The 555685-nt window shown below is 40.1% G+C and overlaps 1 protein-coding gene and 2 pseudogenes across 1 annotated transcript; 2 read left to right on the top strand and 1 right to left on the bottom strand.

Annotated features, from left to right (window-relative positions):
- Positions 1 to 29297: 29297 nt before the first annotated feature.
- Kat8-ps1 (lysine acetyltransferase 8, pseudogene 1) lies at positions 29298 to 30668 on the top strand (annotated as a pseudogene).
- A 232750-nt stretch (positions 30669 to 263418) lies between these two features.
- Positions 263419 to 546437, bottom strand: Dnah5 (dynein, axonemal, heavy chain 5). Its single transcript, NM_001419569.1, is given in 79 exon segments — positions 263419 to 265033; positions 276005 to 276236; positions 276645 to 276797; positions 289641 to 289853; positions 292173 to 292388; positions 294234 to 294437; positions 295074 to 295279; positions 296312 to 296531; positions 297293 to 297538; positions 303838 to 303987; positions 305792 to 305913; positions 327681 to 327871; positions 328358 to 328472; positions 329465 to 329708; positions 339574 to 339756; positions 340537 to 340692; positions 341262 to 341578; positions 342136 to 342271; positions 347000 to 347137; positions 348537 to 348716; positions 352817 to 353020; positions 357008 to 357184; positions 357349 to 357463; positions 359892 to 360123; positions 364028 to 364295; positions 365109 to 365262; positions 370215 to 370345; positions 375427 to 375599; positions 377298 to 377496; positions 380068 to 380291; positions 381762 to 381975; positions 382419 to 382541; positions 391182 to 391316; positions 391976 to 392118; positions 394326 to 394527; positions 395126 to 395302; positions 397129 to 397370; positions 400179 to 400325; positions 403819 to 403972; positions 405995 to 406102; positions 407063 to 407197; positions 411719 to 411913; positions 412257 to 412444; positions 413087 to 413265; positions 425883 to 426055; positions 428357 to 428581; positions 429514 to 429726; positions 445525 to 445681; positions 463449 to 463612; positions 465599 to 465752; positions 467559 to 467758; positions 469328 to 469568; positions 470410 to 470648; positions 470924 to 470986; positions 472115 to 472333; positions 473533 to 473768; positions 474559 to 474760; positions 479758 to 479891; positions 485356 to 485443; positions 485533 to 485723; positions 487187 to 487420; positions 487926 to 488088; positions 492512 to 492657; positions 496550 to 496721; positions 502842 to 503048; positions 504646 to 504967; positions 505466 to 505551; positions 508999 to 509106; positions 511873 to 512088; positions 512909 to 513031; positions 514802 to 514909; positions 515776 to 515889; positions 517171 to 517347; positions 518464 to 518601; positions 520887 to 521108; positions 521815 to 521975; positions 527205 to 527289; positions 531414 to 531548; positions 546128 to 546437. Coding segments are annotated over 79 exon segments (13866 nt in total). The 5' UTR covers positions 546185 to 546437; the 3' UTR covers positions 263419 to 264881.
- Positions 281426 to 282324, top strand: Tuba1c-ps4 (tubulin, alpha 1C, pseudogene 4; annotated as a pseudogene).
- Positions 546438 to 555685: the final 9248 nt, after the last annotated feature.

The raw sequence follows: 555685 nt of genomic DNA, 5'->3' as shown, positions 1-555685 counted from the left end.
GCAGGAGGGATTTAACTAGTTACAGACTGTTCTAAGAGCATTAACTGATGAAAGGGAAAGAAAAGAGAATTTGGGAGAGGATGGTGGAAATTAAGTGTTACATTTCAACAAGTAAAGTTAAAAATCCCTACTATACCTTTATGTTTATGGGCTAGATAGTTACATACAGGATTAGCTGCTGGTGGACAGGGTACAAGTATTTGTACTTGAAAGTAGTAAGAAATATGATATGTAAGCAATACAAGTATAAATTAGAACAGCGTATATAGATTATAATATTGGCCCAATAGTAAGAATAGCTATCATTAGGTAGAAATCAATGCAAATTAAAAAGAAAGTGGATTACCAACTGGGTAGAATGAAATTTAAAACAGTGTATCAATAAGTACAGGTTTCAATTAGTCTGAAGTAATAAAAATAACTATTAAACTAGTAATAAAAATTAACTAGAAAGCACTATAACCACAGTTAACTATACACATATACATACATACATACATACATACATACATACATACATACATACATATTCTAATAGCACTGTATGAGTAAGCATAATTATTTCAAACACAACAAAATGAGATAACAGGTTATTTAGCTTGATGTGACCACTGGATTTAGCAATATGGAACTCTTACATTGTTGTTTATTGTGTCTATTAGAAGGAAGGTGTGGATTTTTCTTTCATTGTTGTTGATATTGGTGCTGGTGTTGTTGTTTGTTTACCTAGTTTTTGATATTTCTTGTTTTGTTTTGATCACTCAGGCACGGACTTTAGTGCAAGTCAAAGCCATATTAAGATGGAAAATTGTTAATTGTCTTGGATTTATAATGATCTAGTTGTCCATATCTATCACCATGAAATAAGACAAAATGTGTAAAAATGTCATGTCAGTTAAAAATAATTAATTTATTGTAAAGAGTGTTGTGGGAAAGGAATGGTAGGTGACAATATTGTGTAGTTGAAGAGTAGAGAAAACTGAGTACAGAGGACCTTCGTGGGTGTTGTCTCTTACATATAGTAACTAAGACAGGTAAAATAATATTTGTCTAATTTTTCATCATTTTATCCTCTGCTAATGGATGTTTTCCTTACATGCATGTATGTATACTACCTATTTCCCTGCTGCATTCAGAGTGTAAAAGAGGGCATCCAATCCTTGGAATATAGTTAATAAATAGTTGTAACCCACCATATGGGTGTTTTACAAGAGCACTTTATATGCTTAACCTCTGAGCCATCTTTTTAGTCTCTGGCTAATTTGTTTTTAATGGTTCCAGCCCTATAATAATTTGTAATGGAAGACAATAAATACATTAACTTTTATTTGTTCATTCATTCATGAATGCATTCATTCAAGCATCCATTCATTCATTGTGAATGAGGAGAGAGCATGACACACATTTGTATGTCAGAGAATAACTATGGGAAAAATTCTCTTTTTTACCACATGGATTCCACAGACCAAACTCAGAGAGTCATTTTCACAGCAAGGGACTTTATCTGCTGAGCCATTTCATGAGTCGTAAAGTATATTTTTATAATAATGAGAATGGGGATACTTGATTTCAGTGAGAAAATTAGTTTTCAAGAAGAAGAAAGCAGAAAAAGAAGAAAGAAAAAATGAAGAAGGAGGAGGAGAAGCAGAAGGAGAATGAGAAGCAGAAGCAAAAGGAGAAGCAGGAGAAGGAGAAGGAGAAGGAGAAGGAGAAGGAGAAGGAGCCAGAGACAGAGAAGGCAACAAAGGAAGATGTTTGCATTCTTAAGTTCCAGAGGAAATTATTCTACATAATAGAAGGGAGGATAAATTGTGTGCATAGGAAAAAGATTTTGGTTTGGGTAGAAAGAGGAATACATCCTACTCCAAAAACTTCTATTGTTCTCATTACCTCAGTTCCTTGTATCATTCTCCACTGTCTTACTTTCTCCATGAAAAGTGGAGGAGCAGAGTTGAATAAACAAGTGAGGGAAAGTTGGTATCAGTAGGACTGAAAGAAAAGATATCAACACACAGCAGGAGTATCTCTTTTACATCTTCATGCTGTTTGCTTTCCATTATTATAGCAAACCTATGAGCAAGAAACTTATAGAATATTTACTTTGGATTGTCATTTAGAGGGTTTCTTCCATGATGGAGTGCTCTGATTGGTCAGGACAAACCAGCACAGCATGATAAGATCACATGATGGAGCAAATCCTATGCTCTTGGCAGAGAAACATAAGTGAAAAGTGTTATTGTGCCTATTGATGCCATGAACCTAAGAGTGGGACCTGAGAATGAGGCAGACTGAAGTCCCATACAATAGCCAACTTTACTCAGAGCATCAGACAATTTATATTGTGAGGGTGTTCTTGAGGGTTAAGCAAGGTCATATGTGGAAGTGGTTCATGGGTTTAGTCTGTATACAGTAATTAGTGCATGGAAACATCATTCTGAATATTCATGGGTATTTATTGAAAGATGATGTAATATAATGTAATAAAAGATGATGGGTAATGTAAAGGAAAACCCACCATGTCATTACAGCTGGGAGTGACACAAAAGCACATTCCAACAACAATCTACGTTATGGAGGAACAGAGATCATAACACTTTTGTTTACTTGAAGTTTTCTTACAAATCCAAACAGCTTCATTCATGAACTGTGTTCCCATAAGGAGGAAGAGGTCCCAATCCCTTGATTTAGCACAGAGGTACTAAGCGAGACCCAAGCACCTCCTGTGGAGCATCGCCTTTAAAGTTGCCACCAGGTCCCAGCATAGCAAATCTGGGTACAAAGTCTTTAAGCATGTGGGCCTCTGGGAGATGATGATCCTGATCCAAGCTACAGCATTTGTGTTTAAAGAATAAAGTGGTACAATTCTAAGAAGCTGAGGATTATAGACAACAGTGAAAAGTTGCCGGGAGACATACTTGATGACACTAAGCCTTTCCACGGTGTTTTACAAGCCTAATCTGTGTTGTTTTAGTTTTAACAAACCATGAAGCAGACATGCTTTCACCCATTTTCCAGTTGAGGATTGCTGGAGCTAAGTGATGTGAAGCAGTTTTCTTCGGGCTAAAATCAACGAGTCAATAGTAAGGTGTGATCCATAATCAATGTAAACTACATGCATGTCTTTTAGACGCAGGAAGCTATGAGATATTTTAATTTAAGAAGGCCTGTAAAGGTGCAAGGGATGAAAGTCTGGTAAATGAAGAGCTGAAAGGAAGAGCAGAAGTAATCTGAAGCAAACCAGTTCGAGAATGCTGCAGTTGGCAAGTACTTGACAAACTGTGAATCAGTGTAGGACATAGACCAGAAATGTGCAGGCATGCAAGTGGGATAGAGAGGACCAACCAATATGCAGCCCCTTGTTCCCTTTCTACCATGACAGATTACTCCTATCCTCCAAGAAGTCACCACCACATCTCTCTGCTTTTGTTTTTCCACCATTTCCCATGACTTCAGTGGAAAGCGAGAAGTGACAAAAAGAACATAACAGAATCCAAGGGCATCATACAGCCTAAGACAATGCCAGTTACTTTGAATAAAATTCTAAATAAATTTACCTAGGCCACCCTGATATTACAAAGCATAAGGAGGGAGTTGTCTGGTCCTCTAGGATAGGAGGCAACCAGTTCAAAACCCAGGATCCTCATGGACTCATAGTTTTCTCAAAGCACCCTCTCTCTTCCCTTGACTTTTTGTATACTTTGCATATGTAAGGAGCATGAAAAATTTAAGAGTATTTGAAGGAGAATAGTCCACTATTAATCTGAAAACAACTGCCTTCTGTGACAATGGCCTCAGTGTTCAACAAACGTTTGCAATAAGCAGGAACATTCTCTGAACAGGTGCCGTTTCCTCAATGAATGTCACAGGATTTTATGTGTGGTCGGGCCACTGAAACAAAGTGCAGAATAATGAAAATATATGACTGTTCACTTGTGTTCAGAGAAAGCCATTTGCCCAATGGTAGGCAACACTTATTGAGGACCAGGAAATACAAGGGAGGAATTGTGAATCACCCCATATTTCTGTTGCAACCTATACAAACAACACAGAGGCAGAACTTAATAAAATGTGAATTTGTCTTTAGGGCAGAATATAACTTCGTGTACCTTTTGTCATGGGGTTCCATTTATTCCTTTTTCAGAAACAGCCTCTTTGTTTTTTCTTTAAAGTGTGCTATATAGTATGCATTTATTTCTCTTCTTCTCCCCCCACCTGCCCTTGTGGTACAAGTAGGAAAATCCCTGAACAGATGTTGTGTTAAGACTGCCAAACTCATTTTGCTCCTGATGTTTCATGCTCGAATCTACTTTTTGGAGAACACATTGGTAGAATGAACCTCATGCTGTATACTGTACACTTAAGAGCAGAAGGACAGTTGTTAAAGAAATGTAACACAGCCATCTTTTTAAAACAACAATGTCGTTGAGTATTCAAAGATAAACAGAACGGAGAGGCTGGCAATGTCCCCAAAAGGAGACACACAGCCTACATTTCCAATATCCTACTTATCCTGCCATTAAAAGTCTTGTATTAAAGAACAACCATATCAATGAGATATTCCCACTAGGGAGAAATTTAACCTAAGTCCATAAATGCACCCTGACAAACATTAAAGGTTAAAACAAACTGCACAAAATATGGTCAAAGCAAACAAAAGGCAGCAAATATCCCCTACAGCCAGATGACAACACAACTGCAGAGGGTCAGGCTTCATCTGCTGAACATAAACATTCATTTCTTCTGATTGAACAGCCTCTGCAGTAGAACAGTATACTATAATAAAGCCTTAGAGCAAAGCAGTTCTCTGCTTAAACACAGCACCCCCAGCCTGACCAGGGATTCTGACTGTTAGTGATGTACTGACAGCAGAGAGATGAGAAGCAGCCAGGCTCAGATGCCTTCATGTTTACGAGGAAATGTCTGCCACACTCCTGTGTAACAACAGAAGATGATGCTGGAATTTGTGGATTTCTAGGAGGCTGTTGAGAGGAACATGGATTGTTTTCCAGAAGTCTGGACTTGTATAAATATTCACTGTGGGATTCTTAGATCTGCCATTCAAAGTGGTATCGACTCGGGACCTTCAACACTAGAATTTCTCTTAGGGTTCTGATGTGAGAAGTCTAAGATCAAAGTGTTCCATGGGCAAGACAGGCTTTCTTCTGAGACCTCTGCTCTTGGACTATAGATTCTCTCTCTCTCTCTCTCTCTCTCTCTCTCTCTCTCTCTCTCTCTCTCTCTCTCTCTCTCTCTCTCCCCTTACCTTCTCGCATCAGTTTTATTGTTTTCGGAAGAAACTGATAACTTTATGATTCTTGTGATTTTCAAAGTATTGCTTGCTACTTCATAGACAGTTGGCTTCATGATCTCCCTTGTAGTTCCTGTTCCTATTCTGACAGGACACAAGAGTAGATGCCCTGTCTCCAAATAATGTCAAATCCAGAAACATTAAGGTTTGGCTCTTCCATGTGATTTTGAATGGGACAGGGTTATAAGATCCAACTCCTTATTCAGAAGATGAACTGACCTGACACTGAGCACTTTTTGAATTCCCAAAACTGAGTTGAGTGCTTGGAATACACAAAGTAGTCTCTGGTCCTTGTCCTCTGGTAGTTTCTGAAGATGTATATCTCTATAAAGCCTTATTTTAAAACCTTCCAGTCATCCTTCGAAAGATAAGAGTCCACAAATATTAAATAAATACAAATGACTGGATAACCAAGTCTGTTTATAAAACACAGCAAGAAATGGAGTATGTGACATTTCAGCTATGGTTTGAAAAGTATACAGGAACTCACAGACAGAAAAAGGATAAGGAGAATGTCAATTGCAGTCTGTAACACATGTCACATTGTAGTGAGACATGGTCATGGCTCATGATGTCTAGAAGGAGCCATCAAAGCACAAACCAAAGAATCAGAGATGAAAGTGACTGAAATGCTCCAAGAGCTGTCACACATTCCAGAGAATCAAAGGAAATTTTAAATGACATATAAAATTCATTTTTAAAATTGAATCTGTATGGGTTTTTCATAACAAAATTTAATTCTAACTGCAAAATCCAAAATCAGTATTCCAAAAATCCCAACAAGGATTTCCGTACAGCTAGATTCGTGATTCATCCCCAAGACAGCTATAACTCAAGCATGAGGATCTAAGTAAAAAAGACATAAAACAAAGCAAACCACAACAGAAGCTTCAGTGTTCCTGTAAAACTGAGCATTGGTAGACTAAGGCAGAGAGATCCTTGGCTCACTAACCAACTAGCCTAGCCACCTGTCATTGCACACTGCATTCAGAATCTATCTCAAAATATACGGTGTAAAGTAATAAAGACAGAAACCTGATATCAATCTCTGGCCTCTACACACACAAAAACCACAATGGTATACACACACACACACACACACACACACACACACACACACAAACACGAAGATAGAGAGAGAAACAGAGACACAGAGAGAGAGAAACAGAGAGAGAAAAACAGAGAGAAAGAAACACAGAGAGAGAGAAACAGAGAGAGAGAAACAGAGAGAGAGAAACAGAGAGAGAAACAGAAACAGAAAACCAGAGACAGAGAAACAGAGACATAGACAGAAAAAGAGAAATAAACACAGAGACAGAGACAAAGAGGTGGAGACACAGAGTAACAAATGGATGGAGAGAACTATTATCATCAAAAATGCTGATCTCCTAAGAATTTGTGAGCAGAAATATAATTGGGTGAGAGTTAAGATCACATTAACACAATCACACATACATGCAGAGGGAGTTTTATGTACAGAAGATATAGGCATATCGGGGACTCTCTCTACAAGTAGAAATTACTCAGGAAGGTTTGTCTTCATCTAAGAAGAGAAAGCTCAAGATACTTTTTCCTGGTTCAGATAGTATAAAAGATGTATTTTTCAGTCGGGACAGTTAAATTACTATCATATGCAGCTGTGCATTTTGTGCAGTCACCACCTGAGGACAGTCACTCTTTAGGAGGATCCATTCCGACTTAGTTTATTTTCATAGTCAGCTCAATCACATAGTCCTTGAAATGGCTCTCATGTAGCACAAATGGAATTCAGAGAACTGAAAAAAGGAGAGAGCTTTTGCACTAAGATGCAATTACATCTGACTCTCGCAGTTATTCTGCCTCTTAATGCTCCATATTCTGCCTTTGTCTCTCAACACTACTGGACTTATTTGTAGCGCATTTTATATCAAACATCTAAGGCGAAAACAAACTTTGTTAACAAATGCCTAAAAGTGTCTACCCCATGATTGACCTATCCCTGAGGCAGGCAATTCTTTTTCAATGTGCCTATTCTTATGTCCTGTCTATCTAGCATAGTACCAACCAGCAAGCTCAGGAAGTCAGCTGTCTGCAAGGTAACAAATTACAGTTTTAAAATACCAAGTATCATAAAGATCTCATCTCAACAGACTGTCGAGAATGCACAGTAAGTTCTCATCTTTGTCCCCAGGTTATGTTCTTTTAAAAGGGGGTGTTACAAATGCCAAGGTGTAAATGCTGCATGTTTCCTGTTTTCAAATCCCCTTGCTATGTAAGACACAAGTGTCCTTGTTTGGGAGTAACATAGTGTGCTCAAAGGTTTTGAAAATGTACTTAATCAAGACTTTGGACTGCTAAACAGTTACACTCTATGTCAGGAGAACTTGCCTTCATGCAATAAACTTTCTAAGTTAATGAATGTCTTTATCTGATGCAAGGTTGCCCCTATTCCTCAACCCTCTGGACCTTGGTTTCTTAAACCTGGCTAAAAGAAAAGAGGACAAGAGATCTGTATAGGTTAAGGATCAAAGAAAGATGCTGTTATGAAATATCTTACAGTCTCTGTCATTTCCTCGGTGTCTCATTAAACATGTCCCCAGAAGTATCATAACTAGAGCTTAGAGTTTGGTTATTTTACCCATCGTCACTGCTATATCCAGTCACCAGGGCTCAATATATTATATTCATTAAAGCACTAATATATGTTTTAATCTTGGCTAAGTCTTGATGTCTACCACAAATAGAGACATTTCAACTATTTCCATGGTAGGAAAGCATCGCTAAACCATCCTGCCTTGTCTTTTTGCCAACACGAGATATTTTAAAATGTTAACAAAACTTTTGAGAGCATTTCACATCCTGTATAGCATTTTTGTATACATCTATACATACACAATAAAGTATTTATTTTCAAAATGTGATGATAGTTCTATTGGTCAGAAGAATAATTCCAACATGTTAATTAACGAAATTACAGACATACATAGAGGTTTTTCAAAATTGGCAGTTTCTAAAGATAATCGAAGATAAGCGCAAATTAACCATTAAGTATTTAAAGTCTTTATTTAAGAACATGGGATAGAAATTGTAATAACAGCTGAATTGCCTGTGGTAATGGTCTTCTGATTTGTGCTATTATCCATTCTTGTTAAGCATTATTCTAAAGCTGCATTTCCACTTAAAAAATAAAAGAAGAAAAATGTGTGGACACGTAAACTGAATTCAGAGAATACTCTGATGAGAGAATGGTTTTTAGTTGCCAAGGAAACATGATCTTCTATATGCTGTGCTTAAATGGCTTTCTACTTGGCAAACTGATCCTGGCCTTGTGACATTTAGAAAGAAGTAAAAATTGAAATTATAATGTTTAAATGTATATGAATCAAATGAACATCAAAATGATGTTGTCGGATAATGAACATATATATTCAGTCACCACATTGAATTATCTCACTGCCATTCCTAAGTTAAAGCAAACTTAAGAGAGTGGCTAAGAATAATATGGAGAGTTATCACTGGGGAGCATGAATTAATAATGGCATGAAGAACAGAAAATTTCAAAATATAATTAGGTCTCACTTTTATACTTTAAATGTGTTGGCTTTACTTGGTTAATTGATTAGCAAATGTGTATGAGTAATTATTCTACATAGGTAACAGAATTAATGATTAAAGATGTTATTTTTTTCCTTTGTCCTCACCTTTTTATCAAATAAAATACAAGAAAAAAGAATCTGGGTCCCACAAAGGCACTGTGTGTAGCACTTGCTATGAGATAAGGAAATAATGCCATGCTTATTTTTCATAGGGCCAGGCAAAGAAGCCCAGAAACATTGAATGAGTAAACAAGGTCTGTCTGGTCATTTGTCTAAGCTTTTATTTTTTCCATATAGATAGCATGACTTCTGAGAGTATGCAAAATGAATTATTATGAAAAGAAACTGTGGATAGCATCTGGATGGCTGTGTTGCACTTTCTGACAGGATGTCTTCTGAAGGCTGGATCAGTCAAGCTTTTCTATTCAAGTCTGACTCTGTTTGAGCTGATCTACTATAAAGCCCTTTTTGGAGGCACCACCTGTCTTATTTGACTCACCATGCATAAATTACATTTAAAAAACATATTTATTCTATGCTATACTTTTATTTATTTAAAGTCCACTTTTTAAGAGAACTAAAATGTGGAGTTTCACATGACCTAGGTTGGCAACCAGAGGTTTTCAGAACTAAATAATTGCCTGCTGTGGTTTCATGGATAAGCTTTTGTTGGGTGCCAGCTCTCCATTTTCTCCCTCAGGTTGTCCAGGTGCTGATGCATACCAGTCTAGGAAGAGAAAACTAAGTTTGGAATGGGAGCGGTCACAGATTTTTTTAGAGGAAGGCCTTCTCTTTGAAGATCTTCAGTGAAAAGCTTGTTTGCAGTTTGTTTGAGGTGAACAACTATTCACCATTCGTGGCTATATATGAATCTTAACTAGTGGAATGGGTTCTTCTTAAGTTGAAGTTTCTTTGGCTAACAATCTCATTTACTTAGGGAGACATCATAGAATCCCAGGTACTTGCTGGGCAGATTCTTATTGGCAAAGAGAAAGTTGTACCTGTAGGTTTTAAAAGGATTTTATGCCCTTCCTCAGTTAGAGGGTGCGGGAGTCAGGCTCTTCCTCTTCAGGTAAGCCCAGGCAGAGAAAAAGAAGCCCTGCTGTAAAAGGGGTCCTACTCTTTGCACCTAGCTCGGAGGAGCTGTCCAGACATGGTAGACTTAAAATAGCAGGGTTTCTCCAAGCCCTGCAAGTGGTCCCTGAACTTTAAGAATCTTCACTGTCAGGGTTACACACACCTGTCTAATCCGGGAAATGTCCAAGACAGAGATGGAGTTCACTTTAGATCAATCCTGTTTACACTGACAATTGACCTTTCTTGTTAAAAGAATTTCTTACGTTTTTTGAAGGACACACACAGACACACAGACACATAGACACACAAACACACACACACAGACACACACACACACACACACACACACACACACACACACACACACACCAGTTAGGCTCTCAACTCAGTTCCAAGATCCAGGAATCGAGGAATACGGAGATTACAGAAGAAAGCAAGAATTGTCTGCCTCGACTGGTAAAACCATTCTGGAAATCAGTCTGGAGTTTCCTCAGAAAATTGGACATTGAACTGCCTGAGGATCCAGCTATACCTCTCTTGGGCATATACCCAAAAGATGCCTCAACATATAAAAGAGACACGTGCTCCACTATGTTCATCGCAGCCTTATTTATAATAGCCAGAAAATGGAAAGAACCCAGATGCCCTTCAACAGAGAAATGGATACAGAAAATGTGGTACATCTACACAATGGAATATTACTCAGCTATCAAAAACAACGAGTTTATGAAATTCGTAGGCAAATGGTTGGAACTGGAAAATATCATCCTGAGTGAGCTAACCCAAACACAGAAAGACATACATGGTATGCACTCATTGATAAGTGGCTATTAGCCCAAATGCTTGAATTACCCTAGATCCCTAGAACAAACGAAACTCAAGACGGATGATCAAAATGTGAATGCTTCACTCCTTCTTTAAATGAGGAAAAAGAATACCCTTGGCAGGGAAGGGAGAGGCAAAGATTAAAACAGAGACTGAAGGAACACCCATTCAGAGCCTGCCCCACATGTGGCCCATACATATACAGCCACCCAATTAGACAAGATGGATGAAGCAAAGAAGTGCAGACTGACAGGAGCCAGATGTAGATCGCTCCTGAGAGACACAGCCAGAATACAGCAAATACAGAGGCGAATGCCAGCAGCAAACCACTGAACTGAGAATAGGTCCTCTATTGAAGGAATCAGAGAAAGAACTGGAAGAACTTGAAGGGGCTTGAGACCCCAAAAGTACAACAATGCCAAGCAACCAGAGCTTCCAGGGACTAAGCCACTACCTAAAGACTATACATGGACTGACCCTGGACTCTGACCCCATAGGTAGCAATGAATATCCTAGTAAGAGCACCAGTGGAAGGGGAAGCCCTGGGTCCTGCTAAGACTGACCCCCCAGTGAACTAGTCCATGGGGGGAGGGCGGCAATGGGGGGAGGGTTGGGAGGGGAACACCCATAAGGAAGGGGAGGGGGGAGGGGGATGTTTGCCCAGAAACCGGGAAAGGGAATAACACTCGAAATGTATATAAGAAATACTCAAGTTAATAAAAAAAAAAAAAAGAATTGTCTGCCTCATACAGCAGACCGTGCAGTTTCAAAAATCAGCTCCCCTGCTATTCAAATACTAAGCTAAGCACAAAGAATATCCACAAACATAACCAATTTTAAGGTAGAGGGAGCCTATGCATCCCGAGTCTCACACAAGAACTATAGGCAACTGAGTAGAACCAGAAACTTAAGAGGTGGCCCTCCCTAAAGAAGAGCACACAATCACTGTCCAATGTGCAACAGCCACCTTGTAAAACATTATACTGGTAACGTTTTATGGAATCAACAGACTATATCTGGGACTATAAGCATACATACATACATTCATACATACATACATACATACATACATACACACATACATACATGTGTAGGTATACATATACAATAACGATTAATAAAAAAGAGGCCATGAACTTGAAGGAGAGCAGACATGGCTATATGGAAGGATTTAGAGAGAAGAAATATAATTAAAACACAATCTCAAAGATAACAAATAACAGCAAGAGCTCGTCTAAGGAAAGCAGCTGATTTTCTATTCCTAGTGAATACTCCTTCTTGGTCCTCAGTTACAAAAACTGCAGCTTGGTGTATGTAATTTTCATTCTCCTGAACTATGGTCCTTATGTCTCTTAATCTTATGTCCTGTTCATCAAATAGGAAGTTACCACCTAAATAAAGTTGTTCTAATTGGCGACATTTTCTACATTTTCTTTTCTTTTTTTTTTATCTTTATTAACTTGGGTATTTCTTATTTACATTTCAATTGTTACTCCCTTTCCCGGTTTCCGGGCCAACATCCTCCTAACCCCTTCCCCTCCCCTTCTCTATGAGTGTTCCCCTCCCCATCCTCCCCCCATTACCAACCTCCCCCCAACAATCACGTTCACTGGGGGTTCAGTCTAATTGTCATTATTTATTTCTCCAAACAATTCTCATATAGTCTTACAAGGTCAAGTTATGTGACCCATGTATTTATAGATATCGACATTTGGTAAATGTCCAGTGAACTTTGAACTGTGTGTAGGGACTTATTTTTCTTTACTAAGAATGCCTATTTGCTGTGAGCTATTAGAGGAAGCTTATAAAGTAGGAGATTTCCACACGACTCGTTCAAACATCTTTATGGTTAGAAAATGGCTTCTCCACCAACATAATAAATTGAATTGAACCGAATTTATACAAAAAGTTAGGATTATTGGGGCAGTTCTTGGGCAGCTTTACTCACAAGAGGGAATCAGGGAAATCACAAGGATAGGCTGGAGTATGGGCTTCTTAAAGGGGAGTACAGGGCAGTTATGGTGTAATGATGAGGTATTGGGGTTATTGGCCTTATTTGGTGAGATTAAGACCTTGCAGATGTTGTGTAGATATCTAGTGGTCTCTTTGAAATCTGGAACTAGGTGGTAGCTTTGTACAGTGTTTTCTGCAGTCTTTGCAGCACAGACCCTTGGTTCAGAGGATCTTGCTTTGTCCCCAAACCCCCAGCCTAACAGTTAGTGACCTCTCACCCCATCCTCTTCTCTTTACTACTCTTTCATAAACCCATCTCTCCACTCAAACCTCCCTCCTATTATTTACCACTCCTCCTTTCTGAAGCATGTAAGCATTTTACTGTTCAATTCTGCATTACTAATTTGTGTTTTAATTGCCTGAAAATTTGAAGCGCTGTTTACTGATTTCAAAATACCACAAGAATTCATTCACTTTTTCATCATTTTGAAAATCCAATACCTTAAACAGAAACATAGAACACTGGATGGAATTCCTGAGCTGTCAGCAACAGCCTCATGGATTTATTAGTTTTAGTATTGAGGAAGAAATACCATTTCATTTCTCCAGTTTTACCTTTCGTTTCATTCCTAATGGAAAAATGGAGCCTGGAGTCACCTGGACTGACATGTTTCACTATCTCTTCCACTTACCAACTGGCTGAGGGCAGGGACGCTGGCTGGCATGCCTTAGGCTCAGTATCAGCACTGCTGAAGTGTTTACTCCCTTGTAGAACCAAAACCACTAATCGTTTACGGCAGAAGTTTGAGAGCCTAGCACAGGGGCCCTGTTTTTTGTCTTTTGACATACCCTTTTGAAACATACAGGTAGTTTAAAAATTAATGTTAGTAATCTTGTTGGTTAATCTTATCATTTTAAATAGATGAGAAGACTAGAGTACTTCATATATTAGTATCCTTACATATCACATAAACTTACTAAGAGTATTTTGCACCAATTATAAATAGGATTATTTTATTAATGTCTATTCAGATAATTTACTGTGGACATATAAAAAGGATATTAAAATTTTAAGTAATTTTTTTAATTGTGCAACTTTGTCAGATTTACTTCTTTGTCCTAATAGTTTGTCAGAGTCTTTAGATTTTTCTTTCTGTAGAAATCATATCATTGACTGTGAATGACGGCTGTGGTATGTTTTAGAGCTTTAAATGGACTTTTTCTTCTCTTGATTGTTCTGGTTTAGCTTCTAGATATTTGGTGATGAAAATCAGTGCAGATGTGCTTCTTGCCTGTCCTGGATCTTACAAAGACTTTAACTTCTTTCTGCTCAGTTTCATTTATCTGTTGGCTTACCATAAATTGGCTTTATATCTTGATATATGTCCCCTCCTGTGCCTAATTTGTTCATGCAGTGAATGTTACCTAATGTCCTTTCAGTATCCATTGAAATGATCATATGATTTTTGTACCTTATTTTGCTAGCACAACATAGTAATTTATCGATTGGTACATTCTAAACCTCACATACGTAGCCAGCTTAAATGCTGCTTGGTTTTAGTGGATATTTTTTAAAGGGAAGCTGAATTCAGTTCAGTAGTAATTTTCTGATAATTTCTGCACGCATATTTTCAGGGATATCCATCCCTCATCCACAGTGTTCTCCTACACTCCTCTGTTACTGATCATGTCTTGTTGGGGTATCTGAGTAATGCTGGCCTTCACGAGTACATTGGGAAGAATTGTCTCCTATTGCAATACTTGAAATAGCATAAGTAGATGAATTTACACTTTGAATGATTAGTAGAACTGATGAGCGAACCTGGTGAAATCTATGCGTATGCTTTTTTTTTCTGCTTTGGGTATGAGAATTCCTGTTACTGATTAAATTTTATTACTTGATATTGGTCCACTCAGGGTTTCTACTTTTTCATTTGTCATTCTTAAAATGGAGCACATGTCCCAGAATTTCCCTATTTCTGTCAGACTACCAAATTCATTTGAATAAATTGGTTCATAGTTGTGTTATATCAATGTATAATTAATAATACCTAGTGATCTTTTGTATGTCTGTTAATTGTACTGCCCATTTTCATTATTATTCTAGTCTCCTATTACTCTAAAAGTATATCTATTGCAGTTGTTCTTTGAAGGAAGCATAACTGTTTCATTCATTTTTGTGCATTTTTATTTATTTTGTTATAATCAATAAATTTCTTTCCTTCTATAATGTGGAGTGTGATTTCTGCTTGTTTCTGTGGTTCTTTCATATACAGTATTTTGTTTGGTTTTGTTTTCACTTGACATCTGAAGTGGAAATTTCTGGATTCTTTGAAGACTCAGTTGCACTATGTGGTGTTTTTCTGGAAACTGTCTTATAAGAGCATGTTTTTACTGAAACAGACATGTGGGAGGGTGTTTTGCTGAAAACACGCAGATAATGCTTTTCTAGAAGCATCCGGGATGAGGGGCATGTGATATTTTGTGATAGCAGAAGCTTGAGAGAACACATGATGTTTGGAAAGAGTATAAATATAACCCAATAGACAGTGGATGACACTGTACAGGATTGATTCGCCTTGCCATTTTTGCTGAAATTGGACTTCTTCGATAATGCTTCATGTTATTGGTTCATCTTGCCACTCTTTGCTGGTCATCATTTATCATGGATTCATAGAAATGCCACCAAAGAACTTATGGCAGTGTTCCCAAGGCTTCTTCTTACTGCTTCTGCAGGTCGATTGACAGAGTCTCAGGGTTTCTTCTGGATCAGCCTGCTGTTGCTGATTCCTGAATGGTGCTTGTGAGTAGATCAAGCTACCACTGCTGACTCATGTGAACTGAACTGCTGATATCCTGACAATGCAAATTGGATTCACTCCAAAAAAACTATTTCTAAATAGGTCTTCATCCTATTTGTCCTATTCACCTTTCCTTTCCAATACCTCTAATGAGTAGTAGACAAAAACACTGGTTAAATCATTTAAGAACCCTTATTAAAAAGTAGATTTTGAAAATTAAAAGCCTATAGATATCTTTCTACTTAATTTGTTTTTATTTTGTGGGAGTGTGTGTGGAGTTTGTGTGTATCTACAGGTACGTGTGTGCACCTAGAAGCCAGAGGAGAATATGAAGTGTCTTGCTTTAACACTCTATGCCTTATTCTCTTAAACCAGTGTCTCTCACTGCACCTCAGGCTCCTCATTTTGAATAGGCTGCTGGTCAGTACTCTCTCAAGATCTTTCTGTCTCTATTCCCCAATGTTGGAGTTACAAGCACTTGTACTCATGACAAATTTTTATGGCTGTTGGCGATTTAAGCCTAACACTCATGCTTGCCAGGCAATTCACCGAAAACATCCATCTAGCCTCGGTGTTGTAGGCTAGAGTATGGTCCCTCTGCTTTCACTCATTGAATAAATATTTTTATTTCCTTCCAGATTATCTCCTCAATCTGTTGATTGGTTGTTCAAAAGTAAAAATTGTACATCCTAGTATCTATAAGACTTTCATATGTTTCTTGATGTTGTGGTCAGTGGGTGCTTCTGAGTCTTATAATGTAATGTGAAGAGGAGAATGTTCACCATGCTGAAGGAAACAGTGTGGCTGCGTAGCTGCAGAGAGAAAGCTCTACAGACATTTATTAGTTCCTTTTCATCTAAAATGCAAGACATTCCTTTTTTATTTTTTATTTTAATTAACTTGAGCATTTCTTATTTACATTGTGAATGTTATTCCCTTTCCCGGTTTCTGGGCCAACATCCCCCTGGCCCCTCCCCCTCCCCTTCTATATGGGTGTTCCCCTCTCCAACCTCCCCCCATTACCACCTTCCCCCAACAATTACATTCACTCAGGGTTCACTCTGGGCAGGACCAAGGGCTTCCCCTTCCACTGCTGCTCTTACTAGGCTATTCATTGCTACCTATGAGGTTGGAGCCCAGGGTCAGTCCATGTATAGTCTTTAGGTAATGGCTTAGTCCCTGGAAGCTCTGGATGCTTAGCATTGTTGTTCATAAGGGGTCTCGAACCCCTTCAAGCTCTTCCAGTTCTTTCTCTGATTCCTTCAATGGGGGTCCTATTCTCAGTTCAGTGCTTTGCTGCTGGCGTTCGCCTCTGTATTTGCTGTATTCTGGCTGTGTCTCTCAGGAGAAATCTACATCCGGCTCCTGTCAGCCTGCACTTCTTTGCTTCATCCAACTTGGCTAGTTGGGTGGCTGTATATGTATGGGCCACATGTGGGGCAGGCTCTGAATGGGTGTTCCTTCTGTGTCTGTTTTAATCTTTGCCTCTCTATTCCCTGCCAAGGGTATTCTTGTTCCCTTTTAAAGAAGGAGTGAAGCATTCACATTTTGATCATCCGTCTTGAGTTTCATGTGTTCTGTGCATCTAGGGCAATTCAAGCGTTTGGGCTAATAGTGACTTATCAATGAGGGCATACCATGTGTGTTCTTCTGTGATTGGGTTACCTCACTCAGGATGATATTTTCCAGTTCCAACCATTTGCCTACGAATTTCATAAACTCGTTGTTTTTGATAGCTGAGTAATATTCCATTGTGTAGATGTACCACATTTTCTGTATCCATTCCTCTGTTGAAGGGCATCTGGGTTCTTTCCAGCTTCTGGCTATTATAAATAAGGCTGCAATGAACATAGTGGAGCACGTGTCTTTTTTATATGTTGGTGCATCTTTTGGGTATATGCCTAAGAGAGGTATAGCTGGATCCTCAGGCAGTTCAATGTCCAATTTTCTGAGGAACCTCCAGACTGATTTCCAGAATGGTTGTACCAGTCTGCAATCCCACCAACAATGGAGGTGTGTTCCTCTATCTCCACATCCTCGCCAGCATTTGCTGTCACCTGAGTTTTTGATCTTAGCCATTCTCACTGGTGTGAAGTGAAATCTCAGGGTTGTTTTGATTTGCATTTCCCTTATGACTAAAGATGTTGAACATTTCTTTAGGTGTTTCACAGCCATTAGACATTCCTCAGCTGTGAATTCTTTGTTTACCTCTGAACTCCATTTTTTAATAGGGTTATTTGATTCCTGTGGTCTAAATTCTTGAGTTCTTTGTATATTTTGAATATAAGCCCTCTATCTGTTGTACGATTAATAAAGATCTTTTCCCAATCTGTTGGTTGCCATTTTGTCCTAACCACAGTGTCTTTGCTTTACAGAAGCATTGCAGTTTTATGAGATCCCATTTGTCGATATTCATAAAGAAAATTGGTCTGATATTCTCTTTCTTTGTTGAGACTTTGTGTGGTTTAGGTATAAGAGTAATTGTGGCTTCATAGAAGGAATTCGGTAGTGCTCCATCTGTTTCAATTTTGTGGAATAGTTTGGATAATATTGGTATGAGGTCTTCTATGAAGGTCTGATAGAATTCTGCACTAAACCTGTCTGGACCTGGGCTCTTTATGGTTGGGAGACCTTTAATGACTGCTTCTATTTCCTTAGGAGTTATGGGGTTGTTTAAACGGTTTATCTGTTCCTGATTTAGCTTCAGTACCTGGTATCTGTCTAGGAAATTGTCCATTTCCTGCAGATGTTCAAGTTCTGTTGAATATAGGCTTCTATAGTAAGATCTGATTTTTTGTATTTCCTCTGATTCTGTAGTTATGTCTCCCTTTTCATTTCTGATTTTGTTAATTTGGAGACACTCTCTGTGTCCTCTCATTAATCTGGCTAAGGGTTTATCTATCATGTTGATTTTCTCAAGGAACCAACTTTTGGTTCTGTTGATTCTTTCTATGGTCCTTTTTGTTTCTAGTTGGGTGATTTCAGCTCTGAGTTTGATTATTTCCTGCCTTCTACTCCTCCTGGGTGTATTTGCTTCTTTTTGTTCTAGAGCTTTTAGGTGTGCTGTCAAGCTGCTGACATATGCTCTTTCCTGTTTATTTCTGCAGGCACTCAGAGCTATGAGTTTTCCTCTTAGCACAGCTTTCATTGTGTTCCATAAGTTTGGGTATGTTGTACCTTCATTTTCATTAAATTCTAAGAAGTCTTTAATTTCTTTCTTTATTTCTTCCTTGACCAGGTTATCGTTGAGTAGAGCATTATTCAGCTGCCATGTATATGTGGGCGTTCTTCCCTTATTGTTATTGAAGACCAGCTGTAGGCCGTGGTGGCCTGATAGAACGCATGGGATTATTTCTATCTTTCTATATCTGTTGAGGCCTGTTTTTTGACCAATTATATGTTCAATTTTGGAGAAAGTACCATGAGGTGGTGAGAAGAATGTATATCCTTTTGCTTTAGGATAGAATGTTCTATAAATATCTGTTAAGTCCATTTGGCTCATGACTTCTCTTAGTCTGTCTACGTCTCTGTTTAATTTCTGTTTCCATGACCTGTCCATTGATGAGAGTGGGGTGTTAAATCTCCTACTATTATTGTGTGAGGAGCAATGTGTACTTTGAGCTCTAGTAAGGTTTCTTTAACGTATGTACGTGCCCTTGTATTTGGAGCATAGATATTTAGGATTGAGAGTTCATCTTGGTGGATTTTTCCTTTGATGAATATGAAGTGTCCTTCCTTATATTTTTTTGATGACTTTTAGTTGAAAATTGATTTTATTCTATATTAGAATGGCTACTCCAGCTTGCTTCTTCTGACCATTTGCTTGGAAAATGGTTTTCCAGCCTTTCACTCTGAGGTAGTGTCTGTCTTTGTCTCTGAGGTGTGTTTCCTGTAGGCAGCAGAATGCAGGGTCCTCATTGCGTATCCAGTTTGTTAATCTGTGTCTTTTTATTGGGGAGTTGAGGCCATTGATGTTGAGAGATATTAAGGAATAGTGTTTATTGCTTCCTGTTACATTCATATTTGGATGTGAGGTTGTTTGTGTTTTTTTCTTCTCCTTGTTTTGTTGACAAGACGTTTAATTTCTTGCTTCTAGGATGTAGCTTGCCTCCTTATGTTGGGCTTTACCATTTATTATCCTTTGTAGTGCTGGATTTGTAGAAAGATATTGTGTAAATTTGGTTTTGTCATGGAATATCTTGGTTTCTCCATCTATGTTAATTGAGAGTTTTGCAGGATACAGTAACCTGGGCTGGCATTTGTGTTCTCTTAGGGTCTGTATGACATCTATCCAGGATCTTCTGGCTTTCATAGTCTCTGGCGAAAAGTCTGGTGTGATTCTGATAGGTCTGCCTTTATATGTTACTTGACCTTTCTCCCTTACTGCTTTTAATATTCTTTCTTTATTTTGTGCATTTGGTGTTTTGACTATTATGTGTCGGCAGGTGTTTCTTTTCTGGTCCAATCTATTTGGAGTTCTGTAGGCTTCTTGTTTGCCTATGGGTATCTCTTTTATTAGGTTAGGGAAGTTTTCTTCTATGATTTTGTTGAAGATATTTACTGGTCCTTTGAGCTGGGAGTCTTCACTCTCTTCTATACCTATTATCCTTAGGTTTGATCTTCTCATTGAGTCCTGGATTTCCTCTATGTTTTGGACCAGTAGCTTTTTCCGCATTACATTATCTTTTACTGTTGAGTCGATGATTTCTATGAAATCTTCTGCTCCTGAGATTCTCTCTTCTATCTCTTGTATTCTGTTGGTGATGCTTGTATCTATGGCTCCTTGTCTCTTCCTTTTGTTTTCTATATCCAGGGTTGTTTCCATGTGTTCTTTCTTGATTGCTTCTATTTCCATTTTTAATTCCTTCAACTGTTTGATTGTGTTTTCCTGGAATTCTTTCAGTGATTTTTGTGATTCCTCTCTATAGGCTTCTACTTGTTTATTTATGTTTTCCTGCGTTTCTCTAAGGGAGTTCTTCATGTCTTTCTTGAAGTCTTCCAGCATCATGATCAAATATGATTTTAAATTTAGATCTTGCTTTTCTGGTGTGTTTGGATATTCAGTGTTTGCTTTGGTGGGAGAATTGGGCTCCGATGATGCCATGTAGTCTTGGTTTCTGTTGCTTGGGTTCCTGTGCTTGCCCCTCGCCATCAGATTATCTCTGGTGTTACTTTGTTCTGCTATTTCTGATAGTGGCTAGACTGTCCTATAAGCCTGTGTGACAGGAGTGTTGTAGACCTGTTTTCCTGTTTTCTTTCAGCCAGTTATGGGAACAGAGTGTTCTGCTTTCGGGCGTGTAGTTTTTCCTGTCTACAGGTCTTCAGCTGTTCCTGTGGGCCTGAAGAGTTCCTGTGTGTTTCTGTGAGTCAGAAATGTGGGCCAAGTGTAGTCTCTTCTGGCTTCCCAGGCTTGTCTGCCTCTCTGAAGCTTTAGCTCTCCCTCTCACTGGATTTAGGTGCAGAGAGCTGTTAATCCAGTCCCTTTAGGTTCTGGCGGTGTCTCGGGTGCAGGGTGTCTGCAGCTCCAGTGCACCTATCTACCGTTTCCCAGAGGCCGTATACAGTTTCCTCTTGGGCCAGGGATGTGGGCAGGGGTGGGCAGTGTTGGGGGTCTCTCCCACTCTGCAGTCTCAGGAGTGCCTACCTGTATGGGAGCAGTGAGCTGCGTGCAGGTCTCCACAAAGTTTGGAATCCAGCTAGAAACCAGAAGTGTCTGGTCCTAGAGGAATTTTGCCTTTGTGTGTCCTGAGACCACCAGTCAGGTCGTTTGGAGCAGAAAGGTTGGTCTTACCTGTGGTCCCGAGGCTCAAGTTTGCTCGTGGGGTGTTGCTTATGAGCTCTCCACTAGGGCAGCAACCAGGAGGGGCTGTACTGCCCTTTCCAGGAGCCCCAGTGCACCGGGGTCCCAGATGGCGTTCGGTGTTTTCCTCTGGCGTCAGAAATGTGGGCAGAGTGTAGTCTCTTCTGGCTTCCCAGGCTTGTCTGCCTCTCTGAAGCTTTAGCTCTCCCTCCCACGGGATTTGGGTGCAGAGAGTTGTTAATCCAGTCCCTTTAGGTTCCAGTGGTGTCTCGGACGCAGGGGGTCTGCCAAGACATTCCTTTTTTTTCTATAGTATGTCCATGGTTGAAATCACATTGCAATGTTCCCAATTGTTATTAGAATATGCATGTATATGAAAATATATTTAAAGAATATATATATGATATATATATCACATTTAAAATATTTTAGTAATCCCTTCATTTATATGGATATGACAAGATAAAATAATACAATTCTCTTGTGTTTAATTGACTCCTTTGGAGTACACAATAGTGTTTCTTGTTTTTGTAATCGTTTATGATTTTGATTTTCTACAATATATGTATGGCTACTTTGTCTTTCTTTATTATACATTGGCATGAGTGATCTTATTAATTTCCTCCCCTTACATGCTGTGCATGTCTTTGAAGTGAAACCAGTTTCTTGTAATGATATAAGTTGATATTTTTTTCAGTCACATCTAGACACTCTTCCTGGTTGTTGTTGGCTTTCTTAGCTAGTTAGCTAGCTAGCTAGCCAGCTAGTTAGTTAGTTAGTTAGTACTTTTGTATTGGACCAAAAATTATAAAAACACTACTATTTAAATCTTCAGGAGGTCAAATTGTTCCTCCTTCTGTACCTCACCAAACATTTCGTAGAAAAAATATTTCTCAGATCTTTATGTTGCTTAGCACTACTCTCTATCAAGATTTTGGCTTTCTGCTCTCTACCATACACCTCTCACTTCCTTCTCTTCAATTTGTATGCACCACTAAGTCATACACCATACCACCTCTCCAGGATCTTGCAAGAACAACTTGCAGCCATCAGAGAATCTTCTCTATTCTCCACTGACTTCTGGATGCTGTGCTCAGCATGGCACAATTTCAAAAGGGACGCTGGGAAAACCAACAGCTGCTTATTTGAAAGCAGTGACAAAATCAGTGATGTATTGCTTGATCTTGCTGCCCTGATGATTTCAATGTTATGTGCCATAAACTCTTCCAGTATAAATACCCTCTGCATGGTTCTTTTGCTTATAAAATAAACTACCATTTTCTTAAAATGTCATTAATATTTAGTGAAAATGTCTATTGTTTTATTTCTCTTGCTTGTATTCCAACCAAACCAAACCCAGCCCCATTCCCAGACTATACCTAGAAATTGGTACATAATTTCATGTATTCCCAGAATTCTAAAAATCTTTATTTTGTGTTGAAAACTTTCTATACTTTTCAGTTCATGATGAAATGTCTCTTCTTTCATAAATACTTCCAAGTTGTCCTAAAGCAAATCATTCTTACTTCTCTATGAGACAGCTTAAAACATGTTGTCTGACATTTTCATTATTTACACCCTTATTTTGAACTTCTCTTACATGATGAGCTCTTCTAAGGTAAAGACAACACAATCCATTTCTGCATCCTTGGCAGTACCTAGGCAAAGATGGGAATATACTTTATTAGCTCAGAAGTTGATTAATCAAATAGGAGACCAATCATCTGGCAATATTTACAGAAGTCAGAATGTTCTAAGTATGTGAGACCCAGGAGCAATAAAAACTCTAAGTGGGGAAGAAGCCAAGTGCCAAATGAACTGATTCTGACTTCCCCAGTCAACACCCATGCAGTCTCTGTTTAATCTTTAACAAGCCCTCATGCCTTCAGTAACATATACAATATATATATATATATATATGTATATATATATGTGTGTGTATGTGTGTGTGTATATACACATATAGAAAGCACATATAAATCATCAAGACAATCTATAGATGATTGTCTCAAGGAATTTATCTCCTAAAATGTCTAACTCCAGACATATAGCATCCCAATTTACTGTTTCATTCTTACGCACAAAGTCCTGGGATGCTCAGAGTTAGCATGAAGGAAACTGTTCTGGTCTCATGGTCACAAAACCTTTGATGCTCAGGAGCTCCTTCTCCTGCTGAACCCAGAAAGTTCCCTGATTGTGAGGATACAGGGCTACAGGCCCTGTCTCTTGCCGTGCCACAAGACATCAGACCAAAGCACTTGCTGGCTCTAGCCAAGTGTAATGTACACATGAAAGGAAAATGTATCTGTCTCCATTGAGCAGTGTACAGAAACAGTATGCCCCAAGAGGCATAGGGTACATGAAGTATGTGGTTTTTTCAGCAATCAGATTAGCGAGGAGTATAGAAAATAAACCCTCAAAGGGTTTTCATAGTGTTTTCTCTATTTATTTCTCTCATAATGTCTAAATAGTCTAACAGACAGTGCAGAATTCCTGGGAGATGATAAAGCAACTGAATAATGGTAGCTCAGAGCACAAAACAGGATGGAAAGAGGAAGGACTTATTTCCTTGTCTATAGGAAGAATCCCATTAGAACTGATTTTGCTTTCAATGACAATGTTAAAATACCAATATAAATGTGTCTTGTCTTTAAGCTTGAGAGCATGTCATCGTGGAAGTATAGGCAGCTTTATAATTATATAAAGTCACATGGCTGGCAGTAGGAGAAAACGAAGCAGTCTTCACCAATAATGGGAAATCTTAGTAACAACGTGTTAGGAATCAGTGATACGCCCTGTGAAACACAGAATTTCACATATGGGAGCCCAAACCCACTGACAACACAAGTCAATGACCCCATTGGGAAGAAGCTGTGTGATTTTGTTTTGAGTAAGAATAAAATTACTCTTGCGACTAAATTTGCAAGGTGTCACTTAAATGTGTAAAACATGATATTAAACTAACAGGTAACCTGGAAGTCCATTTCCTCAAATGAGATTTTTAAAACTGTTGTTAATACTTCCCAGGTCTCTGATACATCCTTGAGCATCCTCCCAACCTCCTTTCTCCCAAGGTTACCTGTTTCCATTCTGTCTTCTGGCTCTCAGGGCTTCAGTCCTTTTCCTCCACCCAATGCCAGATCATGTTCCCCTCTCTACCTACACCCATTCCCTTTCCATTCCCTTTCCCTCCCTCCTTCCTCCCTTGTGGTTGCTTTTTTCTCCCTCCCAAGTGGGACTGAGGCATCCTTACTTGGGTCCTTCAGCTTGTTGACCTTTCTGAGTTCTGTGGACTATATCTTGGGTATTCTGTACTTTTTTTGGCTAATATCCACTTATTAGTGAGGGCATGTCGTGTATGTCCTTTTGGGTCTCAGTTACCTCACTCAGAATGACACTTTTAGTTCCATCCATTTGCCTGAAAAACTCAGGATGTCCTCATTCTTAACTGCTGAGTAGTATTCCATTTTGTAAATGAACCGCATTTTCTGTATCCATTCTTCTGTCACGGGACATCTGGGTTGTTTCCAGCTTCTGGCTATCACAAATAAGGCCACTATGAACATAGTGGAACACGTGCTCCTGTGGCATGGTGGGACATCTTTGGGGTATATTCCCAAGAGTGGTATTTCTGGATCTTTAGGTAGGTCTACTTCCAATTTTCTGAGGAACCTCCAAATTGATTTCCAGAGTAGTCGCACCAGTTTGCAATCCTACCAGCAATGGAGGAATGTTCCTCTTTCTCCACATCCTCACCAACATGTGTTGTCACCTGAGGTTTTGATCTCAGCCATTCTCACTGGTGTAAAGTGGAATCAGAAGGTCATTTTGATTTACATTTCTCTGATCACTAAGAACTTGGAACATTTCCTTCGCTGTTCTTCTCAGCCATTCAAGATTCATCTGTTGTGAATTCTCAATTTAGTTCTATATCCCATTTTTTGATTGGGTTGTTTTCTGATGGTTATCTTCTTGAGTTCTTTATGTATTTTTGATATTATCCCTGTATCAGATGTGTGGTTAGTGAAGAATTTTTCCCTATCTGTAGAATGACAATTTGTCTTATTGACTATGTCCTTTGCCTTACATAAGCTTTCCAGGTTCATGAAGTCCCACTTATCAATTCTTGATCTTAGAGTGTGAGCCATTGGAGTTCTGTTTAGGAAATGTCTGCCTGTGCCAATGAGTTCAAGGCTCTTTTCCACATCCTCTTCTTTTAAATTCAATGTATCTGGTTTTATGTTAAGGCCTTTGATCCACTTGGACTTGATCTTTGTGCATGAAGACAAATATGCATCTATTTTTATTTTTCTACATACAGACAGCCAGTTAGACCAGCACCATTTATTGAAGATGCTTTCTTTTTTCCATTGCATATTTTTGTCTTCTTTGTCAAAGATCAAGTGTGAGTAATTGTGTGGTTTTATTTCTGGGTCTTCAATTCTATTCCATAGAATTGTCTGTCTCTATACCAATACCATGCAGTTTTTATCACTATTGTTCTGTAGTAGAGCTTGAGGTCAGGAATGGTGATTCCCTCAGCTGTTTTTTTGTTATTAAGAATTATTTTCACTCTTCTGGGATTTTTACCTTTCCAAATGAGTTTGAGAATTGCTCTTTCAATGTCTTGAAGAATTGAGTTGGGATTTTGATGGGGATTGCATTGAATCTGTAGATTGCCTTTGGTGAGATGGCCAATGTTAATTCTCCCAATCCATGAGCATGGGATATCTCTCCATTTTCTGAGATCTTCTTTGTTTTCTTTCTTGAGAAATTTGAACTTCTTATCATAAATATCTTTCACTTGTTTAATTAGAGTTACCCCAAGATAGTTTATATTATCTGTGGCTATTGTGAAAGAAGTTGTTTTTCTAATTTTTCCCTCAGGACTCAAAGGTGGGGACCCTATATGAAATGCCCTACAGTGGGGAGGCACTGTATTATTGTGCTTATTGAACCCAACACCAGCAGGAAGACAGGGTATCAAGTAAGGAATGTGGTGGCTCTGACCCACAATTCCTCCTGTCTGAAAGAAATACAGGGATGGAAATGGAGAAGAGTCTAAGGAAAAGAAGGTCCAGTGAAAGGTTCAAAATGGGATCCAACTCAAGGGGAGGCCCCAAGAACTGACACCATTATCGAGGCTATGGAGTGTTCACAAAAAGGGACCTATCATGACTGCCCTCCAAAACACCCAACAAGCAGCTGAAAGAGTAAGATGCAGATATGTGCACCAATGAACAGAAGCTACTGACTCCTCTGGTTGAATTAGGGAAAAACTGAAGAAGCTGAGGAGGAGGGCCACCAAATAGGAAGACTAGCAGTCTCAATTAACCTAGACCCCCAAGATCTCTCCAACCAGGCAGCATACACCAGCTGAGATGAGGTCTCCAAAACGTATACAGCAGAGGACTCCCAGGTCTGGATTCAGTCAGAGAAGATGCACCTAACCCCCAAGAGCCTGGAGGGCCCAGGAAGTTTAGACGTCTAGCGGGCTGGTTGGGATAGGAACATCCTTGTGGAGAATGGGGGAAGGAGAAGGTATGGGACATGGAACAGTTGGGTATTGGGCCAGGAGGGGAATAAAATCTGTAGTGTAAATACAAATGAAGTAATTAATTAAAATAATGATAAAATGCCCTTAATACATTTTCTAGCTTGCTTTGCTATATAAAAAAAGGCAATCTAAACGAAATCACTAAATAGTTAGGGAGACTGCTAAAATTGAGGAGCATTTGATGTGTGCTATAGAAACCTATTATAGTAGAAATTTCCAAAATTATGTACATGTATGAACGCTATCTAAATGAAATCACCAAATAATGCAGGAGAGAGAGTTCAATCTGGCCATGTCTTGTCGCCAAACAGCTTCCAGTGCCAGGACGGGATCACAGCTAATTGAATTGTTGGCCAAAGGGTCCCCAAGAGAACTCCCAAACAACCCAGGATGTTGCCAAGACCATAGGTCATTCTCCACAAACTGACAGCAAGGCCCTGTTGATAAAAAGAAGTCCTGCCCAACATGAGTGAACATGGAGAAGCTTAGCTAGTGTCTACATTGAGTTTTTCCCCACACTTTAGCGCCTTTTGCACAAGGTACTCACTATGTTATTAAAATAAACATAAACACCATGCCAGCCATAAAACCTTTATCTACAATAGTGTACAGCCTAAAAGACAGGCTCAAGAAAAGGTGACAGAGGTCTTCTAGGAGAGTAAGTAACCAATAATTGATTTGACTTAAGGCCTTCTCCAAGAGATGGAACTCCTCCCTAACACTGATTTGGTGGCTAAGAAACTGAGACAGGATAGCCCAGATACCTGAGGAAAAACTGAGTAAGACAAATACTTAAAAAAATGAAATGTAGTGATAAAATGACTTCTGATGATATTTTGTTATACCCATATATCAAAACTATTCTTAGCCATCATCCATCAGCAAAGAAGCTTCCTACTGTAGCAGATGGGAACAAATATAGAGACCCACAGCCAGACATTATGCAGAGAGTGAGAGAACTTGGAACAGTCAGCCCTAAATGGGATGTCTCCATCAAATACCTGCACTCTGAACAAAGGGAACCCTGTGGAGGAGGGGGAGAAAGTAGTCTAAGACCAAGAGGGGATGGAGGACCCAAGGAGAATAAATCAACACAAGCAAAACTCATAGGGACTTACAGACACTGAAGCATCTTACATGGGTCCTGTAGCTCTGCACTAGGACCTCTGCATTTACAGTGTCCACTCCAATTTACTGTTTCTATGGAATTTTTGTGTGTGTGAAAGAGTGAGTCTCTGATTTTTGTGCCTTCTCTTGGATACTTTTCCTTCTATTGGTTTGTCTTCTCCAACTTCAATGTGGGTTTTTTTGTTGTTGTTGTTTTATCTTATTGTATTTTATTTTGTCTTATTTTTTAAATGAATAAATGAAAAAATAAATTAAAATTATAATTAATAAATGGATGGATTAGTGAAAACTCAGATACTAAGGTGAAGGTTAAAAACTGAATTGGCATTTATAACTGCTGGGAGAAGGAAAATTTCTTTTCTCCAATGGAGTAGCACTGGGTATAACAACCACTCCAGGGCTGGCCTCACGTTCAGGGATATTTGGCCAATATATAATGGGTCTCATAGATGTGTGTGTGTGTGTGTGTGTGTGTGTGTGTGTGTGTGTGTGTATGAACTCTTTATTTGGTTACAGTTTGGTGGTGTTTTTGCTTTGCTTTATTTTGGGGGTGGTGCTCTATTATGGTTTTCTGTTTGTTTTAGGGGTGTTTGTTGTTGAATTGGGTTTGTGTTTGTATTTTGAGGAAGAACTTAAAGTTGGGTGAGTAGGGATGGGGAGAAGATACGGAAGAACATGGAGGAGGATAAGAATATGTCATAAATGTATGTACATTTAAAATTTGTTTTAATAATAAAAATTTTTAAAAGATTTTGTCAACCCCACAAAAGCTTTGTCACTCAAGGTATATTGCTCAAGTTTGCAGTATTTTCTTGAAACAAATATTGCACTGTACACTTGACAGTTTCTTATAAAAAGCATAGCTATCGAGGCTCAGGGCAAATCTATTCACCTCAATGTTTTTAATGTAATCTAAATATCTAAGCACTTTTCCTTAGACTTAATAGGCCAGGCCCTTTTAATATTTAAGTATATAGAGAGATGCATACCAAATGTCATGACAAGAAAATATTTTAAAAATAATTATGACATAAATTACCACATGAGTACTAATACTATATTAAAACTTATTGTGTGCCTTCAAAAATTTAAAAACGGAACTTAATTTTTGAAACAGAAAAAATAAAGTTTTACTGTTATACTCAAAAATTATTGAAGCTATTATTTTAAGAAAAATATTTCTGTAAAGTAATTAAATAAGACTTCATATTATACATATTTGAACATATTATATCCATGCATTTGAAAATGTAATTAGACTTCCAGCACTGCAATGGCGGCACAGGGAGCAACAGCCTCAGTTGCTGCAACAACTTCAGGAATTGTAGGGTAGGGAGAGCCCGGTCCGGGGGACAATGCAGCGGTCAAGGGGCCTGCCCGGTCCCTGGGCCGGGTCTCTCTGCTGACTCCGGCGCGTGGCGAACCGGAAGTCACCGTGGAGATCGGAGAAACATACCTGTGCCGGCGGCCCGACAGCACCTGGCATTCAGCAGAAGTGATCCAGTCTCGAGTGGATGACCAGGAGGGCCGAGAAGAATTCTATGTTCATTATATGGGCTTTAACAGGCGACTGGACGAGTGGGTGGACAAGAACCGACTTGCTCTGACCAAGACAGTGAAGGATGCCGTGCCGAAGAACTCTGAGAAGTACCTGAGTGAGCTGGCAGAGCAGCCTGAGCGCAAGATCGCTCAAAACCAAAAACGAAAGCATGATGAGATCAACCATGTACAGAAGACCTATGCAGAGATGGACCCCACCACAGCAGCCTTGGAAAGGGAGCATGAGACGATCACCAAAGTGAAGTATGTAGACAAGACCCACATTGGCAACTATGAAATTGATGCCTGGTATTTCTCACCTTTCCCAGAGGACTATGGGAAGCAGTCCAAGCTTTGACTCTGCGAGTACTGCCTCAAATACATGAAGTTCGAGAAGAGCTACCGCTTCCACCTGGGCCAGGCCAGTGGCAGCAGCCCCCAGGGAAGGAGATCTATCGAAAGAGCAACATCTCTGTGTATAAAGTGGATGACAAAGACCATAAGATATATTGTCAGAACCTGTGTCTGCTGGCCAAGCTTTTCCTGGACCACAAGACCTTGTATTTTAATGTGGAGCCCTTTGTCTTTTACATTTTGACAGAAGTAGATAGGCAAGGGCCTCACATTGTTGGCTACTTTTCTAAGGAGAAGGAATCCCCCGATGGAAACAACGTGGCCTGCATTCTGACCCTGCCTCCCTACCAGCGGCATGGCTATGGGAAGTTTCTCATTGCCTTCAGTTATGAGCTTTCTAAGCTTGAGAGTACTGTAGGCTCCCCAGAGAAGCCACTGAGTGGGCAAACTCAGTTACAGAAGCTGCTGGTCATGGGTCTTGCTGGAGATCCTTCGAGACTTCCCGGGCACGTTGTCTATCAAAGATCTTAGCCAGATGACCAGCATCACCCACAATGACATCATCAGCACCCTGCAGTCCCTCAACATGGTCAAGTACTGGAAGGGCCAGCATGTGATCTGTGTCACACCTAAGCTAGTAGAAGAACATCTCAAAAGTGCCCACTATAAGAAGCCACCTATCACAGTGGACTCTGTCTGCCTCAAGTGGGCATCCCCCAAGCACAACCAAGTCAAGTTCTCCAAGAAGTGAGTGGCCTATGCCCTTCTGTGCATCTGTTTCCTGGCCGCTAACCTGTAAATATGTGTACAGACCTGTTTTGTGTCATTTATTACTAAAGTAAATTCTGCTGGTATGCTGGGGAAAAAAAGAAAATGTAACTATATTTATCATGTATATATCTTGCTATATTAGTATTTAGGACTTACCCAGGCATCATTCATTGATGTCAATAATAACATATTTTCTAATTATTTGAGATCTATAGCATTCAGCACAGTATCTGAAATGTAGCAGTTGATACAGGAATTGTTGATATTTGTGCAGTATTTACAGATTGAGTTACCTATATAAATGTAAAGAATTGAATTCAAGTCTCTTAATGTACAAATGACAAAGGCTTAAAATATCCACTCCTATCAAACAGGAAATGATTCTATTACTTTTTGATATAATAAAGAGTTATATGTAAAATTATTTATAAATTTGCTAAAAGCATGCTTTTATTCTAACAGTTCTGAGTTCAATGAAAGCTGGCATCCAAAATTCTGTGCATTTTGCCCTCTGAAGATAATCCAGATTAATGTGTGAGTGAACAGAGAGACAGAAGCTACGTTTCAAAACTCTTCATAATGTCTGTGAGCCGTAGACCAGGCTGTGAATAGTTATAAAGGCCAGAGGTGGATTCTCTTGTACAGCTTTGTGGTATTTCCTGAACTCCAGGTAGGAAATGTCATATTTAAGAAGCATTAGTGTACATTAACAATAGTGTAAAGAGACAATGAAATACAAACATAGTAAACTGTTTAATTATATAGTGAGTTAGAAGGTGATAAATACTCTGGAAAGTAGAGTTGCACAGTGTGTCCAGAAAGGTTGAGGTGAGTCGCAATTATCATGAGTGTGGCCAAGTTTGAGGTTTCTCTCACTGTCAGAAATATCTGGTGTTTTATAGTCTGGCCTACAGTTTTAAAGATTTCCAGTTATTAAAATATTGGTCTGGGCCATTGTTGAGATGTAGTATTATGCAGTAGCATGTAGTAGAGCAAATTCATTCACTCTTTGGCCAAGAAGCAAGGAAAGAAAGAAAGAAAGATAGAAAGAAAGAAAGAAAGAAAGAAAGAAAGAAAGAAAGAAAGAAAGAAAGAAAGAAAGAGAGAGAGAGAAAGAGAGAGAGAGAAAGAAAGAAAGAAAGAAAGAAAGAAAGAGATTTAGCCCCAAATAAAACCAAATTCTAGAAAGAAAGGGGAAAAATAAGTTCTAAAACCCTGTGTTAGGTATCAGGTGCAGTTGGTGATGAGAAGTCTCCAAGATGGGAAGTAGACTCCCAAGAGCTTAGTCTCTCTGACTCAATGGACAACACTACTCACTATCTGCATCCACCAGTGTCAGGCATCAAACATTGCTGGCACCAGTTATCTTTGGAAGTCTCCATTGTTTCAGCTTCACTCCCATGGTTATATACATCAACCCACTGGGCAATGCTTCCCAAACTACAACACTATCATGCTTTGACTTGCCACTCGGACAGCTTCTCAGTTCTAAATGCCTGGCATACAAGCATCACATGGAGAGTTCCAAGACAGTTGCCAGCTTGAACTGCACTTGAGTCTGCATCAACCCTGGTCATGGTGACCTTTAAATGCCAAGATAGCTGAACACAGGGAAGCAAAGTCCACAAGCATTCGAGCAGTCCACAGTCCTTTTCTAAAATCACTCTTCTTTGCATTTATACATTTATATAATCAAGTTTGCATTTATATATCTCTGTGCCTGTGATGGCTATAACATTTCAGAATTCTGAGATGCCCTTGAGGCATCTTTACTACTGTGCTGCAGGGCAAAGCCACTCAAATCATATCAGAGAGCAATAAAGGAAGTTGGCAGTAACTGGTGTCATATACGCCTTTCTTTCCAACATAATATTTTATTGATTATTTGGGAATTTCATATAATGCAACCCTATCACCATCCTCTTAGGTGCACTCCCCCACCTTTATGTTCGTCTCCAAAAAGAAAGAAAGAAAAATAAGAGAGAGAAGAAAAAGAAGGATAAAAAGAAAAGAAAAAGATACACTAGCTCCAATTTGTGCTGCCAATATACTCATTGGCCTCTGATCAAACTCCCAGCTCTTGGCCTCTTAAAAAAAACTTAGCTCCTCTCAGGGGCTTAGCATGGACCACAGACATCATCATGGTCCCTAAGACCACATGTACACAAAATCCCTCTTGACAGTAGGTCTCACCAGCCTAAAATCTCTCACTACCACAGATTTCCTGAAGTTTGTACCACCCCATCTCATCATAGCACCACCATGGAGGTTATGCCGTCCACCAGCATGCCTAAACATTCAGGGACTAAACAACAGTACCAAATTAACCTCCTAAAGAATTCATACTAGTGATTAAGAGATCTTGAGAAAGTGGTTAGTTTAAGGAGAAATGAGCAGGAATTTTGTCAAACCTGAACTTGCGTAGTACATGTTGTCCCAACCAGTAGGAGTCCATGGGCAGCTTCCATTCTGTGTCAGAAGAACACTGTGCTACTGGCAAAAGGCAGGTTCTGGAAGCAGAAGCAGTTTTCCTTAAGGGTTTAGCTCTTGGTAGGTCAACTGCACTCCAATAGAAGGACATTCATCCAAGAATATATGGGACAAAAAATGGACTTTATGGGCTTAAACAACAGCAAAAAGGGCATTTTAAAAGTTAGATGGATAGAGAAGTATGAATGGACCTGGGTGGAAACATGGATGGGATGTGTGTACAACTGAAATGATTAAACACAATTCTCAAAGAGCTAATAAAAACACTTTCTTCTAAAAATAAGAAATGACCATTTTGATACACATATAGATATAACTTGGGGAACTAAATGCTAAATGGACATTAAGGGAAAACTCAAAGAAGACTCTATCTAGAAAATGTTACCTAAGGCGACATCACAAACAATATAAAGTTATCTCCTTCCATCAGGCTTGTAAGGCAGAAGACAAGACAATTTACTCTTTCATTTGGCTTGTACTTATTGTCTTAGGATTTTTTCTCCATCTTTATTAACTCGGGTATTTCTTATTTACATTTCGATTGTTATTCCCTTTCCTGGTTTCCGGGCCAGCATCCCCCTAGCCCCTCCCCCCCTTCTATTGGTGTGAGGAAACACCATGACCAAAATTCAAGTTGAGGAGAAGGGGGTTAATTTTGGCTTACACTTCCAAGTTACAATCACAGTCCATCACTGAAAGAAGCTAGGACAGGAACTCAGACAGAGAAGAAACCTGGAGGCAAGATCTATGCAGAGGCCAGGAAGGTTTACAGGCTTGCTCCTCATGACTTGCTCAGCCTACTTCCTTATGGAACTCAGGACCACTAGCCTAGGGATTACACCACACATAAATGGACTGGACCCTCTCTCATTAATCACTTTCCCTGCTCTTGGGTCTGGGTTGCCTAGTGAGGCCTTGACATGCAGTTTTATGCCTAGTTTTATTTAACTTGTTAGGTCATGTGTGGTTGGTATTCCTAGGAGGAAGAGTAGATCTCAGAAAGAAGGACTATGTGGGAGGCTGCTCAGAGGTGTGAAGGGAGAGGAAATTGTAATCAGGATGTAATGTGTGAGAGAAGAATAAAAAAAGAAAGAAAGCAAAACAAAAAGGAAATGTTCTACAGGTCAAATCTTATAAAGGCATATTCTTAATTGAGGTGCCCTCATCTTAGATGACTTTAGCTTGTGTTGAGTTGTCATAAAATGCTCCATTTTCTGTCACACTAATTCAATGATTTGAAAGCTGTTTCTAGGATTTCATAAATATTTTAGAGATCCTAGATGTTAACCTACATATTAATTACAGTGAAAAGAATGAAGTTATATGTTCTGGGGAAAGCTAGTATTGCTGAAGGCCCGCTCACTGATTATACAGCAGCTGATTTTAAATCAATGAGTCTCATTCCTGATGTTTAGGTGTCTTTAATGTATCTGTTCTTCCTAGCAAGCAAAGTTTGCCTCATCTATCCCTTGAATCAGTTGTGTTCTCCAGCACTGTTCAATCAATAGATTAGCTTTCCTCTGCTGCTAGCATTCTGAGGTTCACATTACACTCTGCTATCCCTAGCAATTACTGCTTTCGGTTTTCATAGGGAATGATAGACAATTATGTCTAAGGGAATGTAGAATTTGAATATTCTACTCACTTGCTTAAGACCAGTATATGAGTCAAGTAAAAGAAGGCATGCTAAAGTTGCTCTTGAGTTTTCAACGTCCAATTTCAGGGATGAAGGGAACAGTAAGACAACTTACGCTTAACACATTTCCAGAAATGTTAACAATGAAAAGCCTGAGCACAGCATGTGCCCTTCCATTGAGAGGGATAAGCATTGTATGGAGAACAGGGGAGGGAGACGGCTTAGTCAGTACAGTTCTTTCCATGCAAGCCCAAAGACTTGAGTATGACATTCCACAACTCATGTATGAAGTGGTTAGAAAAGGGGAAACTGGGATTCACTAGCCCATGAGCCTAACTTAACAAGTAACCTCCGGACTCCTGAGAGCTCACGCTCAAGACATGCAGACAGACAAAGGGTGGGTCATAACTGAGAAAGGACACTCAAGGGTGTCCTCTGCTCTCTACATGCATTCTCATATATGTATATCTCCACACACATAAACATGCCGACATATTCATACATATAAAATATGTGTATATGAGCATAGAATGATTAAAAATCAGGAAAAGGAAACCATAAGGACTATGTACAGAGTATCTTCAGATCATCTACAAGAAAGGTATGATCTGATAGAGATGGGAAGATAAAATATTACAGAATATGGTGCATATAGAACTCAAAGACTATCTAACTCATTGGAAAAGGGAAAGTGTGTGGGGAGGGGGTGTTGTTGCTCAAATGTATGTATGTGTGAGTACATGTGCATATGTTTGTGAGTGCATTTTGTATGCGTGTGTTTGGGTGTGCATGCTTGTTTAAAAATGGAGTTGGAGGAGGTTGTAAGAACATAAAAACATTTTAAAATGACCAAAGAAAAGGGAGAACTTAGTAAAATATTTTCATTTTATAAATGTTCTACAAAGGATATATATATATATATATATATGTATACATATATATGTGTGGGTATGTGTTCGTATTGTTTCTGTTAATATTTTATATACATAAGTGTTTACCTTACAATTGGAAAATATTTTAGTAGGTGTTCAAAGGCATTTCATACAAATATTAAGAATTTCTCCAAAGTGAATAAACTTACAAAATTTGAATTAGTCTTTATAATACAGAAGGCTCTTAACTCAGGAATCCCCAGCTAGTTAGAAAATGAACCTTGCTCCAATTCATCTTGCTACCATTTTTCTGGCTGATAAAAGGCAAGGCATCAATCAAGAAAGATCATAACTATCTAGTGCTTTAGGGAGAAATATGGACACCTTAGCAAGAACATGAAACTGTTATGAGATAATTTGTTTGGATGAGCATAGCTCAAAAGCATCATTTTTCAAAAAATGTCATCATTGTAGAAATTAGGCTCTATACTGCTGATATAGTCTTCTCTGAAGAGTTTCAAACTTTATTACTTTCAGTGGAGACTAAAATATTAATTATAGTCTCAAAATCTAAACTATATGACACATAAAATCAAACTGTTAAATTGAAACTAAATTTAGGTGTATAAACATATTCATAGCATCCACCTGTCCCATGAACCCAGGCATCTCTTCAATGGTATGAGCATTAACAGTTAATCAAAGCTAGCCCCCAACCCTCCATATTCCTTTTACATCTCTTCAATCTTCAGTGAAGTCTCTCTTTCTTTCTATTCCTTTATGAAATATCAACTCCTGGTGAGTAGCATACACTCCTTAGCAACATATAAGTTAAAAATGGGCATTTCTGGTGTCTGGTTTATATAGAAAATAGTGTGGTTTTTAATTTTCTATTCACCTGTCATACGACATTAAAGAATGGCATCACTTGTCTAAGTATTAATATCTTTATATAAAAGGACAAAAAGGACGAGGGATATAGTTCAGTAAGTAGAGTGCTGGCTTTATCTTTGCTATCTATAAGCCAGGTGTGGGACTATACATATGTAATGCCAGCACTCAGAATATAGACACCAGAAGGTCAGGAGTTCAAGATCATACTCATCTACTTAGGGAGTACAAGAACAGACTGGACCATATTATACCCTGACTCAAGAAATATAAACAAACAAAAAATGATAAAAATGAAGTTACCACAGAATTTTGTACTAATTCAGTAAATAGCATAGAGAAGGTACTTGCCACATAGTAAGCATTTAATAATATTTAATTTTTAATTCATCATTTCTTCAAGATAATGAACTAAAGGAAGCAAAATTAGCACATGTGATTATATGAAAGTGCATATGCATGCTGCTTTGTAACCTCATTGTGGCATATATACCTTTATCTTTTTCTTCCTTCTATAATAATGCAAATATGATAATGAAATCATTCTAAATCTAAAATATTAAGTTGCTTTGGGGAGGTGTAGAAAGTGTAAATGTTAGTTCATCCAATATATATTGTGAGTTTTTTGTCTGTTTTCTATGTCTCATGTAACTTTATGAACATTTGTTTTAACAGGTATCAAAGAAAAAGAAAGACAGAACCCACCTGGAGAATCTAAGCATGACCCCATTACAAACCATTTGAAAGATTCAGCATTACTTATCCTTCATTTCTTTTTTTTTTTTATTAACTTGAGTATTTCTTATATACATTTTGAGTGTTATTCCCTTTCCCGGTTTCCAGGCAAACATCCCCCTCCCCCCTCCCCTTCCTTATGGGTGTTCCCCTCCCAACCCTCCCCCCATTGCCGCCCTCCCCCCATAGACTAGTTCACTGGGGGTTCAGTCTTAGCAGGACCCAGGGCTTCCCCTTCCACTGGTGCTCTTACTAGGATATTCATTGCTACCTATGGGGTCAGAGTCCAGGGTCAGTCCATGTATAGTCTTTAGGTAGTGGCTTAGTCCCTGGAAGCTCTGGTTGCTTGGCATTGTTGTACTTTTGGGGTCTCGAGCCCCTTCAAGCTCTTCCAGTTCTTTCTCTGATTCCTTCAACAGGGGACCTATTCTCAGTTCAGTGGTTTGCTGCTGGCATTCGCCTCTGTATTTGCTGTATTCTGGCTGGGAGAGAGCTGGGAGTCATGTTCTCACACACACACACACATACACACACACACACACACACACACACACACAGTCGGTAGTTAAGTGACATGTTGGTAGGTATTATTATACCTCAAAGTTAGCTATCTTGTCCTTTGATTCAGCCAAGATTTGTAAGTTCACAGGACTAGTGTTTCTGATTTACTTTGTTATAATTCTGTGCTCATTTGTCCCTGATCTACTTGAATCAGTTCATAAGAAACATGTTTTTATGTACTTACATGAGTAAGGTACTAATCAATCAGCATCAGGGACTATACTGAACCAGTAATGGCTGTCTCCGCACAAACAAAATATCAATGCTACCTCAGGATTTGCACTCTAAATACAGTCAAATGCTTTGAAAATGGAGTCATCTAGGACAATACAGGGCTTGAAAACCACTGTTCCACACAGTAGCATAAACCAGGGTACAGTTTGTTCTGAAACAATATTAACAGATAGACTCCCTTTCCTGAGAGACTTGGTACCTAGTCAGTAAAAGGCACCTTCAACTGGTGGATCCTTTCGTCTTTTTCTCAGCTACGAAGAACTTCCTTACCTAAAGACCTTGAAATAATCCTTAACACCATGAAATCGACCTTGACACACATAGCAGAACATCCAGATATGCTTGAGCAGTGACCGAAAAGCAGAAATTTTAAGGGAATCTGTAATCCTGCACCAAATTCCCTTTGCTTTGTTGCCTCTATGGAAAATGGTCTAGGACTGTGCTTGGTGTTGATTGCAAAGTGTCAGCAGAATTAGAGATTCCCCCAGAGCATCCAGGTTCTACATCTTGTGAAACTACATTCAATTAGCTTCTGAAAATTGAAAAGTCACTGCTCACTATATAATTTAAGTAACTGACTGCCTGAGGAAAGAAAGGCCATGGCAGTGGAAAAGGAATTCAGACCTTCAAGGCACAATGACAGCTTGGTACAGTCAATGCTCCTGAACCAGGAAAGGGATAGGGCGCACCCTCATTCAGATAAGTGAATAAGACTGGGACCATGGTCACGGATGATAAAGCCAATCTTAGTTCACAGGATACAAAATCAAGTTCTCTAGACTCCCATTGCTGACCTCATTTTCTACCTACTCAACAGGAAACTTAATATACTCCCATCTTACAAATTAATCTACTAAGTCATTAAAAAAAATAAATTTCATGCAAGCGGATCTCCAATATAATGACAAAATTAATTGGATAGGGATAGGGACAGGAGTTAGTAAGATCATAAGAAAAAAAAAGAGAGGCAGTATGCCAGCGGCAGCAGAATACATATAGAGAGGTGCTCTTGTAACCTCAGCATATAATCAATCAATGGCTATAAGCACATAGAAACTTTTTTATATATTAACCAATCAGTTCTTTGCTGTGGGCAGCTCCTCCCTCTCTCTCTCTCTCTCTCTCTCTCTCTCTCTCTCTCTCTCTCTCTCCCTCTCTCTCTCTCTCTCTCCCTCTCTCCCTCTGTCTCTCTCCCTCTCTCTCTCTCCCCCATCCCTCCTTCCTTTCTTCTCTCCCTCCATCCCTCCCTCCTCCTCCTCTCTCTTCCCCTTTCTTTCTATTCCATTTTTAATCATTAATTCATTCACTTTATACTCCGGTATCTGCATATCCCCCACCTCTCCTTCCTATCTCACCCTGAAAAATTCCTCCTTCCATTAACTCCCTTTCCCTTTTTCTCAGAAAAAGGAAAGCCCCCCCACCTCAACCTTGGGTATCAGCCTGTTCTGGGACATCTAGTTCCAGGAGAACTAAACACGTTCTCTCCAATGAAGCCCCACCTGGCAGTCCAGTTAAGAAAAGGTGATCCAATGACAGGCAACAGAATCAGAGACAGCCCTTGCTCCAATTGTCATAGGACCCACATGAAGATCAAGCTGTATATTTGCTGCAAATATGTAGGAGGCCTAGGTATAACCCCTACATGCTCTTTGGTTAGTGATTCATTCTCTGTGAGCCAATATGGGTTCAGGTTAGTTGACTCTCTAGGTCTTCTTGTGGTGTCCTTGACCGCTCAGGCTTGCTCATTCCTATCCTCTACTCTTGCACAGGACTCCTGGAGTTCCACATGATGTTTGGTTGTAGGCATCTGTTTCCATCAACTGCTTAATGAAGTCTCTCAGAAAACAATTATGCTAGACTCCTTTGTGCCAGAATAGCAGAGTATCATTAATAATGTCAGGTGTTGGCTCTCTCACATGAGATAGGTCTTTATTTGGGCCTAAATGATTGGCCATCCCTTTAATTTCAGACAATCATCTCTTAACCTTTCCTACTTTCCCACATGCAAAGAAATCTGAGAGTTCACAGTAGAAGATTAAAACACTATGCACTAGAAATAGGAGTTATGATGTGAATTGATATGACATGGAGCCTCCAGGAGGAAGCTGGTTCACAGTATTGAAAAAGACACCCCTGAGTATAGAGTGCCAAGTTCATTTATATCTGCATTTTCTAACTAGCACTGGTATGTTTAACCATTGGTAAATGAAATAATGTGTGTCACATGTTGATCATTGTCAGTAGGGTTGAAGAATTTTCTGTGAAAGTACAGAAAGAATTGTCAATTTTCATCACTGATTTAACATATCACAAAATTTTAACAAAACAGTAAAGAATTAAGGCAATATTCCAATACATAATGGCGGTAAATAAAATAACTCCAAATATTTGTGTCATGGGCAAAATATTGGTATACCATGACTAACTAGCTTTTAGAAAAAGACAAATGCCTGATATTGGAGACCAAATGATAGCTAAATAGTGTAGTCTTCACATTTTTTATGAACCCAGGGAGACATTACCCCTTTCCCAAGCTACCACATTCTGTCATTCCATATCATTACTCACACAAAAACTCCAACATACCCTCAAGTTTCTGAATGTCCAATCTAAAATATGACGGTGTAAGCCATAGTTGTGTCCCATCCCAAATGATGTAACACCTAGTAGAAACACAAAGAAAAGTAATTGTATAATATATTGAATAATAGTCTACAAAATATTATATACTCAAAAAATATATATTAGATATAACATAATCAAAATGTTCTAAACATCCTGAAAAATGGTAATAGAAAAACAAATGACCACATTAAAATGACTCTCGAAAAATTAATCTCCATTTTATTCGGCATCATAAAGGAAATAATACAGTGAAGGGACCTAGTTAAAACCTTAGAAGACACTGATTTTCATTTAAGAAAACTCATGTATGGTTCCAAGGATCAGCCTCAGCTTGGAGAGCGGTTACTATCTGGCAGTAGCAAAGTAAACAACTGGAAGTCAAATCGTGGATTATAAACTGATTGCCTATGTTCTGTCAGGACAGTTTTCTCTTTCTGTTACAAAGGCTCTCTTGATACCTCATTTCAAAAGTCCAGTCTTTAATTTACATATCAATTCAGTCATTTCTCCAGGTTCTTTTATGATTAGCCCATGAATTAGCATCCCATGACTCCAGCCCATTGATTCTTGGGAAGAGAAGTCAAGCACAAGCACAGACAATAAGATACCTGGGTGGGATCCTACCCTGAAATTCCTAATTCCTACCTTGCGTGGGCCTGGACCTAAACTCCCTCTGTCCCAGGCTTACCTGGGAACTCAAGAATCTGCTTGCTTTAGTAAGCATAAACAAAAACCTTATCTGGGTGGAATCTTGCCCTATAATCACCACTCCCTAAATATCTTTGTCTCCTTCTTTAGTGTCCTTCTGACAAGCTGGCTCATAGTGAAGCTGCCTCTGTTCCTTTAGATCTATGAAGTTCCTTATACAATTCATATTACATTTTCCATAGTTGAGAAAATATATAATATATATATATATATATATATATATATATATATATGAGACTCATGTTTTCAGCATTCTTTCCCACAGTCTTAAGTACTGTCCTGAAGGTCACAGAGACAATATTTATATGTATATATTCTCACATTCACAGCAGTTCCTGAGGTAGGAACCATGTCTTTCTGTCCTTTACATGGACAAGAAGAACTGGCAGTATAGTAAAAATTAATTTTCACAATTTAAGAGACATCTTTAAATGATAACCACAAATAAGGAATCCTTGCTAATTTCCAAAACCTTATCCAGTTCAGTATAAATAATCCAAGCCAATTTTCTAAACTTTATTAAATTCAGTACTTGCAATCTGTGTGTGTGTGTGTGTGTGTGTGTGTGTGTGTGTGTGTGTGTGTGTATCAAGGGTAAGAAAATGATTCCTCTGTGCTTTCCAAGTCAGATCTTAGTGTAGTTTTCTCAGAAAATTACACTGAAGAAAGATAGGTGATAATACATTTTGTGTTACTGGATGCAGGTTTTACAAAAACAAATTATCCAGAGTCTCAAAAACATTAAATATAGAGTTTCTGGATGCCTTGAAATAGTACCATGATTCTCCTCTCATAGAGAGTATCTTCATGAGTAAGACACATTGTAAATGAAGTCCACACCAGACTCTAGTTTACAGTTTACATAGTAAGTCCATGAATTCATGCTCAAATTATTTCCTCAGTTTATACATTTGTAATCAATACTAACATATTTGAAAAATGGGGTGATTTACGTGTTGGTCTGCTAGTCCCTGGAATGAAAGACACCTGAATCTGCAGTATGCATATGGTGGTTTGAATGAAAATGGGTCCCATGGGTTCACATATTTGAAAACTTTGTTCTCAGTTGGAAAAAGTATCGCTGGACTTTGAGGTTCCAAAATATACCTTTGATTTTCAGGATGCTCCATTCTCTGGTTGTGGATACAGACATAAGTGCTCAGTTGCTTCTTTGCTCTACAGTGGGTACTCTAACACTCTGAAATTTAAGTCAAATAAAGACTTTCTTTTGCAATGGTGTTTTATCATGGCAATAGAAAAGTAACCAAGATGACTTAAAAACAGATGTGTAATAAAACATTTGAGAGTGGCCTGTTACAAATGACAATGGAATAACTACTCAGAGATAGGAACCTACATTGAAAGTGTACAGTAGGCACATTGAATTGGGACCTTTTATCTGGTGTCACGGCTCCAATAAGAAAAATGCCTAGGTATTGCAATGAAGATGAGAGGCAAGAGTAAGCTTGTTTTTGGGGGAACCCACTGAATATTCTTTACTTCTCACTCCTATAATTCTCTTCTCTCCATAACTGAAGATGGTGAATCTAGTGATTAAATGCCTTTTTAGCAAGGTATCTGGAAAAGTGGCATTGAACTACAAAGAATGGATAGTGCAAGGGCATTTCAGATTCCTTGTGCTCAAAGACTAGCCAGGAAATAGACTTTCTGTCTTTCTGAAATGGACTGTCCTGTCAAGTGTTGGCATAAAACAAAAATTCTGATCAATGGAATAAAGCTGAAGTCTCAAAAATAAGTCCGCACATCTATGTAGACCTGATTCCTTTATAAAGATGGCAGAAACAAACATTGGAAAAAAAGATACACTGCATTCAACAAATGATTCTGGTCAAACTGCATGGCTACGTGTAGAAGAATCTAAGTAGACCCATACTTATCACCCTACACAAAATTCAACCTCAAATGGATCAAATGCATCATGCATAAGGCCAAGTACTCTGAATCTAATAGAAGACAAAGTAAAGAACAGTGTTGAACTTTTGGGCACAGTAAAAGACTTTATGAACAGAGCACCAAATGCAAAGGTACTAAAAATAATTAATAGATTGCACTACATGAAACTGAAAGACTTTTATATGACAAAAAATAGCATTTTTTCAGTGAAAATGATGAACTACAGAATGGGAAAAGAGTCTTGCCAACTATATCCAAAAGAGAGTTAATATCTAAAATATAAAAAGAATTCAGAAAACAATATATCAAAAATAAACCAATAAAATTGTGTCTAAACAGAGAATTCTCAAAAGAGGAAACTCAATTGGCTGAGAAACACTTACAGAAAGGTCACCAAGGAAATGCATTCTGACACACAACAAAATGACCAAGGTCTAGTAACCACCTCCTCACCACCATAAAAAGAAATCAGAGCTAACATTACTCTTCTCTGTAGAAGCTAGCCAAATAACTGCTATGGTTCCTTCCACATTGAGACACAATAGCACATCAAATAATAATCAGATTCTGCCCCTGTTTTCTAGCAGTGTCAGTGAGGGATATTTCTTACTTTGAGTATGACAGATGTAGATAATGTCCAATTAGTGTCAAGGACACTTGGCTAGATTAGGTTTTGACGCAAGGACACACAGCAAGAGCACACGACCCTACAAGGTAGGGAAGGTCTAGAGCAGTTGTTCTCAACCTTCCTAATCCTGTGACCCTTTAATACAGTTCTTTGTGTTGTGCTGACCCACCTTACCCCCAACCATAAAGGTATTCTGTTGCTAATTTATAACTATAATTTTGCTACTTGTATGAATCAAAAATGTAAGTACTGGATATACAGTATATCTGTATTGTGACCCCTGTGGAAATGTCTTTGACCCCCAAAGAGGCTGCAACCTACTTGTTGAAAACTACTGCTCTTATTGCTAAATACATTTGGCTTGTTCAAGTAATTCTTCAGTCCTGGCTCAGATGTGAAAATTTTTTTTAAGCAGCCCCATTTAATTAACTGAATAAACTCATGTGACACAGACATGGAGAGATTAGAGCTTTGATGCCAACTATGTTTACTAACATGGGAGTTTGCATAACCATTCTTTGCCAAGGTGCCTGCCACCTTGAAGACTTATCCAGAAATTTCTGTGTAGTAATTAGCATCTGCTCTGGGCCTTGGGGAATGTGTAAGATTTGAATGGGTAGAAAACAGATGGAAGTCGCACATAAGAGAGGGATCATATGAGCAAATTCACCATCAGGGAATCGGGATCACTGGAATTCTAAGTGAAGATAAAAGAGAATTAAGAGGTGAGATTCAGAATGGAAATACGTTTGTCAATTTTCTAAATATGAATGTTGTAACACATATTATCCATTTTAATTTTGTTTAGCATGTGCAACTAAGTTATGTTATTCCATTCAGTGTGTGTGTGTGTGTGTGTGTGTGTGTGTGTGTGTGGGTGCGCGCACGCGCGCGCGTGTGTTGTAACTGGGGCTCCAGGAGGCTAAGAGGTAGCTCATAATCACACTGCTTAAAACCTGTCTGGCTGGAGATAAAACTTCAGGTAAAACGGCTAAACGAGCCTCATCCAGCCCCATAAAATGAGGAAAAGAGAGAAAGCATTTTAAAAAGCAAGATATAGGGAATATATAACTTCCTTTATAAATAAACACATTGCGTTTTATTCTGTGAGCAGATTTGCACTTCTGAAATGCTATTCATATGTTTCTGATGGAAGGCTGCGGAGACAGCTCAAAGTGTCTGCCTTGCAAGCATGAGGAACTGGATCTAAAGCACTCATGTAAAAGGATACACACCTGTAACATGATTGCTGAGAGGAAGTTCCCAAATCCTGTTTCATTGATAATTTCTTGGTTCAATAGGAAATCCTGACTCAAAGAATAAAGTAGAGGACAGTATTATAGAGCCTTCTATTGACCACTGGCCTCTACATACATGCACATATGTACACATATACATTGAAATACCACACATAAATGAATGAATGAATGAATGAATGAATGAATGAATGAATGAATGAAAAAACAAACAAATAATGGTTTTGATGGGAAACAGTGATCACTTGGGGATGAAATGATCTTCCCAGGTATGAAACTTTGTCAAAACTGCAGTGTCCACTCCTAACCTCATTGAATGATCCTGTTGTCTTTATCATAACAAATCAATGCAAACATCAGACATATCCTCAAATACACAGACCAGGAAACACTTCATTTTTTCTCTCACCTCTTTCATTACTCAAAAGGCAAATAATACTTTTCAATTAAAGTGTTTGCCCTATGTACTCAACCTATGCAAGTTACCACATTATTTTTCATGTTTCTAAGTATTATGCCAAAGGAGTTAATAGAAACCCCTTTGTATTACATCATACATATTATGGTCATTTGAACCACAATTGTACACAAAAAGAAGTTTGCTGAAGCTTTATTTACAATAGTCAAGAGCTAAACGCAGCCCACAGGCCCCATGGAGTTTAAATGGACAAAGAAACTAGAATGCATACTTGTAATGCACTATTACTGAACCTTAAAAGACCCTCCAACTTACTACTGCACAGATATACTTTGAGTAAAGAGATCTTGCTACTAAAAAGCAAGCACTACATCTTTCCAATTATATCTAAAGTCATGAAGCAGAATGGTGGTTACTGGAAGGAGGTGAGAACTTCTTCAATGAGTACTAAATCTCCACTTTGTAAAATGCAAAATTCTAGAGATCTGTTATACCCCAATGTGAACTTAATTAATACTACCAAAGTGCACAATTACATTGTGTTTTTAAACCACTCAATAAAACAATGTTTAGTTATTATGTTCTAGAAAATAATTCTCTACCTTATAAGGCAGTTTATAAGGAGCTCTTAATAAGCAAATATAACAGTCATGAAGTGAAAACATTACCGAAGAAGAAGCTGACAGGAGCAGAGTTTTGCACATCCCTCAGGTACAGGAAAGTATCTCCTGAAGGACCCAGGTATAGGAGGGCAAGACCTAGAGCCCACAGTTCCAGCAAGAGGTTAACAAGCATCGTATTCACTGACTCTCCCAGCAAACCTCCATGCTTCTGTTTGCTTTATTGCTTTTCCTTTCTCCCTAGACCCTGAGCCTAAATGCAGACATGATGGATGCTCTTGTCACATTGAGTGCTGATAACTGTCAAACTTCTCCTCCCAGTCTCACCATAATTTCCTTTAGGAGGCTTGGTTCACTACTGCCTGAGTTCGAAAAGAGCCGTTCTTGTCACAGTTAAGAGAAAGGAGAGAAAAGAAATATGGATTTGTGAGCCCCGTATAAATGAAGAGGTAGCACTTTCCCTGGAAATATTAAATTAGAGGACATGATTCAGGCTTCTGGGTCTCACTCCAGTTACTGGCTTTCACTTACGCAGAGGGCTTGATAGAGAAAAAAATAAAGTTGTGATGCCGGTATTTAACAAGACATTAGCATGGAGAATCGTTCAGGTGCTCTAGTGAGATTTAGGGAAATATCATAAAATGCATTTAGTTCACACATCAGGTTATTTTGGTTGCTGGGGAATTTGGAATCCTTGACTACGTGTGTGACCCTTCAATAGGAAAATTAAGCAATGTTTCCTGTTTGGAACAATCCCAAAGTCACTGGGAACTCAAGAGAAGGGAGAACTCCATAGGTTCCAGTCTAACCCAAAGTCTCAGAAGATCAATTGCTTGTGGTGAATAATGGAATAAACTAGAAGTTCATCAACAATCAATGGTTAATGAAAATGCCATACATACAATGGCGCTTTGTTCAGCCAACATGAAAAACGAAGTTATGCAATTTGCAGAAAAATGGATATTATAGCGAGTAAGATTATTTAGGCTCAGAAAGAGCTACCACAAGCTTTCTCTCCCATGAAGAACCTGTATTTAAAGTTGCATACATGAGGGATTGAGGCCATGAAACTGTAAAGGAGCTTGAGGAAGAAGAAACATCAGGTTCTTATGATGGGAGCACATGTCACAAATGTAGAAGAATGTGGAATGCTGGGGGAATTCAACTGAGGAGAATGAGAGGAGAGTCTGAGGCAAGGACATGAGAGGAGCTGATGCCTCAGCTGTCAAGAGCGCACATTTTCAGAGGACTTGAGTGCCATTTCTAGTGCCCACGTCAGGAACCTTATGACCTCAGAACACACACGTACACACTAAAAATAAAAGAATTCTTTAAAAATCTTTTAGAAAGTAGAAGTTAAAACTAATCAGACATAAATTTTTAAAAAGAAGGGAGGCTACTCACAGCAAATATCAATCAGACAATATAGAGGAAAGTGAGTTGTGTTCTGTTCTTAGTGTCTTCTGAATGTGAAAGTATCAGATGGCCAACATCAAAAACTGCATACGAGTTGAGATGCAGCTGCTCCAATACACATGTCTGAGAGAAGTTCATGGAAAGGGCAGTTAGGAAGGCATCGTTCTAATCCAATAATACCAGAAGAACTCCCTTTTCAAACTCTAACAGTAATACTAAGGATGAGTTCTCAGAGGGGAAAACAACTTTGCTTTAGTTTCTCTTTGACCCTGAAATATTGTTGCACACTTGTAAATTCAAGACCATATCTAAAATCAGGCAACGATTTTTGCTCCAGACTTTTGCAAGTGCACAGGGGGCCCCAAGCTAAATGTCATTTGTGTTAGAATCATGTTCAAGTTTAAGAGCCTGGGCTCTTTGTTTACCAGTCTTTCTTAATTTCCAAGTGTAAGTTGTCTATCAGACCATAAAACCTCATAGGCAAGCAAGCTAAATACAGTTTCAGGAACATTAGAAAAAAAGGGGGGGTGGGGAACAAGCAGCTTCATTAACAGCCAGACCCTAATATTATCTGTTGGGACATACATGGAAATCTGAAGTATGCTTGTAAACAAGAAACAAATAGGCAAAGCAAAGGCTTGTTTTGTTTTACTTTTTCAAAAACACAGAAAGTTACATGAGACCACACAGAAGACCATCTTAGAAAGACAGAAGGATCGTGTGTGTGTGTGTGTGTGTGTGTGTGTGTGTGTGTGTGTGTGTGTGTGTGTCAGGGGTTAGTGTTTGGGCTGTGATGTATGGTATAGGGTGTAGGAGGTGGGTTTTGTGAATGTCTGGATGATTCCTCTCCAGTTTCAAAAACTTTAAAATTGTACAAAATGGTACATAGGCTGTGTTTCATTTTTTCCATTAAAAAATTATAAAGTTATAGGCAAGCAAGTTAAATATAGTTATAGCTAAGTCATGATTCCAGGGCATAATAAAACTTTCTTTGAGAGATCCAAAGAAAAGGGACAGTGCTTGGTGCCACTGTCATGATTCTGACCTCATGAATGGCTGAATATCATCACTTTATCCTTTCAGTGGCACTTTTGCTAAGACCCTATAAAGAACTGAAATAATGTGATTTTAAGAAATTGTGGCAAACTCATAAGTGATGTACAGTGTGAGATGTGTCAAAGGCTAAGATCACTACAAAAGGTGATTGTTGAGCGTTTAGGTGTTCTAGTCTCTGGGCCTTTGCATAGGCTGTGATTTTCTGTCTGTTTGTACTCAGTGTACCAGAAAGTTCCCCTATTCGATCCCTTTGATGTTTGTTCACTTGTCACTTGCCACTTCATCAGAGGCCTACGTATGACTACATCAGGAAAACATGTGTAACACGTGATTAATAGCTACAGTTGTCAATAAATAAGGATTACAGATAATTCACATCAGGATAATCCAATCAGCTAAAGACTTTTTTTTTCCTTCTTTCTTGTTTTTGTTTTGTTGTTGTTTTTGTTTTGCTGTTGCTGTTTTGTTTTGAGGCAGGGTTCCCTAAGTAGCCACAGCTGGCTGTCACTGAATTCACAGGCTCTCACTCCTCCCGCCTCTGCCTTCCTCAAGTTGCAATGTTGATTACTGTGTGAGTTTTCAATGTGCTCCACAGATGTCAAACTTAGTAGCCGCCAAAATGCTACAGTGTGTTTACTATTCCTTAAATAGTGTATGTACATAACTTATATAAACACACAGAGAGAGAGAGAGAGAGAGAGAGAGAGAGAGAGAGAGAGGGCTGTTTATCTGGAGAATTCTGACACAGCCTCTTCCCTCTCCTCCTTTCTTCATGAGCCTTATCACACTATTTTGCAAAAGTCCACCCTTGTCTCATTTAGTGATTTCTACCACAGCGGCTAGGGCTAAGCACATGTGACTACAGATGCTTAGATGGGGCACCCTCACTAATCACTGCCTCAAAGGCTTCAAGTGGATGTTCTTTCTCTTTCATCCCAATTAGACCATAAGACTGATATTCTTCTTTGCTCCCATTTTGCAGGTTCAGAACTTGAGCATGAAATAAATCATGAACTCCATGAAGTTGGTATCTATTGAGTCCAGACTCTCACACATCACATCTTAAACCCCGTTTCCTACTTTTCAACTGCATCAGAAATCCATTTGCAGAGAATCCTGTTTTCATAACTAAAAGAACTACTCATACATCATAATGGGTTAAAATTCGTGACCAGTCTATCATCCTGTGATCTGGGGGCACTTAGACTAGAAGATGAGAGTTTTCGTTTAGAGGGAGGGAGGGAAGAAAAAAATGGGATACTGAATAGTGTCAGATGTTCCGTGGATTCTGGTAAAAATAGATCTCAGAAAAAAATTTAAAGTAGACCAAATTAGTCCACGGCAGAAACCCTAAAGTGAAATACAGCTGAAAGATCAAGGGACACTTGAAATGAAAGCATGTATACCATCATACATTATTCTAGTGAGGAGGTAACTAAACTGAGGGAGAGAAACCAGAAGGAGGCAGACATTTGGAGCAGTCCTCTGGTTAGTCCCTGAATAGGAAAAAATAGAATATTTTCCCCATGTCTAAACATCCACCAGGATCTAGAGCCCAGCCCAGGCATCCTAACTTGCTAACCATGCTCCTCCAGAGTTTCTAGGGCACTATCTCCACCTAGAGGTGGGACAGCAAAGAAAATGAAATGTATTCAATACTGAGCCATAGGACATAACTGACAAATTTAGACAACAGCTGAATACCACCAAGGGAACAGCTTCTAAATGTCTACAAAGAACTTACCAATGGAGATGGTGATACCAAAGAACAACTCTTAATAAGTGATCAGCCATACCAATCTATCTTAGAATAACGGCACTAACATTTAAAAAAAAACCGTGTTTCTGCTGAGGGGCATTATAAAGAAATACACTTATAAAGATATCTCACTTTGTCTGAGAACTGATTCAGGAATAGTGCACAAACACTGTGGATTACACACCAAGATAACAGCGTTATGTTTTACCGGAACTAAAGCAAAGGTCACAGAGAGGGTGGCTGAGAAGAAGCACTCTTTATTATCCACTGGCTTCTTACTCTGAACATTATCATCCCCATTTTCCCCTGACCTATCTGTTCTGCTATTGGGAGGAAAGAGAATGAAGTCATGGTGCGGAACAGAGCAAGTTGCATGTCAGGCCCACACCCACTCTGCAGAAACCCAAGAAGTCAAGGCTGGCTCTCTTGGATGATTTAATTGTGTATTTGATTTGGCCAAACTTTGAAAAAAATCATGTGATCATGCTTAATAATAGTCACCTGTTGGAGGAAAGTCCAGTACACTGGCAGCAGTCACCAGTGTGATGTGACTTCCTCGTAGTTACATGCTGTGACATCCTAAACTGTTCGTGTGATCCCAACACTCAGATCCCTGATATACTAGTCCACTACAGAGGGTGAGTCCAAATTCCTTCTCCTCAAAAAGAGTTGGGAAAGTAAAGACTGGCTTTGGATTGGATGACATCAGAAAGAGCTGGAATTTTAGGATGGGTGTACTTGAATCTTTCCTATTACTGTGGAGGTTTGAAGTGGTTCTCGATCAACTTTCTGAATCACATACTCAAATCCACTGTCTGTTAACTGTCTCTTACTGAGAAGCCAGATTATTCCTCTGCTGTGTACTTTCCCAAAGCTTCGGAAAAAGATAAAAATGAGCTAATGTTGCCTTCCCTGGTGTATTCTTTATGATGCTCAACTAACAATGATGAAAGTGAGATATTGCTAACTGAAATGTATTCAGTTGAATCTTTACTCTTTTAAAACTTCAACATGCACATGAACCTAATGATGGCTTTAGGAGGTTTTGTTTTGTTTTTGTTTCACTTTGTTTTGTTGTATGTTGGCTCTGACAGCAGAATAAGGTTAGCACTGCAATCGCCTGGACCCCCATCAAGCTGTATGTGTTACCTCCATGAAGACACCATCACTAATCTAAATCATGTACTTTGCCTGTCATTACATTTAAATTTTAATAATATCACTCTACTACAATGAACATGTAGGTAAAACACCACCCAGCTAAAGGAAGGCTTGTGCATAACCATCTTAACCCTATAGAAGTAGACTGAGTTGTACAGAATTTGGGACATGGAAGACTTTGAGTATCTACCTTAACCTGTTTGAAGGCATACACTTTGAATAGTAAGGCCTTAGTTTAAGGAAAGTCAAGCCAGCAAGCCATTTTAAATCACTAGGAAGGCTACAAAATTATAACACTGAAACTTGCATCTCAGTTGCAGGGAGCCAGTGTTATCTGGTGCTCTCAAGATGAATAAGTCTAAAAGGTAATTCATACTGCTCTGCAGTGAGAGCTAGGGGCATTAAAGCACGGTAAGTTAAAAATGACAATTGTATCAAAGAGCCAGAAATTATCCAGAGGACCCAGGCACAACTAGGAAATTATTTGCATTTATAAGATAATAAAAGTAAGAACAGTTCAACACTAACTCCGATATTCTATATTACTTAAGCAATTCAGGCTCTTATCATATAGATAGTGATGTTATAACATGCAACCCACATTTCAATTTAAAAGCCTGTAAGTAAAGGGGCAGCTCCATGAGGAAAGGGCAGAGAAGACAATGGAGATTTTGGGATGCATAAAAGAATGAAAATATAAAAAGAAAAAAATTATTAACAAAAGTGTTCAGGGGTGTGTGTGTGTGTGTGTGTGTGAGAGAGAGAGAGAGAGAGAGAGAGAGAGAGAGAGAGAGAGAGAGAGTTCTTTGAGGTCTGTGCCAATCATAACCTCTCTCCCTGTCTCAGGTTAAGTCTTTGTGTGCAATAAATTCCAGAGTTAAATATGTCATCTTTCTCTTCAATTACCACTCCTTATAAGGAAATGCAGGAACTGCCCATGCCTACCCATTGGTGTCAGGCAAATCTCTAGTCATTGCTATCTTGGTCCTTACCATTACCTTTGTCCTGGCTCCTATCAGAGCAAGAACTAGATCAGATGTCAAAACACCCACCACCGGATGTGAAGATGAATCCTCCTTAAAAACCTACTCTGGGTAAGTACCCCTTACTTACAAAAGAATCGTCACCAGTTATATCCGTGAAGGACAATTTCTCTCCTTAAAGTGAATTTATCCTTCTCCAAGGAGTTTGCTTATGCACCAGACCAACCCACACATACTCTTGAATTTCAGAAAGATCTGTTCTCGGGCTCAATTACGTGAAAAACATTTCTTGTGTTTGGTATCTATTTACCGTATGCATGATGGCAACCACTCTATTCCCTTCCACTCCCCTTCAGCTGAAGAGCTGTGCTTTATCTTTAAACAAAATAACATGTAAATGAAGATAGTCTCATTTCAACATCAAATAAGTCACTTGATCTCACAGTTGGCAGTTTTCATCTAAATAATTTCCGAAGTCCTCAGCTATATAATGCAAATTAAGCATGACATATATACTCTCTGTGTGTTGTTCTGGTCCCCAGCTCTGGTTATGTGCACAGACCTAAAAGTGACCTCCACAACAAAGAGATCTCTAATCTTCCAGGACCAAAACCAAGGCTAATCTATCTTGAAGCTTTCAGGACTTGACTTGAGACCTGGAAACACAGTTGGAATCTGCCTACTTCAGGGTTCAAATTCTAAAGTACTTAGACAACTTAGTTCCTTCTGCTTGATGGAATAAATTTCATCCTTTAGCTACAGTCTCAATAAAGCCCAGTTATCATGAATGATTCATGTGAGTTTGTCAGTTCAAGAAGAGTCAAGAGGATGAACCTTTGAAAGCAACCCCATAAGAACTGCAATACCAACCAACCAAAGCTCCCAGGGACTAAACCACCATCCAAAGACTATACATGGACAGGGCCATGGCTGCAGCTGCATATGTAGCAGAGGATGGCCTTGTTGGGCACCAATGGGAGGAGAAGCCCTTGGTCCTGCCAAGGCTGGACTCCACAGTTTAGGAGAATGTCAGGGTGAGAAGACAGTAAGGGGGGTGGTTGGGGAAGGAAAACACCTTTTTAGAAGAAGGAAAGGGGGATGGAATAGGGGGCTTATGCACAGGAAACCTGAAGAGGAAATAATATTTGAAATGTAAATAAAAATATCCCAGAAAAAAAAACAGAAATCACTGAAGAACAACTTTCTGTCGCTAACAAACATGCCAGTATAACTTCTGAGTATTCCCACACTGATGCTTCTTTCCAAGACCCATCCATGTAAGAAGCAGTCACAGATGCTATGAGAATCCCTCATGGCAATCCCTCATTATGACAATTTAAGGTATATCTAAGAGGCCAGCCTCTAACAGCCACGGCATTCATATTGATGCCATTCATTCTTAAAGTCCCTACAAGGGACACTCATTTAGATTTCACCAAATGTTTGATCATCAGTCTTCTACTTTTAGTTACTGGAGAAAAAAAAAAGAAGAAAGGAAGGAAAGAAGAGAGGTAGGGAGGAAGGGGGAGGAAGGAAGGGAGGAAGAAAGGAAGGAAGGAAGGAAGGAAGGATGGAAGGAAGGAAGGAAGGAGGGAAGGAAGGAGAGAAGAAGGGAAGGGAGATAGAAAGGGAGAGCCAGACAGGCAGGCATACAGACAGACAGACAGACAGACAGGGAGTCAGACAGACAGACAAGCCATTGTAGCTCAATCATAAGTGTGTGTTGCATCAACATGTGCTGCTTAGCAGGTATCACGCACATGCATCCTCTCGCACCTCTCTCTCTTTACCTTGTTTCCAGTCACACAGTTCCAGAATAATATCACTAAAAATAGCAACACTTTAAAACAATGCTTTACGTGTTGTTTCAGATAAATATCTTTCTAAGAGTGAAAAACCATTTCCAAGCACAGAAATAGGGAGAGTGGCGCCTAAAATAAGAGATTGATGAGTTTTTATCATGTAAAAGTTCCAAATGTTTATATAACAATGCCTTCCAAAAGCAAACTCTGGAAAACATACTCTAGAAGAAAATTGGACAACCATAAGTTAACACATAGTGGGTCATTATTCCTAAGACAAAACTGCTCTGGCATAGAAGAAATGACTATGCCTGTAGGAAACTGGCAAAATGGGAAAAGCTGATATACACAAGAAAAGGTACAGGTGGAGGCATACACTGTTCTTACAGCTCAGATTACCGTTCGCATATTTAGTGTATTATTGTGCATGCTCTTATTTTTCTGATCATGGGAGAAAACAAATAATTATGTGGTACAAGGAGAAATGTTAAATTAATATTATTCTTCTGATATAATATTGGTAATTTAACAATATACATCAAAGCCCACAAAAATTCTACTACTTCAACTTCTAGGAGTTTGATTTAAAGAAAAGTATCAAGCATTCAAATTTATTAATAAATATATTAACCATATAGTTATTTATAAAGAAGAAAGAAAGAAACTAACAAATGTGTAGCAGTTAAATTTAAAGCAAAAATATGGTGTAATATCATAAGCAAGAGATATGTCATCGAACAAAATTTATATCAGAAGCAAGCATAAAAATACACATCTTTTTTTTTATTTTTTTTATTAACTTGAGTATTTCTTATATACATTTCAAGTGTTATTCCCTTTCCCGGTTTCCGGGCAAAATCCCCCTCCCCCCTCCCCTTCCTTATGGGTGTTCCCCTCCCAACCCTCCCCCCATTGCCGCCCTCCCCCCATAGTCTAGTTCACTGGGGGTTCAGTCTTAGCAGGACCCAGGGCTTCCCCTTCCACTGGTGCTCTTACTACGATATTCATTGCTACCTATGGGGTCAGAGTCCAGGGTCAGTCCATATATAGTCTTTAGGTAGTGGCTTAGTCCCTGGAAGCTCTGATTGCTTGACATTGTTGTACTTTTGGGGTCTCGAGCCCCTTCAAGCTCTTCCAGTTCTTTCTCTGATTCCTTCAACGGGGGACCTATTCTCAGCTCAGTGGTTTGCTGCTGGCATTCGCCTCTGTATTTGCTGTATTCTGGCTGTGTCTCTCAGGAGCGATCTACATCCGGCTCCTGTCGGTCTGCACTTCTTTGCTTCATCCATCTTGTCCAATTGGGTGGCTGTATATGTATGGGCCACCTGTGGGGCAGGCTCTGAATGGGTATTCCTTCAGTCTCTGTTTTAAAAAAATACACATCTTAATCACAGCCATTGAGGGGCAGAGCCAGGCAGATCTCTGTAAGTTTTGAGACCAGCCTGGTCTACATAGTGAGAATCTGTCTCAAAAAACTTGTATCAAAGTAGCATTTAATAAAATAGATAAAGATAAGTTTGAAATTTTTGAGGTGTATCATATATTATATGTTATATATTAAATGTTATATGCTACATGTTGCATATTATATGTTATGTGTTCTATAATATACATGATATAGTACACAATATATGTCATGTGTTATATGTTATGTGTTGTATGTTGTACAATGTGTGGTATATGATGTTATATATTAGGTATTACACATTACATATTACATATAAATGTATTATATATTTATCACATACTATATATTACATATATTATTTCTAAGAAGCATGATATATGGTCATGCAGTATGATATTGGAGTGGGAGGGTAGGTAAGAAGATTGAAAGAAGGAAAGAAAAGGTCTGAGGTGAAGGTGGCAGGGAGAAATCGTGAGGAACAGAACACACAAGCAGTGAGGGAAAAGCGGGTGCTGGTTAATGTAAAAAAGAGCAGAAGAAGGGCTGTGAAGGAGTGTGGAAGGGCAATGGGGGAGAGAACCCATCAAATCAAAGCATAGTGGTGTGCATGAAGATTCCTTAACAGAAGCTGTTACTTTTGTCCTGATGTAACTGTGTAGTATAGCAAAGGTAATATTACATGGTGGTAGCTCAACATGAGGAAGCTAAGTGAGGAGAAGAACTGTGGACTCTGAGCCAGCCTGGGATACACAACAAGCCTTATTTCAGAAGGTGAGAGAAGTAAAGACAATGATCAAAGCAATACTTTTATTTCTTTATTGTGTTGGTCATCGTCTCTATATTGTCGTGTCAAATGTTATTAGAATATTCTATGATTGTAATGTTTGTCTTTATTTTCCTTTCAGTAATAATTTGAAAATATTTATAAACTGACAAGTAAGCATTGGGCACATTTATGACACTGAACATGAAATTTAACATAATAATCCTGGTGTGAAATATTTTTGTATTTATTTCTCCTTTTTCTGTTTTGTGTATGTGTGTGTGATATGTACATATTCACTTATCTGTTTTTATGTCTTATATTATTATGTATTTATTCATTTATTTGTTTATGTGTTATTATGTATTTATTCATATATGTGTTTGTGTGTTATTATATATTTATTCATATATGGGTTTCTATGTGTCTGTGTGTATGTGTGGGGTTGGGTGTGTTTGTAGTTACAGGACCAAGAGCAATTAAAAACATGTCAGAGAACAATTTGAGGGAATGGCTTCTTTTCCTCCTTTTTTCACTCTGCAGGGCCTTGAGATTGAACTTGGGTTTTCAGATTTGGTAGCAAATGCACAGTAGGCCATTTCTTTCACCTTCATTTCCCATTTATAAAAAATATTTGATGCTCTTGGACTAATAAATACCAATCTTCATAATTCCCACCAAACATCTGGTAATGACATTGAAGTTTCTGTTTTGATTGATTAGACACATTTACATTCTACATACAACTGAACTTCTATATTACTTCTCTTTCTGTACCTGGGGAGTTCATTTAATGTCTTTCAGGTCCACTTTTACCATAATTATATCTCTATGTTTTTAAGAATTAACATTATCACCGTGTTTGTGTGTGTGCATGTGCCTACACGTGTACGCGCGCGCGCGTGTGTGTGTGTGTGTGTGTGTGTGTGTGTGTGTGTGTGTGTGTGTGTGTGTGTTTCTACATACTCATTGGTAGATACTACTTTACTGGCATTTGTTGATATATTTAAATGAAACAAGGAGTTCAGCACCCTCTTTCAAAAAAGTTACAATACAGATTCTTTGACTCCCTAAGTCTGCAGTATCAGTAACCCAATAAGTTTAAGTATGTAGGATCAGACATTGAAAGGCATAAACTACTCAGATTTTTCTCATCAATTTTGTGTATTGATTTTTTTGGATATATGTATATATATATGTATACATATATATGATATATATATCATATATATACATTTAAATGATATTCATTCTCCCAGTTTCCTGGCCATAAGCCCCCTCCCTTTCTTCTAAAAGGATGTTCCCCTTCCCCACCACCCCCTTCCCATCTCCTCACCCTGACATTCTCCTATACTGTGGAGTCCAGCCTTAGCAGGACCAAGGGCTTCTCCTCCCATTGGTGCCCAACAAGGACATCCTCTGCTACCTATGCAGCTGGAGCCATGGGTATATCCATGTATATTCTGGGTAGTGGTTTCTAGTCCCTGGAAGCTCTGGTTGGTTGGTATTGTTATTCTTATGGGGTTGCAAGCACCTTCAGCTCTTTCAATGCTTTCTCTGATTTCTTCAACAGGGATGCCATTCTCAGTTCAATGGTTTGATGCTAGCATTCACCTCTGTATTTGACATGCTCTGACTGAGGCTCTCAGGAGTCAGCTATATCAGGCTCCTGTCAGCAGGCACTTCTTCACTTCAACATTATCTAGTTTGGTGACTGTTTATGTGATGTATACCCATGTGGGGCATGAATGGCCATTCCTACAGTCTCTGCTCCAAACTTTGTTTCCATATCCCCTCCTAAGAATATTTTTGTTCCCCTTTTTAAGAAGGACTGAAGCATCTGCACTTTCCTTGTTGTTCTTCTTGAGCTTCATGTGGTCTTGTGGATTGTATCTTGGCTAATTCAAGTTTTGGGGGTAATATCCACTTATCAGGGAGTGCATACCATGTATGTGGGGTTTTTTGTTTTGTTTTGTTTTGTTTTTGTGATTAGGTTACCTAACTCAGGATGATATTTTCTAGTTCCATCTACTTGTTGATGAATTTCTTGAAGTCGTTGTTTTTTGATAGCTGAGTAATATTCCATTGTGTAGATGTACCATATTTTCTGTATCCATTCCTCTGTTGAAGGGCATCTAGATTCTTTCCAGCTTCTGGTTATTATAAATAAGGCTGCTATGAACATAGTGGAGCATGTGTCTTTGTTGAATGTTAGAGCATCATTTGGGTATATGCCCAGGAGAGGTAAAGCTGGTTCCTCAGGTGGTGCAATGTGAAATTTTCTGAGGAACCTTCGAACTGATTTCCAAGGTAATTGTACCAGTCTGCAATCCCACCAACAATGGAGGAATGTTCTTCTTTCTCCACATCCTCGCCAGCATCTGCTGTCACCTGAGTTTTTGATCTAAGCCATTCTGAATGGTGTGAGGTGGAATCTCAGGGTTGCTTTGATTTGCATAATAACTAAGGATGTTGAGCATTTCCTTAGATACTTCTCAGCAATTCGATATTCCTCAGCTGAGAATGTTTTGTTTAGCTCTGTACCCCATTTTTAATAGGGTTGCTTGGCTCTCTGGAGTCTAGCTTCTTGAGTTCTTTGTATTTTTTTTCTATTAGCCTGTTGTTGTAAAATTATAAAAAAAAACCTGTCTTTTATTGCCCACTAGGTCCAGCACTGCACTGCCCATAGATATCTGCTAGATATCTTGGCAGAAACACATCCCAACTCCATGGTAGCCCAGTGTCTCTAGCCACTGAATGCTCTCTTACACCTAAATCTGCACATGAAAGAATACACAATTCAATAACTTCTGATCCAATTGATAAGATATAACTGCCCACCTAAACAAACAAAGCCCTGTACACATCCATCCCTTAAGAACATTCATGACAATCTGTAAAGGTACAGAGTGGAATCTTAACATCAGCCTCCATGTTCTCTCTCTGCCATGGCTTCTCTCCCTCTCTTCCTGTCCCCTCCTCATTTCCATTCCAGTTTCCTCCCCTTCTCTCAAACTTTTCTCCTGCCCATCATTCCTTCTTGTCCAATGACAGGCCTCATTTTATCATGTACCTGTCTCACCTGGGACATCATCCCACATTAGCCCTCTATGAGATGTAGAATTGATAAAGATCTTTTCCCAATCTGTTGGTTGCCATTTTGTCCTACTGACAAAATGCCTTATAGAACCATTGCAGTTTTAGGAAGTGCCATTTGTCAATTCTTGATCTTAGAGCACTAGCCATTGGTGTTTTGTTCAGGAAATTTTCTCAGTGCCTATGTGTTTGAGGCTCTTCCCCACTTTTTCTTCTATTAATTTGAGTGTATCTAGTTTTATGTGAAGATACTTAGAATACTTGGACTTAAGATTTGTACAGTGTAATAAGAATGGATCCATTTGCACTCTTCTACATGTTGAACTTCAGTTGAACCAGGACCACTTGTTAAAAATGTCATCTTTTTTTCCAGTGGATGGTTTTAACTCCTTTGTCAAAAATCAAGTGAACATAGGTATGTGGGTTCGTTTCTGGATCTTCAATTCTATTCCATTAATCTATCTGCCTGTTTTTATGACTATTGCTCTGTAATACTGCTTGGGGTCAGGGATGGTCATTCCCCCAGAAGTTTTTTTATTGTTGAGGATAGTTTTCGATATCCTGGGTTATTTCAAATGAATTTGCAAATTACTCTTTTTAACTGTATGAAGAATTGAGTTGGAATTTTGATGTAGATTGCATTGAATCTGTAGATTGCATTGAATCTGTAGATTGCTTTTGGCAAAAAGACCATTTTTACTATATTAATCCTGCCAATTCATGAGCACGAGAGATCTTTCCATCTTCTGAGATCTTCTTTAATTTTTTTCTTCAGAGACTTGAAGTTCTTGTCATACAGATCTTTTACTAGCTTGGTTAAAGTTACACCGAAGTATTTTATATTATTTGGGACTATTGTGAAGGGTGTCATTTCCCTAATTTCATTCTCAGCCTATTTATCCTTTGAGTAGCAGAAGGCTACTGATTTTTTTAATTAATTTTATACCCAACCACTTTGGTGAAGTTGTTTATCAGGCTTAGTAGTTCTCTGATGGAACTGTTGTGGTCACTTAAGTATACTATCATATCATCTGCTTATAGTGATGTTTTGACTTCTTCCTTTAAAATTTGTATCCCCTTTGACCTCCTTTCTGTGTTTGATTTCTCTAGCTAGGACTTCCATTACTATATTGAATAAGTAGGGAGAAAGTGCACAGCCTAGTCTAGTTGCTGATTTTAGGGGGACTGCTTCAAGTTTCTCTCCATTTAGTATAATGCTGGCCACTGTTTTGCTGTATATGGCTTTTATTATGTTTAGGTATGGGCCTTGAATTCCTGATCTTTCCAAGACTTTTATCATGAAGGGGTGTTGCATTTTATCAAATGCTTTCTCAGCATCTAGTAAAAGTTCATGTGTTTTTTCTTTGAATTTGTTTACATAGTGGACTACATTAATGGATTTCTGTATATCGAATCGTTCCTGCATCCCTGGGATGAAGCCTACTTGATAGTGTTGGATTATAGTTTTGGTGTGTTCTTGGATTTCATTTGCAAGGATTTTATTGAGTACTTTTGTGTCTATACTCATAAAGTAAACTGGTCTGAAAATCTCTTTCTTTGTTGGGGCTTTGTATGGTTTAGATATAGGTAAGTGCAATTGTGGCTTCATAGACGGAATTGGGTAGTGCTCCTTCTTTTTCTATTTTGTGGAATAGTTTGGACAGTATTGGTATGAGGCCTTCTATGAAGGTCTGACAGAATTCTTCACTAAGCACATCTGGTCCTGGGCTCCTTTTGGTTGAGAGACTCTTAATAAGTGCTTCTATTACATTAGGAGTTATGGGGTTGTTTAGATGGTTTATCTGATCCTGATTTAACTTTGGTACCTGGTATCTGTCTAAAAAAACTGTTCATTTCATACAGATTTTCCAGTTCTGTTGAATATTGGTTTGTTGTAGTATCTAATGATTTTTTTTAATTTGTTCATATTTTGTTGTTATGTCTCCCTTTTCATTTCTGATTTGGATACACTCTCTGTGCCCTTTGGTAAGTCAGGCCTTTAAGGGTTTCTACTTGTTTACCTGTGTTGTCCTGTATTTCTTTAAGGGAGTTCTTTACGTCCTTCTTAAAGTCCTCTATCATCATCATGAGATGTGATTTTAAATCCAAATCTTGCTTTTCTGGTGTGTTTGGATATCCAGTATTTGCTTTGGGGGAGAACTGGGTTCTGGTTATGCCAAGTAGTCTTGGTTTTTGTTGTTCTCTGCTTGCCTCTCATCATCAGGTTGTTTCTGGTCTTAGCTTGTCTTGCTATCTCTGACAGTGCTTGATCCTCCTATAAGCCTGTGTGTCAGCACTACTATAAACATATTTTCTTTCAGCTAAATCTGGTAACAGAGAGCTGCTCCTGGGTTTCTGTGACCTGAAGCCTTCAGCCAAGTCACTTGGAGCAGAAGAGTTGGTCTTACCTCTGCTCTCAGGTGTGTAGGTGCTCCTGGCAACTGCCTTTTAGCTCTCAGCACAGGCTGAAACCAGAAAGGTCCTGCTCCTGACTGCTCCTAGGTCCCTGTTCCCAGAGGGCACAGAGGGCTATAGGCAGGTTCCTCTTGGGTCAGGAATGTGGGCAGAAGTAATTGTGTCCTCTGAGCTCTCAGGATCATCTGCACTTCTGAGAGTCCAGCTCTCTCCCCGCAGGATTTTGGTACAGAGAGGTGTGTGCGTTTTTTTTGTATTCTGTGAAAATATCAAACATATATCTTAGTCTCAGTCCCTACTCTGTCCTTCCAACTTTTCCTGACCCCCTACCACATCACCCTTCCAAGTTTATATTTACTTATTTTATAATCCACTGAATCCAATTAGTGGTGGTCTCTATAGATACATGTATGTAGGTTGAGTCACTGGGGCATGGGCAACCTACAAATGACTACACACTCCCAAAGAGAGTGGTTCTTTCTTACTCAGCGACCACTGACTTCCAATCGTTTCTCAGTTACACGCTGGATATTAACAGCACCTCCTCCACTTTTACCTGCTTTGATCTTGTACAAGTAACCACAGCTATGTTGAATTCATGTTTGCAAGGGTCATGTCATACCAAGGGACCAACGTTCCACAGGACTAATCCTCATACACTCTCTCTTACATTCTTTCTGCTCCCTCTCTTTTCTGAGCCTTGGCATAGGGAAGAGGATATAGGTACCCCATTTACAGAGAGCACTCATAATAATTTAGTCTCTGCAATTGGAAACGTCTCCAACCACAGTTGAGGACACAATAAATCTAAAGTCAGTGTTGCAGGTTGCAGGACATAATATTAATCATGATCTTGCCAGGAAAGCCTCTCCCTGATGGTTAGCTTTCATGATGCTGGAGGATGCTATGCAGGCTACTGAAGAAGAAAAGGTATTGCTGAACCTATCCAATGCTGAACCCTGCATAGGTTCCAACCTACCAGGCAAAATTTGTTCATTGGTACAATAATGGCATTGGTGTGTATGGGACTATCCAAGCATTCTCTTGATTTTAAGTGAAATTTTGGAGGGAGCCCACACCTAGTTATATTGACATGATTAAAATTCATAGCTGGGAAAGTCATAGGGCCTAGGGGGAAACTATCGACATTGTTTTGCTAAATGGGTATGCAATCCAACTGCCTTCTGAACATTTATGTTTGTCTGTATTTTACATTTGACCTGTGCCCAAATGACTGTATCAGTTGGTCAAGGCAGTCATGAGAAAATGCCAGGGAATGGGTGGTTAAATAAGAGATTTATTTTCTCACAATTCTAATCTAATCCCAAATCCTAAATCAGCTAAATCCCAAGATTAAATTGCCAAGAGAACTGATGGTTGATGAGACTTCTACTCTTGATCAGCAGGTTAGTGTCATATTTGTGTATCCTCACATGGGAGAAAAGGGGGAGGAAGAGGAGAAAGGGAAGGAGGAAGAGGGGTCGAGGGGAGAGGGCAAGAGAAAAAGGGAGGAGAGTATGCTGTGCTGTGAGCACTGGTGCGGTTTCTTTCGACTAGTCCCAGTGCAAGTAGGCAAAAGCCTACCATTATGATTTTATTTGTAACCATAATTGTCTGCTTGTTCTATTTACAGAAAAAGTCATTTCCAAAGTCAGTGCTTCTACATGCAATTTTGAAGGGATGCAGCTTAGTATATGACAATAAATTTGGAAGTGACTAATAAATTTTTAAAACTTATTTCTAAATTAATCAATGTGAAATGAGCAGAAAAGAATCAAAGTTTCGAAGTATAGTTTATCTGTTTATCTGAAGTTTCAGTGTATTGGGCAAAATCCCGTTTTCCAATTGCAAACAATTTTCTGCCATGAGAGGTTAGTTTGTGGTCTCTATCACAAACATGAGAACTGACATCACTTAGTCAGAAGAGTGATATGATTTTTCCAAAGACTGAATGTGAATTATTTGCACAAGCTTTAAGCAAATCAGAAGTAAATTTCAGTGCCCCCATTTATTGTATAATCCTCATACCATGTCTTCCCTGAGAATACCTTAGGCTTGCTAAGTCTGGCTGTGAATGCCTACCTCAAACAGTTCCTGGAATTACAGAAAGTGCCCATGGCTATTGTCAAAAATGCATTATTCTGATTACAGGCTGCCCTGGTGTCATGATGCAGCTCTTTATCCATATGAGGTGAGTCCTTACTTAATTCCTCTTGAGTTTTCATACAGATGACAATGGATACCGTCAGCAAAGAAAGGGAACAACACATCCCATAAACCAGAGATAATTCCCACCCCCGCTGTTTTCACAGGGCTGAAATGGGAATGTGCACTGGCTAAAAGTATCAGGAAATTTAAGTTTGACGGAAATCTTCAGGCGTGCCCTTTACAAGAGAAAAAATGTAACTAAATTACAGTTCTTAACCAGCAGAAGAGGGACGGCTGAATCTCCTTATTAAGCATATTGCTTGTCTAGTTCCCACCTGTCTTGTTTTGTTTCATTTCTGGGTTTCTTTTCCAGCGTGAAGAAGTTGTCAGAACAATCAAAAACAATCACTTCTCCCCGGGAGAGAATGAGTCATTAAAAGGAAGGAGCCCACTCTCTAGCTCCGAAGCATGAGGGCACCTTCAGGCTATAACTGACTAGTGTGTTCCCAGCAGGAAGGGCTGACCAGTATAAATGTCACTAATCTCATCCCGCCTGTCTAGCAGAGGACATTGCAACTCAATTACCAGACTTCACAAAAGTATGTTTCAGTGAAACTGTTTACTTCACTAAAAGTTAATCAAACTCCTGGTCCCAAATATTAATTCTGATGAGGAAAACAGAGCAAAATACCAGTCTTCCAACTGCCTTCACATCTCAGTGCTGACACAGCCATGGCTCCTTAGGCCTTAATTAAAATTTTGGTTTCTCTGAAAAGATTATTCTAGCAACTGAAATTGAGAAAAGCATTACATCCCATAGTCTCCTGTCATGTTTTCTTTTTTGCTTGCTTGCTTCCTTCCTTTCTTTTTTTCTTCCTTCCTTCCTTTCTTTCTTTCTTTCTTTCTTTCTTTCTTCCTTTCTTTCTTTCTTTCTCTCTCTCTCTCTTTCTTTCTTTCTCTCTCTCTTTCCTTCTTTTTTTCAGGGCTCCACCGAAATATCTTTGGCTGCTCACTTCCTTGAATTGTGTACCATACACTTTGAGTTTTACCAGGCCTAAAGTGGTCTTTTGTTTTCTTTTTCTTTACTTTTTTTTTGACCTTTCACCTATTTATTTGGACAGTCTCAACCATGTACTGAATGACTGTTACCTGCTATATACCCTGTCCACAAGTGGGAAGGTCTTCCACCTGCAAAGTTTGCACTCTAGCAGAGAATGTAAACAGTGTGTAAACTGGCATGCGTTTCAGGATCAAGCAGCAAACACCATGCCTCCTAAATGAGAAACAGTAGAATAAGATGAGAGAGAGTGTGTGTGTACGTATGTGAGGAAGACACTATTGTTCTCAGTGTGGAGATCAAGGAAGAACTCTCGGATGCAGTAAGAGAAATGCATGTGATCATCCTAAGAGCTAAGTCTCACCACAGGGGAAAAACCAAGTGTGTGGCCCTAAGTTAAGAGCATCATCTTTGATGGTGTGTTAGGAAAGAGTTATAGGAAGAAGGAGGGGACAATGATGCCCTCAAGGCCAGGGAAATATGCCACCTGGCCACTAAGAACCATGAACAAGATTCTTGAGATTACTACATGGGTTGTGGAAAGTACTCACAGGGGATCTCTGGCTGAGGGTTGGGTTAAGGGCAGAAGAAAGATGGTCCCTAATGGCCTGCTGAACAGTCCACATGAGAGTTTCCTGGAATGGAGTAGTTGGAAAAGGCTGTGGGAAACAATGGATTTGGGGGTGTATTTTAAAGATGTTGTCAATAAATCCATGAAGGGTTGGATGTTAGGGTTAGGGAAAGAGGAAATAAAGACAAGAGGGAGGTTTGGAATAGAGTTTCAGGGGGTATTCACTGAGCTGAGGACTGGGGAAAGTCTGAAGACTGCATGGGGAGGAGCGTCAGATCTGGTTTTGAAATTTTCAAACTGAACTGAGAGTCAAGTTAATTTCCAAACACAAATATCAAAGAGAGAAATTACATGTGTGTGTGTACGTGTGTGTACGTGTGTGTGTGTATATAGGTATGTATGTATGTATGTATGTATGTATGTATGTATGTTTGTATGTATGTGCATGCACATGTACACACAGAGATAGTGTTAAAAGTTGCAGACTTGAGGTTAACTGTAATATACTCCACAAACAGTGGCTCACAGCTCCATCAAGTCACTTTGATGATTTTGGGAAAATGCTTTATTGAAACAAAGTCTGGGTCATTCACTGGCATATCATCTGTGGTTGCTTTACGCTGTGGGACCAGAGTAGAGCTATTGTGAGAGAAAATATTGAGCCTGAGTAGGGGGCAGAAGATACTTATCTAACCATTTACAGGATTTTAAAGAGTCAACTTAGCCTAGAGTTGAGTAAATGTAAAGAAAGCAGCAGGTTTGAAGACAGGGATGTGGTATCCTTGAATACCTAGGTTCCATTTGCTCATCACATTGGACTGTACAGAGCATAGCACACAGAGGAACCAAACAAAGACACACTGTTTCACACCAATTTCCATCACACAGGGAACCGAGGCCACAGAGAGGATGCTCAAAGGACATAGCTGAGATCGCAAATTAATGAGCAAATGAAGCAAGAAAATTAATTTTAAAACTAAATGATTGAAACATTTTGCACTTCTGTCTGCCAATGTGTCAACATGATTCTGTGACAGAAACATAGAGACTGCCTTGAGGTCCCACGGAGAAATACAGTTTGAAACGCGTGTGTGTGATAAAAACCAGCAAACTCAGCTGATTGTGATGTTTTAGGTTTCCCTTTGGATCCTAAAACCTGGCTCTGCATATTTATATTGTGGGATCCAAACCCGAGAGGACAAAACTAAAATAAAAGCTCTGGTCTTCTCACATGCTTCATATTCTATCACCAGAGAAGATGGGCTCTTCAGAAGCCAATCTGTGTAGGTAATTTATCCCAGCCACCCAGCAGACATAAGTATTACTTTGGGGCCCATTCGTTTTCTGTGGTGTTTGATTTCATAAGCCATCCAGTGTTTCTCACATCTTACAGCTGCGCTGGGTATCTACTACAAAATTCTGTCCCCAAGGGGCTGTGCACACTGCCTCCCTGGTTCCAGGCTTGTCACCACAGGGCCTGTGCAACGATTGACCTATTTTTTTTTAATTCGCCTGAAGACTTCGCTGAGAAGTTTAGACACTGTAAAGGTAAGCTTTCAAGAAAGTAAGATCCTCAAATATACCATGAGCAATCCCCACATAATGCCCTGCTCAGAAACACAAAACCTTTCAGAAGATTCCAAAGAAATAATTCAATTTCAACAATATCAAAAATTGGTTTTCACTGTTAAATTATATTAAGATATTCTTGAAGTGCTAAGATGGGTGGTTTTTGTTTCTCTGAAGGAGGTAGTTTGTGGCAGAGAGATGGCTCAGAGGAGGGAAATCACTTGCCAAACAGGCATAATTGCTGGAGTTCAATCTGGAAAATCTACAATAAAAGGAGAGAATCAAACTGAAAGTTATCTTCTGACCTTCACATACACATCATAACACTGGCATACACAGACACACACACCTACACCAACTCATTCACAAATGTACAGAAACATAAACACATGTGCACATGTATACCACACTCTTTCACAAATATACAGATACAATAACATGTGCACACATATATGCATACACATGCACATAAACACATTCATATAGACAAACAAGTACCACAGTCACTCATATATACATATGCATACACAAGTATGTACACACATATATAAACTAATAGTGAATATATACATTTTATATTTAAAAACAAACTGGAGTTTGACTACAACAACATAGTAAACTTTTCACTATTACTTAACATGAACTGCCAGATTTTTTACCTCAAATCAGTGACCTTATCCTGTGTGAAGCATAAATGTGACCTAAAAGAACACAGGCAAGACTGCCCATGAGTAAGTAAAAGCATTTATGAGTACACTCAAGGTATAGATTCCATAGAGGTAATGCTGCCCTCATACAATGCAGCCTAACCTCAACGCATTACACTAAAGTCAGCTTAGGTAGTTTTATGACATCAGCAAGATGGCAGTTCAGTTTGGCTAAGATCAAATAACAGTACCTAATTTGATGCACTCACTGATAAGTGGATATTAGCCCAAAAGCTTGGAATACCCAAAAAACAATTCAGAGATCATATGAAGCCCAAGAAGAAAGACCAAAATGAGGATGCTTCAGTCCTTCTTAGAAGGGGGAACAAAATATTCGTGGGAGGAAATATAGGGACAAAAAGTGGAGCAGGGACTGAAGGAAAGGCCGTCCAGAGACTGCCCTACCTAGGGATCCACCCCATATGCAGCCACAAAACCCAGTCACTATTGCTGATGCCAAGAAGTGCTTGCTGACAGGAGCCTGATGTGGGTGTCTCCTGAGAAGTTCTGCCCGAGCCTTACTGATACAGATGAGAATACTTGCAGCTAACCATTGGACTGAGCATGGGGACCCCAGTGGAGGAGTTAGAGAAAAGACTGAAGGAGCTGAAGGGGTTTGCAACCCCACAGGAAGAACAACAATATCAACCAACCAGACCCCACCAGAGTTCCCAGGGACTAAACCACCAGCCAAAGCCTACACATGGAGGAACCCATGACTCCAACCAAATAAGTAGCAGAGGATGGCATTGTCTGGCATCAATAGGAAGAGAAACCCATGATCCTGTGAAGGCTAATCTCCCCAGTGTAGGAGAATGCCAGAGTGTTGAAGTAAGAGTAGATGGGTAGGAATGGAAGCATCCTTATAGAGCAAGGAGATGAGTGGGAATGGGAGAGGGGAAAGGGGATAACATTTGAAATGTAAATACATAAAATATCCAAGAAAAATAAATAAAAAAGGAAGAAAATCACTCATGGTTACCTGGGTGAGCTTTCATTTGTACTGCACTCCCTGCCAAGTATATGTTTCAGAGAAACCACAGGGAGGGTTTTCTTTATCCTTGTTAATCACTCTCCTGACTTAGGGAATAACATACCTACCTCTAAGAAAGCACTGAGATACCTCACATCCTGCGGTCTCTCAGGAAGACTAGCAGGTGTCTCACCTGAGCTGCTTTGGAGAAACTTTTCCTCATTAATCTGCAAGTTTAAGTCTTCATTTTACTTCTGTTCTCACTGTTTCACTTCATCTTTAGTTCAGATTGGAGCTGTGATACTGTGGAAATTGTATTTTCTAATGTAAAGGAACTCATTAAGTGTAAAAAATGTGTGAGGTGGGGTCGTGTGGGGGGAATGTATCCTGATACGCTTCAAACACTTAACTCTATTCCCCGGTACCTACATGCTCTCCAGCTCCAAGAAGCAGAAAGGGGTTCTTTGAACGTTTTCCATTTAACTAATGGTTCTTAGTCAATATTGGTTAACAGAAAACAAAAATATGAAGCTAGGAAAAGGGTTGCTAGGGACGGAACCTAGTAGGAGTTGGAGAAGGCAGGTGCACTGATATCATTAAACTATATTGAATCTTCTATGAAGTTTCATATAATAAAAAGTGCTAAAAGTCAAACTTGGAAAAAAGTTAGATGTAAGAAAAATATAAAGGAAAGTAGCTTTGAAAAATAATGGACTGTCGTATTTCCTCAGACAGGTGTGAAAGAATTCCAGGGACCGTGAGACTCTAAATGGAGAAGTATATCTTCTGAGATGACAAAACCAGCAAGGCAGCTGCTCCGGTGCCTCTCTTCTGGGCTTGCAGATGCTACTTTGTCTCTGGGTCTTCGTGTGGTCTTTCTTCTGTACGTATGCATGCAAATATCCTTATTATAAACACTCCAGTTAGGTCTGATTAGTCCCCATACTAATGGCTTTACTTAAATTTTGAGATAAACGTAAAGATCTTCGTTTCTACTGCACTCACCCTAAGGTTGGGGAAAGGGATGGGATGTCAACATATACACTTAGGAACACATGCCCTTTCCTTGGGGTAAACTGGGGAGGTAGAAGGGAGTTGTGGCAAGTTTAGCCTAGAAACTGAACTAAAGTGATATTAAGCCACTTCCCTATATCTTTCTATTATGAAGATTTCTAAGCAACAAAATTATTTCTGTCCCCAATTATGACTTCCTTTGGGAAGGAAGTATCAGTGTAGGAAAATGTTGACACTCTAGAAGTCAATTCCCTATGGATGCAGCATTCCAGAAAGGCTCCTGACTTGTTGTAACACCCCCTACTTTCTTTCATAGGCTGTCTCTCAATGTGTCCCACACTAGTCTTGTAAAGTACTCTACAATGAGATTCTTTCTGTGGCCAGAACCACTGAGGGAGTGTTGATCCCACATCATCATTGGCAAAGCTCTGTGGAACTCTCCAGGCATAAATGGCAGAATACTTTTTGTAGAATTTGCATTCCCAATGTGATGTGATCACAAACCCTTTTATTCTCCATATTTATTGATACCTTACAGAATAGATAGATGATAGATAGATAGATAGATAGATAGATAGATAGATAGATGATTTGAAAACCCATTATTAGCAGTAGTTTGAAATTACATTCTCAAATTATAGATCAATCCTAAAGTTATGATTTTGAATGTGAGATTATTGGATACTGAGACACAATGACAACACCCAACAGCAAAGATCCAAGGAAAATGCATAAACATACAAAGCCCACAGAAGGCAGAGACAATGACAATGGCAGCTGTTTTCTCTCACCCCAACAGGGGACAGAATAAAACCCCCATCAAAAAAACAATCCATGCTGTAGTTTCTGGATCTTGTAAATAAATTGTATTATTTAACAAGAGGAAAAGAAATTTGTAAATGGAGCCGAATTTGTTAATTATCAAGCCATAAAATCAGAATATTATCCAGGTGGATTCTATGCAGTCACAGCCCTCCTGAGCTGGAAAAGGAGACAGAAAAAAAATGTTATATTCTGACACAAAATCTGAGAAGGGCTGGATTGGCTACTGGTATCTTGGAAGAAGAAAACAGACCAGAAAACACAAAGTACAGATAGCTTCTCAAAGCTAGGCAAGATCCTCCACTCAACCTCCCAAGAGAACACAATGTTTCCAACCACTTGATTTTAGCCCAGACAACTTCAGACTCCTGACCCCCCAGACTTGTGAACCCCAGGCTACAGGTGGTATGCTTCCTTAGCCCATTACTGTTTTGCAATTTTTATGAGAATGAAAATGAACTAAAATAAAACCTTACCAATGATTTTCCAAGGGTAAGTTGTATGGCTTCTAGACACAGTATACTCACTGAATAAGGGTATTTCACAGTCACTTTACATCCTGGCTGTTTCAAACAGTTATAAGACAACTTTGATTATATAAGAGTCACAGAATCATCCTAGTTAACGGACATAATGCACAGGTCAGAGAAGATGGCTTATGTCATGTGGGATATATCATTTGTTGATTGTAGGTTATTTTCTCAGATAAATCTGACAGTCTAGATTACATAGAAAGACCTTGTCTCAACCAGTACTGTATAAGTTGGTTGCTACCCTAAGCCCAACAATAACCATTCATTCACATCTATGAATGGCACTGAACCCACTTGAACTCAGGCACTGTCGTAGGTACAGTGATAGAGACCAAATAGGTCCCTGTTCGTGTATAGCTTACGTTCCAGTGAAAGAACCAGAAAAACAGATGATGCTTGCCTCTTATGCTTAGGTGGCCTATTTGTTTTCTAGGGCTACTATAACAACCTACAGCAAATTAGGTGACATTAGCAAGAGTATGCCTGATAGTTCTGAAACCTAGAAATGTGAATTCAAGTGACAGCAAAGTTGCTTCTCCCTGAGGGATATAAACAAGAATCTATTCCAGCTTTCCTCAGGCTCCTGTTAGCCTGAGCTTGCAGATTGCTTTCTTCCTGTGTCAGTTCCCTTTGTGTCTGTCTCCATAACCAAATTGACCTTATATGTAAAGATATTCGACAAACTGGATAAAACTCACTCATCTTAAGTTGATCATTCGCTAAAGCCCTTTTTCAAAATAAAAGTATATGTGTAGGCACTGGGAATTATGACTAAAATATTGGGAGAGGCATGTTGACATATGCCTATAATCAGCAATCAGGAGCCTGAGACAGAAGGAGAGTGACTTCAGCATCTCAGCCACATAGTAAGACCTTGTCTCCAAAAGAGAGAAAGAAAATGGAAGCCCAAGTTGACTGTTAGCAAAAGAGACAGGAAGCTCTTCAGTCAACCGTAAGAAAGGGCCAACTGACAGCACATAAAATTACTTACAACTGGAGTCAACAGTAATGATGAAGGATGAAAAATAGTGGAATGTGTTCCAGGATGCACCAGAAATCCAAATATTCCAAAACAGTTATGGCTTCAACCTGCTTGTCTCTTGAGGGCCCCAGTTCTGTGTTGGGTTTGGTGCTGGAAAAACATGTCTTGATCATTGTTTTTCTGGGTTAAACGCCCCTGTATTTACCACAGGAGATGTACCTTCCAGCTTAATTCAATTTTATTCACTCCCCTTGTTCTCTTTTTCAGATTCTTTTTCTAAAAATATGCATATCAAAGAAAAATTTCAAAAGGCAGATTAGCATTCCCTCATAAGAGGCTGTTCCAAAAGCATTCTGAGAAGGCTTGATGCTGCCAGAGTCACTCCAAAGGCTAAGCAGCCCATGGGGGGATTAATTAAAAAGGATGTGCTTCAGAGCTCCAAAGAAGGGGAAGCCTGACTTTTCATTACAGCTCTGTGTTCTGCTGTCCCTATAACCTTTGTAGAAACTGGCAAAGTGTCAGAGCAGTCCACAGGCTTCAGGAAAAAGGAAAAGAATATTTAACAGGAATAGGTCAAAGACTTTGCTATTTCATAATAACTTCTCAGGGAGGACACTTAATTCCAATACTGGAAACTTTGAAAAGGTTAATAGTCAGAGAGTGGAGGATCCCATGTTCAGGAGTGATCATCATACTACCTCTAACATCATCATATCCCATTAACATGCAATGGCACACATTTACCTGCACACCCAAAGAGCCAGAGAGTATCATGCAAAAACATGATACCTACATTCCAGAAAACAATATGACCCCCCTTTTGTTAGTTTGTCTTTTTCCTTCATTTTTAAAATCCTATATCTGAACCTAAAGTGTTGAGAAATTGATTTATAAGTTTATCTCCCATGTACCTTTTCTTAAACAGAAATAAAATCTCACTAACTGCTCAACCAACACTTGATTTTGTTATTAGATTCATAATTCCAAGAATAAAAAACAACAACAAAATAAATGATGGTGTTCATCCAAGCCACACAAGGACTTTGACCTAAGGGCTTTTAGGGAAATACTACAAACAGAAACAAACTCACGATGAGCAACTTGATGGTACTGCAGAGTGTCCAGATCAGCTTCTCCCCTTAAATTAGTACCAATAGATATAGGCCATGCAATGCTAGCAACTGTTTAGAGGAAACTTGTTTTTGAGACAGAAGCCTCAATAGATATCCTTAAAGAGTATACAAATGGCTGCTACAAATCGCTGTTAAATTTAGAACTTGGGTGGAGGGAGAGAAAGATAGACAGAGAAGACATAGATGATACATAGAGACAGACAGAGACAGAGATAAAGGCAAAGAGATAGACAGAAACAAAGAAAAACAATATCATCCAATTACACCATAGCATAAGAGAATTGAGCTTCTAGAGGTTTTATTTGAGTCGGCTTCTTCACCTACATTAAGCAGTAATCTTGTCTCATCTCAGGAGATCTCTGTATAGATAACCAAGGAAATCTGCTCCACCTGCTCACCCTCCCATGTTACCTGAATGAAAGGTACAGAGGACCAGGGATACCCATACCCTCTTTTCATTGATTAGAAAATTGAGACTTGGAAGTACACAGAACAGTAATCATCACACACGAAAGTTGGGTTTTTCAGAAAAGGTTACAGGCTCAGAAACGAAACTCAAATTCTTTCTAAATTAGCGGACACCCCACTACAGAAAGCCCACATACAGAGTAGACTTCATACATGCGGATATCTCACAAGGACTTTAAAACTACATATACTGAACAGGCTCCTTCTCAAATACTTGAGAAGTACTTCAGGGGAAGTCTTGGAAGATAATCTCTAACACACCCATCATAAACGAATGCCATCCCACTGATCTTACTGTCACTTCAATTTGTCAAATGGTGTATCACTGGGCATCTCCTATATTCCAGGGTGGTTTTCCATCATCTCTCTCCTCCATTTCGTAAAGCTTTGGAATGCAAGGACTATGAACCTGCCCCTTGATAAACATGTTGCACAATGATATAGCAAATAGGGCCTCCCATAGATCTCATGCTCTCTGGTATTCTGAATGCCATCCTGGTTCATTTGTTAGATTAATGAATATTAGTTTTTGTTCAGAAAGCCTATATTTTATCCCTCTTTGTTTGGCTCTCATCTAATTTTTGTTGCCTAAGCAAAATTTCTGCATTTAACATTCTCATTGAGAGACAAATCATCATGATCCCTTTTCAGTATCAGGTACATTTGTAACTCATCAGCTGACAGCTGGTACCTACTCTTCTAGGCACCATTGCTCATCCTGGTGTTGAGGAGATACAGTTGTAAGATTCAAAATTAAGGACAAAGGCTGCCTTAGACAAACACAAGGTGTAATTTAGGGTAACACCCTGTTCCAGGAAATGAGCTAACCGCCCTTAGCAGGGATCCTTCATCACCCCCTCTGTCACCACCCCTTCTGCGTGCCAAGATATTTCCCCACCAAGCGCTGCCAATGAATTCAAAGGACAATAAGTGGCCACCAATGAATTCAAAAGATAATAGACCCCACCAATGAGAAATAATTAACTCATGCAGTAACCTAAAATCTATACCCTGAAAGAGTATAAAGGGTGTGGTCCTTTGTTCTTCAGAGTCACCTCTGTCCTGATTACAGGGCAACCCTAGTGTACTGGATTATTAAACCTCTTGCTTATTGCATCGATCTCTATCTCCATGTTTTCATGAGTGGGACCTCCTGGACGTAGGGCTGATCGGGTCCTACACAGTCTGCTTGTGACTCCAGGAGAGAAGGGAATCTCCAGTCCCAGCCCAAGGATTGAAGAAGATTTTCTGTCCTGACCACACAAGGTGGGGAATGCAGATAGGAGGCAATGCAGGATAATGGAAGGTTTAAACATCTCTGAAGAACTCAAGGTACCAGAATGAAGGAAATGCACTTAGGACTTCAGGCACACCTGCCACTTTTGCTTTTCCCCTTAACTGCTGCCTAACTTTCTTCAGTCTTTGTGATGGTTTAAGTATGCTTGGCCCAGGGAGTGGCACTATGAGGAGGTGTGGCCTTGTTGGAATAAGTTTGTTACTGTGGAAGTGAGCTTAAGATTCTTACCCTGGCTGCCTGGAAGTCAGTCTTCCACTAGCCTCCTTCAGATGAAAATGTAGAACTCTCAGCTTGCCTGCACCATGCCTGCCTGGATGCTGCCACGCTAGCTTTGAGGATAATGGACTACACCTCTGAAATTGTAAGCCAGCCCAATTACATGTTGTCCTTACAATGTTGCCTTGGTCATGGTATCTGTTCATAGTAGTAATCCCTGACTAAGATTGTCTTAAAACAAACAATTCAGTTTTTGCTACTAAGTCTCCAATGTTCTTATTACAAAGTATGTTCATGATTTCTATTTCTCCCATTTGTTGTGTATTCTTTATAAAAGTTTAAATACATTTATTGATTTGTGTGGGGGGGGGGGGTCATGGAGGGAAGCCAAGGTACATGTGTGGAGGTCAGAAGACAATTTATGGAAGTCAGTTTGCTTCTTCCACCAAGTGGATTCTGTGAGTTGGATTGGGTCACTGGGCACATCCATTTGATGAGCCATTTGTCAGACCCCTGTCATATCTTCTCAAGCTATAAGGAGCTGTCAAAGTTCTACAGACTCCTTATGTATGTTAACCTTGAGATTATTAAGAAGAAGAGCTCTGGATTTTGTAGAAAGTGTCCTTGTTCAGTGAGTTGTATAGGTATTACCTTCAGCAATAGAAACTTACTGTCAGTTTGTAGAGAGCGAACAGTAGACTTTGACCCTAGTAGATTATTCCCTCTCCCTCAGTCCCTTACTCTACATCTAACATCTGACATCTGTGGTTTTTGAGATAGTAGCTGCTTAAAATCTGATATCCACATAAAGGAGAATACAAACCATGTTTGTCTTTGGAGGTAAGGATAGTGTCATACAGGATAAATTTTTTCGGTTGCTCTGCTCATTTACCTGAGTATTCAAATATAATACTTTTTTAAAGATTTATTTTTATATGAGTACACTATAACTGTCTTCAGAAGACAACAGATCCCACTATAGTTAACTATCTGTAATGTCGTAAGCCACTATGTCATTGCTGGGAATTGAACTCAGGACCTCTGGAAGAACAGTCAGTGCTCTTAACCGCTGATCCATTTCCCCAGCCCTAAATCTAATAATTTTGGAGTGACTTTCACCTAGAATTCCATTCATCTTTTCTGATTCTTTCTCTCAGCTGCATGCTGGAGAAAATAAGGAGTAAAAAAACCTGGAGTCTGATTTTTCTGTGGAAGATAAGTTTCACTTTTATCACTGAGCACTCTGTTAGACAAAGGCTTCTTTTTGGCTATAAAAACAAAAATATAATTTCCCACTATAAGATGGTTTTAGAATTTGAGTAAACAACACCTTCCATGTTATTCAGATGCTTGGGATCTTCTTTTAAAATCAGTTTCCTGCACTTTCATGCTTCTCTTTACCTATTTTCTATTTTAACAGCTATAAATGTGTGTTTTTGTGTGTGTGTGTGCATTATTACTATGCTTTATTTATCTTTACACTGTACACAACTAACCCTCACTACCAAGGACCAAGGATACAAGATATTGAAGGGGTATTTATCCCTATTTTATGGCTGAGAAACTAAGACATGAAAGACAAGCTACATGCTGCAAAGCTTGGCACACCACATTAGGGAAATCAAACTGAAGATTCATCAAACCCAGCCCTCCTGTGGAGTGCTGGTCACCATGGTCTCAGCCTTCCCTGATTAAGATGGGCCTTGCAATCAATGTGATGTTCGATGTTCTCCATGGCCTTTGAAAAGGCTGGCATTTCTCCTGCAAAGGTCAGCTGGTGCTCTGCACTTCTTGTGGCAAACACTGCTCCTTTCTGCAAAAGAAGCCCTGCAGAGCGGACAATTTCAGCTGCTTCTTCGACCACCTGGAGTTCTGAATCCCCAGCTCCCCAAAGTAGCTTCACAAACAAGCTCTTCATTTTTGTCCTCATCCCACAAGACCTTTATTCAACATCCAGTTGCCTGTTAGGCTTAGCCTTCCTTTCAAAACAAACAGGGCTCATTTTTGTTCTGAGGAGTTAATCCCTATTAAGCCACTAGCAAACACTGGCACGAGATGCGACTGGGAGTTCCCAGAGGGGTTTTATGCAGGGACAGAGAGAAGACAAAAAGCAAATGAGTGTGTATATGAGGACCTGAGTTTCACAACATGGCTCACAAGTGGCTTCTTGACTTCAACCCATGCCACCCTCTGGCCTCAGTCACTCCACACCAAATTCACAGTGTGTGCATATCTGAGCCTTTCCAGCCTGCACAATGAAAATCTTCACAAGACAACTTCATTTTACAGATATCTCATTGGATAAAAGTTTTCTCCAGAGCTGTGGAATGTCTCCTTGGGAAAAGAGCTTGCCAGGCATGTGTAAAACCCTGAGTTGCACTTCCCAGAAGCCACATGAAAACTGGGCACCATGGCCTAGGGTAATCCTGTCACTCCAGCTGTGAAATGGAAAGACTCAGAGGGATAATTCTTGGGCCAACAGGAACGGTGTTTTAAACAACAAATTACTAGACACGGTCTTAAACAAAGGGGAAGAATATTGACATTAAGGTTGACCACTGCCCTCCACATGTACACCATGGCCTCCATGAACCTGTGTGTGTGTGTGTGTGTGTGTGTGTGTGTGTGTGTGTGTGTGTACACGCGCACACACGTGTAAGCACACTTACTCACTCCACACATACACATACCCATGGTCTCTTTTACTAACACTTACCCTTTGTGCAATTGTTTCATCTAAATTTTAATTTTGATGTTTTTCAGTTTTTATTTTAAACTGATGATGTGAAATTGCAGCTATTGAGTGTGTAAATGAAGTTTTGAGTTATGTATACATTGTGGAATGGTTAATGTTTTAATATTTGATGTACATTGTACTTGACTCCATTTCACTATCTTAAGGCAAGTGAATTGAGACCTAGTATAAGAGTTTCCTAAGATAATAGTGGTCTAAGACTAGTAGGTGCACATGGCACCTAACATAAAATCCAATATGCACTTGGCAAGTTTCTAAGTAGATAATATCATCAGATCTACCATGCACATTCTATAATCCCACCTTCTTGGATTTATTTTTTAATTAAAATAAAAAACCCTCTTCTTCCCCATCCTCCTTTTTATTTTTTAAGAATACCCAACAGCATGGATCAAATACATTTGCCACTTTTGCTGTATTACATAGGGTAGAGGAATGAGGTCATGAACACACAGGACTTAAACATCAAGAAGGCAACAACTTAAGATCCTAGAGTCTTCGAGTATGTCCTCCACCAGCAGAGAGGATGCCTCACTTTGTATCACTGCCCTCCTCACACAGTAGTCAGAATCCCTGACCCTCATACAAACTGCCATAGTGCTATTAAGGGAAAGAATGGCATTTACTTCTAGCTGGAGACTTGTCATTGCTTCTCCCTTAAGAGTAAATTAATCCAGTTAGCCAAGTTTATGATCCAGCCAAGCAACCACCCTTCAGGAAGGGTAAGAACCACACAGAGAAAAGAGGTCTCAACTTAAACCATGCTGAAGACATGGAAAGAATTACTGTGCCCTTAGTGTGACGATGGATTTCCTTTCCAGAATTCTACCCCACTCAGTTCCATAGCAAATGGGGCTTGCCATGTTTGTCCACTATTCTGAATTATTTAGTGTTGAGGATTGGTTCTAATGCTTTGCTTAATTCTGCTCCCAAAATCCTTGCTTCCAGACACTGAGGGTCCCTACCCCCAGCTGCTTTTGATTGGTAATAAAGATTGTCTGTCATACAGCCACCAACTGGCCAGGGAGACAAAGGCAGGACTTTTAGATTTTGCTGGGAAGGAATCGAGGGGGAAGAAGATAGAATCACCATGATGGGGGTGCAGAGAGATCAAACTCAAGGTCTTGCAGACATGTAAGAATCAGGGTAAGGGGTCACAGGGGCCACTCCTCTGACTGGGTCTGGGACAGAAAAGATAAAATATAGATTTAAAAGGTGTTAACTAAGGATTATCAGAGGAGAGTGTATGCTAGCCACAAGGAGGTTCAGGAAGTTCCCAACCATTGAGCTAGTAAGGCATATTAAAAAAATTAAACTGTGTGTGTGTGTATGTGTGTGTGTGTGTGTGTGTGTGTGTGTGTGTGTGTGTATGTGAGAGAGAGAGAGAAAGAGAGAGAGAGAAAGAAAGAGAGAGAGAAAGAAAGAAAGAAAGGAAGGAAGGAAGGAAGGAAGGAAGGAAGGAAGGAAGGAAGGTAGGAAGAAAGAAAGAAAGAGAGAGAAAGTATCTTTCATTCATGAATCCAGAGCTCTTAGGAGGGTGTTAGCCTCCTGCGACCCACCGAGAGATCAATGCAGGATTAACTGTTCTCCACCAATTCAGAAGCATAACTACCTTTTTCTTATTTACATCTACTTCTATTCTCAGCATGCTTTCCTGAATACTTAGGACTTCCTCACTCCACAAAGCTGACTTCCATTCCAGCTTGTTTTTCTGACTTGTTTTTCTTTCTTTTTTTCCTCCATTCTCCATCTGCAGGTAGCTGAAAAGATTTTCTTTCAAATACTGACAAAATAGTCTTCAAGTCTCGATTTTAGTCCAATCTTAGAGTCTTCTTTTATTAATGAAATTAAGATTCCTAAAGAGAGATGGACTTTCCCAGTATCATCAAATTACCATGAATGAACCAACTCGGATTTCTTGCAACAATTCTTCTTATTGTGACAAACAGAGCTTCCTCTTGCATTTTCAAATGCATTAATTCACACTAGAATCACTCTGAACCGAAGCCATTGTAGTTGCTGGATATCAAATTAACTGTTGATTTAAAAAAAAATCAACTTAAGAATTTATTATCAGAGCCAGAAAGGTAGCTCAGTGGTTGAAGGCTCTGGCCTCAAAGCCCTGTGACTTGAGCTTTTTTCCCTAGAACCACATAGTACAATAAGAGAGTGAATCAGCTCAAACTACTCTCTGACCTCCACACACCTGTCTTAACACCCACATATGCACCAGTCCATGATCAGGCAATAAATAGGTTTAAGAAGGATATAAATAATTGATTATTTGATAATAAAATATATTTTTATGTGAAGGGAATATAAAGATAATAGAATTTTAGTTCTTTAGGCATTCATAAACCTGGACTCACTATGTTTGTGGGGTAAGTTTCAGAAAACTTTGACTCAATTATTTTGAAACATTAAGTATTCCCTTCCTCTCCTATCAGAACAGGACAATTGATAGAGTAAGGTTCAAACTGCCCCACAGGATAGATTTAATTTAATGTCTTCACAAACTCATAGTCACTGATACAAGAAAAGATAATTGTGTCATTTTCCACTTTCATTACATTCCAAGACTGTGAGAAAATGGATTCATTTGATGCCCTTCAGAGCTCTCCTCAAAGACACAATCAAAAGGAGAAGGCATCGCTAAATAGGGGTCTGTTCTTGTTGTTAGCCTTCATTGCTCATGATGAGCTAAATTAAAATTAGAAAGGACCCAAATGAAATCTATTCTATGTACCTTACTGTTCTTCTGAGACTAGTTTGCTCATTATAAAGGCTTCTGTTAGTTGAAATCATTTTCTATAAATTTGTTTAAGTAGATAAGACCCCTCCCTCTGATGGTTCATAAAAGTTAATTGTCATATAGATGCACTCCATGTGTACTTTGCAAACTTAGAAGAAATTTAGAATCAGTTTCATTTTAGAAACTCAAAGACTTTAATAATACAATATTAACCTTGAAATGTGTCACTTTAGACTGTAAGGTTCTCTAATCTTGGAAGATGCAAATATAGTCAAGAGAAGAGCAAGATGTAAGGTACGAGTGTTGGGAAATAATCCTTGTCAGTCTTCATCATTTAACGCCAAACAAAACTCCTCTTCAGGATCAGGTGGAACCTAAAGACAGATTCGGGTCTAATTTTAATTAACACCAGATCTTTTCAGGACACTTCTCTAACTTAAATACACACACAACTCACTTTGCAGAGCTCAGCCTTTCCCTCCTGGTTTAAGCACAGAGTATAATTTAGCTGTAGGCCTCAACTTTCCTCATAGCCCTGACCATGATTAAATAACACTGGGAGTGAGTGGTGCAGCTTAACACTCAACTTCATATGAATTCTTTCTGAATGGCCGAGCCACCACCCACACTGAGAAACTTGTAAACTAGTATATGCATTTCAAGCTGAGAATGGTAGTCTTAAGAATGTCCAATTGCCTCCAGTGAGAGAGTGCACTCTCATTTTTCTGCCTCCTTTTGTGTTTTCCCTCTATGTCTGGGCTTCTGTATTTGTGTGGTTTCTGTATTAGGTAAAAATGAAAGTGCATATTCATTTCCCACAGCATCTTTATGTGTCTGATATTTCTTATTATATGTCTGAGAAAACCATGATAAATGACCTTAGAAACAAACAAAAGAAATCACTTTCCTGTGAAGAGAAGAAAATAAAATTTAAGCTGTCTTTATGGCCACAAAAAAAAATATTTGACACCTGACCAGCACTAGTTACTCCTGTGTAGAAAGGTGAACTAATTTTTTTAAGAATGTCAAGACTGACTTCATTAACCTTAAAATATGAGTCACTTTGGCTGTAAAACTCTCTAATCTTGTAAGATAAGGATGTGGTGACTGGTAGAAGTGTAGGGAATTAATTCTTGTCTCTGAAACACTCAGGGGAAGCACCAAAACTTAATCTTGGGCATCACCATGGTCAGTGAGTCACAGAGCTCCACTGGTCGGTTGAAGGAGACTTATACATTGGTAAATCTCCAGTAACTCCCAAACCTTTGGGAAGGTGAACTTTTTAGAGGACTTGCACCTGATCTTCTGGCTCCTGGGGACTTAAGATCCTAAAGAATTAAGCAACTAAGATTTGGACAAGTCAGTTAAAAACTCCAGTATGTGGCGTTGAGACTACATCTTTAGCAGAGGAACCATTGGCAGCTGATGGCTGTTGGAGGAGAAATGGTCGCTTTTGGGGGACAACGTGGTCAATGGTAGGTTTCTCATGCTCTAGTACATGACCTCTACACCCATATGGGCATCACTGATTGGGTTCTGTGGGTTACAACCAAACAACAACCAATAAATAAACATAAATTCACTCAACCACAGTGAATGCCAGTTTTAAAAAAATCATAGAATTGTAAAATTTTAGTGTTCATTTATCCTTAAATAAAAATTGGGGGGAATGATTTATATTTTCAAGATGTCTAGATTTGATTAAGAAAACTGTTAATACAAGCATGAAATATGATATTAGCATGAATCTCTCATCTGTATTCAGAGGGCACCCTACAGGAGTGTCATGTAAAAGACCGAGTGGATCAGAGGGGAACAAGAAGCTATTGTAAATAACAGCTTGTGAGAGGAAGAGACATAAAAATCAATGTATTTTTGGACACCACATATTTATGCTGACATTGAAAAAAATCATTTTTATTATACTGTGTGCAAAGAAATCAAGATTAACCAATGTAAAAAAAAATTGAAAACTAACTTTTGTGCTTCACATCAAGTGATCCATCAAACCTAATATCTGAGAGTAAGAAAATGTTTAGCTGGTCATTAGTGATATAAAATATATTTTTATAAAAAAATTTACCTGACATTCAAAGGGTTAACAAGGAACAGACCAAATTGCTGTCTCTCCTTTGACAGTCTAGGTCACATGCATTGCCACTCTGGAACTCTAGACTTAAAAGATGCAAATGTGCTTTCCCTCCAGAGCTGTTTATGTAATACTAACTTTGCCTTGCCTGCTATTTGCTTTGACTGTTACCTGATTTGTTCTTGTTCTCCCTTTCTTACAGAAAAAGGGGAAGGGGAAGGGGAAGGGGAAAGGAAGAGGAGGAGGAAGAGAAGAGGAAGAAGAAGAAGAGGAAGAAGAAGAAGAAGAAGAAGAAGAAGAAGAAGAAGAAGAAGAAGAAGAAGAAGAAGAAGAAGAAGAAGAAGAAGAAGAAGAAGAAGAAGCAACTTGCTAAAGAAGTTGGACTGACATCCCAAGAGATTTCAGTCCTTTGTTTATCCAAAGCAAAGAGAAAATAAGCAATGAGAAGAGTGTCAGGGGGTGTCATGGCCTCTAGCATGCCCTTGGTCTCACAGCTAAACAGCACTCAGGAAGCCCTGCTACCAGACAGTCTGATTTAAAAAACAAACAACAACAAAAAAAAACCAAACAAACAAACAAACAAAAAAATTCTTCACAGAGGTCCTTGTGCCCAGGGACAAGCCTAGATATCAACTGTATTGTTACTGAATGTAGAAGGCACATGGCTCTACAAGGAGATAACAGGATCCAGAGGTTTCAGTTGCACCATTTCATTTCTTATCTCAACATGGGTGGATTTGACATTGCTCCACTCACAGAACTGAGATGCCCTGGAGACTCCACCCACAGGACTGAGATGCCCTGGAGACTCCACCCATAGGACTCAGATGCCCTGGAGACTCCACCCACAGGACTGAGATGCCCTGGAGACTCCACCCACAGGACTCAGATGCCCGGGAGACTCCACCCATAGAAATGAGATGCCCTGGAGCCCTGAGATGCAGACGAGACCAGCAAACAGCACATGACAAACTAAGACAAAGAAACACAGTTAAGAGGTCAGACAAGAGGATTAAATCTGCACACATACTCCAAAATATACCCAGTCATAATGGCTTTAAAATTTGGTGTACATTTTAGAGCTATAGTTCTGATGGACATTATGTGGTTTAATTTGGTTGCACTTGTTAAAGATAGTCTGCATGACAAACTATGTTTCTTTGGCAAGAGGAAAAACACTTTTTTTGTGCTTGTGGCTTGGCCTGTAGTGGGCCACACTATGGACATAATCAATACTGTAGGAAAAGCAGAGATTGAATATGAACATTGTCTGTCTGTTTCTATGAAATGACAAGAAAACAGAATTTAATAGAATGATGTGTTAGAGAGGATAAAAAGAAGACTTCAGGAGTTGGGAATTTAGCTCAGTGGTAGACCACTTGACTAGCAAGCGCAAGGCCCTGGGTTCGGTCCCCAGCTCTGAAAAAAAGAAAAGAAAAAAAAGAAGACTTCAGATATGTTTATGAAAAGAACTTTGAGAGAAGAAGAGGTGAGCAACTTGAGAAGAGGAATAATTGATATCAGTGTTTTCCAGTACACCGTGATGCCACATTCCAGGAATAGCCTAGTCCAGAAACCGGCTTTTCTCTGAAGAAATGATCACATAGCAGGGAAAACTGCTGAATGAAGAAACAGACCCAGGTGGAGGTGACCATTCAGCCCAGTGTTCAAGATAGATTTGCACATGGAGATTTTTCTAATGGTAAAGAACAGCGAATGTATATTTAGGATAGCCTAAGGTGGTTGCAAATGATTCTTTGGTCAATAATTATGATAAACAGAAACGCAATATTGTAAAGTGTTTTAACATTCCTATTATTTTCAAAATCACTTATATTCCTCCGCTGAGCTACAAAAAGGAGCATTATTGAAACTGCAAAGGTTTGCTAGTAGTTTTCTAAAAGTTAATTATAACTCTGCCATCTCCTGTGTTTTTTCAACATATTACTACAATTTATTTGGCAAGAAAAAGAATGTTAGTTTTACTTTCAACTACACAACCAGGAAAGAAAAACCATAAGCAAATACACTTTTTCTACTTTAATCAGTGCTAAACTGTGGACATAATTACTGGCAGTGTTTGTCTTGCTTCCCATTTATGACAGTCTCTTCTCTTTCTTTTCTTATCTAAGTGCTAAGAACAGAGTTTATGTGTATATTCTAATCTCAGAATGCAAGCCTCCAGCTCTATTCTGAGAACCCTGAGCTTTACAGCCTGTTATGTCTGTGCTAGTGAAACAGGTAGAGAGTGTTTGCCACCAGTCAGCCTCCACAGGAATATAGGAGAGAGCAGAGGGGAATAAGAAGCCTCTTTAGAAACTCCTTTTTCCAGAATGAAAGAGGGAAAGAAACAAAGAAACACAGAAAGTCAGAATCAAGTCTTGTTGCCATTACCTCTAAATGACAAATGATACTTGGCCATTTTCACTGTTCCCACTCTAGTTGCCTGATCAAGCCCCTATGCATCCTCTAGCATCAATTTCAAGGTATTCCTCCAACTCTGTCAATGCTAACTTCTAGCTGATACCTTGTCCTTTTCTGTCAATTTATTCAGTTACATTCTCACCTGCCCCAACCACTGAAGGTGGGCTTTCCAGTCTCTGCCACTTACATCTCTAGCTTTACACTCAGGGATTGGCAACTATGGCCCACGGATCCCACCCTACACAGAGATAACAATTTATATAAGGAGAATGGCATATCAGTCCAGCTTGTATCTACCTTCTCTAACTGATGTGTAGGTTCCTGAAAGATCATATACAAGCTTCTAAGCATTCTGGAAATTCATATATCTATAAGAAAACTCTAGTCTCACATAAAGTTTAACACCAACTGTGTTATGTTACACCAGCTTCTTGAATCCTCCTCTACTGACCAGATTCCTATTATTAGGAAACTGTCTGGTTCCTAGCTTCAAAGGTTTTAGTTCATGGCCACTTGGCCTTGTGGCCCTTGTGGCAAGTGGTGAGGCAGAGTCATTGGGGAGAGCTCAAAGAATAAAACAAATGAACTCATTTATCATGCTCAGAATCAAACAAAGAGAAGATGTGAGCAATATCTTGTCACGCCCACCTCGGCCGGAAGGAGGATGCAACACCGTTGGATTCTTCTCAACAGCCTTTACTGCAGGACACCTTCATTGTTGACACAGGGAGGCGGCGGCGTCAGCAGCCAGCCCTAAGTGTTACAGCTCTATGTGTTACAGCTCCAAGTGTTACAGCTTCAAATGTTACCGCTTACCGCGCCCGAGCTACAAAGCCGCTCGCCTTATATACACAAAAGTATGCTAATATTCTTTCAGGGATTGGTGGGGCATGAGTCACCCCACTGTCATCCCAGCTACTTGTCCCCCAGAGATTGGCGCGGCATGAACTTCCATTAGCATGGTACCACCCCAGCCAGACTGACATCAGGTGCAAAACCCCACGCATGTGCAGTACCGTTGTTCACCACAGGAGGGCGCCAGATTCATCTCATTATCATACAGCTGCCCTGACAAGTATGGGCTGGCTGTCAGCGCCATCTTCACTTCGCTGCGCCGCTCCCTACAATATCTCAATATCACCTTTTAAAGACTTGATCCCAATGACCTAAATGTCCTCCAACTAGGCCCTTCTTCCTTATAAAAATAAATATTAAATGTTTATACTTAGGTGTTAAAAATAATATACAAGAGAGACATCACCGGAACCTGAAGGAAACAGACCGGATAAACAGTTCTCTGCACCCAAATCCCGTGGGAGGGAGAGCTAAACCTTCAGAGAGGCAGACACGCCTGGGAAACCAGAAGAGACTGCACTCTGCACACACATCTCGGACGCCAGAGGAAAACACCAAATGCCATCTGGAACCCTGGTGCACTGAAGCTCCCGGAAACGGCGGCGCAGATCTTCCTGGTTGCTGCCGCCACAGAGAGCTCGTGGGCAGCACCCCGCGAGCGAACTTGAGCCTCGGGACCACAGGTAAGAACAACTTTTCTGCTACAAGTGACCTGCCTGGAGAACTCAAGACACAGGCCCACAGGAACAGCTGAAGACGTGTAGAGAGGAAAAACTACATGCCCGAAAGCAGAACACTCTGTCCCCATAACTGGCTGAAAGAAAACAGGAAAACAGGTCTACAGCACTCCTGACACACAGGCTTATAGGACAGTCTAGCCACTGTCAGAAATAGCAGAACAAAGTAACACTAGAGATAATCTGATGGCGAGAGGCAAGCGCATGAACCCAAGCAACAGAAACCAAGACTACGTGGCATCATCGGAGCCCAATTCTCCCACCAAAACAAATATGGAATATCCAAACCCACGAGAAAAGCAAGATCTAGTTTCAAAATCATATTTGATCATGATGCTGGAGGACTTCAAGAAAGACATGAAGAACTCCCTTAGAGAAACACAGGAAAACATTAATAAACAAGTAGAAGCCTACAGAGAGGAATCGCAAAAACCCCTGAAAGAATTCCAGGAAAACACAATCAAACAGTTGAAGGAATTAAAAATGGAAATAGAAGCAATCAAGAAAGAACACATGGAAAAAACCCTGGATATAGAAAACCAAAAGAAGAGACAAGGAGCTGTAGATACAAGCTGCACCAACAGAATACAAGAGATGGAAGAGAGAATCTCAGGAGCAGAAGATTCCATGGAAATCATTGACTCAACTGTCAAAGATAATGTAAAGCAGAAAAAGCTACTGGTCCAAAACATACAGGAAATCCAGGACTCAATGAGAAGATCAAACCTAAGGATAATGGGTATAGAAGAGAGTAAAGACTCCCAGCTCAAAGGACCAGTAAATATCTTCAACAAAATCATAGAAGAAAACTTCCCTAACCTAAAAAAAGAGATACCCATAAGCATACAAGAAGCCTACAGAACTCCAAATAGATTAGACCAGAAAAGAAACACCTCCCGTCACATAATACTCAAAACACCAAACTCACAAAACAAAGAAAGAATATTAAAAGCAGTAAGGGAAAAAGGTCAAGTAACATATGAAGGCAGACCTATCAGAATCACACCAGATTTTCGCCAGAAACTATGAAGGCCAGAAGATCCTGGACTGATGTCATACAGACCCTAAGAGAACACAAATGCCAGCCCAGGTTACTGTATCCTGCAAAACTCTCAATTAACATAGATGGAGAAACCAAGATATTCCAACACAAAACCAAATTTACACAATATCTTTCTACAAATCCAGCACTACAAAGGATAATGAATGGTAAAGCCCAACATACGGAGGCAAGCTATACCCTAGAAGAAGCAAGAAACTAATCGTCTTGGCAACAAAACAAAGAGAAGAAAAGCACACAAACATAACCTCACATCCAAATATGAATATAACAGGAAGCAATAATCACTATTCCTTAATATCTCTCAACATCAATGGCCTCAACTCCCCAATAAAAAGACATAGATTAACAAACTGGATACGCAACAAGGACCCTGCATTCTGCTCCCTACAGGAAACACACCTCAGAGACAAAGACAGACACTACCTCAGAGTGAAAGGCTGGAAAACATTTTTCCAAGCAAATGGTCAGAAGAAGAAAGCTGGAGTAGCCATTCTAATATCAAACAAAATCAATTTTCAACTAAAAGTCGTCAAAAAAGATAAGAAAGGACACTTCATATTCATCAAAGGAAAAATCCACCAAGATGAACTCTCAATCCTAAATATCTATGCCCCAAATAAAAGGGCACCTACATATGTAAAAGAAACCTTACTAAAGCTCAAAACACACATTGAACCTCACACAATAATAGTGGGAGATTTCAACACCACACTCTCATCAATGGACAGATCATGGAAATAGAAATTAAACAGAGACGTAGACAGACTAAGAGAAGTCATGAGCCAAATGGACTTAACGGATATTTATAGAACATTCTCTCCTAAAGCAAAAGGATATACCTTCTTCTCAGCTCCTCATGGTACTTTCTCCAAAATTGACCATATAATTGGTCAAAAAATGGGCCTCAACAGGTACAGAAAGATAGAAATAATCCCATGCATGCTATCAGACCACCACGGCCTAAAACTGGTCTTCAATAACAATAAGGGAAGAATGCCCACATATACGTGGAAATTGAACAATGCTCTACTCAATGATAACCTGGTCAAGGAAGAAATAAAGAAAGAAATTAAAAACTTTTTAGAATTTACTGAAAATGAAGGTACAACATACCCAAACTTACGGGACACAATGAAAGCTGTGCTAAGAGGAAAACTCATAGCACTGAGTGCCTGCAGAAAGAAACAGGAAAGAGCATATGTCAGCAGCTTGACAGCACACCTAAAAGCTCTAGAACAAAAAGAAGTAAATACACCCAGGAGGAATAGAAGGCAGGAGATAATCAAACTCAGAGCTGAAATCAACCAAGTAAAAACAAAAAGGACCATAGAAAGAATCAACAGAACCAAAAGTTGGTTCTTTGAGAAAATCAACAAGATAGATAAACCCTTAGCCAGACTAAGGAGAGGACACAGAGAGTGTGTCCAAATTAACAAAATCAGAAATGAAAAGGGAGACATAACTACAGATTCAGAGGAAACTAAAAAAATCATCAGATCTTACTAATAAAGCCTATATTCAACAAAACTTGAAAATCTACAGGAAATGGACAATTTCCTAGACAGATACCAGGTACCGAAGTTAAATCAGGAAGAGATAAACCAGTTAAACAACCCCATAACTCCTAAGGAAATAGAAGCAGTCATTAAAGGTCTCCCAACCAAAAAGAGCACAGGTCCAGATGGGTTTAGTGCAGAATTCTATCAAACCTTCATAGAAGACCTCATACCAATATTATCCAAACTATTCCACAAAATTGAAACAGATGGAGCACTCCCAAATTCCTTCTATGAAGCCACAATTACTCTTATACCTAAACCACACAAAGACCCAACAAAGAAAGAGAACTTCAGACCAATTTCCCTTATGAATATCGACACAAAAATACTCAATAAAATTCGGCAAACCGAATCCAAGAGCACATCAAAACAATCATCCACCGTGATCAAGTAGGCTTCATCCCAGGCATGCAGGGATGGTTTAATATACGGAAAACCATCAACGTGATCCATTATATAAACAAACTGAAAGAACAAAACCACATGATCATTTCATTAGATGCTGAGAAAGCATTTGACAAAATTCAACAACCCTTCATGATAAAAGTCCTGGAAAGAATAGGAATTCAAGGCCCATACCTAAACATAGTAAAAGCCATATACAGCAAACCAGTTGCTAACATTAAACTAAATGGAGAGAAACTTGAAGCAATCCCACTAAAATCAGGGACTAGACAAGGCTGCCCACTCTCTCCCTACTTATTCAATATAGTTCTTGTAGTTCTAGCCAAAGCAATCAGACAACAAGAGGAGGTCAAGGGGATACAGATCGGAAAAGAGGAAGTCAAAATATCACTATTTGCAGATGATATGATAGTATATTTAAGTGATCCCAAAAATTCCACCAGAGAACTATTAAAGCTGATAAACAACTTCAGCAAAGTGGCTGGGTATAAAATTAACTCAAATAAATCAGTTGCCTTCCTCTACACAAAAGAGAAACAAGCCGAGAAAGAAATTAGGGAAACGACACCCTTCATAATAGACCCAAATAATATAAAGTACCTCGGTGTGACTTTAACCAAGTAAGTAAAAGATCTGTACAATAGGAACTTCAAGACACTGAAGAAAGGAATTGAAGAAGACCTCAGAAGATGGAAAGATCTCCCATGCTCATGGATTGGCAGGATTAATATGGTAAAAATGGCCATTTTACCAAAAGCGATCTACAGATTCAATGCAATCCCCATCAAAATACCAATCCAATTCTTCAAAGAGTTAGACAGAACAATTTCCAAATTCATCTGGAATAACAAAAAACCCAGGATAGCTAAAACTATCCTCAACAATTAAAGGACTTCAGGGGGAATCACTATCCCAGAACTCGATAAAAACTGCATGGTATTGGTACAGAGACAGACAGATAGACCAATGGAATAGAATTGAAGACCCAGAAATGAACCCACACACCGATGGGCACTTGATTTTTGACAAAGGAGCCAAAACCATCAAATGGAAAAAAGATAGCATTCTCAGCAAATGGTGCTGGTTCAACTGGAGGTCAACATGTAGAAGAATGCAGATCGATCCATGCTTATCACCCTGCAAAAAGCTTAAGTCCAAGTTGATGAAGGACCTCCACATCAAACCAGACATACTCAAACTAATAGAAGAAAAACTAGGGAAGCATCTGGAACACATGGGCACTGGAAAAAATTTCTTGAACAAAACACCAATGGCTTATGCTCTAAGATCAAGAATCCACAAATGGGATGTCATAAAACTGCAAAGCTTCTGTAAGGCAAAGGACACTGTGGTTAGGACAAAACGGCAACCAACAGATTGGGAAAAGATCTTTACCAATCCTACAACAGATAGAGGCCTTATATCCAAAATATACAAAGAATTCAGAAGTTAGACCGCAGGGAGACAAATAACCCTATTAAAAAATGGGGTTCAGAGCTAAACAAAGAATTCACAGCTGAGGAATGCCGAATGGCTGAGAAACACCTAAAGAAATGTTCAACATCTTTAGTCATAAGGGAAATGCAAATCAAAACAACCCTGAGATTTCACCTCACACCAGTGAGAATGGCTAAGATCAAAAACTCAGGTGACGGCAGATGCTGGCGAGGATGCGGAGAAAGAGGAACATTCCTCCATTGTTGGTGGGATTGCAGACAACAACTCTGGAAATCAGTCCGGAGGTTCTTCAGAAAATTGGACATTGAACTGCCTGAGGATCCAGCTATAACACTCTTGGGCATATACCCAAAAGATGCCCCAACATATAAAAAAGACACGTGCTCCACTATGTTCATTGCAGCTTTATTTATAATAGCCAGAAGCTGGAAAGAACCCAGATGCCCTTCAAGAGAGGAATGGATACAGAGAATGTGGTACATCTACACAATGGAATATTACTCAGCTATCAAAAACAACAACTTTATGAAATTCGTAGGCAAATGGTTGGAACTGGAAAATGTCATCCTGAGTGAGCTAACCCAATCACAGAAAGACATACATGGTATGCACTCATTGATAAGTGGCTATTAGCCCAAATGCTTGAATTACCCTAGATGCCTAGAACAAATGAAACTCAAGACAGATGATCAAAATGTGAATGCTTCACTCCTTCTTTAAAAGGGGAACAAGAATACCCTTGGCAGGGAAGAGAGAGGCAAAGATTAAAACAGAGACTGAAGGAACACCCATTCAGAGCCTGCCCCACATGTGGCCCATACATATACAGCCACCCAATTAGACAAGATGGATGAAGCAAAGAAGTGCAGACCGACAGGAGCCGGATGTAGATCGCTCCTGAGAGACACAGCCAGAATACAGCAAATACAGAGGCGAATGCCAGCAGCAAACCACTGAACTGAGAATAGGACCCCCATTGAAGGAATCAGAGAAAGAAGTGGAAGAGCTTGAAGGGGCTCGAGACCCCATATATACAACAATGCCAAGCAACCAGAGCTTCCAGGGACTAAGCCAATACCTAAAGACTATACATGGACTGACCCTGGACTCTGACCTCATAGATAGCAATGAATATCCTAGTAAGAGCACCAGTGGAAGAAGAAGCCCTGGGTCCTGCTAAGACTGAACCCCCAGTGAACTAGACTGTTGAGGGGAGGGTGGCAATGGGGGTGGGTTGGGAGGGGAACACCCATAGGGAAGGGGAGGGGGGAGGGGGATGTTTGCCCGGAAACCGGGAAAGGGAATAACACTCGAAATGTATATAAGAAATACTCAAGTTAATAAAAAAAAAAAAGATAGATTCCCTTAAGGATGTAGAGAGTAGTTAAATACCAAAGAGATAAAATTTTAATAAAAGAGTTAATATTTCTTGCATTACAAAAAAATTTCCTACAAAAATAAACACAAATAATGACCAAAAAAAATATACAAGATAGTTCTACTAGAAAGTAAACTAAATGCAGAATAATAAGCTATTCATGAATGAGAATTGTAGGTAGTGTCCCAGTACAAAAATTAATAGTACACTTGAGGAATATTTAAAGACATATCTAGCAGTTTCATTTCATCATGTGAACTCATTGTATGTGCCTGTGTTTATTACACACTTACCTATAAAAATTTTGCGTGGTTATGTGTGTGCTCATGAATGTGTGCATATGTATGGGTGTACATGCGAATACATCTATTTCATCTTATCTCGGGGGAAGGATGGTTAATAAAACCTAGAGATCACTGATTGGCTGTCTGGGTAGGCCCTTCTTAAAGGTGCTATCTCTTTCCAATAGACCACAGGCTAGCACTCGAACCTAGAACACATGAGGCTTCAACAGACACTGAATGGCAACCAAAATAGCCAGCAAAACTGAATTATTATGTATCTAGATATTTATAGGAAAAGTCTTTCTTTATTCCAGAAAATCTGAGGTTTCAGAATTCAATGTCTAAACAGCTATGAGTCTCATTCCAGAGGCTATGTGAGACTTCTAATCAAATTCATCCTCTCAGACAAGATTGTCCCTCAGGTATTTCTCAATCTATAATCATTCTAGACAAAGACTGTCAGGGACTGAAAAAAAATCTACTGTTTACACACAAATACATGACTAAGTCCTCACCAATGATAGATGGAGCTGGGACTAGAAAAGAATGGGTCCCTATACTGCTACATTCTGGTGGCAAACTAGAGTCAAGAATTCTACACTTAAGCCTATCTGTCTTAATTATTATAAAGCTTTATTTATTGTCATTAGAGAAGATCACATACTTCGTAATATTTTAAGCTAATATATAACTTTAAATACACAAACATAAGAGAGGTGACTCCACCACATATTTGTGCACTATGAATGTTCATGAACCCGCATTAGGGGGTAATTCCTGGTAGAGTTTAAATTTCCATTTTCTGTATATTAATTGGCATTGAAGTTTCTTTCATGTTTCCTCATGTATTCCAGTGCAGATATTTTATAACAATCATAAACTAGTCAGCTCTAGCCAGAGAGAAGTGTGATTTGGCACTTTAACAGAAGTCTATGAGTCATTTATTTGTCTAGTATTTCCATTTTCACTTACTCTTTGATAATTTCATACACACACACACATGCATACATACATTTATACACTATATTTTTATCACATTCATCTCCCACTATTCCAACAATTCTTCCTGGATGCTCCCACATTCTCCTCCTAGCTTCATGTTCTTTTTTCTTTTTCTTTTCCTTTTTAAAGCACACTGGGCCCATTTAGTGATCCTTCTCTAGGCATAGATGTTGGGTCCCATATAAGAGCAAAGTCAACCTACAAGAAACCAATACCCTAAAAATATAAGAAACAAAACAAAACAAAATAAATCATCTACAACAAAAATCCATTTTTTTCCTTTCCTATCAGAGATCAACTTCTGATCAAGGTGTGGAGGTTTCTGCATCGTTCTTCCATCACACTGGAATGTTGACAGGCTTCATATTGTGTAGGTCCTGTATACACAACCACGGCTTTCTGAAGCTCATGACTAATGCTACTGTCAGCTCCAAGGAAGCTATTTCATCCCAGTACTCAATAACCTCTGGCTCATACAAACTTTCCACAAACTCTTGAAATTATCCCTGAGCCTTGGGAGGAGGGAGTATAATACCAATGTACTATATATGGATGAGAACTCTATAGACACTTGTTTTCTATGTGTTGCCCAGTTCTGAGTCTCCACATTAACCACCCAACCACTGTAGGAAATTCACCTCTGATCAGGACTGAGAGGGGCACTGATTTCCAGGTGTAAAGATCTGAAATTATGAAGCAGTCTGATACTATGTCCACACACCAAAATAACATTAGAAGGTTTTTCCTAGGATCTACAAGCTGCCCTGGTATATTCTTGGCCAGATTTTCAGTACCAGGCACAAAACTCCTCCTGTAGACTGAGTCTAAACTCCATCATAATGTGATTAGGTAGCTTCACACCATTCATTCAACTACTGAATCAAGGGATAGACACACCTTTTTTGTTTGTTTGTTTGTTTGTTTTTGTTTGATTGTTTGTTGGATATTTTTTATTTACAGTTCAAATATTATCCCCTTTCCCAACCCAACCACCCATCCTTTCCCTCCTTCATGCCTTCCCACCTTCCCACCTCTCTGCCCTGACTTTGCCTTACACTAGGGAGTCCAGCCTTGGCAAGAGCTTCTCCTCCCTTTGGTGCCCAACAAGGCCAGCCTCTGCTACATATGCAATTGGAGCCATGGATCTGTCGATGTCTAGTCTTTAGGTGGTGGTTCAGTCCCTGGGAGCTCTGGTTGGTTTGTATTGTTGTCCTTATAGGTTTGCAAACCTCTTCAGCTCCTTCAATCCATTCCCTAATTCCTCCAACAGGGACCCCATTCTCAGTTCAATGGCTGGCTGTAAGCATCCACCTCTGTATTTGTCATGCTCTGGCAGAGCCTCTCAGGAGACAGCTATATCAGGCTCCTGTCAGCATGCACTTCTTGGCATCAACAATACTGTCTGGGTTTGGTGACTGTATGTATATGGGCTGGATCCCCAGGTGTGGCAGGCTCTGAATGGCCATTCCTTCAGTCTCCGCTCCAAACTTTGTCTCTGTATCTCCATGGAAATATTAGAATGTATTTGACTCCAGAAAGGACTTCTGTCAATCAAGAAAATGCTCTTAATTTAATGGTATGATCAAGCCTTAGGAAAAAGATAGTTTTATCTAAGCTTAAACATAATCTTTTACTTTGTAGAAATCAATATTCATCAGAACTTATGAATTAGTTTCCAGTGCTGAAGATCCTCATCAATTTTTTGTCAAAATTGAAGACATTTGTTATTTTTATTTTTTGTTTTGCTCTATTTTCCAATTCATCCATCAAATAGTGTTGGAGATAAGTCATCATGATTAAGGGAGTAAGGGAGTGATCCAATGGAAGCCTTCTGGGATCTGGGAAAGCAAGGAAGCCAATCACAGCTCTGTTCAAGATTCTGGAAGCCTCAGAAAGCAGAAGAATTTATTAATGATGGTCCTGTAACAAAAGCTGGAAGCTTCCTACAGAGTCACTGTTTACACATCTGCTCTGACAGTACGGAAAGGCTGAAGAATGTAGACTTTAATGTCTGAAACCCAAGGCACATCAATATATGACTTGTTGTTCCCAGCTGTCTGGTGCCACCACGCAGGGTTTTTTTTCCCCTCTAATCACTCCCTCACATGTCACTTGTCTTTGGAAACACCCAAACTGACACACCCAGAAATGACTTTGCTAATCCTAATCATCTCTCAATACAGTCAAACTAACAATTAAGATTCATCATAGATTCTCATACCTTTCACTCAACAGATTTTCAACAAGGATATGTGCATGCTGTGCACATAAATAGAACTGCTAATTGTGCGCCAGCAGAGACATTCAGTTCACATAGCATGGTGTAATTGAGCTTATGGTCCACTGGAAAGCCAGAAATAAATATGTATTAATATAAAAATACCTACTTAGGCTTTTCATGTTACAAAAGGAAAAATAAAGGAACTGAAAAAGCAATTATCAAAAATTAACCCATTGTTTTGGCAAGAAATGCAGAAAGGTCAAAGAAGACTTCTCGAAGGAAATAGCATTAACCAGGGAAACAGGAAAGCTGCGTAGATATTAACAAGGTGAAGAAAAACCTTTGCAATGGCTCTAAAGAGGGAAAAGAGTCCTGAATATCTGCAAGAATACCACTGTGATTAGATAAGTGTAGGTGAAATGGAAATGGTGTTAGATAAGTTTGGGACAGGAAGAGGGAGAGCTCAGAGATGTCCTCCACTTGGGACGTAGCACTTCTTTTATAAGGGGCCAGATAGTAAGTATAATAGAAATTATGTGTAAAGCTAATAATACTTAACACATCAGGAAGTAGAACAAATTATCACCATTTTGCTTATATCAAAAATTAAGATATAAAAATAATAGTACACTTTTAAAAATTAATGAGGGTAGCTGAGCAAGTTTGAATGGTTTGGTGTGGTGTTCTCTGAGACTTGCTGCTGGATGCTATGAGGTACAATCAGGCAAGCCCCAGAGTTGCAACGTGATTTTTATTCCTGGTCAGGACCCTTCCAGTTTCCATCTGCACCCAGTAGCTAAGGGGTAGCCTTATCCTAATATCCTGCATATCCAAATCCCACCCAGAGAGAGCTGGTCTCCCAGAAATGTTGTTACTCCAAAGCTCACAGGTGAGCCTACCACTTTTGCTCCAATAACTGGCCAAAGAGGGATACAGCAAAAGCCCACAGGGCAGAGGAAATTTGAAACAACTAGGGACAGGATCCTTCCAGTTTCTATCAGTACCAAGGGGCTAACCCTGTGACACAGGTCTCCACACTCAAATACAGCTCTGAAAGGACTGATCTCACAGGAGTGCTGACACACCTAAGATCACAGCACTCTGCACCCCATTACCCCATGAAAAGGGCTGGTCTCCAAGGACTGCTGACACGCCTAAGAGCACAGGCTCACAGGCCCACAGTAGGGACAAGCTCTAGTCAGAGACAGTAAGACCAACTAACAACAGAGATAATCAAATGGCAAGAGGCAAGGACAAGAACCAAAGCAACGTAAAACAAGGCTACCTGGCATCATTAGAACCCAGTTCTCTCACAACAGGAAGTACTGGATCCCCAACACACTGGAAAGCAAGATTCAGATTTAAAATCACATCTCATGATGATGATAGAGGACTGTAAGAAGGATATAAATAACTCCCTTACAGAAATACAAGAGAACAGAGGTAGACAGGTAGAAGCTTTTAAAGAGGAAACACTAAAATCCCTTCAAGAATTACAGAAAAACACAACCAAAAAGGGGGAAGGAAGTGAACAAAACCATCCAGTAACTAAAAATGGAAATAGAAACAATAAAGAAACCACAAAGAGAGACAAACCTGGAATAGAAAACCTGGAAAAGAGATCAGGAGTCATGGATGCAATCAGCAGGAACAGAACACAAGAGATAGAAGAGAGAATGTCAGGTGCAGGAGATACAGTAGAAAACATTGACACAACAATCAAAGAAAATTCAAAATGTAAAAGCTCCTAACCCAAAACATCCAGGAAATCCAGAACACAATGAAAAGATCAAACCTAAGGATAATAGGTATAGAAGAAACCAAAGATTCCCAACTGACAGGGTCAGTAAATATCCTCAACAAAATTATAGAAGAAAACTTACCTAACCTAAAGAAAGAGATGCCCATGAACATTCAAGAAGTCTACTCTAAATAAACTGGACCAGAAAAGAAATTTCTCCCATTATATAATAATCAAATGCCAAATACACAAAACAAAGAATATTAAAAAGCAGTAAGGTTTTTGTGCTTGCCTCTCGCCATCTGGTCATCCCTGATTTTAGTTGATCTTGCTGTCTCTGACTGGAACTTGTTTCTCCTGTGGGCCTGTGAGCCTGTGATCTTAGGAGTGAGAGCTCTCCTGGGAGACCAGCTCTCTCCAGGCAGGTTTTGGGTCCAGAGCTCAGGGCAAGATGGGTTTAGTGCAGAATTCTCTCAGACCTTCAAAGAAGATCTCATAGCAATATTCAAACTACTCCACAAAATAGAAACAGAAGAAACACTACCCAATTTGTTCTATGAAGCCACAATTATGCATATACCTGAACTACATGAAGACCCAACAAAGCAAAAGAACTTCAGACAAATTTTCCTCATTGATATCAATTCAAAAATATTACAATTATGCAAACTGAATCCAAGAAGACATCAAAATGATCATTCACAATGATCAGGGATGCAGGAATGGTTCAATATATGGAAATCCATCAGTGAAATCTAATATACAAACAAACTCAAAGAAAAAAACCACATGATCTTCTTATTAGATGCTGAGAAAGAATTTGACAAAATTCAGCACCCCTTCATCTTAAAATTCTTGGAAAGATCAGGAATTCAAAGCCCATACCTAAACATAGTGAAAGCAATATACAGTAAACCAATAGCCAACATCAAACTAAATGGAGATAAACTTGAAGCAATCCCACTAAAATCAGGGACGAGACAAGGCTGCCCACTCTCTCCCTACCTATTCGATATAGTACTTGAAGTCACAGCCAGAGGAATTAGGCAACAAAAAGAGGTCAAAGGGATACAAATTGGAAAGGAAGAAATCAAAATATCACTATTTGTGGCACATTTACACAATGGACTCCTACTCAGCCATTAAAAACAATGAATTCTGGGGCTGGAGAGATGGCTCAGCAGTTAAGAGCACCCGACTACTCTTCCAGAGGTCCTGAGTTCAATTCCCAGCAACCACATGGTGGCTCACAACTATTTGTAAAGAGATCTGATTCCCTCTTCTGGTGTATCTGAAGACAGCTACAGTGTACATATAATAAATGAATAAATCTTTAAAAAAACAATGAATTCATGAAATACTTAGGCAAATGGATGTAACTAGAAAATATCATCCTGAGTGAGGTAACCCAGTCACAAAACAGCACACATGGTATGCACTCACTGAGAAGTGGATATTAGCCCAAAAGCTCTGAACAGCCACTCATAGACCTCATGAAAGACCACAATATGGAGGCTTCCATCTTTTTTAGAAGAGGGGACAAAATACTCATGGGAAGTAGAGGACAGGAGAGACTTGGGAGGAACAAAGGAGGGGTAGAGGAATGAAGGGGGGCAGGATCAGGTATGGGGGGAGTTGGAGATGATATACAAAGGTCAGAAATTTGAACAGAGGTATGTAGCAATGGGGAATTAGGGATGGCCACCAGCAATTCCCAGATGCCAAGAAAGCAAGAGGCTCCCAGTACTCAACAGGGATGATGTTAGCTGACATGACTAACAAAGGGGAGGGAGAATCTGTGGAGACCGTATCCAGAGCGTAGGCAAGACCCCCAGTTGGGGGAATCAGCCACCCACTCATCTCCAAACTTTTAATCCAGAATGGCTCCTGTCTAAAGGAAATATGGACACAAAGTGTGAAGCAGAAGTGAAGGAATGGCGATTCAGAGACTGCTTCACCTGGGGACCCATCCCATATACAGCTACCAAACCCAGTCACTATTGCTGATGCCAAGAAGTGCTTGCTGACAGGAGTCTGATGTGGATGTCTCCTGAGAGCCGCTGTCAGAGCCTTACTGATACAAATGAGGATGCTTGCATGAGGAGTGAGCATGAGGAAGAGGAGGAGTTAGGGAAAAGACTGAAGGAGCTGAAGGGGTTTGCAATCCCTTAGGAGGAACAAAAATATCAACCAACCACAACCCTCAGAATTACCAGGGACTAAATCACCAACCAAAAATTGTACACATGGAAGAACCCATGGCTCTAGCCACATAGAAGAGGATGGCATTATCTGTCATCAATAGGAGGAGAAGCCCTTGGTCCTTTGAAGGCTCATTTCCCAAGTACAAGGGAATGCCAGGGTGTTGGAGTGGGAGTGGGTGGGTGGGAGTGGGAGCATCTTCCTTGAAGCAGAGGGATCAGGGAGGGTGTTGTGAGAGAGGGAAAGGGGATAACATTTAGAATGTAAATACATAAAATATCCAATAAAAAATTAACAAGGAAACTAAAATAATCTTCTTTTATGGAAGGCATCACCTTGTACTAAGGAGTTTGAAGCTATTTCTTCCTACAACCAAATTAATTAGAATTTATATATCTCATTTTCCAAAGTTCTTTCTACACTCATGGGTTCTGACAAATACTCCCATAAACCTAAGAATATCTGATTCTTGCCCTACATTTCATCAGTCAGTCAGATATTTATATGCCTCTATAAGATTCATGTTTTAATATTTGTATTTTTCATGTCATTTGGTTACATATTAATCATTGAAAACCAGGAGAAGATTCCAACTATGTCTTCCTTCTATTGGATTCTGAAACACAACAATGCTATTGGCATGTACACCGAGAATTGGAAGTGTTGCTGGCATTGACAACGCAGTTTTAAAATAGCTTTTCCATTTCTTATTTTATGTGAAATATTGATAATATTTCTCCTGAAGTCCTAAGTAGTAGAAATTCTAAGTTGGATTCTGGGTCACTAGTAAATGGTTGCTTGTTAGAAAACTACAGACAGTTTTGTCAATTTTGAAAATATTTTCCTAATTTTCTTAGCAGGAAGCAAACTTTCAACTTCCTACCATTCAATTTACATAGCAAGCACATATATTCCTTTTGGCTAGAATTTTCTTGGCATTTCCTGGTCTCACATACATAATGATCAGAAAATGGAGGGTAAACAACTCAATTGTAAAAGAACTTGAACGGGAGCTGAGTAATTCCTAGGTTCCTGCCTTTCTTAGTTATCACCATCGTGTGTGTGTGTGTGTGTGTGTGTGTGTGTGTGTGTGTGTGTGTGTGTGTGTTTTGGTGAATTTCTAACCTCCTTTTTCCTGCACATAAAATTTTATTTTCTTACAAGAACCTCAGAGGAACTTTCAAACAAGTTATGCTCAACTGTTCAATGTAAGGAGAAGAGCAATGAATCGTTCGTTGTTATAACAGTTTCATAGAATTTGATTGTTAGGACCTCAATGAAGAAGAGAATTGAGTTTTTCAGCCACTGATAAACCTACAACCTCATGAAAGACTGAAATACCGCTTTCCTTCCATATTGTGCACTGGAAGCAGCCTTTGTTTGTATAAAATGTGGTCATGCTTGGCAGGTGACTCAGTCACATCAGGCATACCCTGGTATCAGTCCACAATTTAATGAACTTGGTTATATAACAACCTAATCAAGAACTGAAATCTATCAGTTCTACTCCTAAGTATAATATTTTGAAGTTTATGTACAAAGTGTATTTGGGGAATACTTCAGCATTCTACCAACCAAAAACCCTTAGGACTCTTCTAAAAAAAATGAGAAATTCAGATTCTCATTCATGTATAAACACATGTATCAGGTTAGATTCTTTTTTCCCTTTTAACATTTTAAATTTCATTCCTCCATCTCAAAAAAGTAATCTCCACACTAGAAATGGATTTGAAATGCAGTATTTGTGTCTGAGAACACAATGATTCCATAAATACAAACCATAAACTCTCCTAGGGCAAAAGATTCGTGAGTGTGAAATCGCAAAGGAAAATTTTATTTCTTATGCAAGCACCACTCTTCTTCCATGCAAGATGTCCTTGCCTGTGCAGTTTTCTTACAAGGATTATGGTAGGGGCAACATTCAGCTGAAAGTACACAAGTTCGAATGTTTGAGAGTATAACAAATATTCATGAACCGAAAACCCAATATTTTATTTCAAGAAAATAAATACTTTGGAGTTTAAAAGGAGTCAAATTTAAGGTGAATGTTTAAAGATCCTTATGAGTATACAGCTGAAATCATGGAAATTTTAGGTTGCATGATGTAATCTAGATTATATTTGTAGTTTGACCTTAAATGTTTTTATTAATTTATTGTTTCAAGAAGATTTAATTTTATCCAACATACTCTAGGTATTTAAGAGTAGTTTTGTTAGCTTAATTAAAGAATTTCTGCTTTATTAATGATATGCCAGTATATGGCTAATTATAACAGTAATAGTTACATTCAAGTATATTACTCAATCTATTCTTTTGCATACAAAAAGTCTTCCAAGAGGGCCAGTGAGACACATGGCTTATCAGGAATAGTAACCTTCCAGCTTACTAGTACTCCAACTTTTGCAAGCCTATGGAATGAGTAGGAAGCAAGTTCAGGGTATGCTAAAACAGGTTTCCCCATTTTTCCACTTGTTCTTTAACTGTGGTCATTTACCTCTCTGGCTTTCTGCTCCCTTATCTGTACAGTGAAGTAGTTGAACTTAGATACCCTATGAAATGGCAAAGAAATGCCACATTAAATGATTTGTTTCTTCTATTTAGGTTATTTTTGTTTGTTATAAGTTGATAAACAAAAATCATATTTTGAAATAAATTCATTTATTTAAAAAATGGTTGATAAAAATATGTTCTAAGCTACAACCATTTAGTTCAGTTGCATTTTGCAATTTAGTCTTGTAATGAGCATGATTTTAATTTTTCCCTTCAAGGTAGGATCTACTACATAGTATGTTTAATTCTCTGAAATTAAAACCTTTCATCATGGGATGGAAACTTCTTAAGGCACAGATGTTACAAGACAGATAAGCAACAGGATATTTTAATTGAAGGTAAAACATTCAATACTGCAAAAATCTTCATTGAGATCAGGAAACAAGCAACACTAAGTCTTCAAGAAGTCTCTGAAATGAAGCAGATTCAATACTCCCACACACACCCCTAAGCATGTATATGCAGTGAGAACTGCTGAGAGGCACTCTCGGAAGATTGAGCCACCTAGAAGAGGGTCAGATCAGCTGAGCTTCCTGTAAAAAGTAAATACCTGCCGAACTTACTAGAAGAGAATTAAATCAACATAGATACAAAGAGAAGGCATCTCCAACCTATTGAGCTGGTTGTGCAGTAGGCTCCAGTTTCCCAGCTTTCATGAGCCGTCATTCATGGTAGGGTAATGTATGACTTTTGGTGATGTGGATGTCTTTGTGTCATTTCTATTCCATCCTGCAAGTAACCCCAATAAAATTCATTGACTCTTTAAGTTGCATTTTAGTGATCTCTATACTTCGGGCTGTCACTGCTTCCTTGTCTGGGATTAGTAAACTTTTGCCATGTCAATTCAGGAACACTGTGCCAAAACTTAAGCCCACAATGCATAGGCCTTTTCTTTGAGTAAATGTGTTCTATAACAAGCTTTAGGACAGATGAATTGCATGACCTGACATCCTGATGTAGCAAAATCAAAATCTGAGTAACACTATATTGTCTCCTAAAGCAATTAGCAAATATTTGCTAAAAAGAAAATTCCTGTGTGGCTTTAGTGGGGTCCATTTCAAATAAAGAGGTTTGGATTTTCTAGTAACTGCCTCCAAACACACATATCTTCTGATATGGATGCTGTGTAGAGACCACTGTCAAGTATGTGCTCCATTGGAAAATAGAGATGCCTTGTAGACCACCATTATTGAAGGCTGCCAGTGGTCTAGTACATTTAGTTTTGTACTAATTAGGGTGATACACCTGCTGCTGACTCCATTTACAGTGTGAACCAATAGAAATCACAACTGTACACTGAAATTTAAGTATTTAGAAAAAAAGGTGGTAGTGGTTAAAGAAATGATGACATATTTAGGTGGAATAAAATTATTGGTGTATTTTCTTGCTGCACTTGTAACGATAGAACCAGCCCAGGATACTAAATGCTACTTGATCAGAAGATAAAATTTTCTAGAGTTCTGCAAGAACATTAAGAAATGAGATAACTTTGTGGCAAGGATCCAGGCAAGGAACAACGACCATTCTTTGCACAATCTGAAACAAGGAAGCATTGACTATGAAAGTCAAGTGTTTACTTCTTGGGTTGGGGATTTAGCTCAGTGGTAGAGCGCTTGCCTAGCAAGAGCAAGGCCCTGGGTTCGGTCCCCAGCTCCGAAAAAAAAAAAAAAGAAAAGAAAAAAAAGTGTTTACTTCTTAAGAAGATGCATGGAATATTGTCTAAGTTGGGCTCCATTCAATCCATCTCTACAACAAAAAATTCCTGTTTAAAGTGTACTCAATACAATTTTGTTGATTTGGTATTATAACTAGTATCGAAAAGGGAGGAAGAGTAATAACAAAACATGAAGGTTTAAATTGGGTGGATGATTAAGAGGGCATGATAAAAGGGGAACTATGTAGATAACACTAAGACTTTTAAAAAAATCCACAAAACAATCTACTACTGTAAAAGCTTCCTAAAATTACACACATATAAATAGAGTTCAAATAGACTAATTCCAAAGCAGGTTAACTGTATATCACATGGCTCCAAATATGAACAGCAGTGCCTGAAATGGGTTACTTCCACTTGAGTTGTCAGTCAATAGGATCTCATGAGCACCAAAACACCACGGTTTATTGCTATTGTCCTTGGTTACCCTGCAGAGCTTGACAGTAAGCTCTGATTGCTGAAGATACCATTATTCAAACCACAAACATGGAGAAATTAAGTCACCTAGAAGTTGTAGATGGGTAGCTTCCACAATGCTGAAATATGCTATATATCCTATCAGAGCTGGAAAGTAGTCAGTAATCCATCCAGCTGGGAACTTTCTAAGTAATGGCTGATATGGCATGCCCATTGCTGCAATAGTGGCTTAGTTGTTATGGGAGTAACCAATCACTTTTGATTGGACTTCAGGTCCATTCCACAAGATGAAATCCATATGTGGCATTATTAACATGGCCAACAGCCTGTGGCCATGATAGGCTTTAGGCGAGGCCCTACCAGTATTATTCTCCAAGATGTCACATTATTATAACAAGTCTAATAACATATTGCTATACCTGTAGACTAGTACCTCCCTTAATTCTCATCAGAGAAGCTTCTTCTTGTGGTATATGTCATTTAACAGAGATCCCAAACTGGTCAATGTGCAAAGAGCAATAGACTATAAAGTGCTCATCTTTACATAAGACGTCTATAGCCCAGTCTTCTTCTCCAGGTACAGGGATCTTCATGGAAGATTAAATGGCAAGAGTGTAAAAGCCTGAGGTGTCAGGTAAATTTCAGAAAACAGTGCTGACAAGACATAGCAAAGCAGTTGCTAATATAACGTTATAGTGACTGTGATAGCATGCACGAGACTTGAAATAAAAATGTCATCCTGGAGGGAGGGACATTAACATGAAGTAACCCAGAGGTGAGGATCTATTAGTGCCCCACACATAATAGTTTGGCAACATAATTGTACATCACAGGTTTAGAGATAAATAGATGATAAATAGACAAACAGACACATAGACAGGTAGGTAGGTAGGCAGATCATATATTTGGATGGGTAGAGAGGTGGGGTAGATATGGGAGAAACTGAATAAAGTACATAGTATGAACTTATCAATGGATTAATAAAAATACTACTTTTTTTGAAAAGAAATACCTGGGGTCAATAATGGGATGTAAATAAATTTACTAAAAATTTTAAAAATAGACACCTGAGTTATATAGCCAGAGCTTTGAAAGGGCTTATGGGATATCTGTTTGTCTCTTAGGCTCCTAAAGGCAGAGCTGGTGAGATGATTGAGTGGGTAAAGATACATGCCACTGAGCACAAGGATCTAAGCTCTATGCTCAGGACCCACATGTAAGAAGGAAAGACCTAACTTCCACAAGTAGTTTTCAGATCTTCACATATGTGCCATGGGGTATATGTGTTCACAGACATACACATAAATAAGTGTATATTAATACAACATACAGATAGAACAGGGCTTTCTAATCTCACTAATAATTCCTCTGATGTGGTTGCTCTGCCTCATGCTTTTGTTAAAAACTAAGTTAAACCATGATGATGAAAATAATTTTTATTAAAATGTTCAGTGTGGTCTGGTTTATTTATTCTTACAATTTTTATAGATGTGATGATCATGTAGACCTCAATTTTCCCCTCTAATTCTAATATTCTCTTCAACACTTCCCCTTATGTGGTGCATATCTTTTTTTTTAATAACCCACTAAAATTCCTTAAATGAAGATCTGGTGTCAGTTTATTTAGTTATTGGCTCCTCACAATCTGAATCGTTTTGGAAAAACGAACCAATGAGGACCATCTGGATTAGGCTGGCTTGTGGGAGAGTCTGGGGCATTTGCTGAGAAATACTGCCGGAGGTAGGTAGCACCATTCTCAGGGCCAGGGGACCTGGGGAAAGCAAGCTGAGCACTAGCAGGCAGTCACTAACTCATTGCTCTCTGCAATCACTCTCACCATTGGTCTTCTTCAAAGGAATAATCAGAAAGACAAGGAAAGTGAACAATAGAATGTCCATTCCAATTAGCTTCATTGTAGCGGTAGATCTCAAACTGATTTCACTTCTTGCCACTTTGACTTCCTATCATACTGAACTGTAGTTTGAAACTGTGAGCAAAGGAAACTTTCTTTCTTCTTTCTTTCTTTCTTTCTTTCTTTCTTTCTTTCTTTCTTTCTTTCTTTCTTTCTTTCTTCCTTCCTTCCTTTCTTTCTTTCTTCTTCATTCTCTTCCTCCTTTTTATTCTTCCTTTATTAATCATTTTATTTACTTACCTTCCAAATGTTGCCTCCCCTTCTAGGTCCCCATTCCCAGAATTCTTTGCCCCCTTCCCTCTCCCCTTTGCCTCTGAAAGGGGCACTCTGCTCACAATCCTCCCCTTTCCCTTTCCTGGAGCATGAAGGAAATAATCATATCCTTTCCCATTGAGGCCAGAAATGCAGTCCTCTGCTACAGGTGTGCCTGAGTCCATGGACCAACCAGTGTTTGCTCTTTATTGGTGACTTAGTCTCTGGAAGCCTCCAGAATTCTGGGTTAATTGACACTGTTGGTCTTCCTATGGCATTGCAATCCCTTTCAGCTCCATCAGTCTTTCCCATAACTCTTCCATAGGTGTCTGCCACCTCAGTCCAAACCCTGTCCAAACCCTTTCTCTTTGCAGTTGCTTTTGTCACTGTGTTTTCTCACAGCAACAGGAAATGAAACTAAGATTAGGCAAAATCACCCCTTGCCCAAAACTCCCACCCTCCCCCCAAGATATCCATGCCAACCTTACTGTCTTCCATTGGAAAGACAGGTATATTTCTTAAAATCTGTAAGGCTTATTCTTTTTGAAGCAAATTATTGCCAAAATGATAAGAAACCCAACTAGAAATAATCTAGCAATCCAATAAAATAGGATCTAGCTATTCTGACAAACATTCCACCTAGCTTTGCCACTCCCCTTAAGGAATAGTCATTTTTGACCATTTACCCTTTATTTTTACACTCCTTTTAATGTTAGTACTAAAGCATATCATAACCACAAAGATCTATTTAATCCAACTCTGATATCAATGTCTGGCTTTTTGTATGCTAGAAATTGCTGGTAAGATGTTAAAATTAAATTCCAGTGTTAGAAAAGCCACAGCTACCTTCCAGTCTCCATCTCTGCCCAGAGCTAAGGGGGTCCCACAGACCTCCAGACGCAAAGCCTGCCCAGGGAGAGTTGGTCTACCAGTAGTGCTAAGGTCAGAGGCTAACAGGCCCAAAGGAGGGACAAACTCCAGTCAAAGACAGAAAGACCAACTAACACCACAGAAAAACAGATGTTGAGAGGCAAGCACAAGAACATAAGCAACAGAAACCAAGATTACTTAGCATCATCAGAACACAGTTCTCCCACCACAGCAAATTCTGGATACCCAAACACACTGGAAAAGCAAGATTTGTATTTAAAATCACATATCGGGATGATGATAGAGGACTTTAAGAAGGACAAATATAACTCCCTTAAAGAAATACAGGAAAACAGAGATAAACAAGTAGAAACCCTTAAAGAGGAAAATTCCATAATGAGTTACAGGAAAACACAACCAAAAGGGGGAAGGAATTGAATAAAACCATCCAGGATCTAAAAATGGAAATAGAAACAATAAAGAAATCACAAAGAGAGACAACCCTGGAGATAGAAAAACTAGGAAAGAGATCAGGAGTCATAGATGCAAGCAGCACCAATAGAATACAAGAGATAGAAGAGAGAATCTCAGGGACAGAAGATAGAAAACATTGACACACAATCAAAGAAAATGAAAAAAATCCAAAGAGCTCCTAACCCAAAACATCCAGGAAATCCAGGACACAATGAGAAGACCAAACCTAAGGATAATAGGTATAAAAGACAGCGAAATTCCCAACCTAAAGGGCAGTATATATCTTCAACAAAATTATAGAAGAAAACTTCCCTAACCTAAAGAAATAGATGCCCATAAACATACAAGAAACCTACAGAACTCCAAATAGATTGGACCAGAAAAGAAATTCTTCTCATCACATAATAATCAAAACACCAATGCACAAAAGAAAGAAAGAATATTAAAAACAGTAAGGGAAAAAGTCAAGTAACATATAAAGGCATACCTATCAGAATTACACCAGACTTCTCACCAGAGATTATGAAAGCCAGAAGATCCTGGGCAGATGTCATACAGACCCAAAGAGAACACAAATGCCAGCCCAGGCTACTATATCAGCAAAACTCTCAAATAACATAGATGGAGAAACCAAAATATTTCATGACAAAACCAAATGTACACAATATCTTTCCATGAATCCAGCCCTACAAAGGATAAGAGATGGAAAACTCCAAAACAAGGAGGGAAATTATAGCCTAGAAAAAGCAAGAAAGTAATGGTTCAAAAAACTGAAAAAATGATACCCCCAAAAAACGTAATTTCACCTCTAACAACAAAAATAACAGTAAGCAAGAATTACTTTTTCTAAATATCTCAAAACCAATGGGTTTAATTCGCCTATAAAAAGACATAGACTAACAGACTAGATACATAAACAGGACACAGCATTTTGCTGCATACAGAAAATGAACTTCAGTGACAAAGACAGTTACTACCTCAGAGTAAAAATCTGGAAGAAAGTTTTCCAAGCAAATGATCCCCAAAAACAAGCTGGAGTAGCCATTCTAATATTGAATAAAATCAACTTTCAACCAAAAGTTATAATATATATGTATATATACATATATTTAAAAGAACCCAGCATTTTGCTGCATACAGGAAACAAATCTCCATGACAAAATGGACACTACTTCAAAGAAAAAAATTTTCCAAGCAAATGATCCCCAAAACAAGCTGGAGTAGCCATTCTAATATTGAATAAAATTGACTTTCAACAAAAAGTTATAATAAAGATAAGGAGGGACACTTTATATTTATCAAAGGAAAAGTCTACCAAGATGAAATCTCAATTATGAACATCTATACTCCAAATGCAAGGGCACCCGCATTCATAAACGAAACGTTACTAAAGCTCAAAGCATACATTGTACTACATGCAGTAATATTGGGAGATTTCAACACCACAGTCTCATCAATGAACAGGCCATGGAAACATGAACTAAACAGAGACATACAAAAACTAACAGAAGTTATGAACCAAGAATGAAGTAATCCCATGCATCCTATCAGATCACCATGAACTAAGGCTAGTCTTCAATAACAACAAAAACAACAGAAAGCCCACATACACATGGAAACTGAACAATAATCTACTGATGGTAACTTGGTCAAGGTATAAATTTAGAAATTAAAGACTTCTTAGAATTTAATGAAATGATGGTAGCAAGTTACCATCAGTAGAATATTGTTTCATTCTTCTTGTATCTGTTGAGGTCTGTCATGTGACTCGTTCTATGGTCAAATTTGGAGAAGATACCATGATGTGCTGAGAAAAAAAGGCATATTATTTTCATTAAATAATTTCAACATATCATACGTTATGGAATACAATAAGAGCAGTACTAAGAGGAAAAACTCATAGTTCTGAGTGCCTCCAAAAAGAAAGAGGAGAGAGTACGCATCAGCAGCTTCACAGCACACCTAAAAGCTCTAGAACAAAAATAAAAGCAAATACACTCAAGAGGAGGAGAAGACAGGAAATAATCAAACTCAGGCTGAAATCAACCAAGTAGAAACAAAAAGAACTATACAAAGAATCAACAAAACCACGAGATGGCTCTTTGAGAAAATAAAAAATATAGATAAACCCTTAGCCAGATTAACCAGTTAACCAGATTAACTCTCCATAGCCAGATTTGGAGAGTGTATCCAAATTAACAAGATCAGAAATGAAAAAGGACACATAACAACAGAGTCTGAGGAAATTCAAAAAATTATCAGATCCTACTGCAAAAGCCTATATTCAACAAAACTGGAAAATCTAGATGAAATGAACAATTTTCCAGACAGATACCGGGTATCAACATTAAATAAGAATCAGATAAATCCTTTAAACAATCCCATAACCCCTAAAGAAATAGAAGCAGTTATTAAAAGTCTCCCAACCAAAATATACCCAGGACCAGATGGGTTTATTGAAGATTTCTATCAGACCCTCATAGAAGACCTCATACCAATACTGTTCAAACTCTTCCACAAAATAGAAACAGATGGAGCACTACCGAATTCCTTCTATGAAGCCACAATTATGCTTATTCCTAAACCACACAAAGACCCAACAAAGAAAGAAAATTTCAGACCAATCTTCCTTATAAATATCAATGAAAAAATATTCAATAAAATTCTCACAAACCGAATTCAAGAACACATCAAAACGATCATTCACCGTGATCAAGTAGGCTTCATCCCAGGTATGCAGGGATGGTTCAATATACAGAAATCCATCAACATAATCCACTATATAAACAAACTCAATGGGAAAAAAACCACATCATCATCACATTAGATGCTGAGAAAGCATTTGACAAAATTCAACACCACTTCATGATAAAAAGTCTTGGAAAGATCAGGAATTCAAGGCTCATACCTCAACATAGTAAAAGCAATATAGAGCAAACCTGTGGCTAACATCAAATTAAATGTAGAAAATTTTGAAGCAATCCCACTAAAATCAGAGACGAGACAAGGCTGCCCACTCTCTCCCTACCTATTCAATATAGTTCTTGAAGTCCTGGCCAGAGCAGGACAAAATGATAATCAACAGATTGGGAAAAGATCTTTACCATTTCTATAGCTAATAGACGGCAAATACCCAATATATACAAAGAATTCAAGAAGTTAGACTCCAGAGAGCCAAATAACCCTATTAAAAATGGGGTACAGAGCTAAACAAAGAATTCTCAGCTGAGGAATATCAAATGGCTGAAGAGCACCTAAAGAAATGTTCAACATCTTTAGTTGTCAATGAAATGCAAATCAAACAACCCTGAGATTCTACCTCACACCAGTCAGAATGTCTGAGATCAAAAATGCGGGTAACAGCAGATGCTGGACAGGATGTGAAGAAAGAGGAATATTCTTCCATTGTTGGTAGATTGCAAACTGGTACAACCATTCTGGAAATCAGTCTGGAGGTTCCTCAGAAAATTGGACATGGTGCTACCTAAGACCCAGCTATACCACTCCTGGGTATATACCCAAAAGATGCTCCAACATATCACAAGGACACATGCTTCACTATGTTCATAGCAGCTTTATTCATAATAGCTAGAAGCTGAAAAAAATCCAGACGTCCTCCAAAGAAGAATAGATACAGCTATTAAAAACAATGACTTCATGAAATTCTTAGGCAAATGGATGGAACTAGAAAATTTCTTCCTGGGTGAGATAACCCAGTTACAAAAGAACACGCATGGTATGCACTCACTGACAAGTGGATATTAGCCCAAAAGCTACAAAAAAGATAAAATTCATAGACCATATGAAGCTCGAAAAGAAGGAAGACAAAAATGTGGATGCCTCAGTTTTTTTAGAAGGGGAAACAAAATACTCACAGTAGGAAATGCAGGTACAATGAGCAGAGCTGAGACTGAAGGAAAGGCTCTCCAGAGACTGCCACACCTGGAGATTCATCCCATATGTAGCCACCACACCCAGTCACTATTGTGGATGCCAAGAAGTGCTTACTGACAGGAGCCTGATATGGATGTCTCTTGAGGAGGTTCTGCCAGAGCCTTACTGATACAGATAATGAGCTTGGAGCTAACCACCAGACTGAGCACGGGGATCCCAATGGAGGAGTTAGAGAGAAGACTGAAGGAGCTGAAGGGGTTTTCAACCCCATAGGATAAACAACAATTTCAACCAACCAGACCCCAGTGAACTCCCAGGGACTAAACCACCAACCAAAGATTACACAAGGGGACTCATGGCTCCAGCTGCATATGTAGCAGAGGATGGCCTTGTCTGGTCTCAATAGGAGGAGAAGCCCTTAGTCCTATGAAGGCTCATTTCCCCAGTGTAGGTGAATGCCAGGTTGTTGAGGTGGTAGTGGATACTTGGGATGGGGAGCATCCTTATAGAAGCAGGGGAATGAAGGGTTCAAAGGGGGAGAATCCTGGAAAGGGGATAGCATTTGAAATGTAAATACATAAACTATCCAATAAAAAAAGGGGGAAGCCACACCTCCATTCCATTCCAAATGTGAAGGAAATATCAATGAAAAGGACTAGAAGAGACAATCTTCTTCCTTTACAACCTGTCAAATCACCACTGCAAGGTCTACCCGATTGAGAACTTTTTTTAAACTCAGCCTCTCTTGCACCCAGATGGTCATGTGAGTTGCTCTGTGGACTCAGGGCCTGAGTGCTGTGCATCTGCCTTGGAATGGGATTTTTTAAATTTTGGCTTCTCTGGCCTTTTTCTCCTTTGTGACAAATGAATGTGTCGGGCTCCAAAGCCTGACAGAATGAGCACAAGCCCTGTATCACTGCCAGGTGACGGCTGCCCAGGAGAACCTGCACTGATTTCCCACACTGTAAAAAATCAACGTCTATTGTGCTCGGCCCTCGCAGCCTCGGGGATTATCTGCTACAGTAGCTGCCATTCATCTGAACTAATAAATTTTTTTAAACAGATTCTTCCCTCATGAATTACATTCTGACTGCAGTTTCCCCTCCCTGCACTCTTCCAGTCCCTAGCTTCCCTCTCCCCCAGTTCCATTCCTTCTGTTCCCCTTAAAAAGAAAAGAGCAGCCATTTCTCGGCTATGAATACAGCGTAACAAGTTACAATGGGACTAGGTACAAACCCTCGTATAGAGGCTGGAGGAGGCAAACCAGTAGGAGGAAAAGTGTCCCATGCTCAGGCAAAGGAATCAGAGACATCCCCATTCACACTGTGAGGAGGTCCACAAGAACACCAAGCTACACAACCATAACATTTATGCTTAGACCCATACAGGGTCCCTGGTTAAATTTTATAAGGTAAACCTGATTGGCCAATCTCTATTTTTTTAAGTGATGATATAGACACATTAGAATCCACCTCTGAGTATTACTGGAGAATGAATGAAATGGGCTCTATCAGGCAGCTTGGTGGCCTCAGTGTAGTGAACACTCAGGAAAGAATGGATTATTATTACACCTGTGGCCTGTGTGCCACTCCTCCCATGTAATTTTAATAGAAAAGAATACAAAATTCCCATAATTAATTGTGCCAGTTGTAAATGATGCTTAGTGTCTATGATCATTTCTTGAAGAACTTTATGGTACATATGCCTTTAGAGAATGGCATCCCCACATACTTGTTCCCCACACGCTCACATACAAATTACAGAAGCAGCAAAAGCATAAATCTACCTGTTTGGCTACTGGAGCTGCACTTGTCATTGGTCTTATTTGAGAGCGACACTGGAGAGATGAGAAAAGTAAATAACAGAATGTTCATACCAAATAACTTTCTCTAGTGTTCCTTCTCGTAATTGCCATTCCTTGAAATGCCTGACCAGAGCAATGCATACATACCAAATAAACTGCACAGGAATACCTACAAATCTCTCCCTCTCTCTCTCTCTCTCTCTCTCTCTCTCTCTCTCTCTCTCTCTCTCTCTCTCTCTCTGGTTCAGGTTGCTATGAAACATCTATTTCTCTCAGCTACTTCCACAAAAATAATGCATCTCATGGGGGTAAATTCTTAGGACATTCTACTGGTTTAAATAAAAGAGCCCGTCATAAGCCCATACAGGTGGCGTTATTAGAAAGTGTGGCCTTGTTAGAGTAGAAAGTATGTCATTGAGGGTGAGCTTTGAGACTTCAGAAGCTCAAGCCAGGCCCAATGTCCCTCTCTCTTCCTGCTCTCTGTCAATCCTGATGTTAGAACTCTCAACTACCTCTCCAGCACCATTCATGCTACCATGCTTCCTGCTATGATGATAATGGACTAAATCTCTGAATTATAAGACAACCCCAGTTACATATTTTCTTTCATAAAAGTTGCTATGATCGTGGTCCCTCTTCACAGCAATAAAACGCTAAATAAGACAGGGATTGAGGAAATGTATACACAAATGAAGGTTCCTCGATGATCACTTGGTATCAGTGAAGTACAGTGTGTGTATAACTTGTATTTTCCTGCACCTAAGGCTCCATGACCTTTGCAGAAGAGGGAGCAGAAAAATTACAAGAGCAAGAGGATCATGGAGTTAACTGTGGACTTCTGTCTACTAGTGATGTCACCCATGAAATCTCACTAACATGACTGGCCAAACATGCCCTGAAAAGGGCAGAAACAATAGACATACTAATGTAAGTGAAGAAAAACCCATGACGCCTCAACCCTACCTAGAATGACAGGAAAGAGAGAAACGCTAAGAGACAGAAAGAATCTCCCCAGAGAAGAGCACACCAATCTGTTGTCCAATACCAAATGGTCAGCCTTGAAAACATGCACAGAACGTTAAACAGACTGGCCAGGTTGTGTTTAGGAATATGTATCCCTATGCATATGCATATATATATATACATATACATAACAATAATTAAATAAAAAGAGGCCACGAATTTGAAAAAGAGCAAGGCAAGGTCTATGGGATTTGGTAGAAGGAAAAGAGAGAAATGAAGTAATTATATTATAATCTCAAAAATAAAAAAGATGAAAGAGGAAACATTTTAGGTATGTTTTGAACCCCAACACAAAGCACCATACCTTAGCTGGATGACTGTGCCCTATCTTTGGACTCCTCCTCTCTTCAGGTTATGCCACATAATAACATCTCTCTGAGTAGTTCTCCCTTCAGCTATACACTACCCAGATGCCCTTCGAAGCAGACTTTCTGTCACTTTTACCCACACCTTGACCTCCATCATGCTCTGAAATTTGTCTGTTCATAGCACTCTGTGCTTGGCTACGATCGTCCCACACATACCCAGAAGACAGTCATGCAGCACTGCTGCTTGCCTGGCATTTTAATGTTTTACTGGTGCACTCTTTCCAGCATGGTTATTGTATGTGATAATTGGGAAAATTGAAGGAAAGAAAATTAAATTTTCCACTTCAACAGAACGGTCTGCGTGTTGACATTTTCCTCGCTATGCACATTCACGTCGTGTTTGCAACTGCAGAGCACATGAAGCTTCTGACACTGACATATATCTTCAAGTCACCATCTAGTACCCCCAAAGATCATCTTAGCAGATGGTTTGCAATTACGATAAGAGTGAGAAATTTGCCTTCCACAGCCCATTTGTGTGCCCTGAGCAGAACTGACATTAGAAGTGCATGCTGTGTGGTTGGAGGCGTTTCTTGAAAACAAAAGAAAGAAGGAGAAAGAAGAAGCTTTCAATAAAAATGTTCTATCTCAGGCCTATTATGGAGAGGGCAGTGTCTTAGGCATTTCATTCCATGGAAAGTTATTAGATATCACACTGTCTGGATCCACCTAAGAAATGGATGCTTCAGCGATGCACCTGGATGTCTTTAAAGTAATTCTATATGAAAGGATTGCATTCAAAGTCTAAACTTTCATGGTTTTGTACTGATAAAAAAAAGACAATTGTGCCTTCTAATAAATGCCTGGAGAAAAAAAATTTTCTCAATTAAAAAAAAATCTCAAGTTACGGTGGGTAGTATCTAGTGTCTTAGACATAGAAAGAGAATCATTTCTTTAAAAAAAAATAGAAAGAGAATCTTATAAACTCGGGAACTGGACAAATCTTGTAGTGAACTGTATGTGACTAAACAGCCAACTAGGAATTCTGAAAGAAGAATTGTACCATAAGTGATTATTATCTACAAAATCAATGAAATGTCATATTAGAGATATTATTCATCAATCAACTAAAATTGAAATCTGGGGCTAGAAAGCCAGAGTATTAATAAGTTGTTACTGTGTAAATATTGAACATGAGTTCAGAGTCCATGTAAAACAGGCACACTACCTGTAATCCCAGCATTCCTACAGTAAAAATGGGAGGGCATAAACAAGAGGACCTACAAAAACCTGTAGGCCAGATAGACTGGCCTATGTAGAAGAGAACAAAAATCCTGCCACAAAATGGAAGGTATGGGTCTAAACCAAAGATTGCACTATGACTTCTACATGAACAAGTAGAGCCTGAACACCCACCATTATTAACATGTCTATTTATATATCTATCCATCAGTCCATCTATCCATCCATCCATCCATCTATCATCTATTTATCACACATTTTAAAATTGAAAGCTCATGTGTGAAAGTTCCCCTTTGGTGGCATTCCTACCTTACCTAATTCCACAGTCCAGAAGTCAGCAGCATGCTTTCTTCTGAGAACTTGAGGAAGGATATTCTATGTGTTCCTCCCCTAACATGTGACCGCCACAGATGACATCTTCCTGTGTGCTTGTCTCTATGCAGGAACTCCTTCTTCTAAGGGCAGAGTTGATGATACTGAATTAAGGTCCTCTTTATTGACTTCATCTTATTTTGATTATCCTCAACGAGCTTATTTTTAAATAAAGCTGCATATTAAAATACTAGAGGTCAGGAACACTTTTATCACTTAGAAAATAAGGAAATGACTTGAACACTAACCAACATTTTAATACCTATAAGTACTGTATCACAGAACTTACACTGTATGTATTTGTGGTTTTAAATCTTTAAGTGTTTCATTTTTAATTTTTGAGATTTTTATTGATTTCATTTTATGTGTATGAGTGCTTGCCTAAATATACCACACACATGAAGTACCTGAGGAGACTAGAATAAAGTGTCAGAGCCACAGGGACTGGAGTTTCCCACAGTTATGAATTTCCATGTAGATGCTAGAAATTAAATGTAGCTTCCATAAAATGACAGCCAGAGCTCTTAGTTGTTGAGTCCTCTTAGCAGCCCAAAAAATGTGCAGCCCAGGCTGGTCATGAACTTACTACTCTGTTGCATCCACCTCTTTAGCAGATCCAATTGGTATTCAGGAAAAAATATCTAACACCAAATTAAAATGGAATGAAAATAAATTAAATCTTTCTTAAAAGATAATGAAAATATTTTATGTAACAGCAACACACCTATATAATGTGGTTGAATATAACTAACAACATATTGTAAGCATCTGAAAACTGAAAAAGGAAGACTCCAGTATCAAATAGTATACAAAAGCAAAGAGCGTGTATTCTGCAGAAACAGCCGGCATGCAGTCAGTCATTCATACAAAATGGCGACCCTGGGGAAAGCTTGCAGCCTCCTTTGAAGCACAGCTTGGGGAATTTAGGCATAGCTAAATCTAGGTAACCAGCAGTTACGTTAGTGCATTTTTAATTGGTTGCTGTATTAGTTTTACCATTTTTGGACAGGACTTAGGAACTGTCTCAGTCCTTGGGCTGGCTGTCTCTCAGCTAGATGCCAGGGCTGTTGCTGACTAATGGACCATTTTTGGGTGGACTTCCTGAGAAGCCTTGCCTGCTTCCTTGGGAAATTCAAGTTTACAGCCTAACATACCTGCCTGTTCTAAAATGGAGTCAGTTAGGTTGTCTCATAGCCACCAATGAGGCTTAAATTGTTTTCAGCTCTTTTTAATGATTAGGTCTCTCATGTACAGTACAAATTTGCTAGTAGTCATTGTGAAAAGTACGTGCATCTTAAAGTGCTTTATTTCTTTAGTTGTTGCATTTTTTAATTTTCATTTTTATAAACAAGTTTAGAGAACTTAAAGTGAACCTGCTATCTTTAGTTCAGCAATTATTGACTAACTAAACAAACAAGGTGGCAATTGGCTTTACTTGTGCTCTTGGATATGAATGTATACACTGTTCACAATGTTTCTTCTTTGTTTTAGAATACTCAATGGTAAAAGCAGGCTGCCAGTTCCACCGGTGATCTCCAGATCTTAATCAGCCTCTACTACTGTATCTGTAGTTTGCAAATCATCTAAACCCTCCATTAGGGTCAGAGAACCCTGAACACGCCCACCCAGAAGACAAAGGATTCTACAAGTCTTGAGACTCTTACAAGAAAGACAGCACATTTCCACCCTGAGCAATGATCTACAGTTTCCCACACTTCGCGTTCTGCCTAAAGTCTAGACAATATATTTTCCTTAGTTTTGTATCAGAAGAACCTGCCAAACTCAAGACAAAGTAATATTTCATGTTGTGCCATTATAATGATTGTCTTATAAAAACTCGTCTGAATGAACTCAAATCCTTCAGAGTCGCAATTATTTCAACATTTTTATAGGCTGTAAATTGTCAGAGGAAAGTCATAAATCATTTCTTTTCAATGAGTTTGGCAATTCTGACTCTCTCTCTCTCTCGTCTGTGTGTGTGTGTGTGTGTGTGTGTGTGTGTGTGTGTGTGTGTGTGTGTATAAGAGGGTAGAAGGACAGAATTTGCTGTTGCTGTTAATATTCAGGTATCAGTAGAAGGGGGCACTGAGTACACTCTTGTGTACATGCTTTAATACTGGATGTAGAGAAAGCAAGAGTGAGGCAGACAATACCCTGGATATATTCAGATGCCCATAACTTGTACATACCCTTTACCCTTGCTTGTGTGTGGGTGAATACACAAATGTGAAGAGAACCACTTTTGTGACTAAGTGACTTCATATCATGAAATTGAAGGGATGTTCACAGATACAGTTAATACTCTTAACTTAGAAAATAAGGGAGCCACTTAGAAATATCACTTGACTTTCAGCTAATTGCTTGACAAGAAAGTATTATTGATGACCTCACTCACTAAAATGGGCTCTTTAAAGACACTAGACACCTCTGAGTCAGGAAGCACAGAAGAGATTCTCCAATTGCCTTGTAAAAGCAACTGCCCTTTCTGCACAGAGGGTCTGTGAGAGGATATGTAGTTAAGAATAGAGAAACTTTCTCCTTATTCTTAAAATGCTAAAACATAACTGACAGTCAGAAAGGGCAGAGGCTAATTCTGATAGCTTCAAGGAAGTGTTATTTTACCAACAATCTAGGAATCTGGAGAACATACCGCCTCAGGACATGCTAACTCCATGAACATACTTAGATTTTTGATGTGGAAAACTTGGGTTGAACATCAGTAAATATATTGCTGAGAGACAGCCTGTCTCCAGATGATTGGCATAATAGATGTATGTTGTTTAAAGCCCTTCAGCTTAAGGAATGTTTTATGCAGCAATGGATAACAAACACAGAAGGTAGGAGAAAAGTCAGAGAGGAGAAGGAAGAAAAAAATCAACCAACAAAAAGGGCTCACCTTTCTCTTCCATTCTGTCTTTAAATTTCTCATTGTACAGCACACTTAACACAGCTTGAGTCAGGAGGAATACATTGGGTAACATGAAAACATGTTAGCATCTCACTCTTTTGTCCCCATGGCAATTTTTTACAAAGATGAATGTTGCTGTGGCAACATCACAGGACTCTAAATGATTTTTTTCTAATTCATTGAAAAAGTCAAATAAGGCATGCAGTGAGCAATGTTTCCACTCCACGAGAGCTCTAGTCACAGGCTGTGATAAATCTGTTTCCATTACCCCACCTGCCACCTGAAAATGTCCCAATAAAAACTTCAAATGAATGGCATTGTTTCAACACAGATTTAATTAAAGACTTATCTTCCACAGAGGAAGTACAATGACCATACTATAGCTACCAAATTAAAATCACTGAAAATTATTCTTCATTAAGCTACCTCAAAACTCAGCTCTAGTGAAATGCTCTCAATCCTCTTTAGTCAAATATCAATTCCACATCAAGGAAAAAGCCATCTCCATATTTTTGCTTTTAATTATTTTTGTCAAAAATGTGAAGTTTTATTAGGGAATATATTCAAAGCAAAAGTAAAACATTTGAGCATATCTATAGTTTGGATTGTTTTAAGGCTTGAACCTTCCAATAATTCTATCTCTTGTATTAGAAACAGGATAACAAATGAATTACCCCTCCAGAGGTTATGTAGTATGTTGAATGTGGTGTGCTGTGTGTAGAATATACAACTAAATGGAGAGGCCCCTGACATTTTTATATCTTCTTTTTCTTTATTAACTTGAGAATTTCTTATTTACATTTCGATTGTTATTCCCTTTCCCGGTTTCCAGGCCAACATCCCCCTAACCCCTCCCCCTCCCCTTCTATATGGGTGTTCCCCTCCCCATCCTCCCCCCATACTGCCCTCCCCCCAACAATCATGTTCACTGGGGGTTCAGTCTTAGGACATTTTTATATCTTGACTGTCTACACATAGAAAATTTGTACAAATCCCCAGCCCCAGGGTGTGTTATAGTCAGTCCAAGCCAAGAGCCCCAATTTTTAATATCATATCAGAATTAGATAAATAGAGCTTGTTTGTATAATTTTCAAAGTCTAGTTACTAAAGTTTTGACCATAGTAGGGGTGGCATGGTAGGTTTGGTGGGGCAAGTGCCTAAAATATCCCAGGTGACCAGGATACTTCTGGTTTGAGTATCCAGTCTGAGGACTATTCCCATAATTCTTCCTAGCAGGTTATTTCAGGTGCCTTTTATACTATTCCTGACAAAAGCAGACAAATCTCCAGAAGGCTTTGGAAATTTTTTTTCTATGAGGGTAATTGTGAAGTTCAAGCAGACCTGTTCTCTTTCCTCTTCTGAATGTTGCTCATTTCAGCATCTGACTTGCGGAGAAAGGGAGAGGCTAAAATAAAAAGCAAGCGTAATGTTTTGGAGAAGCTTGAAAGGCCTCATTAACCAACCTACTAACAATCCCAGCCATACTATACATCTGACAGCTAGTGTGTTGTGTTTTTACCTTGAAGCCTCTGTTGACTAAACCTTCTGTTACTATGGGAGGTATCAGAATCAAAATAGGCTTACTTTTGTCAATGCCAATAAACATACACAAAGCCACCCTAACCTTATATAAAAGTAAACTGAGAGTTCTCCCCAACACTGGTTCAACCTTGATCCAATATAACATTGTTTTAGTCATGATTTAAAAACATTGTTTCAACATACCTTATAAAATCATCTTAATTTTGTCTTAAACAACCCCTTGCCTTTACCACCTTCACACCCCTATAGTCACATGTGGCCTACCTGTTCCCATTACATCAGTCTGTTACCACATAAATAGCTTGTTTTGGAGAATCTCTCTGTTCCAGTTTTATTTCTGTTGTGTGTTAAAATAGCCTTAAAAAACCAACACAGGAAGAAAAAAAAACGACTCCTATAGCTAACAATTCTAGGCTATTATTACTTATTCTTAGCAGATAAGTAAAGGTAGGAACTTGAAATATATTATATCCATCATCAAAAGTAGCTAGAAGAGTATACCCAAGAGTTTATGCTCAGCTAGCTTTCTTCATGCTCACACAGTTCAGAACCTAGCTCATGAGTGGGACTGCCCATATTCAGGGGGTGGTCTTCTCATCTCAGTTAACTAAAAGGATAATTGGCCATGGACATGTCCAAATTCAACCTTATATAGATAATTCTTGAATAAGACTCGTTTCTTTTGTGGATCTAGGATCTAGGCTGTGCCATGTTGATGGCTAACACTAATCATCCCAGATATTGTCTGTTTCTGATGGCTATTTATGTTAGCATTATTACATAGATTAGTTAGAATCTAAATCTTAACAGCATTCAGATTGGAACAGTTACTTGTCATATGAAGAAAATGTCATTATTAACAATAATAATTTACATTTACTCCACACATCCAAACTACTTAAATAATCAGTCGTTTACTATTAAAATGACCATACTGTACTTATTTTTAATTAAAACAATTTGAGATTATATTCTAATTACATCAGTTCCTTCCAAATTTTCCCAGTTATACCCACTCTGAAATGTACGGCCTCCTTTTGCTAAGTGTGACACGTGTATGTGATTTCATGGATGAACATCGGTTTTGGTGTGATTTTGAAGGTGAGGTTATGGAGCAAAATGAAATTCTGAACATATAAAACTAAGAAATAGATCTTAAAACATTACTACTCCTGAGTCTTTCCTAAGTAATTACTTGGCTGCCACTTGTGAGTAGGTTAAAGGAATAAGTTACTTAAAATTACAGGAGGTACTAGTTATCTTCTCTAGAGAAACATTTCATTACTTCAACAAAAGAAAGTCAATGTCAAAGATGGATAAATTGGGTCCGAATGGATGGATCCGAGATTAAGAGCACTGACTGTTCTTTCTGAAGACCTGGGTTCAATTCCTAGCACTTACATGGTATCTCACAACCCTTTGTTGCTCCAGTTGGAGAGGATCCAATGCATTCTAACCTCCCTGGGCACTGTATACATACATACATACATACATACATACATACATACATACATACATACATACATACGGTTCATTGAACAACATGAAGGCATAACATCTACATACATAAAATAAAATTTTTAAAAAAATCTTTGTAAAGGTAAGGTTGTATTTCTTGTCCACAGTTTCAGAGATGACTTGGCACTAGAGCCCTGTGGAAATCTATTATATCATAATAGTGGGGTGTGTGTGTGTGTGTGTGTGTGTGTGTGTGTGTGTGTGTGTGTGTGTGGTTTGTATGCTTTATGAGAGCCTGAAGTGACAAAAAATGAAAAAGAAAGGTCCAAGTCAGGCTGGGATTCCATCAACCCATTCTAATTCTCACCTGCCCACAACAACACATCAGCAGTGACTCAATTCGCTGTTATTATAGTTGTTTTAATGGACAACTTGAAATACATTAAAATCACCTGAGAAAAGAAACCCAGTAAAAGATTTTCTAGATCAAATTGATCTGTGGTTATGAAGCGGGTGGTCTTGACTCAGTTAATTTAAATGGGAAACCCCACCCATTGTTGGAATTACCATCTTCTGTATCTGGGTGTTGCACAGTATACGAGTGGAAGAACTGTGCTTAGAAGAAGTGTACATTCATTCTCCCTCTGCCCTTGTCCGACTTTCCCACAATGATAGAATATAATCAGGATCCGTACCAAATGTGTCATCTTTCTCCTTTATTGAAGAATTATATCACAGCAAAGGGGGACAAAATGAGGTCACTATCCCCTAAATGTTCTGTCATCAGTGATAGGACCATGAAATGCTGACCAAGTCTTCAGCCTTCGGGGGGAATTTAAGATCTAAACTACATCTTCTGATAGATGTTTTTAACAATATTGTTTCACTTGCAAATGAAACTTTACTTTTCTCTCATCTTGCTGCGGAAATAAACCACCCTTCAGGGCAGGCCCCATGCCCAGAAGTAGGTAGCTAACAGAAGGCAAGTTCAACAGCATCTTTGGAGGTTCTTTGTCCTATAATGGTGAATCAGGGCCTTTGACCCCCCATTTGTCTGTTTCCTATATTGTGTGGTTCCAGTTTGTGATTTATGGGAATCCTGTGTGTGTGCACATAGATGTCTCTGCATCTGGATATGCTTCTTGTACTTTCTCATTGGTTCTCTTCCCACTGCTTGTTTGTTTTGTCCTATTCCAATTTCTTTTTGCTTCATTTTATTTTATTCTATCATTATTTCTTAGATGCTTGCTTCCCAAATAGAGACAGAAAAGGTGTGGATCTGAATGGAAGGGTAGGTGGGTAGGGAACGGAGGAGTAGGGAGAGGGACAATGATAACCAGAATATATTGTGTGGAAAAAAACTATTTTCAATAAAAACTAATAATTCTAAACCTTTTCCCGTTGACTCATTGTTCCCTATTACAGCTTGTTTTATGGAATTTCTTTTATCATGCATGGTAGTATATATAATTTAGGATAGAGTGAAATATTAATGCATAATGCTTTACTGCTCCTTTTCTTTTAAAGAAGGCTGCTCTTGAAAAAGAGTGGAAAAAGCAACAGGGAGATATGAATGCTGGCTCTGCCTACTTCTATGTAGGTACACCACATGTATCGCTGTGGTTTGAAGAGGCCAGAAGAAAATGTCACATTGCTGGAACTGGAATTAGTCATGAGTCACAGATGGATACTGGCAAACAAACTGAATTTCTATGTAATAACAGCATGTACCACTAAGCTCTCTCTCCAGCCCCATTTTTTAATTTACTTTTTCTAGAGATCAAAATCAGTGTCCTGCTACCCCCAAAGTGTGCTGCTCTGGAACTAAGCCCCCAACCTTAAAATTTATATATGAGATCATTTCCATATATATATAAAGCATCGTTAGAGTGTCCCCTCATTTCATATGCTCACTTATCCCCTGACCTTGGGAATTTTGGAAAGTCCTTTATAGGTAATTTTTCTCTATGAAAACAATATTCACCATTAAGTTGATTTGATAGTCTTCCCCAGGGAAGAGAACAACAACTGGTGATCCAATACCTAGTGATTAGTCCTGAAAGCCTACACACAGTTAATGGCATACTGACAGAAAAGTGAATGTGTGTGTGTGTGTGTGTGTGTGTGTGTGTGTGTGTGTGAGAGAGAGAGAGAGAGAGAGAGAGAGAGAGAGAGGGAGAGAGAGAGGGAGAGAGGGGGGGTAGGTGCACACGTGCACATGTGTGTGTGTTTAAAGAAAAAGATGCCATAAATTTGAAAGAGAGTAGGAATGTACATAGGAATGTTTAGAGGGAGAAAAGTGAAGAGGAAAATGGTATATAGTCTCAAAAATAAAAGAAATAATAAACACTAGTAAGTAAATATTAGTAAACCTGTGAGGTCTCAAGGCAAGTGCATATTTGTAATACTTTTCTCTATGAAAGAACTGAGTAATATTCATTGAATTTTGAAACATAGTATTATTTCCAAAGAACAATGATTACAAAACAACTAAGGTGATTTGAAAAAAGAAACATTAAAAAGAAAGCTAACAAAACAAAGAAGATTCTATATTGCAGAAAATATAGAAAATATAAAACTCTAATGAAAGAAATCAAATGTTTAAGAAATATAGAGTCACTTTTGTTAAAAACTCGATATTATCAATATGGCATTTACTCCTAAATTTATTAGATAAGATCAATGAAATCTCTATCAAAAGTATAGGAAGCTATATTATAGATACTGAAAAATTGGTTATACAGGTTTTATGATGAAACAAGAGCAGGAATAAAAGTATGATAATAAAGAAGCAACTATTGAGCTCATACTGTTCTAGTGTACAGTCATAAAACTCATAGTCCCAGCACTTGAGATGCTGCAGAAAGAATTATGATAATTTGAGACTAGTCTGAACTACATGGCAAGCCCCTTGCTCATAAAAACAAATCCAAAATCAATAATCACACAAGAGAAAAAGGTAGACATGCCCTAAATTTACACAAAGAGTAGCTCAAGGATGCCTGAATGTAAACTGTGAAACTAAAGATCATACACAGAGGAAAATGCCTGGGTTAGACACTAGGAAGAGAGGTCACAGTCTACTGTGAAACAATACATTAAAAACATCTGTAAAAGGACCTTTCTCCAATACCTACAACGGTTCTTAAACTTTGAAATAGGAAAACCAATGACCAAACTAAATAAATTGAGAAACAAAAATATGAACAGACACATGAAGAAGATTTACAGCTGAAAGAAGAAGACACTGAGAACATTCGAAACTAGGAGAAGAGTCACCACCCATCTCACCCGACCAACCCCTCTGAGTGGTACTGATGACTGTCCTGATGAGATCTGCCCACTGCTGCAAGAGTGGCACGCACATTAAAAAGGGAAGCAAATACTTTCTGCGCAACTCTAAGGTCACCTCCAGGGAATGGAACCCTACTTGTCACCATTAATAAGGTCAACAACCCGTAGCTAGATAGGTCATAGGGCATTCGCTATGTTCTGACCACCCACTCACCTTCTGACAAAAGAATATTAAGTAAAGGAAAGCTAACTTAGACTAGACCTGGGGAATCAGCCTTAGGCAGGTGACAGTGACACCCACAGGAGGAAGTGATGTTGGAATGCTGTGATGACAACAATATTTAAGTTCTCTTATTTCGTTCCAAATTCGTTTGGTATCTAATGATGAGAGAAATTAATCTCATCGGTGCTTTGCTGTTGCTGTGGTTTTGGTTGTCTTGAGATAAAGTCTTAGTGTGTTGCCTTGCTGGATTCACACTCAGAGACAGGGTATGCATTCGGAGGGTTTGGATGAAAGGCATGTTCCACCAGTCTGGCTTGGATTTTTGTTGTAATAATTGCATTTCTATAGCATAATGGAGTATTGTACAAAATATTTGTTCAAGTCTCCTAAAACGGTCAAAGGTAAATTTTTTAAAAAAGGCTAAAAAAAGTCACAAGTGAGAAAATATTAGATCATAACAACCAATCACATGTAACATATTATATCTGAAAACGTATATTGTATATGAAGATTGTCATTAGTAGGGAAGCCAAGGAAATCTTCAAAAAGTGAAGTCTTCTCCCAATAACATGCATAATTAACAGTTATCAATGATAACAAACATACTACATGGAGGTAAGAGGTTTAAATGGACATATGATAATAAATTTAAAGGATTAACAGAAAACAAAACTTCTGCAAAACTAAAATTGAAAAACGAATTAAAATTAAATTTTATCTTAAAACATCTTCATTAAAATTGACACAAATATACTTTACTTTACTTCCTAACCTGGTTCATCTCTGCTGGTTGAAATTTAGTCATATCACAATATGACTTCTTCTTCAGTGAGCTCTCCACACTCATCTCCACAGTAGACTGTAGCATCTGCACGACCCATAGTTGAGAAAAAAGCCCAGTTTCTTATGACTACTGTCTGAGTTGATAGTATATTCAACTCACATTTCCATTCCAGTGATACTTGTAGAATATTCCAGAAAGTGAACATGATTCTCGGGGAACTGGTTTAAAAGCAATAAGATGATAATTTAAAGTTATAAAACACTATAAATTAAAATGGAATACATAAAAAGTATTGTTCAAATAAATGTAAAATGCAGGTTCTCTTGGCATCACTGAAACTTTTCATTCCTCTTCACATTTACATTTCACTTTTTATTTACAATTTCTTACTAATTTCGCCTTGATAATTTTGTACCTACATATAGTTTGCACTGAAATTTTTCCATTTGTACACTCTCCCATATTCCTACAACACTTGTCTACCCACCCTGCTCGCAAACCTGTGTTCATCCATTTTATTTTGTAACTCAGTTAACCACTGCCATCTGTTAAGCATGTGTTTCCTTTGAAGGCAACCTGAATGCTTAATCCCAGTCGGTTTTGGCGTGGTAAATGTTTTTTAAGAAGAAATGCTTCAACAATTTCACATTACTACTTCATTTTAGTATTTGACATTACCTCTGTTTTATTAATATAAGATGTATGGGTCTGTAGTATTATCCCAAGTGTGTTCCCGAATAATATTAATACATGTATCACTGAACAAACAGGAATCTAGTTGTTGATGCTGATTTGAGGGTGAATAATTTGGAGTTTTAATTTTATCAATGGCCTGAATGACATTCCTTCACCTAACTGAAGAAACAGTCCTGCAAACTTTCCTGGAATATCATTATGATGCCTTTAGATCTATCCTATTTATTATTAGTAAATGAACAATAGCTTTTCCAAGTGTTTCACAGTCACCCCTGTCTGATACTTTATTTTCCTGACTTATTTTTGAAAGAAAGAAAATTCACTGTAAGTTGTACTTAAATACTAGATTTCAAAGTAGGAAATTATAGAACTTTCCCACTCAGATCAACAGAATATTACAATTGCCTTTTATTTCTTGGTCCCAAGTTTGTGTCAGTTATGACACTGGTCACGAATCACTGATGTGGAATCATCTCAGACATTAAAAGAGTGTTGACTTATTTGTTATCCAGTTGTGTTCAGAGGGATCACATCCAATCGGTCCCACAGACACCTGAGTATCTCTTCCTTAAACATGAATGTTCTCTACACTACAGAGCAAAGTGCCTTAAAAATGCCAAAAAAAAAAAAATCACCTCAGCACTGTTGCACTGTGAGAGTAGTTCAAGAAAGCACAATATGTGTGTTTCTGATAACACTTATTAACAATACTATATTTGGCTTAATGGTTACAGGTTGCCAACGACTGTTATGGGTCAGGCCTGAATTGAGGTGGCAGAGACTGTCCAGTGTTTGAAGCCTAGAATGGTGGCATCCTCCCCACTCCCTCTCCTAGAAAGCCACTTTTCTGAATCAGCTCACATATCCTTCCTTTTTCACTGAATAGATTTGACTTTCTATAATCCTTTAGTTTACTTTTTCAGTGTGTGTGTGTGTGTGTGTGTGTGTGTGTGTGTGTGTGTGTGTACCCATGTGCTTATGTATAGTTGCTATAATACAGGTGTGAATGTCAGAGGACAACTTGCAGAGCTGGCTTACCTTCAGCTATACGGGAACTGAGAATAAATCCACTATCATCAGAATCCGCACAAGGTACCTTCACTCACTGACTTGTCTAGCCTGCTTTGCCTGTGCTGTCCAGTTATAACCACTAATGTCTGAGTCTGTCATTCCTGCTGACAAATAAACACCTTGGGAAGAGTATGCCTTTGTCATTTGAAGGAACGCACATTTGAGGCCAGTCCCTTTGAATTGAACAACTTGGGGATGCTTCATGAGAAGAAGGGGGCTATCAAACTGCTTTATCCTAATGATAATGGCAACACTAGTTATTGAATGAAGAAACCACAGAAGGACATGATGAGAAAATGTATTGGAAAAGCGCATTTTATAAAGTCAAAGAAGAAAATGTCTTCAACTGGAAGAAAGAAAAAAATGGCATCAAGGAAACAGTCTTGATATGGTGTGTGTAAAAGAGGAAACAGGTTTCGTTCCCCAGCAGCCTCTCCAGAACGTTCTCTCACATCAGATGTATATGCCCTGGGCAATGCTCTCCTGCCTGTTGGCTTGGCAGAATGACTCACTTGGATAGAATATTACAGATGTAAAAAGCTTCCTTCCAAGATTAGGTTACAAGAACATCATGACTTATATTTTATTCACTCTCCCTATCTCTTAGGAAGAGGCCAGATGGCACACTGTGAGCCAGTCTACAGAAGAGCCTCAGGCAATGACCTGCTGGCTCCAGCCAGCATCCACCGGGAAGCTGGGGTCTTGCAACAATCACAGGAAAGGGTCTGGGAATGGGTTGTTCTCCAGCCAGCTGTGACATGACTGCAGCTCCAGCTGAGGCCAAGCTCAGATGTTATGAGAGATTGTGAGCCTGGGGCACCTGGATGAGCTGCAGCTGGGTTTCTGCCTTGCAGAAATTAGTACACAATAAATGTGTGTTGCTTTCAGGCACCAAATTTTGATGTAATTTGTTACATAGCAACATTTGACTAACCTATCAAGCCAGGAATTTTAGATACATGTTCTGGTCTATTCTCCATAATAGACTACATGTTGTTATTAGTTTTACTGATAAAAAAAACAAAAGCTCAGATTATGTAACCTTTCTAAAAATACATAGTGAGCAGAAGATGTGTTCAAATGTGTGTTTTGCCCATGACAACAGAAGAGGAAATATGAACTAAAGAGAAGGATTAAGAAAGAAAGTTCTCTGGAATCACCCTGCTAGGTCGGTTGTACTTGCTTTTGTTTTTCAGTAAATTGAGAAAATAATAGGGGTTTAGACGACCTCCATATTATCAGAAATCCCAATATGTTTTTCATCAAAATAATAGTGTTCTTATAAAAGTGTTCTTATCTCAAGTGTCTGTTAATCTTCATGAAGCTATCCTTCTTCCCTAGGTTGAAAAGTCAGCCACACAACACATTTCTTTTGGTCACACTTAGATAACAGAAATAAATGGCTATATTGTCCCAGACATATGTGAAATCCTTGATCTAAAGTGTCTGTTTTGGGCTGTGGAGATGTCTCAATGGATAAAGCACAAGAATGGACGATTGTGTTTCAATCTCCAGTTTTTACGTAAAACGTGGCTATGGTGGCATATAACCTGTAAGCTCAGCACCAAGGAAGCAGGGACAGGCAAATCCTAGAGCTTTTCTGGCCTACTAACCTTTTCAAAATGACAAGTTCTAGGTTTAATGAGAGATGCTACAACATTGTGAGCGTAACAAGCGAACTCAGCAGGTAAAGGCAGACCACCAAGCTTAATGACACGACTTCTTTTCCTAGTATTCACGTAGTAGGAAAGAACCCACTACCACAACTTGTCCTCTGACCGCTACACACTAGTCATGGTGCATACAAACATGTGTGCTTGCATGTAGGGCCACACACGTACATATACATAGAGAGAGAGAAAAGGTAAAGAGACCGAGGGGAGAGAATAAGTAAACAAAAAGATAATAAAAAGATAACATAGAAAGTAATAAAGCAAGATATCCAACATTAACCTTTGACTTCCACAAGGTACTATGGACCAACTGTACCACTGCACACACAAACACACAAATGCATATACCACATACACACAATAGAGAGAGAGTAATATATGCTCATTCCTTCAAACTTCTTCCTGTAACAACCTCTCCTGTTGTAGTAAAAATTAAAAAAAATAGGCGCAACCAGTTTCCACACGTTGCAGCTCCACGCTAGGCCCCTGGTACTCTCAGACCTGGGCTGTCACTCCCTGTCATTAGCTCTGGCACCATAGGGCCATATAGAACTAACATTAATTTATCTCAGTGGCGGCTAGTTTCAGTGTGGCAGCATGTTGTGGTAAAAATTAAAAAGGAACGTTTTCTATCAGTTCCTGCAAGGCAGATCTGCTCACTCCAGCTGCTACTCTACCACGAAGTCCACAAGCTGTCTACTCCTGGCTGTCTCCCTTTCAGCTGCCCTCTCGGTGCAGTGTCCTAGGCGGTAGATACCACACACACACACACACACACACACACACACACACACACACACACACACACACACTTCGATCTTCCGGCCCCGAGTGTTCTCACTCCAAGCAGGCAACAGAACCAGATCCGCACACTCCAACTACCTCTCAGCCATTTCTTCCACACAGTCCTCTTTAGCCAGGTAAAAATCAAAGTGCCAGGAACTTGTAATTTAGCAATTAGATTTACATGTTAAATTCTCAATCCACAATTCATCCACACAATAAATTCACTGCCAATTGATAAAGATATAAATCGCCCACCTAGACAAGGTAAAATCGATCTAGTTCCCCTAAATCTGAACCATCCTCCTCCACACTCCATCTTGATCCCTACTCCTCCTCCTGCTCCTCCTCCTCCTGCTCCTGCTCCTCCTCCTGCTCCTCCTCCTGCTCCTCCTCCTCCTCCTCCTGCTCCTCCTCCTCCTCCTCCTGCTGCTCCTCCTCCTCCTGCTCCTCCTCCTCCTCCTCCTTCTGTTCCTCCTCCTGCTCCTCCTCCTCCTCCTGCTCCTCCTCCTGCTCCTCCTCCTCCTGCTCCTCCTCCTCCTGCTCCTCCTCCTGCTCCTCCTCCTGCTCCTCCTCCTCCTCCTGCTCCTCCTCCTGCTCCTCCTCCTGCTCCTCCTCCTCCTGCTCCTCCTGCTGCTCCTCCTCCTGCTCCTCCTCCTCCTTCTCCTGCTCCTCCTCCTCCTCCTGCTCCTCCTCCTGCTCCTCCTCCTCTTGCTCCTCCTCCTGCTCCTCCTCCTGCTCCTCCTCCTCCTTCTCCTGCTCCTCCTCCTGCTCCTCCTCCTCCTTCTCCTGCTCCTCCTCCTGCTCCTCCTCCTTCTCCTGCTCCTCCTCCTCCTGCTCCTTCTCCTCCTCCTCCTGCTCCTCCTGCTCCTGCTCCTCCTCCTCCTGCTCCTGCTCCTCCTCCTGCTCCTCCTCCCTAGACTTTTCCCTGCCTACCCTTCCTTCTCATCCAATGATAGGCTTACTGCATAATGACATCATCCTACACCCTCCTCCTCCTTTCCAGTTACAGATGGACACCTGATGTCTGCAGCCTCGTGTAGCTAATGTTCCTCTGATTCATGAAACTCTACCCCACTTATTATTGCCTAGTACTTCTGATGATCTCAGGCTGTGATCGAAGCTATATCTTGAGTTCAACTGCTCTCTCACCCACCATCTCTCTCCAGTGTCTATAACCAGCAATTTCCTCATACCTGTATATACATGTAACAATAATAATTAAAGATGATGCCATGACTGAGAGGGAGCATGGACCATAGGAAGAGTTGGAAGGTGAATAAGGGAGGAAATCTGTAGTACTCATGCATGAATTTATATGTACACATATCTTATAAATACATACAACCAGCTGAGTAAATTTGATGTTGCTTATATGTGTATGTATTCGGAAATAGCCACTTGGAATTGGATAACCTGTCCAGAATTTCCTGTAAACTTGCAAAAAAAGTGATAGAAGCTAAACATTGATTTTAACTATGCTACCACTATCTCTCTTCAGTCTCTATCCCTAGCAATACCCCTTATTTCTCTCTACTTGGCTGTACTATCCAGACACCTACTATCTTGAGTAGAAACTCCCAGGAGGCCTTGACAGACTGATGATTCTGACAAGAGGAACATACAGTGGTCTCCTGGGTACAGCCCTCATGTAAGCCCTTGTAAGCTACCTCTCACAGAGACCAGGCACCTTCCTACAGCATCACACAAATGTGAAGGAAAAATAGTGAGGGTGTAGAGTGAACTCACAGGAGTGATAAGTGAAGGTTTCCAATCCCTAACCATCTAATGAAGGTAAGAGTTACTGCATAGCTCTTTCAGTATAACCCCTTCACCATTCTGACTTTCCACATCAAAAATCTTCTGGATGGAAGATTGCAGTCATGAAATTTTCGCTGATATTTCCTCTGAAAATCTGCTATAGTCTAGCACTTTGATGAAACTTCTATTTTTAACACCAACTTATAGCACCAGCAGGGTTTTGTTTCAGGGGGACTCAGGCAGTCTGTGTGATATTGGAGTTTGGAGTTGATGAAAGAAACAGACATGATAAGCAGCCTTTGAATACCAAGCTCTCTGCAAGAGATATGCGAACCAAGGTAGTGGGAATAAACATAGGAAGGCTGTCTTCAGAGTCTTGTAGAAGTTCATAAATAAGAGTGAATGAATATTAGAAGCAACAGGGCTTAAGAGATATAAAATAAAATAAAATAAAATAAAAGTCTTGTCCATAGAGAAATAAGAATTCAGAAGAAATGCATTTAAAGAGGAAATGGTAATATGAAGCTTGAGGATCTTTGAAGCAAAGTTCCAATAATATTGTATATAAATGACCATCAAGAAATTAGAAAAGTGACCTCAGGGTTAACACTTGCAACACTATTTGCACAATTATAGTTTAACCAACAGAAATCATGATGTTTACATTAGAAAATATATGTAACAGTTGAAAAGAACTGAAAGAAAGGTTCCTCCCAGGGGACAGAGAGGAGAGAGAGAGAAGAAGAAGAAGAAGAAGAAGAAGAAGAAGAAGAAGAAGAAGAAGAAGAAGAAGAAGAAGAAGAAGAAGAAGAAGAAGAAGAAGAAGAAGAAGAAGAAGAAGGAGAAGAAGAAGAAAGGAGAGGAGAAGAGAGGAGAGGAGAGGAGAGGAGAGGAGAGGAGAGGAGAGGAGAGGAGAGAAGAGAAGAGAAGAGAAGAGAAGAGAAGAGAAGAGAAGAGAAGAGAAGAGAAGAGAATATAGATACTACAATAGAAAGAGACCTGTAAAATACATTACCAAGAAAAGATAGACATAGAGAAATTGTGTGGCCTCAAAATTTGAGACAATGGATTCATTTGAGAAGACAAGAAAGTAGATGAGGTTTCTATGTTAGCTTTTAGAAAAAATACAAAAGTCTTGAAGCTTACACTGGTTAGGATGAAAACTTTAAAATAAGGAATCAAGATGATAAATTCTTATAAACCCTGAAGGTTCAATGAAAAGCCAAACCTTTTCTTGAACACATTTTTTTTCATCTTTATTAACTTGGGTATCTCTTATTTACATTTCGATTGTTATTCCCTTTCCCAATTTCTAGGCCAACATCCCCTAACCCCTCCCCCTCTCCTTCTACATGGGTGTTCCCCTCCCCATCCTTCCCCTATTACCGCCCTCCCCCCAAAAATCACGTTCACTGGGAGTTCAGTCTTGGCAGGACCAAGGGCTTCCCCTTCCACTGGTGCTCTTACTAAGCCTTCATTGCTACCTATGCAGTTGGAGCCCAGGGTCAGTCCATGTATAGTTTTTGGGTGGTGGCTTAGTCCCTGGAAGCTCTGGCTGGTTGGCATTGTTGTTCATATGGGGTCTCGAGCCCCTTCATGCTCTTCCAGTCCTTTCTAAGATTCCTTCAACAGGGGTCCCGTTCTCAGTTCAGTTGTTTGCTGCTGGCATTCGCCTATGCATTTGCTGTATTCTGGCTGGGTCTCTCAGGAGAGATCTACATCCGGTTCCTGTTGGCCTGCACTTCTTTGCTTCAACCATCTTATCTAGTTTGGTGGCTGTATATGTATGGGCCACATGTGGGGCAGTCTCTGAATGGGTTCTTGAACACATTTTTAATTGACTAGTTATCATTAGTTGTGACTTCTCCAGAAGTGCTTTTCAGGTAGAAGAGCAAAACTTCAGACAGACATTGTCCCATAAAAGGTCTTATTTTAATGGGTATTTTATTCATTTACATTTCAAATGTCATCTCCTTACCCAGTTTCCCCTCGGCAAACACCTTATCCCATCCCCCTCACTGCTTATATGAGGGTGCTCCCATACCCACCCACAAACTCTTACCTCACCACCCTAGCATTCCTCTACACTGGAGAATCCAGCCTTCACAGACCCAAGGGCCTCTCCTCCCATTGATGCCCAAGAAGGCCATCCTCTGCTGTATGTCCAGCTGGAGCCATGGCTCACTCTATGTGTACTCTTTGTTTGGTGGTTTAGTCTCTGGGAGCTCTGGAAGCTGTGGTTGGTTGATATTTTTTTCATCCCACGTGATTGCAAACCCCTTCAGCTCCTTCAGTCCTTTCTCTAATTCCTCCATTGGGGACGCTGTGTTCAGTCCAATGGCTGACTATGAGCATGCACATAGGTATTTGTCAGGCTCTGGCAGAGCCTTTCAGCTATATAAGGCTCCTGTCAGCAAGCACATCTTGGCATCCATAATAGTGTCTGGGTTTAGTGTCTATATATGGGATGAATTCCCAATTGGCACAGTCTCTGGATGGCCTTTCCTTCAGTCCCTGTTCCACACTTTGTCTCCGTATTTCCTCCCTTGAGTATTTTGTTCCCCTTTCTAAGAAGGACTGAAGCATCCACATTTTGGTCTTCCTTCTTCTTGAGTTTCATGTGGTCTGTGAGTTGTATCTTGGGCATTCCTAGCTTTTGGGATAAAATCCACTGATCAGTGAGTACATACCATGTGTGTTCTTTTGTGACTGGCTTACCTCACTCAGGATGATATTTTCCAGTTCCATCCATTTGCCTATGAATTTCATGAAGTCGTTGTTTTTGATAGTTGTGTAGTATTCCATTGTGTAAATGTGCCACATTTTCTGCATCCATTCCTCTGTTTAAGGACATCTGGGTTCTTTCCAGCTTCTGGCTATTATAACTAAGGCTGCTATGAACACAGTGGAACATGTGTCCTTGTTATATATTAGAGCATCTTTTGGGTGCATGGCAAGGAATGGTATAGCTGGGTCCTCAGGTAGTTCAATGTCCAATTTTCAGAGGAACCTCCAGACTGATTTCCAGGGTGGTATTACCAGCTTGCACTCCCACCAACAATGGAAGTGTTCCTCTTTCTCCTGGTCCTTGCCAGCATCTGCTGTCACCTGTTTTTGATCTTTGCCATTTTGACTGGATTGAAGTGGAATCTCAGGATTGTTTTGATTTGCATTTGCCTGATGACGAAGGATGTTGAACATTTCTTTAGGTGCTTCTCAGCCACTAGATATTCCTTAGTTGAGAATTATTTGTTTATTTCTGTATCCCATTTTTAATAGGGTTATTTGGCTCTTTGGAGTCTAACTTCTTGAGTTTTCAGTGTATATTGGATATGAGCCCTCTATCAGATGTAGGGTTGATAAAGATCTTTTCCCAATCTGTTGATTGCCATGTTGTCCTAATGACAGTGTCCTCTGCCTTACAGATAGGCTTTGCAATTTTATGAGGTTCTATTTGTCAATTCTTGATCTTAGAGCACAAGCCATTATTAGTATTCTGTTCAGAAAAGAAAGAAGTCAAAATATCACTATTTGCAGATGATATGATAGTATACTTAAGTGACCCCAAAAATTCCACCAGAGAACTCCTACAGTTGATAAACAACGTCTTCAAAGTGGCTGGATATAAAATTAACTCAAATCAGTAGCCTTCCTCTACTCAAAGGATAAACAAGCTGAGAAAGAAATTAGGGAAATGACACCCTTCACAATAGTCACAAATAATGTAAAATAGCTTGGTGTGACTCTGACCAAGCAAAGGAAAGATCTGTGTGAGAGGAACTTCAAGTCTCTGAAGAAAGAAACTGAAGATCTCAGAAGATGAAAAGACCTCCCATGCTCATGGATAATATAGTAAAAATGGCCATCTTGCCAAAAGCCATCTCCAGATTCAGTGCAATCCCCATCAAAATTCCTACTCAATTCTTCATAGAGTTAGAAAGAGCAATTTCCAAATTCATCTGGAATAACAAAAAACCCAGGATAGCAAAAACTATTCTCAATAATAAAAGAACTTCTGGGCGAATCACCATACCTGACCTCAAGCTGTACTACAGAGCAATTGTGAAAAAAAAACTGCATGGGATTGGTATAGAGACAGGCAGATAGATCAGTGGAACAGATTTGAAGACCCAGAAATGAACCCACACATCTATGGTCACTTGATCTTTGACAAAGGAGATAAAACCTCCAGTGGAAAAAAGAGCATTTTCAACAAATGGTGCTGGTTCATCTGGAGGTCAGGATGTAGAAGAATGCAAATCGAGCCATTCTTATATCCTTGGACAAAGCTCAAGTCCAAATGGGTCAAGGACCTCTACAGAAAACCCAATACATTGAAACCAATAGAGGAGGAAGTGGGGAAGACCCATAAAAGGTCTGAGAAAGCTCGAAATACCCATGATACAACTCACAGACCATATGAAGCTCAAGAAGAAGGAAGACCAAAGTGTGGATGCTTCAGTCTTTCTTTGAAGGGGGAACAACATTCTCAAGGGAGGAAATAGAGAGACAAAGTATGGAGCAAAGACTGAAGGAAAGGCCATTCAGAGACTGCCCGAAACCCAGACACTATTGTGGATGTCAAAAAGTGCTTGCTGACAGGAGCCTGATTCAGCTGTCTCCAGAGAGGCTCTGCCAGAGACTGACAAATACAGATGCTTGTAGACAACCGTGAGACTGAGCATGGATACTCCAATGTAGAGTTAGGGAAAGGACTGAAGGAGCTGAAGAGGTTTGCAACCCCATAGGAAGAACAACCAATCAGATTCCCCAGAGCTCCCAGGGACTAAACCACCAATCAAAGATTAGATCCCATGGTTCCAGCCACATATGTAGCAGAGGATAGCCCTATCTGGCTTCATTGGGAGGATAGGCCCTTGGTCCTGTGAAGGCTTGATGCCCTAGTTTAGGAGAATTCCAGGGAGGTGATTTGGGCATGGGGGGCTGGTGGGGGTGTACCCCATAGTATCAGAGATGGGGGGATAGAATAGGAAGTTTGCAGAGGACAAACCAGGAAAGGGGATAAGATTTGAAATGTAAATAAACAAAATATCCAAGAATAAAAGAAAGACACAGTCATAAATAAGCTATAAATGAAAGTCTTAGAAAAGTGGGTAGAGAGGAAAGTCACAGTGGAAAGAGTCAGTGGAAAGAAGACCCATCCCCTCTGTGGCTATCCCTCATCAGTCATTCAAGTAGACAATTAGGAAAATGCAGAGGGTGGATATCTTAGTCCACAGGATGCCAGATGTCAATGGAAGTATGACAGGCAAAACTGAGAAAGCAGATTCTTGAAAGATGACTGTGTCCCTCCACAGTAGCCCAGAGAGCTACAAACAAGCTCAGTGCTTCCTCTGGCTCAAGCTTGCATAGGATTACGCATCTCATTACAGTCACAGTGCGTTCATAGCATAGCTTTCCTTGTGTGTCCAGAGAACAGTTTTTTCTAGTAGTCATCTGCTGTCTCAGACTCCTAATGCTTCCTATGTCACAATGGCCTCTGATCCCTTGGAAAGGAAATAAGAAACAGATGCTCCATTAAGGGCTGAGTTTGTATAGTTGTAGGTTGGGGGATTGCAGATCTAGGAGTTGGTGGTGGCAGCCTATGACTGTGATAAAAATGCATTGTATGAAATTCTCAAAGAACTAATTAAAAAGAAAAATTGAATGTTTGCAAAATAAAAACAAAGTCAGGGAAGACTGGAGTTAAGATTTATACCTGTGCAGCTTCTGTTAGAAGGAACACAACTATTGGTATTTCATTCCAGGTATTTATTAGCTCTACCCTGAGATGACTTATTCTTGATTGTGGAACTGTGAAGAAGAACAAAGTGTTCTTAAGGCTGCACCTCTCCTTTCTCTACTGGATCACAGCTCCTCCTAGGAAACATGTCATCTCTGCTACTTTCCCAGGACTGGAGCAGGCTGCAACCAGGCACAAAATTGCGACCAGTTTTAATGTTCTGGTCTGCTTGCCTCTTGTGCTAAGCCACATGATGCAGCATGGCTGTCATCCATCATTTTATCCGCCATCTGTCATTTGGGAGAAGATGAAGAAATGAAGATTTCCCAGATGCATTTGAGAGAATTCACAGAATATTGAAACCTCCTGACATCTTAAGTTTTTCCCCTGTTTCAGCTATGAACTATATCTAGAAAAGTATCTAATTAGAGTAACAGTCCTTTCCAGGCAGATTTCACGAAAATTGTGAGCTTGGATTGGATCTTCATTCTTAGGGCGTCTGATGAATGACAAAGTACTAGCCAAGTAGAATTCATAATTAAGCCACAAAGAACAAACTAGAGCCAGCTCTACTAGCCAAAGGAAGCTTGGCAGTGACAGAAAATTATAATTTGAGCCTGGTTTGTGATTTAAAAGCATATATAAAGATGGATAAAATTGGGCATATTATTTAGAGCAGAAGAAAATATTGAAATCTGCCAGTTTGAAAAAGATTTACAGTGGTCTCAAGAAATTTAAATTTGGAGTAATTTATTTAAAAGCTTTCTTCCACAAATCAAAATCATACTTCTTTGTACAAATCCAATTAGATCCTTGATTTGGAATAATTAATATATATAATTATATATTATATATATATTTGGAAATATATATAATATGTATATATATATATATATATTGCTGGCATATACCAATGCTCCAGCCCCATACAAATAAAATTTTATGTAACTTTTCTTATTTCTAACTACAGGCATATGAACTCCAATCTGATACTCAAATTAACTTTATATAATACATAGGAGTCTTTGAAATTTCTATTTCTGCAAATGAAACTGTTGCCATAGTAACTAATGTACTCCCAAAGACAGAAAATTGTATGCCAGACTTTCCCTCTTCAAAACCAAAAATTAAAGTAAATAACAACAAGTCACAGTCATTTCATTAAAAGGTCATTTTCTCAAAAATGGTACTATCAGCTTCCCATACTCCTTTGAAGAAATAATGTCTTGTTCCCTGGCTTTGTATATTTTCAGTCATTGTCACAAACTAACAGGTCATTGGATAGCATGCTCATAGACTCAAGTAGCTAAGAGTGAAGTCATGACTACACTGCACACTACAGGTTCCATGGCCTGTGTTTCCTGAGATAACTAATTAATTAATTAATAATAATGAGGACCTTTATCTCATGTACAGGACTAACTAACATTATATTTGCTGTGGTGAAATAATGTTAAATTCCATTCAAGATTTTGTATGTGTTATGCATGTGCATATATGTGTATATATATACATGTATACATGAGATATACGTGCATATACATGTTGGCACCAGAAAGTAGAGATCAGAGGAGTGAGTTCTCACCTTCTACCTTGAGACAAAGTCTCTGTTTTCCACTCTTCTATGCACGACCTGACTGGTGAGTTACTGGTGTTCTCCTGTATTTGCTTCCCATCTCAGTGTAAGAGTGTTGCCGTCTTAGATGTACACTGTGGTATTCAGGTTTATATGGGTTCTAGGACGTCAAAATTGGATCCTTGTACTTGAACAGTGAGATTCTTCCCTACTGAAACTGAGATTCTCAGAGGTTAAGTGTGAGAACACTGAAAGAACCCCTTGTGATGCCCAGCATGTGGCAGTGAGCAAGCATAAATCACAAATCTGTTTCCTAGTTCTTAATTTATTCACTGGCTGCTTTGGGTGTAAAAAATGTTTTCAGAAAACATTTACTTAATGGAGCATATTAGAGCAATTTATCTTCCCCTCCGTCGTGTTGAATCATGTGGTATAAGAGGTAACAGTAATTATAAATTTATACTTAACAAATTTAACAATTTTGAGTTTACCATTTGGCTTATATATTATGAAATAAAGGCAAAAGTTATAATTTAGATTTTGGATAGTTCAACATGTCTTACTGTAATAGCCTATGGTAAACTAATTGAAATCGATCCTTCAATTTAACACATTCTTCCTCATCCTGACATGAATCCTCTCATAGGATCACTTAATATTTCAAATGGTTTTACCATTTATAATACTGATTCAGTACTCTCTGTGATGATTAGTGAATCAATGTGATATTTTTCTTATTTAGAAGAGACAATTCCAATAAATATTTATGTGAGCTACTAACTTCTTTTTAGGATTTATTTGTTTGTTTTATATAAGTACACTGTAGCTGTCTTCAGACACACCAGAAGAGGACATCAGTTCTCATTACAGATGCTTGTGAGCCAACATGTGGTTGCTGGGATTTGAACTCAGGACCTCTGGAAGTACAGTCAGTGCTCTTAAACACTGAACCATCTTTCCTGCTCAAGTTACTAACTTCTAAGTGTATTAAATGAAGCTCCTTGTGATTTTGTATAAATAATCCTAATGTCATCCATATTTGCAATTAAACATGTCATAAACACAATGAAGAAAAATAAAATTACATATCAAAGAAGTAAAAACAATATCTTTATATGATTAGTTGCTCAATAGGAAGAAATAGATTTTTTTAAAGCAAACATTAAGTATAATTTCAGACATTCAAGCCATGATAACACAGCACAAAGGAAAATTAGATTTAGATATTGGTCAGATGAATTGTGTGCATATGTTTTTAGAAAGCCTGACATAAAAATAGTATGTAAACTGTTTGCATAAAAATTATGAAATTATTTATTTGTTGAAAGAAAATGGATGTGGTGACACGAGCAGGGAGCAGAATGCAAAAGATTCTTCATTATTTTCCCTTATTCTAAATATTCATATTGTATTGCTACATGTGTCCTATAATGAGCTGAGCATTTTTAAAACATCAATAAAGTATGATCATAAAGACAGTCAGTCTCATGATCACTACCGCTATTAAAAAGTCTGGTTCTACTACCTAAAGACTATACATGGACTGACCCTGGACTCTGACCTCATAGGTAGCAATGAATATCCTAGTAAGACCACCAGTGGAAGGGGAAGCCCTGGGTCCTGCTAAGACTGAACACCCAGTGAACTAGACTGTTGGGGGGAGGGCGGCAATGGGGGGAGGATTGGGAGGGGAACACCCATAAGGAAGGGGAGGGGAGAGGGGGATGTTTGCCCGGAAACCGGGAAAGGGAATAACACTCGAAATGTATATAAGAAATACTCAAGTTAATAAAAAAATAATAATAATAAAAAGAAAATAAATAAAACTATTTAAAAATGGGAAAAAAAAAGTCTGGCTCTAATCTGACACAATTGGCCATGCCTTTCCTGGGATAAGCTCATCCCTAAATGCTGTTGATTGCTCTAAATGGAATTATTAATATTTTCTATCACCATGTGAAAACAAGGTCCTGGCTCCACATTGGAGCAGTCCAGCCTATCAGAAACCCAGCCAAACCCAGGTGATATTTTGGTTTTTGCCATGCAGGCTAGAGAACTGACAGCTGATTGAAGGCCAAGGCCTCACTGTAATGAGTCTCTCCAGTGCTGAATCCATCACTGCCACACTCACAAACATCAAAACTTGGCACCTCCCATTAGGAACTATTTAACCTATAAGCCTGTGTGGTGCAAGGACTGAAGAGCTGTCAAGCAGAAAGCATGTAATAATGAAAACGTCTCTAACTGAGCCACAAGACTAAGTATCACATCTGTCTCAACAAACAGGACCCTGAGGACTGTGACAGAGCTTGCTCACACATTTAGCTTATATGGGTGGTCATTTAAAATTTCTTTTTTAGGATTCCCAGAGTCTTAATACAGGACTCAAAACAAAAGCATACAAATCTGTAAATGCAAGTTATATTCTAGAATAACTGGTGTTTAAATAAACTAATAAAACTGTATGAAGACAAAACACAGGCCCTGTTCATAACTGTTGAGAGTTTAAAATATTAGTGAATTTTTACAAAGTAAACAAATCATTCCAAATATATATGATGAAAAAAGTCACACATCCAGGTGAAGTATGATCTGTAGCATAAATGGCTGTAAACATTAACAGACTCTATATCTGGAAGACCCCCAAAGTCCAGTGGTCTTAGCATTACCCAGAACTAGATAACTATTCCAAACATTATACTCTACATAGGAATGAAGACTGGTGCCTCTGGTTTGAGACAAGTAGGCATTGGTTGTGTGCATTTTCTCTCCTAATACACTGACCCATATCCAACGATGCTATTGACATCAAATGATATGTACCTAAAACTCCAACAACCAGCAGAAGACTATATTAGATGTGCATTTGGGAAAATAAAATTATAAATGGCCACTGAGATCCCAAAGCTAATTTTTGGCTACAATACAAGTTAACAGATAATAGCAACTTAGTGGATAGTATTGAGAGGAATTACTGAGCCTATGGAAAATAGTTGATGCCAGGCAAGTTCTAGCAAACAAGAGTATGTGAGACTTGACCCTAAGGCAATGTGTTAGGCAGTGTAGAGCCAGTTATATTAAGAGCTTCATACAGATGAGCAGATACAGGGTCTTTTCATGGCTCATTCTGAAGTAAGAATTATTAACAGGAACAGGGGTGAAGTTACATCATGGAAAATGTATATCGAAAGAAGAGAGGTGCTCATTTATTCAAATTGAGGCATGATTAAAAAAAAAAACAGGCATCCAAGGTACTGAGAGAAGACTCAGTAAAGCTCCCAGTGATGAAGGATAAAATTTTTACCAAGACCATGGGGGCAGCAGGCAATGTTCAATGTGCAGGTGGAGATCTGGAGGTCACAGGTCTACACAAAAGTTATTCTCAGATAGAAATAAACACGCTTTTGTTACCCAGTCTCTAGGTGATTTATGGAAAAATGGATAAAATGTGGAAGCTGTAATGTAGCAAGGCATCCAGAAGTTTAAGAACTATTTAGGAATGTGTGTGTGTGTGTGTGTGTGTGTGTGTGTGTGTGTGTGTGTGTATGCACGTGCACCCACACACGCATGGTCTAACAACAATGAAAGAAAAAAGCCATAAACTTGAAGGAAAGCAAAGGCTGGAGAACACGAGAGAGTTTGGAGTAAATAAAGGGAAGTAGAAATGATATAACTACATTATAATCTCATAAAAATACACATTTATTTAAAAATGAGATTTCCTATTCAACTAAGTCTTATGTTTAATAAGTTTGGTATTTTCTGTCATATTATTTGGCCATTATTTTAATCAAATTACCACCCAATGGTTGATTCAAGTCAATTGCTAAGGCAAATGTCAGAAGCTCCTTTTTCAATCAGTTAAAGGGATAATCAGTTTGTAAACAAGAGCTTAATATGACTATTATCATACACAGACAAACCATGTCTCTGTAAAAACAAATGGTGTGATTTCATTAAGTTCGCTAGCCCACTAAATGCTGAAGCCATTTACAACGGTTCTGTCTTGTTTTGTGTGCTCTTATTTATATCATAAAAATGAGGTTACGTTTTTGTTGTCTATGAATTAGTGCAATATTTTAACATTTCTGTCTCTCAAGCAGTAACATTAAACTGTCACTTTGCTTGTTCAATAACCTACTGGCAAATATATGTACATGGTCAGACATATCATATACACATGTAGTTTTAAAATGTCACCCCACTTACATCGATTGTGTAGAATTTACTGACTTAATTCCATTTTGGGTGGAAAGAAAAACAGGCAGTAGGCCTTTCTTACAACTTTCCACTATTCATGCAAATTTATTATATAAAAAAAATCCATCCACATCATGTCACACTGATAAACAAACAGCCCTAGGAGATATCAAGGGAACCAGATTGTCCCAGAGTATGTACATCAAAACACCAGAGAATATTTTGAAATGTAAGAAAAAGCAAACTCACCTCTTCTAAATCACAGAGAAAGTTTAATCACTTTTTTCTCATTCTCCTGTTTTCTGAATACTTGTATAAGCAGAAATACATATGTTAATGATTGTTCATTTCACAGAAACACACTCATACATATAAATTGTCCCACATGCTCTGTGGTTGCAGATATTTTTTAAGAAAAATGCAATCAAGTTAGCAAATGTTAGATCACCAAATGACAATGACATAATAACACTGTATAAATCGACAATCCTTTGCCAAGAAATTACTTAGTAAATAAAACTGTTCACAAAAATTGAATTCTATTCCCAGGAAATTTACATATTAATGATCATTTTTGAAATTATATCACTAAGTTTATACTTTAAGTCAATCTTTGATTCTCCTCTGCACACCTGCCCTCAAAATCAAAGGCTTTAGACAGGCAGGTAGATGATACAGCTTTCAATTTTCCTGAGACACAGTATCAGGTCTTAGTACCTCCAGTCTAAAATTAAAGCATACAAATTGTAAAAGATCATATTCAGCAACTGTTCTTCAGAAACAAAAACTACAAATGTTAATTGTCTCTATAATTGTCAATTATAATGACTATCATGCTCAAGGCCCTTCCCAAGTTTGCCCTGCTAAAACAATGACCTGGATATTCTTGCTCCACTCAAGGGTGATCCCTCACTTCTGTGACCCACAAGTAGAACTTAATTGGGCCACAAGTGGAAAGTCACAAAGGCCACGTGTTCTTTGCTGAATGTAAGACAATCTCTATATTGCACAGATTCTAAAGCAGAATAAGATGTAATAAGTTGAACCAATTTATTTTCTGTTCTACAAATTTAACTGGCAATCACAAAAGGAGCTAGAACTGTAGTTGAAAAGATCAAGGAAAGCTAAAATAATAACCTCTATATAGTTTTTATATAAATTTATATGTCTGTGATTAACACATTTACAAAACTGTGTTTCATATTATTCGAGTGAGTCTAGGTAAATTTTTGGTTATCGCTAGAGATTAGCTCAAGTCTTTGAAATCCTCTTATTAAAGATGGAGCTAGGAAATATCTCTGGTTTTCAATCTTACATAAATAGATGAAATAGATTAAGTGCCAACTATGGAACTAATAGAGCCTTTCTGAAAGCTCATGGCACTGTAGCTTGTTTCTAACATACACTACTTCACTTACTCAGTAATAAAATAATAGAATCTGCGTTCCTATTGGGAACTCTGCATTCCTAAAATATTGAGAGAGATTAAAGGGTGGGATGATAACTAATACTATCATCAGAATTATATTGTGACCCTATCAATAGGGTACAAATATCCGGGAAGGAAATCAAGCACATTGATGTAAAAGTCAGTATTTGCATATTAGGAATGTCTAGCTACAGAAACATTTAGGTCTACTTTAGTTTTCTTCCTCTGTTTTATCTTCTATTGAATGAGTCGTATGCATCTTATAAATGGGTTTTTTGAACATCCCAGCTTTCATTATCACCATAAGTTTCTTCAATTCTGATCTTCTCAGTCAGTTTACCAGGAAAGAATAAAAATATCCATTGATCCAAAGAATGCCTAGTGAAATATATTACATTTCATCGAGTACCTTGCCCATAAGACACAATAAGAATATGCCATACTGCCATATCTCTATAACCTATATCATAGTCTGGTCCATAGAAAGTACTCAATAAACATCTGATTAATGAATTAATTGATAGCTGGATATAAGAAGTAAAGATTATCAATCAACCTGTTGAAAATCACCCCCATCTCCTCAAACCAGTGTCTCTATAAACACTGTTTTTAACATGCATAATTGTGTCATACTTCTAATGTAAAGAATTACCTTAATATGTTTAGGTAAACAGAAATAGAAAATACAAGTCTTAGAACAGTCACTGTCTGTGGACAGTGAATATTCAGAATGGCTGCCTGATTTCCCCAGCAGCCAAGGCATACTGCTTCTGTAAAGTGAGCAAAAAGGGAGCAAGGAAATCAGAGATGGAGGAAAGGAAGAACAGGTAAGCATCCTGCGTGACATAGCCTGACCAAAGCCGCCTTCTCCATCAGTCTACTCACCCCTATCTCTAGCCTCTGAGAGTGTTTGATTGTACAGAACAAAGAAGTGCCTAATAAATCTCCCTAAGACAGACTCTCCCCCCAGGAGCCCAAACATGGCCCGGACACCCACATTTCACTTTGCTTCCCCACGACTCTAGCAAAGTAAGCCACAACTGCACCCTGGTATAACTGAGACATTAATGGCTAATGTTAAATTGTTTTGATTGGAAGGGACATGATCTTACTCCCTTGTCTACTTTATTAAATGATATGTTTTGCTTAAATAGTAAATAAATAAAAGCAATTAAAGAAAAGAGGAAAGTCCTCATCTTCAGACCAAACACGACCTCGAGGTGAGACAGTTCCTCTTTTTGGGTTGATTGAGCTGAAAATACAAATATTTATAGCATCAATTTTATCCTTATATTCCTCATTCCTTAAAGTTTACTTTATTAATTCTGCTTAAGGATTATGGGTAATAGGCATAATAAAATGAAGCCCACAAGGTATTGAATAATCCCTATGTTGAACCTGAGAAAAGAATGGAGCATCGCCTTGAGTCCATTTCTTCCACACAATTTCTGCTAGAAGATTGACAAGTCCAAAAATAGACAGCCAATTGAGCATTCACAAACTATATTGGGTCACACTCATTACAGACCTACATTTAGTCCTCAGTATCAAAGGTCTCCTGCTGATGTTTAATGTGGTAATTTGTGGCAAGTTATAAATACTTATTAGTCACTACCTGAACTCTCAAAGCTTAGCTCAAATTCTTTAATCTTGTGATAAAATCAACAAATACTACCTGCATTCAGATGGTAGATTTTAGCTATGAAAACTAACTTCCCAGCTTTCTTTTCTCTGGGGACCTACAAACCACACAACGAAAAAGACATTCTTTACATCTGCAAACGTACAATAAGGAAACCCTCTTCCATATTGACTTTTCCCTCTTTAAACTTTAAAACAAAATGGTCAAACTAATACCCCCAAACAAAAGTTGCTCCTGGGCTTAATAACTTGTGTAATAAATTATATTTTAGTGTTGTAAGGAAGTAAATAAGCTGAATTACTCCCTTATGGAAAATCTAATTCTGTGATGGTGAGTTGAATTATCTACAGTGCTATGATAGAAAGTTGTGTAATCTATAGTGCTATGATAGAGGGTTGTATTATCTACAGTACTATGATGTACAGTTGTATTATCCACAGTGCTATGATGGAGTGTTGTGTTATCTACAGTGCTATGATAGGGAGTTGTATTGTCTATAGTAATATGATATACATTTGTATTATCCACAGTGCTATGATGGAGTGTTGTGTTATCTACAGTGCTATGATAGGGAGTTGCATTGTCTATAGTAATATGATATACAGTTGTATTATCTACAGTGCTATGATAGAGGGTTGTATTATCTACAGTGCTAAGATAGAGAGTTGTATAATCTATAGTACTGTGATGTACAGTTGTATTATCCACAGTGCTATGATAGAGGGTTGAATTATCTACAGTGCTATGATGGAGTGTTGTACTGTCTACAATCCTGTCATGGAGAGTTTTTGTATTATCTGCAATGCTATATAGAGAGTTATATAATCTACAGTGCTATGATAGGGGGTTGTATTATTTACAAGGCTATGATAGGGAGTTGCATTATCTGCGTGTACAAACTATGAGAACTTGGAAGGAACATAAGTGTACACATGTTTTCAACTAATTTGGAAACAAAGAACATATATACAGATATGTATTCAAATTATATGCTTTTCAAAAGAACATTTATATTTCTCTCATATGTCAAAATATAATGTAAATATGATCCCATAAGAGTATAACTCAAATACCACAGAGAAAAAGAGAGCTAGGTAAAATCTTTTTATGCCATTTCTAAATAATCAATCTTTCAGGGCTTGGTATGCTATTGTTTAAAGCAAGACAGTTGGCTATACATAAAACATAACAAAAATAATAACAACCTGTGTTTACTATTGTATATTTCTTTCTGGAAACATGACTTTAAGTTTATAGACCAAGGCAACTTCCCTTACCAATTGAAGGCTTTCATATGCACAGCACACCTGAGCATGACAGACTATGGTGAACTGTAACACCCAAAGGTCATTATTAAGTGAAGTCAAGAGGCAGGACATGGTCATAACAAATGGTCATGTAATATCTTCTTCCCAAAACCCTCTTAAATATTCATAAAGTAACCCAACTGCAGACTCAATGGAATTTTCTCAGGTGGTTTCCTCAAACTTAGACAAATCACAGGGTCTTGACCTCGTCCTGGAGTCATATCATTTGGAGCAAGCCAGGGGCCCCTAGTTAATTAGTTGCTAAATTTGACCTACTTGTTTAAACCCAACTTACTAAAACCATCTCATTTGGTTATAGATATGATATGGTTATGACAATTCAATATCACATGTGCTTCTGTGTGATAGACAAATGATAAAGAAAGAGACCATCATGTTCACTACTAAAAAAAAAATCTTATGGCATAGATCCCAAACCTAAAATCATGTGTGTACTCTATGAGTTTATGATATTCTTAAAATTACATGTAATATACACAATTATGGCAATTCTATGTAAGTGATAGGAGTCATGAGGAGAAGAAGCCTAGGTATGGAAACAAAGAAAATATAAATATACTTCCAGAGATATAATCATGAGTGGGTTGGCTGAATATTCACAGAAATATGGTTTTAGAATATTTTTGTCTGAAGTTAGTTGAATCAAAAGATACAGAGCACTTCTTTATGGACATGTATACCTGCTTGTCCATGTGTGTTTTTAATATGAGGACATGGAGATCTCAAGTCTCTATTAGTCAAGTCTCTTTTCAATTGCTGTTATTAAGACACAATGTCCAAGGCTGCTTACAAAAGGAAGAGTTTATTTAGGCTTATGTTCCAAAGAGAAGAGTCCATCACCAATGTGGAAGGAAAGCATGACTGTAGATAGGTGTGGTGGCTAGAAGCAAATGGAGAACTTACCTCTTAAATCACATGCAGGAAGCAGAGAAACTAAACTGGGGATGACACAAAGCTTAAGCAGTCAGAGCATACCCAAAGTGGTAAGGCCATGTCTCCTACATTGTCCCAAACAATACCACTAAATAGGACCCAATAATTCAAATACTTGTGACAGAGGGGCAGGGCATATATTATTTAAACTACCACAAAGTGTAGTACAACTAATGTAAGCTTATCTCTGACTAGTTTATAAATAAATGAGACTCTGTCTATGGGTTTTTTTTTTGGTTTGGTTTTGACTATTTCTAGGTGTTACTTCTAGTCTAATCTCTTAATTGCAGGCCAGGCTACCTCTCCAATGGTGTACCCCCAGATACTTGCTGTTTCTCCTGGTCATGTGCTCATGGTTCCTCTTTATTTATAGTGACTTCCTTTCTTTCTTCTTTCTTCTACCTCTGTTCTCTCCTCCTCCAACTCATCTACCTCTAATCCCTCCAATAATTGACTGTAGCTAATTTTATTTAACCAATAGTTTTTAATCAGAGAACAAAGTTTGCACAATAAAAGCTTGTAAACATGAGAAGTCATTAGTAGGTGTAGACCTTTGAGAATAAAACTTATCATTATAATACAAATAGACAAAACCTCAACAACACAGACACGACAAACTTACTCCACCCTATGCTTTTCGTCTGTATAATATCTCATAATGTGATTGAATTCTAATTTATTTATATTTTCTGTTTCCCTAATTACAAATGCTGCATATGTAGCAGAGGATGGCCTTGTTGGGCACCAATGGCAGGAGAAGCCCTTGATCCTGCCAAGGCTTGACCTCCCAGTGTAAGGGAATATCAGGGCAGAGAGTTGGGAAGGGGTGGGTGGATGGGTGGGGGAACACCATCATAGAAGAAGGGAGAGAGGGGATTGGATAGGGTGTTTATGGATGGGGAACCCAGTAAAGGGAATTACATTTGAAATGTAAATAAAAATATGATTAAAAATGTACAGAGTAATGTGTAGATTTATAGTAAATTTTTTGTTCAAACTACCATAACCAATTCGACAGTGGGTCAAAAAAAATCATATTTCTTAATGTATGGTTTAAATATAGCTAGATATTTTGTGAATATTTGAATACTTTTGTGCTATCTTTGATATTATCACAAAAGGTTATTTTACAGCAAAGAGATCTACAAAAGCAGCATTTTATTATGTTCTTTATAATTTTCTGTGTATGAATATAATTGACTGCATATGCACAGTATGTATGCAATAACCACAATGGCCAGAATATGAAGTCAGAGCTTCTGGAGTTGGAGTTACAGTTGTTAGACCACCATTTGGGTGTTGGGAACCAAACCAGACCCTGTACAAGTTCACCAAGAACTCTTAATTACTAAGCCATTTCTCAAGATTCTTCTTTTAATTTGTGTACTTTAATGTATTATAAATAATATTAAAAGCCATAGAACTGTCTTATAGTGAAATAATTATTTCTGAACACGTGTTTCCTAAGCATAATATGCTGAGATCATATTGTTTTTAATGAAAGCTTTGTTGTCTAATGTTTTCTATCAACAGTTTGCTCATGAATCAATTTGTTCTAGTCAGTTGACTTATTTGACTGTTATTAACCCTGGTATTACAATTAGTGATACCAGTGTGTTAAAAAAACATTTAAAGAAATAAATGCTAACAAAGTATATTGAGGATCTAGTAATAAGGACTCTCTTCATTAATAAGGTTGCTTGTCAATGAGGTCAACGAGGCCAAAAAAATTAGAAGCTATGATTCTATAATTAGCAGCAAATAATCCAGTTAACACCAATATTTGATAACAATGTTAATCTCTTCCTGAACTAGGCTTACCCTACTCTTTAGTCAGAAATCATATGTGCCCTCTGAAGGTTTCCATCAACTGATACTACTGAGGAAGTTTAGCAGCTACAAGGTCCAGAGGAAAAAAAAATCCATGAAGAGGATCAGAAAGTTTCCCTAGACTTCAAAACCTACAAGTAAAAACAAGTTTTGTTACAAACCACAATTAAGCATGTCAGGTTTCTGTCTTCTATAACACATCAACAATATTAAAAATCTTTCCATGTCTGCTATAGTTTACTATCTCCCCAAGAGTAGGTGTTTAAGGCCTGTTATCCAGGGAGTAAAAAAAACTTTACCCTAACAGAAGGGGTTTTAGTTGTTGAGAGATTGTTCCAAGGAGGACTATGGAACTTGGGTCTCTCCCTTCTGCTCTCACTTTCTAGTCACAAAATAAATAGTTCTACAAACCCCATATTTCCACCATCCTGTGCTATCACCAACCAGAGATTAAAAGCACAGTGTTATCCACCCATAACTGAAATCTCCAAATTTATGTGCTAAACTAGGGCAAGCCTCTTATCTTTAAGAAGTTGATTCTCAGGCACATGTTATAGGAGCAGAATAAGTAACTAATGATATCCAAGAATTGTTGTCATTTCAACATTTAATGTGTGTCTTGTCCCACATTATTCTCTTCACTGTTGTTGCATCTGTATGTGTGAAGCTCTACTGGTGATCTCCAGAATGTCTTTATGCCCACCTAAGTGGGGATGTCATTTTTCTTTTCTTTTCTTTTTTCCTTTTTTTTTTCTGTTGTCTTAGATGTGCATCTTAGATGTGAGCAATAACAGGAACTAGGTAGCTCACGTATCATACCCCCAATTACTAAGGCTTTAAACTCCTCTAAGGTCACCCTCATAGATGCCTAGGCATTTCCATTGGCCTAGGTTTCTAGCTTGTCCAGAGATGCCACCCCCCAATCCAGTTGTCTTTCCTTTTTCCTCCCTCTACTTCATACTTCCTGTTCCCATCCCTACCAGTTCCTCTACCCAGTCCCATCCCTTCTTCCACCTTTGATGTCTAATCTGTTTCCCCTACTTAGTGTGATTCAAGCATCCCCTGATGGGCCTTCCATCTTGTTTAACTTCTTTGGGTATGTGTTTTGTAGCATGGTTATTCTATACATTATCCACTTATAATTGAGTGCATACCATAATTGTCTTTCAGGATCTGTGTTACTTCACGCAGGATGGTCTTTTACAGTTCCATCCATTTACCTGCAAATTTCATGATATTGTTGTTTTTGATGGCTGGGTAATATGCCAGTGTGTAAATATACCACATTTCATTAATGTATTTATTTATTGATGGAAATCCAGGTAGTTTTCAGTTTGGGGCTATTATGAATAAAACTGCTACAAACAGAGTTGAGCAAGTCTTCTTGTGGCACATTGGAGCTTCTTTTGGGTATATGCCCAAGAGTTGTATAGATGGGTCTTGAGGTAGATTTATTCCCAATTTTCTGAAAAAGAGCCAAATTGATTTCCAAAGTGGTTGTACAAATTGGCACTCCCACAGCACTGGGAGAGATTTGTCCTTGCTCTGCATGCTTGCCAGGTTGAGAAGTCACATGAATTTTTGATCTTAGCTATTCTGATAGATGTAAGATGAAATCTCAGTATCCTTTTGATATTCATTTCCCTGATGACTAAAGATGTTGAACATTTTTAAGTGCTTCTTGGCCATTAGAGATTATTCTGTCCTGAGGTCTATGTTTAGACCTGTACCCCATTTTTAATTGGGTTATTTGGTATGCTGATGTCTATTTCCTTGATATTCACCCTCTGTAAGATGTGGGAATGATAAAAACATTTTCCATTCTGAAGGTTTTTGTTTTGTCCTAAAGATGATGTCCTTTGTCTTAGAGATGCTTTTCAGGTTCATGAGGTCCCCTTTATTAATTGTTGATTTTAGTGCCTGGGCTGTTTATGTTCTATTTAGGACATTGCTCCCTGTGTCAATGCATTCAAAGCAATTCACTACTTTCTCTTCTATAAGATTTAATGTGTCCTGTTTTATTTTAAGGTCTTTTATTCACTTGGACTGGAGATTTATGCAGAATGATTAATATGGATCTATTTGCTTCTAGAATTTAATAAAAATGAAAGCACAATGTGACCCAAAATTATGGGACTGAAAGAAAACCGGGCTGAGAGGAAAGTTCATAGTACTAGGTGCCTTCATAAAGAAATTAGTGAGATCTCATACTAGCAAGTTAACAGCACACCTAAAATCTCTAGAACAAACAGAAGAAAAAAAACTAAGAGAAATAGACAAGAGGAAATAATCAAACTGAGGAACAAAATAAATTAAATAGAAACAAAGAAAACAATACAGAGAATCAATAAAACCAAGAGCTGGTTCTTTGAGAAAATCAACATGATAGACAAATTCTTAGCCCCACTAAATAAGGCAGAGATACAATATCCAACTTATCAAAACTAGAAATTAAAAGGACATAACAACCACACCAAGGGCATCCAAAGAATCATTAGGTCTTACTTTAAAAGTCCATACTCCACAAAATTGGAAAAATCTAAAGGAAATGAATTATTTCCTTGATAGCCACCACTTACCAAAGCTAAATAAAGATCAGCTAAACTGTGCTTAAAGTCCCATAACCCTTAAGGAAATAGAAGCAGTCATTTAAAAAAATCTCCCAAATATATGAAACCCAAGAAGAAGGGAGACCAGAGTATGGATGCTTCAATCTTTCTTAGAAGGAGAAACAAAATACTCATGGGAGGAAATATGGAGAGAAAGTATGGAACCAAGACTGAAGGAAAGGCCATCCAGAGACTGCCCCAACTGGGGATCCAGACCATATTCAATAACCAAACCCAGACAATATTGCAGATGCCAAGAAGTGCATACTGACAGGAGCCAGATACAGCTGTCTCTTGAGAGACTCTGTCAGACCCTGAAAAATACAGAGGCAGATGGTCACAGCCAACCAGTGAACTGAGAACAGGGACCCCAATGGAGGAGTTAGAAATAAAGAGTGAAGGAGTGGAAGGGCTTTGCAATCCCATACAGAGAACAACAATATTAAACAACCAGATATCCCAGAGTTCCCAGGGACTAAACTACCAACCAAAAAGTACACAGGAACAACCCATGGCTCCAGCTGAATATGTAGCAGAGGATGGCCTTGTCAGGCATCAAAGGGAAGAGAGGCCCTTGGTCCTGCGAAGGCTTGATGCACCAGTGTAGGGGAATGCCAGGGTAGGTAAGCAGGAGGGAGTGGGTGGGTGGCGTAGCAACCTCATAGAAGCAGGGGGAGGTGGGTTGAGATAGGAGGTTTGTAGAGGGGAAACCAGGAAGGGGGATAACATTTGAAATGTAAATAAAGAAAATATCCAGTCCTTTCTCTGATTCCTTCAACGGGGGTCCTGTTCTCAGTTCAGTGGTTTGCTGCTGGTATTCGCCAATGTATTTGCTGTACTCTGGCTGTATCTCTCTGAAAGAGCTTGAAGGGGCTCGAGACCCCATGTGAACAACAATACCAACCAACCAGAGCTTCCAGGGACTAAGCCTCTACCCAAAGACTATACATGGACTGCCTATGAGGTAGCAATGAATAGCCTAGTAAAAGCACCAGTGGAAGGGGAAGCCCTTGGTCCTGCCAAGACTGAACCCCCAGTGAACGTGATTGTTGGGGGGAGGGCAGTAATGGGGGGAGGTTGGGGAGGGGAACACCCATGTAGAAGGGGAGGGGGAGGGGTTAGGGGGATGTTGGCCCAGAAACTGGGAAAGGGAACAACAATCGAAATGTAAATAAGAAATACCCAAGTTAATAAAGATGGAGAAAAAAATGGAGAAAAAAATGCAAAAAAAAAAAAATCCAATAAAAGCAAAGAAAAAAGTCACACACACACACACACACACACACACACACACACACACACACACACGAAAACCCTAGGGCCAGATAACTTTAGTGCAGAATTCTACCAGACCTTCACAAAAAAGCTGATACTAATACTCCTCAAATTATTCTACTAATAATAGAAACAGAAGGAACACTGCCAAATTTATTTTATAAGGTCATAGTTACCCTGATACCTAAGGCACAAAAAAGTTCAACAAAGAAAGGATTTCAAACTAATTTCCCTTATTAACATTAATGCAAAAATACTCAGTAAAATACTTGCAAACAGAAACCAAAAACACATCAAAAACATCATCAGCCATGATCAAGTAGGTTTTGTCCCAGAGATGCTGGGATGGGTCAACATACAAAAATCCATCCATCCATCTACCATAGAAACAAACTGAGAGGGAACAAAAAAACCCCAAATGATCATTTCAAAAATAATACAAATAACAGCAAATATTACAAAATACCATGGTGTAACTCTAGCCAAACAACTGAAACACCCATAGAACAAGAACTTCAAATCTTTGAAGAAAAACATGAAAATATCAGAAGATGGAAAGATCTACCATGCTCATGGATTGGTAGGATTAACATAGTAAAATGACCATTCTACCAAAAACAGATTCCATGAAGTTCCCTTCAAATTTTCAACACAATTCTTTACAGACATTGAAGACCAATGCTCCACTTCATATAGGAAAAAAAAATATTCAGGATAGCCAAAGCAATCCTGTAAAATAAAAGAATTTCTGGAGGTATTGCCATCCCTGATTTCAAACAGTACTACAGAGCAATTAAAACAAAAAACAAAAAAAAAAAAAAAAAACAAAAACATGGCACTGGTATTAAAACTGACATGTAAATCAATAGAATGAAATGAAGACCAAAAATGAGATCCACAGACCTGTGGACACTCAATTTTTAGCAAAGAAATCAAAACTTGACAGTGTAAAAAAAAATCATCTTCAAGAAATGGTAAGTCATTATCTTAATTAATGATTGTTGGGGTGGGTCCAGCCTGTTGTGGGTGGGGATCCTGGGCTCTATCAAGAATCAGGCTGAGCAAGTCATGGGGAGCAGCCCATAAGCAGCACTCCTCGATGGCCGCTGCATCAATTCCTGCCTCCTAGTTCCTGCTAGCTTGTGTTTTAGTTCTGACTTCCATTGATGATGAATAGTGATAGGGAAGTGTGAGCCAAATGAACCCTTTTCTCTCCAAGTTCTTTGGTCACAGTGTTTCATCAGTGTTGCAATAGCAACCCCAACTAAAACAAATTGTGTCCTGCAAACATCATGACCAAGAAGCAAATTGGGAGGAAAGGGTTTATTCAGTTTACACATTCACCTTGCTGTTCATCACAAAGGAAGTCAGGACTGAAACTCAAGCAGGTCAGGAAGCAGGAGCTGATGCAGAGGGCACCAAGGGGTGCTGCTTACTGGCCTGCTTCCCCTGGATTGCTCAGCTTGCTTTTTTATAAAACCCAAGACTACCAGCCCAGGGACAGCACCACCCACAATGGGCCCTCCTACCTCAATCCCTAATTGAAAAAATGCCTTACAGCTGCATTTCATGGAGGCATCTCCTCAACTGAGGCTCTGTGATTACTTCAGCTTGTGTCAAGTTGACACACAAAACCAGCCACTACACAAGTATAATTCGGTTTTCAGACAAGACTCTGGATTTATGTTCTGTTGATAGAAAAAAAACCCTATCTTATCCTCTTTGTCCGGAGCAGTTCTGCCCATCTATAGGCTAACCCAGCAGTCAGATGTATCCAAACACATGAGAGCAGCAACAACAGCTTGAAATTTCTCAAATCTGCACACTCTAATGTGAACTCCAATTTCTTATACTTTGTGACACAAATTACAAATTATATGTAAAAATTATGTTTTCAGTGAGATAGAGCCCATGAGATGATAGACAGACAGATAATAGATGATTGATTGATAGATACATATGTACATAGATTGATAGATAATAGATGATAGATGGATAGATAGATAGATAGATAGATAGATAGATAGATAGATAGATAGATAGATAGATAGACAGATGATAGATATAGGTGACAGTAAATTTTAGATAGACATAAAAAGAGTATAGATGATTGATGTTAGATACATACATACATAGGTGACAGATCATAGGTATATAGATATAGATTACATACATATATACATACACAGACTGTAGATAGTTGATAGATGAATGGCAGATCTATCTGCATACAATGAGTGACATATTTGACTAGTTGGTTCTGATGACAAGCTGAGATGTTCTACCAAACCTGGAGACTTATATCTTTAGCTTGTCTCAGTCTAAACCAAAATGTTTGAGAAGACAGTGGCCACTGAGAAAGGAAAACCCATCCTAAACAAAGGACAACATATCTGGACTGATGCTCATGAATAGGAATGGTGGGTATAACACAGCTGCAAAAGGGAGAGAGATCGTATGTTTCTTCTCTTCTTTTTGGATTGGACAGCAGTCTGAAGTTAGTTCACTAGACTAAATACATGCCAAACTCCTGTAAAAAAACATCCTCAGAAATGCCCAAGGAAATTAGCCAGCACAGTAGAAAAACACAGAAAATTACCTTGCAAATAATTAAGCACATAGCTTTTGTACCCTCCTGCTTTCTTGCTTGTACAGTCTTCTTAATGTAATATGAGGTGAAAGCAAAGACTAGTAATAACACTCCATCTCCACAAGCAAAGAGCAGAATAAACTGGTGAGAGCTGTTTTAACCACAATAAAAGCAGATTTGAGATCAGACTCCAAATCCAGTTACCATATTCAAAACTCCCCTGCTGGGAGATAAGTTCTTAGCATATGGCTTCATCTGGATTCCCTAGACCCTAATACTTAATCTATAATGCAGAACAATAGTCAAAGCTTCACACACACCACAAAGGAGATGCTCTATCCACTGCCAAATTAAAACTTAAAGGCCTTATTGAAATGCATAGCAAAATCCTTTATCACCAGAGGGCAAAAGAAGCTTTAAATACTTCATATAAACTTACATATGTTATTAGTGCCAGGCACAGAAAGTAGTTCAAAAGCTTTCTAGATGTTTCTTTCTTATCATAGAAAAAAAAAAGGTCTGCTTTTTTTCCTTTTCTCCCTCAACAATATCAAACTATAATTATTTAAAGTCTCTTAGGTTGTAACTAGGGGTAGAGAATGGAAGTTTACATGTTTAAGTGAAATCCTTAATTCCCTCAAATTCTGCAACATTTAAAAAAATCAGTCTCTTCATCTCATATTTTGAAATTCCCTGTAGAATCTCCTGCCTATGAATAGTGTTTTAAATCCACATATATCAGATAAGCTGCCACTAATCTCATTTTATTTGTCCAGTAGAGCTTTCCACTGATTCTACACAATGAAACATGCCCAACGTGGTATCAATGGTTTCAGATTTCTGTTGAATTCCCTTTTAATCTGAAACTCACAAGATTAGATTTTAATTTCTTCAACAATAACAAGACAAAGGGTGAAACCCAAAGCTTTCAGGAGCGCAGCTTCATAGCACTTTTAACCCTTTAAGCAATAGTCCAAACTGAGCTTTTATGAGTCTCAGTTTAACTCATCTAACTTTAATGCAGAAGTGCTTTGAACTCCACACTGGAAATTTATGTCTGTGGGCCCCAGCCTCACGGTATGCAGCAGATTTTATTCTGAACCCATTAATCCCTAATGTTAGACTGAAACAAAACAAAACAAAAACAAAAACAAAAACAAAAAACTAACTTGCTGTCTTGCTTCATGGCTCCATTTTCTTTTCTTTTTTCATTTTTTTTTCTTTCTTTCTTTTTTTTTGACTCAAACCTCTTCCCTTTAAATGGACTCATCTAAAAATAAAGGGAAGAGAAAGGCGGTGTGAACTGAAAGGGGAGGGAAGGATAGGAGAGGAGAGTGCTGGGAAGGAAGACACAAAGCAAGAGATGGGAGATACTGTGAGAGAGGAGTGATGGGGAGTATCTTCCCTGCTCTCCCTGCTTCTATGCTTTGGTCTGGTTAGATGTAGACCTCAGTAAAAGGTCAAATCCCAGCTCTCTAGATCTCTATCTACCCTCTTTCCTTTCCCATTCTAGTTTCCCACTCTATGGGTCCATAGGGGCCCCATGTCACGATCTAAGTCACACCTCTACATTTTCTATTATATGTTTCTCTATTACATGTCTGTGTATATAAGAGAGAGAGAGAGAGAGAGAGAGAGAGAAGAGAGAGAGAGAGAGAGAGAGAGAGAGAGAGATTGAAGGAGGGAGGGAGGGAGAGAGAGAGAGAGACCACATTTTTTCTCTCTCTCTTTCCTCCCAGTCTTACCCAAACCCCTCTGATAAACCCCTCCTGTGTTTCGATTCAGAAAGGACCAGGGCTCACATAGATATCAACTAAATACAGCAAATTAGTAAGACTAGGAACCTCCCCTCGCATTAAGGTCCCATGAGGCAACCCAGTATGAGGAAAGGCAAGTAAAATTGTCAAAGACAGCCCCTTCTCCCACTATTTGCAGTCCCACAAGAAAACTAAATTACGTAGCATACGTGCAGAGGGTCTAGATCAGTCTCAAAGGGGCTCCCTAGTTGTTGGCTCAGTCTCTGTAAGCCCCTATCAGCCCAGCTTACTTGATTCTGTGGGGGTTTTTATAGCATCCTTCATCCCCTGGCTTCTACACTCCTTCTTCCGCATCTTTAGCAGGATTCCCCAACCTGCCTACTGTTTAGCTGAGGGGTTCTTGCATCTGTTTCCATGAGTTGCTGGATGAAGCCTCTCTGATGACAATTGAGCTAAGTATCAATCTCTGAGTATAGCAGAATACCATTAGGCATCATTTCTTTGATCTTTTTTTTTTAAAACCAGTTGCATCTAATTCTATCATAGGTCTCTGGAATATCTAACTTCTGGGTCCTGGCCCTTTAGGCAGAACCAGTGGTGGGATGCCTCTTCAGGCCTAGGTCTCTAGCTGGACCAGACATTGGTTAAACCCTCTCACAATTTTTGCACCACTTTTACACCAGCGTATCTTATAGGCAGAATAACTTATAAGTCAAAGGTTATGTGACTGGGTTGGTATTCCAATTCCTCCACTAGAAGTCTTGCCTGGTTCAGGAGACAAGTGGAACTGAGGGGTATCAGAACAGTAAAAAGTTTAAGGATATATTTTTAATTTTTGAGGTTCGCATATATCCATGAGTGATGGGTCTCTGTGTGAGTGCAGGTATCTAACAGTGGTAATGCACTGTTACTCACTGAATGATCTTGCTAGCACAGAAGGTCGTTTGCCTTTAGCTAGAGTGGTGTTCCCCTTCTTTGTTAGTGTCTTGAGGAAATGGGTATCTATGTTTAAGTCATGTGCACAAACCTTTTACATCAAGAACAAGTTTTTTTTTCTTTGTTTGTTTGATTGGTTGTTGTTCCTATTTGTTTTGAGGAGAAGACAGTGTACATCTGGTTCACTTAAGGCATAAATTCAATAGATTCTCCATACTTACCAAAATATTTTAGCAAAAATTTTGAGCAAATATGGCATTTCACAGATCAGATATTCACAACACACACAAAAAGAGAGCTGCCAGTGGGAAAGAGGTAAGGCAGTGGCTAAGAATACCTAACGACATTTGAGTGAGGAAAGGTACAGCCCCTGGCTGAAATTCAAGTGAACTGCTACAATAAAAAGTATGACCATAGAGTAGGAAGTTACGAATTGATGAAATGTCCCAAATTGCCCACAGGGCAATCTGATGAAAGGAATTCCTTGACTGAGGTCTCTCTTTCCCAGTGTGTCAAATTGACAAAGAAGTTCAGTCATCAAAATAGGAACACATAATTTATAGCTGATTCTCTAGAGTTCCTGTTTAGTTGCCCAGGGATTGTTTATAATCTGCAGTGTGTGCTCCTCCTTCCCCTCCCCCCATTTGTCCTGTTGACAGTGTCCCATTTAACAATTGTTGATATTAGGGCTTGAGACATTGGTGTTCTCTTAAGGAAATTGTCTCCTGTACCAATGCATTCAAGGCTATTTCCCATTTTCTATTTTATTAGATTTAGTGTATCCAGTTTTATGTTGAGGTCCTTAATCCACTTGGAATTGAGTTTTGTACAGGGTGATAAATACGGATCTATTTGCATTCTTCTACATGCTGACATCCAGTTAGACCAGCAACACTTGTTGAAGAGGCTTTCTTTTTTCTGTTGTACGATTTGGGATTCTTCGTCAAAACTCAAGTGTCCACAAGTGTGAGGGTTTATCTCTGGGTCTTTGATTCTATTCCATTGATCAAATCGTCCGATTCTGTATCAACACCATGCAGTTTTTAAATGCTCTGTGCAGTTTTCTTGCTTTGTAATATAGCTTGAGGTCAGGGACAGTAATTTCTCCAGAGGTTCTTTTACTGTGCAGGATTGTTTTGGTTATCTTGGGTTTTTTGGTTTTGTTGATTCTTTCTACTTTGTCTCTCTTTGTTTCTAATTGATTACTTTCAGCCCTGAGTTTGACTATTTTCTCCTGACTGTTCCTCCTGGGTGTATTTGCTTCTTTTTGTCCTAGATCTTTTTAGGTGTGCTGTTAAGTTTCTAGTATGGGCTCTCTCCAATTAATTTATGATGGTACTGAGTGTTATGAATTTTCCTTTTAGCACTGCTTTCATTGTGCCCTATGAGTTTGGGTATGTTGTGCCTTTATTTTCATTGAATTCTAGACAATCTTTAATTTCTTTATTTTTTTTTCCTAACCAAGTGATCATGGACTAGAGAGTTGTTCCGTTTCCATGAGTATGTAAGCTTTTTATTGTTTCCGTTGATGAAATTCAGCCTTAGTTCATGGTGATTTGATACAATGCAAGTGGTTATTTCAATCTTCTTGTATCTGTTGAGGCTAGCTTTGTGCCCAATTATAAGGTCAACTTTGGAGAAGGTTCTGTAAAGTGCTGAGAAGAAAATATATTATTTTGATTTTGGATGAAAAGTTAGGTAGATATCTGTTAAATCCATTTGTTTTATAATATCTGTTAGTTTCATTGTTTCTCTGTTTAGTTTCTGTTTCTATGATCTGTCCAATGGTGAGAGTGGGGGGTTGAAGTCCCCCATTATTATTGTGTGTTATTCAATGCATGATTCATTCTCTTCTTTGTTTTCCTCTAAGATGGCTACTTTCTTGTATGTCTTATATGTAGTTACCCTCCTTGTGATGGAGTTTTCCTTCTAGTAGCCTCTGTAGGACTGGATTTGTAGAAAATATTGTTTAAATTTGGTTTTGACATGGAATATCTTGATTTCTCCATCTATATTGGCTGATAGTTGCTGGGTGTAATATTCTGGGCTGGCATCTTTGGTTTCTTAGGGTTTGCAAGACATCTATCCAGGATCTTCTGTTGAGAAGTCAGATATAATTCTGATAGACTTACTTTTATATGTTACTTGGTCTTTTTCCCTTGCAGCTTTTAATATTCTTTCTTTGTTCTGTACATTTAGATTATTATGTAACAGGAGGATTTTCTTTTCTGGTCCAATCTATTTGGTGTTCTATAGGTGTTTTGTATATTTATAGCCATTTCTTCCTTTAGGTTAGGGAATTTTTCTTCTATAATTTTGTTGAAGGGGTTTTCTGACCCTTTGAACTAGAAATCTTCAACCTCTTCTACTACTTTGATTCTTAGGTTTGCTCTTTTCATATTGTCTCAAATTTCCTGGATGTTTTGAGTTAGGAACTTTTAACATTTGGCATTTTCTTTGATCAATGTATCCATTTCTTCTATGTTATCTTCTACACCAAGATTCTCTCTTCCATCTCTTGTATTCTGTTGTTGATGCTTATATCTGTAGTTCCTGTTCTCTTTCCTAAGTTTTCCATCTCCAGTAATGCCTCCATTGTGTTTTCTTTATTGTTTTAATTTCCATTTAGTCCTTGGACTGTTTTGTTCATGACCTTCACCTGTTTGACTGTGTTTTCCTATATTTTTTAAGGGATTTGTTTCTTTCCTCTTTAAGGAATTGTACCTGTTTGGTTGTGTTTTCCTGTATATCTTTAAGGGAATTATTTACATCCTCTTTAAAGTCTTCTATCATCTTCATGAGTTGGGATTTATAGTCACAGTCTTGCTCTTCAGGTGTGTTAGCATATCCAGGGCTTGCTCTAGTAGGCGAACTGGGTCCTGATGCTGCCATATTGCATTGTCTTCTGTTCATTATGTTCCTGCATTTGCCTTTGCCATCTGGTTCTCTCTGCTCTTGGCTAGCCTGGGTGTCCGAGGTTCGAGCAGGCCTCCCAAGAGGCAGGTGGAATTGTGTGCTTCAAGTTTGAGCAGGTCTTCTGGATGACAGGCACAGCTATGGGGTGAAGCATAGTATGCTGATAAGTGGTTGCTGCAAGTATAGAAGACACATAAAAGAAATGAATATCTAAAATATCTGTCATATTTTCTTTTCTACAGAACAACAGGATTAGGCTCTTTTTTTCATATATATGCGCTAAATATATAAAATTATTCATTCAAAATTCATAAAGATTAACTACAAGACAAAATTTATGAAGTACAGGTTTCTGATACTGGGAATGTGAAATATTGGGGTCTTCAGAAAAAACAAAGGTCTAATTCTGTTTTTAGCACATATTTGAAAATGTAGACTTTGCTTAAGAATCAGTGGTGGTCATCTCCTTCAATATCACTTCTCAGATTTTTTCATGCCTAAAATGTGAGATATGATTCCGTGCAGGAACTCAGTTCTCTGAGGAAATGAGACTGACTGGTTCCCTTCTGGCTGTTTTGTCTTCTCTGAATTAATGTTTTCCCTGCTTCTGTATTTTTAATTTATCCCTCCAACAAAGATATCTGAATGACATTATTCCCTTTTCACACGCCAACCAAAGCTCTTTCTTTAATCAACCAATTGGTCCACATCAAATGTTAGCCTTTAAGGGAAGTTATGAAATGCTTCTTTTTTCTTTTATTTATCAGCTCTTGAAATAATAAGGCAGTACCTTAACAACCTCAACTTTGGACTAATTAGAGATTTTCAGAGGAGAAGGGGGCTATCACTACAATGCTGTAAATTTTAATATCTATTTGTGACTACAAATCCATAGATTTTTTTAAGTTAGTCCAGTCTGTTGAATTCAATCCTAGTCCAATCATTATAGTCTTTATTCCATTTTTTGTCAAGTTCTCCAATTTCTGTCTCCTCAACCCCTTCTCCAGATGGTTTCTTCAGCCTTTGATAAGACTCTTTGTAGTGTCTGGTACTTCTCTTACTTTCAAATGAAGCAGGAATGTGAACCACAAACCATGAAAGAATGCTACTTCCTGTCTTGTTCCCCAGACCCACATTCAGCTACCTATTTTATATAGTCCCATCTGCCTACATTTTGCAATGACCACATTGGGTTGGACTTAACTATATCATATAGCAATCAAGAAAATTGCCCCCACAGACATGCTCATATTACCTTACCGTTTACTGGAGTAAATTTTTCAATTGGGAATCTCTATTCATAGGTAAGCCAAGTGGACAACAGAGATGGGCTACCACACCTCACAAAGTCCTGGTCAAGGTTCATATGTTATAGTATGTATGAAACATAGTCTAGTTGCTAGAGGTGCTCACTGCTCACAAAACATTTTTTCTGGAAATAGATGTCCACAGGAACAGAGAAAAATAAATGATAAATATAGAACTGTATTATATTTTATGATTACAACCTCTTTTAGATTATACTGAAATTACTATGTTTACTAACATTAATATAATTATATATTTGCTCTAATAATATAAACATATTTTATATTTACTTGCTTCAAAAATACCAAAACATTTTTCTGGCTATTTCGTGACTGTACCTACAAACTTTTAATTAATTTGTACTTATAACTACACAAAACAATTTCTTCCTTCTAAAGTCAAAACTAAAAATTAATAGATATTCAGAAAATTAATAGCTATTCTAGTTTTTATGTATCCCCAGCTAGACAATCACCATTATATGAGTCTGGGTCTGTGTGCACATATCTGCTTTCTGTAATGTGTAGTAAAATGACTATACAGTTTGTGATGCACATAATTTTATTCTCAATGGACCATACATCCTGTATATGGTATTGATCAGTACCTGAGATACACTTCATTCCTTTTTACCATTGCACTGTAACACCTTTCCTGCAGATAAAGGCTTGGGTTGTTTTAAGTTTTCCTTTGTGACTACCATTGTTTGTTCAGATGTAAACTTTCATGATTGGCAGCATGCTTTTAAAAACACTAAACAAAAAAATGTTTAGACATAAAATCACTGGATCAAGGAGTAAATGCCTGTGTACTGTCAGCTTCTTAAACCCAAAGGCAAATTGCTTTCCATTCAAGATCCTGTTGTTTTTTGTTTATTTGTTTTGTTTTGTTTTGTTTTACTGAGCATAATGTCCTAACATCACTCTTTCTCACTTATTCCATGAAAGCCGATGTGTCAACTTTGTTGCCCTTGGTCAACATGCTGAGGAAAGGTGTCACAAAGGAAGCTTGTAATGATACACACCTTAAGGACATTTTTACATTTTATGACAATGTTTTTCTGTGAAATATTTGTTTATATTTCTTATGTATTAAAACTAGATATTGACATTTTTCTTCTCAAGATTCCAAAATATTAATACATATTTATCAATATTAACAAATCAATATTAACATACTTCATGTGATACAAACCATAGTTTTTCCTCGTTTTCCACTTCCTTAGGTCATTCTTTTTTTGTTTTTCCATGTGGAAAGATTTAATGGGAGGACGAGACAAGGGAAAGGGTCAAGAGAAAGAAGAGAAAAGAGAGGAGGAGGGCAGAAGTCTGCCTTTTATTTGGAATATGACATAACTACTCCCAGGTGGAGTTACAAATAGAGCCAAACGGTCTTCTGGGAATGTAGGACTGATGCCACGGCAACAGTGACCAAACATTATCGCTGTTGGAAATAAAGGCAATTCCTGATACCAATATACCTCCCTTAATGTTATCATTAAAAGAAGGGAAAAAAGGGAGGGCTTAGGTCATTCTTAAATGAAATAAGATACTATTAGGAGCATATAAGATACGGTATTATTTTATTAAGAGAGTCTTATTTATTTAAATATTTTATTTTTAAATTATTTATAGTATTTCCACAAAGCACACAAGATTATATATTTTATTTAATGTGTACAACATACCATATTATTTAATATAGCACAGAGTGTATATCTAGAAGTTTATATACAATTCTTATTGTCCTGCTAAAGGGGACTAAAGATAGCATATATTATATAGTATTTGTTCTGCTTGCTTCAAAAATTGGAAAATTCACACTCATTTTAGAGTGTTTTAACAAACAGAAGTAAAAAATAAATTTTAATTTTCACATTTCCCAATCAATTATACTTCTTTCTTTCTTTTTCCCTTCCTTCCTTCCTTTCTTCCTTTTTTTCAGTTTGAAGAGATCTATAAAGTCACTCATGGCTTCTATAAACCAAAGTGGAAAATTACACAAGAAATTCAGAAGACTTGAGCACTTTCTTCTTGACCTTGGCCCAATGTCTGGAGAACTAAGAATGCATTCACTGCTTTCCTGGCATGTTTGGCTTATGCTGCCTTTGTGGAGAATTGTTAACACCACTACCTTTCTGAGTATCACTGAGACGAGTTCCCTTCAGCAGGAAGTTTGAAATAGAGGTTAATACAAGACCCTTTTCCTCCCTGCTAATCCAGTTTCATGAGGAAGAGTGAAAATAAGTAATTGTTCCAGGGACCTGAGGCTATGGTGTGTTTTCTGAAATATGAAATTAAAATATTCTCTTTTTTATTTGCAAACAAGTCAGGCCAAAAAATTCATTTCAAATGATCAGGCATACTAATCTGTATTTAGAGAGTGCTAACACTGTCATTTGGAGACTTCATTTAGCATCTCTCCATGGAGACATAATAAATAGAAATTGCATCATAAGATATAATCTCTAAAGGACGTTAAAAAGAACTTTCAAGTACTTTAAAATATCTGGCATGGATAAGTATGCAACTGGAGGCATCAAAACTAGACAAATATTAAGTTTCTACAGCATTTACTTATGAGGGGCATATTTCTTACCTTCAATGTAGGATCAGAACTGCATTACAGAGTCACTCACCAACAGACCAAATCTTGAACACAGAGTACCTGGCACTACACAGACACTATGAGTGTTAAGAAGCTTGACAGCCATCTTCACTGAGAGCCACTATGTGGTACTGTTTATTTCAATAACAGGAATATAGACATACATGAGAATTTCTGGAGTGACCTTTACACAGAATGGTTCCATCACATTGAAGATGCTTACCTTGAATTTGAATGCTGATAGTTAGATGGGTTGGAAGATGTTGGCTTCTCGAAGCATGTATTTGCCCTTTTGCTAGTCCACAAGGATACCTATGAATGCTCGCTCACTACCGACATATATGGGGGTCAGACCCATATTAATGAAAGTACGTGAGTTTCTTAGAGAAGCCTCAAATCTCAATGGTTTAATACATCAGATATTTATTCCCTGTCTACATAACTCTTCTGAATATGTTCTGCACATAGTTTTCTACATGTTAACATAAGTGCCCAAGCACTTCTGTCCTAACTTTTTTCCCCAGAAGTGGTAAGGACAGAAAGTTGAGAAGACAGCCATGCTGCTGATGTATAAGAATGCAAAGTGGCATCATTTCTGCACCCCCGCCATCGAATGAGCCTGTTACTTAGCTTAGTTTAGCTGCAGTGATTATAAAGTGGGGCCATTTAGATTCTCCAATGAGCTGAAACGTTAGCAGAGACTTCATGAACCTAGGCACCATGCAGAATTCAGTTTTTTAGGCTATGTGGCTGGGATGAGTATGTGAAAACTAGTATTTGGAGAACGGTTCCCCAAGGCTTACACAGATGAAAGTCAAACACCAGAAAATATTGCATTTGAAAGAAATACTAAATTTGCTGTTCGGTTTCTCAATAAACATCACATTTACCATCTTTCTCTGCTCCTCCAAATTTGTTACTCCAAAGTCTGATACACTTTCACTATCCCTAGCCCATGCTTGCTCTCCTATACAAGATGGGCCAGCTGGAGGCCACGTCCATGATGCAGAGAGATGACAACATACCTGGTGGCTTTCAGCTTGTTTGCTTCTCACTTTTGCCTTATTAAGAGTACAACTTAGGGTAAAGCAAATAAGAAACTGGAGTAAATAAATAAGGTACAGTAAATGATGGGAGACAGGGACACAGAAGAGGGTTTCTGAGTTGGGATTTTTCTCTCTTAAAATCCACTAAGGGTTTTAAGAGAAAAAATTTCAACAAGGTAAACAATAACTGACTACTCAAAGGTTATTTGATTTAAAGCATAGTAAATGAACTAACTACTGTGAAAACGATTATCCCAGAAAATCCCTGATCAATTTCCTTCAGGGATTCCCCTTGTTTTGTATTTTTATTTTTATGTTTTTACATTTATGTAGAGAGAGAGAGAGAGAGAGAGAGAGAGAGAGAGAGAGGCAGGCAGACAGACAGACAGACAGAGAGAGTGTGGGAATGTTACTGTGGGGTGTCTGACTAACTTGTCCTCAAACACAGTGAAAGTCAACTGTTTGAGTACTGGTTGCTAATGTCTCGTGTCTGGCCCATCTGCAGGCAGTTTTCCAGAGCCTGACACTGAGTTTATAGGGAGGTTAGGTAATCTCATGTTAACCTGGGGTCACCCTCATACAATCACTGACGGACATGTGTCAAACAGATGGTTTCTATACTGCCTTCTCAGTATATTATTCTTGTAGAGTACCATGTACGATCAGGGTGTTACTAGTCTCTGATCATGACCCATCAGTAAGCATGTATCCATATTCCCTCCTGCATCCTCTCTACACTTCTCTAGAGAGTCCCCTGACATCATAATTCCTGGTTTGGTTTGTAGAAACTCTATCTTAAGACATCAAGGCATGTTGGAAGAAAGAATAAAGGGAAGAATGCCCATAGCAAGACAGTACATGGCAGAGTGATCTGCCAAGTAGTCCTTACTAGCCAGAAAGCTATAGAAAGATGCTAAAAGGGTAGCCATTGAAGACAATAACATAAGAAGCAAACATAGATTGTTTTGCATTACTGAAAATTGTACTTTGCAAAGCAAGTCACAAGAAAGGCCACAGCCCAAGACTGCATTGGCAGAAAAAAAAAACCCAAAAGGTGTGGAGACACAGATGGTGACAGGCTTTTTGAACACTATCAGGACAACAAGGCAGTGATGCACAGTCCAAGCCACTCAAGAGCACACCTTTGTCATTTCATGCCAAGCCTGGTCCGATTCACTTCTATTGTATTCCAAGGTTCTCTTTACAGACTCATATTTCTGTCTCTCAGGGAAATTGCTTAGTGGCCTTCACCCACTAACAAACTCTGTATTGATGGATTGGCCCCTCTGGGAGCATAGTTACTGCAAAGAGAGTAAATTTGTTTTGCTTGTCATTCAGACCTGTGCTCCTCCCAAGCCTGATGTACTTTCACTATCTCTAGCCCATGCTTGATCTCCCATGACAAATGGAGCAGCTACAGGCCATATCCATGATGCAGACAGATGACAACTTACGGGTTGACTTCAGGCATACCTGATTCTTACTTTTGCCTTATTGTGAGTAGAACTTGGGGTAAGGCAAATGAAAACCTAAGTAAACAAATAAAGTTCAGTGAATAATAATGGAAGGTGGGGACCCAGAAGAGAGTTTTTTGTTGGGAACAATGAACTAAGAGTTCTATAGGAAAGCAATTCTCCAACAAGGTGAACAATGGCTGATTACTCAAAAGTCATTTTTATTTAAGGCAGAATAACTGTAATAATTTGAAAGTGGACACACCCGCGGATCCCGGCCCGCAGCAGCTCTCTGCTCCCAGACCCCGTGAGAGAGACCCAACCGCCTGTTCAGGTGGGCATTCCTGAGGCTGCAGAGCGGAAAAGACCACCAACACTGCACACCCCTGCCCACATCCCTGGCCCAAGAGGAAACTGTATAAGGCCTCTGGGCTCCCGTGGGGGAGGGCCCAGGAGCGGCAGGACCCCTGCCTGAGACACCTCCGGAACCTGAAGGAAACAGACCGGATAAACAGTTCTCTGCACCCAAATCCTGTGGGAGGGAGAGCTAAACCTTCAGAGAGGCAGACAAGCATGGGAAACCAGAAGAGACTGCTCTCTGCACACACATCTCGGACGCCAGAGGAAAAAGCCAAAGACCATCTGGAACCCTGGTGCACTAAAGCTCCCGGAAGGGGTGGCACAGGTCTTCCTGGTTGCTGCCACTGCAGAGAGCCCGTGGGCAGCACCCCACGAGTGAACTTGAGCCTCGGGACCACAGGTAAGACCAACTTTTCTGCTGCAAGAAAGCTGCCTGGTGAACTCAAGACACAGGCCCACAGGAACAGCTGAAGACCTGTAGAGAGGAAAAACTACACGCCCAAAAGCAGAACACTCTGTCCCCATAACTGACTGAAAGAGAGGAAAACAGGTCTACAGCACTCCTGACACACAGGCTTATAGGACAGTCTAGCCACTGTCAGAAATAGCAGAACAAAGTAACACTAGAGATAATCTGATGGCGAGAGGCAAGCACAGGAACCCAAGCAACAGAAACCAAGACTACATGGCACCATCGGAGACCAATTCTCCCATCAAAACAAACATGGAATACCCAAACACACCAGAAAAGCAAGATCTAGTTTCAAAATCATTTTTGATCATGATGCTGGAGGACTTCAAGAAAGACGTGAAGAACTCCCTTAGAGAACAAGTAGAAGCCTACAGAGAGGAATCGCAAAAATGCCTGAAAGAATTCCAGGAAAACATAAATAAACAAGTAGAAGCCCATAGAGAGGAGACACAAAAATCCCTGAAAGAATTCCAGGAAAAAACAATCAAACAGTTGAAGGAATTAAAAATGGAAATAGAAGCAATCAAGAAAGCACACATGGAAACAACCCTGGATATAGAAAACCAAAAGAAGAGACAAGGAGCTGTAGATACAAGCTTCACCAACAGAATACAAGAGATGGAAGAGAGAATCTCAGGAGCAGAAGATTCCATAGAAATCATTGACTCGGGCTGGAGAGATGGCTCAGCCGTTAAAGGCTAGGCTCACAACCAAAATATAAGAAATCATTGACTCAACTATCAAAGATAATGTAAAACGGAAAAAGCTACTGGTCCAAAACATACAGGAAATCCAGGACTCAATGAGAAGATCAAACCTAAGGATAATAGGTATAGAAGAGAGTGAAGACTCCCAGCTCAAAGGACCAGTAAATATCTTCAACAAAATCATAGAAGAAAACTTCCCTAACCTAAAAAAAGAGATACCCTTAGACATACAAGAGGCCTACAGAACTCCAAATAGATTGGACCAGAAAAGAAACACCTCCCGTCACATAATTGTCAAAACACCAAACGCACAAAATAAAGAAAGAATATTAAAAGCAGTAAGGGAAAAAGGTCAAGTAACATATAAAGGCAGACCTATCAGAATCACACCAGACTTTTCGCCAGAAACTATGAAGGCCAGAAGATCCTGGACTGATGTCAGACAGACCCTAAGAGAACACAAATGCCAGCCCACGTTACTGTATCCAGCAAAACTCTCAATTAACATTGATGGAGAAACCAAGATATTTCATGACAAAACCAAATTTACACAATATCTTTCTACAAATCCAGCACTACAAAGGATAATGAATGGTAAAGTCCAACATAAGGAGGCAAGATACACCCTAGAAGAAGCAAGAAACTAATCGTCTTGGCAACAAAACAAAGAGAATGAAAGCACACAAACATAACCTCACATCCAAATATGAATATAACGGGAAGCAATAATCACTATTTCTTAATATCTCTCAATATCAATGGCCTCAACTCCCCAATAAAAATACATAGATTAACAAACTGGATACGCAACGAGGACCCTGCATTCTGCTGTCTACAGGAAACACACCTCAGAGACAAAGACAGACACTACCTCAGAGGGAAAGGCTAGAAAACAAATTTCCAAGCAAATGGTCAGAAGAAGCAAGCTGGAGTAGCCATTCTAATATCAAATAAAATCAATTTCCAACTAAAAGTCATCAAAAAAGATAAGGAAGGACACTTCATATTCATCAAAGGAAAAATCCACCAAGATGAACTCTCAATCCTAAATATCTATGCCCCAATTACAAGGGCACCTACATACGTAAAAGAAACCTTACTAAAGCTCAAAACACACATTGCACCTCACACAATAATAGTGGGAGATTTCAACACCCCACTCTCATCAATGGACAGATCATGGAAACAGAAATTAAACAGTGATGTCGACAGACTAAGAGAAGTCATGAGCCAAATGGACCTAACGGATATTTATAGAACATTCTATCCTAAAGCAAAAGGATATACCTTCTTCTCAGCTCCTCATGGTACTTTCTCCAAAATTGGCCATATAATTGGTCAAAAAACGGGCCTCAACAGGTACAGAAAGATAGAAATAATCCCATGCGTGCTATCGGACCACCACGGCCTAAAACTGGTCTTCAATAACAATAAGGGAAGAATGCCCACATATACGTGGAAATTGAACAATGCTCTACTCAATGATAACCTCGTCAAGGAAGAAATAAAGAAAGAAATTAAAAACTTTTTAGAATTTAATGAAAATGAAGGTAAAACCTACCCAAACTTATGGGACACAATGAAAGCTGTGCTAAGAGGAAAACTCATAGCGCTGAGTGCCTGCAGAAAGAAACAGGAAAGAGCATATGTCAGCAGCTTGACAGCACACCTAAAAGCTCTAGAACAAAAAGAAGCAAATACACCCAGGAGGAGTAGAAGGCAGGAAATAATCAAACTCAGAGCTGAAATCAACCAAGTAGAAAGAAAAAGGACCATAGAAATAATCAACAGAACCAAAAGTTGGTTCTTTGAGAAAATCAACAAGATAGATAAACCCTTAGCCAGACTAACGAGAGGACACAGAGAGTGCGTCCAAATTAACAAAATCAGAAATGAAAAGGGAGACATAACTACAGATTCAGAGGAAATTCAAAAAATCATCAGATCTTACTATAAAAACCTATATTCCACAAAACTTGAAAATCTTCAAGAAATGGACAATTTCCTAGACAGATACCAGGTATCGAAGTTAAATCAGGAACAGATAAACCAGTTAAACAACCCCATAACTCCTAAGGAAATAGAAGCAGTCATTAAAGGTCTCCCAACCAAAAAGAGCCCAGGTCCAGACGGGTTTAGTGCAGAATTCTATCAAACCTTCATAGAAGACCTCATACCAATATTATCGAAACTATTCCACAAAATTGAAACAGATGGAGCACTACCGAATTCCTTCTATGAAGCCACAATTACTCTTATACCTAAACCACACAAAGACCCAACAAAGAAAGAGAACTTCAGTCCAATTTCCCTTATGAATATCGACGCAAAAATACTCAATAAAATTCTGGCAAACCGAATTCAAGAGCACATCAAAACAATCATCCACCATGATCAAGTAGGCTTCATCCCAGGCATGCAGGGATGCTTTAATATACGGAAAACCATCAACATGATCCATTATATAAACAAACTGAAAGAACAGAACCACATGATCATTTCATTAGACGCTGAGAAAGCATTGGACAAAATTCAACACCCCTTCATGATAAAAGTCCTGGAAAGAATAGGAATTCAAGGCCCATACCTAAACATAGTAAAAGCCATATACAGCAAACCAGTTGCTAACATTAAACTAAATGGAGAGAAACTTGAAGCAATCCCACTAAAATCAGGGACTAGACAAGGCTGCCCACTCTCTCCCTACTTATTCAATATAGTTCTTGAAGTTCTAGCCAGAGCAATCAGACAACAAAAGGAGATCAAGGGGATACAGATCGGAAAAGAAGAGGTCAAAATATCACTATTTGCAGATGACATGATAGTATATTTAAGTGATCCCAAAAGTTCCACCAGAGAACTACTAAAGCTGATAAACAACTTCAGCAAAGTGGCTGGGTATAAAATTAACTCAAATAAATCAGTAGCCTTCCTCTACACAAAAGAGAAACAAGCCGAGAAAGAAATTAGGGAAACGACACCCTTCATAATAGACCTAAATAATATAAAGTACCTCGGTGTGACTTTAACCAAGCAAGTAAAAGATCTGTACAATAAGTACTTCAAGACACTGAGAAAAGAAATTGAAGAAGACCTCAGAAGATGGAAAGATCTCCCATGCTCATGGATTGGCAGGATTAATATGGTAAAAATGGCCATTATACCAAAAGCGATCTACAGATTCAATGCAATCCCCATCAAAATACCAATCCAATTCTTCATAGAGTTAGACAGAACAATTTGCAAATTCATCTGGAATAACAAAATACCCAGGATAGCTAAAACTATCCTCAACAATAAAAGGACTTCAGGGGGAATCACTATCCCTGAACTCAAGCAGTATTACAGAGAAATAGTGATAAAAACTGCATGGTATTGGTACAGAGACAGACAGATAGACCAATGGAATAGAATTGAAGACTCAGAAATGAACCCACACACCTATGGTCACTTGATTTTTGACAAAGGAGCCAAAACCATCCAATGGAAAAAAGATAGCATTTTCAGCAAATGGTGCTGGTTCAACTGGAGGGCAACATGTAGAAGAATGCAGATCGATCCATCCTTATCACCCTGTACAAAGCTTAAGTCCAAGTGGATCAAGGACCTCCACATCAAACCAGACACACTCAAACTAATAGAAGAAAAACTAGGGAAGCATCTGGAATACATGGGCACTGGAAAAAATTTCCTGAACAAAACACCAATGGCTTATGCTCTAAGATCAAGAATCGACAAATGGGATCTCATAAAACTGCAAAGCTTCTGTAAGGCAAAGGACACTGTGGTTAGGACATAACGGCAACCAACAGATTGGGAAAAGGTCTTTACCAATCCTACAACAGATAGAGGCCTTATATCCAAAATATACAAAGAACTCAAGAAGTTAGACCGCAGGGAAACAAATAACCCTATTAAAAAATGGGGTTCAGAGCTAAACAAAGAATTCACAGCTGAGGAATGCCGAATGGCTGAGAAACACCTAAAGAAATGTTCAACATCTTTAGTCATAGGGAAATGCAAATCAAAACAACCCTGAGATTTCACCTCACACCAGTGAGAATGGCTAAGATCAAAAACTCAGGTGACAGCAGATGCTGGCGAGGATGTGGAGAAAGAGGAACACTCCTCCATTGTTGGTGGGATTGCAGACTGGTAAAACCATTCTGGAAATCAGTCTGGAGGTTCCTCAGAAAATTGGACATTGAACTACCTGAGGACCCAGCTATACCTCTCTTAGGCATATCCCCAAAAGGTGCCTCAACATATAAAAGAGACACATGCTCCACTATGTTCATCGCAGCCTTATTTATAATAGCCACAAACTGGAAAGAACCCAGATGCCCTTCAACAGAGGAATGGATACAGAAAATGTGGTACATCTACACAATGGAATATTACTCAGCTATCAAAAACAACGAGTTTATGAAATTCGTAGGCAAATGGTTGGAACTGGAAAATATCATCCTGAGTGAGCTAACCCAATCACAGAAAGACATACATGGTATGCACTCATTGATAAGTGGCTATTAGCCCAAATGCTTGAATTACCCTAGATCCCTAGAACAAACGAAACTCAAGACGGATGATCAAAATGTGAATGCTTCACTCCTTCTTTAAATGAGGAAAAAGAATACCCTTGGCAGGGAAGGGAGAGGCAAAGATTAAAACAGAGACTGAAGGAACACCCATTCAGAGCCTGCCCCACATGTGGCCCATACATATACAGCCACCCAATTAGACAAGATGGATGAAGCAAAGAAGTGCAGACTGACAGGAGCCGGATGTAGATCGCTCCTGAGAGACACAGCCAGAATACAGCAAATACAGAGGCGAATGCCAACAGCAAACCACTGAACTGAGAATAGGTCCCCCGTTGAAGGAATCAGAGAAAGAACTGTAAGAGCTTGAAGGGGCTCGAGACCCCAAAAGTACAACAATGTCAAGCAACCAGAGTTTCCAGGGACTAAGCCACTACCTAAAGACTATACATGGACTGACCCTGGACTCTGACCCCATAGGTAGCAATGAATATCCTAGTAAGAGCACCAGTGGAAGGAGAAGCCCTGGGTCCTGCTAAGACTGAACCCCCAGTGAACTAGACTATGGGGGGAGGGCGGCAATGGGGGGAGGGTTGGGAGGGGAACACCCATAAGGAAGGGGAGGGGGGAGGGGGATGTTTGCCCGGAAACCGGGAAAGGGAATAACACTTGAAATGTATATAAGAAATACTCAAGTTAATTAAAAAATAATAATAATTTGAAAGCGATTATCCCAGAGAATCCCTGCTCATCTTTCTTTAGAGTTCTTTACTATTTTACATGTTTTCAAATGTGTTTATCTATTTATGTTGTGTGGGAAGTTTGGGATAGAAAATAGGTATAGGCATTATGGAAGTGAGAGGACAAATTATAGAAATCAGTTTGTTCCTCCCACAATGTGGGTTCTTGGGTTTAAACTCAGATCATCATGCTTGGCAAAAGCATTATTGCCCATTGAGTCTTCTACTTGTCCCCTTCTTCTGAGTTCTTTCTGAAGAACCTCCTCACAGTTTATTACCCTAGATGTGGGAAGTAGGAGAGAGCAAACTAAGAAAGATGGAGGGATGGAAGAAAAGAGAGAGACTGGAAAAAGGTGATTAAACTACCCTCAGTCTATTTTTGATCTGCAAACCGTTGTTCAATTTTTATTTGCAGAGGCTTTGGTTCTCCTTGATTCACCTATTGATTTCGTCCATTTTGTTTGCTGTTTCGTGTGGTAAACATTCATACAAATGTTAGCACCAAGAAATAACTGGAGTTGAGGCATTTTAATTTGGCGTATGACCACTGCTCTTTCTTGCTTTTATTCCACAGAAACAAAGTCTTTTTTTCAGTGAAATCAACACTCCATGACTCCAATACTTAAAAATTCTTCTGTGAAATGGTCTGTTGTGGTTTGGGTTAAAATGGCCTCTAGAGGCTCATGTGTTTGAACTCTTGGTCCCTGACTGGTGGTGCTGTTTAGGAAGGTTGAAAAACCTTTAGACGATGGTAGCTTACTTAAGAAGTGGATCTTTGGATGTGGACCTGTAGGTTTCATAGCCCAGTCCCATTTCCTCTTTATACTCTGTCTGCTGATTGTGATGTAATGTGACCTGCCAGCCTACAGCTTCTGCCACTGTGCCTTCCCTGTTTCCTGTCCCATCTTCTTTTCTCAGGCATGTGATTACAGTAATCATAAAAATGACTAACACAGTATTTACAGATTCAATTAATCCCCTTCATAATTCTAATACCATTCTTGACAGAAATGATCCTCAAACACATGGAAACACAGAAGACCACTAGTGGCCAAAGTAGGCCCCAGCATAAAGGCAATGTTACAGACACCACAATAATTACTTCAAAATATACCATAGAGACATAAGGAGGAAAAACCTAAATGGTACTGTCACAAAATAAGCATGGAATAAAGCACACATCCATAATAGACCCATCCTGCTAGAACACCTAATTTTTGAAAAAGGAAAAAAAAACATAACCTGTTCTACAAATCATCCTGTGAAACCTCGAAATCTACTGGTGGAAGAATTTAGCTGGATCTGTATCTCTCATCTTGAATAAAATAAAATACAAATGATTCAGCCTTTATATAAGACCTGAGACTTTGAAACTACTAGAGGAAAGCTGACAAGAGACTTTAAGGTATCAGTACAGATAAGAAAAGGATCCCAAAAGCACAGTAAATAATCCCCACAACTGACAAGTGAAATTGTGTTAAATTAAATGGGCATATATCTCTACAATCTAGCTTCACCTGCCTGCTACCTCACCAGATTCCTGTCTTTGCTCACCTAGCTCTATGGATACCATTGTATGTCTGCTTCTAACCCTGCCAATCACTCTGTTGCTTATTCCCAGCACTCCTGTTAAGATAGCTTCAGTCCGGTAAAGCCTACAGCCCACTCTCTACTAGGCTGCAAGCTACTTATAGACCGAAATTGTTCTTGCAACTGGATTCCTAGCACATCTCATGGCATCTGATATTACTGAGCATTATAATAAAGATGAGGGGCATTAATGAATTTCACACTAAAATGTAGTTTCTCAAACAATGGAGAGTAGTTGACTTAAGAATCTAACTGACAAAAGTCAACCTTGAAATGTTAGTGAAAAGACTCAAATTTCCATAGAGATAGAAAAAAATCAAAGATTTCAAGAAACTGAAACCTTCCCAAGAGTTATGTAGAGGGTAGAGTTGCAAAATCATACAGTCTTGAAGGAAACAGTCGTGGTGGCTCTATAAAAATAGTTTAGTCATATGATCTTGAAATTCTACTTCAAGGTGCTAATCCAAAAGTAACTGGAGTGCCAGCTAGAATGTTCACTGGGCAAAGAAATTGGTAGTCAAGCCTGATGACATGAGTTGAATCCATATGGTGGCATAGGAAAATTGACTTCTGCAAATTGTTTTCCAACCTGTACACCCTAGCATAAACCACACACACACACACACACACACACACACACACACACACACACACACCCCACAACTAATCAACTAATTAACAGTTGAAACTATGATCTCAACTAGTATTTAGTACTGATTAGCACTCTGATATTCACTGGAATACTCTTCACATAGACACTGTGAGGAAACAACACAGATGTCTATCATTAGGTAAGTTGACAAAAAACATGACATATGCCAACAGAGAATCATGTTCAGCCTTAAAGGTGAGGGGAAATCTGTAATATATAAAATCTTGAGAACATAGTGTTAAACAAAATAAGCCCTAGAGAAAGATAAGTACTGTGTCAAACAGTGTCAGGAGATACTGAAGAGGAAAGAGGCATTTGCAGACAAATGGGCTTGAAGTTTCAGTCAAGAAAGACAAATGAACTCTAAAGATTCACTGTGTGGTTTGCTTACAGTGCTCAGTGATATGCTCTACATGTAAAAATGTTTTAAGAAGGTTGATCTCATCCTAAGTATTATCATGATAAAGCAAACTAATATAATTATTAGGGTAAGAAAAAAAGCATAGCAGAAGAAATGCGTGCAGAGAGATAGAAGAGAAGGGCTAAAAGGTCTACAGTACTGACACTAAGAATTAGAATATATCTTTTGAAACCATCTGAAGGTGACTGAAAACACTTAATTTAGAAGTGAGACTAGAGGGCACAGAAACAGCTAAGCAATTTGAGACTCCATTTAGCTTGGCCTGTGCATGCACTCTCTTCTCCCAATTCACCCAGCAACCTAGAATCCTCACCTGCATGACCTACAAGGCCACACCACTTCAAAATATGAGCTGTTTCTCCTCCCATAACAACCTGTAGTAACCACACCTACATTGTCACCTCAAAGTAAGACTCACAAGTGAATAAGGTTGGAAAGGAAAATACATGTTTCTTAATAAATCTCCCCGGTACTAATCCATGATAATATTACATCAGCTACATTTTTAATTAAAAAAAAAAAAAGAAGACCGGTGAACAGACACAAACTTGCTATATGTGTTGCGACCTGAAATGTAACCTTTAAACAAATTCCATGGAATTAGTTTTGAATATTGAACTAAATATATTCAAATATAGTTGTCACCCAAAACATGGCATGCCTCACCACCTTAAGTTCCTGTTCCTTTAAAAAAAAATCATCTCTACTAAGGAATAAGGCAAACCTTAGGAAGTACCCACATCTCTGCCATTCCAGATTCTGATATAGACAAGGCTGTGTGTGGTCTTTAGTTTGATGCATGGTGACAGGACTCTGCAGCAAAACATGACAACAGCGGGACTATCAGTTATATTCCCTGCAGCCACTTCAGTTGAATTTCTACTCATACACGCTGAGGAGTCAGTGAAGTGCTCCCTTACCAATGGCATGGACTGCGGCTCAGTTGCATGAAAATTTCCTGGAGATGCTACTTCTATTGCTGTATTTAACCAAGGTCCAGACTCAAAAGAGACTTCCATACCCCTTTCTCAGATAAAGAGAACATTAAGGGGCTGACAAGAGATGGATCAGCGGGTAAATGTACTTTGAACCAAACCTGAAGTCAATCCCCTGGACTTACAAGGTGGAAGGACAGAACCAATTCCTACATATTCATATGGTACACACATGCCACATGCATACACACACACACACACACACACACACACACATACACACACGATAGATGAATGTAATAAAAATAGACACATTCATCATCATGTGTTATAAAAGCTTCAAGAATCGTGCTTCAAAGTGACTTGCACTTATGTGGGTCCTTTGTGGTTCTTTACCACTTCGGAGTCTGGGGAGGAAGAGGACCTACTTGGAATTGCCTTAAGATCTATCCATGGCTTTTGTTAAAGGTATGGTACTTGTTTACTGTCACCCTAGTGGCCACTGGAGAAGAAGATGACAATTTCTAAGACATAATTGAAGAGGAATGTCTCCCTTTCTTTTACTCCTAAATACCCTTTGAGAATATCTGCAGCTTCTGAGGAAATTAAAAATAGATACCGCTCCTCCAGGGGCTCCCCTAGGTGAGCTTGATCTCACTTTGTCACCTCTGTAAAGGACAGGCAGGATCCCCTGCTCTTACTAATGTTGTAAGACCAAGAACGTCTGCTGGCACCCTATTTAACCTGCCACTGACAAACACGAAAACCTTCTGTGAATGAATATTAAAGATGTTCTTTCATCAGAAGAAACATGAAGCATTTTAATGTGGTTTTTATTCTAAATTTTCTCTCCTTTCTGCAAAGTTGCAATCAAAGCTATTATTTTATAAAATGATTTAAAATTAAGTACGAAGGTTTGAAAGACGGTATTATTTGATCAGACTGTTATTAAGAGAGGAACACTTTGCCTTCATTATTACTGCAATTCTGCACAAAGACTATTATCACTAATTTAGAGAGAAAGAAAGAGATCATGAGGGCAACTGAATTGCCCCTAATTGGCTCCATCTAGGACTAACTAGGACATGGAGCAGTGGCGCTTCTGATATATCCAGTATGTAAGCTTTTTTCTCCCTCCCTAGACTCTTCAAAATGTGTGTCCTTGACAAATGGTACTCAGGGCTCTTCGGTCCTTCTGAAGACATGAAAGCATTATACCTTGAAGATGACCTCAGTAGAGAAATGACATCCAGTTGGTCTGCTCCAGCAAGAAGCACAGGAGAGTAACTCCACCTTCTTTGCACACGACTAGTTCATCTTTGCTTGCCTGACATACAGAAAATCGTGGGAGGGCTTGGAGGCTCATTGTTTGCTGGCTGGCTCTGCTGACAACCTGGTAAAGTCTTGGCAAAGGAGAAATCCAGCTACACCTCCAGTGGGTACCATCAGGACTCCTAAAAATGACTCCCCAGACCTGGGAGATGCACAGTCCCATGGGTGTCCTTTAGCCCACCCTGTGACAATCTGGCAAGGCAGCCTCCACTACAGAGATATCTCAGTGATAATCTACTAGAGAGGTAGGCTTTACAATGGCCCCAGATAAGCTCTTCCACATATTCTCCTCAGAATCCTAAAACATCTCTCATTATTCTGCAAACACAGGACTCAGACACCCTCAATGTCTCAAGCAGAGGGTTCCTGGAGGATGTGGTAAGTACCCCTGGGAACACCATGTGCTTCTAAGAGGCTGGTTGCAGCCCACTCTTCTCATTAATAGCCTTAACACCTTAGGAAAAGACGTGAGTTTCATAAAGCTCAATGGATTCTCTAGATGTTCTTTTAAATCTTACACAACTCTTTAAGAAACTCTTTTCAGAAAAGAGCAGGCCTCCCAGTGATATCAACTGAACACAGTCTGACGGGATGAAAGGAACAGGAGCACTCAATCTGTAAGTGAGAGGAAGAATGCAAGGAGGAAAGAGAGGAAAGGCTGCAGTCAGGATATATTTTATGAGAAAAGAATAAAGAAAAAGAAGTAAAAATAAAATAAAATACTATGTCAAAAAAGGAGAGAAATAAACCTTTTATATCTTCCTTAGGGTGATATGCTTGGGAATTCATGTTTCTGAATCCCACATATAACCTATAAACATGACACCTTCATCTGAAATTCCCGAGTAGTTTGATATCACACTCGATAGTTACAATGAATCTTTTTCCACATAGGTGAAAGTGACTCAAATCGCGACCTGGAGAATATGAACACACCTTTTTCACTGCAGTGCTTTGCTAATGCAAAGACTGTATAAAGCAGAAAATGATGTGGGTTTCTGGTAGACCTAGGAGATTGATAACTATTGGGGAAGTGTCTTATAATAGCAAGACAATAAAACAACCAACATTCATGGTAACAAATATGCAAATCAGAACCTTTTCTACTATAATTGCCAACCAGTTAACCAGAGTTTCAGCTGCTCTTTTTGTTTTATTTCGTAGATCATTATGATTAAAGTGTAAATTTGAAGCCATCTATATGGTCCTTCAATTTATGGTGACAGAGAAGCTGGTGATAAGCCAACTTTATTAATGGCACAGTGGGAAACAGCATTCAGGATACTTGTTGTCTGCACCTTTTTACCTCATACTGGAATGGCTTAGCATAAACTTAGAGACATTCCAAAAAATAAAAGTACAGTAAATATGTTTGAGGGAAATTACATTCTCAGTGATGAGTTTCAATGAAGATTTAAAGTATCATCTGTATTTCCTTTGAGTTTTGAATTATTAATTCTAGGCTGCTTTCTTAAGACCCAGATTCAACGGAAAAGAGCAGAGGTAATGCCTGCTAGATTTCACAAGATATAAAATATCTCCATTTTTATGCAAAAACACCCCACACCATGAATTTCACAGCGAAGATAATTTCCCTAGGTGTACTAAAAAATGAAGCTGTGTGATCCAAAATATCATTTATGCCCAGTATGATGTACCAGTAGTGCACTGTGCTTAGTTAAAAAATAATACTCCTTTGCAGGTTGGATTTCTCAAGCCCTATTTGCACGTTTGTATCTCATCTCTGATATATTTACCTAGTTAAAATTGAAGTTCTCTGATTAAGATGCGAGTAGGAGGCAGAAACTGGTCAGGTAGGTGAGGGGCTCCAATGAAGCAGTTGGAGAATGTATTTATTGAGGCCAGGAATGTGGAGAGGGAAGATCATTCCACTTGCTGTTTCTCTGCCATCTCCTGAAAGATCACCTCTGATAACAGCTATACTTCAGATTAAGCCTGAACTGAAAAGAGTCATTAGAAACCTGTGTTTGGGTCAACTGCAGCTACACTGACTAGCTCATCCCCTTCTCCATGCCCAATCCCATGCCTCTAGTTCTGGCCAGCTTTGGTGCTTATTGAGTTTTGTAAGACTATAGCCCCAAAGCCAAGCACATGATGAGTCAGGGAAGGATCCACTGCTCTCAAAAGCATCCCAATATTTCGCTATCAATGACGAAATGTATTCTAGATGTTAGACTAAGAGAAGCAAGTGACTAAATTGCATTTCTAAATGATGATAAGATGCCACTGCTCATCAATTTGGGAGAGCTACTGGGCTCTGAGAGATTGAAGCAGCAAGCACAGGGCCTGCACAGCTCTGTACCTGGTCCTCTGCAGTATGTTATGCTTGTTGGTTTGGTGTTTTAGGGGGCACCTAAAAGCGGATATGAATGTGTCTCTGACTCTTTTGCCTGCCTTGGGACTCTTTTCCTCCTTGGGGGTTTCCTTGTCCGGCTTCAATATGAGGCATTTTGCCTAGTCTTATTGTCTCCCCTTGTTTCATTGTTGTCTCTTAAGGTGTTGTCTTTTCTGAAAGGAAGTGGATCACGGGAGAAGAGGGGGGAGCAACTGGGAAGTGTGGAGGGAGGGGAAACTGTGGTTGAGATATAATGTGAGAGTACAATCTCTTTTCAATAAAAAGAGAGGTGTGAATGCCATTTTGAGCTATGTACAACAAAGATTGCTTTCAAACTACTCCAAGTTAATTGGATCTTTTCTTTTAATTTTCTTAATTGCCAGCGAAGATATTCATGAATCGGGTAAGACCTCTATAGATACATCGGCTCTCATATAATAAAAATACAGATAGTACATATAGTAAAGATATACAAGATCACCACCCCTTGTGAAAAGAGCATCATAAGATTTACAATTAGCATGTTGTTTCTGTAAGAGCATGGGTAAGAATAAAATTCACATAATCAGTGTGGTACATTTGAGATACTTGACCCCTGGCCTTTCTCTTAGAACTATATAAACCCAAGAGATGCATGATTAAAACATCAGAAACTTCCCATTGAGAAAAAAACTGACTATGTACCTAGGGAATATCAAGATCATTCTAACAAGGGAAGGCTGAGAAACTTTAGACAGCTAAGAGGAAGTTATAAGCACATGAGAACAGATGTAGTGGGAAGGACCAACATAAGGAATGACATTAGATAAAAAGTAGTAAAGTCTCAGTAAAATGTGTTATTTTCATCATGAATTAACATGTCACCCAATATAACAAATTCTTTAAAAAAATGTTAGTAAGGATAAACTGGTTGTGGAATATTTGAAAACTATATTATCTTTATCATTTTACTGACAATGTGAAAGTATTTGAAACTAAAATTGGCATTATAAATATTTTATATGGGTGAGCAAGATGGATTAGCAGGTAAAGATATTTTGTGCCAAGCCTGATAACCTGAGTTTAATCACCAGGACACAATTGGGAAAAGGAGAAAAATGAGTCCTGTGTATTTTCCCCTCCATGCTGCTGCATGCATGTGGCACACATGCACACAATATTACACAAAAAAGTCTCAAAGAAAGGCACTGGGGAGATTTGGATGTATGTCTGCATCATAATCAGTAATCATGCGTTACAGAAAGATCTCATTCTAGTCCAGGGCAGGAGAGGATTGTGCTAAGGTGATCTTCAAACAGAGGATTATCCATGTCAGCTGGAAATGCCCTTCCTTTGCTTTTGTCCATATCTTCAAATCTATTCATTATGGAATGTTCCTAACTCATATTGTGATGTTTGACACAAAGGAAAATCTACATTTGTTATGCATATAGTACTGGATGGACTAATGTTTATGTTCCCCTCAAATTCACCCAATCACAAATGAATGGATTAGGATGGATTTATAAGAGCAGTTGGCTCATATGAGTAGGAGCTCATGAACTGAGTTAGTTCCCTCGTAAGGAATGCTTTAAAGAGCTGCCTTGAACTTCTACCATGTGAGGCCACAGTGAGAACACACCAAGAAACAAGCTCCCCTCACTCACCAAGTCGGCCATCTCCCCAGTGATAGGTTGTTCTCTAATAGAATAATTGTTGTGTATCTGTTCTTCTATCTGACTGGCTATCAAGAGTAGGGACCAAAATCCTATTCATCCATGAATTCCCGTGGCCCAAATTGTTGCCCACTTGATTCTCACCTTTCCTGTCTTTCTAAAATATCCTGATCTTTTTTCAAAGGGAATGATACAGCATACACAAAGACTCCCACATTTCGAGAATTTGACAGGCCTTTTGTTTTTCTGAACAGTAGTTAAAGTAGTCCTTTGTACTTGCTAATTCATTTTAGAGTGTTTGGACATAGAACTTCATGTGCCATGCCTTGAATGAATTCCAGAAATATATAAGTTTTGAGGCAGAAGAAATCAATTTGTATAGGACATAAAGTTCACTGTAATGGGAATTTCACATGTTCCCTCTACTGTATTTATTTTTATGACGAGAGTGAAATGGTGAACATGAGGTATTGATGGTGTTTTGTGTTTCTTACATTTGGGCATGTGCATCCTCCGATGGCAGCCATACTTATGTTTTAAAATACCATTTTTATCGTCATTATTTTGAGTTCTTGAAGAAGGAACTTACAAACATTCCTTACACCATTCTTCTAATGTAAAAATCAATGAATTTTGTCCACATCTCAGTATTTCCCCATGGATCCAATATAGTTGGTTAGTACTCACTCTTACTATGTTTCTGTCTAAATTTTGGATGAATTGAAACAACTTACAAGTCAAGTTCAGGTGAAAATTCTTTTTTTTTTTTTTTGGTTCTTTTTTTCGGAGACCGAACCCAGGGCCTTGTGCTTCCTAGGTAAGCGCTCTACCACTGAGCTAAATCCCCAGCCCCTCAGGTGAAAATTCTTAAATACTCTCGCTGTGTTGGAAAGTAGAATTTCCAACAGAGCTTCAAAGAAATGATATTGGTAAGATCCATCTTGTATAATGTGTGTAATTTTAAAAAGCTGAAACTGTTTGGGTAGACAAAAGTAAATAAAACTAAATTTATTGCCTAACATAAAATAAAGTAGAAGATGATAAACTGGATAATTTGAAATAAATCAAAATGTATCAGTGAATTCACCCATTCGATAACAGAGTAGCCTAGGGGCTGCATAGCATTTTGAAGAACAAGAGCTGACTCCACTGTCTTATTGGTTACAGGCTGTGCTAACTGACTTCCTAGGACAAATGATTCAGAAATGATGGGACTTTATTTCCTCACAGTTTATAGGCTGGCGAGTCCAAAATTAAAATCTATGTCCAGTTACTTTGCTAAGAGAGCTACTCTCTGGTGTAAGCTGGCATCTTTTCATGGCTTCCATATGTGTCGATAGGACAGAGAGTAGAAGGATTTTCGGTGCTAACAGGGTCTTTATGATACTTTTGAGTGATTTTGATCATACGTATGCATGCTAAACAGCATTGCACCATTAAGCTGCACCCTGTCCTTTACCCTCTGACCTAATCATAAAGGATGAATCTCATTCATGAGAGTAGATCCCTCAAACCTCCTACTGAAGGCATCACCCACTAATATATTACATTAGAGAATGTGTTTCAAGATGAGTTTGTGAGAGACAATAACAGCCAAACCGTTAGTACCTGTGAGTAGAACCAGATAAATCTCAATAGTAAAAGGTAGCATGAAGTGCCTAAGTTATCACCCAGCGTAACCTCATTCCCATGCTACTTCTCATTATTTTGTATGAACTACAAATCCTTAGAACTTGTAACATTTTTAGCATATAGCACAAAATTGAACTAATTACATTTTTAAAAAACATACAAAATAATCATGTCTCTTGTCCATGAAAAGATAGGTCTATAACAAAACAAAGACCACAAATAGAAGAGATAAGGAAAACTTTAAATAAATCATTCCCTCTGAGGATGGATAAAGGACTTAACTGTATTTGTAAGTTTTATTTCCTTAAATAATTCTGAAATGAACAATAAATGCCAGAGGAGAAATTCAATTGTTTTAGTATTATTTCTGAATTAAACAAAACAAGCCATAACAGAGTTGACCTGTATTAATTAACTTATGTTAACCTTATGGCCCTGCTATGTTCTCATTACAGTATATGTACTACAAAGCTGTGGGAGCTGGGAAGTTTTTAGCTTATAGTACAAAAGCTCATTAATCATTAACATATGATTAAGTACAATTAAAGCCATATACTGACTTTGGCTTATAATATTCAATTAACTTATGGCCTGATCAAAGATAAAAGCATGGCAATGAGCCTATTGGGGGAAGAATTGGTCTTTATTATAACAAGAAAACTCAGTACAGACTTAAGTGTTTATGATTCACAACTGGTAACTGAATCCATTTATTTAAAAGGAAAAAAGAAAGAAAGACTATACAATTACCAATTGCATTCCCTTTTATTTTATTTTGTTGGTTTTATATTCCTACTCTGTGAATGAAAAGGGGAGAGGAAAGCCTAGGGCAGGAAGGGGGTGAAGAAAAAGAAACACTTTCTGATTGGATGTAAGATCTGCTCTGCGAGTTACAAACTGTACCTGGGACTATCAAAAGAGCCACGAACCTGGAGCTAAATAGGTCATAGACGCTATGGGAGAATTTCCTACTGAACTCTAACAGACCATAGTGTTAAGCTGAGTCCTAATTATTTATGGCTTTATCTATAGATTAGTGCATCTCTTAGCTCTCATCTGATAAGTTATTTTTTTCAATAGATGGCAATTAACACAGAGCCCCACATGGTAAGCATAGAAAGAATAAGAGACTGCAGAATGTTTTAGCCCAAAACAGGACATCTATGACATTCCGCCTATGCCCAGGGCTCAGGGATCACTATGAAAGAGATGGCAGGAGGAACGTAACAGCCAGAGGTGATAGATGACTACAATAAACCAGCGGGAGGGGGGGCAGTTGCACATAAAAATCTCACAGAAGTTCGACAGTGCACACACAGGCTTTTGGAAACTCAAGTAAGGCAAAATCCTACTTAGTTAAGGTGTCTTAGTTAAGGTTTCATTCCTGTGAAGAGATATCATGGCCAAGGTTAACTTTTATAAAGGACAACCTTTAATTGGGGCTGGCTTACATTTTCAAAGGTCCCATCCATTATCATCACGGCAGGAAGCATAGCAGCATCCAGGTAGGCATGGTGCTGGAGAAGGAACTGAGAATTCTACATTTTGATTGGAAGGCAGACAAAAGGAGACTCTCTTCCTTAGGCAGTCAGGAGGACGGTATCCTGAGCACTGTGTGGAGCTTCAGCAATAGGGGACCTCAAAGCCTGCCTACAAAGTGACATGTTTCCTCCAACGGAGCCTCATGTATTTCAACAAGGCCACATCTCCTAATACTGCCATGTCCCATGGGCCAAGCATATTCAAATCACCACATCGAGGAGAAAAGGTGGGCACAAAGTGCCACCCCTAGCAAAGGAGCTATTGTTGATTGATAGCTGCTGGGTAAGGTTAGTTCATTTTCTTTAACAGTGTGACCTAGGTAGGTCACAAGGCCACATAGCCAAGATTAAATCCTCACCATAAATTATACTTATGGTATAATTATTCTTATGGGGGGAGGATAAAAGACTAAGTTGAATGGGTGGAGAAAGGAAGACTTTGGAGTGGGAGGTGATTGTGATCAAAATACACTGTGAGAAGTTTTCAAAGGTCTAACAAAACATTGAGAAGGAAAGAAAATAAAAGGGAGAAGCAGAAGTGAGAAGAGGGTGGTTATGGAAATACAGCCCGAAGAACTGAGAGAAGAGGGCAGGGCTGGGGTGACCAGGAAGGAATAGAAAGAGAAGAAAGTGGAAATGGAGCCTGAATGGATATATTTTTATCAAGGAGAAAAGCACCAGACCCTTCAATAAAGAGATGCACAGGGATCGAGAAGGTTTCGATTTGCTTTTCCTATGAGGCTTAAACATAATTGTATTGGCAGGAGGTGGAGGAAACAGAAATCAGAAACCATTCCACTGGTTGTATGTAATATGGACAAGATTAAATAGGTAAAGAAAATAGTTTAAAATGATGGCCTCATAAAACGTTTCTATTTTTTCTTGTATTGGATATTTATGTATTTACATTTCAAGTGTTATCCCCTTTCCTAGTTTCCCCTCTGAAACCCCCATCTCTCAACCTCCCCTCCCCCTTCTTCTATGAGGATGCTCCCCTTCCCATCCACCCACTCCCACCACAACAACCTCGCATTCCCCTACACTGGATAGTCAAGCTTTCACAGGACCAAGGGCTTCTCCTCCCATTGATGCCAGATAATGCCATCCTCTGCTATATATGCAATTGAAGCCATGGGTCCCTCCATGTGTACTCTTTGGTTGGTAGTTTAGTCCCTGAGAGTTCTGGGGAGGTCTGGTTGGTTCATATTGTTGTTCTTCCTATGGGGTTGCAAACCCCTTCAGCTCCTTCTGTCCTTTCTGTAACTCCTTCCTCCATTGGGGTTCCTGTGTTCAGTCCAATAGTTGACTGTGAGCCTCTGACTCTGTATTTGTCAGGCTCTAACAGAGCCTCTCAGGAGACATCCATATCAGGCTCCTGTCAGCAAGCACTCTTTGGCATCAGCAATAGTGTCTGGGTTTGGTGTCTGCATATGAGATGGATCCCGAGGTGGGGCAGTCTCTGGATGACATTTCCTTCAGTCTCTGCTCCACTCTTTGTGACTGTATTTCTTTTAGACAGGAGCAATTCTGGGCTAAAAGTCTGAGCAGTGTGGGCAGTCCCATCCCTCAATCAGGGGCCTTGCCTAACCTTTGCATATGGTCTCTACAGGTTCTCCCTCCCCTTTGTTGGGCATTTTAGCTAATCTCATCCATATTGGATCCTGGGAGTCTCTTGCTTTCGTGGCATCTGGGACTCGCTGGTGGCTACCCACAGTTCCCCATCCTCCCTTTCTACAGCCCTCTGTTCAAATTCCTGATCCCCTGACAACTCATATTTCTGACATCAGTGAATTTTAGGGAACTGTTGGGAAACTCAATCTTAAGATCATCCTTCACATTATTTCCTAATGTCTTTATTTTCAGTGTATTAGAAGTTCAAGATCTTTTTGTGAGCTCTGTATTAGAAATACTTTGATTTTTAAGAAGCTACAATCCACAAGAACCTAGGAGTTGCCACTTTGAAAAAAATGAACACTAGCTGGTAATTGCTCTTAATTTTCGTCTATTTTGGGGGGATTTAGAAAACTATAGCTACTTTGTAAACTATAGAAGGCATAGATGATAAATGTTTTTTTTTCAAAAATAAAACGTTGGCAAGTTTATTTACACAAAGTTTTGAAATAATAAGACAGAAGGCAGATGTTTTTTCTCTTGACAAAACCATGCTAATTTATGACATAAAAATTATTTCTTTAAGCTTATAATGAAATTATGGAGTTAGTAACAGGTAATGAATGTTTAGTCAGGTACTAATCTTATTGGAAAGACATGTAAACAATTCTGCTATAGTTCCTTAAGTTTTACCAATCTGTGATGACATGAGCTATTCATTTTTTTTTGCTTACATTTTTTTTATTTTTATTTTTTTATTAACTTGAGTATTTCTTATATACATTTCAAGTGTTATTCCCTTTCCCGGTCTCCGGGCAAACATCCCCCTCCCCCCTCCCCTTCCTTATGGATGTTCCCCTCCCAACCCTCCCCCCATTGCCGCCCTCCCCCCATAGACTAGTTCACTGGGGGTTCAGTCTTAGCAGGACACAGGGCTTCCCATTCCACTGGTGCTCTTACTAGGATATTCATTGCTACCTATGGGGTCAGAGTCCAGGGTCAGTCCATGTATAGTCTTTAGGTAGTGGCTTAGTCCCTGGAAGCTCTGGTTGCTTGACATTGTACTTTTGGGGTCTCGAGCCCCTTCAAGCTCTTCCAGTTCTTTCTCTGATTCCTTCAATAGAGGACCTATTCTCAGTTCAGTGGTTTGCTGCTGGCATGCGCCTCTGTATTTGCTGTATTCTGGCTGTGTCTCTCAGGAGCGATCTACATCCGGCTCCTGTCGGTCTGCACTTCTTTGCTTCATCCATCTTGTCTAATTGGGTGGCTGTATATGTATGGGCCACATGTGGGGCAGGCTCTGATTGGGTGTTCCTTAAGTCTCTGTTTTAATCTTTGCCTCTCCCTTCCCTGCCAGGGTATTCTTTTTCCTCATTTAAAGAAGGAGTGAAGCATTCACATTTTGATCATCCGTCTTGAGTTTCGTTTGTTCTAGGGATATAGGGTAATTCAAGCATTTGGGCTAATAGCCACTTATCAATGAGTGCATACCATGTATGTCTTTCTGTGATTGGGTTAGCTCACTCAGGATGATATTTTCCAGTTCCAACCATTTGCCTACGAATTTCATAAACTCGTTGTTTTTGATAGCTGAGTAATACTCCATTGTGTAGATGTACCACATTTTCTGTATCCATTCCTCTGTTGAAGGGCATCTGGGTTCTTTCCAGTTTCTGGCTATTATAAATAAGGCTGCGATGAACGTAGTGGAGCACGTGTCTCTTTTATATGTTGAGGCATCTTTTGGGTATATGCCCAAGAGAGGTATAGCTGGATCCTCAGGCAGTTCAATGTCCAATTTTCTGAGGAACCTCCAGACTGATTTCCAGAATGGTTTTACCAGTCTGCAACCCCACCAACAATGGAGGAGTGTTCCTCTTTCTCCACATCCTCGCCAGCATCTGCTGTCACCTGAGTTTTTGATCTTAGCCAATCGCACTGGTGTGAGGTGAAATCTCAGGGTTGTTTTGATTTGCATTTCCCTTATGACTAAAGATGTTGAACATTTCTTTAGGTGTTTCTCAGCCATTCGGCATTCCTCAGCTGTGAATTATTTGTTTAGCTCTGAACCCCATTTTTAATAGGGTTATTTGTTTCCCTGCGGTCTAACTTCTTGAGTTCTTTGTATATTTTGGATATAAGGCCTCTATCTGTTGTAGGATTGGTAAAGATCTTTTCCCAATCTGTTGGTTGCCGTTTTGTCCTAACCACAGTGTCCTTTGCCTTACAGAAGCTTTGCAGTTTTATGAGATCCCATTTGTCGATTCTTGATCTTAGAGCATAAGCCATTGGTGTTTTGTTCAGGAAATTTTTTCCAGTGCCCATGTGTTCCAGATGTTTCCCTAGTTTTTCTTCTATTAGTTTGAGTGTGTCTGGTTTGATGTGGAGGTCCTTGATCCACTTGGACTTAAGCTTTGTACAGGGTGATAAGCATGGATCGATCTGCATTCTTCTACATGTTGCTCTCCAGTTGAACCAGCACCATTTGCTGAAAATGCTATCTTTTTTCCATTGGATAGTTTTGGCTCCTTTGTCAAAAATCAAGTGCCCATAGGTGTGTGGGTTCATTTCTGGGTCTTCAATTCTATTCCATTGGTCTATCTGTCTGTCTCTGTACCAATACCATGCAGTTTTTATAACTATTGCTCTGTAATACTGCTTGAGTTCAGGGATAGTGATTCCCCCTGAAGTCCTTTTATTGTTGAGGATACCTTTAGCTATCCTGGGTTTTTTGTTATTCCAGATGAATTTGCAAATTGTTCTGTCTAACTCTTTGAATAAATGGATTGGTATTTTGATGGGGATTGCATTGAATCTGTAGATTGCTTTTGGTAAAATGGCCATTTTTACTATATTAATCCTGCCAATCCATGAGCATGGGAGATCTTTCCATCTTCTGAGGTCTTCTTCAATTTCTTTCCTCAGTGTCTTGAAGTTCTTATTGTACAGATCTTTTACTTGCTTGGTTAAAGTCACACCGAGGTACTTTATATTATTTGGGTCTATTATGAAGGGTGTCGTTTCCCTAATTTCTTTCTCGGCTTGTTTCTCTTTTGTATAGAGGAAGGCAACTGATTTATTTGAGTTAATTTTATACCCAGCCACTTTGCTGAAGTTGTTTATCAGCTTTAGTAGTTCTCTGGTGGAACTTTTGGGATCACTTAAATATACTATCATGTCATCTGCAAATAGTGATATTTTGACCTCTTCTTTTCCGATCTGTATCCCCTTGATCTCCTTTTGTTGTCTGATTGCTCTGGCTAGAACTTCAAGAACTATATTGAATAAGTAGGGAGAGAGTGGGCAGCCTTGTCTAGTCCCTGATTTTAGTGGGATTGCTTCAAGTTTCTCTCCATTTAGTTTAATGTTAGCAACTGGTTTGCTGTATATGGCTTTTACTATGTTTAGGTATGGGCCTTGAATTCCTATTCTTTCCAGGACTTTTATCATGAAGGGGTGTTGAATTTTGTCAAATGCTTTCTCAGCATCTAATGAAATGATCGTGTCGTTCTGTTCTTTCAGTTTGTTTATATAATGGATCACGTTGATGGTTTTCCGTATATTAAACCATCCCTGCATACCTGGGATGAAGCCTACTTGATCATGGTGGATGATTGTTTTGATGTGCTCTTGAATTCGGTTTGCCAGAATTTTATTGAGTATTTTTGCGTCGATATTCATAAGGGAAACTGGTCTGAAGTTCTCTTTCTTTGTTGGGTCTTTGTGTGGTTTAGGTATAAGAGTAATTGTGGCTTCGTAGAAGGAATTCGGTAGTGCTCCATCTGTTTCAATTTTGTGGAATAGTTTGGATAATATTGGTATGAGGTCTTCTATGAAGGTTTGATAGAATTCTGCACTAAACCTGTCTGGACCTGGGCTCTTTTTGGTTGGGAGACCTTTAATGACTGCTTCTATTTCCTTAGGAGTTATGGGGTTGTTTAACTGGTTTATCTGTTCCTGATTTAACTTCGATACCTGGTATCTGTCTAGGAAATTGTCCATTTCATTTCCTGAAGATTTTCAAGTTTTGTTGAATATACGTTTTTATAGTAAGATCTGATGATTTTTTGAATTTCCTCTGAATCTGTAGTTATGTCTCCCTTTTCATTTCTGATTTTGTTAATTTGGACGCACTCTCTGTGTCCTCTCGTTAGTCTGGCTAAGGGTTTATCTATCTTGTTGATTTTCTCAAAGAACCAACTTTTGGTTCTGTTGATTCTTTCTATGGTCTTTTTTGTTTCTACTTGGTTGATTTCAGCTCTGAGTTTGATTATTTCCTGCCTTCTACTCCTCCTGGGTGTATTTGCTTCTTTTTGTTCTAGAGCTTTTAGGTGTGCTGTCAAGCTGCTGACATATGCTCTTTCCTGTTTCTTTCTGCAGGCACTCAGCGCTATGAGTTTTCCTCTTAGCACCGCTTTCATTGTGTCCCATAAGTTTGGGTATGTTGTATCTTCATTTTCATTAAATTCTAAAAAGTTTTTAATTTCTTTCTTTATTTCTTCCTTGACCAGGTTATCATTGAGTAGAGCATTGTTCAATTTCCACGTATATGTGGGCATTCTTCCCTTATTGTTATTGAAGACCAGTTTTAGGCCGTGGTGGTCCGATAGCACGCATGGGATTATTTCTATCTTTCTGTACCTGTTGAGGCCCGTTTTTTGACCAATTATATGGTCAATTTTGGAGAAAGTACCATGAGGAGCTGAGAAGAAGGTATATCCTTTTGCTTTAGGATAGAATGTTCTATAAATATCCGTTAAGTCCATTTGGCTCATGACTTCTCTTAGTCTGTCGACATCACTGTTTAATTTCTGTTTCCATGATCTGTCCATTGATGAGAGTGGTGTGTTGAAATCTCCCACTATTATTGTGTGAGGTGCAATGTGTGCTTTGAGCTTTAGTAAGGTTTCTTTTACGTATGTAGCTGCCCTTTTATTTGGGGCATAGATATTTAGGATTGAGAGCTCATCTTGGTGGATTTTTCCTTTGATGAATATGAAGTGTCCTTCCTTATCTTTTTTGATGACTTTTAGTTGGAAATTGATTTTATTTGATATTAGAATGGCTACTCCAGCTTGCTTCTTCTGACCATTTGCTTGGAAAGTTGTTTTCCAGCCTTTCACTCTGAGGTAGTGTCTGTCTTTGTCTCTGAGGTGTGTTTCCTGTAGGCAGCAGAATGCAGGGTCCTCGTTGCGTATCCAGTTTGTTAATCTATGTCTTTTTATTGGGGAGTTGAGGCCATTGATATTGAGAGATATTAAGGAATAGTGATTATTGCTTCCCTTTATATTCATATTTGGATGTGAGGTTATGTTTGTGTGCTTTCATTCTCTTTGTTTTGTTGCCAAGACGATTAGTTTCTTGCTTCTTCTAGGGTATAGCTTTCCTCCTTATGTTGGGCTTCACCATTTATTATCCTTTGTAGTGCTGGATTTGTAGAAAGATATTGTGTAAATTTGGTTTTGTCATGGAATATCTTGGTTTCTCCATCAATGTTAATTGAGAGTTTTGCTGGATACAGTAACCTGGGCTGGCATTTGTGTTCTCTTAGGGTCTGTATGACATCAGTCCAGGATCTTCTGGCCTTCATAGTTTCTGGCGAGAAGTCTGGTGTGATTCTGATAGGTCTGCCTTTATATGTTACTTGACCTTTTCCCCTTACTGCTTTTAATATTCTTTCTTTATTTTGTGCGTTTGGTGTTTTGACAATTATGTGACGGGAGGTGTTTCTTTTCTGGTCCAATCTATTTGGAGTTCTGTAGGCTTCTTGAATGTCTATGGGTATCTCTTTTTTTAGGTTAGGGAAGTTTTCTTCTATGATTTTGTTGAAGATATTTACTGGTCCTTTGAGCTGGGAGTCTTCACTCTCTTCTATACCTATTATCCTTAGGTTTGATCTTCTCATTGAGTCCTGGATTTCCTGTATGTTTTGGACCAGTAGCTTTTTCCGTTTTACATTATCTTTGACAGTTGAGTCAATGATTTCTATGGAATCTTCTGCTCCTGAGATTCTCTCTTCCATCTCTTGAATTCTGTTGGTGAGGCTTGTATCTACAGCTCCTTGTCTCTTCTTTTGGTTTTCTATATCCAGGGTTGTTTCCATGTGTTCTTTCTTGATTGCTTCTATTTCCATTTTTAATTCCTTCAACTGTTTGATTGTGTTTTCCTGGAATTCTTTCAGGGATTTTTTCGATTGCTCTCTGTAGGCTTCTACTTGTTCTCTAAGGGAGTTCTTCATGTCTTTCTTGAAGTCCTCCAGCATCATGATCAAATATGATTTTGAAAATAGATCTTGCTTTTCTGGTGTGTTTGGATATTCCATGTTTGTTTTGATGGGAGAATTGGGCTCCGATGGTGCCATGTAGTCTTGGTTTCTGTTGCTTGGGTTCCTGCGCTTGCCTCTCGCCATCAGATTATCTCTAGTGTTACTTTGTTCTGCTATTTCTGACAGTGGCTAGACTGTCCTATAAGCCTGTGTGACAGGAGTGCTGTAGACCTGTTTTCCTCTCTTTCAGTCAGTTATGGGGACAGAGTGTTCTGCTTTCTGGCGTGTAATTTTTCCTCTCTACAGGTCTTCAGCTGTTCCTGTGGGCCTGTGTCTTGAGTTCACCAGGCAGCTTTCTTGCAGCAGAAAATTTGGTCTTACCTGTGGTCCCGAGGCTCAGGTTCGCTCGTGGGGTGCTGCCCACGGGCTCTCTGCAGTGGCAGCAACCAGGAAGACCTGTGCCGCCCCTTCCGGGAGCTTCAGTGTACCAGGGTTCCAGATGGTCTTTGGCTTTTTCCTCTGGCGTCCGAGATGTGTGTGCAGGGAGCAGTCTCTTCTGGTTTTCCAGGCTTGTCTGCCTCTCTGAAGGTTTAGCTCTCCCTCCCACGGGATTTGGGTGCAGAGAACTGTTTATCCGGTCTGTTTCTTTCAGGTTCCGGCGGTGTCTCAGGCAGGTGTCCTGCCGCTCCTGGGCCCTCCCCCACGGGAGCCCAGAGGCCTTATACAGTTTCCTCTTGGGCCAGGGATGTGGGCAGGGGTGTGCAGTGTTGGTGGTCTTTTCCGCTCTGCAGCCTCAGGAATGCCCACCTGACCAGGCGGTTGGGTCTCTCTCTCGCCGGGTCTGGGAGCAGAGAGCTGCTGCGGGCCGGGATCCGCGGGTGTGGGACTTCCGGTAAACACAGAACGTGCCCGGTCCTAGAGAAATTCTGCTTTCCTGTGTCCCAAGCTCACCAGGCAGCTTTCTTGCAGCAGAAAATTTGGTCTTACCTGTGGTCCCGAGGCTCAGGTTCGCTCGTGGGGTGCTGCCCACGGGCTCTCTGCAGCGGCAGCCGATAAATGTTTTAAGATAAACTTTCCACTAGATTTTATCTTATATCTTAAAGTTTTTTCTTGTTGTGATATAAAATAAAATCCCATTATCAAATTAAACACTAATAAACTATTTTTAGATCCATAATCCTAATCATTTGAAGACATCTCCTATTATCTACTAGTATTTTCACAACCCATTAATGGTTCCTAACAATAACAACCAACATCACCATACTTTCTGGAGCTGTGTGTATTTGTATTAAAGAGTACCAGTAACAGCTTGATACACTGAGCAGGTGAGTTACATCTCCTGATCTTAATTTGCATTCCACAGTAGTCTAAGCAGGTCCCTATTCCCATCCAGAGATCCTGTATTCCCATGGTAAATAGCTGCTGGTGGATTTACCCAGCTCTGGCTGGTCAGAGGTCAGCTCACAGTCACTGATATTGCTCATTTGTGGCTAAGAAAAATTAGTTTATTTTAGTTTGTGATCTTTTCCTTTCATGAGTTTCAGCATGCTTTGCACTTAGAAAGACTCCAAGAAAAACTCCAAAATCACTGAGTGATTCACTCCTGTGCTAGGGATAGCAGAAGGCATTTCAGCTTGGATTGAAGAACTAAGACAAGGTGGGAAATGCAGAATGTTCTTCAAGGAACCTGAGAATACAACCAAAAATTGAGGCAGAGGGAAAGGGAACAATGATCCTGAACTAAAAATCATTCCTCAATTCTGTCATCTGGTTTCAAATAGTTTGCACTACACATCAGAGGGAAAGAGACTTGTATAAAACCAAATGGATTCCAAAAACACTACTCAGGCCTCGGGGTGCAAGCCTTTAATCCCAGCGCTGTGAGACAAATGCAGGTAGATCTCCGAGGCTTGGTGGCCAGCTTGGTCCACACAATGAATTCCAGGGTAGTCAGGGCCACAGAGTAAGATCCTGTCTCAAAATAAATGAATAAATTAATTAATTAAATCACAATATAAATCACATAGTATGGCTTATGAGAACACAATTGGATCAAAGAAACTGACCTGAAGAGGAACTTCCAATGTGTAGTAATCTAGATAAGTTTTAAAACTCGATATTTCAGTGAGTAAACATGCCAGTGATGTATTCATGCACTGCAAATTCCTAGTACTTTTTCTGCATATAACTTCCCATGAGCAAGTCCTTGCCATAATTCTGTCCCAAGCAAGAGAATGGTTTCCCACTTTATTCCATGATTTTAGCCACAAAGTAACGAGCCGTGTTTTTTCTAGTTCTAAGTTGCTGCAATTCAGTTACTCTTGGTGAGTTTTAAAGCATAGACACCTGTTTCAATTCTTACTTCTTTAAGTCTTTTGGGTAACATCCATATCTTTTCTCTCACCCTGCATTATTGTCCTCTCTCAGGGCAAATCCCAACTCTTTGTATCTCCCACAAATCTTGACAAAACACCTGTCAAAATGAGAGCACCCTACAAAGAAAGGCCCCGGGATCTGAGGGCTCTGCTAGAATTGGGGGCCTGGTACCATTTTCAGACATTCCTTGCCAAGAGGACTGAGAATTTCAGAACAAAACTATGAACTGACTTGGACTGAAACATTGTAATGAATTTTAAATGCAAGAAGCCATCCTGTTCTCATTTTTCTTTCCAGACTGAGCTTGCGAAGCACTTGCTGAATTGAATAGACCTTTATTTACTTACCTTTTCACATTGTTGAGTGAAATGTGAATTTCTACTATGGCTTCCATTGATTTCTGTCAAGCCAGACAATGATCTGCAGACTTAGTCTATCATCTCAGGAAGAACGGAAAGAAAAGTGCTGCATTGACCCTTCTTTTTCAGCCTAATATCTGGAGAAAATTTACTCTATATCGACTTCTAAAAAGGATAAGATCTACATTTTGAGATATAAGCAATGTGGATCGGCTTCCTGGTCGTTTATGGCTCCCTGGTTGTTTATGGTTTGCTATAAAGCAGAAAAATAGACTGTCGAGTATTTTCAGTTTCTTCATAGTTTACATTGGTGGTAGTCTGGAACAATTATCTCTTTAACCAAGCAGAGGGAACGACACAGTACACAGTCATCTGGTCCATCATCTGTCAGATTTCCTCTCGCAGAAGACAAACAGCAGAACAAACAGATGTCAACAGAAGGACAGAAGCCATCAGCAAATGGGGTGATTAGAACAATTTTACAGACTCAGGTCTTGGCACCACCTTTTGCAAAGAGGAAAGCTCAAAAATAATAATGTATTAGAATTTAATAACTGAAGTTGAAATGAAAATTATTCCAGGGCACCATATAAAATTTTGCAAAAACCATTAATATATATCCCATAGCTGACCTCAGATAATGGGCATTGTGAGGAACATGAACTCCTTCCTGGTAGGATTCCATAGTGGCAAGATCCAGAACTTGTGCAGACAAGTTTGGACAAGTGTTTCTAGGGTGGAGACAAAGGAATATTTCCCATCCTTCATTCATTAACAGGAAAAAGGGCCATTAAAGTTACTGTGTGCACAATAGACACACAAGAAAGTGATTGTCCAATAAACTGATGAGATGTAGAAAGTTTCATAGCCCTCTTCCAAGGGAAGAAGATAGCATACATATTCAAGACCCAAAGAATAGGCAGATAGATATTAGTAAATGAGTCTCTCTGGATACTGAATGGGCCCAAAGAACAAGCACAGTGATGAGGCCTAAATTTGTTTCCTTTTTCAATTTTCATTTCTGGTCATGAATATAGTTTCAACTGGTTAGTGACATTTGGGGCAAAGACTTAATGCAAGAGTATTCCTTTTGGAAGAGAACATAATATGGAAGCCTCCAAGAGTAGCTCTAGCACTATGCTTAGGTTTGAAGCAGAGATGATTTCAAAGCTCTCTATCCCAAGGCTACTTCTAAGACCTTCTAAGTCTCCTTCTTTCTCAGTGCTCAACAGGTCCAGGACCACACGTTGGGTGTCATTCTCTGAGCCCAAGCACAGCCAAACCTTGGAGTGCTCATTTCTGAAGGCACAGTGAAAACCAACTGGTTTGTGTGGTCAGGTGGATAGATGTGCAGAATGTGGTTAAGTCCTTAAAGACCTCTCAGTGTTAAAACAACTGTAAACTCATTTTCCAGTCAAAGAAAAAGAGGAAATCTGAAATGCCACGTGAGATGTATTTCTTCAAAATGAGACTGAATACAGTGGATTGAGTAAATTCTAGAAATGATGTTCCTCTAGGGAGATTTGTTTCAAGAAAACATCTGATTGCCTCTGTTTCCTTGGGCAGAAAAACTTTGGAGCCAATGCAAGATAGCTGGGCTCTTTTTAAATACAATTCAAAAGTTGCAGACCAGGAAATTCAAAGAAATAACAAAGAAGTTTCCTGCAGGCAACCTCTAGCAAATGAGGGCCCAGAATTCTCCAAGTGTGGATTGTGAGTGGAGTTTACCTTACCGTTATTTGGGGTCTTTTGTTTTTCAAGTCAGACATCTGTGATGACTCTCAATAGTATTTTCATTACTATCTCTGACAGTTTCCACCCAAAGCTTTCAGCTCCCCTTCATTCCATATGAATTAATATGTAACCCTGGAAGAGAAAGGTTTTAAGTCCCTCACTTCCATTAAAAACTATCACATGTTCTAATATTCATTCAGATAATTTTTAATCCCTTAACTCCAGAGGACTATCTAGCTCTTTGCTTCCACACAGCCAGCTCATCAGTCATGTACTTGAAATATGTGTCCTTTGCCTCTTCACAGACGGCTGTAGTGCATGACTCAAAAGGAACACCACCCCTGGGTGGAATTAACTTGTTTAATGACCAAAGTATATCCTAATGGCGCAACTTACAAGTGAAGGAGAGATAGCTGCCTGTAAGTGAACTTACAATCAATGGTGAGGAGAAAAAGGAGGAGGAGGAGGAGGAGGGAGAGGAGGAGGAGGAGGAAGAAGAGGAAGAAGAGGGAGCCAACTCCCTTCTACTTCAGGAGGCTGTTCAGAAGAGAGACATTTTGCACTCAGAACCTCACATCATAGCTGAGAAGATGCTCACACATGAAGCTCAGTTCTTTGTGCATTAAATATCAGCTGCTGGTTTGGTGAAGCTGTCTCTTCTATTCTTCATTTGCCTTTTTCCTTCTTCAACTGCCTTAGGACTGAAACTCTCAAATATCAGTCCTTTAAATATGTGTCTTCTTTCTAGCAGGCTGAGAGTATTCAATTTAATAATTTGGGGCTAAAACATAAACAATAGTATGGTCAGCTGACTGTACTAGATCCATGGGAAAATATTGATATATGGATAAGATTCATAGATTTTTGCATTAGAAGAATGCTGTAAGGAGTACTTATAGGTTCCTCCTTCAAGAACTCAAAATCATGAAGATAAAAATAGTATTGTAAAACATAAATATGGCTGCATCCAATGGCCGCAAATTCCTGAAGGGAAGGAACACCTAACACCATCAACACCTCATGTTCATCATTTCGCTCTCTTCATAAAAATGAATACAGTAGAGGGAACAGGTGAAATTCCCATTTCAGTGAACTTTATGTCCTATACAAATTGATTTCTGCTGCCTCAAAACTTATGTATTTCTGGAATTCACTTAAGGCACAGCACATGAAATTCTATGTCCAAACTCTCTAAAATGTATTAGCAAGCATAAATGACTACTTTAAATGCTGTTCAGAAAAACAATAAACTCATCAAGCTCTCTAAATGTGAGAGTCTTTGATATATTTCATCATTTCTTTTGAAAATGGATCGGGATATTTCAGAAGGACGGGGAGTTTGAGAAGCAAGTGGGCAACAATTTGGTCCACAGGAATTCATTGATATATAAAATTTGGTCCATTGATGTAGCCAGTCAGATAGAAGAACAGATATCAAGAAAACAACCTGTCACTGGAAAGATGGTAGACTTGGTGAGTGGCAAGACTCTGTTTCTTGGTGCCTTCCCACTCTCCTCATATGGCAGAATATCAATGCAGGTCTCTAAAGCTTAAGAATTAGTGCTTAAGAGAGCACTAATTCAATTCATAAGCTCCCCATCCATATGAACTGATCCCATAAATTTTTCCTCCTAATACCACCATGATTGTGATTAACTGAATTTGGGAGGAACATAAATATTGACCATTCAGCAATACATGCCAAAGAGACACACACAATTTTCCTTCATGTCAAATATCCTAATATTAAGAAAACACATGTCATAATCAATGTCTTTGGACACCATGGACCATAGTGAAGGAAAGGCATTAGCAACAGACATGGATAATTTTTCCTGTTGAAGATCACCTTAGAAAGAACTAGAATGAGATGCTTCTTCAATGCATGCTTACTGGTTACAATACAAACATATACCCGAATCTCCCCACTGCCTCTCTTTCTGTCTTCATTTTTGGATAGCTTCTGAAGTCATTTTAATCAACTTTATTCATTCTAACAGCTTCTCTTAATTTTCAGTTCAGAAGTTCTGGGACATTAAGCAAAACATAACAAAAAAGGGCTCTTTTAAAAATATTATTTTACAGAGCTATTTGCTGCATTTATTTTACACACAGCATGACGATTACTTCTCCAGGCTTTTTTCTTGTTTTTGCTTAGAGATAAATAGATGAGCAATTTTTAGGAGACAGTCACATTACTAAATGCTGAGCACATTTGGGGAAGCTCCGAGGCCATTTGTAACACCACTGAAGACATTTTCAATAACTTAAACAATTTTGAAATGGAAATCGCTCTTGGTGTTAAATTTTAGAAGCAATTTTGTTTGGAAATATTAGTGCATTCTGAAAAAAAAACATCAAATAAAACAGTGTCAGGACAACAGGCTTCATAGCTTTAGCGACTGAGAGTTCTCATGTGTTCAGAGTATAGAATATTGTGTACAGTTAGGTGTGTGTATTTTTGGTTTATATAAGCATATACAAATATTTTCATTAATTGTATGACACAAAACATTAAAAATTTTAACCAACACACAGGTTGAAATGTGTAAGCAGTTGAGCTATGCTTTATGCAACTGAGAAATTAGGAATATGAGAATTTAAAGACTAGATAGTTCACTGTATAAAGGCTCAATACTTTCTCCTGCTGTCTACTCTCCTGTGGAAGGTATCGTCATTGCACTTACAAAGAAGCAGATATTGCCATGAACCATGCCCAGACTGTGACTCAGTGTAGAATAAAAGGCTAAAAAAAAAGGCTCACAATTCCGCCTTTTTGCATGCTACTTAATTTTAAATTACTTGCCCCCCTCAAAATGAGCAAATCCTGAACTGAAATGGGAAAAAATCGGATGTGAATAAAATGTTAGAGAGGCATTTAACTAGATTGATGGTCCTGTTCTAACATTACAGATAGACTTTTGATGAAAATGCACTCACTGCTTTAGTAGTGTTGTTAAAATAGTAGCATTTTGTTGTTGTAATTGCATAATATGCTATTATGTAATAATAGCATAAGTCAAGGCAAACACAAAATCAAAATTATTAAAGAAGCAAGACAGACTGTTCTGAAACAATTGATTCTTAGACATAATTTTTTAGCACAATTCCTCATTTTTATTTCTAATCCTCTTTTAATCAGCTTTTCTCCCTCTGTATTACAATAAAGGTAAACTGCCTGCATAAAGAAAAAAATCTTACATAAGCAGCACTATCCCTCTGCCCGTGGGGAGGTCACCTATAAAACAAGGTTACAAAATGGCTACAGGCACCATGAACTTCACAACCTCTTAAGCATCTCCCACCTCCCTCTTCACTTACTGCAGAGAAAGGCATTCTGCAACAAGTGAACAAAAGAATAAAGCTGTCTAATGACCTATAGTCTCATGGGCAAATGAGGCTTCTAGCTAATGAGGACAAAGCGTGGCTTAAACCCAAGCACTTCGACATTGCTAACTCCCAAGGTACCCTGTTTATAAAAATGTCTAACCTGCCTCCTAGGACCCTACTGTAGACCAAGCAATAGAAATTATGTGAGGACATAGAGCTTCTTAAACAGTCATGTCAATGCAAGGTAAATTTTGATTTAAGGGTCCCAGAATTGAACAAAACATCTAAAGCTAATACAACTGATGAGTTCATAAGCACTCAGCTTTGCTAGACTCTGCAGCACACGAAAAGGAAGGGGGGGTTGGAAATAGTAAGAGCTAATATTAAGATTATGCATAAAGGCCAGGGAGAATGGACAAATACTTCTCTTCCAGATGCACCCTGCAGTTCGTACTGATGAGTGTTTGGTGAAAAGTCCCCTGACTGCTATGTGAAATAATTGAGGAAGTTAAGAAAAAGCTTTGCAAATTTCCAAATACTACTGACATTGTATCTCACTGTGAATAATATGGAGTCCAGAGAGTATGAGAACCCTTCCTATTTTAATGCCTGATTCACCTATACTTGGATACTGTAACTTATAAATACTGACATATAAAATTTATATTTAAGCTTACTTCATAGTCTAAGTTAGGTACAAGTTATAATTAAGGTATTGTCTGGTATCTAGTTAACTGCAAAGCCAAAAGTTCATGCCAGCATGGGTGACAGCTTGTGAAAGATGAAAATCTAAAGTTTGCTGTATAAATTCTTAAGCAGCTATTGGGTTAGAGAGTGCCTCCTTCAGATGGCTAGGCTGGTCTGAGCCTCCTCTGTGCAGCCCAGCTTCTCCGAGAGTCCCTGACTATTTAAGAGCCTAGTGTAGCTGGTCAGTTTCAGGGTTTTTCTGATGCCTTCTTTCTTGCCTGTGCACACGGAGTCTCCCTGCCAGATGGATGAAATGGTTTACCTCTCTGTATAATAGTCTATCTTTTGTGGAGTTTTATCTTGGATGAGGTTTATCTTGAAGGAAACTGAGACTTAACAGAGCTGTAGACCTCTCAGCTTTGCTAGAGTCTGCAGCACATGAGAAAGGCAGAGAGCTGGAAATAGTAAGAGCTAATATTAAGATTATGCATAAAGGACAGGGAGAAAGGACAAACACTTGTCTCCCAGATGCACCCTGCAGTTCATATTGATGAGTATTGTCAGTTCCCTGGCACAAATGCTTAGAATGTACCATGACCCTTGTCCTAGGAACTTTTGACCAGAGCCTCTTCATACATCAAATGTCAAATGAATTAAGAAGTGCTCCCAAGCCTTGGATATAACTTTTACATGTAATACAGGAAAATATACAAGTCAACTTTCAGCTGAAGGATAAGTTGGAACCCATATTCAGGAAACACGTGTCCTGCCCTCACAGACCAAGTTCCACCCCCCTCCTTCCAGCTCTACTTGTCCTCTCCAACTTTGATGGCATTTTACTCATTTCCACATCCTGCTCTACCATGGCCACCTCATCATTCTTCCATGCCCACTTTGCCATTTACCACAACCTGGGAAAGGCTGGCCATCTGTTTTTGCATATTTCCACCCCATTTCTGAACTCATAGCAATTATCAAAAAAGAAATAAAGCCACAGCAGGTGGCTAGACTATAAATTCTCATTATCTGCTTCACCCAGGGCTTTCATCCAATCAGTAGCAATTTCTGCCCAGTTGAGTATCATTTCTGTCCCCCAACATGGCTGATGTCATGGAACTTCCCCCCTCGGTTTGTCCCTCATCTCTTCTGCACTCATGCTGAATGGTTTGTCTACATCCTGTTCCTCCTTGAAGACTGAAATCGTAAGGTTTGAGTCTCTTCCATTTCCACCTTCCCCATCACAGATCCTCTGATCCTTCACATCTGCAAACACTCACTCCCATTCTAAAGAAGAGCTCATCTCTTCCTTTGAATCTCAACAAGTGCACCTCATTAAACCCTTTACCTCTCAATTCCCAAACCTTCTTGCTTCATTCTGTATCATTTTGGCTTTTGAAAGTATGAGTTATCACCCTTAACTGTACTTTCAGATTTGGCCACCATCTGCCACATAAACCAAAGAAAAGGCTATCACATTCTAGCCTCTGAGTCAAAGCTTCGATTTTCTTCTCCATATGACATTTGGTCAACTAATTCCTTACCTTGATTAATTACTTCAGCAAACATGTGCGCCTTCTAAGTATCTATATCCAAGTCTACTAGCAACAAGGTAAATACTTACCTTATAGTATTTAGACTATTGTACGGATATAGGCAAATAAAATATCCTGAGAAGTTAATTATGCACATCTTACAACATGAAAGTGAGAAAGTTAAATCAGAGGATGGAGCAAACACTGAGGAATAGGGAGATTGAAGTGACAAAACAAACTACAGCCCATGAATACCTTGAGTGGACATTCTCATAAACGACTTCTCAAATACATGCTGGTTAATGCCATGCTCATTCCTGTTTAAAATATGAAATATAATACTGGTGGGGCTTTTATCTAAGCGCATTGATATCCCCACATATTCTAAGCCAATTTTCATGGAGTAGAGAGTAAATAATAGGGCTGGAGAAATGGTTCCGTGGTTAAGAGCACTGACTGCTCTTCCAGGGGTCTTAAGTTCAATTCTCAGCAACCACATGGTGAGTCACAACCTTCTGTAATAGCATCCAATGACCTCTTCTGGTGTGTCCGAAGACAGCTACAGTGTACTCAGTATCCATAAAATAAATAGATCTTTAACAAGTTCTTCTTTGAAAAAGAGGAGATAATGTGCAAGCAATGGTATCAAGCTTTTTTTAACTTTTAACAAAACATGATGAAGTTGGAAAAATTTTAAAGTGGAATTCTGAGTTTAGTGGGCAGTCAGTTTTAAATTCATTAAAAATAAATAAGTAAACCAACTTTTGAACCACTGCCTGTGATGAATATTCTAACAGTGATAGAAAATAAGAAATTTTTAAGTTTCTTATTTGTGCTGTGGGAATATAATAAAACCATGACTGCCAAAGAGAACAGTCAAAAGTCAAGTGTCTACTCTGTACCTATGATCGCAGGCAAAATATTTCAGTTATGGAAACTGATTCCCCAAAACTTGTACCAAATTTATATCCTTTCAAAAACAAGTATCTATAGAAAAAATTATTGAGCTATAGACTTTAAATATTATGTATGTGTGTGCCAGTATCACTCAGAAGTCAAGAAAACAGATGCAAGACATATGGTAAGCTCTCACAGAATTAAAATGCTCATGAAATAACAAGAGGAAAGCAGGTCCTTTCTGCTGGCCCAATACAAAACAGAGAGGGATACATGAGCAATTGCAAATCATTGGTAAACAAGAGAACTCTAGCTCTCTAATCTCTGAGATCCATTGCTGTGATCATAAAATCCCTTGAATCCCATGGTATTGCTATTTCCAGGCATGATTTAGTTTGTGAAACATTTCCAGTTCCTGTAAGGTGGGCTTCTTTTTTCTTTAGGACCAAACAACCTTCTTCCATTCAGAGAAGTTTTACCAGTATCTCCTGGAAGCAGTAACCCAGAGTCATTCTCTGTGGGCATTGAGTGAACACTAATTAATGATGACTGGAGGAAACGTTACCATCTGCTCTGCACTAATTCAAGATATACCGTTGTTACTTAATTGGATTATTTTTAGTCTTGTGGTTTCAGCTGGATGAACACTGATGGCTGCCACTGTGAGATGCCCTGGCAAATATAAACTCCTGTTTCTCACACCTTGTCTGGATGGGTAGCTGCATATTGAGTGACAAGCACATCAGAATAACAATGGAAACTCTTTTTTGACAGTTGATAATCTTAAAGTCATAAAGCATCCCTCAGGATCAGAACTCAGGTCAGGGATTGCAAATGATATCCTGGAGGATGGTATGCCAATGAAGAAACATAACAAAATATGTATTTTAATTAAAGTTATATTATTCCCCTTCCTTTTCCTTCACAAAAGCCCCCACATCCCATCCCTCCAAATCTATCTCATGGCTTCCTTATTCGCTTCAGATCCTTAGCCTTTTTTGACCATTACTTTTTCATATATATGCATAATCTATAAGCATAATCTGCTAAATCCTTTTAGTTTTCCTATTGTATACTGCTAAGTTCTTTAATGTTGAGCATGCATGTTTGTGTGTGTGTGAATATGTAGAAGAAACTTATATTGATAAAGAAAGAGATAAATATTGGAATTTGCTTTTTTTTCTTTAAACTGTCTTCTCCTAGCACATACTGTTAGACCACGTAGCCCACTAGAGCTCTGTTCTGATATGCACTGACAGCAGCAAGCCAATTTAATCATTTCAAACTCATATGACAGCTATTTCTTCATGAAATAAAAACTCAAATAGTTTTTAATTACCTAAAGCTACAACTCATTTTTCAAAGAGTTAAATAAGAGTTATGCCTAGGAAGTAAGTTTATTCAGGTCTGGTGGATGATCTGTGTTTCTAATTTAGTGCCTTGTTTAAAGACGCTATGGGTCATTGTTGTGTAGCAGTGGTTCTCAAACTTTGAGGATTGAATGACCCATATCAGATATCCTACGTATCAGATACTTTCACTGCAATTCATAACAGTAGCAATATTACGGTTATGAATTAGCAATGAAAATAATGTTATGGTGAGGTCACCACAACATGAGGAACTATATTAATGAGTCACGGAGTTAGGAAGGTTGAGAATCATCATGCTAGAGTGACTTAAAATCAGTAGCCCTGAATACCACCGGCCATCAAAAGATTTAGTTCACTTTTTGCCTTGTCTGCCTCTATTTCCTTTGGTACAACATAACTGTCTGAGATATTTGTTAACATAGTACTTCAAAACTATACAAGCATGCCTAAGGGTCATATTCCAGCTAGTAGAGTTCATGACAAGAGGTGATTTTTGGCTCTCAAATCCCAGATCTATTCAAATTATGGGTGTGCCCTTGGCCAAGCTGCTTAGCATCTACAAGCATCAATCCTCTCACAACAAAAATGAGTATTTTGTCAAAATTGAGTGTCATAATAAAAATTGATATGAGATGTTTTATACACTATCTGGATCTAGGAGTCATTGTTCCCCAGGGAAACATAGCATATATATATATATATATATATATATATATATATATATATATATATAGAGAGAGAGAGAGAGAGAGAGAGAGAGAGAGATAAAGAAAATAATGCAGCACGAGAAGAGTCTTATGAGATTATGGTACCTATTAAGTCCCAGAGTCTACTGTCAACAAACTACAGGCATGTAAAATCAAGTAGAGTTCATGTATAAGCCCAAAAACATGGAACTAGGAATGTCGATGGCACACCCTGTCCAAGTCCAAGGTCTTCAGAAGTAATATCACCAATATCCTTAGCAGGAAGAAAGATAATCTATTAGCATGCTCAAGAGGAGACAGCAAATTTGGCCTTCTTCTGTGTCTTGGCCTTACCAAAGCCCACTGCAAATCAGAGTAAACTTCATGCACAGTGCAGAAGCTTACCTCCAGTATTTGGTGTACTAGTGCAATTGCTCACCTCTACCAGAAATGTCTTTATCAGAGATACACTATAGTAGCAATACATTCCTATTACATAAGCTATTATACTAGCATGTTTTAATATATCATATATTTATGTGATACTAGAACATATTGTATATTAATATACTATGTTTCATATATTAACATAGTAACATTATATCATCATAATGAATTTTTTATTATGTAACAAATATTTATTCTTTACAAACACTTTGCTATCCCCCTTAGGTATAATATTAGTTTTAATCAGACAAAAGAATGAAGAAATGAGTGTTATCCTTATGTCTCTATGCATATTATATAATTAATAAAATTAATATGTAATATATTAGTAACATGATATATAATCAAATAATGTTATATAATATAATTATAATTACTATACCATGAAGTATATAATAACAATATTTATTATTATTGTTGTTGTTGTTGTTGTTGTTGTTGTTGTATCTCTGAGGACATTTCTGGGGGAGATGAGCAATTATTGGTACACCAAGTACAGGAGGCAAGCTCTGCACTGTGCATGAAGAATGCATTTGCAGTGGGCCTTGGAAAGGCCAACACACAGGAGAAGGTCAAATTTTCTGTCTCCTCTTGAGCTTTTGCATCTACCTTCCTGCTAAGGATATTGGTGATCTAGCGTTGGACTAGACAGAGTGTGCCATTGTGTCATTGGTATTCCTAATTCTATGCCTTTGAGCTTACACAAGAACAACACCACTTGAATTCCCCTGCCTGTAATTATATACAATAATGTATAAATATATTAAAACATTGTGAATTGTGTCTGAGAATTCTTTATCCCAGTCAGGTTGAAACATAAAATCAACCATTGAGTTTTTAGTTAGCATATTTTCTATAAATCTGCATTACATCTAGTAAATTGGAATTGTTTTCAAACATTTCAGCTACAGACTTCCTATTATTCTATGACTATGAACCATGAATCATAGTTATCTCTTTAATGGACTCATTCTTAAATTGTGTGGGTTTATTTATTTTTGTTTTTGCTTTTTTTCTACTAACAGTCTAGATATGCTACTATGAGAATACTGGCTTATCTTAGCAACAACAATCTTTTTCAACTTTCCCATATGTACCGCATGTGTATTAACGCGCGCGCGCGCGCGCGCACACACACACACACACACACACACACACACACACACACACACACACACACACCCCAGACTGAGTCCATTTTTGTTGTTTGTATTTGGTTTTAAGGCTAACCACTCTACACTAGAAAATCCGTAAGTGAACTAATTCCTGGGAGAGACTAATTCTCCCAGCAGTCATTACTTCTAGCAAACATTTTTGTAGAGTATGGAGCGGCAAGTTGTGAAAGGTACCCTAATTCCTGGTTGAGACAGGTCAAATCCACAGAAACCCTAATAGGGATGGCAGGCACATTCCCAACCTCCCAGATCAGGGAGGTTCTCACTAACCGCAGCCCCCCCACAAAGCCCAGGTTTGAGACAGACCAAGTCACATAGAGCAATGTCCTAAGCCCCTCCTCCACAGGTGAGGGCGTGACCACAGCTTGCATAGGCTCAAGACAGATCTGTTACAGAGGACAATGCCCCAAACCCCTCCTCCATGTGTGACCACAGGTCAGGTAGGCTCAAAACATATCAATCCTGAAGACAGATCCACACTCCCGAATATGTAGATGCGGTGACCCACCCCAAAAAATTGTATTTAAGGGTCGTGTTCAGAATTAAAGGTGTGCAAGAATCACTCCATCGTCCGAGAGCTTCTGTCTTAAAAGCTGTAACACCGCTGCCTGGGGAAGAGATCTGCTCACCCAAAATCGTCACCAGAAGCCCTCCTACACCCCACTGCTGGCTAGTCAGTCTCCTGCTGGCTCAGCCCAGCCTGAAATGAAGGCGGAACAACGCCTGCCTGAGTTCTCTCTGGCACGGAGGCCCACAGTAGAGGACTGGCAATGTTTTAACTAAGAAATGGTGAATATGGGCTGGGGATTTAGCTCAGTGGTAGAGCGCTTACCTAGGAAGCGCAAGGCCCTGGGTTCGGTCCCCAGCTCCGAAAAAAAGAACCAAAAAAAAAAAAAAAAAAAAAAAAAAGAAATGGTGAATATGAGAAACTTGAATAAGCCTCAGTACACCCGCCATATGAGCCTGAACTGTACACTAGAGGAACCACTGTCTTGTAAATCTGTTATAATTTCTTAGTGAAATATAGTTGTGAAAAAGTATACATTAATTTTATTACTCTGCAAGAGTAATCAAGCAACTTTAATTTCCAATTTCTTGGGGCTTGTCTTATAAAACCAAAAACCAAAAAATAAAACAGACAAACAAACAACCCATCCACTACTCATGACTAAGAAGAGACACATATTTCTGATGTAGCAGGTGAAAACTGAAGCTCGAAGAAATTAAATGACTTCCCTGAAGCTTGCAGGAAGAACTGGAGGAAAGTCACACTAGGGTACAGCAAAATCCAAAGTCAGTGCAGTTTCTTAAATATCTAAAATTCTAATTTGGATACTGTCTGAAAGCTGGGAATAGCGAGAGGGAAAAACAGGAAAAATGAAACGTTTTCCTTCCTTTAGAGAGCAATGAGAAGTTCTTTGAATGAATAGCCCGAGAGAACTGTGGTCTATTACTTTCACAATACACCATCAATGGATAGACTAGAATGACGTCTATCTGATTCTTTTTATTTTTCTAGATCACTGTCAAACCTTCTTGCCGTGGTACAAATGACTCCACATTGAACCCCTATAAACACGGCAAATCTATGTCCTCTCAAAATGCTCCAAACATGACTCAGTTTTAATACTTAAAGTACTTCTATTTGCTTTCTGGGTGTCCCTTCCAACAGGCTGGGTGCATCCTTGAAGGCTGTGTCTCAGGCAGTTTTGAATTTTTAGCATCTACAACAATGTATCGAGTTCCTGAAAGATTCCCTAAATTTGTCAATTGAGTGAATGAATGAATGAATGAATGAATGAATGAATGAATGAATGAACAACAAACCCACAAATGAGTGTGATGGCCTATCAATGGGCACTGCTATGATAGTAGACATAGCAAGGACAAATTTCCTCCAAGGTGGATTCTTTTTCAGCCAAACCAGTCAACAAGTCAAAATAAAGGAAAGTTGAAATTTTTCCCTTTGATTTTTGAAGCTCACTGTCAAACCATCTCATTCTAGTACAGATGACTCCCCCAGAGCATCCCTGTCAGTCCGGTTTCCATCCTGGAGCATCTGTAACATTAAAATTTAAATATTAACTGTTTTTTACTTATGGAACCAATATGTATCCTCTACAAATGCGTTGCTGTGCCTTTTAGGTGCATTATTCGTATTAATGTGACAAGCAAAAGTAGGTGAGTGTTACCCTCGTGTCACACTTTACCTGATGCAGACTAACTATGCCAAAGTGAAACCACAGGGTTCGCACACAGCACCCATAGGATTCGGACCCAGGGTGCCTGACTCTAAAGTTCATGCTCTTTTACCAGCTGTCAACAACACTTTCGAAAACATCACTAAATAAATCAAATACTCCAATAATCTAATGTGGGAGAAAATAACAAAAACAGACCCCAAAGCTTTGCGCTGTGCTTTCGTCTCCAGTTATTTGTTTGGTCCTTGAGGGTACATATTCTTATAATAGCAATTTTATTATGGGACACTTGAAATGACTCTGCAGAGAATGTGTTTTAACACAATGGCTTCTTGGTTTTGTTATTGCTTCCAGTTTCTCTGATGAAGAGGTTTCATCTGAGATTTCTTTGCAGTTATTATATGAGACTCTGTGTGTGTGTGTGTGTGTGTGTGTGTGTGTGTGTGTGTGTGCGCGCGCGCATGCACGTGTGTGTGTGTGTGTGTGCGCGTGCACGTGTGTGTGTGTGCGTGTGTGAGTCTGTGCGTGTGTGTGTGTGTGTGTGCGTGTGTGTGTTTTCCACTGTATCCAATCATTCTGCTGGTGGCACATGGTTAGTTTTGTTAATTGGACCTCTGTGATGCTGTGTCTGCAAAGCCTCCTGTAATTGATATTCGAATGTCTGCCATGCTCTGGCAGTCTGCTCTGTGATGCCTGTGTTGTGTGACCCATGACTGTAGCATGTTTCTCAAGATGCATCATAACAGATACTTTGAAGATGCCCCTCCCCATACTGGCTTTCTATGACAATGTAATTTCTAGCTTTTCCTTAACCAGACAGCAGCGTTATTATGGGAAAAGAGTAGATAAGGGGAAGGGTCTTATTTTAGCCAATTCAAGAAAATGGACTAGATGCAAGCTATTTTGTTTATCAAAGGCGAAATGTTGGAGGATTTATGTAGCATTAAATATTTGTGAAAGTTTATAATGTGACAAGTACAAGATAGGATCAAGCTTCAGATAATGTAAAGAATGAATATAGAGGAGCCAACAAGACCTTAACTGAGCCCAGATTCTTAAATACAGCTTAACTGAGTGCAGCAGGGTGAGCTCAATATTCACCAGATGAAAGACAAGGTTACCACTCTCTGTGTTTCTGTTTTCTGATCTCTTCAGTGCAGGTGATGATAGTATCTGTAATCTATTTCCAGACAAGTGAGGGATAATTAGCTATTGTTTATAAGTAACATAGAATAGTAGACATAATACCACTCCTGTAGTAGAAGATCACGGGAACCATTTGAGTGATTCAGTTTGATGAGAAGTAAAGTCTTGGCCATGTTGTTATTTGTTTAAGATCAAATTCTTAGAAATTATATGAAATAGCAACTGTGAAATTATGTGACACAGAGCAGATACACATACACACACACACACACACACACAGAGAGAGAGAGAGAGAGAGAGAGAGAGAGAGAGAGAGAGAGAGAGAGAGAGAGAGGAGAATCCTTAAAGCAATGTCATCACTAGGGACAAGATCCTGTGGTATTTGGTGTATATTATCTGTAGATAAAATGATGACATTTCTGAGAGAAGACCAAGAGCCCCCAAATCCCCACAATAAAAAGGACATAAAACCCATCAAAAATTCTGCAGCCCACCGGGACCTTCAGGCTGCTCATGTAAAATCCTGAAGAGAATTTTATCTCTCCATTTCTGCTTTCAAAAAGTGCAAAATCCACTGACTTCTTTATCCTACAATTTGTCATGCACTTCTCCGGTTGTGGAAGAATTGAAAAATAAGGAGTAAAAAGTCAATCTAAAGTAATAAACTAACAGTAAGCAAAAATTAATCTTATTTGATAGACATCATTATATGAAGACATAATTTCTATTTTTAATTGGCTATTTCATTTATTAACCTTTCAAATGTTATCCCCTTTTCTAGTTTCCCCACTGCAAACCCCCATCCCATCCCACATCCACCTGCTTCTATGAGGATGCTCACCCACCTACCCACCCACTCCTACATCACTCCCCTAACATTTCCCCACACTGGGGCATTGAGCCTTCCCAGAACCAAGGGCCTCTCCTCCAAGACAATGCCATCCTCTGCTATACATTGGCTGGAGCAATGGATCCCTCCATGTGTACTCTATGGTTGGTGGTTTAGTCCTTGGGAGCTTTGAGGGGTCTGGTTAGTTGATATTATTGTTCTTCCTGTGTGGTTGCAAACCTCTTCAACTCCTTCTTCCCCTGACTTCTCCACTGGGGTCCCCATGCTGTCTGTTGGGTGGCTGAAAGCATCCATGTGTGTCCTTTGTGACTGGGTTACCTCACTCAGGATGATATTTGCCAGTTCCATGCATTTGCCTATGAATTTCATAATTGTTTTTAATAGCTAAGTAGTACTTCATTGTGTAAATATACCACATTTTCTGTATCCATTCCTCTGTTGAGGGACATCTGGATTCTTTCCAGGTTCTGGCTATTATAAATAATGCTGCTATGAACATAGTGGAGCATGTGTCCTTTTTATATGTTGGAGCATCTTTTGTGTATATGCACAGGAGTGGTATAGATAGGTCCTCAAGTAGTACTATGTCCAATTTTCTGAGGAACCTCCAGACTGATTTCCAGAGTGGTTGTACCAGCTTGCAATCCCACCAGCAGTGGAGGAGTGTTCCTCTTTCTCCACATCCTTGCCAGCATCTGCTGTCACCTGGGATTTTTATCTTAGACATTCTGACTGGTGTGAGGTGGAATCTCAGGGTTGTTTTGATTCGCCTTTACCTGATGACAAAGGGGTTGGGGGTTCAATCAGAGGGGAGCAGGAAGGGTATGCCTTCTGCAGCGTCTGGGCTCTGATTGTGGAGAAGGAGTATAGAGAGCAATGAAGGAGAGCCTAGTTACAGAGGGGGCTTTCTCTTTGGTGATTTTTAGGGAGGAATAAATTAGGTGTGTAAAGAGTATTGAGAAAAACTAGTAGTCTAGTAGTCCAGAGTGAGTTTGCATGTGATTAGGAACCAAGGTTCTCTCCCTCATTAGTGCCTTCACTGATGCTCATGGTGTATGTTCAGTTAACGGGGAGTTAGATATGCTGGGAAAATATTATGTACTTTTAAATATAAGACAAAATAAAGAGGCCAAAACATAATATTTCAAGGTCAAAATGTGTCAAGTAGCAGTAGCCTGCAGGCATCCTTTTATAATTCAAGTTTGGGGGCTCTATTAAGTGGCAGCATGGTTGGTATATAATTAATAAGCTGCCTTCAGAACCTTCAACCCTGAATTTGGCTCACTGTTTAAGACCTCTAAATCTCGGTTTCCTAACAAGGAGAAGGCAGGAAAACCGACTTCATGGATGAATACTCTTATGGTGCAGAAGAACCATCTAAAATTGTTAAAAATAATTTGAGAACCAAGGGCTGTATATATCATATCACCCAGAGATTTTTACCCAAAACAGTGAAGCCTAAGAGAACTATACCAAATAGATACTTGTATTTATCTTACTTATTTTTTCAATTTTTTATTTATTTTTACACTACAGATTTTATTCCCCTCCTGGTCTACCCTCCAACTGTTCCGTATCCCATACCTCCTGCAGACTCCCCTCCCCCTCCCCCTGCCCCATCTCCACAAGGACAACTCCACCCCCACCAGACCTCTAAACTTCCTGGGGCCTCCAGTCTCTTGAGGGTTAAGTGCATCTTCTCTGACAGAACCCAGACCCATGAGTCCTCTGCTGTATATGCACTGGGGGTCACATCTCAGCTGCTGTATGCTGCCTAGTTGGTGACCCAGTGTTTGAGAGATCTCAGGGGTCCAGGTTAATTGAGACTGCTGGTCCTCCTATATAGGGTTGCCCTCCTTCTCAGCTTCCTCCAGCTTTTCCCTAATTCAACCACAGGAGTCAGCAGCTTCTGTTCATTGGTTGGATGCACATATCTGTTCACCTGCTTGTTGGGTCTTTTGGAGGGCAGTCATGATAAGTTCCTTTTTGTGAGTGCCCCATAGCCTCAGTAATGGTGTCAGGTCTTGGGGCCTCCCTTGAGCTGGATCCCACTTTGGGTCTCTTGTTGGTCCTTCTTTTCCTCAGGCTCCTCTTCATTTGCATTCTTGCATTTCTTCCAGACAGGAAGAATTATTGGTCAGAGCTTTGACTGTGGGATAGCAATTCCATCCCTCAATTGATGCCCTGTCTTTCTGCTGGAGGTGGATTCAAACAAGTTCCCTCTCCCCACTGTAAGGCCTTTCATCTAAGGTCTCCCTCCCCTTTGAGTCCTGAGAGTCTCTCACTTCACGGATGTCTGGTACATTCTGGAGGGTCCTCCCAATCTCTTTCCTCCTGAGGTCGCCTGTTTCCATTCTTTCTGCTGGCCCTCAGGGCTTCAGTCCTTTCCCTCTACCCAATACCAAATTATGCTCCCCTCTCCCCCCCACCCCCATCCCCTTTTCCTCCCATGTCACTCTGTCCCTCCCACCTTGAAGTTGCTTCCTTTTCCCTCCCAAGGGAAACTGAGGAGTCCTCACTTGGGCCCTTTAGCTTGTTGACCTTTTTGAATTCTGTAGACTATACCTTGGGTATTCTGTACTTTTTTGGGCTAATATCTACTTATTAGTGAGAACATAGCATGCATGTCCTTTTGGATACCTCACTCAGGATGATATTTTCTAGTTTCTTCCATTTGCCTGCAAAACTCAGGATGTCCTCATTCTTAATAATCTGTTGTGCAAATTTGGAGGTTCCCTAGAAAATTGAAAGTAGACCTACCTAAAGACCCAGAAATACCACTCTTGGGAATATACCCAAAAGATGCCCCACCCTGCCACATGGGGCACGTGTTGCACTAGGTTCATAGAAGCCTTATTTGTGATAGCCAGAAACAACCCAGATGTCACACGACAGAATAGACAGAAAACGTGGTTCATTTATATAATGGAATACTTATCTTACTTATTTATACTAACAATGCTCTCCAACAATGTAGTTATATTTATTGTTTAAATCTGTACTCAAACAACTTCACACATGCAAGAAATTCCAATAATACTTTTTAGCTAGAATTGATAACGTAGTTAAGGTTGTAGTAGAACATCAAATCTAAAATGGTTCTTCAGTTGATTCAGTCTAGCCTAACCATAAGGTAACATTTAATGATGAGTCCTAAATATACACCTAATAAAAATGAAATTGCAAAGTCTTCTAAGCACCAATTAAGGGCTGAGCTGTGTAGATGGAGCCTACACCTAACAATACCTGAATGAACAGAAACCGAAGGCTGGATTTTTCAGAGACCTAAAATAGAACGAAACACAACTGGCCCAAAAGAAAAAGTTAATGAAATGATTCCTAATGATATTTTGCTATATTCTTACATTTGGTGTCTAGTCTAATAGTCACAAGACAGATTTCATTGAAAATTGATGGGAGCAGATGCTAAACATTAGGTAGAGCTCGAGGAACCCCACAAAAGCAGTGGAGAAAGATTGTAGGAGCTAAAGGGGTCCAGGATACCACAAGAACTTGGCCCCCAAAATCAACTAAGCAGAGTCATAATGGTAGGGTCATACACTGAAGAACAATCATGGAGCCTGAGTCTGAGCTAGGACCTCTGCATATGTTAGGTTTATGTAGCTTGAGGTTCTTGTGGGACTCTTAACAGGGGGAGTCTGGCTGTTTTTGACTCTTTCACCTGTTCTTGAGACCTTTTTCCTCATATTGAGGTCCTTCATCCACCCTTGGTACGAGGGTTTGTGCCTGGTCTTACTGTAAATTGTTATGCTGTGCTCTGTTGCTATCCCAGGAATGACTGCTCTTTTCTGAATGGAAATAGAGTGGACCAGGGGGAGAGAAGAGGTTGTAGGGGTTATGGGGGATCTGTGGGTAACTGGAAGTTGAGGGAGGGGAAACTACATTCAGGATGTAATGTATGCAAGAAGAATAAATAAAAACAAACAACCCCCCACAAAACTATGGTACAAGAAATTGGAGAATGAACAAAAAGGATAATAGATGGATAATAAATGTAGGAAATGTGTGTGTGTGTGTGTGTGTGTGTGTGTGTGTGAGAGAGAGAGAGAGAGAGAGAGAGAGAGAGAGAGAGAGAGAGAGATTGACAGAGAGAGGAGAGGTGAGAGGAGAAGGAGAAAGAGGAGATATGAAATTAGAAGAGGATGTGGATAAGGGGGACCAGGACTTGAAGGAAGAACTCTGTGATAAGGAATAGATATGACCTAAACATCTTATTTATATATGAAATTATCAATAAATATTTTTTTAAAATTCCAAGAACTAAAGATAATCATTAATTTTTAAAAAGCAGAGACATAAAAATTACATTCATACATTTACTTTTGTAACAGGTTTAAAAGATGAAAATAATTCAGGAGGAAAAGACTCAGAATAGTGACTTATTAATCAGACTTCTGTCACTGTGACAAGTACCTGAATAAAGCATTCAAGGAAAGAAAGATTTATTTTAGCTTACGGTTTCAGAGATTTTAGTCCATAGTTGGCTGGTTCCCTTGCTTGGCACCCGAGGCAAAGGTGAATCTGGCAATGGGAACTTGTGGAAGAGAAGACCATCCACCTCCTTGCAACCAGAGAGAGGGGAACCAATGCCTGCAATAGCTTGCTTCCTCCTCCCTCCCTCTTCAGTGTTGACCAGGACCCTAGCCTATGGGATGGTATTGTGCACATTCAAGATGGGGCTTCTTTGAATGAAGATCCCTGGACATGTACTCAAGCTGACAGCTGACATCAGCCATCATAATCAGGCATCATGGTAAACAGTAATGAGAGAATTATGACCTCTTGACCTGAGTGGGCTTTACATGGAAGTACTGCTGTGATGATGTCATGAACTAGAGACCACCAAGAGCCACCTCTTCTCAACTCGTCTTTTACTTGAAGCTCCTTTAGTGGGTGCTTACTCTTCTTAGTCACTCCTCTTTCAAATCCAACTGTCAGTAGGAGAAAATTGTATCTTTCCTACTGTGAAGCTATTTACTCTACCAGTTGAGTTTTATATTTGTTATACATGCTCTTTACTGGCCTTATACCTTATTTACTTATACCTCAATAAAAACTAATATATATTTTTTTCTACATTTCTACTTGGCTAGTCTCTTCCTCTGCCCTGACACCTGTCCAGTTTCCACACTGAGCAGCTGTTTTTTGAGCCCTGGGACACTGGCTTCCTCCCAGAATTGTCTTCAGAATGGGGCTGCACTGATTCTGTGTCCTCTGGAAGCAAGCTTCCCTTTCCTCTCCTGAGATTCTGTCCTTTTCCTTAAAGAAACCATGTGAGTGAATGAGGTGCTCCCAGAGTCCCTTGCAGGACAGAAGAAGCACAAAGGTGCCTGCCCTGAGCTGGCTCCCCACATCACATCCTATATACTCTAGTATGCAGCTCGATGCTTGTCACAGAGATAGTTTTGTATTTGTGACTCTTTCAGGTGTTTCCGAAAATTTCCAGCTAAAATATCATCACCTAAGAGAACAACAGACATAGACATGTGCCCACATAGCCCTTGTCTTTGTAAGCACATTTCTGGTGTACCTGTGTCTTAGCATGATTGTTTTCCTATATGATATTTCAAAATATACCTTTTATTAAAAGAGAATGAAAATTAAACAGGTTTTTTTCTTGTTTTTATTTAATTTGGGGATCAGGAATTTTTCTTGTTCTTCCTTTCTTATCTTCCTCTGTAAAAGAAAAGTTCTTACATTTTACCAATAAGTCATCATAAAGCTTACATGAGAAGCCCCTCCCCACCGTGATTGCTTTTAAGTTTACTTTGCTGACACCTACTGGATAAGATCTTTCATACAAATATGCAACCAAGGCCAGGCATAACAACCCTGTTCCAGCTGTGATGGACCAATATTTGTGAGATGAAATGAACTAGATTGGCTAGATTTAAGTTGTTTGTGTTATCTGAATAGACTGATTTCCTTTCTTCTTTCCTTCTTTTCTTTTTTATGAGAAGGAAACTATAAAAGTCCCACATTTCAGTATTTTTGGCTTGAAAACAACAATATTAACTTTTCTCCAGTCCATTAATGGATGAGAAAATTGGTGTATACTTAACAGGCTGCATCACGCTGTCATCTTCCTGCTGATAGATCTCCCAGTTCAACAAAGCAGATGAGATTAAAAATATTATGTAAATGAATCAGCTGGCTTCTACTGAGAAGTTAATGTGCTCTCCTCAGTCACTGAGGAAAGTGGTTCTAACCCCAACCAGGCACTTATGAGCCTCAAGAAGCCCAAAACATGTAAGAGGCTTGTGTGAAGTTAAGTAGAGGTGATGGTATTATTACTTAGTTGTAACTTTAATTGTAACTCTAATGTCACAGATAATGTATGCCTCTAATGGAACCTAACATTTATCTGTCTCAAGCTCTTCATTCTTAGGTTGTACAAATGAGAATGGCTTATGCCCAAGTTAGTTCTAATTCTATAACCTAAAACACCAGCCAATAATTCACTCAGTTGTCACTACATTCTTGGTCTTTTAAGTGGTGACTTAAGTGTTTCCATCTCAATAGAAATCCCTGGAATTGCATGAGGGATGAATATCAGTTGTCATTTCAACTCACAGTTTCTCTCATAGGCTCCCCCCTCTCTCTATGGATGGACAGACAGATGGACAGAGATAGAGATGTATATATGTGTGATTTTCACTGTTATTGCTATACTTACCTCCTGATCTCACTTTCCCCTCTATGCTCCTCCCAGCCCCTCCCCATACACACCTCCTCCCCTTATTCACAGAAAAGAAGGAAGTCAACCAGAAAAAAAGAATATCAACCAGCCTCTTCTTCTATTGAGGGTAGACAAGGCAGCTCAGTTATGGGAGAAAATATCCAAAAGCAGGTCATGAAGTCAAAGATAGCCCCTGCTCCTGCTTTCGGAATCCCACATGAAACTTTAACTGCACAATTGTTACATGTGTGCAGAGAGCTTTCATTTATTCCATGCATGCTCTGATAGGAAGTTTTGTCTCTATGAGCCCCTATGGACCCATGTTAGTTGATTCTGCATAATTTCTTGCAGTGACATTGACCCCTCTGGCTCCTTCTATCCTTCCTCCCCTTCTTCCATAAGATTCCTTAAGCTCCAGTTAATGTTTGTCTGTGGATATCTGCATCAGTTTCCATCAGTTGTTTGGTGAAGCTGCTCTGTTATGCTAGGCTCTCCTGTCTGAAAATATAGCAGAATATCATTAATACTGTCAGGAGTAGTGTACCTCTCTCATGGCATGGGTCTCAAGCTGGGCCATTGATTGGTTGGCCTTTCCCTCAAATTCTGTTCCGTCTTTTACTCCTGCACATCTTGTAAACAGAACAATTTGTGGATCTAAGGTTTTGTGGCTGGGTTGGTGTCCCAATCCCTCCACAGGAAGTTTTGCCTAGTTACACGAGATGGCCAGTTCAGGCTCCATATCCCACATTGTTAGGATAAACTCTGTTTTTACTAATGGCAGAGCACATGATCTGATGACAAATTTGGTAAATAGGTAAATATACAAGGAAAATGAATAATATTTTACAAATTACACATATACTTATTACATACATGTATAATTTATTGATACAAATCACCCAATAAATGTCTTTATGTAGTGTCTACAGCTTCTTTATATAGAAATTTCTTTATGTAGTCTCTACAGCTGCTGTGGCTCTGGAACCCAACCACAACTTGGCTAGAATCTGTTTCCAGGTTTCACAGAACTAAAATAAATATCCTTCCTGGGGCTATAGTATTATTGCCCTTATCAAGGTTTGACTTGGGGAGCATCTGTGTGCAAGTGTTGCCAGACTCCTTTTTGCATTGCTCAGAACAGGGTCTTCTTTTTGTGAGTTGTGTGTCCATCAGGGATTGACATAACATCCAACAGTATGAAGTCCCTGCCCCATGAGCATCCCAGCATGGTACTCATCTCATGCCACTCATCTCAGTTCAAGCCATCTGGGAGAAAGTCTCAGTCTAGACAGTGTTCTGCCTTTGTGGATCACAACCACATTCTGGCAGCCATATAGCCACATAATGTCATTGCTAAACTCTACATAGGAGTACATGACAGATCACACTCACACGAAAGCCATGGTCTGGGGACAGCCAGGACCACCTTGGACATTTTCCTAACAGCTCCAGAATTACCAAACTCATTTTCATCTGAAAAACATAAAATAATTTTGCCTTGGAAAAGCTGTGTGTACATTAATTTAATTGACAACATTTAAGTGAGCCTGGGTCCTTTCCAATAGTGAAACAGCTCCAGTGAAAGCAGTAAGACCAGAGATGGATGAAACTCCTGGCCAGCATCAAAATCTTCAGTAGAAGCTTGGGATGTGGTCAACGTGATGCAGTGGCTTACCAATGTCCTGCCATTTAATCCTTGGTCTACTACTAAAAACAATACTTCTTGAATTATATCTGTCCTTCAGGAACAAAATACATATGTTCCAAAGGACAACTAATCTCAGTAAAGTTACAAGATAATCAAAGAATGTAGAGGGCCCCTATAACATTCGCCACCACTAGATGGCGCTGGCTTCCACTGTACCCCACGTGGAAGGCCGAGCTAGACAAGATGGCGCTGGCCTCCGCCGTGCCAGCCGACTTCCTTTCAGGAAGTTAACTGTGTGCGCATGTGCAAGAATGCCTTCGTGCCAGGTCTTTGCCCACTCCGGGGCGTGCCTAATGAGATCATGGATAAGCGACCAATCAGGTGTGGATGCACCGCGCTAGGGTGTATATAAGCCAGGCCATGCCAGCGCGCAGGTTCTCCTTAAGATTCAATAAAAGTTTTGGCTGCAGCAAGGATTCGTATGTCCCCGCGTGTTTTCTTGCTGGCAAGAGATCGCGCGGGACAAAAGAAAATAGAAATGGAGCTGGATCAGTGACAGAGAATTGTGTAGCATGCATGAGACCCTAGGTTTGATCCTCAGTACAGCAAAAGTAAGTCATAAAGGAACCAAATAGACATTTTACACAAGCCTTACTGCATGATAGCTATCTTAGATTTTTAAAACCATACTTTCCACAGGTACAGCTGAAAGCCAACCCTGAGGAGCAACTTCAGGCCTGAGACCAGAGGGAAAACCAATTTTTCTGCTCCAAGTGACCTGCCTGGTGGACTCAGGACACACAAAGGCAAAATTCCTCTGGGACCTGACACTTCCAGTTTCTAACTGGTGCTCAAACCTTGCTGATACCGGCCCACAGCTCCCTGCTCCCAAACCCTGTGGAAGAGAGAGCGGATTGCCCAGAAGTGAGGGCAATCCTGAGACTGCAGGGCAGGAGAGATTGCCACTTCTGCCCACCTTTGCCCACATCCTTGGCCCAAGAGGAAACTTGGGTGCCTCTGGGTGCGGGAAGATTGCAGCAGGCAAGCTACAGGAGCCCTGCGGTCCAGACTGCACCCGGATTTGAGAGGACCTGGTCAAACAGCTCCCTGCACCCATATCCCATGGAAGGGAGAGCTAGACCTTCAGAGGGGAAGACATACCTAGGAAACCAGAGGAGACTACTCTCTGCCCACATTTCAGGCTCTAGAGGAAAACACCTAGCACCATCTAGGCCCCCTGTGCGTAGGGGCCCAGTAGAAGTAGGGACAGGCCCTTCTGGTTCCTGCACACAGAGACAGCTGAAAGTCAGTGGACAGGAACAGCTACACATCTGACAGTAGAACACTCTGTTCCTATAACTGGCTGAAAGAAAACAGGAAAACAGGTCTACAGCACTCCTGACACACAGGCGTATAGGAAGGTCAAACCACTGTCAGAAATGGGAAAACAAGTAACACCAGAGACAACCTGATGGCAAGAGGCAAGCTCAGGAAACCAAGCAACAAAAACAAAGACTACATGGCATCATCAGAGCAAAATTCTCCCACCAAAGCAAACACTGAATATCCAAACACACCAGAAAAGCAAAATCTAGATTTAAAAATCATATTTGATCATGATGATGGAGGACTTTAAGAAAGACATAAAGAACTCCCTTAGAGAAATGCAGGAAAACACAAGTAAACAAGTAGAAGCACTTAGAGAGGAAACACAAAAATCAATGAAAGAATTACAGGAAAACAAGAATCAAACAGGTGAAGGAATTGAAAATGGAAATAGAAACAATAAAGAAAGCACAAAGGGAGACAACCCTGAATATAGAAAATCAAAAGAAGAAACAAGGAGCCATAGATACAAGCATCATCAACAAAATGCAAGAGATAGAAGAGAGAATCTCAGGAACAGAAGATTCCATAGAACTCATTGACACAACTGTTAAAGATAATGGAAAATGGAAAAAGCTACTGGCCCAAAATTTATAGGAAAACCAGGACACAATAGAATATCAGACGTAAGGAAAATAGGTATAGAAGAGAGTGAAGATTCCCAACTCACAGGACCAGTAAACATCTTCAACAAAATCATAGAAGAAAACTTCCCTAACCTAAAGAAAGAGATGCCCATAAACATACAAGAAGCCTACAGAACTCCAAATAGATTGAACCAGAAAATAAACTCCTCCCGTCATATGAGAGTCAAAACACCAAATGCACAAAACAAAGAAAGAATATTAAATGTGGTAAGGGGAAAAGGTCAAGTAACATATAAAAGCAGACCTATCAGAATTACACCAGACTTCTCATCAGAGACTATTAAAGCCAGGAGATCCTGGACAGATGTCATACAGACACAAAGAGAACAAAAATGCCAGCCTAGTTTACATTGTCCAGCAAAACTCTCAATTAACATAAATAGAGAAACCAAGATATTCCATGACAAAACCAAATTTACACAATATATTTCTACAAATCCAGCCCTACAAAGGATAATAAATGGAAATGCCCAAGACAAGGAGGCAATTACACCCTAGAAAAGGCAAGAAACTAATTGTTTTGCAACAAAACAAAGAGAAGACAAGCACACAAACATAATCTCACCTCAAAGCACGAATATAACAGGAAACAACAAACACTATTCCTTAAGATCTCTCAATATCAATGGACTCAATTCCCCAATAAAAAGACACAGATTAACAAACTAGATACATAATGAGGACCCAGCATTTTGCTGCCTAGGGGAAACAGACCTCAGAGACAAAGACAGACACTAACTCAGAGTGAAAGGCTGGAAAACAACTTTCCAAGCAAGTGATCTGAAGAAGCAAGCTGGAGTAGCCATTCTAATATCAAATAAAATCAATTTACAACCAAAAGTCATCAGAAAAGATAAGGAAGGACACTTCATATTCATCAAAGGAAAAATCCACCAACATGAACTCTCAATCCTAAATATCTAGGCTCCAAATACAAGGGCACCTACATACATAAAAGAAACCTTTCTAAAGCTCAAAGCACACATTGCACCTCACACATTAATAGTAGGAGATTTCAACACCCCACTCTCATCAATGGACAGATTATGGAAACAGAAACTAAACAGAGACATAGACAGACTAACAGAAGTTATGAACCAAATGGACTTAATAGATATTTATAGAATATTTTATCCTATAACAAAAGGATATACCTTCTTCTCAACCACCTCATGATACTTTCTCCAAAATTGACCATATAATCAGGTACAAAACAGGCCTCAACAGATACAGAAAGATAGAAATGATCCCACCAAGACTACCACGGGCAAAAGTTTGTCTTCAATAACAATAAGGGAAGAATGTCCACATGTACATGGAAGTTAAACAATACTCTACTCAATGATAAGCTCACCAGCATATGCTGTCACCTGAGTTTTTGATCTTAGCCATTCTGATTGGTGTGAGGTGAAATCTCAGGGTTGTTTTGATTTCCCTTATAACTAAAGATGTTGAACATTTCTTTAGGTGTTTCTCAGCCATTTGGTATTCCTCAGCTGTGAATTCTTTGTTTAGCTCTGAACCCTATTTTTTAATACGGTTATTTGTCTCCCTGCGGTCTACTTTTCGAGTTCTTTGTATATTTTGGATATGAGCCCTCTATCTGTTGTAGGATTGGTAAAGATCTTTTCCTAATCTGTTGGTCGCCGTTTTGTCCTAACAACAGTGTCCTTTGCCTTACAGAAACTTTGCAGTTTTATGAGATCCCATTTGTCGATTTTTGATCTTAGAGCGTAAGCCATTGGTGTTTTGTTCAGGAAATTTTCTCCAGTGCCCATGTGTTCAAGATTCTTCCGCACTTTTTCTTCTATTAGTTTGAGTGTATCTGGTTTGATGTGGAGGTCCTTGATCCACTTGGCCTTAAGCTTTGTACAGGGTGATAAGCATGGATCAATATACATTCTTCTACATGTTGACCTCCAGTTGAACCAGCACCATTTACTGAAAATGCTATCTTTTTTTCCATTGGATGGTTTTGGCTCTTTTGTCAAAAATCGTGACCATAGGTGTGTGGGTTCATTTCTGGGTCTTCAATTCTGTTCCATTGGTCTATCTGTCTGTCTCTGTACCAATACCATGCAGTTTTCATCACTATTGTTCTGTAATACTACTTGAGTTCAGGGATAGTGATTCCCTCAGAAGTCCTTTTATTGTTGAGGATAGTTTTAGCTATCCTGGTTTTTTTGTTATTCCAGATGAATTTGCAAATTGTTCTGTCTAACTCTTTGAAGAATTGGATTGGTATTTTGATGGGGATTGCATTGAATCTGTAGACCGCTTTCGGTAAAATGGCCATTTTTACTATATTAATCCTGCCAATCCATGAGCATGGGAGATCTTTCCCTCTTCTGAGGTCTTCTTCAATTTCTTTCTTCAGAGGCTTGAAATTCTTCACTCCTTCTTTAAAAGGGGAAGAAGAATACCCTTAGGAGGGAATAGGGAGGCAAAGTTTAGAATGCCCATTCGAAGCCTGCCCCACATGTGGCCCATACATATCTCTCCTGAGAGACACTGCCAGAATATGGCAAATACATAGGCTAAGGCCAGCAACAAACCACTGAACTGAGAATGGGATCCCCGTTGAAGGAATCTTAGAAAGGACTGGAAGAGCTTGAAGGGGCTTGAGACCCCATAAGAACAACAATGCCAACCAACCAGAGCTTCCAGAGACTAAGCCTCTACCCAAAGACTATACATGGACTGACCTTGAGCTTGAATTCATAGGTAGCAATGAATAGCCTTCTAGGGGCACCAGTTGAAGGGGAAACCCTTGGCCCTCCCAAGGCTGGACCTCCAGTGAACAGGATTGTTGAGGGGAGGGCAGTAATGGGAGTAGGATGGGGAGGGGAACCCCCATATAGAAGGGAGGGGGAGGGCTTAGGGGGATGTTGGCCTAGAAAGCAGGAAAGGGAATAACATTTGTAATGTAAATAAGAAATACCCAATTTAATAAAGATGGAAAAAATAAAATAAAATAAAACCATGCTTTTCAGAAACTGCAGTCAAAAATATTCATTGCTGAGGATGCCACATCTCTCAACACCTATTTTAGTGGTCTTGAGTGCTTTGTAAAAACATCACTCACTTGAAAAGTTCCCACAACAATCCAGGCACTTACAGTTTTGCTGACTTATTTGTCCTCCATTAATTCTTCAAATTCATGACCATGGATTTGAGCAGAAATACAAACAATGCTGAAACAAATGTTAGGGATGTTTTATTAACATGAATAAGCAATGCTAAATCATTTCTTATATTTAAAGAGCTGGGCTGCAATGATGCATAGGAGATGTTTTACAGATTTAAAGGTGAGTTGCAGCCAACTTAACATCAACTCATCAATGCAAGAACGCTGCCAGTTTGATAATGAATGCTAAAGAGTCAGATTTAATCTTCAAGGTAACCTTGCAAGCCATAGTATTACCTTTACATAGAGATGAGGTAACTTAGGCAACTGGCCCAAGGTAGCCTTAAGAAGATAAAGAAATACATGCATGGATGCATCCTTGATTTTGAAACCCTGTTACATCAGTGTTCTGTGGAGAGAGGAGGTCACTAGGTAGATTCCTGGCTATTGGGAACACAGATTCTTCGGCCTGGCATATACAAGACCCAGAAAACTGTTGCTAGCTGTTCTTACAGAACCCTTTCCTATTTTCATGAAAAGAGAAAAGTTCCAACTTGTTCCAGAAACATGTCTTCCTGTAACTCAGTTCTCATTTCAGTTCTCTAGTTTTTTTTTATCATATATTTTTATCATAACCAAATTCTAGTCTATTAGTCACATCTTTCAGGCCACCTTTTTCACATGGGGATACGCACAGAGCTGGACTGGAAGAGGGCTTATTTTTATGTAATTATCCAGAGAAAGATACATTCTCCATTAGGTCCTGGAAACTGAGTAACACCTGAATCTGTTAAAGGAGTGAGGCAGAGCAGGGTAGAAGAGGAGTGGGAGAAGAAGAGAAGAGATAAAAGGTGCACACAGGACACATTGTAAGTAAATAAAGTAAATTGAGGCCCAAATTCTTTTGAATTACAATTGTTTTTAAGTTATAAATTTTTAAAGAGCTGAGGTTGCTTAAGTGACTGTGCTCAACCTTACAGATTTTGAGAGTCCAGCCACATTAAAGGCAGAAAAGTGATCTGCTGATAGCAATCAAACTAAAATTCATTAAGAAAATGAGTCATCACAGGGAGACAAATAACCCTATTAAAAATGGGGTTCAGAGCTAAACAAAGAATTCACAGCTGAGGAATGCCGAATGGCTGAGAAACACCTAAAGAAATGTTCAACATCTTTAGTCATAAGGGAAATGCAAATCAAAACAACCCTGAGATTTCACCTCACACCAGTGAGAATGGCTAAGATCAAAAACTCAGGTGACAGCAAATGCTGGCGAGGATGTGGAGAAAAAGGAACACTCCTCCATTGTTGGTGGGATTGCAGACTGGTACAACCATTCTGGAATTCAGTCTGAAGGTTCCTCAGAAAATTGGACATTGAACTACCTGAGAACCCAGCTATACCTCTCTTGGGCATATACTCAAAAGATGCCTCAACACATAACAAAGACACGTGCTCCACTATGTTCATAGCAGCCTTATTTACAACAGCCAGAAGCTGGAAAGAACCCAGAATGCCCTTCAACAGAGGAATAGATAGAGAAAATGTGGTACATCTACACAATGGAATATTACTCAGGTATCAAAAACAATGCCTTAATGAAATTCATAGGCAAGTGGTTGGAACTGGAAAATATCATCCTGAGTGAGATAAGCCAATCACAGAAAAACACACATGGTATGCACTCATTGATAAGTGGCTATTAGCCCAAATGCTTGAATTACCCTAGATGCATAGAACACATGAAACTCAAGACGGATGATCAAAATGTGAGTGCTTCACTCCTTCTTTAAAAGGGGAACAAGAATACCCTTGGCAGGGAAGAGAGAGGCAAAGATTAAAACAGAGACAGAAGGAACACCCATTCAGAGCCTGCCCCACATGTGGCCCATACATATACAGCCACCCAATTAGACAAGATGGATGAAGCAAAGAAGTGCAGGCCGACAGGAGCCGGATGTAGATCTCTCCTGAGAGACACAGCCAGAATACATCAAATACAGAGGCAAATGCCAGCAGCAAACCACTGAACTGAGAACAGGACCCCCATTGAAGGAATCAGAGAAAGAACTGGAAGAGCTTGAAGGGGCTCGAGACCCCATATGTACAATGCCAAGAAACCAGAGCTTCCAGGGACTAAGCCACTACCTAAAGACTATACATGGACTGACCCTGGACTCTGACCCCATAGGTAGCAATGAATATCCTAGTAAGAGCACCAGTGGAAGGGGAAGCCCTGGGTCCTGCTAAGACTGAACCCCCAGTGAATGTGATTGTTGGGGGGATGGCGGCAATGGGGGGGAGGATGGGGAGGGGAACACCCATAAGGGGAGGGGGGAGGGATTAGGGGGATGTTTGCCCGGAAACCAGAAAAGGGAATAACACTCGAAATGTAAATAAGAAATACTCAAGTTAATAAAAAAAATGAGTCATTGGTGTGTATTTTCCATTTCAGTGTGCCTTATACAGGGTTTCAGCTACGAATCCTCTTTTATTTCTATCAACCTTTATTGAGATCTATGGATCTGAAAGAAACCTACCGTAAGGAAGCGGCTGTGCGTTATTATTCAGACATCATCCCTGATCAGAGGAAGTGAGAGCTCATCTTAGCATAAAATTCTCAGCAGCACATTCTGTGTTTACCAAAATGCATGCACGGTGATGTCAACTAATTTGTACTTAATCCATTGTTGGAATAATTTATTTATGAAAGTTAACTCGAATAGCATTGCGATCAGAGTGAAAATGGAAAGGACTGGAGGCATAAATCGTTTAAATAAATAATAAAGTGAAAGAAAAGAGGAGTATGACCACCACTTCACTTAAACCATGTTAGACCTGTGTGTCACCACGCCATAAGGGAAGGGAGTGCCAATGCTCTTGCCAAGAAATACACCAAAAGTGCAAAGGGTAGAAACCTCAGTCTTAGGGGATGGATTTATTTTGCACTGAGCAATTGTTGCCTTCAAATATGTTCTGTCTATTTTAATCTCCGTACCTTTTGTAAATGCTCACAAGGGATGCCAGCATTCTCTACTCACTTTCAGAGACTAGATAATTTCAGATGTTCTCACTTGGAGACCTCTCACACTCCCAAGAATGGTTGATGTTCAGTGAGAAGGACCTTGTATGAGCAGCAGTTGTTCAGCTCTGCCCGGGACTCAATGAGAGATTAATTTCCAGGGTCAGAGTTTAACAAAGTCATGTACAGTACTGTAGAAGCCTCATTTGCAAACAATTTTGACTGAAAGAAATTGAAAAGCTCTATGTTCATAATTTCCTTCTAACCAATTTTTGTTCATAAGATATTGAAATTTGTTTTTCTTGTATGTGTGTGAGTATTCTACCTGAAAGAATATATGTGCACTGGGTGCATACCTGATGCTCAAGGATGTCATAAAAGAGGATTGGATCCCTAGAATTGGAGCTACGGGTGTCTGTGAAACAAGAAGTGGGTTCCAGGACCCAAAAGTGGATCCTCTGCTAGAACAACAAGTGCTCCTAATGGCTGAGCCACCTCTCCAGCCCTTCTGGCCAAATACTGGTTTATTCAGAACAGAATCAGACAATAAAGAAGGATGTTGCATTGTACCCTTAAGTCTTGAAGGTAAGCTAAATGTACTGTCAGTCACTAGGTTTGTGCTGAGTTACTATAGTTAATTTTGAAGCATCCCTTTGTTGTTGGAGCAGGCCAGACTGTCTGTCTACATACCTACACTGAGCAGAGAAGCCAGGCCCACTCTTTTCCAGGTTCTCTCCTCTCCTGTTCAGTACAGTGTCTTCCATTCCAAACTCCATGTGAGAGATATTCAGCTTTCTTTCCTCAGATTCTAGGGTTTCCTCACCCCAGGCAGCTACTCTCCCATGTAGGATATCTCAGGATGTCTCAAGCCCACTCTTCTATGATGAGAAACAATATTGTAGCCACACACATAATTTTGAAACCTAAGCAACCAACTGACCTTAGAAAGTCCTAAATCTATACACAATAGAAAAAAATTTTAATGTAATATTATATAAAAATCACAAAGCAGTTCAATGTTCATGGACATAGTACAGTTTCAATGGAAGGTCAGGTTAGGACCTCAGGATTCTCTCTTTTTAAGGCACTCCCAGTATTTCCCACTGTGGTACCCCTCACTGCCACACCTGTCTCAATATCTCCCTCCCATCAAGGTACTATTTCGCTCATATAATGAATATCAAAAATGAGATGAGTCACCTCTCAGCAAATCCTGGGCTATTCTCTTTATGATATGAAACATTCGGTGACAACTTAAATACACAGCAGCTACACTGTGTCAGTTGTTCTCATCCTTCCTAACGCTGCAACTCTTTAATTTCCTTATTTTCCTTATTTTGTAGTCACACACACACACACACACACACACACACACACACACACACCACGAACCATAGAATTATTTCATTGCTACTTCCTAATTGTTATGAATCATAATATAAATATCTGACATTCAAGTTTTCTGATATGCAACCCTTGAAAAAAGATCACTCGACTCAAAAAGGGGTTGTGACCCACAGGTTGAGAATTGGTGCTCTAGACAGTAATTAAGCAATTATGAATGGAGTCCGTGGTAGGAGAGTCTTATACACAGTGACTGAATAAGACATCTCAGCCAATAAGAGTCAGCTCTGGTTTGCCTACACTTACTTACAGAAGCAGGCTCTCTTGGCTTTCAAATCTTCCATTACAGGGCCCTATTTCATTTTCAATATTCTCACCTATTTATAACTGCTTGGACCTCATTGTTGTATGCCACTCTGCCTCCATAGAAAAGAACAATTCTTTGTCCCTTAACTGAAATTTTGTGAACTCTCCAAGAAATTGGCCCCTACCAGCTCTAACTTCATCTCCATTTTAGCCCCTGAACATAATTGCCACAGGTCTTTTAGCTATGTTCCTCTATGACACACGACTATTAACCTCTTAGAAGGAGGGACCCATGTTCTATCCTGTCCAAATCAGCAACTGGCTCATGTATAAGATAAAATTATGTCTACTTGAGAAATCTACTTCAGAAGGAGTCATGAGAGAAAGCAGTTGACTTTGTTTGGTAAATCAGCTATAAGCCATTTCTTTTCAGAAAATAAGATTAAGGATAATAAATAAACTACTTGAAAGTCCAAACAAACTCAAGAGACTTTGAGGGAAAGAATAAAGGCAAGAGGGGAGCAGAGAGCTCCAAAGAACAGAGGGGATGGCTAACTGCACTGCAGGGAGGCTGAGGGGAGAGCAGAGATAATTAGTCAAAAATGTCACAGGCAGACACATTCTGGAACAGTTAGTCATGGGTCCAGTGTGTCCACAACAACTTAAGTGGCATGAGTTATTTGAAAAGCACATACACACCTAAATCTCAAGTATGCAAAGCAAGTAGGGAAACAGCGTATTCAAATCCGTCTTCTAAAGGTCAGTAGGAATAGTTAGGGTGTGGAGCATTTGAATCATAACCTCTTCCTATTCCATCCTCCCTTCCTGGTCTGTATCATAAGATCTCTGCACCATGGCTGGGGCATTCACTGACTATAAATCCTTGCTGGAACGTCTCTTGCCCATAAATAATCCCTGCCCTCTTGAGGTTTGGTTTTGCTTTCTATTGTAATGCTGTGTGGGCCCCACAAACCTGGAGTCTGCACATAGACCCAAGTGATACCATGTGACCACCCTGCCCCCAAGTTATTTCTGATTGCTAAAGGAAGATGCCAACAGCCAAAAGCTGGGCAGAAGAGACACAGGTAGGATTTAGGATTCATGGACTCGGGGTCAGAGGAAGACTGCAAGTGTAGAAAATGGTGGAAGAGGAAGAGACCATGGGTTAGGTGAGGTCATTAAAGTGTGGTCCTGAGGGCTGGCTAATTGGAGATAAGAGCTGCCCAGATGAAACATAGTAAGTAATAACTCAAGAGTTATCAGTATGAAAGTAGATTCTAATAGCATAGAGGGTAGATATTTGCCCAGCTCTAGTGCTGATTATGGCTTATTGCAGATATAAAGGTTGTATGTGTCTTTGATCCTAGAACTAAATGGTTAAAGGAGGATTTGAAACCCCAGATTGGGATTAAAATTTTCTACAACAATACCAAGCCAGGTGCATACATGACATTGTGGATTTACACAGCAGTTCCATTGCCTATCACCACTTTTGTTCTAGCCACTTTGGTCCACCTGAAGAATACTGATCCAATTGATATTGAGGCCCTAACATGTCTGCTCTAAGGTGCACATAAGAAGGGATTCTTACACTGGAAAAGCAAGAAGAGAAAATGAGACGCTGTCAAAATCTCCCTCTGAGAAGCAGGAGGTGTCACTGTTTCTGCCCAGAGAAAGAGACAGACCAGAATATAGGCCATTGACAAAGAAGTCCACAGCTCTCCTTGAGAGAACTGACTTTATCTTAAACACAATAGGAAGCACATCATGAATCTAAAACCAAGCAGAGAGCAGAGTTAGCAATTAAGGGGGACAAAGAGCTCTCTGGTGTTAAGAACACATGAAATAGAAGGGCAATGGGTTTTACAGAGGAATTTAGAGAAGGCACAACAAAGAACCTTCCAGAAGTCACAGGAAGACTATGCAAGTAGCGGACAAGGAACAATCTGAGCAATGTGGATGCATTCTGATACCCACGTGCCCAGCTATACACAGGGTGCCAGAAACTCATAGACATTTTCCTGGCTTAAGGGGCTCTGCAGTCATATCTAATAAAACAAAGATTGCAAACTTAGCTATTCTTCCCTTTGAAGAGTTTCTAGAAAATGGTTATTAAAAAAACCCTTACAATTCAAAAATCACATCACACACATGCGCGCACATGCACACGCACACATACACACATACACACACACAATCTCCACTCTCTCCAGATCCACATTTCCCTTCATAAAAGAGGGCATCCCAAGGGATATCAACCATACAAGGAAAAATTACACCTCTTTAAGAAATGACTAGAGACGAAAATTTTCTAGTTGTGATCCCTGGGTGAATTTAGAATAAAATACTGAAACTATTAGTCCAGCCTCTAAGCCATCTATCAACCACTGATGAATGATGGAAGTCCTACTACTGAGGTGCAAAGGGCATCCTTTGACTGGGAAGTGCTTATGCTGATGGAGGAGCTAAACCAACATGCTGGGCTAGAAATGAAAGAGGAGACAAACTAAGTAGGGACATTAGAGGCCTACTTGGTGCCAGAAGAGTATACTTTAAGGAATTGATTCAGTCAGATCTACAATCAAATAATCAAATAAGTAACACAAACAAGTAATAGACCTAAGCCCCACTGGATGCAGACAACACAAATCCAGGAAAAAAAAATTAATTTTGAGGAATCAGATCTGTTTCACTGATCGTGAAACAGCCGATGTTAATGAGGAGACAGAAATGTTAAAAGTGAATCTTTAAATATTCATGAGTTGCAAATTTGCACTGAAATCATTAAGGGAAGGATATCAGTCTGTTTGGTCTTAAATAGCAAGACATCCTAAAATGAACATCTTATACAACAAGGTTTTATGGCCTCACATTCCTCAAAACTAAAAGACGAGATTTGTGATCTCATTGGTATCCCTTCCTTCTGGCAGTCATGAAAGAGAAATCTCTCTCCCATGCTGCATTTTTAGATGCTAATAGCATCTACCAATCTATAATATTCCTTGATTTCTACTAAGTCATCTCAGCAAATGCCTTCATCGTCACATGTCAATCTTCCTTGTGGGGACATGGGTCAAAATCTACCCTGTAAATAAAGGACACCCATCGTAGTTGATTAAATGCCCACTTATACTAAGACGACCTTCTTTGACTTAACTATTACCTTTTAAATTTTTTATTCTTTGAAAATTCCATGTGTGCTATATATCATGATCATTTCCACTCACCAGTCTCTTCCTCCCACTTCTCTCATAAAAACCACCTCCCTCCCAACTTCGTAAACCAGTGAATCCAATTGTGCTGCCTAGACAAGCATCTTTCTGGGACCAACCACTGGAATATAATCACCCTGCAAGTGGCTGCATCCCTAGAGAAAAGTAACTCCCCTTTCCCCCAAATCCAATATCTGCCAATGGCTCCTCACCTGAGATGAGGCCTTGGAGGTCCCCTCTCTCCCATCTATACTTGAGTTTCAACTGCCTTAATCTTGTGAAGTTCATTTTCTGTTGATCACACCTACTGTGCATTCCTGTGTGCAACAGCCATGTCATATCCAGAAGACAGCATTTCATAGAATATCTTAGCAATCCCATTTCAAAATAAGATCACATTGTGTGACATAGTGTTATTGCTGGTCTGCATTTGAGGCAATGCCACTAGGCTCTAACTACTTAAAAAAATAAAATAAAAGCCTATACATATCTCAAAGTAAGGAAACTTTATCTAAAACAAAGCAATATGTCAGATCAGTGGGCCACAAGAAAATACTCAAAGGCCCGGGGCTACTATGTATGGGATCTAAAGGAAGAAGGGAATCATTACTAAGGGGTGTATAGTTTGGATAATTGCACATGTTTATTAATAACTTAAATCACAGAGTCATTCTTTCTACTACTCATGTTTTTCACATAATGCTTCTGATTTTGATCATATACATAGTCATAAGATGGTAAACAGGCCACGTTCCTTAAAAGTTCATGAAAAGACACAGTTTTGCCTGATTGTTCATGCACAAAAAACAGTCTAGGCCAGATCGGCCTTTTTGGTCTCAACCTGGGCATGAGGAAAGTAAGGCCAAAAAGAATCATTCAGCTTGATGGTTGTCAGGGGGAAGAGAAATTGTTGGGAGTAGGGTGTACATGTAGCCCAATGTAAGTGGGTATTCTAGGTGGCTAAGAGATTGTTAGGTGCATTTTTGGAGAGAATTATAGTCACAAAGTCCAAGCAGGTAGAAAAGATAAGCTGATAGGCTGTGCCAGGTGTACCTAGTTCAAACCAAGTGGAGTTGTCAGCTGCTGAGCTATTTCGTTTTTTAAAAATGATTTATTTATTTTCTGTATATGAGTACACTGTCACTATCTTCAGACACACCAGAAGAAGGCATTGGATTTCATTACAGATACTTGTGAGCTACCATGTGGTTGCTGGGAATTGAACTCAGGACCTCTAGAAGAGCAGTCAGTGCTCTTAACCACTCAGCCATCTCTCCAGCCCCCCTAAGCTATTTTCTATGCCTGTCTGCCACAGGAGGATTTTTAGAAATGAATCTGGGAGTGATTTACACATCATAGAGTATAAATATAGATTCAATTGGCAGTAGAAAACAAAAGTAGAATGTAAAGAGTCAAATAAAATAAATGGTAGATCATTAAAAAGAATAGGCAGAAGTTAGACTTTAAAGCTGACCTATAGTGGCCATGGGATCTAAATAACAGAGAACAGAGAAGCAAAGAGCATTTATAAAAATGAACAGAGCCCCCAAAGGACTTTAAACATAACTTTGCAAACCAACATGTCCATTGTGGACATAATGAATGGAAATCATTCTTAAAAGAACCTTAAAAGAAATACTGTATGAAAACTAGTAAAAATTGAAAGGCTTGGGGTGAAAAGAAAGAAACAAGATAAGTGAGAAACAGAAAAATAAACAAAACAGGAAAAATGGCAAGAAATGTGTGATGGTAATGTCTGTTCCATTGTAGATTTTATATGTTCTCACTTAATTTCATCTCTATATCAGCCAGCTGTTCAAAAAATATGTTATACTCCAAGTCCTAGATGGTTAGTGGTGAGGGAAATGAAGAAAAGAAATCACTAAGATTGAGAAGAAAAGCCATGAGCATAAAGAATGAAGTAGAAGAAAGATCAGGAAATCAGAGCTACAGTTGACTGAGCAAGTAGTCAAAAGTTTCCTGATAAACTGGCAAGTGTGTTGGCCTTCACAACATGCTCGAGATAGAGTTTTAGCAAATCTTAATTGAATCTTCAAGGACAATGGAAATCCAGGCACACTGATTTTGATTATAATTGTTATAAGTTCAAAAATAGAAAAAGCAGTAATTATCTAAGTGGTACTGGAGGCTTAACGAGACAAGAAGGAACTTGGTGACAATCGCCACTTATCCTCAACACAGGCCTAAGCATTGAATCATAGAGCGAGAACCTATGCATTCCCATCTTGCTTCTGATAATTGGATTGTTCGACTTCCTTTTAAATGTACTTAATTCACATCATATTTTCCATACTTGTAAGAGCAGCATTAAATCAAATTTGTAACTGTCTTTTGTCCATAAGGTAATTCCCCATCTTTCAAAATGAATCTTCACCAATAGGAAAGACGTACACCTCAACAATATATTAAAGTTTCAGGTGTATCCAAGTAGCAAGCCATTCCAGAATGATAGACTACCGTGGGTATCATCATAAGGCTCTTTAAAGGCTGTGCACTAATATTGTTCAAAAGGGAACCTTATGCATAAACAATGAGAAATTCACAACCAGGTCCTGTCTATATTAAGTCTGAAGTAATTTGCAACTAGTATATGAGTATATGTTAACACAAGAATGAGATGAACGAATAGGTTTTATTTCAGTGTTTGATGGGAATGGCACCACTGAGTGGGTTATGATGCCACAGGCTTATATTTGCAGCTGTCCTTGTACTCTTGTCACACCAGATGAGCATCCTTTTTTTTCTGAGAAGCACTAACTATATTATCATCCTCTGCCATGGGGTAGAAGATGGTTTATCAAGAGCTAATGAGCAAACTGTGTCTGAGACTCAGAAAACCCAGAACACAGAGAAATTGGCAGCAGAGCTTGGAACCTTTAGTCAACCTGAATGAAGGTCAGGGAGCAACTGCAGATGTTCGTCTCCAAGTTGAGTTCACAATAAATGAATAAAGACAGCTTAAGGTTAATACACAGAACACCAAACTGAATCTGGTACATTTGATAAATGAACATAAATTCCTAAGCCAAGAATTTTACATTTTTTCCAACTCTTGACTTTGGCTTCTGTCCAGATTAATAGTTTTCAGCTACATTTTCTTACATGTAAAATAACTTTTAACAAATGAGGTTGTTTTGTAAAATAAGACACGGTGGGTACACATCAAATTTGCATTTTGCTTCTGCCATCCCAGCTTATAAAGTAGGTCAAAAATAAAATCTTAGAAAATGAAGGATTTGACTTTTTATAAGTTTTTTTAAAGGAAAGGTGCCTATACCCATAAGAGACTCAGTGTGGGGAATCCGTGGCTTTCCTTTAGAATAAAGGAAAGGAGGCTTGAGATGAAACTTTAATGTTCAAAAAGACATAATGAGAATATCCATTTCATAGGAATATCATGCCTGATAGCTAAGTCCTAGGAAATTATTAAATTAAATCAATGACCAGATGTTAATTGAAAGAAAATTACTCACAGAACTCTGGTGGCCACTTTCACAGACAGTGAGTTGTGACATAGACAGTGAGTTGTGACATAGACAGTGAGTTGTGACATAGACAGTGAGTTGTCTCTTGCAAGACAGAATCTGCTCATCAAAATTCTAATCTATACAGAAGAAGAGAAGACAGGTAGCTGGGGTTACACTTGTTTTAGAGTTCTAAATGGCACTTTAGGAAGTGTTATGCAACGTAAAAGTCATTTCATTAACCTACATTCAAGTAATTGACTGATCATTTTAGCAGAGACAATGGTGGGGATGGATATTATCTAGAAATGCTGGTTTGGGGAGAGCCCTATAGGACTGGTAATGAATCACTGAACAGCTCAGTGAAGCTTACGGTAAACTGAAAACACCTGGGACTTATGAGAGACAGTAGAAGCCAGACTGTGTTCTGTCTGGTGAGTACTGTTATCATTTGCCACGAGAAGAGGCAGGACACCATGGATAGTTAACAGTGCAATCTAGGAAGGTGTGGATTCTGAACCCGTGTGGTGCCAATCACACATCTTTGAACAAGTTACTCAAACTAAAGCATTATATGGCCTTAAAATACCTACACTATTCAACAGTGAGGCTTAAATAAAAGTTACTACCGCAAAGAGTTTTCTCAAACAGGAATGTTCTCACCATGCAGTGGGGACCTTGGTAAAACAATTCTAATGGAAGAGGTGCCATATAGGACACAAAGTTCTGCAATTCCAACCAGCTCCTTGGTAACCTCAGTGCTATTGGCCCTCAGATCATCTCTTCAACAACAAAAAGTTCAAAAATTACCTTAGTCCTAGCATAATGTAAATCATCATTAAATAAATCCCTAAATCCGAGAAATCCATGGCAGCCTCTTTCTTTTAAATTTTGTGATATTCTTCGACTCTCTAGTGACCCACAAGAGTACTGTCTATCAAGAAAATTTTGTGATAAAATACTACCATTGCAAAATACTGAATAAGGGCTACCAAAAGCTATCATGTTCTGAATTCCACAGAACTGCTGTTTGTAGGGGAAAGTGATTCAGACATGACTGCATTTAACGTTTTAAGACCATCTCAGACTATCTAGGATGGCACTAAATAACATCACAATATCTGTAGATGATAAAGACAGAAGGACATTAGACACAGACACAGGAGGAAGGGGGAAGAGGGGCACTGCTAGCAGCTGCCACAAGCTGGGAGAGGCTGACAGGGTCTGCCTTGTGTTACATTTCGGGGAGAGACAGGAGAGGGGACTAAGTCAAATAAAATCATTCCAAATCATTCCCAAATTATCAGGGAAGAGATTTATTAAGACAAGAGCTAGAAATACAGCAGGGATCGGAAGTAAGAAGCTTCAGCCCACTTAGACAAGGCAGTGTCTGTTCTAGAAGGTTCGCAAGGGAAGTAGAATCCCTGTACTGCAAAGAGGCAGACTTATTTAATACATAGCTATATTAATATCATACAAGGATGTACCAGGTAGAATATTATTGGGAATAAAGAAGAATATGTTACACAATAACCAAGGATTGAATTCATCATGAATATGTGATCGTTCCTGTGCATTTCCCTGACAATAGCTCTGTAAAGCACACAGAGGTATTATGCTCTGTCTTCGAGGCAGTACTGGGACAACTCAGGAGCTTTCTAGAAATGCAAAGTCATCAAGCTCACTCCTGCCTTAAGATTAAGGTCAAATAAGTTTTGAATCCAAATTTATAACAGATGCCCACGTGACTTGAGTGGCGGATAAAAATTGAAGACATTGAAATGGCCCATTGTGGCATACTTTTTAACAAAAGCATAGGACAACTTTTGTCACAGCAATTTAAAGATTTATTTATTTTTGTTTATATGAGTACACGGCAGCTGTCCTCAGACACCAGAAGAGGGCATCAGATCTCCATTACAGATGGTTGTAAACCGCCATGTGGTTACTGGGGAATTGAACTCAGAACTTCTGGAAAAGCCATCAGTGCTCTTAACCACTGAGCCATGTCTCCAGTCTGCCACAGCAGTTTAAAAGAGTAAATTCCATGGTTTTATGAATCAATGGAATTGGGAGTTGGGGATTTAGCTCAGTGGTAGAGCGCTTGCCTAGCAAGCACAAGGCCCTGGGTTCGGTCCTCAGCTCCGGAAAAAAAAAAAAAAAGAATAAATCAATGGAATTCAGAAAAAAAAATACACAGTAATAGAGATTCGGGAAATACGGGATATATAATAAAGATTATCTTTAAAGATTAATTTTTAATTACTTCTAATTGTGCTCTGTGTGTGTGTGTGTGTGTGTGTGTGTGTGTGTGTGTGTGTGTGTGTGTGTGTGTTCACATGAATGCAGGTGTGCTTGGACAAGTCAGAAGAGGGTGCCAGGTTCCCTGGAACTAGATTAACAAGCAGTTGTGAGTCGTCGGATGGGGTGCAGGAAGCTCAACTCAGGCCTCCTGCAAAGGCAGTTTATGCTCCTAACCACTAAGCTGCAACTCCAGCCCCACAGATTGTTTATATAAGAAGATTCCCAACGTTACTCTCCAAAGCTTTGCTGTAGAAATCCCTTTCAGCTATGTGATTGCCCTAGGTTTGCAACCACAAAGCTGTGTCAGTTACTGCACTGCTATGTGCTTTGCACATGAATTCATTGTCAAAATCATGGCTCTGGTTATGGCAGTTTTTTTACATCTCTAAAAAGTGCCTTATGGATATTCACCCACCATTACCTTTTGGAATCACCACCCCTACCCAGTTCTTAATAATCCCCTTTTAATTGATCAACTACTGTCATGATACCCAAAAATTCAAAACAGCTCGAGTAAACTAAAACAATTCCCAGAAATCCCATGAGAATGAAATTTAAAATCAAAAGAGAAATATCTAGTTTCCTCATATCAAACACAGCATAATATTTAGCTTTCCAATTCTAGCTTATATTTCTTATGCCATTTGTTTATACAATTGTCCTCTGTTTATCTTTGAGGCTGAATAATGCTCCATTGTGCGTATGCTATGTTTTCTTTATCTACTGGTGAGCTCCTAAGCTGATAATATTCTGTAAATACTATCATCCACTGGTAATATACAGCAATAATAGTAAACATCTCTAATATATGCAGACTAGGAGTCATAGACCTAGCTGTGGATGGCAGGATCATGTGATAGTTTTAGATCCTTAAGGACATTCCACATTAATTCCCAAAATGGCTGAACTAGCTCATATCCCACAATACTATGCTCTTAGTATCCTCATCAGCATTTGTTGTTTGCTTGATAAACACTATTCTGACTAGGATGAGACTCAGTCACCATATAGTATTGATATTTATTTCAATATCCTTTGTGGCTAAAGATGATGAATATTTCTATGTATTTATTGGGCATTTGTCTTTTTTAAGGACTGTCCAATTCATTTACCCATTCTTCTGATAAGATTACTTTTTTTCTTTGCTGTAAATTTTCTAGCATCTTCTTAATACAAACTTCGTCAGGTGCAAGGCTACCAGATTCTCCTCCCTCTGTGGGTTGTTTTTCTTCGTTGTGAAGAAGCTTAGTCATCTTATATTATCTCATTTGTCCTTTGTTGCCACTTTCATACCTGTTGATTTTGTGTTTTTTATTGTGAGCTAAATGGCTGAGCCATCTCTCCATCCAGCCCAGTTGCTATGGCTCTGTGCTATCATGTGAAATTTTGAAATCAGATACTGTGGTATGAACAGCATTGCTTTTTTTTCCCAGGATAACATTGGCTATTTATAGTCTTTCCAATTCCCAAGTAGATTTTAGAGTTTGGTTTTCTGAGAAGAATGTTTGGAATTTTGATAATTGTTGTAAACCCATAGATATCTTTGTGAATATAGAGTTTTTTTCACAACATTGATTCTGCTACTTCATGAAGATGGGGGTGGGATCTTTCTGCCTTCTAGTGTCTTCCTTCATTTTTTTCTAACTTGGACTGAAGTCTGCTTTGTCAGATCTGAGAAAGGCAAAGGCTACTACAATTTCCTTCCAGATTTGGTTGGTGCTCTGTGTTTCATCTTTTTACCTTCAGTCTCTGTGTGTCTTTATAAGAGAAGTGTCTTCCTTGCAGACAACAGAGAGATGTTATTTTTAACGCAATCAAGTAGTCTGTGTCTCTTACTGACAAAGACTTTTTGCATTTAGAATTATTATTGTGAATTGCTGACTCCTATGATTTTGTCATTTAGCTGGTCGGTTTGAACATAAGATGTTTTGTTCTTTGTCTTACCCACCCTGGGGTTTCAGGTCCACTGAGTTGGACATGCTTGATATTTTCATAATTCTCAGTTGTTGTGTATACACCTCAGGAGATTTACTCTTTTCTGAGTTCTCGTTTTCCAATCCCATTTCATCCTTTCTGTGCATAAGAATCTTTTAAATGCTTCCTTCAATCCTGGCTATAAAGCCAAGATCATGAATCATTTTATCTTGGATGATTATATTTCTCAATCTGGTTTAAAGGATAGCTTTCTGCTTCTTGATTGGCAGTTACTTAGTCTCATAGACTGAATACGTCTTTTTCTGGCTTTGGTCATTACTGCTGAGAAATCTGGAATTATCCTGGTAAGTTCTTGCCTAAAGACAATTTATGGCTTTTAATTGATGTTTTAGATTAATTTTTTCTTTTATCTGTCATTTAACTATAATTTTAAAAGTGAAGTTTTTTTATAGTTTCATATGTTTGTGTGTGTGTGTGTGTGTGTGTGTGTGTGTGTGTGTGTGTATACACACATACATATATATGTTTCCAGTATTTTGAAGTCCATATCCCTCACAAGATTTGGAGATGCTTTTGCTATAATTTTCTTAAATATATTTACTCTGCCTTTACCTTCAATTCCAGTTCCTTTTACAACATGGATTCTTAGTTTTAGAATCTTCTTCATGTCCTAGAGTTGCTAAAAGCTGTGGTCATTCTTGTTTGTTGTTCTTTCATTTATGATACCTTCCTGGTGTCTTTTCATCATAAACCAGTTCACTGACAATACATTCCATGATATTTTAAATTTTATGTACTGTTTTTAATTTACAACATTTCCATTTATCTTATTTGTTGCCAGAATCTTGATTTCCTTCCTGTTTTTTTAAATTGTGCTTTTGAATTTTTCTCCTCACTCCACTTACCCATTTAAATCCTACTTGAGTTCATTGATAACTTTTACTGCTTGCCTTTTAAATTGTTTTTCAATAACTCAAGCACTCTATTGTCTTTGAACGTGGCAGTTGAGGAGCTACAAGAATTTGAAATGTCATATTACTTTGCTTGGTCACCCTGCTATGTCTCTAAAGTACTACTTATGTATTTGTTAACATTATTCTCACTCTGATTGTTTTTAATGGGTCCTTTATATAGGCAGCCTTTCCTGGGATCATGATCTAACACCCATTCAGAAAGGGAGAAGGAAAACAGAAAAAGAAAAAATTAAAATAACTTGATATTTAACATGAGTAAAAGATGACTAGAAGTATTAATTATATCTCAAACAAAGTTTAAACGGAGCTATTTGTAGAGTGAATTAGAAATTTAAAAGTTACTAGAGGTTATGGCTAACAAAAAAAGAGAGTAAAATAAATAACAAGACACAAGAAGGAAAAGAAGATAGAATTATATGTGGCAAATATAAGAATTAGCAAAATTAGAGATAGAGAAAACATTGAAAAAATTCTAATGAGCAGAAAACAAATGCAAAACCAGAAATCACAGAAAGACAATGAAAGAAAAGCATCCTTCATTATGTCCTCCATGCTGAGGAGAAAAGAATGAATCCTCCCCACCCCACCCCCTGCTTCTTTGTGAAGTTCACCTGAGGAAGGATCAGTAAAGAGCTATGCTATTTTTTCCTAATATTCTACTACATGAAAAGGAGAAAAATATTCTATTTGAAGTCTAAACAAATACACAAGAAATCAGTCTGTGTCATGATTCTGCTCTTCCTTCCCTGAGTTGAACTCTCGTCAGTGTTTTCTGTATACTGATTTACTAGTTCAGAAAATGCAGGAACCACTTTCAAACTGCTCTCATCAACAGGTTTCCAGGAACTCTTAATTAAATCCACATCAGTGAATCTTTATCTGTGCAAGTTTGGTGGGAGAAAGTTCCAAACAGCAGTGTCTGCATTCCACTGAGTTTCTCCAGTGTCTCCTGAGTGCAGACAAAGCAGTCTATGCTATCCTGGCAAGCCAGAGTGTTCGTTGTGTATGTCCTGGACTCACTGTTCTCTACCCTAGCACTCACACACACCTCTGAATGAAGTCATTCATCCAATGTTTTGTTTCAGAAATGGAGATGCAGGGAAGAGCTAGGTTACTCTAATCTACCTATTCCCTCCTTGGTGGATGTTGATTAGTTTATTGATATACTGACCAATAGTATCGATTAGTATAAACTTTAAATTGGTATCTCAATCCTGGCTGCTGTAAGAGGTTATTCCGACTGTTCTTTCCAAGTTTGGTTTAATGAGGCTGTGAAAGGGTCTTGCTAGTGAGATCCTCCAAAAGTCTTTCAGATTACTCTAATGCACAGCTCCAATTATGAAGTGTTATGCTCTTAAACTGGCATTTTATAATAAAGTAATGGTTTTGAACTTCATATCTGGTCACCATTGTTTCACATCTCCTTCCCACCATCCTTTGGGTATGACCACTAGTTTGCAAATGCAATGGGCAGCTTTGCTAATTTAGGTGAGCAAAACATTACTCTGGATGAACAGCAGCAACAGACATCGGCACCAAGTGCCCTTCCCTAGTCTTGTAATAGTCTAACTGTAGATGTTTCAGACTGTTCTTTGGAATCTAGTTACAAACACACTCCACTCCAAAAGATAAAAATAAAAATAATTAAAAAACAAAGATAAAGGAAGCCTAGGTGATCAGTTTGCATTCAAGCCAGAAGGAGAAATATCATTGGTGAAGACAGGACTGAGATTGGTACATAGACTGTAGTAGAACTAATACTCACACATGAATGGCTTAGTCCATTTAGTCTGCTGAAACAAAGCTCAAGTGTTTTATTCTAAACAGCTTACATTCCCCAAGCTCTAAGATCAAAGAAGCAAATGTGCTGTCTGGTAAGACTCCCCTCGCTGGTCACAGATGGTGACTTTTCTACGTCCTCAAGTAGAAGTAGCAATAAGTCTTTTCCAGATGCTTATGCATCTTCTTCATACAGACTCTGTCTGACCTAGAAACTTAACTGTGTGCCCCGCTCTAGTCCCATCAACATATGACCTCAGGATACAACATCCAGACAATAGCACTATTGATCATCAAGGGTGCCTCCTAAAGACACACCATCATACCAAATGAGGGAAATCTGCCTCCTCTCTGATATATATGTATGCATATATATATATATATATATATATATATATATATATATATATATATATATATATATGAGAAAGAGTATATCAGAGTTCACTCTGGTGAGGTGTGCCTTTGTCCTGGGCCTTCATTGCTTGAATAGACTGTAGAATGTCTAGAATGCTTACATGTTCTAGGAAAGCACCATGGCACTGAACCTAGGAAAGGAAATGGTAGAAGTGGGAATAGTAGCATCTCCCCAGAGCAGAGTTGAGAAGTCTTGAAGTAAGGGTATGAAGCAGGTGTCTTGTCTTTTCCCATAGAAATCAGCATTTGTGTAGCCAGTGATTAATGTCATGATTACATATGGAATTGCTCAAAATTAACAGAGCCTCATTGAGTAGGTTGAGAGTTGGAATAATGAGATCACTAAAGAGAGCCACTGGGTGAGGAAACTCCTGACAAGGAAATGACAATGGGTGACAATATATTTCCTGAGTGCTGCTCACTTTGGGCATTCTTCTATTTTGTAATAACATTTTACTAATCACGGTTTCAAGATAAGGAGGAATGAATCAGTGCTTTCTGCCGGGGTCTTCGTGGTGGCTAATGTTGGTTGTCAGCTTGACTGCATCTGGAATGAACAAAAGGTCCTGTGAAGAGCTCTCTTAATTAGATTATTTGGAACAGAGACCTACCCTAAATTTGGGTAGCACCTTCTGGTGGTGACCCACAGGAAAGGGCATGAGAGAAGGGAACCGCTTTTACCCTGACTGTTCTCACACTCACTGGAAGGCCACCCAACCCACTGGTGCAGCCAGTATTCCCTGAAACCAGATCCAATTTCTTTGGAATTCTAACACGGACTGAAGCTCAGCAGTGCTCTAGGTGTCCCCCAGGCTTCAGCACCAGGCTGGGATTGCTGAGAGAGATACCCTAGGGGACTAGATTCTCAGCCTCTCCACTGTGAGACATCCATGTTTGGACTACCCAGGTTGGGAAGCCAATCTAATTACTCCTCTTAGAATATATTTATTTTATCTTTAGAGAAACTTGAGTAATATAGTCTCATTATGAAGTACAAATCTCTCTTTACATTTATTTTATTTTATTATTATTACTACTAATTATTGTTGTTCTTGTCCGCATCACACTGTGTCAACTAGGATGTCCTTAAAACTCACAAAGACCCACATATCTCTGTCTCCTGAGTTCTAGGATTTAAGGCCTGTACTACCATACCCAGCTGGAGTTCTCCTTTCTAACTTGTGATTAAATGTCAAAGATCATCTGCAATCAACACTCTGGGTTAACCATCTTCTTCTCCAAGACAATGCTGCAGCACAAGTTCTGAGTTTCCTGATGGGTAGATGAATAGTGTGGACCAATAACATTGGATCATGGTTCTCTTTAAATCCAAACATCTATCTAAATTCAGAGTATTTCTTGAAGAGGCTGTCATCTATAACCTTTGGTGTTCAGGATTTACCTAAAATGACAATGAAAAAAAAAAAAACCAGTGATGCTAATAGAAAGAAACACGAGAAATCTTTAACCTGAAAAGGCTTGCTGAAGCCTGCAAAAACCCTAATCTGTAAAGACTGGATGGACTCTGTATACTATCCAACCTACAATTGCTTGCTGAGGTCTGTATAACCCTGAAAATCACCCTGATATTTAGCTGAGAGTCTAGAGATGCCCCAGTCCCAAAGCTCACCTTAAAAAGTCTTTCCAAGAGCATTATGTACTATAGGCTATGTGCACATCTCTGGCCTAGTTTCTTCTATAAGAAGCACTGTTTCAAATTGCCTGGCATGGAACAATATGGCTAAATATATTTGGTAGCCAAATAATGTATCATTCTCTACTACTGTTCTCTTAAAGAAAACTTCATGTTTTAAAAATGGAAGATTTACTTTTTAAAACTAAGCCTCGTATGTAAAGCATTGTAAAGCACATACACTGATTTTAGAAACTATTTTGCGTCTAAAACCTGTTTTAGTAATATCATGTTTACACATAACTTCAAGCATGCCAACATTTGCAGAAGTCTAAAGAAGTGGGTTTCCAGCAATTCTGTGAAAGTTAATTAGGATAAAAATGGGTTATCAACACCAACAAAAAAATAAATGAAGTCAAAAGTTATGAGAAGTTCTCGTTCCTGATTTTCTAAGACTACTATTATTACACCTACAGAAGACTTTGACAGAAACTTAACCTTAGAAAAGGTCAGTAAATTACCCAAGATACAATCCACAGACCACATGATGCTCAAGAAGGAGGACTAAAGTGCAGATGCTTCTATCCTTCTTAGAAGGGGGAACAAAATATTCACAGAAGGAGATACAAAGACAAAGTTTGGAGCAGAGACTAAAATAATGGCCATTCAGAGACTGCCCCACCTGGAGATCCAGCCTATATACATACAGCCACTAAACCCAGTTACTATTGGTGATGCCAAGAGGTACATGCTGACAGGAGACTGATATAACTGTCTCCTGAGAGGCTCTGCCAGAGCATGACAAATACAGCCAACCATTAATCTGAGGACAGGGTCCCCATTGGAGGAGTTAGAGAAAGAATTGAAGGAGCTAAAGGGGTTTACAACCCCATAAGAACAACAATACCAACCAACCAAAGCTCCCAGGGACTAAACCACCATCTAAAGAGTACACATGGACAGATCCATAGTTCCAGCTGCATATGTAGCAGAGGATGGCCTTGTTGGGTACCAATGGGAGGAGAAGCCCTTGGTCCTGCCAAAGCTGGACTCCCAGTGTAGGGGACTGTCAGAGCGGGAAGGCAGAAAGGAGTGGATGGTTGGGTGGCGGAACACCCTCAAAGAAGAAGGGGGAGGGGTATGGAATAGGAGGTTTATGGACAGAAAACTGGGAAAGGGGATAACATTTGAAATGTAATAAATAAAAAAATCCAATAAAAAAAGAAAAGGCCAACATAACCTCATACAAAATTAATTCAGCAAGGATGTCTGTCCACCAGTTCTCTACCAAGTCTCTGACACTTTTCTTATTAGTGACTCTGCTCAAAATGCTTTATGTACTCCAGCTCGGTTTTGTCTTTTAAAAAAAATCTACCTTGCCTCAATCTTTTTAAGTATGGTCTGCTGACAACTACTGATAATTCACTATGGCACAATACAACCACTCTGATTATTAGCCTGGCAATCCATACTACGAGAACTTAGAAAACCTCTCAGGATTTATTCCACATCCATCCCAAACTTATCAGTGAAACCTTTACCCATGTTAAATCAATAATGGCCAATATTATATTCCCTATACTCTCAGTATGGAGAAAATAGATTAATAAAACAATGAATAGAAATTTTTTTAAAAACTGAAGGAAAATAGGTGGATATGATACTTACTGTCCCAGTTAACATTCAAGTGTCTGACGAAATTTTTGTTTCCTCAGAATGTTATTCAACTTACACTGATAATCTTTTTACAGCCCCTTCTTTGCCTCACTTGTGAATCTTTGGTATCAGTTGTATAATGTATCAGGAGGTATAAAATGTGAACAAATAATTTACTATGTCCCCAAACTACTAAAAACATTTTGAAGTACTCACTAGAACAGCAAAAAAAATTGTTCCTGGAGCATGTAAATACTTTGCAAATGATAAAACACTGAAATGTTTCAGAAGGTCTTTTCTAAAAGTCTCCTGGGATTTGCTCTATCTATTTGCATAAATAAATTATAGATGGATACACCACAGCTGACAGCATTGAGCAAGGTGAACTTCAGGAATGAATGTTAACCTGTGTTTGGCCATAAGGAGAGTGCTCAATATCCGTTCCCAGCACAGGTCTTGATTCATAATCTTTCCTGGCATTCTCGCTCCATTATTTTTCAGGTATCCCAAAGAAAAACTTAATTGGCTTTCCAAGTAGGTCTGTTTGGAAGAACATTTGATATGGATTCTGTGCCTATTAACCTAAGCAAAGAAATAAATAAAGAGCGGTATTACAGCAATCATAAAACATTACTGGAGCAGAGCAAGCACTGTGCTGTACAATGTGTCTTGGTTCTGCCCACAAGATGCCCAGCAAGGTACAGTGATGTATTGCACAATGAAAAATACCATTTGGCATGTTAATTAAAGAGAGGACAAGGCATTTGGTTCTGCTCCCACCCAACATAAACTTGGAAACAATTAAGCATGCTTATAAATCCAGAGCCTTGGAAAACTAAATTAAGCCCTAAATCAGAGAGTCCCTAGAGACTACAGGAAAGGGATAGTTATTAGCCAGACTCAAAGTGCATGCCTGAGTGTTCCTAAGGAGGGTAGCTGTCTAATAAGACTTCAGATTAAATCCTGTAAGGCACGGAAGTCACAATATCAGATCACAATACTTCATCACTTGAAAATACCATGTCCCAGAAGAAAAGACGTGCCCCACTTTGTACTTGCCAGTCAGTCATTCTGCCATGAACTGTATACACAGCGCCTAAAAGCCATCTTCAGAGGATCATTGAGAAATTATGAAATCAATCTCAATGTCTCCATCTGCCAGAGGTATAGTTATGTGCTTAACAAGAAAACTCTACCAGTATTCACTGAAAAGAATTTTGAAGCCACCTCTCCTTTGTTGATGTCACTCACACAGGACATGTCCTTCCCCACAGCCAGTTCCTTCTTCCCCACATCATCTCTTTGTAGATGAATGGAGAAAAAGAGTCTGCCTCTACTGCTGCCCATCTGTCAGTTTAGATTCATGGCTTCTCAGGTGGAACCAATGAAATCCCAAAGGTACAGATGACAAACAACACTTTCTACCTTTGCGTCAGAAATGATAAGTTTATATGCAACAGAAAACAGACTTACCATTGAAGATAGCTAAAAGTATGTTTATAGACACAGTTCTTACATCAAATAATGTATCTGCTTTTAAAGCTGACCTTGAATTTTTCTCTACCGTCCTCCTTTTGAATGAGTTATGGACAGATGATAAATACCTACTAGACACAGTCCACACCAACCAATAGAATACAATGCACAGAACTCAGGAATGAAGCTAGATCTCTTCCGTTTTCAAAGCATTGATTTTTCAAACCATTTATCCAATCTGTAAGACCATATTGTGAATATAAATGAAACATTATTCTGAAGTGTTGCCAGAGGGGGAAAAAACGTAAATAGTTTCACCATATATTTTAAATTCATTTCTAATACCTCCAAAAGAACTATTTAAATTGTAGAAGTAATTATGCACCTCATGAGGACCATTTCAGAAAGACAAAAAAGAAGACCACATCGCAGATTTTTTGGAAGTAGATATTTGAAGGACATAGCTCACCAACATAGACAACTTTTCTAAAAATGTTGATGTCACTAAATCTCTGTCATGATGTACTCACTTCTAGTTTTGTGTTATACTGAACCCTCAAATAAATGTTCATTGATAATAATGATTTTAGTGCTGTGAGGTTTTGGACTAAATCTTAAAGCTGCTTGAGTATTAAATGAGTGGCTGTCTGATTATGTTTCTTGATGCAGAGTCCTTTCTCAGGAGTCAGTATCCAAAATCTCCTCATCTCCTCATCTCCTCATCCCAAAATCTTAGAAACCTGATTCCAGTCAGCTACATATCTGCTGCTGCAGCTGCCAAAACAAGGTCTGATCTGTCACTGGCAAAGTGGCCCTCTGCTGTCCTACACACCAAGGCAGCCTGCCTTCCTGTCAGTACCCTCCCTCCCAAGATTCACAGGATCCCTTTAGGGCATACCCATCTTAGTTAGCTTTTCTGTTGTTATGATAAAACACTGACCAAAACCAGCTTGGGGAGGAAAAGGTTTATTTCCATTTAAAAGTTACATGGGATCAGAGGGAGGCCAAGGCAGGAACTCACAGAAACCCAGAGGCAATAACTGAAGCAGAGCCCATACTTACTGGCTTGCTTTTCATGGCTGGCTCAGTTTCATATGTAGCCCAGACCCAGCAGCGCAGAAATGGAACTGCCCACAATGGGCTAGATTCTACCACATTAATCATTACTGAAGAAAGTGCTTCTATAGGCACGTCCACGGGCCAATCAGATGGAGGCATTTTCTCAATGAAGGTTTCTTCTACAGAAATAAGTCTAGCTTGTATCAGGTCAACAAAGAGCAGCAAACACGGGCAGCCAGAGGGCAGTTCCAGCACGTGTGGGTTTGAGCTGCTCCCATTTTTCCTTGAGATGAAATTGAAGATGCCACCTCCTCAAACCTACCTTTCTCTCTGTTTCAGTTCCATTTTTATTGTCGTGATAAAGCACTATGACCAGAACAACTTGCAAAAGAGTTTATTCGGGGGCTTACGGTTCATAGTCCTTTACTCCTGCGCCCTTCATGTGCTATGCTAAGATTTCGGGGTCCCCAAAGACCATCAGGGGTCCAAAAGCAAAGAGTCTTTATTCAAGCTGAAGCTCAGACTCTCAGACTCTTCCAACAAAGCAGTGGATTTGTGCTGAGAACCCTGGCCTCAATTGGGCAGCAATATTCATACTAGTTTGAGCAGGGAATGGGGGTCTCCAGCCTGGCAGTTGCCTTATTTGGTCAGGGGTATCTTGGCACCTAGGGATAGGTCAATGATGACTTCAGCCACCTTGAGCAGTTTATCTATAACCTCTGGAATTTTAGACACTTTCCCTCTATCCCCTGATGGGCTTGGGCCAGGACAGTTTCTTCCTGGGACTCTTTGTGGTATTTCTATTAACCAGAGTTCAAACTGGGAACAAGCAGGCTCAAGATGGAATCTGCTTACAAATTGGTGTTTCTTCTATCACCTGTATTTCTCACATGACTCTAAGCCCAGAGCCATGTGGCTTATGGTGCCACATGGGATGGAAACAGATCCCCTCCTTGAAGTACATTCACATAGGCTTTCATTTGTTGTTGCTCTTTAGGACTGACAATCCCTTAGATAGTTCATTAGACTTTTTCACAGGCTACAGGACAGGTGGGTGGGGTCAACCCTGAGACCACCTCTCCCTTTAGTCCATTTCACATCAGACCTCCCTTATTTCTTTCAGCACAAGCCTTGGCTCCAACATAATATATACAGTATATATAGTATATAGATTATAAAAAATATATAGTATGCTCTTCTCCACGATTGTGCTCACTCTCCCTGCTCATTCTTTTTATTATAGATCTGCATAATCATGGTTACTAACAACCAAGGAAGAAAGTCAATATTGGGTTTTCTTAAAAAAATCTACTCTGCAAGTGAAATTAGTAAAACACTTCAATTTAGCCTCTCGTAAATTCTAAGGACTAAAGAGGAAAGCAACCGCATTCTCTGCCAAAAATATCATAAGAATTGTATCTAGCCTGGTTGCTAGAATTATCACCTACTGAAACTTCTTGAGCCGGGCCTCTATGGTCCATATGGTCCTCAGCAATACTGTCTTCCTGGCTCCCGCTTGGGTGTTCTATTAAGGCCTGCTTTTAACATTAAACCACTTTCCCAGTCCAGAGTCCCAAAGTCTACACATTCCTCAAAAACAGAAACAAAACACAGTACAGTCAGACTTGTCATAGCAATAGGCCACTCCATGGTTCCAACATCTGTCTTAGTTACTTCCCTATAATTGTGATAACCTTAACCATTACCATCACCAAGGCAACTTACAGAAGCAAGAGTCTATTGGAGACTTAGTTTCAGAGAGTTAAAGTCTGTGACATCATAGCAGGGAGCAGAGCAACAGGCAGACAGGCATTACACTACAGCAGTGACTGAGAGCTTACATCCTGATCCACAAACAGGAAGCAGAAAATTAATTGGTAATCACATGGACTTTCGAAACCCACCCCCAGAGACACACCTCCTCTAACAAGATCACACCATTTAATCCCCCACTCCAAACAGTTCTACCAACTGTTTAGGTATTCAAATATGAATCTATGGGGGTCATTCTGACTCAAACTACACATGGCTCAGTCATAAAAGGTCACTGGAGGCAAGCAGCATCCAGGACAGAGATGATATTCAGGATTACACAGCTCTTCTTTGTCTCCTAATAGAGACATGATCTCCCCAACTCTGGGTTTCTTTATTTTTCATCAATAGTCTTTATAGAGGAAGCTAAGGAGGTTACTCTGTAGCACTATGCAACTGCCTCTGAATGAAAGGATGCTTTAGGAAGAAAGCCTTACCTTATGTCTCAAGTCTAAAAGGTTTCTAGTTGTCCAGAGGGTCATGAAAGAGCTTTTGGCAACATAGGAGATGAAAAAGAACTAGAGAAGAACTCAGTGGGGAGGGGTATGGAGGTGCACATCAGACAGACAAAAACACACAACTGCTGTCTGGCTTACAGGAGCATTGCAGTTATATTCTGCACACTCACTTAAGAACAAATAGTGATTTTCAATTAAAAGTCATCAAAAAAGATAAGGAAGGACACTTCATATTCATCAAAGGAAAAATCCACCAACATGAACTCTCAATCCTAAATATCTATGCCCCAAATATAAGGGCACCTACATATGTAAAAGAAACCTTACTAAAGCTCAAAACACACATTGCACCTCACACAATAATAGTGGGAGATTTCAACACCCCACTCTCATCAATGGACAGATCATGGAAACAGAAATTGAACAGAGATGTAGACAGACTAAGAGAAGTCATGAGCCAAATGGACTTAACGGATATTTATAGAACATTCTATCCTAAAGCAAAAGGATATACCTTCTTCTCAGCTCCTCATGGTACTTTCTCCAAAATTGACCATATAATTGGTCAAAAAACGGGCCTCAACAGATACAGAAAGATAGATATAATCCCATGCGTGATATCGGACCACCACGGCCTAAAACTGGTCTTCAATAACAATCAAGGAAGAATGCCCACATATACTTGGAAATTGAACAATGCTCTACTCAATGATAACCTGGTCAAGGAAGAAATAAAGAAAGAAATTAAAAACTTTTTAGAATTTAATGAAAATGAAGGTACAACATACCCAAACATATGGGACACAATGAAAGCGGTGCTAAGAGGAAAACTCATAGCGCTGAATGCCTGCAGAAAGAAACAGGAAAGAGCATATGTCAGCAGCTTGACAGCACACCTAAAAGCTCTAGAACAAAAAGAAGCACATACATCCAGGAGGAGTAGAAGGCAGGAAATAATCAAACTCAGAGCTGAAATCAACCAAGTAGAAACAAAAAGGACCATAGAAAGAATCAACAGAACCAAAAGTTGGTTCTTTGAGAAAATCAACAAGATAGATAAACCCTTAGCCAGACTAACGAGAGGACACAGAGAGTGCGTCCAAATTAACAAAATCAAAAATGAAAAGGGAGACATAACAACAGATTCAGAGGAAATTCAAAAAATCATCAGATCTTACTATAAAAACCTATATTCAACAAAACTTGAAAATCTTCAGGAAATGGATAATTTCCTAGACAGATACCAGGTACCGAAGTTGAATCAGGAACAGATAAACCAGTTAAACAACCCCATAACTCCTAAGGAAATAGAAGCAGTCATTAAAGGTCTCCCAACCAAAAAGAGCCCAGGTCCAGACGGGTTTAGTGCAGAATTCTACCAAACCTTCAGAGAAGACCTCATACCAATATTATCCAAACTATTCCACAAAATTGAAACAGATGGATCACTACCGAATACCTTCTACGAAGCCACAATTACTCTTATACCTAAACCACACAAAGACACAACAAAGAAAGAGAACTTCAGACCAATTTCCCTTATGAATATCGATGCAAAAATACTCAACAAAATTCTGGCAAACCGAATCCAAGAGCACATCAAAACAATCATCCACCATGACCAAGTAGGCTTCATCCCAGGCATGCAGGGATGGTTTAATATACGGAAAACCATCAACGTGATCCATTATATAAACAAACTGAAAGAACAAAACCACATGATCATTTCATTAGACGCTGAGAAAGCATTTGACAAAATTCAACACACCTTCATGATAAAAGTCCTGGAAAGAATAGGAATTCAAGGCCCATACCTGAACATAGTAAAAGCCATATACAGCAAACCAGTTGCTAACATTAAACTAAATGGAGAGAAACTTGAAGCAATCCCACTAAAATCAGGGACTAGACAAGGCTGCCCACTCTCTCCCTACTTATTCAATATAGTTCTTGAAGTTCTAGCCAGAGCAATCAGACAACAAAAGGAGGTCAAGGGGATACAGATCGGAAAAGAAGAAGTCAAAATATCACTGTTTGCAGATGATATGATAGTGTATTTAAGTGATCCCAAAAGTTCCACCAGAGAACTACTAAAGCTGATAAACAACTTCAGCAAAGTGGCTGGGTATAAAATTAACTCAAATAAATCAGTAGCCTTCCTCTACACAAAAGAGAAACAAGCCGAGAAAGAAATTAGGGAAACGACACCCTTCATAATAGACCCAAATAATATAAAGTACCTCGGTGTGACTTTAACCAAGCAAGTAAAAGATCTGTACAATAAGAACTTCAAGACACTGAAGAAGGAAATTGAAGAAGACCTCAGAAGATGGAAAGATCTCCCATGCTCATGGATTGGCAGGATTAATATAGTAAAAATGGCCATTTTACCAAAAGCAATCTACAGATTCAATGCAATCCCCATCAAAATACCAATCCAATTCTTCAAAGAGTTAGACAGAACAATTTGCAAATTCATCTGGAATAACAAAAAACCCAGGATAGCTAAAGCTATCCTCAACAATAAAAGGACTTCAAGGGGAATCACTATCCCTGAACTCAAGCAGTATTACAGAGCAATAGTGATAAAAACTGCATGGTATTGGTACAGAGACAGACAGATAGACCAATGGAATAGAATTGAAGACCCAGAAATGAACGCACACACCTATGGTCACTTGATTTTTGACAAAGGAGCCAAAACCATCCAATGGAAAAAAGATAGCATTTTCAGCAAATGGTGCTGGTTCAACTGGAGGTCAACGTGTAGAAGAATGCAGATTGATCCATGCTTATCACCCTGTACAAAGCTTAAGTCCAAGTGGATCAAGGACCTCCACATCAAACCAGACACACTCAAACTAATAGAAGAAAAACTAGGGAAGCATCTGGAACACATGGGCACTGGAAAAAATTTGCTAAACAAAACACCAATGGCTTACGCTCTAAGATCAAGAATCGACAAATGGGATCTCATAAAACTGCAAAGCTTCTGTAAGGCAAAGGACACTGTGGTTAGGACAAAACGGCAACCAACAGATTGGGAAAAGATCTTTACCAATCCTACAACAGATAGAGGCCTTATATCCAAAATATGCAAAGAACTCAAGAAGTTAGACCGCAGGGAAACAAATAACCCTATTAAAAAATGGGGTTCAGAGCTAAACAAAGAATTCACAGCTGAGGAATGCCGAATGGCTGAGAAACACCTAAAGAAATGTTCAACATCTTTAGTCATAAGGGAAATGCAAATCAAAACAACCCTGAGATTTCACCTCACACCAGTGAGAATGGCTAAGATCAAAAACTCAGGTGACAGCAGATGCTGGCGAGGATGTGGAGAAAGAGGAACACTCCTCCATTGTTGGTGGGATTGCAGACTGGTAAAACCATTCTGGAAATCAGTCTGGAGGTTCCTCAGAAAATTGGACATTGAACTGCCTGAGGATCCAGCTATACCTCTCTTGGGCATATACCCAAAAGATGCTTCAACATATAAAAGAGACACGTGCTCCACTATGTTCATCGCAGCCTTATTTATAATAGCCAGAAAATGGAAAGAATCCAGATGCCCTTCAACAGAGGAATGGATACAGAAAATGTGGTACATCTACACAATGGAATATTACTCAGCTATCAAAAACAACGAGTCTATGAAATTCGTAGGCAAATGGTTGGAACTGGAAAATATCATCCTGAGTGAGCTAACCCAATCACAGAAAGACATACATGGTATGCACTCATTGATAAGTGGCTATTAGCCCAAATGCTTGAATTACCCTAGATCCCTAGAACAAACGTAACTCAAGACGGATGATCAAAATGTGAATGCTTCACTCCTTCTTTAAATGAGGAAAAAGAATACCCTTGGCTGGGAAGGGAGAGGCAAAGATTAAAACAGAGACTGAAGGAACACCCATTCAGAGCCTGCCCCACAGATGGCCCATACATATACAGCCACCCAATTGGACAAGATGGATGAAGCAAAGAAGTGCAGACCGACAGGAGCCGGATGTAGATCGCTCCTGAGAGACACAGCCAGAATACAGCAAATACAGAGGCGAATGCCAGCAGCAAACCACTGAGCTGAGAATAGGTCCCCCGTTGAAGGAATCAGAGAAAGAACTGGAAGAGCTTGAAGGGGCTCGAGACCCCAAAAGTACAACAATGTCAAGCAACCAGAGTTTCCAGGGACTAAGCCACTACCTAAAGACTATATATGGACTGACCCTGGACTCTGACCCCATAGGTAGCAATGAATATCCTAGTAAGAGCACCAGTGGAAGGGGAAGCCCTGGGTCCTGCTAAGACTGAACCCCCAGTGAACTAGACTATGGGGGGAGGGCGGCAATGGGGGGAGGGTTGGGAGGGGAACACCCATAAGGAAGGGGAGGGGGGAGGGGGATTTGCCCGGAAACCAGGAAAGGGAATAACACTTGAAATGTATATAAGAAATACTCAAGTTAATAAAAAAAAAAAATGGGGTTCAGAGCTAAACAAAGAATTCACAGCTGAGGAATGCCGAATGGCTGAGAAACACCTAAAGAAATGTTCAACATCTTTAGTCATAAGGGAAATGCAAATCAAAACAACCCTGAGATTTCACCTCACACCAGTGAGAATGGCTAAGATCAAAAACTCAGGGGACAACAGATGCTGGCGAGGATGTGGAGGAAGAGGAACACTCCTCCATTGTTGGTGGGATTGCAAACTGGTACAACCATTCTGGAAATCAGTCTGGAGAATCCTCAGAAAATTGGACATTGAACTGCCTGAGGATCCAGCTATACCTCTCTTGGGCATATACCCAAAAGATGCCCCAACATATAAAAAAGGCATGTGCTCCACTATGTTCATTGCAGCCTTATTTATAATAGCCAGAAGCTGGAAAGAACCCAGATGCCCTTCAACAGAGGAATGGATACAGAAAATGTGGTACATCTACACAATGGAATATTACTCAGCTATCAAAATCAACGACTTTATGAAATTCGTAGGCAAATGGTTGGAACTGGAAAACATCATCCTGAGTGAGCTAACCCAATCACAGAAAGACATACATGGTATGCACTCATTGATAAGTGGCTACTAGCCCAAATGCTTGAATTACCCTAGATGCCTAGAGCAAATGAAACTCAAGACGGATGATCAAAATGTGAATGCTTCACTCCTTCTTTAAAAGGGGAACAAGAATACCCTTGGCAGGGAAGAGAGAGGCAAAGATTAAAACAGAGACTGAAGGAACACCCATTCAGAGTCTGCCCCACATGTGGCCCATACATATATAGCCACCCAATTAGACAAGATGGATGAAGCAAAGAAGTGCAGACCGACAGGAGCCGGATGTAGATCGCTCCTGAGAGACACAGCCAGAATACAGCAAATACAGAGGCGAATGCCAGCAGCAAACCACTGAACTGAGAATAGGACCCCCGTTGAAGGAATCAGAGAAAGAACTGGAAGAGCTTGAAGGGGCTCGAGACTCCATATGTACAACAATGCCAAGCAATCAGAGCTTCCAGGGCCTAAGCCCCTACCCAAAGACTATACATGGACTGACCCTGGACTCTGACCTCATAGGTAGCAATGCATTTCCTAGTAAGAGCACCAGTGGAAGGGGAAGCCCTGGGTCCTGCTAAGACTGAACCCCCAGTGAACTAGACTGGTGGGGGGAGGGCGGCAATGGGGGGAGGGTTGGGAGGGGAACACCCATAAGGAAGGGGAGGGGGGAGGAGGATGTCTGCCCGGATACCGGGAAAGGGAATAACACTCGAAATGTATATAAGAAATACTCAAGTTAATAAAAAAAAAAAAAAAGAATCACGCAAAAAAAAAAAAAGAACAAATAGTGAGTTTAAGGACACAACACCATGGAGATCACTTGCCTAGCATTCCTAAGACACTTGGTCCCAACCAATAATACAAAACAAAACTGTAAAAAGAGGAACATGATGGCATCATGTCTGCTTACTCACCCTTGATATAATGAGAATTCTGCCATAACCTTTGATAATCAGATCTGCATTTCCAGTATTTTTCTTCACAGCTCTTATTTTATAATCTTGACATTACTTTTTTTACACACCCTACATATGCTTCTCTCTCTCTCAAATTGAGATTATATAGAACTGCATGCCTAAATGCTTGTTTTCTTGAATCTACACAGTATAGGTCCATTGTATCATCAGAGAGGCAGAAGACCCAGTACATAGGTGTTATAAAATAAATACAATTTAAATAACTCATCGGTGAGACAGATGGGTAGGAAAGCCCATCTGCAGTGGCACAGGCCCAGTCCAGCAGTTTATACTGCATCCTAAGTCATCAGTAGAATCAGCCATTTTTCTCTCCCTCAGAAATCTGATTCAGAATGCTGACCACCTTCCCATCAGCAGGAAGATATGGGATGGGACCAGATGGCCAAGCAGAAAGGGGTCTTGTGCCTCATCCTGGCTTCATGGCTACATTAAGTTCATTTCTAACGTTTTATAATTGTTTGTATTATGTCCTTTTCTACTTTGTGTCTCTGGAACTTGCAAATCTATACTAACAGTTTGCATCTTAAGGTTATATGAATTACAGATTTTAAATTTGATAGAATAGTTTTGACAGCATTTTTTCTAGTTTCTCAGTAGCAATTACCCTCTTTCAAGAGAAACAATAAACAATCACAATTTAGTCATTTACTAACAATCTTTTATTAGTTTGCATCACATTCTAATTTGTATTATCTGTTTTTAAGAATGAAATAATCAGCAATAATTCTCAAGGATCAACTGATATAGTCATCCACGATCAGTAGGAGTCACAGGAACTAAACACAAATGAGCACAAAGTAGCAATGCTGATCAGAGACCTATTTGTGGTAGGGAACAGACACCCTCCCCTCCTGCTGGACACAGAGAAAACCCATTACCTCAGAAGAAACTACAGCTAACCAGACCTACATAATTCTAATCATAATGCCAATTATATTTCCTAGTCAATACATAGTAGAAGAAGCAGAAGGTCATTTGTTCCCAAAACTTAAAACAAAATAAATGAAGAATTTTCTAGTTAATAAAAACCCTTTTGGATTGCCTCACACACCTTGTAGGTCTTTGATCATCCCTATTCTTCCAGCCATTACATTTCAAATTGCTATGTTTAGTTTTTATATTATTATTTAATTTTTGTCCACATTCAACTCACTTTGTAGCTGTGATCACAGAAAGATCAATACTTTGTAAATGGGATGTTTCACATATTAGTCTGCTTGTCATTCCTTCGAATGAACTCTCCAATAGCAGCTGTCTAAGACATCCTGGTTTCTGTTAGCATAGCTTTACAGCTGAGCATGTGGAGCAGGTCCACTTATTTCCTTTATTAAATACAACTTTATATATAAAATTTGCCTTCACTATGTTTACCCCCTTGGTATACAGCAATAAGAATTTAAGCCCGTGGGTTTTTTTTTATGTTTCTTTCTGTTTAAATTCTTTTACAGATAGATTGGATTAATTTATATTGTTCTAACAACATGTGAATACATCAGTGGTACAGACCCCACACTTTTTGTTAGACATCAATCTTCATCTTCTTTACTAATTATAAGCAACACTGAATGTTGCTCTGCATGTTTACACTACAAGTTCACCTGAGTTGCCTCTTTACAATCTTAATCCATCTTCCATTTCCTGTTATTTTGTAAAATTGATTAGCTCCTTGAAGCCTTGAATATAAGTGTCCTGACCTGGCCAGAAAGAAAAGGTAAGAGAAACAAAATTCACACAGGTCTACCATGTTACTTTACAAAACCTGGCTGCTACCAGAACCACATTAACAGACAAACAATACCCTTGAGGCAATAGCATCTGTTTAACATAGACTTCAGATAGAAAGAAAAAGAAAATACATGATTAGAGGTTTGATGCCCACAATTCATTAGAAGGTTGTTCATTATGTTTTGAAATCATTAAGTATCTTTCAAACAAATGCAGGATTCAATCGCTAATAACAAAACATGTAAAATGCAGCTAAGCATCCAAGGAAGTGTATGGGGCTGTGTCACCTCATTCATTGCACACAACACAGTCTAATTTATGCATGTCCAGCACTGACAGAGAAATTAAGATTAAAATACTTTGGATCGTGTGTTTCTGTTACTTGACATCACAGAGAAGGGCAACCCCACGGAGAATCCAGTGTTCAGGGGCCTGGGCTGTCTTGAGGTCCACAGCAGCGATGTAGTTCAAGTCTGTTCGAACTGGCTTCTTGTAGATGGGACAGCAGTACAACCGAGGATCTCTTGCAGCTACAAAACACAATTTACAGCAGAAAGGAATTTGATTGATTTCTAAGTGAAGCATCTCAGAACACAAGCTAAGTTTGTATACTCTGGAGGTCATTCCAAGGCTGGACAAGGTTGATAGAGTGAAGAACTATTGAAATTGTAGCATCCCTGAAGGTGGCAGGCACTATCACATCAGCTATAGAAAGACATTTAGCCTCCTATTGCTCTTGTTAGTCTCTTACCTATGACCTCAACAGCAATGTCCACTCGTTTTCTTCCTCTTTCACTCCACATATGAATTTGGCATTCCTTTCTACTCATTCCTCTTGACCTCTCTCCCTCAAGTCTTATGCACCCATTTCCTCTTCCTTTACCATGCTTTTAAATCAGTGTTTGTCAGACAAATGCAAGGGTCGGTCACCAATGACAAAACAAGTAAACTACAGCTAAGCATCCAAGGAAGGAAGCATGTGGGGCTTGTATTTGGCACAAGGACCCACCCACTTTTGATTGTGTTGCCTTTATTTCACATTCACCAATTATTTATATTCTCATTTTCAACCTTCTGTGATGTAGTTTTCATCATACTTAAACCAAAGGAAAGGGAATATCCCCAGCCAAACAAAGTGTTATGAATTTCTTTTATAAGCAAAGTCCTAAAAATAGCTGAGAAAGAGAGAAACAGCCATGGCCAGGAGATTCAATTCTCCCTTGAGGACTGGGAAACAGCACAGTCTGAGATTCTGTTCTCTTTTGTAGAGTACAGGGCTAATGCAACTTCCAAAACCAACTATGCAGCTCTAGTGCCTGCCCATTCCTCAAAGATTCCCCCATAAATCATGCACCGGCTCCTTCCCTCCAGCCTTGGACACCCCATGTTCATAGACAGAGCCAAGTCTGAAGAACACAAAACCTACACTAGTTGTGCAGGCCCTCTTTTTTAAAATTCACAAATATTAATTAAACCTAGGAGCAGCCTGGGAAATCACATTCCGGTCACACATTATGAAGTGCACTCTGCCCACAGCAGTTTACCTTCATATCTATCTGTCTATTGCCCATCTCAGGAAGTAGTGTGTTCTTCTGATCCCTTTGAGACTATAAAACCTTTCAAAACAAAAGTTACACACACACACACACACACACACACACACACACACACACACACACACACACACTGATGCCTGCACTACTCTGGAAAGCATGTGGAGCATTATGTATGACTCTTGGAACTACTGAGAAAGAACCACATTTCACTAAAAGTGAAACTTGACTTACTCCATTAGCTTAAGGAAGCTATGCATTGGAGTAGTTCAGATTTTAGTAACAAATTATACAAGCAAGGTAAAATCTTACTATTTAACTGAATAGAACCTTCATCCAGCTATCTGTGTGTTTTAAAATATCCACTATAAATTATCTCTAAGGGTATAATATATTATTATATCACATCAATCATATCATATCATATATATATTGATATAAAATAAATATTCTGAAGTAGTGACTTAGAACAGTGGTTATCCTACCCCAAGTGAACATATGAGGACATTTAGGTTTAGCACAACTATGGACTTGCCAAGTATCTAGTGAAAGGATGCCAGGATGTTGCAAACAACCTATAATTCAGAGAATAAAAAACTACAATGGGATTATCCAAAGCAAAAGCTTATATGGTGTCAAGCCTGGAAGACCTTGTGCTAACAGTAACAGCTAAGTCTCAGTTACTACAGTACTGAACAGCTCACTATGAATTTGATCTCTTAAAGTCATTCATCAGAAATAAGCAATAGAATAGTACTCAATAATTCTCAAGCTTAGGTGCTCCTGCTTCAGTTATTCTTAGAATAATGCTAGTAGCACTAGTTGAGAAAATATATAGAATGCAATGTCTCTGTGTGTGAGTGTGTGTGTGTGTTTGTGTGTGTCTGTGTTTGTTTCTGTGTGTGTGTCTCTATGTGTCTGTGTGTGTTTGTGTGTGTGTCTGAGTGTCTCTGTGTGTCTGTGTGTGTATCTCTTATGTGTCTGTGTGTATCTGTGTCTGTGTCTGTGTCTGTGTGTGTGTCTCTGTGTGTGTGTGTCTCTGTGTGTGTCTGGGTGTGTGTGTCTGGGTGTGTGTGTGTTTGTGTGTGTGTGTCTGTGTGTGTATGTATGTGTGTGTGTCTGGGTGTGTGTGTGTGCTTGTGTGTGTGTTTGTGTGTGTGTGTTTGTGTGTGTGTGTCTGTGTGTGTATGTGTGTGTGTCTGGGTGTGTGTGTGTCTGTGTGTGTGTGTGGGTGGGTGTGTGTGTGGGTGTTTGTGTGTGTGTGTCTGGGTGTGTGTGTGTTTGTGTGTGTGTGTTTGTGTGTGTGTGTCTGTGTGTGTGTATGTATGTGTGTGTGTCTGGGTGTGTGTGTGTGTGTTTGTGTGTGTGTGTCTGTGTGTGTGTGTCTGTGTGTGTGTATGTATGTGTGTGTGTCTGGGTGTGTGTGTGTGTTTGTGTGTGTGTGTGTCTGTGTGTGTGTGTCTGTGTGTGTGTATGTGTGTAAGTATGTCTGAAGTTCTGATCAAGTAAATGGCTGGCAATGAATCACAAAATATTAACTATACTAACTGATATATTTAAATCCTTTAATTCTAGAACCTACAAGCTACCACAAAACACACAACTAATTGTTCTTGTTGTAAATTTGATTAACAGTCATTTTATAAACCTCGAAGTAAGCCATTAGAGTCTTACTTTTTAGTCTAATGATGATTATAACAATTATACCTTGTACAATATTTGACTACTTGGATTCTAATTCCAAAATAAATTGAAATTATAAAATAACAGAATCCTTTTTAATAAGCAGAGGAAAACATTCTCTGAAATGTTTACTCAGTTTTATTTATTTTTAATTGATTCTTAACTGAAGATGCTCACAGCATGTAGCAAACATCTGAGGCAGGATTAGAAGTCACCCCAAATATAATTTCATGGTGAAAATCCCACCACCAAACAGATTGTGTGTACTCAATCCCCTGCTTAGACAAGTAACTTTGAAGATAAGTGCTCAGGGAGAACAACTTAGCCACATATGTTTTAAGCTTAGGGTTCCAGAAAACAGATTGTGGGGGATGAAAATGTGTGGACTCCACACTGAGTATCTCAATAAATTGTGTGAGAGAAATTCTGCTTTCTGGTCACTTAACTTCCTTACCTGTTTCATGCATTCATTCACATTTACCATGTGTGTTTCTGCCAATACCCAAAATAACCAACTTCCCGGTTCTAAAGGATGTCCTTCCATTTTGCTCCATAAATGTCATTCTTCCCATCTTAAAATCCTGTGATTTAAAGCAATAATGATAGTAGTACTAATAAAAGTATTTCATTTTGTGGCTTCTGAATGCTCAACATGGTCAGTTCAGGTATTTAAACAACTCTGTTGTGGACACTGTCATTAAGTATAAGACCTTTACCTACATTACAGATTAGAAAGATGAAACCTAAAGAAGTAAGATATTTCTCCAAGACTATAAAACCTTAAGAATCAAACTGGGACAGAAGGCCCACAGCCTATTAGGCTCCTAATCTTTGCAAAACTTGGCATGTGCCATGTATGGTTGGTATCATGCCATATATGACTGACTCCTGGTCTTGTGCCATGTATGGTTGACTTTGGTCTTGTGCCAAGTATGGCTGACTCCTGATCTTTGCAGCAGGATGTGACAATGAAGTAGACAGCCCAGTTCAACTTGCAGCATATTCCAAAGCCAAGCGGTGAGCATCTGCATGCATCCCACAGTGGCATTGCTGCTTGGTAGCCATAGTCATCAGCAAATCCAACAACCTGAAACCTCAGTTTCCCCATCTGTAAATGGAAAACTATTTACAGATTTGTTGTGAAGTTTAAATAAGAAAATTTTTGTGAATGTCCACTAAAATATAGTACTTGATGTTATACATGACATTTACTTTTTCCAGTCTCCCTCAAATACATATGCTTACACATACATGCATGTATACACATTCTCATGCTCACACATGCACACACACATGCACACACACATGTGTGCACAGACATGCATGTACACATATTCATATGTTTACACAGGCATGCACAGGCACACATTTATGCAAACACATACATACATGTATTCATATGCATGCACACACATATTCACATACTCCCCCAGGCATACACATATTCACGCACATGCATACATATGCATGCACTCACTTACATGCACACATATGTGTGTACACACATAAATTCATGCCTGCATATTCATGTACACACATATAGGCACATTCATACCTATACATATATTCATACAAACATCTTCATGCTCACAGATGCATGCCTACAGACATAGACATATTTTCAATTTTACTTTTCGCTAAGAAAATCTCCCCAGACTGATGCTCCCCATTTCCTCTACAGAGTTCTAGATTTGTAAGTTAGAAGTGGATTAACTACTGTGGGGCCCCAGGAGTCGGGAAGTTGCCTCCCAACTGTCTTATGTAGCTTGCCCTATCTCACACAGTTACCTCCACAGTCTTGGATGAGAGTGAGTCAAGCCGTGCTGTGAGAAATACAAATATCTGGCACAAAATAACCTCACAATCTTCAGAAATGCTGAAACCTCCCTCACACCCTGTGGAGTGTTCAGAGGACAATGCCTTGACCCCCGCCCCAAACATTCCAACCCCTCTGTTCCCTCCAGCTCTCTTTAGTTACAGCCCTGGAGTTTGTTTAGACACAGTATTCTGCCCAGATGAGTCATCCTATGGAGTGGTATATTTTTTCCGCTATTCTCAAAAGAAGCTGGGAAGAGGCAGGTAGAGAATCTAGAATTTGTATGTACAAAGTTTTCCCATTTTTGAGAGTCCCATAAACCTTTAGTGTTTTCCCTGTGATGTCCACATGATAAGCATGAACTGTTAAATTTAGAGATACGCCATTCCCATATTTTAGTATTAAAACAAATATCCAGATACCTTCCTTTTGAAAATAAATAAATCAGCCCTGTTTCTGTACTTCAATAACAACTTTATTTTAAAGTGATAAATCACCTTCCATATCAGTGCAAAATCTATTAACTGAGATTTTTTTTAATTTTAAAGTGATACATTTGGAGTGTCCTTTGGTCGTTGACGAGGCCACGCTTCTGTATCTCAATTAGAACCTTATTTAGTTACCAGAAAGAAATCAAGTGAAATGTTGTGCATGAGAGCAGCAATAGCGGTGTTACGTCTTCCATTAGCAAATATCACTGTCTCCAACCACAAAGAAAAACAAGTTTCTACCAACGTCTGCTAAAACAAGGAAAGGATAAAGAACTAAATTGCACTTCTATTTTCCATGCCTTGAAAGAGTTCTTTTTCCCATTTGCTTCTTTTGTCGCCCACCCTCACCTGCAGCTAATGAGTCTCCTCACTGACTGGTCCAGCAGGGTGGGCTCAGCTGCCCTATAAAAATCTGCTATTAAATGATGAAAAATTGCCTCTATTATGAAATTATGACTGTATTGTGGCCATGCTGATAGGTTCAATGCCGAATTGCCTTGGACTTTTACAGTCTAGTCACAAGGAAAGCAAAGCAACACCCAGCTCACTGTGGGAAGGTCATCTCTTTATTTTATGTGGAACACACTCTCACAGCACTTTGACAATACAGTGATAAGATGAGGCAAATTTTCAAGGACATATTTTGGGTAAAAGGAATATGTCATTAATAATTCTATAAAATAACTCCTGCCCCAGGATTTCACACCAACAGTCTAAAAACTGACTTTCCCAAAGCCTCAGTTGAATCTTGTCTCAGCCCTTCCAGTCATAAGGAAAGTTCAGCCACAAAATCCAGAGTGACACTTGTGCAAGCCGTGTGCTGGTAGCCCGCACATCCCTCAGTGGAGCTCAGCTCCTGCCTCATGCCTTCAGCACCAATTCTTCCAGAGGAAATCCACAGCTAATTTCACAGGAACTCCCCAAGCTAAATGCTTTCTAGAAAACTTCATCCAGTTCATGATACCCAGCATTGTTCTGAGGGTGACTGGTATATACTACAAATTACAAAGGAAAGCTGGACTTTCTTGAGATTTTTCTTTAATGTTATTATTGTTACAGTTACAGCTTAAACATTACAGAAACCAACTATACTGAATATATAGTGGCTCCTCCATATCAGGCTTTTAAAACCTTGTGTATAGACTCTTAGAATGACCTCTTCCTTCTCCTCCTCCTCTTCCTCCTCTTCCTCTTCCTTATCTAGCTTCTCTAGTCAACAAGAAATGGATTTGCACTGAGATCTCCAAGATCATTCCAAACTCTGCAGCCTTAACTCTGGGCCTTAATCCAGAGTTCAGGAGTAGACAGAGGAGAACTAAGCTTTCTTGTACCTGAAAATATTGAGATGCTGAAGGTTCCCTAGTACTGTTCTTCTTTGCCCTCTTGACCACTGCAAGAAGTCGTGCTATGATCCTGCTGGCCTTTGTTTTGCTTCAACATCCTGCAATAATGTGTAGGCTCATATTTCTTATACCTACCCCAGCCCTTTGTAATCAGAGTTAAATTATTGATAGGTCACAGTGCTCTAGAATGGTGATATATACTGAAACCCAACAGGGTTGTGGCACAGCTGGAACTATGCTTCTCTCTCTCTCTCTCTCAAACCTGGCATAAGTCCAACGCAGGCAGATCTTAGAACACACATGCCAGAAACATTTTCTGCCATGGACCACAGCTGTCCATTCTGTGACATCATTTCTCTGCACTTCTGGAGCTTAGACCTTCTGCTTGAGGGACTCTATCTACCCAGGCTCACCATGGTGACTTGAACAAGAAATTGCTCCATTAAGACATGTATTCAAATACTTGGTCCCCGATTGATGGTGCTGTTTAGGGAGGTTATGGAACCTCAAAGAGATAGAATCTTTGGAAGTGTGTCATTTGGGACTGGCCACAAGCATTTATGGGCTGTATCTATTCATGAAGAGAAGAAACCCCAGATGAGTTTCCCTCTCCCTGCCTATCTCTCTTTCTCTGATTCTTTGTCTTTCTGTTTCTGTTTGTCTCTATCTCTCTCTCTCTCTCTCTCTCTCTCTCTCTCTCTCTCTGTCTCTCCCCCCCACCTCATTCTCTCTCTCTCTCTCTGCCTTTCTCTTTCTAGCTCTCTGTCTTTCTCTGTTTCTCTGTTTGTCTCTGTGTGTCTGTCTTTGTGTGTCTGTTTCTGTATCTCTCTCCCTCTTTCTCTCTGTATGTCTGTCCCTCTCCCGCTCTCCTCCCCCCACCTCTGACTCTCTGCCTTTCCCTTTCTCTCTAGCTCTCTTTGTCTTTGTCTGTCTCTATGAGTCTGTCTCTGTATCTCTCTCCCTCTTTCTCTCTGTGTCTCCCTCCCTCTCCCTCTCCCTCTCCCTTTCCTCTCCCTCTCCCACTCCCTCTCTCTTTCCCTCTCCTTCTCCTTCTCCCTCTCCTTCTCCCTCCCCCTCTCCCTCCCCAACATGTGCAGGTGAAATGCAATCCGCTTCCTCTCTGCCTAACTGCCAGACTGGCCCCATGCTCCTGCTTCCATGCCTTCCCCACCATTATCAAGTCTATTCCTCAAGAACTACAAACTAAAAATAAATGCTTTCTTCCTTCAGTTACTTTTGAGCAGGGTATGATGGTATAGCAACATAAAGTAACTAATCATTCACAGTGCACAGCAACTGATGCCCCAAACCATGGAGTAGTTCTCAACTCCCTCCCCTCCTCCACCAGTCATTCTAAGAACACATGTCCCTCTGTCTTATCTCTACAGGTTTCCACCTTACTCTTAATAATTCATCTTCTGTTTTCCTGTAACCTGCCAAGGTGCACTATTACCCCTTCCTAGTCTTCTTCTTTCCTCTCTCACACAACCTCTTCTTCTCCAGCCTGGGGATTTTTTTCAGAGAAATTATCCATAAGGAAATTACAGTCATGACACTCACACACCCAAAAGAATCCCAAATCTGGAAGTTGACCACACCCTTCATAGCTGGACACCCTCTCCTTTGCCCACTGATCCCATATCTGTCACCTACAGCACACAGGAGTTCTGTTCCTTGTGTCCTCACTGTGTGTGCATACTCATGCACACACTGAGTTCTTCTCACACCTTCACCACCTTTCCCAACTATCTACACACACATCTTTCTGTTCCTCATACAAGGCATAGCCAATGCTACCTCTGCATACTTCTGCATACTTCCCTTTGTTGCTGGATGGCAGCAGGCCTGATTGGTCTCTGAGACTCAGTGAAGTTTTCCCTCCTTTCTGAACTCTTAAATTATCTCATGCTCAACCATACGTACATGTATATGTGTGCTTTCCTTAGATGAACAAGGACTCTGACACCTGTACATGCTGTCTGATACCTCCACATGCTCTCTCAGTTCTCCGTCATCACCTCATTTAAAACCATCATCAATACAGATTAACAGATGCTGAGATCCTTTGGGAGATGTCAGGTTAACTTCCTGCGAACCTCTGAGAATATCACATTCATTGTCAATCAATCAATATATAACCTTGTTTATGTTTGATAGCACCTTTTATATGTATCCTGATATCCATTAACATTCAAGATTGCCAGCACTATAACATACACCTAAAGGAAGTTTATCTAATATATGCCTTGTCTCCATAAGTTATGCTATAGGGACTTTCTATCCTTAGAAAGGTAAATTTTTAAGTACTATAGTGGCAAAGAGTAATATTAAACAGAAAAATAAATCATATAATATGCTTTATCATGTATAATATTTTCTGTCTTCTATATACTTTATATAACATATAAATGTATGCAAACATGTGTATTTATGTAAGTTATACATAAAATATTAGATATAAATATATAGAAAAAAAGCATAACAGAAAATGGACCCTGTAAATGGCATTTGTTTATGCTATAATGGCTCAAACCAAGAGGCAGAGCATTCCTATATTCAGCCTCACCTCAGAATCAAGGTATTTATTAGGCGGCTCCAATATTGTTCTTCTCTGTGCACATCTAGGGATGACTGCAAGCACTGACATCAGCATTATGGATAAACTTTAATATAAACACCAAATATGCAAGTAACAAGACCTGAAGATAGTTGCTTCATTTTTTTGTGAGGGGGGGTTGATGAACTGTTTATTCAACAGAAATCTGAATCAATTATAATGAACACCTGCTACATTGCACCTGTTAATAGTTGCTTCTTATATCTACTACAGCATGGCAAACGGAGCCACAAGAATGGGCATCTTGTCTGGTCTCTGCTTTTGCAACTTTAACCGCATTTGGCAGTTGGCAAGAATCAGGTAAACAGTCACTGAATGCTTTGGTGAGCTCATGCTATTTTCCCTCTGCCAAGAAAAATCTTTCTTCAGCTCCAAGCCACACTCATTCTTGTCCATATCTCAGAATGAGTCTGTCTAATCTAAGCCCTCACTCATACTTGTTTCCCTTCTGTTTCCTAAGCATTCTGAACACACCTATATCATAATATTTTCCAATTGTATTTTAGCATTAGTTTTTATTGATTTTGCTCACTAAACTATGGGCAATATCTGGTTCATAATTTTCTTTGTCTACTAGTCTGTAAGGTTGTAAGCAATATACGTTAAACAACGAGCAAGTTTTTGTTTGCTTAGAAATATTTAGGTGCTGCAGAGAAAGCAAAGCACTTGCTTTTCTTGCAGAGAATATGATTTCTTTTGTAGCATGTACATGACAATTTACAACTGTCTATGACCCAGTTGGAGGGCATCCAGACCCATCTTCTGGTCCCAGGCATACATGTAATGCACAAACATACATAAAGACAAAATGTTCATACACATAAATAAGTATTAAAAAGTAAATATTTAACCCATGCCTAGACTTGGGAGGCTGAAGGAAGAGAATTGCAAATTCAAGATCAACATTTACCTTGTCTGTGGGAGACCTTGAATTCAATCCGCAGTGTGTGTGCACACCTGTACACACACACACACACACACACACACACACACACACACACACACACACACGGAAAAGAAAAATGTAGCTCACAACCTTTTCTGCCCGAGCCAAGTTTTCTAGTGTGATACTTATCCATGGGATTATAATACCATCAACCTTCAAAGATATGTTACTCTTCCTTTATTTATCCAAAGAAAAAGGCACGTATATCATTAAACCACTTCTTCCTGGAAAACCATCATCATGCCTGTCTCTGGAGCTTCTAGGTCATGTTCACAAAGGAACCCAGTTCCCTGGAGGGAATAGGAAGGAGGTTAGTTGGAAGACAGCTGGATGGGTACGGAAAAAGCCTCAAGAAAATGTGAGGTCACAGTGGGAAACACTCGATGCGGTTTTAGATTTCTGAAGTAGAACTTTGATAATGTAGAGTAAATGAGTGCTCCATTGAAATGGTATTTTTCTAGTGAATAAAATAGGTACCCAGCATTTTACATTTAGCTATATGATTAGGCCAAATACCTCCAGACACCCATTTAGATTTCACATCCTGACTCAAACTCAAAACTAGTAGAGCTACACTTCCTGGTGAGTCCTGTGTACAAATTAATTAATTAATTAATTAATTAATTAATTAAAATATAAAACCAACAACAAACAAACAAAAACTATTATTACTTGCCTCACTCCCTCCTCCTGTCTATTCCTCAATATCAGGCCAGGTCCAAGAACTCATGATGCTCGGTTCCTGTTCTTTTGGTTCCATAGTTATACTTCTTCACTCCATGTGTTTTTTTTTTCTGATCTCATTGGTAAAACTATATCTATCATGCATATGCTATCTGCTTTACCAGACAGACAAGAATTTACTATTGTCTATATAGTAGCACCCAAGAAAAGGTCTGAAAATCTGTAGGCATTCATTAAGCAGAAGTATGAATATGGAACTGGTTGGCATAGTAAGTCCCTACTGCCTGATAGCAAAATAATGAGACTGTATGTATAACATCAGCCAACCCTGTGGTACTGATCCTTTTTGAAGATGCAAGACAACTTACTATTGTTTTCTGCAAAAATCCTTATGACAGGCATCAACTCAAAAAGCACTTTGGGTTTGGATTCAATGAGTTTCATGTTCCTTTTGTCCCAGCCAGCACCCTCAAGATATAAGCCGTAGACATAGACCCCTTCTGTAGGAGGAGCAGAAATGTCGTCCTTCATAAATTTGGTGACTTCATTGCAAAGAACCATATTGTCCAAAGCCCATCCTTTGTTGGCTCGAGTTATTTCCTATTCAAGTGAGCAAAAAGAGATAGGGAATAATTACAAGCTTTTCTCAATAGGACGAGCAAAATGAAGATCAAGCTATTCCACATGATCCTCATTCAAAGGAATTAAATTAAAGAATTTAAAAGATTCTCTCATTTAAAAAAATGCTCACATTCTAATTCAACCATGTGTACTTTAAAGGGCAAAGCTATAAAATCAAATCAACATAGAAATAAATAAATAATAATAAATAAGTCCTTGCAGTCTGGGAGTAAATAGCAATATTTATCATCGCAACAAGGTGGCTGCCAGTACCAAACAGAAGTAGTCATTCTCTGTCTCATTATATTCTTCAAAGCCATCATGAAATAAGAGAAGGTTGTAGAGAGAAATCACAGTAACACAATGAGCCCAAGTGAAAGCTATTACCTGTCGCATTGCAGTTAAGAATCCCTGGGGGTTAAAGAAACCTGTCATCCAAAAGCAGTGGGGTCTGCCGTTGGAAACCCAGGATGTGAACTGGCAGTTTCTTTCTAGAAGTTCAGTAAACCAGAAGCCCAGGGTACTAGAAACCCATGATGCCTGAAAAACATAACATTAAAACAACCCTTCAATAGAGGTTTGATTCAGCCCTGTAAATGGAGCTCACTCAGAAAAACAAGCAGTAATTTCATTGTAATTTCCACTGAGCTCTGACCCATAAACTTTTCAGATTATTCTTTCTCCTTCACATTAATGACGTGAAGACAAATGAATGATTCGAATTCACAGAGCTGTGAAAGATGACACTACGGCCACCTTCCACCTGCAGCTATGTTCATCACCAATTGTAAAGAATTCAAAACCATCTAAGGAATAAAGCTTAACAGGCTTCCATTACGATCAGGCTACAATTTCAATAGATACTGTATAAGACATGGTTTTTATTTATATAACTAAACTCATGGTATCGTCAAGATAGGCCAACACTTTAAAATGCATCTTTGTGCAATGCCTCATAGAAGCCGTTCCCTGTTTATCTTAATGAGGTAAACAACAGTTGTTCCCTCGAGTGTGTGTCCCATTAAGAGGCAGAAAGGGAGACCTAGCTTCCTTTACCACCCGCAATTCATTTGTACTCGCCACTTCTAACCTTCTTCCCGAATTCATTTGAGTAATTTCCTTTATGACAACGGGCATGGATGTCATTAAGGCAGCAGGAGCAGCACCGTGGGGAAGAATCTGCAAATCATAGGTTATAACATTTCACGGTAATTGCAACATTTTCAGTAGGAATAAATGTCGTAATCAACCTGGGTTGGTATCTCACTTGAATTTCAAATATCATTACAATTAATTTCCCCATATTTCAAGAGTTTCTGCAATTCTACAGACTGATAGTAACATTAATAGAAGAAAAACTGCATAAAATGGTAATAATTTAAGAATTAGTTAGCTCATTCTATCCTACCTTTATAGGTGGGTTAGGTTAAAAAAAATGTGCTAAAATCACATTTTGTCTCAGAGTAAAGGAAATATTATACAAGAGGCTACTGCCTACAAAGACTTGTTCTGTTCCAGAGCTTCTCTGGGGCTGGCAGGGCTGAGTGAGATAGCTTAGAAGGAACAAATGTCCAAGGCTGGTGACTTGGAAGGTTCTCCATCTTGTTGGCAGTGAGAACAGGACATTCAAAAGGAAAATACTCCAGTCTTTGCACTAAATTCGTGAAAGCTGAGAAGGAAGAAAAGGGGCTCCAGGCAATGCTGATTTAGTGTTCCTAGGTCATGTGACTCAAGTGGTTCATAGTGACCTCATCAAACAAGGCAGAGAACACACAAGAAGTCCTAGTTACACATTGGTCAAGATCTGGAGAAAGATATGTGAGGATCAGCACTGATCAGCCTTGTGAGTGGGAGGGATGTATGTGTGTTTGTGTGTGTGTGTGTGTGTGTGTGTGTGTGTGTAAGACAGAGAGACAGAGAGAGACAGACAGACAGACAGACAGACAGACAGACAGACAGAGAAGGGGAGGGAGGAGGAGGGAGGGAGAGGAAGAGGAACAGAGAGATAAAGACAGACAGACAGACAGATGGAGGCAGGGAGGGAGGGAGGAAGAGAGAGAGAGAGAGAGAGAGAGAGAGAGAGAGAGAGAGAGAGAGAGAGAGGGAGAGAGAGAGAAGCATGCCTATACCCATGTATGCACTTTTAGAATCCAGAAAAGGAAATTAGGGTGGCTTAGTCTTACTCTCTACTCTCCAACTTCCTGCCCAAACAGGCTTCCTTGCTGAACCAGGAGCCTGCTGTCTCTCAGGATCTGCCCACTGACATCCCCTAGTGGTGAGGTTACAGGTATATGAAGCCACAGATGACTTTTAACTTGAATGCTAGAGATTTGAACACAGATCCTCATGATTGTTTAGTAAGCACTACTACTTACTAATAAAGACATCTGTCCTGAACAAATCTTCCCCAAGACACTTCTGGTTCTAATCCCATCAAGATACTTTTCTATTTTGCTAAAAAAAAAATACAAGCACCGCAAAAATTCATTCTCTAAATTGTATCTCTATCTACCTGCTGATACCTTCCTCTACCTTCTCAGTCTGGCCCAATCCTCAACAGTCTTGCTCTTCCTGTCCCATATACTTCATGTTCAGCATTCAGTACCTTGAACAGAGGATACCTCTGGATCCTCCACCTCTTCCTTAACCATTGCCTCCCCACTCTCTACACACCAATGTCAGTCTCCTGTAAGACAGACTGCTGCTTTTACTGTCTGCTATCTTCCTTGCAATATCACAGCCCTCAAAACCAGGCCTGTGCCAGATCCTCTTGTATTTTTGTTATCTGCTCTTCACCTGGAAGTCTTTTCTTCTTTGGAGTCTTGTGCCTACACGTGTCATCTTACCCATTCTGGTGTCTGTGACTTAATGATTGCCCCTTGGTAGTCATGCAGGCTTGCACTCACACTCAATGACTCAAACATTCAGAATAGCAATGGTGCTGTTGCTATTTTGAGTGCTGGAGGTGGAAACATGGCAGATGATGGTTGTGAAGGCATCCACCCTGGAGGAGGAAGTGGTGCTGCTGGTGGTGGTCACTGTAGGAATAATAGAAGCAAATGTGTGGAGATGGTAGTGGAAGTGATACTGGTGGGAGACCGAGTGGTTATCAGTGATGGTTCAGTCCTGATAATAACCGCAAGTACTTATATGGTACTGGCCACACACACCACAGTCTTATGAGCACTTTGCATCTATCCAATTCATTTAATCCCGGCAGCATTGCTAGGAATGACGCATAGTCATTTCCATCTTACCGACGTGTAAAGGTAAGGAACTTTATACAATGACCCAACAAACTTATACCAGAATAGGCATGATCTAAATACAAATATTCTAGCACAAAATCCACATTCACAGATGCATATATTTTAAGTCATTTAGGGATAACTTCAGCATCTGTAAGTATGATTCATTTAGCATAATACTTCTTCAGCTTATGATCAGCTCAGCCCTAAGCAGCCTCCAGAGCATACCTCTTTATTCCACTACTTGCACAGTCAGGCTCCATGTCAGTCATCATCAAACACTGGATGGGAGAAATGTGTCTTCCACACTCCTGAAATTCCTTTATTGCCTAAGAGCTCCTTCCATACAACTCTCCTGACACTACTTCACCCTTACTTTCATACTAACAAAGGAAAAAAAATGATTTGACTGGAGAGTGTTTCAAGCGAAGGTTATCAAACAACTCGTGCTTTCTATGCTTTCTGAACTCCCAAATGGTTAAGCTGGGTCCATTGCTTAACAACTGACTCAAGAACTGTGAGAGGAAGATATGGGCACTGCCTGACTAGGACGTCTACACATAGTCCTTCTCACCCACTTCATGTGCCTTGGGCTTTGATAACTTCAGAGTCCATATGTCCAAGTGGCACAGCTTTCAGATGGCAGAGTCTCCACTGGGTTCTCACAGGGTAATTTGGTGGACAAAAGGCCCTCTCAACCTCTGAGACACGTATCAAAGTGGGTGACAGCAGCATCTCCTAAAATATCTGAAATATGCTTCAATGTGTCATACATGGGCAGCAGCTTTTAGGAACATCACTGCACTTTTGGGAAATATACAAATTCCTATTAGGGAGCCTAGCTCTTTCTGTCTCATTAGGACTAAACTGTCTGTAGGAAACACATTTTTGCTCAATAGTTTTTTAGGGGAGAAGCTTCAGATTGCAACGCTGTTTGAAGATCATCTTGTCTAATTTTTAGGTTCTATTTTAAGAAACTCTCTTGTCAGCAAATAGCATGCATCTTCTCTAAGAGTGGCCTTTTCAGCAAATGTTCTGCGATCTCACTACTCTGCACTGACCTCTTCTTTGTGAGACCAGATAGAAAAAAGCTAAATAATTAATCTCTAAAATCTGATCTATACCATCCTCAAAACTCTCTTTTCCACATTCCATTCTCTAACTATAACCTGCTATTTAAAGAATCTGTAAATCGTGAAGTGATGATGTTCATCCTAGAGTCATGGACTATCTAGGAAAAACCTCAGTACCATGCCTGAGAAACCCTCTTTCACATTCATGGTCAGAGGAGTCAAACAGACTCCTAAAACCAAATGCCTTTAAGCTTGGGTATCTCCCATAATTCAAAGTTAAGGCTTCATTGCTGAAGACATGATGCACCTCTGATGCAGCACTTGAAGTAATGGATCAGAACCTGATATGGAAGCCTCTGTCCTGAGGACTCACTCTTGTACATGCTGCCAAGGGAAAATCAACCCAGCTGTAAGACCTATGAACCACAACAGTAACTGGACTAACATTTCTAGGATTGGGAATTAGTGGGACATCCGTCTTAGGGATGACCAACAGCGGTCTAATTGAATTTAAAGTCTGATCAGCAGGGAGAAACTCATGTGTGATAATATAAAGTGAGCCACCTTGCCTGAAGAGGACAGAGACCTGTGAAGAAAACCTACTGCTGCCACAATATAAGTTTCTAAAACAATAGAACGGCATCGTAAGTACCTATTCTTATAGTCATGGATAAGTCTATAGCTTATCCCTCAAGATGCTGACAATAACTATATCCATGGCCACTATACCATTGGCAAGGAGATCATTGACCTTGTCTCGGACAGAATTCACAAGTTGGCTGACCAGTGCATGGGTCTCCAGGGCTTCTTGGTTTTCCACAGCTTTGGTGAGGGAACTGGCCCTGGGTTCACCTCCCTGCTGATGGAGCGTCTCTCTGTTGATTATGGAAAGAAATCCAAGCTGGAGTTCTCCATTTAATCAGCCTCCCAGGTTTCCACTGCTGTTGTTGAGCCCTACAATCCTATTCTCATCACCCACACCTCCCTGAAGCACTCTGATTGTGCTTTCATGATAGACAATGAGGCCATCTATGACATCTGTCATAGAAACCTTGACGTGGAGCGCCCAACCTACACTAACCCTTAACCACCTTATTAGCCAGATTGTACCTTCCATTACTGCTTCCCTCAGATTTGGTGGGGCCCTGAATGTTGATCTGACAGAATTCCAGACCAACCTGGTACCCTACTGTCATATCCACTTCCCTCTGGCCAATTATGCCCCTGTTATCTCTGCTGAGAAAGCCTACCATGAGCAACTTACCGCAGCAGAAATCACCAATACCTGCCTTGAGCCAGCCAATCAAAATGTGACCCTCGCCATGGTAAATACATGGCTTGCTGCCTGCTATACCATGGTGATGTGGTTCCCAAGGATGTTATTGCCGCCATTGACACCGTCAAGACTAAGAGTACCATCCAGTTTGTGGACTGGTGCCCCGCTGGCTTAAAGGTTGGCATTAATTATCAATCTCCCACTGTGGTACTTGTTGGTGACCTGGCCAGGGTCCAGAGAGCTGTGCATATGCCAAACAATACTGCAGCCATTGCTGAGGCCTGGGCTCGCCTAGATCACAAGTTTGATCTGATGTATGCCAAGCATGCCTTTGTGCACTGGTATGTGGGTGAGAGCATAAAGGAGGGGGAGTTCTCTGAGGCCCAGAAGGACATGGCTGTCCTGGAGAAGGATTATAAGGAGGTAAGGTAGATAGTGCTGAAGGAGACGATGAAGGTGAAGAATATTAACTCCTGTGCTGCAACTTTACACGTCTGTGGTCTCATCTTTGTCTGTGTGTGTTAACTATCCTAAAACAAGCAAAACCAGAGAGAGAGAGAGAGAGAGAGAGAGAGAGAGAGAGAGAGAGAGAGAGAGAAGTTTCTTTTTGTGGAAAATAAAAAGACCATTACAGAAAGGCATAGTTGATCAAAATGCAGAAAACAGAAAACCATGGGATACTCAGCCCCATTTTGTACATCTAGAGTACAATTCCTGTATCTATGGCTCTGAGAACACCACAGAAGATGGGAGTGGAAAATTGGAAGAGACAGAGGACCAGGAAGTCTGCTATGCGATTGTGCCTTCTAGCTATGATGGGGAAGCTGTTCCCATCAAGTCTCAACAATATGGCTGCCTAAGTAAGACCTACACAATTTCTTTTTTTTTTTATTATTATTAACTTGAGTATTTCTTATATACATTTCGAGTGTTATTCCCTTTCCCAGTTTCCGGGCAAACATCCCCCTCCCCCCTCCCCTTTCTTATTGGTGTTCCCCTCCCCACCCTCCCCCCATTGTCCCCCTCCCCCCAAAAGTCTAGTTCACTGGGGGTTCAGTCTTAGCAGGACCCAGGGCTTCCCCTTCCACTGGTGCTCTTACTAGGATATTCATTGCTACCTATGAGGTCAGAGTCCAGGGTCAGTCCATGTATAGTCTTTAGGTAGTGGCTTAGTCCCTGGAAGCTCTGGTTGCTTGGCATTGTTGTACATATGGGGTCTCGAGCCCCTTCAAGCTCTTCCAGTTCTTTCTCTGATTCCTTCAACGGGGGTCCTATTCTCAGTTCAGTGTTTTGCTGCTGGTATTCGCCTCTGTATTTGCTGTATTCTGGCTGTGTCTCTCAGGAGCGATCTACATCCGGCTCCTGTCGGTCTGCACTTCTTTGCTTCATCAATCTTGTCTAATTGGGTGGCTGTACATGTATGGGCCACATGTGGGGCAGGCTCTGAATGGGTGTTCCTTCAGTCTCTGTTTTAATCTTTGCCTCTCTCTTCCCTGCCAAGGGTATTCTTGTTCCCCTTTTAAAGAAGGAGTGAACCATTCACATTTTGATCATCTGTCTTGAGTTTCATTTGTTCTAGGCATTTAGGGTAATTCCAGCATTTGGGCTAATAGCCACTTATCAGTGAGTGCATACCATGTATGTCTTTCTGTGTTTGGGGTAGCTCACTCAGGATGATATTTTCCAGTTCCAGCCATTTGCCTACGAATTTCATAAAGTCGTTATTTTGATAGCTGAGTAATATTCCATTGTGTAGATGTACCACATTTTCTGTATCCATTCCTCTGTTGAAGGGCATCTGGGTTCTTTCCAGATTCTGGCTATTATAAATAAGGCTGCAATGAACATAGTGGAGCACGTGTCTTTTTTATATGTTGGGGCATCTTTTGGGTATATGCCCAAGAGAGGCATAGCTGGATCCTCAGGCAGTTCAATGTCCAATTTTCTGAGGATCCTCCAGACTGATTTTCAGAATGGTTGTACCAGTTTGCAATCCCACCAACAATGGAGGAGTGTTCCTATTTCTCCACATCCTCGCCAGCATCTGTTGTCCCCTGAGTTTTTGATCTTAGCCATTCTCACTGGTGTGAGGTGAAATCTCAGGGTTGTTTTGATTTGCATTTCCCTTATGACTAAAGATGTTGAACATTTCTTTAGGTGTTTCTCCGCCATTCGGCATTCCTCAGCTGTGAATTCCTTGTTTAGCTCTGAGCCCCATTTTATAATAGGGTTATTTATTTCCCTGTGGTCTAACTTCTTGAGTTCTTTGTATATTTTGGATATAAGGCCTCTATCTGTTGTAGGATTGGTAAAGATCTTTTCCCAATCTGTTGGTTGCCGTTTTGTCCTAACCACAGTGTCCTTTGCCTTACAGAAGCTTTGCAGTTTTATGAGATCCCATTTGTCAATTCTTGATCTTAGAGCGTAAGCCATTGGTGTTTTGTTCAGGAAATTTTTTCCAGTGCCCATGTGTTCCAGATGCTTCCCTAGTTTTTCTTCTATTAGTTTGAGTGTGTCTGCTTTGATGTGGAGGTCCTTGATCCACTTGGACTTAAGCTTTGTACAGGGTGATAAGCATGGATCGATCTGCATTCTTCTACATGTTGCCCTCCAGTTGAACCAGCACCATTTGCTGAAAATGCTCTCTTTTTTCCATTGGATGGTTTTGGCTCCTTTGTCAAAAATCAAGTGACCATATGTGTGTGGGTTCATTTCTGGGTCTTCAATTCTATTCCATTGGTCTATCTGTCTGTCTCTGTACCAATACCATGCAGTTTTTATCACTATTGCTCTGTAATACTGCTTGAGTTCAGGGATAGTGATTCCCCCTGAAGTCCTTTCATTGTTGAGGATAGCTTTAGCTATCCTGGGTTTTTTGTTATTCCAGATGAATTTGCAAATTGTTCTGTCTAACTCTTTGAAGAATTGGATTGGTATTTTGATGGGGATTGCATTGAATCTGTAGATTGCTTTTGGTAAAATGGCCATTTTTACTATATTAATCCTGCCAATCCATGAGCATGGGAGATCTTTCCATCTTCTGAGGTCTTCTTCAATTTCCTTCTTCAGTGTCTTGAAGTTCTTATTGTACAGATCTTTTACTTGCTTTGTTAAAGTCACTCCGAGGTACTTTATATTATTCGGGTCTATTATGAAGGGTGTCGTTTCCCTAATTTCTTTCTCGGCTTGTTTCTCTTTTGTATAGAGGAAGGCAACTGATTTATTTGAGTTAATTTTATACCCAGCCACTTTGCTGAAGTTGTTTATCAGCTTTAGTAGTTCTCTGGTGGAAGTTTTGGGATCACTTAAATATACTATCATATCATCTGCAAATAGTGATATTTTGACTTCTTCTTTTCCGATCTGTATCCCCTTGACCTCCTTTTGTTGTCTGATTGCTCTGGCTAGAACTTCAAGAACTATATTGAATAAGTAGGGAGAGAGTGGGCAGCCTTGTCTAGTCCCTGATTTTAGTGGGATTGCTTCAAGTTTCTCTCCATTTAGTTTAATGTTAGCAACTGGTTTGCTGTATATGGCTTTTACCATGTTCAGGTATGGGCCTTGAATTCCTATTCTTTCCAGGACTTTTATCATGAAGGGGTGTTGAATTTTGTCAAATGCTTTCTCAGCATCTAATGAAATGATCATGTGGTTTTGTTCTTTCAGTTTGTTTATATAATGGATCACGTTGATGGTTTTCCGTATATTAAACCATCCCTGCATGCCTGGGATGAAGCCTACTTGGTCATGGTGGATGATTGTTTTGATGTGCTCTTGGATTCGGTTTGCCAGAATTTTGTTGAGTATTTTTGCGTCGATATTCATAAGGGAAATTGGTCTGAAGTTCTCTTTCTTTGTTGTGTCTTTGTGTGGTTTAGGTATAAGAGTAATTGTGGCTTCGTAGAAGGTATTCGGTAGTGATCCATCTGTTTCAATTTTGTGGAATAGTTTGGATAATATTGGTATGAGGTCTTCTATGAAGGTTTGATAGAATTCTGCACTAAACCCGTCTGGACCTGGGCTCTTTTTGGTTGGGAGACCTTTAATGACTGCTTCTATTTCCTTAGGATTTATGGGGTTGTTTAACTGGTTTATCTGTTCCTGATTTAACTTCGGTACCTGGTATCTGTCTAGGAAATTGTCCATTTCCTGAAGATTTTCAAGTTTTGTTGAATATAGGTTTTTGTAGTAAGATCTGATGATTTTTTGAATTTCCTCTGAATCTGTTGTTATGTCTCCCTTTTCATTTCTGATTTTGTTAATTTGGACGCACTCTCTGTGTCCTCTCGTTAGTCTGGCTAAGGGTTTATCTATCTTGTTGATTTTCTCAAAGAACCAAGTTTTGGTTCTGATGATTCTTTCTATGGTCCTTTTTGTTTCTACTTGGTTGATTTCAGCTCTGAGTTTGATTATTTCCTGCCTTCTACTCCTCCTGGGTGTATTTGCTTCTTTTTGTTCTAGAGCTTTTAGGTGTGCTGTCAAGCTGCTGACATATGCTCTTTCCTGTTTCTTTCTGCAGGCACTCAGCACTATGAGTTTTCCTCTTAGCACAGCTTTCATTGTGTCCCATAAGTTTGGGTATGTTGTACCTTCATTTTCATTAAATTCTAAAAAGTTTTTAATTTCTTTCTTTATTTCTTCCTTGACCAGGTTATCATTGAGTAGAGCATTGTTCAATTTCCAAGTATATGTGGACATTCTTCCTTGATTGTTATTGAAGACCAGTTTTAGGCCGTGGTGGTCCGATAGCACGCATGGGATTATTTCTATCTTTCTGTACCTGTTGAGGCCCGTTTTTTGACCAATTATATGGTCAATTTTGGAGAAAGTACCATGAGGAGCTGAGAAGAAGGTATATCCTTTTGCTTTAGGATAGAATGTTCTATAAATATCCGTTAGGTCCATTTGGCTCATGACTTCTCTTAGTCTGTCTACATCTCTGTTTAATTTCTGTTTCCATGATCTGTCCATTGATGAGAGTGAGGTGTTGAAATCTCCCACTATTATTGTGTGAGGTCCAATGTGTGTTTTGAGCTTTAGTAAGGTTTCTTTTACATATGTAGGTGCCCTTGTATTTGGGGCATAGATATTTAGGATTGAGAGTTCATCTTGGTGGATTTTTCCTTTGATGAATATGACGTGTCCTTCCTTATCTTTTGTCATGACTTTTAGTTGGAAATTGATTTTATTTGATATTAGAATGGCTACTCCAGCTTGCTTCTTCTGACCATTTGCTTGGAAAGTTGTTTTCCAGCCTTTCACTCTGAGGTAGTGTCTGTCTTTGTCTCTGAGGTGTGTTTCCTGTAGGCAGCAGAATGCAGGGTCCTCGTTGCGTATCCAGTTTGTTAATCTATTTCTTTTTATTGGGGAGTTGAGGCCATTGATGTTGAGAGATATTAAGGAATAGTGGTTATTGCTTCCCGTTATATTCATATTTGGATGTGAGGTTATGTTTGTGTGCTTTCATTCTCTTTGTTTTGTTGCCAAGACGATTAGTTTCTTGCTTCTTCTAGGGTATAGCTTGCCTCCTTATGTTGGGCTTTACCATTTATTATCCTTTGTAGTGCTGGATTTGTAGAAAGATATTGTGTAAATTTGGTTTTGTCATGGAATATCTTGGTTTCTCCATCTATGTTAATTGAGAGTTTTGCAGGATACAGTAACCTGGGCTGGCATTTGTGTTCTCTTAGGGTCTGTATGACATCTGTCCAGGATCTTCTGGCCTTCATAGTTTCTGGCGAAAAGTCTGGTGTGATTCTGATAGGTCTGCCTTTATATGTTACTTGACCTTTTTCCCTTACTGCTTTTAATATTCTTTCTTTATTTTGTGCATTTGGTGTTTTGACTATTATGTGATGGGAGGTGTTTCTTTTCTGGTCCAATCTATTTGGAGTTCTGTAGGCATCTTGTATGCCTATGGGTATCTCTTTTTTTAGGTTAGGGATGTTTTCTTCTATGATTTTGTTGAAGATATTTACTGGTCCTTTGAGCTGGGAGTCTTCACTCTCTTCTATACCTATTATCCTTAGGTTTGATCTTCTCATTGAGTCCTGGATTTCCTGTATGTTTTGGACCAGTAGCTTTTTCCGCTTTACATTATCTTTGACAGTTGAGTCAATGATTTCTATGGAATCTTCTGCTCCTGAGATTCTCTCTCTTCCATCTCTTGAATTCTGTTGGTGAGGCTTGTATCTACAGCTCCTTGTCTCTTCTTTTGGTTTTCTATATCCAGGGTTGTTTCCATGTGTTCTTTCTTGATTGCTTCTATTTCCATTTTTAATTCCTTCAACTGTTTGATTGTGTTTTCCTGGAATTCTTTCAGGGATTTTTGCCATTCCTCTCTGTAGGCTTCTACTTGTTTATTAATGTTTTCCTGTGTTTCCCTAAGTGAGTTCATGTCTTTCTTGAAGTCCTCCAGCATCATGATCAAATATGATTTTGAAACTAGATCTTGCTTTTCTGGTGTGTTTGGATATTCCATGTTTGTTTTGGTGGGAGAATTGGGCTCCGATGATGGCATGTAGTCTTGGTTTCTGTTGCTTGGGTTCCTGCGCTTGCCTCTCGCCATCAGATTATCTCTAGTGTTACTTTGTTCTGCTATTTCTGACAGTGGCTAGACTGTCCTATAAGCCTGTGTGTCAGGAGTGCTGTAGACCTGTTTTCCTCTCTTTCAGTCAGTTATGGGGACAGAGTGTTCTGCTTTCGGGCGTGTAGTTTTTCCTCTCTACAGGTCTTCAGCTGTTCCTGTGGGCCTGTGTCTTGAGTTCACCAGGCAGCTTTCTTGCAGCAGAAAAGTTGGTCTTACCTGTGGTCCCGAGGCTCAAGTTTGCTCGCGGGGTGCTGCCCAAGGACTCTCTGCGGCGGCAGCAACCAGGAAGACCTGTGCCGCCCCTTCCGGGAGCTTCAGTGCACCAGGGTTCCAGATGGCCTTTGGTGTTTTCCTCTGGCGTCCGAGCTGTATGTACAGAGAGCACTCTCTTCTGGTTTCCCAGGCTTGTCCGCCTCTCTGAAGGTTCAGCTCTCCCTCCCACGGGATTTGGGTGCAGAGAACTGTTTATCCGGTCTGTTTCCCTCAGGTTCCGGCGGTGTCTCCAGACCTACACAATTTCAACAGCAGGTGATATCCCAACCTGCATGAAGAAATCTCATGTGTCTCCACGCCTAGATGAAGAGCAATTAACAACTGCTGAGAGAAGGAGAGTGAGTCCTTCCAAGAGATGAGCCCCTGATTGGTATTGTAATACCTAGTGATAAACTCTGGAAACATATACATTAGGTAACATTGCCAGACTCAGCAGACTGTATTTTTGTAGTTATTCATTTGTATGCATATGCGATACCAATGGCTAAAAAACAGATAAATTAGGGAGCAGGGGATGGGTGCACGGGAAGAGAAGAAGGGAAGAGTATGAAGGAACATGATGTAATTATATTTTAATTAAATTTCAAAATAATAAATAAGGAGGAGATGGCCCAGTGATTAATAGCAATTGCTGCTTTTGCAGAGAACCAAGGTTCAGTTCCTAGCACCCACATTTGATGGCTTAACTGCCTGCCTGTAACTCCATATAAGGGGGATCTAATGCTCCACTGTGACTCCGTGGGCACTTGTATGTATGTGAACCACATGTTTGCATTTAAGCACACTTATCCACATAAACTAAATGATTTTAAGTGGAATTTTGAAAACGGGAGAGTCACCACTAAGCATCACTAAACATAAGAGCCATGTGACTCTTTGGTATGATTCTAGCCACTCACAAAGTAAGAGCAGCACTGTACTTGCCTTTTTCCACCGAGCCGGGATTCTGGCATCAAACATGCAATCCAGAGCATCTCGCAGATTGTCGCTCATGATAATGGTGCCATCAACAGCTAGTTTCAGCTCAGTCAGGGTGCTACGGACAAGGCTGAGGACCCTTTGCATCCTGTCAATCTCCTGCCTGAGGAAGATGTTCATGGGCTCGAATGGTCCCATCTTCTGCAGTCTCTCCTTCACCTTCCATGGAGACATTCAAAGTACATGACAGGAATTAGATACTACTATGATAGTATAGTATTGTGCCCTGGGGTGTCTAAGGAAGCCCTGCTTTTTACAATGCCATAAATAGTATGTTTTTAGTTTGTTTTTTTTTATTTTTTTTTTATTAACTTGAGTATTTCTTATATACATTTCGAGTGTTATTCCCTTTCCCGGTTTCCGGGCAAACATCCCCCTCCCCCCTCCCCTTTCTTATCGGTGTTCCCCTCCCCACCCTCCCCCCATTGCCGCCCTCCCCCCATAGACTAGTTCACTGGGGGTTCAGTCTTAGCAGGACCCAGGGCTTCCCCTTCCACTGGTGCTCTTACTAGTATATTCATTGCTACCTATGGGGTCAGAGTCCAGGGTCAGTCCATGTATAGTCTTTAGGTAGTGGCTTAGTCCCTGGAAGCTCTGGTTGCTTGGCATTGTTGTACTTTTGGGGTCTCGAGCCCCTTCAAGCTCTTCCAGTTCTTTCTCTGATTCCTTCAATAGGGGACCTATTCTCAGTTCAGTGGTTTGCTGCTGGCATTCGCCTCTGTATTTGCTGTATTCTGGCTGTGTCTCTCAGGAGCGATCTACATCCGGCTCCTGTCGGTCTGCACTTCTTTGCTTCATCCATCTTGTCTAATTGGGTGGCTGTATATGTATGGGCCACATGTGGGGCAGGCTCTGAATGGGTGTTCCTTCAGTCTCTGTTTTAATCTTTGCCTCTCCCTTCCCTGCCAAGGGTATTCTTTTTCCTCATTTAAAGAAGGAGTTTTTAGTTTTTTGATAGCAAAATAGAAAAGGTCACATAAGAAAACAAATATCTTGTACAGGACCAGCCCAGGTTTTTTTAGAACATGTGAGAAAAACAGAGAGCCATTAATTCAAAGAAGCATGCACTTTATCAAATGAAGTTACAGGAAATTATTTATTCCCTGCCAATATGGTGTATGTGTGAGTACATGCAGTAGCATGTACATGACACAACCGCCCTGCTGGTTGTCCCAAATAACTGGACATCTATCTTAAGCCTTCTGTTTTTCTCCATAAGCACAGATACCTACTCATTCTTTTCTATTTTAAAGGTATTTAATGAGAAACTTCTGTACAGCAGATAGTGTGTTAGGCTGAACTATTTTATGCTAGAGTGGTTCTAACAAATTCCACAAAAAGAGAGTCTTCAAAAATCTAGTTACCATGTTCTGTTACATAATTATTCTATTTTAGATATTTTAATTGCTTCATAAATATTTTAACCTCTGGTAGATGCAATGAACTCTTTTCCAACCCTGTAATGAAGAGGCCTTATGAAAGCTGATAACAGTATTGATTTTCTCCAAGCGAGTGATCAGAGATCCTTCCAGGGAAATTATTCTCTTGACAAGGAGCCCTTGAGCTCAGTATTAGTAGACAAAATTGTCTGCATGGCAGGAATAACAGGATGTGGAAGCCATTTGTGTGCTGCTAGGAGCTGTGTCATGAGCTTCTTAGACCATATAGAAAACAAGTCACAGTTTTATCAAAGATTTATAAACTGTATCACAGTAAATTTTCTCAAAACATGCATTCAATGCTAAAACATTAACTTTTATTAATCATAAATTGCTTAGAAGCCATTTATATACTAAAAGGATCAATTTTCAAAGTTATATGAAAAGCCAGCAGAGAGTTGATGTTGGAAAATGCAGCTACTGCAGTTGACAAAGGAGCAGACCTGCATTGTCTTAAGTGGTCAGAGAGCTGTTTTACGGGTTTTGTTTGCTTGTTTACTTGCTTACTTAAATTTTTTATTTTTATTTGAGGTGATTACAAGGGTTAAAGGGAGATATGGAAAGACTAGGAAATGAGTGGTATTGGTGTACGTGATGTGAAATTCCCAGAGTCAATAAAAAATTATGTGTAAAAAATGCAGCCTCCATGAAGGTAAGATGGCCTGCTTTGTAAGTTGTGCATTAAGTCACACACACGTGCGCGCGCGTGCGCACACACACACACACACACACACACACACACACACAAACATACACATACAAACATGCATACATGATAACTGGTCCTTCATTCTGACAATATAGTGCTTTCATCTAAACCATTGCATTATAAAGTACTGATAGGAAGGCTCTATAATCCAGCTAGACAAATATCAGTTAGTGATAAGCACAGACGTTCATGCTTCTCTATGGCTTTTGTGGTGGCTAGTCTGGGATCTCCCTTGCTTCTGGATGTTTATCTCTCACATTTTGTCCTACTTCCTACCTACTCACTTCCCTACAGGCAGACAAGACTGATATGTGGATCTCATGGACTTACTTCAAAAGGACTATAATCTTCTGGAAGCTTCTCCAGCATATCATCAGCCAGACGGGCCACCACAGCCTCCCTTGTCTCATCCCCTCCGCCAGAGCTGTCCTTGGGCTGGATGCCCAGGATAGTGTCCAGTACATCTTTGGCCAGCTTGCTCTGGTAAGTAATGTCAGCATTGGGGTGGAGCCCAAAAACCTCTGGGCTGTCATAGGCAGGCAAGCTCTGAGCAAAAGAAAAAAAGAAAAAATGGATAGATAGATAGATAGATAGATAGATAGATAGATAGATAGATAGATAGATAGATGATAGATAGATAGACAGACAGACAGACAGACAGATATAAATATAGATAAATAAGTAGATTAAACATGCATTGTTAGCATATACATCAATTGAACTATGGAGTCAAAAACTGAAAATGTTTTAACTAAGATAACCACTCAACTTATGTCTCATTTGTGATTGGCTACAAACCCCAAAGCCCCAATAACATATCCACATACCCAGAATGAAAACTTGTGACATAAAGAAATACAAAACAGACTGAAGCAAAATTTAACTGGAGACCCCCACCTTCTTGTATGACATGTGAGATTAAAAGGGAGCTTGTGACTAGTCTAGTTTAAATCATTTCGAATAAATTTTGTATAATTAGTAGCTATTGTGTTGCTACAAATAGTAGAAGAATTTTTTTGAAGCTTCACTCAAATAAGACTGAGGGCAAAAGCTGTTCTGTCCTAGGGAGAAAAATGGAGACGGGGAAAAGGAAATATTGATAATGTAAGAGAGAACTAGAGTGACAGAGACTGAGACACGGCTGGAGCAGAGCAATCAAACAGAGAGTTTCTGCAACCACTGGGAAAGAGAGAATGTACCCACAAGTTGGCATGTATTTCCATATGCGAATCTCATCATTAACTTTACTATCCTATCACGTCTCCCTCCCCTCCTCTGACTTATGTTTTTCCTTTCACACATCTTATGAGCAATCTCAGGTCCATTGTGAAATGGGGTCTATATTTAGAAATATAGAGTACAGGTATCCTAAAATTTATAATGTGTCAGACACTTCTCTTTTCCTTGCTAATGATTTAAAGACACACACACTACAGGAAGGCAAATGTTATTTGTTGATTCGAATTAATAAAAGCACAGGGGTGGTAATGTATGATAAACTCATTACATTTAAATATCAAAGCCCATAAATATTCTAATAAATGCATCCCTTCGGGGTGCTGGGCTTTAGTTTGTTTATGTGGAGATAAATCTGAGACAGAGACTAAAGCAACGGCTAAATCATGATCTAATACATTCAAGGTACAGAGATGGAATGCAGAAACCTTCAACATTAGCTATTCTTCCCCTACCTATTCCTGACCAGCCTATCCAAAATATACATTACTCTATCTTGGAGAGGCAATTTTCCCGTGAAGGATCATTTGGCAACACCTAGAGACACTTATTGACGTTAAAATCAGGAAGGGAATCTGCCAGCACTTAGTAGATAGAGGCCACAAACCATGCAAAACATCCTACAATGCACAAGAGAGAGTGACATGGCCATAAATTTCAATGCTGCAGGAGTTAAGACGTTCGGTCTTAAACAAGGTGAGTTCATGGATGCCATACCTACATGCAGCCTTAGGCCTGGACTAAGGATTGGTGTCAAGGATTAACCACCTGGGTAAAATGTAGAATAGACTGAGTCCAAAATCTTCCCTTGCTTTACAAGTGCAGTAGCTGAAGTCTCATGGGCAGAGAACCCTACATGACTTCTGCATATCCCCTCCCAACATCTACCTAATCTGTCATCTCACCAAAGAAAATCCACCCTCAAGCCATTAAAACATACAGAATATGCAAAAGAAATTCATACAAGACTCATCCTCTGAGCAAAGCTAAGCGTGGCAATTGAGAGGTTATAAAAAAATAGTGAAAGCAGACGCCTTTGCTTATTCCATCATTACAATTAATTTTAAAAGCAATATGAACAGTTTAAATAAATTTTGTAAGGGACAAAGAGTTGCAAAGATGTGTTCTATAGTTAAAACTCTAAAACAAACGAACCTGTATATACTGGAGATAGCCATCCACTGTACTGCATTTTGGAATGTTGTATCCTTGGTAAAAGGTAAAATCTGGTCCAAACATGTTTTCACTGAACCAAACCTTTGCAAATGTGTTCAGCAACCTCTTATCATAGTCATCAGTGACTCTGCCTCCATACTGAATTTCTCCTATCATGTAGCGGACAGTGGTCCAGGATACACCCTGGGAACACAAAACACTTACGCATCATCATGTGTTCACCATCAGCGTCAGCAATACAGTCATTCTTCTTCAGCAATTTCAAGATACAGTACAAAAACATAATCAAGCAAGCCAAAGAGAAGAGTTCCTCCAAGGTCACACTTGCTACTTCAAATAGATTCTTGTGAGCAATTCATGTGTTCACACTTCAATATTTTTAAGGTTTACTTTTAATCATTTCAATTCTTAAATTATGTATATGCACATGTCTTGACTGCAGGGTGTACATGAATGAGTAGAGGTGCTGGAGGAGTCCAGGAAAGAGTGTATTCTTCTGGAGCTGGTGTTATGAGCAATTATGAGTTACCTGACATGGGTGCTAGGAACTGACCTTGGGTCTTTCCTTCTCCTCCACCTCACACCCCATCCCTGCCACTGGTCCTTTGAGGCTGTTGTATGAACTGTGAGAAATAGACTGATAATAAATACACTTCCTTTTTTATTCCTAAAATCAAGAAGTGATTGTGACCCAAGTGGACATGCCTCCAAAAGACCCTACAAGCTTATCAAAAACTCATGTGATTCACCCCCATTGTGGGAAGCTGGCTGCATCGGTTCAGCCCATGTCATGGTGTGAAGTAGTAGGCAGAAGAGTACCTTCTTGATATCCATATCATCCAGGTGGTTTTGAATGAACTGTACCGTGGCATTGAAGTCTGCTTGGTTAAATTCATAGGGGATATTCCACCCTAGGGGACCGAACTTGCGTCTTTCCTGGACAGTAGAGTGTAGGAAGGCCACTGCATACAGCATGGGCTTCCACTGGGCCCCCACACTAACATCCAGTAGGTCCTGGCTCACGCCTGTCATGGGCAGGGAAGAACGTAGTCATTTTTCATGCACTTCCATTTGTTATTCCTTTTATAAGGAATAAGTCACAATAATTTTTGCACTACTTTTCTTCCATTTATGTAGTAATTATCACTTGAATTTGGACTGTTTAGAGAACATTTATCTTTGAAGCATCTTCTAAAAGCCTAAGTCATGGAGTCATTGATAACACAAGACAAATTCTTACCAAACTCCAAGACAGTGCAAAGATAAAAATCGAGATAAAAGGAAAATGGCTATAAAATGAATCCTATTTTTATCACTATGAATTAGTATTAACTAAATACCTGAGGTACATACTAGGAGCATATACTTAATTTAAAATTAGTTAAAATAACGTATGGAAAAGTTTTCAATATAAGTACATGTACCAAATAATTATTGAACATTATTAAATTATATTATACACATCAATTTCTATTGCTATTATCTTTCAAGATTTATTATCCCATCATCTTATAGATTGGCAGGATTTGGCTATTAGTAGCTACTCCCTCAAGCATAGTTGCAGTTTAAATTGGAATATAATCATATTGCTATTATTGTTATTATTTTGTTATTATTAAATATTTTTCAATAACTTTAGCCTCCTAGATAGCTTTTATTGAACCTTCTATGTAACTCATGACTCTCCTGCTTCAGCCTGCCACATGGTTCATATTCCACCGTTGTTAACTTAGCTGATGCTGTGACTTTTGGATCGGGCCACGCTTATAACTCAGACCCTCCTTTTGGAAGAGACTACTACACTAATTCACGTGTGGAGTAGAGACCACAAATGAGGACGATGTCAACATATGGTGTTGAACAGAAAGGTCATTGTCTAGCTCAGGCACAGTAGAACAATATTGGAAACACAGAAAAAGTTAAGGCAGCACACCATTGACTTAATTCACATCATTTAGCTCTCTATCAGACAAGAAAGAATACTCTGCTTTTATCATTTCTTTAAGAAAACGATATGTGTGCAAATCCTGCAGACTCAGAAGCATCCCCCAGCTCACCACCATAGGTCCTTCTCAGGCCTGCCCGGAGGCCCTGAGGTGGCTCATTGGCAAACTTGATGGACATCTGAAGGAGAGTGATGGGGAACTGCTTGTGAACCTCGGTGGTAATCCACAGGCGGAAAGTATCATGCACAGTCTCCGTTTCTGTGACTACATCCATTAGTTCGTCCAGGAAGTCAAGTCCCAGGTGGCAGTTCTGTAGAAGTACCCATCCTCCCTAAGAAATAGCATCAAATGGAGTGGAAGCCAGGTGAGTTCCCTTCGCCTGGAGATTTCAGCACAACTTTCTTTAGAAACGAAATCATTAAATTTTAAAACAGAAGGATAGTAACCACTTGAAATTAATCTAGGCCAGCTCTAAGAGTTCAGTAATCCTCCCTCGAGACCCACAATGCAGTTGTAAGTATTGCTGCACACGCTTGTCTCGAAGCACACTACCATGCCAATACACAATGATTCTTTAGAACAGCCATGGCTGTACCCAAAGCCAAAAAGAGAAAGAGGTAACCCAACTTACAAGTAGAGCCAAGTTCAGCATTTTAAGGCCTGAACCCTAAGACAAAGACAGTGAGGCGATACCAATGACAAGAACACAGATTCCAGAAAACTGAACCCTAAGCTGCACATGTCCCCAGGAATGAAGTGTACTTCTGAGAGTGGCCAAGAATGGTACAAGGACCAAAGAGGCAAGACACCTAGCCCGGACTGAAAGGAGGGGGAATTAGAAAAAAGGAAGTCTATCCCCCAACGTGTATCCCATCTCTCCAAGGGAAGATGAGAGGCTTGGTCTCTAGCAGGCAAACCAGATAGGGTCTGGACTTAAGAACCAGCACCTAGGGTGTAAAACAACTCCACTAAAAATACTTAAAAGACATAATTTCCCAAACATCTAATCTATGAGATACTTTAAATAAAATCATGTACAATATCCATAACCCAACCTTGAGGTGGATTTTGGATCTAGACATTCGGCCTTACGTTTGCCATGGTCTGGTGCAACAGCTTCCTTGCATGGACCTCCTGGCCCTGGCCCATGGACACATAGCGTGTTTCTATTTTTAGTCTCTTCCCCAAAGCAATGATGGAATCTGTGGGGTCGGAGCCCATGGACAGGAGGCAAATGAGTGGTGTCCGTGGGTCAGATTCCTCCCATGTCTTTTCCAAGTCCAGGATAACTCCCTCTGCATAGTTTTCTCCCATGGAGTCCATGATGTACTTGCGAGCCTGCCAAAGTACAGATCAACAAAAGCACTGTAAACTCCTTCATGTGTTACAATAGTATGGCTTCTGCGAATTAGCTCAAAGACATCCATCTGAACTGGTACAGAACAGGACAGAGGCTCCTTTTCCTGGTATGTGTTTGTTGTTTAATTCTATTTCAATGCTATCCTCACAGATGCTGTGTTACTTGCCAGACAAAATCATGTAGTTCAGAATCTAAGCTGAATGACTCCATATCCCATTCAACATACTATGGCTTCTTTCTGCGCACGAAAGTTTTAGAAACTTTAATGTTTAGGTTGTTAAAACTAACTCCACATAGTTCAACAGTACAATGCTTGAAATATAAGGAGTACTTACCAAATAGATAATCTTTAAATAACTTTATTATGCTTATTAGTGAATTCATTCATTCATTTTTAAAAGATTTACTTGATAATCTGTTCGTAATTTCTATCTTCCTTTTCCATTGGGGGGTGGGGTGGATTCTGTCTTTCTTCTATTAATCTTGTTTGAAATTTTAATGAAATCCTGTTCATATGATCAAGTTTTATCTTCATTCTCTCCATAATAAATGCCTGGGTTTTTTTTTTCTTTTTGCTAAAGAAGTCAGAGTATTTTTTTTCCAAATACCAACTAGTGTGTGTGACCCTTAATCCCTATTCTCTACCTCACAGTAACTGGGTTGCCTATCTCAACATACATACTATCCTCCAATTCCATTGTTTTCTCCCAACATGTGTAACCTCCACATGCTCCCACAGGGAGATTGCCCAAATCAGTCTTTCTTGCATAACAAGCAGAACCCAACTGTTAGCACATTAACTTGACCTCCCTAAAAGGCAGCAATGAACCTACTCAATCCTATCCCCAGAGGACTGCGCAGGGAGCTTGCCTTCCTCTGAGGTTTCAGACAGACCTAATCTGAAGCATGATTGGTGACCAGCTGCCCAGGGTAAGTAAGCTCAGAGACCACAAGGTCACTCTGAGAATGAAGACCAAGATGTTCATGATGAGAGGAGAGTTACAGAAATCACACTCAGGATACCTTCAAATCAAAGACAGTTTAATAAGCCTCCCAGCTCTAGGGTGCAGGTCATGACAAGGGAGTCTGGTGGCCTTTGAAGATATCTGGCATCTTCATAAGAGCAGAAATGAGTGCCCCCTGAGACAATAGAAGTAAATATCCAGAATGTTCTACTTTGAGATTTTTCCTTCTGGATAACGTTATCCCTCACCTGGAAAACTGAATATGTTGTGAAATATTCATCTTCTGCATGATGGGAAAGAGACAATAGGTGCACACTCCCCAAGCGTACATGTAATCATTGAGAAAGAGAGCATTGAGCCACTGCACTATGGATCCCCTCTCCCAGAATATCAGTTCGAACCCTGCCCTGTTACAAACATAATGTCCACTTTACCACCAGTGAAGGATTTAAAATATGCTGATTTGGTACAGTGCACAGTCTTCTTGCCTTGAGAAATATCTCTAAATGATGTTGGGAAGAGACAGTTTGTCGGGGCTGCTTAGGGGACTGTGAAGTTTCTTGTCAGAGCCCTGCTTCACTCAAGGTAGATCAGTAGTAATAAAATAACTAGTCAGGACTTGTGCTTTTCGGTCCTAGAAATGATCATCCATTCAGATCTTGCTCCCTTTTCTGATTTTAGTAATTGAGAGATGTTCTGAAGATATGACGTTCCGTCCAGTTCAGTTTGAGACGTAACATGCCGTAATATCTCTCGTGATGTTTTCTAAATTGGCAAGATCCAGTATGAAAGTCTCTATCTTTGTTCTAAATGCCGACATATATTTTTTTCTGCATCCCTCTGGCAAATATTTTAAAAGTTTGCTTATCATGTCCACTGATATAATCAAAAATCACTCAGGGTCACTAAAGGGCTGCAGACAGGAAGTAATTCAAAGGCTGGGCATTCCACGGTTGCAGTTGCTAATCAACCACAGGGACTTGCCATCATTGTAGCTCCTTACAATGTGCCTCACAGGCACTCAAAGCTCAAAAGTTTTCTATTTTAACCTAGTGGGGTATTCAATATCCCCAAAAACTTCACACAAATCTACATGGACCCAATATACTGCCATACAAGCTATTGCAATACAGCAGGGGTCAGATGGCAAATCACTGAAGCTTTTGTGGGTAGATGGTGTCTGTTGCAATTACTTAACCCATCCATTGTACCACAAAAGCACCTCAATATAATGCGTAAACAAAAAAGATGTGGCCTTGTTCCAATAACTTCATAGCCTGATTTGACCAATCCACAATATAGACATGTAATAAAATCCTATAAATGTATACCATCATTTAATAATAAAAATGGAATAAAAATTTAAAGCATTGCACTGAGATCTGACTATTGCCTAATTTTTACATCATAAACTATCATTCTTCTTCTTGTCTTATGGTACTAAGAATATGTAAATTATGCTTAGTTCCCAAGCTATCTGAGGCACACTGATCAATTTTGTTGGGGAGGCCGAGACATCATTTTACAACTCCTTAATAAAAAAAACCTATATTACTTAGAATGGAAATCATGATGGACTTTTTTAAAACATAAAATTCTTGTTTCTAGGAAAGAGAGATATTCTTGGGATCACAGCCACAGTTTCCAATTGGCTTCAAGATCAGAGGCTGCAGTTCATTGTGTGATGTAAGCCTCCAAGACAAAACTCCAACATGTGTGAGGAGAAACAAATATCCTTACCTCCATAACTTCAGCCCAACATAAGCATCAGGCATAACTGAGTCCCCCTGTGCCCACAAATCCCCATCTTACAAAGGGTATAAAACTTGGTTTGCAATCTCCTCCTTTGTCTAAAGATGTGTGCCAGATGGCCCTACAGAGCAGTGACAAAATGATTCTGCCTTTTGAAACTCATGCTTCACTTCAAGGTTAGACACAGAATGACCAAGTAATAGCAAATAAACTATGAGACCTTATATCCAAAATATACAAAGAACTCAAGAACTTAGACCGCAGAGAGACAAATAACCCTATTAAAAAATGGGGTTCAGAGCTAAACAAAGAATTCACAGCTGAGGAATGCCGAATGGCTGAGAAACACCTAAAGAAATGTTCAACATCTTTAGTCATATGGGAAATGCAAATCAAAACAACCCTGAGATTTCACCTCACACCAGTGACAATGGCTAAGTTCAAAAACTCAGGTGACAGCAGATGCTGGCGAGGATGCGGAGAAAGAGGAACACTTCTCCATTGTTGGTGGGATTGCAGACTGGTAAAACCATTCTGGAAATCAGTCTGGAGGTTCCTCAGAAAATTGGACATTGAACTGCCTGAGGATCCAGCTATACCTCTCTTGGGCATATACCCAAAAGATGCCCCAACATATAAAAAAGACACGTGCTCCACTATGTTCATTGCAGCCTTATTTATAATAGCCAGAATCTGGAAAGAACCCAGATGCCCTTCAACAGAGGAATGGACACAGAAAACGCGGTATATCTACACAATGGAATATTACTCAGCTATCAAAAACAATGACTTTATGAAATTCGTAGGCAAATGGATGGAACTGGAAAATATCATCCTGAGTGAGGTAACCCAATCACAGAAAAACACACATGGTATGCACTCATTGATAAGTGGCTATTAGCCCAAATGCTTGAATTACCCTAGATGCCTAGAACAAATGAAACTCAAGACGGATGATCAAAATGTGAATGCTTCACTCCTTCTTTAAAAGGGGAACAAGAATACCCTTTGCAGGGAATAGGGAGGCAAAGATTAAAACAGACACAGAAGGAACACCCATTCAGAGCCTGCCCCACATGTGGCCCATGCATATACAACCATCCAATTAGACAAGATGGATGAAGCAAAGAAGTGCAGGCCGACAGGAGCCGGATGTAGATCTCTCCCGAGAGACACAGCCAGAATACAGCAAACACAGAGGCGTATGCCAGCAGCAAACCACTGAATTGAGAATAGGTCCCCTGTTGAAGGAATCAGAGAAAGAACTGGAAGAGCTTGAAGGGGCTCGAGACCCCATATGTACAACAATGCCAAGCAACCAGAGCTTCCAGGGACTAAGCCACTACCTAAAGACTATACATGGACTGACCCTGGACTCTGACCTCATAGGTAGCAATGAATATCCTAGTAAGAGCACCAGTGGAAGGGGAAGCCCTGGGTCCTGCTAAGACTGAACCCCCAGTGAACTAGATTGATGGGGGGAGGGCGGCAAGGGGGGGAGGATGGGGAGGAGAACACCCATAAAGAAGGGGAGGGTGAGGGGGATGTTTGCCCGGAAACCGGGAAAGGGAATAACACTCGAAATGTATATAAGAAATACTCAAGTTATTAAAAAAAAAAAAAGAGGATTGCAACAACAAGACCAATTAATAGCTCAGAACTTCACCAGAGTACGCAGCCTAACAAGGGAACATTTAAGCTGAAATGAAGAGGCAAAGGAAAGTCATCTGTGCAGTGAACATGTGTGCAGGAATGTTGGAGCAGACAAGAATAAGTTGTCTCGTGTGCATGGAGGACATCCAGTACAATTTGTGTAAGTGATGATTTGGTGTGGGCCAGCCCGGCTTCTGCACAGCCTGCCAACCCATAAAACCTTAACACCTCATTGGCACAAGTAAATATACAGGCTATATTTTTCACAGGTGACTCCGTCCAAGTCCAAAGAACATTTTGTTCCATCTGGTCTCAATTTCACAGGCTCAAGTTTTGAGTAGGGGTGGGGGAATGAAACTGAGAAGCTACCTCATACAGACTGACCTTCCTTTCTGGCATGTTTTTTTATATATCACTGTGGATGTAGCATTAGACACCCTCTAACGGTACAGTGTTCTTGTAGCCAACCCACCTGACAGCCCCTGCTGTGGAGAATCCCGCCAGACAAAATGAAGAGCATCATTTGTAACCTTATACTGCTGGTAGGGAATGGGGACCAAGTGCATCCACTTTGTAGAACTTATATCTAGCAATAAATTTTAAAAGGACTCATACAGATACAAATTTCAGAGGGTATGATATATTTCCAGAGGACCGTCTAGATTTTATTTGGGAACTGAGCATTGTTGTAAGGGCCACAGGAATTCACTGGAGGGCTTGGAAAGCTCATGACGGAATGTCCTTGCCATTTATTTTAAAATGGATGCATCAGAGGGGGCAAGAAGATACAAAGTGTGAATAGCAAAGAAGCCACACTGGTGACCCATCTGAGGATGACAAAGCCTGACAAAGAGGGAGACCTTACAGAGCAATCTCGGGCCCTCACAATCTTTGACACTAAACATTTTCTGGGGGAAATGAGAATGGAGGTAAGGAGGCAGGAAGGATAAAGAACCAGCTGCACCTACACCTTCCCTCCAATTCTGCCTTTAAAAAGGGCAACTGTTTGACCATTCACTGGGGCAGAGTAAAAACGATAAAGTTGAAAGGGGAAAGTGAGTAACAGGGTGACCTCAATGCCTTACATGACCAAACTCATTTTTATTTTCTCAATAAGGATCCCGCTACTCTTATGATCCAAGGTACCTGAGTCGAGTTGGAGGTAGTTAACGTCTACATTCTGTAACCCTCCCTACAGACACTAAGGTGAATACAGAGTCTAGCAGGTTTCACTCTATGGTTGCTTTATGAAAGCCATTAACAAGTCTGCCTGTAATGAATTGTGTAAAGATGTAATTGTGAAAGCAAGACCTGTACATTTTCAGTTGGGGAATGCCTCTTGTGTAAGACCAGAATATAAAAAGTCTTGGAGAAAAGACTTCCTTTGGGGATAAGAGTTCATAGTTAAGCCATTTGCAGAATTTGGTTTTAGGACAGCCTCATTCCTCTCACCTAGAGCTGTGGCATTCTCTAGGGGTGAGCCATGTCTGTCCTGCTAGATGGCTCTCTTGCTGCTTCTGTGGTTTTCTTGCTTATATGAAAGCTGATTTACAGCTAGGAAAATAGAGCAGCTATATCATTTCTGAGTTATTATAAAATGATACATGAGAATAATACATTACGTTTATGTTATTCTTACATGCCAAGCTCAGAATCATGATTTTCTCATTTGCTTTTGTTTTACCACTAGGACCAAGGGGGTTTAATAAATCACTTAGGGAAGTGTGCACCTCAGTACTTCATTTGTTGTTTGCGTCTCCATTTATCACATTTGTCTCACTAGGAAATTGCTTAGAAGCCCACAAGGAAATTCTGGTTGATAATCACATTCAAAATACTTCTTTAAATTTAAAGGAAACTTCTCCTTTAGAACCTTCTCTGTTCTTTCCTTTTAATACATATTTTACCTGGGCAATGGTTCTGTCGGGACACCAGGACCTAATAAGAAGGAGGCGTCTAAAGCAGTCAAGAGATTTATCGTAGGCATTAGGAAGTGGCTCCTCTTCTGGGTTTTCTTTGTCAAACCAAATTCTCCACAATTTTTCGTTCCTTGATATCTGAAAACACCATGGGTTAAGAAGTGTGTCATGTCCCACAAAAGTCTTTCAGTGATTTTTCATGGTCATTTTCCGTCAAACTTTCTGACCGTTCTAGGCATATGTAAGCTACTTTCACTACGTTTAAGCTTTATATCCTAGGAACAATGTCTGACTGTATAAGATCACAGACGACTTATTCCAAAATCAGTCTAGGTTAGCACCGGTCTATAGCTAGCTGCCAAGGGAGGAGGAGTCCTGAAATACTTGATTTCACCTCTGCCTTTACAGTAATAAATTTATAAGGAAAGAAAAATCAATGGAGTCTCATTTTCATTATCTTGAGGAAGTCTTATTTGCTCCATAAAAATCCTCTTATAATTAGGCCCCATTCATTCATGTTTTCTCATTTCCTAGGACCACTTCTGACACAAAGGAAGGCACTTAATACATATTTGTTATTGAATAAACAGGTTTGGGATCAATATTCTATCGACCTAAAGTAATTTGAGATATTATATTTAATATCATCATCACACAGATGATCAGAGACCTGCTGCTTGTAAGCAATTGGCAAAGCACACGGAGCATTACCCTCTGGAGTTAGGTACCAATAGGACACCAGACTTACAGAGGCAAGAACATCAAAAGCGTCAAACAAACAAATCACATCTATAAACTAACAGACTCATATATCTTCTGATAATCCACTTGATGAAAGCCCCAAGGCTACTTCCTAGTTTAATCAAAGGAAGAATGTCCTGGGTTTGCATTTAGAAATTATCATATTAGAAAAAAATCTGCTTTTCATGATGCATGAAATATTCTGTTGTATGATGGGGCAGGATTTCAGGCATGACACACTCTCTCAAAAGCGGTTATCTCTGACCAGAATGATCCAGGGATGATTCCTGGTGTGTTCTGCTGGAAGAATAAACTACAGTACTAGAGTACATTAATAACTCAAAAAATGAGTTATTTTACCCAAAACAATTGACTATACACAAATTACTGGTTAGTAATAACACCAGTTATGAGCCAAGGTATAAAACAAATCAGAATTCATGTGCCTGGTGAACGTGAATGTTAAAAGTTAAAAACCCATCTCAAGACACTTCCTGGTCAGAACAATCAGCCATATCCCCTTCAATCTGCCCCATGGGGGGTGAATTATGCTGTTAATCTTAATTCTCTAAGGCCACCATATATTGAAAAAAATCTCCTTCCAGCCTTGTCCTACACTCAAATTTTATGATTCCAGTACATACATAGATTTTTGGGCAACTAAATGATTTAAAGAACACTGAAATCTATAGATGAAGACACAAATGTTAGCATGAGTTTCAGACCTGATAAATAACTGAAATAAAACCAGGAGTAAGAGCAGAGGAAGAGCAAAGAGAGAGACAAGGACAAGGAAGTTTAGTAGAAAAGATTGTTTACACTTCTATTTAACCTCTAAAGAGAGCACACGTGTATAATTATGAATGCACATAGTTATTCTATCAAATCCGAGCTATCAGTCTTCCTCTGTATAGCCCTTCCTGCATATAGACCTGTATGTAGACCTTCATTGATGATAGTGACAATGCTGAAACAATTCTTATTAAACTTCCTGGGCACACTTCTCCCTGAGTAGCTGGCCTTCAATGAGAGCTGTTGCTTTCAGACTGGATAAGCTGCAGGAAGCCCAAATGTCAAAGGCATGCAATACCCTCTAAGACTGACAGTGTGGGAAGCATCTCTCTCCCACAAACGCTGCAGCAATGGGTCTGAAAGCTGCTCACCATGACAGCAGCTTAAATATACTCAAAGAACATGTTACCTGATCGAGGATGTCTGAAAACTGTTTAAGTTTGCTAAGTTCCACCAAATTCAGCCAAGTCATGTCAAGGATCCATTTTGATGGTTTATGAGGACAGGCTTTAAGATCCAATGAGGCACCGCCTATAAAATTAAACATAAAAAGTTGCTAGCTTTTCTCCATTACTTTAAAATAATTCATTAAATAACTATTTCTATTGGATGTGGCTTAAGTGAAGAGATGATTATAGAAAAAAATCAATCAAATATCAGCATTATAGCTTTGGAAACAAGTTAATGCTGGATTCTAAACTAATTAACCTGGCCAACATCCCAGACCAGCTATCTTGTCTACCTGGAGCTCATTCACCTTCCAAATTTTAAAATGTAACAATGTATCCTAAGTATAGTTCTGTAAGTATATAAACTAAGACTGAAGACATGACAGGTCACAGAACAGCTCTTCCCAATATTAAGAATGGCTTTATACTGGTATAAGCTACCTTTAAATATATAGATTGTCTACAGATAAATATAAGATATATTTGAAGGATTTTCTTCTATAAACAGATTATATCGATTTTGACCACATCCTAGAGGCTATGTCACATTGGATAATCTAACAAAAACAAAAATTTCTGTTTGTTACTAACGCCTGTCTTTTGGGGAATAACTGCCATAAACACATAATGTTTAGCAATCAACAATAAATGACACCTGCTACCACTTCAAAAAACATCAGCAGGTAAAAATCATATTTTATGTCAAAGAAAACATTAGGGGGTCTTTCAAATAATAAAATGTTATCTAATAAAGAACATTCATCAAAGCATTTCAGGGAAATGTTCATAAAGGGAACATGCTTGGCCATCTTAAAATGTAGGAATAACATCTATGTACTTTGAGGAAGAATCGCCTCTCAATATAAAGCTGATGGCTTACTAACAAAAGGCAGGAAATAGAAGGTGTGTGTTCCGGTAACAAGGCAAGAACTCTGGAAAGTCAAGAGCTAGAGATTCACCTTGGACCCTGAGGAAATCAGACACATAAAACTGAGGAGAAGTAACCAGCCTCGTGGCAGACATAGAAGAGTTGAAATGGATTACATAAGTTATGAGCTAGTCAGGAAACAAGCCAACCTAGGCACTTATTTATAAGTAAATAAGCCTCCAAGTCATTATTTGGAAACCGGGGCATGAATGGAAAAGCCCAAGGTTACATTAAAATTCCTTGTTTTACAGAGCATGGTATAAACACATAATGCTCGAGATATTTATTGGTCCATACTCTACTTAATCTAGACATCGTGTACTGTTGAATTGTGTCCCTTTGCCAGATCGGTTTTAGTCCATCTATAATAAGGTAAATGGGGCCTTGAAGCTATTTGAATGGAAATATTAGCTCATAAAGTGAAAACTGCTTGTTGCAATGCCAAGGAGAAGCTAAAGACCTAATGATAACAGCAATGAATGCCTCACCAATTTCCATGACAACTGCCCATTTTCCTGCAAAATGGGAAAAATAAGGTACCTGCCAGTGAGTTTAAAAGAAAGACAATTCTTGGAAATGAATCAGTGAGCCTTATAGGTTGGAACATTACTCAATGTTTAGTAGAGAGCAACTATGCTGTGGCTATCTTGCCTGCTCCAAAAATGTACAATTAAACACAAATAAGGAATGTATGTTGAGAGAAAAAAATGATTTTAATAACATGACTGTGGATTAAATAGATTCTTTAATAAAACAGCTGAGAAAGGAAAAATTTCAAAATAAATTCTCAGATGATCAAGGATTACATTTTGGTCTACATTTTGCCTTGGAGGAAAATGTAACTTTCAATTTTTATACTAATACTTTCTTTCTAAATGAAAGATGTTCATAATTAAAGAGTACCAGTTATTCCACTCTACCATAAAATTCAACAGGTAAGAAAAATTTAGAATACCACAAAAGCTAAGTCATCTTAGAGATGAATAAAAACCAGTAGTGAAAGAGTATTACATCTTGCCCCAGGCTATTTGTGTCACTCTAATAGACTAACGTTGCTGGGTCAAAGTCTCCTTGAAAATTATAGAAATTGGTTTATCACAGCTCTTGATTTTTGGAACTCTAAGGTAAAGACATTAATAGAGACAGTGTCTGTTAAGGGTCTGCAGCTTCTGGTTGAAAGAGCTCTCTATTCTGTATTTATACCTTAACCTTAAGTCTCTTACATACTGCAAAAGAAACTTCTATGATGAAGGGAGAGAGTCTCATGATGGCTATAAATGTATTTAAGATACAATTTATTTCTATATCCATCCATTGTCAATTGATGGCTGGTAGGAGAGGGAAAGTCAGCTTACTTTGGACATAATATGTAGTAGACTACCCGCAAACATAGCCCTGCACTCAGGTAGCACTAAGTGGACTCAGTGGATCTAAAACGAGTAGTTGAAGTTGGGAAGATAAACTAATGGGGGCTTATATGGGAGAAGTTGGAGAAAGAAGATATATTTGATACTGAGAAAAACATATTCATGTGTGATATTTTGTGCTGTGTTGTGCTGGCTAGTTTTGTGTCAATTCAGAAAACCTATCTATAAAATCAGGCTGTAAAGAAAGACTATAGAGCATTTTCATAATTAGTGATTGATATGGGAGGTCTCAGTCAATTTTGTGGGGTCATTTCAGGTCTGGGATTCCTAGATTCTTTAAGAAAGACTGGGAAAGCCATGGGAAACAAGACAGTAGCAGCATTCTTCCATAGCCTCTACATAAGCTCCTGCCTACATGTTTCTGTCTTGCTAACTTTCCTTTGATGCTGAACAGTGATATGGAAGTGTAGACCTAATAAACCCTTTTCTTTTTGTTATGGTGTGTCACCAGAGCAATAGTAACCCTAACTAAGGTGCAAACAATAGAAAAAAATGCATAAGCAAAGCAAATGAAAGCGATCCTTTGCTTTTCTATGAAGAATGCTATCTGTTTTAAGATTAAAATATGTCATAAAAAAACTCAAAAATTGGGAAAAAGGGGGGAAAGAAATACATTATAATAAACCTAACCAAAATACGGCCTCTGGGAAACGGTAGACAGGGGCACTGGAGCTGCAGGTCCCCTGCGCCCGAGACACCGCCGGAACCTGAAGGGACCAGATGAACAGTTCTCTGCACCCAAATCCCGTGGGAGGGAGAGCTAAACCTTCAGAGAGGCAGACACACCTGGGAAGCCAGAAGAGACTACACTCTGCCCACATTTCTGACTCCAGAGGAAAACACCAAACGCCATCTGGGACCCTGGTACACGGGGGCTCCCGGAAAGGGCTACGCAGGTCCTCCTGGTTGCTGCCCTCATGGAGAGCTCAAAAGCAACACCCACAAGCAAACTTGAGCCGCAGGACCTCAGGTAAGACCAACTTTTCTGCTCCAAGCTACCTGAATGGTGGTCTCAGGACACACAGAGGCAAAATTCCTCTAGGACAGGACACTTCTGGTTTTTAGCTGGATTCCAAACCTCACTAATCCCCACCCTCAACTCACTGCTCCCAAACCCCGTGGGAGAGAGAGCTCACCACCCGGACAGGTGGGCACTCCTGAGACTGCAGAGCAGAAGAGACCACCAATACTGCCCACCCCTGTCCACATCCCTGGCCCAAGTGGAAACTGTATATGGCCTCTGGGAAACAGTAAATAGGGGCAGTGGAGCTGCAGGTACCCTGTGCCCCAGACACCACCAGAACCTGAAGGGACTGAATCAACAGTTCTCTGCACCCAAATGCCATGGGAGGGAGAGCTAAACCTTCAGAGAGGCAGACACACCTGGGAAGCCAGAAGAGACTACACTCTACCCACATTTCTGATTCCAGAGGAAAACATAAAATGCCACCTGGGACCCTGGTACACGGGGGCTCCCGTAAAGGGCGGCACAGGTACTCCTGGTTGCTGCCCTCATGGAGAGCTCATAAGCAATATCCCACGAGCAAACATGAGCCTCAGGACCACAGGTAAGACCAACTTTTCTGCTCCAAGTGACCTGCCTGGTGAACTCAGGACACAGGCCCACAGGAACAGCTGAAGACCTGTAGACAGAAAAAACTACACACCCGAAAGCAGAACACTCTCTTCCCATAACTGGCTGAAAGAAAACAGGAAAACGGGTCTACAACACTCCTGACACAAAGGCTTATAGGACAGTCTACTCACTGTCAGAAATAGCAGAACAAAGTAACACCAGAGATAATCTAATGGCAAGAGGCAAGCACAGGAACCCAAGCAACAGAAACCAAGACTACATGGCATCATCGGAGCCCAATTCTCCCACCAAAGCAAACACTGAATATCCAAACGCACCAGAAAAGCAAGATCTAGATTCAAAATCATATTTGATCATGATGCTGGAGGACTTCAAGAAAGACATGAAGAACTCCCTTAGAGAAACACAGGAAAACATAAATAAACAAGTAGAAGCCTACAGAGAGGAATCACAAAAATCCCTGAAAGAATTCCAGGAAAACACAACCAAACAGTTGAAGGATTTAAAAATTGAAATAGAAACAATCAAGAAAGAACACAGGGAAACAACCCTGGATATAGAAAACCAAAAGAAGAGACAAGGAGCTGTACATACAAGATTCACCAACAGAATACAAGAAGTGGAAGAGAGAATCTCAGGAGCAGAAGATTCCATAGAAATCATCGACACAACTGTCAAAGATAATGTAAAGCAGAAAAAGCTACTGGTCCAAAACATACAAGAAATCCAGGACTCAATGAGAAGATCAAACCTAAGGATAATAGGTATAGAAGAGAGTGAAGAATCCCAGCTCAAAGGACCAGCAAATATCTTCAACAAAGTCATAGAAGAAAACTTCTCTAACCTAAAGAAAGAGATGCCCATAAGCGTACAAGAACCCTACAGAATTGCAAATAGATTGGACCAGAAAAGAAACTCCTCCCGTCACATAATAGTCAAAACACCAAATGCACAAAATAAGGAAAGAATATTAAAAGCAGTAAGGGAAAAAGTAGAGTAACAAATAAAGGCAGACCTATCAGAATCAAACCAGACTTCTCGCCAGAGATTATGAAAGCCAGAAGATCATGGACAGATGTCATACAGACCCTAATAGAACACAAATGCCAGCCCAGGTTACCTTATCCTGCAAAACTCAATTAACGTAGATGGAGAAACCAAGATATTCCATGAAAAAACCAAATTTACACAATATCTATCTACAAATCCAGCGCTACAAAGGATAATAAATGGTAAAGCCCAACATAAGGAGGCAAGCTACACCCTAGAAAAAGCAAGAAACTAATCATCTTGGCAACAAAACAAAGAGAAGAAAAGCATACAAACATAATCTCACATCCAAATATGAATATAACAGGAAGCAATAATCATTATTCCTTAATATCTCTCAACATCAATGGTCTCAACTCCACAATAAAAAGACATAGATTAACAAACTGGATATGCAATGAGGACCCTGAATTCTGCTGCCTACAGGAAACACACCTCAGAGACAAAGACAAACACTACCTCAGAGTGAAAGGCTGGAAAACAACCTTCCAAGCAAATGGTCAGAAGAAGCAAGCTGGAGTAGACATTCTAATATCAAATAAAATCAATTTCCAACTAAAAGTCATGACAAAAGATAAGGAAGGACACGTCATATTCATCAAAGGAAAAATCCACCAAGATGAACTCTCAATACTAAATATCTATGCCCCAAATACAAGGGTACCTACATATGTAAAAGAAATCTTACTAAAGCCCAAAACACATTGCACCTCACACAATAATAGTAGGAGATTTGAACACCCCACTCTCATCAATGGACAGGTCATGGAAACAGAAATTAAACAGAGACATAGACAGACTAAGAGAAGTCATAAACCAAATGGACATAACAGATATTTATAGAACAATCTATCCTAAAGCAAAAGGATATACATTCTTCTCAGCTCCTCATGGTACTTTCTCCAAAATTGACCATATAATTGGTCAAAAAACAGGCCTCAACAGATACAGAAAGATAGAAATAATCCCATGCGTCCTATTAGACCACCACGGCCTAAAGCTGGTCTTCAATAAAAATAAGGGAAAACGCCCACATATACACGGAAGTTGAACAATGCTCTACTCAACGATAACCTGGTCAAGGAAGAAATAAAGAAAGAAATTAAAAACTTTTTAGAATATAATGAAAATGAAGGTACAACATACCCAAAATTATGGGACACAATGAAAGCTGTGCTAACATGAAAACTCATAGCTCTGAGTGCCTGCAGAAAGAAACAGGAGAGAGCATATGTCACCAGCTTGACAGCACACCTAAAAGCTCTAGAACAAAAAGAAGAAATACACCCAGGAGGAGTAGAAGGCTGGAAATAATCAAACTCAGAGCTGAAATAAACCAAGTAGACACACAAAGGACAATAGAAAGAATCAACAGAACCAAAAGTTGGTTCTTTGAGAAAATCAACAAAATAGATAAACCCTTAGCCAGACTAATGAGAGGACACACGGAGTGTGTCCAAATTAACAAAATCAGAAATGAAAAGGGAGACATAACTACAGATTCAGAGGAAATTCAAAAAATCATCAGATCCTACTACAAAAGCCTATATTCAACAAAACTTGAAAATCTGCAGGAAATGGACAATTTCCTGGACAGATACCAGGTACTGAAGTTAAATCAGGAACAGATAAACCAGTTAAACAACCCCATAACTCCTAAGGAAATAGAAATAGTCATTAAAGGTCTCCCAACCAAAAAGAGCCCAGGTCCAAACTGGTTTAGTGCACAATTCTATCAGACCTTCATAGAAGACCTCATACCAATACTGTCCAAACTATTCCACAAAATTGAAACAGATGGAGCACTACCGAATTCGTTCTATGAAGTCACAATTACTCTAATACCTAAACCACACAAAGACCCAACAAAGAAAGAGAACTTCAGACCAATTTCCCTTATGAATATCGACGCAAAAATACTCAATAAAATTCTGGCTAACTGAATCAAAGAGCACATCAAAACAATCATCCACCATGATCAAGTAGGCTTCATCCCAGGCATGCAGGGATGGTTTAATATACGGAAAACCATCAACGAGATCCATTATATAAACAAACTGAAAGAACAAAACCACATGATAATTTCATTAGATGCTGAGAAAGCATTTGACAAAATTCAACACCCCTTCATGATAAAAGTCCTGGAAAGAATAGGAATTCAAGGCCCATACCTAAACATAGTAAAAGCCATATACAGCAAACCAGTTGCTAATATTAAACTGAATGGAGAGAAACTTGAAACAATCCCACTAAAATCAGGGACTAGACAAGGCTGCCCACTCTCTCCCTACTTATTCAATATAGTTCTTGAAGTTCTAGCCAGAGCAATCAGACAACAAACGGATGTCAAGGGGATACAGATCGGAAAAGAAGAAGTCAAAATATCACTATTTCCAGATGATATGATAGTATATTTAAGTGATCCCAAAAGTTCCACCAGAGAACTACTAAACCTGATAAACAACTTCAGCAAAGTGGCTGGGTATAAAATTAACTCAAATAAATCAGTAGCCTTCCTCTACACAAAAGAGAAACAAGCCGAGAAAGAAATTAGGGAAACGACACCCTTCATAATAGACCCAAATAATATAAATTACCTCGGTGTGACTTTAACAAAGCAAGTAAAAGATCTTTACAATAAGAACTTCAAGACTCTGAAGAAAGAAATTGAAGAAGACCTCAGAGGATGGAAAGATCTCCCAAGCTCATGGATTGGCAGGATTAATATAGTAAAAATGGCCATGTTACCAAAAGCAATCTACGGGTTCAATGAAATCCCCATCAAAATACCAATCCAATTCTTCAAAGAGTTAGACAGAACAATTTGCAAATTCATCTGGAATAACAAAAAACCCAGGATAGCTAAAACTATCCTCAACAATAGAAGGACTTCAGGGGGAATCACTATCCCTGAACTCAAGCAGTATTACAGAGCAATAGTGATAAAAACTGCATGGTATTGGTACAGAGACAGACAGATAGACCAATGGAATAGAATTGAAGACCCAGAAATGAACCCACACACCTATGGGCACTTGATTTTTGACAAAGGAGCCAAAACCATCCAATGGAAAAAAGATAGCATTTTCAGCAAATGGTGCTGGTTCAACTGGAGGGCAACATGTAGAAGAATGCAGATCGATCCATGCTTATCACCCTGTACAAAGCTTAAGTCCAAGTGGATTGAGGACCTCCACATCAATCCAGATACACTCAAACTAATAGAAGAAAAACTAGGGAAGCATCTGGAACACATGGGCACTTGAAAAAATTTCCTGAACAAAACACCAATGGCTTATGCTCTAAGATCAAGAATCGACAAATGGGATCTCATAAAACTGCAAAGCTTCTGTAAGGCAAAGGACACTGTAGTTAGGACAAAACGGCAACCAACCGATTGGGAAAAGATCTTTACCAATCCTACAACTGATAGAGGGCTTATATCCAAACTATACAAAGAACTCAAGAAGTTAGACCTCAGGGAGACAAACAACCCTATTAAAAAATGGGGTTCAGAGCTAAACAAAGAATTAACAGCTGAGGAATGCCGAATGGCTGAAAAACACCTAAAGAAATGTTCAACATCTTTAGTCATAAGGGAAATGCAAATCAAAACAACCCTGAGATTTCACCTCACACCAGTGAGAATGGCTAAGATCAAAAACTCAAATGACAGCAGATGCTGCCGAGGATGCAGAGAAAGAGGAACACTCCTCCATTGTTGGTGGGATTGCAGACTGGTACAACCATTCTGGAAATCAGTCTGGAGGTTCCTCAGAAAATTGGACATTGAACTGCCTGAGGATCCAGCTATACCTCTCTTGGGCATATACCCACAAGATGCCCCAACATATACAAAAGACACATGCTCCACTTGCAGCCTTATTTATAATAGCCAGAAGCTGGAAAGAACCCAGATGCCCTTCAACAGAGGAATGGATACAGAAAATGTGGTACATCTACACAATGGAATATTACTCAGCTATCAAAAACAATGACTTTATGAAATTCATAGGCAAATGGTTGGAACTGGAAAACATCATCCTGAGTGAGGTAACCCAATCACAGAAAAACACACATGGTATGCACTCATTGATAATTAGCTATTAGCCCAAATGATTGAATTACCCTAGATGCCTAGAACAAATGAAACTCAAGACGGATGATCAAAATGTGAATGCTTGCTTCCTGGTTGCTGCCGCTGCAGAGAGCCCCTGGGCAGCACCCCACGAGCGAACCTGAGCCTCGGGACCACAGGTAAGACCAAATTTTCTGCTGCAAGAAAGCTGCCTGGTGAGCTTGGGACACACGGAAGCAGAATTTCTCTAGGACCGGGCACGTTCTGTGTTTACCGGAAGTCCCACACCCGCGGATCCCGGCCCGCAGCAGCTCTCTGCTCCCAGACCCGGTGAGAGAGAGACCCAACCGCCTGGTCAGGTGGGCACTCCTGAGGCTGCAGAGCGGAAGAGACCACCAACACTGCTCACCCCTGCCCACATCCCTGGCCCAAGAGGAAACTGTATAAGGCCTCTGGGCTCCCGTGGGGGAGGGCCCAGGAGCGGCAGGACCTCTGCGCCTGAGACACTGCCGGAACCTGAAAGAAACAGACCGGATAAACAGTTCTCTGCACCCAAATCCCGTGGGAGGGAGAGCTAAACCTTCAGAGAGGCAGACAAGCCTGGGAAACCAGAAGAGACTGCTCCCTGCACACATATCTCGGACGCCAGAGGAAAAAGCCAAAGACCATCTGGAACCCTGGTGCACTGAAGCTCCCGGAAGGGGCGGCACAGGTCTTCCTGGTTGCTGCCGCTGCAGAGAGCACCTGGGCAACACCCCACGAGCGAACCTGAGCCTCGGGACCACAGGTAAGACCAAATTTTCTGCTGCAAGAAAGCTGCCTGGTGAACTCAAGACACAGGCCCACAGGAACAGCTGAAGACCTGTAGAGAGGAAAAACTACACGCCCGAAAGCAGAACACACTGTCCCCATAACTGACTGAAAGAGAGGAAAACAGGTCTACAGCACTCCTGACACACAGGCTTATAGGTCAGTCTAGCCACTGTCAGAAATAGCAGAACAAAGTAACGCTAGAGATAATCTGATGGCGAGAGGCAAGCGCAGGAACCCAAGCAACAGAAACCAAGACTGCATGCCATCATCGGAGCCCAATTCTCCCACCAAAACAAACATGGAATATCCAAACACACCAGAAAAGCAAGATCTAGTTTCAAAATCATATTTGATCATGATGCTGGAGGACTTCAAGAAAGACATGAACACACTTAGGGAAACACAGGAAATCATTAATAAACAAGTAGAAGCCTACAGAGAGGAATGGCAAAAATCCCTGAAAGAATTCCAGGAAAACACAATCAAACAGTTGAAGGAATTAAAAATGGAAATAGAAGCAATCAAGAAAGAACACATGGAAACAACCCTGGATATAGAAAACCAAAAGAAGAGACAAGGAGCTGTAGATACAAGCTTCACCAACAGAATACAAGAGATGGAAGAGAGAATCTCAGGAGCAGAAGATTCCATAGAAATCATTGACTCAACTGTCAAAGATAATGTAAAGCAGAAAAAGCTACTGGTCCAAAACATACAGGAAATCCAGGACTCAATGAGAAGATCAAACCTAAGGATAATAGGTATAGAAGAGAGTGAAGACTACCAGCTCAAAGGACCAGTAAATATCTTCAACAAAATCATAGAAGAAAACTTCCCTAACCTAAAAAAAGAGATACCCATAGGCATACAAGAAGCCTACAGAACTCCAAATAGATTGGACCAGAAAAGAAACACCTCCCGTCACATAATTGTCAAAACACCAAACGCACAAAATAAAGAAAGAATATTAAAAGCAGTAAGGGAAAAAGGTCAAGTAACATATAAAGGGAGACCTATCAGAATCACACCAGACTTTTCGCCAGAAACTATGAAGGCCAAAAGATCCTGGACTGATGTCATACAGACCCTAAGAGAACACAAATGCCAGCCCAGGTTACTGTATCCAGCAAAACTCTCAATTAACATTGATGGAGAAACCAAGATATTCCATGACAAAACCAAATTTACACAATATCTTTCCACAAATCCAGCACTACAAAGGATAATAAATGGTAAAGCCCAACATAAGGAGGCAAGCTATACCCTAGAAGAAGCAAGAAACTAATCGTCTTGGCAACAAAACAAAGAGAATGAAAGCACACAAACATAACCTCACATCCAAATATGAATATAAATGGAAACAATAATCACTATTCCTTAATATCTCTCAATATCAATGGCCTCAACTCCCCAATAAAAAGACATAGATTAACAAACTGGATACGCAACGAGGACCCTGCATTCTGCTGCCGACAGGAAACACACCTCAGAGACAAAGACAGACACTACCTCAGAGTGAAAGGCTGGAAAACAACTTTCCAAGCAAATGGTCAGAAGAAGCAAGCTGGAGTAGCCATTCTAATATCAAATAAAATCAATTTCCAACTAAAAGTCATCAAAAAAGATAAGGAAGGACACTTCATATTCATGAAAGGAAAAATCCACCAAGATGAACTCTCAATCCTAAATATCTATGCCCCAAATACAAGGGCACCTACATACGTAAAAGAAACCTTACTAAAGCTCAAAACACACATTGCACCTCACACAATAATAGTGGGAGATTTTAACACCCCACTCTCATCAATGGACAGATCATGGAAACAGAAATTAAACAGTGATGTCGACAGACTAAGAGAAGTCATGAGCCAAATGGACTTAACGGATATTTATAGAACATTCTATCCTAAAGCAAAAGGATATACCTTCTTCTCAGCTCCTCATGGTACTTTCTCCAAAATTGACCATATAATTGGTCAAAAAACGGGCCTCAACAGGTACAAAAAGATAGAAATAATCCCATGCGTGCTATCGGACCACCATGGCCTAAAACTGGTCTTCAATAACAATAAGGGAAGAATGCCCACATATACGTGGAAATTGAACAATGCTCTACTCAATGATAACCTGGTCAAGGAAGAAATAAAGAAAGAAATTAAGAACTTTTTAGAATTTAATGAAAATGAAGATACAACATACCCAAACTTATGGGACACAATGAAAGCTGTGCTAAGAGGAAAACTCATAGCGCTGAGTGCCTGCAGAAAGAAACAGGAAAGAGCATATGTCAGCAGCTTGACAGCACACCTAAAAGCTCTAGAACAAAAAGAAGCAAATACACCCAGGAGGAGTAGAAGGCAGGAAATAATCAAACTCAGAGCTGAAATAAACCAAGTAGAAACAAAAAGGACCATAGAAAGAATCAACAGGACCAAAAGTTGGTTCTTTGAGAAAATCAACAAGATAAATAAACCCTTAGCCAGACTAACGAGAGGACACAGAGAGTGCGTCCAAATTAACAAAATCAGAAATGAAAAGGGAGACATAACTACAGATTCAGAGGAAATTCAAAAAATCCTCAGATCTTACTATAAAAACCTATATTCAACAAAATTTGAAAATCTTCAGGAAATGGACAATTTCCTAGACAGATACCAGGTATCAAAGTTAAATCAGGAACAGATAAACCAGTTAAACAACCCCATAACTCCTAAGGAAATAGAAGCAGTCATTAAAGGTCTCCCAACCAAAAAGAGCCCAGGTCCAGATGGGTTTAGTGCAGAATTCTATCAAACCTTCATACAAGACCTCATACCAATATTATCCAAACTCTTCCACAAAATTGAAACAGATGGAGCCCTACCGAATTCCTTCTACGAAGCTACAATTACTCTTATACCTAAACCACACAAAGACACAACAAAGAAAGAGAACTTCAGACCAATTTCCCTTATGAATATCGACGCAAAAATACTCAATAAAATTCTGGCAAACCGAATTCAAGAGCACATCAAAACAATCATCCACCATGATCAAGTAGGCTTCATCCCAGGCATGCAGGGATGGTTTAATATACGGAAAACCATCAACGTGATCCATTATATAAACAAACTGAAAGAACAGAACCACATGATCATTTCATTAGATGCTGAGAAAGCATTTGACAAAATTCAACACCCCTTCATGATAAAAGTCCTGGAAAGAATAGGAATTCAAGGCCCATACCTGAACATAGTAAAAGCCATATACAGCAAACCAGTTGCTAACATTAAACTAAATGGAGAGAAACTTGAAGCAATCCCACTAAAATCAGGGACTAGACAAGGCTGCCCACTCTCTCCCTACTTATTCAATATAGTTCTTGAAGTTCTAGCCAGAGCAATCAGACAACAAAAGGAGATCAAAGGGATACAGATCGGAAAAGAAGAGGTCAAAATATCACTATTTGCAGATGACATGATAGTATATTTAAGTGATCCCAAAAGTTCCACCAGAGAACTACTAAAGCTGATAAACAACTTCAGCAAAGTGGCTGGGTATAAAATTAACTCAAATAAATCAGTTGCCTTCCTCTATACAAAAGAGAAACAAGCCGAGAAAGAAATTAGGGAAACGACACCCTTCATAATAGACCCAAATAATATAAAGTACTTCGGTGTGACTTTAACCAAGCAAGTAAAAGATCTGTACAATAAGAACTTCAAGACACTGAGGAAAGAAATTGAAGAAGACCTCAGAAGATGGAAAGATCTCCCATGCTCATGGATTGGCAGGATTAATATAGTAAAAATGGCCATTTTACCAAAAGCAATCTACAGATTCAATGCAATCCCCATCAAAATACCAATCCAATTCTTCAAAGAGTTAGACAGAACAATTTGCAAATTCATCTGGAATAACAAAAAACCCAGGATAGCTAAAGCTATCCTCAACAATAAAAGGACTTCAGGGGGAATCACTATCCCTGAACTCAAGCAGTATTACAGAGCAATAGTGATAAAAACTGCATGGTATTGGTACAGAGACAGACAGATAGACCAATGGAATAGAATTGAAGACCCAGAAATGAACGCACACACCTATGGTCACTTGATTTTTGACAAAGGAGCCAAAACCATCCAATGGAAAAAAGATAGCATTTTCAGCAAATGGTGCTGGTTCAACTGGAGGGCAACATGTAGAAGAATGCAGATCGATCCATGCTTATCACCCTGTACAAAGCTTAAGTCCAAGTGGATCAAGGACCTCCACATCAAACCAGACACACTCAAACTAATAGAAGAAAAACTAGGGAAGCATCTGGAACACATGGGCACTGGAAAAAATTTCCTGAACAAAACACCAATGGCTTATGCTCTAAGATCAAGAATCGACAAATGGGATCTCATAAAACTGCAAAGCTTCTGTAAGGCAAAGGACACTGTGGTTAGGACAAAACGGCAACCAACAGATTGGGAAAAGATCTTTACCAATCCTACAACAGATAGAGGCCTTATATCCAAAATATACAAAGAACTCAAGAAGTTAGACCGCAGGGAAACAAATAACCCTATTAAAAATGGGGTTCAGAGCTAAACAAAGAATTCACAGCTGAGGAATGCCGAATGGCTGAGAAACACCTAAAGAAATGTTCAACATCTTTAGTCATAAGGGAAATGCAAATCAAAACAACCCTGAGATTTCACCTCACACCAGTGCGATTGGCTAAGATCAAAAACTCAGGTGACAGCAGATGCTGGCGAGGATGTGGAGAAAGAGGAACACTCCTCCATTGTTGGTGGGATTGCAGACTGGTAAAACCATTCTTTAAATCAGTCTGGAGGTTCCTCAGAAAATTGGACATTGAACTGCCTGAGGATCCAGCTATACCTCTCTTGGGCATATACCCAAAAGATGCCTCAACATATAAAAGAGACACGTGCTCCACTATGTTCATCGCAGCCTTATTTATAATAGCCAGAAAATGGAAAGAACCCAGATGCCCTTCAACAGAGGAATGGATACAGAAAATGTGGTACATCTACACAATGGAATATTACTCAGCTATCAAAAAGAACGAGTCTATGAAATTCGTAGGCAAATGGTTGGAACTGGAAAATATCATCCTGAGTGAGCTAACCCAATCACAGAAAGACATACATGGTATGCACTCATTGATAAGTGGCTATTAGCCCAAATGCTTGAATTACCCTAGATCCCTAGAACAAACGAAACTCAAGACGGATGATCAAAATGTGAATGCTTCACTCCTTCTTTAAATGAGGAAAAAGAATACCCTTGGCAGGGAATGGAGAGGCAAAGATTAAAACAGAGACTGAAGGAACACCCATTCAGAGCCTGTCCCACATTTGGCCCATACATATACAGCCACCCAATTAGACAAGACGGATGAAGCAAAGAAGTGCAGACCGACAGGAGCCGGATGTAGATCGCTCCTGAGAGACACAGCCAGAATACAGCAAATACAGAGGCGAATGCCAGCAGCAAACCACTGAACTGAGAATAGGTCCCCTATTGAAGGAATCAGAGAAAGAACTGGAAGAGCTTGAAGGGGCTCGAGACCCCAAAAGTACAACAATGTCAAGCAACCAGAGCTTCCAGGGACTAAGCCACTACCTAAAGACTATACATGGACTGACCCTGGACTCTGACCCCATAGGTAGCAATGAATATCCTAGTAAGAGCACCAGTGGAAGGGGAAGCCCTGGGTCCTGCTAAGACTGAACCCCCAGTGAACTAGTCTATGGGGGGAGGGCGGCAATGGTGGGAGGGTGGGGAGGGGAACACCCATAAGGAAGGGGAGGGGTTAGGGGGATGTTTGCCCGGAAACCGGGAAAGGGAATAACACTCGAAATGTATATAAGAAATACTCAAGTTAATAAAAAAAAAAAAATGTGAATGCTTCACTCCTTCTTTAAAAGGGGAACAAGAATACCATTGGCAGGGAATAGAGAGGCAGAGATTAAAACAGACACAGAAGGAACACCCATTCAGAGCCTGCCCCACATGTGGCCCATACATATACAGCCATCCAATGAGACAAGATGGATGAAGCAAAGAAGTGCAGGCTGACAGGAGCCGGATGTAGATCTCTCCCGAGAGACACAGCCAGAATACAGCAAACACAGAGGCGTATGCCAGCAGCAAACCACTGAATTGAGAATAGGACCCCCGTTGAAGGAATCAGAGAAAGAACTGGAAGAGCTTGAATGGGCTCGAGACCCCATATGTACAACAATGCCAAGCAACCAGAGCTTACAGGGACTAAGCCACTACCTAAAGACTATACATGGACTGACCCTGGACTCTGACCCCATAGGTAGCAATGAATATCCTAGTAAGAGCACCAGTGGAAGGGGAAGCCCGGGGTCCTGCTAAGACTGAACCCTCAGTGAACTAGATTGTTGGGGGGAGGGCGGCAATGGGGGGAGGATGGGGGGAACACCCATAAAGAAGGGGAGGGGGGAGGGGGATGTTTGCCCGGTAACCGGGAAAGGGAATAACACTTGAAATGTATATAAGAAATACTCAAGTTAATAAAAAAAAAATAAATAAATAAAACTTGGAATTTCAAAAAAAAAAAAAAAAAAAAAAAAAAAGAAGGGGAGGGATTAGGAGGATGTTTACCCGGAAACCGGGAAAGGGAATAACACTCGAAATGTATATAAGAAATACTCATGTTAATAAAAAAAAAAAAAAGAATAGAAAGACAAAAAAAAAGAAAAAAAGAAAAAGAAAAAGTGGGGAAGCATCTCGAACACATGGGCATGGAGAAAATTTCCTGAACAAAACACCAATGGCTTATGCTCTAAGATCAAGAATCGACAAATGGGATCTCATAAAACTGCAAAGCTTCTGTAAGGCAAAGGACACTGTGGTTAGGACAAAACGGCAACCAACAGATTGGGAAAAGATGGCAATGGGGGGAGGGTTGGGAGGGGAACACCCATAAGGAAGGGGAGGGCAGAGGGGGATGTTTGCCCGGAAACCGGGAAAGGGAATAACACTCGAAATGTATATAAGAAATACTCAAGTTATTAAAAAAAAAAAAAAAGGGGGGGGGAAGGGAAAGGGTTAGGAGGATGTTGGCCCAGAAACCGGGAAAGGGAATAACATTTGAAATGTAAATAAGAAATACTCAAGTTAATAAAGAAAAAACGGGGAAAAAAGTAGTAAAAACAAATTAATTAATTAATTAATTAATTAATTAATAAACCTAACCAAAAAAGTAAAAGTTCTCTATAATTAAAAAGTTTAACAATTTGGCAAGCTGCCCTGAGTAGCCTGCCATTCCAGGGGTATCTCAATTTTCCTTCTGCCTCTCCTTCACCCCTTCAGATTCCTGAATCATTCAGCCAGGAGCATGTTGTCCTCTGTGAGGCCCCACCCAGCAGCTAACTCAGATAGATACAGCCACCTGCAGACAAACAATGTATGGAGTTTGGGGACTCTTGTGGAAGGACAGAAAGAAGGATTGTGGTTCTCAAAGGGAATGTGAACTCCACAGGAAGACCAACAGGGTCAACTAACTTGGACCCTCAGGGCTCTCGGAGACTGAAACACCAACTAAAGAGCATATACTCGTTCATATGTAGGGAGATGTGCAGATTGACCTTTAGTGGGTCCTGGACAACTGGAGCAGGGGCTATCCCAAAAGCTGTTGCCCGCATGTGGAATATGTTCTTCTAGCTGGGCTGCCTTGTCTGGCCTCAGTGGGAGGAAACGCCTAGCCTCACAAAGACTTGAAGTGTCAGGATAGAAGTATAACTGGGGGGATGGGGGGGGCTACCCACCCAGAGTAGAAGGAAAGGGGAAAGGATTGTGGGAGGGCTGAACAGGTAGGGGGCAGTGAGTGGGTTATAAAGTGAAGAAGTAAAAAAAATATTTAAATTAAATTTTTAAAAGAGTTAAAAATTTGAAGAAAGAAATTAAAGAAGAAAATAGGTGAAAGGATGTTCATGATCAGCAGAATTAATTTTGTGGTGTGCCTAGACTGCAGATAAGTACTATCTTGATTTCTCCATGTTCTGTGAGTTAAGCATGTAGTACCATCAGCAATATGTTCTTACCCTCAAGTTTTAGATAGTATTGGTAATGGACTATAATGTTAGGTGTCAATGGGACCCCACTGGCCAACAACTCCAAGAGAGGTAACCCATTCCTGACACTGGAATTTTTATTTGTTAGGCTATGTACTCTAATAGGGGCACTGTTACACATTACAGAGTGTCTTGGTTACTTTTTTATTGCTGTGATCAAATACCGTTAGCAAGATAACTTATGAAGGAGTTTGCTGTGGTCAGAATAGGAATGGCTTCCATAGACTTCTGTGTTTGGTCCATAATGGGTGGCACTATTAGGGAGCTGTGGCCTTGTGGGAGTAAGTATAATCTTGTTGGAGGAGGGGTATCACTCTGGGGGGTGGGCTTTGAGGTATCTTATGCTCAAGCTACACCCAGTATGGCACACAGTCTCTTTCTGCTGCCTGTGGAATGAACTCTCAGCTCCTCCAGCACCATGCCTGCCTGCACACTGCCATGATGATAATGGAGTAAACCTCAGAAATTGTAAGCCAGCTCAAGTAAATGTTTTCCTTTATAAGAATTATAGTGGCCAGGGTGGCCAGCAATAGAAACCCTAACTGGGACAAAGTTCAATGTGGTTTACTGTTTCAGAGGGCTGGGGTATATGATGGTAGACCACTGGAGAGCAGAAAGATCACATCTTAAGACACAGCAATGAAGGAGAGAGGGAGGGGAAGGGAGACCAGGAGGAGGAGAGGAAAAGAAAGAGGGAGGAGGGGGAGGGAGAGGGTAAGGGAGAGGGAGAGGGAGAGGGAGAGAGAGATTGAGAATGGAACAAGTATTTTAAAACCTCAAAGCCTATCCCCCAGTCACAAAGTTCCTTCAACAAGGCCATACCTCCTAATCCTTCCCAAACAATTACACCAACTGGGGATTAAGTACTCAAAAACAAGAAACTATAAGGGCCACTCTCCTTCAAACCACCACTTCCACCACACAGAGACACAATATTTGCATATATGCCTGTGCATATATTTAAAGAGAGCTTCTTTAGTAGTAGGTTTCCAAATTAATGTTTGAAAAGTATTTATTGTTAGTTATCCCTCCCCATATTCCTTCCTCTACCTTTCCCTACCTCCTACCCCTTTATTCTACTTCAACATTTTATACAGTTTCCATCTCCCCTAGACCAATGGCCTCATAATAATTTCCTGAATGCCTGTGGGTTCTCCAAGTTAAATTAAATTATCTGAAGATTCAAAGCCAGCAACTGCGAATGAGAAAAAAATATAAGATTGTTTTTCTAGGTTTGAGTTACCTCACTCAGAACATGGAGAAATCAAGCTGGTACTCACCTTGAAGCTTCATCCTTCTGGCTATCTTATATAGAACTGAAATGTGCTAAGTATGGCTAATGGAAGAGAAAAACAATCCTTGATCTCACATAGCCATGAACCTCGAGAGCTACAATAAAAACAAGACTGACAAGGCATGCCTACTGGTGCTAGACTAGCATGAATATCAGACCCACAACTAACCAATAGGCAGAAAATAAGAGAGAGCAAAACAGAATGTTCATCACTAAGTGGAGTATACATACCACGCCCTGTCATCCAAAGCCTTAAGGATCATTGAAGAAGAGAGAATGAAAGATTGAAAGAACTCCAATAGTTCAGAAAATAAAATGAAAGATTCAGGAAAAAGATAGCATGTTTCTAAATATGCATATACAAACTAATCAAGCCAGAGGAAAAACGACAGAATAAAAAAAAAAAAAAAACCCTTGCAAGCTATACATCAGAGAATTAATATCTAGACTTAATATTAGAATTCAAAATCTAAATATCAAAAATAAACAATCCAATCAATAAGCAGGATGATAAACAAATCTGAAAAAGGACAAGCAGCAACAGCAACAACAGGAGGAGGAGGAGAACAAGAACAAGAACGCAAACGAGTGGCCAATAAGCAAATGAAAAGTTTCCAACACCCTTAGCTGTCAGGAAAATATGAACTTGAACCTTTAAGACTCAATTATCACAGTCAAATGAGCTGCCATTAAGAAAGCAAATAATGGTAAGAACTGGCGAGGATGTGTTCAGACATTTCTAGTTGGAATACAAATTACTCCAAACACTGAAAAATGGTATCGAGTTTACTCAAAGAAAACAAAAACAAAAACGAACAAATCAAATTACTGTATATCTCAGCTATTGCATTCTTGGGTTTATAACTGAAGGCCTCTAAGTTACCACATCACATAAATACTTTCAAGTTGTATTGTAGCTCTATTCATAACAACACAATTATGAACTAATCTAGGAGTCTTTTAACAAATGAAGACTACCACAAACACACACACACACACACACACACACACACACACACACACACACACACGCATGCATGCATGCACATTACTCACAATGGGGTTTTTCCTTCAGCCATTAAAATAAAATTATGTTGGTTGCAAGAAAATTGATTCAACTAGAGAGCATATTTAGTGAAAGAAGTCAGATGCAGACAAATGCATTTTACCTACTTTGCCAATCACAGATATTTATATAGACATATAAAATCATGTACACATGCATGTTAAGAAAGTAGAAGTGAAATTGAGAAAATGAAGAAGGCTAGGAATAAGGGAGAAAGATGAGGAAAGAGAATAAATACAATAGAAGCATATGACATACTCGTATAAAAGTACTTTTATGTAGCTGGGAAGATAGCTCAATAGCACTAGAGTAGTTGTCTATAATTATGAGATACTCAGTTCAGTTCCCAGCACAAAAAGAAAAAAATACCTGCCTGAAACCCATTTCTATGTAAAATATATACATACCATTTAAATAATGTTTGACTACAGCTCTGTGTTTCTGACTTTCTATTTAATTGTATGTACTAGTTACCCAAAGGTCTACCTGTGATCAATGCTTCAATAAATATACAATAAACCATCAGTGTAATTGCTGCTGAATCGCCTCACCCACCCAGCTTCTGAGACCCTGCCAACTTTGCTTTGTCTCCATCCCACTCCCCTCATCCCACTGGAAGCCCTTCTGTCAACTTGCTCCCTTAACACTCCTTCTGTAAACGTTTCACTGCGAGTTCAAATCTTGAATCAAGTGCCAGGCACTAATTAAGATCTACTTGGCTGGAGAATTGGTTCTGTTTTTATAGCTGTATCCCTTATAGCTGTATCCATGCCCCCCTGCACACACACAGTTAGTGTGAATTGTCAGGATGTGGAATCACACAATAGACAAACCTGCAGACACACTCATGGCAGGGAGATATTTAACCTCTGAACATGCTTTTGAAAGACTATGTTGATTAGGTTAAGAGACATGGGTGGACAGACACCAAAAGTGGGGGTGGGGCATGATACTGAATGTGGGTGCTGGATGGTATAAAAAAGAGCAAGTGACTAAGCTCAAGCCCCCTGACTTCTGGCTGTGGATGTGATATGACTGCTTCACTCAACTTCTTACAACCCTAACTTCCTACCATAATGGCCTGCATCTCAAATTGTGTGCCAAATGAGCCCTTTCTCCTGTGAAATTTATTTTGTGGACTGGAAGGGCAAGGGTGGGATCAGGGAACTCTATCACAGCACAAAAAGAAGTACTTTTCTAAAGTGCTTGCTAACTTCCTACATAGCCCATAGTCCATTTGTTTCGTTACTTTTTCTTCCCCCTACCCCACCAAAACAACACTCAGGCAGTCTGCAAGGGGTATGGTTCAATAAAATGTCCGTTCCATGCCCTGAGATACATGACATTTCCAACCAATAGTCACTGTTCAATAAGTGATCAAATGAAATGGCTCATGTATGTAAATAACTAAGATGCAAAGAAACCTTAGAAAGTAAAATAAAAAGTCCACGAAGAGCAGTCACAGCATCTGCGATGTGTCCAGCACTTTCTACTGACCTTTAATGAGAGTGAGAAACTCCTCGTGCTTGACTAGGTTCCTCTGGATGTCAATCTTTAGGGTGAGCAACAAAGTGAACAGGAATTTGTGCTCCTCATAGAGGCCTCGGACGGCGTACTTAAAAACCTCATAGGTCATGTGCTCGATGATGTTAGCAATTCTCTTGCTTGTAATTGGGCTCTTGACAGACCTGAGGAAGAGACCATTTAAGACACGCTTTTCCTGCTGCCCTTTTCGCCTGTCTATAAAAACAGCATCTCTGGTGGAGAGAGTAAGTAACTCGGAGGACTAATTTTTACTTTAAGACATCAAGAGAGAGCTTCTAAATCTAAACTAACAAGAATTCTCTCAACATGAAGCACCGTAACAAAACTCCTCACTGTTGTCTAAATCAATTTTACCCACAGGCCATTATTATTCACAATAATGTCTTGGAAATTTTCCCATTTAGCGGAACACATGAAGTCAAAGGAATCAAATGGATAGATGAATGGCCAGCATCACCTCCTCTGGGCATATGATGACACATATGAATGATTCGTTAGCATGCTGATAACTACACTAATCTCAGACTTAAGGAAGGAAAATACTCTTACTGACAAGCAGAATGGAAACTCTAATATCGTTCGCATCCACAGACAGAGAATTCAGCTTGACTTCCTAGTGACAGAGGTACCTGGCTAAGGAAAGGTCAAACAGGCCCAGAAACTGACGGAGCGAAGTCTGATACATTTCATTAACCAAGCGCATCTCCGTGATGAGGAAATAGAGGATGCTGCCCCGTGTAGCAACTGAAAGACAAAGAGCAGGGAGGTGTGTAGCATGAGAATCAAAAATAAATGAGCTGTGCGAAAGCATCACCTCAATTTATTACTCAAAACGACCGTTTTTTTGCCTCATCAGTAACTACCTACTACCAATGAGAATGAGATCAATGATTATTATTGATCAATGATTATTATTTAATCTTCATTTATAAGTTTCTCATAGTTTACCAAAGGGTACTAATGAAACCAAGACAGTTCTCATTTTAGAATCACTACACTCCTTTAATAAGTATAGTTTCTATTGTGTTTTATCAGGGTAGAAACAAAGAAAATTTAAAAGGTTTTATATTTAACAGTCAGGAAAGGATCCAGTTGGTCACACAGAACCTTACTCTGAAGCTCATGAAGAATGACCCAAACATTCACCTCAAGCTTTCAACAGGAGACATCACAAAGATGGTGCCTCGGACTGTGCATTACCCTGTGACACAGTTTCAACACTTTTTTCCAGGAAAACTGCTAAATGATGGCCAACTGGATGTTTATTTGACATATCTCGGGTAGCCAATGAACACCTGTTTATTAAATGGTCACCTGAAGATGAGTACCAGAAAACCAGCTTCCGGATAAACACAATGCATTGTTGCTACCTGATATGGAACTGATGCAAAGTCCATAATACTAATGTCTCAGGATTTACTATTTCATAGCAGTACTTCAATCTCCCATTTTGGAATAAATTCACTAGCATCTGAAAGCATTTCTCAACTACTATAGATAGCACCAAAAGTTTACCCCCATTACATGATTTTTCTATTCCTGCTTTACTAAACTTCTGAAGGGAAATAGCAGAAAATATAATTGGCCACCCCCCACTGCACAGTAATTACATATAATGTCATATAATGTAAAATGCATTATACACTATATAACGTCCCTGCTTTAATTGACTGCTCTAGTTCTCGTTTCTGCCCGACTATTTTCTTGTGACATTTGTCTTCCATTACCAGACTCACCAGGTCGGTACTCCTCCCGGGCTGAGTTAATTTGAATTTCTGTCTCTCCAGAAATTTCCAGCTTCTGTGTCACTTCCTCGGCTGTCTTCTTGGTGTTGCTCAGCACAACAATGAGACTCTCGTCTTCCACCAGGGACCCTTGAGTGCTCGTCAGGCGATAAAGCAAATTATCTTCTAGCTCCTTCGTCCTTCTTTTGTTTGCCGTTACCTCTTCCAAGAGATGAGTTCGTTCTTTCTCCAGTTCCTGTTAATTTACATAAATACATTTTCATTATAAGTGAACCTATTTTGAGGTCATTCCTTCTCACAATAATTATTTCTTTCATACGTAATTATTATTCCATACATAATTATTTCCTTCAGCTTCTTTGAAAGAGTTCCACTGTTTCAGTGAGGTGGTTGCTCACTTGTAGACTGCAATAGTTCTCTCTTCTCTGAATAACACCCTGGAATCAGCTGAGTAACTTAAGCATTCACCACAGGTACAAACTGAACAATATCTGCAGTCCACCATGGTATCGTAAGCCTGTTATCCCAGGACTCAGGAGGCTGAGGCAGAAACATTACAAGTTCAAGGCCAGCCTGGACTACACAGCAAGAATCTTTGTGAAAAACATACAAAGATAATTTTCTTTTGAATTGAAAACATTTTATGGCCTGAAAATATACCATGCGCTCCCAAATAAGTATATTGTTGGGATTGGGATTGCTCAATGGGTAACATTTGCCTAAGATGCATGAAGTCCTGGGCCAAATGTCCACATCACCAAAGAACAGGTATGGGTGAACATTCAAGTCCCAGCACTCAGGAGGTGAGGCAAGGGATCCAAAGAGATAATCTTCCTATTACACAGTGAGTTTGAAGCCAGCCTATAACACTTAAAATCGTGTGTGTGTGTCTCTCTGTGTGTGTGTGTGTGTGTGTGTGTGTGTGTGTGTGTGTGTGTGTGTGTGTGGTGTGTGTGTGTGTTCAGGAACCATCATAAAAATATGGGCAGAAATATTATAAGACCCAGAGGTTGGGGCAGGGTCTGAAGTAAGACAGTGACTTCTATACACAGTCTGACACTTGTACTCATGAACTCACAGATATATAGTTGCCAGCCCAGGATCTGGGCAAGACCAAGCCAGTCCACATTCACATTCTAGCCCAGTAAAAGGAGCTTCATGAACCTCCAATCTTAGTGGAGAAGCTATATGGAATTTGATGGCTTCTGGAGGAGAAAGGGTCAGTTTTCCTTAAGGGCATAGTTGATCATGCCCTAGTGGGTGGCCCAACTTCCAGGAGTACAAGGGAAGCACAGTCAAATCCGTGAATTATTAAATTTTAAAACTAGAGAAAACACAAATTTTGGAGTTGGAGTGGACCTGGAAGGAGTTAAGGGAAGAAACTGATCAAAATACACTTCATAGAATTCTCAAAGAATTAGCTGTATACTATATATCAACTATATTCATTATAAAATCTACAGAATCGTTGTGTATCTCCTCTGAGATACAAATCATATAGTTCAGGAGGTGAGCAAAGCTCTGGGCAATTACTATCAATGGTGGCTCTTTCCTTAGGAGCTCAGAGGGAAAGGGGAAGCAATGCGATTGGCATTGAGCGGGCCACAGGAGTGTGGAGCTCAGAGAAAGAACAGCGGAGAAAATATACTGATTCTAAGGAAAACTGTGCATGAAAGAGAAGTACTTATGTGAAAGACTTTGAAGTTAAAGACATTAATCAAAAATGGAAAGGACTATCAGTTAGTACTCCTTATAATTAGTAAAAGAACCATGCATTCCTGAGTTTACTTGAAAAGCCTTCTAAATATACTATGACTAAATGTAACCGTGTATGATTCCACCTCACTACAATCTTGGGAAACACAATCTTGAATGTGAGTTCAGCAGCAAAATTACATTGACGGCCTTTCGCTGGTCTGAGTGTGACTTCCTGCAGCTCTATTACAAGTCTACATTACACACTGCTCGGATTCAAAGAGAAGCGCAAGAAAGTGGCTCTACACACGTGGGTATTCAGAATACCTACAGAAGGCTTCCAAATTCTACTCCCTGTTGAAAGAGGCTTAAATCTATGAAGTAATGAATCATTTGAATTAATAGTGCAGAATGGAAGTTCTAGTTAACTATTGGATGGTGTCACCTGTCTGTTAAAATCTAGTGTTCATACAAGCCTCCGAAAAAAGAAGCCAACCACACTTAGAAAAATGTTAATAATTGATATTAACCAATATCCAAGCCCATTCACTTTTATGGGTAATATTCTTCATTTCTAGGAAGCATCTTAAGATTGTGAGAAAAGAAACCCATAGCCAGTCAGCAAAGTATGCCTTGATTTGATCACCACCAATATGCTAATCACTCAGCTGGGGATGCACTTCAGTTAATTAAGTAGTACTTCCTTACTACATACAATACCATGACTTTGATCTTCTGCACTGAAAATAAAATAAAGATGATGAATGGATGATAAACAGACATATGATAGACTAGAAAGATTATAGATGATAGATAGATAGATAGATAGATAGATAGATAGATAGATAGATAGATAGATAGATAGACAGACAGACAGACATACAGGAGGTAGATAGATGATGATAGTGATGTAAAGATAAATATTGGCAGCATGTAGATAGATTATGCATAGATAGTTGATAGGCCAATAGATTAAACACAAATAACAGATAAGATAGGTAGGTAGGTAGGTAGGTAGGTAGATAGATAGATAGATAGATAGATAGATAGATAGATAGATAGATAGACAGACAGATAGACAGATAGATATGATACAAAGATGTATATACTAGATAGTAACAACTACAAAATTGTGTTTCAGATTCCCATAAGTTCCTCGTTGTATAACCTTAGGACTTCAAATAAATTATTTCTATTTAGTACTGTCAGAAACCTGAAGAGTGATCTATCTGAAATTCTGCCTCATCACAGAAGTGGAACTACATACTTCCGACTTGTCAAGACAAAGCTTTGGAGTACTCTATTTTTTTAAGGAGAGGGGTTGGGGTGGGAGTGTTTGTGAGTGTGCAGGCCACTGTGTGGATGTAGAGATCATAGAAAAACTCAGTGTGGTTGGTTCTTTTCTTCCACCTTTAACTGGGTTTCAAGGATTAAAGAGGATCTCCAGACTTGCACACCAATCACTTTCACCCACTAGATCATTTCACTGTCCCCAGAGTACTTCCTTTTGCCAAACTTCACAATATATTCATGATCAAATTCTACCGTCCCCGTGTCAGAATCCAATCTCTTCTCACCATCCCCACTCGAGTCCAGTCACCCACTGTCACCTCTCCTCTGAATTCAGGGTCTTCCCTCTTCTTATTCCAATAACCTGTTTCAGTGTAACGGTCAGAATGATGACCTTAAAACATTAAAGCATGGTTTGTATCCACAAAATCCTTCACAATCTTATCTCTGGGGCACTTGCTCCCCAATTTAGAAGCATTTTAGGAGGTCACAAGGGTGGGGCTGTAAAGTTTCCTGCCATACCTATTTACCATCCGGCGTATAGCCGTATGGATAAATTGTCATTGTACAACTCCTGATATAGGCTAAACCATTTCATTTTGCCTTCCCACCCTGTTAAAAGTGTAATCCAGAATAAACCCTTCCTCCATTCAGTTGTTCCTGCCAGGTAGTTGGTCCCAGTGATGAATGCATCACTTCCCTCAAAATCCTCCAGTAGCAGTCATCCCACACAAATTCTAAGATTCTGTCCCATGAAGTTTCACAAGATGGACTCTTCCCCAATGACTACCTGGAACACAGTTCCTACTGTTTTCCCTATCCATCAGATACTTCCTATGTCAGAAGCTCCCATCCATGGGCACATTAGAATCAAATCGGAAGCTTAGTTAACAGACTTGGAGCAGAGTCAAGGAACTCAGGATCATAGTGTATTCCCAGACAGTGTGATATTGCTTATTTGTAAAACTCTGAGACCTGTTCCATCACACACAGCAGTCTCTTCTTCTCTTGGGGCCTATTCACTGAATAGTGATTTATCTTCCTCTACAAGGTTAACTGTCTTCTCTTCTTCAAGTCTTTGTTAAATGTAACTTCTCAATGAGGTCCACTACCTACCCTAAATGTGCAGCCCACCTGATCCCCATCTCTTCATCTTATCATGCTTTGTAATGTTTTAGAGCATGTATCACCTTCTAACATACAAGAATACTTTTGCATATACATTTATTCTCTTAGGACAGCTGTTGTTGTTGTTGTTGGGAAAGACCACCAGGGTGGGGAAGACCCCCACTCAAATCTCAAGACAACGCAACCCCCTCAAGAACTCATGAGAAACCGGTCTTGATGTAATAAACAAGAGGTGTATTTGAGGAACCAGAGCTCTGGGGACGACATGTATCTCACACAGGAGACAGAGGAGTCGACCCTGAGCCCAATTAGGGGAAGGTATTTATAGGGAAAATTACATAGGTAGTTGGCAACAGTCACACAAAGCAATTTCATTGGTTGGTTTACATTGGCACACATGATCTAACTTGGGCTCAATTCAACTCTAGGCCACCCTGCTTCTGGAGCAAGCTGACCCTAGTTCTTGCTTTTCTCAGGACTGTTGAGTCAGGCCTTATCGAGGTCAGATAGTTTGTGGTGGCTACATCCCCAAAACATATTATGTTATTTTTTGCTGTGAGGTGCACTTGTCCTCACAGCATGGTCAGTGGGGGCTAGTTTAAAATCTTTATTCTTTCAGTTGTTGTTGTTGTTGTTGTTGTTGTTGCTGCTGCTGTTGCTGTTGCTGTTGCTGTTGCTATTACTGTTATTGTTTTGTTTGCCCTGGTATGTTTTGGTCATCTAGTAACATCTTCTATTTATTCTTATAGTGATGCCTGGTACCTTGTGTGCACTTAACTAATGTTATGGAATGAATGACCAGGTACTATGCTCCTAACAAGCAATCTGAAATGGAAAGTGAACCAGGACATCTAGTTTCAGTGCCAGGAATATAAACAAGAACATTCCCTCTCTACAAAATACAAAGTCAAAAATAAGGGTTGCAGTGACAAAACTGCATAGAAGCAAACAACAAAAACCACTCACTCCATTTTATGTTCTAGCCCATGAGTTCTTATTGGCTGAGTGGTTTTGTTGGGCGGGGCCTCAAAATTCTGAAGCTCATGACTGAAGCCCAGTAGGCCAGTTACCAGATCAGTATAAAAAAGAAATTCAAAACCGGGAAAGGGAATAACAATCGAAATGTAAATAAGAAATACTCAAGTTAATAAAGATGAAAAAAAAACTCCCAAGGATAAAACCAGAAAAAAAAAAAGAAATTCATCTAGAGGAAAGGTTCAGAACTTGTACACATCTACCAGTTTTGAATTTGCTGAGCTGTAGCCACTCAAGGAAAACTCCCCCTTCCTGCTATCACTGCCATCTGTTGTGCTGCATTTGAAGCATCCCTAGCCATTACTTTAATTCATGTATTCAGAATATGAGAATTTCAAATCGTGGGGAATGTAGAAATTAGTATAAGCAAGAGACATTTACAGGATGCTCTACACTGCTTTCCATGAGCAGTTTTCCTAAAATCCCACACTTTATGGCTATACTAGGAAATAAAGTGATAATAAACCGCAAAACATCAAAATATATAAATTTCACATTGTATGGCCTCTGAGCTCCTAGAGTTAAGTGCTGTGAAGCCTTCACCTGGAGCACATACAGTAAGGAATGTGAAAAGACAGAAAGAATACTATGGTTAACATCATAAAGACGCATACTTACATCGCTATCCACACCACAATGGCCATTCTATTAAGTCCCACAAGCCTTAAGATTTTCATCCATAAATTGGACATGAAAATATCACATAATTGAACAGTGAAGCTAAGAGAGGGATTACATGACTGCTTAAATTATCTCTCTGCTTCTCCTAGAAATGCCTGCATTTCTAGGAGAAATAACAAGTAGGCTATATCTTAATAAGTAAAATAGCACTCAAAAATGTTTATCCATATAAATGGATGGATAGAAAGATATGCCATTCTATATACACACCTATCTAAATATCTACACTTTCCAAAAATATTCTCTCTAATGAGAGAAGGGTTTGTGACAAAATTATTTTGATTCACATTGGAGCATCATATTAATTAAAACATATTACCTTCTTGTAGATTAGACTCAATTTATAATCCTGTGTCCACAAAGGATATATAAATATGCCTGGTTTAAATGTCATGACTTAGGTTATGGGAAATGATTGAGGAGAAAAAAGGCAGATCAGATCAGACCCCCTTATTCAACACTCAGACTGAAAATCTCAGTCATATTAGAAGGTTCAAAGATATGGTGAGAAGAGTAGATGTTGGGGAAAAAAGACAAAAACAAAACTCCTTGAAAAAATAACTGTGTTAAAAAGTAAGTTATGGGAGAGAGCTTAGTCAATAAAGTGCTTGCTTGAGTTTCATCATCGGCATCCACACAAAAATGCCAGGTGGAGTGCCTGTAATCCCAACACGGAGAAGCTGGAGACAAGAGAAGTATAGAGCCCGTTGGCCAGCCAACCTTGCCTAGTTGGTAAGTACCAAGCCAATGGAAGACTCTGTGAAAACAAGATGAATGGTGCCTGAGAAACAACAATGGAGTTTGACCACACACACACACCATACACATACATGCACACATGCACACATACACACCGCACATATACATACACACACACAAACACACACACACACACACGCACACACACACACGCACACACAGCAGGTCTCTTCTTCCAGTATTACACTTTACTTTGAGAAAGTTAACAATAATTATTATAATGATGTGCAGGGTAAGATAATCCTCCTGTATTATAAAAAGAAATTAAAAAAATAAAGCCGTCATGCTCATCTGGCCTCAATGATTGGAAGGGTTGTTTGTTTTGAATGTGTATCCTGCTAATAAGGTGTTAGTAAGGGCATGATTTTCTCACTTTTCCCAAGAAGACAGAAAACACTGACCCTGACCCATACTGATTTTGAAAGGCTGGTGAAAGAAAGTCTTTTTAAGAATCTGAAATCATCCTTGATACTGTAATCCTTTCCGGCCACTGAAGCTGAGTGCTGGTGTTATAATGTTGGTTTTGCTTTGTTTTATTGCAAACAGCATCAGTCAGACCAAAACCAATCACATTATGTTATCTGCCACAGATGCTACTCATCTCTCAAGCCAAGGCTACACGTGACATCAGAGCCTAGCTTTCAGTGATGGATGCTGGCCTAAAAGACTGTCCAGATTTCATGTGCTCAACAATACGTTCTGCTGATCAAAACCTCAGTCCTTACTAAAGTAATAATGTGGCACTTCCGCATCTCTCAAATTACCCCTCTATACTTTAGGTCAGGCCTAGAAAGTAACAGTACATAGTGAAGGTTATTATTTCTTCAACAAACAACTATTCCACCAGAATTACACTGGTTTTACCACAATGAGGTTAATCGGCCATATGAACTTAGGAAGCTGGATAAAAGGCTCCTCAAATGAGATCTGAGTTCTTGAGTATTGCAATTTAAAACACCGAGGATATGGAGGAGAGGGAAGGGATGAGAAAGAGGCAAATATTTTCCCTTTCCCTTCCAGTGGTAGACCTCAGAAGAGCAAACCTAATACAGCATGCGGAAAGTATACAGACAGGAGGAGGCGCAGATTCAAAGAATCTGCCCAGGGTCTTAACCTAATAAATCTTTGGGTCAGCACAGAAGGGGCCATAAAGCAAAATAACCTCATTGCTATCGAGCCCATGAGAAAGTCGATAGCAACTTCAGCCTCTCCATGATAGTGGTCTCATTAAAACCTTCTATATCTCATTGCTTAAGCTTCACACATTCCCCCAAGGGATGTGCTGACTCAGAAAAGGGAAGTTTATAAATTATTGGTCATTTTTTTCCACTGAACACTAAGCTGGCTATCTCAAAATACAGTAGCAAAGGGAGCAGACACTGACTTATGATTCCAGGGCTTAACTCAGTGGCTGTCATGACTAGCTTTAACCGTCAACTTAACACAGCTTAAGGTCATCTGAGAGGACAGTGATAGTCAGAGAATTGCCCAGATCAGACTGGCCCATGGGCATATCTGTGAGGAACTGTCTTGATTGCTAACTGACTTGGGAGGGCACAACCCACTGTGGGTAGTACTATCCCTACAGAGGTAGGCCTTAACTGTATATGAAATCTACCTGAGTATTAACTGGCCTATAGGCCAGCAAGCAGCATGGTCCCTTCTGTATGTATTGGCTGTGAAGCGAGTTCTTTGGTCACAGGCAATGATGTCTGTAATCGCAGGCAGGCTAGCCTTCTGGTTCCTGCCTTGCATTCATGTTTTGCCATGCTCTGTGCTCTAGAGTTCTCAGCTGAGAGGAAACCTTTCTTCCCTCACTCTTTCCGTTAGAGTACTTGTTGCAGCAACAGGGATCAACCCAGAAGACGAGACACCAGAGGCTACATAAGTTCTTCTTGATTTTGTTCTGCATTTATTTAATTGTGGGGAGAGAGCTTGTGTCCTGCACATGCATGTAGGTCATAGAACAACTTGAAGGAGTCAATTCTAAGCTTCTATCACATGCGATTGAGGACAAATGCAGTCAATATGCCTGACAGCAGAGGACTTTCCATTAACCCAACTCATCAACCAAACTTCTAAAGTTTACACCAGACCCATTGGGCACGTGTGGAGCTCTTTTAGATAACAGGAAATGGGAAGCTACAGAGATGGCTCAGTAGCTGAGAGCTTGCCACTCTTGCAGAGGCCCCAGGTTCATGTTGGGTAGTAACTACTGCCTGTAATTCCATTATAGGAGGTCTGACACCCTCTTCTGGTTCAGCAGGCATCTATGTGCATGAATACATATAAATGCACAAAGGCAAATATAGGTGTTCATACACTCATGTAAATAAAAGGCAAATACATAAAAGAGCTGAAGGTCGTGTGTGGCCCGAGCACCAAGTCTACATGTTATATGCTAAGAAACATCATAATCAAGCGGAAATGGACAAGAACATTAAAGGTCAGCGGGTAACTGAAATTCATAATACAATAAACTTTTCGTAAAAATAAAGCAGTTGAAGAACAGAGTAACAACATAGAATAACAACTGTAATGGCGGTTACATTGTCGGTGTCTCATACTTTATGAAAACCTACTGCGCGTCTGGCTGGGGAGATGATTATGTCTGCAACACAAGTGTGCAGGTCTGAGCTTGGAGCCCAAGAATTCAAGGAATGCATCAGGCGTTTGCGACATGTGCCTGTAACCCCTGCACAGGAAAGTAATGGCTGGGTGGGGGTAGGGGTAGGGGGGATGGAACACTTAGAGACAGGTGACTCACTGAAGCTGACTGGCTGGCCAGAAAACCTGAAGTGACCAGCTTTAGGTTTAGTGAGATGTCACATCTAAAGAATATGGAGCTGGAAAGGTGGCTTTGCAGTTAAGAACAGTACTTCTTGCTCTTGTAGAGGATGCAGGTCCAATTCCTAGCACCCATATGGCAGTGTGCAATCATCTATAACTCCAGTTCCAAAGGATCCAGTACCCTCTTCGGGCCTCCACAGGTACCAAATGTGCAAGTGGGGAACAGATATATATGCAGGTATTTAAAACATCATCATCATAGTTATTATTGTATATACAATATAATCTACTAATAACATGATAATGATGATGATGATGATGATGATGATGATGATGATGATGATGATGATGATGATAAAATTTGAAATTAAAAAAGGTGGGGAGTAGTACCCAATGTCTCTCTCTGGCCTCTACACATATTTATACATATATGAACATGCACATCCACACAGCACAGCATAACACATATATAGACGAATACATTTGTAGGTAATTGCCTAACACTTTCCTCTTCGTGGAAAAATAAAATACTGAAGAATTAATGTGAACTTTAGATTCCAGATTAATGGCTCTAAAAGCAGTTTCAGTGTTAGAACTGAGATTCAGGACATGGGAAAAGAACAGGGATAAAAGAGAAATCAATCCCACGAACATGTTCATACTACTTCTATCAATGAAATACAGTGTAGTGCAGTAACAGGAGTCTGCCTTGGTTTCCCCACCTGCTTCTCTGTGAGGATGACTCTCCCCAGTAACTGGTCCTCCAGGCCTTTCACAGTGACAGTGAAGTCAATGATGGCGGTCCGAGCACTGATTTCTGGGGTGTAGGCTGGATTCGGCAGCTTGGTAGTGATGTAAAGTTTAAAGCCATCCATGACATCCACTTCCTTGTCACCGACCTTCACCTTTTTTATAAAAAGAAAGTTGGACAGAGGCGTGATACACCTGGGTCTTTTTCATATTGGATCAATTATTGCTGTTATCAATATGTAACTGGATACAGTTTGTATATTAAGAATAAAAAAATTGTCACTAGGTACTCACGGAGCTTCAAGGCACTGGGATACAAGACAAGAGGCAGGAAGGAAAGGGAAGGCAAAGCGAAAGAGAAAGAGATGGATCTAAGTACATCATGTAATGAATATAGAATTAGTTGTCAAAGCATCACGACTAAACCCAGAAGCTAAGAAAAGCATAACCCATTGAGAATGAGGAGGGGCCTTACTACTCACATACTGAAGTTTGAGAAGTCACACAAGCAAGACCTAAAACTGGCAGGAGAGAGCAGGGCAGGGGTGCTGATTTACAGCAGTCACTGGATAGAGTTAAGATGAGGATTTAAACACACATGGACTTGTGTGGCTTGAGTTTCTCACCAGCACCACGTAACTTAGTACCAAGGATTTCGTAAGTGTGCCCTTATCTGGATAGAAGGAAGGTGGGATATGAGGGTTTTAAATTTTTCAATAGTCAAAGATCAAAATAGAATCTGTTTATTTGTTACAGAAGTAGTATAGATAAGCATGACAGGACTCCTAATCCGTCAATAATTTAGCCTCTACTCAAGAAGAGCATAAAACCTCTCCCTGAAACTGGCTCCACTTGAGAGAAGCCTTGAAAGCTTCTCTCTCCCGTACCAGGATGCACTACTGCTGTGAATACTGGTATTAATGGGTTTAACGTACCTTAAAAGTAGATCCCGTTTTAATGAAGTTTTTTTCCAAAACGTTGTCCAGAGCAGGATCCAACTCCTCCCCAACGTCTTCAATGAGCAAAGGTCTCCCAAGGGAAAGGCTGTCCTCCAGGTGGTTTCTAAAGTACTTGTGGTTTAGAGATGTGATCTAAACATGGGATGGGATCACCAGGTTATTCTGGACAGACAAACTCATGATGTGATACACGGTAATACCATCAAACACTCTACCACAGGAAACAAATGAGGACTTAGAAATCCTGGGCTCGAGGCCATGCTAAGTGATATAGTACAGAAAATTCAAATTGTTTCCACTCTACCTTTAATAGACAAATCACCAACCATGTAACATTTAAAGGTAGTATAGGATATTTCTGCCTCTTCCTGCCCTCCACCATCCCCGTTGGTGGACAACTAGAGGTCTGTATGTAAGCATTGCATATGTAGAGTGCTCTCCTTCTGACTACCAAAGAAGCTGTGAACTTAACAGACGAGCTTGGATTCACTGAAATATGGTAGTGGTACGTGTGCCCAAAATGCAAACAATAAGGTTATGGAAAATATTTTGTTATTATATAGAGCTTACATCTCTATTTAGGATTCCAAACAAAACATGCAAGATGTTCAAATACTTCTCTTTTTTGTGGGGAAGAAGATAAGGGAGCTCTATTAAAAGATATAATTTGATGTGTATAAATGCACTCAAACAGAAATCACCTGGAGTTCATTTTGGCTTTCTTTGTTCCTAATCCAGATCTTGCCTTGGGTCTGGGGATCGATTAGCAAAGGAGACCGTGAGGCTTTTGTGACAATAATTCCGTTCTGGATGGATAGGTCATCGTTTGGAAGGCCTTGTAGGTTCCATTCACTGATAGTCGGGGCATCAATCAGCATCTCATTAAGATTTAGGTCATTTCCAAATGGGATTTTACGAGCTTTCATTTCCTTCTTCCAATCATTCAGGAGCAGATCTCGAAACTCTTGGTTAAATGGACCAGAATATGATAGAAAAGCCGTTGCCAGCAGCACATCCCCTAAAGCAGAAAGCAAGCACCCCTAAAATATGTTGTGACTATCCATGCAATTGTATAACTCTCTAAAATTGAAAAGGAAGTGTAATTCAACAACCATTCTTTTAAACAAAACTCCACAGTCAACCTGTAAGCACAGTCTGCAAATGACTTGATCAATAAGCATGAGATTGACTGACTGTTGAACAGAGTCTAAATATCCCATCAAGAAAGAACTGTCAGAGGATAAACATCAGGTCACCATAACTTTGTTGTAAAAGAATGACCTCTAACTAAAAAATTGTAACTTTAAAAACAAGAAAAGGCAGATCCTTCATCAAAGTGTCCGTGATCAATATCCCACTCTTTTAGAAGTGTTTGAAAGTGAACTACTAATAAGAGTATGAGGGTCATTCACCCATGAATCAGGCACATGTGTACCAGACAATTACCCTTGAAATGCTTATAGACACACAAACACACATATACGAAGTTGAATAAGCATGTGTCTGATTCAAGCTTAAAACCTCTGACTCCATCATAGTCAACACCCCGTCTCGTTAATGAAAGAGTGTACAGACCTACGAGTCGTTTAATTTGTGCAGCAAACTCTTTACTTTGTTCCGTCCATCGCTCCTTTTCACCTGCCAAGCCGCTGATGAGCGTGGACGCCGTCTGCATCTTATGCCTGCACCGATCAGCATCTTCAAGCAAGGTCTGAAGAAGGCCAAAGCAAGAAGGAAACCTTTCCTCAGACAAAAGAGTGGCTACTCATTCAAATATGTGACTTTAAAACATGAATTGTCTACCTTCTTAGACACATAAAAGGACCATTTCACCAAAAAAAAAAAAGATTCTAGCTCTGTGTAGGTTGATGTCTATACATACATGAGAGCTGGCAAAAGTTAGGTTAAGGTCCATGATTGGATACTGAAAAGAAAGGTGGGGACAAAGTTTTGATAAGGCAAGGGAGAAGGAAGGAGGTGAATAATCAAAATGAAGGTAGAAAAGGACGACCCAGATTTGTGTGGTCTGAAATGGCCATAGGTAGTTATGAATATTTCTTAAGAGATCAATTTCTATAGGTCAATTTATCTTATCTAGGTGGGCGGTTTATATCTTTACCAATTGGTTGTGAGTTTATTATGTGGATGTCTTGCATGAATTGAGAATTTAACATATAAATCTGATTGCTAAATTACAGCCTATAGAGTCTTGATTTTACCAGGTTGTTGAGAGTTTATACTCTAACTACCAGGGGGTGGTTACTTGAAGTATGGGCAGAATTTGGGACAGAGAGTCACGATAGGCCAGCTGCTGCAGGACCTCTAGTGTCCAGATTTTACTCGGTAGCTGGGACCAGAGAGTTCCTGGCTGGCTAGCCCAGAAAGGGTGACTAGCAATGGAAGTGGAGAGACCACCAGAGCTAGAGGTAATGTGGTGTGGTGCCACACTAGAACCAGCCGCCGCTGAGATGAAGGTACCCCACAGATGCCACGTGGCCCCATGGTACCAGCATTAGCGCAGGATAAAAGGTTCCACTTTTTTAATAATTACCACAACAGCTCTGTCTGTGCTGTCTCTGTTTCTCTGCCTAGTGCCATGACCCCTGCAACCAAATCATCCCCAGTGTTAGTAACAGAATCTTTCTATCACTCATTAGTAAACTCACACACGATAGTATCACATAATACAACGTATGTAAAGAAGCCAATTCTTAGGAAAATATAATTAGGAGTATCTCTCATGTCAAATCCTGCTGTTCCAAAGGCATCACCTAAGGCCATGTTGCATTTCACATCAGAAGACACTTACATTTCCTTCGCCTCATTGGACTCCAAGACTCCTGCAGAAATCTCGGCCTAGTGTAACTTATCATCTATTTCTTAGCTGTTCCTTGAGACAGCAACAAGACGTTAAAGCAGACTTCCATATGTTTTAGCCACTCCTGCCCCAAATTTCTAGTGCCGGTGATGAAACCCAGGGCCTCAGGCATGCTAAACATGTATGTTGCTGAACTATACTCCCAGCCCCTAATATTCCTCATATTCTATGTAGATGTTTAAGAGATGACGTCTAGTTCTACACGTGAAAGTATAGAAAATGAAGTGAATATGGGCAAAGAGGTGGATATCAGTGAATGCCCACCTGTAAAAAATACCTACTGCATATTTTCACAACGTAGGTTCAATGGGAAGATCTATAATGTTATGAAAAGTTGAAACTGTTTCAAGATTTTCGTTAGTGGGATTATTTAAATCTCCATTTAAATTACCATATGGCACAAATATTGTAAACCGGTTAAATACTATCTTGCAATTTTTATGCCCCAAAAATATTGCAATATTTTTAAGTTAATAATGTAGATATGAAACAAGTGTTCTGTCTTTAAATTGGCTTAAAGTTTATGACACATATATATATACATATATAATATGTTCAGATATAAGAGCAAGGTATTATTTATATTCCTCTCCAGGATTCCCTAAATACATTTTCTATAATGAATAGATTGCTTTTTAAGAATAACACAATACAGTCCCTTGAAAAGGGAAGATACTTAATGCAATCTGTTCTCATCTTCCTTCTGGAGTTTTGTCTTCCCTTTAGTTAATGAAAAATAATAGAAAACCTACTCCTGTGTTATATGCCCATCATATATGTCTATTTGCTTCATCCCAAGAATAGAGATACCAGTTGTATGGTATTTTATTTAAAATAGTTTATTTAAAACAAAGTTTTCAATGAAAAGATATTTTTATTGGCTATTTTATGTATTTACATTTCAAATGTTAACCCCTTTCCTGGTTTCTCCTCTAGAGCCCTCCTATCTCATCCCCCCCACCCTGCTTCTATGTTCATATCTCAACACCCTGGCATTCCTCTACACTGGGGTATCAAGCTTTCCCAGGACCAAGGCCCTCTCCTCCTATTGATGCCAGACAAGGCCATCCTCTGCTACATATGTGGCTGGAGCCATGGGTCCCTCCATATGTACTCTTTTGTTGGTGGTTTGGTCCCTGGGAGCTTTGGGTGGGGGGGAGGTTCTAGTTGGTTGATATTGTTATTCTTCCTATAGGATTGCAAACCCCTTCAGCTCCTTCAGTCCTTTCTCTAACCCCTCCACTGGGGTCCCCTGCTCAGTCTGTGAGCATGACTCTGTAAACCTCTGATTCTGTATTTGTCAGGCTCTGACAGAGCCTCTCAGTAGACAACTATAACAGGCTCCTGTCAGCAAGCACTTCTTGGAATACTGCAATAGTGTCTGGGTTTGGTGTCTGTATGTGATAAATCCCTAGGTGGGGCAGTCTATAAATGGATTTTCCTTTGCATTTTGTCAGAATTTCCCATCCTTATATCCAGCTGATTAAGAAAACCGTTAGGCCCTACTTCCCCATCTTTGGTCTCTAGGTTTCCAGGTTCCTACTGCACTATAGGCAAAGGGGTTAATGCTTATGGTAGATAGAGAGGAGCAGATAGTTCTGGTTAGACGTTTGGTACAGAACACCTTGGTCCAACTCTGAGGTCTGGTCTCTGATAACTGGGCAGTAAGCCAGCTAACTCTTCAGAAGGTCAGAGAAGTTGGACCCTAAGACAAGGCACTGTGTCCTTTGTGTATAGTAGCCAGATACTCTTTGAAGAGGCCATGCAGGCCTGGGCTACAATGAACTGCACACTAGAACAACTTTGGGAGATCCACAAACACTTTTCACCTTCATCCAGCCCTAAGGATAAAGAAAGAAAATGGAACAAAAATGACTGAAAATAATGTTCATAAGTTGGCAGCAGCAGGCCCATGGTCAATGTTTGCTCAACCTAAAGAAATTTGAAATCTGTTCAAAATCATGTTTTCAAGCTATGGTCATATTTTTACAATAGCAGTTCTCTATGTTCCTTTATCTAAACTAATAAACTAATCCATGAACTAATAAGCTTTATCTAAACTAATAAACAAGTGCTCCAGAACAATAACAACAAAAAGAATGGGTGACTGCAAACCTGCTAAAATTTAAACACGATAACAATAGTTAAGAACGCTTTATTAAGGAGTGCTTCTGGATACAAGTGAATAATATCCAGAAAGACAGAAATTAATACTCTCTCCTCCTGCTTTTTAAAGGGGACTCTGTATTGGAATGCTAATTTTCTCCTTATGAAAGTGAACCCCCTGAGTAGAAATATACAAGACCATGCAGGTGCTTAGTCCTGCAAAGCATCCTTAGAGGTGCTCTCGCACAGCTTTCAGGAGACTTTGATCTTCAAGAGATGTAGATTGTATTCTACATGCCATGAAACTGCAGAGTCATAAGCAAGGGTTTTAATCTGGATAGGGTGCACTTCCAGATTAAATATTCAAAGAAATATTCAAAGAAAGAGTCACGATGGCTCCCATATGCCAAATACAATAGAGTTAATCTGATACATATGATGTGGGGCTAAAAGATTATGTAATCTAGTGTGCAGATTACTTTAAATATCTATCATCTGTGGCTTTCGGTTTCTATGAAATATGAAAGTACTTAAAATAGTGAGAAAATCATTAAAGTTGTCTTATGACTTAGAAACCCCAATGCCTTTTCTCTGCAATCTCTCCAGGGTTTTTTGTCTGCTGAGTCCAATCTGGCCTCCCTTCACCGTAAGTAAGTATTGGTAACCCAAGCACTCATGGCCATCTTCGTAAACAAGGAACCCTGAAGCATTATCTGCATGCACTCTATATTAAATCCACTTTGATTTTAGAAGGAAAGAGTACCCCAGGAGACCTTGGATTTGTATAATAGATGACAAGTCTGTGGGCCTAGATGCTAGCAAGTACAAAATCCCTTCCCCCACACCTCTTTCTCTGTATGTGTCTCTCTCTGCCTCTCTCTCCCTCTGTGTGTGTGTGAGACAGAGACAGAGACAGAGACAGATTTGTGGACAATTACTGTGCAGTAGAATATACTCCTACTGTCAGCTACATCCATGTAACAGGGAGATCTTAAGTCAACATCAAAATAGCCAAGTCCTGCCCAGGCTGTGATTGGTCAGCTTAAAGTCAGAACTTTCCCTTGACATTTCCGTACTTTGGCTCCTTCATGAAAAATAGAACAATCTGTCCCACCTACTTATAAAACTGTCTGAAAGATTAAATGTAATGTGTTGGTAGAGATGACTTCAGTTGCACAGGTTTCCTCACTGTCCTCATGCATAGAGCGACTTGAATAGCTATCCCTAGAGCCAGTTTCTGCCTGAGTGAACCATCCTGACTCTTACTTATCAATGGCTTTGAGTGTTAGTTAGAAACAGAGTCAAGGACTCAGTGAAGGACCATGTGCTGTGTGTGCATTATAAAACTCAGTGAGTTCTTGCAGGAAACCAATTCTTCAAAGAAAGATACGATAGGAATGAGAGCTCACGAGAACAAAATGTGTGAGCATCCCTCCCCTGCCAAGTGTTGCTTACCTGCTTTTCAGTCATGGCCTGTTCGTACTCTGCCTGCACCACATCAAGCTCTGCTTGCTTGTCATCCAGCTCAGCCTGGGCTTTCTGCAGGTCCTGCATGGCCAGGGCATGACGATTCTCTTGCACTATCAAGTTGGCCTGCAGGGGACATAGGGTGAGGAAGAAGCAGGAAGGCCCCAAAACTGACAGTTTAGATGGTGGGAGTTCCACCATGGCACATGCTCACAACGGTGCTTTATTCTACCTCTGCGATCACCTCAAACTGCATTAACCCAAACCCAAATATTAATGTCAATTTTTATCCATTTATAAGCATAAAATTATATGTCATAAGGATAGCAATCAGCAAATTTATTTTCCATACAGTTCTAGGCAAAACACCTAAAAACTATTTAGACTATAGAGGTCAAAATGTCAAATAAAAGCTTTTAAAGATTATCTTAAAAACCATTTCTTAAGCCAACACAATACATGACAGGCTAGACTTGTCCTTCATTGGAAGCTGAAATATGAAGCCTGGAGAAAAGTTTTTGTTTTTCTGTCTTTTGTGGGGGAAGGGGTCTTGGTTTAATGATTTAGTTCCCTATTCTTAAAATAAATACAATAAAACAAAAGTATACATTATCATGTTTGCTTGGAAAATATAAAGAGAGTGCGTGCACTTCTTACAACCAGTCTTGAGCTTGCTGGACTCTCCATTGATCAGTCTCCATGATATCAGCAAGCATGACACCAATTATCTGCTCTGGAATTCTCTGACTTTGAATGAGTCTTTGATGCATTACATAGTTCTGTAAACTTGAGACCTACCCTCTAAATCCTGCATCATCCCCTTGATACTCTCGATCATTTTATCATAATTAAGTTTATCAGCTAGCTAACAATTATAAGCAAGTCTTGGTTTATGGTTTGGAAAGATCAAATGTACAAAAACAAAATGAAGCCACAAATTATGATCATTAAGACAGGAATATTAGGGCCTGTGTTTTTTAGGTGTACTCACCTCTGTGTTTGCTAAAGATTAGGTGTCTTCTTAATAGTGATGTCAAATATAGAAATAACACTCATAAACTCAGCTACTTGGGGAAATGTAGGGTTAGGCTCAAAATGGCATTTAATTACAAATAGCTGACAGTCTTCCCTGAGGTGCAATAAAGGGAAAGAGAAAGCTCTGTCTTCTTTCTTCAAAGATGAGTATTTTCTGGCACCAGTAACTACGTCTCAACCCTGTTTCATTCATAGGATTCCTTTGCCTAAGATCTTGAACACTGTTGGAGAACATTCTGTGCTCTAATTTTCTGCTTTATTTTTCTTAAGCAACTCACAGCAGTCTCGATGTCTTCACAGATAATTAATTCCTGCTTAAAAGCCCCTGCAATCTTGGAACCACGTTATAAAGAAACATCTTGGTCTCATTGTTCAGAACCTCACTCTACATATCTGAGGGCACTGAATACCAAAGCTCTGAGCTGTACAGACCACTTGACCCAGCAGCTCGCCCAGGCACAGGTCACAGGGTTCACTCTTGGAGGCCTACCTTCAGAGGGAGCACCTCCTTGTTTATAGAGAAAAAGGAAGCCATAGCTTTGGTCCAGGAACAAAGACCAGCTACATTCCCACAGACGCGCTTGGCAGTCTCGATGTTGTAGTCGGACATTTCAAAGTAAGGACTCAAAAATTCTATCACTTCTTCATTGATTGTGTCTTTGGGGAACTGCTGTGGGAGAAAAATGTGAAATTGTGTCAAAATACTTATTTTATGAGGTATATCTAAACTCACATTCCGTTTTCAATGTAACTGAAACTAGTAAGCATGTAAAGCTAGACAAATGGTATGTGTTTTGCTTGTTTGTTTGTTTGTCAGTGTCTCAGGATATTAGGTGAAAGTCTTAAAGCTGAAAGCACAGTGTGGAATGCTTACAAAAGAAACCTACCAGCATGCGCTCTGTCCTAGCGCAGACACGTGCCCTCGTTAAATAAACTGGGATCCAGCAAAAGAGTAACGCATTTAGGTGATGAACACTATTATAGTAATTAGAATTTCAAGAGCAATAAAAACTTCTTTCCATTAATACTAAACAGGTGAATTATAAACCCATAATATCAACAACAGAAAAACAAACACACACAGCTATATTCAGGCTAAGGACATATAGATTTAGCATTTATCAGCAACTAAATGCTTAATAGATTCAGACAGAAGTTCTATTAAACTCATATGAAATGTGAGAGCAATAACTTGGACATTGCACCTTGAGAATGATGAATTAATTTTTAATCATTGAGCTTTCACAAATATGAGAGAATTATTATCTCCTGGAGAAATACAATTTTAAGACACAGCAGAAATGGATTTAGAATGCCTTCCTGTAGCAGGAAGGAAAACCCAGCCACGATGAAATTGAATGTTAAAAAAAATAATAATAATGTTTTCTCTTCTAAAAGGGTGATTATTTTCCAAGTATAAATAAATCTAGCAACTGGTAATTGCATGGAATAAACCTTCACAGACCATGTATAGCAGAGTAGAATACCCTTTCATTCAGACCTTGCTTGTCACAAGCTTCTTTCATGAGACTTAGATAATAGTGGAGATAGAGGTTCCACAAGCACTTCCCATCAAATGCACAAAGGAGATGTGGAGTCATATACAAGGAATGGATTCAAAGTCTAACCACACTATCACCTAGTCTCAGAGTTGCCAAGACAAGTCAACGACCCACTGAGTTCATAAGCTACTCATTTCTGTAGTAGAGAGAAGGCACCTTATGGTGCCATGGCTTCAGCAGTCACAGGAAGGAAAGATGGTGCTGAAGTTGTCGCTTAAAGAAAGGGCATGGAGTGGGTATTTCCCATTAGTTGTCTCTTGATCTAAATCTGGAAGATAAGACAGTAAAACTTCTGGAAGGAAACAGAAGAGGATATATTCTTCCTTGGAGGGAGCCAAGATCTAAATGGAACACAGAGAATGCTATTAATAACATCAATAAAAAGTCCTACATTAAAATTAAGAACCTCAGCTTAGCAAAAGACAGCAGTAATAAAGTGAACAAGTCAGGAAGTGGCTGAAGGTATTTGTAGCATTCGTAAAGTATTTGAAAGCCAACAGACGAAGTTTAACAGTGGGCTGGAGAGATGGCTCAATGTTGAAGAGTACATTTGGCTCCTGCAAAGAACCGAAGTTCTTGACACCCACAAGGTGGCTCAGCCATTGACAAATCCAGGTCCAAGAACCTGACTTCCTTTTGCAGCATCTGTAGCACCAGACACACATGCAAGCGAACACTCATATGTATAAAAGGAAAACAAATCTTTAAAACTAGTTTTAGCAGGAGGGAGGTAAGAGACAAAGAATCAGAAAGTTTCCAGTGAAATCATGTCTTCTAGGGATGCCGGAAACTACACCGACAAAGTTTCACTTGACTGCTGGAATGTGAGCTCAACTAGGAAGACGCCAAGAGACACACCAAAATGAGCAAGGGAAACGCCATTAGGCCCTAACCCTACACAAAGAACTACAGGAGCTAAGGAATGATGTGAGTGGGAGAGATAGTCTCTCCCAGGGAAAAGCAAACCAATTTGTTATCCAGTACAAACGGTCTGCCATGAAAACACATATACGGGTAACACTATCCAAACCGAGCAGGTTGTACTTATGTATTTAGTATTACAAATGTATGTGCATTTGCAGGTATAGCAACAATGGATGAAAATGGAGACCACGAGTTTTAAAGAGAGCCAGGAGGGGGGTGGGAGAGGGGACTCAAGGAGAAAAGAGACTGGGAAGCTGATGTAATTATAAGTTCAAAAAATAAAAGGAATAATTATAGAGAGAGAGGGACCCAAATAAGCAATTAACATAAAAATTTCTGAAAGGTTTACAAACCCACTGGAAGATTTTCAGCATCATTAGCTGTCACCGAAATTCAAATTGAGCCCATAACAAAAGAAACCGCTACTATCTCACACAAAGACATTGAAAAGCAGAAAAGAGTGTGGCTGTGGGGGTGAGTTCTGTAAGTCTTGCTGCTCCATACGTGACAGGACTTTTAAAAGAGCTCTTTCCTACAGTCTACAAACTGTAGGGGGAAAAGGTGTACAATCTATGTCTCAGAAATCCGACTCCTACAAATACGGCTAACAGAAATGCATTCACGCACCCCCCCCAAAGGTCCTGTATGTCAGAACAGATGGCAGATTCATTTGTAACGGCCAAAAGTTAGAAACAACCCAAAAACCACGTCAACGGTCCAGTAGACAAAATGGGACGCATTCACATGGTTCACGCTGGGATTGATTCAAAAGATCTCATGGAAATGAGCGTTAAATATTCAGAAAATCTGAATAGTAGTTTTTAAGTCTATTTAAGACTGGTCGCATTCACTGTGATTAAATGCTTGAATTTAAAATAAAGACAACCTGTGGTCAAAGTTCAGTTCCACCTGGGTTCACCAGGCTTCCTACCACCTACACTTTGTAGGTCACTGACGCCAAATGCACCCGTGTGGTGTAGTTCTACAAGACACCATGCTTTCTGCCTTCTCCAGACCTGTGTCCCCAGCATCAATTCTGGAATTGAAACTGGTCTTTCTAGAGTAATTCTACTGTGCAAACACTGAAAACTAATGTCTTTGTTCTCTTCCTTTTTCTTATCTTCTTCCTCAAAATAAAGCCTAACTATTACATGCTTACCACACAGAACAATCATATACTAGAAAGCTACCCCTGGAAGTGAATGCGAAGTCAACTTTTGCCACAATAAGAATGTATCTCATCTGTACAGTGAATGAAGGTCAAACCAAGACCTCATACCGTGATTTCTTATGTGGTCATTTCCAAACAAGCAATGATTATGAATGAGAAAAAAGAATAATATTTACTTCAGGCTGATGTGCTTTAAGCTTGAAAGAAACTCTAACTATATTTTTCTGCTTTGGGTGATGATTAATATGTGTATACATATTTGTTAAGCAGGACTCTTAAAATTTGAACATAACATATACAACAAAATTACAGATTTATAAATTTCTCTTCCAATAGTAGTACTTACTGTCAACTTGTACGTATGATCACAGGCAGTGGATTATGGGTATGTATAGACCGCCCCAAACAAATCAAGATTATTCAGAAGAAATACCATGTATGTACTAAACACATACAGAACTCTCTCTCTCTCTCTCTCTCTCTCTCTCTCTCTCTCTCTCTCTCTCTCTCTCTCTCTGTTGTACCCTAAACAATATAGCATAACAAACTGGACATGGTAATACGTGCATGTGATCCCAACCCTTGAGAGTCTGAGGCTGATGGCTTGTGAGCTCAAGTAGGCTGTTCAGTGAGATCATCTAACAAGAACAAAATGGATAGTGACCAGGCAGCATTTACACAGTGTTAGGATCGTAAATAATCTAGCAGTCATCTACAGCATGCAGGAGGACACGCAAGGATATATGCAAAACCTGTGTGACTTTACATAAGGAGCCTGAGCACCCTCGTATTTCTGCATCCACTGGGAGTTCTGAAAATACTGAGGATAACCTCATCTGTTCGCATGTGCAGATAGCACATCCACCTATTAAGATGCGTTAGAACGACTTTGCCAACTTTTACTGGAGTTTGCCCAGCAACATAGCTGAAAGTGCCCAGGAAAGGTCTAACACTTATGTCCGAAAGAGAAAAGTGTACTACAAAAGAATACTCACATGCATTTCCAAAATACATATGCGGAATAAAGTATTTTTACAAATGAATTCTATTAAAAGGCTCAGCTAAGAAAGACAACTGGGTTCCCTCTTAGTCCATTTTTATTGAAAGACCAACCTGTAGATTCTGGAGAAAGTTTCCTGCAGTCATCAATTTCAAAGATTCCTGCCAGGAAGGCACGGTGCAGCTTTTGTCCAGGTCAATTTTCACTGCATTGACCCTCCTGTGAAACAGCAGCAGCACGCAGTCCATGATCCGCATGATGAGGTGAGGGGGTCGGCCCAGTGTGCGCACTGTGGCGATGTCAGAGGGCTTAATGGTCTGTGGGATGGAGCATCCGAGCTCAGGTAAGAAAACGCAGACAAACAAACTTTCATGTCTGAATGCTGGTGTTTTAACAGAGGACAGGCAGCACTTTCAAATTAAGAGTCATAGGGTATATTCCCACATTTAAGCCCAAAGAAATGAACGTCCTACTAAGTCAAAATTCTTTACAATTCTCTTTTCATTTTTTTTAATTTGCTTATAATCCTGCAAGCTTCATGGTTTTTTTTTTAGGATATTTTCTTTTTCATTTTGTAACAAGAGTGGCATGTGCATGTCAGTGCAGGTGTCTGTGAAGTTAGGAGCTTCAGACCCCTCTAGGGTTTGAGTTACACGAAGTTCTGATCCACCCAATGGTGTGCGAGCAACTGACCCTGAGTCTTCTACAAGAACGGTGCATGCTTTGAACTGCTAAGCCGTCCTCTTCAGAAACCTCATCACAAGTTCCTTAATGGCATTTTCACAGATACTTAGCTTTGTCTGGCCCTTGTCATTCCTAGCACCCTCCTCCCACTTTCCTTTCCCCCTTTCTTAATCCTTATAGCCTGAGTAGTCTCCCATTTCTCATCACACATATCCCAACACCCTCTCCACTTTCTTCCCTCATCTTCTAATACACAAGAGTGGAAATTTTTATATTTAGCGAGCTACCTTCATGTAGGAAGACATTCACTGCACCTTCTCTCTCACATGCAGATCCTAGCTTCCTTTATATGTGTGTACTGATGTGAAGTTAGGTGAGTAGAAAGGCCATATTTTTACAATTTTAAGGAGCAACAAGAGAAGAGAAATGTTGGTGAGCAGATATGGAACTGTGACATTCTTAAAACTGTACAGACTTCATTGTGTTTTTTTTTTTAAAAAGTAGTCTAAAACAAAATACTCAGCACTTAAGTACTTATCAGGGTTTGAAATGAGGAAAAATACTGTATTCACGGGGCCTTTTTGCTCATTAGCTATGTAGGTCAAAAATCTGCCTCTCTCTCAAGCAACTCAGATTGTCACAGTGGACTGACACCAGAGGGTAGCCTTGGGGCTGACAGATTGAATAATTAGAGGTTTCTTAGCTGGGAACTGACCTTTGGATGAAGAGAGTTGGGCAATTCGAATTTCACACAGCTCTGAGAAAGGCTCTATTCCAATTCTAGCACGGATATTCTTATGCAGCAAATTACTTTGTAATCAGCCTCTTTTACTTGGTATCACTTTCTCTGCTGAACTTTTTATGAAATCGGTATTGGAGAAAGATGTGTCTAACTCAGGCTTACTTTTAGGACAAACAGTACATGACCCCAGGGTCTTAAAGCCTTATTTCTTATCTGCACACCCTGTCAGAGATGAAAGCTCTCTGAGATGGAGTAGACACTCACACTCAATTTGGTGATTTGCTGTGAAGAAGAGCTGTGTTTCAACCTACCAGCATTTCTGAAGGCTAGGCAGCTGGAGAAGAAATTTGAGGTGGCAAACTGAGATTTTCAGACCCTTATTTGAGATGTGTGACTTCTGAGGAAGGGTGATGGAAAGAGAAACAGCCGGTGGGAAACTAGGATCAAATTACACTTGCACAAAAATGCATCAATTACATATGTTGACAGTTGTGCACGCATGTCAGGCGTGGGAGTAAAGGAGCTGGTGCTGATTCTGTACCTGGAGACCAATGTGTTTCTTGTAACTACTGGGTTCCATTTACTGCATCTGCAGTATGAGTATGTGTAAGACCCTAGACACCATGGCAATATAACAATTACTTACCATTTGAACACACTTTATTTTTGCTGCCAACTAGTTAAAGTCTGATTAAACTTTAAGGTGGGAAGAGACACATTCTTCTTTTAATGATTTATCTATTTATTTTATATGTATGAATGCCTCCAGTATATACGTGAACTGCTTGCCTACCTAGTTCCCACAGAGATCAGAAGAGAGGGCTAGATCCCCAGAAAATCATGGATAGGTGATCCAACACCAAGTTCTCTAAACCTCTAAGCTATCTCTTCAATCCCATGGGACATATACTTTGTTATTGGTTCTTCTCAGATTGACATATCCTGATGATACAATGTACGGGTCTAGCTGCATCTAGAGTTCTCTTAGAACAGACTGACCATACCACTTTTCAAGATCTCAGAAATACAAAGACACAGTAATACACACATAGGATCAAGCAAGAAAACTATAAAATTATGTTCTATACATGCCCCTGTGGTTTGGAGGCTAAGTGTCCTTCAAAAATCCAAGATTGGTCCCCAGGGAGAAACTGTTAGAATGTGAGGAAGTCTTTTGGAGGTAGAACATAGAGGAAAGCCATTATGGAGCCCTGCCCTGTTGAAGGGGACATTGGGACTTCAGTTCTTCCCCTCTTCTTTTGCTTCATGGTCATAAAGCAAGCAGTTTTACGCCATGTGACCTGGCCATATTGTGCTGCCTCAGACCAGACTCAAAGCACTAAACGTGTAAGATAAAACAGGCCTGGTCTCTTCATACAGGAACTATCTCCAGTATTTTGCTATACTAACATGAAGTTTACAAATGTCTAATCACCACACCTCTGCTCCCACATATGTCTACACCAGTGGATGTATGGTACAGAATATTTTAGCTGTAGAGAACTGCAATATAGAGAAATACTAGAGACATCTTACAATATGAACAGAGGACGCCAACACAACTCTTAGGAAAACACTGGCCTTCTTTTGAAAAGCAATACCTGAGAAGCCTTACACTACAGTTCTGTGATTGTAAGTATCCTGAGTTCAACACGGTTTTAAAAGTCCTTGTTCAGTGCCCATGTCTTCTCTGTTGATCAAAGACTCTCAGTATAGTCAGGGTGACAAAATTGTGGGAGAGGAAGGACTACGTGTCCACAGATCTTGGAGGCTAAAGACGCAGCAGGACTTGAAGTATAGAGGCGAATAGCTTAGCCAGAGCATGGGCAACATATCAAATGCAAGTACGTATAGAAAATCAGGGAAAAAGAGAAGACAATATATCCATTAACTCACTAGACAGGAAATGCATGCAACATTTGTTATTGTTGTTTGTGATTGGGGAACTAAACCCAAAGCCTCACATATACCCAGCAAGAACTCTACCATGGAGTGGTTTAGCCCATTGGGTCAGAAATACCTAAAGAACAAAACAAAACAAAACTTAAAGACTTGGATCAAAAAGACTTGGGAATTTCTCAGGCATCATGTTAAAGAAGTGGTAAGAGAACATAATCTCATTATCGAGTTTTGATCCGTGCCCAAATGAGGTCAAATAACTTGTGTTAGCAGTGGACACGCAGCATAATTGGCTTTTTTTTTATTCATCCATTTCTAAGCCAAGGATCAATAGCCTAAGGGAATAGATGAATAGGAATGAATTAAAGGTAATCTTTAAAAGAGAATCCTGCATCGATTCCTCAACACTGACCTACCATATAAGTCATGGTCTAGCTCACAGAACACATTACATTTCTTAAAAAAAGAAAAAAGAAAGAAAGAAAGAAAGGAAGGAAGGAAGGAAGGAAGGAAGGAAGGAAGGAAGGAAGACTTCCTTTGTCACATTAATCAGCGCAGTTATGGCCACACAGTTACCGTGGCCTTGTTAGAAACCACTCCACCTCTGTCATTAAGGTACTACATTAAATCAGCAGTCTCCATTTTGGATGATTCCCAAACAGATTCAGAGGAAGCTTCATCTCATAGACCACCCACTTCAAAATCCTCAGTGAGTCCAGAAACATTTTGGAAACTTCATTCAACTTTCCCGCTGACACACAGACTATTAATGAAAACGTTGAAGGAGCAACCCAAGACTCTTGGCTGCTAATCTGTGACAGGGCTCATTATTTCTCAAAAGTGAGCACAAGATGTTAATCTGTCTGTGTGAGATCTATAGGGCTGATAGGCTCTGCAGACCCAGCTAAACCAGAGGCTACAGCTCTGGTCTGGTCCACATCGCTTCCCTGTGGGCACCTGCCACTTCACCCACATTCACCTGGAGTGCAGCTTCTGCCTCTTCTAGGGCTGGCTTTGCGGCCTCTAGTTTCTCTTCTGCAATGGCTTTGTCCTTGGAGATGCTGTCGACAATGGCCTGTGCTTTGTCCTTCACCTTCTGTACCTCAGCCTTGACCTTCTCAGCAGCCTGTGCTTTCATTGTGACTTCTTTTAAGACCTGATAAATAGGGGGAGAAAATATATCACACTGGGCACGCAACACATGTTTCTTGCCTTGGTTCGTTGATTTTGTCTACTGTAAGCAGTTTTCATACAGAACAGTGAGTAGTTTACGATAGCGGAGATTGGTATCTCTCTGCAAGTCAGTGACTGGCCACCTACCATGTCAGCTTTCTCATTGGCCACCTGCAGTTCCTTCTCCTTTACTGCCAATTCTTGGCTCAGGGCTGCAACTGATTCTGAAGCTTCTTTTAGCTTTTCCAATCCAGTATTCATTCTGGAGTTGAAACATCCATGCAAGAAATGTTAAAAAAAATGTGGCAAACGCCCTTGTTTTTGAGTGTCATTTCCCTAGGAAGTGCAACAAGGTCATAATGAAAGAATGATAATAAATAAAAATCAAACCTAAGAGGGCCTCACCCAGGAGGCCAGTCTAGGCTTAGTTCCACACAACAGATGCATGTTCTTCATCAACCACATATACGAGGTGAACGCACAAAACCATGAGCACAGAAGGAGGAGTCACTATGATCTAGAGCACACCACCCACAGCCTGATAGCGACACTCTCAACATACTCAAAGTTCCATGTAGGTGGAAGGAATATAACTTGTGATTTTTTTTTCAAAATAGTCCAATGAAATTAAAAGAAGGAAGATTTGAATTCAAGAAAGAAAATAAAATTTGAACTGGAACAGATGTGAACTAGTTACGTGCACAGACCTAAAATAATGTTCTCTAGAAGATGAGAGACCTTGCGGGCCATTGAATAACAAATCCATGAACGATAATGTAATACATGTAACCTAGTCTCCTGCCCAGGGATTCCCTTACATTGCTATCTTTCCTAGTTCTGGTTACTTTATAGCAGAAAAATGTGAATGTTGGAGAAAATATGGAGCATAGCAATGATGTTTGGGTCCAAATTTCAGTAACAGGATATTCGCTTTGCAGGGACCAGTCATAGGCCAGACTCTTCTACCCTTGTCACACAGATGATTGAGATTTTAAGGCTAAGAGGAGGTGGAATTGGGATATCGGTATCCTCACCTCACTTCTATATCTATCATATAATTATATATCATGTAATTATATCAACCAATATCATAAAAAAGTGTCAGTCCATAGAAGACACCTGGAAATTTTATCATATTAGACAACAATAAAGCCCCTCTCCGGGTTGTCCAGGATACTCCTCTATATGGCTCTTGAAGAGGGTTCCCAACCTCAGCACTAATATTTGGGCTGGATGATCCTTTGGGCTGCCCAGACTTCTGACATATGGTGATACAATGTTATAAAAATATCTCTTACATTCTAAGGGACTGGAACTTTTGCTGAACACCACAGCCGGACTTAATCATGTACCTTTGGGTCAGTCCTACTTTGTAGGCTGCCTGTTTATTTAACCCACCTTTAAGAGAAAAATCTAACAATGAACTCCACTTGCCTTGGATTTTTGCATTTAATCAATGTTTACAGTCTAAGCGAGTGCATAGCTTTAACCGTTCTTATTATTTATTTACTTTTACATCCTGATCACAGCTTACTTTCCCTCCTCTCTTTCCAGTCCCTCCCTCTTTCCTCCATCCACCCCTTCTCCCTTTCTCCATAGAAGCCAGTCTCTCGGCACATCAGGTTGCAGTAAGATTAGGCTCATCTTCTATTGAGGCCAGACAAGGCAGCCCAGTTAGGGGGAAAGGGATCCAAAGGCAGACAGTGTAGTCAGGGACAGCCCCTGCTCCTTCTGTTGGGAGTCCCACATGAAGACCCAGCTGCACAACTGTTACAAATATGCAGAGGGCTAGGTCCACCCAATGCACACTCTCTGGTTGGAAGTTCAGTCTCTGTGAGCACCTGTGGGCCCAGGTTAGTTGATTCTGTAGGTTTTCTTTTGGTGACCTTGACCCCTTTGGCTTCTTCAATGAAATACATTTTCCATGCCCTTGATCCAAAGAGAAATGCACCTGTATATCTATGTTATGGTAACAAATGCTGAAAACAAATAATGTTTGGAAGGCAATACTAAACAATATTCACCATAAATGCTGGAAACAACATATAGATATTATTTGATAGTGTTTGTTTGTTTGTTTGTTTGTTATCTGGGTCAGTTGTAGTGAGTTGTAGTCAGTGATTTAAAACCTTGTAAAATCCTATTAAAGATTTCTATAAAGGATCCCTTGTTCTTTCCCCCATTTAATTCTCTCTGTGCTGTTCAATCAATAAAAGAGTAAAAGTCCTTTGTTAGGGACAGATGTGGACACAGGGAAAGACAAGACAGGAAAAGACAGCAATCAGGCAAGTATAGATTCAAACTCATGCAACAGATAGATTAGAGACAGGAGAGACAGTGGAGACACACGGGGAGAAGTTGAGAATACAAATCTGGGTTTACTTTTGACCCAACTACTCCAAGGGGAAGTGCTTTAATTTCTTTGCTTTATGGAAGACTGATGAATTTTTGGTACACTGAGGTTATTAATGATGCATTAATGTGGCTTTGGTGGCTCGTGTGATGTGATTAAACTGATACACTGTCCTTTAAATAGCCAGGAGTGTTGGCCCCAGACTGCTGGTACTTGAGAACCCCATTTGTGACAGCCAACCATGTTTCTGGCCCTTTCAAAGCATAGACAACCAATAATTTGGCTCTGGGATGAGAGCCAGTGCCTCAAGGTGACTTTTTTTGACCTTGACACTCACCTGTTGGCCAGGCTCTGCACTTCCACGTGTTTTTCTTCATAGATGAATTTATAGCCCTGAATAAAGGAGAGGTATGATTTGGGCGTCACGTGGGTAGAGCGCCGGAACCTCTGGAAGTAATCGGCGCACTTCTCAGCTACCCCGTCCTGAAAGGAGCCCATACATTGAACCAGTTCCTTCTTGATCTCAGCGGTGCAGTCAATGTTATAGGATGAGAGGAAATGTTCCGACACTAGGAAGAATAAAGACAACACTGTCATGTTCAAAGCGGCCTGACTATGTTTCCTAGGCCAGCACACATTCTTTGTTGCCCCGGAGAGAAAGACCTCTCTGTACTTTGAGTGGTTTTGTTGTCCCTTTCACATATAAAATTAGCATCACCCCTTGTTTTCTATAACTTGGGCAGAGAAATCTTTTCTGTTTAGCGGCAGAGTTCAATGGTAGGCAGACAGCCATGTTTATGGGTTACATAAGAAAAAACCGATACAAATAACCAAGCCATCAGTGCCCACGTGCCACTCAGACTCACTTATTCTTTTGTTAACTCAGAACAGGTCAGTCCTTTAAGTCCTTTTGACTGGGTCATTTCTCATGCGGAAATGGTTATCACTACCTTTGAGTTGTTGATGATTTTTGAGTTTTTGTTTTTGCTGGGTTTTTGTTTTGGCTTTTTGTTTTAGGTTTTTTGTTTGTTTGTTTATTTGTTTGTTTGTTTGGTTGGTTGGTAGGTTCATTTTGGGGTTTTTGTTTTGTTTTGTTTTGTTTTTGTTTTAAAACTCTAGTCATCTTACTGTTAAAAGCAGTGACTGGCTATTTGCAGATCAGGCCTAATTTACAGCATCCTTTAGAGACGTTTAGGTAAAAAAAAAAAAAAAACTCTCCTAGTAGAGACTTTTACTTGTCCACAAGATCTAACAGTAAATCAACTTTAAAACACGTTTTTCATTATAAAAACAACCCAGTTCTGGGCATGATGGCATACATCTTTAATCCCAGTGCTGAGGGGACAGAGGTAGGCAGATCTCTTGAGCTCAGATCAGTTACATATGAGTAGTTCTATATGACAGTGAGCCCATGTCTCAAACAAGCATAAAGAATAAGCCAGAAGGTCAAATCTATTACCACATATACACTATGTCACCACTGTCTGTCCATCACTGAAATGAGTGAGAGGGAAATATAAAACAGTCTTAACTCCATACACTTTCAAGGATTATTTATAATGTCTATGTTAAATAATTATGAGCATTTTAATATCTGATAAGAAATAGAATATTGTATAAGACTCAAAAATAGGGGCTGGGGAATTAGCTCAGTGGTAGAGAGCTTGCCTAGGAAGCGCAAGGCCCTGGGTTCGGTCCCCAGCTCCCAAAAAAAGAACCAAAAAATAAATAAATAAATAAATAAAAATAAGACTCAAAAATAGAAATAGGACTAGCAGGAATAAGAAAGAAAGAAAAAGAATGAAGTTATCTAGAGACTCATATAAAGAACAGCCCCTTATCATTAGATCCTGAGCAGTGAATTAAGTTCTCAATGGAAGACAACAGAGGCCATCCACCAAATTGTTTGAAAAATAAAACTTACTAAATAGTAAAAGGTAATAAATTAAAATATCTGAGACTTGTGTTTCCCATATAAGTTAATCAGGGACTGTAAGGAACAGCTCAAATCTCAATATCCCAGTAAGTTTAAATCCAAACACTGGAAATATGAAGAATTCATACCTATGAAGGGATTTGTACTTATTTATTTTTGCATTGTTAGGCACGGAGGTAGGGCCTAGTCTGTAATAGGCAAATGTCCTACCTCTGAGCTATGTCTTCCGATCCTCTTGGAAATTTTTTACAGAATAGTATCCAGAATAGTTGGAACATTATTGTGTGGCAGGTATAATTGAAATAGCTCTGGTTGGCATTATGGGATGGCTTCCCTATTAGCTTCAAACTTTTTTAAACTCACTGTGTAATGAACGCACTTGACTGAGCCAAATCTCCTGGTGAAAACATACACTGAGAGCACTGCCTCACGTGATAAAACACTTGGAATCTTTAAATGTTCCCCAAAGCTGCCTGGTGCTGGGTTACCAGAGAGTTATCCTGACGGAGTGCACACTGCTCTGTGTTATTTAATCTCCCTGTTCTGGAGATGTCAGTAAAATAAAGGTTAAAGTCCTTAGAATTAGTCTCATTTTATTAATTTTCATTGTAGAAGGGCCTGAAAGACAAGTGGCTACATACATGAAAGGTAAGCTTACTGATAATGTTTGTTACTATAACATAAATAACAATAAACATCCCTTGATATTGACCAGGGTATAAATAAGTGGGGGAATTCTTGATGGCAGGAGCTCTAGGTTTAATCACAAGTAACACACACACACACACACACACACACACACACACACACACACACACACACTGGTGGGATTGCAGAGTATATATAGCCACACCTGTTTTTCATAGATTCTAAGGGTTCTAACAGGTCCTTAGGCCAGAACAGTAGTAAAGCCCAAAGAGAGGGAAATCCTTCTGGACAAGAGGATGCAAACTATGCTTGCATGGCAACCTAATATTTCAGGTGGACCTGGTCAACACCTGCCCAAAGTGGGATAAGAAGGTGTGTTCACCTTACGTCACAATAAGGGCGATGAGGAAGAGTAGGTCCTTCAGTAAGATCATGTAATTCTCCTTCCCAGAATTCCCAGCCCAGGACACACAGTAGCTCAGTGGGCTACAACCAAGCAGCTCCATAGTCTGTCTGCTTTTCTTCTCTTCTCTCTATCTCTTTTCTTTTCCTTTTTTAGTCTTTTATTTGTTTGTTTATAATATTTATTTACATGCCAAATGCTGCCTGCCCCTCCTCCAGTCCTTTCTATGTCTTTCCTAAGCACACTTTGTCTAACACACTGGGCTTCCCCAACATCTTCTGCTTTGACCCCCATAGCAGCTTAACCAGCATGGGTTTTACTTTCCTCCTGCTTCCTCCTCTTCTGGCCAGTTGCTGAGATATATAGCTTGCCTGTCCTGGGTTTGTGGTTTTTTTTTTAATATCCAATAGAAATTGTCTTTAAGCTTCTGTTTGAGTCTACTCTTAAGTTTATTCATTAATGAGACTAAGAGCTCCAGGAGGAGATGTGGGTCATCTCCTACATCACTTTTATAAAGCATATCCACCGAGTCACCTCCCAAGACCAAACTTTTCAACTTTAATAAATGTCAACCTAATCTCTGTGTATTAAGATATCTATCATGTTGGATGAAGCAAAGAAGTGCAGGCTGACAGAAACTGGGTATAGATCTCTCCCAAGAGACACAGTCAGAATACAGCAAACACAGAGGCGAATGCCAGCAGCAAACCACTGAACTGAGAATAGGACCCCCGTTGAAGGAATCAGAGAAAGGACTGAAAGGGCTGAAGGGGCTTGAGACCCCATATGAACAACAATGCCAACCAACCAGAGCTTCCAAGGGCTAAGCCACTACCTAAAGACTATACATAGACTGACCCTGGGCTCCAACTGCATAGGTAGCAACGAATAGCCTAGTAAGGGCACCAGTGGAAGGCGAAGCCCTTGGTCCTGCCAAGGCTGGAACCCCCAGTGAAGGGGATTCTTTGGGGGGAGGGCATTAATGGGGGGAGGATGGGGAGGAGAACACCCATATAGAAGGGGAGGGAGAGGGACTAGGGGAATGTTGGCCTGGAAACCGGGAAAGGGAATAACATTTGAAATGCAAATAAGAAATACCCAATTTAATAAAGATGAAAAAAAGAAAAAAATCTATCATGTATGTATATATCATCAAGCAAAACACAACAAACTCCCAACTGAATGCAAATCACAAACTGTGATCAAGGCAAAGCCTTTGCGTATCACTGAAAAACTGAAGGCCCTGTATGTTTAATCAAAGAAGCATAAATTCACTCTGGCAACCATACTTTAGTGTAAAAAAATAAGCTACCAAGTTTAAAAGAGCAGCATCTTGTAGCAAAAGTCAAAAGTCCTCAAACACTGGGCAGAGAGTTGTTCAGTCCAGTGCAGAGACAGTTGGTAGCAGAGAAAGTAAATGAGTGAGTAGTAAATAATAGAGTAAATGAGCTAGAACGCACGATAGCATTATTTCCATCACACTAACCAGCAACTAAAGCATCCTTGGGCCATCGGCTGAACCAGTCAATTGTGCATCCTGAAATAAGGGCAGGGAACTTCAAAGCTCGATTTCGAAATTTCTCTCCCACGGGTGAAAAGCAGAGCACAATGTGCAGGTTTCCTCGGACCCTGCTCATGAAATACTCATACAGGTTGTCATTGGTGGGTGGGCGCTTGGGGTGCTCCTTCTTCATGATGGATGTCAGGTCACTATTGATCTCATCAATTTCATCCCGAGCAAAGAGGTTGGAGACCTCAGAAAGAAATACAGGCAACGAAAGTCAGTATATGCATATGAAACATATCAACATGTATACTCAAAAGGTCCAGGACTTCTCCATTTGTGCTCTTAAGTTCAGCTTTTTAAAGTAAGCTTAAAACTTTCAAGATGAAATACATCGCATCTCAATGCACACATAGTGTTTCTATGACTAACTGCAAAGCCACAGCTCTCTGTTAGAGGATAAGTAGACACACCAAAGCCTGGCCTTCCTGGCTCCCCTCCATGTTGTGGTTTGCCTTGGAGTTCTCTCTGAATTTGTAAAATAAAGGCAAGAGCTCGAGATTTGGGCAGAGGGAGGAGTCGGGAGCAAGAGGGGAGGAGTCAGGAGAGGGGAGGAGTCAGGAGGGGGAGGAGAGAGGGGGAAAAAAGGAAAGAAGCTAGGAGAGAGTTGTCGTGGGAGAAGGAGAAGCTGGAGACCTGGCAAATAAAAGGTGCAAGGGATGAGGGATTTGGGAGCTAGGAATAGGACAGTGTAAGGTGGATCTGCCCAATCTAGACGCTAGATTGTTTTCTTTGTACTGGACGATTCGGGTTGGAGAGCAAACTGCAACAAACTGCAACACCTCCAGCCTCATTAGTGTTGACATCACTGTTGTAAATGCTTAGCTTCACATCCTAATTGGGAGTTTTATTCCTTAAAAACCCAATAGAAAAAGGTATTCTTTGTGCTGATTACCAAGTTCCTAAGAACATTAATTTAAGTCTCTAAAGGACAAAGAACAGAGGGAGTTCTACATTGGAAGAAATTAAGAAGGCAAAGTTATGAGAGTAAGTGAGCTCCCACCTCACCCGATGACAGGACATTGTTCATATATTCCAGAAACGACTCCTCTTTAATCTCATTGTCTGTGAAAATGAAAGTGATCCCTTTGCCTTGCTGGCCAGCAGTCCTGTACAAAACCTTCAGGTCTTCCATCAGATTTGAGGTGTTGTAGGATCTAAAAAAAATGTAGCCATTGAATTAGTCACTAAAACATTTCCATAAGAAGGCCACAGCCTTATGCTACGTAGCCATCAAATGATGCTGACTTTATTGTCCTGTGGATATATACTGTCTATAAACATTAGCAAGGTAACTAACTTTTTAACTTCACAGACACTACGTTGGTACACAAAGAACATCCCTAAGGAAAAGTTAAACCTGAAACAAACATAACTTGACACGGACAAATATCCTGTGCACTCATTTCTGGCTGTGTGCAGGTGCCATTTTGAATATACACATTCATGGAGGTAACATTTGTTGGACATAATAATTAGAAGATTTACTACACACATCAGCAATGGGAATGTTAGAAGATGCCTCATAGACTGAACTAATCCAAACTAAATCCATTAAAGCTTTGTGATATGGGAGTGAGAAGCCAAATCATGACCCACAGAGCCCTTCTAATCTTCTGAAGTCACTATTCTCTTCATATCCTTGAATTCCACATAAAAGAGTTAGTTTCAGAACAACCAGTACACTTTATCTGACTAGCTAGAAACATCTGAAATGCACCCTACCATTAATCTCCTCTCATTCCCCAAAGCAATCTGCAGATAGAAGCCATCCTACAATCAAGGAAGGTTAGAGCAATATCCACAAAGAGTGGTCCATTACTGACAAAAGCATTGACTCTCTCTCTCTCTCTCTCTCTCTCTCTCTCTCTCTCTCTCTCTCTCTCTCTCTCTCTCTGTGTGTGTGTGTGTGTGTGTGTGTGTGTGTCTCTGTCTCTGTCTCTCTGTCTCTCTGTCTCTGTCTCTCTGTCTCTCTCTCATTCTCTGTGTGTGTGTGTGTGTGTGTGTGTGTGCGCGCGCGCGTCTGTCTGTCTGTCCGTCTGTCTCTCTCATGTGTATGTGGGGCAATTGGGTTTGGGGGGTTTGGAGGGGGTTTGTTTTATTTTGTTTTGTTTTAGATGATGGTGATAGTGTTGTTTGGGTTTTTTGTTTGTTTTGCTTTGGTTTTGGTTTTGATTTTGGTTTTGGTTTTTTGTTTGTTTGTTTGGGGTTTGTTTTGCTGTTTTTGTTTTTCAAGACAGAGTTTCTCTATGTAGTTCTGGCTATCCTGGAACATAGACCAGGCTGGCCTCAGACTCAGAGATCTGCTTGGCACTGCCTCCTGAGTGCTGGGATTAAAGGTGTGTACCACCATCACTTGGCATCAGTAGACTTTTCTTTAAGATACTAAATATTTGACATCCAAACTCTGTCCTTTTAATATCCATAAACTAAATCTACAATCACTGAGTTATGGTTTCTATTACTGTGATAAAAAAAAGTGACCAAAGCAGAGCAGGAACCTGGAGTCAGGAACTGAAGCAAAAGCCATACACAAATGCTGTTTACTGACTTCTTCCACGTGTCTCCCTCAGTTTGCTTTCTTACACCATACAGGACCACCTGCCAAGGTCAAGGTGACAAAACACTGGCCAGGACAATCGTGTATAGATATTTTTAGGAGACTGCTAGGGAAACAAGGGCTAAGTGATCATAAAAGATTTTTTAAAGACAGTTCTCCCTTTGAAAGAAACAAAAGAAGGGTTTTGTTTCTAATAGGGAAATACATCACAAAAGGCTTTCTGGAAGAAATGATGTTAAAATGAAACCTACAGCTGAGTAAAATTCTAGAAGAATCTCTGAGTTTCTGGATGAAAGTATTGGCATTGCAAAGTGAACATCATAGAAGATTGCTTCACAAACCCAATGAACTCCGTCACTCAGAGCCCATGTTTATCAAAAAAGATGGGTAAGAACACCATCGATAGGACAAAACAACCACCTACAGAATGGGAGCAGATCTTCAATAACCCTACGTCTTGCAGAGGGCTAATATCCAAAAATATAAAGACACAAAAATTAGACACCAACAAACCAAGTAACCCAGTTGGAAAATGGCATAGAGCTAAACAGAGAATTCTTGGCAGAGGACTCTGAAATGGCCAGCGAGCTAATCTAGATCAGATGATAAGCTCTGGATTCAGAATGACAATCTGCCTCAAAAAACAAGAAAGAGGAAAATACCTGAGATTGAACTCTGGCCTCCAATGACACACACACACACACACACACACACACACACACACACACACACACACACAGTAGAGAAAAACAAGTGAGACAGAATGCACATCTCATCTCATCCAGCTTCTAGAAAGGACAGGCAAAATTGCTGCTTTTAAATAATATGACCCATGGTTGTGCATCCCAGCTGGGAAGCTCCTCAGTCCAGCGCTGACCAATCACCTATGGTTTATGGGATTGGACGGTACCTAAGGTAAGGAAACCTGGCCTTCCTCTCACTGATAATGGATCATTTTCAGTGTGATACGCAGAGAAACACATTTGTCACTGTGAAAGTTGTGGGTGCTTACTGAGACACTGGGTTGCAGCAGGAGTCACCCTTGACTAGACACCTGGATTGATTGCAAATCCTGCAGTGCAATCAATTCCCCTATGCTGTCTGATGTCACGTAATTTATAGGCTTTCTGAACTCCAGCTGCAAGATGGACTGTTGCGACCTGGACCACCTAACCAACTTCATTAGAAAATCCAATTAGCTAAAATATGTAAAAGTGACTTGAAATCAAGAAGGTTTTAGGCAAGTTTTGGCAACAAAAATATGAATCAAATCTCCTTCCAGTGCAGCTTCTCTGTTTCCCTAGCTTGGCTTCCACACACAGACTAGAATTATAAACATGGTAATAAGGGTGAGCTCTGTCATCCTACTACATGTATTAAACAGAAATCTTTGGATTTATTCTCCAAGGAGAGCCATATAATTCAGACCAGCTATGACAGCCTCAGCTTGAATAACAAGATCTCCAACTCCAATATTCAATAACTTTCATCCTCCAAGCTAGCAGTAGCATATGGGTCTCTCTCAACAAGACAGGTCAGTGGCATGTTTCCCATGGATGCCAAATAATCAAGACTTCCTACCCCTGTTTGTCCAAATTAACTGCTAATGAATTCATCTCAACTAAACTTCCCAAACTGGATTTCTGAAGTTCTGTTTGACTTCTCTGAATCGATTCTACTTATTTCTTCATGTTCACTGTTCACATGCTAATTCAGTTTTCTCCCTCTCCTCCTCCACCTCCCATCCCCCCCTCTCTCTCACACACAGAAAGAGAAAGAGACAGAAAGAGAGAAAGAGAGAAAGAGAGAGAGAAACTCATTGGAGTTCGCTCTCTTCATGCACGGTAACTATCTATATAATTCTGTATCCCCAAAACCAGGATTACCAAGAAGAGCTCCAGTTTGCTAAAACTCATGGATTTCTACCGTCCATTTTTCCTTTCTCTTTACCACATCTCATGGTACCATCATGCCTTGCCTAGACTCCTCAAGATATCTTTATGGCAGTTTTGTGTTTTACATACACATACACACACACACACACACACACACACACACACACACACACACACACACACACATTACTGGTAACCCATCAGTGTTTTCCTACTACTCTCTGATGACCTATTAACTCCTGACTATGCCTTCAAATCCCTCCAAGATTAATACATTCCCAATTTTCATCTCACATCCCACCCTCAGCCATATTTGATTCTTCCAGGCATCAGTAGTAACTTAACATGATGTTCACTTCACGATGGCAATGTTTTCTTTTGCCTGAAAAATCACAAGTTCTTCTAGAATTCCTACTCAAACATGGGTTTCATTTTACCATTATTCCTTCCAGAAAGGCTCTTCTGATGTATCTGCATTCATTTCCCTAGTAGACACAGCAGTGACTACGGGACATAGAGTGAAATGCAGTGAAATGCTCACCACCTGTCTCCTTTGAGTTGTTATAATCACCATGATGACACTGGCTAGAGTTATTTATTCATTGGTTCAGGACTGTCTCCCAAGGAACCATGTGTCATGTTAGTGGCTTGGTCCCCAGCCTGTGTGTCATTGGGAGGTGATAAAACCTTAGAAAGTGGCAGCTTGCAGAAGCAAGTTTGATCACTGGGTCTTGAGGCCTGTTCTTCAGGGGAATATTAAATGTTCTTTCATGCATATGTTCCTGTTTCTATCCCTCAATGTCTCCATCTCTCTCTGTCTCTGTCTTTCTCTGTCTCTCTATCTCCCCTTCCTCCCTCTTTCTCTTGGTAGTGTGTCTGTCTCTCTGTGTCTGTGTGTATATCTCTGTCTCTGTATCTCTGTCTCTCTCTTTCTCTCTCTGTCTCTGTCTCTCTCTCTCTCTCTCTCTCTCTCTCTCTCTCTCTCTCTCACACACACACACACACACACACGCTTTTGACCATCTTATTTTTCTCCTTCTCCATTACCATCATGTGGGTGGTCTTGTTCTAACACACACACTCATGGACTGCCTGTCCTGATTTTCTCTCACTGCAAATTCATAGACAACAGACATAACCAGACATTATTTAAAACCATGGACCAAATAAATCTTTCCTCCTTAAGTTGATTATCTGTTACTTTCCCCTAGTAACAGAAAGATAACAAAATCCTGTTCCCCAGACAGTGTTGAATGTCTACTCAATATTCAACAAATATTGAAAATGTTTGCATTTATAAATTTTTCATCTATTTTCTGTTATATTAACATTGTCAAAATCTACACTAGCACTTATGATATATAAATGTCTTCTAAAATGTACAAAGGATATAGTTAATGCTTACTCACTATAAAACATAAAAACAAAGAAGCAGCGATGCTCTGAAGTGCAAGGCTGGACTGTTTAAAAAAACAGGCCACTAATAGAAAATGTTCTGGTCCATGACGAGAGTTGAAAGGGGAAGACATGTCAGTATTCAAGGAGAAAAACTCTTGTGATTCTTAACGTACATAAGAAAATGCATTCTTAACTGCTGGCGACCTCTGAGACCCTTTCTTCGAAATCCATTTTATGGTAACACAAAGGCTCTTACCTTGTCAGAGTGATCTGGAAAGAGGTATAGCCCGCAATGAAGGAAGCCAGCCTTGTCAGACTCTGCTTTCCTGATCCACCCACACCAACCAGGAGGGCATTTCCCCGAGGAGTGCGGATGACTCGAGAGATCTATAACAGAAAATAGAAAAGACTCATGTCTTTCGACATGCAAACTTGCCACTATATTATGCACTTGATATAAGAATAAGGCCACCTATAACTGATAACTGCTGGGAGAGAGAGAATCAGCCACTCCTTGCAATGAGCTCTGGTTATTTGGTATAAAGTGGTCAGCTCTGAAGCCACACACACAATGAACTCAACTGATTGTACCCATATATTTAATATACATATGTACTTCTATGTGTGAAGTAATAATAATCACAAAGAGGTTATCAATTTGAAAATGGAGGGATAATTGGGAGAGTAGAGGAAGAGTAGCTGGAAGGATGGCTGGAAGAAATGGAAGGAGGAAATGATTTAATTCTATTTCAATTTAAATGTATTTTAAAATAATAAATAACTTTTAATGCCAAATAATCATTTGGAAGACAAGGTTATCTCTGGGTCAGAATAGAAAGCCATACTGCTTCAGAGAATGGAGCACTTCTCAATGACAACACTTGGGTTGCCCTACCAGGTGGCAACAGTAGGGTGTGCTCTCACGATTCCATAGGGTACATAGTCCAGTTTGTGGCTGGCTCTGTTTACAAGGAGAAACTAAAGGAAACTTTGAGCTGACCTCTTAGTATGTACAACCTAAAGCAGCATGCTAGGAAGGACAACAGAAATGCTAGATCACCGCCTATGCTCAGAACTCAGAGCATGCCACGGACTACAATACCTTCCACATAGGAAACAGCTTAAATCAAAGGGAAGAAAACTACCCAAGAATAACAAATTGTGCAAGGAAGATGTGCCTAAGCACCCTCATACTAACTGGCAAGAGGATTAATAACCAAGGTCTCTACCAAAAAGTGATGAAAGATGGGTCAGGAGACCACTCTGCCCTGCTCAGTAGACACAGCCTATCCCTGGTCCCCTCCTGGTTGACTGATTTAGATTCCCAGGTATTGAATGAAATACTCCCACTAGGCTTTCAGCAACTTTCAGGGAGGATCCAGGATAGAACTCTGGACAATCTTTTCACCTTATGCAGTAAACCTTTCTCTCCTAAAATACACGTTTAACCTAGAATATTGCTGTAAAATTTGCTTTTCTAAGTCCAATGACAGTGATAAGGGATAAAGACAGGTCCTGCTAACTCTGGCTAGGATTCCTAAGGCTTTCCATCATGACAAGTTTTTCTTAAGGAGCCTTCCTCAAAATTCCCTTCCCTTAGCTCAGTACGTTCCATTCCTGCTTGAGATACCACTGGGTTTGCTGCGAGTCTCCCAAATTTTGAACATGTGAGAAATGAAACAATGCTACCTGTCTCTCTGTGGACCTCAAACCTGAGAGCAGATGTGTGCTTCAGTCTTCCCAGCTCTCTGCTCTCAGTTTATCTCTGTGACTCTACAAAGTCACTACACAGCCATAGAGAGCTGCCAAGTGTCTTCTCATACCTTCTGTTGGTGTAAATTCAAAATGCTGAAACAAAACAAATGAGGAGCAACTGGAACTACACTAGAACCTTCTGATGTCCCTTGGTCATCACTTCACAATGATAGCCCTGTCCTGTATTCGATGTGTAGACTATATTAGAGAGTTATGCTTTTTTTTTAGTATTTGGTTTTAGAAAATCTTCATTGTACTTTCACCTGGCACAGGATAAATCATCACAACATTAGAGAGATAAGCAGGTCTATGAACAAGCAAATGGACAGTATTAAAGTGGAATTAAAACTCAATCCTATTAAAAATCAAAGATGATGGGAGAGCAAACACTTAGGGAGAGCCTTAAATGGAGCTAATCGATAAAAAACTTAATGATGTAGCACACATGTTCCCATGGGGTGAGGGACCTGCTGATGCGAAATGGGTGAGTGTCTAAGACAACCCAATTACAACACTGAGAGCAAAGAATACCATGAAGCATCACTGCCTCAGAGAGTCAAGTTCAGGTATGCAACTTGAACTTAATCCAAGTCTTGTAATGACTAAATGTTCAAAAAGAAAGTGGCTTGCTGGCTAGGCATGAAGGCACACATCCATAATTCTACCAAGAGAATAGAAGAGAGTGATTGAGGCTTTTGATACACAGTTGAGTAAGGAAGACCTTCTCTCCAAAATAAACAAAAACATCAAGGACAGAGGAAAGAAAAGATGGAGGAAGGGGATGGGGGAGGGATAGAGAAGGAAGGAAGGAAGGGAGGGAGGAGGAGGAGAAAGGAAGGGATGGTGAAAGGAAGGATGAGAGGGAAAAGGGAAGAAAGGAGGCAGGGAGGGAGAAAGGAAGAAGAGATACAAAGGAGGAAAGGTTCAGGAACACAAGTTATCAGAGTCAGCAAAAGGCCCAAGGTGGCTCCATCAGGGTTGGAACAAGAAGTTGGTAGTAGATGAAGCTGCATAGAATTTAAACAGCACAGGGGTTGTTTAAATTCCAAATAATTTATCAGACTCTTATTATTAAATCATCTCCCAATACTAAACATTCATTCCCAAAAATATACATATAGTGACATACAGATTAAAGAGGTTGTAATGATAATATATGTGTATATGCAAATGTATGTATGTGTATATGCATATGTATGTAACAACAATTAATAACAAAAAGGCTGTGAATTTGGAGGAGAGCAAATACAGAAAGGAGAAATAATGTTATATTAGAAATTATATTAGAATTTCAAGTTTTAAATAAATGATATTAATAAAGATACATAGCACAAAGAAATAGTCTGGCATTTTTATGGATAAAAGAACTGGATCTCCACAGCCCATTTGGACACAGATTTTTATCTCTGTTCTCTCTCTGACTTCTGCCGTGTCTTCTGACTAGCTCAAACATTTCAAAGCTCACATTCTCATGAAACAGAGCTCAGATGTGCTGAGTGCACACACACACACACACACACACACACACACACAAGTATTAAGGAGAGGGTGAGCCTATAACACAGTGAGAAATGCACAATTTTGTCTCAAATGTTCTGGACATGTATTATTTGACTAATTCCAAAACAACCAAGCTAGAGGCTGAGAAAAAGGAAACCGCCCTCAGAGCTGAGGTGCTGATAGCATGCTCAAACAGATGAAGAAAAGCTTCTTATATGTTTTGCAAAGTGGAAAGCTTTGTGATTTCACAATATGGACAAAAATAAACTCAATATCAGTGTTAGTGCAGGGCAATCCCAGCCCAACCAGACCATGTCTTCAACAAATATTTAGTCATGACATCATCATTTGCAGAGCTCATTTACAGACTACGAAGTGTTGGGGGATTTGTTTGTTTTATTTCTTTGCCCTCCCATCCTTTCAAGTATTCAATATGGCAGAAGTTTATTCTTAATGAAACATCCAACTCTTAATCAATTATACAGTTGAAACTAATTCCACACTATTACTTTTATTAAAATTTGGAAGAACATTGGACCTCATGATTCAGTCCAGAAAGACGTCACACACAGATTCTAAGAATTCACAGACTCAAAGCTCTGTGCCCGCATGCTTGGGAACCCCAATCTCCAAAGAACCCCTCTGTCTTCTCTATGTCCCAGGCTCACTTCAATCCTGCAGAAAGACTCTTGCTCTCATGTAGAGAAAACACACAGGTGAGCAAAGCCCAGATCACAGAAAAGGCTCACTGGATATCCTCTCAAACCACCTCCCCTGACCAGATCCAATAACTATTAGAGGGGACAACTTATATTTATGGGGTCATTCTTCATGCTTATACCTAAATCATAGAAGACAGTCTCAAGGCACCTGTTTTCTAAGTGAAGGTATGTAGACTGAAAGTAACTGAAGTCAACAAAGTAGGAAAATCAATGACATCTATCAAATGGAAAATCTAATGATGTAAATTAGGTCATATACATACACACACACACACACACACACACACATATATATATATATATATATATATATAAACTTTTTTTTACTTACAATGTTTGAGAATGGATCAACTGTCTCATATGACAACGTAAGATAAAATTCTACTTCCCTAGTGGAATTCATTGTACCAGAATTCTCATCTTCTTCAGATCAACTGTTTCTACACTGGTATTTTTTGTTTGTTTTGTTTTGTATTTAAAACTATTAACTTTGATTACAAAATATATCGAGGGCTAATCGTGATTTTGCAATTCAAGTGAATTTACAGCTACTGCCTAACTACATGTCTCAATGTACTGTGAGAGATTTTCTAGATTAGATTAATTGGATGGAAAGACCCATCCTAAACTACATCAAGAGCTGAAAGCTAGCTGAGCACTAGCTCCCTTTTCTCTCTCTGCCTGCTAATTGCAAGCACAATGTGATCAGCAGGCTCCAGCTCTTGCCACCATGATAGACTACATTACTTCAAACTGTGAGCAAAAAACTAAAATACTCCCTTAAGTTATTCTTTTCTCAGATATTTGGCTCAGATATTTGGTTGCGGCATCCAGAAAAGCAGATGACACAATCAATGCATGTAACAAAATTTACTATCATGACTAAGTAAGATGTATAATTTAATAATATTAAGTAGAAGTACACTGTTGTGCAACCATTAATATAATCTACTTTCCATATCTATTTTTGTCCTAAGAAACTAAAATTCTACCCATTTAATGCTGTCATCCAATCCCCTTCTCTATCCTGTGTCCACATTCTCCTCTCGGCTTTCGATCCCTGCGAATCACTGAGTACCTAACGTGCAGGAAATGTTGTGGTATTTGACAACTTATTTCACTGGGTGTGCTTTAGGCTTAAGTATTATTTCAAAGTGCTTCTCTTTACATCATGTAGATATAAACAGACTTCATTCTTTGAACTCAGATAAACCACATTCATTCCATGCAGCAAAAACACCGAGCTAGAAGCTGAATCCCAACGCTGAATAAAATTTTCACGTCGCACATTGGAAATATGAGCACTCTTATTTTAGGCGTATAATGTGTGACATGATGCATTCGGCTTAGAAATTCAACTGGAATATAACTGGCAGTTTACTTTTAAACTGACTACTCTCTCGTAGGAATTGAAAATGAAGGATGGGGTTTATTCCGGGTGAAGTCAAGTGTCTGTCACTGGTGGCAAGCTCCTTGGTGAAGCCACAGTACCTTGACTAAGTGAACCATCGCATCTCTGAAGAACACCATGTCCATGCCAGTGCCTCGGATGCTCTCATTATAGAGCTGCAGGAACACGCTCAGACGCTCTTGCAGGTGATTAAGGGAGGCAATCGGCTCATAAAGCTTTGGCATTTCAGCATCAGTCTCCTCAGGTGTTTCACCTTGGCAAGAAGTGATAGGTTTCTTCAAATCATTGAACCTGATGACTCCTGCCTAAGCTTACCCACTAAAAGTTCAATTTTAGTGTGTCGATATGAATATTACATATTTGTCATCAAAATATCATATTAAATTTTTAAGAAAACAGACAGCAGATAATAAAAGAAGTATCAAATTTTTCATAATCACAGGCAGATAATTCTAGAGATGACCAATGTCGAATGATCTTTTTTTAATGACTTTATGAGAACTTACAGATAAACATTGTGTCTTGAAGACCATGCTAGAGACAGGAGATAACTGGTTAAAAGGAAAATCCAAGGAAGTGGAGATAACATCAAAATCTTGAGAGAGGTAAAGAATTGCATGGCTTTTAAGGACAACTATAATAAGGGAACTCCCATAAATGTTCAACTCAAGCTTCAAGAAATAATGTTTTGAAGTCACAGGCAGTTGGACATTTCCCAGTGACCCTTGCCCTCACCCCAGACAAAGCAGTTGCACTTTGACCCTTTAAAAGCTCGGTCTATTTATTCATTATTCTCAACCAGTGGATGTGAGATATAAGAGTCCAATAAACACAGGCTAAGTCCTAGTCGTTTTTTTCCAGATGATCTTGCCAAATTTTATACATGCTTGACCTGCTTTACAAGAAGTCTTTCTAACTGCAGGGGAAACTGTGATTTTTTTGTAACTTTCACTCAGAAACTTTTGATGGACCACACATATGATTATCACCACCAATCAGAGATGCTGTACTCATTCCCAACCATTAGAAGACAGAACTACATTAGTGTAGAGTGCCCTATAAGTCAACAATGGCCTTAGCTCTGGTCTCTGCCTCTCAACTGATGGTATGACAGGCTTGCGCCTCTGATCTCTATTTATGAAGCTTATGAAGTCTGAAGTTTCACGTGTGATGCCCAAGCACTCTACCTGTCAGCTGAGCTATACCCCCAGTGCCAACAGCCTTTTTATTTTTAAGTAAAAAATGACCAAGAATTTATCCTCAGTTTTAGAAATGGTCCTTAAAATGAATAATAATGTTTGTTTTAAAACCATTTAGCTTTGATGTGAAAGTCAGGGCAGTGTGTCTATTTCCATAAATAAATGTAATACATCTCTAATTTCTGTGAATCCAATCACAAGAAGCTGCCTGCCCATCACTCACTTCTTCTAAGTTACATGTACTGGGCTTCTCATAGAATTCAGATACCTGGATAAGGATAATCATTGCTATTTTTATTGCCTTTTATTTGCCTTGATTTTATTTTATATGTATGGCTGCAGGTGCCTAGATATCCAACAGATAACACTTTGTTTTCCCCAATTCCTGTGATGTGACAATCACATTTCTGTCTGCAAACATGAAGACAAAAAGATTCAAGAGACATTCAGCCAATAGATATTAAATTCTTCCTCTCTACCTCTGAGAGACTACAAGTCCTGGACATGTTCTTCTGGCCCTAACTCACATCTCTGTTCAGTTTAGTAACCGAAGTGATCAACATAAAGGTAGTTCACCTTTGAACTGCATGATTTTGTACTGACCCACTCCTCCTGTACTTACTGAGCACATACTTTTCCCAGGTTTGTTTTCTCCACGGGAACTTAAGCTCTATAAACGTACAAACCTTCTAGCATTTGATCGCCTCTTGGGTGCCATCTGTTGGAGAACTTCAATCTCCTCTATAGTTTACCTGTAGCTTCTGGTGCATCCCTCAAGAAATCCACAAAATAAGCATCAACTCCACAATCCACCACCGGTGTTTTCTCTTCACCAAACTCCTCCTCTACCAAACTGACAACAGCCTTATCAAACCAGGTCACATCACTGGACATGCTAAAGCGATCAGCTATCACACGTTTGCACTCATGCTTCCACAGCCTAAGCAGTTCCTGTTGAAGACATAATTAAATGCATCATTAATTCCTACTGCGTCATAATTGAGATTTCACATTGAAATACCACAGAGCCTCATCTCTCTGGTTTTCAGATACAACACTTTATGATATGCTCTTATTTCAACTTAAATTGATCTTATTCAAACATAATAAAAGGAAATAGAATGTATTATTTTGCGGTCTTAATTGAAAAGTATTCTCAGATAAAAACATTACAAATATATCAGATTAATCAAAAAACCGATGTTGTGTGAGAAGGTGTCCATCTGTTACTAAATTGGTTGCACTGTTTCCTTTCATGGGTAATTTATAGTATAATGTACAATATATGAGCAATTCTAATATATATGCCATTAAGATTTACAAAGGCGGAGCTAGAGAGATGACTCAATGGTTAAGAGCTCTGACTGTTCTTCCAGGGGACCTGTATTCAATTCCCAGCAACCACATGGAGGCTCGCAACCATCTGAATGGGATCTGATGCCCTCCTCTGTTGTGTCTGAAGACAGCTACAATGTACTCCCCTATATAAAATAAATAAACCTTTAAAAAAGATTTACAAAGGCATATTTAATTAACATAAATAAGAAAAATTTGCTACAAAAATAAATCTAGCATATCTGAATGAAAAAAAACTCAGAGACCAAAATTCAATGGTAGCTGGGGAAAACTGATTAGACAGCACTCCTATTTCTTCCAAGAAAAAAATATTTGATAAAGATCATTATTTGCTTTAAAACACTCATAGAAATTCCTTAACTTCCAAGTCAGGTTTCTTAGTAATGACAAAAGCCACCTGTTTCCCAAAATATAGAAGTTTCTTTTAAGAAAAGTTTTATTATAGCATCAATTTCTAAAGCTGTTTGCATTGAGCTAAAATAAGTGACCAGAATGACTGCTGAAGAATAATAGTTGAGACCCACATTCCACATTCCATTAGTTTATTAATGACACACCGAGAGGAATTAATGATCCACTTGAGAGCAGTCCAGATGGCTTAGAAAGTAACGGTGCCTGCCATACAAGCTCGATGACTTCAGTTTGTCCCCTAGAACCCACATCAAACTGGAAGAGAGAACCTACTCTCCATAGTTATCTTCTGACCTCCACACGCATGCCATGGTGCGCATGTGTGTGTGTGTGTGTGTGTGTATGTGTGTGTGTGTGTGTGTGTGTGTTCACAAAATGAAAAAACATTTCATTTTTTTAATCAACTTGGAATATTCACTACTGCTAAACTAAATGTCAGTTTTGTAATGTGGATAATGAGCTTTTCCAAAAATCTGTCCAGTTTTCAAAAGTTAGCAAGTGTGGCTGCCTGTTGGTAAGCATCTGGAACAGAAATGAGGGGATTTGGGAGTGAATACTCGACACGCTTACTGACTATTTTGTTAGTAATCCCACGCTGTGAGTGGTTATGTAGCCAGTACTCCTGAAGCCAGTGGCCAAACTACATCCCCAGGTCCAGAAAGCCCAGGAAAGAAGCCACCTGTGACTTAGACTGAGCACACAGTCACGCTTTAAAGGTAAAATACTTTGTGGATTTTTAAACCTATTGTTCTATTTTGAAGAGAGTTCTTACAACATGGGAAATGTCATATTCACATACATCCAAATGCTCATTTTGGTTTTTGTATTAAATGAATTTTCTACTCTGCTGCCTCTTTTCAATTCTAGCAGAATAAATAATTCTTTTACTTCATCTAGTTACAAGGAAAACTCACAAGTGACTAACAACAAAATGGTTTCTTTTCATTCTGAGTGCTTATTTATAAATACAATTATATTTTTTAGGTTTAAACATGAAAGTTAAAGTATGAAGACTATTACAGAATCAAACCAATCATAATTGTGCCCACTAATTATTGAAGAAAAACAGATTATGAAAAACAAATTTTGTTTTCTATTCTCGCCTGTGATTAATAGCAACTGTCAACTTGATAGGATCTGGGATCACCCAGAACACAAGTCCATGCCTGTGTTGAATTATCTTAGATTTGGTCAGTTGAGGTGGGAAGACCCACCTTAACTATGGATTACACCAATCCTTGGGAAGAGGTGTTGGACTGACAAAGAAGAACAAATGCTGAGTACCAGCATTCATTGTTGTCTGCTTCTCGACCAAGAATACAATGTAACCTCCTGCACTAATTGCTGTCTGCTTCCTGACTATGATACAATGTAACCATAGTCAGTCTCAAACTCTGCCACAATGCCTTCTTCAAATAGGATAGTCTATACCTTCTAGGAAGAGCCAAAATAAATCCTTTCTCCTTTAAATTGCTTATATCAATTGATATTTTATAAAGAGAATAGGTAAAGTACTAATACATACGCCTTAGATAATAATTATATATTATTTCTTTAAATATAAATTACTTCGATTAAAATTATAGTTTAAATTTTCTAATGCAATATTTAGGTTTTTCTCTCATTGATGTTACCCAGACACAGATGAAGAAAGTATGCAGGAAGATCCAATTTTTTTCAGATTTCACATAAAAATCAAATTTAGGATAAGAAAATAGTGATGTGAATTGTTTTTATATCTTAAGGGTCACATACATCTGTGTCTTTGATGACCTCTGAAGTGATATTCAGCATGCCCTGCCAGATCCTGGAAAGGTCTCGAAGGTTAAACACATAGTGGAATTTTGCAGGCGTTGGGAGCATCTTCAGTTTGGTCATCTGCCACAGGCGGCGTGTCAGGGGTACAAGCTTTATCACAGCATCTTGCACTTCCTTTGAGAAGCCCCGCTGGGCACAGTAGTAGCCTTCCCCAATCACACCTGGGAAGGGGTAGGATCAACACAATCTGACTAATCGCTACACTCAATTCAGAAGAAAAGCTTGACAATGAAGAATTTGCACAAGTGTGCTGATATATATTTAACAGATGGCCATGTAATAAGACAAGCTCATCTATTAATGGTCTGTTAATTTTTCAAATACTCAAAAACTAGTGATACGTTTATGGAAGTCAGCATCCAGTATATCAGAGTATTGCTTTAGAAGTGCTGTCAAGGGACTAGAGAAAAGATTCTCTGTGGCAGAACATTTGCCTAATATGTGCAAAGCTCTAGATTCTAGATTCTATCCCGAATACAGTTTTAGGAGGAGGTGGTGGAGGAGGAGGAGGAGGAGGAGGAGGAGGAGGAGGAGGAGGAGGAGGAGGAGGCTGAGGAAGATGAGGAAGATGATGGATGATGATGATCAAAGCAAATACTACTGAAAATTCTGGATAAACTAATTTAATATTATTAAATGAGTAACAGTGATAAACATATAACATTGACATAAAAAGTTAAGATGTTTTCTGTCCACTATATTTTCCTCTTATTTTGTTGACTTCTTGTGCATTGCAAAATAATTTTTGTTATGCATAACATTTTCCAGGCACCAAAGAATAGTTAGATGTGATAGAAGTCATCCCCTCTCATCGACTTTACTTTCCCCAGGTTTAGATAATTCAAATGTCATTTGGTCTCCCAACCTTCCCACTGCTGTGACTGAAGGCAGAGTGCTGTCACACTCTCCAAACCTGGGGTGACAAGATGACATTTTATCCTGCCAGAAATTAATTAGGGTAATCTTAATGAGTTTTGTGTCAGTTGCAGTTTCAGAAATTGTAAATTAATACCTAACAGAGAGTTGTTCATAACTTCACACTCTTTTCTAAGCAAAGAATAATTCCAAAACCAGTAAAATTATATTTTCATTGCTCACATAAATATACTTGGCTATATACTGAGCTAGCAGCTTACCACTTAAATTGTCTCTGGAGTGCTACATGTGAGTATCTGATTACAATTCTGTTGAGTACCCCGATGGTCAGATGGGGGACTCTTAACCTCTTTGTACACTGTTATTCCTATGGCAACACTCAGTATTTTGGTTAGAGTCTTAGGCACCTGTTCTTAACAAAGGAATATAGAGACTGCCCATGTGAAAACCAGCTCACATTTGCGTCATGTATAACTTTTTTACATGAGAAGCTGGTAACAGCTACTTAAATGAAAATAATAATCATAATCATAATCATAATCATAATCATCATAATAAAATGCAAAGGAGAAAAAATGGACTAAGGCATCTACCTACATGAATATCTATAATTAATCACTGTAGAAAGCAAAGTAAAACAGGAATAAGGCTGCAAACCAAAGAGCTTCTCACACTTAGTATTGCCCTCTGGGTAGATATTGCTGATAGCAGATATCACAGCCCTCGTTCCCCTAGCCCTCTAACAACCATTTTACCAAAGATCTTGTCCATGGAAGCATCAGAAGGCAAGGTACAGTTGAATATGGAGAACTGTCTCTTCAACCTCTGTGGTATGTCATTGCGTCCACCCCCAGGATGGATCATGGCTGCCAAGAACTGGATGTCCACAATGCTAGTGAACTCTCCAGGCTTCTCTAGGTTATAGAATCCATTCTGTTCCATCAGCTGTCGGACAATCTCATTAGTAACCTAAGAGAAACAGTGTTTACAATTAAAATGTCATTCCCTAGGCTAAGGAAAGGCTCCGTTGGTAACATCCTTGCTTCTAAAGCATGAGGACTTGAGTTTAGATTCTCCAGCAGCCATGTAAGAGCTAGGTGTGGCTATGTATACCTCAGAGCCACAAACAAAATGGTGGCCTGAGGAACCTGTCTCTAGAAAGGTGGAGAATAGTGGAAAAAGACACCTGATGACAACCTCTAGAGGCCCCACAAGTACACAGAGAGAAGAGAGGACAGATGGACAGACAGACAGACATGTTCCTCTAACATATAGTTCCTTAAGTTTGTTTTTTACAGAACAGTGTTTGTTGTAATTCAGAAATTGCAAGCTGAACATATACAAAAAAACTCATTGAAGAATAAATCAGTCACAAATTACCAAAATAAAAATGTACAGTAGGGTCAATATACCTGATCACCCCATTCGTTGATTACTGGCATATTTAAATCATCAATAAAGACAGCCATTTTCTTCCCCGCAGGAGGACCATATGTTGTGCCCATGCGTTTATCCACATAACTCTCTATTGTCCTCTGTTAAGCAAGAACACCAACGGAAACATCTGTAAAGCTTTTGCTAAGACTTGAACAACTACCACAGACAGACAATAAGCAAAGCGAGAACCTTTAAATGACGTGAGCTACTTATTTATCAAGAGCCAAAATGTCCTCCTTAATTTAGGAAATCTATTTAGTTCCTCAGTCATTTTGCATAACATTTACAAGATTTAAACATCACTTAATAAAGTTTCAATGGATGTAAATTCTACCCAGAATCACCCAGACAATGCTTTTCTGTGTATTTATGAGGATTTGGTTCCGTTTCCTTGTACCTATACCAACTCCTAATCTCGGTCCTGTAAAAGTTTTGTCACACTCGGAGATACTGTTAAATGGGGCTGTTGACTCATAAGCTTCAGTCCAAAACCTAAACTGTGGAATCTGCCTTTGACTGAAGGCTGCTACAGTGCCTATTGGGTCCAGTAGCCCCTTGCAATCCAGATCTCCCACTGTGGCAGCTGCACCAACAGTGAGTCTTTCCTATTCCCCAATACAGCATGGAGAACAAAGCCCACTGTCTCCTCTCAGTCCTCAATGGTAGGAGAAGAGGCCATGTTGTACTCTACTATCCCAAGACAATGTGGAAAAGAACACCAAACTTCTTAAAAGGAAGCTTTGAGGGATTAGGGACAGTGTACAAGAAAGATCTCAAACTCATTTTTTTATTTAGTCTTTGAGAATTTTGTACAGTTTACTTTTATCATATTCTTTCCTAACCCCCAGCTCTTCCCAGATTCCCCTTTTTATCCTCCCAACTTTGTGTTCTTTCTATTATTTAAAAAGAATCTCAGACTCAGGACACAGGTAATGCATTTGTTTCCATTGGCAGTCCACGGTGGCTTAGAAATAAACCATCCAGATGCTCTCCTTTGTTTTTAGTGACTAGGTCTTTGCCTTTATCTTAGGTCTCTACAGGAAACAGACTACAGTGAAAATCATTTGTGTCTTTCAGTCTTAGCTTATTTTGTATTGCTATTAATAAGTTCTAGCTTCACTTAAGTTAAAATAAATGTATAGACCAAATAACTGGAATTTAGCATACAAGAACAAACAAGAAATTCGAAGTTCTCCAACTCTGGAGGCTCAGAGTTCTATTGTACAACTGCACTTTGCTAAAAGTGTAGAATCCATCCATGCACGGTTTTAAATTATGTTAGAAGTGATGAGTACATGCACGAGGAGTAAAGGCACACTGAAATAAAAATGAATTCTTCTGTCCAAAGAAATGATTCCATACAACTCCCATTCAAAAGTATTTTCCTACACGTAAAGAGCAAACCACTTAAAATTATTTTTATAACCAATATATAACTATAAAGTATACTAAAATATAAGGAAATAGCTATATATTTGCCTCCAGAAATCTTCAAAGTAATTGCAAGTTTCCATCATCATTTCAATAAGCGATAGAGAGAGATGTGAAAATGTTTTCAACAGAAACACATGTAAACATATCACAACTCATTCAATTATAAAACAAATCTCCCATGGAAATTATATAATAGAAAAGAGTATCATATTCCCCTGACATAAAAAACGTGCTGTTTAATGTACTGGGTTAAATTGAGCTCTGCTTTTCAATGAATTTAAATGCATAAGCCAATTAATAACTTCCCAACAACCCCCTCTGGCAAACCAGAGCCTCCCCATCATCCCATGTCTATTAATAAGAACTCGTCGTCATGTAAAAATTTTATTTTTTCTAGGATCTTCCAAGGCTAAAAATCCATAGGTAGGATAATTCTAATAATACAGAGTAAGTCCCACATGTGTACTCTTTCTCCCTCATCGATCTGACCCTGATTTCTTTTAAGTGGCAGGAAATGATAAATACATTCCTTATCATAAAATGGCTATGCTGGCAAAAACAAAACGGAAGAGGGAATGAGACAGTTTGTAAAGGTGGAGCTATTTTATTAAGCTTCTCCATGTTCTTCCCGCTGTATAATTTTCTAAAATGAATTTCCAAGTCAAAAAAGAGCTGATGCTAAACTGATATCAACAGAATGTCTTTGGAGAAAGCCTGAACGGCTAAATGCTTGTCGTACAAGCATGAGGATCTGGGTATGGAGACACATGGTTGTAATCTCAGTGCTGAAGACAGAGGGGTAGACAGGTGCCTGGTCGCCAGCATTTTTCTTTTGGTGAGCTACAGATCTGTGAGGCACCCTGTTTCAAGAGCAAATGTCCACATGGATGCACATATGACTCCTCACACATGTGCACCTGAATACACATACAACCACCAACAGCTAAAGAAATAACTTCACTTCCCCATTTAGGTGTCCCACAGCATCATGAATACAAAACTCCAATAGGTACATTCTAATATTTAGTTGCTATCTCTTTCTTACTCTAAAATGAAATCTAGACTATACATCTTATCTATATTATTCTTCACTGTACTTTTAGTATCTAAAAAATTACCTGAGACCATACACATTTGATACTAGTAAAGAAATATAGGACTCCAAGAATCATGGTTTGCTATCTACCATTCTCCTTCAACAACATTTTTACTAAACTAACCGTAAATTTTGTCTAACCAAGATGAGATGAATCCATGTGATCTATTTCACTCTCTCTTCTGCATCCTGGTCCAGTCCAACCTCCCTCTTGAATAGTTAGTCTTTTTAAAGGGTGGTATAACCATGCCCACTACCCCACAGGCTTCCTGTGAGTAACCATGATGCTAGCTGCTTACCCTAGAAAATCTTCCTCAGTCTCTGAACGTATCCACAGATGATAATAAAATAGGCATCGTGAAACGGTGTGCGTTGTATAGGCTAGTTTATAGTGCTCATGGTGGGAACCTTATTCATGTACTCCTGTGAATGTGACTCAAGACATCTCCCCAGATGTGCACTACCCAACATGCCTTGTAAAAAAATTTTCTTAGACTAGTGATTTCCCATGCTACTTTCTCCACCCCAGCAAGTGATTTTTTAAAAAATCTTAAATCTTTAGCAGAAGGCTGAATGCTTCTTTGATAATCAATATAACTTTACTCTGAAAGTAGAGGTTATAGTCACCATGATTTCACCAATTCTATACACCCTAAACAAAATTCTGACTTCATTGTCTATCTATACTATACGAACATAGGAATCACCATTACTTCCAGGCATAGCAATGGCTTTTAAGTAGTTAAAAACTAAGTGGCTAGAAAGCCAAGTGAGCTTAGGCATGGAATGAAGAAACCTCTTGGCCTTCCATCTAAGAGACCTAAAGCTCAGTTCAGCTTTCTGAACAAACTTCTCAGTAGGTAATTCAGTCTTCATGGCTCCTAAATATCATTAAAGGCAAATGCTAACTCCTCTCATACACAGACACAAATAATTCTTCCATTATATTCATCTATATACATTTTCCTGAGGTAAGCACACTTAGATCCTCTGTGGTTTACAGTCCTCACAGCGTATCCCAAGCAGTATTTATCAAATCAGCTAAATGGCATTGTAGATGTGTCTGTTCTCTAACAACAACAGAGGAAGAAACTAATAAGGGAGGGTGGGGCTTTGGTCGGACAAAGGATTGTTCACTGATAGTTCTAGGACTAGCCTTTCTTTCACACAACCTTCCCTGAGAATGAGACAAATCTGCATAATATGCAAGGCTTTATGTAACAGGTCTCACTGGGCTCACAGACATAAAAGAAGGTTAAATGACTGCTTCTCTCACTTACTAGCTCTGTGGCTTCATCTTTCTCTTACTGTCACTAAGTCACAGCCCAGAATCAGTATAAACACATCCTACAGAGGATTAAATATATGTAATACATGAAAAAGGAATTAAATTTTAAAGTCATTGTAAAATTATAAAGGTGTTTTTACTGTGTCAATGGGAATTCTATCCAAACCCTTAAGTCATTTTTCACAAATATCAGACCCAAATAAATTGAAATATAAATCTACTTGACTTTACATTTCCACCTGTGTATGATATATATCAAAATATAAAAACTGAGAGGTTTTTTCTCTTTATTTAAAACCATAGAGTCCAAGTGATAGAATCTTCCCACTTTACTGTAAATTATTGAAAACACTCTTACATTGGCAGAGTTTAAAAAACCAACCCTGTCTCAAAAAAGAAAAAAAAGGAAAGGAAAGGAAAAACAAAACAAAACAAAAAATATTTAAAATAGATGATAGGCAGAAAAACTCAGGCAGACAGAAGACACAGATGCAACATTCCACGGTGGGTAGCGGGTGTGTTAAAACGTAAAACATGATGCTAGCACTAACACCGAAATGCAAAAATGCCAAATAAAAGCTAAAAATAAAATAAACATACTGTTGATAAATCAGCTATAAGTGTTAAGGTGGGTAAGGAAAACCCATGGGAAGAAAGCAGAAGGGCGCTGTAAAAGGCAGCAGAGGATAAGACCTGGCGGTCAGCTTACGCTTTGCTAACAACCAATGAACAGTTAGTACAAGAGCGTTCCAGCACGCCTTAGGAGTCTCCACTGAAAAGTAGTGTCCTGCCTCTCTGAAAAACCAGAAGAATTCTCTTTGTTGGGGAGAACACCACAGGAAGCCGAGATGAGCCTGAAGGGGCTTGAAGGACCCGGCTCCATGCTCAGTCAAGCAAGCTGTGCTTCCGTGGCCTACGCATACAGTTCTGATGCCTGAGAGACGTAAAATGTGTAGCCAGGCTCCACGATTCTCCTTTCTAAAGTTAGAATTTATGGATATAAGATCATTATTACATCCAAAAGACGTTGAGATGGATTTTAAAAGAGGTCAAACTTTTTTAGAATTCCTCTTAATTCTCACTTTCTTTTTTCCACATTCTTAAATGATTTAAATTGCAAAGATATGAATCAATAGGTTTCAGAAATAGAAAAAAAAATATCACTAGCAAACGGGTCATTTGTCTCCTAAAAGAAATAAATTCACTTGACTAAAATGTAATTTGGGCTGAGTAATTTTTTTTATCCAAACTAGACACCTGGGATAGCCTCAGGAGACATGATTAATAATTAATAAGAGATAGTGTCCCAAGCAAAGAGGAACATAAGACTTCCCACTCATACAAGATGCTGAAATAGCCGGAACCATCGTGAAACTGCCCGGCACAAGCAATGTTCTCAGACTGATTGTGTACTATCACGGGAGCAAAACAAGATGTGGGCAGTCTACTTTCTCCTCTACAATGTCAACTTGCTTGGGATGCACATCAGTGGAAGACTAAGAGACAAATGCCTTCTGCTCCATCAGCTCTGTCTAGCAAGAATGACTGGGAATTATAGTGAGAAAGTTAATTACAGGAGTTTGGCTAATTGGAAGCTTTCTCAAACTAATGAGGCTAGTATGATAGGCAGCAGTGGTGTCCAGCAGTCAAGCCGGCACAGGCAGGCAGCAGTGTAGGCAATGCTGTGGTATTTCTAGACAGGAGAAGAAACAGTGACATAATGAAATACCAACAAAAGACAGGAGAGGGCCTCCTGCCCTTGAACACTGAGAATGTAGACATTCCCGTGGATACCAGCCAGACCTCTCTGTCCATCTCTAACAAGGATGCCCCAGTCATATTAAAAATCAAAGATGTACTAAAGTCTCAAGAACAGTAACTAGGTAGATAATTTACCTTGGGTGGTAGAAAATAAGTGATTTACACTTATATATTTTAAATGTTCATTCTCAAATGAGGCTATAATTATAACCCTTAAAAAGAGCTTTCCTTCTAAAGTAAAATTGGCAAAAATTATTTAAATATAATGCAGTATCAATGTATTTGTGTGTTGGTAGTATGTGTGTACATGTGTGTATATGTGTGTGCATGTGCCTGTGTACATGTGCACGTGCATATGGGTATGTCTCGTGTGTGTGTGTGTGTGTGTGTGTGTATGTGTGTGTGTGTGTGTGTGTGTATGTGTGTGTGTGTGTGTGAAGAGAGATATAAATATTTATAGCTATGTCCATTATCTAGTATAATTTAATGATCTATACCACACACCAAAAAAATAATACAAAACCACCACTGCTGAGCATCTGCAATTTGGGGTTGACATTTCATCAGGACTTCCATGCCAAGATACTGTATAGACGGCATTTGTTTGACAGAGGGCTAGCCAGTATTGGAAATTTCATCTCCAGCACAGGACTATAATGAAGTTGACAGTCTTATTTAGAAGCCGAATCAATGGTCTTAGTGCATTGACTCTGATGCCACTGATTAAATTAAGCAATAAGAAGTCGTGAATTATCCACGCCCTCAATAATTTTCATTGAGCTGATATTTTGATTCCAATAAGCAAAGGACAGCAAAGTTCATCAGAAGTAAAGTTTTATGAGCTTCTCTTTCGATAAATATTTGCCTTCCAATTAAAATTTCTGATGAGCACCATTTTCAAATTTGATTAATGTTCTAATGGAAACATTAATGTTTTTTCAAATAATTGAGCATAGCTTAACATTAAGAATTTCTTTCCCAGGACTTGGATGGGAAGGAGAGGGGAAGGGGAAATAAGATCAGATATGTGGGGGCTGGAGAGAAGCCCAGAGCACCAGGAGAATGAATGGAAATATACAGCATCAGGAGTTTGGGAAGGGAGAACATCTAGAACGTACCAAAGACCTGGGAGGTGAGACATTCTCAGGACTCAATGGGGGTGATCTTATCCAAAATACCCAACAATGGAGAAAGGGAACTCAAAGAGTCCACCATCAATAGATAGACAGGGCCTCAGGTGATGGGGTTACCAATCAACAGTCAAAATTTCTGACCCAGGATTGTTCCTGTCTAAAAGAACTGCAGGGACAATAACGGAGAAGAGACTGTAAACAGGAGCCTAGCATGACTGTTCTCTGAGACTCCACCAGCAGTTGACTGAGACAGATACAGATACTTACACTCAACCATTGGACTGAAGTTGGGGACCCCCATGGTTGAATTGGGATTGAAGAAGCTGAAGGGAAAGGTGATCCAAATAGGAAGACCCTATAGGAAAACCAGCAGACTCAACTAACCCAGAGCTCATAGAGCTCCCAGAGATTGAGTCACCAGCCAGGCAGCATACACAGCCTGGTCCAAACACCCTCCCCACAAACACACACACACACACACACACACACACACACACACACACACATACCCTACCCCCTCGCACATGTATATCAGAGGACTAACTGGTCAGGCCTCAGTAAGAGATGTGCCTAATCCTCAAGAGACTTGAGGTCCCAGGGAAGTGGGAGGCCTGGTGTGTGGTGGGGGAGAAACACCTTCTCGGAAGAAAAGAGAAGTAGGAGTGAGATGAAGAACTGTGGGAGGGAGACTGGAGGAGCAACAGCTAAAATGTAAATAAATTTTTAAATTTTAAGAAGAAAGAATTTCATCCCCATAATTCCCTTCTCAGACACCATAGGCTATCAAACAAAAAGCCAAGTACAGGTGTTACTTTTCAAGTTGTTGGTCATTAGGGGTTCTCATAAATCACCAAACATTACAGGCTAATGACATTGATTTGAATGACCTGCCATAACTTAAGGGTGTATTTGATTACTGGAGGCACAACTTGGGTTACATGATATGAAGAAATCAAGCTAGAATCAACCTAGCAACTTCATTCCTACTCACTGGCTTCTACAGTGCTGGAAGGTGCTGTGTATGCTACTATAAGAAAGAGAAAAGAAAAAGAAAAAGAGAGTGGATGATCTTACCCAGATGTGAACCTTGTAAGCTACATTAATGACTGGCTTGGAAATACATACACTAGTAGTATAAATATTATGGAAACAACTGAACACTCTCTGGTAGAATTTAAGACCCGCCTCACAAGACAATTCATTCTGAGTACTGTTAATTTAACCAAGAACCTGCAGCTGAGTAATTCATGGGTCCTAGAGAAGAACATAATACTAACATTCTGTTAAAAGAGCATAGAATTAAACTGACTCCTAAATACTTACCTCTAAACCTATAGATAAGAGCAGCTCTCAGTGCTTACCTGAGAAACTTGTTTTTGCTGAATTGTAATTAATACACAGATTGATCAGTATGAAGATAAAAAAAGAGTAGAGTGGTCAGTTCTAAAAGCAATATCTCTATCTTTCTCTTTCTGCCTCTATTTCTCTAAAGTCTACCTGTCTGTCTCCTCTCTCTCTCTCTCTCTCTCTCTCTCTCTCTCTCTCTCTCTCTCTCTCTCTCTAAGATGATTTCATTCATTCTATAGGCTGTCTCTCTACTTCATAATTTATTTTCCTAAACAAATTTTTAATTTCATAAAATTCTACATGCCAATTCTTTTTCCCCAGAGTTTTCAGTGTCCAACTCAGAAATTGATCATCTATGCTTCAGGTTGGAATGCTTTCCTATGCTGTCCTACATGTCCACACACGTATTTTAAACACTACTGAGACCCATGGCACCTTAAATATCCTTTTATCCATTCTTTGAATTTTTCTTATTTCTTCATAATTTAAGACTATATAGTATAACATAACAAGAAAGAGATTTAACTACATTTGAATGATAGAGACAATGGAAGACATTGTTGCCGTGATGTTATAATCACAAAAACCTGATGAGGTTCCAGTGGCCCACCCACATGAAACACTTTGGCCCTCAGAAGCTGACACAAGCCTGTCCTGTGTGCGACATCAGAGGCAGTACCTGAAACATCAGTGGGGTCGTCGCCGAAGAAAAGTTCAGATTCTTGACCATGTGACTTTCAGGGTCAAATTTTGACATAAATCCTTTGATGATGACTGTTTTGGCTGTTCCTTGCTCACCAATTAACAGCACAGCCTAAAATAAAGGGGTTTAGAAGGAATGAGATAGGACAAGCAATAGGGGTTGAATTGTGTCCCTCTGACTCACCAACCCCTACACTGAGGCAGGAATCCTCAGTACCTCCCAATATGACCATACCTAGAGGACAGAACTCTACAGAGGTGACTACCCAAATGATCCTGCCTAATACTGGCCTTATAGAAGCAAAATATCTAGGTGCACAAACATCAGATGCATGCACACAGAAAAGGGCCTCAGGAAGACACAGGAAGGAGACACTATCTATAAGTTGAGGAGAAAGGACTATGGAGAAACCGACCTAGTCAAAACCTTGATCCTGGGCTTTCAGCATCCAGCACTAAGGAAGTAAGCAGTCATGGTTTAAACACTAAGCTCCGATAATTTGTTAGGACAGGAAACTAAGTCAGTAACCAGAAGGGAAAGAATTATCTTAACAAAAAACAAAGTCAAAAAATCTTCTCAGTTGAGAAGTTGGACTGTTCCACACATCAGGTTTTCCTTTTGAAATAACAAAAGGGGTTCACTCATTTAGGTAATACCTTCACTTATTCTAAACAGAAACACAATGTAGTGTGAAATAGACACAATGTGCTCTTATACTTCATATGACCTTTTAAAGTAGAATCTTTTTAATCACGGTTTAAAAGTCATACCTTGCCTTGTTTGGCAATGGTTTTAATTAGGAAGTCGGTCCGCACATTGTCCACATTTGGCACAAGGATAGATCCATACTCTGGGGTGGTATCAGGTGGATACACGTATTCTGGGATACACATACTCCAATGCCTCCAAGTACCTGAGAACAACAGGGGAGATTCACACCTTCCAGCTAATATGGTACGTCCCTGTAATGATCGGGCACCTTCAAACCATCATAAAGATATCTTCAAATACTCGCCACAAAACAGATCATTAAGGGGGCATGGATATAACCCAGATGGTAGGGTGACCTTTCCAGCATGGACAGTTTCCTGGGTTCAATGCCTAGCACAGTGTAAAACAGACACTACTTTTCTTTCTGTTGCTGTAATAAAAATCTGACCAAAAACATCTTAGAAAGGAAAGCAGATAGATAGATAGATGATAGATAGATAGATAGATAGATAGATAGATAGATAGATAGATAGATAGATATAGATAGATATAGATATGGAGAAAGAAAGATATACAGATAATAGACAACTGTAGACATAGACATCTACATTTTAATGTAATTTTACACCAATTGTTGGTTCCACTGGATGGCTGATGTGTATCTAAGTAGAAAATTGGTGCAATTTGCTTCAAGTCACTAAAGGTCTTGCCTGTCTTGCAAATGAAACTTGTGCCAAAGTAAAGCCCAAGGAAAGAAACAATTACTATATAACTTTATATGTTAAAATTTTTATTTCAGGAGCTGAAGAGACGACTCAGTGATTAACAGTACTGACTGCTCTTCCAGAGTTCCTGAGTTCAATTCCCAGCAACCACACGGTGGCTCACAACCATCTGTAATAAGATCTGATGCCCTCTTCTGGTGTGTCTGAAGACAGCTTCAGTGTACTTATATATAATAAATAAATAAATCTAAAGAAAAATTCTTATTTCAGATTTGCCAGCAAATGGATAACAGTGGAAAATATCATTCTGAAGTAACCCAGACCCAGTAAGACATGCATGGTATGTATTCATATATAAGTGGATATTAGCCACAAAGTAAAGGATAACCATGCTATAATCCACAGAGCTAAAGGAGCTAAGTAACATGAAAGGCTCAAGTGGGAACACAAAAATCTCACTGAGAATGGAAAACAGAATAAACAGCATTAGCATCGTGATGGATGTGGAGAGAAGACTGAATGAAGATGGGCTGGGGATGGGAACAGAGGGATCAGAAATGGGGCGGATGGAGGGAGAGAGTACCGAGAGAGACAGCTGGAAGCAGGAGGCCTCTCTGCCACGAGCTAGAACCCTAGGGTAATGGAAACTCCTGGGAATCAACAAGGGTGACCCCAGCTAAGACTCCTAGCAATGTGGAAAATGGAAACTGAACTGGTCATCTCCTATAACTCCCACTGGAAGGCAAAACTTCCAATGGAAGGATTGGGAAACCAACCCAATCACAAAACCTGTGACCTACAATTTGTCCTGCTTCCAAGATACACTGGATGTAAAAGGTAGCACAGAAATTGGGGGAGTGGCCAATGGCTTCTCCAGCTAGAGTCTAATGCCATGAGAGAGAGTCCACCTATAATGCCGCCCAGAGGGCTAGGAATCAGACTGGATAGTCCAGAGACACACGATAGAACCAAACACAAATGGCACTTTTAAAAAGTCAACAAAACGATTCAAATGATATTCTGCTATACTGATAGATTAATGCCTTACTCAATTATTCTCATAGACGCTTCATTCAGCAACTTACGAAAAGAGCTGCAGAGACCCACAGCCAAACACTAGGCAGAGCTTGGGGAATCCATCAGGAGAGGGTGGATTGTAAGAGCCAGAGAGAACAAGAACAACACAAGAAAACCTACAGAATTAACTAATCTGAGCCCATGGGAGCTCATAAAGACTGAACTACCAACCAGAAAGCGTGCATGGGACTGTCCTAAACACTCTGCATATATGTTACAGTTGTGTATCTTGATCTTCTGGTAGGGACTCCTAACAGTGGGAGTGCCTCTTCCTCTGTTGTCTACCTTTGGGACTCTTTCCCCTTGCTGAGTTGCATTGTCTGGCCTTAATAGAAGAGGAGGTACCCAGTTTTACTGCCACTTGATATGTTATAGCTGGGCGATGTTCATTAAGGCAGTCCCTTTCCAGAAGAGAAATGGAGAACTGGATTGGGGAGCAGAGAGAGAGAAGGGAGGTGATGGGGGGGGACTAGGAGGAGAAAAGGGAGGGCAAACTGCTGCGGGGATGTAAAATAAATAAAATATTAAATTAAAAACAAATTTCCAAGAGTATTCTCACTTTAATAACACAACCCATCCTTGCACCCTGCACGCAGAGCACGCTCACCGTCCGGTGCAACATAGTAATCAAACATGGTGTCCCCAGGATCGGTCAGCTGTGGCAGGTGCAGTGTGGGCCCTTCTCGTGAGCGCAGCCAGAGTTCCATCCTCCGGCGACCTTCCAACTCCAGGACTGCACCCACACTCCACATCATGGCAAAGACAAACAGCCTCCCCAGGTGCTCTGGGTCCACGTCCCCGGCCTGCTCCTGAGGATGCAGGAAGCATTCGTTACTTAACCCTTGGTCTCCATCTAAAACTACAAATCTAGGAAAATGGTATTTGTTGCCCCCCCCCCAGGAGAAGAAAAGAATGGTTCAACTGAGGAACGAATGGGAAACCGCGTTCCAGGGGGTACTAACTGGTTCACAAAATAAATGAAACCAAGCAAGCAAGCTGTCTCAGTGGGTAAAGGCACTTGGTGCCAGTCCTGATGGCCTGAGTCTAATTCCCATACCCACGTGATAGAATGAGACCCCCAACAACCCCCAACTTGTCCTCTGACATCTACAAACACACATAGTAAATAAATAAATAAAATAAAACAGAAATATTTTTAAACAAAACTAATGACATTTATTATATAGTTACGTTAACCAGCAACAAAATTCAAATCAATAGCTTGCTTATTTCAAAGAAAGCTATAAGGGAAAACTGGTATGTCTGAGACCACTCCAACCCCCCCACACACACACATACACACACACACACACACACACACACACTCACCACCAACCCTAACCAAGCCTAGTTTCACATGCTGTGTTCTCCGCCCAGTGCACTCAGGAGGAAGGTACCATCCCTAACCTTTGTGGGAATCAGGCCTTGCAGCATGTGGGTGCTCTGTGTGATCACAAAGGCCTCCAGTATCTCCATCTTGAACTCCAGGTTCTGAATGCTGAACCGATACAGGTCTGGAAAAGTCTCTGCGTACAGCTGTCGAAGGATTTCAGCCTCTTGAGGAGACCGTCTCTTGAGAAAACCCTGTGGGTTCACACACTCGTGCATTGGTGAAACCAGGAAAATGACGATTGGGGCATTAAAAACTTTTTTACAGCATTATTAATTAATTAACATCAATTAACGATTAATAACGATGCAAAGTGTTATTGTGTTTAAGACACATCAAGCCTGGCTATAAACTCCTTCATACAATCATTTATTTAAGCCTTCAAAGCAACTCTCTCTCAGATAGGAACTATTATTGTCCCCCTTTGACCCTGCATCTTCAGTAAGACACCCAGAGTCCTAGAGTAAGGGACAAGGCCAGAGTCAACACTCAAAGAATCTGTCTGCAGCATTCACGTGCGCAGGTCCACTGCCCTGTGTCATCCTAGTGTCCTGTCCCCTTCCTCTGGGAACTGTTCATTGTTGTTGTCTTAGTCCATCTCATGCTCCGTCACGTTGGTGAGACTTTATGGTGCAGCTTCTGACATTAGGAGACAGAATCTTACAGCAGGCTCCTGATCCCCTGAGGATACTACATTATTTAAATGCATGTGAAAATGTGATTAGGTGTAATGTTACTGTAAAAACCCAGGTAGGGTGTAATGGAAGTGTGCTTTATGAGGAGCAAGCTAAATACTTGTGACTCAATACAATAAAAGTATTTTTCCAAACAACTTTATAAAATCTAAATATATTAGGGGAAAAAAATCATGTAATCACAATTGACTTGTATTCTGTTGTATCTGTGGTCACCAAGCACAGTTACATAAAGAAAATCTACTGTAATACTTGAGGCGTATAAAGAGTCCTTGGTCTCCTCCTTGGAGATTCTAACTTGGTAGGATTTGGATTTGACGCAATTACCTGTATTTTATAAATTATCACTGGTGAGTGCTTTTGAATATCCAAGAGTACCTGTACTTCATTTTTAATGGATAGAAAATCTAATTATGAAATCTGTAAAAGACATTTTGGAATCATATTCAAGGGTGGTCAGTATCATTTTGTTCCAAAACATTCTCTTTTATATCTCTCCATGAAAGTTATGAAGTCTAAACCCATTTGGATCCCAGAATCATGTAGCCTTTGAAAAGACATTAATAAAAGTTAGAATATTCCTATACAGATATGAGGTGCAAAAAATATAACAAAAATATAAAATACCTACATAATTTAAATTAGAAAGTTTTAAAATAAAATCATCCTCAAAATATAAAGGCAAATAAAAATGGTAAATCTAGCCATCTATGTCATAAAAGTCACGTGGATTTTCCAGTACCACTTACATTTTATAGTATGGATTTAATAAAACATATAAGCATGCAAGGTATGTAACTATAATAAAATTTTAATTACTATATTCTATAATATATTGACAGTAATAAACCACTATACCTGATCATGAATTGATTATGTAAAATATTATTTCTAACCACAAAGTTAAAATTAATACTATGACAACTAAATCTCATTTTAAAAAAGTCTTTATATACAAGACGATTAACGAGTTATCTTTTAAGTTAAAATTCTAAGACGGTTGTTCCCAAAACTGCCATGAATCCCCAAAGTGATGATATTAAATTTTACTTTTCAATCCTCAGACACAGTTTGGCAGGATTATTGATTCACATAGGCCTGACATTTACTTGGAAATCACAGTTCTAAGTGATTGGAGGGAGACTGGAGAACCCTGTGAGGGGCAATCAGTCTGAGCAGCCCTGTGCATACAAGGGTCTTTCAGAAACAGTTACATAAAAAAAGAAAACCACTGCCAGCAGCTGCAGAAGAATTATCATGCTTACAAGGAATGCTAAAGATGACTTTCCCTTTTCAATTATACAAAAGAAAGGATTCGATCATACCTCAAGAATAGGACTCCAGTCGAGGACAGAGGAACTCATGAAAACCATCCCGTTTCTTGAGACGGTGGCGGGAGAAGCATTGTCAATGTTATGAGGTTCAAAAACTATCTTGCAGTTTGGAGCCATGGGAATCCGGTCGCCATTGGCCAGAGTCAGGGTTTTATTATCATCCAACACAGAATTCAGATTTTCAATCCAGATGGCATCAACTGGACCATCAAGAACAATCCAGATATGTTCCCCTGGATGCCACCCAAGAGAAAAGGAAGAAACCACACGTGTACACAGGTGCCTGTGTAAGTCACTATGAGCAGTCTTACTCTCTCAAGAGTTCAAGAACAGCTATATAAAGCCTGTTAACTTTAAATAAACCACGGTTCTCAATGATGACTAAGTTGCATGAGCACAAAGAACCTTCTATGTTCCTTGTATGACCGTTATGTTCAAACCATGATCAAACCCAAAACTCCTTTGTTCCTTTCTGTATGCAGCACTGCTCTAAGGGATGAGATATGACAGTGGGTAAGATAATATGTCACCTTCAGAGAGTTTACATTCTAAGCAGGAAAGGCAGACAATCAGACAAACATAGCGAGCCATCTTAAGCAGGTTCAGAGAAGAGGCAATATTTTGGATGAAGTGCCAGTGAAAGATTTGACACAAAGACTGAAGTGGCTTAAAGATCTAGAAGTTTCTATTTCACATCTAAGAACAGCATGCGCAAAGACCCTGGAGCAGGAACAAACTTCAGGTGATAAAATGGACTGTGTGCTTTGTGCCCTCTAAGGTGAAATATTGAATTCTTATTCTCTAAGATTAGAAAGCATAGGATCCATGGAAGGACACAACCTCAAAACCGTGCAAATGAAACACCTGACTGTGGTTTGCAGACCATTTTGCCTATTCTGTTGTATTATAGCCAACAGGATGAAAAGAAGAAAATAAGGCAGTGGGACAGGAAGAAAGCAGACTTAGTTAACAAGATACAGGGTAGTATATCAGTGCAACAGAAACGACCATGGCATGGGGCAGGCAAATTTGGTCTTGCATATGTTAATACCCAGCAGAGATCCCATGAGAGTTGTTGACCTAGAAGCAGGGAGAAATCAGCACTGGATGTTAGATATATAGAAGCTTTGAGCTTCGAAGTGGCACTTAAAGCCATGGAGGCTGCATACATTACTTCTAGACAAAAAAAAATGTAGAGAGAGACAGGAGGCCTGGGAACAGAGGCAACGCAACATTTAGATTTCTGCCAAGGGATGCCCCTGGTGCCCCTGTGCCCTTCTGCTTTTTCAAGACATCTCATTCCAGTGAAAGTGGATGTGCGGGTAGCCTGCAGGAAGGAGAATCATCCAAGCAGGCAAGATTCAGAAAGAGGAGCGACCAATTGTGTAGAGACCACTGAAGGCAGAAGTATAGTGAGAAGAAAATGTAGCCTGTGTTTTAAATGCCAGAACTTTCCAAAGCCCTTCAGAATGTATCTCAGGAGACTCCTAACCTGATGGGAGTCACATAAGGAGATAATTGGTGCTAGAGAATGACAAACAGGAAGAAGGCTCGACAGGAATGTAAACATCAGTGAAGGTTCTGTGCCTCAACTGTAGCCCCTCCTTAGATCCGTCTCCCACTGTTACTCAACAGAGTTGTCACTGTCAGGTTCTAAAGTCTCCTTGCTGTGCCCGGCTGTGAGGATTCTACTCAGATTAATGGCTTGGGGTCCCTCAAGAAACCCACTTAACTAACAATAGGCAAAATGCTGACCTTAGCACAGGTCACTTTAAAAGACAAAGATGGCCTCCTCTTTACAGAAGCTGCTCTCTGAGCAATTCTGGGAGTTAAACGTCTATCACTGCCTACATTTATGCTGGGTTATTCAACATAGTAGAAGCAAATTTTTAATTTCCTGTAAAATAACGGTTGCGAATAGAGGAGTTTTCACTGTCTCATGATTACCAATGTTAAAGGACAGGTTCCTTCCCTTTCAAGAGACCCTGGGTGATACTATCTTAAAACATGTATCAGCAGGGGTCTGCTGCCCAAAATGAAGGCAGGAATGATCTGCCAAGAGCTGCTCTCCCCTGCTTCTTTGCCCTGAATGTTTCCATTGTCCTTTTCTCCCTAGAAGTGAGAACACACAATGAAAGAAAGGTAAGCTGCTACCATTTCTTCCAGCCGAGGTGATATTCTGAGAACACTGTGCTCTGTTTACAGTGCCTTTAAAAGAGACAATGCTGACTGAACAGCCAGCCCTTAAAGGTTTGCTTTAACAATCCAATCCCAGTGTCCCCAAAACAGAATTATTTGCCAGCTCACTTTGGATATATATGATTTTCTGACCCCAAAAAAGCTCACTTCTCTACATGATTTCATAAGAGAGTCAGTTTTTAAAAAACAAGCCATGTAGAAGTGAATGTTACATTTTTAAACTATTCAGTGAGCATAATAACAGTAAAAATTGCCTTACACAATGCTATCAACCTTCTTCAACAGCTTTTCCCTCTATTTTATTCTATAATACACAGATGTGTAAGTATTGTTTTAGAAAACAAACATCCTTTAAAGAGGAGATGTTTGGAACTGGCCAAGAGAGCTCAGCAGATAAAAATGTCCTTGCCAGACACCACATAGCAGAAGGACAGACTGAGCAGCTAAAAATGGTGTCCTCTGACTTTACCATGCACACTGTGATTTATATACACACACACACACATGCACACACAGGTGCACACATGCATACATACATGCATACATACACACAGATGCATATATACACATGCACAAACAGGTGCACACATATATACATATGCACGTGTGCGTGCACACACGGCATGTGTGCAAAATAAACAATTGAAATGCAATAAAAATATTAAGGGTGAGGCTTAAGTATACTAATCAAAACTTTCACCACTTCAACACTCAGAAATATAGTGAAATCTTTTACTTAGTCTTGGCTAACATATGCGCAACACCACTGCTTGGTAATTCTACTTAGACATCTACGATTTTGTTTAGAAGTACATGTTTAACATAATTATTTACTCTTCTACCTTTCTTTGCTTTCAGTGTCTTCCTCCAAAGGGTAGAAAATATTCCATCGGTCCAATCATTTGTGGCCACATCAAGTCGACCAAACATCTGTGGAGCAGTAATTGCTTTGGGATTCATCCTCATTTCTCTGTGCGGTTTTCCACAATCTGCAGCAAGTGCATCCAAATTTTAAACATGTCGGACGTGGCATGAGCCAACATGAAGCAACACTGCACTAATTTGTAGTTTACTGTCAGCAAGTGGTCAAAATATGAAAAGTGAAAGATTATACTGAAATATATGTCATTCTGCATTCCAAGTTATAATTAGCCTTGTTATCCTTTATTGAGCACGGCACTTTGCTGTGTATGAAATAAATTCATATTGCCTTGGGAATAAAAGGAGATGCCATGCTGGAACTCTGCAAGTACTTTCTCAGTGAGCATAAGAACTACCCAGTCCATTGGAGGGTCCTAACAGAATAGAAGACGTGAGATGGAAGGAACAGCTCCCCACATCCCTTTTCTCTCTTCTTGTTACTCGGCTCATATTCTGCAGCCTTCAGGCTGGAATTTATACCATCTTTTCCCCTGATTCCAGGTACAGAAGTACAAAGCCAGCTCTTCCAGGTCTCTGGTGACATTTCATCTACGCTCCACCCCACAATTACCCGGCAACAGCCAGGTGTGCCTGACTCACTATAAAAGAGGCTGCTTGCCCCCTCCTCACTCTCTTACTATCTCACCCTCTCCCCTTCTCTCCCCATTCCCCACCCCATCTCTCCACATGTTCATGCTCATGGCCGGCCTCTACTCCTCTTCTCTCTCTCTCTAATTTTTAGAAATTACAACGCCAATTAGGGTAATTATTTACAGTATTTTATAATGCAAAAGTTCAACCTAACCAACAACTGAGCTTTTGCAATAGGTGACCTCCATAATACTCTGTCTATACTACTTTTTTAGTATAATCACACCTTTATGAAAACCTTTAAGTGTGTTTCATCAGTTTCATGGGTGAAAACTATATTTTTCTATTGCACATAAAATATAAACTATCAAAACACACACAGTAGATAGGACTTTCGTTTTCATTTAAGATACAATAACATTTTTATTAAAAAAAAACACTGTAAGAATAAATCCTTGACTTTGATAATGTTGTTTAGTTCCTCTTTAGTCTTCCTCTAGGTGTTTCTTGACTGAATCCTGACCACTCCACCATTGTAGACCTACTGTAAACATCTTTTCTTACTGTTGATCCTTAAACACCTCCCTCCTATAATCTCTTCTTTCCGTGGCCATCAGATGGTTTTCTGCAAGCAGGGATGAAGATCATGACACACCAAGCTCCATGGCTTCTCCAGACACACGAAGTGAAGCCCAGGTATTTAGTGTGCTTAGAAAGCTCCCCATCCCCAAGACAGATACTGCCCTATTTTGAGATCCCATGAAGGCAAAGATAGAAGTAAGGAATTGGATTCTCGGAGTCTTGAAGGAAGGGACAAAGAAGCAGAATAAGTCAGTAAATAACACATCACTTAACTAGTCAACTATGGAATAAACCTCAAAAAACTATGAGGTGGGACCCAGGACATCAACTCTTCTCCCCTACTAGTTTAGGATATGGCTGTCTCAAGGATATTCGTTCCTTTTCTTTGAGTCCCTTCCTCATACTGAGGTAAGTGTGGAGGTAAAAGTTGAGAGCTATTTCTGAAGCTAGTGGGGCTTCTCCAAAACATCTACAGCAAGGAACTGCTAAGGGAAAGTGACACTTGATGCCAAGACTAGCACTTACTACACCTCTGTACGAAGCCTTATGACAGCCTCAGCAGCACCCACAAACAAAGTGTATTTCAGCCAGGCTCAAGTGCCATGCCCGAGTATCCCATACTTACACATCACTCTTGTCCTTTACAGGTTCTTCCTCTCTGACAAATGTCTCTTATCCATCAGCTTCTCAAGCCTTAGGGCTTAGAGGAAGCAGTGCTTTCCCTGTAAGACTCTTACAACAACAGAGAAAGTTCCTCATCCCATCTTCCTCTGATCCCATTATACTCAAACCTTCCTCCTAACAGTGGCACGTTCACACATAATTATCTGTGCCTATGCCTGTCTCCCCGCTACACTGCTAGTCTCTTACATGCATTTGCACGCTTATCTCCCTGCTTCTAACATAAAACATGGCAAACTGCAAAGTACATACTATTAAAAGAACAATTCATGGGAATTGCACTGTGCATCAGACAACAACATGCTCAGGTCTTGCACCTCTCTAGTAGAAGTTCTGCCCAATTATCTCCTTCGTCTTTTGGATAATTAAACTTTCCCAACAATGTGCTACTTAATATAATTAATGTTTACTCTATATACTAAAGCCAAGAGTAAGTAAATAAAAAGCAAATAGTCTAGTAATAAATTTCTCTTTTCGTGGAACTTCTCCCAAACACACAATGCCGTATGGATATATAATTCCGATGCGGCATGCATAATGTATCTATATTGTTTAATATTTAGCATATCATTTTGTTCAAGTCACTGTACCAGGTGCATTTGCGGTTGATTGTGAACAGAAAATAGCTTCAACTGTAATAAAAATATTGAGCATAATTATGAAAACATCATCATTTGAAGACATTTAAAAATCTCAAGCAGGTTCACAGCATACATAAAACCATGAAATAAACCCTGAAGACGTACGTTCTCAGTTTGGAGCAGGTAGTTGCTGGCAAAGAACACAATTTGTTACCATTTGGAGATAGAGCCCTCACATATAAAATTCACTTTATCCGATAGTTTCTAGAAATGAGACCAAATGTTTCATATGAAAAGCCCTGGCATGGGTACTGTCAGTTTCCAGCAACAATGAACAGTGTACTAGTGTCGGTGAGCTGGGCTCCATTAACTAGAACCCTACAGTGCCTTCTCCAGCTCCAACATTATATTTCATTCCAACAGATGAAGCTCATACATATTTTGTAATTTAGCTCTGCTACCACTCAGGCTGCTAACATGTTTAGAGGCATCAGTGTTCAAGAAGAATCAGAAAACACAAGACTAATAGCCAACAGGGTAATACCCATTATCCTGAGATGGCCTAAGGTAATAAACTTGAAGGGAATCTGGAAATAAGGCTCATTTATTAAACTTCCCTAGAAAAATATCTGCATAAATGTGGGGCTGTAGCATTCAGATGACTCTTCATGATGGAATTTAAGGGTTGAGATTGGAATTATTTTTGACAATATCATTGGATTAGCGGGAAGTGGCATAGTGTATTGGTGATTTGCTGATGGACCCTTTCCCTAAATCTTTGTCCCATCACCTACCATTTTCTGACCTTAGGCATTTCTGAATCTGAGCCTTGGATTTTATATAAAATAACAGCCTCCTCTGGAACTCAACATGACGAGGAAATTAGATGTGTAAAACATACAACACAATGAAAATGCCACTTTGAAACATTTCCTTTCTGTGGTGCATGAACGCAATATATTATTTCTTAAAAGTTCCCACTTAGAAGTAAACTAGTATTCCTTACGTGTGTGTGTGTGTGTGTGTGTGTGTGTGTGTGTGTGTGTGTGTGTTTGTGTCTCTGCCCTCATGTCTCTCTTGAGCACTCAAACGTGTCACTCAGGGCAGTGAAACTGCTTCTCCATACCTGTCATAGCTTTCATCAGGGTGTGGATGCAGCTGGTCTTCCCTGATCCACTAGGCCCCAGGGTCATCATTCCATGCCTTACCCTCTGTGTTTCAAATAGCTGGATGACTTTCAGCTTCCAAGGAGGATGGTTAATTAAGCCAGCTTCTTCAACCTGAAACACAACAAAACCCCCATATTAGGTAACATTCACCACGATCCAGACTCACAATGGTGAAGGGTGGGGGAGAAAACCAGGAGGTTAGGGATTGATGACTGTGCAGCTTCAGTTTGTGAAGATGGAAAATGATTGGAGGATGGATAGTAGGGATGATACATAATAGAGACCCAGGAGTGGGAGGACACTGACTGCAATCATTCTGCCCTCCTTCACAGCATCCCAATTAATAAACCAGATGGTATGCATTTAACCACAATTATAATGTATGCAAACATGGGCAAAGAGTAAGTCAACATAAACTTTCATCCCAAGCTGGTGAGAAGCACCTGCACTTCTCTTCAGGAACTGACTTCATCAGTACTAATACTCTGTTGAATGTAAGTCTGAGTGTAAACTTAAGGTCAGAGAATCAAATAGCAAAATACGTCTGGAACACTTCATTTAAAGAATGATTAAAAAAAAAACATGTAAATGCCAAGCAGCCTGAATACTAGATATCATGCGTGTGCTTCCATGGTTTCTATGCACCAAAAGTATGGAGTATAGAAGTTTTCAATCAATGTTCTAATGTTAACCTGCAAAAATGAGATGATGAGGTTGGTACTATGTATGATAGGTCAGGAAACTGAAGTGACCAGTGTTCTGTGAGGCACAAATTGGAGCCATTAAGTTTGGATCTAGGTCAAAATATCAAGGCCTAGGATCTATTTATAAAACAACTAAATTATGCTTGAACTCACTATATGTCATAATTTTATTTTGAACAGAATAATTCTGAGTTCATGAATGCAGAGGCAATGGCTTTGTTGAGCCCAGAAGAAGTTATTCCCCAACCTTTCTGTTTTCTAGTTCATACATTCTTCCTGCACCCTCTTTCATGTTCCCTGGGCTATAAAAGAAGTTACACACACTTACCAACACCTCGTCACATGGTCAGCCCTGGTTAAACTCAGAAAACAAGAGGGCATGACTCCGGGGAGGGGATTGATAGTAAAGATGGAGGTTGGATGGGGTGGAAAGGAAATGAAAAAGAAAAATAGGGATGCGAGCAATCAAGTTATCATATAGGTCTATGAAATGATCAAAGAACACATTTAAAGGATGAAATATTAAAAACAAAAGTAACTTTGAATAATGATCATGTATCTATACGTAATGCACACTCTTCAGAAAGTCCACGCTCAACTAGTATCTGACATAAGCCATCTTATAAATCACTTAGCACTTTAGAAAGGTCTATCATTAATTTAGCCAAATGATGAGAAAATATTTTTGCAAAATGAATTATTGTTCTTTATTGATCAGACTTCAGTGTACAATCCTCCAGCCAAAATACAGAGAGAGAGAGAGAGAGAGAGAGAGAGAGAGAGAGAGAGAGTATTACCACATTGGAATTGTCTTAAGTTTTCAAGAAAATCAATTTTATGTTATAAACAAATGTCCATAGGGATAAAAAATTTTTTTCTAAAAAATTCTTCTTCAAGGAAGGTAAACTAAGGTGTAAGGTTTGCACTTTTCATCTTCACTCATAAAAAGACTCCAGTTAACTAAACAGCAGCAAGTGTCCATAAACCCAGACGCTTGACTAGGCCTATTGCAATGGAATTCTTCATCACAGAGACTAGGAAAGATAGCACTAGTGTCCAGAGTGAATGAATGTAGAGAAGTCACATGATATCTGTGAGTAGAATCAGAAACACAAATCTGGAGACCCTTGTGGCAGATGCCAGAGCCAAACTGACGTCCAGAGTCCCTACAGACCCTGCCAACCTGTGACATTTTATTTCTAAATCTAGTGGAATGGTTCCCAGTAATGCTAACACCATTCAGATGTGACTCTGGACATGTGGCTATGAGAAGACAGAAGAACTCTGTTCGGGGGGCCTTCATTGACAGCCTACAGTGACCTCTCCTCTAGAAAGGCTGCAGCTTTGGTGTCTCCCTTGGGGCCACAGTGAAGGTGAGGACTCTCCCCTTCATTCCTACCAACCTCAGACAACTCAGATGCAGCATTACCTGTTTACTGATGGCTGTCTCCAGTTCAGGGTAGCCTGCTTTGTCCAAAAGAATATTTGGAAATAGATCTTCAATCAAACTCAAAAACAGGGGTTCATCTTCATCAATCTAAAAAGAACAAAGGAAAGACTCTAGCACAAATACAGAATATGCAGAAATTTTGAAAATGTTCAACACAGGCCAGGGTTACTATTAGTATATGAATAGAACCTTTATCAAAATTGAATAATATGTTCTTGTTTCCCATAATTGAAAGGTTAAAGTAAAGATGAGTAAAGAAAACAAAAAAATAAAATAAACAAAACAAAAGAAAACCCTACCTACATTCCAAATGTTTCATAGAATCCCCCATTAAAAGACAGAGGTCTATAATTCCTAACTTAAACTAAATAGATATTTTAATGAAATATATTTGTAAATTAGAATTATAAATTAGACTCAGAATCCAATTCATATTTTTGAAACAAAAACAACATTTTGTCATTCTGCATACAGAGACATTGATGCTAGACATTGATAATCAGTAGTTACTATAAAAATGGGAACTTATTACATTCTTGTAAAACAATACAACTCACTACCGGGCTCTGAAGACTTTTTAAAAGCAAAATTTTTATCTACCACACAGAAATAATTTGAACTATTTAGATATTCATTGCATGGGTTTTTTAAATTATTATTATATTTCATGGACATGGTTTGACTATGTAGCATATATGTCCTGGTGCCTGTGGAGGCAACCACCATGTAGGTTCTGAGACTCAAACCAGGGACTTCTGAAAGAGCAACCAGTGCCCTTAGATATTCTTAACTGTTGAGCCATCATTCCAGCTGTGTCTATAGTTTGTTTTTTAATCAACTCAATTCTATTGAAATAGAAATATTTCTGACTAGATGTGAGCCATTTGAGGGGAAAAAAAGAAACTTCTGAAAATGAATAATTTAAACTCTGCTCTCTAGCACTTGATCTGAGAATTAGGCATTTAAATAAATTTAAATAAATATTTCTAATCTGATTCATTAAATTCATACTTAAGCAGGTGAAATACGCCCTCCTGCGAGTCTCACCAGTTTGGAAAGATTCATGTCACGTAGCACGCGCATTACGATGGTGGATTCTGTATCCGTGTGACTGGCTCTTTTTGCTGCTCCCAGTGTGCGCAGAACTGACAGAATGTTTCTTAGACCGAAGTCATAGTGTACCTGAAGAAATGGAGATATTGGGCTTATGTCCAATAATATCCTACCATGGAAAAATATGAATTTGGTTGAAAACACATTCATGGTAATAAATTAATGCTGATACTTTTTTTTTAAGATGTGAGTGAGCAGACTGCGAGGGTGTGGGCTCAGGACAGCTAACCCTACCTTCCACTGGGATGGTGCAGGAAAGCTGGCCCTGCAGCACTCAGAAGAGAGCTCCCCATACCTGACCTCTGTCCTCCACACCTCACCTTGACAAAGCTGGCCCTGATGGTGCAGACACAGAAGAGCTGAAAAGCTGACCATCTCAGCTACCACCCAGGCCCAGATCCTGGGCTTTGAGTTGGCCCACCCCAACAGCTGCCCCATCTGTGAACACATCTATGACCATACGAAAAGGCTGGTCCTCCAGAACCAAAGTGTAGGATTTCCATGACATGGGGAAAACAACAGAATATCTAAGATGAGTCCCAGTGAGGACCCAGTATTGATAGTGTGTGAATATTTGCAAATAAAGCCATTTGGTCAGAAGGGTATACTGTGCGACACACCGTGACACACGACAGCTTCCACTGCAAGATTTTGTTTTATTTTGGGATTGGATTTGTTTTGTTTTGTTGGAGCAGTTTGCAAGGGTGGAAGACAGGAAGTTGAGTGTGATCGAGGTGTATGATGTAAAATTCACAACGAATCAATTAGGAAGTCAAAACAATAAAGTTTTCTTTATTGATATGCTTGTTGAAAACTGAAGACTATCCCAGAGTCTCTCCTTATACCAGCATTAGCTTAAGTCCTTGGGTTACAACGAAGATGCATCAAGATAAGGGGAAATGCCCACATTTCCTCTTAGACTGTGACACTCTTTTACCTTTCTCTCATTCAGACAAATGAAAGTGCATTTGTGTCACTAAAAAATTCAGGAGCAGAAGCAAACTCAGACATGACACTCTCAAACTTTTACTAATAATGTAGGGATGTTAAGCATGAGGGAAAGAAGCCACATTCCAGGATCACCTGGAGGAAGAATCCCGCTAAATCTGGAGCCCCAGCTTTGTGCTTAGGATAATAATTATGAAAGTTCTGCATTCCAAGTGTTAGCATATATGAGGTGAATAATTAAAAGTCCATTATCCAACCATGGTGGAATACAGCTGGCAGTTCTAAAAATTAAAAATGAGGCAATCAGGCCAAGTGCATGGGCACGGGCACCTGGAGAATGCAGAAGGATTTCAACTTCAAGACTAAATGGCAAGTTCCAGGCCAACCTGTGTAATAGAGTGATATATTGTCTTAAAAACTTAAAAAGCAGACCACCCATAGGATGCAACACTCCCAGGGGAAGCCTGGTCTCAAACGGATGTTTGAATAACAACATACAATGCTCATACCCTATTGTTCATGTTAGCATTCCTTCTCAGGACTGTCCACACCTGGCAACAGTCAGGTGAGCCTGACTCAGTATAAAAGGGGCTGCTTGGCCCCTCCTCAATCTCTTGCTCTCTTACCTCTCTGTCTCCTCTCCCATTCCCCTCCTCCCTCTCTCTCCATGAGTTCATAACCTCCCTCAACTCTCTCTCTCTCTCTCTCTCTCTCTCTCTCTTTCTCTCTCTCTCTCTCTCCCCTCCCTCCTCAACTCCCCTATGCATGCTCTAAACAAACAATATTCCATACACTATCCATTATATGGCTGGTACCTCAGGGGGAAGGGATGTCTCAGCATGGGACCGCAAAGGCACCCCCTTCCACCTAATCATACCACGCCTCCATCAAACATATTCCTGGTTCTTTCTTTCTTTTTTATGAAACACAACAGTTCACAAAAGATAGGAGTAGCCCAGCTGCCCTGCCCTGAGTGAAGAAGCAGAACACAGCACTTTCACTCAGTGGAGTATTATGTAGCCACATAAAGAAGGAACTCCACAGCACATCGCAGATGAACCTGGAAGGTATTATAGCCACAGAAGAACAAACTCTGTATGATTTTATTTATGTGAGTTATCTATTAAGTTGGAGAAAAACTAGAATGGTGGCTTCCAGGGGCTGGAAGGTGGGAAAAGGGAGCTGTCAGATCACAGGGTTTAGTTTTGCAAGGAAAGAAATTACAAAAAATTTCTGTAGATCTATTCTAAATATACTTAACACTAATTAACTGTACACTTGAAATGGACTTTATAGTAAGTTATCTGTTTTTCAAAATAAAATTATAATTAAATAAAAATTAAATTAAAAGCCATTGTTTAAGGTAGCAGTGTCGCACCTCACGTGGTGTTCATGTATTGAGGGTGGAGCACAGAACACATTCAAGGTCAGCTCCTGCCTTCAAGGAATTCAAGTTCTTAAGAAGAAAAAAGAGGAGCTGGAGAGATGGCTCAGCCGTTAAGAGCACTGACTGCTCTTTCAGAGGTTCTGAGTTCAATTCCCAGCAACCACATGGTAGCTCATGACCATCTGTAATGGGATCTGATGCCCTCTTTTGGTGTGTCTAAAGACAGCTACAGTGTACTTTTAAATTAAAAAAAAATTAAAGTAGAACAACAACAACAACAGCAACAACAATAACAACAAAGAAATAAAAATCTAAGTAAATGTGCCCAAAAGTAGCAGTGATTTCAGAGTGGCACTGTGTCGGGGACCGGACTGCCGGACTAGGCAAAGCCTGAGAAGGGCTTGACCTTTTCAAAGACAGAACATGTCCCCGGAAGACTGTTGCCCCATTGTCTAAGGAGAATATCCTGCGGTTTAATGATTCACCTTATGTCCTTGGGCACTTCCCAGTACTACCCCCACCCTAAGCTTCAGTTCCTGCTTCAATTCCTGCTTCAGAGCTTTTAAATGCTGTACATTCCTCTCAATAAACAGACCTTGACAAGGACACTGCTTGGTCTCGCTCCTCTTTCTCGCCTGTTCTTCCACAGGTATGGGTCCCCCTCGACCCCCACAAATAACTGGGTCCCCGCTGGCGGGGGGCAGCACTGGATGAAGTTAACAAGGGAAAACTTCCTTTGAAAATTGGAATTGTGTTAAATCCACGAGTGTGAAGGGTATCTGCAAGGGGATGATCACTCTGTGTGCACTGATTGTGTCATTTCATGGGGCTTTGTGGGTGTGGCCTTAGGAGTGGAGTACAGAAGAAGTGATGACAAGGGCTGGAGTCAGGGACAGGGAATGTTCTCTACATTCAAGGAGCAGAAAGGAGAGAGAAGATAATCCAGCAAACTGATGCCCAATCAAGAGTGAGATGGAATCAAGGCTCTGACCGGCATCTTCACTGCAGCCTTCTGACATATATTGCACTGAAGCTGGCTTTAGTTCCTCCAACATGGAAATGCTGTCCACTCTGTCAAGTCACTGTGCTTGTACTAAAATTGATAGTAGGTGATAGATAATTAACACAGATGTAATATGTGATTAACTCGTGTCTCCTAGCCACTAACTCTCATGAGGGCTTTATCTGCTATCCCAAACATATTGGAAACTATCAAGAACTTTACAACAGAGAAAGCAATTAGTCAACAAGCTTAGTTAAATAAATGTGTGAGCTTGGGGGTGGGGGTGGGGGATTCAATAGACCAAAGTTCCCAAAAACTATGTCATCACCTTGTACATCATGATGCACACACAGGCTATGTAAATTAGCAACAGCAATATCAGTCATATTATAGCTCCTAAGTCAGTTTGCAGAGTAACCAACCACATCATTTCTGGGCCAGAAATAGCTATTTCTTTAAATGTACTTCTTAACGGAAGTCTAGAGAAAGTCAATTTTGTTGGATCTTGGGAGATAACTGTAGGTCAAGTGTTTACTGTGTAATCATGAAGATCTGACATCAGTTTAAAAAACTATGGGGGTTGTGGGGGAAGCCAGGCATGGTGGCTCACACACGAATTCATTGCACTGGAAAATCAGAAACAGTCAGGTCCCTGGGTCTCACTGGTCCTAGGTTACTCAGCCTAAGGCCAGTGAGAGACCCTGTGTCAAAGGCCAAGGAGGACAGTACTTAGGTACAGTTCATAATGCTGATTCCTAGCCTTTACGTTCCTGTGTACACACAATGCCCATGTACCTACACACACACACACACACACACACACACACACACACACACACGCACACACACACATAAATCAGCTTTGTCATTTTATACTTAGTGCCAAAGGTAAATTGTCAAGAGTTCTCGTCTAAGCCGAAGAGCTATTGGCAGCTTCTGGGAGTGGGAGATTTGTTTTTAACAAGCATCCAACCTGAGAGGCAACTCATGCTCCAGTAGATAGCTCTACTTCCATGAATATACTGGCACGGGACTCAACTGATTATTGTAAGAGCACATGAAATCTGGAAAGAAAAGTAGTGAAGGGGGATTAAGGGAGAATTGGAGGGGACAGAATATGAGGTAGATTCATCAAAAGACATTGTATGCATATATGAAATTCCCTAACAATCTTTAAAAGAAATGGAAACATTTCTCATGAACAGGAAGAAGAAACATGGCTAACTCCATAAAGGCCTTTGGAATAGCACACCTGCTTTGAGAGCTGCTCCTCACACAGCTGGTAGAGCGTGAAGAACTTTCGGGCCAGAACTACATTGTCAATGAAGCCACAGCTGGCCAACTTCACCCTGATGATAATCTGCCGGTCAGGGACCATCATAGCCACAGAGCGGAAGTTGATCTTCAAGTTCTCAGGGAGCTCCTGGCGTCCAGCATAGCCAGGGTTCTAAATGGAAGCAAAAGCCAAGGATGAACAATACACTCCTGGGACAGCTAAGACACACCCGGCATGATATCAAGGGGTTCATTATGCACACAGCACAGACCTGGAATGTCAAATGGGCAGCTCATTAACATATTTCACTCTTCCGTTGCCCAACCCTCTAAGCCATGAGTTATTACTATGAGCTTTGTTTAGCTCTTAAAGGTTTTCAAACAGAAATTATCATTACCATCTCCATTTCCATGCAAGATGCTCAGGTGACACGGGACTGGGGAGAGGTGCAAGCCACAACAACAAGGCTGGGTTGCATTTCAACAGCTGGCTCTTCAAGCAACACCTTACTTACCATGGTTAGAAAAAGTCCGAATTCTGGGTTCATGGTCACATTATCTCCATCAGTAAAAATAAAAGATTTCTTATGCTCCTTTTTACACGTGAGAATAATGGAGATTTGCTGGGCTGCAACCGACAGGACTGGTAGATCGATACGGTTGAATTCATCAAAACAACCCCAGGACCCAGACTGTGCCAGCCCTTAGAAAGGAAATTAAACAGAAAATCCAATTAGTACATCATTTCTGAAAACCAAGAAAACGGATATTACGCAGCTGCCAAAATGAACCAGAGATCGGTTTATTCAAAGCTGGGGTTAGAAAATAAATGGTGCATCCGGAGGCCCCAAACAGGAGAGACGCTGGCAGGCTGTCTGTAAACATCCAACCGTATTACTGACGACAAGTGCTTTACAAAGGGCAAATTACAGGAGCATTCCATCCACCTAGTGCCGCTAAGACTGAGCTTGTCAAGTAAAACAAGCAGGGAAAACTGACACCAAAATGTATCCAGCTCTTGAAAAAAAATATACAAATCTTTTTCTGTTGTTGCTGCTGAAGACTGAATCAAGTTTCCCACAACCTAGGCTTGTGCTGCCAGGAAACTGCATTGACTACAGAGAGAGAGAGAGAGAGAGACAGAGAGAGAGAGAGAGACAGAGAGAGAGAGAGAGAGAGAGAGAGAGAGAGAGAGAGAGAGAGAGAGAGAGAGACAGAGACAGAGAGAGAGACAGAGACAGAGAGAGACAGAGAGAGAGAGAGAGAGAGAGAGAGAGAGATCTTTAACAAGAAATTTCACCTGACCTGAAATTTCTCAGTTACTGAAAAAAAGCACAGTGCTCACCTTTGAATATCCGCCCAAGTCCCCGGAAATCCATCTGGTCTGAGCAGTTGAAAACTACAACGTACTTCCCAAGACACCGGCCCATGTCCTTGGTGGTCTCTGTCTTGCCTGTCCCTGCAGGACCAGCAGGGGCTCCTCCCATGCTCATGCCCAGAGCTTGAGCCAATGTGATGTAGCACCTGCAGAGACATCTTGTTGTCAGAAACTTGAATCCCAAAGGCATTCAGACATCACAGAGAAATGAACCTGTGAATGATTAAAAGATACAGAAAGAGGACCAATCTCCCTGTAGATAATTTCCAAACCTACATCTATAAAACAAATGTCCTCATGTACACTGTCATGTGCATCTCTGACCAAATAACTCTAAGAAGTATGTAAAAAGTTAAACAGATTTCTATACTGACAATTTTCAGGCTTTATGATAATATTTATTATAATTATTCAAATGCATAAGCATGAGAAAATAGTATAGAGAATTGACAACACTTATCTGACTGGCCTTTCCTAGAAGTCTATTCATATCAAGAGATTAACACTGAGTCAGGCTCACTGACCATGAGGGAAATGCATATTGCTACATATCACCTGGCACCCTAATGGATGGATGTTAATAAAAAGGGTAAAACAAGCGTTGGTGAGGGGGTTATATGCTGTTGGTGAAGATGTGACTTGGTGAAGTCATTTTGGTAAATGGTATAAACTTCCTGCCACACAAAGGAAGGAAGGAAGGAAGGAAGGAAGGAAGGAAGGAAGGAAGGAAGGAAGGAAGGCAGGCGGGCAGCACTAAATATACCCCAAAAATCTCCCATCTGGGTGCATATACAAAATAAAATAAAATTGTCTTCATAAATATCTACTCTGCTATATTCACTGAAGGCCAAGAAAAGACACAACTGTCAGTTGATTGATGTTCATAGTACATGTAAAAAATGCAATAGTAAACTAATGAATGAATTTTCCAAAATACTACTTTATCGAAAAGAATACTTTTTAGTCTTTATTGAATATTTTATTTATTTACATTTCAAATGTTGCCCCTTTTCCTGGTTTCCCTCTGCAAACCCTCTATCCCATCCTCCATACCCCTGCTTCTAAGAGTGTGCTCCCCCACCCACCCACCCACTCCTGTCTCCCTACCCTGGCATTTCCCTACACAGGGGCATTGAGCTTTCCCAAAACAAGGGCCTCTCTTCCCATTGATGTCTGACAAGGCCATCCTCTGCTACATATGCAGCTGGAGCCATGGGTCCCTACATGTGTACTGTTTGGTTGGTGGTTTAGTCCCTGGGAGTTCTGGGGGGATCAGGTTAGTTGACATAGTTGTTCTTCCTATGAGTTGCAAACCCCTTCAGCTCCTTTAGTCCTTTCTATTATTCCTCTATTGGGGACCCCGTGCTCAGTCCAAAGGTTGGCTTTTTGTCAGACTCTGGCTTTTTAGTCTTTAAAAAGAAAACAACTGAGCGAGAGATCTGTGTACCATCTGGGACCAGAGCCCCAGTGCTGGACCCCATCCCACACAGTCCACACCCCAGTTGTAGATCGACTCCCCAGGTATTCTGACACATCCAGGATCACAGGATCATAGGAAGGACAGGCTCCAGTCAGAGACGGGGAGAGCAGATAACACCAGAGATAACCAGATGGCAAGAAGCAAGTGCAAGAATATAAGCAACAGAAACCAATTTGACTTGGCAATGTCAGAACCCAGTTCTCCCACCACAGGAAGTCCTGGATACCACAACACACCTGTATAGCAAGATTAAGATCTAAACTCTCACTTCACAAAGAGGATGAGGACTTTAAGGAGGACATAAATAACTCCCTTAAAGAAATACAGGAGAACACAATCAAACAGGTAAAGAAGTTGAACAAAACCGTCCAGAATCTAAAAATGGAAATAGAAACATTAAAGAAAACTCAAAGGGAGACAGTCATGGAGATGGACAGTCAAGGAAAATACAAAAAGCAAAAAGCTCCTATCTCAAAACATTCAAGAAATCCAGGACACAATGAAAAGACTAAACCTGAGAATAATAGGTATAGAAGAGAGGGAAAAGATTCACAACTCAAAGGGCCAGCAAACATTTTTAACAAAATTACAGAAAAAAATTTTTTTCCTAACCTAAAAAATGAAATGCCCCTAAACATACAAGAAGCCTACAAAACACCAAATGAAAGGGACCAGGAAAGAAATTCCTTTCATCACATAATAATTAAAACACCAAATGTACAGAACATAGAAAGAATATTGAAAGCAATAAGAAGGAAAGGTCAAGTAACATATAAAGGCAGACCTATCAGAATTACACTAGATTTCTCAAAAGAGACTCTAAAAGCCAGAAGATCCTAGACAGATGTCATACAGACCCTAAGATAACACAAATGCCAGCCCAGGCTACTATACCCAGCAAAACTCTCAATTATCTTAGATGGAGAAACCAAGGTATTCCAAGACAAAACCAAATTTAAACCATATCTTCCCACAAACCCAGCCATATAGAAGATAATAAAAAGAAAAGTTCAACACAAGGAGGGAAACTATACACTAGAAAATGCAAGAAAGTAATCTTTTCACAACAAACCCAAAATAAGAGAAATACACAAACATTATACCACCTCTAACAATAAAAATAACAGGAAGCAACAATCATTAGTCCCTAATATCTCTCAATATCAAATTTCCCAGTAAAAAGACATATGTTAACAAACTAAATACACAAGCAGAATCCAGCATTTTGCTGCATACAGAAAACACAACTCAGAGTCAAAGACAGAGACTACCTCAAAGTGAAAGGATAAGAAAAAGATTTCCAAAGAAACAAAGAAACAAGCTGGAATGGCCAATGTAGTATCCACCAAAATAGACTTTCAACCAAAAGTTATCAAAAAAGATAAGGAAGGACACTGCATACTCATCAAAGGAAAAATGCACCAAGATGAACTCTCAATTCTGATCATCTATGCCCCAAATGCAAGGGCACTCACATTTATAATAAAAATGTTACTGAAGCTCAAAGTACACATTGAACCTCACATAATAATAGTAGGAAAGTGAGGCTCCCAGGACCCAACAGGAATGACTTTATCTGAACTGCACAGAGAAGATAGATCCCAAAAAGACCACATGCAACAGATAGACACTGTCCCCAGTCGAGGGATGGGGACACCCACCCATCTCAAAATGTTTAACCCAGAAATGTTCCTGTCCAAAAGAAGAACAGGGACCAAAAAAGTAGAACAGAGACCTAAGGAAGGGCCAACCAGGGACTGCCCCACCTGAGGATCCATCAGGTCTGCAGACACCAAACCCAACACTGTTGCCGTGGTCAAGAGATGCTTGCTGACAGGAACCTACTGTGGCAGTTCCTGAGGAAGTCCAGCCAGCAACTGACCAATGCAGATGTGGATGCTTGGAGCCAACCATCAGAAGGAGCTCAACAAACCTGGTGGAGGAGCTAGGGGAAGGACTGGAGGAGTGGAGGAGGATTACAATCCCATCGGAAGAACAGCATAAGCTGGCCTGACCACCCAGTTCTCCCAGAATCTAGACCACCAACCAAGGATTGTACCTAGAGGGATCCATGGCTCCAGATCATATGTAGCAGAGGATGGCCTTGCCTGACAGCAACAGGAGAGGAGGTCCTTGGCCCCAGGGTAGTTTGATGCCCCAGCTTAGGGGGGATGCTGGAGTGGTAGGGTAGGAGAATGTGAGTAGATAGGGGAGCACTCTCATACAGGCAAAGGGGGAAGGGGGAGGGCGAATATGGGCTGGGGGAGCTGGGGGAGGGGGTAACCAGGAAATCAGGTATCATTTTAGATGTAAATGAATGGAATGAATAATAATAAAATAAAAAATAGGGGTTGGGGATTTGGCTCAGTGGTAGAGCGCTTGCCTAGCAAGTGTAAGGCCCTGGGTTCAGTCCCCAGCTCAAAAAAAAATAAATAATAAAGTAACACTTCATCCTAAAAAAATAGGAAAAAAAAAAACAACTAAGGGTCCACCTTATATATACGCCAAAGATCAAAAACCCAAGCAACAGCTCATGCTGAAGAAGATGTGGAGCAAGGGGATCACTCCCCTACTGCTGGTGGGAGTGCAAGACTGTATAGCCACTTTGAAAACCAGTTTGGTGGTTTCTCAGAAAATTGGGAACAGATCTACCTCAAGATCTAGCTATGTCTCTCTTAGGTATAAACCCAATGGATGCTCCGCCATACTACAAGGGCACTTGCTCAACTATGTTCATAGAAACTTCATTCCCATTAGACAGAAACTGGAAACAACCTAGATGTCCCTCAAATGAAGACTAGATAAAGAAAATGTAGTATATTTCCACGTGGAATATTAATCAGCTTTTATAAACAATGACATCATAAAATTCGAATTCCAAATGGACGGAACTAGAAAATATCATCACGAGTGAGGTAACCCAGACCCTCAAAGACAAACACATATGGCCATAAAGTATAGGGTAACTGTGCTTCAATCCACAGACCCACAGGAGCTAATTAACAAGGAGGGAACAAGGAAAGCTGAAGGGAAGATGCTTGGATCCCATTAAGAGAAAATAATAGATATCGTTAGGGTAGATAGAGGAGGGAACTGGGTGGGAGATGAAGTCGAGAGGGAACCTGGAGGGACCAGGTGTGGGGAGGACAGAGGAGGGAATGAGAAATGAAATCAATAGGAGGGCATCTCTGGGATGAGCTAGAAACCTCAGACAATGGAACCTCCCAGGAGGGTGGCTCTAGCTAAAACTAGCAATGGGGATATGGAGCCCCACACTGGCCATCTCCTATAACCAGACAAGAATGGAGGAATTCCAGTGGAGGAAGTGGAACAACCCAACCACAAAAGTCTTTGACCTACAATTAATTTGTCCTGCCTACAAGATGTGCCAGGGTGAAAATGGAACAGAAATTGAAGGAAGGGCCAACCAATGACTGGTCCATCTTGAGACCCATGCCATGAGAGGGAGCCCGCCCTGACACTTATTAATGATACTCTGCTATATTTGCAGACAGGAGCCTAGAGAGATTTCACCCAGCAACTGACAGAAACAGGTGCAGAGACTCATAGTCAAACACTAGGCAGAGCTTGAGGAACCCTGCAGAAGAGGAGGAAAAAAGATTATAGGAGTCAGAGAGATTAAAGATACCACAGGAATCCGCACAAAGTCAACTAACTACGTGGGCTCGCAAGCCTGAACTCCAACCAGAGCCTGCATGGGACTGACCCAGCTCCTCTGCCATAGCCTACAGTCATGCAGCTTGGTCTTCATGTGAGACTCCTAACTGTGGGAGCAAGGCTGTCTGTGATCCCAGTGCCGCCCTCTGGTGCTTTTCCTCCTACTGGGCTGCCTTGTCTGGCCTCAAAAGGAGAGGATGTCCCGCATCTTACTGCAACTTGATATGTGAGGACTGGTTGATATCCGTGGAAGGCCTACCCATTTCTGAAGAGAAACAGAGGAGGGATAAGTGTGGGAAGGAAGGAAAGGGGGAAAGACTGGGAGGAGAGGAGGAGGAGGGTAAGATGTAGTCAGATACAAATTTACTAATTGATTTATTAATTAATTAATTTTTAAAAGAAGAAAAATCTTAACATTCAGTGTGCAGGACAGAGGAAATTTTGCTAAGTTTACTTAAGCCAGACACCAAAAGACAAAATGATTTCAATCGCATGCTAGGAAGAAGGTAAGCAGACCGCATAGAGAATAAATCAATAATGACCAGAGACAGAAATGGAGATAAGAGATAAGTAAGATAGATGATTCCTATCAACTTTGTAGGGTTGGTAAATATAGATAGCAGATATGCAATTATGTTATAGGATTATAGTTAACTAGACTATGTTGTACGTAGTCGTCATAAAAAAATATTTGTAGAGCTTCTCTCCAAGATTAAGTAACAGTGAGCTGCCAGCTACACTGACCTACGTCATGGAAATAACTACTTACTGTCCACTACGTTAGGTTGTAAACCCCAAAAATACATAAGAAAGTTTGTTTTGAAGAACTAAAAATAGACAAACAGGCCATGGTAACAGGAGTTGAATTCTAAGAAGCAGAAGGATCGTGAAATCAAGACCAGCTTGGGTACACAGTGGCTTCAAAGTCCGCTCGAGCTGTACAGTGAGGTCCTGTCTCCCAAAGTCTCAAAACCTTGGGATGTAGCTGAACAGGAGAGTGTGGGACTAACATGCCCAAACTCTGAGTTCAATTCAAAGCATGCGAAAAAGAGGAAAAAAAAAATACATTCTGTTCATCAGATTGGGAATCACTTAAGTAGGTTCACTGTCTTTTAAATCTACGCGCTCATAATTCCATATCCTTGATGTAGTTTAATGTTTTTTCGAGTGTGGATGTAGTGCGTGTAAGATTATGTGCGCCATGTGTGAGCAGGAGCCTACAGAGATCACAGGAAGGAAGGCACTGGGCATACAGATAGCCATGAGTTGTGATGCAGCTAACTAGGAAGAGAAGTCAGATCCTCTGCAAGAGCAACAAGCGCTCTCAAGCCCCGAGTCATCTCAGCCCCGCAAAACCTCGGTTTTAAACATTGCTGGATAATAACACGGCGAGTCAGCCTGCAAGCCCCTGGAATTCCTTCCACATCTCATACGAGGATAACACGTGAAAGGCTTGGTGAGCAAATATAAGAAATCTTGTAAAGGAAAAATTTTACCCTGGAAATCTGATGGTAGATTACTTGATTCCCAAGCACCACCTGGTGTTGCCAAAGAAAATAATTTGTAAGCTAGCCCAGTTTTGTTTCCTATGGCTGAATATAAAAGTGTTCATATGAACCTGAGAGATAACTCAGAAAGAAAGACATCCAGTGAAGTGAACATCAAGTATGCAGACTGGGGCCTGCCAGGCTCTCCACTAGAAATAAGTTCCTGAAAACCAAGTGAGCAACCAGCCCGGCCAAGGAGGAAGAAGCCTGGTGAGAAACCAGATGGACACTTGCCCTCCCATCAAGTTTTCCTTCTAGCCAAAGACTTAATTCCCTCCTTGAGTGCCACTATTCTTTCAAAGCAATCTTGAACAACCACCGCCTATCTGATGCTCTCCATGTTAACACCCAGAGAAACCTGCAAGAATGGAAGTCCCTGGTCCCATCTCACAAATGAGGAAAGATGCTCCCTCAGTGGAATAACTGCTTTGGGTCTCAAGAGAAGAGCTGACGCTTAGTCTAGCCCATCGCTGCTAGTCAAGTCCTTTCTGTTAGACTCAGGGCACATCCATCCTCTAGAGGTGAGGAACCAACTCCAGGTACTCATTGCTGTCCTGCAGAGCTCTTCAAACCTATGATTAGGCAGCTTTGTTGCTATCATTGCAATTGAGTATCCATAACATTTCACAGGCTTCTTATCACATAAAAGAGAAGTGCTTTCCACACATGTTGGTTCTAAAAGTTTCAAGAGTTTCTAAAGGAAAACAACAGGGCCTGTGAACCAGCAAGGATTTCTCTTTGTTGAGAAAGGGAGCTAGTTACAGACTTTGAACTAGGACACACTTATGTGCTTAAGGGGAGCCAATAGAAAAGGTCACTAAAAAATGTATATTCCATGGTTAAGAAAAGCAATGAGCCACTCGTAGTGGTACACTCCTGTAATGGCAGCATTCAGTAGGCCAATGCAGAACAAATAATGCAGTAGGCTAAGGCAAATGAACAATGATTAGCTTCATATTTCCAGGTCCACCTGAACTTTATCGTAGGATTCCAGATAGACAGACAGACAGACACACACATACACACATACATACACACAGAGAGAAAGAGAGACAAAGACACAGAGACATAGACAGAGACACAGAGAAAGAGACAATGACAGAGAAAGACAGACACACAGAGAAGCAGAAGGATGGGGAGAGAGATGGAGACAAACAGAGGCAGAGAAACAAAGATAAATAGTGAGAGACAAAGAGAAAGACGCAGAGAGAGGCATCAGAATGGGAAGAGAGAGATGGAGACAGAGAGACAGAGACAGAGAAAGACAAAAGGAAGGGTAGGGAGAGAGCATCATCCACATACTTTTCTGGGTACATACAATTCCTCCTCCTCCGTGCATTCATCTCCTGAAGTTGCCATTATCTAAAGTCTATGAGATGAGTGTTTTAAGAGAGATAAAGACATATGTGTAGAACTTTTCTTATACTTCATTTTATCATTAGTTACTGATGGTCTCCTGCTATGCACAATTTATAAATCACATCTCAACATGAATTTGTATGTATAAGAGAAAAATAATGTCCATAGTGTTGAATACTGTTCATGGTTCAGGCATCTGCTGAGGATCCTGGAACATACTCCCCACAGAGAAGGGAGATATCATGATTTTAATATGAAATGTTCCCCACCGAAATTCATATAATTGGTGGTCCAGCTGTTAGGTAACTATCTGGGGAGCAGTGATAGACTCTTCGGGCCTCTGTCCTAACCCATGCATTAATTTCCTGGTGGACTCAGAGTATGCTGGAATCATTAGGGGTGGTAAAAGGTAGCAAGTGAAGCCTAATGGAGGAATCAGGTGACTGCCAGTGTTCTTAGGGATGTATCTTGCCTTCTTCCACCTACATTCCTCCCTCTGCAGGTCTCCTGTCCATCATGAGGTGAATAAACTCTCCACAGTCTCAGAATCATTATGTTGTACTCAAGTGCCTAGGGGAACCCCTGTCTCTCTGCCCCCTGCCTTTTCTCTCTCTGGCTCTGTCTTCTACTCTGTCTCTGTGTTTCTGTCTGTCTATGTCTTCTATGTCTGTCTCTGTTTCTGTGTTTCCCTGCCTCTGTCTCTTTCTGTCTCTCTCTATCTCTCTGTCTTTCTGTCTCTGTGTGTGTGTGTGTCTGTCTGTCTGTCTGTCTGTGTGTGTCTGTGTGTCTGTCTCTCTGTCAAATCCCACTATGTAGTTCAGGTGAACCTAGAAATATGCAGCCCAAGCTGACTTTAGTTCATGAGTCAAAATAAATTATCTGAATTCTTCTATCGGGTTTATGTCACTTCTACTGCAAAGCAGCTAAGGCAGGAAGATTTTCATGCATGGTCTATACAGTCCATACAAGTATTCCGAAAAATAAGTGAGAGGGGTCAGAGGTCCCGCCCAAGACCCCACAGGGATTAAGAGCAGAGTCAAGTAGTCACAGAAACTATTTCACTGTATTGGGAGAAAACGCATTGTGCTTTTCTGTACCTCTGTCAGCAAGGATGCTACACATGCCCTTGGTTTCGTCTGGTCTCTGCCCGCATAGCAGCAGTAGTGAAGTCAATCTGGCCTCTGTGTGTGCTCAGAATTGGAAGGAGGGTGGTCCTTACCATCACCATGAGTTTTACAGGAAGGCCATGTATATTTTTATCGTGTTGTGATGGCCATTTGACCATCTGAAATGTCTGAAATGTATGCATGTGATGGGAAGTTCTGCAGCTGAGAGAGCCGTCATGGCTGTCGGATTTCACAGGTCAGTCAGCACCAGCTGACAGTACATGCCAAGGTCTCCAAAACCACACCCTATAGCGTGTTTGTTTCAGTGAGGCGATTTCTCCCTGTAAAAAGGCAGAAAGCCTCATACTCTGAACCACCAGCCACAAATGACGCCTCACTTCTCTCACACATTCAAGCTGAAGAGACGCAGGACGTGAGCACTGGGGAGGAAATCTAAAACGAATTTTACAACTGTCCACGCTTAAGGTTGCAAATATTTGCTTTGCTGTCAAGCCTTTCGGGTTTTTAATGGTGAAACAATCAAGAAACAAAGAAGATTGAACCTCACACATGTATATGAAAATTCAGATTTTGACAAGTAGATATCCAATGTGTGCAAAGGAATATAAAATGAACTAATAATTTTTAAAACCAGAAGAGCTTCCCCCTCCCAACTTTCTACTTTCTCTTCATCTGTTTAACTTCATCGTGAAAAAGCTAACTTCTTCTGTTCTTCCAAGAATTATTTATTTAGCAACAATTATGAGACAGGTTACTTCAATGAGTACATCTTGTGACGCCTAACGCATGGGGCTTGCAGTTTCAAGGAAGAAAACACGTTAATAATAACCTGGGGATGCATGTCATGGAGACTAAGACTCACTTCATCTGTCTAATGTGAGTCACAAGACACCCCTGAGGTGACATCTGAGCAGAGAAGGGAAGGCAGTAAAGAAGCCACACCATTCTCTATCAGTCAGAGCAGAAACTGTGCTCAGTCTGAACCCCATAGAAGTCCTATGGAAGAGGGAAGCACAGAACCGAGTGGGCCAGATGCGTCAAGAACAATACACAAACACCTACAGAGTCAACTAACCTGGGTCTAGGTGGGCTCCCAGAGACTGGACCACCAACCTTGTACATACATGGGCTGGAGCTGATGTGCAGCTTGGTCTTCATGTGGACCCCTAGCAATTGAGGCAGGGGCTGTCTCTAAATAGTTGTCTGTAGGATCCCCCTTCCCCTAGGTAGACTGCCTTGTCCAACCTCAGTGGGAGAGAATGTGCTTAGTTCTGCTTCAACTTGATGTGTCAGGGTGGGTTGGTACCCATGGTGGGGAAGGGGGAGGAGACTTCTGTTTCTCTAAAGAATGTTTTCGGGTGGAACTGGGAGGAGAGAGGGGGACTTGGAGGCTGTGATCACTATGGGAAGGAAAGGGAAAGGAAGGGAAGGGAAGGGAAGGGAAGGGAAAGGAAAGGAAAGGAAAGGAAAGGAAATGAAAGGAAAGGAAAGGAAAGAAAGGGGGAATGGGGAAAAGGAAAGAAAAGGAAAGGAAAGGGAAAAGCAAAAAGGAAACGAAAAGAAAAGAAAGGAGAAAGGAAAGGGTAAGGGAAAAAGGAAAGGAAAGCCCCCCCCCCAAAGAGTATGTAGATGAAAGTGACTAAGGAAGGAAAGACAGATGTGGCCAGGGTGACCTGTGCCAGGCTTCCTAAGCTGATGTGACCATCTCGCTAGACTCGCTGAGATGGAGCCAAAGTAGAAGGTTGGAGGTAAAGCAGTGACACAATCTTTCTTACATTTCTGTCTGTACTGGGAACAGAAACCAGGGCACAATGTAGGGAAAACAGCTAAGAGACTACGCCAATAGTCTAGATCAGGGATTGTGGTGGATCACAAAAGTTTGCAAAAACGGGGTTAAAAAAACACTGTCACACTCCACATGCTGATCATGGGCTAAGTAACAGAGAGCAGAGGAGGACAGACATCAAGGGTACACCAAGGATTTCTACCTTGGTGAAGTCAGGGTAGAAGATTCCAGGGTTAGGATGTGGACACTACCACAGGGTTAAAATAGAATAGCCAATGACTAGAATGAAAAGGATGAGAGCTACTGAAACATTCTGTAGGTAAATAGTCTATAAGCATCCAGACAGCATGGCATGTCAGCCAGTAGATAGATACACCTGCCCGGAGCTCAGGGAAGGCGCTGTGGCCGTGTGTGGTCCAGGGTCAGCATTTACATGCTCTTCAAAACCATGCAAGATCTGTGCAGTGCAGCTGGAGACAAGAACCCCAATGTGTGATGGAGCAGAAAGCACCAAGAGGATGCACATGAAGAAACATTGGTATCAGCGTGAGGACCTTGGGGTGAACAGGTTATCCTGGGCTGCCTGGATTCAATCTGTTCTGGGGAAGCAGGAGACAGAAAAAGCATCTCAAAGGCACAAGGGTGAAGATGGGGTGCTGGACAACAGGGCATGAATTCACCCCACTGCTTGTGCTTCTCCGTGTGAAGGAAGGATCCACCAGCAAGGGACAAAACAGCTTCCCGGAGCTGGAATGACTTCTGCTCAAAGGTGGGAAAGGGTGCCCCCTTGTGTCTCCACGGAGGAATGCAGCCCTTAAGATTTACCGAAGGGTTCATTTGTGTGGTTTAAGCATCTGAACTTGTGGTGATCTGTTACGATAACAGTATAAAATTAATAGAATTCTGAACAGAATACTTTCGAGACAAGCAAGGTAGAAAGAAACTGTATGGGGGGCGGGGGGGCGTGCGGTTTAGTGTCTCACGGAGAACACAGAAACGGGACGGAAAATAAAGGGAGACCGGAGGCTTTTCGAGACAGAAGCGACAGCATTACATAATACTTCCTACGACCTCACAGAGAGTGGACACTGGCGGTGTCCTCAGAGAGGAAATCCTGAATCTCACTGTGTCAGGAAAGAGAGAGGTGGGCGCTGGTACTCAGCCGGCTTTCTCTTTTTCATTCTGAGGCCGTAGTCCATTCTCAGCTAGCTCTCTGTGGAAAAAGCCCTAAAGACAACTGGAGGTATTGATGATGGACGGTCTGGGTGTCTCTTACTCCACTCAAGCTGACAATTGTAATTAACCAGCATAAATGGCAAGTGACGGGCAAAGGGAAGAGAAATGACAAAGCCCACATCCTCCCGCACACCCACACCAGTCTTCAATTGGGTTTCAATTGTGCTTCCTTCAACTTTCTTCTGCCAAAAAAAAAAAAAAAAAAAAAAAAAACACCTTAATTGTTCCTTGGAAGAACAAGAGGTGATGAAGTTAATAAAGTCACCTTTGATGCCCACTGTGATTCAAACCTCGCAGCACACAGTAATTAATTCCTTCCTCGTCCACTCGATGTTCACTGGGGCATTTCCACTTTGCCTTTGTAAGATTGAAGGCAAGAGAAACCGGGTTTGTTTTGGCCACCAACCTGACTCCCATGTGAAGACACAGGTGCAAAGTTAGAAATACTAACTTTGAAAGGCCTTTTGATAAAAGAGCTGTTGGCAAAAAAAAGCCCCCTGAGCCAACCAAGAGATAGAATGGCTATGGAAACGCAAAATCCCCCCATCACCTGTCTGTGAGCGGAGTTATGACAAGTCTGTCAGTGCAGCCTAAAAACTCATTCTGGTATGTGAAAGCCACGTCTGTGATGTGGATCATCGTCTTGTCAGAATCCTCCTTAAAATAAAACCTGCACTGTTTCAGCCACTCAAAGTCCGTAGGGCTCTTGACGTGCATGTGACACTGAAATACAAAAGATGCTGTGCATTAGACCGGAGAGGAGTCTCTTGCTAAGTAGACACATTAGCATTTGCACAGATCACAAAGTGGAGAGGGGGTAAACTCTCATCACAGGACTCAGTCAGTTACTGATCAACCAAAAAGTAAAAAAAGTAACTTGTGGTGCTAGGAGAGTGGGAGGAGTCAAGGCCCCTCCAGCTACCCTCCTCAACATGAAATGGCGTTACAGTTCAATTGTAGGAGTCGCTTCTATAACTGTTAGCCCTTCCTGCATAGTTCCAAATTATCTGAAATATGAGATTCAATCTATGAGAATACAAAGACAGAGCTACAGTAATCCCGTTACAAAAAAAAAAAAAAAGGTAATCACTTAATAAGATCAAATCTTTCTGGGTTTGTTTTTTCTCTTTTCTTTTCTTTTTTTCCTTTTCTTTCTTTCTTTTCTTTTGTCATTTTTTTCCTATGAATTTTCAACAGTCCAAAAATCCTAACATTCAATAGTGATGATTTTGTCAAAAATTTTTACCAAAGCTTTAAGACACTTTATTTATTTCTTTTTGACAAATAAAAAGCCTAAATTGCCCTGTGCCCATCCCTTATTTCTCTAAGAGTCAAACAGTGTGCTTAGAAGATTAGCACAAGACTTATTTATAATAGCCAGAAGCTGGAAAGAACCCAGATGCCCTTCAACAGAGGAATGGATACAGAAAATGTGGTACATCTACACAATGGAATATTACTCAGCTCTCAAAAACAATGACTTTATGAAATTCGTAGGCAAATGGTTGGAACTGGAAAATATCATCCTGAGTGAGCTAACCCAATCACAGAAAGACATACACGGTATGCACTCATTGATAAGTGGCTATTAGCCCAAATGCTTGAATTACCCTAGATGCCTAGAACAAATGAAACTCAAGACGGATGATCAAAATGTGAATGCTTCACTCCTTCTTTAAAAGGGGAACAAGAATACCCTTGGCAGGGAAGAGAGAGGCAAAGATTAAAACAGACACAGAAGGAACACCCATTCAGAGCCTGCTCCACATGTGGCCCATGCATATACAGCCATCCAATTAGACAAGATGGATGAAGCAAAGAAGTGCAGGCCGACAGGAGCCGGATGTAGATCTCTCCCGAGAGACACAGCCAGAATACAGCAAACACAGAGGCATATGCCAGCAGCAAACCACTGAACTGAGAATAGGACCCCCGTTGAAGGAATCAGAGAAAGAACTGGAAGAGCTTGAAGGGGCTCGAGACCCCATATGAACAACAATGCCAAGCAACCAGAGCTTCCAGGGACTAAGCCACTACCTAAAGACTATACATGGACTGACCCTGGACTCTGACCTCATAGGTAGCAATGAATATCCTAGTAAGAGCACCAGTGGAAGGGGAAGCCCTGAATCCTGCTAAGACTGAACCCCCAGTGAACTAGACTGTTGGGGGGAGGGTGGCAATGGGGGGAGAGTGGGGAGGGGAACACCAATAAGGAAGGGGAGGGGGAGGGGGATGTTTGCCCAGAAACCGGGAAAGGGAATAACACTCGAAATGTATATAAGAAATACTCAAGTTAATAAAAAAGAAAAAGATTAGCACAAAGCCATTTGAAAATGCAGTCTTGGTTCCACCACATCAGGGCCAATCTTTCATAATCTTCTCAAACATAGTGGGGCAGAGACCCAATCCAGAAAACCACACACCTAAGCGCTTCTTGCCTCTCCCCTGATAGTACAATCTATAGAAGAGGACAACCCTAAATTCCTTCCACAGTCGAGCAACAGTAGCTAAGCATTGCCCTTCCATCCGCTCCTCGTTACATCGGCTGTGGTATGAAGGGCCACTCTGCAATCAACAACATAAGCAACTGTTTGCAAACAACTTGTGAGGGATGGGATTTGTCAAATCCCCCAAAGAAACGTTAAACGGCTCTACCACCCATGTGTTTATTATATCTGCCCCCAAGAAAGCAGTGATGTTTGACCAATGAGTACAAAGGAAACAAGACAGAGAAAAGCTTTTGGGGGATGCTGCATGACATTTTAGCATCTAAAATAACAACCAAGAATTTTAAAGTAATATCTCATTCCCCCAGTGATGTGGTATAGATTATTGGAATATGACTAAAATTTCCAGCTTAAGGCCGAAAAGACAGTCTGACATGTGCAGTCTGATATCAGTAAAGCCTCTGCCGGAATCTGACCTTTTCACGAATTCAATCTAATCAATCTGGTGGGTGAACACAGATGGCGTCTAGAGTTTGCTTTTCTGTAAATGAAACAACATTTATAAAGCATTTACCAGGTCATCAAAGATGTCCCTTTGGTGCACATGAATAGTAATCAGAGTCTCATATTTAACCCGCTCCATGGAACTCAGGTCCTTTGTGGTCATCTCAATCAGCATGTTCAGTAACTCTAGGAAGGACTGGTTGGTCTTCTGCATGATTTTCTTATCAAACTTGGCATTTTGAAGGGCTTCTTCTGAGTCTCGGGTCCATAGCATTTGAATTCCTAATAATCCAACCTTGTAGAAGTTTTAAACAACAATAACAGTGAGAGAGAGAGAGAAAGAGAGAGAGAGAGAGAGAGAGAGAGAGAGGGAGAGAGAGAGGGAGAGAGAGAGGATGTATATAGTATAGTTACAACTTGTATGGAATTCAAAATTTATAAAGAAATCACAGCATAATCAATCACCATAGTTAATACATGAATGGATGGCCTTGATGATATCAACTTCTTTGATTTGTTTCAAAGTCCACTGACACAATTCATGTTGTTTATTTAGTGGGTTAATGCAGAAAGCACTCTAAGGAGTCTGTGTCTCTCCTAGGATCTTAGGTCACACATGTTTAGTTCATACTTCTTTCCAAATAGATTTTAAAGTCATTTTCAGGTAAAGAATTAAGTTGGCTTTATTCAAATGGGGGTAGTATTTGTAGATAAAGGAATTAAGTTGGTTTTACTGAAATGGGGGTAGTATTTGTATATAGTAGACACTCATAAAAATCTTTACTGATCACATGGACTAGAAGAACTTGTTTCCTGTATTTTAATACTGAAGAATATTTTTCTAGTAAAGTGTACTCTGAGTACATATTTATGATCTATGCCATTACTACATAAGAAGACTTCATAAGAGAAAAACTGTTTTAAGTTAAAAAATATGTTAGGTATCTGTCACCCCAAGCCATATTTAAGTATACAATTATATATGACCAACGAAGCCATGACAAAGTAATTCCGATTCTGTGCCAAGGCCAATGACCTCTCCAGGAGAGGAGACTATTGGGTAATATGAAATCTTTAAGCTTATTCATATTTGGTAAGTCATTATGAAAATCTTAATATTTGGTCAGACTAAAAATGCTCCATTTATGAGGCCGAAATAGGCAATATCTAAGATTTAAAATGACTGTTTTATCAAAAAATAATACTTTCCAATTTTAATCTACTGACCTGAGCAGGGAAGGAAGAAAGAAATTCAATCAACTGGAAACCAGATTCTTGAATATTTGCAGCTGCCTGGCGAATCACAAGATGTAATGAGGACTGAGATTCCTCCAGCAGAGAATTAAGCCAGACCTCCACATTGCCCTCTGCCATCACGGGCTTGTCCAATTCAATTGTCTCGCCCTCCCGAGAGGAAATTGACAGAATCCGATCATAGATCTATGTTAGAAGATGAAAAAGATAGCAATGTTCATATAAAAAGAAGAAGAAATACCTCTCCTCTGTGCCCTTTGCCAATGTTACCCTTCCCATTACAAGTTAAGACACAAATCATAAAACAGAGGGCAAATAGGAAATAAAGCCTTTTCAAAGCAACAGCCAAAAGCTAACTTTAAAATCTATAGCTGGAACCTAAATCAATTCCAACTCATCCAAACTCTGAAAGGCTGAACTTATTTCTAAAGGGAATACTTCATACAAATATCCTGATGGAAGAGAAAAAAATATCTAAAATCCTCAAGCAACATGGAGTTTGCAAAGAGGCTGTAAATCCATACCACATGATTATTGGGTTGGAATTAGGAACGGCCTGATCAATATGATAATGAGAACAAAGCCATGGCAAAGTAATTCCGATTCTGTGCCAAGGCCAGTGATCTCTCCAGGAGAGGAGACTCCTGTGTCTTCTGATCAAATCCAACCCCTATTCTGTTCATTTCCCTTCCGTCTCTGGGCAATGCTGTGCCATGAGAAGAGCATGCTGTCTACAGTTCAAGACCTAGATCCTGATGGAACTCTTTATGGAAGACAGAACTAAGACCAAATTCCTTGTATCTATTAGTCATTAAAGGAAGGCACCCATTCCGCATCTCTACCCATGTATGTGACAAGCAAAATGGCATCAAGACAATGGTCTTTGGTTTTAAAAAGTAAACCAGCAAAAACACCATTCTTTTTTTTTTTTTCCCGGAGCTGGGGACCGAACCCAGGGCCTTGCGCTTCCTAGGTAAGCGCTCTACCACTGAGCTAAATCCCCAGCCCCAAAAACACCATTCTTAAGACCTCCTCAGTTGTATACTGACTTAATTCACTGAGAGGCCAGTGCCTCTTAAGCTTCAGTCTCTTCTCTCACGTTTGGTGTTTATACTTTTATAAAATTTAGAACCCACAAAATCAGGACCTGATTTCCTGGATGTACCCACCAACTTTGTGATGGAAACAAACAAACAGGCAAAGGAAGCATTATCTGCAGAAGTGACTGTCACGCAGAGGCTAAAGATAAGCAGGCATTTAACCTACAAACTAGGAGACAAACAACCTTTGCTCCTCAACCTGAGACTGTGAAAAGATCTTCTGTTGAAGACAAAAATCCCAGTACTACAGCAGAAATATTTCCTTAAATGACTGAAGGACTTCCTTCCTGATATATATTCTTTTTTATTTAAAGATGACATGTTGGTAAATATAAGCACAAAGATGAACTACTGCCAGAAAAACAATGCTTCTGACTGTCTTCAGTGCTGGCCTTAATAAAACTGTTAGACATACCAGCTATAATTGCAGATGTCTGTAATCCCAGCACTTGGAGGGATACAGTAGGAAAATTACAGTCTTGAAACTAGCCTGTGATGCAAAATGAGTTCTGGACTAGCCTTTTTTACATAGCAAGTCCATATCTCAAACAAATAGCAACAACAACAAAACTAGCAGAGTAGAGTAAAAGCAGAATGTATAAAAAAAGAAAGAGGCTTCTAGTGTCCATTTGCATCCTGGAGTTAACCCTGTAGCACAGGTCTCTGTACCTAAATCCCTCCTGGAGAGAGTTGGTCTCTGAGGAGTGCTGTCATTCCTAAGTTCACAGGTGAGACCAACACTTTTTCTTCAATAACTGGCCAAAGAGGGATCTGCCAGGAGACCACAGGTCACGGGAACCATGGAGCAACCAGGGACAGGATCCTTCAGGTTTCCACCAGTGCCTCAGAGCTAACCCTGTGACTCAGGGTTACATCCAAACCCCACCCAGAGAGAACTGGTCTCCCAGGAGTGCTAACACAACTAGGATCACAGGCTCACAGGCAGGACAGGCTCCAGTGAGAGACAACAAGACCAGCTAACACAAGAGATAACCAGATGGCGAGAGGCAAATGCAAAAACCTAGGCAACAGAAATCAAAGCTACTTGGCATCATCAAAACCCAGTTCACCTACCACAGCAAAGCCTGGATACCCAACAAACCGGAAAAGAGAGATTCTGATATAAAAATCACATCTCATGGTGATGATATTAGAGGACTTTAAGAAGGACACAAATAACTCCCTTAAAGAAATAAAAGACAACACAGGTAAACAGGTAGAAGTCCTTAAAAGAGGAAACTCAAAAAAATCCCTTAAAGAATTACAGGAAAACACAACCAAGCAGGTGAAGGAATTGAACAAAACCATCCAGAATCTAAAAATGGAAATAGAAACAATAAAGAATCACAAAGGGAGACAACCCTGGAGATAGAAATACCTAAGAAAGGGATCAGGAGTCATAGATTCAAGCATCACCAACAGAATATAAGAGAAGAGAGAATCTCAGGTTCAGAAGATACCATAGAAAACATTGACACAATAGTCAAAGAAAATGCAAAATGCAAAAAGCTCCAAACCCAAAACATCCAGGAAATCTAGGACACAATGAGAAGACCAAACCTAAGGATAATATGTATAGAAGAGAGCAAATATTCCCGACTTAAAGAGACAGAAAATATCTTCAACAAAATTATAGAAGAAAACTTCCCTAACCTAAAGAAAGAGATGCCCATGAACATACAAGAAGACTACAGAACTCCAAATAGATTGGACCAGAAAAGAAATTCCTCCTGACACATAATAGTCAGAAACACAAAATGCACTAAACAAAGAAAGAATATTAAAAGCAGTAAGGGAAAAAAGTCAAGTAACATATAAAGGCAGACCTATCAGAATCACACCACGGGGCTGGGGATTTAGCTCAGTGGTAGAGCGCTTACCTAGGAAGCGCAAGGCCCTGGGTTCGGTCCCCAGCTCCGAAAAAAAAAAAAAAAAAGAACCAGAATCACACCAGACTTCTCAACAGAGACTGTGAAAGGCAGAAGATCCTGGGCAGATGTCATGCAGACTCTAATGCCAACCCAGGCTACTATATCCAGCAAAACTCTCAATTAACATAGATGGAGAAACCAAGGTATTCCATGACAAAACCAAATTTACACAATATCGTTCTACAAATCCAGCCCTACAAAGGATAATAGATGGAAAACTCCAACACAAGGAGGGAAACTACACCCTAGAAAAAGAAAGAAAGAAAACTTTCAACAAACCCAAACAAACAAAGTTCCACCACCAACAACAAAAATAACAGGAAGCAAAAAAATTACTATCCCTTAATATCTCTTAACATCAATGGACTCAATTTTCCAATAAAAAGACATAGACTAACAAACTGGATACTTAAACAGGACCCAGAATTCCATCCCTGACTTCAAGCTGTATTACAGAGTAATCTTGATAAAACTGCATGGTATTGATACAGACAGGCAGTTCAATGGACTAGAACTGAAGACCCAGAAATGAACCCACACACCTATGGTCACTTGATGTTTGACAAAGGAGCTAAAACCTTCCCATGGGAAAAAAAGACAGTATTTTCAACAAATGGTGCTGGTTCAACTAGTGGTCAGCATGTAAAAGAATGCAAATTGATCCATTCTTATTACCCTGTACAAAGCTCAAGTCCAAGTGGAGCAAGGACCTCCACATAAAACCATCAGATACACTCAAACCAATAGAAAACAAATCGGGGAAGAGCTTCGAACATATGGACACAGGGAAAATTTTTCTAAACAGAACACCAATGGTTTATAATCTAAGATCAAGAATTGACAAATGGGACCTTATAAAATTGCAAAGCTTCTATAAGGCAAAGGACACTATGAATAGGACAAAACGCAACTAACAGATTGGGAAAAGATCTTTACCAATCCTACATCTGATAGAGGGCTAATATCCAAAATATACAAAGAACTCAAGAAGTTAGACTCCAGAGAGCCAAATAACCCTATTAAAAATGGGGTACAGAGCTAAACAAAACATTCTCAGCTGAGGATTATTGAATGGCCAAAAAGCACCTAAAGAAATGTTCAACATCCTTAGTCATCAGGGAAATGCAAATCAAAACAACCCTGAAATTCCACTTCACACCAGTCAGAATGGCTAAGATCAAAAACAAGTGACAACAGATGCTGGTGAGGATGTGGAGAAAAAACACTCCTCCGTTGTTGGTGGGATTGCAAACTGGTACAACCACTTTGGAAATCAGTCTGGCGGTTCCTCAGAAAATTGGACAGAGGAATGTAAGGATCCAATTATACCATTCCTGGGCAGATACCCAAAAGATGCTCCAACATATAGCAAGGACACATGCTCTACTATGTTCATAGCAGCCTCACTTATTCTAGCCAGAAACTGAAAAAACCCAGATGTTCTTCAAAAAAGTAATGGATACAGAAAATTTACACAATGAGAACTACTCAGCTATTAAAAACAATGACTTCATGAAATTCTTAGGCAAATGGATGGAACTAGAAAATATCATTCTGATTAAGGTAACCCAGTCACAAAGGAACACACATAGTATGCACTCACTGATAAGTGGATATTAGCCCAAAATCTCTGAAAACCCAAAATACAATGCACAGACCACATGAAGCTCAAGAAGAAGGAAGACCAAAGTGTTGATTCTTCAGACCTACTTAGAAGGGGGAACAAAATACTCAACGGAGGAGATATGGAGACAAAGTATGAAGCAGAAACTGAATGAAATGCCATCCAGAGACTGCCCTACCTGGGGATCCATCCCAAATACAGACACCAAACCCAGTCACTACTGTGGATGCCGAGAAATGCTTTTTGACAGGAGGTTGATATAGCTGTCTTCTGAGAGGCTCGACCAGAGCCTGACAGAGGCCAAGGCTTATAGCCGACCATTGGACTGAGCATAGGGTCCCCAATGGAGAAGTTAGAGAAACCCTATAGGAAGAACAACAATATCAAACAATCAAACCCCCTAGCTTCCAGGGACTAAACCACTAACCAAAGAGTACACACGGAGCGACCCATGGCTCCAGATGCATATATAGCAGAGGATGGCCTTGTTGGACATCAATGGGAGGAGAGGCCCTTGGCCCTGTGAAGGCTTGATGCCCCAGTGTAGGGAAATTCCAGGGTGGGGAGACAGGAGTGGGTGGGTGGGGAAACACAGAGTCAGGGGGAGGGAGGATGGGATAGGGGTTTTCTGGAAGGGAAACTGGGAAAGGGGATAACATTTAAAATGTAAATAAAATATCCAGAAAAAAGGAGAAAGAAAAATGCAAAAATGCATGCAAAAAACCATAGTGCCAACTCCACTGGGAGCTGTTCCTTCATATCAGACAGAACATTCGCCCACATACTCCACAGGTTAGCAAGAATAATGCTCCCGAGCACTGCAATTCACTGCCTTCGCTTCTGTGCCCTCGGGCCAGGCCTACTGCACCAGGCCTGCCTTTCTTGCCCCTTGCTTGCTTCCAGTCCACCCTCCAACTGCACCAAACTCCTAAGCAGAAACTGAGTATCCAACTTAGGAGCCTCTGTGTTTTCCTGACACATGCGGGAAGGAGTGAGAATCCATGGCACAGCTCACCTGGCCTTACCCATGACTCTTTGTTCCTTTTCTCATCACTTCCCCTTGTGACTTTAATTACATTCTCAAAAAAAGAACCATAAAATTGTAAACACAGATGCCTGTGGATTTGAAATTATTAGAAACCAGAAACTTTGCATATCTCACCAGGTTACAGTGAGGTTACAATGGATTACAGTTCCTGATGATAGTTGGCTTTTTTACCATAAAAAAAAAGGCAGATATTAAAGTGATGTGTGCTGGCCAAAGCACCAAGGGCGTTTAAATGCTGTGAAAAATTATGGGAGAAGCAAACAAAAAGTTTACTCTCGGTATCTGTCTTAGAGTTTCTAACATCATGACCAAGAAGTAAGTTGGGGAGGAAAGGATTTATTCAGCTTACACGTCCACATTGCTGCTCATCAGCAAAGAAATCAGGACTGGAACTCAAGGAAGCAGGAGCTGATGCAGAGGCCATGGAGGGGTGCTGCTTACTGGCTTGCTCAGCTTGCTCTCTTATAGAACCCAAGACTACCAGCCCAGGAATGGCACCACCCACAATGGGCCCTCCCACCCTTGATCACTAATGGAGAAAATGCCTTACAGATGGATTGTGGGGTGGCAGGCCTGATTCTTGGTCAAGATAGGTCGAATTCCCGGAAGACCCTAAAAGAGATCCCTAAAAGTGACAGCAGGTGCATTCCCATTCTCCCAGGACATTAGGGCCTCACGTAGTCATGCCCTCCCAAAAGACCACTGTAGAGAGGTTTGAGACAGACCAGTCATTTAGGGAAATGCCTCAAGCCCCTCCTCCATAGGTGAGGACATGACTATAGGTTACACAGACCCAAGACAGACCAGTCACAGAGGACAACGCCCCAAACCCCTTCTCCACAAGTGAGGACATAACCACAGGTTACATAGGCTCAAGACAGTGCCCTAGTCCCTTCTCCACAGGTCAAGACGTGACCACAGGTCAGGTAGACTCAAAACAGATCAGTAGAAACAGAATCACCTCCCCAGATATGTAGATGAAGTCTTCTCAAACTCTCAGGTTAAAGCAGTAGGAAGTACCTGCTGTCACACACTGACCCATCTTAAATACAAAAAAGTGTATTTAAGTGCCATGTTCAGAATTAAAGGTGTGCAGGAATTATTCCATCGTCTGAGAGCTTCTGTCAGAAGAGCTGTAACACCACTGCTTAGGGAAGAGAACTGCTCTCCTGAATTCACTACCAGAAGCTCCCCTGCACCCCTCGACAGCTAGTCAGTCTCCTGCTGACTCAGTCCAGCCTGAAACAGAGGTAGAACAACGCCTGCCTGAGTTCTCTTTCTTTCTCCTGGACTCAGGCACCCAGCCAGGTGAGAGATCTCCACGAAGGGGACCAGGCACCAGAGCCCTAAATGGATCTCATGGAGACATTTCAAGGGAGGCTCTTTCTCCATGATAACTCCAGCCTGTGTCAAGTTGACACACAAAACCAGCCTGTAGAGTCTCCTAATAGACAATCAACTCTGCCACCATCTAATGCCTGCCCTTGAGCCTCCAGAATTGAGAGAGAGCCTGCAGCTTTTGTTCTAAGCCATGGAAACCTTCACACTAGTACACACACACACACACACACACACACACACACACACACACAGTTCTAATCTGGACTGCACACACCTCTGAGCTCTCACACATACATCTTTCTGACCAAACCATACTACCCTTCCTCACCTACCTGGTTACAGTCCACTTGTCCTCAAAACATCAATCTACACGAGTTTACTCATGCAAAGATTCTGCCTAGTTTTCCTAAACATACACCAACATTTGGTCTCCCTGGAAGGCTTTCTTATGAAGCATGTGCTTAACACAAGCACAGTAATAATTTGGCCCAAGTGTATCAACAACTTAATAGTGGAATCTTTGAATAAAAAAGATGATCCATTCTCCCCAGGAACACGACAGCCAACCTCACGGAGGCACATAACAAGGTGCCTGACCATAATGGCTGGCTTTTAATTGCTTAGCGTAGAATAAGTCTAGCACTGCATTAAGTGCACTCTGGAGACTTCATCCATCTATTCTCTCTCTTTTCCATCAGTTCCCTGAGGCTGGTTGGGATATTCCCACTCTTAAACAAAACATCTGGCACATGATAGCTACTCAATAAATTAATCTGGCTGATAGGCTGAATAAATGAATATTATTGAGTTGTTAAGAGGCACCAGAGAACTGAACACAAAATCGAAAGGGAAAGGTCATTTTCCTAGGAATTCTGGATACAAGGATAGACTAAACAGTGTCTTCTGGAATCTATGCAAAGGTGTTCTCCATCAACTTGGATAACGTACACACCTCCTTGATACCATGAGCAAAGTAGGAGTATAAAAGAGAAGAAAAATAATTTCTTTTTTTTTTATTAACTTGAGTATTTCTTATATACATTTCGAGTGTTATTCCCTTTCCCGGTTTCCGGGCAAACATCCCCCTCCCCCCTCCCCTTCCTTATGAGTGTTCCCCTCCCAACCCTCCCCCCATTGCCGCCCTCCCCCCATAGACTAGTTCACTGGGGGTTCAGTCTTAGCAGGACCCAGGGCTTCCCCTTCCACTGGTGCTCTTACTAGGATATTCATTGCTACCTATGGGGTCAGAGTCCAGGGTCAGTCCATGTATAGTCTTTAGGTAGTGGCTTAGTCCCTGGAAGCTCTGGTTGCTTGGCATTGTTGTACTTTTGGGGTCTCGAGCCCCTTCAAGCTCTTCCAGTTCTTTCTCTGATTCCTTCAACAGGGGACCTATTCTCAGTTCAGTGGTTTGCTGCTGGCATTCGCCTCTGTATTTGCTGTATTCTGGCTGTGTCTCTCAGGAGCGATCTACATCCGGCTCCTGTCGGTCTGCACTTCTTTGCTTCATCCATCTTGTCTAATTGGGTGGCTGTATATGTATGGGCCACATGTGGGGCAGGCTCTGAATGGGTGTTCCTTCAGTCTCTGTTTTAATCTTTGCCTCTCCCTTCCCTGCCAAGGGTATTCTTTTTCCTCATTTAAAGAAGGAGTGAAGCATTCACATTTTGATCATCCGTCTTGAGTTTCATTTGTTCTAGGGATCTAGGGTAATTCAAGCATTTGGGCTAATAGCCACTTATCAATGAGTGCATACCATGTATGTCTTTCTGTGATTGGGTTAGCTCACTCAGGATGATATTTTCCAGTTCCAACCATTTGCCTACGAATTTCATAAACTCGTTGTTTTTGATAGCTGAGTAATATTCCATTGTGTAGATGTACCACATTTTCTGTATCCATTCCTCTGTTGAAGGGCATCTGGGTTCTTTCCATTTTCTGGCTATTATAAATAAGGCTGCGATGAACATAGTGGAGCACGTGTCTCTTTTATATGTTAAGGCATCTTTTGGGTATATGCCCAAGAGAGGTATAGCTGGATCCTCAGGCAGTTCAATGTCCAATTTTCTGAGGAACCTCCAGACTGATTTCCAGAATGGTTTTACCAGTCTGCAATCCCACCAACAATGGAGGAGTGTTCCTCTTTCTCCACATCCTCGCCAGCATCTGCTGTCACCTGAGTTTTTGATCTTAGCCAATCGCACTGGTGTGAGGTGAAATCTCAGGGTTGTTTTGATTTGCATTTCCCTTATGACTAAAGATGTTGAACATTTCTTTAGGTGTTTCTCAGCCATTCGGCATTCCTCAGCTGTGAATTCTTTGTTTAGCTCTGAACCCCATTTTTTAATAGGGTTATTTGTTTCCCTGCGGTCTAACTTCTTGAGTTCTTTGTATATTTTGGATATAAGGCCTCTATCTGTTATAGGATTGGTAAAGATCTTTTCCCAATCTGTTGGTTGCCGTTTTGTCCTAACCACAGTGTCCTTTGCCTTACAGAAGCTTTGCAGTTTTATGAGATCCCATTTGTTGATTCTTGATCTTAGAGCATAAGCCATTGGTGTTTTGTTCAGGAAATTTTTTCCAGTGCCTATGTGTTCCAGATGCTTCCCTAGTTTTTCTTCTATTAGTTTGAGTGTGTCTGGTTTGATGTGGAGGTCCTTGATCCACTTGGACTTAAGCTTTGTACAGGGTGATAAGCATGGATCGATCTGCATTCTTCTACATGTTGACCTCCAGTTGAACCAGCACCATTTGCTGAAAATGCTATCTTTTTTCCATTGGATGGTTTTGGCTCCTTTGTCAAAAATCAAGTGACCATAGGTGTGTGGGTTCATTTCTGGGTCTTCAATTCTATTCCATTGGTCTATCTCTCTGTCTCTGTACCAATACCATGCAGTTTTTATCACTATTGCTCTGTAATACTGCTTGAGTTCAGGGATAGTGATTCCCCCTGAAGTCCTTTTATTGTTGAGGATAGCTTTAGCTATCCTGGGTTTTTTGTTATTCCAGATGAATTTGCAAATTGTTCTAACTCTTTGAAGAACTGGATTGGTATTTTGATGGGGATTGCATTGAATCTGTAGATTGCTTTTGGTAAAATGGTCATTTTTTCTATATTAATCCTGCCAATCCATGAGCATGGGAGATCTTTCCATCTTCTGAGGTCTTCTTCAATTTCTTTCCTCAGTGTCTTGAAGTTCTTATTGTACAGATCTTTTACTTGCTTGGTTAAAGTCACACCGAGGTACTTTATATTATTTGGGTCTATTATGAAGGGTGTCGTTTCCCTAATTTCTTTCTTGGCTTGTAAGAAAAATAATTTAAAGGACACCAAAACCTTTTGAAGCATAACAAAAATAATCAAATCCATGAAGCAATTCTGTTTAATCACAACATTACATATAAGCAATTGATTTCTTTAACTTGTTGGATTTCTGAAGAGTTAATATGTGAAACCATAAATATGACAGAATGTATTTCAATGTTTGTGTTTTATTTTGCTTTTTTTTACTTGCTTATATCTTTTGAGATGAGGGATTAGTATAGTCCAGGTTAGCTTTGAATTTATGGTATAATATAGGTGGGCCTCCAATTTGCAGTCCTCCTCCCTCAGCTTCTTGGTGCTGTACAATACCTTCTTGATCATATTTAATCTACAGTTTGGAGAGTAATAAACCATAGAAGTCCTAATATAAATTTGGACCATGGAGTTTGCTTTTTGTAGTGAGCCGTATTGGATTTGGGCCTAGCCGCTTTGTGACTGCATAGCTCAAGGTGGCTACTTGACTCTGGGCTGCATGGCCACAGAGGTTTAACCTTGAAATGACTGCCATACAGACTTGAGATTGTTGAACTAAGAGCCTCTCCCAGGAAGACCCTGGGAGCAATGACAGGATGTTTCAGCCTGAGCAAAACACCGGATGTCCCTGAGCAGATTCCTAAGAAGGGTTCGACCTTTTCAAAGAACATGTCCCAGGAAGACTGTTGCCTCTTTGTTATAGGAGGATATCTTGCAGTGTAGTGATTCACCTTATATCCTTGGGCACTTCCCAAACTCCCCCACCCTAAGCTTCAGTTCCCGCTTCTATTCCTGCCTCAGAGCTTTAAATGCTGTACATTTCTCTCAATAAATGAGACCTTGACAACAGAATCTTGCTTGGTCTCCTTCTTCTCTTCACCCCCATTTTGGCCCACAGGTAGAAAGCCTCTTCGGGACCCTGAATAACTGGGTCCCTGCTGGCGGGGACAAGTGGCGCCTGAACAGGGACCCCGAAGCAAGGCCGACTACAGGACGACGGAGATAAGAGAGCTGCAGTGGGAATTGAGGACTCTTCAGGCCATATAGCTCGTGCATCCGCTGGAGAGGGAGGTAAGGACCGGTCGAATAATTGTTGTCTAATTGCCATGGGGAAGGTATGGATTTAGGAGGCTTGTTTCATAGGAGAGATCAAGCGCTCACTCAGGGAGAGAGGATTAAGAGTTAAGAAAAAGGATTTAATCAAGTTTTTTTTTTTGTTTTATTGATGGAAAGGTGTCTCTGGTTAATTTTAAGTGAATTTTTTTTCTTTGTGTGAGAAACTTGTCCTTGGTTTATTATTGAAGGAGCAGAAATTAATTCCTATAGTTGGAATAAGGTTGGAAAGTGTTTAAATGTCTTATTGTAAGAAAAAGGATCCTAGGCGGTTCCGATTCAGGAGGTAGTGTCTGTGTCTTTGTGTCATTGTGTTTTGTGCCGGCTAAACTCTGGGTCTGTAGTTGCTCTGGAGTTCTGGAGTTCTGGAGTTCTGGTTTTGCAGATGCTCCCATCTCAGACTGAGAGGGAGGATCGTGTCTCAGGAGAGACGCAAATGTGAGCAGTAGATGTGCCAGGGACTCACCAATTGCGCTGCCCTGGGAGATGTCCCAGGAGGTAAGAAGGGACCCCAGGGACGCCTGGGAGATTCCCGTCTGGGTGCCGGTGAGGATTCGGCCATTCTCATGGATTGGAGAAAAGACCCGCCTTTCCGGCTGTCTGTATTTCCAGAGTGGTCTTTGTCTGTGTGTCTTAGGTCTTTGTTTTGTGTTACTTGTGACTTTGACAATGGGAAGATTCTGGTTGGGAAGGAGGAGTGATGTGGAATCTACTCCTGTTCATCTGTCTTTGCTGAGCTCATGGAAGCTCCCATCTGAATCAGCTCAGTTTTGTGGCAATCTTGTGGCGGCCGCTTGATTTTTGTTTTGTGCGCACTTTTGTTTTTTTTTTTTTTTGTTTTTGTTTTTTTTTTTTTTTTTTTTTTTTTGTCTGTTAAGCTTTTGGTTGTCTTTCTATGTGACTAAATGCTTTTGCCTTCTTCAGCAGACCTTTATTTTCTGGACTCTCTTCTTGTTTTCTCACCATCCCACTTGGGATGCTTGTTAGTGGCTGTTACAGGAAATCTATAATGCTCACTTGAGTGTGCTCAAGAAACTAGAATTTCAGGTTTGCCCTGGGTTCCTTTGGGATAGGTTTGGGGATAGGCTTGATTTCTATTGCAAATGATGTCACATTGCATATGTTAGTACTCCTAACACTTCTTGGGACTGTGCCTCTGGGATCACAACTTGTATAAGTTTAGAAGTTCTAAAAGGCAGTCATGACCTTTGTGTGTAGGTTCAGATAGTATCCAGATTGGAATCCTGATTCTTAAGACTTAGTAAGACACAAAAGAGAGTTGAGAGTTACTTAGGGCTATCTTAAGGCGGAGTCCAGGTAGGTGCTGCAAGGGCATCTGCTGTTGCCCTGTAACACAAGGCTTATGGAGATAAAGCTTCAGTTGTGTTAATACAGAATTGTAGGGTAGAGTCTTGAAAGTATTTAAAAAAATAAAAAAAAATAAAAAAAAAGAAACCTGGTAAAACATATCTTATTCCAAACAGCAATTAATTGGTTATTACAAAATACTGATATTTGGCCTATCACATATATAAATTTTTCAGGCAAAGTTGGTAATTTTACTCTTTGCATGCTTTTGTACTTCCTATAAATTTGTGCATTCAACCCATAGGAAATGAGCTTACTGTATTATAGGTGGTTCATCTAATGAAAAGGCTACATGTATGATTGGATCACTTGTTTATTCTCTTCAGTTTCCCCTGCTTCAGCACAGATTATTAAATTACGTGCTGTAGCCACTGTTTTTAAAATTAAAAAAAAAATCAAGCTTTCAATTCATATACTGATAGCCAATGTATGGCTTATGGTTTATAGTTGATTAAAAAGTTTCCCTTTTTAGATACTACTAGCCCTCAAATTATACAATTACGTAATGCTATATTAGAGGCAGGTTTTCTACTTGAAATCAGTGAGTGATGATTTCTGTGTAAATGTCTGACAACTCACTGTCCTTTCAGTGCTCTGGCTCAGACAACTAAACAAAACCATAGACCCAGCTCTTTGAAAATGGTAATGGAGTTGATAACACACCCTCATGAAAAGAGGAAGACTCCATTTGCTTACTTTCAATTCCCAGCCTCACCCTGCCAGCTCAGGGATTTCTAGTACGACTGAATCTGGACAATATTTACAGGATTTGGCATTTCTAATTAATGCTTATGTTTAGGTAAATAAAGCTGGTGAGGGGCTGGAGTGATGGCTTAGTGGTTAAGAGCACTAAGTATTGTTCCTTTATAGGCCATTTAAGAACTCAAACTGGATTGCCTAGACCCCTTAGCAAGGGAGGACAATGATACCAGGCAGATTATAGGCCTTACATAGGAACAGTTAGTCAAAAACTCTCATTCTTTATATATCCAAAACAATAATGCTGGACACAATAATTTGGTATAAAAGTCAATTTATAAATACAAGTGCTCAGTGTCCTCAATTTAATCCTCAAGGACCTATCTTAATAAATAATATATTAACAATATTTTAATAATTAAAAAAGGGGAGTTATCCCTGTATGCTAAAATATGCTCCTTTTATTTCAATTTTAAAATTTGGATGCCAAAGTTTATGGCACCCTACAACTAGGCATACTTCTGCCTAGGTGAAATAGAAAGATCCACATATTGGCATGATCCTGTTCAGATATTTTATATGGGGAAGAGGGAATTTTTGTGTTTTTTCTACAGGATGCTACAGGAGTGTGCCAGCTGCCCGAGTGGCTGGTGAGACTTGCTGATCCTGGGAGCATGAAGATTCAGCTCTTGTGGTTCAGGTCCCTGAAGTCATTCCTCTGCCCTGAGAGGAAGATGGAAGATTCCCCCTCATCTTTTGTCATCACAGAGATTTTGGCGTTTCTGCAGTTAGTGTTACCACTGCGTGTGTCCCGCCCCACCGCGGCCTGCGCTCCAACCCTCTGTGCACTGCTGCTTTCTGGAGAAGACTGGACTCCAGCTGTTACCCCTGCCCCCCTCATTCCCCTGGTGACTCTTGCTGCCTTAACTGGTGTTGTCATTTTGCAGTCTGTAGATTCACAGGAATGCCATCTGCGTGAAGCTGCTGTGGACTGGGGAACTCTGCCCTGGTTCTGCAGATCTCAGACATGGTTCCATTGCCTGCTGCTTGTTCCAGAGAAGAATGACCGATCCTGAACTGTCCTGGGAAAGACCTTGACATTTCGCTGCTATTGTAGCAGCCATTACTACTGCAGCCATTGTGTCTGCAGTGTCTGGAGTTACCTGCCCCCCAATCTATTGTTAGGCAAGCACAGTGGGTGAACTTTCTGGAGTAGTTGCTAACAATTGGGAATTCTAAATTTTATTACAGGAGAGGCTTGACTAGGCCCTTGGTGGTATGGCCATAGCAGCTGAAGAGAACCAGATGAGGTGCCCACTACTTATCAGGAGAGGCTCAATTTCCACAATCTCTTATATTAATGCCATCTGGCTCCTACTCTTTCGCCCATGGGCTCAAGTAAGAGGAATGAGAAGATGATCCAATGTAGCTATCCTCAGGGACGGGCAACTTCCTCTGACCCTTGACCAATCTAAGACAGGAACCTTGGGGGCGACAAGGTGGTCCTATGACAGAGAGGCTGGGGTTCAAGAGGTCGATCCTAAGACAGAGGTGGCTACACCCCGTTTAAATGTATGGGCCGGTCAAATGCTCCTCTGCCCAGTTTCTCCCCCAATAAACACACACGTATAGCCCAGAATGGTGTGTTACAGCATAAGTTCATTCCTAGCCATTGGGGTGCAGTCCTGACTGCAAGAGTGGCTCACCATGGCCGAGCTGGGCACTCTGTGAGGCATGTCTGATCTCTCTCAGACCACTACTTCCACCTAATGGTCCTTTTTAAAAGAATAACGGGGGAGATGTAGTGAGCCGTATTGGATTTGGGCCTAGCCGCTTTGTGACTGCAAAGCTCAAGGTGGTTACTTGACTCTGGGCTGCATGGCCACAGAGGTTTAACCTTGAAATGACTGCCATACAGACTTGAGATTGTTGAACTAAGAGCCTCTCCCAGGAAGACCCTGGGAGCAATGACAGGATGTTTCAGCCTGAGCAAAACACCGGATGTCCCTGAGCAGATTCCTAAGAAGGGTTCGACCTTTTCAAAGAACATGTCCCCGGAAGACTGTTGCCTCTTTGTTATAGGAGGATATCTTGCAGTGTAGTGATTCACCTTATATCCTTGGGCACTTCCCAAACTCCCCCACCCTAAGCTTCAGTTCCCGCTTCTATTCCTGCCTCAGAGCTTTAAATGCTGTACATTTCTCTCAATAATCGAGACCTTGACAACAGAATCTTGCTTGGTCTCCTTCTTCTCTTCACCCCCATTTTGGCCCACAGGTAGAAAGCCTCTTCGGGACCCTGAATAACTGGGTCCCCGCTGGCAGGGACAGCTTTTAATTACTGGCCAAGAGTTAATAACAAGGAAGTAAATCTTTTGTAAACACAATATTACAGAAGTACTTTGATAGCAAAGGTTTACACCCTGACACACAGAGATTATGGGCAGTGATTAAATCCAGTCCAACCTTGTCATGGAACTTGACAGTTTTAATGTTGTCAAACACATTCAGCAAATGGGCCTGGATGGTGTGGGAGTCAGATGCCTGGCCCAGAATCTCCAGCAGAGCGGGATCCGAGACAAAGAAGAAGCGAGGAAAGCACAGCCGTTTCTTCTCCAAGTATCTGGAAGGAGGGAATGAAAAAGCTCTGTAAGCATAAGGGATGACCTTCTCATCAAGTCCCTGAGATGGGAAGAGGAGGGAAGACCATGCAGCCATCTGCTTTTCCCACGTTAATGCTACAGTGTTGGTTTGTGGTAGGTTTTATCAAATAGCATGTCATATTCTGACAGAAAAAGGGTGGGTACTCTCAGGGTAAGTGGTAGAATTTCTTTATTCTTTCATAAATGTTAACTTCATATGCTACTTAAGCTAACTATCATGTATTTTCTTTACAGAGAGCAAGATTAAAAGGCAGTTTAGGGGTTCATTTGGGATTTCACTTTTCTTATCAGCACTGCAAAAAAGTTCCACATCATCTTAGGAGAGAAATGAATTCACCCTTTCCTTGGGACAGAAGCAAGCTCCAGAGATCAATAAACTCCATGACAGGGCTCCTGCCTCCCACAGAGCAAAATTATTTCAATATCCCCTTCCCATCGTTTGTCAGATGCTCGGATAGGCTATCCTCTGGGTTTATATCAAGATTCAAACTTCTCACAAGCTACTCATGCAAGCCAAATGACCTGAGTTCAATCCCCAGGACCAACAAGGTAGAAGAAAAAAGTAATACCCAAAAGTTGTCCTCTGGTATCTATAAGTATACTCTGACATGTGCCCACTGTGTACACACACACACACACACACCATCATCATCATCATCATCATCATCATCATCATCACCATCACCATCATCATCACAATAGATGGAGAGATAGCTCATTGTTATGCTGCTTATGATCTGAGTTAAGTACACAGAACTCATGCTTTAAAAACCTGCAGGAAGGACAGAGAGGCAGAATTCCTATAGGACCGGGCACCTCCTGTGTTTACTGGGAATCCCACACCCTCGGATCCCGGCCTACAGCAGCTCTCTGCTCCCAGACCCCGTGGGAGAAAGACCCCACCGCCTGGTCAGGTGGACACTCCTGAGGCTGCAGAGCGGAAGAGACCACCAACACTGCCCACCCCTGCCCACATCTCTGGCCCAAGAGGAAACTGTATAAGGCCTCTGGGTTCCCGTAGGGGAGGGCCCAGGAGCGGCAGGACTGCTGCGTCTGAGACACCGCCAGAACCTGAAGGAAACAGACCAGATAAACAGTTCTCTGCACCCAAATCCCGTGGGAGGGAGAGCTAAACTCTCAGAGAGGCAGACACGCCTGGGAAACAAGAAGAGACTGCACTCTGCACACACATCTCGGACGCCAGAGGAAAACACCAAACTCCATCTGGAACCCTGGTGCACTGAAGCTCCCGGAAACGGCGGCGCAGATCTTCCTGGTAGCTGCCACCGCAGAGAGCTCGAGGGCAGCACCCCGCAAGCGAACTTGAGCCTTGGGACCACAGGTAAGACCAACTTTTCTGCTGCAAGTGACCTGTCTGGTGAACTCAAGACACAGGTCCACAGGAACAGCTGAAGACCTGTAGAGAGGAAAAACTACACGCCCGAAAGCAGAACACTCTGTCGCCATAACAGGCTGAAAGAAAACAGGAAAACAGGTCTACAGCACTCCTGACACACAGGCTTATAGGGCAGTCTAGCCACTGTCAGAAATAGGAGAACAAAGTAACACTAGAGATAATCTGATGGCGAGAGGCAAGCGCAGGAACCCAAGCAACAGAAACCAAGACTACATGGCACCATAGGAGCCCAATTCTCCCACCAAAACAAACATGGAATATCCAAACACACCAGAAAAGCAAGATCTAGTTTCAAAATCATATTTGATCATGATGCTGGAGGACGTCAAGAAAGACGTAAAGAACTCCCTTAGAGAACAAGTAGAAGCCTACAGAGAGGAATCACAAAAATGCCTGAAAGAATTCCAGGAAAACATAATTAAACAAGTAGAAGCCCATAGAGAGGAGTCACAAAACTCCCTGAAAGAATTCCAGGAAAACACAATCAAACAGTTGAAGGAATTAAAAATGGAAATAGAAGCAATCAAGAAAGAACACATGGAAACAAACCTGGATATAGAAAAAAGAAGAGACAAGGAGGTGTAGATACAAGCTTCACCAACAGAATACAAGAGATGGAAGAGAGAATCTCAGGAGCAGAAGATTCCATAGAAATCATTGACTCAACTGTCAAAGATAATGTAAAGCAGAAAAAGCTACTGGTCCAAAACATACAGGAAATCCAGGACTCAATGAGAAGATCAAAACTAAGGATAATAGGTATAGAAGAGAGTGAAGACTCCCAGCTCAAAGGACCAGTAAATATCTTCAACAAAATCATAGAAGAAAACTTCCCTAACCTAATAAAAGAGATACCCATAGGCATACAAGAAGCCTACAGAACTCCAAATAGATTGGACCAGAAAAGAAACACCTCCCGTCACATAATTGTCAAAACACCAAACGCACAAAATAAAGAAAGAATAATAAAAGCAGTAAGGGAAAAAGGTGAAGTAACATATAAAGGCAGACCTATCAGAATCACACCAGACTTTTCGCCAGAAACTATGAAGGCCAGAAGATCCTGGACTGATGTCATACAGACCCTAAGAGAACACAAATGCCAGCCCAGGTTACTGTATCCTGCAAAACTCTCAATTAACATAGATGGAGAAACCAAGATATTCCATGACAAAACCAAATTTACACAATATCTTTCTACAAATCCAGCACTACAAAGGATAATAAATGGTAAAGCCCAACATAAGGAGGCAAGCTATACCCTAGAAGAAGCAAGAAACTAATCGTCTTAGCAACAAAACAAAGAGAAGAAAAGCACACAAACATAACCTCACATCCAAATATGAATACAACAGGAAGCAATAATCACTATTCCTTAATATCTCTCAACATCAGTGGCCTCAACTCCCCAATAAAAAGACATAAATTAACAAACTGGATACGCAACAAATACCCTGCATTCTGCTGCCTACAGGAAACACACCTCAGAGACAAAGACAGACACTACCTCAGAGTGAAAGGCTGGAAAAAAACTTTCCAAGCAAATGGTCGGAAGAAGCAAGCTGGAGTAGCCATTCTAATATCAGATAAAATCAATTTTCAACTAAAAGTCATCAAAAAAGATAAGGAAGGTCACTTCATATTCATCAAAGGAAAAATCCACCAAGATGAACTCTCAATCCTAAATATCTATGCCCCAAATACAAGGGCACCTACATACGTAAAAGAAACCTTACTAAAGCTCAAAACATACATTGCACATCACAGAATAATAGTAGGAGATTTCAACACCCCACTCTCATCAATGGACAGATCATGGAAACAGAAATTAAACAGAGACGTAGACAGACTAAGAGAAGTCATGAGCCAAATGGACTTAACAGATATTTATAGAACATTCTATCCTAAAGCAAAAGGATATACCTTCTTCTCAGCTCCTCATGGTACTTTCTCCAAAATTGACCATATAATTGGTCAAAAAACGGGCCTCAACAGGTACAGAAAGATAGAAATAATCCCATGCGTGCTATCGGACCACCACGGCCTAAAACTGGTCTTCAATAACAATGAGGGAAGAATGCCCACATATACGTGGAAATTGAACAATGCTCTACTCAATGATAACCTGGTAAAGGGAGAAATAAAGAAAGAAATTAAAGACTTTTTAGAATTTAATGAAAATGAAGGTACAACATACCCAAACTTATGGGACACAATGAAAGCTGTGCTAAGAGGAAAACTCATAGCGCTGAGTGCCTGCAGAAAGAAACAGGAAAGAGCATATGTCAGCAGCTTGACAGCACACCTAAAAGCTCTAGAACAAAAAGAAGCAAATACACCCAGGAGGAGTAGAAGGCAGGAAATAATCAAACTCAGAGCTGAAATTAAACAAATAGAAACAAAAAGGACCATAGAAAGAATCAACAGAACCAAAAGTTGGTTCTTTGAGAAAATCAACAAGATAGATAAACCCTTAGCCAGACTAACGAGAGGACACAGAGAGTGTGTCCAAATTAACAAAATCAGAAATGAAAAGGGAGACATAACTACAGATTCAGAGGAAATTCAAAAAATCATCAGATCTTACTATAAAAGCCTATATTCAACAAAACTTGAAAATCTACAGGAAATGGACAATTTCCTAGACAGATACCAGATACCGAAGTTAAATCAGGAACAGATAAACCAGTTAAACAACCCCATAACTCCTAAGGAAATAGAAGCAGTCATTAAAGGTCTCCCAACCAAAAAGAGCCCAGGTCCAGACGGGTTTAGTGCAGAATTCTATCAGAACTTCATAGAAGACCTCATACCAATATTATCCAAACTATTCCACAAAATTGAAACTGATGGATCACTACCGAATTCCTTCTATGAAGCCACAATTACTCTTATACCTAAACCACACAAAGACCCAACAAAGAAAGAGAACTTCAGACCAATTTCCCTTATGAATATCAACGCAAAAATACTCAATAAAATTCTGGCAAACCCAATCCAAGGGCACATCAAAACAATCATCCACCATGATCAAGTAGGCTTCATCCCAGGCATGCAGGGATGGTTTAATATACGGAAAACCATCAACGTGATCCATTATATAAACAAACTGAAAGAACAAAACCACATGATCATTTCATTAGACGCTGAGAAAGCATTTGACAAAATTCAACACCCCTTCATGATAAAAGTCCTGGAAAGAATAGGAATTCAAGGCCCATAACTGAACATAGTAAAAGCCATATACAGCAAACCCTTTGCTAACATTAAACTAAATGGAGAGAAACTTGAATCAATCCCACTAAAATCAGGGACTAGACAAGGCTGCCCACTCTCTCCCTACTTATTCAATATAGTTCTTGAAGTTCTAGCCAGAGCAATCAGACAACAAAAGGAGGTCAAGGGGATACAGATCGGAAAAGAAGAAGTCAAAATATCACTATTTGCAGATGATATGATAGTATATTTAAGTGATCCCAAAAGTTCCACCAGAGAACTACTAAAGCTGATAGACAACTTCAGCAAAGTGGCTGGGTATAAAATTAACTCAAATAAATCAGTTGCCTTCCTCTATACAAAAGAGAAACAAGCCGAGAAAGAAATTAGGGAAACGACACCCTTCATAATAGACCCAAATAATATAAAGGACCTCGGTGTGACTTTAACAAAGCAAGTAAAAGATCTGTACAATAAGAACTTCAAGACACTGAAGAAGGAAATTGAAGAAGACCTCAGAAGATGGAAAGATCTCCCATGCTCATGGATTTGCAGGATTAATATTGTAGAAATGGCCATTTTACCAAAAGCGATCAACAGATTCAATGCAATCCCCATCAAAATACCAATCCAATTCTTCAAAGAGTTAGACAGAACAATTTCCAAATTCATCTGGAATAACAAAAAACCCAGGATAGCTAAAACTATCCTCAACAATAAAAGGACTTCAGGGGGAATCACTATCCCTGAACTCAAGCAGTATTACAGAGCAATAGTGATAAAAACTGCATGGTATTGGTACAGAGACAGACAGATAGACCAATGGAATAGAATTGAAGACCCGGAAATGAAACCACACACCTATGGTCACTTGATTTTTGACAAAGGAGCCAAAACCATCCAATGGAAAAAAGATAGCATTTTCAGCAAATGGTGCTGGTTCAACTGGAGGTCAACATGTAGAAGAATGCAGATCGATCCATGCTTATCACCCTGTACAAAGCTTAAGTCCAAGTGGATCAAGGACCTCCACATCAAACCGGACACACTCAAACTAATAGAAGAAAAACTAGGGAAGCATCTGGAACACATGGGCACTGGAAAAAATTTCCTGAACAAAACACCAATGGCTTATGCTTTAAGATCAAGAATCGACAAATGGGATCTCATAAAACTGCAAAGCTTCTGTAAGGCAAAGGACACTGTGGTTAGGACAAAACGGCAACCAACAGATTGGGAAAAGATCTTTACCAATCCTACAACAGATAGAGGCCTTATATCCAAAATATACAAAGAACTCAAGAAGTTAGACCGCAGGGAAACAAATAACCCTATTAAAAAATTGGGTTCAGAGCTAAACAAAGAATTCACAGCTGAGGAGTGCCAAAAGGCTGAGAAACACCTAAAGAAATGTTCAACATCTTTAGTCATAAGGGAAATGCAAATCAAAACAACCCTGAGATTTCACCTCACACCAGTGAGAATGGCTATGATCAAAAACTCAGGGGACAACAGATGCTGGCGAGGATGCGGAGAAAGAGGAACACTCCTCCATTGTTGGTGGGATTGCAAACTGGTACAACCATTCTGGAAATCAGTCTGGAGGATCCTCAGAAAATTGGACATTGAACTGCCTGAGGATCCAGCTATACCTCTCTTGGGCATATACCCAAAAGATGCCCCAACATATAAAAAAGACACGTGCTCCACTATGTTCATTGCAGCCTTATTTATAATAGCCAGAAGCTGGAAAGAACCCAGATGCCCTTCAACAGAGGAATGGATACAGAAAATGTGGTACATCTACACAATGGAATATTACTCAGCTATCAAAAACAACGACTTTATGAAATTCGTAGGCAAATGGTTGGAACTGGAAAACATCATCCTGAGTGAGCTAACCCAATCACGGAAAGACATACATGGTATGCACTCATTGATAAGTGGCTATTAGCCCAAATGCTTGAATTACCCTAGATGCCTAGAACAAATGAAACTCAAGACGGATGATCAAAATGTGAATGCTTCACTCCTTCTTTAAAAGGGGAACAAGAATACCCTTTGCAGGGAAGAGAGAGGCAAAGATTAAAACAGAGACTGAAGGAACACCCATTCAGAGCCTGCCCCACATGTGGCCCATACATATACAGCCACCCAATTAGACAAGATGGATGAAGCAAAGAAGTGCAGACCGACAGGAGCCGGATGTAGATCGCTCCTGAGAGACACAGCCAGAATGCAGCAAATACAGAGGCGAACGCCAGCAGCAAACCACTGAACTGAGAATAGGACCCCCGTTGAAGGAATCAGAGAAAGAACTGGAAGATCTTGAAGGGGCTCGAGACCCCATATGTACAACAATGCTAAGCAACCAGAGCTTCCAGGGACTAAGCCACTACCTAAAGACTATACATGGACTGACCCTGGACTCTGACCTCATAGGTAGCAATGAATATCCTAGTAAGAGCACCAGTGGAAGGGGAAGCCCTGGGTCCTGCTAAGACTGAACCCCCAGTGAACTAGACTGGTGGGGGGAGGGCGGCAATGGGGGAAGGGTCGGGAGGGGAACACCCATAAGGAAGGGGAGGGGGGAGGGGGATGTTTGCCCGGATACCGGGAAAGGGAATAACACTTGAAATGTATATAAGAAATGCTCAAGTTAATTAAAAAAAAAAAAAAAAGAACTTCAAGACACCGAAGAAAGAAATTGAAGAAGACCTCAGAAGGTGGAAAGATCTCCCATGCTCATGGATTGGCAGGATTAATATTGTAAAAATGGCCATTTTACCAAAAGCGATCAACAGATACAATGCAATCCCCATCAAAATACCAATCCAATTCTTCAAAGAGTTAGACAGAACAATTTCCAAATTCATCTGGAATAACAAAAAACCCAGGATAGCTAAAACTATGCTCAACAATAAAAGGACTTCAGGGGGAATCACTATCCCTGAACTCAAGCAGTATTACAGAGCAATAGTGATAAAAACTGCATGGTATTGGTACAGAGACAGACAGATAGACCAATGGAATAGAATTGAAGACCCGGAAATGAAACCACACACCTATGGTCACTTGATTTTTGACAAAGGAGCCAAAACCATCCAATGGAAAAAAGATAGCATTTTCAGCAAATGGTGCTGGTTCAACTGGAGGTCAACATGTAGAAGAATGCAGATCGATCCATGCTTATCACCCTGTACAAAGCTTAAGTCCAAGTGGATCAAGGACCTCCACATCAAACCGGACACACTCAAACTAATAGAAGAAAAACTAGGGAAGCATCTGGAACACATGGGCACTGGAAAAAATTTCCTGAACAAAACACCAATGGCTTATGCTTTAAGATCAAGAATCGACAAATGGGATCTCATAAAACTGCAAAGCTTCTGTAAGGCAAAGGACACTGTGGTTAGGACAAAACGGCAACCAACAGATTGGGAAAAGATCTTTACCAATCCTACAACAGATAGAGGCCTTATATCCAAAATATACAAAGAACTCAAGAAGTTAGACCGCAGGGAAACAAATAACCCTATTAAAAAATTGGGTTCAGAGCTAAACAAAGAATTCACAGCTGAGGAGTGCCAAAAGGCTGAGAAACACCTAAAGAAATGTTCAACATCTTTAGTCATAAGGGAAATGCAAATCAAAACAACCCTGAGATTTCACCTCACACCAGTGAGAATGGCTATGATCAAAAACTCAGGGGACAACAGATGCTGGCGAGGATGCGGAGAAAGAGGAACACTCCTCCATTGTTGGTGGGATTGCAAACTGGTACAACCATTCTGGAAATCAGTCTGGAGGATCCTCAGAAAATTGGACATTGAACTGCCTGAGGATCCAGCTATACCTCTCTTGGGCATATACCCAAAAGATGCCCCAACATATAAAAAAGACACGTGCTCCACTATGTTCATCGCAGCCTTATTTATAATAGCCAGAAGCTGGAAAGAACCCAGATGCCCTTCAACAGAGGAATGGATACAGAAAATGTGGTACATCTACACAATGGAATATTACTCAGCTATCAAAAACAACGACTTTATGAAATTCGTAGGCAAATGGTTGGAACTGGAAAACATCATCCTGAGTGAGCTAACCCAATCACGGAAAGACATACATGGTATGCACTCATTGATAAGTGGCTATTAGCCCAAATGCTTGAATTACCCTAGATGCCTAGAACAAATGAAACTCAAGACGGATGATCAAAATGTGAATGCTTCACTCCTTCTTTAAAAGGGGAACAAGAATACCCTTGGCAGGGAAGAGAGAGGCAAAGATTAAAACAGAGACTGAAGGAACACCCATTCAGAGCCTGCCCCACATGTGGCCCATACATATACAGCCACCCAATTAGACAAGATGGATGAAGCAAAGAAGTGCAGACCGACAGGAGCCGGATGTAGATCGCTCCTGAGAGACACAGCCAGAATGCAGCAAATACAGAGGCGAACGCCAGCAGCAAACCACTGAACTGAGAATAGGACCCCCGTTGAAGGAATCAGAGAAAGAACTGGAAGATCTTGAAGGGGCTCGAGACCCCATATGTACAACAATGCTAAGCAACCAGAGCTTCCAGGGACTAAGCCACTACCTAAAGACTATACATGGACTGACCCTGGACTCTGACCTCATAGGTAGCAATGAATATCCTAGTAAGAGCACCAGTGGAAGGGGAAGCCCTGGGTCCTGCTAAGACTGAACCCCCAGTGAACTAGACTGGTGGGGGGAGGGCGGCAATGGGGGAAGGGTCGGGAGGGGAACACCCATAAGGAAGGGGAGGGGGGAGGGGGATGTTTGCCCGGATACCGGGAAAGGGAATAACACTTGAAATGTATATAAGAAATGCTCAAGTTAATTAAAAAAAAAAAAAGAACTTCAAGACACCGAAGAAAGAAATTGAAGAAGACCTCAGAAGATGGAAAGATCTCCCATGCTCATGGATTGGCAGGATTAATATTGTAAAAATGGCCATTTTACCAAAAGTGATCAACAGATTCAATGCAATCCCCATCAAAATACCAATCCAATTCTTCAAAGAGTTAGACAGAACAATTTCCAAATTCATCTGGAATAACAAAAAACCCAGGATAGCTAAAACTATGCTCAACAATAAAAGGACTTCAGGGGGAATCACTATCCCTGAACTCAAGCAGTATTACAGAGCAATAGTGATAAAAACTGCATGGTATTGGTACAGAGACAGACAGATAGACCAATGGAATAGAATTGAAGACCCGGAAATGAAACCACACACCTATGGTCACTTGATTTTTGACAAAGGAGCCAAAACCATCCAATGGAAAAAAGATAGCATTTTCAGCAAATGGTGCTGGTTCAACTGGAGGTCAACATGTAGAAGAATGCAGATCGATCCATGCTTATCACCCTGTACAAAGCTTAAGTCCAAGTGGATCAAGGACCTCCACATCAAACCGGACACACTCAAACTAATAGAAGAAAAACTAGGGAAGCATCTGGAACACATGGGCACTGGAAAAAATTTCCTGAACAAAACACCAATGGCTTATGCTTTAAGATCAAGAATCGACAAATGGGATCTCATAAAACTGCAAAGCTTCTGTAAGGCAAAGGACACTGTGGTTAGGACAAAACGGCAACCAACAGATTGGGAAAAGATCTTTACCAATCCTACAACAGATAGAGGCCTTATATCCAAAATATACAAAGAACTCAAGAAGTTAGACCGCAGGGAAACAAATAACCCTATTAAAAAATTGGGTTCAGAGCTAAACAAAGAATTCACAGCTGAGGAGTGCCAAAAGGCTGAGAAACACCTAAAGAAATGTTCAACATCTTTAGTCATAAGGGAAATGCAAATCAAAACAACCCTGAGATTTCACCTCACACCAGTGAGAATGGCTATGATCAAAAACTCAGGGGACAACAGATGCTGGCGAGGATGCGGAGAAAGAGGAACACTCCTCCATTGTTGGTGGGATTGCAAACTGGTACAACCATTCTGGAAATCAGTCTGGAGGATCCTCAGAAAATTGGACATTGAACTGCCTGAGGATCCAGCTATACCTCTCTTGGGCATATACCCAAAAGATGCCCCAACATATAAAAAAGACACGTGCTCCACTATGTTCATCGCAGCCTTATTTATAATAGCCAGAAGCTGGAAAGAACCCAGATGCCCTTCAACAGAGGAATGGATACAGAAAATGTGGTACATCTACACAATGGAATATTACTCAGCTATCAAAAACAACGACTTTATGAAATTCGTAGGCAAATGGTTGGAACTGGAAAACATCATCCTGAGTGAGCTAACCCAATCACGGAAAGACATACATGGTATGCACTCATTGATAAGTGGCTATTAGCCCAAATGCTTGAATTACCCTAGATGCCTAGAACAAATGAAACTCAAGACGGATGATCAAAATGTGAATGCTTCACTCCTTCTTTAAAAGGGGAACAAGAATACCCTTGGCAGGGAAGAGAGAGGCAAAGATTAAAACAGAGACTGAAGGAACACCCATTCAGAGCCTGCCCCACATGTGGCCCATACATATACAGCCACCCAATTAGACAAGATGGATGAAGCAAAGAAGTGCAGACCGACAGGAGCCGGATGTAGATCGCTCCTGAGAGACACAGCCAGAATGCAGCAAATACAGAGGCGAACGCCAGCAGCAAACCACTGAACTGAGAATAGGACCCCCGTTGAAGGAATCAGAGAAAGAACTGGAAGATCTTGAAGGGGCTCGAGACCCCATATGTACAACAATGCTAAGCAACCAGAGCTTCCAGGGACTAAGCCACTACCTAAAGACTATACATGGACTGACCCTGGACTCTGACCTCATAGGTAGCAATGAATATCCTAGTAAGAGCACCAGTGGAAGGGGAAGCCCTGGGTCCTGCTAAGACTGAACCCCCAGTGAACTAGACTGGTGGGGGGAGGGCGGCAATGGGGGAAGGGTCGGGAGGGGAACACCCATAAGGAAGGGGAGGGGGGAGGGGGATGTTTGCCCGGATACCGGGAAAGGGAATAACACTTGAAATGTATATAAGAAATGCTCAAGTTAATTAAAAAAAAAAAAAGAACTTCAAGACACCGAAGAAAGAAATTGAAGAAGACCTCAGAAGATGGAAAGATCTCCCATGCTCATGGATTGGCAGGATTAATATTGTAAAAATGGCCATTTTACCAAAAGTGATCAACAGATTCAATGCAATCCCCATCAAAATACCAATCCAATTCTTCAAAGAGTTAGACAGAACAATTTCCAAATTCATCTGGAATAACAAAAAACCCAGGATAGCTAAAACTATGCTCAACAATAAAAGGACTTCAGGGGGAATCACTATCCCTGAACTCAAGCAGTATTACAGAGCAATAGTGATAAAAACTGCATGGTATTGGTACAGAGACAGACAGATAGACCAATGGAATAGAATTGAAGACCCGGAAATGAAACCACACACCTATGGTCACTTGATTTTTGACAAAGGAGCCAAAACCATCCAATGGAAAAAAGATAGCATTTTCAGCAAATGGTGCTGGTTCAACTGGAGGTCAACATGTAGAAGAATGCAGATCGATCCATGCTTATCACCCTGTACAAAGCTTAAGTCCAAGTGGATCAAGGACCTCCACATCAAACCGGACACACTCAAACTAATAGAAGAAAAACTAGGGAAGCATCTGGAACACATGGGCACTGGAAAAAATTTCCTGAACAAAACACCAATGGCTTATGCTTTAAGATCAAGAATCGACAAATGGGATCTCATAAAACTGCAAAGCTTCTGTAAGGCAAAGGACACTGTGGTTAGGACAAAACGGCAACCAACAGATTGGGAAAAGATCTTTACCAATCCTACAACAGATAGAGGCCTTATATCCAAAATATACAAAGAACTCAAGAAGTTAGACCGCAGGGAAACAAATAACCCTATTAAAAAATTGGGTTCAGAGCTAAACAAAGAATTCACAGCTGAGGAGTGCCAAAAGGCTGAGAAACACCTAAAGAAATGTTCAACATCTTTAGTCATAAGGGAAATGCAAATCAAAACAACCCTGAGATTTCACCTCACACCAGTGAGAATGGCTATGATCAAAAACTCAGGGGACAACAGATGCTGGCGAGGATGCGGAGAAAGAGGAACACTCCTCCATTGTTGGTGGGATTGCAAACTGGTACAACCATTCTGGAAATCAGTCTGGAGGATCCTCAGAAAATTGGACATTGAACTGCCTGAGGATCCAGCTATACCTCTCTTGGGCATATACCCAAAAGATGCCCCAACATATAAAAAAGACACGTGCTCCACTATGTTCATCGCAGCCTTATTTATAATAGCCAGAAGCTGGAAAGAACCCAGATGCCCTTCAACAGAGGAATGGATACAGAAAATGTGGTACATCTACACAATGGAATATTACTCAGCTATCAAAAACAACGACTTTATGAAATTCGTAGGCAAATGGTTGGAACTGGAAAACATCATCCTGAGTGAGCTAACCCAATCACGGAAAGACATACATGGTATGCACTCATTGATAAGTGGCTATTAGCCCAAATGCTTGAATTACCCTAGATGCCTAGAACAAATGAAACTCAAGACGGATGATCAAAATGTGAATGCTTCACTCCTTCTTTAAAAGGGGAACAAGAATACCCTTGGCAGGGAAGAGAGAGGCAAAGATTAAAACAGAGACTGAAGGAACACCCATTCAGAGCCTGCCCCACATGTGGCCCATACATATACAGCCACCCAATTAGACAAGATGGATGAAGCAAAGAAGTGCAGACCGACAGGAGCCGGATGTAGATCGCTCCTGAGAGACACAGCCAGAATACAGCAAATACAGAGGCGAACGCCAGCAGCAAACCACTGAACTGAGAATAGGACCCCCGTTGAAGGAATCAGAGAAAGAACTGGAAGATCTTGAAGGGGCTCGAGACCCCATATGTACAACAATGCCAAGCAACCATAGCTTCCAGGGACTAAGCCACTACCTAAAGACTATACATGGACTGACCCTGGACTCTGACCTCATAGGTAGCAATGAATATCCTAGTAAGAGCACCAGTGGAAGGGGAAGCCCTGGGTCCTGCTAAGACTGAACCCCCAGTGAACTAGACTGGTGGGGGGAGGGCGGCAATGGGGGGAAGGGTTGGGAAGGGGGAGGGGGATGTTTGCCCGGAAACCGGGAAAGGGAATAACACTCGAAATGTATATAAGAAATTCTCAAGTTAATAAAAAAAAAAAAAGAACTTCAAGACACCGAAGAAAGAAATTGAAGAAGACCTCAGAAGATGGAAAGATCTCCCATGCTCATGGATTGGCAGGATTAATATTGTAAAAATGGCCATTTTACCAAAAGCGATCAACAGATACAATGCAATCCCCATCAAAATACCAATCCAATTCTTCAAAGAGTTAGACAGAACAATTTCCAAATTCATCTGGAATAACAAAAAACCCAGGATAGCTAAAACTATGCTCAACAATAAAAGGACTTCAGGGGGAATCACTATCCCTGAACTCAAGCAGTATTACAGAGCAATAGTGATAAAAACTGCATGGTATTGGTACAGAGACAGACAGATAGACCAATGGAATAGAATTGAAGACCCGGAAATGAAACCACACACCTATGGTCACTTGATTTTTGACAAAGGAGCCAAAACCATCCAATGGAAAAAAGATAGCATTTTCAGCAAATGGTGCTGGTTCAACTGGAGGTCAACATGTAGAAGAATGCAGATCGATCCATGCTTATCACCCTGTACAAAGCTTAAGTCCAAGTGGATCAAGGACCTCCACATCAAACCGGACACACTCAAACTAATAGAAGAAAAACTAGGGAAGCATCTGGAACACATGGGCACTGGAAAAAATTTCCTGAACAAAACACCAATGGCTTATGCTTTAAGATCAAGAATCGACAAATGGGATCTCATAAAACTGCAAAGCTTCTGTAAGGCAAAGGACACTGTGGTTAGGACAAAACGGCAACCAACAGATTGGGAAAAGATCTTTACCAATCCTACAACAGATAGAGGCCTTATATCCAAAATATACAAAGAACTCAAGAAGTTAGACCGCAGGGAAACAAATAACCCTATTAAAAAATTGGGTTCAGAGCTAAACAAAGAATTCACAGCTGAGGAGTGCCAAAAGGCTGAGAAACACCTAAAGAAATGTTCAACATCTTTAGTCATAAGGGAAATGCAAATCAAAACAACCCTGAGATTTCACCTCACACCAGTGAGAATGGCTATGATCAAAAACTCAGGGGACAACAGATGCTGGCGAGGATGCGGAGAAAGAGGAACACTCCTCCATTGTTGGTGGGATTGCAAACTGGTACAACCATTCTGGAAATCAGTCTGGAGGATCCTCAGAAAATTGGACATTGAACTGCCTGAGGATCCAGCTATACCTCTCTTGGGCATATACCCAAAAGATGCCCCAACATATAAAAAAGACACGTGCTCCACTATGTTCATCGCAGCCTTATTTATAATAGCCAGAAGCTGGAAAGAACCCAGATGCCCTTCAACAGAGGAATGGATACAGAAAATGTGGTACATCTACACAATGGAATATTACTCAGCTATCAAAAACAACGACTTTATGAAATTCGTAGGCAAATGGTTGGAACTGGAAAACATCATCCTGAGTGAGCTAACCCAATCACGGAAAGACATACATGGTATGCACTCATTGATAAGTGGCTATTAGCCCAAATGCTTGAATTACCCTAGATGCCTAGAACAAATGAAACTCAAGACGGATGATCAAAATGTGAATGCTTCACTCCTTCTTTAAAAGGGGAACAAGAATACCCTTGGCAGGGAAGAGAGAGGCAAAGATTAAAACAGAGACTGAAGGAACACCCATTCAGAGCCTGCCCCACATGTGGCCCATACATATACAGCCACCCAATTAGACAAGATGGATGAAGCAAAGAAGTGCAGACCGACAGGAGCCGGATGTAGATCGCTCCTGAGAGACACAGCCAGAATACAGCAAATACAGAGGCGAACGCCAGCAGCAAACCACTGAACTGAGAATAGGACCCCCGTTGAAGGAATCAGAGAAAGAACTGGAAGATCTTGAAGGGGCTCGAGACCCCATATGTACAACAATGCCAAGCAACCATAGCTTCCAGGGACTAAGCCACTACCTAAAGACTATACATGGACTGACCCTGGACTCTGACCTCATAGGTAGCAATGAATATCCTAGTAAGAGCACCAGTGGAAGGGGAAGCCCTGGGTCCTGCTAAGACTGAACCCCCAGTGAACTAGACTGGTGGGGGGAGGGCGGCAATGGGGGGAAGGGTTGGGAAGGGGGAGGGGGATGTTTGCCCGGAAACCGGGAAAGGGAATAACACTCGAAATGTATATAAGAAATTCTCAAGTTAATAAAAAAAAAACCTGCAGGAAAGATGGTTTACACTTGTAATCCCAATAATAAGAAAATAAAGACCACTCGATCGATCCCTGGGACTCACTAACCAGCCTATCCCATTTGTTGAGTGATAGCCAGTGAGAGACATTGTCAAGAAATAGGTGAACTGCCCCCACAGGAATACAGCTTAAGTTGTTCTCTGGCTTTCATAAGCCTGTGTGCATACATGAACACACACATGCACACCAGCTTACACAGCTGAAATACACTGTGTTGGGCCAGAGGGTACACAGTAGAACTTCCCCAAAGCACCCACTCAAGGACAGAAACAGAAAAGAAACTAAACCAAATATTTTCCTGGAAACAATGGAGCCTCTGAAAGCCATACTTAAGGATGCATGGTCCTTCACGTTCCTCCTAGTTAGGACCTCTTTCACCCGACTAAGATACACTGTAGGAGGGGTGCTCAATGCTACCCTCTAATGTACCATCCTCTCTTTTTATTTGACCTTAACACTCTAATAGCTTTCTTATTTCAACAGCAATCTCAAAGCTGGTTTTGAGTTACCAGGGATAAATAAGGGAGCCATAGTTTTTGTTCAAGTTTGATATTCATCTTTTCTTTACTCCATTAAAATAATTGAAAAATTCCACTTGAAGCCCAGTATTCTTAACTGTCACCTATGGCAGTGAGAGCAGGCTGGCTTGGTTCCTTGGAGGCCTCAGCACAAGCTGGTTCGGACTGTCACCAGTCATGAGGCCACAGAGCACATCAGAAAAGGGCATCTGTCTCCCAGAGTCAGCCAAGGAGACATCATTGTTCAAGTTAAATCCCCAAGTGTCTGCCATGAGTGTTGATATACACTTAGAAAATTACTTTCACCATGTTTCTAGTTTGTGGTTTTTCTCAGAGTCACTGTTTGCTGTTTCCTTGTTATGGTGGTGGTGGTGGTGGTGGCGGCATCCTGGCTTGGTTGTCTGGCTTGGATTTCATTGCTTTTGTTTGACTTGTATAAATGTTTGCTTTGTTTGTTTGAGTAGGAGAGTTGTTTTTGTTTTTAGTGTTTGTTGTTGGTTTGTGTTGAATGTGCTTGTGTGTGTGTGTGTGTGTGCTTGTGTGTGTGTCTGTGTGTGTGTGTGTGTGTGAGAGAGAGAGAGAGAGAGATCATGCCTGTCTTTAGATTATTTTATTTTAAAACCAGTAAGAGAAAATGTTATTTATGAGTCTTCGAATTTTCAGTCTATCTGTGCATCTATTCCTACACATGCACTGGTGGATACTACTGCGTAAACTCATATCTCTATAATCTTGACTGCTTATCTGTATATACCATTTTATATTTGATGGATATAATGGAATATTTCAGTTCTGTATCTATAGATATAGAAGAAGATAAACAAGAAAATCATCAGAAAGGAGGTACAATAATCTTCAAAATGGGTACTATACAGGAATGTTTACAAGATCTGACCCCCTTAAGGAAATACCTCAAATCCTTTGTCCAACAACAGGATTCATGGTACATATGAGGCTCCAAATGACAGACCTCATCTGTGCAAGTTTTATGTGCCAAGCCACTCTTAGGCAAACAGCACAAATGTAGTTTTTATCACCTAGTCACCTACTCTTTCTGTTCCCTTTCTCTCCAAGGTCCTGAGAGCGTTAATAGAACCACTGAACTCACCCTGTGAGTGACTTCTGGCAGATTTCCAGCTGGTCCAGTAAGTGTGGCAACAGCTGCCCCATGGTCTCATCGCCAACACAACACTGAACCACATTTGGTATCTCATGTGCCCGCGTCATGATCTTCACCCAAGACTTATCTATATTGGAAAAGCGCTTGGCTTCCTGTAGAAATAACACATTGGACAACTCTAGGATCTGTCTCAATGATGAAGCATCTTATGTGACTCCAGCTGAGTCCACCATTCCAACCAGGATAGACATCTAAGCTGTGTATGTCTGAGGTCCACACAGTCTTTCTCATTATATCATCTCCCTTTTTGAATAAGAATTCATAGCTCAACCCTGACATTTCCACTATGGTAAGTAAAACAGAAACTGAATGCAAAACTAAAGATCTATACCTGAACAACTTGGGAAGAAAGACAACTGCCAGTTGTTCTCATAGGTAATCTCTAAGTAGAGCGAACTTACTATTTTCAAGAGTTCTGCAGGGGATTAGATTGCTTGCATGTTTAGAAAGTAAATACAATGGATTTAAAAATAAAAGCACCCATGCAGAAACTCATAGCCAGCCGAATGAGTGCAGAGACAAAGTGTCAATGGAGAACCCAGCCACAGAGGGAACATCTACATCACAGCCCTTCCCCGCAGGCACAGGAAGCATTTCATAAGGACTATGAAGAACTGGGGGTTGAAAGCCTAGGATGAAACTGTGTCTTCTGAGCATGACCGGACCAGAGCATCTACTAACTCATAGCAGTTATTGTCGCCTGCAAAAGACAACATTATAGTATGGGGGGCCATGAAACCGCCACCCTAATAAGGAGCTATGAACAAGTTGATGGCTTCTGAGGGAGGGAGAGTGAGGTTTCTTTAGAGGTGTTGTTTCTGACAGGTCACCACACACCCCTGAATGGCTCCACACCCAGGAGTAACAGACAGCAAAGATAGGACTCAGTGAGTTATTTGGAAAGAGACAAAAATAATGAGACAAAAGTTGTGCGCAGAGTGGGGCAGCAGATCTGGGAGGAGTTAGGGGAAGAGTGCTGATCAATGAGATCAACACACAATGTATGAATTCTCAAAAAATCCTCAAAGAATTCATACAATTATTTTAAAAATAACCACACAAAATTATTTCTAATATAACATTGCAAAAAAACAGACTTTTTTTTTTCAGGAGAAACTGGAAAATGTTACATGGTTTTGGGATTGTTGAAATAATTGTTCTTCCTTTTCTTCCTTAACACTTCCTTTATGCCACTAATAATCTTAGACTCACAAACAACAGAGAAAGAAATGTCACTTTAACGCTCAAATATTGTACATTAATCTTTCCAATGGCATGTGAAAAGGAAAAACCAAAAAATGCACAAACGATCATTTAAATTTTTAGCATATAGTTTTAGCATTTACCATAGATAAATGTTCTGCCTTACAAATGGTTAACAGATCTACCTACTGCAGTTCACTGAAATAACCAAGAAGAAAGTGCAAGACCTTTATGTTAACAGTAGACTTAGTCATGCTTCTGCAATGTAAAAACAAGGTTAAATGTCCTAACCGTACAGGCAAATCAAAGCAGTTAAATAAGAATTTTTTTTTAAATTTAGTTTAAAATGTCTTTTAAAATCTTAAAATACATCCAACATGTGCATAGTAAGGTAATTACAATTTTGTGAGAAAAATACACTCAACATCTCAGAGAGACAGCCTTTTCCTGCAGATTTCCTACCCTCAATTTTACAGCACAGATATAATTGGATATATTCTGTAGTGTGCATTCTTTTTAAATGTCAGTAGTAAAAGAACAAATTATCCTACTATTGTCAAGATAACTATCCCATAAATACACTGTTCCAAACTCCACCTCCAAATTATCTGAAGTCTCACACAATGACACAGAAATTCATGCTCTGGGGTTTTTGATCCTCAGTTTCCTATCAGACATCACAGGCTCACAACATTTACACCCTGTAACCTGTCTTTCCCATAAGTCCCCACTTCCTTTGAAAAATAATAGCAGCAGAAAAGAAAGCTAAGTTGCCAGAATCAAAGGTTCAATGAAGATTAAGGAGTTCTCAGTTCTTAGATGTTCCTCAAACTGAATAACCTGATGAAATCATAAAAAAAAAAAACTTTGAGAACCTTGGGAAGCTGCTTGGCAATGTCTCCTCCCACGAAGACAGCTTCTAGATAAATCCACAAGTTTTGAACGGTCATCCAGTTCTCAATGATGTCTGTTGAGTTGGAAAGGCATTGAACCCAGTTTTGAATCTGGGCTTTGAATGGCATGTTGTACCTAAAATAAGAAACACTTATTTTGATTGTGTTGTTTAAAAAAAGAAGACAGTGTTTAACTTGTATTTTTTAACATTTACAATGCTGCCGTGTTAGCAATAGAAACAGGATCCTGCTGAATGCTTTCAGTTGGGTTTTTACAACTTGTATCCAAAGCATGGGTAGCAACAAGAGACAGATAATCTAAAGAAGAAATCAGGTATGAGACAAGGACACCCAGATTCCAGGAAATTCAATATCCAGGATGATAACATTCTCTCTGCTGAGTTTCTGTGTCTATTTCACAGGCGGTGTGAGCTCTTGTTCACTGGTGGCACTCCTAAGATCATCAGTGGAGACTGAATAACTAATATAAGTTTCAGCTATCATAATATCTGGGCTCTCATTAGCCTGCTTCTCCCATGTCTCTTCTTAATCTTCTACCCTCTGTTGGCCCAGCCATTCCTATGTGTGCATACATATATATTAAACTTTATACTATTGCTGAATCCACGATATAAAAGGCTTATAACAACCAGTCAATAAACACGTAATTGAATAAATGTTTCTCACATGACTCTGTAAGGTTGGGTAGATATCACTGGTTAAAAAACAACAACAGCAGCAGCAGCAGCAGCAGCAAAGACCTCCTGCATCTCTAATACAAATTATTGTACTTGATATTTATGCTTTTCCTATCTCTCGAGGTGTGCTGTCCATCAAATAACCTAACCATCGCTCTCTCCAGTTACATTGTACAGTGTCCAAGTTTCTTAGAAACTTACCAAGTGCTGAACAGTCCAATCTCAACACTACCAAAGGTGTAAAGACTAAATTCTATAGCCTGTATCATTTACTCAGACGTGGCAAATAAATGAAAATAACGGGATTTAATTTAAACAATGTTAAATATATAGTATTTCCTATATTTAAAATATTTATTTATAGATGGTGAACACCTGAAATCCCAGTGTTCAGGAAGCAGAGCAAGGAGCATCATGACTTCAAGGCCATCCTAGACTACATAATAATATCCTATCTCAAAAAATTATTATTAAACATACACATGGGGTGAAGTTTTTGGGGTTTTTTGGGTTTTTTTTTTTTTTGCTTTTTTTTAAGAAGCGTTTATTTATGTTATGTACATGAGTACACTGTTGCTGTTTTCAGACGCACCAGAAGAGGGCATCTGATCCCATTACACATGTGGTTGCTGGGAATTGAACTCAGGACCTCTGGAAGAGCAGTCAGTGCTCTTAACCACTGAGCCATCTCTCCAGCCCCTGGGGTGAAGTTTTAAACTTCACACAATACATTCATATCTCACTGATACCCACTCATCATATCATTGAGATTCCGGTGTACAATAAATTACTTGAGGAAGAGTATGGAGAAGTAAGTTCGTTAGGAAGTATGAGTCCATGGCCTTTGTGTCAACATGGGATTGGACTGCAGCTACAACCCAATGGTCAAACACAGGTATCGCTGGTTTCTGCCTGCACCACTTCTCATGCTCTCTTGATCTTCAGTAAAGTTTGCACCCGGCTAAGAGCTTCTAGAACATTAGTGTGAGAGCAAAAGGTTTGTCAAGCCAGATAACTCTACAACTCAGAGTAGCATCGCCAACTAGAATCTGCAACTTGATGCCCTGTCAGCTCTGCAGGGATGTGTGTCAGCAGCGAAGATGGCATGCTCAAAGCAATCCAAGGGGCTACCTGCAGGTGTCATTCTGTCGACTGATGCCTCAGACACATCCAACAAACAGAGAATGATGCCATAAAACTACTGCCACAATAGATCTCAAGAATGAGGGAAATGGTTCTCCTACCTATTGCTCAGGAGAGAGCCCAATAGCATCAAGCTGTCCTCCATGCTGGCAATGACTTCTGAGGTACTGTCTCCTCTCAGGAGGAGTTCTCCACGGGTCTTAAAGCTGCTGAATGTTAACGTTTTGTTGTCCCACTCATTGATCACTTGCTTCAGCTTTTGCTCAATGTCTCTCTCCTTCACTGCACTGATGCAAATGTCCTATGAACAGAATAAGCTCTCAGTCATCCCAGGAAAGTTATGTCTTATTGGTAGTCTAAGTCCACGAGAGCTCCTCTTACTCACTTCATAGACATTTAAAGATTCTGTGTTTGAGAATATCAAACTCAATGTCTGAATAAATACAAATAGAGGGACAGGACGATAAAGGCATGTCTAAATAGAGCCTTAATTTCTAAAATTTTCCATCAATGTCAGTAAAAGAAGTAACAAAAAAGATTCAGTATCATTTTGCATTTTACAATATAATGACAGGCTTAAGATTCACTGTTGAGGTTGGGGATTTGGCTCAGTGGTAGAGCGCTTGCCTAGCAAGCGCAAGAAGGCCCTGGGTTCGGTCCCCAGCTCCAAAAAAAAAAAAAAAAGATTCACTGTCCTGACTTCCCTCTCAGGTCAATAGGTGCACTGTGAGAGGAGAGAATCAGTGGAAATCTGAGCTCTTCCTGCTCTCCAGCCACAGGTTCCATCACAGCGTCTTCTCCTGGACCCCTGGCTGAACCGTCTTTACCCCATTTCTTCTCACAGTGTTCATTTTCTGGGTGACTTCATCTCTGTCCAGGTATTCAGTAGCCTTTATATCTCCAGGCAGAACCCACATATATTTGCCTCCTCGTGTAACTGTGTGGATGTTTCAACAAACCATAAGCTCAACTCATGACCCTGCCCACGTTCAAGCTTGATCTTTGCACCTATCACCCAATCTGATTTCTTACAACATTTATTGTTGGTCTCTGTGATCCGAGCAGAGCACTGAGAAAGAAAGCTAGAGTTCTTTGTTGTCCTACCCTTACTACCATATTTCCCATATTTCCCATCATGCTCCTCCAACAAATTCTCTCCAATTTTACTCCCTAAAAATCTCATAGATCTTTTCTTAACTTTTCAGCCTCATGACCTCTACTCTCTATCAACAAATCATTCTCTCTTCCCTATCACAATCCCTAAGTAGGTTTTCCCATCATTCTCTTCTTATCATCATCTTTCTGCAACCAACTATCAAGTTGATCTCTATAAAATGCAGTGCTATCTCATTCCCAATGAAGACACATCCCCCAGGTGACTCCACATTACCCTGGAAATGAAAACCAATGGCATGCTCAACACACACTCCACTTCTCTGGCCTTAACAGTTCTTTTATCTCCTCATCCATACCAGATTGCCACAGAGCCATTCTCTGGTTCTTCCTACATGCTTCATAAATGATGTACTTTCTGCCTGGAATAGTCTTATTTGCACTTTCGGAACCTCTCTCATCTCCAGAATACAACTACATTCCTTTCACCCAGACAGACTTGAACCCAGATAAGACAAGTCCTTTGTCACAGGCTTGCCTGGGGCATGCAGCATACTTTCCTTTGAGGGCAATTTGGTACAGCTTAGAGCAATACCTTCATTTGTATGAATGATTACATTCATTATATAAATTAAAAAAAAACAAGAATACCTCTCTGTATTTCCAACATAGACCTTTTCACATAGTAACATTCAGTAAATGAGGGGTTGATGGATAGAAGACGAGAAAGTATGGTTCTACTCCCTATCAACGATACCTCAATTTCCTCTTTGTATTTCAAAAGAGGAACCTCCATGATATTTCGTAACTTAAAGGTTTCATTGCCCACATCCAGACTGTGCCCAGTGAGAGTGGTTATCCTCTGCCAGTGCCTCTCTACCATGGCGTTACTAGCCATGTACTCCAGCAGTGGGCAACACTCGCTAAAGTCATCAATGGTCTTCTTCATGTCCAGAAAGGCCTGCCAATCCTTCAGGGCCCGGGGCAGCTTCCGACACCTGTGAGGGAAACCAATGGGGAAGACAGTTGAATTATCCAAAGCCCAGACATTCCCATCTACAATTATCTCCTCAAACATGGTCTCATTTTGAAATTTCATAACTGATGTTTATTAAGATAATTATTTTATGAAAAAATCTTTTTCTAAATCAGAGATTTTTTTTCAATCTTTTTTGACACTTGCCTAAATAGAGGTATTATCTTTAACGGGTGAGAAGCATCTTTTAATTCATTTCAATTTTGTGAACATGAAATTGAGAGCACTCCAAACACAGCACAGCATAGTTGTTGACTCACACACAACCTTCAATTTTCCCTGGGCTCAGCTATTTAAAAATGCTAGAAAAAATGTGGCCCACGGTTTTATTTCAGGAAACCACCTAATATAAAATTCAAATAATTTTAAGTGTAATACAAACAAAATTATCTTTCTTCCAACTACAGAAATGGCCACTATCACACTTGACTAGCTTTGAAGATGGCTCAGAAGGAAAGTGCTTGCAAGCATGAGGTCCTGAGTTCAAATCCCCAACACCCACATAAAAAGCTGCTCACGGTGACCAATAGTCTGCAATCCCAGACCTGGGAAGGCAGAGACAGGAAGATCAGAGACTCATTGGTCAGTCATAGCCAACCAGTGAGCTTCATGTGCAGTGAGAACTCCTGTCTCACAGAAAGATGGGTAATGAGAGAGGAAGACACTGACGTGAACACTGGTTCCCATCTTCCAGACACAGAAAAAGCCGCCTCACCCTCCCACACCGCACCCCACCACAATGCCATGGATGTTAAATCAAGAATTCAAAATCTCTGGGAATGCAAACCATTTTGCTTTCTTACCTATTTTGGAATTCTAAGAGTTCACTGTTGATTTTTTCAATATTCACTTCGGACCAAAGGGTATCTTGATAGCTGTTCACAGTCTCTATGACATTGTTGTACAGGCTGTATATTTTCTGCAGAAGATTTAGCTGCTTCTTTATCTCGAGAAGCTGAGGATACTGTGTAACTGGCAAACCAAAAAGTTCCTCTCCTCCGGTGTAGGTGATATATTTACGATATATGTTATCAAATTGATTCTGACAAAAAGCATAAGTGACCATAACCATCAGAATGACTTACACATGAGCTAACACATTGGCTTATAAATAAGCAAGATTGTGCAAGTGGGGGTGGGGGGTGGGGAGCACATGTAAGTACAGTAGTGAGTATATTTATCTGAAAATATTTCTAATTGTAACAACCAGCAAATTATAGTCTTAAATTTAAGTGCATTCTCAGTCATACAATAGAATTTTTACCCTTTATGTGTGCATTCACTGCTTAGGAAGTCTGTAGAAATGAAAAGGTTTACCTGGAATATAATAAGCCTGTCGCTGGCTTCCTGGGGCTTCAGTCCACTTACCATTGGACCATTCTGACACAGATTAAACACAAAACATGAGACAAAGTGAAGCATCCATACACAAATTTTCATGAGATCAACATACTGAGATATCAAAGTTTCTATGCATGATGTATACATGATAGGATGATGTGTGTGCTATTGTGATTATTGTTTATTCTTGATTTCCTAAGAGAACTGTGAATGTAATCCATTTGGGATGATGTCTCTAGACTAAAAATCAGAGGACATACCACAGTTTCCAGAAGGGAAGAAATCTTAAAAGGTTTTAACCATTTACTGGTTACCTCCTAGATGATACCAGCAAGGAAGGATCAGTGGTCATTCTGGGGAAAGCTTACAGTTTTGCTTTTGAAGTAAACACTATTATAATTAGCTTGCAGATTCTACCACTATAATGGCTACCTGGAAAATGAAACATAACCTACTCAGTCCGGTTCAGTATTCCTGAATTATGACACCTCAAATAAATAATAAGTTGCTTTTATGTTTCCTTGGGCAGGAACTGAATGCATGGACTCCTGCCTTTGTGAGCTTTGACGTTTGAAATGCCACCACCTAATAGATTCAAAACTGACCCCATACTTACAACTTCCTCTCTCTTGCATGCTATAGTTGGTCAGAAATGAATCTCATCACACAGCACATGTACGCCACACTTCTTGCGCTAAAACCCATATACATGAGTAAAACACAGGTACCGGAGGAGCGAGGCTCCATTTGACTTGTCTACCACACCATGCATGTCTGCAGTATGAAGGTCAGCACCCACAGAGGCCCAGAGCTTGAAGAATTAATGTGTGCTACAGAAGGGGGAATCGTGTTTGTATTTAAGTAGTATTATTCTGTGCAAACTTTGAAACCATTCTGGCTCTTATTTTAGTTTGATCTAGGGCCATACTATAGCCTAGGAAGCAAAGCAACAACTTCAGAACTCTTTGATCCTCACTGCATAATAAAATTACATTCTGAATTAACCCTTAAGGGGACGAATTCAAAAAGAGAAATATGTTCATTCATGTAAGATTACTCTTCCTATGAAATTTTATGGGACTTAACATGCAGTTTTTAAACAGGTACACTTTGTGAATCCCGTGCGTTCTCCCCTAAATTCTCAAGGAGAGAAAGGCAGAGGCCTACCAAATCATAGTCCAGGTAAAACTGCTGGCAGTCTTGGAGGAACACCTCCACTGTGCTGATCAGCTCTTTCCGGAAACTGGGCTGCAGAGCCCCTAACTCATTCTGCACATCACTGGCGCGGGCCAGCAGCTTCTCCCAAGCATAGCGCAGAGTGTCCACTTTGTCCATCTCTTCCTTGGCTACCAGAAGCCCATACTTGTTAAGGAGGGCATAGGATTCCTACGGACAAGAAGGAAAAGTGAATTTCTGGCAGTCAGATGTGTAAATCCTGATGCAGTCACAGACTGGAGCCGAGAATGGGGACCGGCATGATAGAGAGACTACCCTACGGGCTCTAATTATTCTCCTCGTGAACTTTAAGAACTTAAGTGAACAAGGGAGCCAGTCAGATCCAGTTCTCTCATCTGTGAAATGAAGAGACTCTGGCTATCTCGCAGAATGTCTGGAAATGTCTAAAAACATCATTGTAAATGCACTTTCAAAACTGTAAAACGTGACACAAAAGATATTTTTACTAGGTTCCAAAATTGTATTTCAACACTATAAAATTATATCAAGTGAAGGAGAAAACATAAAACTTAACTTCTAAAGTTAGGGTAACAAAATAAGACACCATTTTAATTAAATTTTAGTTTACTTTGTTCAGTAGGAGCAGGGCTGTTTCTGACTCTTTTGCCTGCTTCTGTGACCCTTTTCCTCATATATACATATATATATATATATATATATGTATATATATGTGTGTATATATGTATGTATATATACATATACGAATGTGTGTATGTATATACATATGTGTGTGTGATATCATTTATATATGTTACTTCATTCAGCCTTAATATAAGGGGAGATGCCTAGCATTGTTGCAACTTGATATGTCATGTTTGGTTGATGTCCCCAGGAAGTCTGCACTTCTCTGAAAATAGAAAAGGAGTGGGGTAGGGGCTGGGAGAAGAGGAGGAAGGGGAAGCTGCAGTTGAATGTAATATATGAGAGAAGAATAAATTTAAAAATAATAAAAAAGAATGACAGTCAGGTACAAGAAAGTCTTTTCCAACCAAACTTTGAGTCAAGTCTTTGCTCTTAGAATGCAAAACATTTGAACGAAAAAGATTAATATGACAGGTTATCCAATCTCAAGGGCTCATAAATAAAAAACACTACATGGACTTAGCAGATTATAAGCATATATATATATATATATGTACATACATACATAAAGAGAATATCATTTTGAGAGGGGAGACATTAGAAGAATTGGAGTTAAAACGTTCCCCCACAAAGGGCAGCCTCAGTGCTGAAATCGCTGCTTTTAGCTTTAATGCCCATTTGTTGTTCCGACACAGACCCGTTAATACTCCTCCTAATGGCATCCAAGGGGTGAAAATGTTTCTGTGACAGACAAGCTGCCCATCTACCTCGATTGGTCCCACTTGGAAGTCAGTGGAGATCTGCTGCTCCCTGATTTCTTTCAGGGCTGCCATTGCAATCCGAATATCATCCAAGTCTTTAATTGGCCGATTCAGTTTCTTCTGGAATTCTTCAACAACTGTGAAAATGTTTTCCATCTCACTCCTGTACTTTCTGTTGCAGTGACGGCCTAGAACCATCATCCAGGCCTTCGTCTCTGCAGTCAGAGAAAACTTCAAATCAGCTGTAAAAGCAAAACACCCACAGGTCAGCTGGGAACCTTGAACCAATGTAAAATGCCACATTGGGTTCTTCACGAGTAGTGAATACTATGAGTTTAGAAATACGTAAAATAGAATTTGAAAATGGTTTCCAAGCAGGGGATACAGTTCAATTAATGAGAGCATTTGATGAGCCCTTAACAGAGCTGAAACTTGTCAAGCTTAAGGTTCAGAGAGAAATCCTATCTCAAGGGAATAAAATGGAGATCAGTATCGTAGGATACCTGATGTCCTCTGATGTCCATGTGTGCACATGGACACACCACAAAGACAATACTACACACACAGGCACACACACACACACACAGGCACACACACACACACAGGCACACACACACACACAAACTTGCTTAATCATTAAAACTCATGCATCATATAAATCTTATTTTTTTTTACAGTTTGAATAACATTTTGAAGTACACACACAATATATATATACCTATGAATGTATAGGATAAGCTTCAAGTGTTTGGTATTGTTACTTAGAACAGCTAAGTCCTAATTCTAACTACAACAGACCCCTCCCCTTTCTCTAAACTACCCTTTATTTTCAAGTTAACCAGCAAAGTGTTAAGATAGACCAGAATTAATAATTATGCACATGAGAACTAAAAACAAATCTTCAAATTGCTTTTAAACTTTGAAAAGAAATCAATCCTGAAGAAAGCTAGAATTCCCTGGAACTATAATCTAGGTAAAGAGACAGAGTAATGCTGCTGGATTTACATGACTGTCTGAGAGACAATTACCAACCTGTGTATAGAGCAATGGAACCCACACAGATGTATTCAGGCTCTGCATTAATTTCCTGCTCCAGGCTTTGGAAATAAAGAATCCTGGACTCAAACTCAGAAAGCAAAGGGTTTTGTGCAATAAAGGTCATAATGGTATCTTCTTTCTCCTTCTGCCAAATGTGATTGTAGCATTTGAAGCGGTCCATGGATGTGATAACTTCCTGGAATAGAAATTATAGATGTGTGTAGAAAAGGAAGAGTCTGAAATGGCATGCTGATGCAACTGAAGATTGGCTCATTTGATGGTTACCACGGAGCTCTAACTACGATTAGTTAGTTATGTGGAATGAAATAGAAAAGCCATAGAAATGAGCTATACCAATGACATTAGCAATAAGTGGGGGCTAGCATCTTGTCATCACTAGTCTAAAGGGAGAAGAAGAACTGTATAGAAACTAGAAGGAAAGAAAGTTCTTGTTGGCCATTGGGAACAGGAATATCTGTTATAGGTTGACCGTAAGCTAAAAAGAACAAGTAAGGTTGAGCCATCAGGAAATGTAGAAGAAGAATCCTGTGGGTTCTTCTTTCTCTCCTCAAGTCTCCTCCAAGGGTCCTCACTGGTTAGACTCACTACTACATTAAAGATCACTACTGAGATCTGTATATTTCTTTCCTATAGTTAATACCACAAATTAAGAAATACCAACATTAGTTTTTTGTTGCTAGCTCCAGGTCATTAAAACTATTGTGCCTCATCCTTAGATTTCCACAATAGTGAATAATTATGTTCAGAGAAAGCACTGGGCTTTACTTTGTGGCAATTAGTTTTTATAGTCAACTCAATTGGATTTAGGACCCACCCTAAAAGACACATTTTTGGACAGGTCTGTGAGGATGTCTGAGAAGTTTAACTGGGGAGAGAAAACCACCCTGAATGACGGCATAACTATACTATGGATTGGGAGTCCTGGATTGAATTAAAATGGAGGAAGGAGAAAATAAGTTGAGCACCTGCATTCATCTCTCGAAGCCTCCTGACTGCAGATTCACTGTGATGACAAGCAGCCTCATGCTATGGCTACCATGCCTTCTCTGCCATGATAGACTGTGCTCTCAAACTATGAGAGAGGTAAACCCATCCTTTCTTATGGTTCTGTTGTAAGTCACCTTCTCACAGCCTAGAGCAGTAACTAACACAAGTGCTGGCTGTGTTCACTAGAATTACAGAGGCATCTGAAAATATATCTAATTGTTTACTTTCATAGCCTACTTTTTCCCCCTCTCCTATAATACAGCACCTGATAAACTAAGCAGTAGATAAATAATTGTTGAATATGTGAACGCAGTCCCTAGAGGGGAGCTGAACACAGGATCTTCAAAATGCAAGAGCAAAAGATCAAATGTGAATAAATGCAAAGACTTGTTCCCTGGGGAATACATTAAGCACAACCTAATGACTTTTTTTTTCATCTAATAATAGCAACAGCAGCTTTTCTGGTACAGTCAAACAAATGTAGCTTATTCTATTAAAAACAGCCTCAGGGGCTGGGGATTTAGCTCAGTGGTAGAGCGCTTACCTAGGAAGCGCAAGGCCCTGGGTTCGGTCCCCAGCTCCGGAAAAAAAAAACAAAAACAGCCTCAGAAAACATGCTCTTACTAAACAACTACTCATTCAACACTGAGAAGCACCTAAGAATTAACTGGTTTTAATAAATGTGTGCGTACAGGAGACAGCTTCCTGAACAGAACACCAATAGAACAGGCATTAAGATCAACAAGTTAATAAATGGGACCTCATGAAACTGAAGATCTTCTAGAAAGCAAAGAACAAGGTCAACAGGATAAAGCAGCAGCATTCAGATTGGGATCTTCATTAACCTTCCATCCATCAAAGGGTTGATATCCAAAATACATAAAGAACTCAAGAAATTAGACATCAACAAACCAAACAACCCAGTTAAAAATGGGTTATAGAGCTAATTAGAGAATTCTTGACAGAGGGCTCTCCAATGGCTTGGAAGCACTTAAGAAAAGTTCAACATCCTTTGTCATCAGGAAATTGCAAATCAAAATGACTCTGAGGCTTCATCTTAAGCCCATCACAATGACTAAGATCAAAAACTCAACTGACAGCTCATGCTAGAGAGAATGTGGAACAAGGGGAACACTTCTCCATTGCTACTGGGTGTGCAAACTTGTACAACCACTTTGGAAATAAATTTGATGGTCTCTCAGAAAACTGAGAATAAATCTACCTCAAGACCCAGCCATACCACTCCTGAGCATATACCCAAAAGACGTTCTACCGTGCCACAAGGACACTTGCTTAACTATGTTCAGAGCAACTTTATTCTAAATAGCTAGAAATTAGAAACAACCTAGATGTCCCTCAACTGAAGAATGGATAAAGAAAATGGAATATTACTCAGCTATTGACAACAACCTCATAAAATTTTCAGACAAATGAATGGACCTAGAAAATATAATCCTGAGTGAAGTAACCCAGACACAGAAAGACAAACAAGGCATGCACTCACTTATAAGTGGATATTAACCATAAAGTAAAGAATAACCATGCTACAATCCACAAAGAAGCTAAGTAACAAGGAGGGCTCAAGGGAAGATGCTTAAATCTCACAGAGAATGGGAAAATAAAATAGACATTGGAAATTGATGGAGGGAGAGAACTGGGTGGGAGAAAGACTGGGGAAGGGAACAGGAGGGATCAAGTGTGTGAGGAGAGAGAACTAGGAGACAGCATTGGAAAAGGTGGAAGGGGGCATTCCTGGGACGAGCTAGCAACCCAGGACAAGGGAAACTCCCAGGAATCTATGAGTGTGATCCTAACTAAAACACCTAGCAATAGACAATATGGAACCTGAAACAGCTATGTAACCAGGGAAGACTTCCAACAGATAAGGACTCCAACCCAACCACAAAACCTTACTCCCACAATTTTTCCTGCCAAAAGGATAAAGAGGGAGCAGAAATTGAGGGAATGATCAACCAGTGTTAGCCCAATTTGAGACCCATGCCATCAGAGGGAGCCCACTGTTGACACTATTAATGATATGATACTATTCTTTTTTTTTATTAACTTGAGTATTTCTTATATACATTTCGATGATACTATTCTTGCAGACAGGGAACCTAGCACAACTGTCTTCTGAGAGGCTCCACCCAGCAACCAATGGAAACAGATGCAAAAACCCACAGCCAAACATTAAGTGGAGCTTGAGAATCTTGTGGAAGAGGGGGAGGAAGTATTGAAAAAGCCAGAGAAGTAAAGGACAGCATAAGAAAACCTACAGAATCATTAACCTGGAACCATAGAGGCTCACAGAGACTGAACTGCCAAGCAGAGAGCATCATGGGACAGACCTAGGAGCCCCACACCTATGTAACAGATGTGTAACTTGGTCTCCATGTGGGAACCCTAACAGCAGGAGCAGTGGCTGCCTCTGACTCTGTTGCCTGCCTTTGGATCCCTTTCCCCTAACTGAGCTGCCTTGTCTGGCCTCAATAGAAGAAGATGGCACCTAGTCCTACTGCAACTTGATATGCCAAGGCAGGTGATACCCACTGGAGGCCTCCCCATCTCTGAGGAGAAATGGGTGAGGGAGGGGAAGAGTAAGGGGAGAGTTAGGGACTGGGAGGACAGAAGGGAGAAGCTGTGATCATGATGTAAAGTTAATTAATTAATTAATTGATTAATTAATGAAAAATAATTAAATGTATGCAGCATAGCCATTAAAAAACTGATTTCAGTATCTTAAGTCTTTTTACCTATAAGGGCAAATTTGTCTGAATACAAAAGGAAAATTGAAGTGGGGTTGAGGAAGCAGGGTGGAAAAAAAACTAAATCGGCTTTATGGACAGCCAGTATGAGTTTGTGTCGATGGTAGTAATTATTTAATACTCCATTTTATCTGAATTCCATATATATTTTTTCCTCTGATGATTTGTAGATCTGCCTACCCACATATAAGAAAGTGAAAGTATGTCATCTACTGGCCAGGAGGTAATTCCTAGTATGAGAACTCAGAAACTCTGAGTGAGATGACTCAGTGGGGAGAGTGCCCGTGCCTGCTGTGTAAGCCTGGAGTCCTGAATTTGCATGCCCAGCATTGCAGAAAGCCTGGTGCAGAAGCACCTCCATAATCCTAGCCACAGGTGTGTAGTACAAGGAAAATCGAGCCAGCCAGTCAACCCATGCCAAAGTGGGAGCAGAGGGAGGTGAGCCTCTGATTCAGTGAGAAACCCCCTCTCTCAAAAATAAGGTGGGAAGCAATAAAGGAAGTTGCAGCAACCTCTGACCTCTACATGTGCACATACAGTTAAGTGTTCCCATAGAAACAGAGAGAGAGAAAGAGAGAGAGAGAGAGAGAGAGAGAGAGAGAGAGAGAGAGAGAGAGAGAGAGAGACTGCATATTATCCTGTTTTACTCTTTGAAAGAGAGCTGGGGAATTGTTCCCTTGGTCTGAATTGTGGGTTTGAACAGAACAGATTTTTTTTTTATTCTTCATGAAATTCTTTTTTTTTTCATCTTTATTAACTTGGGTATTTCTTATTTACATTTCGAGTGTTATTCCTTTTCCCGGTTTCCAAGCCAACATCCCACTAACCCCTCCCACTCCCCTTCTCTATGGGTGTTCCCCTCCCCATCCTCCCCCCATTACCACCCTCCCCAACAACTGGGGGTTCAGTCTTGGCAGGACCCAGGGCTTCCCCTTCCACTGGTGCTCTTACTAGGATATTCATTGCTACCTATGAGGTCAGAGTCCAGGGTCAGACCATGTATAGTCTTTAGGTAGTGGCTTAGTCCCTGGAAGCTCTGGTTGCTTGGCATTGTTGTTCATATGGGGTCTCGAGCCCCTTCAAGCTCTTTCAGTCCTTTCTCTGATTCCTCCAATGGGGGTCCTATTCTCAGTTCAGTGGTTTGCTGCTGGCATTCGCCTCTGTATTTGCTGTATTCTGGCTGTGTCTCTCAGGAAAGACAATAGATTCATTTATGGGATCAAATGAGGATAGAGATATTAACCAAGAGACCAACAGGGACTGGGTCTTCAGTGAACAGGCATTCAGTGTACACAGACAAGATGCCTCTCACTGCTCAGGGGACACTATCAGGGGTGAAATCAGGCTGCGCGCAGGGTGAGCTTATGATGGGGCATGTGCACAAGCATGCCAGGCAGCCCAGGGCCTGAGACACACATACCTTCTTGGTGGAGCTGATGACCGTGCTGAGCACAGAGACTAATTTCACAATCTCTTTGTTGTCAGAAATATTCTTATAATAATTCTGGGTTTGCACGGGAATGGGCAAGTTTACAGATGCTAACTCCAGTGTTTCTAAAGTCAAAGAGGAAAAGAAAAACATAAATGTTAATATCAACAGTCATATTTTGAAAAACAACAGAACATATTTTGAAAAAAAAAGTGAAGGTTTCTATAATGATAAAGACACATAAGATCTGCATAAAAGCAATGAGAAGGGTAGAGGGCATTGACAACCTTAACTGTTCTGGAACTAATAAAATTAATCAAGGTGTGCAGCCATCCAAAGAGCGTTCCTTCAAGAAGGAATCCTGGGTCGATAGCACGTTCTGCGGCTCTCAGTTTTCTGCTTCCTCTCCGGCTGTGTGACAGCCTGAAACAAGCACAGTCTTACATCTCACCGCTATGAAAACCTGTAGCCCAGCATTCCATGATGGGGCGAGCGAAGTTTGGGTCTCCTTGGCAAGGTCTGAAGAATTGTTACTGACTGTCGTAGCTGGAAGCTCCCTGCATGAACTGGGTCCAAAGAACTGATCTTTGTCTAGCCTGAGTCAGGACCTCACTGACTGGAACAAGGGAAAGCTTCAGCCACGCAGTATTTTGTCCAAAGAAAAGAAAGAAATTTACACAATCACCCCAGTCACTTAACTTTATCAGTATCTAAGACTGATAAAGTTAGTTTGAGGTGAAAATCGGGGCCATTGTGGTTAGTTTGGGATCTAGAAAGAAAGGCACCAGCAGTGACCATGACACAGAAGACTCTCAAAGGCTCTGGCTCTGGAACATCCAAAGTCCACACACACACACACACACACACACACACACACACACACGCACGCACGCACGCACGCACGCACGCACGCACATGCACAAACCTAGAGCTGTGAGCATGCCAAGGAAGGAGGGGGAAATGCCCAGTCTTCAACTCTCCCTAACACTGAGGCCATCATAATCATTATGTAAAGCTTGGGTGCTGTTCCTTCTCTCCTAAACAGAGTCCCTAAGCAAAGGGTGGGACTTCTGGGCTCAAATCTGTAAGGGAGATCTCCATATGCTCTTAGCTGACCTCTAAACAGCCAGACACTACTGCAGCTGATGCTGCAAACAATATGAATTGTTACAGAATTCGCCCAGGGAGGTCAGCGCTCGTCCGTAACATTCTTCTGCTGCTTAGCTAGCTTTTTGTTTTCTTGTATTTTGTTATGTTCTCTGATTTTGTTTTGTTTTTTCTTTTTCTTTTTTTGTTTGTTTTTTGTTTGTTTGTTTGTTTGTTTTTAATGTTGTGATTCAGCACTCCGATTTCCTTTTTCCTATTCTGAATTTCATTGTACTTCAACCTCAAGAGTTTCTCTTTTTTATCAATTAATTTTAATATATTTTAATTATTAAATTTTTATTAATTATACATGCTTTCCTCCCTCCTCAATGTAGTCCAGATCCTTCCCTCCTCCCATTACCCACCAAACTTTATGTTCTTTCTCTCTTTAAAAAAAAACTCAGAATCTAAACAACTAAGCAAAAGCCCAATAAGACAAAATATGCCAAAGTAAGAGAAAAATTGCACACACACACTGACACACACACCACACTCACACACACACATACACACTCACACACACCACAAACCCTCACACACATTTACACACACCACACACTCACACACACCACACTTACACACACATACTCACACACACTCATACACACACCACACCACAACATACCACAAACCCTCACACACACTCACACACACATACACACACACTCACATACATATGACACACACCACACACACACATACACACACACACACACTCACACACAGTATTCATTTCCTGCTGGTCAACTCCCTGGCATGAGGCCTGCCCTGAACTGAGACTCCGTTGGAGGAAACTGATTTTCCCTTTCCTGGCAGGTCATCAATTACAAATAGCTTCTTGGTTAGGGTATGGGACACCGTCCACTCTGTTGTCTCAGTGCTATGACCGTGTCTGGCATGGACCTGTGCAGGCCTTGCATGCACTGCCATCGTCTCTGTGAGTTCACATAGGCATCATCCTGTGTGTGATCAGTGGCATGGCTTTGTGCAATTTAAATCCTTTTAAATTGAAATATGCCACATATTGATGTACAGATTCAGCATATCCCATTTAAATGTTTCAACTGTTTTTTTTTTCATAGAAACTAACAAGCTGGTCTTAAAATCTTACAGAAACATGATGGATCCAGCATATTTTACTCGAGTTTGGGAAAATAATAAAATGGTACAGGACTCCCACTTCCTGACTTCCCAGAGGAGTCCGCGATAGAGTGGGGAGGCAGTGGAGCTTATATTCCTTACTCCTGCGGCCCTGCTGTCACTCAAGCAAGTGAGCCTGGCCACTCATGCTCACACAGACTGCCTCGACTGTATGCCATGAGTCACACAGAAAAGAATGGCATGGAAAGGAAAGAAGAAAGAAAGTTCTTTCTTTGGAAGAAGAAAGGGTTTAATGGGAGTGGAATGAGAAAGAATGAAACAGAATGGGGCTGGAGAGATGGCCCAGCAGTTAAGAGCACTGACTGCTCTTCCAGAGGTCCTGGGTTCAAATCCCAGCAACCACATGATGGCTGACAACCATCCATAATGGGATCTGATGCCCTCTTCTGGTGTGTCTGAAGAGAGCTACAGTGCACTCAAACATAAAATAAATATATTTTTTAAAAAGGAGACAGATATTTGAACAAAGAACGATATAGGTGTATGAAATTGGGAAATTATAAGTAAATAATTTTTGAGAGCTTATGACAAAGCTATAGCAGTGAAGACAATGTCACAATAGAACAAGCAAGGCCTGAGATTAACAGAACAAAACCAGAAGTCCAGAAATAAACGTGTGGATTTACACTCGTATCTAAGCGAGTTTCAACCCAGATCTCAAGAAGATTCAATTAGAGCGTAAATGATTTCTTAGCTTAACAGTGGTGGTACAAGTATACACCCACATTGAAACTAATGAACTGCAACGTCACTGACAGTGAATCGTGGACTGAAATACAAATGCTACACAACTTTAAAAGGGTACAAAGCCCCTCAGCCTTAGGCCAAGCAACTGTTTCTTGGACACACGATGAAAATACAGCTAAGTGGAACTTAATAACTCTGATTCTCCAAAAGATGTCAATGAGAAACTGAGAACGAATCTGTAATGTAAATGTATTCTAAAGGTTGAGTGGCAGGCAGATCCCTGGAGCATTCTAGCCAGGGAGCATAGTCAGTTGATGATTCCCAGGATCAGTGAAAGATCCTGTCTCAAAGCACAAGATGCACTGCAATTGAGGAAAACACCCACCATCAGCTTCTGACCTCCACACGTGCACGTATGCATGTAAGCAAACAAATGTGTGCGTGCACATGAGCGCGTGCACAATAAACAGAAGCACCGCTACATGTGTGCCAGAATTCTTCATGATAGAGCAAAAGAGAGACAATCGAATTGTGCACTAACTTACCAAAGCATAAACAAAATGCAGGTGATCTGCACTGTGAAATACAATTCACTGATAAAAAGAAGTGTATATTATTTGCCCCGCCATCCTAGCGCTCAGGAGGTAGGAGTGGGAATCTTGAGCTCAAGAGTATCCTGATCTGACAAGTTCAAGGCCAGCCTAAGCTACACATGTTCTTCTCTCAAACAAACAAGTCTGAGAATGAAGCCCCTAGCAGGACCCTTGCCTGGCATGTGCAGGGCCTGGGGTCCCATCTACGGCACTACGATAGGGAAAATGTAGCATAAATGTTACATGCTACACATTGATGAAAACGGAAGTACCATGACAGATGAGGAAAAGCAGTCACAGGACCCCACACATAGCTTGATCAACTGCTAGGGATGGAACATAGATCAGTGGCTTCCATGGGCTAAGAAAAAAATGGAAAGCAAAAGGGATGCTCAGTGGTGCAGGGGTTCGTCCTGAGAAAATAAAATGATGTGCTAAAATTATACAATGATGATACTCAAACCATACGAAACAACAACAACACACACACACACACACACACACACACACACAGGAAATAAACCTTCTAAACTTCACAGTTAAAGGCAGCCAGGCTGCAGTCTGTTGCTTCAGTTCTTTGGTCATGATCTCAGTACTTTTTTTTTCTTCTCTGGCTGTGGCTCATGATTGAACACATTCTTAGGAGAAGACTCTGAATTTTAAATGATTCTAGGGGCTAAAGCAATGTTTCCAGATTAGATTGAAGCTGATTCCATAGTATCAGTGCTGTTTTAGGTTTAATCCATGGTTTGGTTGTATGTATGTGTTGTGGGGGAGGAGGATCATACATATGCACATAAGTGAAGGTGCCCACAGAAGCCAGAACGGGGTGTCCGATACCCTGAAGCTGGAGGTGCAAGCAGTTGTGAACCACTAGAAAGGGATGCTGGGAACCAGACTCAGGTCTGTAGCGTGAGCAGTATCTATTCCTAGCTGGGGAGCCATCTGTCCAGCTCCAGATAGTGCATTTTAGCTTAAGCTAAAAATAAATGAATAAGTCAGTTACAGGGAAGTATTTTCGACTCTTTCTACCTTCCTCATTAGGGCTATTTCAAAGAAGTACTGGCTTCAGTTTCTTCCTCATAGTCATTTTATCATCTCAGCGGAGAGCGTCACCAGCAAAATTAAACCGTCTGCTAACCGCAGCGCTGACTGGAAGGGAGTGCGAGGACTGAAGATGACATCTGATATCATTAGCAACTCGGATGTCTTATGCTCCCCAATTCTACAGACTACAAATGAAGGCCGCAGGATGCACAGCAGCAAGCAGGATGTGTTAACAAAACAGAATTACTAATAGGTCAAAGTATCTGTAACGTGCCAGGAAATACGGATCGTGAGGAAAACCAGTTTCTCAGTAAAGTGTGAAATTAAATGCATTTCTTGTCTTCAGCCATTAATAGATCAGACCAAACATCAGCGATGCACCAGCAGTTATAACAGATGCAACAGAAGCAGGAGATAATGTGACACTGACAGATCAGTATGTGGATCTTAACGTTTTTAAACCCAAAATGGGCTCAGAGATTGATACTCTTATCGAACATGATTTGAAAACTACATATGGCGCAGGAGATAACTAGAGGTCTCTATAAAACATGGCTTGCAATGACTATGTTTTAAAAGTTGGGAGCGTGGGTTAACAATCGAGAGTGTTTGTTCTTCTTACAAAGGACCCCAGGTCAGTTCCCAGCACTGTATCAGGTGGCTCCCAACTCCAGCCCCATCTTCTGGCCTCCATGAGCATGCGTGCATGTGTTGTGTGTGTGTGTGAGAGAGAGAGAGAGAGAGACAGAGAGAGAGACAGAGAGACAGAGACAGAGACAGAGACAGAGACAGAGACAGAGAGAAAGAGAAGCAGGGAAGGATGGAGGGACGGAGGGAGGGAGGGAGGGAGGGAAGGAGGGAGGGAGGGAGGGAGGGAGGGAGGGAGGGAGGGAGGGAGGGAGGGAGGGAGGGAGGGAGGGGCTTTCCATCTTTAAAACCTCTAAAGCATACTTACCTTGGAGTTCACTTTCCTCCACCTCAGCGTCAGAATCACTGTCTTCATTGCTCTGCACAGCAGCCATCTTTCTTTCACGCATCTTTCTCTGGAATGGAAAAAAGGATGCTCTTCAACTTGGCCCCATCTTTAAAAACAGCAACTTCCAAATGAATCAGTAGTTCACACTCTACCAACCTTTGACAACAGCTCGCTGCTCCACTGTCTAACCCCCTTGGGGACACTGATGATACATTCCACAGCTTTGTTCAGTGTCTGCTGTATGTCTTCCAGGGCAGGAGTCATAGAAATGTTGGGAATGGCCAGGGTGACACTTGCCCGGAAAATGGGAAGATGGTTCTGCTTCACCTTAGATGCACCTTTACTGTCTGAGTTAATACACTGTGTTTAGTTGAAAATGGAATACACTTAATACTCTCCAAAAAAACTAAGGCATATATAATACTCGTGTAATTGGACAAACATTGGTCAAGTCAGTGAGTGCATGGATATCTGAAGATCTGGCTTTGCTCAACACTAACAGTGATTCAGTGGATCCCAGGTCATTCTGCCGATGGTAGCTTGCTGGTACCTCCCCATAAGGAGACTTCCAACTAAGAATGAGGATTAAGTATAAAGTCCTACCCAACATTTCTAGCATGATAGTGGCAACCAAAGTCATGCCAACAATGAGGTGAGTGCCGAGTAAGCAAGCAAGAAACAAAGAACAAACACTATACAATAAACGAAAGTTCAAACAGGCAACTTTGGGAGTTTTGAATCAAATACCTTCCACAGTGAATACCTTCCAAACTTTGGAGCCGTTTCGCATGCAGGAAACAAATGCAAATGTAACTCATGATCTATAATAAAGAGGCTTTGAAGGTGGGCTATGGCTATCGGCTTAGGTATTTAGACAGAGATGCATGTGTATGAGCACGGGAACCGCAGGTGATGTTTATATGGTTGAAAACACTTGCAATGCACAAGGCTATGCACTAACTGTGATTTAATGTATTAGCCTACGAGCCAACATTCGATGCATTCTTCCAACAGCCTTGTGTCTAAGGAAAAAACTGTCTTTCACTGTGAAGTAAATCAAAGTTGCCCCAGAACCTTCTTTCATAGGCCTTTCTTTTCTTCATCCACTTTAAATGCAATAGTATGCTCCCCTTTCATTACAAATCTTCCAAGTAAGATTTTATTATCCTATTTCATCTCAATTAATTACTATCTCCTTCTCTACTCTTCTTAATTTAGATTTTAACTTCAGACTACCCCCACTCTTTGTGGGGTTTGAAGCACACGTAGAAAAGCCAAAACCTTTTTCTGAACACTGCTAGAAAAAAAAATGAGGGTATTCAGAATGAAAAGCTGAAGTATTGTGGAAATACTAAAATAAATTCTAATTTTAAATGGATGACCTCAATTGCTTATCATTAATAAGATTGGTTAATAATAAGACTGGTTAAGAATTTGCCACTGATAATTCCCTCAAGGTTTTCCTCTCTTGGATTAAATAACTTTCTTCATATTTTTGTCTTATTGCAGGAAAATTTTAAATTATGTTGATTTTTGTGTCATTGGGATTTCAGTAATCTTGGCAAACTAATCTTTCTGGGTCCTGGATTTCTCAGTTTTAACCTAAGTGATGAGAAAATCCCCATCATAGAATCTGTTGAGATGACCAAAGTTCATGCTGCTTAGAATTCTAACACTCTGAAGAGCAGAGTTTTTTAAATTATTTAAATTTAATAGGGATGTACAAAACACACACACACACACACACACACACACACACACACACCCCTTCTACGTAATTAACCAACAGAACATTGTGCAAAGAGCATACCCCGGAAGTTAATCATGTGGGAGAAATGAATGCGCCTACGAATGGCCTCAAGTGTATTCCTGGTCACTTTCAAAAGAGCATCCGTGTTTTGGTGGTTAAAATAGGAGAGCAGCTCACGGGCTTCCTCTAACACCTCCATTTCTTTCTTCTTTCTTGCAATTGTGGTTAACGGCAGAGAACTAGTCCCAGCATTAAAGGAAGATGCCAAGGCCTCGGCACACCCCTCTCCTCCTCCTGAGAGAAAGATTGATCCATTACATCACGGGGAGAAAATTAAGATAAACTACATGCAAGCTCAATATCAGTTAAATGCCCTACATCTGAGAAACTGAGATCACAGAGGAATAGGAAGAAGAAACTCGAGCATAAAGTGGCCCAATAGAGATCGTCTCCAGGTGAGAAAATAGCCAATAACAGATCCCGGAATGTAGGTTAAAAGTTATACACTGGGCCCCAAGGACCTGTATTCTAGTGTGTTCCCTCCCAACAACAGTTCTAAAAACCTTGGGAAATGACATCTTCCTCCTCTCTGTAGGAAAAGTTTTGTATAGTTTAACACAAAATATTTAAGATAAGCAACCAAGCCATTTGTGCAGAATCATAACTTCAGATTCATAAATATCAGAATAAAATTGAGGTATTTTTATAGAAGTATAAAACTGATTGCTGAATAGAAAATTAAATTTTAGTTTTCAGCAAATATCCTGGAGGAAAAAAAAAAGCGTCCCTCCTCTCTGACCTGAAGTGTCCCCGTTGGGACTGGCATTCTCATGGCGGACTTTTTCAGATGCTTCTTCAGGTAGGACGTCCACATCCAATAACATGTTTATTAGCTCATTTACTGCTTCCTCCACTAGGGAGCTTTTAAAATGGAGTTTCTGAGCGCCATTCACACAAAGGTCCTAACAGCAACAAGAACAGAAGACGACAGTCACATGTCTTTATCTAGCTCTTGAAAGTTCATCAGGAAGATCAGAACACACAGATTTAGCCTTCAATTGATACCTTAGCTTAAGCGATGACTTGACTGTGGCGGTTAATCTCAGTCATCAGTTTGGGAATTAGAATTATATGAGATAGAGAAATCTGTCTAGAGTGGGTAGTTCCACTCCCTGGGCTTGAACCCTAAACTATATAAAAGTGAAGAATGTGAGCTGAACATAAGCATCCTTTTCACTTCTCCACTGGAAAAGCAGCATAGACAGCTGTCTCAAATGCCTGATACTCTGACTCCCCTGCCGGGAAACACTGTAACCCAGAACTGTAACCCACAATGAGCCCTTTGCCCTTAAGTTGCTTCTGTAATGATATTTTACCTACAGAAACCAAGAAAGTAACTAACACAGCAACATACTCATATTCACCCCAGCCAGGCATCCCAAAAGGAAAGCATGAAAGACAAGAAAACCAACTGGATCCAAGTGAACAGAGCAAAGCTGCAGGGTACTGCTGTTTGGTTTTAGGTTTGGTTTTTTGGTGCTTTTTCCCCAGCATAGAAGATGCAACTTCCAAAGCCATCAGCAGCTTTCCCATCCCATGGAATTCCCTTCATATGATGTGAGTCTGCCCTTCACATGATGTGAATCTGCCCTTCACATGATGTGAATTTGCCCTTCCTATGATGTGAATTTACCCTTCCTACCGTTTCAGATCTACTCTCACTTCAGCTAGGTTGTACCTTTCTCAGGAATGAAGCAAGACAAATGTAACGCAATATGAAGCTCTGTGGTAGATTCTGTGACTGACAGATAAAGATAGGTAAACCACACAGAAGTGTCTTTTTTACGCCTACTGAGGGAAAGCTCAGTGAATGGAGACTTTGTCAGTCACAGTTTCCAAGTCCATTTCAATTTTCATTGATTTATACATTGAGACGTTAACATGTTCATGGACTGTCCACATCCAATAGTTCACGGTTCTGATACCTCCTCACTCATCACTCTTGATTTCTACCCACCCCTCTTCTGCAGGAGATGTGACATCTTGATGCTATTAATGTGTGGAACAAACTTTTAAACTTGGTTATTCTAGTATTTCCTGGACCAAACTTTTAAACTTAGTTTGATATATATCTTCACTTAACTTCACGTAACTACAAATCTTTACCCAGTCTTGTTTTGTGTTTGAAGCCAGAAAACAAGGAGTTGTACTGTGAGATGCTGGCCTATATCTATACATGATATGATTATTACACACAAAAACTCACAACTGTAGATACCTACATAAGACCAAGCCAGTTAAAACATTCAGCAAGGAGAAAGAGAAGCTCCTCGGGCTCTATCCTAGCTGAGGAGAATTGATAGTTGATGGGGGAAAGAGAGTTGGTTTTCCTTGAGGAACGCCCACTGGCAGGTTGCCTGTGTCCTAGTGGATTATCCCACAGACATGTACCTATGGGAGAGGTTTACTGGACTCAGTGTGTTTTAAAAATGACTTGAAGAGGGACCAGGGGAAGCAACTCTCAATGATTAATACTATTAATCCAAGATTATTCAAGACCCTCAACTCTTTCTAAGAGAAGACATAATTATAAAAGTGCAAACAAGATACAAATTTAAAGAATGAATGAGGACCATGTCATGATGGCATCATCTAAATGTTCCTACATCAAACTAAACCAAAGATGCTCCCTACAGCACCTGCCAATCTCAGTGACTCATTTCCACATTGACAACAGGCATAAAAAGTGTCCAAAGGCTCTGGCTTTGAGTCCCCAACATCCCCTTCTTTATTAAGCAGCTCTCATGAAAGAAAAAACCCAAGAGGTTCCAACTCAACACAAAGAGTTATAGCAGCTAAACACTGAAGAGAGCAGAAATAGTCTTTCCTAGGAAGAGCACACCAGCTGGTTACTCAAAACCAAATGGTCAGCCCTAAAACATATGTATAAGTAACATTATACATACTGAGCAGGCTATATTTATGTAGTTAGAAATATATATAGAAATATACACATGTATATGTGTATAACAACTAATGAAAAGGGAGCCATGAACTTTAAATAGAGCAAGAAGGAAATTCTGGAGGTATTTGAAGTGAGAAAAGGAATGGGGAAATTATGTAATTATATTTTATCCTCAAAAATAAAAGAATTAAAAATTTTAAAACAATATATGCATAAATGAAAACAGTTTTAAAATACAAAACAAACAGTTCGTAGAAATAAGTCAACCGAAAGCACTTACTTACACTGGTAATCAAAATATATAGATTAATTTAGATATATGATTTTGCTATTCAAACTCAAATTAATAAATTGTAGGAGAACAGTATTTGTCAAAGGGTAGTGAAATTGGTATTACTGTATTATGGTATTAGACATTGGGATCATTCTTTGAGAAAACAATTTGTCTATAACCATAAAGAGCTGTGAAATGAAACTAAACAATATGACACAATAATCCCATTTGGAAGCAATGGTCCTGAAGACCAAAAAAAATTATACAAGTATATTTATTGTAGCTCTTGGCAAAATTGTCGATTTTGGAAGCCATTTAATGTCCAATAGTAAGAAGCAATATATATCATCTCAATAAAATATTATGAAGGTATCATTTACGTGCTGCCTGTGAAAGCCATTGAGTGACATGAAAAAAAAAAATATATATATATAGCAAAGAAATACTAGCTAAGAGGCAAAGCATAAAAGCTGTATGCAAGCCTGCAGTGAGTACAGCAAGACTTGTGGAAAACATAAAACCATAAAAACAATGGTGATATGATTGGTGTAAATGCTAATATCTCTGTTTTTAATATCTAAAACTCGATGTAAACCACAGAACTTATGATGAGGAGGGAACATAAAAATCAGCTGGAAAAATATTAAAAATCATTGTGAGAAGGGCAAACAGAATTCTAAAATGTGGGCAACCCTAAAGTAGACTGAAGTTTACCAAATTTGCAAATAGGTTTTAACACCAAACACCTGGTTCGCTTAAAGAGTTGCCGGTGAGCATGAAACCCTCCTCTTCCAAGGAGATCCGATTCAGGTGGGTCCTCACGGCTAAGTGGCTGAGAAACATGGGTTCTGTGGCTAGAATACTTCTGTAAAGAACATAGTCTATACCAAAAATACTGAGATTCCAAGACTCTGAGCCTTTTCATGTAAAGCAGAGTATGTCATGGTGACTGAAGTCATTAAAAACTCACAGCACTGGGGACGGAGGGAGTGGCTCCATAGGTAAGAAAGCTTGTTGATCTTCCAGAGTCCAGAGTTCAGGCCAAGAGAGGACATGAGTTCGGCTCCAGAAACCCGATGCCCTCTTCTGGCCTTTGTGTGTAACACACACACACACACATGCACGTACACACAAACACACACAGATGATATAAAATAAAATTTAAATTTTACAAAAAGAACCTCAAATACCAAGCAGTCAAGCACTGAACTTCCCTGGACAAAACGTTTGCCCATGAATTAGTTTCACTGTTCCATTGTTGACAGCTGAGTGAAAAGACTTCTCCATGAATCCTCACTAGAAAGAGAAAGGTTGTGCCAGGCTTCCCCCAGACTCTACCTGCCTGCTGCATTATCTAGCTGTGGCTGTCACTCTGCCTTGATGATAAGTCCCATCTCTAGGGTAGCCACAAGCTGACAGGAATGTCATGGGTCATGGTCAGTAAGCACTACTGACCAACAATATGAAAGCCATCCTTGAAGAGTTCCTATCACCAGAACACCCACAGGAAATGTTGTAAACGAGGCTAATGTGTCATTCCCGAAAGGTATAGCCCCTCTCTGACAGTAGCTTGATCCTAATGTAGAAAGAAAAGCACCCTGTTTGCAAGAATGTTTGGGAAATAATGGAGACCTGGGGGAGGGGGAGCATTTTCATATATTGATGCCTGATAAACCTGTAAACACAGTCTCTGCCCCGAGTAGTTTCCACACGAGCCTCTGAGAGTTTCCGGCTTTCCCAGGAGGGAGTACAGGACTCTATGCTACAATATAGAGTATTGAAACGGCTCCTTGGGGTGCCTGATAAGACAGCTTGCCCACAGCTACTTCATAATTAACCCTTGCTTACTGATGCTCTTCTAAAAAAATCACCTCTGCCCTTCATTTAAAAAAATATGTGGAAAATTTAGAAACATGTGCCACACAGCAATGCTCCCTCCAGCAGATGTGAAAAGAAGCAAATTGTAAGTGGCTGCTTAGATAACATTTTCTTTTTCTTCATGTTGTCAGATGGTTCTACATTTGAGTTACTTCTATCACGGAGCAGAAGAGAATTTCTTCTAATTCCTAATTTATGCTTTAAATATTCATTCTGTATTTAAAAACCTTAATTCAAGAAAGTATTTTTTAATCAGTCTTCTAATGACCTTTGTCATGTGGAGGAATTCTTCACAAGTCAGGGGGTCATCCTGAGGGAGCTGACAAAGGGCCACGCTGCTCATTTCCTCCAAGATGGCATGGATGCGGAACTCAATCAAGTCATTGATCCGGTCAAGCAGCAGCTCCAGGTCCTCTTTGGGAAAAACAAAATGATGACAGATTAGGTGTAGCATTTCTGTAAACATGGACACATGATTGGGTGATAGCAGGAACACTGGGGTTAGAGATGCTTGGGTTATACATGTGTGTCTTAGTTACTTTTATATTACTGTAAAAAGACACCATGGCCATGACAATTTACAGAAGAAAGTATTTAATGGGTGCTTACTTGCAGTTTCAGAAAGTGAGTTGCTAATTATCATGGGGAACATGGAAAGAGGTAGTCAGGAATGGTGCTAGAACAGTAACTAAGAGTTTACAAGTTGAGACACAACCTTTAGTCAGAGGGAGGCAAAGAAATCATGCTAGGAATGACATGGGTTTTTGAAACCTCAAACCCACGCTTCAGTGAGACACCTCCAAAAAAAGGCCATGTTTCCTAATCCTTCCCAAACAGTTCCACCAACTTGGGACAAAGCTTTTCAAATGTACGAGCCTATGAGGGTCATTCTTATTAAAAGCACCATAGTTACCTTGGTACTTTTGGCTTTTACACATGTGGTTGTTGTAGACTGTCCCTCCTTTAACAGTTCCTGGCTTCCAAATCTGCCTGGCGCTGACTCATCTTCCTAGAAGGGCAACCATGACTGTGTGTAGAGAATACCTGGTCCTAGATTTCCTACGGCCTGATCATTCTTCCATCTTGTGCGAATCATACTTGCCACTCTTATGTCTGCTCCCTTGATAATTCATGTTTCCATCATCACATCTTAAACATTTATGTCAGTGCCCATTGTAAAGGGTGCCTTCCACAACTGTGGAATGAAATTCTGCTACTTTTGACTCTTCCTTAAATCAATACCTTCACTACCTAAAGAAATACCTCAATTTCAATAATTTTCAAGATAGTTCATTCAGGCAACTTTTCAATATACCAGGTGATTCTTCTGGACAATGCTATTTGGTGCAAAATAAACCAACACTTCTGCTTAAGTGAGTGCACACAACAGAAGTCTTTTGTTTCCTCCTGGTTCTTCACAATAGCTTCAAAGACATTTGCAAAAAGTTAAAACAAAACAAAACAAAAAAAAGGCATTTCCCAAAGAGATCCCTAATCCTTTGGGAATATTACCTTACAGGACAAAGGAGACTTTGCAGATGTATTAAGGACCTTGAGATTCAGAGACTTTTCTGGATCTAGGCAGAGTTGTCATAAAGCTCTTAAGAGGAAGTTGGGAAAGGTTAAAGTGAGATAGCGAAGAACATGACCATGGATGGAGAGGGGCTGAGAGAAAACAGGTTGGCCATGAGACGCAGCTAACTCTGAACATGGTCATTCTCCTACAGATAGAGGAAGCCTGTAAAACCTGGAAAGTGCTAAGGAAAGATTGCTCTGCACTTTCTGGGAAGAAACTTCTCTGAAGATGTTTTGATTTTAGCTGTGTGAGACTCTTTGGACTTCCGACCCCTGTGATTGTGAAGAATCCGACTGACTGTTCCTGACTTAACACTGTTGTTTACTCCCCTCAAAGTGGCTCCTCTAAGCAGCACATTGAGACCATCACAGAGAGCCACAAATGGTCAAAGTACAGAGAACTATTGACCATGAGGTGCCCAACTACAATGGCTATATCTATAATGATGCTCAATTTTGTTCTTCATTATCTTCCTTGTTTAAGTTATAAAAAGAAAACACAATTTAAAAAGGAGAATTAGGATTTCCTTAGACCCTATCTACTTCTCTCTAGCTAGCATCTAATAAAATACCCAAATTGCTAATGCTCTAATCCTAATTCCTCTCTAGGGAAAATACTGCTAAAGACTACCTTAGCAGCCTGTTCTAATTTGATTGTGATAACTCTCACTATGAAGGTTTTATATACCTTATGAATGCCTCCTTAGAGATTTTAGCTCATTTACTCTTGTTATATTTCCCACCGAAAGAAATTTTGGAAAGAGGCAAGGAAACTCATTCTTATTGCTTCTATCTATTCAACACTAGATGCCATTTAGCATCTCCGGATGGTTCCTTTCTAACCTTTAAATTGAGGATCCTTCTTAAAACCATTGAACAGCTCTCTCCATCCTCCTAACACTATGGTTATCTAATTGTGCACCTTTCCGTATCCCATTGCAAACTGTAGTGAGCCTAAAACACGCTTCATTAATATGCAAAAACAACTGTGCTAAAATTTATCTTTGAAACTAGTTCCCACTCAGGAAAGCAAAAGTATGCAACTGTCTCAGGTAGGTTTTCTACTGCTGTGATAAAGCACCATGACCAAAGGCAACTTAGGAGGACAGGGTTATCTCATCTAGGAGCTTATAGTTCACTACCCAGGGAATTTAAGACAGGAAGCTGGATGCAGGAACCGAAGCAGAAGTCATGGGTGAGTTCTGCTTTACTAGCTTGTTCCTCAAATATTCTTGAGTAGAATGTGCTTGCTAAATTAGTTTATAGTAAGTAGAATATACTTATTTAGAAGGTGCAGGAGGAACACACTGAGGAGACAAGCTTCTAGGAATTAAAGTTATCAATTAGTCAAGTCCTATTTCAGGTGAGACAAAGAGAAACTGAGACATACAAAGAGAGAATGAGAGCAGTATCACAGGAGTTACCTAAAAGGGAGTCCCAGGAAAGCATGACCCAGACAGGAAGTAATGACAAAATGGGTGAGAAAAAGAAGTTCAGTGGATTGAAGAAATGGAAATTATGCAATTATGATTCTGCAAATATTGTAGCACTTACACCACCAGACGAACAGAAAAGAAGCAGAAGAAATAGGCTGAGATTTAAGCCCTTTGCAGTCAGTTTGGGAGAAAGATGGAGTTGAACTTGCACCATTAGGAGACATGTGCAATTCAGGACTTCTGGTCCCAGCTATCAGCACAACAGAGGCCCTAGGAGGAGTGGACATGAGACAATGTAATCAGAGCTGACTTCTTATCCTGGGCCATAAAAAGTAGACAAAGTTGGGCCACGACGAAGAGATGATAGATGACACTAGTTTGGAAAAAAGAATAAAACTTCTCTTTTTAAAAAATTCTACCATTATGTCCCAATCTGCATGTCCCTCTTCACAAAGGGGATCTGAAGCTAGTATGTTCTAGAAGGCACCTATGAATCTGGGAAGTATCTCACGGAAGAGCTCTCACTATTGGACAGTGAGAGACTGTGAAAAGCCATATGTAAAACAAACATATCCAACTGTTTAACATCCCAGAGGACTTTTTTGTGGCATTTTTGACCCCAGTTTTTCTGTTTGTTTTGCTTTGTTTCTTGTTGTCGATTGTTTGGGGCCTCCCTGGCTTATTCTGGGAAACTGCATTCAACACAGTGTGCCATCGTACATGTCTTAAGTACTGCTCCCTAGTTACAGAAAACCAGCACTTGCTTAAACATTTCTCATTCAAAATGTCCTGTCCTTCAGCACACTGCTGCACCCAAACCCCGATCCCCAACACTGCTGAGAAGTCTGCAGGGATGGTAGAGCATTTGTCTACTGGATGCACTGGGAGCTCGGAGTTTGATCTAAGAGATAAGGATAATGAGGAAGAATAGAAGAGCAGGAGGTGAGAGGAGAAATGGTAAAAGAAAGGGAGAAAGATTGAAAAGAAAACAATTTGAATGAACTAATCAATTAGTACAGAGGTTAAATGGCCTTAAAAATCATCTGGATACCAACAATAGCAATAAGAATCAACAAAATTACATGGATAGCCTCTGGGAATAAAGTTAAATGGTGAATATTTAGAGTTTCTAAGAAACCATTGAACTCCTTATACTTATCTGTTGTTCACTGCATACATTTTGAGCCTTATTTCTCATTTTATTTATAACAGCATCTTTAATGACAAATTATCCAGTAGGCAACAAGAACCCAGCTCTTAAAACGGAAAAATAAAAAGCATGTAGACACACTCACTGATCTTTTCAAAAGCATTTTCTAAATAGGTTCCAATATTCAGGGACGTCCAAGTCAGGACAGCCAGGCCAGGCTGGAGGGCTTCATCCACTCTCGCCAAGTGCGGGAGCATCAACTGCTCAATGGCAGGAGGCATTTTCAACTTCACTCTCTGGTATTCAGACAGCATCATCTGCAATGGAATGTGACTAAATGGCCAGTTTCCATGTCACCCTTAATATATACTAGTATTTTTATGAGAGGTAACTTTTGGTTTTGGTCAAACTATTGTGATATCAACATCCTGGCAGGAAGAATGTCACAAAGAAAGCATATGACTGGTAAGTACTTCTTTCTCTACACCCACCAAATCTTAACCCAGTAAGTTAGAATTGAGAATCACAAATAAATTGAGGATCATTTCTTGGCATCAACCCAGCCCAAAACAGAGAAAAGTCAAGTAGCTTTTTAAACTATGTAAAGTTACAGGAATAGTATGTCTGCATTTGCCCCAGTGGGCTCGGTCATTCCATTTTTATGGGGACAAGGTATATCCTACTCTTTGAGCATCTCCTGTAGACCATACTCACTGTCACAATTATCTGTATCATGAAAGCCATTGCTAGATAGAACTGTCAACTAAATCTTGATACAAGACCCATAGGACAGAGGGTTAGTCAAGAGTCAGTGTTGACTTCAAATGGCTCTAAGTATCACTTCTTGGCTAAAACAGTGGGCATACTGAAGACAGGGCAGGCTAAGCCACAATGGTCACTTAAGTGGAAAAAAATGCATTATTTACTTACAGTATTTTTAACCTCACCATAAGTCAAGAGGAACTCCATAAACAATACAAAGACAAGATTTTAATGTTTTTGTTTTTTTCTAACTTCCTTGCAACATTGGCTACAATACAGGACAGGATCGATCAGCATCGATTCAACTAACCCATTAGTTGTTGTCAGAAAAAGAATTTGTGATCTAAAATGGGAGGGGTCTGAGTTCTCCATGGAAAGTCAAGGTTAGTTCCTATTCTGTCCACATTCTGTCCTTAAACACACCGAATGAATAGTCCATACTCCTCACAGAACACATCAATGTGTTTCTTAAAGACAAACCGTTTTAAACTCATACTTGAAAAGAAACTACTGGTATTACCATGATATTAGATCATTGTCGGCCAAAAATGTTTTTATTGGTGGATATGTTTGCCAAATTCTATATACAACAGTGTCACATTAATATTCCTAATTTTCTAGAACCTGTCAGAAGGGTATAGGAAGTACTGGTGGGCTTTGAGAAGGCTGTTAAACGTGACATCTCCCAAATGAGTTCAAACTTTCTGTAATGCTTTTCTATGGTTTTCATAAGACACTTTCATTTTCCTCAAGAGCTACTTGAAAAAAAAAAAAGAGATCCTGCATTTGATAATTCTATTCGCAGCTGCTTCTGGATTTCCTAAGGCATTCAGCCACTGCTCACTGCTCTTTTCCTTTTCCGTGTCCATTGCTTATTCTTTTTTTTTTTTTATCTTTATTGACTTGGGTATTTCTTATTTACATTTTGATTGTTATTCCCTTTCCCGGTTTCCGGGCCAACATCCCCCTAACCCCTCCCACCCCCCTCCTCTATGGGTGTTCCCCTCCCCATCTTCCCCCCATTACCACCCTCCCCCAACAATCACATTCACTGGGGGTTCAGTCTTGGCAGGACCAAGGTCTTCCCCTTCCACTGGTGCTCTTACTAGGCTATTCATTGCCTATTCATTGCTCCTATGAGGTTGGAGCCCAGGGTCAGTCCATGTATAGTCTTCGCGTAGTAGCTTAGTCCCTGGAAGCTCTGGTTGCTTGGCATTGTTGTTCATATGGGGTCTCGAGCCCCTTCAAGCTCTTTCAGTCCTTTCTAAGATACCTTCAACGGGGGTCCCGTTTTCAGTTCAGTGGTTTAATGATGGCATTCACCTATGTATTTGTTGTATTCTGGGTGTGTCTCTCAGGAGAGATCTACATCTGATTCCTGTTGGCCTTCACTTCTTTGCTTCATCCATCTAATCTAGTTTGGTGGCTGTATATGTATGGGCCACATGTGGGGCAGGCTCTGAATGGGTGTTCCTTCTGCCTCTGTTCTAAACTTTGCCTCCCTATTCCCTGCCAAGGGTATTCTTGTTCCCCTCTTAAAGAAGGAGTGAAGCATTCTCATTTTGATCATCTGTGTTGAGTTTCATGTGTCTAGGGTAATTCAAGCATTTACGCTAATAGCCACTTATCAATGAGTGCATACCATGTGTGTTTTTCTGTGATTGGGTTACCTCACTCAGGATGATATTTTCCAGTTCCATCCATTTGCCTATGAATTTCATAAAGTCATTGTTTTTGATAGCTGAGTAATATTCCATTGTGTAGATGTACCACATTTTCTTTATCTATTCCTCTGTTGAAGGGCATCTGGGTTCTTTCCAGCTTCTGGCTATTATAAATAAGGCTGCTATGAACATAGTGGAGCACATGTCTTTGTTATATGTTGGGGCATCTTTTGGGTATATGAGGTATAGCTGGGTCCTCAGGTAGTGCAATGTCCAATTTTCTGAGGAACCTCCAGACTGATTTCCAAAATGGTTGTACCACTCTGCAATCCCACAACAATGGAGGAGTGTTCCTCTTTCTCCACATCCTCGCCAGCATTTGTTGTCACCTGAGTTTTTGATCTTAGCCATTCTCACTGGTGTGAGGTGAAATCTCAGGGTTGTTTTGATTTGCATTTCCCTTATGACTAAAGATGTTGAACATTTCTTTAGGTGCTTCTCAGCCATATGGCATTCCTCAGGTGTGAATTCTTTGTTTAGTTCTGAACCCCATTTTTAATAGGGTTATTTATCTCTGTGCAGTCTAACTTCTTGAGTTCTTTGTATATTTTGGATATAAGCCCTCTATCAGTTGTAGGATTGATAAAGATCTTTTCCAAATCTGTTGGTTGCCGTTTTGTCCTAACAACAGTGTCCTTTGCCTTACAGAAGCTTTGCAGTTTTATGAGATCCCATTTGTCGATTCTTGATCTTAGAGCATAAGCCATTGGTGCTTTGTTCAGGAAATTTTCTCCAATGTCCATGTGTTCGAGATGCCTCCCCACTTTTGCTTCTATTAGTTTGAGTGTATCTGGTTTGATGTGGAGGTCCTTGATCCACTTGGACTTAAGCTTTGTACAGGGTGATAAGCATGGATTGACCTGCATTCTTCTACATGCTGACCTCCAGTTGAACCAGCACCATTTGCTGAAAATGCTATCCTTTTTCCATTGGATGGTTTTAGCTTTTTTGTCAAAAATCAAGAGACCATAGGTGTGTGGGTTTATTTCTGGTTCTTCAATTCTATTCCACTGGTCTATCTGTCTGTCTCTGTATCAATACCATGCAGTTTTTATCACTATTGCTCTGTAATACCATATGTTATTCTATTGGGAAAATGATCCTTAGAATCTGCATCCAGCAGGCTTTCTATCCACTCTTCACCTTTAATCTTTTAAACCCAGGAAGGACCATTTGTCCCCTTTACAAATGAGAAACTGAGGCTTAGGAAGTAAAGTCACTTACCCAGATACATCATATCATATCATATCATATATCATATCATATCATATCAGTTTCACAATCTCTATTCCTCACTACAGCTCACACAAGCTCATCCCTTTTCAGTTTCGAATATATTCCAGGAAAAAAAGATGAACGAGCAAAGAGCCAGATATGTTTGCGTAGCTGTAGAAACTGTTGGATTCCCAGCCTGGTAACCCTAAAGCTAGGGAGAGCTTTACGTGTCCCCCAAGTGTCCCAATAAACCTGCTTTCACAAGCTAGCCATGTTACACAAGGACTTCTAACTTTCCATCTCCAAGACATCATGAATGCCAACCAGACAGCAATTTGCTTGTTCAAACTTTGATTGGAACAGTAGCAGCTTTCACACATTCTTTGCCCCTCCTCTTCTCATGGAGCTGAGTCTATGTACCCTTCACTGGATCTGAGTGTGCATTCAGAGAACCAAGGGGGGAAGGTCAACAGAAAGATCCTGTGAAATGTCTGAGCTCCATTGAGATCATGTGGCCTTTTGATTTAGTGTAGCATTAGCTCCTCGTGGTATAAGGTATTCTACTAGCCTGGGGAGTCTACAGCAGCTATTCTTGTCGTGACGCCTCAGTGTGTAATCCCAGCTGAGTATATTATTCAACGCCTGTTCAAACCCTTTAACACAGAACTATGAGAAGTTTGCTAAAAGCTCCTATATTTTGAAGTTGTGTGTTACCTGCATCACATAACGGAGGAAGGCTTCATGGGGAAATTAGTAGTAGTAATTGCATAACTGTATAAATATGATTTCTTAATAAAGCATCACTCTTGTAAATACATAAATTGACCTGTTGGGTTTTTTCTAGCCCAAAAGAACGTAAAGAGAATATAAACACTCTGACTAGTGTTTTATGGGTCCAGAGTAGAGCCATGTCTGCCCAGAGCTAATTTTAACTTTTTAACACAACAAGAGTAATGAGAAGACAACAAAGACAATTCTAGGTTCTGGCCCTGATTCTGTCACTTTGCTATGAGACATTGATTCTGTCAGTTTCCCTGAGCCACGCGGTACTTTTCCCCTCCCATCTTACAGGGCAGTAAGAAAGACAACATTAAAGAATCGCCATGAAAAGGCTTTAAATGAACTGAGAGTGGAGAGAGATGTCTGTAGTCCCAGCTCCTGGAGAGACTGAAACAAATGAATGGCAAGGTCCAGGCCAGTCTGGATTACAGGAGGGATGGGTGAGCTGAGGACACAGATAGGCAGAGCATTTGTCGGCAATGCACACAGCTCCATATGCAATGTGCAGTACAGCAAAGTGAGCAAGGGAGGGGAGAAGGAGGAGTGGGAGGGAGGGAGAAAGGGAGAAAGGCTTAAAGCATAAAGCACCGTGCAAGTGCATATCATAGCGTCATCATACGATGTGAATCATTATGACTTGAGACAGCGTCTTGCATAGAATAAACTAACCTCAAACTTGTCTCATAGTCACAGATGACCTTGAACTTCTGATCCTCTTGCTCTACTTTCCAGGTGCTAGGATTAAGGCATACAGCACCACAGCTGCTTTTCTATGTTTTCTATGTTTTAGTAACAGTTTGTGTGTGGTCCGGTACCGAGGCTGTATCTTTGAGCTTTTCCTTTTGATCCACTGGGCAATGGATTTGTAGTAGTCAGTCCTTCCTTGTAATTCTTTCCCTACTCTTGGCTTCTGTGACACTTGGTTTAATCTTATCTCAAAGTTCACACCTATTTTTTGTGGCTTGTCATCTTCTACTAGACCCAGTAATATCGAAATGACTTTATGTCTAACCCAATGGCCCTCTATTCTTTTCTGTCTCTGCCCTTCCCTAAAAGTTCTCATCCAGGACAAGGTCATTAATAGTGGCTACAGTCTAAAAAGCTACCTCTAAAAAGCTTGCCTCCAACTTTGAATCCTCTACTGAGCTCCAGGCTTCTAGATCTAATTGCATGGGTACCATGGCCATGTAGATGTCCAAAAACCATCTTGGACCTTGGATAGAAACTACATATTCTACTGGACCCACAAACTAGGCTATTTCTAGCCTTTATCAAATGAGAATTACATTCAAAACCACTGCATATTATTATGCAAGTTGTGTACAGTACAAACTGACCATGAATTGTAGCCCTGCCTCAATAACCCTTGATTTCCCTCCTAACCTGTTTATGGACATAACCTTAATTGTCTAACCAGCTTTGTGGTCATTCTAGCTCAAGCTATTGTCTTCATTCTCCATGCTGGGTCATTGTTACACACGGTGGCTTCCCAGTGGCACTCTTGCCCCAGTTAAAGTCCATTTCTGTCTAGCCATGAAGAAACAAAGATGACACTTATGTAAGTGAGACCATGCCTTTTTATTCCAGCTCCCAAATCCCCCCGTGACTTTCTAAAACACTCAGAACAAACCTTCAATCATAATAACTGAAATTCAGTTCTTAAGAACCCACATAAACAAGGCAACGCACCTGTAATTCCAGCCTCGGACAATGGAGACAGGCGATCCCCAAAGCAAGCTGACTAGTGATATTATATTGGTGAGTACTGGGTTCGACTCATAGACCCTGACTCAATGAGAAGGGGGGGGAGTAATCGAAGATGACTGTTGACATCAACCTTAGGTCTCCACATGCACATGCACACATCACATGGGCTCATGCACATAAAAACAAATGAAACAAAAGAATAAATGTACTCTAGAACCATCTGGCAAGGAAAAAATAAAAATGCTATACCTTCATGTCACTGAAGTTCTTTTTGTACATGTCCCGCTTCTCGAAGAGGGCAGCTGCAAATGGTGACACAGGTAGACCCATCTGGGACATGCACTGTGTTTCTCTAAATAAGATTAATATCTGAGGATCAAAGTTCACAAACAACTGCCCTGTGCCTGGAGCCTTCACCAATAAAGAAGCCTCAAGACCCACGTGAATTTCTTCAATCTGAGGGAAGAAGGAAACATGATTACTATGAGTGTAACGTACACACAATATCTAACTCAACCATTTCTGGGATTTAGTGATACTTATTCAGTATCTCCCATAAACTTGACCTTGCTAAATCCCAGACAATGGAGTCATCTACTGCTCTCCTAAATTCCCTCACAGAAAACAGCCTTCAGATCCTTGGTGGTGTATTGCATTGTTAACTGAATGAATTCTTCATTTTTCAGACTCACACATGACATATAGGCAGATGCTGCAGCAGCCTAGGTGATTTGGAAAGGTTACATTTAAAACGTTCTCACACAAAACACCCAGGAAATTTGGGACACTGTGAAAAGACCAAACCTAAGACTAATAGGAATATAAGAAAGAGAATATTCCCAGATCGATAACCCAAAAATATTTTCAACAAAAATTATAGAAGAAAATTTCCTTAACCTAAAGAAAGGGATTTGCCTACAAATAGGAAATCAATAAGCTTATAGCCTATAAACTACAAGAAGCTTACAGAACACCAAAGAGATTGGTCCAAAAGGATATTTAGCACTTTATGCCTAATCAGTTACATTTCCTAATAAAGGTTATACAAACCCAGCTTTTTATTTGCTTAGAAACTCAATAGACACAATTATACAACTATTCCGTGCTGCTGATCTACAAAGAAACACAAGTATTGGTGGGCTACACACTTATTCACTATGAATACAACCAAATAAAGCATAAGGCTTCAACAGACATATTTGTATTTCCTAACACATTCAGAATCTTATTTCTCTCTATTTCCCTCTCTCTGTCTCTCCCCCTCTGTGAGTGTGTATGCATCTGTATGTTTGTGTGTCTGTGCATGTTCCCTTGTCTGTGTAGGTCTGAGTATTGTGTGTGTGTCTTTGTATGTGTGTGTATTGGTGAATGTGTATACGTGCGTATGTATGTATAAATATCTGTGAGCATGTATGTATGTATCATGTGGGTGAGTTTGTCTCTGTGTGTATGTTTGTGTCTGTGTGTGTATTTGTGTGTGTGTTTGTGTGTGTATCTGTGAGTGTGTCTGTGTTTGCATCTGTGTGTGTATTTGTGTGTCTTTGTGTATATCTGTGAGTGTGTCTGTGTGTGTCTTTGTCTATGTGTGTATCTGTGAGTGTGTCTGTGTGTCTTTGTATGTATGTGTATCTGTGAGTGTGTCTGTATGTGTGTCTGAGTGTATGTATGTGTAAATGTCTGTGAGTGCATGTGTGTATGAATGTGGTGTGTGTCTGCTGGGGAAAAAAACCTAATGTCTCATGTATGCTAATCTAATGCTCTACCACTAAAGATCTTACTGAATTTTTAAAAAGTAAAGAAAAGAAACCCTAACAACAGAGTAGTGAAATGCTGTGTGACTTTCTCACTTAGGAGATTATACAATGTGCTTCTATTACCTAGCTAACTGTTTTATCAATACTAATGAATATTCTCTTCCATGGCTACGTTATATACTTTGACTTATTAAATTCAACCAAACTGATTTATAAACTATCCCTGTCAAATGCAAGAAGAGGATTTCTTCTGCCTGAACAGTGGAAACTACTTAAGGAGTAACTATTCAGGAATTCACCTGCTGAAGCCAGGCTCTATGGTAGAGGACCTCAAACTCCAAGAGGACCTTGGCTATCCTGTTATAACTGCGGATCACAGGTTTGGCCTCCACAGTCCTCAGCACAAAAGGGTGCTGCTGGAAGAGTTGCATTGGCTGCTCCAGCCTGTGGAATAGCTGCCGGGCCCACAAGATCTTCCCAGCTATGGGAGGCTGATCGCGAGCCAAGGGAGGATCGTACTTCTGTTTCGTATACAGCTTAGAAATCATGTCGATGTCAGTCCCAAAATTCTGAAAAACTATTTGGTATTTCGCCTCAATACCAAGGTTAGGTATATTCAATCTGATTGAAACACACACAGAAAAAAGCACAAAGTTTTGAATTAATGAAAATATATAAATATATATCTTATTTAATAATATTCATATTCATTCAAAGCAATGGAATATTTGTGCGACATTTTAAAGAGCCAAATTAGTATCAATCCTTACAAAGCAAAACCACTAACCTGGGAAGAATTATGTCAAATTATTCAGACATTAGGCAGTATTAATACGAGAGCGGCTGCAGCCTACTTCAAAGCTAAGAGTATTCTCTACTGGCAGAGATGAAGCAAATCCCTAATCCTTTCAGGGATTAATCCTCTTCAGCCGCTGAAAATTTAAAACTTGTGACCTTGTGACTCAGACTGTCGAGAGAGGCTTTTCTTCACATTATAATTCGAAGTTACAATAAGAGTTATAATTACAACAAAAGATAAGCTATAAAAAGAAGCTAAACTGTGCTTGTATTATCCCAAGTTTAGAAGACAGAACTTGGGAAGTTATTTCAAACCGATACCTTTCGAATTTCTTCAGCGTGCTCAGAGCTTGCCTTGTGCTTTGAATCTTTTCGAATGTGGTGTCCATGAACCTTTGCAGTTCACTCTGAAAACGGAACAAAAGTCTATAACAAACAAGGAATTAGTGCTAAGATACTTTTTTTTTTTTTGAGACAGGGTCATCCTGTGAAACCCAGGCTGAACTTAAATTCACAGCCCGCCTGCCTCCACCCTCCCAAGGTTTGAGATTAAAAATGTGTGTCACAGTATCAAGAAACAATGAGGGTTTCCGCTTATCAACAGAAGAGAAGAGATCCACATTCTTCATGCCTCTTATAAAGGGTGGGAAAATTATAACAGAAAATTATTGAGCTTAAAAGGAAAATAGGTGTCCAGAAAGAGAGACCTAGCTGTCCTGAGAACCTCTTAAGTTTTTCACTATTAATTGAATTTGTGCCTTAAAAGATTGCATTTAAAAATAAGCATAATATGTTCATTACTCATCTACTATTTGATTTGGATTATGATTGAAATATAAATGTAATCAAAACCCAGATAAAAACATTGCATTGCTTCCTATTTTAAAAAAGCACATTTACGCAGTGGATGGACTCACCCACTGCTTCTCTGAGGCCACCTGGGCAGCTGGTTTCACAACACTGCCCCTCCTGTGGCCACATAGACCTAAGTCAGGACAGGACGACAGACTTCCACCCCTTACCAGCAGAGTTCTCACAACAATCATTCCCTGTCCCCTGAAATCCCACATTCTTCCCTCATAAATCCTTCCTCTGTTCCTTATCCCTGAGATCCATCAGCCAGATGTGGGCATTTTTACCGAAGTTTTACAGAGATGCAGGTTGAATTCAAGAGAGTGGATTTGTTTAAAAGCCAAAGTGAAATATTATTAGTTAAGGGAAAGAGAAGAAGAAAGGGATGAAGAGGTCAGAGGTCAACTAACCAGTAAACCGAACTCAGAATTGGGCTATTTTTAAGACCGAAAATGAGAGGTTTAAATATGTGAATGTGTGGGCATGTAGATATGTACACACATGTATATGAGCAAGTTAATGGTTGTGTATGTACATATGCACACTGCTCTTCCAGAGGTCCTGAGTTCAATTCCCAGAAACCACATGGTGGCTCACAACCATTTGTAATGAGATCCAATGCCCTCTTCTGGTGTCTGAAGACAGCTACAGTGTACTTAAGTACAATAAATAAACCTTTTTTAAAAAAAAAGTCGAGAGGGACAGGGAGGAGTGAAATGATGGAAACACGGTACATAGGTATGACATTCTTTTAAAAATAAACCTTCTCCATTTAAACAAAAAAGGAAAGTAAGAGGGCAAGAGCTAGAGCGTGTAACTAATCTCTAATGCCAGGCTCCGGAACAGGAGCATTCGCACAGCCCTGCTCTGTGCTCTCTCTCTCTCTCTCTCTCTCTCTCTCTCTCTCTCTCTCTCTCGCTCACTCGCTCGCTCGCTCTCTCACTCTCCTTCCCGCTCCTGCTCCCACTCCCACCTCACTCTCGGGGGTGGAAATCACCCACATCATCTCTCAACCCCAGCCAAACAGGAAGACAGTGTTATTTCCTCCTGGGCTCACATCCTGTCCTGTGAGGGAGAACAGTGAACAAGTTCTATGGCTGTGTTGTAGGCTGACTCCGCCCCTGTAAGTTTCCATTGGACTGCCCTTTTACCTTCGAATCCTCACTTTAGACACGAGATCAGGATACTGTTCATTTATAGTGGACCATTTTCCCTCCTCCCTCACAATTTTTTATGTCACCCCCACTCTTCTCCTTTGCTTCTGAGTCTATAACCATTCCCCTTCTCTAAGTTCATGCACGCTCACATTTAAACCAAACCAGTGTGAGCAGTGAGGATAAACCTACTTTCATAGGGTGTATCTTTCCTTTTTCACCATCCACAGTGTGGAAGCCTAACACACCACTGCACAGAGCAAAGACTGCTGCTTTGTTATTGATTGTTTGGACAGAGTTGTTTTGGTTTTGGGGGGGTCATTGTTTTGTGGGTTTTGTTTTTTAATAATTCTACATGTTCTTATTACGGAATTGAGAAAAAATTGAGATCCAGATGCTCAGGATCTATCTATATCCACAGAGGAGCTGCAGACGCGTGCTTAGACTGTTTAGAGAGGCACATAGATCCCAGTGTGACTTTCGGCCATTCTGTTCCCCCTCTGAGGAATGAGAGCAAGGAGAGAGCCCACTTCTAGGATTATGATGATTATTAAATCAATTCCCAGACATCAAAGAAAAATGTCTGGGACTGTCTTCTATCTCCCTCTTCCTTAAACTTAACTCCTCCCAAAATACCTCATGACATTTTCCCTCCATTTGCATGAATGGCCATTCTACCCTCTTGCTTCAGGAGGAAGTGTGTGTGTGTGTGTGTGTGTGTGTGTGTGTGTGTGTGTGTGTGTATTCATATGTGTGCAGATGCAAGTACAAACACAGGTGTGCTGTGAGTGCAATTTGTGCACATATTAATACTTGCAGGTGAAAAACCAAAGGATGAATTTGGGTATTGTGCTCCAGTAACCATCCACCTTTTGTGGAGACAAATTCACCAAGTAAGCAAGGCTACTGGCCAGAGAGTTTCAAGAATCCTCCTGTCCCCACCTCCACGCTGCCGTGGTTACATGCCTATACCACCACACCTAGCTTTAAAAAAAGAATACATCAGTTCTGGGGCTCATATTCAAGTGTCCAGGCTTGCAAGGAAAGCACTTCATAGACTGTCCTATCTCCCCATCCCAATCTTATTCCTATAGAGGAAAATGGGCCCCTACATCTGCTAAGGGTGAAGGAATTCTGCATCTTAACATGTCAGGGAAGTGCCAAGTTGTCTCCCACCCTAGATTCCCTGACTGCCATTACTTAATCCTTGTCGATTATCCTCCAGGATGTCCCATCTGCCCTTTATTATCACCCCACAACTGATAGGCTCTAGGCTGTGCACTTACCCCTAAAGCTGTCACCCAAACCCTTTCCCTGTGAACCTGGAGCTGGACTGCTTATATGATGTGTTCTCAGATGCTGATAAAGGCCATGTTGCCCGGGAGGGGTGGGGGGCTGAAAGTCAAGATGGCTGGTCTATACTGAGTAAGGATGCCGAGAAAGAAAGCAGCTGAGAGCAAGAGAGGCCTCAGCCATGGTCTTCAAGACCAGCTACAGCCCTGCCTTTAGAATCTGCCAGGCATAGCTGACAGTTAGGTTACCCCATCATAATCGTTACCCTATAGTGACAACGGAACGTGCATGCCACAGCCTAATGAAGCTACCAGGCATTTCAACAGAGGACGAAAGCTAACTTGCTAAGATCTAAGGCCGAAGATGTACAGAAGTCTGTGATTGCAAATCATTAGTGAAAGCTGTATTTATGATGCTTTAATCTAGGGAACAGAGCCTCCAGTGAGTCATTTGAAATCACAAAATGCAGGCTGAGATTGCTGCCAACCCCGCCCTCGCCCCCGCCCCTGTGGGGAAGATGCCTCCGCCTTCCAGGGGCTTTACTATGCAACCTACGTGGAGCTCATTCGTCTGCTTGCAAAACTCATCATAATCTTGGTCAAAATCCATTTTCCGTTGATCTAAGAAGTTATACTCCTTCTTCTTTATGCCAGCAACAACGTCCTGAAAATAGATGAAAGGTAGAAGACGCTTTTTCATTTTCCTCTCAGTACACAGCACTTGGAGCCTTTCAATGCAGGACTTCGTAAAACGACTCCCTCAAAGATGTCTGTTTAAAGGAAATTTTGTATCTTCTACCTCTCATCGATTGGTGCTATCAGTTTTACACACAGTAAAATTCTGTCATCCCTCGTCCAGAGGAATCGTCCAGGATGCAGCATCTCATCGTAAGGCTATACAGATTATCTGGACAAGTGCGTACAATTAAAACCACGTGCGAAAATAAGCAGGTGGTTTCTCAGAAGTTTCATGCAGTAATCACATCTGAAATAAGCTAAAAAGAAGCCCAGAGTTGAATTTAATAAAATGTTGCTTTGTTGAAAGGCTTAAATGATCTCAAAGAATAAATAAGAGGAGACTTTAACAAAATAAAAACCAGCTAGTAAGAAAAAGGGGGAGCTGTGATACCCGCAGGAGAGATGTAACCCCCAAATCAAACACTTTGAATGAACCATCGAAGACACTCTCCTGCCTTCAGATGCTCTAGAATTAATTACCTTTGCTCTCCTGTACATCTGCAGTCTGTGAGTAGGAAAGTATAAATTAAGCAATTCATCTCCTTGAAAACACTATTATCAGAGTTTTGTTTGCTCAGAATGATGAGCAGTAATGACTTGTGATCATTCTTAACCAGGTACTAAGCCGTTCTCAAACTCAGAGCCCCACACTGTTGACAGAGCATATAATTTTTATGAAGAGTATTGGGCCTCCTCCACGACCTCCTCTTCAAAGTCATTTCTGCTGAGGCATCATTCAAATCTCTCAGTATACAAAAAACGCACAAGCTGCTCAACTTCTGGAATTAAGTCCACTAGTGAAAACAAGGTACTCTTTCTTGCTCTCCCCATGTGGACAAGAGTATTTACATATGGAGACTGCGAGCATGCATGTAGCATGTGACATGTTTGAGACAAATGTGGAGAAGCTGCGTTACTTAACTTTTTCAACATGTATTCCTTTTAATTGTGTTATTTTTTTAAGAGTTTCACACATCATGCTATTGTTTTCAATATCTACATACCTCCCTCTCCCACTGCCAACTCCTTTCATGCTCCCTCCCACTGACTCTGAAATTCATGATCTTGTCTTCTAAAATTATTATTATTGAACATGTGATGTATAGGTAGCATATGTGATATGTACTTATGAACATATATATGCATATGTATGTGTATATATACACATATATACATACATGTATATATGGATATATGTGTATATACATGTGTGCACATACATGCATCTGTATGTACATGCATGTGTGTCTGTATGTATATGTGTTTACATGTATATATGTAGATATGTGTGTATATATGCACATATACACATGTTTGTGCATATATGTATGTGTGTGTGCATGTGTGTATATATGTTTATTACATGTATGCATATGTATATATGTATATATGACACACACCTACCAAGTCTATTTAGTGTTGTTCATGTGTATCTATGCTTAGGACTGACCACCTGAAACTGGATAACCCATCAAGGGGCTCATCCCTGAGGCAGGCTGATTTTCTTTTCTCGGTAACCATTGATTCTCTGTAGCTCTTCAGCTTTGTCAAATCTCCCTCATCCACATCGGCACTGTTGACCAGCATGGTCATTATGTGGGGCTTGTTTAGTCAACCACATTGTTGAGAATGCTTAGGTGCGATATCCCTGTCATGTCTAAAGACACAGTGGTTAATTCCCCGGCCCTCTGGCCCTTACAGTCTTCTCCCACTCTTCCACTGAGCCTCAGCTGTGGGACTGTGTGTTTGGATATACCAGCCGGGCCTGGAAACTCAGTGATCGCTCATTTATATACACGGGTGTGTTTGATACATGTGTGTGAGAACGCATGTCTGTGCTTATCACAGCCTGTCTATGGCAGTCAGAGAACAACCGTTCAGAATCTGTAATCTCTTTCTACTGTGTGTTCTGAGGATCAAACTCAAGTTCTCGGCTTGCCAGGCAACCATCCCACTGGCTCTATATATACTTTAACATGTATACAAATAAAATGTATACAGACACTTATGTGTCACTCAAATCTTGGGGTCAAACAGTGCCTGGGATACAGTGTGTTCTTCACCAACTATTTTTGCATGAATACAGTAAGAAAAAGAATATGAAAATCTACATATGAGTGGATGAGGAAGAACTGAATGCAGGCAATGGTCATGGGTATAAAAGGATATAGGCTATGTGTTTTCTAGTTCTAATTACATTGCGAAGATGTCAGGGACATTTGGGTCTTGGTGGTATATAAGTGCATAAAACATATTTAGTACTGAAAATGTAACATCTAATGTGAAGGTCACAGCTTCTGCCTCAAATTCCAATTCTAATTGTATATAAGTTCATTAAGTTGTATGACTTTGGGTCTGGTTAATTTTGGTGTGTCATGATTTTATTTATTTCTAAGATTTTTTTATAATAAAACGTATTTTTAGAAATTAAAAGAGAAAATTATATTTTAACCATCCTCTTGTATTACGAAGGAAAATGCTTTTTCTTAAAGATTATTAACTTGAAACTATTGGGACTTCACCCTTGTAACCACACATCTGAGAAGAATGCAATTCTCAAATCTAATTTCCTATTTAAAAATCCAAACATTTTATATTATGTATTCCTGGTTTGTCTAAGTATCACTGTTCTGCAAAATATTTAAGTTTAGTTATGGGCAGTGACAGAAAATCATATTTAAATATATAATACCTGGTACTTAGTCACCATGTCTTCCAACCCCTCTATTTTGGAATCTTGCAGGACTGAGTATGTCTTGAAGGTAGTGAAGATGTCCATTATCTTGGCCAGACGTTGGTGGAAAGTTTCAAATTTTCCAAATATATACATCTCACTAAAGTCAAATTGTTTTTCACTTGGATTTTGCTTAAGCTTTTGTTTTGTCTCCTGAAAGCAGCACTGGTACCCCTGGCAGTCAAGAGCAAAGAACATAAGGAAAATAGGACTCCGGTAGAGAACATATCTAAGAGTACAAAACCTGGGTTCAACCCCAGCATGAAAGGGAGGGAGAGAGAGGGAAAGAAGGAGGGAGAAAAGGATGGAGAGAGGAAGGAGTAGGGGAAGGGTGGAGGGAGGGAGGAGCAGGGGAAGGGATGGAGGAGCACGGTGAGGGAAGAAGGAGCAAGGGGAGGGAGGGAGGAGCACAGGGAGGAGGAAGGAGCAGGGGGAAGGGAGGGGGAGGAGCAAAGGAAGGGAGAGAGGGAGGAGCAGGGAAAGAAGGGAGGGAAGAAGGGGCAAGAGGAGGGAAGAAGGAGCAGGAAGAGGGAGGGAGGAGCAGGGTTCATCTATTTCCGGAATGAAGGTGATGGCAAAATCTTTTCATAATTGTACTCCTTTGCATAGCCATCAGTCTGAAGCATTATCTTTCCCCATCCAGCAATCTACTTTTTAGTACAACTCAAACCTGTGTCTCGTCCTCCTTGGTCCCACAATTTCAGTAACAGAATCACCTTATTCGATCTCCTCACTGATCTATATGATACTGAAAGCCATCTAATATTAGTTACCAGTGTATCTCAGAACTTTAACAGAATAAATGAATAAACTTTCTCAGCATGCTTATTAACACTCAATTTTCGTAGCAGGGAAGTTATTTTGTAAAAAGAAAATAACTACTATTCTGTTTGACAACCAAGAAATATCATTGTCAAATGATTTAATACAATCTCAGAAACGTAGCACAAAGAACAAGATACAGAGGCACACTGCTGAGCTCCAGTACCATTACCTGCTTAAGTTTAATCGCAGCTGCTATTTTTTGCATAACAATGTCCTGAGGCTGGCTCCAGATGGTGGCAGTCCCATTGTTGGTGATATGGGCTTTACATGCAGATATCATCTGATTTGTCACCTGGAATTTTCAATAATTAATGATGATGATGATGATGATGATGTCAGGTACATAAAACTCTGAACTATAAACCTGAATAGAATCTTCAAGTCTTCTTCTCATGACCTCCATCTTTGGCTTTGCTTTTCCCTAACAGCACTGACCAGCCCTAACCCTCTCATACAGTCAAAATCCGCAGTCTGGATTGAAGTTGACCATCCCAGAATGATGGAGGAAGACTCATTGTTTTCAATGATGAAGCCAGTGGCTGGTTACTTAGTGTAGTGAATGGCTCCTCACCAACGCCCCGTGGAGGAGGTAGGGATTGGTAGAAGTAGAGGAGGATTATACAGGATGGAGAAGTGAGTGGCCCAAAGCTATTATATGGGCATGGATCATCAAAGAACAGATTTTAAGGCAATCTGTGAAACCAGAGTTGAACACACCATGAAAGGTCAACCATGGAGTCCACAGATTTATACAAAAATGAAGATCTTAACCAACCAAAGGATTGGCTCCCCTGCCTAACAGCCACTAGGATTTCCTCTGCATGCCCCCTTCTCCAATGTCTACTCAATAGCTAACTGACACTATGTCAAGTACAGCCCGACTTGATAGATCATGTCACCATGACCTGCAGAGAAAATATCAGAAACGGGACATCAGAGAAACATGGATAAAGCTAATGTAGGAAGCCACTGATATTATGTTCATCCCTCCAAACTTTCAAAACAACCTTATGTATTGTTTGTAAATAAATCAAAATCATAATTAAATGTCTGTCCACCATTAAGGGATGGTACCAATCAGGTCAAGAAGTGAGAATAGGGCTAGAGAGACAGCTTAGCAATTAAGAACACTTCTTGTTCTTATAGGGGACTCAGGTTAGATTCCCAGCACTCACATGATGACTAAAAGCCATCTGGAACTCCAGGTCCAGGGGACCCAATAACTCCTTCTAGCATATTCAGACACCGCGCATGTGCACGGCACACAGACACCATACACGCAAGCAAAGCTTCCATGTGAATAAAATAAAAATAAATAAATCTTAAAAGTGAGGGTAAAAACAGAGCCATATGCTCGTGCCCGTTGGTTCCAGGACTGTATTGTATGTACTGTGTGTTGGAAGCTGGGTCAATATATAATGTCTTCCCTCCTTTACTACTTGAAAATGTCTGTTACAAAAGTTTCTGATCATTTGGTAGTCTCACAAGCAGGTACAAATAATTTACACAAAATATCAGTTAATCAGACAAATAGACTTTTGTGTCTCATTTACCCAGGGAATATACCCCTCTGACATAAAATACCTACAAGTCAGAGTATGGTCTTACAGTTGCAAACATCACTGTGGCTTGAGGCAGGATCATTCTAATTAGTCACAAAAATTCTTGTCTCTTCAACTGCGACGTATGGGGAATACAGCCATGAGCTACCATAACTGGCTTAGTAGCATTTTTTCATGATTAAAATTTGCACAATGGGAAATACTGGCAAGCTAAAAATCATACAGAAAAATTCTGAGAAGAATCTTAGCTTTTAATATATAAAAGAATGGAATATTTATTGTAGCGGTTACTTAGGAAACAAGGCTTTGTTTGCCAAAAACCCACCTGCCACATGGAATTACTTCTATATCCATAATACAGAATTTAATTCTATATCTATAAGTCCTTTTAAATATAAGGAGCACACATACTCCATTAAGCCAAGTTAATAGATTTTTTTATTATCCAGAAATCGGACATTGGCAGCTAGATGACCACAAACTCTCTCCTACACACTCACCTTTACAAACAAAGACGTAATCCTCTCGGAGGTGTTATAGTAGTGAGAAATGCTGTAGATCATCTTAATTGCATTTATAAGTGTAGGAATAGCATCTACCATAGTTACCTAGAAGAGATTCCAGAAGGTTTCAGTGGAAAATATCAAATTAAGCAAAATTCTGAGAGCCTAATCATTCTATTTTCATTAAAATAAAGTTTAAGATTAACAAAATATCTTCAATAGTACCTGACAGTTTACACATATATTTTATAAACAATATTTTTTTATTATTTGGGGTCATATGTGGTTAAGTCAAAATCTATTTCAGTACTAAAGGCTTGCTCTTCATGACAATTAGGTTATGCTAACTGTTGTTTTTATAATGCATATAAGCAGATATTTCCTAAAGCTAACAGACTCTTTTAGGATGTAAGCCAATAACTTTTCCCATAGTTCTTTGGGGTAAATTCTAGACTATCAGTTTCAACACTGAGTGGGAAATGTAATGCAATGCATTTTTCAAATATAACGTTTTCAAATATATAACATTCAAAATAAATGATGATGATGAAGAAACATGACAGATAAATGGATTATTAATACATACTAGATAGATAATAGATAGATAGATAGATAAATAGATAGATAGATAGATAGATAGATAGACAGATAGATGATAGAGGAATAGATGATTGAAAGATAGATAAGAGATAGATGATAGCTAGATGATATATAGATAGAAGATTGATAGATGATTAATAAATGATAGATAATTAATAGATGATAGATAGATAGATAGATAGATAGATAGATAGATAGATAGATAGATGCAGTCATAAGATATAAACAAAACTATGTGAATGTACTTTTGAGAACATGAGATTTCTGAGAACTTTACAGCAAACAGTCGCATTTGTCAACTAAAATTCAGCACTCCGTTATGCAGCAGAAAGGGTCACCAGTGGAGTAAAAGAGCAGAAACCTTGACTCACAGGGTCACTGCTGTACAGAGGGTCACAGCATTTCTCCAGTGTGTACAAATATTTGACATTGTCCTTTGCTTCATTGGCTGCATCAGTGACTCTAATGTCTGCATCCCGCCAAACCTAAGCACAACACAGAAGAACAAGGTTCACACACTTATCCCAGATGATTGCAAAATAAGAGATACTAAGCATCACTCCAATTCCCATCAGCATCTCTGCTTGCTTCCTGCCTCCTGCAATTAAAATAATGAATCTTAGAAGGATGTGGAAGAGCAAGTCAAAAAAATTAAATATTTAAGGACATTTATTTTGTGATTTCTCTTGTATATTCTATTCTAGCAGAGACTAGCATAGCCCTGTTAAAAAAAAAAATGACAGCAGCCTGCAGTGTGGCCACCAGACTAGCTTCCTGTCTCCTGCTGCTCTCCACATCCTCTCCATTCCAACCTGAGTTCTCCCTCCCACAACCCCCATCCTTGTGGCCCTATACCTGTGTCCATTTGATGACACACCAAGTATTTATTTTAACTACCAACTATCTGTTGGGACATTAAAATAGAAAGCTATCTACATAGTAAAGGGGATGTAGCATTCAGAATTGGCTTTATGCAAATCCTAATCGTAGTAATTCTGGACTATACTGTAGCACGATGTATAGAGTCTCTCTAAAACAGTGACTTGCTCCTAATGAATAGAGTAGTACAGAAGTAATGATGCTTTGCTCCCGGGTGTTAGTTTTCAATGTGCCTTCTAGACATGGTGCCCTCTCACACGTTCTGTACTTCTCTTTAAAGAAAGCCTGGTGCCCCACCCATGAGCTGCCCATGGAAGGGAGCATGTGATGAGAACTGAAGGATGCCTCTGACCAACAAAGAGCAGCCCTGTCAGCAGCAAACTTAGAAGCAAGCCTTCCCTGTGTGAACCTGCAAAGGAGCCAACAGCTTAGATGCAGCCTCCTAGGAACCTTGAGTCAGAAGATGCTGGCTCAGCTACACGGCAATTGCTGGTCTGAGGTAAAAATTCTGTTTTCAGCTCATGAGCTTTGGGGCTATGTGCTTTGCAGTATACAAGTAATACAAGAGGACTTAAGACTTCACAGTTGCTGCATCTGTATTGTCTGAATGTGTGCATGTGTTCTTGTCTAGTCGTGTGATCGCATTGTATCTCACTAATTGCAACGCTCACTAATAGTGCATGTGCGTGCAACAGCCAACAAATGTCTTTAACTCGAAGGCTGATTCCCAAAAGGCTGTACCCAAAGTTAGGTGACAGCTATTACCCAGTCCTAAAGATTTTCACACTGGTAAAATAACACCTTTCTGTTCCTCATTGCTCTGTGGAGTTGGGGACGGAGAACTCTCCTATTCACATACTTCAAATCGTGGCAAAATGGCTACGAACCTTCAGAAGCTTGGACTTTGCCGCGGCAAGCATCGCCAGCACGGCCTTCACATCGGGGCTTTTCAATTGATCTAAAAGGTAATTAAATTTGGAGAGCCTTTTTTTCCAGTGCTCCAACTCTGCTCGGGGCCCAACATCATCTGCTTCCTTCCGCAGCTGATTGTTCTCAGCGAGGATCTGTAGATGTGGAAGAAGAACAATTGTGTAAAAGCCCTGCATGAGCCCAAAAGAAAAAATAGAAACAAAGAAAGCACACTGTATGAACCATGTATCTTATTCAGTTCCGTGGCTCTAATGATGGACTTCGACTAACCCAACAGGCACCTTTATTTTTTCCAATTGACTTTCACTAACAATGACTTAGGTGATATCTTCGAATGAGCCCTGGATGCCATGAATGTATGCAGCTTCCTTGCCTGTTCTTTAAATGCATTACCTGAAGCAACACAGCCTCAAGAAACTCCATGCATGTACATATTGTTTGCACGAAAGAGTCACCTCCATTTAGACCTTTTCCAAAACTTTTGAAAGGTTTTTTTTTGTATATATATATATATATATATATATATATATATATATATATATATGTGTGTGTGTGTGTGTGTGTGTGTGTGTGTGTGTGTGTGTGTGTATGTATATATGTGTGTGTGTGTGTGTGTGTGTGTGTGTGTATGTATATATGTGTGTGTGTGTGTGTGTGTGTGGAGGGGGGGCATTGCAAGTTTATGCAGGTACCTTTAGAAGCCAGATTGGGGTGTTTGATACCCTGGAGCAGGAGTCCCAGATAGTTCTACATCGCTTGATGTGAATGCTAAAAACTGAACTCAAGACGTCTGCAAAAGCAGCAAATGCTCTTAGTCACTTAGAGCCCTCCATATACAAGCATATATATATATATATATATATATGTACATATATATAAACTATTAAATATGTATAAATTTATAGTTAAGTCTGAAGCTCTCAGTCAAAGGACACAATGAATTAGGGCCCTCTCCCATACTTCTACATAAGTTTCCTCAAGAAGAATCAGCAAAGTGTAGCCTTTTGGTCACTAAGCTCACAAAATCACCTATTTCTACATCCTCAGAGCCCTATTCTTCCTTAATAATGACCATAAATAAGTGACCTTCTTCCTCAATAACGACCATAAGTAAAAGCTACACTGAAGCTCCCTTCTTTATTAGATTTTGTGGTATGACAGGGGAACGGTGAGGATACCAGGAGAGAATTCCTCCATGAGTGTCTTTGGTGATGTGGCTTCTGAAATGACCACAGGCTTCTGGAAGTTACCTGTTCCATCTGTTTGATCCACACTCTCATGCAACACTCTGCTTTTTCCACAGTCTCCGGGTTACTAGCAAGAGCCAAGTAGTCCATGGGTTCCTTCAGAGACTTTAGTTCAACTATGTCACATTTTTGAAGGTTCACCTAATTAAAATTAAGATTACAATAGTAAGAAAAATGTTTTAAAATGCCTATATACACTTTTTTGGTCAATTTGGGTCTAGTTGGAGCTCAATAGAATCTTAACATCTTTACTAACTTGATCACTCAAAATGCTTATTGAAAGGGCAAGAGAGTCAACCTTAAGGAAATTAGCACAGAAGACGGAAGTGGGTAATTCTCAATCTATCACTGAACTCCTTCTTCAAACTAATGAGGGGGAAAGATTCCCGTGCCTTCATGGTTAGCATACTTCAATTGCAAATGCCTGGGTTCAGTTTAGAGGGCACTGACCCACAAATAGGCACACATGGCATATAAAATCACAATATGGCCCTCTCTGCTTCTACAAACACTTTTCCTTCTGGCGGAAGGGTTCCTTAAAACGTGTGCGCATCTCAGAACTCAGTGCTTGAATTTAATTCGGCTTTACCCTCAATAGAGATATGAGTCATAGCTCAGCAGGTTCAGCCATTGCTCTAATAGAACTGCCATTGCTATATGTCACTTACAAGACCTAACATGGAGTCTCGAAATTAAATAGAGCACCAATGAATGTTCAAGAGAGAAGGGCATGGGGGTTGGGGATTTAGCTCAGTGGTAGAGCGCTCCCCTAGCAAACGCAAGGCCCTGGGTTTGGTCCCCAGCTCCGGAAAAAGAGAGAGAGAGAGAGAGAGAGAGAGAGAGAGAGAGAGAGAGAGAGGCATGGAAGTGTGTGCAGGTACCTCCCACTACCAGGGTCTGCCATGGGAACACACGCACTGGAATTCCTCCTGAAGTCTGCTCATTGCCTTCCTCATGATTCACAATAAACCCTGTCAATGTTCATCTCTGATAGCCTCTGCTGCTGCTTTCCAAGTTCACTGGACAGTTTTACAGGCCTTTGGGTCCAAGCCAAGTTCTGCATCTCCCGAGTTCAACTAGTACGACTCAGAAATCTGATTCCACAACCACTTCCTTCCCCACCCTCAGTGCTCCCACACAGAGCTCTCACACACCTACTCGAGTAACATAAGCACCCAAGACAACCCTATGCTTCTGCTGCCACTGATTCAGCTTCAACAGGCCTTCCAGCACTCTGCCATGGTCCCACACACCTACTTAATTGTGCACACAACCAAGAAGGAAGGAACGCATACCCCCCCCCGTCTGAATAAAATTTGCTTGATGCCCCAACTTAGTATAGTTTCCAATAAAATTATTGAAACAAGCTCAGTATTCCCTGGAGTGGTGGGGAGCTGCCTTGTGTGGTTACCATAGGAACCACATCCTCCTATCACAAATACCTGACTTTGGCTGGACATCTTCACTTACTTATCTCTCTGTCTCTGTGCCCCTCTCTGTATCCGTCTATGTCTCTCTGTCTCTCTGTTTCTCTAGCTCTGTATATGTGTGTGTATCACACACACACACACACACACACACACACACATTCCAGATACACATGTGTGTACAACCACCAACTTCCTAAATCATTCATGAAATGTGCTTCACAAGTCATATAAAAGGAAAATCTCATATTTGCTAAGCTTATTACTAAAAACTGGTTTAGCCATAGGCTAAACTACCAGACTCAACACCCTCCAGGCATTTAATTTCTTTCTCCTTCTCCCGCCACTTCTGTATTTTCCATTCACCCCATCCTGCCCCTTCCTATTTAATACACGCACACAGCTACATACCCAGGACACACACATGCACACTATGCGCATATACACACAGACACACATCCATGTACACATCTGTAGGTCCAAAGCTCTTTTCATTAGGATATGCATCAATGGCACAAGTGTTCCATGCTCCATCTGACAAAGTGAGTAAAACCTTACATTACTACAAACCAGCAGCTTTCAACCTGTGGGTCACAAACTCTTTGGGGGGGGGGGGGTCAAACGACCCTTTTACAGGAGTTGTATATTAGATAGCCTGCATATCAGATGTTTACATTACAATTCCTAACAGTAGACAGTTGCAATTATGAAATATCAATTTAATAATTTTATGGTAGGGGGAATACTAAAGGACCAGAGCATTAGAAAGGTTGAGAACCACTGCTATAAACATTCTTATGTAACTCAAAAGCAATAAGCCATGCATACTGTGTTTAAATCAAGCCACAGTCACACCCTAAGAATATGCTAAACTTATCTACAAGCACTTTCAAGTCTTAAGACACAGTAGAACAAAGGCTGTATAAGAAAATCATCCCTCTCATATTTTGTGTTGCTGGGAATGCAACTGTTTTTAATGAGCCACTTGCTCCTCCTTACCTTTTCCTTCAGACTGTTCTGTGCACCTGACAAGATGCCCACAAAGCCTTCCAGAGAGCTCAGGAACTCCTGCTGAATGCTGGATGCATCCTGTAGTCCCTCCAGCTCACCCCAGCCATGGCTTGAGGCCCTGAGAGCTGGGATGAAGATGTCTGAGAGCAGACGCCTCACGCTGTTCAACAGGCCCCCATCTGCAGTGTCTAACGTGTTAAAGCTCACCTCCTGGAAAACAGTTTCATCGTAAAAATTAGCCTCGATCGCTGCATAACAATGAGGTCGCTGAACATGTTAATTAACCAGATAGTGAGTGGATCGTTTTTTTTTTAATACCTTGTTTGAAGGTCCAAATTATAACCCTCTAAATAAAAAATGAAATAAATTGGATTCTAGATGTTTACCGGTTGATTTTGCCATAAGAAAGTAATGAGGTCACGCAACCTTTAACAGACAGGGGACAGCTATATGGGTGTGGTTTGCTTCACAAAGAACATAAAGTTGTACACCCACTTTTAGAAATCTTGTCACTAAGTAAATTATTTGGTAGGAGAGTCTTTTGGAAAGAAGAGAGCTCGCTCTGTACACAGATACAATGTCGTGTGGATATTTTATTAGGAAATTGAATATCAACCCCTCATTATCAAAAGACAAGAAGCTCATATCTTAATTGACTGTCTTAAACCCTAAATAAAAATTAAATGGGGGGCCGTTCTTGCTACCTATTTATTTATTTATTTGTACATGTATCCAGGGGATTTAACTGAGAACCTTGCCTATGATAAGCAAGCACTCAGCCACTAAACTAAAGCCCCAGCCCCTGAAGGCAGCCTTAGATACTTTAAATAGCCTGTGCTATCTCCTCAAGGCAAGGTAGGGTAGATGTGACTAATGCACAAGGTTGGAGATCTGAGATAAATGGCTGCCGCCTTACCCGGTGGATGTTCTCAGCCGTGATGGCTTTGGATGGGTCAGCCCTGGTGAAGAACACGCATGCTCCCATAAGAGCAACATCCTTTCCTTCGGTCACGAACACCTTGGGCTTTTTCATCTTTCCAGAAGCAGGGTTCACCCCTCCTGAGGAGCCGAACTGCCCTACAGATACAAAACAATCTTAGTCTCTCGAACACTGCTTGTGGTGCACAGGGTTGCCACCTAGGATGAAGATTCCTTCTAGAAATTGCTATGGCTGACCTGCCGGTGTCCGTCAGGCAGACCCATCACTTGGATAATCTCTAGTCTCATCCTGAAAGAGATCTAAAAGAGTCTGCTGGGTTCTAGATCATGAGGGCAGTGAGAGAGACTGGGGTGGAGATAGGGTGGGAGGAAAAAAATCACTGATGGGCATACACCGTGTTCCAGAATCTCCCCTGGGCACCATACCTACACTACAAATGCTTACAACCCGGCGGCACCTGTGAGCTTTCCTATGCTGCCACGGATGGCAGAGGCAAGGCCAAAGCCAGCCTTACCTACAAACTCAGGACTCACTTCAGCGACACCATCATAACCCAGGCTGCGGGTTAGTTCTGTATATTGCTAGCATCAGGCCTGGGCAGAGAGGTAAGGTGACAAAGAAACTGATGTTCTTGCTCTAGGGTGAATTCTAGGGCTTTAACCTCCATTTGTTTCCTAACTGCATGACCTTACCTAATAATTTCCCATTTTATGTGTATGGGTGTGGGACCAGGGAGCCGTGGGACCTGGGGAAGCTGGCCTGGAGCAAGAGTCGGTTCCAGGTGTGTAGAAATCCTAGAAATTTCACCCTTAGATGGCCAGAAGGACAGGTAGCCAGGTTAAACTCCCCCTTCCCTTATAAAGCTATTCCCAGCAGCACCCACCAGGAATTCCTCCTTATGCAAATGAAGCATCCCTGACACCCTGGCCCCAGCCAATGATGTACACTTACCCTAATAGCCCCTAACCACCACCCAAAGGTTTAAATAGTCTTTGTTCCCCACATTAAACTGATCTGTCTCCCAAGAGTGTTCTCACCTCACCTGAGGTCTCTAAGCTCCAGCAGTCCTACCCCGCTTTACCTCTCAGGATCCACTAGTGGTGATCATGGGCCAATTGTGAATGGCATGTGGATGTTCTGCCTGCCTGTATGTTCCCACATGTGTGACTGGTGCCCGGAGAGGCAGAAGAGGTGTCAGATGATTGGATGTCACTTGTAGATGGCTATATATAGACACCACATGGACACATAGGGCTTGACCTGCACCCGCTGCGATAGCACCAAGTGTTCTTTACCTCAGCAGCTCCTCTCGAATTGTTTAAAAATAGGATAGGCTATTCTAACTTAACATGTTTTGTAGAATTCATGCAGGATAGTTTTTGTGATGATTAAAGGAGTTTGTGTATGTGAGCCACTTATAAAATTCTCTGAGCATATTTGCTCATCAAGCATTATCAGAAAAATCAGAAAGCTCATGTTTGTTGTCCAAGAGTGTTGTCTGCAGAGTGGCTCAGTTAGGTACAACAGAACATGCTCCGTCTTGTCCCTTTGTGCTCAAGTGCATGCTATGTCCTAAGTGAATCAAAGGTTCCGCTTACTGCCACTGAGAGAGAGGGTGGTGCTCAGGGAAGAATGTGAGCTAAGGCAGTGAAATGGCAATTGTAATTTGAGCCCTAAGCCATCTCTTCCTTCTAGGTGCTTCCTCCTAGGAATTTAGTGAAGGATCCCCAGAAAAGGGAAAGCCAAGTATTCAAATGAGGTGCACCTCTCATACCACACTCTCACTAGCAGATTGGAGACAAGACAAGGAATTTCAACCAAGGCTCTGAGATATGGGAGATGGCAGAAAACAAGAGTCTCAAGGAAAATCTGGGATGTGGGCAACAATGCGTAGGAAATGTGAAATCCTTCCACATTTGCTTCAAGTCAGAAAGGAGGCTGCCTCAGAACTGAGTCCTAGCTGCCTCAGAGCTAAGAGGCTTCCTGGGATGCTGAACTCCCAGTCAGTCCTAGAGCCAGAAAAGTCTCAGGCAAGGGAAGACAGCTGCCAACCTCAGTAAGGAGCAGGATTTCGATCCAACCTCCTGGAAAGATGGAGTTATTTATGCCTCCTGGACCTTAAGGAATGCAATGAGCTGGTGCTTGTTGCCAATAAATCCAGACCCAGCATACAACGTACAGAGAGGAGTGGGTCTGAGATGGGAGCTAACAGAATGCCCACTGGGGAGATGATGTAACTACTTCAATGGGGTAAGTACTTCCATTGAGTTAGGTGAAGAGATCTCTGAGAAGAGAACGTTCCATGCAACCACTTTCTATTGCCCAAGTTACTCTGGGAGGGCTGGAGAGATGGCTCAGCCGCTAAAAGCACTGACTGCTCTTCCAGAGGTCCTGAATTCAATTCCCAGCAACCACATCGTGGCTCATAACTATCTATAATGAGACCCGATGCCCTCCTCTGGTGTGTCTGAAGATAGCAACAGTGTCCTCACATGCATACAATAAATAAATCTTTAAAAAAAAGGAATTCTGGGAAGGTGCAAAGCAGAGGTAATTGCACAGAGGCTAGGCACGCTGAAACAGTGAGGCAGTTCTATAAGGACAATACATCCCTGTAGGCTATGCAGCCACTGCTCCATGGGGACCCACCATGGCCACAAGAGCTCATTGAGCTCAGCAGTAGCAGTCAAGTATAAACTTCCCTCTCACCCTTACCTCCTGCCTGTGCCTGGCCTCAGATCTGACACAGACACTAATGTACCTGGGCTGAGGTAGGAGGAGGGAGGAAGCAAAGGAGAATTGTGAGTTTCTTTCATGCTGCAAGTGGAGACCTTCAATAGCCCTGGACAAGGGTCAGAGGAAACAGAGATGAATGCAAAGAAGAGTGAGTTTACTTCTGGACAGCTCGTTTTGCTCAACTGGATACTCTCGTTGTTTTAATCAATATTGTGTTTTCAATTTGAAATGACCATAAGGTTTTTTTTCTTAAGAATGTCTAGAAAAGTCATCCAAGGGCTTGATTCTTACTCCAAGGTCAGAAGAACTATCCATGCCGAAAAGATTGAAAAAGAGAGTGAAAGAGAAACAAAAAGCCTTGTTTATATGTTGGGAAGCTATAAGCCCTTCTTGTTCCGTGCAATTTATATGAAACGGGCAATTTCACCCTGGGCATAGTTATGACAGAACATGCTTCCTGGTATAGCTCATGTTCTACAATGTGAGATGAAAATCTAATCTTCTATCTTTTGATTCTTTTTACTCAAAATGTAATGCACTTTCTGTGGAAAAAAATCAAATTTATAACTTAAGAAATGTCAGTCATCCAAGATTTTCACATGTATCTCTCTCTCTCTCTCTCTCTCTCTCTCTCTCTCTCTCTCTCTCTCTCTCTCAATCTCAATCTCTCTCTCTCAATCTCTGTCTGTCTGTCTCTCACTCTCACTCTGTGTGTGTGTTTATGGTTGTGTATAAATATGCATGCATGAGTGTTCACACATGTGTGAACACATATGCACACAGTCAAAGGTTGACATTGAGTGTCTTTTTGTTTTTCATTAATTAATCTGTTTCCTTTATAGAGCTTCCCCTCCCTCCTCTCTGCCCAGGTTTTCTGTCTTTGGATCCCTTTCCCTTTACTGGGCTTCCTTGTCTAGACTCAACAGAAGAAGATTTGCCCAGTCCTATTACAACTTGATGTGCCCAGGCAAATTGATATCCATGGGAGGTCTCCCCTTCTCTGAGAAGAAAGAACATAGAGTGACTTTATTAATTAATTGCTGTTATGTTCTTTAAGTCAAGCTCTCTCACTGAATCTAGAGCTCACCAGTTGCCTAGGCCAGTCAGCCAATGAGCTCCAGAAATCTTCCTGTTTCTTCCCCCCCAGTGGTGAAATTATGGGCTTCAGGGTGTTTTAACAAGAGTTCTAAAAATAAAAACTCAGGTCCCCATGCTTGTGTGGGAAGCACTTTACCAATCAAAGCATCTACCCCAGCTCCATCCACCAACAATTCTCTGGGAAACAAAGAATGTTCATGCTACCTGACAAAATCAATAACTATTTCCAATTTTTAAAGGTCTTTAGGGGTGAATATAATACTATAAGCATAATATACTTAGTAATATCTCTACTTTGGACTTAAAATGATATTGATCTAATTAAAAACATAATGAGATAAAAACATAATGAGATACAGAAGCTGAATTTATATACTTACAATATTTTCTTAAGTGTAAGTATTAAATCCATCATTCAACATTACACATTTTGATAAAAACCCACAGTAAATAAACATAATGTGGTATTTAACTGACAGAAGTTGATGCTACATTTATTGACAAGCATGTTATTCCTCTGTTCAAAACCCAATACCTACTGGAACTTCTAGAACATGGTTACACAGAAGGAACTAGCACAAAAGAAAACTAAGTCTCAAAACAAGATCTGTCCGATTGTCCCCAGCCCCGTTCCCCATTGTCATTAAGGCAAATCAAAAGGAACACAAAGCAATTCGAACATCTAGGATAACTACCATTCTCCATCCCCTAACCTGAAGGAGAAAATGGGCATCTTTCCACAGTTACACACACACACACACACACACACACACACACACACACACACACACACACTTTATATGCACACCATACATACACACTACAAAGACATTACATACATATACCTTGTGATGGTGTGTAATGCTTGGCCCAAAGACTGGCACTATTAGGAAGTGTGGCCTTGTTGGAGTAAATGTGTCACTGTGAGCATGGGCTTAGGATCCTCACCCTAGCTGCCCGGAAGTCAGTCTTCCACTAGCAGCCTTCAGATAAAGATGTAGAACTCTCAACTCCTCCTGCACCGTGCCTGCCTGGATGCTGCCATGTTCCTGCCTTGATGATAATGGACTGAACTTCTAAACCTGTAAGCCAGTCCCAATTAAATGTTGTCCTTGATAAGACTTACCTTGGTCATGCTGTCTGTTCACAACAGTAAAACCCTAACTATAACATACCTCACACACTACATAAACAAACACAACACATATACATCCACAAACACAACATAGGCACCGTATACTACACACACACACACACACACACACACACACACACACACACACATGTACACACCACAAAAACATCACACAAGCATACACACTCACCATGCATACACACCATAAGGACACCATTCACACATGTATATCACACATACACATCACAAAGGCACTACGTAACATATACACAACACATACACAGATCCCCTAACCCAGCATAGCATAAGCCTGTTAGTCCTCCATTGCGTTTCTTCTTTTTGCCACTCTCAGAGGAATTTAATGGTATCTATGTTATATCATGTCAAATATCAATACCTGCTTCTGCTCCCTCCACATCCTGATAGTAAAACATAAGATGACGAAGTCCTCCAACAGCAAAAAGCTGGTCGATTCTTTCAATCTGGAGAAAGGTAAGGTAACATTTTTGTTCTGATTTAGAAAATGTATTTAATCAGTACTGATGGCAGAGCAAATCAATTCACTGCCATTTTCTTATTCAAACAGTACTGTACCTATTACATCTCCTAGACAGGCATATTCTTTTCCTAATATAAGAAAAGAATGTCTCACTATGGTAAGCACTCAATTCAAAGACGTAATTTCACTGATTATAGAAGTATTTGCTAGGTATGTATATTTGACAGACCTGTCCTTTCCTTTTTGCTAATTCCCCAAAGCAGTAAGCTGTTGAAAGGAGATATAAATATAAAAGAGTTTTGTGCTCAGTAAATCTGAAAGAGAAAGCAAATCTTCAATGCATAGTTAACACACTGAATCTAATTAATATTCAAATATAATAATCTTCCCAAACTTCTTTGACAACATATATTGCAGCCACCTGACACAGTTACATCATGAGAGCCAGTATACTTCAACCTGATGCATGGCCTGATAACAGAAGCACTTCTTGCAAGTAGCCTATAGCATGGTTTGGAATTCCTATGAGAAGAGGGAGGATAGACTGAGAGATGGCGCACTTGATGCAGAGCACTTGAAGGATCTGAGTTTGGATCCTCAGAACTCTCTCATAAGAAGCTCATTATAGTGACACAAGCTTATAACCCCAGTGACAGGATGCCACACCCTTGGTGAGAAGTGAAGACAGGATACTAGGAAGCTTGCAGGTCACGTTGTAAAATCCTAGGCCAATAAGAAATCTTGTCTCATATAAAGATAGAAGGCACCTAAAGACCAACATCTAAGGTTGTTATCCGACCTCCACATTTGCACTGTGCATGCATGCACCCAAATCCACATGTGTGGGCATGCATGAGCACACACACACGACTCATGCGTGGACAAAAAAATTAAGAAGACAGAAGGATGATGCGTATTCAAAGGAATAGGTAGATAAATTTAGATAGATAGATAGATAGGTAGATAGATAGATAGATAGATAGATAGGTAGATAGATAGATAGATAGATAGATAGATAGATAGATAGATAGATAGATAGATAGATAGATGGTAGGTATATGATGATAGGATACACACACACACACACACACACACACACACACACGGATAGATAGATACATAGATAAGATAGAAAAGAGGAAAAATTTTGTGATGGTTTGTATGTACTCAACCCAGGGAGTGGCACTATTAGAAGGTATGGCCCTGTTGGAGTAGGTATGTCACTGTGGGCTTGGGCTTTAATACCCTTGTCCTAGCTGCCTGGAAGCCAGTATTCTGCCAGCAGCCTTCAGGCGAAGATGTAGAACTCAGCTCCTCCTGCACCCTGCCTGCCTGGATACTGCCATGCTCCTACCTTGATGATAATGGACTGAACCTCTGAACCTGTAAGCCAGCCCCAATTAAATGTTGTCCTTTATAACAGTTGCCTTGGTCATGGTGTCTGTTCACAGCAGTAAAATCCTAACTAAGGTAGATCTGCACACTCCTTAGGATGGCTACTACCAAATAATAAACATACAAAATTGTGGAGAAGGGTACAAAATTTCTTTAAAAAGTTAAACTTGGAATTATTATGTGACCCATCAGTCTGCTTGTGATTATATGTCACAAATCTCTCTGAAATCAGGATCTCAAAGGGATGCTTGTATCCTCAAGTCTACAGTGGTTTTGCTCACAGCCACCTCCAGAAAACGTGGAAACATGCTGTGAATGAATCAGCAAAGTCTGGCACCTGTAAACAGGGAAAGATACTCAACTTCAATAGACAGAGATCTTCTGACACCTTTGTGATGGCTAATCTTGGAACTAGATCTGGAGTCCAGTGAAAGACACTGTGGGAGATTTTCTTGACCAGGTTGTTTGAAGTGAGAAGACCAAACCCTACATGTGGATGTGCCGTTCTGATCTAGACAAAAGGAGGAAACTTTCCTGCGTGACTGCTTGCTTTCAATGTTGCAGGCAAGTTTGTCTGTCCTGCATCCCTTTGCCGATACGAAAATCAGCTTCTTTAGGTCTAACATAGGTATAAGACCAGCAGTTCACCAGCATCCTCCAGGCCTTTGATGCTAGACTGGGACTGCTGAGATTCCCATAAACTGAACAACTGCTAGATTCTCAGCCTCTCCAGAGTACCCACACTGCACTGTATACACCAACTCTGTAAGTGTGAGTGAGTGTGTGTGTGTGTGTGTGTGTGTGTGTGTGGTCTATCAGTTTTGTTCCTCTAGAGACCTCTGAGTAACACAACCATGAAACATTACACTAATGAAATAAATCAACCCCTTAAGGATAATTACTGTATAGTTTCTCCAGTTTGAAGACAATCAGGCAAGGTTAATGAGGAGAGCTAGGTGACCCTCCCTATGCTTCCTGTTTTAGAATAGTATTATCAACCTACTGTATGATAGATTCCAATGAGATAAGAGGTGAGACCCACCTAGACCAACGACTGGTGTAGAGCGGATTTTCAGTAAGTATCACCTGTGCTGAAAGAGAGAGGAAGAACTCCCCTCTAAACAGGGTCTTTTTCCCTTCATTGTCCCCTAACTCCTACCGTGGAGTACACTCCATAGACTGCATTGTAAAAACCAACTCTGTGTTTATACATTTATGCTAGCTGACGAATGAGTCTGAGTAGTCCTTAGGTTCAGGACTCAGGGTTTCCAACTCAGGGTTTACAGCAACAAAATGGAAATTCAAATTCAGTCATGGAGCCAAATGAGGTCTACACCACAGAAACTGACTTTAGCTCAAACTGGCACTGCCCTCTTCTGCCCCTTATCCATGCAAAGGCAGATGCTGGACATTTGCTAGTTCAACACTGAAATGTGTTATCAGCACTCTCTCTCTCTTCCCTCTCTCCCTCCTTCCCTTTTCTTCTTGCTCCCTCTTCCTTCCTCTCTGTCTCCCCTCTCACATCATGTGTTTATGAAGTTAAGTCTTTGAGACTCTTAATAGGGCTCCTAATAGGTCTTTCTGACTCGAAGAAACTCTATCTTCTCTTCAGTTTATCCTTCCCTCTCAAGGTCACACCTTATCCCAAATTTTTTAAAGGAAGTTGTAGCCCAGAAATCAGAGTTAGGAACAGAATAAACCAGTTCCAGATGCCAAATTAAAGTCACAGTCAGAAAACCATGGCACTGTTCAGAGCCAAACCTAGACTAAGACACAGGAACCATCACAGAAGAATGGATGGAAAGGGGGCTGAGGATTTAGCTCAGTGGTAGAGCGCTTACCTAGGAAGCGCAAGGCCCTGGGTTCGGTCCCCAGCTCCGAAAAAAAGAACCAAAAAAAAAAAAAAGAATGGATGGAAAGATTATAAGAGCCAGGAGTGTGAATAACTACAAAGGAACAGCATCTTCTAGGCACAACAATGCATGTACACTTATGAACTGACAACAGGCATGGCTGTATGCAAGTGGTCTGTGCAAGCTCATACCAGTTAAAAATCCAGCAGGGAATGGAGGGGTGATCAGGAAGTCTTACCCCTAGCTTAGGAGCTACTGGTGACTGATGGTGCTGGGAGAGGAAGAGGTGTCTTTCTTTAAAGATTCAGTCCCTGAGATCCACCTCCCAACAGATGGTTCCACACTGAGGTACCAACTAGCAGCACTAAGAAAGACTGGTGGATTAAAAAAACAAACAATAGGAGGTAATAGTGGTAGGGGACACGAGAGAAATTTAAAGAGAGGAAATGGGGGTAGACTTGATCAAAATACATTACATAGATGTACAAAAATTTTAAATGTGGAATAAATGAATATACATACATACATACATACATACATACATACATACATACATAGTCACTTCCATACATATATAAGTCAGCGACTTGAAAGACGGTTTTATTCCCTAATCTCAGGTTCAAAACTAGCACAAGAACTCAACCTCGTTGGTTATAAAGAGACACAGGCACCAGGCACTGTCATCAAATTGTGGAACTCAAATAAGGACTACAAGTACCATCATTCACTCTGGAGAGCGGAATAGTCAAGAGACTTCTGCCTAACCCAGAGTGGAGCCCCTGCACCTTAGGCTGGCAGCTCTTCAAAGGCACAGTATGGGTGCTTGCAACAGGATGGTGAGAACACAAAAGTTTCCTACCTGATTACCCTCAAGAAGGGCATCTTCCACTTCCGGTTTGTTCAGGTCCAAACAGGAAGCTACAATTGCAAACAGATAGTCATGCCGCCCATCCAGACGAGCCCTCTTGGCTTCCTTCTCTTCTTTCAGTCGTTGCTAAAAGAAAGGAATAAAAATGTTATATTGCAACTGCTGCTCTCAAATGGCTCGTTTTATAACAATTTCACACAATTGTGGTTTTCAAGTCTTAGAGATTCGCATAGCAGGCAGCTTAATGGTACCAGTTCTTTTTATGTATTCTCTTCTATTTTTAGAAATAAACTTACTTCTCTTATGAAAATAAGGTGTGGCCACTGTTTTGAAAATGCACAATACAGGCAAACAAAAAGAAGCCATAAAAATCGTCTGCCATCCATAAATTATTATCGTTAACGTTTTGTTCCGTCTTTACAGACTTATTTCCACACACATAAAAGAATTTAACAGATACATGAAAATCCCATTTTTGTAAACATTTTTCTTAGCCATATAGTAATATTCTTATCTCTTATGCTTGCTGTGTATAGGTTCAGATCTGGTCTTGGAATTAATTTCTGACCTCCACTGCTCATGCTTTTGACTGTGGGCTGTGAATTACAATAATGAGGAGTGTTCAGTGTAACCAGGGTTAGCAGCTTAATGCTTACCCTTTCACACTCTTTGCTCATACAAGATATGCAAACATGTGCCCATGCCTATGTTTATATCATGACATAAACATAATGCATAAATTCTACATGCATTTCTTTCTTAACAATACATCAGGGTTCTTTGTACTTTGGTACAGATTTTTCCAGAACTTGGAAATGGGTATACCATAATTCATTCAACTGTTTTGCCATTAGTATACCTTCCAGTTCCCATCCGCTCCTTAAATAAATACATTACCTTTAATGCCAAGCAGTAGCTCCTAGCAAAGAAGAAAAACTGTGCCTTTTGATCAAGAAACATTTGATAAACTATAATGCATGCCAGTACTATAGCCATAAACACTACCAGTAACCTCAGAATAAGCGTATGGTCTGACTGTCAAGGTATGTGAAAAATGTAGACACTACAAGGTGTCATAAAGATTAAAGAAAAATACAATTTGTAGGTCCCAGAAGACAGAAAGCCTCTAGGTCTTCAGAGGAGGAGTAAGAAAAGGTATGTCCCAGTCTAATGTGCAGTTAAAGAAGGAAAGAGGGAAACAAGCAGGAAAGCTTTCAGAAGACTCCAGATTGAGCCTAGAGTTGAAAGAAAATTGATATCACTCCCTAGGAGGTGAGAGGCATAAGAAAGCTCAGCACCTTCTGGAAACACAAGGGAACCAGGGTGGGTGAAGAACAGACTGAGAAGTAAAATAGGAGATGATAAAGAAGTCACGAGATAAAATACTTCATCGGACACCTCATAACGTCCAAACATTATCTAGAATCAATGACAGGGTTTGAAAAAAGGAAGACGGATGTTAGCTCTCTTTGTACTACCAGAGCTCCATCACCCTGGCAGCAGTGTGGAGAACGAGTGTCCTGAGACAAGCCTAGAGGCAGGCAAGTGGATCTCTGCAGCATCTCTAGTCTTGGAATTGTATCAGAAGCAAATTGTGGCATCATCACCACCTGTGGGCTTTTGGAATGTACGTCTGGAGTTCAAGGTAAATTCATCGCATACAGATAAAGAGATATAGATATAGGCTCCCAATCCATCATAGCAGGCATTATGAGTCGGACCATTCTTATGAGGGATATCCAAGCTGCCTGGTACTCTACTGCACAGATGCCAGAAGATCCTTCTCACCACCAAAATACAGAAACCAAAGTGTCTCCACACATTGCCAAATATGTCCTGTGCAGTGAAATCATACCCACTGAGAACCACTATAGACACATAATTAGCCACACCCATGGTCACAGACATAGGCAGAACATAAGATTACTGATGTAAGAACAACAATAGGTGTTATCTGTTGTGATTGTGAAAAACAGAACCTATAAAACCAAATATCAGGCAGGTAAGATGGTTCTGTGGGCTGAAGAGATGGCTCAGTGGTTAAGAGCGCTGACTGCTCTTCTAGAGGTCCTGAGTTCAAATCCCAGCAACCACATGGTGGCTCACAACCATCTGTAATTGGACCTGATTCTCTCTTCTGGTGTATCTGAAGACAGCCACAGTGTACTCATCATAGATATAAAATAAATAAATCAAAAAAAAAAAGAGCACACACTGTACAAGGCTGGCAGGTTGGCTTATATCCATAGAATTTAGGAAAGGAGAAGCACCTACTCTGGAAAGTTGTCCTCTGACCTCCACATAAGTGCTGTGGCTTGGACATACACATATACAGACCACATCATACACACATTGAACATATACCTTATACATATACATACACTCCTTCACATGTGCATGCATACACTCATAAACACACACACACACACACATACACGCACGCACACACTAAATCAGCAGCAATGTCATCCATTGTAGTAGCTCTTCAATAAATGTTTACGAAGTAAATAATTCAATCAAAGTTACGAGCACTCCCTGTTCTTGCAGAGGACCTGGATTTGGTTAGCAGAACCCATATAACCACTCACAAACACCTGCAACTCCAGGTGCAAGGGATCCGTTGTCATCTGTGGGATGGCACCAGGCCTGCCTATAGTACATTTACATACTTGGAGGTAGAACCCTCAGACACGTAAAATAAGTAAATCTAGGGAGGAAATAAAGATTTTTCCAACAAAGCTATGGAGATGTCGAGACAAGGGAGTGAAAACCTTGGAGCAAGGAGCGAACGAAGTGCAAATAGAGACGGCTGAGACCGTGCAGCAATGTGGATGCAGGAGACAATAGCATCCATCAACCCTAGCCAGCGGCGGACAGCACCAGTCGTACAGATGATTGCTCACGCTAACTAGCATGTCTGCGAGGACTCTGTTTACAAGATGGCTGAAGCATCCACAGCTGTTTTGCAAAAGCGAGGTAGTAAAATTTCCCGGGCCCGCCATTAGATAACTTGGGCTTTGCCTTCGCATTTTAACAGCTCTGTCGAAGTCTCGAGCCACAGAACCCATACAGCTGGGTCCGCTCACTCACAGAGCCACGTGATAGTTGCTGCTTTAGACTCTCGGGCTTTCATGTGGTTCCTAATGCATCGATGGACACAGCAACAGCATTAGGAAATTTCACCCGATGGACAAAGAGAAAAGAGTGCGTGCCTGAGAAATGGGTGATTAGGGGGAAAAATAATACAACCAAACTAAAGGCAGGCTGCTCCTTCCAGAAACTTCACTGAAATGCAAAGAAGACAGTGTGTTACTTACGAAGGATTTAGAGTTAAGAACCTTTTAAGATATAAAAGGTTTCAAGAAAGTAACAATGAAAGTGCTGATAGCTCTCCGGGACATTGTAAGACAGTGAGGCAGATAGGCGGTGCACACCCACATCCTGGCACTCTAGGGAACAAGGCAGGGAACTCTAGGGAACACGATTGAACCCGGAAGCCAGCCGGGACTACACAGCTGTGTGAGAGAGGAGGAAGGAGCGCAAAGGAAAGAAGAGCAGCAGAGAGACCTGCAGGGAGGCAGGTTGGAGACCATTGTTATCCCTTGCAGTTGACACTCATTTCTCTCAACCCGAAGGACTCACCACAGACAGCGCGAGGAAAAGAGTACACACTGGGTGTTAAAATAAATAAACAAAATAAACAGTCTGCCAATTTTCTTGCCCTGTCTCTAAAAGGGTCCTGACATAAAGTATACATCCCGTAAATGTCAAATACAAGACCACGTAAATGCATTTCCAAATGTCACTAAAACCAGGAAGATACCTTTTTCCTTTTTTTTTTCCCAACTGCTTTCTACCTTCCTGGCTGGGAGAAAATAAAACACTTTTCTCAGAGCGATCTCTTAGTGTCTGAACTAAGTGTTTTTAACAGCTTGAGTGCTTGGGGTCAACCAACAGCAAAAGAAGAAGCAGATGTGCTGTAGCCAAACAAGAAATAAAAGGAACAGACAGAGGCAGAGAATTCAAGATTCAGTGAATCTGAAGGCTGGCAAAAGAGGCAAAAAAATCCTAAGTGAGAATCCAGCATTGCAGCACATCACTTCATGACCTGATTTTACAATATTCCAGAGCGGGGGGGGGGGGGGGGGGGCAGGGAGAATATGGAGAAAAGAGAGCTTGGTCTCTAAAACAGAGCTCTAATTATTCTATTTTTGCCTAACTCTCACAGAAGGAAAAACTTCCAAAGCAGTTTTTGTGTATACAAAGAAAGTGGTCAGCATGTTTTTTAAAGTAAAAGTTTTCAAAGGCTATTTTTAAGCATGTTCATTTCCTAAAGACAGAGATAAAAGTTTGCTAGTCTCTGTTTGCACTGCCTTCCCCGGTACAAGGAGAGGTTTTGAATCCTGTTTAGTTTCTGCTACCATGAAAGATCAATGACATTAGGCAAATACTTAGCAATCAGATCGGTGCACTGTCAGGCTGCGAAGTTAACCTGCCCCTTTCTGGCTATTCAGGGACCTCAGCAACTAGGTGACCAGTTGTCCGGACTTGCTGTTACCTGTTGGACACTTAGAGAGGGAAAGCACAATGTGAGTAGGAAAGCAAGAAGCACTGTGGGAGGTGGCGCAGCCCTATGGTCCCAGCATTGGAAGTCAGAAGAGGGAGGATCATGACTTTGAGGCCATCATGAACATCAGATCAAGTTCAAGATCTCATGACCACTGCAGTGGTTTGAATGAGAATGGTCCATATAGGTTCATGGGTGGGATTGTTTGGTCCGCCAGTTGGTGAAACTGTTTGGGAAGAGTTGCAGATGTGGCCTTGGGGGGAGGTGTGTCACTAGATGGGCTTTGAGCTTTCATCATTCCCAGTTAGCTCTCTGCCTCAACACACAATGGGACGCTGTCTCTAAAGACAACTGGCAAGAAGCAACCAGTGATAGTTAATCTTGATAGTCAGTTCTATGAGATTTGTTATTGTCATGGAAACATACTTCTGAACAAGCTTTGAGGGATTTTTTTTTTTTTACGATTAGGTTAACTGAGACTGGAAGACCCTCCCTAACTCTTGGCATCACTATCCCACAGGCCGGGGTCCTCAACTGAACAAAACATAGAAAGGAAGAGAAGCCTCAACAGGCAATGTCTCTCTGCTTCCTGACCGTAGCTACAAAGTGGCCAGCTGCCTGACACTTTGCCACCACACCATGCATTCCAGGCCATGATGGATGACGGTACCAGAAACTGTGAACCAAAGTAAACCCTTCCTTCCTTAAATTGCTTTCATTGGGGAATTTGTCACAGAAGAGTAACAGCTATACTATGTACAGGATTTTTCTCTTTCTTGCTGAGAATAAACCTTCACAGTCTCTCACATGCTACTGCTTTACCAGTGAGCAACAGAGATGTACTTTTTTTTAAAGCATTCCATATCAGTTGTTTTACACTGAATAAGCAAGCACTGAATTAAGAGATCTGAGGATAGACAGAAACATATTTAGTATCCAAGAAAATCTGGATGGCGTTAAAACACTAGTGCTGAGGTCTGCTGCCGATGCCTTGAGATGGAAGGTGGTCCGTGCACCTGCCTACACGATATGGGTGCTACTCCTCAGGCAAGGTGGCTCCCTGAACAGCGAAAAGCCGGTGTCGGGGTCACAGATTCTAGTCCCAGCTCCTCCACCAATTACAATTCCTCAAGTCTATCATTTAACCTCTCCATCCTGTAATTCCCTCAACTCCAAGACCCCAGAATTGCATGAGATAGCAGAGAGATTCCATTGCTCCTCTCGTGTGGACTATTTCTCAGTAAAACGTCATACAAAGTGTAGTCCTGAGATGTTAAAATCCAGATCCCAGGCAACTTCCTAAAGCTTCGCACCTTCAAGAAGCTCTGTGGATTTTTCTCAAACCCAGTCTTCCCACTGGGTTGTTTCAATTCCTGATTATTTTGCCCTGAACTCCACAACACAGTCAGTGTCTGCATTTGCACACACAAACTGGGGGTGAACTGCACATACTCAGTCTTCTGTCTTGCCTCCCTGACAGGAAGTCATTACAGGATCTACACAAAAAGTCCTTACAGAATGGGGATCATCAAATCACACAGCACATGGATTAAAATGTCAGGGCCAAGGCTTTGGTCCAAACTTTAAGTAAAACAGGACTCTCACTAATAATGTTTCAGTTACATGAGTGTTTAAGCCTCTCCCCATTGGCATTACCTTTTGGCAGGTTTGCCTGTGACCCAGGCTTACCAGGGTGATACCCAGCAGAAATGGAAGAATGAAGGAACTACGAAGCTGAGAGCTCCTTTGTGACTGAACATGGGCATTTGCATTGCTTCCTAGCCTTCTGCTTTACGTCATTTGCTATGGTGATACAAACACAGGCTTCTGAGCAGACACTGCTCTCTGCACACCAGAAACATGAGATGATGCGTGATCTGCAACTTTCCTCGCACGTGAGTGACAGGCTCAGAGTTGAGTGGTACAACCAATGGGTCAGGTTGAATGACAGCATTCCAAGGGAGACTATGACTGATGAATCCATTCTATAGATGTTTTTCTTTAAATTAGCAGTTAAGGATTATTCTACAGTATTCTAGTATACCCAGGGTCTGTGTGAAGGGTGTAGGTAGCTGTGGGCAGAGACAAATACTTATATCCTGAGTTGTTTACTGCCACCTTGCTACTGTCTCCCAGCTTACCTATCATGCATTCAGTTCTGTCATTCTGCTCCTGAATCTCCCAGTAACTTCCAACTCCCCCACCCCACCCTCGACCCCTAAATGTTCTGAGAGCTGAGTTCTCTGTTTATGCATTCGAGAGATTGGGCTCTGTGCTTTCTTGCCTCCCAAACACTTCTCTTCCTTGCTGCTTCTCCCAATGGAAAGATGTACTTTTATCTACATTGTATTTTATACACTATCATCAGCCAATATTTTTACAGGGAGAAGTGATTGGGTAAAAGAATGGGTGAAATATAATAGAAGATAGATAGATAGATAGATAGATAGATAGATAGATAGATAGATAGATAGATAGATAGATAGATAGAGGCAGGCAGACAGACAGATAGATATAGATGGTACATGGTAGACAGACAGACAGATAGATGATAGATAAACAGATAATAGGTAATAGAGATCTTTGTTCAAAAGCTTTTCTACATAACATGATTAGGCTATTACTTGTCTAAACCTGAAGATTTCACTTTAATGAAATCCAGTTCTATATTTGTTAAGTAAACACCTTTTACTTGTTTGGGATGGGTTTTGTGTTTTTTTTGTTTGTTTGTTTGTTTTGTTTTTTGTTGTTGTTGTTTTTTTTTATGTGCATGAACAGGTATAACAGTACAGTTGCTATCCAACCTGGGTAGAGTATACTAGACATTAAAGTTCCTACCCGAGATAACTGTAAACAATATTGGATCTGCAAATCATTTTCAAGTTCCTTATCTTAAACAACCAAAGTAAATGCCCTGATGATGGGTTTTAATTTAGCTGTCCATATCAATCTGAAGCCCGTGGATAGTTAGTTGATCACTTGATGATTAGATTGTACTGATGAGGCCAAGGACATGGGTCTGGTCAGGACAGTTAGCCTGACTTTATTCCACTTTCCCAGCTGGTAAAAACAGGACAGTCCATGACCTTTTGTTAAGGGGAATTTATAAGGAGCATCTATCCAGATGAAATGTCTGGATCCTGACAAAATATACATTTCTTTTTTTTTCTAAGAATACCCAAATGACCCACTTGGCTTAGCTTATCTATCTGCCACAAACAAACATAACGTGTCCCTTCTTCTCTATCTCCGGAGCATTGAAGGAAAACAAAACCCTGCTCAACACTGTCCTCACTGCAAGGACACCAACACTGTAGCAAACGGTGGCTTTGTTCAGACTTTCATGATATCCTCAATGCCCAGAACAGTGTCTGGCGCATACAAGAGCCTCGGGTAATATTGCAAGGGCTCAAACTGATCCTCTAAGGCAGCACTTCTCAATCTGTGAGTTGAGACCCCTTTGGAGGGTAGCATATCAGATATCCTGCCTCTCAGATATTTGTATTATGATTCGTAACAGTAGCAAAATTACAGTTACAAAGTAGCAACAAAATATTTTTATAGCTGGGGGTCACCATGACATGAGGGCCTCCACATTAGGAAGGTTGAGAACCACTGCTCTGACGTGTGGTGCCTTCTGAGAAGGGAAAGTGGACACTAAGTCCCACCCCTAACCAAGAAGCTATTCATAATTGATACCTGCTAAGCGAGGGAACATCAGTATTCTCCAGTGGAGAGTCACTGAGTGTATGAACCACACACCAGTGTGGGTCCCCAAAAAACCAGAACTTCTTCAAAGTAAACCATAAAAACTAGAAAGGCCACTCACCTTTCTGTCTCTTTCCTGGGAGATCTTCAATCTTGAGGAGTCTCAACCCACATCCCATACTCAAGAGGAAGGAAAGCTACACAGAGCTCCCTGAAGGGAGTTGAACAAACCTAGCTGAGTTTCCCACTTACGAGCTCATATTCTTTCTGTCCAGTTAATCATGTCCCCACCTGACTGTCTACAAAAAGAGAACATCTCCTTGGATCCTTGATTCTTTATTTCCAAAGGTCTGTGCTGTGCAGAACTTTAATTAAATAATTCTACTTAGTTTTCTTCTCGTTAATCTGCGTTTGGTTATAGCCTGCGATGTTGACCTTTAAAAGGAAAGATACCACACCATCCTGCCCTGTGATTTGTATAATCAATGGGTGAATTAACTGGGTGATTTACTTTACATGTCACTTCCAAGTAAGGGATGGAACCAACTGCTTCAGATCGATGTGGATCTGTGATTGCAGACCAGGATACAGTCTGATGCTGATGAGACCCAAGTAAAACTTATCCGCCCCTCCTCCCCCAAATGATGCTAACCAACTTCCTGTTCAAGCGCATCGAATTGCAGACGGTGGGGAGCAGATCTCTTACACATTTCAGCCTTCCTCTTTGTCTTCCAGTCTTTTCATTTTAACCCCCGGGACTCACTTCTCCCAGCTCTGCAGGGAGTTTTCCAACCCACCCGGTCCTGCTCTTTAATTGGCTGGGATAATCGAGTTAGAAACCCTTTTCACACCTTGCCTGTTTCACTCCACTTTCCCTCTACTCTTCCGCAGAGAAGGGCCCCAGCTACCCAGGAGGCAGGGCTGCTCCTTGTGAATTAAGAACTCTTGAGTGAAGTGGTCCGTGCCCTGGAGAGAAAGAACTTCCCCACCCGCAGGCTCATCCCACTCACAGCAGGTGGCCTTATTCAGCACAACCGCAGTCTCAGTAGCTGAGACAGCACTTAAACAGAGAAGGTGCCATCCAGTGGGTGTCCAAGAGTACGCTTTGGAATTTCATCTCTCTCTCTTAGGTTTCAAGGAGCCCTTAACCTCCTCATTTGGTAATTCCCTTTTCCGTCATTCTTTTCAGTCAAATGAAAGATTCTCTACATTTAGGAAGCATTCTAAAGATAGACTTTGTAAGACACACACGTGCACGTGCGCGAGAGAGAGCCAGAGAGGTAAGACAGAGAGGAATGTTCGGAAAAGCATACGCAAAAGCATGGGAGTGGTCTTCCCTAAGAGACAGTCACACTTCACATACCATACACACGATTTGTTTAGGTTTCAAAGCTATTCTAAAAGAGGCAAAGAAACCCAGATGACATCACAAGATGACTCCTAGGGCACCCAAGAGACACAGAATTTGATGAGGTAACCTGCGGTTCACAGGGGTACTGGAATCTAGGAGATTCTCACTCTCAACAAAGTTAAAAGTCTCATTGACGGGGCTGGGGATTTAGCTCAGTGGTAGAGCGCTTACCTAGGAAGTGCAAGACCCTGGGTTCGGTCCCCAGCTCCGAAAAAAAGAACCAAAAAAAAAAAAAAGTCTCATTGACATTCCCTGGAAAGTCTGTATCATTGCCATTTTAACATAACGATCTCTGTGTGAACATAATATCATCTCTACATCAGCAGCCCGTAAAGCAAATATGATATCTCTTTAGGATATGTGAACACCCCCCAAACTAACTAAGTCCGAGGTATGAATATTACCATCACCAAAAACCCCTCCCCACCTCAACATTCCATCCTCCATACTCAACTCTTTTTAAGGGGGCGGGGGGGGGGGGGACTCACTATATCACTCCGGCTGGCTTCAAACTCAGATCAGAGATCACCCTGCCTCTCCTGTAGAACTAGAGTTTATTAATGTAGAACTAGAGTTTTTAAAAGGTTACTCATTGTCAGAGTCCGGATGTGCAGGGCCGGACGTGCCTGAGGGAGAGCCAGAGATAGGACTTGCCAAACCAGCTATCAGCCCCAAGGACATTGACCATCTGTAGCCACCCCCTCCCCTTCCTTCACCCCCCTGAGTGAGATGAGCCACCCTACCTGCCTGCCGAGCTATTAGAGAGCACGCACTCCTTGCTGATGTAATTTCGCGCCGAAAGTAACTGTGCACCATTTGAAATGACCAATCATGCGTAACCGTGCGAATGCCCCTAACCTCCCCTACATAAACCCCTGAGTCTGGAGGCTCGGGGTCGATTCCTCTGTCTCCTGTGTGAGATACGTGTCGACCCGGGATCCCGCTAAGACCCGGGATCTCGTTAATAAAAGCTACCTCTTGCTGTTACATCAAGAATGGCTACTCGTGATTCCTGGGGGCACCCCACCCCGCGATCGGAGGGAGAGACTCGGCTCCCCGTTTAGGGGTACGCTCTTTCACTCCCTCCCTAATGCTAGAGATTAAAGCAGCATGAACCACCATACCACACCCACCCAGCCAAAGGGGACTCCAGAGTTATAGATATTAATGGCATGGGGGCTCCGCAGTCCTTTAAAAGATCACTTTTAACCACTGAGTCATCTCTCCAGCCCTCCTCTCAACGCTCAGTCTGCTGTCTGCACACCAAGTAGCTGGATGTAAAAAATTTAGTGAGCTTTCACACAGCCATTTATTTCACCACCACCACCCCCATTCAACAGTGGTTTTCTTCCAAAATCAGAACTACCTCTCTTACAGAATTCTTCTCTTACACAGTTTCCTCTGGCAACCGGGGTCATTAATTCAGGTGGCACTGGTCCAAGCACTTAAAATATATATGTCACCATTCACATTCTATATGACACCAGGGTAAAATTTCCAAACTTCTCTCATTCATAAAATAAATCATTGTGCTTAAAGCCATCTGTCCTCCAGAATCACCCAGGAACTGCTGGTGCCTGCGCCTCCCACAAGGAAGCCTGACTTGCTTGCCCAGGAGTGGAGCCTGAGCACAGCTAATTCTCAAAACTCCCCAGCAAGCCCATTGAGCATAAATCATTCTCTGAATGGACAATGATTGGCTGGCACTACCTGGTTGCTGTTTGAGCATGAGCTTTAGATGGAAGGTCCTAAGAATTAGTGGGGTCCTACTAATTCTTAGTCTCTCTTTTGCTGCTTCCTAGAATTGCAAGGAAAAAAAGAAGAATGGAATAACATCATTTTTTCCGAGAGCCTTTCCCCCTTGTATCCTGGAGCACAGTGTTTGGCGTGGGGGTGGGGGATGGTGGGGGTAGCGCCAGCTGTGAAATCAGTGGAATTTGATGTGCTCTTTTTTTTAAAGATTTATTTATTCATTTATAATATATAAGTACACTGTAGCTGTCTTCAGACACACCAGAAGTGGGAATCGGATCTCCTTAAAGATGGTTGTGAGCCACCATGTGGTTGCTGGGAATTGAACTCAGGACCTCTGGAAGAGCAGTCGAGTGCTCTTAACCGCTGAGCCATCTCTCCAGCCCTTGATGTGCTCTTTAAAGTCTATCTCCTGCATCATTACAATATGAGCATCTTTGGGCCCTAACTAGATCTGACCCAAGGATCCTCACCTGCCTATTAGAAGCAACACCCACCCCTTCTCCACTTCCCCAATAAATCCTCAAGCCAATTGCTTTCCTTGGTTCCAATGAAAACATTCTGACATGTTCAAGATGAAATGTGGTCACCAAGCCAAACAAGTCTAGGCTTGATTAACAAAGGACACTAATCTGGCTATAGCACCAGGGAACAACAGAACTGACAGCCTCTCAGCTTCTGCCAGGTGTCAGACAGCTTAGGCTCTTTATGTCTTGAACTCTTGATATACACCACAGGGAAAACAAGCTTTGGCCTCCTGCAAAGCATCTCAGTTGGAGACATTATGCCTCCCCAAGGGAGCACTCCCATCCCCCTCAACCTCTACCCACAGGAATCCCCTGTGTAAAGCATCCTTGGGAGCAATCTGAAATCCCAACAACAGCGTTATCGTTATCGAGGGTGAATGCATGCAAGACTAACAATGGGTCTCTCTGCAGCTGAGAGATAGCATCACCACCACTGTAAAATCTTCCTCCCCCAAAGACAGATGAATTCAACAGTCAAGATGACTGGCATGTGCCAGTTGTACCTTTTCTTTGGCATTAACACAATCAACCCGCAAAAGTGTGCATTTTGGTTTCATTGTAGAGGGGAAAAATGAGTTAGTGTGTCTGTAATTCATGCCTTCCATGTCCATTGTAAATAAATACTAAGCATCTTTACTTTCAGTCTGAGAAAAAAAGGAAAGAAGGCAGATATATCTGGACCAAGCAAGGTTTTGCTGGCAAGTGAGTGACTAGACAGAGTTATTTTGAGTATTTTTTTATTGAAAAGCGTTTGAGTTTATTATATAAGAAAAGGAAGAGATGGGCTATCTTTTTCATGTTCACAGAACCTCTACTACACTTTGTTGCTGCTGTCACAGATACATGTGGATAAAAACAATTAACATGTCATTTTAACCTAATTATAACATAGCAGCCTCGTAGTGAAAGCCCCAGATCAAGGTTAAATAACCCCTGCCTACAGCTGTTTGCTACAGGTTCTGCATTGAGCATTTCAGCTCAAAAAACCTGACTACTCAATAACTATCATATCAATAGACCAAGCAAGCAATACATGTGTGTGTGATATACTGCAATATTATTCAGATAAAGCTGTTCCCGCCATACGTCAGTGGAATGACCGAAGCTAGCATCCAAGAAACATAGATGAAACTTCCCAGAAAGACTGACTCCCAAGAGCTGGCACGTGTTGAGGAATTGAGTTCGTTAATTATATTTAAATTTTTACGCTTGATTATAATGTCTTAGACATGGTAAAGGGGGACAAGAAGTTTCCAGGAATAAGAGACCAGCTCACTCCATTACATCACAAGTATTATTGGTATCGTAGCCCAAGCTCTGTAGGGAAGAAGGTTATTTAGAAAGCAGAGACTCCTAAGAAGCAGGGTGCAAGGGAGGGATATGCTGGATTGCTTCATTCTCAAAAGCACGCATGGCATCAAGACATCTTACATTCCCCAAATTTACAATGTTTGCCAATTAAAAATTAAAGCTTATAACTAGAGACGTAGCTTAATCGTACCCAGCATGCACACATCCCGGGAGTCAATCTTTAGCATAATAGAAACTGAATGTGGTAGAGGCGAAGGATCAAATGTTTACCTTAATGCCCTTACTTACATAGGGAGTTCAAGACCAGCCTGGGATAGAGACCCACACTCATATAATAAACAGTTCATAAAGTTGGGAAGATGGCTCAGCAGGTGGGATCAAAGAAAAATCTGCATCAAAATCTCAGGGATGGGAGGCAAGGGTCAGAGGGCTCAGAAAATATGGGACTGTCATGCCTACTCCTTCATAGCCACAAAACAGGCTAGATAGTGTCATCTGGCTTGTTCCCACATTCTAATTTAGTATAGCTCATTCCTGGGATGGTTGACTTGCTGTCTTGTGGCCCCATTTGAGTATCTGCCCGTTTCTCTGCTCCACCACAGGGTCTGGATCAAATGCTGGCTCATGGCAGGCATTCGTGCAAGGTCAATCCAGTTTAAACAACTATTGGCAGAACAAACAGGCCTCTGGCCAGATGTGGAGCATCCATTGCAAAACCTGGCTTATAACCTACTAAACTCTGTCTAGCTGCTTCAAGGTAGGAATTACAACATATTCATCTTTCTATCACCCTAGACTAGGTCTGTCCATGACCACTTGAAGGGAGACCCTTTCTGTGAGTACTCAGATCTAAAGATCCTTGGCCGAGCCTAGCAAGAAGCAATAGAGTAATGTATGAGGGGAAGGCTTTGGAACACTGACAGGTGGTGGAAGGTTCAAAGTCCTCCCTGTGAGCAGCCAGTACGCAGCAGCTGGGAAGGGCCCTGTGTGGAAGATGATTCTTGTTCCCTCATCTCCCTGTCCATGGCCTCATTTCTAGAAACATTAGATTTGAGAGGTGTCAAAGATCCTAAAATATATTGTGCCCTAGAATCTGCCTTAACCGTATCTAATAACCAGCAAAATTTGCATGCCTTAAGGAATACACAGAGCCCAAAAACACCAACCCAAATGTATTTTCAACCCTAGAATAGCATCTCCCTTAAAGGCCACTCACAAATCCCTACATGTGGTTAGTTATACTCAGCCAGAAATTTGCAGTGAAGTCGAAAAGCGAAGCTCTCCTTTTACATGGGAAATACCAATACATGCAGCGTGTCAGAAACTTAGTGAGCAAGCATGCTTTTCACGGATTTGCCTGGCTAGACCTCTGAAATTGTTTCAGGTCTGTTTCTACCTGGCATTAGAGGTGTCCGTGCCAGCTCCTTACCGTCAGAACACGGGTGACACTCTGCTTCCAGAGCTGTCGCCTGCCGATCCTAAACATCCCAGCAATCTGTCTGCTTTATGCAATGGCCCAGAGTCAGCTCTTCCGGAATGGTCTTCTGACTCAAAGAGAGCTAGCTGCTCACCCTCCAGTGGAATATCGAATGCAAAGACTCTAGGAGGGTCACTCTGCTGTTTCTCATGCATGTGAGTAACTCTCCGAAGTCTCAGGATTGAGTCGAGAAGTCAGTCCATCTGTGCTGCTCATATATTCCTCCCAGAGCCTCTGCCCTGGGGCCTTTCCTCACTTCTGTGCTCCTTCGTTGTTAGGGTAATACTGTTTCCATGCTGGGCGGTTTAAGCACGCCTCTTAATCGTGTTTAGCAACAAGAGAAAGCAATTTAACTGCTTGGTTGCAACCACAACTTCTAATATTCCATTCTATTCACTGCCCAACAATAAGCTCTGAGTCAATAAAGTTTAGACTATTTCTCTGAACAGTGAGAAACCTTAAACCAGATCAAAGCAGAAGGCAGACAAGTCACAGCTCTGGATATATTGCTCAAGTTAAGGAATTCAGTCTTACTTTGTCTAAACAACTTTGTGTGCACAATTAACTGCCAGCATGGTGACTAATTGTGACTAATTGCTTGATAGGCTAATTGTGACCCAAAGGAGCCATTTTCTCTCCCATAAAGAATACTGCAACCTATTTCATATGCAAATGGAAAACGGTGTCCATAAATTACTCCTGTTCACATGGCTGCCCAAGCATGGAAACCGAAGTATTGCTTTGCATTAGCCTAAACACCTAGATCTTCCTCTCTGCACAGATGAGATGGGGGAAACATGGCTGAGTACTTGAGAGACTTCTCACCTACAATCCCTCACATCAAACCATGTAAATGGCAGAATAGGTCAGCGTTATTGGATCATTGAGATCCTTGGGATTTAAAGTACAGCAACTATCCAGCAATTATCACCTTTAATCCCAGCACTCAAGCCGTAGAGGCAAGTCGATCTCTGTGAGTTCTAAACCAGCCTGGTTTACAGAGGAGTTCCAGGACAGTTAGGGCTATATGGAGAAACTCTGTCTATAAATAAATAAATAAATAAATAAATAAATAAATAAATAAATCCAGCAAATAAATCCTATCAGATTATTCAAAGATTAGCATGAAATTGAGGAGTACCCTGACATTCAGTCCCATCAGAAACAGAATTGATAGCCAGGGTACTACCTTAATATCAGGACAGACGATCATCAAAAACAGAATTGACAGTCAGAATTGACTGCCTTGTTACCTGGCTGGGCGATTCACTTAGTCAAGAGCCCAAGTTAGGGTGTGGCCTCCATCTGCAGTGCTTACACAGACACAACATTTGGAGTTGAATCTTGACGGCAAGCAAATAATAAAAGCGCATAAGTTAGAAGTATAGGGCACAAAAGAACTTTCCATTCTCCCTTGGGAGTTCAGTGCTTGAGTCTCATAACGGCAGAAGGCAGACTGACAAGGGAGAGAGCCACGCAGAGTACTGCGCGCACGGGAACCACACAGGTGCCCAGCAGTTCAGTAAGATTTAGAAGCTTATATCTGTTCTTCTTAGAGAGACGAAGTATTGGGCAATTTTAGCGGAAGAGTGCATTATTTCTAGCAGAGATGAATTGACTCAAAGAACAGACAATGCCTTGGGGTGATGCTCCCGTGGTTGCCATCCCTCCCGACTGCCATGTGCATCCGTTTCTTCTTCCTGCTGAGCTAGCTGGGGAAGACATTTGCAGCAAATAATGTCTGGACTCTACGGACCGGAAGATGGATAAGGAGGGAGAAAGCCCTCACGGAATGTGCGGCTCTTCACGTGTTCTCACTTAAAACTTCAAAAGTATACATTAGGGAGTATCATCTTCTGCAGCGACACCGTACATAAATATATTTGAGGGAATTGTAGACTTAACACAGAGTCTCGTGCAAAATGGAGCACTATACCTGAGTTATACCAGCCCCAAGATAATTTTCAATCGACCTCTGTGTGTTGATAAGCAACTGCGTATTGTTATGATTGTGAATGGTGGCCACAGGTCGCAGGAGACACACAAACTTAAGGCAAGAGAGTTTGATCATCCCTGCTTAGCAGTTCAGATCAGTCCCAAGAACAGTCAGCATGTGACCCTCAGTAGAGAAGTAAGGCCATTAAGCAATGCTCATCTTTCACTAGTTAGGTTAAACCAGTGCTACGGCCATTGCAAGTGAGGCGCCACCCACGACTCAGCAGCAGCCATTCACAACGTGAACTCCTGAGGTGCCACCCACATCTCAGCAGCAGCCATTCACAATGTGATCTGCTGAGGCCATTACTTCTTGGGAAATTTCCTACGTGTGACTGGTACCACACTCATTTTGTGTTTCGGCACGCATGCCCACAACTCTCCTGAGGTTTCACCTCAAACGTAAGTCTTCAGCCTCTGCAGCTCAATCTCAACCCCTTTGAGCTAAGTAGAAGAAGGCTGGGTAGCTTGAGGGATCTTCTTAAGGGTCACTGACCCTGAAAGAAGTCTCTGAGCCTGCCATTAAGTAGAACAAACAGAGGAAGAGTACAACCAAGTTACCCACTCCCAAGGCATTTTTTTTTCTTTGTTTGCTGGTAGTTGGAAGCCAGTTATCCAGCATTTACCAATAGCAAAGTCAGGAAGCTTCTTCTACAAGCCCATTCCACCAGGCAGTATATAAAATTCACCTCGTAGACTGAAAACATTTAACTATACAAAAGTCCTATACTAGGAATGATGGGAAAACAGAAAGGAGAAATGGTCACATAAAGACAGAAGACTTCATCTGCAAACCCAAATACCTTCAAGAAATATATGGTATCTCACCTTTATTCATTCTCTCATCCAACAAATGTTTGTGTGTGCCTTTCATGAGGTCAGACATTGGACTACATACTACAGATAAAAAGACTAAAAAACATGCAAATTTACTCAACCCTTAAAAACTATTAATCGTGGAACTGGAGAGAGGGCTCGGCACTCAAGAGCATCTGCTGTTCTTCCTGAGTGTCTGAGTTGAGCTCACAGCACCCACATTAGATATCTTAGACCACCTATAACTCCAAGGGATCTGATGTCTTCCTCTGGCCTCCATGACCTCTGCACACATGCACATGTGTGGCATATACTTGCGCATATAGACACACATACACACAAAGAAAAGGAAACAAACCTTTAAAAATTAATTGTAAGTAAGATGCATAGTTATTCCACACTCAGGGAAAAAAAAACATGAAACGCTGCTGATTTTTACATCCTCAAATTTGATCAGGCATTCCAAATTCACAGCTCTTTAAAAAACAAAAATATGCCAGGTGGTGGTGGTAGCAGTGCCCACCTTTAATCCCAGCACTCAAGAGGCAGAGGCAGGAAGATCTCTGTGAGTTCAAGGCCAGCCTGGTCTACAGAGCAAGTTCCAGGACAGTCAGCGCTACACAGAGAAACCCTGTCTCAAAAATAAATAAATAGACAAAGTTAAGAGCAGAGACTAAAGGATGGGCCATTCAGAGCCTGCCCCACATGTGGGCCATACATATACAGCCACCAAAACTAGATAAGATGGATGAAGCTAAAAAGTACATGCTAAAAGGGACCAGATATAGATCTCTCCTGAGAGACACAACCAGAGCATGTCCAATACAGAGGTCAATGCTAGCAGCAAACCATTGAACTGAGAATAGAACCCCCTTTAGGGGAATTAGAGGAAAGATTCAGGGAGCTGAAGGGGTTTGCAACCCCATATGAACAACAGTGCCAACCAACCAGAGCTTCCAGGCACTAGAACCACTACCGAAAGACTATACATGGACTGACCCAGGGCTCCAACTGCAAATCTAGCAGAGAATAGCCTTTTGGGGCACCAGTGGAAGGGGAAGCCCTTGGTCCTGCCAAGGTTGGACCCCCAGTGCAAGGGAATGTCGGGGACAGGGGTAGGAAATGTGGATGAGAGGGGAGCATCCTTATGGGGAGAGGGAGGAAATAGGGGGCTGTGGACAGGAAACTGGGAAGGGGAATGACATTTGAAATGTAAATAAAGAAATATATTGGGGCTGGGGATTTAGCTCAGTGGTAGAGCGCTTACCTAGGAAGCACAAGGCCCTGGGTTCGGTCCCCAGCTCCGAAAAAAAGAACCAAAAAAAAAAAGAAAGAAATATATCCAATAAAAAATAAATAAATAAATAAATGCAATTCCTACCTTCAAAGCAAGCTGATAGTAAATGATTAAGTGCATAATCAGAAATTAAATACAGGGGTTGGGGATTTAGCTCAGTGGTAGAGCGCTTGCCTAGGAAGCGCAAGGCCCTGGGTTCGGTCTCCAGCTCCGAAAAAAAGAACCAAAAAAAAAAAAAGAAATTAAATACAATTATAAATTGAGCAAACATCACTTTAAGAACAAGTGTAAGTTCTGCTTAAATTTGTGTTTTGTAACATTTCCTTACATTTTGAAGAAAATTCACTAAAAGCCATGCACTTTGGGCCTTGGAAAGTGGCATGAAGTGGGCAATAACAGGGTCCAGCAGACCTGGATGTAAATCTCAACTCTGTGCTCTTCCCAGCTAGAGTGTCAGAACTTTTGTTTGCTAAGAGTGTGTGTGTGTGTGTGTGTGTGTGTGTGTGTGTGTGTGTGTGTGTGTGTCTGCTGATCTGTCTGTCTATGTGTATCTGGGACTATTGTGGTACCTAAGCATGTGATTATGTGAATCTACATGTGTGTGGACACCCATACACATATGCATTATGCATGTGGAGGCTGGAAGCTGACTTCAGGTGTCTTCCTCAGTCACTTTCCGCTTCATTTATTGAGGCTGGGTCTCTTCCTAACCCAGAACTCACCAACTCTTGCTAATCTAGCATCCAACTTGCCCCAGAGATCCCCATCTCTGCCTCTCAAGTGATGAGACTGTAAGAAATCCCTGTGCCTGCCTGGTTTTTCAGTGGGTTCTGAGGATCCAAGCCCCAGCCCTTACACAAGTGTGCTAAGCAGTCCGCCTACCATCTATTGAGTCACCCCTCGCCCTTTGCTAGGTTTTATAAGAGAACTGAAACTATCTAATAAACATTAAAACTCTTGTTTCATGTACACTCGATAAATCAATCATATCCCCTCATCTACAAAACAGTTACAACCACAATTAGCAGCAATAACAACACAAGTAACAAATTCCTAAAGAGTGACTTTAACCTACAAATCCTAGCCTAGAGCCGTTTGGAAGCTTTTGCTTCTGACTATGTCCCAAGAAAAGAGAAATGCAAGCTTCATCTGTTACCATTGATATATTTTTCCATAAACTTCCTTCTTTCAGAACCAGAGAGAACTGGTAAGAGGCAACATTTCAGATGTAAATAAGTAACTAATGAATAATAATAATTTTTTTAAAAAAAGAATGTTCTCCCGAGGTCCAGCAGAATGAGACTATAAATAATGCAACAACGGAAGTCACACAAAATTGCAAACCCATTCTGACCTGCTCTTTATTTGAAATTTTTACAATACAGAAATTGGGTGGGTGTTTTTCTGGGTGCTGGAGATAGACCCAGTGTTATCCACATGCTAGGCAAGAGCTGCATGCCAGCCCTGCATGGCTGCTTCTTATATTCAGGGTCCTCTTGTGCTTGCTGTTTGCATAAGTGCCACCGCTGGTACTTGTACAGATCCAGTTGTCATCCCAAATATCAGGGCCACTTGTGCACCTTATATGACGGTCCACAAGGCACTGACAGTCCATTTGAGGAAGGAGGATGTGTCCTGGCTGTTATCTGAAAATCTTCACTGACATCTTCTGGGAAGATCCGGAAAACACCACCATGGCAGCTTAGACACTGTCGTCATTGGCTTTGGAAGGAAAGCCCTAAAGAATCAGACTCTAATGTGAATCGGCTTTAGAAGTTTCTCAACAGATTCAATACACTAATCTTTGCACGGATCTACAAGGTAATGTATGAATTTCTTAAGTCTATGTTTAAGTCTAAAAGGGATTTTTTTTTTTTGATTACAGAGGGCAGCATACTGCACCTGGTTAAATCGATAGTTGCACCTCAGTGCTGAAGGACACAGAGGTGTGTCTTTCTCTGATGGTGGCTGAGGTCAGATGAAAGACAGTTTTATGAGCTCTTATGATCAAAGAAACTTACGAAAAGAAGGCAGAGCTTAAGGCAAGCCTTGAAGCACTGTAAGCTTTTTTAAAAAGCAGGGCATGAGAACATGTCTGGAAAATATCAAACACAAGGCAAGAGGTTGGAAACTCAAGAGAGCCTGTCTTATGTGACATCTGAAGAACAAAAACAATTGATTAATCTCTGAATGATCTGGAGGTTGCACATGGATATCTACCCGAGGCAGAGGCCTTCACAGGCATTAGGAAGTCAATGAAGAATAAATTGGTAAATTGGTAATGGTCTTGTTCAGGAAGATTACACTGGTAGCTGTGTGTAGAAGCAATGCAGTGGAGAGAGTAAAGACGCTATCCAAGAATATGAAAAACAAACAGATTATATGATACAAGAAAAGTAGTGGTTACCAAGGCTACCCAAAGCAGACCTACACACACACACACACACACACACACACACACACACATACACACACGGCAAAAAAAAAGTAAATAAACTGGCAACTGACAGAAGACAGAGACACAGTGTTGCAAGGTTAATCTCTGTTGTCTGGCTTAGGTAGGACAGAAATAACAACAGTTCTAACAGAACTAGAAAACAAGGCAAGAATGAAAAAAAGGAGAGAGAGAGAGAGAGAGAGAGAGAGAGAGAGAGAGAGAGAGAGAGAGAGAGAACAACAATGCCAAGCAACCAGAGTTCCAGGAACTAAGCCACTACCGAAAGACTATACATGGACTGACCCTGGGCTCCAACCTCATAGGTAGCAATGAATATCCTAGTAAGAGCACCAGTGGAAGGGGAAGCCCTTGGTCCTGCCAAGACTGAACCCCCAGTGAACGTGATTGTTGGGGGGAGGGTGGTAATGGGAGGAGGATGGGGAGGGGAACAATAGAGGGGGAGGGGGAGGGGTTAGGAGGATGTTTGCCCGGAAACTGGGAAAGGGAATAACATTCGAAATGTAAATAAGAAATACTCAAGTTAATAAAGATAAAAAAAAGTATGTCACTTGAATCATCTGAACTGAGGTTGATCGCTCTAACATTGCAGTCCTGTATCAGATACTTTTCCAGCTCATGTGACAAAATATCTGACAGAGGCCACGTAAAGATGGAGGCATTCATCGTAGCTCAAATTAGAGGGCGCAGAGCTCATGGGAAGGAAGGCATGGCAGCAGAAGCAAGAGGCTGATGCTCACATTGCACCTGCAGTCAGGAAGCGAAGAGAAACGAATGTTGCTTCTCAATCCATGTCCTTCTTATGCTGTCTGGAATCCCAACCAATAGTATGGTGTTGTTGCCCATGATTAGGATGTATCTTCCTATTTTAATTAATCAGTCGAGTAACTAAATCATAGACACGATCAGAGGTTTGTTTCCATGGTGATTCTAAATTGCATCAAGTTGAGGATCGAGGTTATTCATTACAGTCCTGTTACCTCTCTGGTAGTATTACTTTCTCCCTAAAACATTCTTCCTTTTCAGATGCCCATATCTTAAGAAAATGATACACTCTGTTCCATGATACCTTTTGTGTGTGTGTATATATATATATATAAAATCAGCTCTCAAATCACACAAGACTAAAAGTCCTGAGTAAAAACATGGAAAACAAACTTGAGATGCAGCCGGGTGTGGGGATGCACATCTTTAATCCCACCACTCGGAAGACAGAGGCCGGTGGCTCTCTATGAATGTGAGGCTGGCTTGGCCTGAGTTCCAGGCCAGCTGGGGCTGCATAGTAAGATTCTGTCTCAAAAAAACAAAAGCCATGGCTCAAGCTGCATATGTAGCAGAGGATGGCCTTGTCAGGCATCAATGGGAAGAGAGACCCTTGGTCCTGTGAAGGTTCCATGCCCTGATGTAGGGGAATGCCAGGGTGGGGAGGCGGGAAGGGGTGGGTAGATGGGTGGGGAAGGAGGGAGAGGGAGATAGCCTGTTTCTTGAAAGGAAACCAGGAAGGGGATAACATTTGAAATGCAAATAAAAATATCCAATAAAATAAAAAAATGTCAAAAATTTTTTAAAAATTTTTAAAAAGCCATGAGGTATCAATTACTGAGCTTGGTACAATATGTGTGTCATTCTGCTCTTGGTTTTGTTACTTAGCATGTTTCTAAGGTTAGGAACTCCAGGTACAAGAAAGTGATCTCTAAAATACTCCAAAATCCTGAACCTTTTTAGTGACAGCACAAGTAGAAGACCCCCACAGCAGACCTTGCAGTCAATATGCATGTGCAGTAAAAGTATTGCATAGCATGTACTTTCTGTGTGTACAATATCAACGCAAATCACAAATGAAGTTTTTACTCCGACTTAGGCTTGAGAGATGGTCAGCCTATACTTTCCATACAAACATAAACATATGTGGGTGTAATCCCCAGCACCCACATAAAACTCCAGGTGCAGAGGCATGTGCCTACAGTCACAGCACTGGGGAAGCAGACAAGAGGATTCCCTCGGGCTTGTTAGTGGGAAACTGCAACTGAGTCATTGAACTCCTCAGGTTCAATGAGAGACATTGTTCCAAAAATTAAAGCAGATAGCAACTGTGGGAAACACCTAGCATGGACCCTTACCTCTACACTCTTCACACACACACATACACACACACACACACACACACACACACACACACACACACACATACATACACATACACACACATTCACACACACACATTCACACACACATACACACACTCACACACACATAAACATACACATTTACACACATACACACACACATTCACACACACACACACGAGGGAGTATCCTATTCTAAAGATGTCTTACCATGTATACAACTATTCAGAAAAACTTTAATGCAAAATCTTTTTTTTTCTTTTTCTTTTTTTCGGAGCTGGGGACTGAACCCAGGGCCTTGCGTTTGCGCTCTACCACTGAGCTAAATCCCCAACCCCTTAATGCAAAATCTTAAATACTAAATATTTCCAGTCCCAAATGTTCTAGATACAGAATGACTAACCTATAATTTCTCATGTTGAGGCTGTTGGGCTGATATGGTATAGCTTAGTTGCTCAAAATGTTTCCTTTTTAGAACAAAAATTACAGCATTACATCATACATAACAACACTGTCCAAATAAGGATCTTGTTGTAATTATAATTGGGAAAGGTAATTGGCATCTTGGGACTGACCTCACTCCTTAATTACTTGTGATTTCAGAAACTCAAGATTTAAATATATGACCAGTATTAATTAGAAAACTGGGAAGACCTTGACTAGTGTGGTAATTCTCACCTTCTGAAAGCAATGGGTGCTAACGATCCTTTATGCTTTCGATTAATATTTATTACTACATTCCAGAATGAGCATTCTGTGTTCCTTTGTGTGTATGAACACATTCATGTACATATGCGGATGCACAAGCATGTGTGCATGCA

The sequence above is a fragment of the Rattus norvegicus genome, chromosome 2 (genome assembly GCF_021556685.1).
Source record: "Rattus norvegicus strain SHRSP/BbbUtx chromosome 2, alternate assembly SHRSP_T2T, whole genome shotgun sequence".
Classification (NCBI taxonomy): domain Eukaryota; kingdom Metazoa; phylum Chordata; class Mammalia; order Rodentia; family Muridae; genus Rattus; species Rattus norvegicus.
This window is presented reverse-complemented; position numbering and strand designations above follow the sequence as displayed.